At 44.5% G+C, this 576,716-nt stretch overlaps 25 protein-coding genes and 1 long non-coding RNA gene across 33 annotated transcripts in view; 17 read left to right on the forward strand and 9 right to left on the reverse strand.

Annotated features, from left to right (window-relative positions):
* Positions 1–8,580: 8,580 nt before the first annotated feature.
* Positions 8,581–9,600, reverse strand: LOC306794870 (somatostatin receptor type 2; the record flags this gene model as incomplete). Its single annotated transcript, XM_079293103.1, has 1 exon — positions 8,581–9,600. The coding sequence occupies one exon, from the start codon at positions 9,598–9,600 to the stop codon at positions 8,581–8,583; it is 1,020 nt and encodes a 339-aa protein (XP_079149229.1).
* Positions 9,601–14,003: 4,403 nt separating this feature from the next.
* On the forward strand, positions 14,004–76,516 carry slc39a11 (solute carrier family 39, member 11). Of its 2 annotated transcripts, none has more exons than XM_079292785.1 (10): positions 14,004–14,028; positions 15,472–15,678; positions 15,946–15,984; positions 29,838–29,996; positions 53,840–53,981; positions 68,554–68,724; positions 74,347–74,416; positions 75,116–75,214; positions 75,330–75,488; positions 75,624–76,516. In XM_079292785.1, the coding sequence occupies exons 2-10, from the start codon at positions 15,571–15,573 to the stop codon at positions 75,700–75,702; spliced, it is 1,026 nt and encodes a 341-aa protein (XP_079148911.1). In that variant the 5' UTR covers positions 14,004–14,028; positions 15,472–15,570; the 3' UTR covers positions 75,703–76,516. The 2 variants fall into 2 exon arrangements, with proteins under 2 accessions (XP_079148911.1, XP_079148912.1); XM_079292786.1 differs by having other exon boundaries at positions 53,840–53,960.
* A 448-nt stretch (positions 76,517–76,964) lies between these two features.
* LOC306795391 (ankyrin repeat and SOCS box protein 12-like) lies at positions 76,965–78,978 on the reverse strand. Of its 2 annotated transcripts, none has more exons than XM_079293894.1 (3): positions 78,922–78,978; positions 77,344–78,114; positions 76,965–77,246 (listed from the first exon to the last, which is right to left on the reverse strand). In XM_079293894.1, the coding sequence occupies exons 2-3, from the start codon at positions 78,104–78,106 to the stop codon at positions 77,095–77,097; spliced, it is 915 nt and encodes a 304-aa protein (XP_079150020.1). In that variant the 5' UTR covers positions 78,107–78,114; positions 78,922–78,978; the 3' UTR covers positions 76,965–77,094. The 2 variants fall into 2 exon arrangements, with proteins under 2 accessions (XP_079150020.1, XP_079150021.1); XM_079293895.1 differs by having other exon boundaries at positions 77,344–78,111; positions 78,922–78,975.
* Positions 78,979–80,356: 1,378 nt separating this feature from the next.
* Positions 80,357–104,383, forward strand: pkd1b (polycystic kidney disease 1b; the record flags this gene model as incomplete). Its single annotated transcript, XM_079293952.1, has 43 exons — positions 80,357–80,368; positions 80,523–80,619; positions 81,330–81,510; positions 81,594–81,796; positions 81,904–82,022; positions 82,148–82,295; positions 82,380–82,645; positions 82,746–83,498; positions 84,461–84,592; positions 84,749–84,924; positions 85,019–85,155; positions 85,279–88,934; positions 89,066–89,218; positions 89,432–89,572; positions 90,042–90,324; positions 90,460–90,562; positions 90,707–90,835; positions 90,984–91,134; positions 91,296–91,433; positions 91,954–92,098; positions 92,181–92,888; positions 93,851–94,004; positions 94,105–94,354; positions 94,493–94,688; positions 94,780–94,947; positions 95,502–95,642; positions 95,740–95,950; positions 96,252–96,375; positions 96,901–97,029; positions 97,121–97,520; positions 97,847–97,961; positions 98,058–98,266; positions 98,395–98,597; positions 98,675–98,872; positions 98,962–99,116; positions 99,914–100,114; positions 100,505–100,679; positions 100,795–100,977; positions 101,498–101,602; positions 101,704–101,838; positions 101,907–102,109; positions 102,615–102,726; positions 102,810–104,383. The coding sequence occupies 43 exons, from the start codon at positions 80,357–80,359 to the stop codon at positions 103,689–103,691; spliced, it is 12,480 nt and encodes a 4,159-aa protein (XP_079150078.1). The 3' UTR covers positions 103,692–104,383.
* Positions 104,384–105,284: 901 nt separating this feature from the next.
* Positions 105,285–107,539, forward strand: LOC306794894 (pepsin A-like; the record flags this gene model as incomplete). The annotated part of the gene is made up of 9 exons (XM_079293137.1): positions 105,285–105,411; positions 105,652–105,802; positions 105,902–106,019; positions 106,160–106,278; positions 106,426–106,622; positions 106,716–106,832; positions 106,931–107,072; positions 107,213–107,311; positions 107,402–107,539. The coding sequence occupies exons 1-9, from the start codon at positions 105,356–105,358 to the stop codon at positions 107,537–107,539; spliced, it is 1,137 nt and encodes a 378-aa protein (XP_079149263.1). The 5' UTR covers positions 105,285–105,355.
* Positions 107,540–108,392: 853 nt separating this feature from the next.
* On the forward strand, positions 108,393–110,962 carry LOC306794731 (PI-PLC X domain-containing protein 1-like). Its single transcript, XM_079292917.1, has 7 exons — positions 108,393–108,526; positions 108,652–108,771; positions 109,181–109,305; positions 109,434–109,565; positions 110,023–110,190; positions 110,289–110,472; positions 110,634–110,962. The coding sequence occupies exons 2-7, from the start codon at positions 108,666–108,668 to the stop codon at positions 110,873–110,875; spliced, it is 957 nt and encodes a 318-aa protein (XP_079149043.1). The 5' UTR covers positions 108,393–108,526; positions 108,652–108,665; the 3' UTR covers positions 110,876–110,962.
* Positions 110,963–111,130: 168 nt separating this feature from the next.
* spata20 (spermatogenesis associated 20) lies at positions 111,131–135,805 on the forward strand (the record flags this gene model as incomplete). 3 transcript variants are annotated; one of them, XR_013772980.1, is made up of 17 exons in its annotated part: positions 111,131–111,330; positions 112,555–112,680; positions 112,757–112,821; positions 112,984–113,138; positions 113,239–113,382; positions 113,896–114,097; positions 114,183–114,313; positions 114,588–114,692; positions 115,049–115,123; positions 115,262–115,474; positions 115,686–115,878; positions 117,618–117,786; positions 122,142–122,350; positions 125,730–125,929; positions 127,261–127,341; positions 134,648–135,071; positions 135,116–135,805. XR_013772980.1 is itself a non-coding variant. In XM_079293767.1 (16 exons), the coding sequence occupies 16 exons, from the start codon at positions 111,131–111,133 to the stop codon at positions 134,840–134,842; spliced, it is 2,463 nt and encodes an 820-aa protein (XP_079149893.1). In that variant the 3' UTR covers positions 134,843–135,805. The 3 variants fall into 3 exon arrangements, 2 of the variants coding, with proteins under 2 accessions (XP_079149893.1, XP_079149894.1); XM_079293767.1 differs by having other exon boundaries at positions 134,648–135,805; XM_079293768.1 differs by lacking the exons at positions 134,648–135,071; positions 135,116–135,805 and adding an exon at positions 127,521–127,646 and having other exon boundaries at positions 127,261–127,347.
* Positions 135,806–148,830: 13,025 nt separating this feature from the next.
* On the forward strand, positions 148,831–327,305 carry cacna1g (calcium channel, voltage-dependent, T type, alpha 1G subunit). The gene is made up of 39 exons (XM_079293010.1): positions 148,831–148,909; positions 149,539–149,865; positions 205,453–205,564; positions 214,549–214,682; positions 232,996–233,093; positions 242,141–242,297; positions 244,002–244,296; positions 244,765–244,857; positions 244,992–245,883; positions 246,696–247,084; positions 255,718–255,869; positions 256,046–256,231; positions 258,398–258,515; positions 259,821–259,976; positions 263,419–263,484; positions 275,144–275,237; positions 276,495–276,676; positions 277,190–277,522; positions 277,724–277,903; positions 278,221–278,321; positions 281,862–281,979; positions 284,752–284,820; positions 286,097–286,281; positions 290,992–291,118; positions 292,131–292,256; positions 292,380–292,469; positions 292,677–292,869; positions 294,582–294,632; positions 308,476–308,627; positions 310,775–310,884; positions 312,784–312,914; positions 314,499–314,569; positions 315,739–315,817; positions 316,121–316,242; positions 317,068–317,487; positions 318,963–319,115; positions 321,717–321,909; positions 322,241–322,410; positions 325,744–327,305. Exons 2-39 carry the CDS (start codon positions 149,546–149,548, stop codon positions 326,707–326,709), a joined length of 7,584 nt encoding a protein of 2,527 aa, XP_079149136.1. The 5' UTR covers positions 148,831–148,909; positions 149,539–149,545; the 3' UTR covers positions 326,710–327,305.
* Positions 327,306–348,781: 21,476 nt separating this feature from the next.
* Positions 348,782–371,826, forward strand: uts2r (urotensin 2 receptor). Its single transcript, XM_079292884.1, has 4 exons — positions 348,782–348,896; positions 349,734–350,449; positions 351,714–352,074; positions 371,462–371,826. Exons 2-3 carry the CDS (start codon positions 349,736–349,738, stop codon positions 352,071–352,073), a joined length of 1,074 nt encoding a protein of 357 aa, XP_079149010.1. The 5' UTR covers positions 348,782–348,896; positions 349,734–349,735; the 3' UTR covers position 352,074; positions 371,462–371,826.
* A 65,767-nt stretch (positions 371,827–437,593) lies between these two features.
* Positions 437,594–438,679, forward strand: LOC306794701 (urotensin-2 receptor; the record flags this gene model as incomplete). Its single annotated transcript, XM_079292883.1, has 1 exon — positions 437,594–438,679. The coding sequence occupies one exon, from the start codon at positions 437,594–437,596 to the stop codon at positions 438,677–438,679; it is 1,086 nt and encodes a 361-aa protein (XP_079149009.1).
* Positions 438,680–444,432: 5,753 nt separating this feature from the next.
* On the reverse strand, positions 444,433–462,766 carry ogfod3 (2-oxoglutarate and iron dependent oxygenase domain containing 3). Its single transcript, XM_079293196.1, has 9 exons — positions 462,582–462,766; positions 461,136–461,362; positions 459,944–460,019; positions 459,808–459,850; positions 458,684–458,748; positions 457,376–457,432; positions 456,990–457,143; positions 453,586–453,709; positions 444,433–444,708 (listed from the first exon to the last, which is right to left on the reverse strand). Exons 1-9 carry the CDS (start codon positions 462,650–462,652, stop codon positions 444,572–444,574), a joined length of 954 nt encoding a protein of 317 aa, XP_079149322.1. The 5' UTR covers positions 462,653–462,766; the 3' UTR covers positions 444,433–444,571.
* Positions 462,767–462,921: 155 nt separating this feature from the next.
* Positions 462,922–466,744, forward strand: hexd (hexosaminidase d). The gene is made up of 12 exons (XM_079293095.1): positions 462,922–463,185; positions 463,273–463,374; positions 463,539–463,654; positions 463,899–463,986; positions 464,102–464,266; positions 464,344–464,527; positions 464,891–464,962; positions 465,085–465,283; positions 465,437–465,598; positions 465,691–465,798; positions 466,161–466,250; positions 466,361–466,744. The coding sequence occupies exons 2-12, from the start codon at positions 463,288–463,290 to the stop codon at positions 466,530–466,532; spliced, it is 1,443 nt and encodes a 480-aa protein (XP_079149221.1). The 5' UTR covers positions 462,922–463,185; positions 463,273–463,287; the 3' UTR covers positions 466,533–466,744.
* A 107-nt stretch (positions 466,745–466,851) lies between these two features.
* cybc1 (cytochrome b-245 chaperone 1) lies at positions 466,852–469,969 on the reverse strand. The gene is made up of 6 exons (XM_079293101.1): positions 469,833–469,969; positions 468,835–468,922; positions 468,697–468,738; positions 468,389–468,559; positions 468,145–468,289; positions 466,852–467,683 (listed from the first exon to the last, which is right to left on the reverse strand). Exons 2-6 carry the CDS (start codon positions 468,920–468,922, stop codon positions 467,512–467,514), a joined length of 618 nt encoding a protein of 205 aa, XP_079149227.1. The 5' UTR covers positions 469,833–469,969; the 3' UTR covers positions 466,852–467,511.
* Positions 469,970–470,386: 417 nt separating this feature from the next.
* Positions 470,387–476,465, forward strand: narf (nuclear prelamin A recognition factor). 2 transcript variants are annotated; one of them, XM_079292903.1, is made up of 12 exons: positions 470,387–470,665; positions 471,076–471,315; positions 471,450–471,515; positions 471,845–471,973; positions 472,083–472,215; positions 472,530–472,664; positions 473,447–473,565; positions 473,942–474,071; positions 474,306–474,378; positions 474,544–474,681; positions 474,814–474,971; positions 475,110–476,465. In XM_079292903.1, exons 2-12 carry the CDS (start codon positions 471,259–471,261, stop codon positions 475,349–475,351), a joined length of 1,380 nt encoding a protein of 459 aa, XP_079149029.1. In that variant the 5' UTR covers positions 470,387–470,665; positions 471,076–471,258; the 3' UTR covers positions 475,352–476,465. The 2 variants fall into 2 exon arrangements, with proteins under 2 accessions (XP_079149029.1, XP_079149030.1); XM_079292904.1 differs by having other exon boundaries at positions 471,244–471,315.
* Positions 476,466–478,179: 1,714 nt separating this feature from the next.
* Positions 478,180–479,394, forward strand: LOC306794908. The gene is made up of 3 exons (XR_013772953.1): positions 478,180–478,274; positions 478,382–478,681; positions 478,788–479,394. It is a non-coding gene; the product is annotated as an uncharacterized lncRNA (long non-coding RNA).
* A 298-nt stretch (positions 479,395–479,692) lies between these two features.
* LOC306794567 (uncharacterized protein) lies at positions 479,693–482,365 on the forward strand. The gene is made up of 4 exons (XM_079292681.1): positions 479,693–479,829; positions 480,969–481,334; positions 481,531–481,652; positions 481,735–482,365. The coding sequence occupies exons 1-4, from the start codon at positions 479,754–479,756 to the stop codon at positions 481,876–481,878; spliced, it is 708 nt and encodes a 235-aa protein (XP_079148807.1). The 5' UTR covers positions 479,693–479,753; the 3' UTR covers positions 481,879–482,365.
* A 348-nt stretch (positions 482,366–482,713) lies between these two features.
* fdxr (ferredoxin reductase) lies at positions 482,714–489,598 on the forward strand. Its single transcript, XM_079292969.1, has 12 exons — positions 482,714–483,118; positions 483,327–483,397; positions 484,348–484,443; positions 485,499–485,621; positions 485,698–485,811; positions 485,931–486,032; positions 486,231–486,338; positions 487,114–487,198; positions 488,237–488,436; positions 488,534–488,705; positions 488,780–488,953; positions 489,146–489,598. The coding sequence occupies exons 1-12, from the start codon at positions 483,037–483,039 to the stop codon at positions 489,274–489,276; spliced, it is 1,458 nt and encodes a 485-aa protein (XP_079149095.1). The 5' UTR covers positions 482,714–483,036; the 3' UTR covers positions 489,277–489,598.
* A 6,062-nt stretch (positions 489,599–495,660) lies between these two features.
* Positions 495,661–497,305, forward strand: phf5a (PHD finger protein 5A). The gene is made up of 4 exons (XM_079292861.1): positions 495,661–495,760; positions 496,116–496,139; positions 496,737–496,903; positions 497,116–497,305. Exons 1-4 carry the CDS (start codon positions 495,709–495,711, stop codon positions 497,203–497,205), a joined length of 333 nt encoding a protein of 110 aa, XP_079148987.1. The 5' UTR covers positions 495,661–495,708; the 3' UTR covers positions 497,206–497,305.
* An 853-nt stretch (positions 497,306–498,158) lies between these two features.
* tefa (TEF transcription factor, PAR bZIP family member a) lies at positions 498,159–505,074 on the reverse strand. 2 transcript variants are annotated; one of them, XM_079293478.1, is made up of 5 exons: positions 504,837–505,074; positions 501,777–502,157; positions 501,260–501,465; positions 500,479–500,690; positions 498,159–500,048 (listed from the first exon to the last, which is right to left on the reverse strand). In XM_079293478.1, the coding sequence occupies exons 1-5, from the start codon at positions 504,919–504,921 to the stop codon at positions 500,024–500,026; spliced, it is 909 nt and encodes a 302-aa protein (XP_079149604.1). In that variant the 5' UTR covers positions 504,922–505,074; the 3' UTR covers positions 498,159–500,023. The 2 variants fall into 2 exon arrangements, with proteins under 2 accessions (XP_079149604.1, XP_079149603.1); XM_079293477.1 differs by lacking the exon at positions 504,837–505,074 and adding an exon at positions 502,965–503,227.
* Positions 505,075–506,927: 1,853 nt separating this feature from the next.
* Positions 506,928–517,503, reverse strand: zc3h7bb (zinc finger CCCH-type containing 7Bb). The gene is made up of 21 exons (XM_079293320.1): positions 517,352–517,503; positions 516,480–516,541; positions 516,327–516,363; positions 515,794–515,991; positions 515,502–515,660; positions 515,127–515,267; positions 514,997–515,039; positions 514,656–514,891; positions 514,230–514,524; positions 513,925–513,983; positions 513,659–513,758; positions 513,247–513,408; positions 512,888–513,093; positions 512,671–512,771; positions 512,319–512,500; positions 512,042–512,121; positions 511,500–511,780; positions 511,092–511,197; positions 510,632–510,740; positions 510,352–510,485; positions 506,928–510,078 (listed from the first exon to the last, which is right to left on the reverse strand). The coding sequence occupies exons 2-21, from the start codon at positions 516,536–516,538 to the stop codon at positions 510,043–510,045; spliced, it is 2,724 nt and encodes a 907-aa protein (XP_079149446.1). The 5' UTR covers positions 516,539–516,541; positions 517,352–517,503; the 3' UTR covers positions 506,928–510,042.
* LOC306795004 (ran GTPase-activating protein 1-like) lies at positions 516,493–522,930 on the forward strand. 2 transcript variants are annotated; one of them, XM_079293322.1, is made up of 16 exons: positions 516,493–516,558; positions 518,412–518,533; positions 518,657–518,784; positions 518,870–518,929; positions 519,034–519,213; positions 519,351–519,485; positions 519,701–519,859; positions 519,940–520,053; positions 520,135–520,234; positions 520,355–520,439; positions 520,591–520,726; positions 520,814–520,897; positions 521,028–521,130; positions 521,232–521,320; positions 521,558–521,679; positions 521,791–522,930. In XM_079293322.1, the coding sequence occupies exons 2-16, from the start codon at positions 518,422–518,424 to the stop codon at positions 521,873–521,875; spliced, it is 1,692 nt and encodes a 563-aa protein (XP_079149448.1). In that variant the 5' UTR covers positions 516,493–516,558; positions 518,412–518,421; the 3' UTR covers positions 521,876–522,930. The 2 variants fall into 2 exon arrangements, with proteins under 2 accessions (XP_079149448.1, XP_079149447.1); XM_079293321.1 differs by lacking the exon at positions 516,493–516,558 and adding an exon at positions 517,983–518,065.
* A 2,202-nt stretch (positions 522,931–525,132) lies between these two features.
* On the forward strand, positions 525,133–529,389 carry chadlb (chondroadherin-like b; the record flags this gene model as incomplete). The annotated part of the gene is made up of 10 exons (XM_079293338.1): positions 525,133–525,297; positions 525,391–525,585; positions 525,766–525,921; positions 526,035–526,180; positions 526,424–526,705; positions 526,821–527,040; positions 527,303–527,576; positions 527,662–528,074; positions 528,232–528,398; positions 528,619–529,389. 10 exons carry the CDS (start codon positions 525,133–525,135, stop codon positions 528,917–528,919), a joined length of 2,319 nt encoding a protein of 772 aa, XP_079149464.1. The 3' UTR covers positions 528,920–529,389.
* On the reverse strand, positions 529,317–538,852 carry l3mbtl2 (L3MBTL histone methyl-lysine binding protein 2). Its single transcript, XM_079293337.1, has 18 exons — positions 538,719–538,852; positions 537,733–538,191; positions 537,472–537,586; positions 537,150–537,283; positions 534,634–534,709; positions 534,271–534,350; positions 533,910–534,027; positions 533,354–533,488; positions 533,161–533,249; positions 532,806–533,052; positions 532,472–532,542; positions 531,985–532,089; positions 531,746–531,893; positions 531,510–531,592; positions 531,129–531,363; positions 530,875–530,937; positions 530,583–530,747; positions 529,317–530,510 (listed from the first exon to the last, which is right to left on the reverse strand). Exons 2-18 carry the CDS (start codon positions 538,081–538,083, stop codon positions 530,116–530,118), a joined length of 2,610 nt encoding a protein of 869 aa, XP_079149463.1. The 5' UTR covers positions 538,084–538,191; positions 538,719–538,852; the 3' UTR covers positions 529,317–530,115.
* A 4,682-nt stretch (positions 538,853–543,534) lies between these two features.
* Positions 543,535–565,026, forward strand: ep300a (EP300 lysine acetyltransferase a). The gene is made up of 31 exons (XM_079293012.1): positions 543,535–543,721; positions 545,567–546,231; positions 547,314–547,493; positions 547,846–548,176; positions 548,811–548,924; positions 549,259–549,450; positions 549,708–549,813; positions 549,928–550,053; positions 550,906–551,023; positions 551,387–551,528; positions 552,166–552,240; positions 552,394–552,479; positions 552,784–552,936; positions 553,082–553,555; positions 553,804–554,212; positions 554,389–554,507; positions 554,794–554,857; positions 555,088–555,263; positions 556,166–556,254; positions 557,304–557,384; positions 558,106–558,162; positions 558,280–558,357; positions 558,479–558,546; positions 558,847–558,997; positions 559,252–559,398; positions 559,529–559,642; positions 559,790–559,955; positions 560,102–560,269; positions 560,423–560,584; positions 560,799–561,080; positions 561,209–565,026. The coding sequence occupies exons 1-31, from the start codon at positions 543,628–543,630 to the stop codon at positions 564,416–564,418; spliced, it is 8,397 nt and encodes a 2,798-aa protein (XP_079149138.1). The 5' UTR covers positions 543,535–543,627; the 3' UTR covers positions 564,419–565,026.
* A 2,633-nt stretch (positions 565,027–567,659) lies between these two features.
* Positions 567,660–573,327, reverse strand: cbx7b (chromobox homolog 7b; the record flags this gene model as incomplete). The annotated part of the gene is made up of 8 exons (XM_079293962.1): positions 573,153–573,327; positions 571,449–571,492; positions 571,223–571,288; positions 570,829–570,895; positions 570,285–570,651; positions 569,516–569,708; positions 569,286–569,389; positions 567,660–567,775 (listed from the first exon to the last, which is right to left on the reverse strand). Exons 1-8 carry the CDS (start codon positions 573,219–573,221, stop codon positions 567,660–567,662), a joined length of 1,026 nt encoding a protein of 341 aa, XP_079150088.1. The 5' UTR covers positions 573,222–573,327.
* Positions 573,328–574,239: 912 nt separating this feature from the next.
* Positions 574,240–576,716, reverse strand: part of josd1 (Josephin domain containing 1) — a gene marked incomplete at its 5' end in the record, with an annotated part of 5,117 nt that continues 2,640 nt past the window's right edge. Inside the window, one exon of the mRNA XM_079293432.1 lies at positions 574,240–576,614. Coding sequence (XP_079149558.1) covers positions 576,515–576,614 — 100 coding nt within the window. The 3' untranslated portion in view covers positions 574,240–576,514. The remainder of the gene's footprint in view (positions 576,615–576,716) is intronic.

Consider the following 576,716-nt stretch of genomic DNA (forward strand, 5'->3'; position numbering starts at 1 on the left):
AGAGAGAGAGAGAGAGAGAGAGAGAGAGAGAGAGAGAGAGAGAGAGAGAGAGAGAGAGAGAGAGAGAGAGAGAGAGAGAGAGAGAGAGAGAGAGAGAGAGAGAGAGAGAGAGAGAGAGAGAGAGAGAGAGAGAGAGAGAGAGAGAGAGAGAGAGATGGTTCTTTTTCTGGTGCCATGTGTCATAAACAGAGCTTTTTAATTTCGCTACAAACTGTGCTCAGTCATGCCACGCAGCAGACTGTTTTTAGATGTGCGAGAGGTGGAATAGCTACCTGGACTTTCACAGCTCTGCATCAAAATATGTTGTTTTCATGGAAGTTTGAGATGCAAAACTAAATAATTGCTGTATTCCACACAGAATGATATCCAGGCCTTCCACTTCCACTGCCAATTCAGCAGCCCCCTTTTTTCCCGTCTTTATAGAGGAGGAGTAATGCAGCAAGTACAGATGGCGGGCATCTTCCACGACCTCTCCGTGAGAAAAATGTCGTGCCACTTCTCTCAACATACAAAAGTGCTGCCATTATTACGACCAGCTGTTGTCCTATCAAAGATTAATCGTTCTGTTTCTGTCCTAAATGAGGACTGGAGCTGCTCAGAGGGCTAAACAAGGCTTTGTGATATCGTCAGTATTTCTTTGTAAACCGGTGGACAGTCAGGGGGGTTCAGGTGTATGTTTGCTGTGGTTTGAGGTCAACAAGTTCCCTGGGCGAGTTCATTGTGGTGCGTCACTGAGGACCACATCTGACCTGCAAGAGTTTCGGGTACATTTCCAAACGATCAGCGAGGCCAAAGTGGTTAAATGAGCGATGTCAGCATTGTAGCATTTTAGCATTATCAAAGGGTTGGTTTGACATTTCTGGTTTCTGGTTGGCTCCGCTGGTTGCTGCAGTCTCCCGCTCTTCTGCAGCCCACGTTCGTTTGTGGTGTAAAAGCAAACGAACCACACCAGAGTAAGCTTGAAAGGAGAGCGAGACCCGCCTTTTCAACTGGGCTTGGTTGTGATATTTGATCCGCACCGGATCGATTGACAGCTCTAACCCGCCCAAATGAGCCGCACTAACTGGACCAACAGACCTGGGTTTGTTCGAAACCAAACGATATTCAGCCTTTCATCTCAAAGTCTAAGGATAAGTGCAATTATGTCGCTCAACAATGTGCACCGCCAGAGGCAAATTTGGGTCGTATCGTGTGCCTCCATTGACTTGGTAGGCAATCACACTGCTCCTAAAATTCGCCTTGAGATAAAGAGTATGTTTTTTCAGAATATGGTTGGGAAACAATCAACATTTCGACAACAGTGGATGCTGAAAAGTCACAAGAAATGAATCACTCCCTGCATCCACGAAACGGTGTCAGACAGGGAAACAGGGTTTGGGTTTGACAGCAACACAATCATTTTCATTAATTTCACATTTATGTAGTTTATTTCATGCTATAAAACTCATTTTGCAATGCCTAAAACTGCTTTGCGTCACACAAATGAAGTGAATTAGCCCGTTTGCTGTACACGGTATCAGCAAAGCAGAGCTCAAGTCAACAACATGTCATATTACGACATAGCTTTGAACGTCATCGGTCCACAACTTGCCCCTCAACTCTGACACCAGTCTAAGTCAACATGCAACCTAGTTTGAAGGGGAAATGTCCATTAAAGCTTAAAAAGTTCAAAAAATGGTCTTCTGTTGTTATTTTTCTTCGCCCTTCCCAACGCAGAGTGAGCGATACATAACGGCAGAAATGCTTCCATGTTCCCCAGCTACAGACAACATGGACTGGACTTTTCTTTTCTCAATCAGAGTGAAAAAAAGAGTGAAGCAGATAGAGAAAAGTGTCGAGCCATATTTGTCCTCCCTTATTTTCCCCTCCGCATCCTAACGCCTATAATGCTGTCATTTTTTTCAGCTGTCATGCCTTTGCCTTCTTCCCCACCGGCTTCACATACATTTCATGGCCGCTGGCAAACTGAGCACACAAACACCATCTCCGACGCATGACTGATGCGATGCTGCTGCAAAACGCGGAACCTTGACCCCGTGCTTGTTGTGAAAGTCTTCCAGCGAGGATTTAAGCATTGTGACATGATACATGTCCTGTTTATCGCCTTGACTGCTGGTGACGGCGAGAGTGCTGCGCATGAACTGGATTGCACGGCACGGACAAATGGCTGGTCCTCAGGGTCATAGAGCTTTGATTATTTCTTTGAATACGTTTCTACCTGAGTTCCCTTCCCATCCCCCCGTGACGGCCAAAAAACCACAAAAGAAGAATTTTCTGGACAGTTTTTCTGCCTCACATTAAAGTTTACTTTACATGATTTAATATTATACCTTTGGATAGATTCTGACAAAATAAGCCCCTGGGCACAGACATGTAAAAGACACAACTGTGGCTTCTGCAGTCGTTTTGTAATCTCTACAAACAGACGTATGTGATTGCAGAATCTGTAGGCAACCGCACGAGATTTTGGTATCGGAAATATTCCGGTTTCCGTTTGTAGTCCAAGTAGTATTGACCGATCACGTTTGAGCGGGCTTTGGGTGGATGCAGGTAAACGGTCTGTGTGGCGAGCAAAAGAGGTGGAAGGAATCACCTTTTTTATTTTATTTATCAGCATTCATGTGAACGGAAACGTCAACTTAATTTTCGCGTTTAGTTGCTCTTCGGACTGTTAACAATGGCCGGTGAACGGAAGAGGAAGTGTTGGCTTGGACAGCCGTTATCAGGGTGTTTGTTACCCCAGAGGCACCGTGGTGGTCAGGACGTTAGCTACTGGGTTCAGATATTAGTTGTTTTGTGACTCTTTGTTGTCGTTTTCATCTCCTTGTATGCGTTTGGTATGGGCTTGATTCGTGATCAGAGGCAGGTGAGTGAACAGGTGAAGGGAGTTAGACTGATGAGGGAAGAATAGTTGATGTATGAGAAACAAAGTATGGGCTTAGGCATGCAAGAGTATAGTCTTCCTGACTGAGCTTAAGCTAGAGCTTCACAAAGCTTCCTTTATCCTCATACAGTTTCTCAAAAATTGGAACGTTAGGTAGCTTCGCAAGTAGGCTACATAATAAAAAGGCCGTCCTCGCGAACAAAATCCTTGTATCGGTCATCTGCGCATGAAGCTTATTACAAACTTGATCAATGTTTATTGACTTAACTAAATAGTATTTTTTGCTCACTCCTAACCAAGTAGTTATGTTGCCTAGACCTAACCAAGCTGTTCTGTTGCCTAAACCTAATTAAGTAGTTGCCTAAACCTAACCAAGTTGGTTTTGTTGCCTAAAAATAACCAAGTAGTTAAGTTGCATAAACCTAAGCAAGTAGTTGTGTTGCCCAAACATAACCAATTAGTTGTGTTGCTTTAACCTAACCAAGTAGTTTTCCTCAACCTAAAGAAGCAGTTATCCTGCTTAAACCTAAACAAGCAGTTGTGTTGCATAAACCTAAGCAAGTAGTTGTGTTGCCCAAACATAACCAATTAGTTGTGTTGCTTTAACCTAACCAAGTAGTTTTCCTCAACCTAAAGAAGCAGTTATCCTGCTTAAACCTAAACAAGCAGTTGTGTTGCATCAACCTAAGCAAGTAGTTGTGTTGCCCAAACATAACCAATTAGTTGTGTTGCTTTAACCTAACCAAGTAGTTTTCCTCAACCTAAAGAAGCAGTTATCCTGCTTAAACCTAAACAAGCAGTTGTGTTGCATAAACCTAAGCAAGTAGTTGTGTTGCCCAAACATAACCAATTAGTTGTGTTGCTTTAACCTAACCAAGCAGCTTTGTTGCCTGAACCTTACCCAGTACGTTTGTTGAATTCACAATGTTAACCATGGGTTTGAAACTGCAACTGTTTCATATCGTGCGCCTGTCCATGGTCCTCTCCAAAGGTAATATATGTGGTTTTGGAAGTCATCTGTAAACAACCTATTCTGTTGTTTAGGTATTAGGATGTGTTGCATAAAACCAAGTTGCTTTTGTAGGCTTCATGTGCCGAGCAAATCGTAGACAAGAGATTAGACCCTTACCTTTGGTCAAATGTTAAAGCCATTCAAACATTTTCAAAACAGTTTGAACTCAGTTCATATTTCACATTTTTCACAGCAAAGTGATCGTATGTTCTGTTTGCTGTCTGTCCCCTGCAATACAACCCTGGCTCAGCGCTGTCTTGTTTTTGTCATAAACATGCAAATGTTGGCTGTTGTTCAGCACTGTTGCACAATCAGCATGAAATGAGCAGGAGAGATTTAAATAGATAAATACATTGCTGAGAAATGAGACGAGGGAATGACAGGAATGGAGGAGGAGAAAGAAACAAAAAGAGACACAAAAAATAAATGAGGAAATGTCTGACAGAGAGTGGACCATGTAATTTCCTAATTGACCATTATTGATCTCTTCCTCTGATCGTGTCATGGACAAATGCACACACACACACACACACACTCATACACACAACGTCTCTCAGGGGTCCCATCAATATTCCTTGCTGAGACACCTCTCGGACAGTGTGCATCTGGTCTTAATCACGTAGAGGATGAAGTAGGATCAGTCAGAGGTAGAAAGATCATTGGACATAACTGCTGTCTCTCAGTGCATGAATTGAAGACCAACACACACATGAAGGAAACACACACAAACACACACACACACCAGACCTTTTAATCAGTGTGACCTTTTGGACTGTGGCGCGACGCTACATTGTACATCTTGTATCGTTCAGCAAAATCGAATTCCTGCTTTTGTCACTACAGCTGGTTGTTTTTATTGGAATGAAAATCTTTTTTTCCCGTCTTAACGGGTCAAATGCAGGAGTCAAATTTCGTGTATGTATATATGACAATAAAAATGGTTTCTTCTTCTTTCTTATTAATGTAACAGAGTTAATGATTCCACTTGCCATCACTGGCCATTGGTTGCTAGTATTACTATATTATTTAAGTTATTGCTAATCCTTATCATTTTCATATTATTTCCTTGTTTAAATATCATTTACAACGTATCATTAGTTCCCCATGGAGACAAGTGGGTTGTGTGTAACAGCGCCCTCTGCTGGCTGCTTGCAGACTCTAGTGGTGCGCCCAGCTTTCATGAACAAGTCTGAAGCTGTTTTCATGGTAGGTTGACCTGTGACAAGCTCCGTTGTGAAACATCTCATTCGATGTCTGATGTACATACATATATACATATATATGTAGATATATATATATATATAGAGATGTCTAGAAGTCCCTTTTTGTTCGTATAATTGTTTTAATTTATAATTTCTAGAGCAAATGGTTTTAACTGATTTAGCATTTAGCATTTAGCATGAGTAACATGCTAACCACAGTTAGCTTAAGTAGTTGTCCCTTTTGATTTAACAGTGTTCTGGAGCTTGTGACCACAACGTTGTCTATGAGAGTCACTGAAGCTGTTCTGTCTTTTACCAGCTATATTCTGTCCGATGAATAAACGTCTGGTTGGAGCCATCAAAAGATATCGTGTCCTGAATTAAACACAACGCAACGGAGAGTACGCAACTGCTACATTAACGCTTCCTCTTTTTCTGACCTGAAAGGTAGTTCTGCGTTATACTCTCTTCCAGGTCCTAAACATTGTAGTTCCCAACGCGCCACATAAAGATGCCCTGTCGGCACACTTTGGCGTCACTTTTTAATTCACAGGGTTCAGAAAAGATTGTTGTTGGGGTTAGAATAAGTATTTATTTTTATGGAAGTTGAGTCATGTAGCCTACAATGTGTCAGCGTTGACTTTTGGTTTCACATTGGACTCGACCAGTGTGCCGGTTAGCTTAGCTTAGCTTAGCATAGAGATTGGAAACAGGGGGGAACCACTAGCCTACTAGCGCCTCTGAACCTCCCTAATTCACTGTTTCTATCTCGCTTGTTTAATTTGTTCAATGGTTTTCTCATTTGACTCTCAATGTTTAGCAGCCGAAAAAAACGATTGCGATTTTTTCTATTTGACCATCGTTTATTTATTTTAAATTTATTTATTGATCTGAAAAACTTCCAAGTTATATATAAGACTATATAATTATAAATGTGTCAAGAGGCTCATAATGTTGAAAAATGAATCAGTGTTTTCTGCTATAGGGTCTGAAAAAAACCTCCCAAATGGAAAACATCAGGACCAAGACTCATAGACAAAATGTCAGCACCTGTGGCCGTCACAAGACCTGCGCCTTTTTGGTTTGGGTTAAGAATTCTGTTTGGGTGCAGCCAATGGGATTAAGACTTTGTACAGTCCACATGCCCTAAACTCTCCCCTTCCTGAACTCCACCACCTCACCCCGCCTCCACCGACCTCAATGTTCCCAGACAGATAACCCCTGAAAGATTATTAAAACGTGAGAAGGCACCACAAGGAACTAATTAGGCCCTAATGATATCATGTCAGTCCAATTTTAGTATGATACATATTTTGCGTGTGCAATAAAACACGTTTGTGAGTGTTTTGCGCTTTTGGGCTAAACCCTGAACTTTGTTTCCTCTTACTGCCCGTCAAATTCTTCCATGCCGTAGGCACATGAGCTTCTTTAAACTTTCAGGAGATGTGGCAGGGGTTTATTAGCTCTTTAAAAAAAAAAAAAAAAGCCGGAAGAAACAAGTGGGTCTCAGCGAGCGGGCTTGACATTTACAGTCTTTCCAGCTCACAGAATGCCCACCGGGAAGAGTATCCAAGCAGACGTTTGCTTGTTCATCCTACAGAAGTTAGAAAATTCAAGAAGTTCAGTCATTTCACAAACATGCTTCTTTTTGTTATTGCGCTTCCATATTGTGGGAGACGTACTTAGCTGGAGTAAAAGTACAACAATGTGAAAATACTTGTGAAAGTAAAAGTCCTGCTTTTCCCTCTCTAGTGTAATGGAATAGAAGTATCACAAAATAGAAATACTTCATAAAGAACTTCATAGTTGAAGTGTAGTACTTTACTCACTGTGACTTTCCACGACTGCTATGACTCAAATGAAATCAGCAAGACTCATCGTGTTAATCTTGTATGGCAACAGAGACGAATAAAACACAAGCAACGATGTTTATTTACAGTCAATCTGGCAGTAGCATCTGAGAAATGCTCATATATATACAGAGTGACGATATGATCAATATAAGTGTCGTCCCAGCCCCATGTCGTGATCAACAGCCTCGTTATAATGCATAGCCCAACCGGATTACATTGAGTGGTTAAAATGAGGCACTCTCTTTTGTACACTAACACATTTATGTTTTTGTCAACAAAATACAGATTGTCACACACACATACACATCATTTTCTCATTTATACATATTTACATCACTGATAATTAACAGCCTACGTCTGTTTCTACAAATGTACTTTTTACGAGGGTGTTGGCGTATGATCTGTTTACAGTTTTTTCGCAGATCTGTGCGCAAACATGGGTTTCTGTTTATGTATCTCCTGCTGTTGATCGGCTAAAAATGCTGTGATTGGATACACTTTGGGTCTGTGTATTCCTGATTTGTATGTGTTTTTGATCCCTGTCAGTAAAATCCCCCATGATGCCTGCTGATTGGAGAAATGAGTCTTAAAGCCAAAGCCATGGAACTGCTATTGCTGTGCATGAAAAGCATAACTTGATGGATGACATCCCTCTGCGTGTCTTTATGAAAGCCTTGGGTTTCCTCCCAATTCCTTTTCAACAAGCTAAACCCAAGACTGCTTTTTAAATTTCTCAACTGGTGACATTTCTACGTTTTTTTTTCTTATACCTAACAGCCAAAAAGACAGAAAAACTGATGTGCCAAAATCCACAGAGCAAATGTGTTCACCTGTCCTTTATCCCTTTAGCCAAGTCAGGCTCAAGCAGAACACCACAGTACGCCTGCGGCACACAAGGTTCCCAACATGCTTGTGCGCAGGTGCATGAACACGGCCACCCAGGCACAAACACACACACGCCTGATAGACTCCCACACCAGGACATAATCCAGCTGTGGGAGTCGAGTAGCTGTCTGTGTATGTGTCTTTGTGCTGGTGTTTGGCCACAGGCATTTGAGCCGCATTATTCTGTTTACACTCCACCTGTCCACACTTCATCCCTCTTGTGCCTCATTTCATTAGTTCTGGGGAGATGCATTGGAGCAGAGTTATTAGAGGACAAATTGTAGGTTTTGAGTCAGACGGCGCAGGAGGATTTGTGTTATGGGAAGTCAAACTGAATTATGCATGATCTGTGGTAGAAACTGTGAGAAATGAGAAAGTACGAAGGCAACGTTTTCACTTCCCCAGGGAGAAGAGGGTCAACTTAAAGATTCCCAGTCTACACTCAACCGGGTGATCAACAGTGTGTTGAAAATCTCTCGATCTCTACAGACACCGATCATACACCTACATTTGAGCGGTGAACAAAATAACCTCAAATTCAGCAAATCTGATCGCCCAGGGCAAGAAAATATGTACAACTTATACATTCCAAGTTAAGTGTGGAAATTACATAAACAAAACGAAAACAGAATGTATCACATATCTGCAAACCATCAAACGAGTAACACATTTTAAAGAAGCTGAAAAGTATCATGCAGTGCATCAAGACAGGAAATGGAGTAAAATCTGTTTTTCGTCGTCTCTCTACGCCAGAATGGTCACATCCCGCACACCTGTGTCATTTAAGTCATACCATTCAGTGTTGCACTGCATGCTGGGAGACGACTTGGTGGCAGGGCAGAGGAGCATGCGGAAGTGCCTCCTGAAGGTGTCGGAGAGGCAGGCGTAGAGGATGGGGTTAGCGCAGCTCCACGAGTACGACAGCAGCACCACGAACTCAAAAGCTCTGGCGAAGGGCAGCACCGCGCCGGTTTGGTACAGAGAGCAGAAGTTGAAGGTGTAAAACGGCAGCCAGCACATCCCGAACACCACCACCACTGCGACCACCATTCCGGTGACCTGCCGCTCCAGCCGGTGGCTCTCCTGGTTCGCCGGCGGCGCTCGGAGCCGCTGGGCCCTCAGGGTGAGCAGCAGCGCCGCGTAGGAGGCCGTCATGACAGCGAACGGCAAAGCGAACCCCATGACGAAGGTGTAAGACAAGATGCCGAGCCACCAGGCGTCCGAAACGACCTCCGGTATGCACAGGCCTCGATCGGCCGAGAAGTGAAGCGCCATGGGGAGGATGGTTAGGAGCGAGAACAGCCACAGGAATGCCGAGACGATCTTGGCCCGGCGTGGCGTTCTCCAACGGGCGAAGCGCAGCGGGTCGGCCAGCGCCATGTAGCGGTCGATGCTCATCGCCGTCAGACAGAAGACGCTGGTGAACTGGTTGATGCCGTCCAGCACCATGACCACTTTGCACACGGTGTCGCCAAACATCCAGTGGTTCTGGAAGTTCTGGCTCGCGATGAAGGGAAGACCAACCATGAAGAGTCCGTCGGCCAGAGCCAGGTTGAATATGTACACGGTCGTGGAAGATGACATTTTGTCCAATTTCAAAATGGCGACAATGACGAGGGAGTTCCCAGCTAGTCCCAGGATGCAAACCACCAAGTAGAGTATGGCCATGGAGATGCCATAGCCATCAATATTGTTCTCAAAGAAAGAATGATCATCCACATATGTCTGATTGTAGTCTATATCTGATGGAGATAAGGCGTCCATTCTGCCTCAGACCATCCAATAATTAAAAAAAAAGAGAATAAAAAGTCAAAGTAACAGTCAGAGGAGTGGCAGCTCAGAGGGACAAAATCAAATTCCTCTGCAAGCAGCTCAAGAGTCACCTCTCCAGTCCCCGTGGTGCAGTTAAGAGTACTCAGAGGGAGAGAGGAGCAAACAACTCAACCGACAAAACCTGAAAATCAAACACCGTTCTCAGATTCAGCAACTCTTCAACTGACCCCCCCCCCCATCCAGTCAATTGTTAAAAAAGAAAAAGAAAGTGCGTTCCTTTGTGGTGGGGTCGTCGGCACGCTTCCCTCTGATCCACATGTGCGCACGCACACTCGCGTAAACACACTCTGGGATGCACAACAGTGTGGAAATGAGCAGGACGGCCACTCGCTTGCCTGACCACTCTTTCTCCCCGGGAGCCCTTTTATATGTTTTCCCCCCACAGTGTGCGAGGAGTGTGTCGTCCCCCCCAGCCCCCCACACACACACTTACAACCCTCCTACCTCCCCCTCACCCCTTGTTCATCAGTCTCCGGAGATAAACTCCAGCTTGGCTCACGCCCCTCCTCAGTACTCCCCCAGTTCCTCTGCCGTAATGCTGTTTCCAAGGTAAACCCTGGCCCCCATCTGCTGCAATACTTTTGTTTTCATTACTTTTTTCTCCCTCCACTCTTTCTTCTCTCCCCTCTGCTTCTGTTTACTTCACCCCACCTCCCCACCATTCATTTTGTCTCACCACAGTTCACTGGGGGGTCATACAACTAAACATACACACACACACAGATAATAACACTATCTCGTTGCTCGGGCCACCCACCTTTACAACCCAGACCCAGACCCAGTAAATCTTCCGACAGGAAAGAGAAGTCTGCCATGTGTTTTTTCAGGGCTTTTGTTTTTTTGACATTTGACATGGGATGCTGTTTTTTTGCCTCTTCGACTCATTCCGTCCTCCTCCAACCCCACCACCTTGTTTTTGTCACTCCACCAAAGGAAGTGGTGAAACAGGAAAAGCGAAAGGTGAAAAGGAGACAGAGGCGAGAGGAGAAAGCCCTTCAGGTAAAAGAGAGGGAATGAGATGGGTAGATTGTTGGAAAGTGGAAAGAGTGAGCGGGGGGGTTGGCAAGATTAAAGACTCTGGATGAGCGATGGCCTCCATCCTGTTGCCGCTCTGACACGCATAGCTGGAATAACCCGGGCACTTCCCCCAGAAAACCTCCAGTGTGTTCCGCCACCCACCTTCATCACCGCGAGCAAAGCTCAATCAAAACTAGTCCGTTCTTCCCATCACTTCAACACCTATCCAGTGATTGTATCTCATTTCAAAGATCATATCTGAGAGCTCATTCGTCAGATGCCACAGTTTTCCTCAGAGATATCGCAAGACATATCTTCACTCTGGCTTTTGACCGGTTCCAATTAACTGGAAGAAATGCCTTTGTCGTCTAAACTGCTGATTGAGTTGAGGCTTAACTTCCCTCTGGAGACTAGCACTTCATACAGGGAGGCCCACCTTCCCAAGCAGACCCCAGACCCCCGTAAAAACATCACTGGAATCACTGTTTCATGGTGCTAAATTCGTAGACGTTTGACAGCTTCGTATTTCACGGGCACTATTTCACCGTGGTGTTCAGACAGACATGCTGTCATCAATATCCAAGTGCAGCAGAGCTGTTGACAACAAAAGCACGAGCCAAGTTTATCTTTCACATTGCCAAAATCAAGGCGAAGAGATTCCTTTACAACTTATCAGAAATGAAGCTTTTAAGGAGTACTGTTCGAGACTGTCCTTTCTCTTCTTCCCCTCACAAGGTTTTTACTTCCAGTGTCCGCTTCCAACGCAACTCCTTTAGAGTGAACACCGTAACCACATTGTATACTTAAGAAGTAGGCGCTTACTCTTGTCTTGCAGAGACCAGATAAGCATGATATGGTGACCGCCTGAAACTCAAAATGTAAATGTAAACCATACAACAAGTCTACCACCTGCTAAAGTAAAATTCAGAGGATAACTAAAGGATTCAGGATACATCCTCAAGGGACCATGAACATCTGTGGCAAATTTCACGGCAAGCCATTCCATTCTTGTCAAGACATTTCACCAAAAAAACGTCTCTCAAGATTCACCCTCGAGGAATCATGAATGTCTGTAAAAATGATGCACCAGTCTATCTCATAGGTGTCAAGCTTTTTCACTGAATAAGAATTTTGATCTGCTGGTGTTTCTAGAGTAAAAGTCACAGTATCACCAAAAACATTAGGATTAATCCTAAAGGGACCTTGCATATTTGTCAATATGTTTCAATCTGAACCGCTATATCAATCATAGGTTTCGTCAAAGGGGTCGCCAACGTCTATTGTGCTCATCCTGCGGGGACCATGAATATCTGGACCAAATTTCATGGCAATCGATTCAATAGCTTTTAACAGGCTGACATTTCCACCCATAGAGCCATGCTGCTCAAGTGAATTTAAAAGAAAGCCGTAACTAAAACACAGAGACCATCTGCAGCTTGCATGCAATAATGGAATTCCAGTAAAATAGGAATCGGACACACAAATTGCTTTCTGCATACTTGGAAGTGAGAGGAAGCCAGAGAAGGAATCTGGAAACTCCACGTGTCTTATTGTCTTGTTAATTGTTTCTGGGTATCAGCTTATTTTCATCTTTTTGTTTCCCAGCAACAGTGCCTATAAACCCGGAGTACTCATGAGTAATATAAATCGGGCTTTCTGCAATTGCAACACAGAAAATGTCAAACATTTAAGGGAATGTTTGCAGAGCAATGATCCCAACTGCACTGCAACATCTGTGTTTCATTAATAAAATACAAAACGGCTGTCATTGCATCATCTAAATGCATTGGTGGATGGATTTATTGTATCCAAGGTGGCATATTAACATATTTCCTAATGGTTGGTGATTTCAAGTATTTTAAGACATCTAATGGAAAACATGTTCTTAAAAAATGCATTAACACCGTAAAAAAGCAAAAGGGTTGATGCACTACCACTCTTTTATCTTCCATCTAAATGTTTCCTTGGTAGTATATTCCTGGTATTATGATGCAAAACGGCACAAACAATGAGCAGCGTGATGTCATGTTTGGATATTTCCAATGCAGGAGTTTTTAGCATATTAGTCGTATTAGCATAAAACAGCGGGGGTCTTACACATCAGAGGTAAACATCAGTCCGTTTCTCGGAATCACTGCTGATTCCGAGAGCAAGAAGCAGTGACTGAGAGTCACTGCTTCCTTCTTGAGCCACCATTATGCACAGCCTATCAATAATCCTGCAAGCACAGAAATCCATTAAAGAAAAGGCAGAAAGACCAGCTTATCCCCAGAGAGATCATAATGCAATAGATCCATAAGATATGTTGCATATATATTGGTCAACTTGTCTCAGGACTAAATACATAAATAGATACAGTATCTTGTAACCTGTAAACCAGAAATGGACATGTGTCCACATGTGTCCACATATTCAGGCAACCATTGGCTTTCTATGAACCACTGAGTCTTGAAGTTTGCTGGATTGGACAATGTATGTGTTTGGAAGGTTGGTTGTGATGAAAATACAATTTTGAATTCATATAGCCATCAGTGTGACTGTGACAGCATAATTGCTGCAGTACGATTTGATTATGCAAGAATTCGGAAGTATCAAATTCAGTGCTTGAATCAGTTACTGATGATCGGTCTGTGAGTCAAAGGTCAACATGCCTAGGAATTACCACTGACAGGTGAATGAGAGTAGCAATCCGGAAAACCTTCACTGGGAAGAGGAAATTCCACAGCAACATTCCCAGAATCAGTTTCTTGTCAGCCAGCAGAAAGTCCACACATGTGCCCCCCCCCCTTACTTAATTTATAAATGTAGTGGATTAAATAGAACAATGTTTCACTCTGAATTGTGGCAGCAAATAAAGACTCTAAAGTAAAGTACACGTTTCTCAAAGTTGTATTTAAACGCAGTATATTCCACCACTGTCCAAACCCTATACATGCACCACTCTCCCCACAGACCTGTTCATTAGAATATGACACTGCTTGTCGCATTATGCTGTGTTGGTTTGCAGTCTTTTCTCCTGTTTCAGATTCTTTGAATTTTATGCAACTGGGATATGTTTGATTTAATCTCTGATAAGACACTAAATTGTTCTTGCAGTGAAATGTTCTTGCATCATGTTTCTTATATGTAAAAAAAACAAAAAAAACAATAGAACTGAACTTCATCAGTTTACCAAACTCTGTGGCGTTTTTCATCATATTTAAATCCCTCCCACTGCTGCTTCTTCTGTCAAAGCGATTGACCAATAGGCTGCGAGGGGAGGCGGGGCTTTGTCCTGTCACAGACACGTGTACCGGGAAGTAGGAAGTAAATACGGAGGCGGCGAGGTGCCACTGGAAAGAAGTAAGTAAATCTGAAACAAATGCCGAAAATGACCGATAACATAAAACATAGGTCCAAATTAAACTTTGCCGAATTAATGCGTGTAGTTTAATGACACCGCAAATAGAGTTTGAGTGAAATGTAACGGCGTTATTTTATAGTATACAGCGAGCAAGCATTTAAAGTTAGCCGGTCGGCTCTCATTTACCTGCATACATTGTGTACTGTGTGTGTGACGTGTGTGTTGTAACGAAGACCAGTTATACAAAACACATTGATGACGCCACATTAAAGACGTTCATGCATTAATAAAAAACACACACACAACATATGCACAAACAAATGCATGTAACTTCTCATTCAAATGTCATTCGGCATTTCTAAGATGCATATTAATATTCAAGTAATTTTTACCATATGGAGCAGCTCTCATTGCTGCTGTGTGGTAAATATTAGTGCTCATGAAAATGTCATTTGATGATGAAAGGAGAATAGTTCCTACTGCTTACAGCTCACATTGATGAATATTTCCAGTAGTTGTAACTCGCATGTATATTTATTGCATATGAATGAAAAGCTGGCAGTTAAAGCTACTTTAAAGTGAGACCATGTCGCTTTGGAAAGAAGAAATAACACATCGTTCTTCAGACAAATGAAAAGCAAAATTCATAAGTGACTGTATGAGGCTTATCTTTTCTCATTTCAGCACTTTTTTTTTGCTGTTCAGTCTTCATGACTAGCTAGTGCTGGCTAATGTTAGCTAATGTTAGCGACCTTTATGTAGATATCGCTCAATAACTGTCGTGACTGAGACCACTTGATGACTCGTCTCTTCTTGTGCCACTGTTGCACTGTTTGAACATGTTAATATTTTACAGTAATAGTCAGTTGTGATCACAGTGGCCACTTTGTTTCTATAAATATAACCTCTGAACTGATAATTAACAGTTGAACAACACAAAGTGACGCTCCTAGTATTCACAGCACCGACCGTACATTGCATGTATTGTGTGAGAATGAATCGTCAACATAATTCAGGCTGTACCGGATAATCTTCAATTGGGAAGTGATGGAGCAAACCCAACAGGTTTGGCTACACAGTTGCAGAATGAGCTCCAGGATACTCGCGTCTTCGTCAAACAGGATTTGACTCTCTCACTTGTTGAGTTTGTCAGTATGTCCGGCTAGTAATGCCAGCACTTAAAGGCACACATTTATGATGAGTCAGCCTTAGCACATCCAGCCCTTCCGTGGGATCAGTTGTTTGTTCTCTTGTCATTCTTGCCTGCACTTTGGCGTCGAAGATATGCACATCCTAAAAGTCTGACAGTTATGTTGCTTTCTCGTGTCAATTACGTCTCCTAGACGGGGACAATGTTTACCAGATTCTCGTAGTAGTGGGCTTATTTAGAGGCAGGGCAGTTACTGGAAGATTTCAACTCCACATGTTTTGTTCCCCTCCAGTTCTCAAAGTCTTACCCGGAGAGATACGAACGAGAGATCGTCTTCCACGTCTTGGGATCGGTTTGAGTTGAAGTGTGTTGTTTGTCCAGGTCTGGCACCATGCTGGAAGGCTACAGCCCCGTGACCCAGGCCCTGCTGGGGACTCTGTTCACCTGGGCTCTGACCGCTGCCGGAGCAGCCCTGGTGTTTGTCTTCTCCAGCCGACAGGTATTGCATGAACCCAGAACACACAGACACGTGGAGCTTAAATTAACACTTTACACATTGTTTGAATGGAATAGACTCAAGACTGTGCCTGAACGCATCCTGTGTGAGGCTGGCTTTCTTAAAAATGACGTTCCCATACAACTAAATTGCACTCTCGGGACATTGTTGCATTTTTGCCAGTTAAGTCAACAGAAAGACGTTTACTGAGGTTTGAGGACATTGGTTTGACGGACTCACACAATCTCTCTTCTTGTTTGCCCTTTACAGAAGCGCATCTTGGATGGGAGTTTAGGCTTTGCAGCTGGGGTGAGTTCGATTTCTTTTGAACTGAAACTCACAGACACACACACACACACACACACACACACATACAGTGCCAGTAGGAAGATGCTGCTGCGATGTGATGTGTTTTTTTCTTTTTTGACGTTTCACTGTGGCAGGCTGAGTTTCTTCCAGAGACAGACGGAGCAAAGTCTCAGAGTGATGCCGATTACAATATTAAAATTACGTTACAAGCTTTTAAAGCCAATGAAGCTATCTTGTACTAAATCTCTGCTGGGATTTAGGAAAGCTCCGTAGCTGATTTAACTCATTAGAGGGTCTGCTATTAACCTGTTGTGAAATGATTTTGTAGCTATGCACCATTTCCTCTAAAATCTAATCTGAAATTTGACAAATTGTCTCATGAATGTGATTTGAAGTTAGCTCCATTAATGAGATTTTGAAGGGCTTTAATTTTGAAATGCTACGTTGCAGTTTCTCAAGCACGTTGGAGAGCTACGGTGGCCTTCTGGTGACGTAAAAACGCGGCTTTGGTTGGTTGGTTGGTTCTGTTAGTGCAACACAGTGGACTCTCCCTCTGTAGATACGAAGGGCTCATTCTAAGGTAACGAAAACACAACAATTCGTAGTTTCAGGTGATTACACACAAAGGTCAAAACATGGTTATGAATATTATATTCCATTCTGCTAATAAGAGTCCCTGGAATGCTACACACTGGCCCTTTAATTAACCGTTCAAGCTAAAAAGTGGACGGTACAGTGCTGGATCAAACGGGTCTAAAGATCCTTTAGAAGTGTGATGTCTACATCACATATCAAGATAAACTCATCTTTCATATATATATATATATATATATTTTGATACATGAGCTTTTTCAGAATTGTCCCCACAGTTCCGTAGACTCCATCACCAGTGTGTTACCTCCATCGATGATAGAAGGTGACCTAACGGACGTCTATTTGAATTAAAATCTTCGAGATTGCCACTTCAAACACTCGTTTCCATGTAGACAGCTTCGTGAACAGCTGTCATATATGCGTGTGAAATGGATCTTTTTTTTGTGTAATCCTGTTTAAACTTTCATTGCGATTCCTTATAGTGATTGTGAGATTGTTGATAATTCCAGGCCCAGATAAGTGAGGTGATAAGACTAATGCCAAATGAGGAGCGATGCCATGAGAAAGAAAGTGGCTGAAAGCTATCTCTCTAATCTCAATCATCCCTAATCTCAGTTATCTATCCGTCAATCTGAACAGCTTTTCAATTACGTCCCGGGCTGTGCCGGTGCTCTTATACCCTCCAATGAAATCAGATGAGACGGAGAAGAACATTCGCTTAATGTCTCTCCAACTTTGTGAGTAGCATATCTTTCTGAAATATATTTTTGATGAACTCAGCCACTCAACATGAACACTGTGAATTATTGAAACAGAGTCTCTCCAATTTTACAGCCCCTTGTTGGCACAATATGATTTTTAAAGTAATTTATTTTAGCAAGAATCTAAATCTTTCATTCTAACCCTTGCATATTGTATGTAAGTTTTTGGCTGTGATAGTGTAATTGTATTAATATCTGGTGGCATAGTAGAAGATGCAAATGCGGGAGTCCTAGAAGCACCTTTTCCTATTTCATCTTCGTTTCATTATTGCTCCAGTTTGGTTTCTGTTACTGTAAATGTTTGCTTCTTTTCCCGTTCGTAGGCATTGAAAGTACAGGAATGGTTTTGTAACGGCTACGATAAGAAGTATGAGCATTGGCTTCTACTGGAAGAAAGAAGCTGCTAACACGGGATGTATGGACGGAGAGAGAATAAGTGCCGCTGCTGAACGTAGCCAACTTTAGCGATCTTGTGCTTTTTCACTCACTGATGTTGTGCCTCCGAGATGTGGCTGCTCCATTTGACTTTTATATTTGATCAGTTCAACTATTCAGCTATAGCAGGCCTGAGGGGGAAAAATAAAAAAATCCCTTTTGGGAGTCGAGTGGAGGAGGGAAGTGGATCGGTTCTCCCTTCATGCCCTGTTCAAAGTAGAATGTCCTGAGAGGCCTTGGGATTGCTTTTTGGCTGCAGATGGAGAATGAAAGAAGGTCAGACAGACAGTAAGAGCCAGTTTAAAGAACGGAGGCAGATAATGTTGGAGGCCATGTTCCACACCATTAAGTGTTGTGTGGCGTGTTCTTTTTCAGCAGAAACAGAAATACCTTTTATTATTCTTTCAACAGTTTTTATTCCCCAATTCCTTTTATAGCTATTACATAGCTATTACTCACGTGCTATACCTCTGACAAGCTTTTCTCCTCGGCTTAGTTCAGTCCTGATGGCAGGTGGCACTTTGCCTTCAGTGGATGAATGGCTGTGAATGGGGCAAGGACACGTAGTGTTAAAGCGCTTTGAATGGTCGGAAGACTCGAAAGGATTATACGCTATACAAGTCCTTTTACCATTCACCATTTAGCAAAAATCTCTGAGTGAAGATGAGCAACAAATGGACAACTAATTAATTTAATTACATGGAACGCTGCTGAATATGATGCCGTCCTTTGGAAGCTGTCCTTGAGTTTTGTAGTTGGGAGAGCGTCTGGTTCCAAACTATATATTCACGGTTCAAAGGTTTCTTTAATTGATATAGTCAATCATGCTCATAAAAAGACAGGAGTCTCCTGGATCATTTAACAACACAATTTATGTTATGGCCATCGATTTCCATGAGTCTTAATCAAAACAGCTCTTTAACAAATGAACAAAAGCTGAGCTAATGGTATGAAACGGTATACACGCCCTGTCTCCTGAGTGGGCGTGGTCACGGCATCCATCAAATCTTTGTCATGGTTTTGACGCCTAGATGAAGGCTTGATGCCGAGAGAGTTTGCCTTGAGGTCTAACACGACTGTGCCATTACAATAAAGGTATTTTAAATTGTTAAAAAAGCTTTGTTGTTGCAAAGTTGCGAACAAAAAAAAGCATGCCATAGTTGCCGAACTCGTCCAATATGGACCCAGAATCCTAGACACCAGATATTTTCTAATATAAGCACTAGGTTTATTGAAATTGAATGATTGGATCCAAGTCTGATGACCGAACCAAGAGAATATCTAACACACCTCTTGTAGTCATTGAGAACGCACATTCAGAGGAAACCACACATATTCTCTGTGACTGCAGCCAGAAAAGATGCGTGAATGTAATGTTGGATAGAAGAGATCAGATAGAATTCGTCTGTCAAATGTCACGGTGGGGAAAAAAAATCTTGAGGCGACTCATGAAGATATATTGCCTTCCCAGAGAGACTGTGACGTTCAGAACGATTGTTAGTGAGATGAATAAAAAGTGAGAGAAAAAGCAGCAGATAATGGTCCGTTCACGCACATCCAGATTTGATGAAGCCCACGGTGAAATGGACTTTGTCACACCTCACGTCAGAAACGGGGCTGGTATAGGGCTGGGCGATATGGCCTAAAAAAAAAATCTCCGATTTTTTTACAAAAAATCCGATTCACGATTTAAATCGATTTTTTTCCCCCAAAATTTTTTGCAGATGACAGAAGCTGTTGAAAACAATTTTTTCTTTTATTTTGTGATGATTTTCCCAAGTAGGTTGATAAAAATAAAGTGCAAACAAAACCTGAACATTGTAGAAAGGTGCCTGTAGTATACAAAAAGTATTTGGTCACTCTTTTGTTTGCCTGAATCATTTAAATATAAAATTAAATTAAACATAACATTAAATGGCATTAAATAGTAGCCTTCCATTGTAAACAACTGTGCAAATGTAACTTTTTACAGTAAGCTTTTCTAACTGAATACACTGATACAAACACAGCATGAAATAAAATGTATATGACCCTTTAACATTCACATTTTCAAAAGTGCAACATCTGATCTAACATCAACATAACATATTTTGCACAGTAAATAAGTGCATGTAAACAAAATCAAGTGCATTCACAACATAACCAACAGTATTAAACAGTAGTGCATGTTTTTTCTAAATATTTTTTGCCAGGAAGACAAGCCTGTCTACTACCTCTGGCTTCAGGCATGCACGGTGGCATGTAACAATGCCCCCCCCACACACTGAAAAGCCTCTCAGAGGGGGCACTTGTAGCTGGCACAGAGAGGTATTTCTTTGCTAAAGTACTTAGCCTTGGAAAGTTAAGTTGGTGACGCTTCCACCAGTCAAGTGGATCGGTGTCTGGGTCAACCTGCTGGACCACAGGTCAGTTGTTGCGGAGTAGAATGACATCCCCTCCAGCTCCGCAGAGATCCTTTGGCGTGTACTATTGTACAGCCGAGGCAAGGCAACGTCAGAAAAATGTTTACGGCTTGGTAGCACGTACCTGGGGTCCAAAGCTTTGAGACGGTGAATAAACCCCGGCTTTTCCACGGTGTATATGGGCACCATATCTTTTGCGATATACATCGCGACTGCATCCGTGATGGCTTTCCACCGGGCACTCTTCTTCTCATGCGGAGTACAGTTGGTGAATGTCTCCAAAATGCTGGGTTGTTGTTGTGAGGTGGCGGCGGCGGCGGCCAGCAGTGAAGCTGCTGGCCGCCATTGTTTTAGTTTGTAAACAATGCGCGCGCACTCTACTACGGGAAAAAGGGGTGGGGGCGATTTTCTCGATTTTCAATAAAACACATCGCCTTAAAGCACACATTCGAATTAATCGATTAAATCGATTTATCGCCCAGCCCTAGGCTGGTATGACGCACTCGGTATTAAAATATCGTTCATAGCAAGCCGCTATGTTTCACACATTATGTGTTCACACAGTAGCACATTGGCAATTTAGATAAACCTCCAGGAAATACACATCCCCGCAGGACAGCCATGAGTAGTTTGAAACGAAAAGTTTTGTCCTTACTGTGCTGATGTCTGCTCTTTTATCTTCTATTATTTGGCCATATTGCTCTATCAATTTGGCTAACAAGCTTTCTGCCGACCATCATGAGTAACATTAGGCTAACGAACTGACTTTTTAGCGAGGTAGCATACAAACAATGCAACATTTTGCCTACTTACTAGGTCTACTAGGCTCTCCATATTGATTAAGCTCCATTTAATTTGGGTTTAAACTTGGATTCATGAGTTATTGATTGGCATCAGAGCTCTGCTAGATTTTATTTCAAATAAAAATGTTGCTGAACTCTGATCAGAGCTTATTTTATCAATCCTTGTTGAAAGAATGAATGGTGTGTAGGCACGCGCGTGTGTTTTTGGGCTCGGTGTGTCATTACGTATGTGTCACGCCATTCTGTTCCCAGAACACAGCGTCTCTCAGCTGCGGTGGTTGGCAAGGAATGACAACAATTTATGATAATTTCTTTATTTCTATACATCTCTATGTATCTCTTCTTCCGATCCTTTCAAGTCCCACCTCTCTTGCTTGCATGTTTTAGGGGCTGTTTGTTCTTGGAAAGAAGTGTTCGGGGAAAGCAATTGCAGCTAATGACGTTAATGTGCAACATTTAAGCCCAGACTTCTGATTCTGAACATTTGAAACAAATGTCGTTTTGTTTTCAGTCAAGGCTCAGTTGATGGAATACAACAGTAATTCCCCACAGTTTATGATTGCAACTCCAGCTGACTGTCACTTATTCCAATCATTTGCAAACAGTTTTCATTGGCTGATATGTTTCCACTGCTGTGCAGTGACGTCTGGCTTCCTGCTGCATTGGAACACACTGTTGCCAGTGAAGATAATGTGGGCGATATTATGTTTCCTTTAAAAACATATCAGCAAATGAGTTGTATTACTGTTGGTGTCGATTTAAGATGTATTACTACCCTAGGAGAGCAGTTCTGTCTGCTCCAGGATTAAGCACACCATAAGTTCACCCAGAAAACCTCCGGACAAAATGAGTTCTTGTGATTCATGTTTAATATACATCAAGACAACATAAAGGGGATGAGATGCCACAACAGTGCGTTTGTTACCCATCAAAGCTCTAATACCACACATTCAATCATTTCAATGCCACGCGATAAAACAAAAGAGCAGCTTCCTTGTCGGTGTCATGAACAGCAACATTAATAACATCATTGGTCCCCGCTTACAGTAGATGAAGACTCTATATTAGTCAACACCACGGTCGAGACACACGTGTGTGGTAGTCAGTCAGTGGTGGATGAAGTGCTCGGATGATTTACTAGAGTAAAAGTAGTAATACCACAGTGCTGGTATCCTCCTGCATTCAAAACTTTACTCAAAAGATTAAAAGTATGAGCATCAAAATGTACTTTAAGTTCCGAAAGTGAAAGTAGTCCTCATACGAAATAATCTTTAAATTGATCGAGCAATGCCCATAGGAGTTTAATGTTGGAGCTGGTAAAGGTTAAGCTTTATCTACAATAATCATGATCTCAAAGATACTAACTCGTAGTGGCACAAGTATAAAGTAATATAAAATGGAAATACTCAAGTAAAGTACAAGTACCTCAAAGTTGTAAGCTTGAGTAAATGTACTTAGATACTTAACACCACTGGTGGTAACACAAGCGTGATTACTGTCGTAGCTTTATGGCTTAAATAAGACTTCTGCCTAAAGTCTCTGCTTTTGTATTCACCCTACAACCATTAAAACAGCATTCACTCTCTTCATTTCAACTCAAGTGTTGATTTTACTATTTAAATCCGTGATACTTTAATCCTCATAATGCATTATGGACTTGTTGTTTCAAACACATATTACTCTAAAATCTTTAATGTCAAAATAAAAGCTTTTTCAGCCAGGAACAAAGCAATTACTTTCACAGTAGAGACTGGACACAACACAGTGAAGGGGGACTTTTAAACCCTAAACTCGCTGCAACTCCTCACCGTCAGTGTACGACCACTAAAAGTGCTTGCTTTTGCCACTGACAGGCTCAGATTGTTATTATTACAAGTGTCTAACCACATTATGCCTACACAGTAATCTGATGTTTTATATTATCTCTTGCTTGATCCGGTCAGTTCTTTTGTTGTGCCATGTGACTTTCTGCCAGAAAACAATATATGCCCACCGATATACTGTCGATGATGTTGAGATTTTGATGAATGCAAATCATGTGTTTCACAGGATTCAGCCCACACCTTCTTTTGTGATTTTCAGCATTCCGTGCGTGGAGATTGAAAACAAGCGTGAAGAAGCTGTAACAGAGATCCAGGCATACGTGTGTGTGTGTGTGTGGTGAATGAGCATCCTGAGGGGTAGACAGTACCTGTCAGGAATACTTTGTGAGAGCGGCATGTGTTTCCTTTCCGTCTGTTCGAAAGACATGAATGCACTCAGAATATAAATATTTGAGTGCATTGGGAATGTAATAAGGAATCGGGACTTTCTTTTAATTGTTTGCCGTTGAGTTATTTCTGGTGTGAAAAGCAGCCTGCAGCCTCGATGTGATCAGCCCCCAAGGTTCCTCAAGAAGAATTGGAACGAATTGAGTGTAACATGAGCTCATTTATTCATCAAGGTGCTGCTCGTCCTCTCTAGGTACGGGGGCTAGGCTTTTTTTTTTTTTCCAAGGTGCCCGTCCACCTCTCCATCGCGAGTGTCTCTCACTGCATTGAAATGATCGAGTAGTCAAGAGAAAGAACTGACTGTGCGTGCAGTGATATGAAGATGGATGATTCATTTTTCTGTGTGACATTAGTGTATTTCTCTGCTGAATTTTGGTTGATGAAAATAGAAGTAATCTTGCAATTTTCACAGACAAACAGTGCAGTGTTCGTGCAATAACAATGAAATCAAACTGGGATTTCAACATGTCTGCATAAAATATTCGTATTCCTCCTGCGTGCATGAGCAAGATATGTGTAATTCTTCACTTGGCTCTGTGCAAATCAAACTAACTGAATCATGGTCATTTCTCGCAGGATCCACTGTTCGCATAAGGAAAAGAACCAAGGAATGAGATCTGTTAAGCGTGGGAGAGAGAGATGAAGTGGGAGAGAGTGGACAGCTTTGAACCTTATTAGCTCCGAGACAGACGGCGGCATGATGGATGGAATGGAAGAGATTCAGGAAGGAAGGAAGATTAATTGATCGGAGAGGGAAAATAAATGGACGCATCTTCTTGTAACTGAGGGACTTTGCATCGACCGCGGGGGATACAGGCCATTAAATAAAAAAGAAGCTCAGAAATTGGCCCACATTGAGAGGAAAATCTAGGCAGAACCCACCCGAGGCTGAATTTAGTCTAATCTCTATCTTGAAAGCTGGAGAGGTATGGACAGAGAACCGGCATCGATATTGAGAGGAATACATGCACAATATAGCCTGTCTTGCTCCTGTGATGCCTCGCCAGCCAAGTACTTCATGGGGGCCAGTTAATGCTCACTTTTCATGCAGGACACTCATCAAGTTGTTTTATGCCCGTCTTTATCTTCGCAATCAATCAAAAACGATCTTTATCCATCTCATTTCTCAATTTTCCGCGAAGCTTTGATCAGACGATAGAGCCACTAAACCACAGCTGGCGAAGAAATACTGCAGTTATTCTAGAAAATAGAAGAATTCAGGCATTCAAAAGTCAATAAATCTCCTAGACTAAAGACTATTTATTTTGGCTTCACACAGCAAAGGGACAGAACTCATCAGCACCATTCTCAAGCTCATTTTTCAGTTTGTGCGCTTCCTGTAAGTAAGGGATTTAATTGACTTTATATGAGGCTGTTGGTCCAAGATAAAAATTCAGTACATGATAAACGCATATAGACCAGAGCTTCCATATCTCCAAAGAATAACTTGCAGCGTTTGGTGGCATTGATTACGCTTTTTCCTGCTCTATATAATCTACACATACAGGGCCACCTTTACGTTTGAAAATAATGAATTCACTGATACATTTCAAAGGATGCTAGCAAGCTTGTCGGCTATACAGTGCGATCAATTCACGTGTCAATATATTTTTTTGGACTGTTGTTTTTTTCCACCAGTACTTTCACACAGAAGGTGGCCCTCTCAGATCATTTTTAATTATTAAACATTATTATACGCAGGTTTTCAACAGTTGTATAGTCTGCAGTAGCCTTCTTAGAACAGTGAGCATGTGCATCACATGGACAGAACACTTATGAAACTATTAAATTATTCACCGCTGGCTTCTTATATTGACATTAATTGATCTCATGCAACCTCCGAACTCAGACAGGCAATCACTGATTGCAGGATTGATTACACTGTGACATGCCTCTATATGATTACCCTCGAGTGTTGTAAGATCAGAGCACCCATGACGAGTCCCTAATGAAGAGAGCATTTTGAGATTCTTTCGAGAGCAGTTTGATTAGGCTACAACTTTGTCTGTCTTCCTGTTTATCTTAGACGAGCATAATTAAAAAGGAACAATTATTAATTCTGCTTGTTGCAAGGAGGAATATATTGGTAAAAAAAAAAACTAACGACAACAAAAAAAGTAGTTCAAACTTACTTTTGCAGAATTAGTCATTGGAAATGTATGGGCTACCACGCTATCAAGCCAATGAAACACAAAGCCTGCTAAGGACTGGCTGTGTTAAGGTCAGGATGTATGGAGTGTGCGTTTTATTATAGTAGTTCTACTATTTCTCTGATTACACCTATGTTTATTAACAATGTGTATTGCACTTTCAGCTGTGTGCAACCTTTGGTAGTTGGTGGTTTTTGAAACCTTTTTTTGGTTTATTTTCTTTTTCTTTAGTTTGTTAAATCTATTTGAGTTATTTATTCATGAACAATCGAGAGTATATATGGCCACGCTTTAAATATTTCAGTCTGGACCAATCGCACCACCAACTGCTGGTGTGCCTACAAAAAATAGAAAGAGTTAGAGGTCTTTCCTCCATGACTTTTTCCTCATTCCCATTGTGTGTTTTGTAGACGTATAGTTCGACACGAATTCCGGCCTGAGGAGGATCCCGTGTTTTGCTGTGTGTGCTGTCTCAGATATTATTTATGGCTTGAGTTACCCATGCAAGTGCCCGCCCACTTATTTTCCAAAGCTAACTAGCTTAACAGACGCAGTTCACTCACAATTCTTGTCTTAAACAATGTCCGATGTTGAAATGAAGTGAAAATAGGAAGAAAACAACGCTCATTTCCGATTGTAGTTTATGCACGAGCCTTTCCTAAATATTCGTTCTAATGCATGCAATGTGCATTAGAACTGCAGCTCTGTTCATATGTACACAGAGATATTTCTCACATCTCCATCTAAACGTTGCTGGAAAAGGCTTTGTATTTAGCTCTCAGTGAGGTAACAAAGTAGTAATTGGATGCCAGCATCAGTGTGAGACCCGTGTTTTAAAAGCCTCGAGAATCTTGAGCTGAGACTTGAGTGAGACGGGAGATTGTGAAACGGACCGAGGGGTTTTCGGCTGTTTGAAATATAAATTAGAGCGAAACCACACAAAAAAGAACAGAATTCATTTACTCATGGTGGAAGGTAAAAAAGAGGAAGAAAGAATATTGGTAATACATTTACAGAAGAAGTAGAGAAACTGCAACCAATAGAATGTTGCACGGGTATTAAATACGATTCATTCATTCACCTTGGACTCCTCAGGTATCAGCATCTGTACCCGTCCATACCCAATCAGCCGGAGGGCTGTGTTCACACAACGCTGGCCTCAGACAAATGAGATTTCTTCTCTCTCTTTGCCCTTTTGTAACACCGATCAGCATAATTGATAAGAGTGTTCTGTGCAGGGTTAAGTGAAGTCATGTTGTTATAACATTTTTGGGTGTTGAAGTTAAATATTTCGAGCTGTTTTCCCTCGCCGCCATTTGGAGCTGACAGTATATTAAATTGGTTACTGCCGCTTTGAACCCTACAGTGTTTATTACAGAGTCGCCCGTATTTGTGTGATGAAACACCGGACTGTTTTTCTATTTCAACCATGTTGTTATTCCATTCCTTTTGTCCTTGGGGCAAAAAAAAACCCCCAATGCCTGACAAGAAAAACTATTTATTTCTATTATTTATGAAAAACTGTATTTTGTGAGCATACACCAGCCGCAAAACCAATTATCTTTCCTTATTTGTCATCATCATTTTCTCTAAAAATTATGAATTGTATTTATTTTTCCACCTTCAACAGTCAGGACAATAACTGCAGCGAAGTGAAGTTAGGAAACGACAATTAAACTCTGCAACAGGGTTTTGAGTTGTTCAACTATTGTACCAAAAATTTTAAATGTGTTTTGAGGAAAATTGTAGTTACATTTTTGACACCCTAAAAATCAACCCACATCTTTTTTTGTGTGTTTTAATTCCTAAAGCAAGCTGACGTAGCATGATGCATGGAACAGTGTATGTGTCTCAGTGTGACAATTTTTCTAATTGCGAGTCAAGTTTGCGTGAGAAGAGATGCGTGAACACAGACGCGTGGATTCACCCGGAAAGGAATTCAACTAAGACCGCACTACTGCTAGTTGTAAGGGTCACAAAATGGTGAAATTATCATAGAGAGGGCAACATTATCATACAAATACGACAATTATCGCACATCTTGCAACTCCGGTTTGATTTGCCTCGCTTTAGGCTGTAGAAGAAATAGTTTGTCATTTTTTATTTTTTTTTACTCTCTTTCTGGCTGAGAGTTAGATTTGAAGATTGATACCTCTCTCCTGTCTGTCCAGTAAATATGAAGCTAAGCAGAGGTCATGTTCATTTTTACAGCCTAAACAAACTAAAGACACCGTTTTGAATTAATGAGCTTTAAAGGTGCTGGGAGGCAGATTTTTTCCAATCTTCAGAAAGAGTCAGGTTGTTTACCCGTTTCCAGTCATCAAGCTAAGCAGACAGCGTGGCATTGAACGCTCGGCAAGAAGGCAAATAAGTGTAATTACTTAAAAGTGAACACCAATATTTTTATCTTATTTTTATATAAATTACAATAGCTGTTGTCCATGAAACCATCTCAAAAGATTGGGTGTAAATGTCATGGAAATTACAATCATGTTTTTCTCTGAAAGTACTACAATCCGGAGACGTCTAAATGTCAGAATTGATGTCAAATGAATCAATCCGTTAAGAGACCGAGCACATATATTCTCATACAGAGCACACATATAAAGTTATGTCCCTGCATTTACATTTGGTGCACCCATAAGGCTTGGCAGCCGTAACAGCAGCGTGCCAAGCGGCTCACTTTATGTGCGCTCTGGATTGTTGCTGATTAACATGTAGACAGCTCCCCACCGTGAGTCAATTTGCACTGAAGTACATCGTGTTCTCCGGATCGCAGTGCTGTACCCTTGATCGGCAGAAAGGGAACACGAAGCCGGTGTTGAAGATAAAAATAATCCCCTCAAGAGTGTTCTGTTCCCGTGGTTATGGCTTTATGTGGCTCGGTGTGTATACATGAGCCAAGTCTGCAAGTCAATGCATAGGTTTAGATTACCTAGATTTAAAAAAAGAAAAATGGATTTGTTTGTTGAATAATTGTATTTATTTTGATTGTGAGCTAACTTTAGTCTTCTGTTTAGTCTTCTGTTCGATATCTTTGCCCCACTTCTGTTGCCAGTGGAGAGATGAAGATGCCAAATACATACAAAGAAATTCAGTTTTTATTCCACTATTCCACCCACTGTGTCATTTAAATCCAGCTGTCTGCTTCTACCTGCATAACTATGTTCCCTCTTCTTTGCTCGTTACCCGTGCAGATTGTTTTTATGCCTCCGAGCCGGCAACAGCTGCGGCATTATGTTTTCGGGTTGCCCTCCGGTCCTTTCTCTTGAATCCAATATCCTGGAAGGAGTTTCTTCAGATTTGCCACAAACGTCCACCTGTACACAAGGATGAACTGATTTAGATTTTGGGGTTTAAAGGTCTTGGTCACTGTGACCTCTCGTCCGGCCCATTCTTGTGAACGCCACATCTCGGGAATGCCTCAATTAAATTTGATCAAATTTGGCCCAAACCGTCCGCTTGAACTCAAGGATGACCTGATTAGAATTTGGTGGTCAACGGTCACTGTGACATGTTTTTGGCAGTAACTGAGTCATACGTATGCTAATTAGGACTTTCAAATCCGTTTTTTTATGGAATGAAATGGTGTGAAAGTGACGTCATTTTGAACAGACATCGACGTAAACTGCAACTTGACTGGTTGTCAGAGGCATACAGCCGCAGATCATTAACATGAATGTGGAATTGACGCTAGCTGTACATTTCTTCTGAGTGCTGGAGCCGACTGCAGACGAACAATATGCCTCCATTACTGTTGATTACTCGTGTTTTGCATTTCCGCTGCTGATACCGGGTCATATGAGAGGAGCTGTATGATTGGCATGTGATAAACAGTGTTTCTTAATTGTTTTAAAATCTCCTTTTCTTTTGCCTTATGTTTTGATGCTTTTAATGGTTTTATGTGAAGCACTTTGAATTACCTTGTTGTTGAAATGTGCTATACAAATAAACTTGCCTTGCCTTACAGCTTGAGAAGACAAAACTAGTGTGTTCAGACGTACAGGACCCTGCCTTCTCTATTCTGACTCTGACCGCTCACACACAAAAAAAGCTGTCAGTGTTCAGTAGTATATTATTGTTCTTCATTTCCTGAAGAAAATGTGTGTTATTACTGCATCTGCTACTGCCGTTCGCCGGCCCAGCTTCTGGAAAGGGTTCCAGCAAGAAGTGTTGATGCACGTCTGAAGATGCCACTCACAATCGGGTTTCAGCATCATAATACTTAAGACTGTCTGTACGAGACTCGTCCAACCGACCGGTTTATACCTGAGAGAAAAGTATGCAAATCTCTTACATTACTTATACATGTAACTTAAGAAGGAAGCATACCAGTGTTTCTTAATTAAGGCCCAATGGATGAGGAACAAAGAAAAGTGACTCGGTTACCATGAAATTTTTTTATTTACACTCTTCTCCTTCTCCTCGCGTCTCTCAGGTAATGCTGGCTGCTTCCTATTGGTCATTGCTGGCCCCGGCGATCGACATGGCGGAGGATTCTGGGAAGTACGGCTCATTCGCTTTCTTGCCTGTGGCCGTGGGATTCACACTCGGGGCGGCCTTTGTTTACTTCGCCGACCTGGCCATGCCCCTGCTGGTAGGAACTCCCTCACACAAAGTATATTATGTACCGAAGACAGTGTTTGCAGTGGTATGAATGCAACAGATGGAGACATAGTACTACTCCTGTAGTACTACTCCAGAAGGACATCAAGACAGACGGCTACTTTATCTTCAGGGACATTCTATTGAACGGCAAAAACAAGCAACAGACTTATAGATAACCCTAATCCTAACCCACAAATATTACAAATCTAAATGAACTAAATTCCTAATTGGCCAAGACTTTGACTAGATTTTTGTCAGTACATTTTTTATAGTTTTGGAGACACCTTAAAACTTTTACTTTATTTTCATGACGCGATATAGCGGATTTGTGTTTTCCCACCGTTCTCTTTTCGTTTCTGCCCTTTCACATTTACACAGCTTTTATTTGGACTCAAGTGATACTTTCATTTAATTTTTTTGGAAGGTGAGGTTCAAATAAAAATTCATTTCTGATGTAAATACTAAAACAGATGTTTGTTTATGACGAACAGATTCACATACAGACAGTAGCTTAGAGTCTACATAAAGTGTGCATGTGTTATGTTAAATGTTCTGTGATGTTTGGGACTTGAAGTGGGTTGTAGCTGTGTGAGCTTTTCATTCCGCCTCACCAGGAATTTGCTTGTAATGGTCAGTTATAATGCCACTCCCTTTGTTGCACTTTTGCCTCAACTGGTGAGCAATGATACAATGAAGATTGAATCTAAAAAAGATCGTGATGAAAACTGTCGACCAACAGAAAAGAGGCACAGCTCCACTGCAAGTCTGATTGGTCTGACAGGTAGTCATCAAGATATAATCCAGGCGTCTCCCGCCTCGCCACTCTACTCAAAAGTGGGCTACTTGGCCGGCTGACCTCTGTGGCGTGAAACCACCCGAGCAGTTGTTCAGTAGCAGCGGCCCTGACAATAGATCTGTTCCAGTACTGATGGCCTTTCTTGCAGCACTCAGGCTTTCCAGCCAATTGTGTCAAATGGGTTTCATTTGTGAAGGCTCAAAGCCTTCACTCAGGACACATGCTGGTCAGAAGGATTTACAGCAGGCCAGCAGTTGGTGTGCAGTACCGGGTTCAATTAAGTCTGATGAATGAAACTGAATTAACACTTACAAGTCATTGTATCTGCCGAGACAAAAAAGGCATAATTGACCAAAAAGAGAATATTAATCACACTGCAGACTCAAAACCCAACGGTCCTGAAATAATGATGTTGAAGCCAGTGTGTGATGTACTGCAGCAATGTGTTATACACTTTGGTGTTCTTGTTCACTGTCAGACTGTGGTTTTGTTGTAACAAGTTAGATTTACCAAACTTATCATCAATGGCTGTTTTCAGCCTGATGAACATCGCCTGTTCTTGAGCAGGTATCATTTTAAGACACCTAAACTAAATAAACTAAATATAAATAATAATAATAATAATAATAAATAATAAATAAACTAAATAAACTAAATAACATGTCAAGAATAGCACCCTCGACTCCCAGCAGTGTTGTACTTGTACACACAAGCTGTTCATGGTCCCTGCAGTTCTGCAGCAGGTGTGAACGTGCTGGTCTTCAGCTTACTGAATATTACTCCTTTACGCCTGTAGCACTACTTGCTGCATCATATCATTCTTGTCGTTCCTCCTTCGTGCCCCTCATCATTTCAGAGTCATTTCGTTCTTTTGACTTTCCAACTACTCATGCACTTTCACCTCTGCTTTATTCCCTTATCTTGTAGTTGTTCACACATACTCCACCTCTAGTCTTCCCCTCTGCCCTTTCATTCCTTGGCGCCATGGTGACAGTAGTGGACAACGTGGGGCTGTGAGCCTGTGACAAAAGCCAGCCGCAGAATCAACTGGGAACATAGGGGGGGGTTCTTCCACACATCGGTGTTTGGACAGCTGCTAGTGCCACTTTTACTGGCTCCTCAACAAACAGTGGGACTGAATGAGAAGAACCACTGAGGAAGGGCAAGGTGGACAGAGAGGGAGAGCTGGACTTGACAGGGAGAGAAGGATGGGAGCGATAAGGTAACGGACACAGGAGAGGACAAGAGAGGGAGAGCGTTTGGCAGAGAGCACAGGGGGGAGCTGAGAAAGTGAGAAAGCTTCCCGGCTTGGTGATGAAAACCAGGTAACCATGGCACTGTGTAATGGGTCCAATAAGACAGTTTATCACCACTCCCATTTTGCTGTTTCTTCCCACACGTCTCAGGACTTTCTACCCCTCACACTGAGGAACATCTACAGGACGTTAAATTAACATCCTAAAATGTCTTAAATACAGTAAATTAAGTTTTTAGTTTTAGGACCATGGAATCCAGATTACGTTCTTATTTCTAAACGCCAGCGGTGGGGGGGGGGGAGAGAGTTTTTCTCCCCGCAATAACAAAATATGAGCTGGAGTGTTGGAAGCCATGCATCGTCATACCTGGCACAGTAATTGTTGAGCAATTGGTTTTTAGTGTTGGCTAGATGAGATGGAGTTGGTACAATGCACCAAACAATTTGTCCTCAACATATCTGCTCTCATGGATGAACAGAAAACATCAAATTTCCCCCAGCTATAAATGTTCTATTCATCGTGTAGAATGACAGTAATTTAGCATGCCAATCATAGCGACCAGCACAGTTCTTGTCTGAGTGGTGTAGGGAAGTTAGAACCAACCAGAAGATGGTGGTGGTCTGAGCAAAGCACCCCGGAAGTACAGTAGGGGGGTAGAAAGAGGGACAGTGACAATTGCACTGTAAAGAAGAAAAGTTGTCAGAGTTTTGTATCGCTACTAGTAAAAGTAAAAAGCACAGCAGCAAATATCAGGACGAGGATACCCGTTTGGAAGATGAGGAGCCAAGCTGTCGCAGGTTTAAGTGGTTTCAGGAAGCAAGAACTCTATCCAGATCGAGGTAGAGATCGGGATGTCAGAGAAAGTAATGAAAGACAGGCAGAGAAGTGAAGTCATAGGGAATGTTCCAATTTCTCTTTTATCTTTTCAAACTCTCACTTCTCGCTCCTCAGAGTGTTTGCTTGGTTTCGCACGGTCTCTGATTCGTCGGCTCTCACTTCAATGAAATACAGTGCTATTTTCTCAACTTCTTGTCTTCCGAGTACCCCCCTACTAGCCATCACCATAACAACAAATAGTGATCTTTATACAGCATATCACCGGGTCTGGGTTTCCCGTCCGCAGTGTACAGGAGGCACTTTGCCAAATGGACAGCAGTAACAATGACCAGAGCACAGCAAACACATGACATCTTCACTGTTTACCGGGTTTGGAGGAATGGCTGTCTCACTGGACCGGCTGGGGAGGGTTAGTGACGGTTACCCAGGGGGAACGTCTCTGTAACTGGGACAGGACAGCTCGACGGGCATCATGTTCTACGGGCATCATGTTCTACAGGCATGCTCGACGGGCATCATGTTCTACGGGCATCATGTTCTACGGGCATCATGTTCTACGGGCATCATGTTCTACGGACATCATGTTCTACGGGCATCATGCTCTACGGGCATCATGTTCTACGGGCATCATGCTCTACGGGCATCATGCTCGACGGGCATCATGCTCGACGGGCATCATGTTCGACGGGCATCATGTTCTACGGGCATCATGTTCTACGGGCATCATGTTCTACGGACATCATGTTCTACGGGCATCATGCTCTACGGGCATCATGCTCTACGGGCATCATGCTCGACGGGCATCATGTTCTACGGGCATCATGTTCTACGGGCATCATGTTCTACGGACATCATGTTCTACGGACATCATGTTCTACGGGCATCATGCTCTACGGGCATCATGCTCTACGGGCATCATGTTCTACGGGCATCATGCTCTACAGGCATGCTCGACCGGCATCATGTTCTATGGGCATCATGTTCTACGGGCATCATTTTCTACGGGCATGCTCGACGGGCATCATGTTCTATGGGCATCATGTTCTACGGGCATCATGTTCTACGGGCATCATGTTCTACGGGCATCATGTTCTACGGGCATCATGTTCTACGGCCATCATGTTCTACGGGCATCATGCTCGACGGGCATCATGCTCGACGGGCATCATGCTCTACGGGCATCATGTTCTACGGGCATCATGCTCTACGGGCATCATGCTCTACGGCAGGGGTGTCAAACTCATTTTCACTCTGGGGCCACATCAGCATCACGGTCGCCCTCAAAGGGCCGGTTGTAAATGTAAGACGGTGTAAATGTAACTACGGTACTCCTAACATAGTTAGTTTAGTTTCCCGGGATATCTGTGACTTCCACAACACGTACTTCCAGTTGTGTGATTTCTCCTCCGCCATTGTTTCCTGTTGCTGGTGCAAAATGCATTCTGGGATATTTGGCTGTCCCAAGTACAGACAAGTCACCTCCGATGCATCCCGGGTAAAATGGGCAGAGCGAGCCACATCCGGGCATTAGGGCCGTGCTTGGCTCGATGTGAACTTTGAATTGGAACAGTACTTGGGCTGAGACTGATGACGTTTCAGTACAGAGAAGTACGCATGTTGAGAAACTTGTTGGAAATCCTCTTTATGGGCTGTTGCATCTCCTGTCCACCTGTTGTGATAGTTTTAATGTCGGCACACAGACAACATGCCATCTCATCACTTCGACTTTCTATCTCATAATTTCGACCATGGGGATATTTTTATTTTCACATCTAACTTTAAATTTTTGTAAAAAAAAAAAAAAAAAAAAATTTTTTTTTTTTTTTTTGCTGGCGGATTCGTGGGCCACATAAAATGACGTGGTGGGCCGGGTCCGGCCCGCGGGCCGTATGTTTGACACCCCTGCTCTACGGGCATCATGCTCTACGGGCATCATGTTCTACGGGCATCATGTTCTACGGGCATGCTCGACGGGCATCATGTTCTACGGGCATCATGCTCTACGGGCATCATGTTCTACGGGCATCATGCTCTACGGGCATCATGTTCTACGGGCATCATGTTCTACGGGCATCATGTTCTACGGGCATCATGTTCTACGGGCATCATGTTCTACGGGCATCATGCTCTACGGGCATCATGTTCTACGGGCATCATGTTCTACGGGCATCATGTTCTACGGGCATCATGTTCTACGGGCATCATGTTCTACGGGCATCATGTTCTACGGGCATCATGCTCGACGGGCATCATGCTCGACGGGCATCATGCTCGACGGGCATCATGTTCTACGGGCATCATGCTCTACGGGCATCATGCTCAAGCACATGTGTCAAACTCAAGGCCCGCGGGCCACATCCGGCCCGTGAATGAATTATCTTTGGCCCGCATGATAAAATCTATTTACTATTAGAGCTGGCCCGCCGGTATATCGCACGCACCACCATAATACTACAAATCCCACAATGCACTGCCCGTGTGGCGGCACGTCAATCGCGGGCCCGCGAACGCGCGCCTCACAGTCTGTATTACATACCACTTGTGTCAACTTTCAACTATCCCTCGCCCCAAAAAATGGCTAAACGAAAGGTGGAATTTGAAAACAGGAGTTTTCAAGACAGGTGGGAGGCACAGTATATGTTCGCGGATGTAAAGGGCAAAGCAGTGTGGCTGTCATGAAAGAATACAACATAAGAAGACACTATGAAACGAAGCACCAAGACAGATACAAGCATCTGGACACGACACAAAGGCTACAGAAGGTAGAGGAGTTAAAAAGAAGTCTGGTGTCACAGCAGGCTGTGTCCACTAAAGCCAAATCACAAAGCGAGGCTGCTGTTAAGGCCAGTTCTATTGTGGCAGCAGAGGTTGCAAAATCAGCCCGGCCCTTCACCGAGGGGCAATTTGTCAAAAACTGCATGATTAAAGTTTGCGATGCCGTGTGCCCAGAAAAAAGGCAAGCATTTTTAAATGTGAGCCTAAGCCGAAACACCGTTGCTGACCGTGTGCATACTCCCTTGCTGCGGATGAGAGCACAGACACTTCTGATACTGCCCAGCTGTCAATTTTCATCCGTGGAGTGGACTCAAGCCTGTGCGTAACAGAAGAGTTTTTGGGATTACACCCAATGCATGGCAGAACTACAGGGAAAGATCTCTTTGAAGAGGTGTCCAGATGTGTGGATGAAATGGGGCTGCCGTGGGATAAACTTGTGGGACTGACAACAGATGGAGCGCCTGCGATGTGCGGTCAGAAGAGTGGATTGGTGGGGAGGATCTGAGAAAAGATGATGGAAAACGTCACGAGTGAGTTGACAGCTTATCGCTGCATCATCCGCCAGGAGTCGTTGTGTGGCAAAGCCTTGAAAATGGAACATGGGATGAGCATCATAACATTAGCGGTAAACTTTATCAGAGCCAAAGGTTTAAATCACCGCCAGTTCAAGTCTTTTCTGGAGGAGTTAAGTACAGAATATGGTGACTTGCCCTATCACACAGAGGTGCTGGAAAGCATCACGTTCTACGGGCATCATGTTCTTGGGTTGTCCGTGGTCATCCGTCTGAACGTCTGGAGGGGGTTTCTTTGAAGGAAACAAGGATGAATTGCTTAGATATTGGTGGTCACAGGTCAAGGTCACTGAGTCTTCACAAAACACATTTCCGGCCATAACTTAAGAATTTACACGGACAAAATGATGAAGTGATGACAGTTTGGATTCTTCGCGCTCTGTTGCGCTCTGTTGCGCTCTGTTGCGCTCTGTTGCGGCGCTGCATAATGAAGGAACAATGGTTTAAAATTCATGTCCCGTTGTGTTTTTTTTAAAAACCCTCCTAGCTGTGATTGACACACTCCTTCAACCTCGTAATGATTCACTGACCTTTGATGGAAAGTGAAATTTAATTCAGCAGTCTTGATTTTCTGTTCGCCTGTGTTTATTGCTCTTTTTGTCTTTTCCCTTGCTTGTCTTCTTTCTTTGAGGAGATGCTTTTATGATTAGAATACCGCACAGAACATGATCAAATACCGAACCGTGTAAGCGTACATGTACATATTCATGCTAATTATTTCCTAACCACGGTAACGTGTGTGTGTGTGCATCAGGGATGTGAGTCGATCGATCTAACCGTCAAAAAGCAGTTAAAATTGCAGTGTGCTAAATAATCGTTGATTTCTTCAGGATCTCTCTGTGACGCCAGAGAACATGCATATATTTATATTGCTATATTATACTCGGCAATATATTAATGTTATAAATGTCATTTCAACCTCACCTTGACAGCATAGGATCATTTCTGCAGAGCACATCGAGGCCACAGAGAAGTAGCACGATGACGGTTAGACGGACCTTTGTAGAGTGCCACTTTAAGAACAACTCTTTGGAAAGCAGTTGAGCGATCGATGTCTGAACCAATTAAAGAAACTCTGAGTAGATTCTGAAGTTCTTTAAAGCTTTTTTGTCGTGGTATTTCTTCCTTTGTTCAATGCCCTGCATACCAGAGGCAGACATGTACTGATGACCATGATGCCCACCGACAAAATAACACCGCGTCTCTTTTCTTCTTTTACACTTTGGAATATGGAAGATTGGTGCACCCACTTCAAACGGGAAGAAAAAACTAGTCCAAGGAGCGTCAAGGAGAACTTATAAAGGCCATATTTTAACTTGAGAAGTTAATGCAATGAAGTCTGACAACCCTGTGACCTGCAGGGAGTAATCTGCGATCACCGCCTGGATTTTTAGCGTACTTGTTCTCTCCCTTTAAAAACTGCACTGAGCTCCTCCGTCCCGCATGAAAGCGGCCAATCGCTCGCTCGACAGATTTTAATCTGACCTATTTCAACCAAACTGCTTTGATAATGTGGCACTTGCAATTTGATGAGCTCTATTCGATCACGAGCGCATGCATATTTAACACGAGTGGCCCCACTGGCAATGAAACTTATAAACCCTGCAGCGCACCGAGTCGCACAGAACCGTTCTCCTCACCTGCAGCCCTGCGTGCCTGCGTGTGTGTGTGTGTGATTGAGACGGTCAAAGTTATACAGCAGGAGAGATTGTAATGCGAATAGGGAAATGTTTACATGTCTGCATGAAAAAGAAAGAAGTGGACACAGCTGCGTTGTCCTACATTTTGCAGATTTTGACGGCCCGGTTTGGCTGCGCACTTTTCAACAACATATAAAGTTGATTCAGTTTGAAACGGTATCAAAGGGACGAGACTCAAGAATTCATTGTGCTAGTTTCTGGTTTGTTAGCGGGTGTTTAGTTTTTTTGGCACTTGAAGACACATGATGCTAGGTAGCACTCTGGGACTGTTGAGGCTGTCCATTCAGCAAATGGCCAAAAAACAACATATGTTTACAATCAAGTGACAAACCCCTTTAGTCGCCGTTGTTATAGAGCCGCAATCAGTAGAGGGAGGACGTCTGGGTGATTGTTTTCAATATAATATCAGTGTAGCTTGAACTGGTATTTCAGTCCGTCTTCAATGTTTGGTTGTTTTCTAAAAATGGATTGATTCCAATGTTTAAACCAAAATATTTGGAGGTAAGAAATTATTCATAAGAGCCTGAAAAAAGGTGCCGTAAGTTGCTACATCTGCCACGTGTTTTGGAATGTGCCTCGTGTGGAAGATTTAGTTTCTTTGGTTTGCATGTAGGGCAACATGCACTGGAGTCACATTCACAGGATTATTTTTTTTTTTTTTGCACTTGCATGTTCACGTTTGTTTTCATTGCCGTTTCAGACCCCATCTACTGACAGAAGGTGAATTAACTAATCAACTTGCACAATACGTTCTTGAGATCTGGAATGTGTGCTTGTCGGTTCCTCTAAGAACCGCCGCGGCTAACTGTTACCGATGACCACCTTCTTTGCGCAGTGAGCAAAGATATTTACGTTTCTCTTTGGAAAAGCATTTTATTTTAAGTGTAAATGGTGTCCAAATACTTAATTAAACCCATATCACTCTAGTCGTCTTGAACATTTGTAAAAATAAATAGTAATATAACGTTAAGAAACACAAATGCTCTGGATGGCAATCACAAACGACGTATTTTTGTCGTAAAATTTGGAAGACTTCTCTTTTCTCCTTTTTGTGGAAATGAACATGGCCATGCTATTTATCCTGATCTGTGTTTCTCAATCATGCTTAGACACACTAGTGCACAGGTGCGCGCGCACACACACATAATTAGTCACATAAATCCATGCGGACACTTTCTAACCAAGAAGAATGGCGCCGGCAGAAGACCTCTTGGCGCACCTGTCACAAACCTGTTGGCACTAATATTCAGATTAATCACTCTGTGTTCAAGGCTCTTATACATGCAGCATGCATGCGCCCCAGTATGGAGCCCTCTGAAGGCCTCTCTGTGCCCCGTGCTAATGTGTCGCCCATTATTTAATGAATAAATACAATATCTATTTACTGACTTTTGTAGGTCCACATATATTTATTCACCGCTCTGATTGGCCACGGAGGCTTTCATCTTTCTTCTGTCCCTCCGTGTTGTTCCACTCAGTGCCCTTGACTCACTCTTTCACCTGCATTTGTGAAGTGAGGCCACTGTAATTGCATCTCTGAACCATCATTACTTTCCTCTGCCCCCGCACCCCCCTCCCCCTGAGTGCGTCACCGGTGTCCCGGCTTCCGGCGTCGCGCATAGTGGAGCACAGCGACCGTCAAATGAGTACACGTCGCCTCTCAAGTGGGGTTCGTTATCTCCCCGGTGTTATGGAGATTTATGTCGGCCCGTGAACAAGTGGTGTCTTCCTTATCTGAGGCGTCTGGCCGTTCTGTCGAGCGCCTCTTTGTGCGCGTGTGTTTAATGAATGATGCTGGCGAAACACTGATACGCTGTCGCCACACTAAACGCCACACTGAACGCTCAATGTTGCTCAGAGGCATTTGGTAACATCGGGGAACCCTGGAGGAGGTCTGGAGGAGCATCGTTTTGGCTCCATGTCCGTCGGGGGGAATTGCTTGCCGCTGATTCTTTGCTTTCATTCCTCAATAGAAGGGATGGGCTGCTGTGTGTCATCACAGTGCTGTGGGCAGAACGTGTGATTGCTCCTAAGGGCAAATTGTAGAACAATCGCTTCTTCTTTTTTTTTTTTCGATGAAAATCAAGGAGCAATTACATGACAGGACTGATATGCAGTTTACAGGCAGTGGCTTCAAAAGGGCAACTAAGCGAGGCAAGAAAGCTGTCTTGTGTGGATTTGATATGTTATTCTTACCTTGTCAGACCATTTTTATCAGGTGTAAAACATGACCTTACATTTCAGAATGCAGGAGTCATTTGGTGCTACTCTTTAAAGGGGAGACACGAGTGAATAGGGGAAAACGTGTAACTCAGTGGTTCTCAACTGGTCTGGCTGCGGGACCCACCATCACCCCTTAATCGTAGTATAGGGAGCTCTCTTGTGCAGAGAAATTGTTCCTGTAAGTCTCCGTACCACACATGTTTCACGTAAACGAGTAAAACGGCTTTGTTTATTATGTCTGTAGATTCGTCCATTCGAAATGCAAAATGACCGCTTGCCTAAATCCGAGCTGTGTTCTGTTGTTTGACGTCATCCGACATGTCTTCAATTCGTCTACTTGTAGTGTCATTTGACAGAGCTTCAAATGACAGCTTCATGCTTTTCTTTTGTCCTCGGTGTAAGAAAATCCATCTCATGAAGTCGGTGTCGTACTTGCGTTTCGCTCGATTAGAACATGAAAACAAACTTTGTGGGTGTTCTTCTACACTGTGAAATGGCGGGTGTCCAGCATTACAAGGCATTAATGCCAAATACTGTTAAGGAGTGTGAATAGACGGCACCAGGCAAAGGCTGTATGTAAGTGCTAATGAGGTGGAGATTTCTGAGAACATTTTTCTAAGAATACTTTTGAGAAAACAGCCGTTAAAATGATGTGTTGTAAAATATGATACATTTTGTAGACACTACAGGTTAATAGAGTAAATAATGGTAACGAATAGATATCACCATGAAACTTCCCCGTTCATGAATTTCATTTGTATAACGAGTTTAATTCAATTTTACATGAAAATATCCAAATGAGGCATTATCTAATCCTGACTTGGTGAATTTAGTAGAAATCTTGAAATGCAAATCGACAAAGTAGTAAAATAAATGCATACATGTGTGTTTTGGATGCTTTCTTTCCACAAGTCTGAAAGAACACATGTTGGAAGCTAAATCTCATAATTGACCAGTGCATGAAAAATCATGTTTTGCCTGGGGGTGCCTGGCGTTTAATGCACCACCACAGACGGTGCCAGACAGAGAATCTTGCGCTGCTGGCAGCTACAGCCCGGCTGGCAGAGAACATGTTTGACGATTCGCAAAGTTCAATTCCTGCTTCCTCCTGTTCACATGTCGAAGGGTTCCTTGGTGGAGACGCTGAACCCCGGTGTGTGCCAATGGTAAGACCGGTGCCTTGCACGTAAGCTCGGTGGGGGACTGTGTGTGAGTGGCGGAAGTGAGAGGCAAATTATGAAGCGCTTTGAATAAAAGCATTATTGTTAAGAAGGCTCAGACACAGACGTGTGACATTTAAAGTGCAAGTATCAAATGCCTGCTATAAAACATTTCTGAATATCAACCACAGTTTTTGTTAGTTTTTTTATCATAAAAACATATAGCATATAAAGTATATCCACTACAAAACCTGCAGACCTTTTCATTGCTATTCTGTTTTAGGGCAACAGCCTTTATCCAAGATCACTTCCTTTCAGCTACTGCATTAACAAACGTTGCAACAGCAAATACAAAGGGGCCAATTGAGAATGTTAATGTGGTCAAGGCCTTGGAAAGGTCTATAATTATTTTCTAAAAGCTGTATTTAATCTAAGCTTTAAAGGTTAAACCTCGATTGAAAACGATCAAATTGTCTGTTTAGTTTTAATGTCCTGCTGCCAGTCAGAGTATTGCAGAACCGGGAAAGTGACAAGAGACTGATTAAGAAAGCCCCTCGAGCGTTGTACAGTCACGCATTGACTACCTGCCGAGTCAAGTTGAGCCGGCTCATTTATGATGCGCGTGTCTCTGACCGAGTGTCTGCAGGCCCCGCCGTTATTCACGGAGGCAACACTTCCTCCTCTCTTTCTCTCTTTTCCCAACGCAGTCCGCACAACAAGGTGTAGTAAGTAGCATTATATATATACTTTTAAAATACGAGTGCAATCAGTGGGAAAAACCTAACATGTTACATAATGGCCATCATGTAAACCACCAGTTGGCCAAAGAGATTAAAACAAAATATATTAAAGATGATCTCAACACCAAGATCTGTGATACAGGCGACTGTAATTTGTTCCAGAGATTGTGAGTAATGCATCAGATGTGTACAAATTAATCCTTTGGTCAATAATTGTACCTTAATATGATCAATTGTGTTCTAAAACTTTAAATTGGCAGTGCTTTGAATGTGCTTGTGTAACGAGGAAAATGATGTGGCATTAAGTGACATCACTTGATAACATTGATCAGACTTCGGTTCACGCAGCTCCCTCTGGAGCCACAAAAACACCTTGTCGCATATGCAGTAGTCCTCCCCAGGACCTGTAAATACACTTTGATGTGTCAAATTGGTGGTTTCCCTTGAGGGCCTTACTGATTTAAGACTTTTCTGTACCGAAAATCAAACTAAAAGCCACAAAATCCCACTCTTACGGTCTGTCGAAATTGGAAATTGAACATTGTGTTAGTAGCAACTTTTATTTTTGCATCATTTCCCTGAGAGTTCTCCCCACGTGTGTGTGTGTGTGTGTGTGTGTGTGTGTGTGTGTGTGTGTGTGTGTGTGTGTGTGTGTGTGTGTGTGTGTGTGTGTGTGTGTGTCCCCGAGTACATTGGCCATCTGTGACTGTGCGGTCCACATTTAGGCACAAGAAGTCCAAGGCGCTTTCATTCGGTCTGCATTCGCTCACAATGTAATCAGCATCTGATTACCTGTAGCGGCAGCTAATCATGCTATCAGCAGGTGGGACTGTCTCTACCGCGCGCTGATTACTGAGCCTTAAAGACGGAAGTCCAGTCACTCGGATAAACGGCGACGGTTCATTGGTAGGCTGTGACACCGTGGATGCAATGAAGTATGAAGATGATCGATTCATTCTTTCATTCATTTTTCAAGCCACAGTGCCAAACAAATTTGAAGATGTCATAAATTGTTTTGTCAAATTTACAGGAGAAGATAAATCAATACAATTATCTGCAAACCTAATGTATGTATTGACTCTTACCGCACATTTTAGATGTTGATCTGTATTTGTCATGTCATGCTGTTCAGTGCAGCTCAGTTTAGCTTTCACTCTGTCTGCGAACTTCCCTTAAAACCACAGGGAAATAAAAGTTTCCTTTTCGATTCTTTACCATACACCTGCGTCAGCTGCACCTGCCTTTTGGAGGAATGTTCATGAAAAACCTGAGCCTCGGCTATATTCTCTTGCGATTTGTGCAATCCTACGTCGAACGCATCATGAGACGGGTGAATTGCACGTCCAGGTGCCTCGGCGTCGTTGGGCGGAATGCGTCTGAAAAAAGCCTCGTGAGGTTTGTCCTGCCGCTGTCCGGGTGAGAGGGTTCGTCTGCGGAGGAAGATAGTTGTCAATGCATGAGTAATAGCCCTTTGCCTCACATCAGGACCACCTCTCAGTGTGCTCACGTCATTAGACAGCGGCTCATTTCTGTGTGTCTGAGAGGGAAATAGCCACAAAAAAATGGAGATAAAATAGGGACAGAGGAGGTGGTGATTGCTGCAATTAATTTGCCACTTTTCACTCCTCAGTTTCATCGGCCAGCTTCAAGGAAGCCGGTACGGACCACAAGTCGTCATAGCAATCAGGACAGTTTTCAATTTCTGTTGCAACTGGATCGTCTTATGATTGGCTTTTATTGTAATAATTGGTTGAAATGTAATTAAAATACCTCCTAAGTCTAATATATTATACATATAATATATCAGCGTCATATTTCCTTGACCTCATAATTACATTGAAACACTTAAGAAACGTTCCTCCCTTTAATTACAATCCTTGCTTCTCAATGTGTTAGTGTATAAATCACAGCTTAAATGTTGAGGTGTGATTTTCTTTGTTCTCAAACAGAAGCTTTGGAACGCACCAGAATGATTACTCGTTCGTTCATGTGTGGCAGCGAGACTTGTAGTTATGCTGGACTCATTGGCCAGCTGAATTGTTTGTTGATTTTGGGCCATGCACAGAAAAATATACGGAGTGCATAGTTTTCAACCAGTTACACAACAAGAAAATCTGTGTTTCTAGACCACAAAACCCAAATATGCAAAGTGTGCAACTGGTGTTCTAGCATGATACTTTTTCAAAGGTTAAATAGTTGTTGACAATGCAGCAACATCTTGTGTTTAAACTAAAGAAATGCAATGTACATACAGTGCAATTTGCTACGGTTCGCCCCGCGAGTCGTAGTTTGCCTTCAGGGCTTATTGCCAGAATGCCTTTTTCTGCCAGAAATTCCCTTATATTAAGGCAATTACTTGGTTGGGTTGAGGAAAATATCATGGTTTGGTTTGAAATCAATCCTTTCTGACGGAACGTCTCCCATGCTATGCATGAAAAATCTAACTGGAAATAAGGTGCTTCACCTCAATGGGTATTGTCTGGAAGAAAACATCTAAATCCATTTGAAAGAATGAAAAATGTGACTTTAGGTACAAGCCCGGGGCTCCGGTATGGCATCAGGTTGACAGATGACCTGAGTTTGTCATTTTAAAAGCTGTACATATTTGATGCCTCCTTTTGCAAGGAACCATCATTCCATGACTGAATCCTTCTGGGTGACATGATAAAATGTAATCCTTTCAAATGCAGACTCAGGCTCTCATATCAAAACACACAGCAACTTGGATTATTGGTGATGACGTGCACTTGTGGTCACTGCTAGAATCAACTGCACATGTGTCTTTATTTTAAGCATTTTTTTTATATAAGATTGTATTTTATGCAATGATCTTTAACATGAAAACAACCAGCTATTTGACTTTATCGACGTTAATGCCACCCTACCAAGCAATTTAACAAGGGAATACCGTGAAATACAGCATGTTTGTGGATCAGACCTGTGTTGTGTTTTCCTCCGTAAACTGAACCACAAAAATCAAGCAGTAATAAAGATACTTTGTGTTAGTTCACTGAACAAGCTCAGATTCATTACTTATTAAGCGTCACAACGTGCAACTGAGCAGATGTGTCGGCTATCAATAGCGTTTTTCAACCTTGCAACATAGGCAACCATCACTGGTTTTACAGGATGTGGATCATTTGCTCCCAGTGGGGGGGGGGGGTGGTGTGTGTGTGTGTGTGTGTGTGTGTGTGTGTGTGTGTGTGTGTGTGTGTGTGTGTGTGTGTGTGTGTGTGTGTGTGTGTGTGTGTGTGTGTGTGTGTGTGTGTGTGTGTGTGTGTGTGTGTGTGTGTGTGTGTGTGTGTGTGTGTGCTGAAGCAGTAGTGTTTTCTCAGCGGTTAGAGGCTAACAGCCTTTGTAGGTGACAAAGGTCCAGCGGAGCCCTATGATTCATGCAGCCAACAGCGGTTCGCCACCTCATTTATTCACCACATGGACACAGAGCTCATTCTCTATGCTGAATATCTCATGACAAGCGCCACGTTAGCCACTGTGCGCGCGTGTGTGTGTGTGTGTTTTTCCTACTGGGCTGGCTGCCGCCCGGCTTACCTTTTGAGTAATCATTCCCCTTTCAAATGTCACCTTCCAAACTCAGTGGCCCCCAAGCAGATCACTGTGGAGGGGCTGTGGTGACTGTCCGTGTGTGTGTGTGTGTGTGTGTGTGTGTGTGTGAGCAAATTAAATAGTGAGAGCAAGACCTTAACGATAATACGGAGAGAGAAACTATCGGCTCGGAGCTGAAAACACTTGAGACTGAGATACAAAAATAAAACGAGCGTCTTAAGTGTGTGTGTGTGTGTGTGTGTGTGTGTGTGTGTGTGTGCTTTGTTTGTGTGTAAACGAGGTGTAAAAACACAAAACCAAAGTGCTGAAAGCCCATTGTAATATTGTACATTTCCTTGCAGGTCAATTATATTATTCCAAGATACCCATTTATTTAGGTCTAATGTTCCGATATGAACATTGAGAAGAAAAATAGGGGGATGAAAATGTATTGTATGGTGGAAAATGAAATACATTTTTGCAGAAATGTCCTCTCAAGACCGTTTATTTATGGGACAAGACATAAAACAGGCAGTGCATGACTCATTGTAGCGACCTGGGAATCAAATTTGCTGAATATTTAAATTGTAATATGGAGACAATGAATAATCTCAAACAGTGTTTCAGGAGCCAAGTTGTAGATAATAAAAACATCACTCGTCCATCTTCTGTCTCTCTTCCAAAGTTATGTTGTCAATACTTTATTGTACCAATTAAAACAATGTCAGCGCTATTTAAAGTATAAAAATACACACACAACTAAAATAAACCTTTTCTCCCACAAAATTGGATAGCGCATGCGCAAAGCTGCCACTGTTCCCGCCTCTCTCCTACAGCGGCCAATACAATTATGCAAATTAGGCTATGACGTCATTTAGCGACTTCTAGCGACTTTTAGGACAGCCTATACTTTCCTTACTGAGGAGTTGGCAACACTGGTCTCCAGGGAGTCGCCACTGTGTTGTTTGACCCATCCCCCGACCTCCTCCCAACGTTGACTTCCAAATGAAATGGATACAGCGTTGTAGTGTCAGTATCGTTAGACCTCAGGACCGACTCTGTCATCAAACAACCATGTCGCCAACTCAGGAGTCTTTCCTACCGCTACCGTCCATCCCATATAATCCAGCATAATCCCCTCCTGTGTTGTTTCAACAGGAAATGCATGACATTGAGGAAGCAACGGTACCATTTCACGTGACCTTAAGACATTTGCAGTTCGTTTACAAAAATAAAAAGCAGGCCCGTTGAACATTTGATGCACTGCTTCGATCATAACTCAGTGGACTACATCCGATGTGAGACATTAAATCACGAAAAACACAATTCAAGCAAAAGGAAGAAATTGTGTTAAAAGAAATATATACGGCTGTGATATGTATTTGTGTTGCAATGGTGGTGGTGCTTCAGTGAAGGGACTGTATTATATGTTTTAATCTGCTGCAGTTCTCTTTGCTGCTGCTGTCAATTACTGCAGACAAACCTGTTTAATCACTTGATAACTTTCGCTCCCGTTTAATCTCAAATTTTCCCCCAGACACGAAAATATCTAAATCATGTGTCATTAGTAACCCTTTTTAAAATACAGAATCATCCTTGGTCAGTTTGACCAATAAATCCCCTATCTTGTCCGTACTGAATGCGTAAAAACACAAATCGTCTGTTGGGCGCCGACAGAAGGGCCGGAGATGCTGAATACCTCTTCTTTTGGCCTCTCGCTCTTGTCTTTCTTCCCCAACACGTCATACACGACAACAACCCCTTTGAAGACTCGACAAGTGCCATATCTTTTCATCGATCCATGTATTGATCTTCGTAATGACCCGACTATCATAGAAATAGATAAAAGGAGCTTCGAGGGCAGAGAGAAAATTCAAAAAAGAAAGGACTGTAGGGCTTCAATTCGGTCTGAAAAGCTTACGATCGTGACCTGACGTGAAGTTGCTGCTCCGGTCTTGTTTTCCGGTGAAATACAATCTAGTTTCCTCGTTCTCATTTTGTCCTGCGGTGCAGTTGTTTGCATGCTTGTATAATTTATCATCCGTTTCCTACTTCACCAGGCACTCCAGACAGACAGAATGAGATCTAACAAAATAAATCAGCACGCAGACAAAATGATGCAACGAGGTAAAATACAAGGAAAGAAGATATATTTTTCATAATAAGTGGTAGATAGTGCACGACGTGATATCTGCCCGTTCTAAAGGCTTCTAAAAAGTCTCCATGTATCTGAGCAGTAACAGCTGTTACTCTGGGCTCCTCTCATCATTGTCACGATTTTCAAGGCCGCATAGAGCTAAATTTAGTTCGCCCGAACATTTCTCAGGTAATTGATAGGGGGAAAAACAGATGAGATACTAATGAAGAGAGGGCTCTGACAGAATGGGATCAACTTAGAAACAAATAATCTGGCAGAGTCGAGATCCGCCACGTCTTCGCCTCTTCCCAGGGCAAAATAAACATCCGTTTTACCCGGCGTGTGCTTGATAAGGAGTGCCAGTAACACTAAAATATCAAGGGAAGGTAATTCAATGTGTTTACATAAAGACAAAATCAACAAGTTACTTCCAGCGTCTTCTTAATTGTATTTTCCAGGCACTAATAAGGCATATTAAATCAGAAAAAAGTGTATTTTTGCACTTTTTTAATCTGAAAAATAGGATGTGTTCATTTCGTGTCTTAGAAGAATTCAAATCACCTGACACTGCTTTGTATGCAAATTATTCCCTCTATTATTGTGCTGGCTGTATCATTGTGAAAGCAATGACAGCCATTTGTTCGCATTATTCTTTTTTTTTTTTACTACCTTGTATCTAACGCAGTAAGCGTGACTTGTCTGTGTGGATAAGAGAGCGCAGGAGACTGTGGGCGAGCCCAACTGTTTGCCATTAGAGATGAGATGTCTCTTTCGTGTGAAGTATCGTGAGCGTGCTCAAGGACGTTTTTGTCCACGTGTAATGCTCAAGTCAAAGCTGCAGACGTGCATCCGGGGTTGTCGGAGAGGCTGCTGCAGGAATACAAAACAAGTGGAAAGTAGGAAACATGAGAAGGCGTGTGAGGGATCTGAAAACCTGTCTCTGTGGCTGGAGGTAGTTCTTGTTTTACAATATCTTCATCAACCCCTGAAATATCCTTTCGAATTTTCCACTCCATCCTCTCATTAGTCTTCGCAGTCATGATGTGAAATGACCATCTGTAAAAATAAATTTAAAAAGTGAGTAAAAATATTACCACAGCCGTGCTACATGCAGCTTTAACTTCAATATTGGTTTTGGCCCGCATAGCCGGCTGCTAACGCTCCAGCGACGCGCAATGACTGATGGGTAATCTCGCTTGTAATTCTATCTTCACGGAACGATGACACAGGGATTTGGTCAACAGTCTATTTGTTCCACAGAGTGATGTTTCTTAATGTGCGATAGAGTCGTGTCCTGCGCGTATATCCGAGTCGTGCCGTAAACCTGTCAAGTCGCTCTTTGTGTTTCACTATCGCGCCGTCGTTTGGCTGTCACAGAGCGCTTGTTTTGTCATTCGTCTCCACCACTCGTGTTTTTTCTGTCCATTCAAATATCGGTTGCGGGCCGCGTGCTTTACCACCACAAGACGAGAAACACAATCGTGGTGACGGATTGAGTCTGAGCTGCAGGTTCATATGCAGGGCAGAGGAAGATCTCGGAGGACCACCGCGGGAGTTCACAGCGGAACTGGAACAAGGATCACATTTTACCCTCGCTGATGAGCATCGCTCGTTGGTTTCAGGATGATGCGTGCAAAAACACACTTGTAATTTGCATGAAGCTACACTGGCTGCACGTGTTTGGTCCATTTCATTTATGTGCGTTTGCTAAAAGGCCGTACTTCCTTTTTATTCATTGAAGCGGTTCATGCTTTCTCAAGCGTTTCCTTGCTCTCTCTCATTGTCGGGCCCGAGAAGTAGAAAGGCTTTTTTAAGTGGCAGATCAAAGAGATGGGAGCGCTTGGCAGCGTCGCATTTTACAGGGAACCGGTGTTTTACCACTCCGTCTTTCTGAATTTAAAACCTGGCGAGGATTTTTCATGCAAAGTGCTCGATGAATCACCGCACAGCGCCAGAACCAGCCGCCCCCTTACACATTTCCAACTTGGTTATTTTCCGTGTTGGATCATTGCCGGGTCCGACTGGTACGTACGTACGTACGTACCACCTCCAGGAAATAAGAAATGTACTCGCACTCTAAAGTCCAACACTGACCCGCCTATTTATCTTTGATGTCAAGCTAACTGCCACACCCCCCACTCATGAATCTGTACCTGAGGTGGAATAAGTCAATCAATAAACTATCAGGAGTGATTTATTTATATATGTGCTTTGCTATCCAATTGAATAAAAATATAATAAATACAGCTTTTTCAATAAAATTTAAATATAGATCTATAGATATAGATGGTAAGATGATGCAGTTCTTTATTTTTCGCTTTCTGTAATTATTTAATCTCCCTTTATTTGTTTATCTGCCAAGTTCTACCAAAGTTACTACAATTTTGGACATGCAAAGGCGATTTTTACTTTATTTTTAGTGTTGTTACAAGTTGAACCTTTGTGATGCCTTTTATGTTGCAGCGCCCGTTCAAAGCATGCCTGTATCAGAAGGGGCCGCATGCTTGGCCTCCGACATCGCCTCTTCTTGCATCTTTCTCAAGAACTGCTCATCGAAACGACTTCCCACTCGGCGTTGCGCTTCCTTGCTCCGTCAGCGAAGCACTCGCCAAGTGTGAGGTCGATCGGATGAGCGGCTGCCGAGAATATCGAAGGACAGACACGCATACAGACCGAGACTCCTTCCGTTTGTTTGGAATCTTGTAAACTTCAACGAGATAGAGCTTGGGACGACTGATTGAACACCGCTTAATAGATGGATGTTGATCAGCAGAAGATCTAACTTGGTGTTTGCCGGTACTGGCCACTTTCTCAGAATCCCTCTGATCTATCAAGAGAGACACGCTGAGTCATTCGGGCATCGAGTAATTTATCCTCCTTGCCTGGCCCCTAACTGCTCCGTCTATGTCCTTATGATTGTTTAAGAGTTGAGTTTTAAGATAAAAATCAGCCCTATGTATTCAGAGAAACAGTTTTTTAAGAGAGCCGCCAATTTAAAAAGTAGATTTTTTTTTTTAAGCCAGTGAGCCTCCACTACCAACACCTCCAGCTGGGACTGTGTCCAAAACTGTAATCTGGTAAAAGAAAGAGTTTGTGATTGCTTTCACTTAGAGGCCAGAGACAGGTTTTTTTGATCGTTCATATTGATAAATTAGGCTGAAAGACAGACCTGGTAAACCCAAACGTGTAGTGAAGTTGAACTGGGACTGCTGGCTGAGGCTCCTGTCCACGAGGTCTTCAGCTCCCGCCTCCAGAAGAATATTTTGGCCCAGGACTCTACGGAAACAGCAGACAGGTACCGGTTGGCCAGAACAGGGAGAGGGGTTTGGAGACGTTGGTGAGACTTTGGTGAAGAACTTTCGGTTGGCCTCAAAGAAGTTCAGGCAAACCGTTTTCCCTCGTTTCCCCTCCATGGAATTGTTTGTACACTTATTGTTTTCTTCTTCGTGACCGAAATGGACTCTGAGTGAATAATGAGCACCTTTTCTTTTGATAATATTAACAAATAGACGTGTCTCTTTCCGTGGTGTGATCAAGCGTGTTCGGATGGTAGCCTGCCGATTTGAAGTAAGATGATCAAACGGCTCAGATGTGAAAGTGTGATTAACTAGACTTGAGTTCAATAGAGAGTATAGGAGAGAGGGAGGTGACTGTCAGTGATCAACAGAGCCAGACCGCTGCTGGAGGTGTTTCAGTGGTGAGCTTGGACCTGCTGATGAGACTGCACCGTGAGCCGTCACCAAAGGTCACCGCGGGTTAATAATGTCCCCTCGAGATGGTACATGAACTGTCCCGTAATGACACGCACACATTCAACTGAATACACACTTACTCAGTCATACCCACACACAGTACATAGAGATGGTATATTCTTCTCTCAGGAACAGATGCATGCAATGGTCATGAAAATAGTGAAGATGGAAAATGATCAAATCATTCAAATGATGGATGTATTGACAGCTTGTAGCACATGAATTCTTGGGAAATGTTGAACATGTCTAATTGTGCCCGTTGGTCAGGCTGAATGCAGAATTCAGTGTTTTCAGCACAACAATGTCACCACATCATCCCCACATGTCATGCACCACCTCACTCATTATGCCTCAGCAAACCTCCTCCTCCTCCCTTTTCTTTCTCTCCCTGTGCCGCGTCATGGGCTGCATCCTTTTCATACGCCTCATTGCTGCTGGTGTGAGTCATAACCATAGAGCAGGAATGACGAATACTAATTGAAACAAATGCAAATGGTATTTCATTTCATTCAAATAGATATGCTTATGAAAAACATAAATATGGCTTTGAAACAAATAAACAAGGCAATGCATATATAAATAAATGCAGGATACTTTTATTTCCTAATTTATATTCCTGATATGATTGTGGAATTATGAAAATAAACCCCTGAAATAAGTCCAGGTAGTCCTTTGGAAAACATCCTTTTTTTTAAATACAAAAAGGAGGATCACCTGTGTTTCGTCGAGAGTGTTTCATTTGGTTTGTAGTGAACTGAAAAGTCAAATCTTCCCTTCTGAGGGAGCAGGTGAATCCTGGAGGAAAGAAACATGTGACTGTGGAAGAGATTTGCTTTCCAGCAAGACGCTGAGCCCCGGCACAAAGCCAGAGCCTCAAAAAACACGTTAATGTCCTGGAGGGACCCAGATGTCACTCACATCGAGAGTTTGCAGCTGCATCGTCTTCAGAAGGGCTTAATCAGTTTTGCGGAGAACAATGGGAAAAATGACAGCGTCCAGATGTGCGAAGCTCATAGAGACCCATCCACACGGACCCATGGCTCTAATTGCTGCAAAAAGGTGCATCTAGTGAATAACTGTCTTGGGGGCGTTTGATATACTTTGTAAAGAAGCACTTTGTGTGTTATATTTTTTATTAATTTAGATGACTTTGTGGTAAGCTGTTCACTTTGCCATTAAAAGGTTCATATTTACATCACGTTTTCTACAAAGTTTCCAATCATTGTTTATCTCAATGTAACCAAATCCTGATATTAGGGGATGGTCACAGGCATGAATCAGATTTTTAAAATATAACCCCAAATGTTAGTTTTTTTGCAACAACCCCAAATATTTTGCAACTGTTCCAATCGGGAAATTCATAGTAAAAATGGAAAACAGCCATTGTCCATATCCTCCTTGAATCGTTTTGGCATGTTGTGCTAATGCAATCAATGAAAAGTGAATAACGTGTACATACTATTCACATAACTTGAAGTGGATTCCAAGAACACATGGGAGTACATTCTGTGCACTGTGACGCACGGCAGCTCTCCCAGTGCTTCACCTGTGACCGGACAGGAATGTAGATGTTGCAGCCATGAAGGGAGAGGAAGTATGGATGCTCATGTTTTTAATCCCTTACTTTTAGACGTTACTCAGCTAATGGGTTGCTCTTGAACACATGGGCTCTCTGTTTTCATCAGATTTTCTGTGCCGCTGATTCATTGCTCGGTCTTGTGTGTATTTGTTGACCTCAGATACTGTCGGACATGAAATCATGATTTTTCTTTGAATTTGTTGTGGGAGTTAAAATGTGATCTTTGTTCTGGATTAAGTGTCAGGTAATGGTGTTGTGCAGTGCACTGATTATAAACCACTTTTTTTTCCCCCACCAGCAAATTAAACAAACTGTTAAAGTATCTCATTGTACAAAAGTTTAAAAAAAGCTGCTGCTGATTTACTTTCCACAAAGTGACCTCAGTGACCTGCGTCTGCCTCTCCCTCGTGTCCAAATCCAGTTTTACGGTTGTACTGCTGCTGTGCTTACATGGTGCATACATCCATATCAATAACAATGTTAAAACAGGGATGTCTTTCACAAGTTGCTGTCTTTTAATGTGAGTATTTTTACACTGAGGTGTTGCTACTTTTACCTCTTTAAAAGATCTCAATACTTCTTCCTAGAATGCAAATGGTGCATTTTGAGGTATTTTCTAGGAATACACTGTTACATACCAGCCCGTTTTTTAGATTAGGAAAATTCTCATAAGCGGGAAACTAAGGGACCCATAAAACGAAGGTTTGCCTGCGATCTTCTGTTCATAAAATGGACTGTAACCCCTGTTGTCTCTATCCACAGGGTGTAGGCGCTGACCCCCACATAGCCCTGGCTCTTCCCCCCGAATCCAAGCTGGCCAGGGAGAAGGCAGACGAGCTGTCGTTCCAACACTTGGACTCTGACGAGATGACCATCAGGATAGGTAGAGCTGGACCTCTCTCAGGCAAGCCTCCCTTCATAGACCCACATCGACTCTTGCAAAAATGTGCTGGATTACAGGAAAGAAAACTGTACATTCCACATCATCAAAACAGCTGTAGCCACTGTAGTCCCTCGCAACGCAAGGTTTTCGGCACCAGATCACACTGATGCAGATTCAAAATGCATGCAGAGGGACTGCATTGGCTACCGCTAAAATCTCACCTGGAGCTTCTCTGATGGCTTCTTTCCACTGTCCTTTTTTTTTCCTTTTTCTTCCTCGTCTGTCCATCCGTGATACTAATTGGGTGTTTCAATCTGGATAGCTCGCCAGTGTGTTTTCTTTAATTACACTACGCCCACTCAGTCACATACGTACTGCAGTACACAGTTTGCGACGTCGAGCAACACGCTGTTTTAAAACCGGTACGCTTCCGTTGACCCGGATTGAGTTTTCAGTCCGTAAGATTAGACGCACGACTCACGTTGTGCTCTTGACACTGTGCAGCCGAGGAGCTGATGCACACATCTCACCTTCCAGCGAGTCAGAGGAAGATTATATCACGATGAGCGATGACAGGCAGGCTGCACGGGCACATATATGTGACAGATGGGTGCAACGTGGTGGAAAATCATGGTGCAAATAAATGCAGAAAAAACTGTTTAACTGAAGAGGAACGATAGAAAACGCTGGCGTTTGGCCGTGTTTTGTGTTGTTTGTTTGTGGCAGATTAATTGTTTCCTCGCCTCCCGGGCAGTTATAGTTATAAGCACTCGTAAATATTCAGAATGCTTTGTAACAATAATTATAAAACAATTTGTAATGACATTTTGCTGGTCTTTTTCTTAAAGGATCATTGTGTATTATACTTTATACTCTCTTATAATGCATTATAATGGGATTATAAATGACTGGAAGTGGTCATTGTTTGCTTTAAGAAAAGAAAAATATACATCACTTTTTACTTTAAGCAAACAATGATATATTAGTTTATAATCCCATCATGATTCATTATAAAAATTATTATAATACTCTATAAAGCATATTTTAATGTATTACAACTATGGGAATTAAAATACAACATTATCCTCGTGAAAATAAAGTCAGTAAGTGACCAGCATCTATGAAGTATTATGATTCTACATCATGAAATGCTTCATAAAGAGTATTGCCATACAGAATTCTGTCTTTATAACTATAAATATACAGTGCTATAAGCAGTTTATAACGCATTATAAGTATGCATTGGCCTTGAATCCCAGCTGCCCTCTGTGTTTACAGTGATGAGAGACATTTCCTGCAGCGCTGACATTCCACAGATTGAATATATATTTCACACTAGCTTCTACGGATCAGTTACAAATTCACTGAATCCCCGTGGCTTGCCTGAAGGCGTACCAAGCGAGCCGGCACACAGCAAACAGAAAAGAACTCGCACAAATAATATATATACTGTATATAATGGGGATCACGTTACCTTTCTGAGTCACGGCATGTTTGTGCAATTCAAACAGCACTTTGCAAGCAGGAAGTCATATGTCCCAGTGATTGTGTAGCTCAGTCTGTCATGCAGTTTTACACGTCAGAAAATGTATATAGAAAAAGGTTGAAGTGCCATGTTGTGAAGGACTTCTGCAATTCATATCTCCAGTAGAACAAATTGGGGCTTAGCCAGGTTCTCGCTTGGCACATATACAGTTGAAAGCGGGACATTGTCAGTCATTTTCAAAACAATGGGTCCTTGATTTTCAACAGAGGTAGAGACCAAACCTCTATTCTAGAAGTGGACCTATACTACATTTGCATGCATATATACAGTATACTGTATGTAAGTTGAAAGCTAGTTTGCCGGATACGCTCATATTTGCAGCTAACATTAAAGCACTGTTCAATCTAGTGGCATTTCTGGTTTTGGAAAGGGGAAAGAGAAACCGCCATCCGGACTCTTTACATACAGAGAACACATGTGACACGGTGATGTTGCATTAGGTGCTGCTTGCTGCAGGGTGCTGGAGCTGTTCAGAATTGGCCTTTATACAGTTAGTATTAGACTCGGTGTAGATTTTCACGGTCTGTGTTCGGGGGTTGAGTTTGTTTCTTAGCAGAGGAAATGGGTAAGAGATGACGAAATGCAATATACACCGCCCAGTGTTGCCAGATGGGGAATGTTATCCCTCCCCACAGGCTACAAATTATTATCGTATTTTAAGTAAAATTCTTGTACGCAAGTCAAAACCATGAGAACATATCGTCGTAAATGTGTAATGTTACAAAACATGTATTTAAATTACTTTATGACATGTATTTTTTTTAAGCAAGCTCAGGTAGCTATGATGCGTGGAGGGGGGGGGGTTTGTCCACAGGCCTGACAATGTTTTAAGCCTACCAACCTGCCATTTAAAGATTTGAATTACAAGACAGGCGAGAAAGAGCCGTGCTAACGAGTCGGAATCATCGACATCAAAGAGTTACAGCCAGAAAGAGGTCACGTGACACTAGATCCATATGAAGCATATTATCCAGAAATTAATAAAAATGAGACTTCAAATGAGACGTCCAAACTTCAGATTGACTTTGCCAGATGTCGTCCATCTTCGTCAGGCTTCTCTCACACACTTCAATTCCCTACACCTCAGTTGCATAAGAACCCATCTTGAAAGCAATCAAACTAATATTCGTATTGACCACTTACATGAACTCACACTGATTGCTCTCAATCTTTCAATGTCTTCATGTTTCTGCCTTTTAAGATGATTGGTGGTTGCTTGCGCTTTTCAACACTTGATGAATTTTGGGGTCATTTCCTCCTGTCCTTTTCAAGTGCCCTGTTGGTTTCAAAGGCTTCTCTGTAAAGCAGCAGTCACTGCTTTTTCAGCCATCACAGAAGATTAACGAGCCATCCTTTCAGACCTCCCGATGTGTGGTATATGAATGTGGATGGTATGTATTGCCTTCTTTTCCCTTAATGTGATCTACTCAGCAGGATGTTCGTTGTTAAAACTAGACTAAAATTGTCACTGCTAAGACAGACATCTGATTTTCTGTTCTGAGAAAAGAGCTCTTAGAAGTCCTCTTCAGCACAATCAATGAAACAAGGAGACTACAAAGGCAGGATTCAAACTTCAATTCAAAAAGCCAATATGTTGTTCACTTGCAGCAGAAATGTAAAAAGAAAGGCCATCTTTTATTGACAGGTGAGTGTTGGAGCAACCAGAAGTGTTAAAATGTACATACATACATATGTATATACATATATACATTTAAATATATAACAAATGCATTAATAAATAATAAACATTTAAATATGTATATATGTACTGTATACATATGTATGTATGTATGTATATATATGTATACATGAAAAAAAAATACATAATTTCAAACACGATCATCATCCGATTGAAATAGAAAATCAATGTATCGTGTTTTATTGCAGCAAAATACAGTGACATTCAGAATCTGAATCTGGATCAGGATCTGTTTGTGATTCCCAATATCGATATTTTATGACAATGAACAACAACGATGTGTCAATAGATCGGGGCTTTGCCTCTTGCTGCTCTCCAGCTATTTGTAGTGGCAAGAAGCGGCTTGCGAGCATGTACCCACTCAAAGAATCGTGCACTCACATGTGCACGCTCAAAACCATTCCAGTTCCTTCTCATACTTAATGCACGGCGTCTTAAATGATTCAGTCGGCATTGGGAGGAATCAATGTGTGCCTTTAGGCGTTCTGTTGATTTAGGTCTTCAGACTGAATTTTGCAAAGGACTATAAAATGACAAATGGGATTGGATTTGAATTTCTCACTGCATGCTAAGCAGCAAATACTGTGAAGAATATGAATCTCCATGTTACTCCGTGTGCCACCTAGCATAATTCATCTTTTCTTTTTTTATCATTTTCTTTTTTTTAAATGCCTTGGGCCAAAAATTGCAGCCAACTGCATGACCTATCTTTTACAATGAGGAGGAGGCGATGGCATAGTTGTGATCAGAAAAAACTGTTGTGTCATACTGTTGTGATCAGAGGGAAGTCTTAATGATTTTTACCAACCACATCATATATCTGCACGTAGGCTTTTCTGGAATTATTCTGACCAGATGAAGCGGAAAGTGCTCCCGTACACTGAAAAGACTTAAAAGGAACGATTTCCCGCTAAATTTGTAAATCCGTGTGCAAGCTATACAACGAATGAACTATTCCAGCTCCCTGTCCGCCCTCGTCCGCTTATCAAGGATGCGCTCACTCCGGCTGCCACACAGATTTAAAGAGAGACGGAGAAGCTCGCTCTTGTTTTTGTACTTTTACTTCTATTCCTTTTTGGAGTGTGTCAATCTTGGGAAGTTTGGAGGGGATGGAATCCGCGGCAGTTTAATTAGTTGCGGAACTCCTTGTGAAATCTCTCCATGTCTACAGTTCCCCGACTCAGCAGGTTTCTTGGCAGCCACTGAATCAGCAGGTCGTCCAACATTGAATTTCGTTCTCGCCGAGAAGCTAATTGATCCAATCTCCACTCTTTCTTTTTTCATTTCTCTCGCCTCACTCGTTTGCTCATACAGCTGCACAAACCAAATGTCCTTCCCCCGACGGTGAGAGTTTCGTCAATCTCAGATTATATAATTAGTATCTTTGAGAAAACCCGAGGCATTTTCAGAAATGACCATTGTTTGGACATATGATGGAAAGCAATCAACGAAAACAGAAAGATGATATTACAAATCAATTTTCCATCAGCCAGGCTTCAATCGATTAGATCGTGTATTTAATCAAACGGTGAATGGAATACAGAGTAGTAGCTATCCATAACATGTGCACAGTGATATCTATCTGTCATCAACAGATGTTTTCATAATCGTATTATCTCTGTATTCTGATCAGGTGTTTGATAAACATCACCTTGATATTGCTTGCAGGATCTTTTTCTCATATGTGGCATTCAGTTAATGCTAATTACAGGAAACAAGCGGTTGGTTGACATTTACGGAGCCTCATATTGCTTTTTCGTTCCAGCTAATTAATGTTATTACAAGCTGCATGAAGTATTGATTAAGACAACGATTTTTTTTTTGAAAGTGAGGTGAATTAATTACAGAGGCACTGTACGTATTTTACACGTTAACTACTGTGAAGGACTGAGTTTGGAGATGGGTGTGGCCCGAGCAGGGCCGCCGGAAGTCGGAGGGTATGGGCCATTTCCCATCTCCACTTTACATCCATGGCTGGATTTGGCTTTGTGATTGGTCTCATCTCATTGCAAGATGGTCTCTAGTTTGAATTTGTCTCTTGCAAACCCCCCAACTCCCAGTATAATACCATAAAGCAGTAAATGTTGGGGGAAAATCCTCGCACAGACATTTAAAAACAAAAAACAATTGTAATTTCGTTGGACAAATGTACAAGTTACCTCAGTGTCTTTCCTGAGGATCAAGGGCATCGTTTTAGACTTCCCACCGTACACTGAGGACATAACCCTGAAACTTGTTTATTCAGTGGTAGGCTGTTTAAAAGACTCAGGGCTCAACTCAACTCAGGGCTATGGATCAACGGCATGATTGTGACTGCTGCTTAGATTCCCCTGGGAGGAATGGTGTGCCCCATAGTCTGTATTTAAATAATCCAGATCAGGATTCTTATGAAGCAGCATACTCCGAGGTATTGGCAAAGTGCAAGAGGGATCTTTATTCCTAAGGACAGCGATTATGTTTATATAGGACAGTTTAAGCCTCAATCTGTCTCCTCAATGTAGAGGGTAAAATTCTTCAATTCCCTCGTGAGAGGGAAACGATTAGAGTTGGTGGCAGAGGAGCGTAGCTGGAAACCAAAGGAGCCCCGAATGGAAGTTGTCTTCAGGGGTTTTGTTGGCAAATCAGTTTTGTCCGTGTTAACTGGGTATAAGAGAGTGAAAAACAAGCAGACGCTGCAGACAGTTCCAGGTGAATAGCTGTGGGTTAGAAGGCATGTGAGTGACTGGGGCAAAGATAGGAAAGAGCAGAACTTGCTTTCCTAATGGCCGTGTGTCTAAGTGTCCTTGAGCGAGACACTGAACCCCAAGTTAACACCTGTGCTTTATCTACTATAACAAGTCAAAATGTCTCTTTGCCCCTGATGAGAGTGCAATGCTTCATGTACAACCTTTTTTTTAAGTGGCAATGAAATAAAAATCATTTTGGTCTTCAAAGAACATGAAAGTCAACCTTTACAGACACGTTGCCAAATAGTAATTCTGACTGCCAGTCTTTTCCTTTCTTGTCTGTGTGTTTCTGTGCTCACTCATTTACTGTTTTGTGTTTTTTTTATCTGGATGAAGACACAGTTAGAGTAAGAATTAAGGAGGAATACAGAGTTAGCGACAGATGGCCGGCAGCAATATGCAGCACGCAATGGACATTTCAGAAGCACCAAAGGAAAATAATTCTCCTGTAAAGATGTAATAAAATCCAGGACCAAATCTGGTGGCTGTTTGTACGATCACGTCCAGGATCCGTGGGCCGCAAACCCCGGATGACGTCAGGCATTCTGTTGTGCTCGATCCGTTCCTCTCTGATGTTCTTCTTTTATGTATGTTCATGTCTTCCAATGCAGATTACTTCATGACGTGCAATGAGGTTAGATTTAGGGTACAGGCGAAGACTTTTTACGAACAACAAAGACACGACAAACAGGAAGTGCATTCAAATAGATTCAAATATTCAAAATGGAAGCAGCACATGGTCATGAACACATGGTCACATGGTCATGGGTTAGAGGATACTCTCGTGCGCTTGCTCTATGGGCCCATGGATGTGAAGGATTCTGGTAATTGTATGCGGGGAAGTGGAACTTCTCTTGCTTCATGTGCCACCGGGCACCATGGGAATGAACACGGCTCCGCCTCCAACACTGTATCCAGTTCTCTTTATACATCAAGCGTTGGAGCACATTGTCTCCGTCTATCTCTCGCTGCTCACATTATTCGTTTTTAAGAAGACTTTTTTTTTTTTTTTCCTCGTTGGAGGTGCGTATGGCCTCATCAATGTGGCACAGTTCATTTTGTGTGTGTATGTGAAGGCATGTTCTCTCTCTTATCTCGTGGGGCATAAACCTGTTTACACATTACATTGTGGGGACAAAATGCACATCCTCATAGCGTACATCGTTACATTTTAAGGTGAAGACCTGGTTAAAGGTCGGGGGTGAGGGTTTGGGTAAGTCTCCAGGAAGTGAACGCAAGTCAATGTAATGTCCCCAAAGTCATGAAAACACGTGTGTGTGTGTGTGTGTGTGTGTGTGTGTGTGTGTGTGTGTGTGTGTGTGTGTGTGTGTGTGTGTGTGTGTGTGGCGTGTGCGCGCCATGATCAGGGTCAGACAGTTGCCTGGCAACAATGGCCAACGGAAAATGAAAGATAAACGTTTTGCTGTTGACTGGATCTCTCTCTCTCTCTCTCCCTCTCTCCTCCCTCTCTCCTCCCATCATGCTCTCTGGCTCTCGCTAGCTGTCCGTTATCGTTCCCTTTCACATACCGTCACTGTCTGTCTCTCACACGCTGCTGGTCTGCCACTCCACTCCTCTCTGTTCCACTTCAGTTGGAAATCAGTGGGTGTTACTGGCATTAAATTACAAGAAGAAGCGCAGCAACTGATATGTTTTGGATATTAAGTCATTTTTAGCCTCTATAAGCGTACTGTTTTTGGTTTTAAGGTTATCTCTCCACTCATTAGCATGCAACAGTGTTCAGTAAAGACAGACTCATAAACCCACTTTGTGCTAGCTGCCCTGTTAGTAAGCAGCCGGTGAAGAAAATGTAACGTGTTGCCGCTAAAGACAGTAAAACGGAGACCAAAACAGAGCTAAAAGGAAAGTTTCTCATCCAGAAACCCAGCTCCACAGGGATCATAATGCTGCTTTCTGTCTGCTGGATGCGTAAACAGACCACGTCACAACTTTATGTCAGGGCTGTGTATCTGTCAGCTTCTTTCGGAGTTCTTTTTTGCCCCTTCAAGTGTTGCGTCTCGTTCTCCCACTGCAGCTGCTGTGTGCATCTCAAGACAAGATAGAAAGTGTAAAATGACATGTCATAGTTTCACAGTACATTTTTTGTGTCCTGTCTTATGTACAATTCTTTACCTCTGCTGTTGCTACAACAGAAGCAGGAGGACAAAACTGACACATGACTTTTTTTTCATGGTGATGCAGCATTGTTATTATGGCGGCATTCTACCGTCGTTTACCTTCTTGAAGGTTGCCCTTTCTCAGCTTTCGTGTGACTGAAAGAGGCCACCGGTTAATGAATACGATGAGCTGGTGTTTATACTCTCATTCAAGGCTGTAGCTCTTGGTGGGTCATTTCAATTGACTTTGCTGTGGAAAGGATATTGTTGAAGCAACTGAAACTTCAGAGTGCGTACGTAACCAAAAATAACTGTAAAGAATCAAAACCACAACGAGGGTTACTCAGATGTGCCCATAGACTGTTGGTCTGTAAACCAAGCTCCACAATGAGAAGGATGGATTTTAAATATCTGTTAACTCATATTCATGGCTTCAGCTCTGTGTTCATCACGTCGTCAAACAGCCCTCACATTCTTCAATGTTTAATCTCACGAAAGTTAACAGCAAAGTCATGAAAGTCAACACTGCTCCCAAAAGGAAATGTTTCAAAGTTTGCATTTCCAGGTTCATCCGAATTAAGTACACCTTGTATCTCAGAGTAGTCGCGTTCATCTGCTCCCTTGCTTCTGATGCTTTTTTATGCATTCATATTGATGACAATCTGTATCCATCATTCATCATCACAGCGGGAGCACAGGGTGTCCTGTCAGCTCTGTCCATGTCTCATGAGAGATCAGGCATTTAAGACGGTAGTTAGGAACAGTGGAAAAAACCCGCAAGCCACCGTTACATCTGCGTGTTTACTTTGGACACCAAGATGGAGTAAACGGAACACAAAAGGCGAGAAAAAAAGACTTGTGAGTTGGGGACAATACAGGACCCCAAAGTGAACAAATGGGCCTTCAGAAACAGCATGGCCCGAGCTTTGTCCAGCTGCTGTCCCCTTCAAGGGGTAGATATAGGAGTGCTTTGTGTTTACCATAATTACTAGATATTCATGCCAGGCTGAAATAATTAGTTGGCACTGGTTTATTGGCTCTGTCATTGGACAGTTTATCGGTGCAGTCACTGAGTTTCCTTCCCTGGTATTTTTCTGTACACGACTTTAGAGGTCAGTCTTGGGTCACTCTCGTAGTTACAGCGCTGATCCCTTCCTCCTCCTTTCAGTATCCCTCCTCTGTCTTTTCCCCCGATCTCTTCCCTCTCATGGTGACCCCCACTGCTCACCGTCTCCCTTTAATAGCCTCAGCTTCTCCTGATTTCGCCCCCGCCGCGTAAATCCCATCTTTCTACCTCACCTTTCCTCCCCCGCAGTCTCTTTGCTATCCCTTTTCTCTAAACGTCATCAACGTGTGTGTTCAAATCCATCCGACCCTGTCTGGATGTGACTGGCAGAATGTGCAGCAGCCTCGTCCAGGCCGTGTAACGGACCATTAGCTTCTCTACGGCTGATAATGTCAGCAATCAGTGGCTTCAACTGCCAGACTAACCACAATAAATGGGGGGTTGTCAAAAAACGATCTCAGAGTCATTAATTGTCCCTACATTGTCCCTTATTTTTTAAGCTGGTCTGGTGTTCAGGCACTGATTTTGTGTCGCTGCACCACCAACTTTAAGTTTACGGAATGAGAACTGTGGGAAAGCAGCGTGAACATTCCACTGGTCTGAACAATGAAGAGTAGAGGACCCTATGAGCAATGACCTTAAACATGACTCTTGAGCCCTAGAGCTGCTCAGCGGCCAACAGTCTGATTACACCTGGCAGCTCCCAGGTAATTGGGGGGCAATTGGGGGTTGGGGTCACTGGCTGAAAGCGAAAGTGCATCTGAAAAGACAGCACAAGTGTGCTTCGTCATGTAGCACGCAACAGGAGATCGTCTGCGTGAGACGCGTTCTCAGCTACTGGAAATACTCTGTTTGTTTGAGGCAAAGATTGCCGTCTGGGTAGAGCGTACTGGAGGCAGTACACGAGGCAAAAACACTGCGGTCGCGTAGCCGGTTTGTAATTTGGTCATTGACAATCGAGACTCTTGCCATTCCTTGAATTTGTCCGACAGTTCCCTTATCAACAGAAGTCCCTAAATCTCGTGGTCTCTCACTTTCTGCGTTTTTGTTGGCGTCTTCGTCAAAATGACCCTTCTTCTTCACCCTCGGATGTTTGTTTTCTTACGGTTTTGCCGCATGACAGAAATGTCATCGACACTCACCGCTTCTGGGTGTCCGGTCTAACTGATTCGGACATTTGAGTTCTCACATTCAGCACATTCAGGGCTGCAGTGCACGTGTGAAACGGGCTCGAGTGATGCAGCCGTGCTGTCATTTGGAGTGGTGTTTCCGGCTGCTTGCTGAACGTAAGTTGAATATTGGCTGTTCTTTTAACTCTGGTCCGATCTCCACCAGAGTTTGGTGATAATTCCGTCCCTCTTTTGAACCCCGTTCACAATACATAAAGTCCTTTGGTCCATAATCAATATGAAAGTATTGATTAGCGCCGCTTAAATGGATCTACTGTATGTAGAGCTAAAAAAGAAAGATAAGCCCAAAAAAAAGCAGCTAGAATGAAAATAGAAAGACGGAGAGACAAATCTGATTCATATCGGAGGATTTTATCATCAGTGTCAATAGGACTGGCATTGCTGAGGCAAATTAGAATTGCACATAAAAGTAAAAAAGCTTGCAAAGTGCGATCGCTATGTGAACGTTATGAGTCGATCCACCACCTTTGCCTCACCGCTGTCTGTTGTCAGGCAAGCTCACCTGAGCCAGTCTCATCTCACTGATTCAATGTTCCAGTGTTGTCAAGGTAACTGCAGCCGGCATGAGTCGCTGGCGCTTTAGTCCAGGACTCATGTAACTGCGAACTGGCGGTAATAAATCTGTAACTGTTGACACTGTTTGTTGTTTATTAGCAGCACGATGTCGCAACGGCTGCCGAGGCGGCTGCCGAGGCGGCTGTTGCTGATGAGTTCCCACGGTGATGACGGATAACAGGGGGTAGTTGAGGCTGTGTTAGAGACGAGTGTTAAGTCGGTGTGAGTGTGGGAGAGCACATACATGGAGACGTTCTCGCTGACTTTTAGAGATTTTGCTGCTTGGCACTTTCACTGGAAAAGAGTTGAGATGGGTTTTTCGGTTGGAATATTTGCCAAAATAAGGGTATCTGAATGAATTCAACCGTTAATAAATGCTTTATAACACAATATATTAAGCCAATTTAAAATCAGGTTATTCATGTATTCATTAAAAAATATAAGAAATCTTTAAAATAACAGTTCAACATTTTAGAAATGGTAAACATGGCAAGTGATGGTTTGACATGGGAGTTATGTGCTTTATGTTATCTCCATGCTAAGCTAACCTCCTGCCTTAGCTCCATATTGAATAGACAGACATGAGAGTAGTAACTGTATATCCTGACATTTCAAACTATTCCTTTAAACTCTTATCAAGACAATCCTACCGATGCAGACCTTGCCCCTGTATGTTATCACACAGTAAAGCTATATATTGGGGGTAAATTGAAGCGTGACACGGAAGAACATGATGAGGAAGGGGGGGGGGGGGGTTATTGAGGGTCAGCAGGCCAGTGCCAAGGAGACGCATGACAGAGTTTTACATGGTGGTTCTGGAGGTAGAAATCACAATCAGCACGGCGGCGAGAGAAGGATGCAGGTCTAACTGATTGCCGGGCTCTCGGTAGAGATGAGAGAGAGAGATAGAGAGAGAGAGAGAGAGAGAGAGAGAGAGAGAGGTAGAGAGAGAGAGAGATAGAGAGAGGTAGAGACTCTGAGTCAGAGTGAGAGAGTGAGCACGTGGGTGGACGTGAAAGAGAAGTGGATGAACATGGAGCTTGATATTGGTCATGAAATGCTTTCTTTAAAATGTAAAATAACGAGCAAGTTATAGAATATTCTACGTCAATATTCAGTTGCAAGGAGAATGTACGTGTGTCTGTGTGCGTTTTCCAAGGTCAGAGAGAGCAGTAGGACGCTTCCGCTCCCGAATGTTAATCATCTCAATGAAGTGTTTCCACCCACCTGTCAATCAAAGTAACAGGCTACTCTGTTTGGAGGAGACTAACAAATATGCTCTAATGAGGTGTGTGTGTGTGTGCGTGTGCGCGTGTGTGTGCGTGTGTGTGTGTGCGCGTGCGTAACAGGGTGTACCTCCCATCCCATCTTCATTAAAGTGTGTCAAGGCATGCCAAGCCAGATTGCCTCTTCAGAATCAGCTTTATTGGCCATGTATGCATACGCATTTTAAGAATTTAAAATGAAAATATTGATGCAGCAGATTTTCCAACCACGCTAATTGCCACCCCTGATTTTTAAATAACACAGACGGTGGAAGGTCTAAATCCGTCCACTACAGCCGCCCCGTGGTAATGAGTACCTGTGAGAGAGGAACGGTACTGTAATACTCTTTGATGAGACTGTGTCAGAGAGGTGACGTTTGGATGAAAGTGTCTGCAGTGTCTGTAATGTAAATCTATATTCATTTCCTCGACTTTCTTTTACATAAATCAGCATTACTGGTCCTGGGAATAGTACGGGCATTATTGGATTTAATGTCATCCAATTTAAGGACACCACAAAATGTAAATGACCAGAAAGTTGAATCAATACTTCTGTGCCGGCCACACTCCTCTTGTATTGGATTGCATTCGATTGTAAAAGTGTTTGACATTTAGTTCATCATGAAAATGTAGAACATGTTTTTATCAGTGTTGTACAATCAGACATAGCTCTTTGTAGTGTACTGACACGCAGCCCTTTGTTATGGTGGAATACTTTGGGGAGTTTAATCGGATAGAAATGGATTCAGGGCTTTTGGCCTTTGAAAACGTCCAATGGCCGAGGAAGCACCGCGAGCAACAGTCCAGATCATTTGACCTTTGCACGCCAGATAATTCCAATTTACAGCCGCCTACATGGCAAAACAAGATACTTGGAATGCATTAGTGCAGGTCAATTGCTTGTGAGAGAGATAGAAGAAGAAGAAGGAAGGATCGTGAGGGAGGAGAGAAAGAGTTGGAGGCAGATGGTGATTGGAATGGATTCAGGGAGATGAGGTGAAGACTTTGGAGTCTGCAGTGGTACCCCCGAGATGATTCAATGTTTAATTCCAGTCAATTAAGAAATGGGTACCTTTAAAAAGCAATTATAACTTTAATTTAATTTTAAGCATAAAAATGAATAAAATACTGAAACGGTCATACAATATGCCAACGAATATGATTTGTGTGGGGTTTATTACCCAGCTGTAGTCTGTTGAACACAGCTGCAGTGCACAGGAATGGCAGCTGCTGGCCAATCGCCAATCAATGTTTTTATCAACATTACTGCATTGCTCCGTGAAAAGTGTCACTCGTAGTGACAAACACCACAGAATTAGCACACACAAGCAAATTATGCTTGAAAGCGGTCGTGCTTCCTGGGGTATTTGGTTGGTATTTGGTTTGCCTGAATGACAAGAGGATACAAGATCACTGGGTCATCTAAACCCTCCCTTGATCCATTCATTTAACGATCACTTTTTTATGTCAAGCAAATGTAATATTGCTTGTGCAACCCCCAGCGGGGTCGTGTGCTAATTAGATTATCATGGTCCATCAACTCTGTGTTCATGACGTAAACAGAGATTACAATGCTGATAATCGGATTAGTATAGAAACAAACATTGGGACTTTTTTTCATTTATTTCAGATGACAATTGTTTTCCCTCAGGCTGCAATTATAGACTTGATGACAGACGTCCTAATCAGACTTGAGGCAGCCTACAGAGGCATCTGATTTTATCTTTGTCTTATGAGTTCCTCTTTGATTCAAATGTCTTGCGGGCAACTGTTTGCCGAGTGCAAAGCTTCACGGGAAGTTGTCATTGTGTTCCAGAAAGTCAGATGGCTGGAAGGCGAGTGCCGCTCGACCGACAAATTTGAGGGTTTTGTTTGCGATGACTCGGGATGTTCAGACAAACATAATTAGCGTTTCAAAGAACCGCCCCGATGAGCCACATCGTTGTAGTTTTGAGTGTCTTCGTTAGGCTTCACTGGAGGGTGCACCTCTTGACACACGTCGTTCTCATGTGATCTCTCATCCACTTTAAAGCACCTCTTTCTTCTGTCGATGCATCCGCCCGGTGAAGTATTCTCACTCAATGCTGACGAGATGTTATGCGAAGTGTTCAGTGCAATCAACCGCTGTGTGACAGCTGTTCGTCTTCCCCTTGAGCTACAGTGGTCTACCAAATGGCTTCACTCAAAGGCAGAGCCAAAAACCTGCTGCCCCTCTCTGCTTGAGCATGTTCATGGTGTTGCACCCAGTTTTGCACAGAAAAAAACCCCAAAAAGGAGAATCTCAAGCCTGTATTTCCTAGCCGTGATTGGTGCGTTGTCGGAAAAGTTACAGTGAATTGTTGGGAGTTTAATTGCGTGTCAAAATGACATGGGATACATACAATGTTTGCATCGTTTCCTTTTCAACATCACTCTCCTCTGTCGTGCAGATAAAATGGATAATGGCGAGGTGTACCAGCGGAGGAGAGGTACAGCTCATTCGGCCAGCTCAGATGGACAGGAAACGGGAAGTAAACAACACGAAGTGGTTGGACAGACGGCAGGCAGCTGGCGACGAATCGTTCTCCTCATCCTCGCCATCACCATCCACAACATCCCAGGTGAGAGCGAGCCACAGGGCTGTCTAAAGTAGCTGCGAAGGGAAGTTGTCAATCTCACCGATTAAGTTGTTCGTGAGCGCAGTTGAAGGGAATTCTTAGAATCAGCGAGGTAGCAGATTACATATTGTAACCAACTGAAACCCGCGTGCCAAGCGTGGAGGAGAACTACGGTGGCCGATGCAAAACATGTGAAAGGCCATATTTAGAGCCAGTGTGTGGTTTGTCCGTTCTGGGCTACTGTAGAAAAGTGGCGGTGCAACATCACGATGTAGATATAAACCGCTCATTGTAAGGCAAGGAAAACACAACTATTCTTATTTTCAGGGGATTATACACTAAAGAAAACATAGTTATCAATATTGTATTCTATTTCTCCCACTAGATCCCCCTAAATGCCACACACTGGCCCTTTAACTTGCATTTTTAACCAAGCCAGCAGGATGGCTCTCAGGATGGTAATGTCATCTGACGATTGGTCTGTCAGTCAGTCACTGAAATATTTATACATGGACTGTGGTGATGCGTCGTACACACTAAATCAATTCAAACAACTCAATAAAGGCCAAACAATTTCCAATTTCTATAGAAAGACTCGGCCGGCGCTGGGCTCCATCGAATCCTACGCCAAATCTTGTTTGTTTCTTTCTCCGAGTCCAAGGCCAATACCCCTTTTTCTCCCTCGCTCGGAATAAGTTGTTTGAATAACTTCCCCGGGCGAGTGGGCAGGTTTCTCTTAGAATACGCGTTGCATTATTGAACGCCGCACAGGCGTTCTGTACGGCCGAATGAGCCGGTTGGACTGATGACGCGTCAATCAGACATCAAAGGCCACGCCCAGGGAAGAGCGCTGTTCAATGTTTAGAGTCAGTGATGAAGCAACAGCTCCGAGCTCAACATTTGAGTGGTTGTAAAGATGATTCATGTAAAAAAGAAAGGAAAAAAACAGCAACAACGGGGAGGCAATTAACAGTGTCGACATTTCTAGGAGCTGACACAACCAACGCAACACCTTCTTCACACAGTCGGATCGCTGCACCGCTCGCACTGAACAACTTGCTGCCTTGTAATTGGGAGTTTTGAAGTCGTAGCCGTTTTTACAGATGTTGAAAGCTGATGAAAAATGGATTGAATAAGGGATTCATAAGATTCCGGTTTTATGAAACACCATAAAATCCCAAAAGTATAACATAACAAGACACACATGATGCCTTGAAATAATTGAAACATTTTAAAATAAATGTATGTTTTAAAAGATAGGTATTTCTTACTCTAAATGCTGACCTTTGCACATTTTTTCCAACTTCCTATTTGTACGATCTTATCAGTTACTCTTTGGCAGCATCATTTTATGCTGACAATTTTACTCTGAACTGCAACAATGATTAAAAGTCGGTGATAAATACATACATTTGCATTTTTTGGTTGATTGCATTACATGTCACATTTAGTACCGCGCTGTAAATGTGCAACAGATGCCAGACTCTATTGTTAGTCTTCGAGGACATGACTGATGGTGACAAAGTGTAGCCCCTCATGATTAAAGACCAAATGCAGTTCACTAGTTTGAATGATTTGTATGTATGATGTACACTAGACTGGTTTTTCATTTGTTCTGTCAGTGGCAGCGACATGCTCATAGTGCGGGCTGATCATTTGCGACAGGAAGTGTGGGTAGAAAAGCAAATTCTGGACACATGTTGGGGTGTGGGAGGAGATTAAATGGTGGCGCTATATATAGTTTAATATGATATTGAAAGAGAAAGGCCAATTCATTAGAACTGTTTACTGGTCACTGCGTACACTTAGGCTCTCATAAATGTAACATATGCATGCAAAACATGCTCCTATACAAACACACTCAGACGCACATCCATTCTTATGATCAGACACACATTCACATGCATGCACAGGCGCACTTTGAGCACATACAGTGACGCGTGAAGTTGCGATTGACCCAAGTGTTGTGGGTACGAAAACATTGTGTGATTCAGGCTGATGAAAGAGGTCTATTTTACATGAAAATCCTCGTGCGGCTTTAATACTGATTGGAAAGTAGTTTGTTGTCGGTGCTGGAAAAAACACATCAGCCATTAAGTGAGTGCTTTTTCCCCCGGGGTGTGTTTTTTTTTTTTTTTACGGTTGAGCCCTGTTAGTGTGACGGATGGAGCGAGGCCGCTGACGGCTACTGACAGCAGAAGTTGCTCTGAGCAGAATCGGAGAGGAACGTTTGTCTCATCATATTGCTGGAAATAGAGTTGGAGATTATTCCGAGAAGCCAAGCGTGTTGAAGGGAGACTGTAATATGCCTTTTTTTCTTTTATTTTCTGTTCTTGTTTTTCAGCAAGGTCATTTTCATGGACCTACGGCTGTTATTAAAGGGGACAAAAAGCCACTCGCATCATTTCATGAAATTAAACTTGTTATAAATAATGCTAATCACGCCAGTTATGAAGCAAAACTGTACATTCTCTGTTCCCAGCCTCTGTCCTGTGAGGATCAGCTGCTTCTCTCTGTCATATATAAAAGTAAACTCAACTCTTTTTTGGATTTTGAACTGTTGGTCGAGTAAAACGAGCAATTTCAAGACATCCCATTGGGCAGTTGACAGTCTTATCTCCTTTGTTATTTTCTATTTATAAAAACAAAAAGGATTAATTGAGGAATTAATCATCATATGAATTGATACTTTGAAGGATCGACCTGCAGAAGTGTAGGATATTTTGGGTCGTTTAAATATCTTATCACTAAGTGAGGAGTTACCACCAATTGGATTTCATTTAGATTCTCCATGTATTTTTTAGAATCCGTGTTGTTGTGCATTTGGAAAAGGACACGTTGCTCCCCCTCACGGCGGGAGTCTGAAGACGCGACGGCTCAGAGAGCGATGGAAGGATACTTTGATGTGCTTGAAAGAAACATCTCGCCACAAAACTGAGTCAAATTAACTCAACCTCGCAGTTATTCGGGAGAAGAAGAAAAAAAAAAAGGAGTGGGAGCTGAGAGAGAGGAGGCGCAGTAGTGGCAGGCTCAGTGGCAAAAAGTGAGCGGAGACGAGTGAGGAGACGAGATTAAATGAAAGCGTGATGGAAAAGAGTGGCTGCGGTGACAAAGGGCTGTCAGTAGCAGTATCGTCAGGCTTGCTTAAAAGAGCATACAACATTAAGCAGGAATTTGATAGCATCAGGCACACACACACACACACACACCCTGAGTTTTCTCTATCAAGTGTAAAAACAAAATAGAACCCCGCAAAAGACGTTCAGGTGATCATATAAACAAATCTCTCATTTCTGCTGACAGAACTGGTGACTCACATTTTCAGGAATCATCTCAACCCAGTCGCCACTGCTCGCCACTTTATTTAGACTCCGACACATTTCACGACTCAGTGGTGATCGTTTGGAATAGCCCCAGCTCATACCGACCGTAATACAGTTCAGAACGAGAAGCGAGTGGAAGAACCGACATGAAGCGTCTCTGGAAGGTGCCGGCATAGATTCTCCAAATCTGTGGAACTCTACTGGAGGGGTGAACACCACCCTTCTGAAATATATTCCCTCATTGACTGTTGATGGGGGTTGAGAGCGCTGCCGAACATGATCTGTTGACTGTGAAGGTCAGAACATGGGATTCACGTCATTGTCCATGCTCATCAAACCATTCAGGGACACATTGTCTGCAGTGTACGGGGAAGGGCTTCATCAAAGAACAAAGGCGGTCACTCAGTATTTATATTTGATTTGCAGCGGCCCTTTCTCCCTCATCGCTACCGCCATGCTAGCAGCTCTGTGAATGACTCTCTAACATGCTCACAGTGGCAAAGCTGACGCGTTGATGTTCAGCAGGTAACGTGTAGCATGTTAGCATTTGCTAATTAGCACTAAACAGGGTTGACGTCGCTAGACGAGAAGCCGGGATCACCGACGTAAATGCAACTCTTCCTGAGGGGAACGTGAGCGTCTGTGCCAAATTTCGAGGCAATCCATCCAGTGCTGTGATTGCTGAGAGGGGTTCACGCAACACCGCAAATGCCAACCTCATGTTAGCGTGAGTACATTTCACTGGACATAGCGTTGAGCTGGTGGCACGGCATGAAAGATCAGGAGATCACCGGAGCAATTCAATCTCGAGGGGCCATGCAGTTCCATCCAGGGACTGTTGAGATGTTTCATTAAAAAGCAAAAACGTCAACCTCGTGTCGAGCGCCAGAGGAGAAGTCGTGGGATCACCAAAGTAATTTGGATTCACCCTCTGGGGACCACGAATGTACAGAAGCTAATAGCAATACATCCAATAGATCCTTTATTCTTGATCCAAAAGAGCAGATGACACAACAGTTCTTCATACCGATGCATGACTTCGACGACCTTTTCCACAAGTCTGTTGGACAAAAAAAGACAATTCCTCATTGTGTTCTTGTGTCTTTTGATCTTTAAGATCTTTTAAAAAACTTAAAAGCCTTGTACCAGCTGTGCCAAATGGCAAACACTGACAGTCTCTCAGCTCATGTTTTATTCAAACCCGGCTGAAGGTTTTTTCAGTGCAGATCGAGTTTCTACCGGCCCCGTGCCGGCGTTACAGACAGTTCCAGAGGATCGAGATGAATATTGTAAAGGGGACACACAGTGTGAAGGGTGTTTTTGCCCAGAATGGCTCGACAGTATGTCAGCCTATAATGGGCCGTTGGAAAGTTGATTGGAACCGAAGTGCATTGTTATCAGAGGTAACGACGGCCGTTAGATTATGATGGAGTGGCCTCTGGGCCTCGTGAAGTCTGCAGCTGCGGTGCCATCTGGATAGACTATCTTTTTAAGCCAAATTTTTAAGCCAAATCTTTTTTAATGGAGTCTGGCGTGATTCTCCCGTCACAAATGAGGAACATCACATCGCTTCAAGGCAAACTTCTCGGACGACAATGAGAGCAACGCAGAGTCGCTGATCGGTTTGAACCCAATATTTTCTGGTCTGCCATGTCTGCATGCTACCAGGCTGAACTACAACACTGGAAAATAAGCTCTTAGTTTGTGAAAACGTTCACTGGGCGCTCTCTGTGTGGGTCCAGAGGCTGTCTGCGGCCACAACGCCTTCATGCTCGCTCCTGTGTGAGGAAAATTAGCATGTTTTAGCATTTTAATAACCCGCTGAAGCTGGCAATGGCACGGCCGGACTCTGCGGCTTGTCAGAACGTGTGGTAGACGTCTCGCAGCGGTTTCTTTTGGTGTGAAATGCAAAATAGCCCGCAGATCTGGCGGCATGTGCACACACACACACACACATACTTCTCAAACACAAATTCACACTCATAGATTCATCACACACTGTGCCCTTTTCACTTTCCATTTGAACGGTGTGCACTTTAAGTATCCATGACAGGCGAGACGGGATGCTGGTCACGATGTGCAGAGGGCACAGAGACGGCTGCATACTGTACGAAGCCCCTCTTACTGCAGCTCTTCTGTACTCTATGTGGTGGAACCTCAAAGTAGGAACCCGGTTATAGAATAAAAGACGACAGTGCATTGCTCGGAGAGATCCACACAGACTGTTGCTGGAAGAAGCTCAGAGAGTGCTTCCAAGAAGTCAAAGGATCAATTGTCTGTGTTTCTTGTGTTTTGTCTGCAGAGGGTTTGGCTGTGGGGGTTGCATTCGGAGCCATTGGAAAGACTTCATCGGCTACTTTTGAAAGCGCCAGGTAAGCTTGGTGCCAGGAGAAAGAAGCATACGTACAGTCCACATTTTCACTGTCGAATACGGAAAAACAGAAGACATTCTGTGTCGCGTAGCAGCTTGACCCCACCAGCATGATGCATTTCAGATTAAAAATTGTGTTTTTTGTTTTGCCTTGAGATAGTTAAGTTTAGGTATGAAGTGAATGTGGTTGAGTTTAGATCATGCGTTGGTGTGTTTGAGGTTAGGGTAAGAATTTGGTCAGGTTTGACACCTGTACCCATCTCTGTGCCGTTGTTGTGTGCTGCTGACATCTAGTGGCTACATTGTGGTACTGCACAAAGCACTGCACGTGGGATTCTGGTGATTGACCTATTGTTCCTCACATCAAGTCAAAATGTTTTATTTTTCATAAACATACAAAAGTTTGGCTCGTGACCAAATAGCCGCAGAACTAATTGCGTTGCCATCAGCCTCAGCTGTATGCGTACATGCTTAAACTATGACGGTAATTATGGTAAACATCATAGCCTCTAAACATCAGCATGGTAGCATTGTCATTGTGAGCGTGTTAAGATGCTGACACAGCTCAAAGCATGGCTGAGCTTAGCCTCTCAGAGCTGCTAGCATCACGATTATTAGCTTTTGTCCTTCCCTTCATCAGGTGAGATGTGTTTCTCGTGGTTCATGGCTTCAGTGACAGCCTGTATTGATTTACCCTCAGAAATCTGGCCATCGGTATTGGCATCCAGAATTTCCCAGAAGGCCTGGCAGTGAGCCTGCCGCTCCGGGGTTCAGGGATGTCAACATGGAGAGCCTTCTGGTGAGAAGACGTGTGTCTGTGAGAGTACAAGAATGAAACAGCTCTTTGCAGAGGCTAGAGCTGAGCACAGATGCCATTTGGATACAGCAACCCGGCTGCTCTTGTTTTCCATCAGGTACGGCCAGCTGAGCGGCATGGTGGAGCCCATTGCCGGGTTGCTCGGCGCCGTCGCTGTCGTCTTGGCAGAACCTCTCTTGCCGTACGCGTTGGCCTTTGCTGCCGGGGCGATGGTGTACGTGGTGGTCGATGACATCATACCCGAGGCTCAGCTCAGGTGAGGCGGGGAAAAGTAGATTGATGGAGGGGTGGACGACACTTTTCAGCACAGCCGGATTAAAGAGTGAATCGAAGATGGAAACTCTTTCGGCATCGGCCTCGAACTAATCTCCCGTTTTTCTGGTGTCACCAGTGGCAACGGGAAGCTGGCGTCCTGGACCTCCATCCTGGGCTTCGTGGTGATGATGTCACTGGACGTCGGGCTGGGCTGAGCTCACCGTGACAGCGGGAACACTCAATGGCCGCGATGTCGTCGCTGTGCTGCTGACGTCACTTTTTTAAAAAGGGGACCAAATGAAGTGATTTATTCTGAAACGCTGTTTATCCATTTCACTACTTGAAAATCATCAGCGATGACAGAAACACCGAGCTATTTTGTAAAACAAGTGGTGAGGATGACTGTACTTGAAAAGTTCTCTTTAATGTGTTTGATTTTCATGCAGCAGCTGTCACTTTCTCTTTTTTTGTTCCAAATGGCATCTAATTTAGGAATGAAGTTATGACTATTTAATGATTATTCTCCCGATTGCAGAGCTCGTAAATGTTTTGTTGAGAGGATGTGGCTTTTTGAGTTTTTCTTTTTTTAATTTTAAAACAAACGTTCCCAGTCATGAACGTGAAAGGATTATTATTTCTGAGGGTACTTCGTCTGGTTTTTGGATTTCGTCATGATGGCAATACTTGAAGTCTGGTTGGTTTGGTGATTTATGGGACCGTCAATGATTTATCAGATTTTCCTTTATTACTTTTCCAAATGTGATTTTTTTTTTGTGTGTGTGTCTACACAATTTTGAGGTTTACAGTTTTTGATTACAGTAATTTGTTTACTTGTTCATACATCATAATTCACATCACAACTGAAGCGATACGGTCTCCATTTCGACCAAATACAGTGCCTTCTTCTCTTCCAACAGTCTATTGCCATCCACAGGCCAGTCTGAAGAGCCACATGTTGTGGTCCGTGTCTAATTATTGAAATGCTGAAGTTTACGCTGAATAACATGTGAAGTATCTACATAATTAAACAACCAGGTGACACTCTGCGTTCTCCAGCGTGTGGTATTCAGAGCTGAATCATTTTGATCTTTTTAACCGTCGTCTCTGATTGATGCATGCAGCTCTATGCCAGTAATTATTCAACTTCTAAGGAACAGTTTATATCATAGTCTATATGCTGATGTTGACATTTGGCACAAAGCACCACAGAGCCTGTTATAGCTCTGGGTTTTAAACAAAAAAGCACATGGTTAACCTAAAAAAGTGAAATATTTCCTGAAAAGTTTGCTGATAATTTCATGTATTTAGAATCAGATGAGCCCTAGAGCGGGTTGAGCATGCTGACCCTGATTCGTTTTCACAAGACAAACGGCTCTTCTAAGAGAACTAACGTGTGATGATCATGTGACGAAGAACTGCAGCTCCAGGAAACTGCTTCCTTCAGTCCTCGGGGTGAGTACCAATAACAACACACGGGTACACACCACGTATCCCCACTCATTTAATGTTTTGTCTGAACAAAACAGCACATGAATAGACCGAATCTAAAACAAAAGGTTGACAGAGTTGAATAATGAATTTACAGTACGGGCCTCCAGCTCACTGGGCTACAGAAGCGTGACTGGGACCGGCCTGTGTTGCAAGAAGTTAATGAGACTTGTTGGCATGTCCAGCTGGTCGATACACTGGATCTTGCCGATCTTTTTGAGGTATCTTCGGACGGAGAGTCGGCACTGTGAAGTCAAGGCCTTTGGATTTCCTGGAGACGACAGGATAAGTGTTAGGAGAGAGCGTGGCGAACACAAAAAAAGAAACAGGATTTCAGTGCACAGTTAAATGCTCTTAAAGTGCCACACCTCTTTCCTGCAGGAGCAGCTCCACGGCCTCGTTCTGCTTCGTGGACTTCTCGATGATCAGCGTAGGGAGGTAGACGTTTGCGCCGAAGTCGATCAGCAGCTGGATGTACTCCACGCCGCAGCCGTGCCTGAGGCACATCTCCAGCACCGTCTTGGGCTGCTTGATAGAACTCAGCAGCTTTGCGTCCGTGCAGTTGTAATCCGGGTCCGCCCCGTAGAGGAGCAGCAGCTCGAAGCACTCCATGTGTCCGTAAACGGCGGCCAGGTACAGCGGCCCGCTGGACACCCTGGCGCTGGATGTCCAGAGCAAGACCTTGGAGCGGGAGTTCACCTCCGCGCCGCGCTTCAGAAGCTGCTTCAGTATCTCCATGTCGCCCTCCCGGGCGGCGGTGAGCACCGGGGAGCAGTTGTTGGACGCGTTCCCGTTGGGGTTGGCGCCGGCGCCGAGGAGCGCTAAGACACAGTCCAGGTATTTCCCGCGGACGGCCGCGAAGAGAGGGGTCTGAGCCTTGACGTCCACGCAGTCTACCAGGGCGCCATGGCCCAGCAGGACCTGTAGACAGCTGAAGTGGCCCTTGGACACGGCGGCGTGCAGAGGCGTGCCCGCCACGCCCCAGCCGCCTCTGCAGTTGATGACCTTCTTGTAGACTTCTTGGCAGAGCATCTCATCGAGGAGTCTGTCATCGTTTTGTAACACCGCTTGTCTGAGCTGGGAAATCTCACAGCAGCTTTCTTCTTCTGCAGAGGTCCTTAGTCGGAGCATAGAACCTGCTGGGAACGAGAGAAAGTTAACGACACAGCAACAATATATATTTGACTAAAGGCTTGATGTAAAGATACGAGCAGCGACTTCTTGGAGCTGCACAGGAATCCATTCAGACCTAGAATGAGGTTCAAGGTGTTTGAACCGTTTTGTGAACTTTAACACGTAACGTTAAGTGCCCATTTATAAACTTATTTTTTGACATTGAACAACTTGTAGGCATAAGCATCAGTGAGCGCGTGAAGCCACACTGCACGCGCTGCATCAGCTCAACAGAAGCCCACTACTACAAACTCCCTTCAACGTTTCACGGCTTGTCGACTGAAAAATACAACCTGTTGGTCACAACTTATTCTCCTATGTGAATAATTAGGGTTTACTGGAAAATTCGGCATGAACATAATCAATAAAAAAATGGCATAATCAACGTTAAGTATTTCTAAAATGCATGTCTCCCAACACGGTGTCGTGATGGGGGAATAAAACGTATAGAACCGGGACTTGTTGTGACGTTATTGAATGAATGCCGAACTACCGACGGGCGGATAATGCTCCGTGTGTAACTACAGGAGCTACAGTGTTCACTTAACATTACTCTCCGTTCACAGTGACGTCAACCTCTCTGTATGCTAATACGCGCTCCTCGCCAGGAAGGACGCTATTATTATTCAGCTACAACAACCACCGAGATGTCCAGTTACATATTAAACTGCACGTTTCGCGTTAAATATCTCGCGTCCCCTCTGTGTTCTTTTATAATGAGTTGTGGTGACACACAGAAGCTGTTCTGCTGTTTCGGTTTAATATTAGCCTACCTCAGACGTGTCGCCATCAGCTGCCCTCTTCATCTTCCTGTTTGTTCTTCTTCTTCTTCGTCGTTTCTGTGTTGTGCATCACGTTCAGTTTAACGTCGCATTGCTGCCCTCTAGTGGTTCACCGCTGTAATAACATGGAGGAGCGCGTGGAGCCTCCGGAAACATTGTAGAATTTAAATCTGTCATAATATCTGTCATATTGAATGCATTAAAAAAATCTAAATAATAAACTCAATTAAAACATGATTTGGCTAAATTCATAAAGCCCTCAAGTGTTCAGTCATCATACTTTATTTCATATAAAATTATTATAGTCATACTAATTTCAATGTTTTATAATGTTTTTATTTCTTTATACCAAATTTACAATATCAATTACACTTTTAATTCTTACTTTTAATTCATGCAAGATTTTACTTTAAATGGCCAGTTATGAAAAGTGACACGGAATAAAAATGTATTATAAACTTTTGACTGACTTTAAAAAAAAAGGCATTTTGAGATTGAATGTTATGCAATTAAATAAGAATGAACTCAAATGAAACTGAAGATGCAAATGATGAAGCAACATATTCTAATTATAATTTGAATATACCCTCAGATTGTTGGCTGATTTAAATATTTTACTCAATTAATTCATATGTTCTTTTGTTGGTGTGACTTTACTTTTAATATTTATGGAACATTGAACACTGTAAATGTTAAAGCAGGGTAAATAAGTAAGAGGACATATTAGATGCAGACACATTATTAAATGTAATGAAGGGAATTTAATGTATTGTTAAAGTCAGACGAGAGGGAAAAGTCTCCTCACAAAGAGAAATACAATCGTATCCATGGCAATGGACTGACAATACTCAGCTATGGTTGCCTTATCACTCACTTTCCACTTTATCTGCTCCCTCTCCAGGCAACCTAGATGGCATCCTTTCTTTTAAAGCGAGGTCTATTTCTTTTGCACGTGCGTCACAGAGCCTTTGTTTGGTTAGTGATGAGCTCTCCGAGTTGGCTCTCGGACAACAACAAGGCCGTGGGCGTAATGCAGGAGAGAGAAGTTCCAACATTTTAAACTACTTCCTTTGGCCACCCAGGAAAAGATCCCAAACATTCCTAAAACAAAATAAAAAAGCAACAATTTGTACCCAAACAACACTAGAATGCTGGTTTCTGTAAGGATCCTGAGCTGCATCCCGCCTGAGTGAGTCTGTTTCCATTGAGCTCCAGGGGTTTTACAACATGGTAATGAGCAGCGTCGGCCTCCTCTGTCCACTCTGCTTCTATGGCCGTTGCTGAGAGACAAAGCAGAAGTCAGCCAGGCGCTCACAGAGAGTGGAGAAGAGGCCTTTAAACATAACTCATGGTCGGTTTGCCTTGGGGGGGGGGGACTAGTCAGTGGAGGGAGATGAGAGCCTAGTCAGTGGAGGGAGATGAGAGCATGGAAGAAGGGGTGAGAGGAGAACTTTCGACTTGTACGGATGATGAGAGTCTTGTGGGAAAGAAGATCTGAAGAAGCTGCATGTTTTAACGTAATAATTGCAGTGCATTGATTCCTGCAAAGCTCCTGTGGTGATCAGGCCGAGGCTCTCTTTTCTTTTCTTCAGGAGGTTGTGATGTGCTCTACAATATTGACAGGTACACTTGTGCCACAGAGGCAGGCACTGTGGATTCTTTGTGTGGGTTTGATCGCTGCAGCTGCAGGTGAGAAGCTTCTTTTTTGTCTTTGATTCAGACAAAAAAATACAAATGTGACGATTGGTTTTGGGTAAAAAATATAAAAGTATTCAGTATTCCCAAAAACAACAGCTAAAAACACATTCATTGAGCCGTTTCAGTCGCACAAAATTCAGCATTTCAGTGAAAGTCTGCTTCCACGTTGATGCATCGCCAATGTATAAGTCATTGCACAATAACTACTTTCACTTTTGATACGTTCAGTTAATTTTTCTGATAAAACGCCTGCACTTCAATGCCGCAGGCTCTATTAAATGAACTAAAACTTTACTTCTTAAGTATTGTGTTACATGAGGTGTCTTAAACATTTGTGTTTCACCAGAAAAGCATGGTGTCTGTCATAGTATCGTATTTACTGGTATGTTAAGCTCAAACTTCCTAATGAGAGCAACGCGCGTCACAAATCACATCTCAAAATGAAGCATTGCAAGGGAAACGTGACAGTCTGTGTGATGAAGGAAAATATGCAAAATGTGAAACACCTGTCTCGCAACATCTGTGACTCTAATGAGCTCTTGCTCTTCTCATCATGCGGTTTATGATCTCAACGGTTTAATATGACTCGTATTACAAATTGACATCCTGAACGCGGAACGCTGTGGAAATGAACAAGTGGCGATCTTGACATTTTATGAATCCATATTTTAAGCTGATTCATTAACAATTGACTCCTCCAGGGGACGTTCCTTGTCCGAAAGGTGGTCGGATCCACCTGGCCGGCCTGCGATGCTATTGGCTCTCTGAGAGGACATCTTCATGGCCTGAGGCGCAGGATTCCTGCAGAGAGACTCTGGGAGGAGATCTGGCGTCTGCCGGCAGTCTGGAGCTGCAACACTTCATCCATTCCTCATTTCCAGTGTGAGTGCCGCACACAAGCGTCTCCTTCCGTGTCTATATTTGCTAATATCTGCTGATATATCCCTGTTTTTGTTTTGGCTTAGGAAAACCACCGCGTGGATATGGTTGAAGAGATCGGGGGGAGAAGGGTCTGACCCAGGGTCAGAGCCAGTTAGTCCTGCATGGTGGACCGGAGGCGGCGAGAGTCAGGGGAGGTGTGCTCAGATGGCCCTGGGGACACGGGGACGGTGGAGGGAGACTCAGTGTGTTGGACGCCACCGCTTCCTCTGTGAAAAACAAGTAACTGGTGAGACTTTCACTTCACTGGAGAACACCAGAGACACACATCTTTTATTTAATCCTCATGTATGGCTCATATTATTATGTGATTTTGGTTGATCCCTCTTCGTGCAGAGTCTTTACCTTCTGTGGACAGTTACCTGACTGGATTGGCTCTCATGAGCGGCACCTATGCTCAGACCCAGATACTCCCCTCTCCCAATGTCCCAGACATCGGACAGCTCACAGCAGAGGTCAGTGAACCCTGGTGAAACCCTGGTTCCAGACCTAAGGGGTCACAAGATGAACCTAAAGGGTTGATTCACAGAAAAGGAAAGAATAAAAACATAGAATTATGTGTGTCCTTTGACACCCGCAGATGCAGCTGTTCCCAGGGATGTGGTTCAGTCACGCAGGTCAGTTGGTGTCAGTGGAGCTGGTGGTCCAGCCCAGCCCTGTGTCCTCTCTTGCCCGTGTCCAGATCCTCCGACCCTACTGCAACCCCAACCACCACCTGGTGCCTCCCGGTACAGTACAGCGGCCACTGTGGTGGCTTTTCTGGGAGCTCCTGATACCGCCGGTAATAATCTCCTTTTGTTTTTCCTCCTCAGGCTGCAGCTCTCTCCTCAATCCATTCAGCTGCTGCTCCGCCGTACCGCTGTGTAACACCACGGGGGGCTGCAGCACGGGCCAGTACTGGTGCCACCTGCTGGAGGGCTGTGTGCCCACCGCCAGTCCCTGCAGCCCCTACGACTCCGCAGCACGGGCCCGCGGCTTTGCTTTGCCGCCCAGATACCTTGCAATACCTCCCTTTTACCACATGGTGGCAGACCTGCCTGTGAGAATAAAGCCTAGCTCTGAACTCAACATTCTAAGCGTGAGTTGACTCAGATGGATGATGTTTGAATCCAAAATATGTTCAAAAAAAAAGATTCCTTACTCGTTTTCCTGTTTTTTTTTGTTTTTTTCGGTATCAGCTGGTTCTTCCAGATCAAGCGATCACGGTGTACCCTGATGACATTGTGGCTGTACAGCACACTCGTGACTCTGGTACGCTCCTGCATTGCCTGAACAGTGAAGCCTCTTTGGACTCCCCCTGGCGCCAGAGTTACGTGTCCCTTGGGAGGACAGAGTGGGGAGGCTGGTGGGAGGGGGGCCTCACTTCCCTGCCCCAAGGAGGCCGGTGGGTGGACGCGGTGGTGTGTGATCTGAGGATGCTGTACGTGGACAATCTTCACAGAGCTACCGAGCACGATGACAACTCCGGCTTCACAACCGCGGCCCCAGATATTCGGGCCCTGACAACCGGTCCTACTCCGAGTGAGAGATCTCAATTTGGGCTTAACGTCATCCACCCCGTGCCGGATGAAAAGAACCAGATTCATGTCCAAATCAAGGTCCCAACACTCATTGTTGTCACGGTCCTGTCTGGAGGGAAGGCCAGCAGCTCATGGTCAGCTCCAGTTCTCCAGACTGGGGTCCCCTTCCTTCCATCTTGCCCCGAAGAAGTGGCTCAGTCTTGGGCAGGCTGTCAGAGACAGTCCAGTGATGCCTGGTTCTCCTCTGCCACCCTGGTGTTGCCCTCAGTCGGGCTTCAGACCCTCAACATCAGTGTGAAGGATGCAGTACGCTCTCAGAGTGTGAGCGTGAGGGTTTGTGGCTACGAGGCCGTGACGGGGCTTAGTGTTGAGCCAAGCGGATGCTGGAGGATGCTCGTAGACACTCCACAGGTGAGAATGCAAAACATGAATGAACAACAAACACTTTCTGCTTATTTGAGCAAATAGTTCAAGTCAGCATGTCGTCAACATGTCAGCAGCGTGGCTCTAGAGATGGCAACGCCGGCTGGTTGGTCCACCACATTGGTCCAGACTGAAATATCTCAACAACTATTGGACGGATTACCATTCAAATTGTGTAAAGACTTTCATGGTCCTCAGGGGACGAATCCTCACGATTTTTGAAATCCCTGGACTGTTCACCTGTTGAGTCAAATGTATCACTTATCATGTGAAATATAGCCACGTCTTCCAGATGCATTATTGGCAAAACGTTTGGTACAAGCAGTCATGGTTCCTAGAAGACGTATCCTTGTGATTTTGGTGATTCTTTAGACTTTTTCTCAAGTGGCACCATGAGGTTGAAATGTGTGTTTTTCAGTGAAACGTCTTGATAACTATCAGATGAATGTCTGTGGAATTTGTTATATATTTATGTTCCCCACAGGATCATTTGTAATAACTTTGGTGATCCTCTTGCTTTTCTTGTTCGCCATCATCAGCTCAAAAACTTAGTATATTCTATAAGTTGGTTTATGACCAAATACCTACAAAGCTGTACTTTGGGCTTAGTTGTGGTTAGCAAATGGCTAGCATGCTAAGATGCTACACAAAGATAGCTAACAAACCTCGAGGAGGTCAACACTCCTGCAACTCATTTTAGTATAACGAGCACATTCTTTGTAAGACCAACACGTTTTGGCTTGTGGCTGATTTCAGCACAATTGCAACTGTCAGCATGTTTGTAATGCAAAGCACTGAGCTGCTGGCGTGGCTGAAGACTCGTCATCCATTCACTCACTTTTCACAAAGGAATGTTGACGTGTCCAACTAAAAGTTTTGCAAAAAGGCACTTAAGTTTGAATTATTTCTACTCTGACATTTGTATTTGATGTTTTTTTTTTACATTGTAGACATTTATAGCCTCAGTGGAGAGCGGTTCCTCAGTTACATTTACATGGGCGATTGACAACCTGGAGAAGTTTGCCCATGAAGGAGAATCTTACAGCGTGGTTTTCAAGAAACCTGCTGAGTATAAGCTCAGGGTAAGATCATGTATTTGTCTCCATCTTAACTTTGCTAAGTTTTTGATGTTTTTTTATTTCAGTAGAAAATGAAATGGATGTTTTTTTTGATGAATTACATTTGATTACATTCTGAGCCTTTATACAGAAAACAAGAGCCTGTTCTCTTTCTGCTAGGTGACAGCTTCCAACCATGTGGGCTCCCAGAGCCAACAAATCCTCCTGACTGCTGATGAATGGACCCCATTGGCTGAGCCAGAGTTCCTGTCAGTCAGGGAGGTCGTAGCTGTGGATGCTGCACACCTCTACACCCTCAGGGTCAAAGTGGACATCTCCCTGCCAGTCACCTTCAGGTACGGCATCGCACAGGGAATCCTCGGCATGCTTCACACCCTTGACCCTTGACTACAACTAGAAATGTACTTCCATGTGGTGTATGTCATGCAGGTGGGATTTTGGGGATGGCAGTAGCGAGGTGATCCACACCCACTGTGCTCCATGTCAGACCATGGAAGTGCTTATAGCAAGAGGAGACAAGCAAGTATATGTCCAGGACTCTGTGAACTACACCTATCCCATCCCAGGTAAACACACACAAACTATTGTTACTATTATAACAAACTCATCTTTTTATTTTTTGGGTATCCATCTCCAAATGTGTTGTGTGTACAGCAACTTTTTCTTCATCTGTCTTTGTTGTAATGCAGACGACTACGCACTTCACGTCCAAGCCTCCAACCAATACGACAACACTGATGCCTCCTTGAAGATAAGCGTCCGCCCGCAATTACATCACCTCCTCGTGTCCGCTTCCCTTCCCGCGCCCCTCGTCAAACAGACTCTCCTTCTGGAAGCGTCCGCAGAGCCCTCCACCTACGCCGTTGTCTACACATGGGACTTTGCCGACGGCTCCGAAGCCGTCCGAGGCACCCACCGTCGGGTCAGCCACACGTTTGCATCTGCAGGAGTTTATAACGTCACAGTGTGCGCCAACAACGCTCTTGCAGCCCTGACCTCCTGGCTCGTGGTGGAAGTTATGGAGGAAATCTCTGGATTGACGGTCAGCTGCAACGCACCCAGTGAACTCAGCTCTGCGGTAGATTTCCGAGCGACAGTAGCCACTGGTACGGGTCTCATGTGGAATTTTGACTTTGGTGATGGGTCCCTGCAGGGAAACCATACAGATGGTTCCATCTCCCACGTCTATAGATTGCCAGGGAACTATACAGTAGATGTAACTGTCTCCAATTACCTCAGCCAAGCTCACCAGTCTATCGGCGTAGAAGTCTATAGATTGGCTGTTGGTGGAGTTCTCCCTACAGACTGCGTCATGAGTGGAAGAGACATCCAGCTTACCGCTGGGGTGAATGGGAACACATCCATTCTGACTTTCCATTGGCTGTTTGGAGATGGATCACCGCTGACCGTGGTGAGGGGACAGTCGACGGCCACGCACACATTTCAAAGCCAAGGGATTGCTGATATCAGCCTGACTGTGTTTAGTTCTGTCACATCTGTATCATTTAATACAAGTATCTGTGTTGAAGCGCCAATAGCCAACATGACAGTGCTGTCATCACAGGAAGTAGTCGCGGTAGGAGAAGAGGCATGCCTCAGGGTGTTAGTTTCCCCTGCACAGATGAGTGGTTACCAATTTAAATGGTTTAGCAGCCCGTCGAGTCTCATGGCCGTGACAGAAACCGCTCAAACGTGTTTTATCTTTAAAGATGAAGGCGTCGAAGAGGTGTCAGTAACGGCAAGTAACAAAGTCAGCAACCAAACAGCCAGAGCTTGTTTCACCATTCAAAACCCCGTAAGCAAGCTGTCTGTGGCGCATGATGGTGAAAGTGGCACGCTGACAGTGAATACGTTGGTGTCATTTTGGGTTGCTCGTTGCACCGGCAGCAATGTGTCAGTGCTGTGGGACTTTGGAGATGGATCTCCGGTGGAACGGAGGCTAAACGTGTCGCACGTCTTCACTTCGGCGGGTCAGTTCACAGTCACCGCCGCAGCATTTAATGCTGTTAGCCGTGATTCTGTGACCCTCAAAGTCAATGTTTTGCTTCCTATTTCAGACATTTCCCTTCACACCAACCAGCCTTATGCTGTAGTGGGGGAAGAAATGATTATCTCAGCAATTAGCAGTGCTATCAGTAGCACAAACTACTACTGGACCGTTGGCGGTATGGTCTCATCCGAACAGGGGACTTATCAGTTCAGATTTGTTTTCCTGAAAGCAGGGGTTTATCAAGTGAGGGTTATAGCACAGAACTTGGTGAGTAGAAAGGAAGCAGCTATTTTGATTGAGGTCTTTGAAAGAATTGAGGGTCCTCAGATCCAATGTCAGAGCTTGACAAACACGAAATACGTACCGACCCAAGAGGAACTGCTGTTCACTGCTTCAATCGCCAAGGGCTCCAATGTCACTTATCACTGGCTCGCTACACAGAGCGGAATAAACCGAGAGATCTCTGGTGATGGAGAGCTGTTCCATATGTTAGCTGAAACTCCGGGTGGGATTTCAGTGCAGCTAAGAGCGTGTAACAAGTTGGGTGAGGCCACCAGCATTGTTTCTTTAGGAGCAGTACAGCTCGTAACAGGTGCACACATTACAACGCAATCAAACATTGTGGCGTTGGGGAAACTGGTGAACATCTCTGTGTCTGTGGTTACCGGGTCAGACCTACAGTACCTTTGGTACGTGAGATCTGATCTTTCACCCCTGCAGACCCGAGCGCCCTTTCTTCTCCACACTTTTGCAAGTGTTGGTCATTGTCTTGTTAAAGTCTCAGTTCAGAATGTCCTCAGTCACAGCAATGTCACCGAAGAGTTCAGTGTGCAAGAGGAGGTTGAAGAGGTGGGCTTTGAGATTGAAGGAAAGACTCGTCCCTTTTATATCACCACAAGTGCTGCCGTTCAACTCCACGGGCGTGTTCGGAAGGGTAGTGATCTGCGCTGGAACTGGGAAGTTGGAGGTGCTGTGCTTTTTAATGCTTCGAATCAGACCTTTAGCTACACTTTTCCATGCGTAGGCCTCTCTCAAGTGTCTTTGAATGTCTCCAATGGGATAAATTGGCAGACGGTTTCACACGGCGTCGCAGTCGAGGATGCAATCAAAGGACTGATGCTGAAGATTTCCGGGTCTTTCTGCACCGAGGAAGAAGTCGCTTTTATTCCAACAATCTCCAAAGGAAGCAATGCGAGCTTTGCTATAACATTTAGAAGCAAAGACTGGATTCATAGTCAGGCCGTTCTTGAAGGGCGGTTCACCACATCAAGCCTTCCGGCAGGAACACATCTAGTTACAGTGAAAGGTTGGAACCACATCAGCAGTGCGGAGGTGTCTTCCAGCATTCTGGTCTCTCAGCATATTCAAGGATTGAGACTTGTGAACTGTTGTTCTGATCCTCTCGAGGCTCTGACAGGAGAACAGTTCAAGGCAGAAGTTCAAAGTGGTTTTCCAGTCAACTACACCTGGATATTTCACTCGGTGGGGTCTGAGCCCACCCGGCTCACGGGACAAGAAGTGATCTTTACTCCACCAGAGAGTGGTTCACTGTCTTTCAGCGTGCTCGCCACCAATGGAATCTGCTCCAAGACGGTAAATGATACCGCCACAGTGCAGTGGCCTGTTAAGAAGGTCAAGCTTGTCTGTCATTCAGAAAGAATATTTGTTGGTCATGCTGTCCGGTTTTCTGCAAAAGTGAACGGAGGGAGCAACCCCAGATACCTCTGGTACTTTGGAGACTCCGCTGAAGCATTTGTGACAGACTTGAGCAAAGTCAATCATACTTATTACATTCCTGGGAAATACAGCGTGACGGTCGAAGTTCTCAACGGGGTCAGCAATGTGTCCACACAACTACACATGGAGGTGGAGGAGCCCCGGTGTCCCAGCCCTCAAGCTTCTCTTGTCCAGAGCCGGTCCACTATCTTCAGGTCGAGACGGAGCTTCTTCGAAGCAAGCGTGGACATCAACTGCTCTGCATACAAAGCCACATACTTATGGGAGATATTCAAAGAGTCCGATTGCAATAGTTTAGAATTCTCTGGGAACAAAGTTGCTCTCAGAAGTCAGGTAGATGCAACTTCCCCTCTTCTCTTACTCCCGAAGCATACTCTCGGGGTGGGACAGCATTGCCTCGTGTTCACCGTTTCGCTCCAGGGAACTCCTCTACTTGTCAGACGACAGACCAGCGTTACAGTGGTCCGCTCGGCGCTGGCAGCTGTCATCAAGGGAGGAACTCACAGACTGTGGCCCAGCCTCAGCGACCTCGTCCTAGACGGATCTGAGTCCCAAGACCCTGATGTAGAGCCGGGAGTGGAGGATACGCTGCAGTGCCACTGGACCTGCATGACGGTGGTAAAGGCCTCTTGACGTGAAAGTAACCTTAAAGGAATGAAGTGGTATCAATTGCTGTTGTCTGTCACTGTCATCGTCCTGATTGAAATCTACTGTTTGTAGGTGATGCTAACAGGTGTTTGTATTTTCAGAACTGGACTGATTCTCATATTGTAAAGCGGCTCATTGGGAGTAACAGCAGTAGAATGACTGTACCGAGCACACAGCTGCAGCCCGGCACCCACTATGTTTTCACCCTCACTGTACACAAGGCAGGGAGGAGGCCTGCCTCTGTCAACCAGACTGTGAGTATTACCCATAATCCCACTCTTTCACAAAAGCATACTTTATCACTTTAACAATGACTTTCAATGCCGTTCAGTTGAGAGGAAAGAGAGAAGTTATTTTAAATGTCTCTTGCAAATGAATAGTTTATAAGATTTGGGCAAATATGGAGGAACTTTTCGGCAAACAAGTCACTTATCACACATACTTCTGTTCATGTTTTTAATCCTAAGGTGACTGTGTGTGAAGCTCCTGTGCTTCCTGTGATTGTGGAGTGTGTGTCCTGTTCTGTCCTGTCCTCTCATCACCACGTTAATTACAACAGCCCCATCATCCTCTCTGGACAATGTGGACAGTGTGATGACCAGGCTCAGGTAATGATTCTGATAAATACTTCCTGGTTACATGTGAAGTCATGTTTTCAAAGTAAAGGTCCCATATTGCGGAAAGAGAGATTTCCACTTCTTTTTTTTGATTCGAAAGGAGTTTTCAGACACTGTGCCTTTAAACGAGCCGTCAGAACTTCCATAATGTTGTGACGTCAAAACGATGCAGACGTGGACACACAACGTGAATATGACAAATAAAAAAGCCATAGTGTTGCAACACATTGTGTTGCAGTCTCTGTTGTTGTTCATTACCTTTTTCATTTGAGCGTTTATCGGCTGAAATAATTAATTTGTGATTGGACAGTTTAATCTATATTCCATCTCAGCAATGCTGAGTTCGGTAAATATGTGAACAGTACAACGGTTTATTGTTTGCAGCCAAGAAATATTACAAATATTCACAGACAATAAGACATCCGGTATTATTGTGATTCATTTGTGTGTCTTCTCTCAGTACAAATGGAGTGCTGAGGACCAGACTGGCGTGACCCTTGACCTTAACGAGGCGTCCACCTCTACAGGGAGACGTTCTCCTAACCTGGTGGTGCGTTCAGGTGTCCTGCAGGCAGGGCAGAGTTATACCTTCGCTCTCAATGTATCCCAGCCTGGCAGAGAGCTGTGGGGCAGCGCCAGCCTGACGATCCTACCGAACAATCCGCCGCACGGAGGCCTGTGTGATCTCAGTCCGGAGTCAGATATACGTCTGCTGGAGACAGTGGTCACCTACAGCTGCTCAGGTAACACTGTGGTCGTCCTAGAAGCGGGAACTAAATCCAACATGGATCAATATTTGTCGCTTTCAATGGAGAACAAGCAGCTTGTTGATTTGACGAGTCGGACGGTGTTCCACTAAAATCTGCTCTTATTGGCAGGGTGGCGAGATGAAGAAAGCAGGGCCTCTCAGCTGATCTATACCTTCCAGGCAGCAGCATGCCAGTCCACTGGCACGGTGTGCCCCCTGCTCACTCTGTACAGGTGAACAGAGGCCTCAACCTACAGCTGTTATTCAACGAGGAAGCGTGATCCTTACCTGGATATTAGAAACTGCATGAAGAAGCAAGGTTTACGTCCTGTCAAACTGAAGCTGTTTATCTTTTATGTCTTCATTTCTCTCCCCAGGGGTACCCGTTCAACATTTGGCAGCCTGGTTCCGATGGGAAGTCCTGGGCGAGAAAGAAACGCGTCAGTAATCACCGTGACACTGCTGGTAGAGGACCACCTGGGGGCAAAGGTCATTGCTCTGAACAGGTAAGCTACCAGGGTTCGATGCAGCTGAAGCAAAATAGCACAATTCTGTGATGTGCATCTCTTGCCACCGTACTATAGTTTTTATTGAGGTTATTACACATTGTGCCAAATGTCTTTGTCATGTTTTTCATATTGCTCCTCTCTCCAGAAAGTTGACAGTTGAAACTCCCCCAAGGGACGAAGTTGCCACTCAGTGGCTGAGGAAGAAGAGCCAGACAGAGCTGTGGGCTTTGGTCCAACATGGCAACCCTCAGGAGATCATCCCTTACTCCATTGCCCTCACCAGCCGGCTCAATCAGGTCGTGTGTCAGCATTATATCTCATTTACCAGCACATGAAATGACACTTGAGACTTATTATGATTGGCTGTAACTAAACAGTACTGAAGATTACGATCTCTGAAGGTTTGCATTTGTTCGGAATCCGGACTAATGAGTTTCACTCACCCACTCGTCCACAGATGGAGTCTGGACGCACTGCCACGGAGCTCATGGACAGAAGGGAGATCCGTGAAAATGTGACCCAAGCCCTGGCCTCCCTCCCCGTGTCCTCCCTGCTGAGCGTCGATCAGATCAGCTCAGCGTTGTCACAGTCTACTGTAAGTAACCGCCTACTTTGTTTCCTCACCGTTCTCAGCCCCACATTTTAAACAATTGATGATCAGTAATGTCGGAAATGCTTCAGAGACACCTCGAAAGGATCTCAAACGTTTTGATTTTGAATCCATCGAGAACAGTTTCATATCGGTGCCCACTGTAAGTCTTGCAAACACAGACACACAGTGAGAGCAAACAGACCTTAACCCTTATGCATCACGACGGACATTGTTGGCTCTTTTTATTTCAATTTCTTTCTTTTTATTTTTTAGCATTTTGGCTGTGTTAATGCATACAGCCTGAATAATGGCAGGAGTGTTATTTTTATACTTCAGGTTCCACCTCCTTTAATCCTTTAATAAGTCTATAATAAACTGTGTATTAGGATTAGGACTGATGTTGGTTAAAATATTCAACTCACTGAAAGTGGAAAATAATGTTTTTGACATTTTTTTCATATCTTATACCTTTCAAGCTATAATAAAAAAAAAAAAACTTTTCATTGGCTCTGTTTCCCCCGAGGCTGTTCCCAGTGAATTGGTGTGTGAAAAGTGCCAGCAGAAGGTTCTGGAAGCTGTGGGGAAGATGATCCATGTCATGGAGGAACAGATGAGTCCTGGTGTTTTGTCAGCTCTGGAAACAGGAAGCAACATCCTCAACATCATAGGTGCTTGTCCACCACCGTCTCCTGCATGACGCAGTCATCTGCCGATGGTGAACTTTGCTGAAGGTGTTCTCCTTGTCTCCAGGTAGCAGCCTGGCGGCTGTGTCTGAGTCCGCCGGTGCTTCCAGTGCTCACCCAGCCTACTCCAGCACTCTGCGGTCGGCTCCCACCATCACCCTGTCAGCGCTGGGTCACGCTGGGGCCCTGATGCGCTCTCTGATGCAGTCACGTGTTCACGGCGAGGCGCCCCTTTCGCTCTCCACTCCTTATATCAACACAGTGGGTTTCCACGGAGACCCCTCCGACCTCCTCTGCGCGCACCAGTCCGACCGAAACCAGATTGTCTCCCCTCAGTCATCAGCGGCCGACGGATCGAAGACTCGTCGGCCGTGCCAGTTCCACATCCCCGCCTCCCTCACCGCTCACCTGAAGAGTCAGAAGTCTGAGGTGGTGCAGGTGCTGTTTGATGTGGAGGCGGAGTTGGGATCCAACTCATTGCTGACCGCGGCCGACCCTCCGATTTCCACCGCTCTGGTCGCCATGGAGCTCACCACGCCTCAGGGCCAGCCCATATCCATCCAGGATCTGGACCCGGAACAGGCCATACGGATCACCCTGCCCAACAAATACCCTGTGGGACAGGAGGGCGGGGGTGGGGATGAAGCTGGGAACGGGACGTGTCTTACTGTGGCCCTCCCAAAGGAAGGGAGGGTGAACCTCACAGTCCAAGCTGTGGATGGACTGGATGAAAACGCAGGTTTATATATCTCCTTCAACTTCAGCCTGGACCCAGGTACAGTAGACTCTTTTTTCTTTCTCTGTTTTTTTCCAAACTTTTGCACTTTGTTGTAATGCTGATGACCAATTGGCCTTAATGGCTTTCTCACTTTTTCTTTGATTCTCTGTGTGTTCATCACTACGAGTGACTCTCACATCCTCACTTGACAAGTTGTTGTTGTAAAACTAGCAATTAGAGCTGCTTTTAGTTTTAGTTTACAGAAAATAAATGAACCGATCACAGTGGAAATTTAACAGCAAAAGTCAGACATTGTCACATTTTCACAGTCAGACACATAGTGGCTGTTAATGTCTGTTCATTAAGACGATAAACAGACGAGCTTGCTGTCGTTTTAATAAACATAATAAGGTAATGACTGCCAGACTTCACATTAAAAATATGAATACATTTTTGGCTGTGACAGTTTTGGGAAGGTTTGTTGAACATATGACATTTAGACATTTCACGATGTCGGAAGACATCCGTTAAATCACGAGAGTGAACTGTCTTTAAAGCTGCAGTTGGTGACTTTAATTCAAATAACTTTTCGTCATAACTCTCCTTTTACAGCGACACTCGGTACACTAAAATGTGTTTTCTGAAAACATTTCATCAGCGCTCTCTAGTTTGACAGTTGATTGGTGTTCATAAGCATTGATTGGCAGCGTGCTTTATAGACTCCTCTGCTCTGATTGGTTGTTTTCCTTTGGGAGCGGGTGGGATCTTTCAAATGCCGTTAAGAGCTCTAAAAGGAGGCAGAGGAACCTGATTTATCTGTCTCATATTGTGTCAGGATACAGTGACATTTGGACCAAATATGACAAAAAGTTACTTCAATTAAAGTCACCGACTGTGGCTTTAAGGTCGATCATGCAGCGCCTACAGAATAATGAATTAACCTTACTCTACATACTGTTTTTTTTGCATTAAATTATAAATTAGAAAGGCTGTGTTTAAACTGCATTGTGCATATCTAGGAGCTACTGCAGTGAGTCTGGGACATGTCAAGATAGAAGTGAGCTCTACAGTGCCGGGGACGAATGCACACCAGGATCCCCTAGTGAGAGTTTGGGCCCTCACTCTCTCTGCTGCAACCACCTCCGCAGAGGAAACCATATTCCTGTCCCCGCTGTAAGTCACAGCTCTTTCCTGTAACTCAGTGCTCTGTCTGACTGCTGATATTTACCGATGAAGAAGTGCTTTACATGACTGAGTTTTCCTCCCACTACAGTTTGGACAGGACAGACAAGAGCCTCTCTGTCAACCTGACCTCGTCCGTGGTCGACGGCGTCCACGTGTCGGTGTGCGTGTTCAGCTCGCTGTGCCGGTACTACAGTGTGGAGGAGAGGCGCTGGAGCAGTGAGGGTCTACAGCCACTGGAGGGCAGCACGCTCCGCGCGGCACACTGCCTCACCCAGCACCTCACCATGTTTGGGGCCAGCTTGTTTGTTCATCCTGGGGCTGTTGTTCTGCTGCCGCCGGTATGTGAGGACACAAAGCATCTGTTATTTAGTGCATATGTTTGGGAAAAATAAATATATCTGATCCATTCCCCAAATGCAAAGTCAGGAATAGAAAGAGAGCAGTCATCAACAGGCTCTACCCTCTTATCTGTGCAGCCAGGCGGCCCCATGCGTAACATGGTGGTGGGGATTGTGTGTGCCGTCCTGGTTCTGATTCACCTGCTGGTGGGGCTCGTCGCCCATAAACTGGACCACTTGGACAGCTTGAGACTCAGCCAGGTCCCTCTGTGTGGCCGACCGGGGCTGTACCACTACAGGGTGCTGGTCAAGACCGGCTGGAGGCGAGGAGCAGGTCAGCCGAGGACAGAGTCAAAACATTTTCCATGTTTGAATTCATGAAACCTCCAACTACATATGATGGAAATGATTAATGCGCCCATCAGGCACCACAGCGCATGTTGGCATCAGTCTGTACGGCGTGAACAAGAGCGGCTCTCGCCACCTGCAGAGGGACGGAGCGTTTCAGCGCGGCAGCCTGGACCAGTTTCACCTGGAGACAGACGACAACCTGGGAGAAGTTTGGAAAATTCGTATCTGGCATGATAACACAGGTACATGGAAACCGCTAAAACATCCTTCTTTTAAAGCTGTTGCTTTGATTATGACCGTATGCTGAGACAATGTCCTCTGGGATTAAGACATTACATTGTAAACAATTACAACAATTTTACCCTCGACATAGACATTCAAATAGACATTTAAGTCTAATGATTTCTTGAAATTCTGATTTTTTAAAATATATCTCTGCAGCCAGATTCCAGTAAAATAAAAATTGCGTATGTGTGTGTGTATTGACATGCATACATTGTGCGTGGCCACGTGCAGGTGTGCGACTTGAGTAATCACATTTTTTCAGCGTGTCATGGAGCAAGAGATCAAATAAAACAAGCTTCTCACTTGACACTGTAAGCATGGCTGGATTACTGAACGGGGCCCAAAGTTTCAGGGGGCCCCCTCTGGCCTTCACTTACAAAAATGTCCCTCAAAGAGACATGCACTGACCAGGACACGTCTCACAAATGACGACTACAAACAGACACAAAAAGTCTGTGCCCAGGGGGGGCCATTGTTTCATAATCCGTGACTACCATCCATGTAAATGTAGGTCTGGACCCGTCCTGGTACGTTCAGCATGTGGTGGTTTGGGACCCTCAGACAGACCACATGTTCTTCTTCCTGCTGGAGGACTGGCTCTCCGTGGAGAATCAGAAGAACGGCTCTGTGGAGAAGGAAGCTCTGGCCTCATGTAAGCGTATATACTTACTTTCCACTGAGTAATATCACGTACAATGTTTTTTCTTGCTCCCTAAGTCTAGTGGGCGCGGTGTCTTTTTCTCGGACAGGTCCCGAGGAGCTCTCTCAGTTTCGACGGGTCTTCACCTCCCAGCTGACGTTTGGGATGGTCGAGCAGCACCTGTGGCTGTCGCTGTGGGAGCGCCCGGCCCACAGCCGGTTCACCAGGGGCCAGAGGGCCACGTGCAGTGCTCTCGTGCTGCACCTCTACCTGGCACTGGGGGCTCTGTGGTACGGGGCTGTGGGCACAGAGGGGCACAGGTAGGATGGTTCTAAGCCTGGACATAAACGCCACATTTCATGGCAGGCCATTCATGGAATAACACATGTCAGATCATGTAGTAATTGTTAGTTGCAAAAAAGTACATTTGTATGCCTGTTAATGGATATTTTTTCCAGATGATTCAATAACATTTCAATGAAGATATGGTCCATCTATTTATAATAATATTTACAATGTAATGTTTAATACAATTTGTGGCTTATTCAAAGGGACATGATGTCATCACATGAATTTAAATTCGATTATTTTAGGGTCTGATTTGTGTCCCTTTGCCACAAGTGGACCAGTGTCCGCCCAGCTGCTGGTTAACGTGGAGGCGGTTGCCGTGGGGATGACTGTTGCTGTACTGGTGTTTCCTCTCCAGTGTTTCCTCTGTTTCCTGTTTAGAAAAGCTCACAGTCAGGTAACTTACAACAGCTACTTTGTTTTCACGATGCATGTTACGGCTGAAGGAAGCCTCGTACTCGTACACCCGGTTCTGACCTGTGTCATGTACTTAACTTACATACTTAAGTCACATACGCAACATACTAAACTTACATATTTTTACGTCACATTCGTGACACACTTAACTTAGGTCAGGTACGTAACATACTTAATTTACATTCGTATGTTCAGTAAACTTAGGTCAGGTAGATAACGTAGTTGACTAAGTCGTGTTCTTAACTCATATAACTTACGTCATGGAAGTAAGAGTACTAAACTTATCCCACATAATTAACTTACGTGCCTTGTGTGCTGATTAGAGGTCATTACAGGGATGTGTTGGACGTGCGTCCGAGCTTTGTTTGTCAAACAGTCTGATCTCAGTGTGGAAACAATACAAGTGAGTTTTTTCCATTTATCTGAATGTACACTCAGAAATGTTTAGGCAGCAGTTTGTGTGTGTGTGTATGTATGTGTGTGTGTGTGTGTGTGTGTAACCCAGGTAACCGTGGACATATCAGTTCCTCCTTCTCCTGTTTGTCACTCTGTGGAGGTGGACGTTTACCTCGGCCAATCTTCCTTCCTGTCTCTGTCACACTCCTCCGGCCCAGCGCGGGACAGTCCTTCATCTGTGAGCGCACACACACACACACACACATACACACACACACATAATTGCGGTTCCTGCCGTGTCTCATGAAGTGTTCTTCTTGTTCCTCTAGTTGCTGGAGAGCAAGGCGTTTGACTCCAGTATTCTGGACTTTTGGGCTGCATCTGGCTTGGCGCCCCAGACAGATGGAGCATGTCAAGAGGAGGACATAGGAAGATGGCCGTCCTGCGACAGCCTCCTCAATCTACCAGCGGGCCCCTGCCTCACAAGGACGAGCCCCGCACCCAACCTCTGCAAGGCATCGCCTGCTCTGGGCCGTGCACGCCAGCTGAGGAGAAAAAAGGCCCTGATGCAGCTCCGGCTGGCCCCGCCCTCGTGCACATATCCCCTTTCAAAAGACATTTCCAGTTCTCACCAATCCCCCGCTTCACTGGACAAAAAGATGTACGCCATGAAAACCGACTTAGTGCAAGCCCACAGCAACAACCTGACAACCTTTCTGACTCTGTCTGGTGAGAAACTGTTGCAACATACAGAAATTCTTCATCTGTTAGCTGCATGTGAAAAGTCTTGTGTGTCGCCAGCCATCGGTTTCTATGCTGTCATGTCAAAGTGAGTATTGTATGGTTTCATACAAGCAACATCATCACCTCAAGCAGAAGTAGTGCAGGCAGGTTTTGGGAAGGTATCAGGAATTAACTGCACTTTACTGCAAAAAACAAAACCCCACATTGCAACGAATAACAGTCTAAGAGTAGTGTGGATCCATAGAAACATTTGCATAGATACAGTGTGTAAACGAGTCTGATTCTATGTGTATTTCTGTGCTTGATGCCAGAGGAGGATCTACTGATGTCTATAGCAGCAGCAACAGAGGACAGAGCAGATGTAACGAACAGCAACTCAGACAGCGGCTGGGATTCCCCTCGAACCTCCACCTCGCTCTCAACCGCGTAAGGATCGCTTCTGTGCATCAGGCGATTGCCATTTCATTGCAGTTCTGCGTTGCTCAGAATCTCCCATATCGCTGCGATTTTCCTCCCTTTCAGCCGGAGCACCTCCTGCAGCAGCTGGTCAGAGCAGAGCGAGGAGAAGTGCGGTGCAGAGGTCTACAAGCCAGATCCGCAGTCCTGTCCCGCCCTGCATGGTGCAGGACTCCACAGGTGTCCCTCTGGGCTGTCTGTGGACTCCGTGGGCAGCACCTTCCTGCCCAGCCCGTCTCCTGACTCCACGCGCTCCTCCTTCACCACGCGCATAGGTACTCGACCCCCAGCCCTGTTGGGTGACCTCTCCTCAATCTGTCCCCAGGGGTACAGTTACAGTTGGGAATCAATGTGCTCGACTGTGAGATATCTGCTGCTCAATCCCCCCCCCCCATTATCCCAGGAGTTGCTCGCGGTCAGCCCAGCTGGCTGCTCCCTCCCTGGGCCCTGCGTGTGATTTACCCCCTGGTGGCGGTGCTGCTGGGAGCGTGCCTGGCCGTGGCCGGACTCTACGGGAGCTTCTTGTCCAGAACAGTCGTCCTCATGTGGCTTGTGTCCGCTATCTCTGCCTTTCTGGCCTCTGCTCTGCTGCTGGAACCTCTCAAGGTGAGTTCATCCAATCAACTCTTTGGATCGTTTGGTGGATTGACTCCTGTGATTTAGGTGGCGTCTTCCTCGCTCAGGTGTGCGTGCAGGCGTTGATCCACACGGCGCTGTGGAGGCCTGTGGATCCGGAGGTGGAGGAGCAGCTGGCTCAGGACAGCACTGTGGTGAGGGCGTTCGGGCAGCCAGGGGGGGAGGTCAGACCGCCGTGTGGCTACGGGCTGCTGCAGGCCAAAGAGGAGGCCCGCAAAGTCCGAGCTCTGCGATCGCTCATGAGGGTGAGAATGAAACCGAACTTTACAATTGGCCGGTGATTTGTCTCCAGAAGCGTCTTTTTCGTTGATGATCTTCTGCATCTTTTCTGTAGCACTGCGTGTGCCAGCTGTTCTTCCTGTTGCTGGTGCTGATGGTGAACTACCAGGACGGCGTGGAGCAGAGGCAGGGCAGGCTGCTGCACTCTGCTGTCAGACGCCGTCTACACACGGCACCCTCGGGGGTCCCGAACCTCACCTCACTCAGAGAGTAAGGGCAACGCTCAGCCTGCTGCTGCCAAAAAACAGAGGCGGTTGTGTTCATCCATTTTCTACGTCTGATCTATATTGTTTTCTCTGTGTTTATGACTAACAGGTGAAAAAACATTTTCATGTGTGAAACAGGTGGAAAAAAGTTTTGGGAGGTAGAAAAAATTGTTTTTTGTTGGTATTTTTGCCACAAGAAGCTGAAGTGCACACGACCTCATGTTCTAAATAGGACTTCATCTCAATGACTTGCTAACACACAATAAATGTACGTTGTGTTGCGAGCACATTGAGAAATTTAAAAAACGCCTCGATGAAAACAAGAATGCTTTAAACATCTTATTCTAAGATAAAGTATCTTAGAATAGTGATCCTGGCAAAACTCTTTTTTCACTTCGGCTTTATTTTGAAGGAACCTTTTTCTTCACATGTTCTTAAGTCCTAAACACAGTAGAGATAACTACTTAGATTTAGAAAATCGATCACAAAATTTGTTTTTTGTTACTTGCCTGTATGAACATGGAAAAAGAAGAAATGAAAAAGTTGTCCTTACGTGACATGCAAAGTCTGTGCATGTCTGGGTACGGCCTTAATTCATGTTCAACCCAATTGACGAATGAACGACATGACTTTAAAGTTTAATTTCCAAAAAATTTAAATACACAGTCTCATTGTTGAGATGAAAGAGAATTGTCTGTCGAGAAGAAAAAAAAAACTTTAAAATTGGGACTGTCCTGGTTTTTGCGTGCCGTGCACCATCAGCACCAACCCAAAGCTTCGGTCGATTCTCTCTTCATGCAGCTGGACAGACGCAGAGCGGTGGATCAACCACACCTTGGTGACGCACCTGCACCACAACCCGACGCTGCGCCTCGTCGGATCGCCACGGCTGCAGCACGCGCATCCCCTGAATCCCATGGAAAGTGTCTTTCTGGGAAACAGCAGTGGAGCAACACGCCAGCTGCTAGCTGACTTGCACATGGCAGACCGGGGCAAGAAACAGTAAGCGGATTGGTGACTTGCATCTCCGACACATGCTGAGTGCTTAAGATGTTGAATCCTCTGAGAGCGAGACAGGATTCAATTACTCTTTTGAAGATAATGAGGCGTGCCTCCCCATTAAAACTTGCCAAAAAGCAAAACAATACCATTTTTTTTCTTCTGCAAACAAATGGGGCGTTAACAAAATGCATAATCTACATGACTCTTTGCTCATGTAGATTGCCAAACTATTTTGCATATTTTGCATGAGACACTGAATCATCTGATGAGACGGTTTTTGGGTCCTCTCAAGCCTCAGTTGTAATGATGAAATCTATATTTTCAGAGACACATGGGTCACATCTTGAGTTCTATACCTTACCATATTCAGTGGATTATTTTCCCTCCAAGGTTTGAATCCCTTTCTCTGGACTTCACGCACTACCACAGAGCGTCTGGTTTATTTGTGTGCGTGTCCATGCGGTTAGAGTGGGCTCCGACACGGGGAGTCACCCCCTTTCTCTCCATCCATCCACTCCTCATCCCGTCATCCCTCTCTGGGCTGGACCTGCAGGTGGCACTTACGGTAACAAACACTGCAATCCCTTCAAAATACATAAAGAATAAACATAACGCGTGATGCATATTCTGAAGATTCAGCAATAATTCCACTTTTAAAATGCACTTGCTTTTTACCGCAGGTTCTCCTCCTCGTCTCTGCGCTCCTCATCTTGTTCGGGGAGCTGTGGTCCGTGGCCGCTGAGCGTGCCCAGTATGTGCCTCAGTGCAGACGCTGGTTCCAGCTTCTCTTGGCCTTGTTGTCCCTGGCAACGGCTATCCTGCAGCTCTGCTCCGTGTCCCGGGCCACCTGCTGTGTTTCCGAGGTAAGAAACGAAAGCAGAAAACTTTTAAGATCTGTCGCGCTTACCTCCAACATTAGTGTCAGATGAGCAGGCGCTTGTTGCACGTTAACCCCAGTTAGAGGTGACCTACATCTGACAAGCCAGTGTCGGTGCTTCACTTGTCAAATTATCATGATGCATTCTGTATTTGTCATACCCTGTGCGTTGCAGTTTTTTTTTTATTAGGTGCAAAGGGCAGTCAATTTTAAATGACCAAAACAACCAAAAAAAAAAAAAAGATATCACAATATTATTTTAAGAGAAGCCTGAGCAAATAATAAGAGTAACAAAGATAAATTGAAGGGAAAGAATTTAGCAGATATGGGGGGAAATGCTGCTTAAGCCCCTACATGTACATACAACCCGAACCCTTCATTCACTCTTTGTAATTACATAGGAAAAGATAGCAATAGTTCCAGAAAATGACTACTTTGGTAAAAACAAATGGCCTATTCTACGTGTTGCTTTGATGACATTACAATGACGTGTGCGTGTCATTTAGCTTCGATCCCAACCGGACAGCTTCATCAACTTCCACAGTGCTGCCCTCCTGGCACAGCGCTGTTCCCAGTGTGCCGCCGTCCTGCTCACTCTGCTTGTTCTAAAGGTAACCGAGCGCTCTCCTTCATCATTACACATCTCCATCCTGGTCCACTGGTTTCCCCACTCTGTTAAATGGCTGCTCGTTTCCACTGCTGTGTGCTCCAGCTGCTGGGAACCTTGAGGTTCGTGCGGAGGTGGGTGATGTTTGGCAGAGTGCTGCAGAGAGCCTGGAGGGAGCTGTGGGCCCTGGCTGCCCTGCTGCTGCTGCTGCTGCTGCTGTGCATTCACCTCGGAAACACGGTACGAATGATTCCGCTGAATCGAGTGTTCCTCGAGATAAAAATGTATTTGACATGTCTTTTTTTCAGCTCTTCTCGCGTTCCGTGGAGGGTTTCCTGTCAGTACGTCAGACCGGGGTCTCGGTGCTGTCCATCCTGCGTGGCCGAATGGCTCTCCAAAGACTTTGCAGGGTCCACCCAGTCCTGGGCCCCATCTATGGGCTGCTACTAGTGGGGGGAAGTGTTTGGCTCTTAGCCAGACTCTGTGGAGCTGTTCTCATCCGTACATACAGGTACACAATGTATGCGCATAATATTACCAGCAGATGGTTGTGTGCATATGCAGCTCAAAATCCCTGCACTGCATTGTCAATAGTTCGATGGAACCCAAACTCCAAGTGTCCATCTGTTCCTAACATGACAAGTTCCTAATTGTACATTTTGACATTTGATGAGCAATATTTGCAATATTGCTCATCAAATTTGCAATATTTGCAATATATTTGCAATATTTGGCCACAGACAAATTGGACAACCTAAAAATCTGACCTGATGATGTCGCTTTGTGAAACATTAAGGGATCACCAAAGGGATTACAATTCATCCAGTGGGGGACATGAAAGATTAAACCAAATTTCATGGAAATCCAGTTGTAGAGACTTTTCAATCAAAACCTCAAACTCACAGCAAATGTGTTTTCATTTTAAGAATGAACGAGTGGCAACAATGAGCTGACATCTGGTCGGGTAAATGCCGCATTAAGTAGGTTTCATTGCTAACTATTGCTGTGTCCTTCAGGGCAGAGCAGGCTGAGCTGTACTGTCCAACTATTGAACCTCAGGACTATGAGATGGTGGAGTTCTTCATCAAGAGACTCAAGCTGTGGATGGGACTCACCAAAGCCAAAGAGGTAGGCATTGCATTGGTTGTGGCGCAAACCTTCCAAAGGCGGGTCATGTTGCTGATTCCACGCACGTCTTTTTCCTTTTAAAGTTCAGGCACAGGGTGAAGTTCGAAGGTATGGACGTCCCTCCTTCCAGGTCCTCACAGGAATCCCGTCTCTCCACCCTGTCCTCTTCCCGCTCCCCTTCCCTGTCCTCCTCCTTTTCATCCCCCCGTCCCCTGTCCTCGTCTCTCTCCACGAGGTCTGAGGACTCGTCAGTGTCCGAGGCTGGGTTCGACGTCCGGCCCTACCTGGACCGCCTGCTGCCCTGCGTCAGTGCGCTGCTGTCTCGTTTTGACCAGGTCAATCAGATAACGGAGGACGTTCACAACCTGGAAATGAAACTAGAAGAGGCTCAGACAAGGAGGAGGAACAAGAGGTGGATCAGTAACAAGGACAAAGGTGGAGAAATGTTCGGAGAACCGCAAAGGCCAAAGGAACTGGAAGGAGAAGGAAGGGAAACGGCAGAAGTGAGACGCAGGAAGACAGGTGTTTTTTACCCCAAGCCGCGAGTCTCCCTTCCATCCTCGTTCTCTTTCGCCCCCTCCACACCCCACCCCTCGGCCTGCAGGTATCCCCGCGCACGGAGCACCTACTCTGAGTCTGAATCAGTGCCGTTCCAGCCTCGCGCCTCCAGCAACAACCACGCTTCTGAAGCCACCAAGCTTGCATCTGGGATCTGTGGTTTGTATCCCTCAGATTCTCCTGGATACGGCGGGTTCCCCCGCAGGAGAGCGTGGCATTCTGGGACCTCTCATTCAGCTGATGCAGCTCAGCGGATCGTCCATGCTCACGGTGGAGTTGCTCCGCGGGGCAACGGAGGAGACTATTTAGCATTCACGAGCACCAGACCCAGGAGCGAGGAAGGGGGAAGACGGCATATCAGTGATGGAGTCCCCGTGAAGAGGAAGGCTTGGACTGAGCAAGACTGACTCTGGAGGTGGACCGATCGGACGACATATCTGCAGTGGTTTGCAGCTACAAAGCGCTGGACTGTATTTGCTGCTTCTTTGGCACTGCATAGATGAGTTCATATTGTTTGCCAGCAGGTGCCATTGGTGTCACATGAGTATGAATTTACCTCTCGGCCCATTGAAAATAGTTGAATAATGTTCTCCGTGGTTCTGAAGGAGTTTTTTCAGGTCTAAGTAACCCAGAGGATGTCATCGGGGGAATCTCTGCTTGGGTTTGAAGACTACACATTTTTAAAACACATGTTTAGGGTGTGGAGGTTAAAAGGAGATGCAAGCACGCTATACTTACACAAAGGACAGATACCGAATCAATCTATCAAACTCATTTTGCCTTCTGGCCTTTCTTAGAGTATGAGTGCTTTCAAAATAAGGATTTTTTGTCACAAAATAATGAACTCCTATCCGAGGGTCTGCATAAGACATAATACATGTGTAAGTCCTTTTTCAAACCCCAGAAATTATTTAGACCAAAAAGCCTGTAATGAATGTTGTGTTTGTAAAGATTGAACAGTGTTCCTTACACTATTGCATACCTGTAAATGCAGTTCTATGCTGTTGTACGTTTGTATCAGACTCTGGAGATATTTTACTCTCCAGACCAGTAAAGACAAGTGACCGTTTGGTCTGAAAGTGGTTTCATATCTTCAAGCATCGGAAAACAGTGTTCTACGCCAACAGTGCTGTGTGCGCGTGTGTTTGGTTGAAACGATAACGCAGCTCTGAATATTTTATCAGCAGTAATTCGTATTATTACCTATCTAAAGGAAAAGACCTTGATATACGAGTCAACACACGAAAGAGCAGCAGCAAACACTGTGAGTGCTGCGGAGGATCACAAGCGACTGTGCTGTTTGTCACTTTCAAATGAAATGACGTGGAACATGTGAGCTGCTTGACCTTGCCATACATGGACAATGCATTCCAGATGTGCGCTGTTGGTTTGGTTGTATCGCTCTGTGCCACAACAAAATAAACACAAAGCAAACTAAGCAGAAAATGTGGCCAATACACAAAAGAGAAAGCAGATATTTACAACAAAGAATACAGATGGAATAGATAAATAGAATTAGAGTTGTGTTCATGCTAAGGCAAAAGTTTAAAATAAAATAAAACAAAAGTGAAATGAAATCAAAATATTCACAATAAAACCCTAAAACCGAACAGTTTCATATGTACTCGAGCTGTATTGTGAACAGAATTTTGCATCACTGTTTTATCAATATTTTTATGGCGGTTTCTTTCAGCGTTTAGCGCCTTCAACGGGACCACGCTTTATCCAAAAAGTGTTCCTTCCTTTAATCATGTAATTGACATTGTCCTGAGGTCAACGACTACTTCGTCCACTACTTATCTTCACTTATCACTCGTGTGTGTGTGCACGGCCTTATCATTGTGTGGTGAAGTGCCAGTCCACCTGTATAAAAGAGGACTCCTGCCTGTGTGTCGGCACCCAGGTTTTGGAGTGAACAGGTGCGTATGCTACAGGATCATAGACCTACTATATCACCATGAAGCCATTGCAGTGTTTCAGTTTGTATCGTTCTGGAATGTGATCGACATGAGCTTCATTCTGCTCAACTGACTGTTCGTTTTCTCACACAGCTGAGAGCAGAGCCGAGACCATGAAGTGGGCCTTTGTTATGTGTGCCATGGTGGCGCTGTCTGAGTGCCTCGTCCAGTAAGTCAGCCTGACCGCGAAAACACCTTCTCGTACCTGTTGTAGTTTAGATTTCTCTTTTTACCTCCTACCGAGGCTTCATTAGCTCCTCGGGAATAACATGTGTTTAGGAGTAAATCAGAATTTAAGTACATCCAGCTGGGTCAGGAGAATGTCTCAAAGAGGGAAAGATAGATGAGCTAAAAGGCTCTTTACGGGTCAATGTAGAGGATTTAAGCGGCTCCTTTTTGTGACACCTAGGATCCCTCTGGAGAAGAGTAAGACAGCCAGGGAGACCCTGGAGGAGCAGGGTCTTTGGGAGGAGTACAGATTCAAGTACCCGTTCAACCCCATGGCCAAGTTCGACGAGCGCTTTGCCGCCGGCAGCGAATCCATGACCAACGACGCCGACGTGAGTAACCGCTGCCGAAGCTCAAAACGAGGCTCAGGCTTGTTGACGAGTGGCTCATTTTGTCCGCGAGTAATGTTGGTGTCTCCTCTTCGTCTCCAGCTGGCCTACCACGGAACCATCTCCATCGGAACTCCCCCTCAGTCCTTCCAGGTCATCTTTGACACCGGCTCGTCCAACCTGTGGGTGCCCTCCGTCTACTGCAGCAGTCCAGCCTGCAGTATGTGGAACCAACTGCAAACCTGCGGAACTTTACTTCATGTTGTGAAGTTGTTGTTGCACCCAGGGTGTTGGCGCGAAAAAAAAAAAGATTATAAATCTACACTTTATCTTTTTTTTCCCACATCTGTGCCTTCATAGATAACCATGACAAGTACAACCCTAGCATCAGCAGCACCTACATCCACTACGGCGGCGCTCTCCAAATCCAGTACGGCACCGGCAGCATGACGGGTATCCTTGGATTCGACACTGTGACGGTGAGTGTAAAAGCATATAGTACCAGTTCAAACTGGAAGATGAGTATTTATTCTATATCTGTTGACTTGCAGGGTCATATTCACGTGTGTAATTGTAATCTGAGAGGGTTTTTCAATGCCTGAGCTGTCTTTGTGTTCGTCACTCAGGTGGGCGGACTGGCTGTGAAGAACCAGGTCTTCGGCCTGAGCCGGTCTGAGGCTCCCTTCATGAAGTACATGCGCGCCGATGGTATCCTGGGCCTGGCATACCCACGCCTGTCTGCGTCCGGCGCCACGCCCGTCTTCGACAACATGATGAGGCAGCGCCTGGTCGGCCAGGACCTGTTCTCCGTGTACCTGAGCCCGTAAGGACAGCCGGAGCGTCGCAGTCTCCCGATGCTGATCCAGCGACTGGTTTTCTAGAAAGCTTCTCAGTCTGTTCTTGCTTTCCTCCGTAGTAACTCTGAGCAAGGCAGCGTGGTGACCTTCGGTGGTGTTGACCCTAACCACTACTCTGGCTCCATCTCCTGGATCCCCCTCTCCAACGAGCTGTACTGGCAGATCACAGTGGACAGGTAAAGCCACTGATGCGCCATCACAGTCCCCCCCCCCCCCCCCCGAAATGTAACCGAGCCAAAGTTTTTGATATCCGTGCTGTGTGTCCCTTCTGCAGTGTCACTGTCAACGGTCAGGTTGTGGCTTGCAATGGCGGTTGCCAGGCGATCGTGGACACCGGCACTTCTCTGATTGTTGGACCTCAGGGCAGCATCAGCAGCATCAACAGCTTTGTGGGAGCGAGCAGCCAGAACGGAGATGTGAGTGCCGTGAGAAAGACATGCTGGTCGACCGAAGGGGATCGCTGTAGCGTCACAACTTAGACGAGATGGAAATTGAAAAGTAAAACCAAATTTTTACACTTTCATCCCTTTTTCCCTTCTCTCTCTCTCTCCATCAGTATATGGTCAACTGTAACAGCATTTCCCAAATGCCAGATGTGACCTTCCACATCCACGGACAGGAATTCACCATCCCAGCCTCTGCCTACGTTAGTCAGGTAAGTGTTTGTTTCCCTGCCAGATTTAGTGTTTTTTTTCTTCTTCTTCTTACAATACTTTTAAATTCTTCTCTCAAATCCCTCCCACAGTCTGAGTACTATGGCTGCCGTACTGGCTTTGGCACCGGAGGAGACAGCCTGTGGATCCTGGGTGACGTCTTCATCAGACAGTACTACTCCATCTTCAACAGAGCCCAGAACATGGTGGGTCTGGCCCAGGCTAGATAAGTCTGAGGTCACCCATCCCAGTTAGCCTTGAAACAATCGCATGTACACCTCGGCACTGTAGTGGAATTTACAACATGCCTGAGACTCAAACCTTTTCCTTTGTGCTGTAAATTATTACATTTCCTCACATCCAATAAAAAGAGTTCAATCTAAATTCATCAGATTGGTGTTCTGTTGAAATATACAACACATAGACTCTAAATCTACGTCAGCGAAAGATGGCAACCCAACGGGAACACACCCTTTGATGCTACCACGCAACATACAAAACATACATGCAACTGATTAACTCCATGCAATTGAGTTTTAGTAGATTATGTCATTCTCCAACCTGTGCAGGCACAATAAATCACAGTAATAACTTAAAGCAGGCCACAAGTCGTAATTATGGAATACTGCTAACTAAGTGCAGAAGGTATACTGAAAAAGATGATGCTGAAATATCGATGCCCCTGAATTAAAAAGAGCCTGTTACTGCAAGAAACTGGTGCATTGTGGGTGCTTTGTAGCTATAAATTAAGGGAAATAAAATGACTGCTGGATCAATTTACAATGCTTGTATATTGCTCATGCTGAAACACAACGACGCTGACACACAGCGTGTATCCGACTATATTGTAGGCTACATACTGAACATGTCAGAGAAGCTGCACTGAACGTCACACACATGCAATTACCGCGTATCACCACAGGGGCCGCCAGAGAGAACGATGGTATGGTATGAGGAAGCATCTGAAGAACTATTTCTCTGTTTATCAAGTCTATTTTTAGATGTCTGCGTACAATTTGCTTCCTGGTGACACAAACTTGTCGGGCTACACTTTATACACCCTGTTCTCTCTTACCTCAGTGCTATAAAGGCAGTAACTTCAATACTGCAGCCTCCTAATGAGCAGCAATTTATGACATCAGTTCTTCGTATATTCCTGCACTTCAGAATCTGAGGTAATAAAGGGGTCGAGGAAGGCTGGGAATCACCTCTGCAAAGTAAGCTGTATTTTTCTGAACTCTCGACCTCTATGTATGTGTTTTTCTTTATGGCAACTTATTCAATATCAGCCAGAAACTGCTGTATCAGTCAGAGATTGACTGTTGAGTTGTCTTCTTTGTAGAATTTGAGAGGACAATGTTTGCGAAAAAAGCCAAACAAGAAGTGACAAGCTACTGTGACTGGATGTCGCAACTACCACCCGAACTCCACAACATTCCTCTCTTTGATCTAACCATACCAGGTATGAAGCGGACATGATGTAGCTGCTCACATTGCCAAAGCATTCAGTCAACACACAGCAGTTCAGCTTTTGACAGTGTATGTACATTAAAAAGGACATATGCCGCTGTCATTTGAAAAACATCTCTATAATGTATTTTTATGAGCTATAAAAAAAGGCTTTTTCAGCTTTCTGACAACAGTATTCAGATTTGTCAATGGGTTTTTAAATGCTAAAAAAAAGGTTTGGAAAAAAAATGGACAGCGATGATTGGTGATTTATTAAAACTGTGACGTGTGTGTGTGTGTGTGTGTGTGTGTGTGTGTGTGTGTGTGTGTGTGTGTGTGTGTGTGTGTGTGTGTGTGTGTGTGTGTGTGTGTGTGTGTGTGTGTGTGTGTGTGTGTGTGTGTGTGTGTGTGGTATTCCCTAGGTAGCCATGACTCTATGAGTTATGACTTGGACGTCAACTCCTCAATAATAGAACCCGACATACTAAAAATATTGAGCAAGACTTGTTGTGCACGTAAAATGGTGCGCAGATGGGCCGTCACTCAGGTAAATGGTGTTTAAACCTGTACCGACTGCATGTTGTGCAGATATAAATATGCATATATATACTGTATATATATATATATTCATTTAGGGGAGTGTTTGTTTGACTGTTGTCATGGATCGTGACGCAGGAGGAGACCATCACAAAGCAGCTGGATGCAGGAGTTCGCTACCTCGACCTGAGGATCGCTCGCAAGGCCCGTGACCGCGACCCCACCCGGCTTTACTTTTATCATGGGCTGTACACGAGGACGGATGTGGAGGTGAAGATGAGCTCATTTACGTTACGCAGACGTCAATAGATAGTTCGGAGTAAATCAACCTTTGTGGATCGTTAATCTCCAGGGCTATCCGGATTTTTTATACTCGAGACAGTAAATATGTCAATAAATAAACAAATATCTTACAGAAAATATCACTGAACACTAAGCCGAATAATTACAACGTGACATGTACCTGAAGAAATACTTATACTTATATGTTAGAGGTATTATATTTGATGTGTGAAAGGGAGACGTGTACTCGTGACCTCAGCATTTCTAAAATCCTGGTTAAAGTGGACTTCTGGCCAGTGATTCGACCATCCATTATGTTTTACTGTGAGCAACAGTGAAACCAAAATGAAAATGTGATATATCGATATGTCAAAGAAAACAAGTAGAGTGGAGAATATGTCTTTGTTTGACACCAGCTGTGTTAATAATTCTGCCACTGTGACAGACTGTTCTCAGGGCCATACATGACTGGGCAGAGAGGCACCCCAAGGAGATCCTCATCCTGGCTTTATCCAACTTCCAAGGGTTTGACAAAGCCATTGGCGCCCAGCTCCACAAACATCTCATCAGCTTTATCTTGACCTTGTTTGGAGCCAAACTCATCCATATCAGGGTAAAGTATACAGAATCTTTCCGTTAATATCTAGTCCAACATAGCTCATCATGAAAGGGACAAGCTCCAAAGTGAAAGATCTCAATGTATCACAACAGGACACCCCTACCCTGAGGAGCTGCTGGGCCAAAGGCAGAAACATCATTGTCTCATATGACTATCCGACGCTACAGCACGGCGAGCTGTGGAGTAAAATACTTTACTACTATGCCGATAGTATGGACACCACAATGGTTGAATCCAAACTCAGTCACATGTTGGAGACGGCAAAGCCTGTTAAGTGTGAGTTTTCTCCGTTGTTGCGGCGGATAGAATCGCATCCATTCAGTGACAAAAACACAGTGCGTGATGATTCAAGCCATGATGAAAAATGGACAATTTGTTCCATAAAATGATTGCCAAGCTGTCATCTGTGCCCCCCCCCCCCTTCCATGACCCTGCAGGTTTCTTTGTGTGTGGCCTGAACCTGACACTGCCAGCGGATGCCAGGATACTCAAGTACATCCTCCGCCTTTGTGGCAACTTTGCCAAGGTCGCACAGAGGAGTCTGCCGAGGCTGCTGCGGTGGGTGAAACAGCAGGCCGCCAAAACGCCCATGAACATTGTGGCCTCGGACTTGGTGACTCGTGATGACTTTGTCCCGACGGTGGTCAAGCTCAATGCTTGGAGACCTGTGAAAGCGTAGACGCATCTCATTTTAATCAAATAAGTTCCCTTCACATGACACTTGCTGGCCTGCTCACTCACAAAACATTGATGAACTGTAATAAAAAACCAACACACACTGTGATTGTTTTGTGTGTCCCTAATATGTTGGCGCGCCACCGTGTGTCAACACGTGGTATTGCAATAAAAAATGTCTCATGCCTGCAAGTTGTGGCTGCTGTATGTCAACAAAGCAGCTAGCAGCTGGTAACTAACCACGCTTTGGTGGATTAGGATGATAAGACTAGCATGGCGTCGGTCGACGTCCAGAAATAGCCGCGTGGATCCCGCACGCCTTTTAACTGCAGCTTTTTTGGGAGCGGACGGTCCTCAGCAGAACTCCGGGGGTCACGTGAGGTGTTTCAGACAGATCCTCCACCCACCAAGCGAGAGGTCACCGCGCCACCACCCTCCACAGCCGGCCTGCTACCTCAGGTAAAGCCACCGAGGCTAATAGATTGCTAACGCTAGATGTACGTTGAAGTTCCAGCAAACATGCCTAATTTAGCGAAAGCATGAATGGCACGTCAAACGTCGATAGACGTAATGTTGCTTGCTGCATGCTTTGGACGAATGGGAAAGAGTTACGCCAAACTCCGTTAGAAAATCATACGATTTAAAATGTCCCTAACATGAACTGTTACCAGGAGACATGCCACTGTGAGAAAAGACATGTAACAAAGGTCCAAATAGCTCGTATTTTAATTCCGTGTAACAAGACAAGCCTCCAAGTGGCACTCATTTCAAACAATATATCAGCTTTTTCCATCAGGGTTGCCTGTTAATTGCAGGATCACACGCTGCTAACGGTAAACATTTAAGATAGCTTTGTGTTACATGTCATTTCTAATCCATGTGTGTCCCACGTGTCACAGCTATTTCGGCCGAATTGTAGCACATGGTCTGATATATTGGATACTGTTTTCAGTCATGCTTTTTGGGGCATGAGCCTGTGGCTGTAAGCAAAATGACACGGAATTGTGGAATATTCAAGCGGACGTCCTTTGGCTAGCAGCTAGCTACAGTGCTTGACAGCTACTGCGGCTGTAGTGGGCAGCGAGCTTCTTTGGTGTCGGCTCACTGACAGCGTGGTGACGCTTCGTGTTAGTCGTTTGAATAGTATGCATGCTGGTTCAAACAACAAATGGTAGACTCGTGTAGTAAAGTTAGCCTAGCTGTTAGCCTAGCTGTTAGCGTTAGCTCCACGCTGTCATAACAATGACGTTTTTGACAGCAGACAGTTTGACTTGTCACAGCAGGAAAAGCACAAGTGTACTAATACCATTAGTTGGTGATGGCCAAAAAAAAATCCTTTTCACTGTCTAATTCTGGAATGGTGCTGGAAAACCTAAATATAAATGCAAGCCATATCATCATGTCTCCTAATTAACAGCACAGGGACTGCTGATGGGAAAAGCATAAACACAAGAGAAGAGAAGCACAATCATTTTCATCTACAAAGCTGTCAATGTCATTCACACTTTTTTCTTCATTCTTGCAGAGGTAATAAAGCACCGAGATTAAACAGCAAAAATAAGAAATCTGCGATCTGGAGTAACTAAATGCACAGAATATACCTTTTGTAATATGTCTGGCTTTTGCAGATTAGTCGCCATCAATCGGTAACTAAAATTGTAAATCAGTTTTTTTTGCGTCTAGCTCGTCTGTCTTCATGAGCATGGCGTCAGGAGGGACGTCGTCCACCTCCCCCCACAAACACACCAACAGGTTGGCCGAGGAGAGGTCGCCCTACCTGCTGCAACACGCACACAACCCCGTCGACTGGTGAGTGCGCTTCCAGACGCAGTTCTGTGAAGCTGAGCGTGATGCCACGTGTAAACCAATGTCGCGCTCGTTTCAGGTATCCGTGGGGACAGGATGCTTTCGACAAAGCGAAGAATGAAGACAAGCCGATCTTTTTATCAGGTAGATATTAATGTTTCGGTGGGGGGGGGGGTGGGGGGGGAGAATTGAGATAAAACACACTTAATTGAGATAAAACACACTTGTTGTCATATGACTCACGATAGTTGTGCTCGTACTGGAAATGACACGTCTGCTTGCTGTGAATCTCTCTCTGACCGTCAGTGGGCTACTCCACGTGCCACTGGTGCCATGTTATGGAGAGGGAGTCTTTCGAAGACGAGGAAATTGGCAAAATCCTGAGTGACAACTTTGTCTGCATCAAAGTGGACCGAGAAGAGCGACCCGACGTGGACAAGGTCTACATGACCTTTGTACAGGTGTGTGTAGACCGTGCATTTGGGTTTTCTCGCACAAGCTTCTTTCCCCCCCCCCCCCCGCTGATGCTGTCTCATGACTTTCGGTTGCTGATGTCTGCAGGCGACCAGCGGTGGCGGAGGTTGGCCCATGAGTGTGTGGCTGACCCCTGACCTACGGCCTTTCATTGGAGGCACCTACTTCCCTCCCACGGACCACGCAAGGAGACCCGGGCTCAAAACGGTTCTCAAGCGAATCATTGAACAGGTAAAAGGCTTCAGCCTCTCGTGTTTGGCCCATTTAAAACCGATAACGAGCCTCTCGAGTTACAGCAGCGGTGCGTTTGAGAAAGTCCGGGGGAAAAGAGTTGTGCCGGAGTTGTCTCTTCCATCCAGCATTTCTGATTTAGATAATTACTTTAAAAAATACTTGGATTGAAACGAGGTGTTGTACGAGCAGTGTGGGTCCTTTCAGGAATATTTGCAATCACACCACTGTTTTTTTGTTACATCGGGTAGTCAGTCCACTGCTTCAGTGAACTATTTGAAGATTAATTGGCTCTCCTCCGTCAACGGCCGCATCATTTTGATGCGCAGCATGGAAACTGAATAATGTGGGACATGAAATGAAAAGACAAAGAGGATGAAAAGCGTTAATTTGTCTGTTATCTGTGCGTGTTTAGAACGCGGGAACAAGGAAGTCCTCTTGTCTTTGTTTTGCTCTCGGCATCTTCTCCGTCCCTCCCTAACATGTGACATAAGTTCTCCTCGTGATCCCCAGTGGCAGAATAACCGCCCTGCTCTGGAGTCCAGCGGAGAGAGGATCCTTGAAGCCCTGAAGAAGGGCACGGCCGTCGCCGCGAACCCGGGACAGAGTCCTCCGCCGGCCACAGAGGTCGCTGACCGCTGCTTCCAGCAGTTGGCGCACTCCTACGAGGAGGAGTACGGGGGCTTCAGGGACGCTCCAAAGTTCCCCACACCAGGTAGACTCTGCGAGAACCCCCAGGGGACACGTTTTCAGGCCTCGGAACACCCTTCACATGACGCTCTTTGTTTGATCTCGCACAGTGAATCTGATGTTCCTCATGTCGTACTGGTCCGTCAATCGCTCCACCTCAGAGGGGGTCGAGGCTCTCCAGATGGCCTTGCACACACTCCGCATGATGGCGCTGGGCGGCATCCACGACCACGTGGCTCAGGTTCGTACGCATTCGAGTGAATCATTTCGTCATTTGGGCCTTTGCTCTGTGTTCATCACTGCTCTGTTAAACACGTACGAAAGACAACATAATGAAAAAGAGCTGTTGCAGCCCATGGTTGTATATGAGCAGACACGCTCACAGAAACATGGATGGACTGTATGTTCAGTTCAGGAGAGAAGCTGATGTTGCGAGAGGTGATACAGTAAATGTGAACAGAATATTAGTGTGAGAAAGTATTTGCTGTATCTCTCTTTATGTCCCTCTTCCGCAGGGTTTTCATCGCTACTCTACAGATTCCTCCTGGCACGTTCCCCACTTTGAGAAGATGTTGTACGACCAGGCCCAGCTGGCTGTAGCCTACGTAACTGCCTCCCAGGTGTGTGTGTGTGTGTGTTCTTGTTAGTGTATCCAACAGTGGTAATTTTACCCCCATCTTTCTGTCTCTTATCAAAGTCATTTATCGGTATGTTCAGCGAAAGTCATCACTGTGAAACTTTGCAGACTTTTATTATTTTCTTCAGAGTAAATAACGACAGTGAAGGCGCAAATACACACATTTGTAAGGTTGTCAGTTTTTTTCTTTTTTTTACCAATTATTTCCTGAAAATATCCAAATACAGTATTTGTGTTGGGTTCCGCGGTTGGTACCCTGCACACGCATCACATGATGGTATGTTTTAGGTCCCGTTGAGGTGGAATCGTGAGCAGGTGTGTGTTCCTGCTTTCTTTCAGGTATCAGGTGAGCAGCTCTTTGCGGATGTGGCTAAGGACATACTGCTGTACGTCTCCAGAGACCTGAGTGACCAGGTGAATCAGCTACAGCCTTTGTGTGTGCTTGTGTGTTTATTTGACCGGCTACATGGGGACCAGATGTCCTCACTGGGGCACCAAGGTGATGGCAATTATTCTAAAGCATTCCACCTCCTCCTCATGCCTCTGACGCAGTCCGGAGGCTTCTACAGCGCAGAGGATGCGGACTCTGTCCCGGCATCGGGGGGGCCAGAGAAGCGAGAGGGGGCCTTCTGCGTCTGGACAGCCTCGGCCGTTCGAGAGCTGCTGCCGGATGTGGTCGAGGGCGCCACCGGAGCGGCCACGCAGGCCGACGTCTTCATGCACCACTACGGGGTCAAGGAGCTTGGCAATGTTGCTCCGGAACAGGTCAGTTTAAATTGTGCTGTGAAATGTGGCCATTGCAACTCTTGCGAGGGTCCCAGTTTGAGATGAAAGGAATAAAAGAACTCTGATGTGGTGAATCAGATGAATCGTTTACATGGAAAGAGTAACCATTAAGGTGTTGAAGCTGCTCCATTAAGGCATTAACATGACAGCTGTTCTTATCCCCTGTGCCGGTTTTTTTTTTTTTTGCCAGGACCCCCACGGCGAGCTGCAAGGCCAGAATGTGCTGATCGTGCGCTATTCGGTGGAGTTGACGGCTGCTCGCTTTGGCATCGGCGTGGAGAAGGCCAACGAGCTCCTGGCCTCGGCCAGGACCAAAATGGCAAAAGTGAGGGAGGGTCGGCCACGCCCACATCTGGACACCAAGATGTTGGCCTCCTGGAATGGTGAGGTCGAGATAACTTCACGTACGAGTTCATACTACAAGTAAAGGCCGGATTATAAGACGAGGGGCCCCTGTGCACACGCTGAAGGCCCCACCAGCTCTCTTACAGGGGAGGAAGACACACAGACTTTACAGTTGTTTACCTTCATTTTGTTGCTTTATTTTGTTCCTTTGTAGTTATTACGCATCTCTCTGTAGTTTGGTTTCTCTTTGTGATAATTTTGCCTCTTTGTAGTTGTTTTGTGTGTTACTTTGTTTGTTTGTGTCTTTGTTTTCATTTTTTGTCTGTTTTGCCCCTTTTTTTGTGTCTCTTTGTGGTTGTTTTGGTTTCTTTGTAGACATTTTGTGTCTCTTTGTGGTTGTTTTGGTTTCTTTGTAGACATTTTGTGTCTCTTTGTGGTTGTTTTGCCCCCTTTCACAGCCATCTGGCTGTTTAGCCATGGCGATAGATGCTGCTCATGCTAAACGGGGCCTGACAGTGAAAAACAAAAGCGGTTGCTTTTGTTTTGAAACAACGGCATCATTTTTTACAACTACAGGGTTAGTTGTAAAATGAATGCCGTTGTTTTAATTTGTAATCGTTTATATTTTGAGAGTTAATTGTGTTTGTGTGTAATAATTTTGCATATGTAAACAACAAAAGACCGACATGAAGAATTTACATTTGACACAGTTAGAATAGTCCAGCCTCAGTGTAATGCAATACAATTAACAGACCAACCAGCCAGCGTTGCTTCACTCACACTGTGCGTGGGCATGCTGATCTATCTGCTCATAGGATAAATAGGCTCAACATATACAACACCTGCCGCCTAATCGGGTGTGCAGAGCTGTTTTTGTTTTCGGTTGCACCTCTTACACTTTGAAGTAAATTGTACGATATATATTGACAGCAAGGTGAGGTTGGCTGTATGAGACGTGAATACAGTGCAGTTTTAGGCACTTCTGCGTTGGCTTCATTTCTAAGCCCCGGCGGTTGCCACTTGGTCTTCACTCCCTTGTTGCCTGTTGCCGTCGTGATGCATGCTCCTCCTCTCTGTGCTCAGGGCCGGCTGTACGCTCGTAATCTCATCCTTCCACTGAAATGCAAGGAGTTAAAATGGATTCATCCGAAGTGACGTGTCACTTTTTATTTTTTTTTTAGCGTCATGAAGATTTGCATAGATTATTCTAGAGGCACTTGTTGTCACTTTCCATTAGTGTGACGCCAATTTGGACACTCGACATTGTTTGTCCTGCACATTGTCTCAGAGGTGATTAATTACAAGAACACAAAGCGCGCACACACACACACACACAGGCGAGTTTTGTTCCCTGGCCTGGCGTCTCAAGCCGGAATGTGTTGGTGAGGTAATGAGGCTCTGCGATCCCGAGAACTTTCCAATTAGACGCAAGGCTCTCCTTCTCCTCTCTAATGAAGAAACCCCTCCATTGATCCATCCTGGCCTCTGCCGCAGCGCTTTGAAGACCAGGCTGTGCACTCAAACCCGACTTTGATACGCTACATGAAAGAGGAGTGCAGGGGGAAAGAGGGAGGAATGGATGTAGAGAGGGAAGAGAGGAGGAGGGAACGGGGGAAACTTCAAAGAGCCGGGAGGAGTAACTCAGCTTAGGGACTGTGGTGAGGCCACACACTTGTACCTCAGCCGAAAGAGGACACAATGTTTTAAGCTGAGTAAAAGTCCTTTTTATAACTAATCATTCCACCACCATCATCATCACCATCTTCTTCCTCCTCAGGTCTCATGCTGTCGGCCTACGCCGGTGTCGGAGCCGTGCTGGGGGACAAGGCCCTGCTGGAGAGGGCGGTGCGGGCGGGCAACTTCCTCAAGGAGCACCTGTGGGATGCTGAGCGGCAGACCGTCCTCAGGTCCTGTTACCGGGGAGACGAGATGGAGGTGCAGCAGATGTAAGAGAAACGATGAGTGTTTTGTATTCAGTGCGGGCACACTGTAGTCACACCGAGAGGGCAACACTTGCACCACCTGTGGCATTGTGTTGCGTGATAAAACTGAAAAAAAGTGACCTTTTTATTGTGACCAGCCTGAGGCACATCTGTGTAATAATCAGCATGTTGATAGGCCGCGTCTGTCAGATGGATGGATTTGGGATTATCTTGGTAAAGTGCTCACCAACACAAATTGAACAAATCTGTGACCAGAATTTGAGAGAAATGAGCCTTTTATGTGCATCGACATAACATGTGAGATCTTGTGATCTTTCAAAATGTGAGCGATCACAGATCACAGGGTAAGGAGCATTTTATATCCTGCACACTGTCGATCACATGCACTCGCTTCATTTATAATGTCCCGGTCCTCCGATGAGGACCAGATTCACCTTCTTCTTCAGGGGGAGGAGCACTTTTAGCCGAGGAGCAGTTGCGTTGTGCCGGGGATGACGAACAGGAAACGAGGCTATTGGTTGAAATCAGGTTATGGCAGGAAATCATGTTCACAGGCACCGCGGTAACCTGGTTACTGTGAATCTGCATTTAAGTGGGTAATCAGATTTCTCCTCTAGCCTCTATCATACTGCATTTGAAACAAGATTATTGTTATGTTTATTTTAAATGGATTATCGATGCCTGTTGGATTTCTTTCTTGGACTGAAGGCACTTTGAGAGGAGAGGCTCTGTGGTGGGAGAACACGCAGGATTGTATGCACTTGAATTTGAACGCGTAATAATCAACTATGATGAGAATCAAATAGATTTTTGACTGACATGGCCAAGAAAAATATTTTCCTCCAGCAGAAATGTAGCTGTATGAAGATTTCAATTTTTTTATTTTTAACTCGACCAAAAAGGGAAAGATAATTTGTCCTTAACATGAGATTTAAGAAGTCAGGTTAGTCTACACAGCCTGATCTGTTCTGTTCATTCTGTACACATGTTGAGGTTTCTTCTCCCCGTTAAAGGTGTTTCCTGACGTGAGGGTCTCGGGACAGAGGGTGTCACATGTGTGCAGATTGTAAAGCCCTCTGAGGCAAATTTGTGATTTTTGGGGCGATACTACTCCAGGTGTCCTCGTTCTGTTGGCCAGCCCCGTGCCCCAGTTCCCGCGAATGAGTGAGTGTGTAATGCAACGGAATCAGCAGAAGGAAAAAAATGCACCCGCAGCGAGTGTGATGAAAAGCCTACAATGTTAAACACGCCTAAAGACTCTCGCCTAAACGACGTGGCCCTGTTTCCGCGGCTCTCGTCCCATTAATAAGTCTCCAGTTCAGGACGGTGTCGGCATTTAGAAAGCTTACCGAGGCGGTTTTCCTCAAGTCTGGGTCAGCGTCCCGCCGCGGGTAAACCACTCCGTCATGGGCCGCGGACTAGATATTCCAGGAGGAATGGTGCTCAGACTAACTGGGTTAATAGGCTGTGGAGGCGTCGAGGAGCTGATGCCGTGGATGTTCCGTGGCACCGGGAGATTGAGAGTTTGATTGGACACTGCGTTGGAAGCCCACTGTCTACAAATATCATTCGAGGACGTCGGTGTAACATAATTAGAATTAAGGGACCTTGCCCAAATCAATCGCACATGCTTTTGGCAATATAGTGCATCAATTAGGACTGCACATTTATTGTAACATGAATTGTGATCAGTGGTTTGCCTTCCCACAGTGACATAGACGTGATGCCATATGCTGCATATCAAATCAAGCATGTCTTGTACTAACAGCCGGCCAGCAGGGGGCGATCAGGACGTTACAGCGGTCGTCTGTGTGGCTGCAGAGCAGAGGAGGGACGTACTGTGTATTACAGAACAATGCACTGTACTCGGGTGAAAAATAATCTTATTTTAAGTCTAAAGCTTTGCACAGGAGTAAAGCAGGAATCTAGTTCTCTGTTTGTATTGTGTTGAATTTGTTCTCGTCAATAGAGCCCTTAAAATGACCAACACAAATATAAAATAAGGAAAATTACCATTTGATGACTAAAGGTGCTTTCACAACATGTTGGGTTCATTTGGAGAAAAATACATTTTAGTTCAGGACCGGTTTCTGTTCACTGAGTTTTTTACAATGAAACCAAGAGGAGGACACATGAAGTACACATGAAGTTCTACAGGCTGACGGAGCTTATTAGCATGATCAGGGCTACATAGTACATAAAGTACACAGGCTCTGATACTAGCAGAGCAGTTTTTTCACCCATTAATCAGAGAAATGTGTTGATTTGTAAATAGGTTATACACATGGCCTTATACACTTCATGAAAGCTGCTCAGGAAGCAATCTCATTGATACGCTGATGGATTTATTGGCAGTTTAGCGTTTTAAATCCTGCCAAAATCCGCACCAAAGTCGGACCAAGACCCACCTTTGAAAGCAGCCTCGGTTCGGTCCGCATCAGGGTTCGATTGGCGGCTTTGAAACCAGTGCAAATAAACTTCACTAAGCTGAATCCAGGCTGTATTCCGATGGCGTGGTGCCTCCTGCAGCATTAGAATACACCGCTACACCTCCCCGTCTTACATTCACACATAACACGGCTCCTGGAGTGTATCCTGTGCTCTGAAGACGTGATGGTGAGCGACAGCAGATAACATATGAGGTGTCACTGCACGGGTGGCTGCACAGAGAGCAATTAAATGAGGAAGGCTGGAGTGTGAGTCGAATTCCAAAGGTCCCCACGTTGCCACGGGAAAACAAACAAAAGCTGCATTTCAAACAGGGAAATCTCTCTCACTGTGTCTGAGTTTCATCTTTTCATGTGTCATCTGTTATTTCATATGTAATAATGGCGTTATAGCTCAACAGTACATTACGTAGCTCGAACAAGCGCATTCGATTGTTCTCGAACATAAAGTTCGCCGCTGATGGTAGTCGATGTGCTTGTGTCCCACATCGCCCCAATAGGCCTCTCCCTTACGTAGTGGAGTTCGCTAGCGTATGAGAGAATCATCATCTCAGCCAGATGACATGTCGCAGTGTGAGAGAAGGGAAAGAGTCAGGGAGTGTGTTAGTGTGGTAGTAGGAGGCTGCACAGATCCATATCACTAACGGTACCAATAAACATCTACAAAGTTTCATTTTATATACATTTTATAGAAATTACGCAACAAAAAACTACCTAAGAGACTGACTCGCACTAATATGAGGCAAGAAGAGGCTCATTCATGTGTCATGTGAAGTGATTTCAAGCAGCGTGTTTGCGTTTCACTGGAGAATAGGATGAAATCTAACGGGTTGGTTTGGCAAATGCAGTTCAGGTTAAATTCCCAACCTCTGATAAAAAGCTCCTCCCAGCTGCTTCTCTATTATCAGTCACAGAGCCATTAGCATTGCTAAAGACACTTCTGTTTGTCATCATGTGAAATTCCAAGGGCTCCCTTTTTGTATTGACATTCAACTGGCCATATCCTGTCCGGTGCAAGAGTGCCGGCTGTCTCGTTTCAGCTTATGAGTCAACATCTGTCTTTCTTTCTGGCAAAAGATATGACTCTCCACCTCTCAAAGCCTCCTCTCTTGACCACCAGCCCCGCCTGACACGGCACTATCTGACTTCCTGTCACCATCCGTCCCCCTGCACTCACCCAGATGCTATTGTGGGAATTGGAGGGATTGGGGGGGGGGGGGGGCTGGATGGGCCTTGTTTTTGGGGTGTAGGTGTGATTGAATAGTACATCACATTCAAAACCAGTGCCACGGAGAGCAGGTTGTACATTTTGTTAAAGTGCAGATTCGTAGGTGAAACGGAGGCGGTTTATATGAAAGTGTGTTGCGGGATAAAAAAAATGCAAGAGTTACCTGAGAGAATGTAGAATGAGATGGGGGGGGGGGGGGGGCGGAATGGTCTAACTAACCGCATTCGTTCAACTCCTGTGCTGCTTCACTTGAAACTCCGAAGACTTTATGAACACAGCTGTGTGTGTGAATATCTCCTCTACAGCATCAAGTGCAAAAAGAAGGCAGATTAGTGATTTCACTTTGAGAAAAGTGCTTCAGGGAGAGATTATACTCAGCCCGCTGTGCACATCATAATGTATCCCCAGTTCTGTCACAGATGACTCCTTCAGGCCTTTTTATTATCCAAGCCCAATTATTCTGGGTTTTCTCTACTCTCTTGATTGGAACCATAGCCTGATCACCTTCAGGCATCGTAAACAAGCGTTCGGTACATAAAAAGATAAAAGTGCGGAAAACAAAAAGCTGAACTAGTTCACCGACGGCAACCCATCCTCCCGCCCTGATCCATCGATGCATTTTTAATAAAAAGACGTCCTCATTCTCCCTCTCCTCCCGCTGACTTCCCTCTCCCATTCTCCAGCTCTCCGCCCATCTCTGGCTTCCTGGACGACTACGCCTTCGTAATTTGCGGCCTGCTGGACCTGTACGAGGCCACGCTGCAGACGGAGTGGTTGCAGTGGGCCGAGGAGCTGCAGCTGCGGCAGGACGCGCTGTTCTGGGACGACCAGGGCGGAGGCTACTTCTGCAGCGATCCCGGTGACGCCACGGTGCTGCTGCAGCTCAAAGAGGGTGAGGGATGGATGCATCGACATGTCGTTAGATGTCACCGGTCTAGATCTTGAACACAGCCCCTTTTTTGTGTGACGGACATCACCCTTCACGTAGTCAACAGTTGTCAGAACAAAAACAATGTTTACGTTGTTGGGCCTCCGTGAAGAGATGTCGGGATATTTCAGTCCGGATTGAAGCGGCGGACTGACAACAGTAACGGACTGTATCATCCAAGTGTGGAAAATAAATAAGGCAGCGTGGCTGCAGCTCTAATAGGTTGAGAGATTCAGTGAAGGATTGATGGACAGGTGAAGGATTAACGGTCCCACTGGAGCATACCTCTGTGGCTTAGACGAGGATGGATAGCTCAGGCAGATCAATAAATAACAGAGTTGTAGGCCTGCAGACACTGCAGACAGTTTGTTAATATCAACACATCGGCACTATCTGGTTGCAGTGATTTAATGGCATAAAAAAAGAAGCAAGGTCATTTATTTGGAAAAAAGAAAAATAGTGTCAGTTATCGATTGGTTCGGAGCGAGAAGCTTCTGCTGTAATATCTCGACCCGTTTACCTCTCTCGCTTCACCACAGGACAGGACGTAAGCAAGGATGAACGGATGGATGGATAGATGAGCGGGTAGAGGATAAGAGACGAGGGCTGGGGAATATTGACCCCCCCCCCCCCCCCCGTCTACCTCCAGTAAAGTGCAACTGTCTCTGACTCAAGTTGAACTTCTCCACCATGAAGGCACTCGAAGCCTGATGCTCTGATTCTTCAGCTACTTTTATCAGCAGACCTGTCAAACTTGTCTGCATTGCATGGCTGCTGGCAGTTCAGAGCAGCTGACACCTTGTGGACATGCAGACATGCAGACATTTACCTTTAGTTTCCAGTCTGGGTCCAGGTGTTTGCGGTTTCTTTTTGTTTCTCTGACAGCAAACATCTATTTAGCTTCTACCACTTGCATTTTTTAAAAAGTTTTTTTATTCTCTTTTCAACTCCACTCAGCAAGTCTAGGCATCCATCCCTGACCCGCCAAGTTGAATCCCCCGACTCCTCTGGTTGCAAAAATAAGTCTGGTTGTATAGAAGTCTATAGAAAATGACTCTACTTCTCTCTTGATTTATTCCCTCAGTAAACATTGTAAACATGAGTTTATGGTCTCAATCTCTAGTTTCAAGTCTTCTTCAATACAGCATGATGTTCGTTGAGTAAATTATGGTCCATTTAGAGTGAAATAGATTTACAGGTATCGCTACCAGAGCCATATACTGCGTCTCTACGCACTCCAAATATGGTAACTCCTGGTTGCAAAAAACCAAGATGGCGATGGACACTCAAGGCCTCAAAACCACAGTCCAGAAACCAATGGGTGACGTCACGATGACCTCTTCCACTTTTTATATACTGTCTCTGGTCACACCCACTTCTTCTACGGTGCGTCAATTCATATCATCTGAGTAATATAATAATAATGTACCTTTGTGACTCAACACCCATGTCTTAGACTGCTAATACTAAGATTTAACTTCTTCGGAAGAAAACAAACAAACTCTGAACTGACTATTCTGTCTGGGATATTGTCAGTTTTAGTGTTCCAGATGCCGCAGGGCTATATTTCTTCATCTAAAGGAAAGACACGCACACTAACTCATGCACCTAGCTTGGTGCAAATAGTTGAGACGGGAGCAACGTGCCACAGATGGGCGGGGGAACAGGGAAAAAGCGAATAGTTATTCTTGTTGAGAACCGTTGACAGATCGGAGATGATTGCTGTGTGTGTGCACCGTCACACCTGCATCTGTGTGTGTGTGTGTGTGTTTATCGGAGCTGACTGTTTCTCATCTGAGAGGATTGACTGTGCCAGTACGGTGGCGGCGCTGTGTAGGGTTGAAGCCCATCAGTGACGCTACGGCCGCTGCAGTGTGGACGCCTGTCCCAGCAGCACAGCCTGTCACCGCAAGACGGATTACCCCACCACACTACCTTCTACAGCCCTGCCACACTCTCCTGTGTGTGCTTTTGGTTTTCTTTTAGGAGTGAGGTTAAAATGATATACGGTATCTGTTTGGCAGTGTTTTTAGCTTTTATTTGGGAAAAAATCTGCTGCGTTTGTTCAAATCTCTGGTGACGCTTGTCGCCAAAAATGCGCATTCGTGTGTGTGTGTGTGTGTGTGTGTGTGTGTGTGTGTGTGTGTGTGTGTGTGTGTGTGTGTGTGTGTGTGTGTGTGTGTGTGTGTGTGTGTGTGTGTGTGTGTGTGTGTGTGTGTGTGTGTGTGTGTGTGTGTGTGTGTGTGTGTGTGTGTGTGTGTCAAAATGACCAGAAACAACGGTCCACACATGGTTGGCGTAGAGTAGTAGTCCACTGTTGGTAATATAGAAATGTAAGTGTGTGTGCGAGCGTTTGGGTGTTTGAAGGCAGTTTTGTCACAGCTGTGTGTGTGTGTATATGACTCTTTTTCCATGGGGCTCTTTAAGAGAAGAGATATGTGGAAAGCGGACAGACTCAGTATAGTGTGTATGTTGAGGCTTCCTTGCCATGGGGCTCAGGGAGAGATGAAAACCATACTGCAGGATCTAATCTAATTGTTTCTGCAGTTCAGTCATGGGGGGGGGGGGGGGGGTTCAGGTGCATCTACACGGGATTGTAAATGCATGCTTGTCATAAAAGACACAGTATATCCAGTGTACAGTAGAGGTTTCAGTGCGTGGAGGGTCGTCTTTGTTGTTTTTATTTTCTTTTACCTAAAATTGCAGTTTAACTTAAAAAGCGGCTTGTGTGAGCTACCGACTCCAAAGTGTCTCTCTCTTACACACACACACACACACATGCGCTCACACACTCATAGATTCTGGCTTCAGAGCATTGGTGGGAAGCAGACGTGCAGCGAGGTCATGGGTTATGAGAAGATCACCTCCGGGCTCTCATTGGACACTGATAAGAGATGAGGAGCGACCACTTAACAGGGCTAAGTCATGAGGTCATCTGTTCGTCACACCACACCACGCCACACATGGAGACTCTGGGATGTGTTCTGGGGGAAGTCACGGGAAGGCGTAGAGTTTGACTGAGTAGCTGGCCATCCTTCCTGTTAGTGCGACAAATTGTCTGATGTTTTGTATCCGATACTTCACATTTGTTACAAGAGCCATGTCTCATGAAAGACTACAGTGCACGCGTTATGCATCTTGTGAATCCCTCCATGCATCGTCCTTTTGACTCTGTGTGCCATCACTTTGCCTGAATATTGTTGATCATTCAAACTCTTTCTATTCGCATACATCTACACTGTGAAACCTGCGAGATGCAGTGTTGTTTGAAGCCAGGCAACAACTGATGAAAATGTTGTGTTCTCTCTCTGTGTGTGTGTGTGTGTGTGTGTGTGTCTCTCAGATCAGGACGGAGCTGAGCCCAGCGCTAACTCGGTGTCGGCGTCCAATCTCCTGCGTCTGTCCCACTACTCCGGCAGGCGGGAGTGGCTCCAGAGGTCCCAACAGCTGCTGGCAGCGTTCTCCGACCGCCTGACCCGGGTCCCCATAGCGCTGCCTGAAATGGTCCAGGCCCTCATGGCCCAGCACTACACGCTTCAACAGGTCAGTTGGGTTGATGCGGCGCGTGCCAGTTTTGGGCTCACGCCTCAAGTCTTTGCTCGGCTGTTTAGCCCAAACTCGTTTATCGCGGCCTGAAAGCGAGAATTTTCTGCCTGTCTGGCGAATTGTGCGAGCGCGATGGACATTAAAGTTACCGACAAGAAGTGAACCAAAACAAGACACGGCAGAACCGCTCGCAAAGCTGAGCAAGAGGCTGGTGAAAGTAGGCCGTCACAGCCGGCCACAGTGCGACAGAGGGCCCTGTTAACAGTAAGATCATTGGATATTTTATAAGTTTATATGATGATAATCTTGTCTGACTCATATTTCATTGCTAGCAACTTCAGCATTTTTCATTATTGATGAACATGTATAATTGCTTTGATCTATATCGGGTGTCAGAATGGTGAGAAATGACTTCTTCAAATAGATTTTATATATTATATAACAAATGTGTTCCATTTATCGTACAAATATGACAGAAAACTGATCCAGCATACTTTTTGTTTGGAAGTTATTTTATTGCTGAGAAGAGAAAATCAGCCAGATCAGATGACATTCAGCTCAGAAGAAGAAGTCATATTTTATGTGTCCCTCTAAAGATTTAGTGGTTTCTCACACATTTTATTTTAGAGGTTTTGGTTGTTTAATTTCCAAATTTCATATTAATATCTCTTGCAAAAATGTTCCAACCATAATCATTATATATTTAAAGCGACGATTGTTGGTCTAACAATTCTTATTAGACCAAGCATCATATGAAGCCGGAGTATTACGACTTCAAAGAGGGCCACCTCCTAAAGTTCCCTCCTCATTAACACCAGACCCCCTATGTCTATGAAATTAAATCAACGACGTACATTTACAAATCATTTCAACTGTATTTATCATTTTTTAAGTAGGATACTTTGAAACACCCTCAGTTAGCCTGAAACCACTGAAACGGCACACTAGCAGAGCACAGCAAGATCCCCCCCCCCCCCCGACGTTTCCCGGTCTACAGCTAAACTTTTCGTTAGAAGTCGTGTGCTGCACAATCAAAGGAACAGAGAGTGAAATAACGGTAAAGGAGGATAGCGAGCTGTCTGTCTGTCACATATGACCTGCGGAGGACGAGTCGGGGCAACGGGGCGAGGCTAACGAGCTCCGAGGGCGACGCGAACACCTGCCTCTCCTTGTTACTGCTGCAACTACGCCCGCCTCCAGTGTGTCACCTTTCCCCTCTCATTTCACTCCATTGATACCCTCTCATCTCGTTATCTCTCTGGCCCTGTCATCCGTATTTCTCCTCCTCTCACCGTCTTTTCGCTTTCATTTTTTATTTCTTTTGTTAGATCGTGATCTGTGGCCAGAGGGATGCCCCGGACACCGCCAGTCTTCTAGCAGCAGTCAACTCCCTCTTTCTCCCACATAAGGTAGATGTGTGTGTGTGTGTGTGTGTCAAAGATGTGATGCATCATCTTGACAAACTAACGTGTCGTCAGACCACAAAAGCAGCCCTGAAAGATCCAAGTTGCAGCACGAAGACACGCATTGACGAACTCCCGACATCAGTACCTCTTTGTCTTTATCTATTTATTTGATATCGTGGCAGCAGATTCACAGGAACCTTTTGAAACATGCACACGCAAAATCACAGACACGCACACAGATGCAGAGTGGGGCCGAGCTGTGACAGAGCCTGGGGTGTTGGCCGGTTAGGGTGTGGTTGTGTAAAGGTGTGTATTAACTCCCCATCTAGATCTCTTTTCACCGTAAAGCCCTCTCCTAACATCGAGATGCCTTGTGGTTCCAAACCTTAACTGTGTGTGTGTGTGTGTGTGCGTGTGTGTGGCTTCCTGACACAGGCTGCTGGTTATGAGTTGGACAGCTGTCATTCTGAATCAGACTGAAATCCAGTACAGTTCGCCAACGCTTTCATGTTTGCGTTTCCCACGGCCACATTTCTCAGAAGTTTCAGTTTTAAACTTCTCAGGAATAATTTCGACATATTGGGAATGTTGCTTTTGCGGCTTCCTTTCCGAGAAGCGGCTAAAACGGTAGATGCTACTCATGTTTCTCCGGTAACTACATCAAACTTAATTTTCCTTCTTAAGCTTTGTTTATACTTGTGCTTGGCGGCGAGGCATTTATGCTCCCGACCAACGGGACCAAGAAACCACTTGCAGACCCCTACACACACACACACACACACACACACACACACACACACACACACACACACACCACTCGCCGGCCATGATTTTACGTCGTCGTCTGGCGAGTACAAACGTACCAAGCTGCTGCTGCTCTCCATGTCAGCTTATCAGGGCGACTCACAGTCGCACTGCCGGTGCTGTTTGGCACCGCACCTCATAAGCCGCATGAACATAAAAACAATTTGTGCGTCCATAACCTTTTTGTTTGTCTGTTATGAATGAACAAACATCATAAATGAAGGAAGTTTAGAAGTTCTCTGAATGGTGGCTTTTGAGTTACAGTGTGACTTCACAGGAAAACATTTCCAGCAGAGTTAAATGTTTGTATGAAGGCTGTTAGATGTGTAAATATTAAGATATTTATTTAACTCTAGCAAGTTTAGCATCCAAGCTTTTTGGGTGTTGTCCAAAGTAATCATAATAATGACCCGAAATGATGTGAAATTGCAGAGTCAAAAGCTATTACCCTCCAAATCCAATACTTTTACTTCCTCCTGATCGTTCCAAATTAAAAAAGTAGAACCTCGCCAGCGACACGTGCTCGGGGTTAATTGAGATTAAGTGAGACAGCTGTGGTGCATTCGCAGCCTCACTGTTATCAACACGCCGGACTGCAACACTGAGCTCTGTTTATCCGATCGGCCCTAAAAGCAAAATTACATCAGTGAATTAAAGCAGCGAATGTCCACTGACACGGCCTCTCTCTCCCCCCCCCCCCCCCCAGGGCCCTACTGAAATATAGATGAGTTGTGCAGTATCAGCCGGTGGTAACATTGCAGTAACATTGCGGAGCCCTGCAGAGAGACGGAGACCAAGAAAGGGAGCCAGATAGAGGCGCTATCAGGATGGATCCATGATTACAGGGGATGTGTGTTTTGTGCTATCACACCCGGCGAGGAACCAGTTACATGCTGGGCCTCGTCACTGTCGGGTTGATCACGTGGGAGTCTCTGACGTCGGAGCAGTCTGTTAGTCTTCAAGGGTCTCAAGTTTTCAAGGCGGGTTTATGTTTCAGATGTTGCGTTCAAATCGATGTTGAATGCAAACAGGTTGTTGTTTTAATGATTTGAGGGTCAACCGCTTTGTCTTCTTCAGTCCGACTGACTTATTCCAATTAGCTGCTCTATGAATCCAATTCGAACTAATGAGACCTCAGCCTGATGGAGGGCGTCGGCTCGCGTCTGCTAATGGCCGCAGTGAGGGGTCGAGCTGAGGACACCAGAGGGAATGGAAGTCCCGCAGTGAAGGATGAGAGGAGGAGATGACGCTGACCAGAGGAAGACGCTGGTCTCTACCACTGGGACCAATAAGATGCTGAATGAGAAAGAGATGCACACTCAAAGTGTGTGTGTGTGTGTGTGGGGGGGGGATCACATTTTATACCGATTGTTGATTGTCGATAAGCCTTATCGGCCGATACAGATAGCTTTGTTTTTGTTATAACAGATGGTATACAAGGATGCAGACATCTTTTGTTTTTTTCACCACCGTCCTCAAAAATAGTGCCAACTGCCCCGATGACGGTATACACAGAGTGGTTGTTTGGATAAAAAAAAACACGATTCAAATGATAAGGAAATCAAGTTTCTCTTTGGCATTTGAAGTCTCACTGGGTTGCTAACGGCGGCGCCTCGTGTTAGAGCAGACAGAATCCATTCATCACACTTATGCCACACTTATTCCTTTAAACGGCAAGTACTGCTGTTTCTAAGACGCCGTGCACGTCACTTCAGCGTGCAGAGAGACATGAAGCTCGACGGATCTGTGGCTCATGGTGAAGGTAGCTGAGCTGTGATTTATAAAACAGAAATGCCAAACGTTTGCCGGTTCAAGCTTCTCAAATGTGAAGTTTTTCGGAGACAAAACGAGCTGTAAAAGATAAATTTAGTTATCAAATATACTTTGCTGAAAGGCTGAATTGTGTGAGCACGAAGAGATGGAGGGATGTTAAACGAGATAAGCGGGAGAGGCAGAAGAGTGAGTGAGTGAGGGGATTGTGCTCCACGTTACATTAGCTATGAGCAGGGAAACATGCCTGATTTAAATCCAATTACTCCTCGCCTGTTTTCCTGGTTCAAGGCCGGCGCGCTCTAATTGTGCTGAATGAGGTGCTCCGAGCCCAACCCATGCCAAACCCCACACACACACACACACACACACACACACACACACTGAGATCTTCACCTCGTTGCATTTATTTAGTATTTTAATTCAAGACTGCGCGCTTCTCTCTACTCACCCCAAGCTCTTTTTGCTTGTTGTAATCAATCAATTACAGTCACTGCGAAACATCGCTCTTGATTGTAATTGCTGCAAATAAATTGCGGTAAATTTTTCTATTACACAGAAATATAGCTTGATTAGAGTTCAGTCGAGCTCTGTTGACTGTAGAGGCTCTGAAGTCGTGAGCGGCGGAACACAGCGCAGTCTTTCCAGCAGCTGTCGTTCGGGGGACTTTCTCGGCTGTTATAAATGTCGCTTGGCAACAAAAGGAAAGTCAATTTGTTTAGAAACCTGCTTTTACCACTTCCAGATAACTACTCTTCAGTTATATGACACGTGGAATAGCAGTTAGTAACGGTAAAGACACTAACCTGGTCTATAATAAGTAATTTCTCGCAATATTTACGACTGTGGCTCGTAAACGGGTCGTCCCATCAATTGAGAAGAGCGGCGGCTCCTCTAGGCGACGCTGTCAGGTGTGTGTGATTGGGTGTGAATGATTAGACGGTCTGATGGGCCGGTGGCACCTTGCATGGTAGCCCCGGTCATCGGTGTATGAATGGGTGTGAATGACGCGAGTGTAAAAGCGCTATGAGTGGTCATATCCATCTGGTTCCCTCCTTCTCTTCTTCTCTGTTGGCGCTTATTGATCAGCCTCTACTGTGCTGTACGGAATGGATCCCCGGAGGGAGATGACTGTAAATAGACGGGGTTTTCTACGCCTTTCCTGATCTCGATGCCTGTAAAGAGGAAGGAGGAGAGGGGCACGGAGGAGAAGGAAAGGAGGAGCGTGGCCTTTTGAAAGGAGAAAGCATCTGTGGAGGACAGGAGAAATCCCGAACAAGACCTCAGAGACGTGGGGAAGAGTTGGCAGGGTGACGGGGAGGGCAAGCAGAAGGAGGGAGGGAGGGAGGGAAGGAGAGCCTAGCTAGAGACTTAACAACACAGTGCAGAGGAGGATTAGAGCTACCCGGTCTCACAGTCCTCATTCAGCGACCTTTGACCCTCCCGCTCTTCAAGCTGTCGCCTTGTTACACCTCTGCTCCCCATCCTCCCTGTTCTCTCATCAAAGGCGGCGAATGCAGTGTTGTGTTCTGGGAATTGATTCCGCTGTTCTCTGCAAATGACCTGCAAAGCCCAACAAGCAGTCAGAGAGCAGAGCCCGGGGTGATCGACAGCTGTGGGCAGAAGGTCCCAGATGGTCCCGGTGGCAGGGAGAGTGCGACACCCGGCCGACCGCGATGCACTCAGATAGCCACTCGTCCCGCTTTTTCTCTCTCATTGTGCTCAAACACGTATCTCACCCCATTTTTCATCTGAAATGTGAGATGTAATCCTCTCCCCCGTGCTTGTATCTCGTCTGTAGGTCCAGCGCTCCGTGCTGATCCACATCGCGGCTCGGTGAATAAAAATCCTGCGCCGACCCGATAAGACACGTGCGTTCACGCGCGCAGGTCGAAGATGCCCGCGGGATTCCCTCACTCCGTCGCTCTCTCTGTATCTTCATAAGCTGCCAATGTTCTCTTCTGATATAACGAAGGATGTGGTGGGGGGGTGTCGGCGCTGTTTTAATGGGCTTACTTTACTATATCAGAGGTAGGAACGTTTCGGTCATTACACATTAGCCTGCTGTTAATGGGCGGGAGCAGAAGTCATTCAGAACGTCATTGCCATCAACTCATTAGTCCTCACATAACCCCATTGCATATGTTTCAAAATATGACTCTTATTTCCCATTTTCCAATTTGCATCTCCTTGGATACGTTGCCCGTTGAGGGTGTAGGTTGAAAAGTAGAATTAAAGTACTATTAACATTGTAAAAAACAACATAATGCTGGGGGGGGGGGGGGACTAAGACCAGTCATGTGTAATGTGATGGGCTGTCATGGTGGCAGGAGACTCGGTGGCTCGCTGGGACTTTTACTTCTGACTTAACCTCGCTGTAGATTTTAGGGCACGACTGTCTCTGAGATAACCATGTTTCAAAAAGCAGTATTTTCCACAATGGTGTACAGACAAAGGTCTTTGCAGATAAAACGGGTCGTCACGCTCTTCCTCAGGTATGACAGCGGCTTTGGTCGGCCTGTGAGCTGTGTGCGCTGACGCTGGCTGGGGGGGGAATGGTTCCTGAAGAGGTGTGTGTGTGTCTTCGTGTGACTTCTAGCACAGGTACGCTGTGTTCTTTGAAAGCTCTGGCAGAATGAGAGAGGAAGAGTGGGAGGGAGCTGTCAGCGTAGGAACATTTAACGGGAGGGAGTTGTGTGTGTGTGTGTGTTCCAGGGTTGCCCAGTGTATGAAGGGATTAACCCTGTGGGAGTTTGACTGTGCGCTCATGTGTAGCCAACTGTGCTGTCTGCTACAGCTTCATACACACACACATACACAAGACCACACACACTTCACATTCAGTTCATCACATTCACACATAATCGGTCTCTCTGTTGCTCTCTTTCTCAATCACTCTTTCGCAGACGCGCACACACACACACACACACACACACACTCGTCCGGTCCCCGGGGGGTTGTTTGGACACGGGTCGGATGACAGCGGGACCTTTCGGTTGAGGGCGCGCAGCTCGATGTGGTCTGGGGCCGGAGAGGGACCGCATGAAGCTGACTGGCAAATAGGAGAGTCAGGACTGAGAGGATGTGGTTCAACGTGGCGGGGCAATCCTCCTCCCGTCTCCATGGCAACGGTCACACCGTTATGACCGCATTCCATCACACGCGTGAGGCAGTCTGCCCCCGCGTTTTCAAACCCTCTCCAGCGATCTAGTTTCCTGTGTTTCAGGTTATTTCTGCTCTGAGCTGTGCCCAGAGGAGCCCCAGCATCACTGTAGAGAATAAGATAAGATATGGCAGCGTCCCATTGTCATCATCCCCGAAGGAGGGATTTTGTTTACCAGGCGTCACAAAACGCACCGCCCCGGAGACGGTCCTCAATGGCAGGAGACGGGATGCGTAACCCATTGATAGTTTCTTGGCATTAGAAGTGCAGATGGCCACCAGCACACAATGAGCGTCTCAATGGCTGAGTGGAGCACTTGGGACGCACCGAGGGGGCCGTCGAATGAGAGCATGAGGTCTCGTTGATACAGGATGGAGAGGATGCAAACAGTTCTGCATGATGTCCTGGGTGAATGCTGGCTGGCAGTGCTCCAGGGGACGGGGGGGGGGGAGAGTGTGTCTGCTCTAATGGACAATGTTGTCTGAGGGCCAAGGCAAGATTCAAGCCAAAGGTCGTTTACTCGTCGTGGGGCTTTTGACCATATCACACAGTCATCAGCGGTAAGGCAGTTTGCTCGGCATCCATGATCTCATTTTCCATGATTCCGAGCAACCAGTACGTCTTTTCATCTACGTATATTGGCACAAAAGTTGAGCTTTATAGTTGAAAGCAAGATTCTAAATCTGATTAGATTGTCATTGCAGCTTTCGGGTAGTTTTCCTTTGTTGGAATGTCATCTAACCAACAGATAATCACGCCAGTTTCTGTTCCATTCTCTCCTTTGTGGAAGGAAACACTGATGCGATCAGCGACACGCGCAAGCATGGCCATCGCAGTGCCAATGCAGTAGCTGGCGTACGGCTGTAGAAGGTGTGTTGAAATGATGGATTGGCTGCATTGTGTCGAGCTCTAAAGATCAATCAAACCCACTGCCATCAGTACGTGTGCAGCCTTTGACGCATTCTGATTGACCTCCGGTCTGCCGTCTTCTCCCGCCGAACTTCAACCTGGGACGAGATGTGTCTCGGGACCTCTTTTCTCATTCTGTCTTCCCTGTCTCCCCCGCCCTCTCCCTCCTTTTATCACTCCTGTCTCTGCTTGTTGTTTACATTTCTCGCTCCGCTGTGAACCGGGGGTGTTGGGGGGGGGGGGGCAGGAGGAAGTGACACGTGTTTGACGGGAAGCTGCCTTGGGGACGAACAGGGCTTTAACTTCGCTCTGATGCCTGTCCAAGAGCACCAACACACACACACACACACACACAAAAGCAGTTACGAAGACGGCCAACACCGGAGTAGCAGTGGAGTTGAGGTCTATTTGGGAACCACTTGGGCTGCAGGCGGGACACGTGAACCACATATCCATCCACACACACTCCATTGTCTTTCGCCAATTGTGGGCATTAGACAGTTGCATGAATGAAAAACAAGGAAAGCGATCCTTGTCACGCTCCACTGAAACATGGACGCCACACAGAATGTTCCTCGTAGTAATATCACAATGAGATAGATGTGGACCCAGGATGGGAGTGTCTTTGTGCGCTGTTCTTACCCCTCCTCCTCTCTCTGGCAGGTTTTGATGCACATCGACGGCGATGCAGACGGATTCCTGCGCCAGCGGCTGCCCGTCCTCTCCTCCATGTCCCAGCACGGTGGTGTGGCCACAGCCTACGTCTGCCAGGACTTCACCTGCTCTCTCCCCGTCACTGACCCCCAGGAGCTGCGCAGGCATCTGCTGGACGGGACCACGGAGAGACGGGCAGAATGACCACTGCGCTATTGACTGACCTGAGATTTACGGGAGGGCTGTAATCTTGTCTATAGACTAAGTAGCCTATAGATTATTTCGGCTGTGAGTCTGACTCTGCCACATAAGAATGCCAATGCTTTAAAAAGTCAATACGCTACATTGGTAGAAATACATACAGTACCATGAGGTGACTCGGGCCTCCAGTCCTTCATTCTAAACTCCAAACTATTCTTTATTAGCAAGACCAGTTGGGCATTACCTGGAATATGGCTTTCAGAGACGGTTGATCAGTGGAGCCATATTCTAATCCAGGTCTCTAAATGTCCTTGTAAAGAAACGCGTGCAGTGGCAGTCCACTGAGAATATTTAACACTTGTACAAAATGTCCTGGCTTAGCTGTTGCCCCGGAAGTAAGCTACAGACTCGGAATAGACTATAACATGAGACCGCTTGGATGAATTGGACTGGCAATATTTAGCAGATGAACCGGTCTGCCCTGTTGTCCTCTCCTGGCCCTGTGTTCCAGCTCTCCACATTCATGTCACATGGATCTGACTGTGTGTGTGTGTGTGTGTGTGTGTGTGTATGTAAGTAAAAGAAAAAAAGGTTGGTTGGCAGGTTTGTAGGTATCCATGTGCATCAATTTCAAAAGTTTATTGTGTGCGCATTTGATTTTATTTTGAAGTAACGGTGCGGTGAAGGAGCCGCTCTCTCAGGACGCTCCGTTTACCATCTGCTCTCACCCCCGTTGTCTTCCATTCAACGTGAGAGGATTCTTCTCCACTGCTGCAGAGGCTCGTGTCTTTTATCTTGAGGTTTTGTGCAATACACAGCATGTATATGCACAACGCTGAATAATAAATAGATTTCCCTTTATAAGTAGTGTCCTTTACATTTTTTGGGGGATGGATGTTTTTTTTTTTTGTTGTTTGCCGTTTCTATTCTCTGGGTGTCTTGAAACGAGGCGTCATAAGTGCTCAAACACACTCTTTTCAGTTTTCTCTTTGCCTTAAGACTTCCTAGAATAAATACTAGAATAAACGGCATGACATGTTGGATATTTCTGTCACACTTTTTTATGAAAGGTTTCTTTCTCTCGGCCCAAGATGGGACAACTCCTGCAGGAACGCTGCGAATGTGTCCCAGCACTCTGCCTCAGTACGATAAATATTCATCAGACAGAGAGAAACCCACTGTTTGGTTTGTTTTTGTTGTCTTCCCCCGGCAGGCTGCATGAAAGTAATATAAGGAAGGAGAGGCGTCACTCTGTTCCATTTTAGCACTGTCGCGTCCCGACCTCACTTTTCTTAACCTGTCAGATTAGGAACAGTTGCCCCTTTTGGCACTTTTGGAGCACCTTTTCGTGCATTTCCAAATTTCCACAGTCGTATACCTCCCCCTCCCTTCACCGCGGTGTCTCACCTGATCATCCTCTACCAGGTTGGGACCCCTCTATCTTTGGTTAGGCCGCAACAGTACCTCTGCTGTACTGAAGCCCTGTAAGTGTGTTAGAACCGCTGTCGGACGGCCGTCGGACGGACGGACGCGAGGCTTTCTGCAATGAATATGACCGTAGGAGGAAATATTTTCATTTTATCCCGTGCAGTATGTCACATAAAGCGAGACGACCAATTCTACACCTGAGGTGCCTCCCAAGGCCGCATCAGATAGGCTACCATTTCAAAATCGATGTCAAATTTGTTTGCTGTCACTGTGTGTTGAGTTGGTGAAGCACAGTTTATTTCAATGCCCAATGTATCGTGATCAGTGGTGATGAAGGTGAAGAAAGACGGCCATCGTTGTCGGTGGTTGTTACCACCATTCTAATGCTTCAGAGAATGGCCAGGAGTGGAGGCAGAGAGGTAATAGAGTTATCCTCGCAGTCTACATGAAAAGAAAACACTGAGTTGGTCCTTGACATTTCAACACAAACCTTACTTTTGGCTATGGTGGTATCGTACGTATTGCCCTAAAGCCAGGGTATTCAATTAACTCCAAGGTCCATTCAGAGAGAGTGTTTCTCATGCAAAGGTCTGGAACATCACAATGAAGTCAGATTTAGTCCCGTTGAATTAGCCAACGGTTGTATTGACGTCTGTGTGTAGTCAGCGGCTTGGAGTTGACTGTCTTCTAACCTTTTGGTTCAGACTGAAATACCTCGACGACCATTGGATGGATTGACATGAAGTTTCGTACAGACATTCATGGTCCCCAGAGGATGACTCCTACTGACTTTGGTGATTTTTGTTTTTTGTTAATCTAGCACCAACGTCTCGACATCAAATGGATTGGCTCAAACCTTTGCACAGGCCTTCGTGCAGGACGAATCCTAATGAGTTTGGTGATCTTCTAAGTTTTCCTTGCACATGAGATTGCCCTGTTAGCCTCTTTCTAATATATTAAACAGTCTTACCTTACCATTGATTTCCTTTCATGGACAGCACATTATCTTTTTTTGCATGAATTATGGAATGTATTAATAAGCGTTCTTATCAACCCGTGAGTTTAAACGTTGGTGGGGAAGTGTGTGTCAAGAGAGTGTGCATTGGCCTCGCCTCCCTCGTGAACTAATATTGAATGGGACAGCTCATGACAGCTGGTTAATAGCAGCTCAGCTCTCCCCCCCTCTCGTGGCGCTGTGTGCAGGTGACGGTAATAACCGAGAGGAGGATGACATGGAGTGAGGAGAATGGAGCAAATGAAAGAAAAAACAGGCAGAGAAAAATATGAGCTGGGTTGCCGGGGAGAAAGACACTGTATGGATTTTTATTACTGCGCCTTATGTTATTGTGGCTTTAGTGCCAGGTATACTGGCTGTCTGTCTTTTGAGCCGAGAGCTCCTGTAACTTGTTTTATTGCTCCCGTTCAGTCACTTTGTGTGACCATTATCACCGCCCTTCCGTTATGGTGCGTTTTCTTTTTTTTCCAGCTGCTACGCTGCAGCATAAAAGCTGCCCGGTGGATATAAACCACAGCTCCAGTCGAGGTATTATTAAACAATGTGAGATTCCTTCAGAGCCACTTCGCCGGTCTGTAAAATATAACCTATGGCCGAATGCTTCTCAGGCAGGTGTACTTTTTAAACGCATTTGGCTTGGGCAAGGGAGGCGCATTGCGACAAGGAAAAGAAACCAGAAACGGACTCGCCGCCAGTCTTTTGTGAAGTGTGTGAGAAAGACTTCGACTGCATTTGAGGCCATATATCATCAAACCTCTCTTTGCATTCATCTCATATTTTCCCATTCCTCATGAAAACAGAGGAGCATCAATATTTGTGTTTCGTTGTTACTGTGTGAAAAACAAATCGCGAGTAGTGGCTCGAGTGTAAGTGCAATAAGAGTACTTCAGCTGCACCCGTGAGTCCAGGTTTTTTTCGTGCCACTTGCACTCCAGCTCGTCGCTTCCCGTAGATTTACCACGTGTTGCCAGACCTGGTCTGTGCGGTGGATTGGAAGGTAACGAGAGCGACGGAGGCTGAAGGGGAACAGGGCGACGAGTTCATCATGTTAGCGTAGTTCAATGAAAGAGATGCTCATCAGATCCTCCCGTCCCCTTTGCCCGACTCCACGTTTCCCTTCCCGGGTTTCTTCCTCTTCCCGCTCACTCAGAGTCACAGATGTACATCATGCTTTGGGAGAGAAACATATTGCAGTTGTGCAAGGCAACCTGGTAATTGTCTGCTTCCCGCTGCTCCTTTTGCCTCCTTCTAAATTGGAATCATTGTCATCACTGATGTCTCTGGTGTCATTACTGGTTCGCCATTTATTGAACCCGACTGCGACGGTCCGGCGCCGGGGTCATTTCACGCAGAGTTACACTTAAATGGGAAGGTTAACAGAGTGTATGATCAATGTGGGCAAATACAGACTTTAAGCTACTCTTTTGTGTAGTGTGTGACAGTTGTATTGGCCTCTCTGTGTTGTCTCCTGTTGTATGCTGGATCCTTGAACAGATCTCCCTTTAAAGAGGGATTTTTTTTGTCAATGACACTGTGTACTTTTGACGCTCACAGATTGCCTGAGCACGCACAATCTCCAAGTGCCCATCTTCCCCGTCTTCGTGTCCGAGCCCTTGACATTTCCTCGACATTTGGTGACATTCACGCGTAAACTGCAGTTTTTGAGAGTTTATCAAAAAATGGAGGGAGATTTGCAGTGATGAACAAATGTCAACAGGCACCGGCCATCTGTTGTTATGGCTCCAGCGCTGAGGTAAAGTGCACTGTGGGACAGTGTCACGGTGGTCACTTCTGCTGTCTCTCGGCTCAGAGTGCCCATTATAGGGCCGCGGCCTTATACTTTTTTATTTTATGTGGACAAAAATCTTAAATTTTTACTGACTCCAAAGGCCCACTGCTCTGTTTCTGTATGACCTACAGGTTGTCTGACACTTTTGATGCATATAGTCAGAGTGGGCCCCGGGACACTTTGTACTTGAAAAGTTGGGCCCCGAGGTCAAAAAGGTTAAGAACCCCTGGTCTAATGGTCTTTGCAGCGATGCTCTTAGAAGCTGAATACCTCAGGCACACACAGCGTTTGAGTAAAGAGAACAGACGGGGTCGTAACGGGGCATGGAAGCAATTCATATTGAAAGGAACAATCAAAAGAATATTTCGGAACAGCCATCGGAATATAACAACTGTTACACACATGTGGCCCGGCATCATTTAGAACTTTTGATTGCTAAAGCAATTTTAATAGCAGAGAAGTTAATGTACCATAGCCTTGCATGCAAGCCCCCATACAAGACTCCTTATCAGCAGCAAATTACCTCAAAAAGGACATTCCTTTTGAAAGCTCCTCCCACTCTGTCAGTGAAATTGCAACCAGCTCGGCCTCTCTGATGGAAACAATATTAAGAGATTTTGTGTGACAGATGCCGAGACAGACAAATATCGTTAGCATATGGTGCTCCGTGATTCAGCCCCGCTGTGACTGAGCGAAAGACCAATATAGACACGCGGATTTGCCAAATTCCTTAAACGGCCTAACGCTCGATCAGCAGAGGAAGGATTAAAGCTGAGATATGGAGAGAAGGAGCGACGATGATGCAACGTGGGGCGCCAAGGACAAGTCAACAGTGTGACCACGAAGAACAACAGACAGAGGCAGGACAAACTACGATCGAGGGAGTTTTGACATTCATAGTTCTCAGTCTGTGTATCCTCATGACTTTGTTGGTCCCTTGATTTTTCATCCAGCGCCAGTGCTAATATCGGCACGCTAACACACTAAAGTAAGACGCTGCATGGCAAACAGTCCGACAACATACCGTCCGGCATTTTAACAATGTCATTGGGAGCATGTTAGCATGCTGACGTTAGCATTTAGCTCAAAGCAAAATAAATCATTGATGTGCTTTGTGTGTGCTGACATGAAAAGTTACCAAACGGTCAGCTTTTCTGTTTGTCTTTTCTCTCCATTCCCTTTATAGATACACAATCTTTAAGCTTGTTCTGTATATGAATGATAAAAAAAACACAAACGCGTACAAGACAGCTGTAATCATTTCCAAAATTCGAAACTAAAACTGTGCATGAACACCGGATGTTTACTGAATTTGACAAAAAATGTGTTTGATTAGAATTATAGACTGTCCTTAAATACGTCCTCAGCCTCTGTCTTATTATAATAATAAATAATAACAAATGGTGGTCAACGAGAACGTTTAACGTAACCACTGACATGGAGGGACGGGCGGACTGATGGATGGACCAAAATGATGGTTGAATGGATGGATGGATGGATGAATGGACAGACAGATGTTAAATATGAGGATGATGGATGGATGGATGGACTGAAGAGGAGATGGAAGAAATAGTCACATTTAAACTGTGACTGAATTGAGATGAAGGCTAATGAATTATGGTTGTTGACAATGAAAATATTGCCTCATTGGATGATCTTCAGAGTCGAGGTTGCTTCTTGAACATCCTGTAAAGTCGATGTTAACCGTAACCCCACCAGTATGATCACTATTGGTGCAAATGATTTCCGCAGCTTTGATCGCGTCTCTGCGAGAATACGTGGCCTTGCACTGCAACGGAACGCAAACTGTTTCTCATTGAATCTCAGCCCCTCTGTGATTTACTGCGTTCATTTCTGCTCGTATATACGCAGATAGCTTTGATATTCAGCGAGCGGCGCGTGGCGTATTGATGATTGGATTACCGCTGCGTTGCCGTTGACTGGCTGTCTTGCTGTACGGCTGCTGTAATGAGAAGACACTTTCTGCAGCTTACACATTCACTTCATTGCCCAGGGTTCACTGGAGGTTTGTTTCCCCGCATCAACGGGATGCAATACTTCAGGCTTTATTGAAAACATCAATTTGACTGTATATTTTGGATAGTGTGCTGCTGTACGGCTGCCAGGTAGTGTGAAAATATTTATATATATATAATATATTTGTCCGTGTTCTGTTTGGTTGAGGGAAGAGTAGCTCACAGTGAGTACTGACCTGTTGGAACGATTGTGTCGGGCAGTTCGCTCCCCGCCATGCCCTCCAGTGACGCCGCTTATCTTGGCGGCTTCGGCCCATTTCTACAGTAAAAACATCAGAAGACGCTTCCAACGCGTTTCCACTCGTCGTGATGAATTTCCTCCGTAGCAGTGAAAAGTGGTACTTCTGCCAGAAACCATATGAAAATAAGACTCGTATGTTATCCGGAATGATCCTTCAAATGAATGTGTATAAGTGGGTTAGCCATACTGTTCCAGGAAGTGACACAAACCCTTAATTTCACCGATAACCCGTGACATAATCCGTGCTGTAGTCGATGACGTAACCAAGGCTCAAACCTCAGCAGCAGGCACGTCACATCTGCGACCGCAAGCTACTTCGCCGGCTCCCGGCCCCTTGGAATAAGATTGATAAAGGGGAAGTGGAATTCCTTTTTGATGAGACATCTAAACTCTAAACAGTGCTGTGACCACAAAGAACATGGATAAAAGCTGCAGATCATTTTTCTTCTGGACATTTTGCAGCCCAGAGCGAACCCTTGCGTGGCTTCTCGCTATTGTGGCCGTAACTCTCTCCAGACCGTTGAAAAGAGCCCAAGGCCAGCCAAATTATGGACACACACACACACACACTCTCAGGCATCCAGGAATACCTCGACTCCGTCTTTCTATCTGATGGCGTTAGTCCCGTGAGTGTGTGTGCGTGTTGTTTTCAGTGGCTTATGGAAATGTTCTCCCACCTACGACACTACATCTGGTCCCCTGGTGCCACTCCCCTTCTTCCCTCTGATCTGTATCCAGATGACATTCCTGTCTGGCCAGCTTCATCACAGTCCCGTGATGAACGAGGCGGCCTCATTTACATGGTAAACCATTGGGAGCCGGAGACGCGAGAGAACGAAAGGAAACCCACTTGAACTCCGGATGCCCTTCTAAACTCTGTAAGACACTTTTTTTCAGTATCTTTTTGGGGTTGGAAAAAAAAGGCCCATTCAAGGTACATGTTCATTGAAGTATGTGAAAATATTTATTGGGGAAATTGAGTTTAGCATCCTTGGATACTGTGAGATCAGTACCATTTGCCATGATATTTCATATGCATATTTGTGGTCCACGGAGGATTAATCTTAACAGGAGCAACAAGCCAGGACAATGATTGTCTCTGCAAAATTGCACGATAACCCATTAAATAGCGATTGAGGCCTCCCAACAGAGAAACACTCGATCAAAATCTCTTCAGTGGGCAAGAATGTTGGGGACCCTCTGAGCGTTTGTCCAGTGCCAACACCAAGTCACATTCCCCCACTGACCGTGAAAAACGGCAAGAATCCTGAACAGTGAACATGAAAGATCATTTAAAAGGTAAGTGATTGAGTTCAAAGGACGTCAGACTTTAACTGAGGTTGAAAGCTGGTCCAACATGTCGAGGTCACATGCAAGCATCCACGTTTGTTTTTCAACATGTTTGCTCCGGTTTTTGTCATCCTAACTTGTCAATATTCAAAGTGAACCGTGTCGCTACAGATTGTTTAAAGTTCGCTGAGGTTATTCGTAGTTTCCATTGTTTCACTAACCACAAAATCAAAGTGAGGAGACGGATTACAGCATTGCAATGAGAGGAAGCCGGTGGACTATAATGGCCAAGACATATGGAAATTCAATCACTTGGAGATGTATGGATGCCCGCAGACAGCAGGGATGCTGTGCGAAGCAAGCGGCCTTTCCCCCGTTTCTCGCCACATTTCTTCCTCTCTCCTCTCGAACACACCCTCCTCCCTAATACTCCCACACTTTCCCATCGTTCAAATCATTCAAAACACCCACCCGAGCCATCATCACTCGATCGGAAACATTGATCTCCTTCTCAGTCAATTGTTTCGGTGAGGGGGAAATGGCCTGAGACGAATGTGAAGTTTGTACGCACTTGTTCCTCTCTCTCTCTCTCTCTCTGTATATTGTGTGTGTGTGTGTGTGTGTGTGTGTGTGAGAGAATGTATTTGTGTCCGATGTGTGTCTGTGTGCATCAATGCATCTGTTTACTGTGTGGGAGTGTGTGGACGTGACAGGCTGCTCGTCAGCTGCAATTGGCAGGTAGCAGCTGTAGATCATTTTTGAGGTCAGAAGTTGAGAACAAACACACACACACACACACACACACACACACACACACAATGTCAGGACCGTCCCGGTAATGAAGGAAACCAAAAGAGACTCCGTGTGATGTGTTAGCTTTTATTGATGTGTTGGTTGCTATTGGAATAGATTGCCATTCAATTTTGGAAGCACCACCCGCAAGTGGAAGTTCACACACATCCGGTTAGAGATCTCGCCATCTAGTGATCCTCTGTAGTTTGAGTCCAATGACCATACAAAATATGAAATGGATTTCTATGAAATTTGGTACAGACAAACCCCCCCCCCTCACAATGAACTGGAGTAACTTTGTTTAACCCCTGAAGACCCATCCAGACAAATGTAAATGTTTCCAGTACTTTGGTTTATGACCAGATTGATATTCCCATCAGTGTCCGGTGCTAATTAGCAAATGCTAGCGCGCTAAACTAAGATTGTGAACATCCTCTACACATCAGCATGTTGATGCTGTCAACATGCTGTCTCCTGCCTCCATGTCATTACAGGCATATCATTTATGAAGTGTTCGAAATGTTCCTCTCCGAGTCTGCTCTGCTCTGTAACCAAGGTTACGACATGTGAATCAGTATCACTGAAATCACGTGTGAATTATTTTTTTTCATTTTTTTTTGTTGGAATGGAAAAGCTTCAGAGGCGCAGCTTTGTATAGTCTGGAGTCTTCTGTTTGACATATTTCAATTAGAAGTGATTTTTTGTTTATAAATGACTGATATTGTTGTTGACCCTCTTCGGGCTCCCATAACACACACACACACACACACACACACACACACACACACACACGAATACACCACACGAGTCACACGGAGTGCATTGTATTACCGTCTTGTTTTGGATGTGAGCTAAAATAAACTGACATGTTCGTTTTTCTTCTATTCATCATTCGGCAGATAAATAGAAAAGTGAGACTAGAGGCTACCACCTCTCGCGCCCGGTTGCCAGCCCGGTCCGGTCCCGTCCGGCAGCTTCGGTTCCAGTCACGTGAGTGTCTCAAACATCTGTTATTGAGACCAGGGTCCGGCCGTATCCCTAAGACACCATTAGGATGTAATTAAACATTTGTGACCCTGTAGCATTTGCTGCAGCATGTGCACTCAGCCACATGGATGCATCTCCGTCGGTCAGAGACGTTTGTTTTTGTTTTCCAGATGCAAATTCGGGTCGGCCTTCCACCCGTCCAGAACCGGGCCTTTACTCCCTACATTGCATTTTCCCTACAAGTATTTAGATAGGCAGAGCTTGAGACCGTACATACCTTTTAAAAGGCCCAAAAAAACAACTATTTGGTCAATATGTCATTATGAGCAATGGGGTAAGTTAAGGCTCAGGTCACGTCAGCAAATGTTTTTGTCCTTGGTTTTTTTCCACTGGTGTAGAGTGAGAGGGGCTCAGTTGGGAAAACACAATGTCACTCATTTCATAGCAAAGCTGATCAAAGCACACCCACGCAGTTCTGGTCGCTGAGTGTTAAACAAAATGATAAATAAGGTTTATAAGGTTTCTTTCTCCTGAATCTCAGCTTTGATTGTTGCTCATATAATGTTGGCGGAATCTCGCAGAGTTTCAGGGGGATTCTAATGTCCGGAATCGAAATAATATCAATTGCTCGCTGTAAATGAGTGCAGGTTTGCTGGCGCTGCCCAAAGGAACGGGCTGCGAGTCCAGAGGAAGGAACACCACAAAGTTAAACAGCGTATGTGACTAACAACTTGCTGGAGTTCACAGCGACCACGGGGATCATATTCAGCTTCAGCCGATTTTATTGATTAAAAGGAAACCAGCATGCAGCATGCGGGCGGTTGAAATGAAATGATGTTTTTGTCCTTATTTCCATTTTGGTTTTGTTGGAATCATCCCCTGTGTAGGAAAGTGTACTTCACAGATATCTCATGACAAAAGAACGGCATGTCAAAAGCCTTGTTTTCCCAAACTACTCATTTATTATAGATCACAATTCGACAATTGTTATTGTCGGTGGTAAGGAAGCTCTGCGACATGAAATGCAACACACTTATGATTTGCCTTCTAGTTTTGGCTCGAACAGAGTAGATCGTAGTTACAGAGAGACTGCAAAAGACAAACATTCTGAACTACAGTAAACGTCTTGTGGCACCTTTGGGAGTTTAAACAAAACAACTCTGATGCTCATTGTCATTGATTCTCCAAAAAACGATACTGGGAGGGGACTAACGAGGGTTCAGTTCCATCGCACACAACTCAACACACACACACATCGACTGCATGATAATCAGGGATCAGGCATCATAAAATTCAAACAACAATCAATGTATGGTTACATAAAACCGGTAAGCTTTTCAGCTCTTCAGTCCTGTAGATGAAGCCTGATCTCAGGGGAGGTCAGAGATTCCAGCGCAGATCTCAGGGAACTACCGCGTCATTACAGTTCATCCTGTGAGGACCATGAATGTCCACATTTAATTGATACCCACCTGAAATAGATTTTGGTGGATTTTTGTGCTAAAGGAAAGGTCAGAAGTCAACCATAAAGATTAAGATGCATCCTGTGAGGACCGTGAATGTCCAAATCGAATGGATATCCATGAAATAGTTCATTAGATATTGTTAGAATTTAATCATTTCTGGTGTACAAGTGGACATGTTTGACAGTGTTACGGGAAAGGTCAGAGATTCAGCATGACGATTAAGTTGCATCCTGTGGGGACCATGAGCATTCGGCATTTCATGGAGGCCCAACCAAGCTACCTTTTTCAGGAACCAAAGTATTGTTCAAGGAGACATTTTTTTCCTGTTGTTGGGAAGACGAAAGGTCAAAAATCATGAGAGATCGTCTTCAGGGAACTGTAAATGATCAGATGTAATGGCAGTCTGGCTCTCTAAGTCCCCCCCCCCGGAGAGCCGAGATCACTCACTCTGATAAATTGGGGTCTGAGCTCGAACCGGACGGCACCAGCAAACGCCGTTCATGGGCACTCGGTGTTGAATCGCCAACTCTTTATTCCAATCCCATGAATAATATATGCATAATTATATTGCTTGTTATTAATGAATGTATTTGTTTTGTCTTTGGTGGGCTTCACCCAGGACCTCGTGTATTGTGAACGGTGCCTCATTCCTGCCTGGTACAAGCCCTGCTGGATCGAAGTGTTTTCATTGGTGCGCCGTTAAGAGAGTTCACAATTAAGTAATCAGCCCAAACAAGGTGTATTGACAGGAGCTGTCAGGAGTTTTTTCTTTTCTTTTCTTTCCAGGTCATGTGCTCGTGTGACTCTCTCAGTCTTCATGCTTTCACAGCGAGCGATACAGCCCAGGTGATTAATATCTGCTCCTGCACATGAACTCTGCAGCAGCGACAGACGCTCTGAAAAAGAAATTGGTTCCCCTCATTGATTTGCTCCAGCTCTCCGATCAATGATCATCCGCTGCGATGAAAATAAAGTGCGGGCGCTGCTGTGTAGCGAGTGATGCGCAGAGACTGCAGTGTGTGTGTGTGCGTGTGTGTGTGTGCGTGTGTGTGTGTGTGTGTGCGCGCACGCCGGGCTTGTCGGATCCTTAACATATGAAAGATAGCGGTGCCAACAGGGGACGACATTGCAATTCAGAGACGCTGTCAATTTAAAAAACTACAGAGCACAACTATTTGCTCTGCCTCAGGCTGTATTCCAAAAGCAGCTGCAGGTACCCGGCAGGAGAGTGCACAGTGTGTGTGTGTGTGTGTGTGTATGTGTGTGTGTGTGTGTGTGTGTGTGTAAGGCATGAAAGCCTGGGGAAACGTCTTCCCCTAGTGGCCACCAGCATACATGCAAGAGGATTCCTGCCGGGCCTGGGGTCCCCAAATCTGCCAACCGAAACGAGAAAAAAAGAAAACTTTCATGAATATTACATGTCATGAAGAATGACAATTTAAAAACAAAATGTGGTGAATATCTCCAATGACTGAACGTGACTAACTGTTTCTTCTTGGTTCATTTGGAGAGTCTGGGGAAAAAGTGCTCCCGGATGGGGCTTGAGGAGCCTCCTGGTCTCTGAGGCGAGTCTGGGGGGGCCCCCCTCTGCACACACTGTGACACTGATTTTGCCGACCAGACATCTTCGCACCATCGAACAATTCATGGCTGCCGAATTCTTATTTTGCTTTACCTTTTAGTTTGTCTGTGGTTTATCTGGGATCTCTGTGTGTTCTTGATCTTCGGCTGGGGCAACAAGTCTATTAATTACATCTCTATATTCACAGTCAGTCACATTGCACCATGTGGCAACTCCCCCCCCCCCCCCAAATAATCCCCATAATATAGCTCTGCACCAATCATACAGAAATGCTGCTATAGGTGCCGTCGCTCTCTCGCTTCTCATTGGCCGACAGTTGACAATGAGATTCCAGCTGTTTCTCCCCCCCCCCGCCCGCACAGGTCGGATCGGCGTAAGGATCAGCCAGTGAGGAGGGGGCTCGGAGTCAGGCCGCGCTGTGATTGGATGGAGAGCGGGCGCTCGTCGGGGGGGGCGGGCTGGTGAGAAGTTACGGATCCCACCATCCAGCTGTGCGACTTTTTTTTTCTTGCCGATGGACGGCGCCGCTCCAATACAGTCCGGAGGAGACGAGAGCGAGAGGCAGGAGCGCCCGCTGCTCCCTTCACGTGCGCCACCGTAGAGAGGGGCCGGTGCTCGTGATATCTTTCGGGAAATATTCAAAGCTTGCCTCTTTTTGACGACCGTTTGTGCTCGGTGGGAGGGGATGTGCGGCAGCATCTCCCTGTGAAAGAAAACCTGAAAACCGCCTGTAGATGCAACGGAAAGTACTGGAATCTGGGATTTTTTGAAGTTGGGGGGTTAAACGGAAGGAAGTTTTCGTTATTTCTCCTTTTTTTGGAGGGGCTGGTCTATCAGCTCTGTGGAGGAGGAGGGAATCATAACGAAGTTTGTGCGCGGCGTTATATATTTAACCTGAGGCTGCAGGCTGCAGAAGTGGACTCACGCGGGTCCTTATAACAATACAAAAAATATATCTAACGGGGGATGGTTATGAAGTGTTGGTGAGGACCCCGGAGAGGCTCGGACACCGGGGACCGGGGCCTTCGGGCGCACTGTGTCTGTTGACCCGCGCAGCAGAGCGCACCACCTGGAAACTATACGCGCAGCCAGACGCACCAAAAAACCCACAAGACCCTCTCCTCTCTCTTCTCCCCCTCACCCCTCACCCCCTCTCCCCCTCCTGCTCCTCTCTTCTTCATCTCTTCCCTCCTCGTCTCCTGATTCGAACCAACCGGGTTCTTTCCCCTTCTTCTTCTTCTTCTTCCTCTTCCTCTTCTTCTTCTTCCTCTTCTTCTTCTTCTTCTTCTTCTTCTTCTTCTTCTTCTTCTTCTTCTTCTTCTTCTTCTTCTCCTTCTCCTTCTTCTTCCTCCTCCCCAGGCTGGTGTGGACTTTATAGCCGCGGCATAAACTGATCATGCGATGACTGAGCGCGCTGTGGGCACATCTACCGAGTCCATTACAGGTAAATGAATCGAACGGAGAGATGCTCTCTGCGCCCATTTATAAAAAAGAAAAATCAATAATAACTGCTGCAAATCACTTCATGATGAATGTATTGTTGCTCGGTTATAGATGCCGCTGAAGTTTGGAGACGGATTGGAAATATGTTTCCATTGTTGCTGAAAAGAGAGAGATTTAGTTCTGGATGAAAATGAATGCGAGCCTCTTTTGGGGGTGGGTTCATTAGGAGCTCTTTTTTTTAAATTACCAGCTTATGTCAGCAAATATATACTTTTGGCGTTTTCTATCCATGAAAAGAAAAAAAGCTTTGTGTCACATTCATTCTTTTTTAAACTATTTTACGCGGTCGTTTTGTCGATGAAGGATGCGCAAAAATGTCCTGAAATGATTCCTCCACCACCACTTCTCCCCACTGTTGCTTCTTCATATTATATTTAATTGTCCGTGTATGTGCAGAAGTGTATCGATATAGTTTTTCACTTTATACGAAAGTTGGCAGATTTAGAATCAGATTTAAATGCACATATATTTTCCTGAATCTCATGCGCTTCTGCTGCTGCATTCACTGAAAGCACGCTTTCATGGCTGTCTGCTACCCCTGATATGTGTGATCGCATGTATTGCCCGCAGGAGGCGAATGATGGCCGAGGATGGGGGAAATCTCTCCGGGATCCCCGACGCCAGGGGCTCGGAGGGTCGCTCCTCTCTGCCGAGGACTTTCATCCGGCTCAACGACCTGTCCGGCGTCGGGACGGGAGGCGGCGAAGCGGCGGCTGCTGCGGTGGAGCCCGCGTCCCCGGTGCCCCCGGCGCCTGACGCGATCTCTACAACCGGGGATGAAGCGTCGGCGAGCGGCGGCGACAGCCTGCCCTACCCGGCCATGGCCCCCGTGGTCTTCTTCTACCTGAAACAAACCACCCGGCCCCGCAGCTGGTGTCTCAAGATGGTCTGCAACCCATATCCTTTTTTTTCCAGACAGGAGTCTGCTCATGCGCACGCGCCTCCCACCTGTGGCAGGTAAGAAACACCTGCTGGGCTGCGCTGCTCTTCCAGCTGACCTCAAGGGCTGATTGACTAGTTACCAGAGGCCTTGGAGCCCTCAACGTCCATCTTGCTCTCTTGGTGTGTGTGTGTGTGTGTGTGTGTGTTTTTTTTGGTGTCTGGATGTGAGAGAGAGTGTTTCCTTAGGGTGACACCGCTCTGCTTTGCTCTGCTCTGCTGTGTGTGTGTGTGTGTGTTCATGTCATTCGGATTACCCTCCCTTCACCCCTTCCGCCTCGTCTCTCGCTCCCCTTCCTCTCTCCTCATTTGTCACCATTTGTTTGATTGAGATGCCGAGCAGGCCTGTCGTCGTCCTCCTCTTCCCCGAGGAACATTGTCCTCTCTTTCGCTTCTTGTTCTTCCCTCGTTCTCCTCTCATCCTCTCGTTCCCTTTTTCTTTACTCTGCCTCAGTCTCCACAGCTCATTTCCATGTCTGTAAATGTCAAATCTTTAAAAGGTCCACAAATATACTTTTTCTTTTGAAGCATTCAAATGAGTCCCTCGTGGCTCCTCGGGGAGCAAAGGCGATCGTGGCACTATTATCCAAGTCAGGGCCTCTCAAACATTTTAATTTCATGGTCCCCACTCCATGTGATATTCTGCTCTTTCAGGTGTTTAATTCCCAGGTTGTACGGTGTAGCCAAGTGTACGATAATTGTCGGATTTATGAGATTGTTTTGCACCTTTGTACGATCCACGCAGCTCTAACATCAACTTATATTCTCCATGTTTTTCTTCAAAATGTCCGAAAACGGTGACCAAAAGGGCACAAAGAGTTTGAATTTACAATCGCAAAAGAAACTCAACTGAGGAGCTGGAACTCGTTAGAGTAGCTGATTCATTTGTCTGCCCATCCAGTAGTTGCTGCGTTGCAAAAGAGCCTGACCCAGGATCTGCTGTAAACGATCCAATCAAATATCACAACCCCTTAGTGACGTTTTTCACAACTCCCACAGTAAAACGTGTCGACCCGTTGAGCTATGTCTGAGTGCTTGCACGCTGGGATACACAGTGGGTCAAAGGCAGCATTATAAATGCTGACCTGAGGTCCATTGCATCACTCATCACAGCCCTTTGGCACAGATTCATGAATACGTTGCAAACCCGAGTTGTGGCGGCGGCGGCGTAGTCTGGATTCAATGTGCAACAGTTTGGATAATTCCGGAGGAACATTGGAGTCTTACCTGAGATCAAGTTCTGTTTTCTGATGGCCGTCTGATTCTACTGAAGTCAGACTGGTTTCTGTGTTTTTTGCACAGATCCGTTCTGCAACGATTCACGGACCCCGCTTTGAAAGTTTTGAATGAGGATTTGCACGTATTGAAGTGACTGCTGGGTAATTAGTGACGAAGCGTTTGTGTGTGTTTACGTGTGTCCCCACGGCTTTGTCTGCCTGTGCTGATTTCGGAAAAGGTCACCGCTTCCGTAATGCACGAACGTCACTGCGATCGATCCGTCTCTGTGTGCCGCTGTGCTGCGTGTGTGTGTGTGTGTGTGTGTGTGTGTGTGTGTGTGTGTGCACTTCTGTGTTTTGAATCTGTTTGCGCGCTATCAGGCAGAGGGAGCCGAGGCAGACCAACAACATGGGAGTGCCCGACCGATCCATTCTAAACAGGCATATCCTCGGTAAGCCGTCGGTCCCGGGCGGCCCGCGGCCATTTTCAGCAGTCTGAAGTAATTAGGACCCCTGGATGCTCGCGGAGGTATTTAGGGTTTAATTGAAGACCCCTGGGGTGAACACTCTGAGTGATGTTTTGCCCAGCACATTGCCTGTGCGAAATCCCCTCTGCTGGTTTTGCTAATGATTCCTGCACAATCCGCCGCACGATAGAGAGTGAGAGCTTTTCTATGCGTTGTGTGTGTGTGTGTGTGTGTGTGTGTGTGTGAGGTTGTGTAAGCAGCACACACACTTTCACAGGACTCCCGTAGGTGTCTCCTCTCTGGTGGGGGAGCTGGATGTTGATGCCAACACGGAGGAGGAGGGGAGTTTTGGGAACGCGTCCAGCGCTCTCTATATCCTTCGCTCGGGCCGATTTAAGCAGAAGATTACACGCGCAGAACAGCGAGGGAGGACACCTGGCCGGGCGAGGTGTTTTGTCATGGCGTTGAAATAGCCTCACCGGAGGGCCCGGCAACCGCTCGTGCTCAAATGGGAGCGGAGGGATTTTAGGGAAAACGTGCTCCCGATTCCTTTTTCTTTTTTCGCTTCTGCTTCGCTCTCCTGCATGCTTTCACATTTGTTGCTCGTTGCTCCGACGCGTCCGTCAAAATAGCGGAAGCCGAAGCGAACGCTTACTGAATCAGCAGAAAATGTCTCCTGCCCTCCCCGTCGCCTGTTCTCCCCTCACCCCCGCTCCTCCTCCTCTTCCTCCTGGTCTGCTGCTTTTCTCCCCACCGTACCCCTCGCTTTTTGTTTTCCTCCTCTGGAGTTAAAAGCCTCACGTTGGCTGTAGAGTGAGGACGTGTGTGTTTCTGTGTGTGTGTGTGTGTGTGTGTGTTTGCCATCTCTGACGGCCTCCAAAGCCAGTAGAAGAAGAAGGGGGGAGAAAAATGAGGAAAAAAAACGAGGCTCAGCATTTTTTAAGAGGTGAAAAAGTAGGCCCATACCAGCCATCAACTTTACTGTCATATCCCCCCCCCCCCTCGTTCCTTAGAGAATTTCAGACATTTCCAACTTCTTGCCGTTCGAGAGCTTCAGCCGATGAACTGAATGCTCTCTGAAATTCACCAGGAGGCTGACATGACGGATTATGTATGATGAAGTATTCATTTACTGAACTACAGGCCTTTTTGTGTGTGTGTGTGTGTGTGTGTGTGTGTCGGCGTGTGATTTTTTTACTCCATGATTCATGTGACTCGATGAGCATGCGATGTGACTCGAGCATGCATTTTGCATGTAAAGTGCTCGCCGCAAGAGACGCGTTTGCGTGTGTATATTTAGAGCTGCGCACGCAATCATTCAGCGAATGACAACAAGCGCAGATGCACGTCTCTCACGTCAACACTCGCCAGACGGATGAGGTCAGCCGGCGGTGGAGCGTGCACGCTGAGCGTGATCGTTGACCAATGAGAAGCAGCTTTGTGGACGAGCTGATGACCAATTTATCGGCTGTGTTCCCGATCTTCATTTCCCTTGACCGTCTCCTGGAAAGAGTTAAATCACACAGTCATGTGATCAATATAAACACTTTAAGTGATGCAGATATCTAAAACGTTGATTGTCATCATCAATATTCTGTCACTAGAGTCAAATAACAGGCCTTTTCTTAGAACTGACATCTTCCACGAATCATGCAACATGCATCGAGGTATGGCTTGTACTCAATAGACCAGAATGCAATGCATTGATGATTTTACGAATTCTTCCGTTCACATGATCGGTATCGAGTGGAGTAGAACAGAAAGTATCACATGAAGTACTCTGTTGGTATCACTTTAAGGGTACTTTATCATCTGTCTCCAAACAATACGCAGCCCTACTTCCTGCCGTCGTGAATTCCTTCGAGGTGAACGAAAGGCATTCTGGGAAACGAAGGAAAACGTTGCGTCCAGTAAAGAGGGGAAATGGGGGACAGCTATCCAATGGCAGCTTTCTGTGAGCTGACTGTTAAAGAGTTGAGCTCTTCTGCCAGAGAGGCACTTGTGTCTCGCTCTGCTCTCTAAATCCTTTTTAAGATGGAAACAAAATGGGAGAATAAAAAAGACGTTCATCACTGCCAGCCACAGAACTCTTAATGAAAGCACAGCTGTACGTTCTAAAACATCGAGAGCACCCACTCTTGCTGGCGTGGGCTTTGCTATTGTGCTAGAAAAATCTTTTTTTACATTCAGAACCCAATGCTAGTTAGTGGAGATTCATCGCCGAGCTTCTTGCTTCTTGGCTTTCGGGCAGGGAGGGAAATGAGTCAGTGTTCATCACATCCCAACGCAAATATCAGATGCAGCATTTATTAACAGCGGCGATGTTATTTCTTCGTCCATATCGTGCGCCCGCCTGCCGCGTGTGCATAAAAACCCGACTTACATCTGTTGTGTACGCGCTCCCTGGCAACCATGGGTGTTTGAAGAAAGCAAAGGCTCCTTTTTTTAGAAAAATGTGTTGGACTCAATCCAAACGCCGATCCGCAGACCGACGGATCAGTCTGCTGGCGGTGAAACGCTCTTGACGCGCTGTACAGTATGTGTGATTCAGACGCCTTGAAAGCGCCAATTATTGATGAATAACAGGAGTGACTGCAAACAGGCCGAGCACAAAGAAGCCCCTTCTTTGTGCTCGGCCTGCTGCTTGTTTTTCTGATTGCCACGCTGTAGTTCCAACCTATAGTCAGCTCATTAAAGCACTTACGTTTTCTACTCCGCACACGTGGTGTTTGTGGTCGTTTTTTTTTTTTTTTCCTGGGAAAATCCCTTCCGTCGTTGCACACAAAGTGACACGGCTAAAAAGCATTTAGAACAAAAGAACACACCGGTGCGTTTTAGGATCCTGGTGCAAATTGATGCAACCGCAGTCGTTGCTGCAAAATGATGTCGTTCTCTCTCTCTCTCTCTCTCTCTCTCTCTCTCTCTCTCTCTCTCTCTCTCTCTCTCTCTCATTGCACCTGTAAAGACTATGCAACAGATACAAGTACTGAAAACACGTGTACACGCCGTATTAGTATGTTTACGTGTCACAACTGAAGCTCTGTTTCAAAACGTTGCGCTAGTTTGGTCGAGAATCTATCGTTCGGCAAGGAAAATGGTGCAAAAATGGCAGATTCACACCAAACACCGCAACGAATACTGGGATATGGAATTTGGTCTTTTATTTATTTTTTCATCATCGGTGAACCGGGCCCAATCATACCTGTTATGTCGCGTCTCACCTGTTCGGTGAATGAACAGTTGGAAGACACTTTAATTGTTGGTGCAGTGGAATTAATTAAAAGGAGTATTTGTAAAAGATCTCCCATCTGAGACATCGTACTTGTAATTCCAACCCATCCCGTGTTTATTCTGGTTGGCAGGTGGCAGGTGGTTGGACATATTTCGGTATTTACTGTCGATGAACATGGAAAGACGGATGAAGGAAGAAACACATCAGGGTGCTCCAGACACTGCTTTAACCAGTGACTAAAAAACAACAACAAAGAAAATCACATAATCAATTGCAAGTACTCAAGGGTGACTCAGAGGTGTCTGCCTGTCTGGCTTTTACCTCCAGTGGAAAGCCTTAGCAGGCGAATGTATGCACTGGGAACAGATTGGTTTTTATTCACAATGGTTCTCCATTGAACTCCGTTCTCCAGCGAAGCCGTCGCGGGTTCTCTGATTAGCTGCGTAACCGGGTTTCTCAGAGTAACCCGGTTACTTAAGTGCCAAAAGTGGCTTGAGTTTGTGGGCCGGGCCTGGCAGCTGTCTTTGTGTGTGTGTGTGTGTGTGTGTGTGTGTGTGTGTGTGTGTTGGCAGGGGAGGACCGGCTAACCTGATACACACCCGGTGAGACTCCGACCACAGTGATTCAGGGGCAAACCGCTAAACTCCAGTGTAGACTGCCAGACAGCAGCAGGAAGCACTCTCACTGTCTCTCTCTCTCTCTCTCTGTGTGTGTGTGTGTGTGTGTGTGTGTGTGTGTGTCAGTTCATGGTGTTTCTAAATCTGCTTTGTGCTCAAAGTTTAAACATTTGTTTTTGCCCCCGTTTCCAAGTATGAAAAGCATTTTTTTCTGCGGTTCTTTTGTGTGTGTGTGTGTGTGTGTGTGTGTGTGTGTGTGTGTGTGTGTGTGTGTGTGTGTGTGTGTGTGTGTGTGTGTGTGTGTGTGTGTGTGTGTGTGTGTGTGTGTGTGTGTGTGTGTGTGTGTGTGTGTGTGTGTGCCTCTCTCTTGATCGTGGCTGAGGCAGCAGCAACATTTACGCACTTGTATTCTGGGGTGTTGCTTCCTTTCTCTTGTCAGATCCTGTTGTGCTCGTCCACCCCCCGTGACTCCGGTGGCCGAGTTAACAAATGAATGTGAATCCTGTTAAAAAAGAAAAAAAAACACAGGTTAGCTTCCCAAACAGGAAAAAGAAGGAGAGTTGGAAGAAAAGAGGAGCGGCGGAGGAGTCCGATGTCGGGAGGTAGTGATGCAGAGAGGGAGGGACTTCACAAAGTCTCATGTAAAAATCAGTTGGCGGTGTGTGTCTCACCCGCCCATATTCTTGCGCTCTTGTATTCTTGTGTTTGTCTCCGGAAGGCAAATTTGATCCCTGATTTTGAATCAAGTTCTTTGTACGGGGAGAACAATTAATACGGCTTGTCATGAAAAAACCCTTCCACTGTCATCTGCAGTTAGTTATCCGGAACGGCGGTCTGGTTCGATGATTGGTTCGGTTAATGGGTTGGACTCTTTGATGGCCGGCTGTTTGGTTAGGCGGTAGGTTGACTGGTTAGGAGATAGGTAGGTCACCTGGGTGGGAAGGTGATTGTAGATTTGTGGGTTGACTGTTTGGATATTTGATTGGTCCATTGGTCGATGGTGTCGTTTGCCGATTGTGGGGTGAATGTGTGTGTTCACCGGCTGGGTATTGAATTGGTTGTGATGGTTGACTGGTTGGATAATTGGCTCCTGACTGGTTGTTTAGGTTCACTTTAGAAAAATACTTTTTTACTCTTCCTTCGTGAAATGAAGTCTGTAGGCTGCAAGTTACAGCTAAAATTGTTGAAATGGTATCATTCATTTATACACCCACTCTAAAATAAAGCATTTGAAGAAATCAAATTTCTTAAAAAAATCCAACTTTTGTAAATCTCTCCCGCGGTCACGCGATGCTAACGGGTTACAAAATAGTACCAAATCTCAAGTTTAGTCCTGGAAACAACAGAGGTGTTTTAATTTGATATGCAACCTACTATACAGTCTATACACATATAAAGTGTATCGAAAGCAATGAGGATATGACCTTTCTAAATGTGCTTTATTTTCCTTCTCATTTTACAATGAGTTTTTCGTCTTTTTCTTCCTCAGCCCCTCTCTTCTCGGGCTGTTCCGTGAGATGGCTGTAAGTTTATGTAGGACTCAGTCCAGGATTTTCCTACCAGCTTTTTCTCATTAGGGTATTATAGAAGACTCGAGCTTGGCTGCACACTGGCAACAGAAAGGGGGGGGGGGAAGCCATGCACTTACTCTTACTCAGCAAAATCTTACTGGGCGGCTAAATCGAGTTATCTTTTAACTGTCTCACGTCATAGCCAATACCTCAGTCTCTCTGCTTTCTCCTCTACCGCTCTGCTTACTCACCTCGCTTCACCTTTTCTCTCCATCCCTCCACATACTTCAGCATTCTCCAGACATATTCACTCCGAGGCTTCCTGAAACGCTGCTTCATCTTTCTCTCCTACATAGCTACTAGAGACATATTATATTAGAGACATTTATTCTCAAGGGGCAGAGCGTCTGGTCGGTCGACTGTCAAAATCCGCCCGCTGAGGAATTGCTGGCATTTTCAATAATTCACACGCACAGGAGCACATCTCTCTCGCCACTTTTGTCTCTCCCCCGCCGCCTCCCTCCTCCTCCCCTCCTCGCTCTCTGTATCTCGATCTCGATCGCTCTCTGTCGAGTCATCAGGACAGTAATCAGGATTTTCCCGCAGCAGGAACGGGGAGTCTGGTGAAGGAGCGAGAAAAAAAAGCGGGAGCTGTCTTATTAGAGATAACAAACGAGGGATATAAATACCTCTTGGGGTGGGAAGCTTATATAAGAGTCATGATAGGTCCATTGGCCTCTCAGCCCGCCTGTGCACAGGATTATGTGTGTGTGTGTGTGTGTGTGTGTGTGAGTATGTCTCTACATCTCTGTGCATATGTAGAGAATAGGGGGCCCGCAGGCCTCGCATGCAAAGCTCTACTGTAGCTGTGGGTTAAGTGTGTGTGTAGTGTACAGTCCCAAAAAAGCCAACAATTCACTTTTCTCTTTTTAATAACTATAAATGCTCTCACCTAGATGTTTGTGTGGTTAGTTTGATGTTCAGTTACAGATTAATTTAGTTCGGTGTTGTTACTTTTACTCAGATGTTCCGCTCAACAGTTGTTTGGCTTTTTCCTGCTCCAAACTGTCGGTATTACATCGACCTCGACCGTAATCACTCCGCTCCACTTCAGTGCCCCTTTCCCTGCTCAGGCAGTGGCACTGACATGACAATAGACACACACACACACACACACACACACACACACACCTACACACACACACATTGGGCTCTCTCCCCTTGGCGCTCGGCCCAAATCACTGTGACATTTACAGTTTCGCAGCCATTGGAGCTTAATGTCCCGGGGGGACTGCGTGATCGTGGCTTCTCCGGAATCAGATCACATCATTTTTGCGAGAGTGCCGAGCCCCAGCGGCCTTGTTACGCCGCTACACCTGCTGAGGAGGGAGCGGGATCAGCTCCCAACGAGCCCCGAGGCTTACCGGCCTCAAAGGCGGTTGCAGGGTCAGGTGGAAACAGGTGTCGTCTGCTAAATAGAGCAATGTCACAGTTCAGCGCATTGGCACCTGACGATAGAGTCATCCTTGCTGGTAAGTGAATTTGATATATGGATTTGTATGTGGCCGTTGTTGCCATCAGTTGCCTCTTTGAATGTCGGGGAAAAAAGCAAATTTGAGTATTATTTGTAGTTTTGTGTTGTCTAGAAATACGAACAGGAGATTTCCTGGTATTGAGGCCGGAGTTTGATGACGGCGCAGTAAAATAACACTCAATTAGGTGGCAGATTTAAGGGAACTGGTGTTGGGCATGCTGAGTCACTGGCATGGTTTACTGGGACCCTTAAGTCCTGCGCTTTATCTGCTGTGACAGGTCAAAGTGGCAGCTTACAAAAAGGTCTTATTCACATTTATTTCATTGAGCTTTGGAGATGCTGGTACATAGATTGTGTTCTGCCTTTGGACAGAGCCAGGTTAGTTTCTTTATGCTAAGCTGAACCAACAGTCTCCTGGCCATAACATTAGTTTCATGTTTACCATACGGACGTGGGTTAGCAGACAGCGGCCCGTTTTCACCTGAGTCCAACACTCACTCTCCTTTTATCTCTGTAATATATTGAATATCTGGCTGGATAGCTGCTAAATGCTCTGCTATGTTCACTAGCTCGCCATTAACTTTGTTCTGTCTGCTGTTTGTTGAGCAGGCAGGTGGTGCACAGTGGCTTCAGTGCCGTTTTGACGTAAACAGCCGCCCGCAGTGGCTGGAAATGTGGCTGACGAGTTCTGTGACACTGAACCAGTGGTACATCTGTGGGCAGTGAAACCACACACTGAGCAGAAAGATGCTAATACTACCGCCAGCAGTTACTACCAGCGACCTCTTTCACATTAAAAACACAGCAATTGTTGCTCATATTATCCACGCCAGCAGGATTTGCGATCGGACGCTTGCGTGCGTGCACCTGTGAGTGAGCGAGTGCACCTCTGTGTCTGTCCACGGCTAATCTTGCTAATCTTGCTGCAGCAAACCGCATAATATTTTGGGTTACTCAGTGATGGCGCATGCTGAAAGACCTCATGTGGTTGCGGTGACTCACATTTCCTCAACACACCTGCTATTGCTTGTTTTCTCGTGCCATTGACTGCCTGCCGACTTCATATATGTTCATGTTTTAACCAAATAATCCTCTCAACACAATCTGTGTGTTATATACAGCAAGTATGTTATATTGTGAAAAACAATTCACATTACATTTCATACACTACGGTGTGCGACTGCTGCTTAGCATCATTGCTTCAGCAGAAATTAATGGCGGATGAATTGTGAAGTGGAAAGTAATGAAAAAAGGGTTGGACAAAGTAATAAAAAAAATATCCATATATCTGGAAAGCCCACCAGCCACCCCAAACACTCGCAGCAGCTCATCAGAATGAGCCGGAAATCTGCAATACCTGCGTCCCACACAGATACAAATGATACCTAAATGCAAACAGTTCCTCCATCACACACATTGCATTCAGACGCTCCCACACCTTCATGAATGTGATCATTTCTGGGAGGAAGAAAAAATGCTTTCGCTCCACCCGAGGGTGCAGGCCATCCCACATGCAGGATGAGAAAGAGGTGAGAGGTGAGATCTGCTTTTTGTCTTGATTAGTATTTGTTCTTCGTCATATCATCCTCCCTCTTCCCACTCTTTCCCCTGTGTGTGTGTGTGTGTGTGTGTGTTTTAACAAGTGTGCATATTGTTGCGTACCATTCTGTAAGATCTGTTCTTTATTAGTCTTCATATTACCATAGGCTAACTCAGCATTGCTGGGCCACAGGCTCATGGGGAGGTCTCGCTGCTCTGTTTTGCGTGTGTGTGTGTGTGTGTGTGTGTGTGCGCGTGTGTGTGCGTGTGAGTTTTGCAATCAACCCTGGGTAACTGCATACAGATGCATGCAGATGTAGACAGAGAGGGAAACCCTGTCTGGTCCCCGGAGAGGTTTTGTGCGCGTGTGACGTGAAACAAGCTTGCACTGTATGTTTGTTTGTGCGATATGTAATCCAGCGCGAGTGTGTTTACCTGTATTTATGCACTGATTGCCAGTCCTCGCCATGTGTGTGTACAGTATGCCGGGTTTTTTCTTCTTCTTTTTTTCGTGGTAGTCAGTAGTGGCTCAGATGGCACATGTAGTCTATCTGAGCGTGTGTGTATTGCACTTTGTAACACACACACACACACGCACACACACACACACACACATAAAGTGCAGGGAGGGGAGCCTTGCGCTCGTGGTTTCGGTGTCCCTCGTTAACATGCTCTGTTCAGGATTTCCTACAAGATGTGGCTTCATAACCAGTTCCAGACTCTCTCTCTCTCTCTCTCTCTCTCTCTCTCTCTCTCTCTCTCTCTCTCTCTCTCTCTCTCTCTCTCTCGCTTTACCTTTACTGCCTCCTCTTCGCTTTGTCTTTTGAGAGAGAGAGAGAAGGCGTCTGTTTCTAATTTAAAGTACTCCCTGGCTGTCCTCCTCTGGGTCCTAACTCCCCTCTGTGTTGAGCCAGGCCGCCAAGTGCCTCTTCAAGAAAAACACAAATTAAATTCATAATTAAAACCGTGTGCCTGTGGCTTGCAAGGGACCTCTGGTTGTTTGCCTTTATCCTTCTTATTCTTATGTGCGCATCGAACGAAAGCTGGTCTCGTGCTCCTCTCCCTTGATAGAAAGCCGCATGTCTTATATTAGTGTGGTCAGTCTTCATAATGGGTAGTTACGTATGCAGAAGAGTAACATCTGATAGCACGCTTTCAAGGAAGTCACGGATAATTATTAGAGATTGCATCGTAAATTAGGGGTAGGCATCATCTCATTTTATGTTTTTTTTTGTTGATAAATGGTGTGATGGTAAATGTACTAGAATTTTTAATGCAACCAGAGCTTTTACGAAGCGTCGTTGCAGTCGTCTTTTTGAAATGCCATGTAAACGAGAGACCCGGTCAAAGTAAATGTTAAAATAAGTAAGCCTAGGGCGATTGCCGGAAATGCCTTTTTTGTTGGAAGTCAATTGGGCTCTCCAAAAATTTGTGAATCACCGCAATCACGAGAGGTCCTTGATTATACAGTCATAAATGGGCACAGAAAATATAAGCACAATAAGTCCAAGTATGTGAGATTAGCAGTGGACAGACGGACAGATACACACGCACGCGACCACGAGCGCATGATCTCCCTACTGATGTCTGACAGGATGGAAATGTGGGGCCGAGGAGACATTCTGGTCTCAGGAGTCGAACTCCTGCTCTTTGTACGACCGCCTCCCTACAACCTCCGTACCATACTTTGCGAAAAATTGGTATTTTATTTCCTGCAAAAATGTAATACTTTGTTTAATAATAGCAAATATAATTTCCCGGGGACATGTTTAAATGGTGAGGCAAAATCTCAGCAGACACATTTCTACCAGCTCATTGTTTATGTCTTTATTTTGTACAACCCTCTCTGTCAGATCAATTAAAACCCCTTATATTACCCATGTCTTACACCTGTGGTAGAGGCTCAGTGCTGTAGATTGTGAAAACAATTATTAAGAGCATATTTCCTGTACATCCCATTTTATTGCTGCCAAACATTATTAATTTATAAGCTCACTCAGTCACGGATTTTCTGTTTGGGTTTTGTTCAACAAATCTGCCTTCCGCTACATAATCCGGTACGTTTGTCCACACGTTTTTTGTTGTTGTCACAATGTTCCATCTTTTGCTTGATTTGACAGAGGGGCTTTGCTTCTGTCAGGCTCCGGAGTAAAACTGCTTTAAACATGTCACTCACAAGTTAGCTGGCAAGATGTGGTGTTGAGCAAACGGTGTATGAGGCCAAAACTGCTATGTAGATGAGTTGACTGACATTGTTTGGTTTCGTGAAAGATTTGACTTAAAATCTCCTTCTCTCACGCTGAACTACCCCCCAAAAGATTCACTTCCTCCATCTATCTTAGCGCGACACCTTTCCAGGCAAACTGCTGCTGTTTCCTTCTGCAGTGCACCTGTCCCTCAGATGTATGGCGTTTGTTTCTAGTAGCCTCGCAGGGTACAAGTGGAGTCAAATTGCTTTGATTGAAACTTCTGACGGAGATTCGAGGAAGATCGATGGAGTCCGCCGTGCAGAGAAAATCATGTGCTCAGCCTATTTGTATTTTTGTTTTTGTCAGTTTCGCTGCCAAATTTTGACACTTGAGTAAAACAATTTAGGTGAGAGAGAGAGAGAGCGAGAGAAAAAGCTGGGTGGACGAATAGGAGGCAGAGAACCGTTCATATCAATGCAATACCATTGTTGGCCTGGAGCTCATTTCTGATAGGCTGGTTCGGTTCAGCGGTGCAGCTCATTGGTCATTTTTCTATAAGGGAAGAGGCCCCCAGCTTTCAGTGAGGCCCCTACTGTACCCTCAGTCTCTGGACTGATGACGAAAGAAAAATTAGATTTATATGTTATTGTGGTTGTATAAATGTAATTAATGGTCCTGCGTGCCTCCCTTTGTGAGCGGCAAGAGGAAGAGCAGACAGCTCTTTGACTGCGGTGAAAATGTTGCTTTTGAAAGGCGGATTGTGGATTGAAGCAGAATATTCCGTAAAAACATGAAGTGAATTTTGAAAATGATAACGCCTATCTTTTTCCAATCAATTTAGACTTTTTTGACACACAATTCTGAAACAACCCTCTGCAGACATCACTGGAATCTGATTCTGTAAATTGCGTAATTCTAAAATGATCACTGGAGCTTATTCTTTATCTGCAACTGTGCAGAAATAACAGCTTCGAACAGAATGAATAGACGTGCAAAAATGAATTTAGAATTCAAATATCAACGTTATGAATCAAGATTTTAACTATTTGGTATAGCCCTAGCACACACACTGACTAAATGCAGGGCTTAATCAATGGGGAACGATATAACTGATCGGGTGGTTGGTCAGTTGAACGTCTCATCCAGTGAATTTCAATTTAGTAGTTCTGACTTTGGGAGCAAGACCCCTCCTCAGCCAACAGCACATGCTTTCAGGTCTCAAAGGCATCTTTGGGTTTTAGTGATTTATAACTTTACTTTCGAGCAAATGTTGAAAGCTAAATCTCAGTTAATTCTGCGAGGGATTTGAACAAATTTAGTTTGTAAAGGTGGATTCAATTATGGATTCTGATGTAACACAATCTTATCGAACCCCAGATCTAATTAGCATGTTTCGTCACACTGTCTGACGGCTGAATACAATAAATCATCATGCAGCCGTGCTTTTACATTCACATACATATTTAATTCTACCTGCTCGATGTTATCAGGGTTGGCAGTGCTTTGGCTCTCAGGGGTCCTCGAGGGAAAGCCCCAGCATAATGAGTAATTGTGCAATTCCTCTAGACTTCAATTAACTCCAAATGATCCCATTTAATGAGTGTATAAGAACGGCTATTGTAATCATAAGTTTCCCTCCCACCACTTTAGTCCCCCCACCTACAGAGCAGACGGTCACGATTCTGCAACGCAACTTTCCCCATATGACGAAATACAAATCGTCCGATTGCTGTTTGGTTTTCTTCGGAGTGATGAAAGGATTCAAAATTTGAAATCATAATCGTCCATTTATGCTTCAGATTTAGCTTTTTTTATTTAGCCATGTTGGCACTAGGCTCTAGGGAAACTTTTAAGACCGATCCTGCTGATTTTAGGGGGCCAAAAATAAGTCTCCTATAGAAGTCTATGAGAAAATGACCCAACCCTCCTGGGTACGCTTTAGGGCACATGGCCTCCGCAGCGTCGTGCGGTCTGCGAGTTGTCTGTTTTCATCTTAGTTTATCGAACAGTGTGGCCGCTGCGTCACAGAGCAGCTATAGCAAGACTCCTGATATAAGCTGCGTACTTTCATTCAGCTTCAGCCCCCGACCTCCTTCATCCTTTTTGACCTTTTACCGACGAGCTTTATTTTTTCTCTCCAATCACCACTCTTTAAATGTTTGATCCCATATCAATCCCTTCTTTCCGGACACTTTTATTTTCCTCTCTGCTCTCTTCTCTTTCTAAGTAGTTATTTTTTAAATTAGTTTTTTCCATCTTTCCGGTATGCTGCCGTCCCCCCTCAGCCAGAGTTGCTATGGTGATGTGAGTTTCATACAATGGGAGCTTCTCTTTCTTCTTCTTTCCCCTTCTTACTGGTTTTTGTCTTTTTGTTTGTGACTGGCAGCTTTATGCAGAGGATGCAGCCATTGTTTTTGCCTCTGAGTTGCTGAGGCGTTCAGCTGCCCACTGTCTTTATTAGCCGTCTCTGAAAGAGCCCGAGGGTGGCTGTAGGGAAAACAGGTATCCCTTTCTTCCTGTTCTCTGGTACGGCCTTAACACTCACCTCGCACTCTCCTCCCCCTCCCCCTTCATCTACCTTACCTCAGTTAGCTTCACTCTCTCCCCCTGTCCTCCTCTCTCCCCTTCTCCACCTGTCGCCTCGGCTCCTCTCATCCGTCCGCCTACCTAACACCGGCTTTCTCTTTCGCAGTCAGCTCATTGAAGTACACCGCGTGTGTGTGTGCGTGTGCGTGTGCGTGTGTGTGTGTGTGTGCGCAGGTGTGTGAGTGGGAAATTCACGGGGAGGCTCATGCGCCAAAACGCAGATCGGCAGAGATCTTTTCCAGACGTGGTTTGTGTGCGAGTAATTTCAGAATTGCGGCAGTGTATGGTTGATTGCGTGCAGCGTAATGTCTCAGGGAGACATCGATTATTGTTTCAATGTATGTTTTAAATCTCCTTTACTTTTGCCTTTATGCTTTTAATGGTTTCATGTGAAGCACTTTGAATTACCTTGTTGTTGAAATGTGCTGTAGAAATAAACTTGCCTTGCCTACCAGGGGGTGTTTTGCGGGCGCAGCAAGCCACCGCCCCGGAGCAGGGATTGGAGTGAGGGGTGGAGCAGCGAGGGGGAAGAAAGGGGAGAATGTAATTCGAGGGAGGAAAAATGGTTTCGGAAAACGGGGAAACCCCGTCTATAGGGAGGGATGTGGGAAACATGGTTTGGCTCAGAAAATGATATGAAGTGAGCTGAGTCATAAAAGATGAGATTGAGATGCAACTCAGGTGTTCCCTTCGAGGAGATTTGTTTGCTGGCTGCGGCGCAATTAATTTTACGGAAAGGGAAAAACAAAGCACAGATCACACATCAAAGTATGGGGATAAAGCAATAATGTAGCAAGTGGACTTCAGGAGATAAAAATATGAAAAAGAAGATGATTATTATTGAATTTTCTGGGGTTATTATAAAGACTTCTGACACACAAACACCATGCATGATCAAGGATTTTGAGCTTTTATTAAAAAATGATACTTGAATTGACCGTTCTCTAAGCCCCGCCTCTCCCGTGGTTACAGCTGCTGCGCCTGTCCGGCTTTCTGTTCTCGCGGTAAATGCAGTTTATCATCAACGATGACAAGAGTTACCGTACAAAAAAACAAAGGATGATGATAGACACTGATGTGTGAAAAGGCCACTCGAGATATTAACACTGACTGTGAAATAAATCCCGATTAGATCATAAAGAGATACCGACACCACGACAAAGAGTCTCAGTAATGTAATACCCAAACAGGTATTCGATGAGTATCTGTTTACATAAGCAAGGACGTATTTACAACTTGTACTTATCCTAGCAACAGTTTGATGAATTTGTCGGAGTCAGAAACAAATGAATGAAAAGTGTGTGTGTGTGTGTGTGTGTGTGTGTGTGTGTGTGTGTGTGTGTGTGTGTGTGTGTGTGTGTGTGTGTGTGTGTGTGTGTGTGTGTGTGTGTGTGTGTGTGTGTGTGTGTGGGAGCAGTGAGGCAACCCGACGTACCAGAATACTAGATTCTAGAGTCACTTTATATTGCCAAAACAGTTGATTTGCTGAAATGTCATTGAATTCTAAATTTGAATCTTGTGCGTGAACGACACCAGTTTGAACACTGACATCGTGCGCCGATGTGCTGAGAAGGTGAAGAAGATGATCCATCGCTCCCGTTTCCGAGACCGTGTCTCCCCGCATGCATGCTTTGTCTCACTATATTCATCTCGTGCCTGTGATCAAAGCCTAATCAGGTTTGGAAAAGTGCGCTTCCATCTGTGTGTGTGTGTGTGTGTGTGTCCTACAGGAGCCCATTCAGCAACACTGAAGGCCTTTAAGGCCTGAGTCAGCAAACCGCTGTCAATGAGGTTGAATATTAGAGCATGTGTGTGGGCGGATGATGTCCGGGGGGTTGGGAACGAGTTTCATGAAATAAGCAACATTGTCATGCGAGTGCAGGAATGATTGAGTAGCCTACATGTTTCGTGGGATTGCTCTCTGTGTGTGTGTGTGTGTGTGTGTGTGTGTGTGTGTGTGTGTGTGTGTCAGGGATTTTCTCCTTTTGTTCCTGTGATTATGCGTATTATTTGCTCCTCTTCCTTCCACTTCCCACAGGCGCACACGCACGCACGCACGCACGCACCCACACACACACACACACACACATACACACACGCATATAGCATCAAAGCGGCAACAGACCTAGCAGCATCTGTTTCTGCATAAATTATGGTTGATGAGCGACAGATAAAGATGTGCGGAGATGGATGGGAAGAGCCTTTGTGTTAAACGACGAGGAGGATTCGTGTTAAACGGAAATTTAGAAAAGCGGAACTCGCCAACTCAGTCACACATTTCTGATGATGACGTAAGATGCGAAGAGGAAGGAGCTGTGTTGTTATGTATGGGCGCTTAGGCAGAGCTCAACCTGCTCCCCCCCCCCACCCCCCCTCCTGCTGATGTACTGTAATTATTATGCCCTTACGCAACATTTCTTTTGGTAGGTTTGAGAGTAACAGGGATATTGTTCCTGTAAAGACGGCTTGGTAGAGCGCCATCACTTCTTCTCCGTGTCCACAGCAATTGAAGGCGTTGACATGTAAGAAACTATTGTTGTTGGTTGAGTTCGAGCTAATTCTGCTGAATATGCTGTTTGGTAGTTTAGTTTATGAAAACACGTCCTACTTTTTACGCTGATCATAGGTTTTGAATGTAAAATCTGAAGAAGTAGCTGTAGCTGTAAATATGTGTATTGAAGGCAAACATTTTCCCCATGAAGTGCAGTAGAGGTATAAAGTGGCCTGACGTTAAAACACCGAAGTAAAGTACAAACACCTCCACATATTACAGTCGGACAGCTCTGGAGTTACTCTACTTTCCACGTTGTTTTTGGGCGGAGCCACAAGTGTCAGACGTGAATATCTCAAAACGTATAGAGGTATGCTTATCTCTAGAAAAAGTTGGTAAATTGAGACATTGGTCCAGTTTAACACCATGTAATATCTAGCTGTACTGTGTGTGTGGGTGTGTGATGGATAGGGGGATGCCGTAATTCACCGCCACTGAAAATCTGACACACCACTGTTCCACTGACAAACTGGCTGCAACTGTTCTATATGGATGAGTAACTATGTAGTCAATTCACTTCCTTTGCCTCTGTGTGTGTGTGTGTGTGTGTGTGTGACAATGGAGCATAATGTACGGTGTGCCTCGTCTTTACACCCTTCCTCCTCTGCGTGACGACGGAGCGTGTCCGTGAGGCGGGTGTGCCTCGTATACCCGAGGGATCTCCGAAACCGCGTCTCCCCGCTTCATCACAGCTGACACTGCTACTGTACGTGTTCGGAGAGGGAGAGGCTGTGTATCACCAGCAGACGGCCCTGGTCGACCCCCTAACGCACACTCTCACGGCTCATCGTTTCAACGCCACTGCTGAGAACACAGTCATCCATCACACTTAACTACACACCAACACACTCACACACATGCATATACTCAGGGAAACATATATATATATATATATATATATATATATATATATATATATATATATATATATATATATATATATATATATATATATATATATAAAACATACTAGACTATCCAAACATATGGGGATACTCACAAGCACTTTAGAATGTAACGTTAGCGTAAACATTAAACAGAGTAATATTCCCTTTGTTTAAACAGATAAATTAGGTAAGTCCTATCAAGCTGACGTACGTTTATTTATTTGAAAAGCAAATGATTTATAATTTCAGCCCGCTTGATTTGTAAAGCCCCGAGAAACGGTGGTGGGCTTTGAGGCGATGTTGGGCGTAATGACCACTTTATATCCCGTGCACCGTCAGTACAGAAGGAACAGCTGTGAAACGAGTCCCAAACAGCCCAAAAATGACTCTTTCGTATCATCCGGATTTAATCCTTTTGGTCCTTGAAAATTTGAAAGGCCTAGAAATGAGGCGTTAAAAAGTGAAGTCAGCCCGCCGTAGCCAGAGGAAGCACAGGCTCTCAACTTAACACTTAAGTTCACTCAACAGGGGATTGACACCGTTGTCCTTTTGTTGAAGATCTTTTCAACTATGACAGCAGAAATAAATACAGACCTTGCTAACTAAGCTAGCTAGCTAGTGCTGGCTGACTGTTACATGGTGAATAGCGTTTGTTATGCTAGCACTGCTGTCCCTGTGGGGCCTCGCTGTTACCCGGCTCAAACAAGATGGCGACGGCCAAAAAGTCAAACTCGAGGCTTCAAAGTGATCGTCCTACAAACCCCTTCTTATACTCTGTATGACTTCTTTCCCTGACCTTAACCAAGTGTTTTAGCAGACACCTGTGACACCGGATGTGAACCCAGGCCTTGAGTGTCAATGTCCTGAGCATAACCCAAGCAGCAAAGCTGCAAAACGTATTTGGCAACACAAATAAGCAGTACATAAATGTATTTTGTACTGTCTGTGTGGGAGATCGTGTGCACAGAGAGGCGGATGAGAGGACGGTGGTGACGGAGCTAGCTTTGGAGGGCAGTAGAGATGAAGGTAAAAGAGATCCCAATGCTTTGTATGTGGTGAGATAGTTGCTGCTGGTAGCCCACCGCTGCTCTGTGTAAAACAATAAAAGCCGATTCATGTCTACATTCCTCAGCTGGTTGTAAAACCTGCTTTGCTTGCTTTAAACGAGGGCTCTGCCTGTCGTTTTCCCCTACATAGGCTTCGTCTTCTTCTTCTTTCTCTTCTTCTTTGTTGTCCTTATTTCTATTCCTGTGTAAGTGCGTCGAGAGGGAGTCAAATTCTTTGCATGTGTACGCATACTTGGCCAATAAAGGTGATTCTGATTTGTCTACCTCTCCCCTCTTCAGAGAAAGTCTTTCCGTCTCCTCGCTTCCTCTCCTGCGCGTCCAACGGCGGCACCCGAGCCAATCGAACATCTGTGGGGGGGAGATCCTCGTCCAAAATCAGAGACGTCGAGCGGTTTCTGGCGGTGGCGCAAGAATAACAAGCCATGTCGGTGTTTCCTTGCACGGAGGGTAGGGAGAAAAAAGCAAAGGGGATCCAATCAGCCTCATTTCAGCTTCATTCATGGCCCGGGCCGACTCGTTTAACATTCCTCGCCTCTCCACTTGCGTGAGACTCCCGTCGTGGTGCTGGCTGCAGCTTTATAATCTGATAGGAGCAGTTGTTAAAGTCCTATCCCTGCACAAGGATTTTGACTTGCTGAGGTTGGGAATCGAAGGTTTTTCCCGCATGGTTGTTGCATAATTCTAACGCTGCACTGAAATCCATGTGGTCACCGCAGCTCTTTTTCTTCTTGCATATAATCATTTTGACACGCAAACTCTTACCCTGCGGTGTAATTTAGTACGTGTATTTAAGTGAAATTGGTATTCTGTGTTTTAGGTACCGCATTAAAGGGATACTCTTGGATGTCAAAGGCAGTGTACCAGTCACGGCGACGAACAATCAGCCCATGAAATGTGTTCTATAGCGTCTGCTGTGGCCATCGGGCTTGAGTAATCTTAGCTTGGTGTTGGGGAATCTGTTACGCTTTTTTAAGTCTTTTTTTTCGCGCAGTAATTGTGTATAGCGCTTCGAGCACTGCCATAACGTGGCACTGTGTCTGAACGCATCCCCCCCCCCCCCCCCCGCATAGACACCGAGAGTCTACAGCCACGCTAGCATCTCTGCGAGGATGCACTCGGGCACATGTTGAATAACTGGAGGACTCCTTTTAACGCCATCTTTCGTAGTGTAGGCAATAGTCCATCTTATACAGAACGGACAGAGAGCAGGGATTACGAAGGAAGCTGATTGTGTTATTTAAAAGTGCAAATGTGCATGTTTTGATAAACCGCCTGCAGATGAAATCTGTGTGTGTATGTGTGTGTATGCTTATTTTTGCAGCATCCCCCCCACACACCCCTCTCTCTTGCTCTTACTCCCCTGTGACCAGCCTTAAATTACTCTCTGCCAATATTCTCATTCTTCCCCTCCCTCCAACCCTTCCTCACTTTACTCTTTCATCTCACTTTCTGCGTCTCCTTTACCTCCCCCCCTCTCTCTCTCCCTCTTTTCCCTTCCCTTTCTTTCCTCTGTGGTTCCATGGCTTTGCAGGAATTTCTCCCCAGCTCCAGTCCACTAATCAATTCCCCTCCTGAGTCACTTCTCTTTCTCTTTTTTACTCTCCCCCTCCATCTCCTCCACATCTATTCGACGTGCTTCATTCTCCCATTTTCCACACAGCTCTGCAGCCCATCCCCATGCCTCGTGCCTCACCTGTTCTTTTTTACCCATCACAGCTTCCCCCCCCTTGTCCCTGCCCCACCGCCTATATTTGCTCTCCCTCTATCTCGCTCAATTTCTCTCATTGTGTCAACATTATCCACCGATTTGCTCCCTCCCAAACCTCCCACTCCCTCCTCCCCCGTTGCACATCCCTCTCCTCTTCTCTCTTCTCTGCCGGCTGTGTCTTTTATGGGAACTGGTGGGAGGCTGCGGCGGTCCATCTTGAGTTATAGTTTGTTTTGATGTGCTGGTATAGATAGAGATAGAGGCTGAAGGACCGGAATAGTGGGAGAGGAGAGGAAAGGAGTGCAAGAAGACAGGAACAGATACATTCGGCCAGGGGAGAAACAAGAAGAGAATGACGGAGCAGACCGAAAGGAGATGAGGAAGTGTACAGTATGCGTGATGGCTCACTTCACAATGGCCTCCCAGTCGGCCCTCAGGACCACGGGTCTGAATGAATGAAAGTGGGCCGCCAGAGATGCTCTGACTGCGTGAAGGGATACAGTGATGGAGGGGGGAGGAGAGGAGAGGAGAGGGAGGCAGTGCCCTGCTTGTCGGGGAGACGGAGGGAAAACCCCTGAAAGGTCCCCGGGTGACGTGAGAACCATGCTAAAGCTACAGATGGCAGCCCGCGAGCATTATGCAAAGAAAAAAACAGATGACTGAGCACACTGAACATGCTTTGTTCCAAGGCTTTCGAGGGAATGTCTGTCGATTTGTTTTGCCACTGATTCACGTACAGTGTTGTGATTCCGAGATCAGAAGATGACTTGACCCGAAAGATCAAATCAATTCAAAAGAAAAGGTTTTTTTTTTCAAAACGACCCGTACTGTCAGATTGTTATTTTTTTATCTGCCGCCGCTTTCAGCAAAAAAAACAATTGTCTTTTAACTGTCACAAAAACATCACATATAACTGCTTTTGATCCGTCAACGCTACAACTCAGGATACATTCGGCACAACACTGTTAACAAGATGTGAACATAAGACATGTTAGCCAACAGTTTCCATCCAACGGACACGAAGAGAAGAAAGCTTCAGATACTCAATGCACCACTATGTTTACCAGCTAGCTGCTAACTTTGTCGCGTGCTGTTTGGTGCTTAGCAGGTACAGTGCTCAGTGGGTTTATCGGAGCCTTTTTGGTGAGAACAGCTGCCTGCTGCGACTGAAATAGAATGAGACTGGTGACACCAGAAACAATAAAGTCGCAGGCTGGAAAACTAAAAACAAGACACCTAAAAGCTCTGTCGAGCTGAGGGCAACTGAACTGATCTGTGCCATTTGAAATTTTGTCTTAGAACTTTTTACCCTTTAAATTGTAAAGTTCATGTCACTATAGTTTTGAACTCTAAATACAAATGCGTTTGGCTTCGTTTTTCAAAAGTCAGATCAGATTTCTGTTTCAACGAAAACCCAAGCCCTTTGGTCTATGTGGACACCGCTAATGCCTTTAGGGTGAGTGCAGTACCACGGTTCATCCACCAGATGGAGACGCAGATTATGTTTTCACATGGAAGGCTGAGGATTGGCTGTTGGAGGGAGCTAGATTGCAATAAGTTTGCGAAATACCTGTTATTTTTGTCCAAAGGTCCACAAACAGACGAGAAGACAGACGCGCTTCGCGCAACCTGTTGCGACTCTGGCTGGCTTTGTCTCTTGCACTCACTATTCATATTTGTGAATAAATGTTTTGCAGTTTGAATAATAGAAACTGTTGGGCTTTGGTAAGATTTTAAAATACATTTTAGTGACAGTTGTAAGTGACAAATAATTGTCTTATGATTTTAGAGAACCCCCAAAATGGCTTTCAGGGGGTCTGAAGTGGCAATCAGTGTGCAAAGTATTTTGCAGAGTGATGAGTCTTATACCGATGGAATCTGTGGAGCCTCAGCTTTCATAATGCCATTTCTCCAGGTAGCATGAAGTAGCAAATGGCTAGCACTACCGTAAGCGCATGTTCACGGAGCATGTTTTTGCCGTTTGCTCGTTCGGTGGTGTTTCTTTCAGGTAAAAATGGTTATCACAAGCTTTTAAGCTGAGCTCCTTCCCGTATGTGGGTGTTTAGGATGAATATACTGCTGCATGTTCAACATGTCCTCATCTAGTGTTTGTTACGACATGCACGGCTAGCGACCGGTGCTGTTGGTAGCTAACGGGATGCAACGGCGGTCTCCCAAACCATCCTCCCTAACAACTTCCTGCCACCTCCGCCCTTCGCTTCTGAGACACAGACGTCTCAATTCCCATGCAAAGGTCCTCGTCAGGTACATGTAACCATTGGTCCTGAACAGTCCCAATGCAGGTCACTGCACAAAACCGTGCCTTTGAAGCAATGTTCTTTCCCCTCAGCAAGCACACTGGATGTTCAGCTTCTCTATAAAAGCCACCCTGTGGTTCACCATTTAAATGGATCTAATGTGAAGCAGCAGCAGAAGCAAATGTTCGTCGTAATTTGCCTTAGCAGTAACTTAATATGCAGAGAGCGGATCGTCAACAATGGAGCTTCTATCAATGTGATACCATTACAAATGGTAACGGTAAACTACATGCATGCGTTGTTTCCTGTATAGGCAAGTTGATTCCGTTTTTCTCGATTGAACTCACTGCTCAAACCCGGAGCGTTTCGAAGAATGCCATTCCCCATTCTCTCACTTTTTGTTCTGTAGCTTGAGTCACATTCGTGTGCACTGAGTCACTAACTTCATTCCGCTTTTATTAACACATTAAACTGCATCATGTCGGGAAATGAATACAAGTGTCGATGGCCATCCACAAGCATCCAAATGTTGGCATCAAAGTTGTTGGAGCCTTTACCGGCGAGCGGTTAGTCAGCCAAGAACAAAAATCTGGCTTTACTTTGTGCATTTTGTAATTTCCAATTTTTTTTCCACAATATGGTTTGAACTCTGTCCTTTCAGCTTTTCAAAGTCGTGAAAAGCCTTTCCAACAATGTTCTTTCTGTATTAATGAACTCAGGATGTTTCTTCTCTCAGAACGTTGTGGAAGCTGTACGAGTCCTTTTACTGTAGTAAAATAAAGGTGAAACAACAGCATTGCTGCTTGGGTCAGATATTACTGTACTATTTCCACCACTGTCTCTTTTTCCTCCGCCCGCCCTTTTTGTTCTCCCTCCTCTCGTTGATTTCTACGGTACTCCCTCAACCCCTTCTCCTCTCCCATACTTCCCTCCCTCTTGGGCCTTGGGCTGGTATGCGACCTCTCTCCGCCACCTTCTCTCCCCTGCTCTTTCCCTCCATCCCCACGCCAACGTTTCTCTTGCATTTTAGCAGCCCATACTGCAGCGATTTGAGCCATCTCTCACGATCAAAGTGGAACCACTAAGTTCAGTCGCGTTCACGTCCCTAAGAGGGTCAATTGAATCGCAGCCGCTTTCTCTTTCATCTTCGGATCCCCTCGCCTCTTTTCTGCTCTCTGTCTGGCTATGTGGCTCTGCTATTTGTCAGTGAATTTACATTTCTGCTGCCCTGTCCGAGCCAATCCATTTCCGTCCTCTTCTTTTTCTTTTTCTTCTTCTCTAGCTTCACTTACATTTGCCATCACTGTCTTCAGACAGTCAGCTAAGTAAACAGGGCCAGTTTATCTAGATTATTTTTTTCATTTTACGTCAGAGACATCCCACAAGCTGCTTCTGGGGTCACGGGTCATTATTTCTGGGCCTCTGAGAAGGGACCGTTGACTCGTAGCCCGACGGGTAACAGCCCCTGCCCACGCAAAAGCAAAACAGACATCTTTTAAATAAAGTCACTGTGCCGAGCGCCACAACGGTGTCCACATCTGCTCCAGTTTGAAAGTGAAGCCAGCTGAATATGGAAAGAGAGGCGGCGGCAGCTGTGACGGTGCTCAGTCGCTGACGCGGAAATCTGTGATCCGATATGACTTGATGTATGAAAGATGAAGGCTTCCTTTGATCGGCCCTGTCAGGACCACCGAGATCCCATGTTGCATAAAAAAAACAATGTCTGCGTTTATCTTCTTTTCCAAACAAATGATTGTTGCCACAGGAGTGGGCTGTATATCATTTTAAGGCATGTATGAGTTTATTTTCTGTTGATGTGAAATCTAAACTCCACTTACAGCCTTTGACCGTGAAGGCAAACACAAATTAGTTACTGCTGTCAGCGAGTGCGTGTGCTGCGATCCGGTGGAAACCTCCGGTTCTGAAAACGTGGAAGTGCCTTAAACGTGCATTCTGTCTAATGGCCAGCAGGGCTCGACTCCTCTGGGTGCAAAAAGAAGTCAGCTTGTATAGAAGTCTATGAGACAATGACTCTACTTCTCACTTGATTTATTCCCTCAGTAAACGCTGTAAGATAGAGATACGATAAGATAATCCTTTATTAGTCCCGCAGTGGGGAAATTTACAGGACGACTTAATGACTTAACAATGACTAAACATGACTTAAAGGTCTCAATTGCTAGTTTCAAGTCTTCTTCAATACAGCGCAATGTTCATTTCGTAAATTATGGTCCAATTGAATGTAAAATAGACCATAAAGCAGGGGATGCTTTAGGGCGGGGCTACCTTGGTTGCTACCACGCCGTTGTCCAGTCTGGGAGTCGTCCGTGTTGTCGTCTTAGAACTTTTACCCTTTCGCAGTAGGTTTGCGGTTCATTAAAGGTTCATTTTGGCTGCCTAAAAATATGTTAAGCTTTTAGTTGTACTTGTACTCCACCCTCTTAAGTCACTTCTGGTTGCAGAAAACCAAGATGGCGATGGCCAAAATCCAAGATGGCAACGAGCAAACTGACGAACTCGAGGCTTCAAAAGGGACGTCCAATGCTAATATACAGTGTGTGGTTGAGATCTACGTTAGATGTTTTGTGACCAACTGGGAGTATATTTAAAGGGATAGTGAGGCTTAAGGTCACTCACCGGTTGTTGAAATGATGCATGGCTTTGTTCGACTGGTTTATCAAGGCCCAAAAAAACGAGGTGTCCCGTTAACCTTCCCTGGCTGAAAAGGTTAAAGCAGTCAGATATGATGAAGGTGCTGTTGATCTGTTGTTGTCTCGATCACAGCCCTGCCCCGTGTCTCCCGGCTGCTGCTGTTTATCTCGTCCTAATCTCTGCAGCCTCAACTTAAGTCCTTCAGCCACAGGCGCACCGCACTCTCCAGACCTGAGTCGGCCCATGGCTGCCCCGATAACACAAACAGACGCGCACTCAGCTGCACGCGTGCCCAGACGCACGCACTCACAAGTGGAACAGGAAGCCCGAGAGAGGCTAATAGAGCAAGACCCGTCCTATCTGAGCGGGAGTGTGTCCGTCCGTCTCTGTTGTGAGTGCGCGAGCGATAAGTGAAGTAGTGGTAGAAGTTCCGTCCTAATCAGCGGCCGTCTTTCTCTGATGGCTCTCTTCACCGTCCACTCAAAGCACCGCCGCATGTCCGAAACACACACACACACACACACACACACACACACACACACACACACACACACACACACACACACACACACACACACACACACACACACACACACACCTACACACACACACACACACACACACACACACACGTCCGCACAGATACCAACAGAGAAAGTGGAATGCAGTTGAGTTTAAACACACTTAGAGTCAGTTTACAGACCGATTCAGACTGAGTAGCATTTTCATGAGATGCACTCACCTGCAGCATGCAGTTGAACTGATGGCTACGTCATAGCAGGCAATTCAAGCTGCTTTAAGTTGGACGAGGGCGGCCTTTCGACCATACATCGTCGACTGTGTTCGTTAAGTTGTCAGCGATTTTAATTCACGGGCTTATGGAACAGTCGCTTCCTGTCGACTGGGCTACTCAGAAATACAATCATTTAGCGCACAGCTGCGTAAACATACTTTTCTATGAAGACAAAGAAAAGTTTGACATCAATTACATTCGTCAACGACCAAGACATGGCGATGAAGACACGGCACCGACGTCATTCAAATCTACCTGACACTGTAGATGACATGTCAGACGAAACAAGTCATTCAACAAAGTTATTACTCAGCCTTTAACTACATTGTCTTTTCAACATTACTTCCCTGAATGCATCAAATACGAAGAACAATTCCCTGAAAACCACTATGGTACACCCAGTGTACCCAGTGTTCCTTCCCAGTGTTTAGAGGGATGGAGAGGAGATTCTTCTGGGTGAAAACAGCATGAGATAATCCTGTAACTGTAACAATAACAGAACTGTCAACACCAAAACTCTTTGCTGCACACAAACACACACACACACTCAGATGCACATGCGCTCGCATCCCCATCCGCAGATCAGTGTGGGAATGTTTGTGTCAGCACCGAGCGTCTTCTGCTGTGTTGATGTTGTGATTATAGGGGGTGTTTAAGGTTGAGGATGACTCATCTCACGTACACACACACACACACACACACACAAACACATCATGCACCCACAGTAATCCAGATAAAGATCATCACTCACTCGCCCTCTCCTCCTCCCTCTCGTCCTCTGACAATGCTTACAGCTCACCAGGATTTATCCTCACCATGTCACCGGTTAGAACATCTTCGTGTAAACGCTTTTAATTCCGACACGCCGCTTCGGGGGTGGTAAAACAACAGCAATAGCAAGGAGTCAAATTAATTTAAGTCGTTATCAGAGACGGTTTTAAAGTAGTGTTTTATCTCCGCGCCGTGTGTGCGTTTCATTAGAACGAGCCGTATTCACGACTCGGCTCAGGGAGATTCTCAGCATAAAGCGAAGTCCTCCTGCTCGGTTTCTGTTCCCCTACTTGTTTCATTTTTTTTGTTTTCATCCTGGGAGGCACATTATTCACAGACGGGGCCTAACGTCTGTCAGAGGGCCTGCGCTCAAGAAGATTTATCGCTCCTCGTGCTCGACGTTTCCATTTCTGTAAGGCTCACTTTTTCACTCATTGAGGATCACGTATTTATCTCGGCATGTAAACACGCTCCGCATCGCGCCTCGGGCCCTCGTGCTCGACTAAAGCCTCTGGCACCGGAAATCAAGTGATGAAGCAACATTTGGTTCAGTACTTTACCAACTTCCCGTTCGAGGTTCGTTTGTTTTGTTGCGTCCGAACACTGAGGACTTGTGTTTTCGGAATATGGTTGGCTCATAGAACTGTGTCTAAGAAGTGGATGTAGTTGGTCACCCGTTGGTTTGTGGACTGCGGTTTTGAAGCCTCGAGTTCGGCATTTTTGCCGTCGCCATCTTGGATTGTGGCTGTCGCCGTCTTGCTTTTTAGCAACCATCGAACTTAAGTGACCATATTTAGCCTGCGGAGGAGTGACGGCGTGGTAGAGACGCCCCATATGGCTCTGGCAGAAACCTGTCAATCGCAAGATAGCCACGCCCTAAAACGTACCCTGCCTTATTGTCTATTTTACTTCAAATGGGACCATCATTTACTAAATGAACATGATTGAAGACGACTTTAAACTAGAGATTGAGACCATAAACTCATGTTTGCAATGTTTACTGAGGGAATAAATCAAGTAGGGTCATTTTCTCATAGACTTGGATACAATCAGATTTCTTTTTGCAACCAGAGGAGTCGCCCCGTGATGGCTATTAGAGAGGATTAAAGTGTAACGTACTTCCTCATTGGCTTCCCTTTTCAGAACCAGAGGTTGCCGCAAAGGGCGGGTCCTAGTTAACAGCTATGAAGTCAGGTGACCCAGCGAGTGAGCTGCATTGTGATGCTGGGGGAAATAATTGTAAACACTGTCAAACCTGTCCAGCCTTTTCTGTCCTCTGTTTGACTTCCCATGGCTGTGCTGTGATTTGTTTGAATGCTAGCTGCTGCTGTTCTCAGAGGCTCTGAGGATGGACGGTGTGTATACGCGAGCCTCAAGTGCGGCGTCACATCAACACGGCCATGGCTAAGTGTGTGTAAGTGTGTGTGTGGTGGCTGGGCGGGGGGGGGGGGGGGGGGGCGGGTCTTTGAGAAAGAGAAAAGCGGCAGAGGGACTTGAGCCGGCATGTAGACAGGCATGGCTTCACTCCACAATTTAAAAGACAATTGTATTATCTATTTGTTGACAGAAACTCCAAAGGCACCCCGGGAGCAAGAAGCTGGACTCTCGGATCGCAGTGTCTGGCTCGCAAAGAGAACGCCACTTTTTACGGCGTTAAAGAGAGCGCGTCTCAGGAGCAGCACTCTCCGCTTGTGGTGGCAGCCATTTTAGAGCCTTCTCTCTTCACGGTGGCATTGCGGTGCAGTCCCAGTTGATTGCGTTGTCGTCGGTAGCTGTGGCCGCGTCTCTCCGCTCTCAGTAAGCCACTGTGCAAAGACGAGACACAAAATTGGGTAATATACGACTTCGGAGACCCGCGATTGCTCAGAGCGCGGGACTTTATTGCATGTTGTGAATCCGGTGCATGTGGTTCTGATTTGGGTTACTTTTCTTCTTTTTTTCAAGCTGGAGCGCAGACACAGACATTCAGCCACACACATGCAGATGCAAGCTGACAAACATGGAGAAATATGCACACGCACACACACACACGCAGATATTGTACACACTTAAGCAAATCAGCCCCTGCGGAGCGGCATGTTTTCCTTTTAAGATCACTATAATCCCTGATGCCTGCTCTTTGGCTGTCTGACCCCCCTATGGCTCTTGCAATTAATTGCCGGTCATGGTGAGTGTGCCCCTTATCGAGTCGGCTTGATTATATATCCTGTGCTGGTCATGGACTCATTACTTTAAAAAAGCCCGGCACTGACAACCGTACATTCCAGCTGAGGAAACCAGGATCTGACACACCTTTGTTGCTGTAATTAAAGCTCAGGGAAGATTTCACCGGGCCGAGGCGATTTGACCTCGCAAAATAGTTTCCATCAGTCGAAATCAGCTCGTTGCGGAGTTTCCGAAGGTGGTCTTTTGCTCATAGAAGTCGAGCATAAACGATGGGCGGCAATGGAGGGTGAGTTTTGGAGAAAACGAGATTGAGTTGAAGTGTGGAGGGAAGATGTACAGCGTAGCTGCCAGGAAAGAGCCGAGCATGACGGTTCATGAACATCCAGTAGCTGCACTCACATATGCACCAGGCATCCTTTGGAAAGTGGTTTGGAGGCGACTATGCTGTGTGGTTGCTCATTTTCTCATTTCGAGAGGCAACAAACGCGACTATTCATGAACAAGCTGAAGTATTCTTTTGTGTAAAGGGAGTGTTGTCTTTACTATCGCCATACGACAACGTCAATGTTCTCTGCAAGAAAACCTTCGGCCAAGGTATTGCTAGGGTTAGGGTTGGGTCAGTAACACACCGGGCAATCCTTGCCTCATGAAGTGCGAGTGAATGTTGGAGTGTGACAACATGGACGGGATTCTAAGGGACACTGGAATGAGTAGTGATAACCACCATAAAATGGATTCAGCTTCACCGTTGTTGGTGTAGAAGATGGATTTGTGTTGCCACATTTCACTGTGAGCGTCAGTACAATTCACTGTATGATTTTAAGAAAAGGCGACCATACATTTAACTTTTCAGCTCAAACAAATGGGGGAAGAAATGTGTTGAAATGGAGAGAAAGGTACCCATTGTCCACCAGCGTGAGCGGTCGTTGGAGAGCGTCCTCTGGCTCTGACTGTGAGGGATCTGGTGGAGGCGCGCCACATGCCAGCGCTGTGCATGTATGTAAAGACACGGTGCCCACCCAAACTGTTGACAGAGATGGCTTTAAGGCAACGGTGAAAAACACTGCAGTCACAGGATGCAATGCCAAGCTGCAAAAACTTCACACAAAACAGAATCCTGAAACTTGTACAGCAGCTGTCGTGAGAAAGAGGAGCAAATGGTGCGTGCGCACACACACACACACACACACACACACACACACACACACACACACACACACACACTCACTCACACATAGCTTTAGCTGTGCAGTGTGATAACTTCCACCAACTTGTATGAAACTGCCTTCACAACCACTGTAAAGTATATTAATAATGAATTGATTATAACTAACTTTAAATAATCACTTTCCTTTAGTCTTCTAGATATGCATTCAATCTCCTTCTATTGGAATAAATAAGGATAGAATTATATCCCCATATATATATATATACACATTAACTGTTAAATATACTATGTAAAATAATACCGTGACTATGACTGTGGGACATTGTTGATGTATAACAAATAATCTCATGCAATTGGTAAACACAATACTTAATATACAGGCTGGCTGCATTATTTTCTGACAACTCCTTTGACATAAAGACCTTATTGTTGATATAATACTCCTTGTGGTATCAAGCGAGCACAGAAGTCTAAATTAAAGTAATGGATAAACGGTTGCAAGCTAAAAGCAACGCACACACTTCGATTAGTTCGCTGGAAGTAATGAATACATTTAAAACATTTAGCTGAAAGTAATGTTTCAGTTGTTAAAATAGTTGGCTTGAATAATAGAAAAGGGGTTGAAATAGTGAGTGAACCGTAATGGATGAACATATGAAATAGTAAAAGTAGCATTATGAATATAGGCCGACAAAGTATAATCGTTGGCTCAAAGGAAAATGTTTCGCTCAAAATAATTGATGTGGTTGAAATAGTTATCGAAATGTAATGGAAGAACTGATAATAATAGTGAAAGTAGCCCGATGAACAGAGCGACATAGTTCAAATAGAATGCTGAAAGTAATGAATGTACAGTTGAAATAGTTCGTTGAAGAGAATATTTACCTTAAAGTAACAGATAAATGGTCAAAATAGTTTGTTAAAATAAATGAATTAATCGTTTCAAAAGTTAGTTCAAACGTATGTATAAACTGTTGAAATAGTTAAAAACAATGGAAAAATTATAAAGTTAGCCAAAGCCGTTAAAATAGTTAATACCTTAAGGCTAATTGATATGGCCAACTAATAAATAATATTAAAAATGAATAAATATTGTGACAGATTGGCTACAACTGTATGGGGACACAATGTAACAATATGTACATTTCATAGTTACTCGTGTCAAATGACATCTACTTTAAATTCAACTTGAATGCAAACATATGGAACATGACGGGAGGTGCTGATGAAGGAGGACTATGAGTAAATCTGGGAAAAAAGAGAAAAAGGCTCTCAACCGTGTCAGCGAGTCAGCCTACTGCGTAAAAAACAAGCTCTCTCCATCCTCGGGTCCGTAGCCTCTTCACGGCACTCCGCATATTTTAGCATGTGTATGAATCTCATGCTTTCTAATGGCTCTAATTGGCTGCGGCTCATCGCTCTGGAGTGGGCTTTAAGCTTTTGTGTGTCAAGGTCTCGCCTCACCCGCCTCACCAAAACAAATGAATCAGTGCTTGTCTTTATTTAACTCATCTGTGTTCCACATGCCCTCTTAGCTCTCTCTCTCGCTCTCGCTCTCTCTCTCTCTCCCTCTCTCTCTCTCTCTCTCTCTCTCTCTCTGATATATACAAGTGGCTCTACACGCAGAGGGCTGTTTTCTAAATTGAATGCAGTGTGAAATATGGCATGCTCATAGTAGCAAGAGTGGAAATAGCGAATTACCTGCTCATATCAATGTGGCCGGGTAGCTTTTTGTATTGTTTTTGAAGAGCTGAAATTGAGCTTTTACTAAAGTCTCACTAAACTATGTTATGTGCAATATTTGGAGATTGACTATAAGTGTTTTGTATGAAATTGGCCTGGTCCTTTTTAGGTTTTCATTTTTATCTCATGGTGCATTTATTACTATATCATATCACATTGTGCCCGATGCGTCTCCAACTGAATTGTATCCCAGTAATTGATTGTACTTAAAGGCACAGTGTGATGGATTTAGTGTTTCGGGCTACTGTCGAAACATGGCGGACTCCGTGAAGAGGAACCGCTCCCTCTGTAGATATGAAGGGCTCATAAGCTAACGAAAAACACAAAGATTCTTAGTTTCAGGTGATTGCACACTCACGAAAACATAGTTGTGAATATTATATTCCACTTCTGCTGATAGATCCCCTGAAATGCTACACACTGGCCCTTTAAATATACAGCAACGAACTTATTCTTATTCCGTATTAAAGTGGTTTGCGCTTAAAAGAGACTCGTAATTCATTGAAAGCTTGGTGTTGTTGTGATGCCGAATTGCCGCGCTCAGTCCTACTTTTGTTGTTGTGAGTGTGAGTGTGGAGCCCAGGTGTGGCTGAGGAAGTGAGACCATTAGCCTGCTCACACCATGTCAGAGCGGTTCTCCTCTGGGGCAGATTGAAGCAAACTCGAAGGAAAGTGTTGAAGGAAAACATCATTCCCTTCTGGTGGAAACATCTCTTTGTCTAAATAAATTAGTTTCTTTTCACGCTGACACGTCACACAGAAATCCCTTGAAAGGTTTTTGATGATTCATCCGACAATACTTTTATCTTTTTTACGTCATGAGCTCAGCAGCTCGTCTCCCAATTTAACTCTCCTTTGAAATAAGTGAACAAAAAAGCGTCTGCCAGGGACTTGGCCTCTCGAAAAATGTCCACGCGCAGCCGGCGCTGACCCCTCAGCTGTTAACCGGTTGACAAATCACTGACCCGGTGGATTTTGGGGTCACGGGGTGCAATGTGTGTCAATTGCACGGCCCATCTGCTGCATGATTCATGGCCTCGGCAGAATATAGGGCAGAGCGGTGGGTCGTGTTACATCATCACCAGTGTGTATGTATCAGTATGATGGAGTGGGAGGAAAGCTGTATATCTGTGTGGGAGGAAGAAGTATACTCGCATATATGCTCGGCTGCAGATGCATGGACTTGTCTTCAGGGGAAATTTGCATGTGGGAAAACTGTATATGCTGAAACACATGACAGCAGCATCCCTGAACCCCCCCCCCCCCCCCCCCCAAAAAAAAGACCCCCAACCAAGCACCACTCGGCATACATCTGAGTTTTATGCAAATCCAACTGGAAAACAGAGCTCCAGCGAGTTATTTCTGTTTCTAAGAATGCATTATCCAAAGTGATGAGGACAGAATCAGAAGTCTCTGTTCTCCTCTAATTGCCGCTTCCCAAAAAGCTGCTCGCTGACAGTTCTGCACAGAGTTTGACAAAGGCGGTGGGGAGAAGGGGAGGAAGTGAGATGTAGACATGGTACATGGGGATGAAGGGGTGAGAAGAAAGAAAGAATGGGTGGGCGTAGAAAAGAAGAGGGTGAGGTTGGTGCCTTCCAGGGAAGTGCTGCCAGCTGCGGTTGTAGAGAACACTGCAGTGTCCTCCCTAGCCTATATGCACCCACCTTAATGCATTTAGGGGGATATACTGGCGGATATGGGATATAATATTCATTATTATGTTTTCATCAGTGTATAATCACCCGAAACTAAAAAGCGTTGTGTTTTCGTGACCTTAGAATCAGTTCTTGATGTCAATATAGTGAGAGGCTCTGGAGAAGGCCTTTTTTCCATTGAAGTGGCGGCTTGAACTTGGCATTAGGACTGGAATCAGGTTGAAACTGTCAGTTTAGCTACGCCCCAAATGAATCAAAATTCACCTCTAAAGCCAACAAGTTACCACGTCACTTGCTGCCGTGACTTCCTCGAAGCTGGCATCCAGCGGCGGCTTCGGGGAACCGAGAACTAGTCCCACGCAAAAGCCCCATAAAACCACGATTTGTTGTTATTATTACGCTTCAGTTTAAAATTAATTAAAAACAAGCAGATATAATCATTGAGCTTTAGAGGTGCTGTAATTGGATTTTTCAAACCTTTAGACAGAGCCAGGCTAGCTGTTTCCATAATTTATGCTAAGCTAAGCTGACAGACATGACAGTAGTATCGATCTGATGACCGACTTCGAGAAAAAAAGCATCTCTCCCGAAATGTTTGTACATTTACTTTCCTGGCACTTCATCCGAGCAGTGTTTTCTTTCTTTTTTTGCGTACTTACACATGTTGGTGGTCATTGTTTTTAGTTTGAGGGATTTTTGTAGCCCTCAGGGTACAAGACAAAATGAAGCCTCGTATTGCAGAAACGAGACCCAAATGTTGTCTTTTCTCTTTTGTCTTCGACTTCATACTTGGTGGTAGTTTGATAAGCTCCACTTACTTTCTTTTTTGCGGAGCTTTTAAGCACATCTGACTGTCTTCATCGCACCTGCTTCATCATACTAGCATCTTTGCAATCACTCGATTGGCAGGTGAAGACCATGGGATGTGGTTAAATGCCCCAGAAAAAAACTAGAAAGTGGAACTTGAGTTAAGACCATTTTATGTCTTATCTTTGGTTTCAGACAACTTTCTCTTCGGTTGTGTACACCACACATCTCTTGGACAGGTTAATAACAAGTCAGTTGTCACTGTGTTGGGCTGCCGTTGAGTCATAAAGCACAGCCTGCAGGGTTTCATCCCCGCCATCAGTCTCAGTGTGTGGACAGCTTTTATCAACACAGTCCCTATAGCTCTCAGGCCTGGTGCTCCCGCCTGCACACACCCACTCTAAAAAACAACGTGTAAATCCCTGTCGAACAGTATGTAGGGGGGCAAAGCAGAACAGGGAGGAAGTCATTGTTTTGGGGCGGTTTGGATGTTCCATTACTGTGGTTTATGAATCATACACACATCTTAATTTCAAGCCTCAAAAACTAAACTCATTCCTTTTTTTTATTGGCAATTTTGAATTAATTTTCAGCACATTACATGCACTAACATGCCAGTTCCTTACAACATGGAGCCACATGTTTATTTTTTACGATTGTTGTTTTTCCTCCTCGTCAAGCACTGCAGGAACAAAGCGTTCCATCACTAAGACGGATGGAGTTGGTGGCGAAAGGGGCGAAAAAGAAATATATGAAATATATGAAATATATGAAATAACTACATGTGTTGCGCACTCCTGTGTGAATTGAATCAAATGAAAATAGTATTTTCTCATTTAATTAGCTTCACACTGAATACGTTTACATGCATGCACACAAATACAGAGCAATCAAATTAAGATGAATTGTTAATTTATTATCAATTGAGATTTTCGGGGGACTTGAAGTTAGTGTGTGCTTGTTTTTAGTTTTTTTCAGTTCAGATGACGTAATTGTGTATCACGATATCTGATCAAGATAGGATTCCATTGAAAGAAGATCATCATGTTGAGTGATCGACCGGCCCCGTCGTGTTTGTGTTGTGGCGTCATCTTTGAGCTACCGACACCATAACACAGGACAGATGCAGCAGGACAGAGGGAAAGCAATGTGGTGGTCACACACACACACACACACACACACACACACACACACCGCAGATGCAACGGGGTGAAGACAGAAGCAGCAGTACACTGGAGCGTCCAGTGAATGATGGTCTAGTTAGCAGCGGTCTGAGTCATTCCCACTTCCTGTTCGAAGGCAAACACAGTGTCGCTGTTCGTCTGTCTGGCGTCTGGTTCGGTCTGCGTTCGCTCCGACTGCTCCTCCATTAATATTCACTGCATCTTTACGCACTCTGCGTGTCGTCCCGCTCGTCGTCGGGATGTATGATTGTCATACTTTCCATCTTTTTCGGATCAGTATTATGGTTCCGACCGTATGACGAGACTGCCGCCGTTTGCCAAGTTTGTGGCTGTGCTCCATGAACGTGTGTGTGTGTGTGTGTGTGTGTGTGTGTGTGTGCACATGCATGCGTGTCGGCGTCACTGTGTTTTATTCATAAAGTTTGATTGCCCATATTTGTGGCTTTATAGATGATCTCAGCATTGCGTGCTTTGTGGGCTTGTGTTGATGTTGTGTGTTTGTGAGAGTGTGTGTGTGTGTGTGTGTGTGTGTGTGTGTGTGTGTGTGTGTGTTTTTGTGAGAGTGTGTGGGTGGGTGTTTGGAGCAGGCAGGTTCGGGGGGGGGGGGGGGCGAGCGTGTTGTGGTGTAGTATGGCCTTCCTCCAAAGCCCTGTGGCTGTTGAACTTTTATGGAGAGTCAAGCGCTGCGCAGACCTTCCAGTCTACCCGAGCACATCGCAAACACGCGCACACACACACACACACACACACACACACACGCACACGCACACCAGCAGCAGCAGCCCGGCCTCCATTAGAAGTGCCGCCAGTAGCCAAGCGAGGCTGCACTTTGTGATCGAAATAACATTCACTTGACAGGCAGCTCTAAAAACACTCGAGGTGGCTGCTTGGATTCTCGGCAGTTCGTGTCGGGGTCGTGATTAGTGTGTGTCGTCGTCGTCATAGAATAGGTGGAGCTGGAAGCTTTGTGATCTTGTCACTATTCACGTCATCCACTTCTGTCTCATGACTGAATACAGTGTATGCAGTTACATCGTGGAGGAACCATGGGCCTTTTGAACGTGCTGATTGAAATCAGAGGGTGAGATTGGTTTAATTGGGGGCTATTTAACGCATAAAATATAGATTTTTTGAAGTGAAATTGTTTCTTCAATCCTCCTGCTGGTAGCAAGGTATCAGCCACGTGTCATATCCGAGGACAAAGGACGTGGCTGTATCCAGTACTGTGTCAGTACTGGCCAAGTAGCTATCTTAACATCTCTTCTTCCTCTTGTGTTCTCTGTTGTGTCTTTCTCTGGTTTATACGGTTACAAGCGCACACACACACACACACACACACACACACACACACACACGTGAGACAGACAGATTCACAGGCTGAACTCCATACATCTCTCTCTGAGCAGCCGAGTAGCCGAGCCCTACTTGGCAGCAGACCAGATCCCCGATACCGATTGATCCTCGCGTGGATTGCTTCCAGAGTAATGGAGCGCCGTCGACGAGCGCCGCGACCCGCACGCGATGATGCTCTCTCCGACTATTCCACCGAGGGGAGGGTCCGACTAGGAGTGGACAAGTTCGCGCATGTCGTGATTCGGCGTGCAGCGGGGACATTTCCTGATGGGTTTGGACCTCTTGAAACCTGTCTGGCTCAGACTCAGGGAGACCCCAAATGAGTGTGTGTAGTTGTGTCTAAGAGGGGGTCACCCTGTGACATGCTTCAACTTTGTCCTTTCATTGCAGGAAGCGTTCTCTTTCACTGTTCTTACAGAGTGCTCTTTTCTCTCATTACGAAACTCTCTCTCTCTGTCAAACACACACCTCAGGGTATTAATAGTTCTGCTAATTGTGCAGAATGTTGAGTCGAAGGCCCGTGTCTATGCGAGGGTGGGGAAAAATGTCTGCCAATCAGCTCAACTTTGAAACTTTGGCCACTATTCCCCCATTTTTTTTTGAGAACGTTCCCCCCTCTGAGCCCCCAGCTTGGTGTGTGTGTGTGTGTGTGTGTGTGTGTGTGCGCGCGCGCCTGTGCATGCATGAGCTTGAGGGTCTGGCACTAAGACGACCAATTAAAACCAGTGCTGGCAGCAAAGGACCAATGGGAGCAGGGCGCCAATGCACTTCTCCGCCGTCGACGTGGTAACGCAAACCAGATGCAGTTGGGCAGTGTGTGTGTGTGTGTGTGTGTGTGTGTGTGTGTGTGTGTGCATGCTAAAGTCTACTGTATGTGTTTTTTTCTTTTGCAAATGCCTCTTTGCTGATACACACTTTCTGCTGCTGCGTGTAATGGACATTTTTACCTCTTTGGAAAGAGAGATGCAGAGCTTGCAGATTTGTTTGTGTGAGAACCAACTGGTGTAAGAAAAGGGTCGGATAACAAAGACATGGCGAAATAAAGAGAAGTGTTTCTTCCCCTCAAAGCGCCACAGTAGGCATTTGTCCGCTTGCCTCTGAAATATCACTCTCTCACACACACACACACACACACACACACACACACACACACACACACACACACACACACACACACACACACACACTTAAGTTGACTGACTGGGCATTGTTCTGGAGCTACGCAGGGAATCATTTCTGACAAACCCATCATCCCGGAGTCAGATTGCACTTAATGTCAGCATTATGCATGCTAAATTATTTGTCCACCCAAGTCCTCTCATGCAGTTGAGTTCTCGTCAAGCTGAAGTTCACAGCGCGAGAGTGAATACAGGCCTGAATTCTAAAATATCAGAAGATTTATGGAAGCGAATGCAAAATGCTGCATTCTGTTTCCAGCTGTTAGCCACAGAGGACCAATCTGTGAAGGATGCATTAGCATACATCCACTTAGACATCATTCCACAACGAATGCTCGCTTATAGGTTAGCCCCTGATTCAAAATCATCCAATTTAAAGGAGCAGTGTGATGTATTTAATGGCACCTATAGCGGTGAGATTGCAGATTACAACCATCTGAATACACCTCCACTCACCACTCCCTTTTCCAAGAGTGTCGGAGAACTACGGTGGCCTTCAAGCAATGTAAAAATACCAAGGCTTTCTCTAGAGCCAGTGTTTGGTTTGTCCATTCTGGGCTACTGTAGAAACATCGCGGACTGTGTGATGTGAAGAGAACCCACTATACCTGAGGAGATTTGAAGGGCTCATTCTCAGCTAAAGAATTCCGGACTCGTGGACTTTTCAGTTTGATCCGAAGCTAATTTACTGGTGCGGAACGTCTCACGGGGCAGCCGGAGTTGAAATAAAGTGGATCAATCTGTGCACGTGCTAGTGTGTCTGTGGATGTGTTTGGCTCCTTCTCACGTTGTTTGATTTGTCTTTTCAATCAACTATGTGCAAAAAAAGCCGAGTTGTGGTGCGCGGGCAGGGTTGACTGATTTTCACGAGATGATCGACGGATTATTGGGGTCAGAGACTGGAGGAGGCGGTCCAAGTCGGAGCGAGGGGAAGAGAGAGAGAGGAGGGAGAGGAGGGAGAGGGATGAATGGAGACAGAGATGGAAAGCAACAGGAGGCGGCCTTTAGACTTCATCGACCCATGAACCTGTGAGAGTACGATCAATGTGTTTGTTTGCAGCACGATGGCTTTTTTGTCTGCCTCTTTGGCGCAAGCAGTTTTTTTTCTTCTTTTTTTGTGTGTGTGTGCACATTTGAACATTTTTCAAAACGCGGAGAAGACCGTTTGTATGCCGACCCTTTTTCTACATTCCCAAAGGGATGGTGCCCATCTGTCCATTACGATCCAGCAGATTAGATATTGACCACCGCGTGCCATAATTCCATCAAGGTGTGTCGTGTGATATTGACTTGGTATCAGGGTTCCATCAAGCTTATAAGCGTGTGTGTGTGTGTGTGTGTGTGTGTGTAAGCAGTTGGTGCGTGGCAGTAGCCTGGATTCAGGTGCACGTGTACTCCTAAATCTAGGCTCTGTGCTCTCCCTTTGTCAATAAGTGTGCGTACACACAGGTTATATGTAATGGAACGACCACTTAAGATACTATTTATCTCACCTGCAAGTCACCAAAATCAGCGCACTGTGCTGCACTTTCAATCGGCCTCCGTGACAACAAACTTTGACGCCTATTTTTCTCTCATTCTTGTCCATGAAATCCTCATACAAGGTCAAAAATCCGTTGATTTTTTTACTTGGCCACTTCGGCACCGTGGAAACAACCACAACAATGCCCACGCACCCTTGGGAGGGGTTCATAGAGCCCTCAGATGGAAAGACAAAACTTATTCCTCCGATTACAATGCACAAAAAAAGCAAAGAAAACAATCACTGCAAAGTATATTCACACCACGAAAGACTTCACGTGATCAACCCGGACTGCAGTCGGTTTGGTGTCACTGTGCCACTGCTCGAGAGCCGGCGGCTCTTCTCACTAGTTTCAAACGGAACATGTCGAGTAAAATGGAGCCACATCTTTCTCTGAGCCACATCAGCCGGAGACCGTAATGTAGAGAGGCTTCCGCTTATGATTCTGGGCTTAATTTTCCAAGCAACTGAGCAAAGGTCCTCCTGTCGTTGTGAGCCGATTTTAAAACAAATCAACACAACAGCGCTCCAGATTCTTCCAGTCGCATGCAGCACTCTCCGTTCGGCTCACTGGCCAGCGCGGTTTCAGAGTTTCCGTAGAACCGCGACGGTAAATCCCAAAGCTTTACCGGGAATCCTCCGGTAATCAGGAGTCACCTCGCGCGAGGCAGATGGTTTTTGCTAATTTTGAGGGTCGCTGTGTGGAAACAAAACGCTTGTCGAGCGAATGGAACAGAGTTTCATCCCGGCAGTGGAAGCGCCGCCGTACCGCCCTCGGGAGAGGCCTTCATACCTGCTGCCGCCACCTCACTGTTCCCAGATAGCTGCCCACACACATTCACTGCTTGTTGTTGAAAGAGAGACAGAAGACTGATTGTTTTGGTTGCAGTGGCACGGATAAATGTTGGCAAACGTGCAGCTTCCAACAAACTGTTGGTAATCCTGCCAGCCTTTTCTGTGGTTTGGCCGCGGCTCTGTTGAAACCCGCCCTTGATGTTGGATGGAAGAGTTATTGATCAAACATGGAACGCATGCTGATAATAGTTTAATAGAGTCACGGTGAGGCCACAAATACGTGTAGCGCCTGTAGCTATGGCAGAGCGTGTGTGTGTGTGTGTGTGTGTGTGTGAGATCAATGGCCTCTGAATGAAGGGACGCAGGGATTAAAGCTCGTTCCTCCCCTACATTACCAGAGAAAGGGAGTGAAAGGAGGAGATATGGAGTGTGTGATGAAAGGATAAAAAAGTCTCAGAGGAGGACCTATGGTTTATTGAGCTCTAATGGAAATGGGAATTGATTTGCGCCACTGCAAGTCTATGGAGATACTGACAGGAGGAGAGTGTGTGTGTGTGTGTGTGTGTGTGTGGACACGGACGCATGTCAATCTTTCATCTATCCTGTGGTCAATACGCTGTCTCTTCCATCGTCTTTGCGTGTCACTTTATGAACAATCTTTAATTATGCTTTTGTCAGTGCTGATGGATTTTGGAAGTTTTTTTTTTGCTGTTGTGCATGTGTTTTGATTTATTTCTGTCTTAAGTTCCTCCCACACAGAGAACCACCAGAGAGGATGCGTGTGCGTGTTTGCACGAGGCCCCAATGTGTCGGCTTTGTCGTCTCACGTTAGCGGGTGTGGGGCAGCTGTGGCTCCCGAGGGGGGCCCCGTGTGACATTTAGACTATGTGTGATGGAGAGGAGGTCCCGGTCCATCGATCGGCTCCTTTGTGCAAATAAACAGAGATCCCCGCCCTCAGACCAAAGACAGTCGGACAAGATTGCTCCACTAGAGTGTGTGTGTGTGTGTGTGCCTGCGAGAAAAGCACTGATGAATGTAATTATGTGCCTAATTAGATGAACACACCCATTACTGGTATTATGACAGACAAGATATCTGTTGTTTTTCAGTTTTTTTAACAAAAATAAACAGTAATGAGGCCGAAATGCAAAAAAAAAGAAAAGATAAGCCACGGGGAAGGTCACGGCCCGGAGCTTCAGTTAACACCAGCGTGATCTTTAAATGATTCGTAACATTGATCTTCATGAAGCACCCTCAGTGGATGAGCCGCCCTTTTAAAAAAAAGAAGGAAAAGTTTATCCCTCAACGCCAGCAGCCCTTTTAAAAGTTTACAAAGTGGCCTTCAGCTCTCATTTGCGGATGGATCACTCATTAGGAGCTCCGTTAGTGTCTCTCGCCGTGTGATCCCAGTGAATTAGCTGCAATCAAGCCGTCTTACTGATGCTAATCTGAATCACCTTAACGGGGTTTAGCCTAGCTGGCTCTCCAATTAAAGTGTGAGTCACTTTAAAAACAAAACAAAGCTGCGATTCAAAGGACAGTCGCTCGCTTACAGGAGGAAATTGGATGTTTTCGTGTTGCTACGCTACCGTGCGTCCAGTTGGGCTTCTCCCATTGATTTCCACCGGACTGTTGCGCTTTCACGATTTAGCTCTCTGCTAACAGAGTCCACCAGATATTTAAATGTCTGCTCAGAATCATTCTGCAAATTACATTCCTCCGAATTCCGTTTGTCGTCGTGCAAGCTAAAAGCGTTTGGACGCTCACAAGTCGAGGTGGGGGTAATTTGCACCTGTTGCATTGCGAGGGGGGAATATACATATTTTAGGAACGATTACGGGGGGGGGGGGATTACGGGGGGAAGTGCAGAAAGCAAATAGCTTCGACACCCACCTTTTGTTTATTCCAAATTCTGTGTATTGATTAATGTAGACAACCACGCTCCCTGCTTGAGTCGACCGCAAAAATGATCCCGCCCACTTACAGGAAACCCTTCTCTCGCTGGAGAACATTGATATGATTTTCTCTTCCGCTACAGTCAGCCGGCTCAGCGATGTTTGTTAGTCTAAGCATGTGGTCGGCGCTCATTTTTACCCACTTTCACTGAGCCACACACAGCATTCATACAAAGTGTGTATTATGCAGTAGATCGTGCAGAGAGAAAGCAGTGCCTTCTGGGGTTCTTTGCTAATGAATGCAATGTCAGCTGTGTTAATGAACTATGAGTGCAGTAGTTTGACCTTTTAAAAAAAATAAAATGCTTATTTGCTTTTTTTTTGCCATGTGGAGATTGATGGCCTCATGATATTTCCTCTCATCAGAGGGTGTTTGATTCTGATGAGGACGAAACGGCATCAATACACACACACACACACACACACACACACAAATATAGCTCGATGCCACAGTTATCTGGCTCTCTTGTTGGACATTAATGGCTATTTGCCAACCGCTGGTATTTTCTCACTACCCATTAGATTTGATTGTTAGCCTATGTGGCTAATTAGCATTCCCCAGCTAGCTCTTTCCCGCTGTTATTAGCTCTCTCGCGCTCCAGGCGCAGCGTCAACATATAAATATAGAGTTCAAGTTTTCAGACACTTTCGCATTGACTTCACTCGTCAGAACTGGAGGTTACCACCTGACTTACACATGCTTTAATGTCTCAAAAATGTTTGTGTGCATTGTATCTTTCCTTCCAGTTAGCCAGTGGTGTCATGGTAGTCCAGTATAAGGCTTAAAGGTATATATATATATATATATACAACATAGCATTAATGAAGCAGTAAACAACATTTTGCTGTGTAAACAATGTCATTCACACTCCAACTGTGTTTGCTGTAGTCCATTTTAGCTCTTTTTATTTATTATTTAGTTGACAATTCCACTGTTGGCTGCTAGTCGCCTGCTCACCCATCGCCACGTTGACAGCCACGCTCGGGCAATCCCGACCCTGACCTCTCAGGTCCTCAGGCCTGACCCCTGGCCTCTCTCTGTCCATCTCTCAACAGAGCTGTTGTGTTTTGAGGCTCCCTTCTTGTTTGTTTCCTATTGTTTGGATTTTCCTCCTTTGCTGACTCTTTCCCCAGCTCTCTCCATCCATCTTTATTTCCATCCGCCCTTCTTTTTCTTTTTTTCCCCTGGCGCTCACTGGTGTTTCCTTATTGCCGGCGGCTGCTACCCGCTGCACTACCCTGTGAGGGCTGAGCATGGATTCAATGTGTGCGTGTGTGCGTGTGTGTGTTTGATTTTTTGAATTTTTCCTCTTTCTTTTCTAGTGGCTCAGCTGGCAGAGGAAACATGACAAATCCCACATTATTTCCAGCACTTTTTTTTGATTTTCTCATGTAAGTCGATGCATTTTAAGGAGATTTGTCTTAACTTAAAAAGAAGGCTTTCTTTTCGCAGGCTCAGACAGATGTAACTACTTAAACAAGAACATACAACGCATCTAGGCATGACTTAACTGTTGTTAAAAAACATCCCCGTCTTTGTAGAGGGCTTTCTGCTCAGTTAAACGAATAATGAAAACAGCCAATCAGAGCACTCGCCGCTGCTTTGAAGACAAGCCATTGGTCGGACTCCCAATTTCGAGACACACGATATTCCTGCCGCATATCTGCGTGTTTGCGTAATCACAGCCATATGTGTACACATTCCTGTACTGTACATAACATCAACACGCTTACAGCTCACGATGCCCAATCACGGAGATGCTTGACTTCCGTCGCCATGGAAACCGGAGCCAGAACGAAGGGGCTGCCTTCCTCGGGAGTGTAAACACTTTCTTTGTTGTCATGGAGAAATGGACACTGTTTGCATGCCACGTATTTGTTCCGATTGTTCTACCGCCTTTCACTGTGTGTGTGCGGCCTGAGCGTGTGTGTGTGTGTGAGAGAGCGAAAGCGAGAGAAGGTCGGTGGGCCTGGTAACGTCGTAATACCAGCACCAAGTTATGGTGCTTGTAGGGTGGAGGAACGCTCCAGAAGGACCCCACGTGTTCTGGACTGTAAGGTCTGCAGTGCGTCAGGTAACGGCTCTGTGGCGGCGCGTCGGTCTGGGAAAGGTATGCTGGGGTTTGTTCTTCAATCGCTGTTTGCTCTTGTTTGGGTTTTTAACCCTGAGACAAAGACATCACCGCCGGGCAAAGAGACGACCGCCAAAAGCTTACAGTCCTGTAAGGACTGTAAGCCTTCTTAGAGTCCTTCTTAGAGTCTTCCTCCTTTTCTTTCTCTCTGTTTCTGATGTTTGAGGGAGCCAAACAACACAGACCTGGGTTTCTCTTTTTTTGTAAAGCTGCAGAGAAGGTTTTGAGTCATCCAACACTTCATATCCACGAGGCATTCTGAGAGATTGGCAAAGCTTTTAGAGTCACTGGGGTTTATGGGCTCTTTCGCTCCCTCGCGCACACACACTCGCTGCTTACCTCGCTCTCCCTTTCTGAGAAGCTATCAGGCCCTATAGCCACGGCTTATTTGCTTTGTATAATGGGCCGATCAGTACCAGAGGATTGGCTTGGCTGGGAGGAGAGGAGAACGTGGAGTTGAGGGAGGGAGACAGGCAGAGTTCTGCTTCGGGAGGACTGCTGTTCTGTCTGGGCCTGAGGTTCCCCAGGACTCTATTGTAATGACTGTATGTGTGGAGACTGAGGGGCACTTTGAGTCCACTGAGAACCAAAGAAAGACGTTGCACCAGGTTACCTGTCCCACTTATTATAAACCATGAGACTAAGAGAGAGTGTGTGAATGTTTGTTTTACTGACATTGTGGAGACTTCGTTACATAATGGGGACTTATGCCAGTAGAGGAGAAAGAGTCGGTCCCCACAAGGTAAAGTACTGCATTTCATGGTTACGACTTGGTTCTTGCTCAAGGTTCAGATGGGTTCATGTTCACACACACTGCCCGTTCAAAAATCACTTCTATATCTTCTGTGTTCAGAGCAGGACAAGAGGAGACAGCTGGAACAGGCTGTGCTGTGTTCTGATAAAAATGTTGACATGAGAAACAAAAGCCACAGAGAGAAAGATTCGAGCTTCAGCGCGCACTGTTTCTACAGGTTTTACACAGAGATGCTGGCTTTTTTACAATCATGGTCGAGTTTAATACGTGACAGCTACGGTACTATCAGAGTATAATCATGACATGGTACAGCAGCAGAAAACGGTACATGTTTGAACAATTACACACTTTTTTCTTACGTGCAGTATGTTTCACGGTCTCATGAAACAATTTCAACTGAAGGTCCACCACTTTTCCAGAGCTTTTAACCGCAACTCACGGCCTTCTTCCATGCTCAGTTAGCAATGATGGAGAAAAGTAAGAAAACCACACCCATGTTGTATGAAGCAGACTGATCTTTTAAATAACTATTAAATATTATAATAATATTCGATGTTTTTTCATCCAAATCATTTCATTTCCGACACTTGAGGGTCCAGATAAGCTTTTAAAAGGCGTTTTCCTGTCTGCATGTCGTTCCGACCCGTTTTCCCGTGAACGCTGATTGCTAATTGGCTTTTCCGAGCATCTGGACTCCATATCTGACGCGTGAGCGTGCATGAAGGGCATCAAGTATTGCGTTTGTGTGTGCGTGCAGACGACAGTAGCGTGCCATTACTTCCCTAATATTAGCCGCTGTTGTGTTCCATGGGCCAGATTAGCGGTGTTGATAAAGCTGACTTCATGTTAATCATGCTGATTCTGGCCGCGGCACCGCATTTTTCCCTCGTATCCTGACTTCCCCTCTATTTGCATATCTTCAGTCGAGGCAATTCTTTTCAATTCCGTACTTTTCCGCCTTTTTCAAAGCGTCTCTTCACTCTCTCATTGTGTTCGCTGGTTGACCTCTCGCTAACCTGTCAATGCAGCAGTTTGTTTTTTCTCTCTCTTCTTCTCCCCGAAGAATGAAGAGCTTATTTGTCTGCTGTGGCATTTAACTGGATCTCCTCAGGCACCCGTGTGGTTGTTAGTGTGTGCGAGGCGTTTGTGGTTGTGCATTCAATGCTAATTCCGCTGAATGGAAGGAGGTCTCTAAATAGCTTATGAATGAAATGGCAGCGGTGGAAGGCTCGAGACCGGGCGAGAGAGAGCGAGAGAGAGATTCAGTCGATGCTTAATTAATGAGAAGCTACGGGGAATTGAAACGGTGCCTGACCTCTGCCATTGCATCTCTCCAGTCTATCACACACACTTTCTGACAGACCACTTGTGTCTTGAAAATGTCTTACAATATGAGTGTGTGTGTGTGTGTGTGTGTGTGTGTGTGTCAGTTTGGTAAAAGAAAAAGCAGTGTGCCAGGGATTAAAGACTCACCGGCCTGCAGTTCAATTATTCATTCCTCATCTCTCTTTCGCTCCCTTGCTTTTGCCTGTTTAATTTGCTCTTCTCTTACCTCTCAATCTTTGCTTTCTTTTCTTTTTAACTCTTTTTAAGTCTTCCATTTCCCCCCTCTCTCCCTGTGTAGTCCTGTGCAGTCCTTTACACACATCTAATATGCTTTTTTTTCTTTTCCTCTGGGCTGTTAGAGTTCTCGATCACACTCAGAAACGCACACACATTCTGCACAAACAGAGCACCTGCACACACGGTAAATCGCTGTCAATTAGGATGACGGATGCGGTGCCGTGTCCCGTCTGACCAACACACATCTGTCAACTCGGAGCCTTGCGAGCAGCACTTCCTGGCTGCAGTTGTTACAGTTTCTGTCTCTGCGTGTGTTTCTCTGTGTGATTACCGTACTTTATATTCCCTCGAGTGTTAATAATGTGTAATAATAATGATAATGTCCTTATTGCTCGTCTCTGCATGCCCATGAAGTAGTTATATAACGTTCCAAGATAAGCGTGAATTTCTCCGGCCAATTTGTGTCTAATCCCACTCTTGTCTTTGTCGTGACTTGGCGTGTGTCGCCTCTAAAAACATGTTTTTAAGGTTTAATCTGACATATCTCACCACGAGGTCCATTTAGTAGCTTTTCTGGTGCTTTCAACCATATCGCATTGGCAGATGTAAATTGCCCGCGATGCCGTTGGTTCAAAGGTCAAGAATGGGTTTTGAACCGGTGGTCCTGAGAGAAAATGGAAATTTAGACATCTACAGTTCCGTGGCAACTTCATTGGTTAACATCTGCTGATGTGAAATGATTGAAAGCTCAAGACCAGCCATTCAACTGTAAGATCTGTGATTTGTTGGACATTTTGGTCGTCCAACCAAGCATAAAACCAAGGTTCACCCTCAGTGCAGGAAGCAGTGTGCAATAATGAATTTAAAAAAAACGTTTGCGATGGACAAACATTATCTGTATTTCAGGGTTTTGCGGCATTGTCATCTGTCAATTGTCCTTTCTGTTGATTTCTGGTTCTCTGACAATATATTAGGAGAGGTTGCTTTGCCTTTACAAAGCTGCTGAGTCGACAGTTATATCAGCGCAGCGGAACCGTTTCACTGAGCAAATAATGTAAATCATAAAACTATACTGCAGAAATTAGCATATTTGAAGCTCCCAAATGCAGCGAGAGTCACTGTGCCGGTATGTGATATATTGTAGTGTCGTCTTCCTCTTCTACCCTCCTGCTGCTTGGAGTGGAGAAAGTGATATTTCCTAATATTACGTCACCAAGGCAGCTCCAACAAAAGTGTGAAATCTCTCTCCCACTCCCTTCCTTTTCTCTTTCTCCTCTCACATGTTGGCCTGCTGCCAGTTAACAGGAGAGTCGAGCGTGGTCGAGTCTTTTGACACGACATGTATTTACAGCAGCTCTTTTGCCATCACCCTGCACCCTGAGCCGACACCTCTTCTGTTTTGAGGCGCGGGACATCGATGGATCGTCCGCAAGCGAGTTAATCTTCTGGACGGATTCTCTGTTTTGATGATGTTACTGCAAAAAGAAAATAAAGAAATTAATAAAAGTCAGACACTCGAAGTTCTGCTCCCCGTAGCTGCGGCAACTCTGCTGCCCCATCGCCCCAGCTTGCAGACACCACAGCCAAAGAGATGCGACTTCACCACACTTCCCTTTGAAAGCCGGCGTTGCTTAGCAACTCTCAGTCCGCAGTGAGCAAGAGATACAGGGGTGTTTCCTGGCTGATGAGAGGGATGTGTGTGTGTGTGCGTGTGAGTGTGTGTGTGTGTGTGTGTGTGTGGAGAGAATCTGTTCATTTGGAACTCTCCAACACATACATTTCATATGCAAAAGTCACTTCTGAAAGCACATAACGCAGCCGTTCAGGTCCTGAGGCTGCAAACTCCTGACTCAGGCTACTGATAAGCCATGTCAGCGAGCAGTCGGGTTATGCGGTGTTATACCAGTGGGATTTTCCAAAATGGTTGCAGCAAAACAGATTTCTTTTAAAATGCGTTCATTAAAGGAAAATAACTGTTCCAGCAAATCCAGGCTGATGCCGTTATTCCCTTAACTCTGACTTACTGTCGCATCTGTGACGTCGCAAGCACACTTGTTTAAACCGCCACACCGCAACCGTCCTCTCCGTTAAAAAGAACAGCTTTGCATTTCATGCAATGTTAAAAATGACCCGTGTTAAAGTCACCTCTTGAGGCTGTTCATCTCGTTTTGTCCCATACGTCCCGTTAACTCCGATCGGTTTAACGATTTAACGGTTTAACGATCACGACCTGGGATGCTGACACTGAACATTGACATGGAACCCCTGACAATTCCAAAAAGGTTTTATTTAAGCTACTCTGTACTTTTTTTTAAAAGAGGAGAAAGGCAGTGTTGCTTCATGCAATTCTACTTTGCACTTAAGCAGAAGAATGGCAACCAGCAGGTGGCCGGGGAAGATTCAGACAATATGGTGCGTTTTGCAGTGAAGATCAATATCACATTTATGTCAGTTAGCTACAATGTACAGATACTAATCCCGTAACATTTAAACAAGCTCAGTACAGTTCATAATGGATCGTTGAATGGTAAATTCTAGAACTGCCTCGAGCTGCAAGGCAGATGACCAAAATTTGAGACATGCCGAGAGTCAGTTCTCTCCACTTTTATTTCTTCTTCTTTCATTCTGGCTTGTTCGGCATACTTCCTCCGGGAAAAACAAAAGTTTTATTTCTGACGATAACCTCCCTGAAAATAGCTGGTTTGAGACGATACATGAAAAGTGAAAGGAGAGGGAAAAGAAAGTGATACAGAGAAAAGGAAAAGCTCTGAGGGGTTTTGGAGAAAGGAGGGATTGATGGGAGATGAGCAGCAAAGGAGAGAAAAAGCTCCTTTTTCACCCTGAGCTACTTTCCTTCCTGTTTTTGCGCACCTTCACATGTAGTTGCTGTGCTTTCTTGGCTTTTTGAAAGTGTGCCGACTGAAGAGAAGGCCGGTGCACTCCTGAGGAAACGAAGACGAGAAAGAGAGGCGGTGGGTTGAAAGACAGAGGGGGATCAACCCTTTATTGTGTGCAGCTGCTGTTTTCTTCGGATGACTTGATGCTAAATCCAAAAAAAACAGTTTTCCGTGGACTTTCTGCTGACTTTTACAGTCCAGACTTTTTTAGACTTCTCCAAATTTTGAGATTACCAACAGATCATAGAGATTGGGATGTGACAAACTGACGACTTTACTTCTATAAAAGCTTTGATATTTGGCATGAATTTCCGGTAAGTTAGCTCGTCGCTAGACATGCGACGGAAGTTAGCTAGAGCCCGGTTCGCATGCGCCGACAGTGGACTCTTCACATCTTTTCTTGGCCCTCCATCATCCTCTTATCCTTTCTCTTGTCAAACTGCCAGTAAACAATCAGTGTCCCCCGCTGCTTCCAATGCGAAGAGACACGTTGCGTCCAGTGACTCGTGTTTGAACTTCAGGCCAGAGTGAGTTTCAATCAAGAAGAGGTGCCTTCGCGCAGCGCTTTGATCTGAATTCCTTTCATGACCACAATGGGGAGCTGTGAATCCAGCATTTCAGCAGGTTGCATCAAGCAGTCTCGGTTACTGTATGGAGTAAGCAATACTCCTGCTGCTTTAACTAGGGCTCGTACAGGTTTTTGAATTCCAATGAGTGGTTTTGAAGCCACCCATGGTAAAGATGTAAACCATGGAAACATGGAAACCCAGAGAGGAGCTCAGAAGAAGAAAGCTACCGATTCGATGGATATATTATTTCAGCTATAAAGGAGATATTTCTCTCTGGACCCATTTAAGGTATCTACATATATATACTGTGCTGCTGCATAATCATACTGCAACACCTGGTTTTAGTGTTTTAAGGGACTCGCGTTGGCTAAACAACCGACGGTTCCCGACGGTGGTATCACGCCCCCGGTCCGTGAGATTTGGAGAAGAGAAAGAGCGCCTGAACAGCAAAGGATGTGCGGTGTGTGTGTGTGTGGAGAGGCAGAACCACGTCCCGTGTGAGCTGAAGTAAACACAATGAATAATATCCATTCAGAGAGGCCGGTCTGTATTGATCGGCCTCGGACTGTGCGTGCACCTCATCTCTTGCCGCTGACCGTTCGTTCCCCTACTCTCATGAAAGATATAAGAGCTGGAGAGAGTTTCAACTTTTGATTTGTTTTTACACCAAACTTTGCTCTTTTGAGCCACACACACAGGAACACACACACACACGCACACACACACCTATATATATAGGCTACACACACTAGTTCCCTACTTCGTTGTTGTGTCCTGCTGTCTGGTGTCAGATCATTAGTGGACAGAATCCGTGTGAATCCGCAACGTGAGGCAGGGGAGGACATACGGCTTGCATGTTGTTTCCCCTTCATTAGACAAGAAGAAAAGGGACTTTGAATATAAGTGTGTGTGTGTGTGTGAGAGTGGGAAAAGCTGATGGAACCCATGAGAGTTGAATACTTTTGGAGGTGTTGATGAGTGTGATAATGTTGCCTCTGATGAAAGCATCGTTGTGTGAGTCTGTGTCTATTGTGCAGAGCATGCGTCTCGCGATCAGACTTTTGACAGAGCATATCCTCGTGTATCTTTCCTCTAATTGAATCCATCCCTCAGGGCGTCACCGCTTGTTGACACCATGAAGGTGTGTGTGTGTGTGTGGCAGAACACTCCTTATTGTTTAATTATAGCCCACCAGCTGGGGAGACAGAGGAAGAGAACGAGGGCAAAGAGAGGAAGAGTTATTGATTGGCTCAGTCACATTATTCATATTTCATATTTTTGCTTTGTCTCCATGCCCAAGCCTTCTCCTCTGCCGTCTCCTTGATGTCTTTCTGTTAATAAATACATTTTATTTTACGACCCTCCAATAAACAACACTCATACACTTTATTGGTTGACAGGGTCTGAAGAGCACCAGTAAAGCATGTCTGCTTTGTTCACATGTGCCCAAGGAGGGAGGGAGGGAGGGAGGGAGAGAGAGAAATAGAGAGATTTGGTATTTGCTAGTGTCCACTACCGAGCGCAACCAAGTCACAAGATTCTGCCAAATATTGAAAACTCGTGGTGTGAATTTAGTGACATATTTCACGATTTATCAGACTGTTTAAGTATTGTGCCTTTCAGCAGTTATGCTAACATTGCACAATTAGCAGTGAGCGTTAGCGCCCTCAGAGCGAGCCGATGCAACGAGTGGCAGTTACTGAATGGAATTGTTCGTCAGTCACTCAGCCTGCCAGTCAATTGTCCGTCTTCCTAGTTCGTCCAACTCCCCAAAACCCAGACCTGTCTGTGCCTGTTGATTGTTGCTGCCGCGAGATAGCCGCCTTGCTAAATAACAGACCTTGTAATGTCTTCAGTCAACCACTCTTGTCGAAAGCAGCAGACGCTAATGATACTCGGCATGAGTATTTATGTTGACAGGTCACCGTGATGATGACTGTACCAAATGCTGAGTGCAAAAAACCTCCATCCAGTGATGTGTTGTCGCTGTGGAGAGTTTTGGGGGGAATCGTCGCCATCTGATCGGCATTTGTCATTTGTGCAACATATGGTACGGGTGCTTTCTGTTCGCTTCACCGGTGATGCAGTTCTGCTTGTACATTGTTGCCGTCTCGTTTTCTTCGTATGTTTTTGGGAGTGTTTGAATGCTGACCTGTGCATTCTGAGAAAGTTTCCTTAATGAGGACGACTTTAGATGCTGTTGTGCTACAGACAGCGGTGGAATATACAGGTTTTGAATACATTTCAAGTCTTGCTTTGGTACCGTAAATTAGGAAGAGACCAATTACTACATGAATTCTGAAAATTCTATTTGTAACACTGGAGGTATCAGCAAATTAGATGACCCTGTTTATCTTTGTTTTTTAGGGGGTGATGGTGAATTATCTGCTCATTATTCTCGTCTTGTGCAGAGCTTGGAGAAAACCAAAGGTTCCCCAGCGACGTGTTAAGTCTTAGTCCTCCAGTGACCTTAGAAGGTAACAGAATTTTAAATATGTCAATGATCAATGTACAATTTGAATTTACCAGGTATGTTTTTTTGGATTCTTGATTCCTAAACTGAGCAGACATAGTGATCCGTAAAAAGGCCACGATCCAACTTTTTCAGTCCCAATACCCGTTTCCGATACCATCACCGATACAGGGGCCGTGGGTCTCGGCTGATACCGAGTACGGTTATGAAACCAGTGTGCAAGCCCGAGCCTTTTGTTTCCCGCTTAACGATCCCGCTCTCCGTACTGATTGATCTTTTTTAATTGCACCCCTTTGGACTCTGTGCATCCTCCCGTAAGGACGACGTAACCCTGCCCTGATGCAACATTCATGACTCGACTGATGCTGCCGAGGGGCCTCGTGGTCCGCCTCCCTCCAGCCTGCATCTATTATTCAATATTCCTGTTCAACACTGTATTGGAAGAACCACAGAGTTATCACATCGTAGCCCGGTATCTCTTGGAACTGCTTTGAAATCGGATGATTGTGCAGCAAAAGATTTACGCCCCGTGCCGATGTTCAGAGCCAGTAAGCAGTGTGCCCTCTAGTGAGGTGTAAAGCAAAAGTTGGTGGAGGAGCACTGACTTCCATGCAAGAGACAGTAGTTTTGTCACGGTCACAGTTCACCACTTAAAGGGCAACTCCTGTGATTTACTCGTGTAACGTTAGGAGGCCTCATGACCGACAGGTTGAAAATACAAGAGTCCAAATTGAAGCAGCAGAGGCCAAGATATGCTAACTAGTGTTCGGTTAAGCTCCAGAATCCCTGGATTCTACGCTTCCCATAATGCAGCTGCCTGGTGTCTTTTGTTAGACCCTTCTTGCTTGCTAAACTGCCACATCTTTGAAACCTTATACCCCCCAGTTTGTAACACAGGATTTCTGTTTTCATCATGAATCAGTGCTGTCGTGACGGTTTGGATTTTGGCACCATGTGAACGATCAGTTCGATATGCAGCTTGTTTTAGAGAGACGAGGCATGTCTTAGTACCCCTAAAATATTCATGTTCCAGTCGGGGAATGATGTCTCCATAATTTCCATAATTTGTTGCTCAAGTTAAAAATCCTTCTTTCACTGTTGCTGTTATTGTTCGTCCCGCAGTGAATTCTTTTGTGTGTGCGTCGGCTGTTGGAGCCATGCTGACCCAGCTGCATTATGGGTCAGTGGGATGAATGAGCAAGTGCCGGCAAATGCGATAAAAGACGGACGGGTCGTTTGTCCTCACCGCCTGCTTTGCACCCCACATTCACTGATTAAAAAAAAAAAAGAGCACTGTTTTCCTTTTAACTCAAACACACACTTGGATGACAAACAATCTCTTCTGTCTAACATTGTTAACCAGGCGGGGGTGCTGGATACTAAACGTGGATGTAAGTAGCAACCTATGATATATGTGTGTGTGTGTGTGTGTGTGCGTGACGCAGTATCAGCCTAATCTGCGTTTGGTCCCATCATTGATCGGTGTCTCACAGCTCAGGCTGGCATTTAACCTCACCGCATTAGGAATGCCCACTTCGTCGCTGTGGTCAATAAATTGCATGCGCCATGCATCAGGATGTCTTCACGCTCACTGTGCTCCTCCGCCTCTCAGTCAGCCTCCCAGTCTCTCAGCATCTCTTCCCTTTCTTCTCTTTTTTAGTTTTGCCTCACACAATCTCTTTAAAAGTGTCTATCCAAGCACCCTGGCTAACAATCGGAACATTTTTTCCCCAACACGCCTCGCAAACAGATCCTCGGGGGGGTGAAATGGGAGCAATGACTGCCACTCAGAAACCCCACAGGTGGACTTTCCCAGATTCCCTCTGTGGCTCATTTTTCCTCTCAAACCTATTTTTTTTTGGCGGGGGGGGGGGGGGGGGGGAGAGATAACTGTGTCAGAGTTTATACTTTTGAATGGAATAATGAGGTCACTGGAGAGCGCCCTGGAGAAATGCTGTTTGTTTGTTAGTGCGAGCTTCCGACTCTTATCGTCGGCTTGCGAGCTGTTACCGTCTGTCTTTTGGTTGTGTTCCTTAACTGTTGCTCTCTACGTGGTTCGAGCGAGCGTCCATGTTGGTGATCCTGCTGAACTGCGTGACCCTGGGAATGTTTCATCCCTGCGAGGACATCGTCTGCGACTCTGAGAGGTGCAAGATCCTGCAGGTAAGATCGGTTTATGGCTCTCTATGTTACGGATTGAATGTTTTCTGTTTCTTGCCTTGTTTGATATGAAAATAATCTAAAGAGCAGAATGTATTTGAAACCAAAACTCAACACCATTTCACTCTCACAAGGTGCTAGATGCGGTTTGGCCTGTCTGTAGCATTAGAATGCTACCGGTAACCACTGATAACGTCCATTCAATCGGCTGATAACATTCTACGTGGGTGGATTTTACCAGGAGCTGGTTCGGTGGGGAGACCGGCCTGGGATTTGTTAGCTCGGGGGAGTGGCGAAGGGAATTAGCCGCTACTAAAGGAGATAAAAAACTAACTTCCAGGTACCCCAAAGTTGTCAAAAGCCACCTGGTTGTTCAGAGGGTGTGTGAACCCTGTCTTCACTGTGACATCAGGACATCATGAGTGCTGCGGACAGTCACCTGGGCTAAGATGTTCTCGGGGGCTCTCTGACATTGGATATAAGCCACATCCTGAGTCTGAACTGCTGTCTCGGGTTGAGCTCCAAAAAATAGTGGATCCTTTCACAAAGTAACTCAATGATGTCTTTTTATGAGACCCTCTATGACAGCCTTGGAAATGTCGACATCTTTCAAACTTGACATCCGCAGAATATATTACACTCCTGCTTTCCCTCACTGACTAGTACTCCTTCTGGCTGTTTAATTGACTTTGACATGTAAAAATAGGTGGAGTGCCCTTCAACTCCTTCTATTATATGAACTGTGATTTAAGTGTTGATTGAAACGATGTTTGAGGTGTCCTTTTGAAAGAAACGGCACGTGACGGGGAGGAACCCACATTAATGTATCTTCCTCGGTCTGCATTCAGTAAGGCGCGTACAAATTAGCATGAAGACAAATACCCACGCATTACAGAAACAACATTCGCACACATAGATGTGACACTGGTAGATATAAGGACAACAAATGCAGTGCAACGGCTGGAAAACAGCCGACATTACGGCCGGGTAACCGCCGTCTGTACAGCGGATTGTTCAAACACTAACAGAAAGAGATGACGGAGAGCAGGAACTCTGAGAGTTATGGGTACAATTTTCTAAACCAATGCTTTTGATGGAGTCACAGAGAGAGAGAGAGAGAGAGAGCTACTGAAACAATATTTTCCATCATATCTGGCCTTTGCAGCTCCCTCCATTTGCATTATCTCAGACGGAAAATAAACAACAACATTGTGTGTAGGCGTTTCCATTAATTTATGGACCTCCTTTAACCCGACAAACTCTAATGGGGGATGCATTGTTTGTTGTTGTAAAACACCCTCTCTTTTTTGTTGTTTTCTAAGTTGGATGAGGGAATGAGGCGGACCGAGGTGAGGCAGAGCAGAGCTGTGTTATCTGGCGCCGTACATCTTCTGCAGTGAATGGATAATGTGTTCGCAAAGTGGTTCCAAATAGATTGAATCAAAACAAAGTCCTCTTATTTTCCCGTCCACTGACTTAGTGCAATTGAGCAATTTCGTTCCAAAATGAGATATATCTATCGTCTGAAAGAAGAGGGCTCTATTTCGAGGGTAATGCTCTTTAATATGAGAGTGAATTTGTTGGGTAAGACATCGACCGATCGGAAGCATCTTTTTGAGCAAGTCATCATACTTCCTGCAAATTACAAGGGATGCAAACACGGCGGCTTCTTTCGAACACATTACATTTGAGAGGAGAGGCAACGAGCAGGGACAGAAAGGAAAGCAAGAGGAGTTGAAAGGAGAAGAAGGAAGAGGAGCAGAGAGTAAAATCAAAGCTGTGCGTCGATAAGAGGATGGTTTGAGGTGAAAAGAGAAACACGAGGAGCAGAGAGTTTGAGGCTGCTGTTGCTGGGCAGCGCGAGCCCATTGGCTCCTTCCATCGCTCTGCTCAGGGATACGAGATGTGATTTAATTCAGCGGGTTCTCCTCTCTGGAGCGCACGTGAATGTACAGCCTCGAGGTTAAATGCATTCTCATTAATTGGCATCAGAATTAGTCATTGTCTTGTCTACTCAAGCACCAATATCCCAACAAACCGTCCTCACCGGAAAAAACATCTTATAGGTCGTCCATGCAAGCAGCTAAATACTACATCAATATGTAACCACGTCAAGTATTATCTCACGTACGAAACATCGTAACTTTATAACGTAACAAATGTAAGCTACTAATTTTAAGCCAAATAGTTATCTTGTCCTTTTGTTGCCGAAACCTAAATTTGTAGTTTTGTTGCCTCGACATAACCAAATAGTTTGGTTGCCTCAAACCTAACCAGGTAGTTTCGTTGCCTAAACATAATCAAGTATTTTGTGGCCGAAACATACGTAGTTTTGTTACACAACGTAAACCCAGTGTTTAAAACTGTGACCATTTTACAAAACTAGAATGCTCATATTTGTCGTTTTGGCAGTCATTGGCAAACGACCGATGTTGTTGGTTAGTTATGACGACGTGTTGTCCAGAAAAAAGGGATTTTATCATCTTTCAGTCGGTAGCTGAGCGCTCAGATCAGGCCTGTGCTTAACATAGCCATGCTAGCGTTGGTGCTAATGAGGGAGCTCAGCCAGGCCTCTCCACAGCTCTCCTCTCTGATGCAGGCTAAATGAGCTCTCATCCCCTGACACGGGGTGGAGGGAGATGAGCCACGCTTCGTGTGTCAGCATTGTTGAAAGGTTACCCTGAGGCACTATTTACAATACTATTTGTTTTGATGACACTCAGTCGTCACTCTGAACTCACTTGTGTTCAGCTTCATTACATGGTTGGATGATATTGAATGTAATCGTTCAACCAATGAACACAATGTCAGTGAATCATTTTGTTTTAGTTGTTTCAGCGGCTTTAGCTGTGTCTTTTAAAGCACAAACACCGTCAGCGTCGTGGGACTGAGGATGTCAGGGAGTCAGTCAGTCCATCGCTTGTTGTCCACACAATCGCATCAGTCAATACACACAAGCATGGTCCCCAGATGATAAATCCATGGAATCTGGCAGCAGATTTACATTTGGAGTTTTGAGTGTGTTGTCTTGACAGCTATTGAATGGATTGCAATTGAATTGTAAGTACAGACATTAATGCCCCCCCCCCACCCCCCTGTACTGCCGTTTCTTGTTACTTCTCAGCCAACATAAATGCAGACACACTTATATCTGTAATCTGCTAAACTGCATCCTTCAGGCTCCAGCAACACCTTAATGTACAAGTTCTAACAGCAAGCAGAAAATAGTGCACTGTTTTGCTTATCTGTGGTATAGCCTTCCAGATTTATCCCAGATGATAAACAAACCTGGACAGACTGCAGATGAGGTACGAAGGAGAACATCAGTGAGCACTCCATACGAGAGTGGAAAAGTCAGGGATAAGTGGTGGTGTGGCCGACGGAGTGGTTTCAAAGAAATGTCAAACTCTGGCTGTAATGTCGCATCTTTAATGTCAAAGATTGTCTCTTTTTTTGCAGCACATTCTGCTCTGAATGCAACAGCACACACTTAAACCTTCCAAAGCAACTCGCTGCCAATACAATGAGAGCGCCTGGTTAAAGAAAGACACACCGAAGGAAGGACGAGAGGAGTTGGCAGGCAGATGCCATCGAACTATAAATCAAGGAGTTTCTGTATGCGTGTCCTCCCCATATCTCGAAAACCCTTCATCCAATTTACGTCACACTTGAAGGGTGCATCGCTGGCAGTGCTGTGTCGAAGGTGATCACGGCTCATTGACTGCAGTTAACTTTTGCTGCTGGGTGCTGGATACGCTAACATTACTGTAAGAGCTTTCAGGCCTGATTGGAAAGCACATGCATTGGCTCACCCCCACTTTAGCCTGGCACGTGCCCAGAGGATGAAGAAACGTCAGGCCGTGTGTCTGCGCGTGTGTTGAGCCCGTGTGCTATGAATGGTCGCGACTGAGCCAAAAAGTCTCTCTCACAATAGTATCTCCCTCCACCTGTGAGGAGAGGATCTCAACTGAATGGCAGATTGAAGTTAGCCTGGCCTATTGTCCTCATCACATGACGCATACACCGCCTCCATCGACACATTCAGCTGTCCGCCTGCCTGCACAGCGCACCTGTGTGTGTGTGTGTGTGTGTGCGCGAGCTTGTGATGAAAGCATTTGACCCCTGTGATAATAGTATTCAGACAGGCAGAATTAGCATACATAGTGGATGAGATTTATTTTCGGTAGAGGCTGCAGGGAAATGTCTTCACAGAATTGATGGCACTTGTTTCGGCGGAGAAGAATATATACATGTATATAAAACTTTCTATCTGTTAAGATGCCCTGTAGTAAAGTGCAGCAGTCATCGAGCAGAGATTCTGATTCAGGCTTCATATGACAGACATCGTCTACCACGGACCACCTAACGTCTGCAAAAGGGCTGGGCATAGGATTTTGGTCCAAACTCCATTTATTTGTAACAATGTAGTGCATTAATAACCTAATTAACCAACGATAGACGTGATGGCTTGCCAATTATTGAATGCTTTTTCGATGTTTTTTTTTGTCAGAAAGACAAAGAAAGAGATGAAAAAAGTGAAGAAGAAAAACTTCACAATGTCCTTACCCACGTTGATATTATGAAGTTCTATTTTTTGTCTCGAAACATCAATAAATATCGACTTCACTATGGAAAAGGAAAAGAAAAAACACAAATCCTTAAAATTCAGGTGCTGAAACTATGTAATGTTGGGCAGTTTTGACTTTAAACGACTAATTGTTCCAGTTCTTTCATAAAAGAAGAAATAACAAACAGGACCCTCCCTGCTGGAATCTCTTTGCAGAAACATTATGATGTTATACTTTGTTGGCTGGGGAGTTAACCTCTGCTTACACCCTGTTCATGCAGGTCAGAGGCAACCTAGTGTCCAGAATAAAATGTGGCAATGTACGTTTAGTTAAACTTTCTCAACCAGAAATATGTTTCATAACGATGTTTCTCATCAGCCTCGTATCACGCTTGCAGAAACGTACAATGCCACGAGGATACAGTTGGGAAACGATTGGTTAGGTTTAGGAAACAAAACTACTTGGTTATGGTTCGAAAAAAGTTTGTGTTAAAACAATAATGTCACAACTTATAAAAAAAATGTAAAAGGCAGCACAACAACGTCACCCAGCAACGTCACCCAGCAACGTCACCCAGCAACGTGAAACAACAACTTCACTCAACAACTTCACTCAACAATGTACCGTGAACGTTAAAAAACAGCCAGTCCTAATAAATACCAACCGTCCTCAGTGGACTTTCTTGCGTAGTGTTATGTAACAGGCATAACAACATTACATCACAACTGTTCGGGTCAACGTGGACACGAACACCGGTCTCCTGGGTGAAAGTCCTGTTCTCTGTGGTTTTGCAGAAACGTACAATGCCAAGATTTTGTTCCTGGCTGCTGGCCTGTCAGAGGTCATGGCGGGCTGCAGCACAGGCACCAAGGAGCTGGAAGGCTTTCAGGATCACTTAAGCAGGGTGAATACCTCCAACCAACCAACCCCCCCCCCCCCCCCCATTGGCTGGCTGCTGATTATGTAACCAAAGCAGCCCTTTGCTCATGTGCAGGGATGTTTTTGATCATCATATCTTGATTGTTCTTTTCAGGGCTTTGCATTTCAGCACAATGTTTCATCCGACACAAGCTTTGACACTTTGAGGATTTGGAGTGAGCCGCGTCAAGTCAGTAGGGAGCGTTTTAAGTGCACTCAGCATTAGCGATTAAGAGCACTCAGAACATAAAGGCTCCGTTCAGGAGGTGATGAGAGGGCGTGTACTGTTGGCACTCGCTTGACGCATTAATAACACAATAAAGCTTGCTGGTGTCTGCGTGTGCCTGGTGAACACGTGTGTTTACGCTTGTTCTCAGGCAATGTGCAAAGCAACATGGCCGTTCACACACACACACACACACACACCCAGGGCTGTTAAGCTGGCGTGCGGTGTCACTGTTTAGGCCGAGAGGTTCACGCAAGACTGACGACACATTCAGAAAGAAGCTGTCTGAATGCTTCATGTGTGTCCATACAGTGTCATTGTGTGAGAGAGACAGACACACAGAAGCGCATTGGTAATACACACACACACACACACACAAACAGTTGATTTTTTTATAAACAAGCACATGAAAAATGACACATGGCACATACACACAAATGTCTTGTTTGGCGTGCACACAGTGAGATACCGAGAGAGACGTAATCACAGTAACGGGGTGATACGCCTTCTCTGGGAGAGAGGAGGAGGCGGTGGGAGAAAAAAAGATAAGAGGAAAGATGAGAGCGATGGAAGTCGGTGGTAGACGGGAGGAGGACGACTGCCAGTAGCTCGCATACTGTACAGCGAGAATCTTATCCAGCTGTTACTGCAGGGAGACAAGACTGAGTGGGAGAGGAGATAAGAGTGACAGAAGGCTAAAAACATAAAATGTATCCTTCTTCTTTTTCCGCATATGAATGTGCTTGTGTTATAAAACAGATGAACGCAGCAGCCAGTGGCAGTCTGTTGTCAGACCGAGTATTCATAGACTGTAGGATAACGCAGGTGTGTAGCCTGTAATGGGTGGACAAAGGCTTTTGTCATATGGAAGTGGCCAGTGATTAAACCCGCACCCACAGTTGACGATATGACAATTTACAATTGCTCTTTAAACAGTCAGCGTCTGGCAAGTCTCTGGTGCACAGGAAGTGAAGGTTTTTTTTTCTCCATTTCTGGCAGCAACAACAGTGGTTTGTTTGGAATAAATATAGAAAGGCTGAGCAGTGCTGTCTACCACCTACACACAATCAAAACACAAAGACTTTACAGTTCTGCCAACAGTTTCATTGACAAATGATCCCTGAGAGATGCCATGCAAAACCACGGCAGCAATATATTATATTCCCTGATTCACCACTTCACTTTGTTTCAACAGCTTCAAAGCGCTTTGGATTGGATGAACTCGCCACAAGTTCTCTGCTGTCACTATTTCACACCCGTGTGACTGTCACGCTGAATGAAAGCTCATTTCGTGGGGCTTGTCTAAACTGGGATTAGGCTGAATGATATCTTAATTCACTTTTTCTAGTTTTTGTTTTCGCATAATGTGAAAGTCTAATTGTTCTTTGTGGATATTCCAGAAGTCACCGGGGAAAAAATCGTCTGTCCCTCTTGTGAGTCTCCTCACAGTAAGAGAATGCAGCGGAGGGTAGAAATGCGAGAGCAGTGAACCGCTCAGCACAGGTCACTTGTGTCTATTCTATGTGTGTGTGTGTGTGTGGATTTTAGCAGGTTTTAGCTGATGCAACATAGAGGAGCGATTACTCCCCAGCAGAGACGAGAGGAACGGCTCCGTCAATAAACAGTTGAATGTAGAAGTGCTTCAACACTTTCAAAGTGATCCGTCACTGTGATTGTACGACTTAACCATGGTACAGTACATTGCCCTTGTAATGTTGTAGTATTCACACGAGCAATTCCGATATGATCAATAACCTCCATATCACTGTATCGTTTGCCGTGTACTACGGCAAGTACAGACAAGGAAGCAGTGAGACGGTTCAGATGACATTCAGGTCAAACACTGAAGGCGGCTATGTGACAGACTATGTCCTGGAAATAGCAGTGCGACCTCAAATGTTGCGTAACATCTGTTGGGATTTTTAGACAAACTACATGATGGGATGGATGAGAACTTTGAGTTTTACACACACACACACACGCATACATTCCCGTGTGAACCTCTACATTTCACTTCCAGTGAACTTTAAAGCAGCGAGCAAGCTAGCCTCTGCCTAAGCTAACAGGATTTGATATATTTATACATTTCCCTGTTCTTGTTTGGATGACTCATCCATCAGTGGGTGTCCTGTGCCTTGATCTCCTTCCAGAATTTTTCTTTAATCTTTCTTCTTTTTTTTTTACTTTGAGCTGCATTCTTTTCCCTCCTCATCTCCAATTCTCTCTCTTCTGTGTTCTTTTAATTCATTTATTGATTTTCATATTTCAAGAATTGAGGTTATCTTTTTGTCTTTTTCTTTAATTCCCGTCCAACACCCTCACGTCCTCACCCTCGCCCTTGTCTTCAGTTCAGTCTGATGATGATTGGGAGAGATGAAGCTTAGCCAGGCAGACGGTAACGAGGGCAGGAATACTGATTCGTACAAACAGAGGCTTGTTCCAGGTTATTACATTGTCTTCTCTGGATCTGGGTCCATTTGTCACTTGAGTCCCTGTTAAGGTAGCAAGGTGGCCTCATCGTGCACGCAGCCATCCTTAGCCCAGAGGAGCCATGATGTCGGCAAGCATCTTGCTTGATTAAGTGTCCTTGAGCAAGATACCGAATTATTTCCTGCCCTCCCGACAGCAGGGCAAAGAGAAAAGAGGATTCCTCTGCAGGAATTAATAACGTATCACGTTACTGTCAAAGGTTCTAAATGGGCTGTTTTTACACATCAAATGTGAAGATATTAGAGCCTGACGAACACATGGATATGACTGATAATATTAGTCTCATATCAGGACGGCATGTCAGTTTTCCCTGGGTGCAGTCTCTTTTCAAAATATACTTCAATGGAGGTTTACTTAGTTGTTAGGTTTACTTAGTTGTTAAAGGTACTTTGTTAGGTTAAGGCAACAAAAGTACGATAGATTTAAATGTTAAAATAAGTAAGTTTCTTACCGAAGATAACTACATTTGTTAAATAACTGGTGTTTGCAAATTACATAAATTACGTAACATGACGATGATAAATTGACTTTCACACGAGACATACAGCGGCCTCCTGTAGCCCTCCTGTAGCCCCCCTCCCAACCAAAGCGGGCTTTCTCGCTCTTTATGCGACATCAATTGGTTTGCCAGTCTAATAATGATGCCGACCATCATGAGATTAAAAAATCTAATTTTGTCCAAACCTATGATTTTACACCTGCAAACCGAAAGACATTCTCATCAGGCTCAGCCGTACTTTGTGTCGTTGCTCACTCTTATTTTCTGTGTCCGTCTCCTTCTGCAGAAATTCGATGACTTCATCTTCGCGTTCTTTGCCATCGAGATGGTCATCAAGATGGTGGCTCTGGGGATTTTTGGCAAGAAGTGTTACCTCGGAGACACGTGGAACCGCTTGGACTTCTTCATCGTGGTGGCTGGGTGAGTTACTGTTATGGAAGAATTTTACCTCACAACAAGAGAGAAGGCCAGAGCACATGTGACTGCCATGTGGCCGGCTTTGTGCCGTCGACACACACGCTGCGATAATAACGCTACCCAAACTGGTTTACAATTATAAGGAATTTAATTCCACTGATGTAAGTACATTTACAGTTATACATTGGAGTGTACACTCCTATGACATATTAAAACAATAAAACCCCATTTGCAAAAAACCTCGCTCGGCTCCTCCGGTTAACCACATCTGTCGTCCGGGAGCATCCAGGTGAGAGAGAGCCAGGAAAAAAAGACTTTGAATTACCCCTCCCACATATTAATTCACGACTCCTCCCTTCCGTCTATCTCAATTTCTATTGGCTACCCACCCTCAGCTCAGCAGACGCCTGTCTTCACATCTGTCTCTCCTGAGCAGCTAATCCATTCAATGATTGTCAGTTATTGCTTAATCCCATCTATAATAATCCTTCAAAATAAAAGTTTATACTTCTGCAACTTGGCAGATGTTTCATGCTTCTGCATGTTTGTTTATGCTTATGTTTATCTTAATTATGCATTCTCAAAACCCTTATGATTATGACTAACTATGAATTATTAATTATGAATTATTAGACACTTTTATTATATCTACTAACTACAGTTTTTTACTCAAATTTCTTACAATTCCCCCCTAACTCACAGTTCACTGTGAGTTAGCTACTCAAATGTAGTTAGTTATGCAAATGTCCCTGGAGACCTCCCCCCTACTCAATCCAGGGAGAGGCTCCCTATCTATCTAAACAGAGGCAAACAATTCATGCACACAGATATCATTTCAAGTATTTCTGTTCAGTTCGTTTCAAAATTGAGTCCGTAGAAGGAAGACGAAAAAGGAAAATTTAATCCGTAAAAAAGGGAAAAATTGAGTCCGTAAAAGGAAGACAAAAAGGAAAATTTAAAAAGGGAAAGATAGAATCCGTAACAAAGGAAAAGATCGACTGCGTTGAAAATCACTGCCTTCCATGTCTTGGGGCTGGCAGGATCAGGATACAGCCTGTAGGCTAGAGAACACATACTGAGAAGCCTTGACTGTTCTTTTACACCTGTCAAAATTACATTTCTTAATCTTTACACCCTAAAATCCCATTATAACCCATTAATTAAAAATAAAATCTCAAATTACTCATCCAGAACAATCAGTCTATTTCCCAAATTTCCAATATCTCACCGGATGTGTTAGAAGTCCATCTGGGCCTTTATCAGGTCCTTCAGGATCTCCGAGAGGATGGTCAGGAACCGCTTGTGAAGTTCCGCTATGGCACCGCTGGTGGCCTCATCTAGACTGTGGCCATCAGAAGCTCCAATTCTCCCTCATCCCCGACACATGATTGGTTGCCCTGGACTGGTGTCTGGCTCATCGGTGAAACAATAAACCCCTGTAGAGGTCCACGGATGCACGGGAACCCCCATCCACAGACAACTCGGAGGCTTATGATGACAGCACACAGAATAATTACGATTGCCAAAAATGTATGTTTTCACTGGCTAAGCATACTTCCCAACCAGTCGGTGAACGGATCAGTGACACCAGAGTTGTCTGCTAGCTCTTGGCTGAGTGCTGTCAGTCCCTCCAGCTCCCTGGTCACCGATCCATCAGGAGCTGTGTTATTCGGAATGAAAATGCAGCACGCAGACCCAAACATCTGGCACACGCCACTTTTCTCTGCTAAATCATCTCTAATGCCATTCTGTTCTGCAAGGTCATTAAACTAGTCTTCGCCAGCTGTGCATGCAGTCCTGATATGGCGTCACTGGTGAAGTTTACTAAACGCTGTTGGTTATAGTAAATGTAGTTGATCCAATCGACATTTTTATTAATCATCACCCTCTGAGAGAAAACAGATTCTAAATCTGCTGCTATTTGATTTCTGGCTTGAAAGTCATTAGACACCCCCCTTGGCAGTCTTATGACATCTTATGTACACTTGGTCATCAAAGGCCCCTTTCGGGCCACCGGCATCTCTTTTGGATCTTCTGTTAGCATGTGGGCGTGGAGAGATGAGTTCTCCATAAGTTGCATCAGTGACAGGCAGGATATAGAATGACAATACAAGTTGCATCAACGCACCTGTCCAATCTTTAGGCAGGATTGGATGTATGGTTCTTCCTCCACACCACCACCATAAATCAGCTCTAGGTGCTGTCTGTCTTAACACACTGTTATATAGATAGTCGCTAGCGTTGTGACTGTGGCTACAATTTGCAATAATACTACCTACATTGGGCCCCATAGCTGTATCTGAGACTATACAATCAAATGGACCCTCTGTAACCTTGAACAGAGGTGGGGTATTATATTATACAGGTGGGTAATCTCAGTGTAGCCTCTGACAAGTGTGTTGGAGGGGCAAAGTGTCATCAGTAAACAGAGTTAAAATACAACTAATTCAGGACTTAGGAGTCTGAATCTTGAAGGAACTGGTGTTGCTAGGGGTCTAGATCCTAAACCCACAATACAATCTGTACTACTGGCTTGAAGCCGTATATTGTACCCACCATAAATTCCCATCTGCCATTCCAGTTTCCACCCCTTACCTCATTCTCTGCGTCAGTCGTATGTCGAACCTGGTCTTTTTACAGGCTTAACAATAATCCTAATGAGCCCTTGTGGGGCAGGACTATCAGTAGCCTTTCCCTGTATTACGTAAAGTCCTCAGTCAGTCAATTTAGGTAAGTCTTAAAGGATTACATCTACCCACCCCCTTTGTACACATCACAGGCATAATATGATAACCGCTTCCCATACTTATGTGTGGCAGGCCCACACTCGTCAGTTATGATGCACACGGTTTTGGTCATCCACCCGTAGATGTGTTCATACCTGGGACCGGAAACGACTTCACAGAAGTCGAACTGGACCGTTGATGTTGTACCTTCTTTGAACATAAGAGTGAGAGTTACATTTTCATAGGTGAGTGTCGTCAGAGAAGCCTCTCTACGTGGTCTAAGATCGGTTTGATTAGCTACTGAGGCTAAATGTCGAATCCTGATGTAGTCATGCATGTGATCTGGTTCCTGTCTGTGGTTATTTCCACATACTAAGAGGGAAGCTACTGAACTCAGGAATAAAATAATTACAGACTTCCATAACCTACTGAAGCTAGGGTCTCCCAATGGAAGGCCTCGCTTAAACTGTGGGGGAAACGTCATTGTCAGTACTGTCTAAACCCTCTTTTGAGGTGTCTTTAACTTCAAATTTTCCTGTCTGATGTTCACTCCTGTCTCTGCGAGTGTCACACTTGTTACCTTCGCTGCTGCACAGTGAGTGAGGTGGTGTCATGTGAGGTTGCCAATACTACCTCCCATGGACCGGTCCACCTTGGTTCACTCCACTTGCGTTTGTGGACTTTTATCCACACCAGACTGCCTGGTGACACATCAGCCTGCTTCCTTTCGTCAGCTGCTGCTTCTGCGTTTGTCACCTGAGGAAACAACACTCGGCTCATGTTAGTTAGAGCTCCCGTATATTTCTCAATTTCTAGAGTTAGCAAGTCTAGTTGTGGTTTATCATGACGTTATTAAATCTCAAAATTTGTGAGTAGCACCTTTACTGAAAACGATTCTAAATGTGGATCTACAAAATATGTTTGACACCTTACCATAAATGTTTGACACCTTACCATATCCCCCCTTCACCTCGATATCTCTGCTGTAAGGGATCACATGGCAACCATCTATGTATCTTGCCTATACAGTGAACCCCCCCCATGGTCCTGGTGACAGCATGGGCATCTGTTGATGTCTCACGGGAGGAGGTCCAGCTGGACCTGGTCGTAGGTACTGCTGATGTTGTGGTGGGAACGGAGCATGTTGTGGTGCTGCACTGATCTGTCTTCCTCTTCCCATTTGCCTTGGGCAGTCTCGGGCCCAATGGCCCCATCTCCCACATACGTAGCACTCACCAAACCTGTCAGGGTTTTCTCTGTTTCCTGGTTGGCCATATCCGCCTGCTTGGTAAGCTCTGCCTCTTCCATATTCTCTGCCTCTGTTGGATGCCCGTGCACGTCCTCTGCCTCTATAATGTGGTGGAGGTTGGTAGTACACCACTGTGTGGGCTGGTACTGCTGGATTTGGTTGGTATGAGGTCGGGGGTGCAGCTGGATATTGGGGCTGTTGTGAGGCCTGAGCCTTGGCTACGGCCATCTGTTTCTTGGCCAGATGTTTTCTACTTATTTCTCTGTCAGCCGCCGCTATTTGAAGTTTCAGCAGCCGCCGCTGCATGCTCTTTATATCCTCGTCTTCTTTACTTTCTGCTCGTCTTTCCTCTATCTGCTGTTGCAAATCTTTTCTGATGCATTCTACTTCTCTTACTTCACATTTTAGTCTTCTTACCAGTGCTCCTACTTCCTTACTCTGCTTCTTTAATGTAAACATTATGCAGCCTAGGAGTATTCAAATGTGTGTATTAAATGTGCATGCTTGTCATCACATGAATCAAAGTCAACTCACCCTCTGTGCTGTATGGCGTGTGGCCGCTGACTCCAAAACTGGGATCCGCTGCTCCACTTCCCAGGTCTGGACCCTCAGCCACGCACCTTGACTGAAACAAACACAGAACTGCCAAAAGTTCAGCAGTAAATGTTAGCATACGTCTGTAGTGTAAGAGAGGTCAACGATCTCTCAAATATGTTGCGCCGTCCGTGTCAATATTGATTCTTAGGAACTATGTAAAATAGTAAATGTACCAAAATTAGTCAATACTGGATATGTGAAGGAATCTCGAATCCAAAATTGAAGCTGGAATTCCGAAATCAAACTCAACATCTAAATCCGAATCACAATCACAATCCAGTTCCAAATCAGAATTCGAAAGGTTTAAAATTGGAAGTAAAATGAAATTAAAAAACAATGAATAATTAATCAATTAAATATTAAATTCAACTTTAAAAATCAATAACTGTGTTCAAAGATATTCAACCAGAAATACCAATGTAAGTCAAACTGTTGAACTGCACTTACACTCTGGTCTGCACAATACTGAGTCACAATTAAGTTCAAGAATTGAAGAAACACAACTGAAACCATTAATCTTTGTTAAAATGCTGAACTAAAACCAAAGTCAACGACTAAAGTTATAATGCTTAATTAAAACTAAGGTCAGGATATAAGCTCACAGCTTTTAGACAATGAATCTCTGAAAAATTCAGATTCTAAACACTTCTTTACGGTCACCTGCAGTTATTCCTTCTGTTTAATTGTTTTTAAATCTCCTTTTCTTTTGCCTTATGTTTTGATGCTTTTAATGGTTTTATGTGAAGCACTTTGAGCTGTGCTATACAAATAAACTTGCCTTGCCGTCTGCGCCGAACCGGAAGTTGTTCTGCGCCAAACCGGAAGTTGTCATGAAACCGGCTTTTTTACAGATATGCTATCCGCAATGCTAACGAAAAAACGGAGCTTCTGATAAAGCGTACGCACACACAAGTATCACCAAAATCCCACACTTTAATTCCACTCATACGCCTTCTGTCTCCTCTCTCAATCCAGCCGTTATTTTATTTTATAAGCACTTATTTTACATACATCGTACCGCAACGCCGGAGCTACACGTAGCTAGCGTTAGCTCCCCACAGCGCGGTCATGCAATATCAATCATTTTAAACGTATTTCCACGCTGCTAAAACACAGACTAGTCACACGTATTATTGGACTTATTTAGTCATCATTTTAAACGTATTTCCACGCTGCTAAAACACAGACTAGTCACACGTATTATTGTTATTATTAACCCTTAAACCTCCGGTTAACGGGCTTTAGCTCCGCCGGACCTGAGCTCACTGTTACGTATATGAAACGCGAGTTATTCACTTCCAACGCCACAAACCACTCACCCAGTCTGTCTAGTTTCACCAAAGCCCTTATTCTACGCCCTCTGAATCACCACATGATCCACTAATTATATTCACAGCCAAAGCTAGCAAGAGTGTCTTTCCTGAAGCCTGCGGCCTCAGAAGCTAACTCCCGCTAGCCTAGCTCCCTAAGCAACTTATGCGACGTGACCCGACATTCGTGGACTAAGCCCACAAAGGTTTGCAAACCTAAGCCCCTCAAAGCCACAACATCTCAGTTCGCCTCGCTACATAACTGCTTTAAACTAGCTATCTGCAGGCCTAACAATACTTATGTTGGGCCGAAGGAGGCTCCCAGCATGAGCAAAGCAGTATCGCCCGTACCACAGCTTGTTTGATTCCAATGTGGTGATTTACTTACATACACAGCGCTGTCCGTCTTTAATTAATTCTTAGGATCCTTATACTCTTGACTAATCCCTTAAGTTCATCATACTTCAGACAGCAAATCGTACTTACCTCAGTGGAACATGGCCTCCCTCGTCGGAACGTACCCACCGGCAACGCAGCGCTAGCCGTTAGCAGCGCTTAGCCAAGCAGAGATTCCCCTAAGATCTAGTAGCTAACTCACAGATTTCATGAAACGGCTCTGCCGACCGATATTGTGGGCCCAGGATTGTCTGCTTGACTAACGTCGCCGTCAGCACACACAGCGAGGCCGGCAAGACTGTCCCATCTGGGGTTCGCCAAATTTGTTATGGAAGAATTTTACCTCACAACAAGAGAGAAGGCCAGAGCACATGTGACTGCCATGTGGCCGGCTTTGTGCCGTCGACACACACGCTGCGATAATAACGCTACCCAAACTGGTTTACAATTATAAGGAATTTAATTCCACTGATGTAAGTACATTTACAGTTATACATTGGAGTGTACACTCCTATGACATATTAAAACAATAAAACCCCATTTGCAAAAAACCTCGCTCGGCTCCTCCGGTTAACCACATCTGTCGTCCGGGAGCATCCAGGTGAGAGAGAGCCAGGAAAAAAAGACTTTGAATTACCCCTCCCACATATTAATTCACGACTCCTCCCTTCCGTCTATCTCAATTTCTATTGGCTACCCACCCTCAGCTCAGCAGACGCCTGTCTTCACATCTGTCTCTCCTGAGCAGCTAATCCATTCAATGATTGTCAGTTATTGCTTAATCCCATCTATAATAATCCTTCAAAATAAAAGTTTATACTTCTGCAACTTGGCAGATGTTTCATGCTTCTGCATGTTTGTTTATGCTTATGTTTATCTTAATTATGCATTCTCAAAACCCTTATGATTATGACTAACTATGAATTATTAATTATGAATTATTAGACACTTTTATTATATCTACTAACTACAGTTTTTTACTCAAATTTCTTACATTACGCAGTCACAGGCGCAAACGCATGCACACAAACACGCAGGTGGCCGAGCGTAACCGTGCGTAACCACCGGAGGCTTGCACAAGAAGCAGCACACACACACACACACACACACACACGCGCGCGCAACACTTTTGAGTAGTTATCAAACTGCAAGTCGGCATTTGAAAACGCAGGGACAGATTCATGAAGGACAGAAACGAGTCGATGTTTTGCGGAATCGTCATCAGATTTCAACAAGCTGTGTGGTTTTCTGTGCTTGCCGCCCCCCCGAGCAGATCAAACAACACTGGATTTGAAGCGTGAACCTGTTAGAACCAGTCCCCGAAGTGACACCAGGCTTCTTCCCTGTGCGCTCCACTGGGTGTGTCTTCAAATGAATTCACCCCCCGAATGTCCTGTAAAAGCCCTTTTGAATAAAAATGTGTTGCAAGTCCCCTCTTAAATTGTTAAGTGCTCAGAATCTGTCAAATAGCTGAAGAGAGTGAGATGTAAAGAGTGAGGGTGTGCATGTTTGAACTTGTTCACATCGCTTCCTTTTACACGTCAGTCATAACTCTACGACACTTGCAGATGGCGTGCACAAATCCAGGCACACAATGCGCACACAGGCGCATCCGTACAGATGCATGTCAACAGACATACAATATGCATGCGATCTATGAACGCAGCGGGCATAGAAACTCACACACGTACACACACACACGCACACACACACGCACACACACTGTAATTTGATTAAACATGTTGCGGAACGTAGCCTGCTGGTTTTGGTCTGACATTTTCAACACACTGCATCCCCTGCTGGTTTTTAATGCCATCCTTCTGCCACAGCTTCTGTTGTCCATCAGTGGGAACATGGCACATCTTCTTCTGTGTGTGTGTGTGTGTGTGTGCATGACAAAGCATGTCCTTGAGCAGCAGAGAGGAGATACATTCCACCCACTTACCATCGACCGCTGCCTTCGTCTTTTCTGCGACGGCAACCCTGAGCTTCCTCCTCAGCCCTCATTCCTTTGAATTCCTCCAGGCTCTTGAAATACGTCTGAGTGGAAATCTTTTCGGGTCGTAGATAGTGAAAGCTGCTTCCCTGTTGGCCGTCGCCACTCGGGCAACAACTGATCCAGAAGGAACAAGATGGGAAATACCATAATGTCTGATAATCAGGCACTAATCCAGTGAGTCATAAGAAGGCCAATAAAGGGAGCTTCTAATTAAAACCACAGCGCCGGGCAATGAGAGCAGGTGTAATGTCATTACAGCTTTGCTGAATAGTGTTAAACATTCTACTTTGTTGCCTACGGATGAAACTATAATGTGCTGGTGGGGAAAAAACTGGGTCATTGTTGCAGTGCAGGATAGAATATGCATGAAGAATCGGCAATAGACGAAATATATCTGAGTGGGATTTCATCATAAAACATGATGGCAACAGAACAAACACCCGTTTTATGCATCGCAACATTAGCTCAGAGGTAACAGTTGCACTTAGAATGTCTTTCCCAAAAACGAAGCATGGTTAATGAGCACATTAACAACTCTAAAGATGTGGGTTTCTTTTCATTGCAATATATTATTTCATAATTGAATTCAAATGTTGACTGTAGTCGTCTACATTCTGTGTGAATATCACATCGAGGGCTGCAGCGAGCAACATTTCCCATCTCGCAGCCAATACCAACAATAGTTACAATCTCCCAGAGCTCAACTCAGATTGATATAGATCGTTAGCTTCACTGTTATTGGATCGTTGACAAAGCTGCTCTCTGTAGCCTCATTTTTTTGATGATGCTACTCATTTTTTGACACTCCCCTGTTAATTAACTCATCTTTTTAAACTTTAAAATGATGCTTTACGCTTGACGTTTGACACAGCACATATTCTCAGCAAAATGCAAATACAACACGGGCTCCTCCTGCAATGAATCGCAACTCCGTCGTCTGCCCCGGGCTGTGAAGGCCGGCTGGGAGCTGGGTGGCTGTTTCTGCTTTCGTTTGCAAGCTCGACGGTAAACTTTACACAGTTAATTCCAGAAAAACATTTTTATGCTGAAAAAAATGCTCCCTCAGCATATATTTTTCTGTCACTCGTTACTCTGTAACTTGGACAGCAGTAATTTATGGAAAAGGTCGGCGGAGCTTCATGTGTGCATCGGAGCATGAACAACATGGAGCGTGACAGAAAACGTGGCACAATAAATGAAGTCTTATTTCTAAGCCTGTATCTACTGGTGTCATGCATGCTGGCTTCCATCAACAGTGTGCATGGCGAAGGTGTAAGCACTCGTGTGTGTGTGTGTGTGCGTGTGTGTGTGTGTTGATGTTAATATGGTGTGTATGGGTTGCAGAAAAAAAAAAGGATGTCATCTGTACGGAGAGTCCCCAGCCGCAAGGAGACAATGGTAACCTAGGTAACGGTTGGTTGTCGAGCGTTTGGTACATCCCGGCAACAGTTGTTCAGTCTGCGGAGGAAGGCTCTGATGAACTGTTTGTTTCTTTCCGAGAGGATAATTCTAAGCTGCTTTTTCAGCAGGTCTTGGCTCTCTCGCCTCCTAATCGCCTCACTGTCAGAGGGGGGGGGGGGGATTGATGGAGGGATGAGTTTACCAAACAGGTGGAGTGTGGAGAAGGAGAGGGAGATACGCAGCGAGCTTTTTGGCCGGTGAATGGTGCAGGGAGTGCAACATGGATGCGCTGCAGCATATACGCGATCAGGAAAACAGCGGGAGATCGACGTTTCCTTCACATAAGTCGTTGAGCAGTTGCTCGGTGGTTCATTTTCTTGAGTTGACTTCGTGATGCTTGGTTCGCTCTCAGTCGTGAACTCGCTCCTCAGCTGCTGGTGTGAGAAGTGTGAAAAAGCTGACGACAGCACCTGCAGCGTGAACAGAGGAATGCATTGCTCGATGACTCGTGTGAACAACTTGTTGTTAAATTGTTTGCTTTACCTGTCAAGTTGGTCGGCGTCTCGAGCGCAATCTGTTTTTTTGACTGATCTTTAGAGTTCTGAGCCAAGACAACGGTCGCTTGTGAAATCTTACAAAAAGATATTTGTTGCTTTTTGTGCGTTCACCTTTCTCATTCTCAACTTGGTCATGCTTTCAGAATTGTGTTGACATTACAACAAAATACATTCGTTTATATTCCGAAAACCCAGGCAATCCTTCAACATTACACAGGGGAAAAGGAAAATACAAGAGTAGTACAATAGTACGAACAGTACAGACACAAGAGGAAACACAGCTGACATTAAAGGATGTTTTATTGCTGTTTATTTTCAGCCACTCGCGTGGTCGGCTCAAGGGATGGCAATGTCGATCGGTCGGTCGGTCGGCCCACCACTTTCACCCTGACGGAAATATCTCATCAACTATGGGATGGATTGCCATGGAGTTTTGTGCAGGCGTTCTTGGTCCCCAGAGGATGGAGCTTGTTGACTTCGGTGATCCTCTGACCTTTCATCTTCAACCGTCAACCGCTTTGAAGCCGCTTTGATTTACGACTGGTTTAAAACTGATTATCCTTTCAGCCTCAGCTGTACTTTGTATTTAGTGCTCATTAGGAGATATTCGTTTGCTAACTCGCTTAAATATGATGGTGAAAACTTTCTATTTTACACTCGGCTCTAGATTGACTGACTTGTTAAAAAGAATGTTTTCATTTATTTATGTATTTATTCATTGATTGGTGCAGTGGAGCCCCAGTCAATAGCCGAGGGGGTCTAAATAGGAGAGTGTAGCAGCACTTACTGGGGCAGACAGGCCTCTCTATATAGTGCATCGATCTCTCTCGCTCTCCTCCTCCTCCTCTAGCCAGAGGAGGACGGGGGGGGGGGAGTGAGAAGGGAACAGGAGGAAGGGCGATGGATTGACAGAGAAAAAGGCAGTTGGAGAGAGGAAGAAGAGCTGAAGGTAGTCGGCTCCATAGCAACTGCTTCAACATGCAATCCGGCCTGATGTTCGAGGACGATCAACACGAATGAAAAACACTCATTTTGGAAACATGACATTTTCCTGTGCCTTGTACATTTCAAAAGCAAAAGGTAATTCATAGTCAGTAAAAGAGTACAAACAACGACATGTTCTCAAGATGACATATCCCGTGGAAGCCGTTAATAATCCCCTGCAGTACGCTGCTATAATTCATGGTAATCCATCAAATAGTCGTTGAGATTTTTCCATCTGGACCAAAGTGGCGGACCCGACCGACAGTCGTTGCCCAGTAAAGTTGTGGCAACAAGTCAGGAAAAAGTGACAACATTGTGTAACAGTCTTGATTTATCTGGTGACCCCTCAGATTCTTCTCGGGACCTGTTTTAGGGGGTTCCAAAAGCCACAGTGATAGACAAGCCTATTTGACATTCTAATGGCATCGTTCATGCTTTTTACTGAGACAGTGCCAGAAGAGAGATATAGAGTGAGTGGAGAGGGGGGCTTTGAAAAAGTTACTCTGGTCCGAAAACCCCCAAAAAATAATTGTTTTTCTCAAAGGGAGCAGAGCTGAAGGTCTTACTCAAAGTAGTTGAGGTAGAGAGGGGCAAAACAATCTATAAAGTTGTGAAAGGAAGCCAAAAAGTGTACGAGGAGTGTGTTGTAAATTTGAGGCGAATACAATTTGGCAGAGGCTCTATATGTACCCATCACCTTGACCACGGCACCAATCATTTAAGGTAATTACATAAGAGCATCACTATTCATTTCGCCATGATATATCGACATTGAAAACACGAGCTTAGCGCCTTTAACTGGCTTTAACATATTCAACATCCTCTCGTACTTTAGACCCGTGATTGAGTCACACTGAGGGAGGAGAGAGAAGCACTCAGCGTCTCCCCCTTTCTTCCCTTCATGATTTATAGATGAACACTCCAGCGGTGGCAAGGAAAAGGGTGAGTGGATGGGGGAGGAAATGGGCGAGGGTGGTGGGGACGTGAAGAGGATCGGAGAGAGAAGAATAGACGAGCTGAAAGGGGGAAATAGGGGAAAATATATATTTATTTTACTTTAATTAAGTTTTTTTGTTATTTTTACATTTGAGAAATTCAAGCTAGTGTATCAACAGCATTGCTATGTTACTTGTATACTATTGCGTCATACTTGGACACATACAGTTTCACCTCGTATACAGTCTCGTTTGAAAATATACATCCAACATAGGTTTACTTTGTGTTTTAGGTGGATTTACGCAAAAAAAATGTACTTTGATAGGTTTCGGAAAAGATGGCGGTTTGGGTTAAAATAAGTGTGTTTGTTACGTAAAATAGTTCCGCTCGTTCCGCAACAAACAAAACCAGTAGAACAAGTCAACGCTGACTTAGTTTCACACAGGACATGAACAGCGGGCTCCTGGGTGACAGTCCTGTGTTCGTTTGACCCGTCCATCCTTAACTCCCGCCCACCATCCTCAGACGCTTTTTAAACGACATCAGTTCCTCTAAGAGTCTAATAATGACATAGATGGCTCTCCATTGGAGATATTCTACTGATGATGATGGCCGTTAAATAAAGCGTCCACTGTCAGGAGGCGAGCAGTATGTCTTCCTCCCTCTCCGTCTCGGTGAGCTTGCCCTCTGCAGCATCCGGACTGGACTGCTGTATGTTTTCTTCTCCTGATGGGTGTCCTCATCCACCCGGGTTCCTCCTCCATTAGTTAGATTATCCTCCCACTCCAAGTGTCAGCAGATCGGCCATAGATTACCAGTCAGGGCAGCAGGGGGAGGGAGGGGATGCTGGGAAGATCAAGATGAAGACGAAGAAGCTCCAGCAGAAGTGTGAGCGGAATATTTAAAAGCTGGATATAAAAATGGGCCTTTTATTATCAACCATAATTACAATGTAGTAATAGAGAAGAGCGTCCGGCAGCCTCTGTTGATCCTGCTTCCATGAATCATTTGTGGGAAACCCTCTCCGTGCGCAGAAAGTGAATGCTCGCAGAGTGCAAGCATTTCATCCAGAGGATGGACTCAGCTCTGGTCTTTGTGCATCTTCTTTACAAGAATGCAGGACTGCATATGAATGAAGTTATCATGAAATTGCTTCCAACAACCTTCAACCAAGAGAGGACAGGGTGTAACAAAAACACACAAATAAAAAGATCACTCAGCACAGTAACCGCTTGTAAAGCTCCGTCGCAATTCAACATACAAACAAAGACGCAGTAACATTTTGCAAGCAATTTTTTCTTGATTACAAAATAATGGAGTGTAGGACAACAGGTCAATATGTAGGAGAGCAGCTCTGTAGCTAAGACCTCTGACTTCTCAAGAAGAAGGAAAATCCCCCATCGCCTTGTGCGACTGTTGCAAGAGATATTCAGCGATCACCCGTGACGTGTGAAGAATAAGTTGGTTCACATTTGGGTTAGATAAGCAGCAGAGTGGGTTGATGGCAGAACGTGTTGCTGATGAAAGGCTCTCAATCTGATTCAGCATGAAAACACTCCATCTGTCTGTTCTCTGTGGTGTTTTTCCTCCCTCCACTTCTCCATAATCGTACGACATGCACTCGCTTTAATAACATCAGACTCTCATCATGAGACGGCCGCCTGAATTGAGCGTGTTGTTTAAATGTGTGTCGTTACATAAGATTTGATGCGCGTTGCTCCTACGGTGCGCATACTGCAGCAATATACTGTGTGTACATATAGACATACACCACAGACACAACAACAACAACAACACCTTTTAAACACACACATCCATCACTCACAATTCATTTGAGGAACATCTCGTGTGGCAGCTTTGCCTGTCACTGATGTAGAGGCGAATAGAAAAGCAAACAACATGCGACTGAAGGAATATCAGTGGAGAGGACATGATGACTGGCTAGATTCATGACAAGACAGATTATGATGGTGCAACGTGCAGCCATTGTGGTAAAGCAGTATAATCCAATAAAGCCATTATCTAATGTAACAACAGTGGGGTTAAAGCAGCCATTGGGTTGTGAATGCATTTCTCAATATTTATGATTATTACTCAATATTTCATGGATAAATAATGGGCCGTGCTGTGATGTTTATTAATATTAATACTACAACTTTTTTTTTTATTTGCTTAAAGGGTACTCAAAGGCCTTTTACTTGGTAATAAAAACAGTAAAGGCGATAACAGTATAAAAACAAAACAACTACAATGAAAGAGGGAGAAAGGGGGGGATGGGATGGGGGGGGGGGTAAATGGATCACATATTAAACAGGAAGTTCGTGAGGGACTGGGCTTGTGAGATCTCTGGTACTGGTGTGGGTGAGCAGATGGGCAGCTGAGTTGTGGATGTTTTCTGAGAGTGTTGGTGTCGTGGAGAAAGCTGTTGCCGTATCAGGAGGTAATGAAGGAGCGGGTGCTAACACTGTTAGCGAGGCGTTGGGAGCAGAGGTTTTTAATCAACGCTTATGGTTATGGATGTGTGTGGAAGCGTCAGAATTAATTTGGTGTCAATATTGACTCTCCTTTTAGCTCTGTTTTGGTCTCCGCCAACTCCTAAAGGAAGTTCTTCAGCTCTTTAGCTCCGCTATGTTCACCAGCTAGTTGCTAACTTTGCTGTTAAGCAATGGGCAGGTAGCACAGAAGAAACAAAACAATCCCCTAAAAGAAACTACAGCGGCAAAATCTGTTGTTTAATCATCATGACCCCATTCATATTAAATCCATTTATCAATGTTGGGTGGAAAAATGCAGCTTTAGGGACAGAACAAAAGGATATTTTTTGAGCTCTCAAATTGTGTCTTTTTCCACCGTTCATGAAGCTACGCTAGCAATGAACACAATGCTCACAGCTACACACATCTTGGAACTACCTCTGTATTTCAAACGTGCATCAATCCGCCGACTCTGTGCAACCAGACAAACAATACAAACAGCCATGAAATGATCGGCCCTCTACGTGCAATGATCAACGGGCCGCGACTTCACTGAAAGCCTTGCAGAACACCCGCAGCCATTTGTCTTGCATGCGCACCGAAAGATGTCCCAGCTCGCCTCATAACTTATTCAAACGTGTTTCCAACATTATGCACCACGTAAATCCCTCCCCGATAAAAACAAGCTCCCTGCAGCCTCCAATCCAGCATGAACACGGAGGAGGCTCCGTCAAAATGTGTCAATTCCAGTTGTCTTTTCTCAGTCTCTCCGTCGTGATTTACATGGGACAAACAAACAATGACAGTATAACAGCGCAGCAGCTGCAAGAAGACAGATGGACGGACTGACTGAGACGGACAGATAGAGACAGAGAAGGGGACCGATAGGTGGACAGGACGGGTTCAACATTGAACAGTGGATTACATTCCTGAGCTGCCTTGCGTACTCTTCCTATTGTAGCTCTCTCTGGGTGGCATTATGTCCAGTCAGTGTGTATGTGTGTTCCAAGCTGCCACTTTCTTTGGCCTTTAGCTGGAAAAGTGTATCCGTGGACCATCCTTCACGGCTGCTTTGGCACAAACACACACATTCACCCTCTGCGATAAGAGTGGACGAGCTGAGAAGCTCCACGGCCAAAGGACTGTGTGTGTTTGTTTGGATGCTTGAGTATGAGTCTCATTACATTCTTCCGCGAGTTTGTCCACCCGTATCAAGATGTATCATATCAGAGTGTGCATGACAAGATGTGAAACTGTTGTTTGTCCTGGACTCCGTCCCCCTGGTGCGGATCTGCTTCGTGTGCTTTTAGTTTGGGAATTCTCCTCACGCAAACTCCCTCCGAGGTCGGGCGTCCCCTCCTGCTTCTCGTTTCTCGGTTCCCCCCCTCCGGTTGCCCTTCTCCTGTATCGGCATCATCGGCACTGGCACGGACTCTGACGAAAACAGTGCACGACTTCCTGTCGTTTGTTTGATTCACTCCATTTCTCCTCGGCTGTTTCTCCATTTCCAGATGAGGGGAGATGGGTCGGTTTTCACTGAGCACACCGAACTTCATCTGGCTCTCATCAGGGGCAGCAAGTGTTTTTGTATGGACTATTTTTTCAACAGACATCATTCGTCATCCGCTTTTAAGTTTGCTTATGCAACTCTGTCTGACGAAAAATGACCCCAATATTTGTTTAATATCGCTCTGGGGATTTATTGCATGTCTGTGGCACCCAAACCGGTTTCACCGGTTTCCTGATAATGTTACAATAATTACAATACTATTCAGCACTCGAATCATGGAGGATGTATTGCATATTCTCCAGCTCATATAGCCTGATAATCAAGACTGAATTGCTGTCACTTTATTATTCAGACTGACAGGATCAGGGTCATATAAGCCATTTTCTAATAATTATGTAATAAACACAAGGCTACAGCAAGGTTACCCTTTCTTATCATGAAGCCGAAAGCCGTCCACGAGTCTGTAGGAATAGACACTTATGATCTATATCAGAGTAAAGTCAAGAAATGCTCTCAACTCAGAAGATGGAACCAGAGACTTGTTTGACTCTTTCACTTAAAATATACCCTTAACGATGGAGTGATTAGCAAAACAGTTGCTTGTTAATTTCCTGTTTAATCACTTATTAATTAACCAGCTTTCAAATCAATGGACATCATCGTGGATTATGTTTTTGCACCAACACGAGACAGAATTAATGGTCAAACTCGATCCAGTTAGGTTCTGTTCTGTACTCCTGTTCTATTTCCCTGTCTCCGAGGCCAAACCGAGAGCTGCTTTCTGCACATTACTCTTTCATAAAAGTGCCAGTTCATTCCTTTTCACCCGAATGTCTGAGTCGGCCCTTTGCAGAACATTACACAGCCGCTAATGCGGTGTGCCTGTTTTCCCGAGGAACTACAAGATGCTGTTCGCCCTGCGTCCCTCCGCTCTGTTAACGGCAGCTCTGTTAACCGTCGACCCATTTACCTTCTCTCTGTAAACCGCAGGCCATCTGTCAGCTCTGGGTATGTGTGTGTGAGTGTGTGTGTGTGTATATATATATATATACAGTATGTGTGCATGTGTGTGAGATGTCTACTGTATAAAGGCTCATACTGGGACGCCTCGAACGCGTCACTTGCACTTAAGGTGACCTGCATGCTCGCACGCAGACACACGCATGCACATAACTCACCTGCATGCGCTGCCCGACATGTGTTGCGCATTTGTCAGACAGACAGACAGACAGACAGACGGACGGACTTGGAGTTGGTGCAAGGAGGGAATTCCTTCATCCGCACGCCCCTGCAAGCTGCACATGTGCTCGGCATCTGCTCCACACACACACACACACACACACACACACACACACACACACACACACACACACACACACACACACACACACACACACACACATACATAAGGAGAGAGTGTGAGTGGGAGACTAGATGACGACAAACACCGATCAAGAAACAAGGTTTTCTCAAGCATTCCGCAGTCGTTCTCCCCTCTAAGCGCTGTCCTCCTGACCTCCCATGGCAGCCTGGAGGAGCCTCTAAAGAGCTGCTGGAGAGGCTGGTAAGAGTGTGTTTGTGCGCGTCGTCTCGAGGTTATGCCTCGCACTGACCTGATGCTGCTCTTTTATGTGCCGGTGGATGCCACACTCTCCTCTCAATATCTCAATAACGAGCGATTCACCCGCTTCCCCGGCGCCTGTGAGCGGAATGCACGTATGCCGCCGCTCGCTCCTTTGAAAGGTCGACTGTGCGAGGTCGCACGAAAACCTCCACACGCAAGCACAAACACACACACACACACACATGCTGCAGTGTGCGTGACGTGTTTTTCTGCCCCGTTTGCCGCAGTTGGAATGAAAGCGCGTTGTTTGCCAGAACACATGTTCTGCAGTCATCTCTGAAGGCAATACTGTAAAAACAGGATTCAGAACATTAGAGGATTAATTACCAGTTGCACAGTGAAAGGGGGGGGGGATGTAATACATGGAATACATAATTGCCTTCATGATATTGCACTTATTTTTCTCTGTCTTTTTATTCCCAGATGATGAAGCAGGGCTGTGCAGTGTGAGCCGTGATAGCAATTAAAGCATGTGGTTTGTTGTTGCCGTACTTACACATCCCTCCCTCCCTCTCCCCCTCTCTCTCTCTCTCTCTCCCTCCACATGTTGCAGGATACTGGAGTACTCGCTCAACCTGCAGAACGTCAGTTTTTCAGCGGTGAGGACGGTTCGCGTGCTGAGACCCCTGAGAGCCATCAACCGAGTGCCAAGTGAGTGCAGAAGCTAAACTCAAGCCGGGATGCCAAAGATACGCCAGCTCTGAGGCTGACCGCTGCTTTAAGCCACTGCGAGTCCGTGCAAGTTTGGGGCGATAACACAGATGAAGTGTGTGAGGCTCAGACGATCAATCTCTCGCTCGTCACAACAAAGTCAAATGTTTGACGTATGGACTCGGATCAAGTCTTGCTGTGCTCTCATGGGAGCGACTTAATAAGGCCTTGATGTTTCAAGACTGCTTTGTCTTCATCATCAAAACAGACAAGGGCGAGTATAGTCAGCCAACATTTGTGTTATTTTGGATAGTGGATCAAAGACTAGGAATTACCAGCGGCAATATATGTGTGCCACACACTTCTTTACACAGCAGGACACTTATTACATTGTATATAATCTCTCTTTTCTGGTATTTAAGCATTGGTGGTGTGATGGAGCTTAACCGCCTCGTTGTTAGTTGATAGTTCTGTGCGCTAAATACGAAGCCGGAGCCAGGCTCCACTCAGTTTATCCATCCGCCAAAACTTTAAGGGAAGCTGAGGAGTCCATGCTCAGCCGTGTTTGACATTTCAGTTTCTGCGTGTGCATTCCTCAAATCCAATTTTTCCCCGTGCACCTTTAAGACACTGCTTGTAAAAAGTCTCCTCAGATGATCAGTGTCTGTACACTTTGTTCCCAGATTCAGAAGAAACTTTCCTCAGTTCATGAATCAAGCGGATCTTTTGATCTGGCCAAACCAACACGATGACAGGTGGCGATAAAAAGTGACACGTCTCTTTTTCTTTCGTGTGCACAAACTGACTTCTGCCAGATCTGAACTCAAGCGGCGTTAACGTCTAAACCAGACGTGGAACTTGCGTCATCTGACATTTAACAACATGACACGAATCATACATCTCTTCTCATAATTGACGTAGGCGCGGCAGCACGAGCCAGTAGCTGTATAAACTGACCTTATCTTAACATATTGGACTGCGGCTCCTCTGACGTGGCCAAAAGTGGCTGCGATCGTGCAGGTGGATTGGATTCCTGCACGGCGGTGGGATGTAGGTCAGACACGAGCCCGTCTGTGTTTTGGCTTTCACCGGCCAGTCGGCGTTCGGACAGGTTTATATGCAATCTTCCAACTCACCGAAAAGACTGCAGTTCATAGCAACACTCACACACACACACACACACACACACACACACACACACACACACACACACTGACGCACAAATCACTGAGTTGCTTACTCAGTCTGTCGTCCTCCCCCCTCCCGTTCTCTCACACACACTTAATATCCTAACCCCCCCCCCCCCCCGCCCCCCAAAAAGGTTCCATATTCCACTCTGCTTTCCTTCCATCAGTCTCCATTAGAGTTTAATCAGCGCAGATTGAATTTCCAGTGCACACATTAAACATTTATTGTTTAAATAAATCATACGCATTTTCATACCCACCCAGCCGTCCACTCTGTGGAATCAGCCTCACCTTCATTCCAACCCAATGCTTTTTTTTTTTTTTAAACACACACCCTAATTGTGTCATTAGCTCCCTCAATTGCTCAGAGGAGATTGCAGGCGAACTGAGCAATGATCCGAGGATGTGTGTGTGTGTGTGTGTGTGTACGGTACATGCAGCTGTTCACCCCCGTGTAGGTCGCTTGAATGGGACATCAACCTCCCATCCCTCTACCGATGACACTCACAAACCTCTTCTGCAATCTCGCCCTCATGTCAATCAAAGTCGTCGTGGGGTGCATTAGGCCACACACACACACACACACACACACACACACAAACACACAGAGAGTCATGCACACAGACTCGCTCATTAGGCATCCAACCATTCGTCATCCTAATCAGAGGACTAATCGCAGCATTAATGTGTGGATGATTTGGTCCGGTTCTGGCCCTGCGGGGGAAATGTCATTGGGTAGAGTGGTGATGGTGGTGGTCTTCATCCCTTCAGCAGCCTAATCAAGTCCGGCCGAGGAGCTTGCAGCATTCGTCATGCCTCCGGGTGAGGGCTGTTTGTTGTGGAGCTCAGTCTATTACGAGGCACACTTTGCCGAATTTGAATACATGGTGGGTGCTGAAGTTCTTGGATGCGGTTACTTTATTTCCCCACATGTTAGACTGGATTCGTGACACTGGCTGAGGTGTTTTTTCCCTGTTCCATTATTAAGCAGTTGTCTGGTTGGCACTGTGGGAAACAAGGCGGAAAAAAATGGAACAGTTTTCCCTTTTAAATCATGCCAAGCGCGAGTGATTTGACCTGCCTAATTGGCGCGGCGACGTTACAAACGAGGCACGAAATAGGGGTGACATAGATATTGCAACGTAAAATGTGACAAAGCACCCGCGGATTCACAGCTCTACCGGTGCGGCAGCACGGATTCATACTTGTAACGTACACGCGCAGAGGAGTACATCCCGCCTGTGCTTGTAAATTCTCACAGAGTTCATCTCTGCTCTTAGGAGAGGTTCAGATCTTTCCAAATCTTTCTTAAAATTGTCATCTGCACATTGACGCACTTCTTGTGTGAGTGTCGCATCATTCCACTGGACAAGGAGTGGCGCTGAACAGGGATCACGTCACAGTCGGTGTGGACAGGAGGAATTAATAACTATACATTTACTGTACATTTACTGGGAGAATTGTGTAATCCTGTTGCAAATATAACAAGACTAAAAGCAAAACGGCAGGCTAACTTTTAGCATGGTAGCATGCTATTTAAGCATTAACCTCAAAGTATGGCATTGAAGTATGATCAGGTGATCAGCGAAATCATATCATAGGTTTTAGCGGCCACCATATGCTTTAGCATAAGAGCTAATGTGTTTCAAGTGATGAGCAAGTGTGCGAGGCTCAGGTGCAGAGCAGCTGGACGCTCCACTGGTTCACAGAGAGCCACTTGGCACACGAGCGGTAATTACCGCGAGGCAATGAGCGTCCAAATCCATGTAAATCTCTCTGTAAATGCAGCCTCTCTCTGTCTGTGTTGGAACTGAAGGCTGGAGCTCATCTTAAAACACGCACACACACACTTGTATTGACGAAGACATCGTTCCTGGACTGGGCTCTGGCATTGATTGATTTGGCGAACGCGGAACTCCTGCTGGTGGAAGTGACGGATACATTTCACAGGCTTCATCCACCGACTTGCCAACCGAGCCAAAAATCTCCGGCTGTGTCTCCACCGCATCACCTCCCACCGTCTGCCACCTGATTGTCTATTACCCTCACGTCCAGAACCGGCCCACAGGGACCTTGTACCGGGCCTGTCATTGCCTGCATCAAGGGAGATATGATAACTTGTGGCTTACCTCTGAATGGGTGTTAATATTCAAAGGGAGCGGCTGACCACTCGAGTGTCCAGAATACAGTGTTTTCTCCTGAGTAACAGAGGAGGATCCCCCTCTCTGTAAGAAAGGAATAATGTGCTCATGGCATGGAAACAGATGTGGTGCAATAGCGAGGTTGTAGTGGAATAAGTATATGTATTCCATGAAATCAGCAAAGACTGAAGACAAATTCTAATTCTAGAGTTGCTGGAATATTGATGAACCCAAATTGCTTCTTTTTTTCTTCTCTTTCAAAGCAAAGTGCTTCTAGTGAGTATTAAATTCAACATTTAGAATCTATTGTCAGCAAATGCCACTTTGCTAACCTTGATTCCGCTGCTGCAATATGCAAATAGAAGAGGGGAGCTGCTTTATGGTGATGGGTTTTAGTTTCAGGCCTCAAGGCAGTTAATCGGAGAATACTGATTTAAGAATGCTGAAATGCAATTTTTCTGTTTTCTGTTCATAGGAGTAAAGGTGTCATTGTTATCCGCAGACAAAGAAAATAACTATTTTTAATCCTCAGGCTAAAGTGACACATTTATTTCACTGTCCAGCAGACACCTTTCTTTCTTTTTTCCAAGTCAAACATGATTTGGGAATAGGATGACTGTGGTTCACATTTCAAAGCGTCTGGTTTGGTGGCCATGCCAGCCAGCTTATTATTTTCCTGCTGGCTTTGGTTCATGTATTTGCCCCTCCATTGTTATCAACAATTCCTCAATGCCAAGACCAGCTGGAGTTAAACAGGAACCAACATTTTTACACATACTGTTACGTTTAGGTGAGAGTTCCAGGAGAACAATCCCCGATGATGTCATCAAACATCAGATAGCTCGTCTTTGTTTCGGAGACTTCACAACAGAAAGCTTGCCCCATCAACACAGCAGTTACAAAAACGCACAGGCAGCGCTCACACTCACATCGTCCGAACACTTTCCTCACACGGACCTCCGACGCACGCACACGTGTGCCGTTGTTTTCACGCATCAGCAGCACAAAGTGTTTCATTCTGTTCTGCACGCTTCGTCAGACCAGCACCTGGTTCTTGCACTTCCACCCAGATGAGCCCTAAAGTCAACAATAATACAACATCATCGACCTCGCAGCTCCTTGCATGCTCTTGCCCTCCTCCTCCTCCTCCTCCTCCTCCTCCTCCTCCTTCATATTGTTTGCCGAGCCTCATTGCTGCAATTAAAGAGCTGGCAAGAGCGTCCTAGCTTCTGTCCTTTGCGAAGGTCTCGAAGGTACTCCTTGACTTCTGCTCTTGTATTGCGATGTGAGGCCGAGAGGGAGAGACTCCACTGGAGTCAGGGGGACGGGTTGATTGTGAGTGGAGCTGAGGAAATAAGAGACTGATAAGGTTAGAAGGAGTTCAGAGGAAGAAGCGGTCCGCCAGGAGCGAAGAATGTCGCAGTGTAATCCTTGCTCTTCTCTGTTAACCCGTTCGGTGCCGGAGACAAAATATCTTGTTAGCCGGATAGTCCTCGGCATGAAAGTGATTTTCTGTTGCTTAAAAAGAGAAAATATTTCTGTTTTACTTTTATTTTCAGTCCAAATTCATTTTCAGCTCAGGGTTTTGCTTCAGAAATCCAAGCTATTTGATCACTTGGAGTGGCTGTGCTACGGTATTCCCAGATAGCCTGTCAGGTGCGCAACCATCTCCCAAACACAGCTGTGATTCGTCAAAGAGCTGTTGTGTAAGTGCCGCTTTTGAGTGTCTTGATCATTCTTTTGAGTGAATGATTTAGTCCAAGCGGGATGTTGCGGAAACAAAAATGAGGGATCCTTTTAGGAATGCATACACAGACCAAATTCTTCATATGTCCGCACAAACAAGAAGGTCGGTATTTATCCAACATGCACGTTTTTACACAATGAACAAAGGGCTTTCACCCGGGAGGCTGCTGCCCTGGTCCTGTGTGAAAACAAGTTCTTGCCTAAACTCCACAAAGGGCTTGTGCAGACGCACTGGTCCTTGACATTGAGCGACATTCTTCGGAAAATGCATGACAAATACCGAAATGACTTTCCCTAAAGATATAATATGAACAGTTGAATGAGGATATGTTGAAAGGCTAAAGCCACTTGGAGTTGGACAAAGATGAAAACCATCACAGACGATAGGGTTCAGGTACTGTAGCGTTTCTGTAATGTATGAAACGGGTTTGCCCTGAAGGATACCATTCTATCTCTAAGGGTTTGTTGGTGTTGCACACATGGTCAGGTGTGGTGAGACAGGTGAGAGACATTGTTAGGTCCAATTCCATTTGTAGAAATGAGCTAAAACAGAGGACCCATGATCACTGAGATCAGAAACTGTGATTTTGTACTAGTTGGTGTGCACAAAAACAAGTTAACTCACGAGGCAACTGACTCAGAAAGCCCATCAGTTCACGGGGCACAGATTACAAAGCTGGCTGGGCCGGAGCTGGACCTGGACAGGTGAGCAGAGGAAGCAGACCTAATCTGCCTGCAGAACAGATGGCTCCCCCGATCACACGCTTGGAATGAGCACGCCATTCAGGTCGGGAGGGGATTGATTCGCTTATCTGGGAGAGAAACAGAGGTGCTCGCTCTGATATTCATGTTCGCCTGCGTCGCTGGATGACTAGTCGTCCTCGTATGTGGCTCCCGTCCAGTTGGTGTGTTGTTTGAGGCCTTGGTTTATGTCACCAGTCTTGGAAAAACTAACTTTTGCCACAAATACTTTACGCCCTTATACCTTTTGGTTCCCTAACTGCCATCGCTCTCATTACTGAGAGCTTGTTCTGTGCATGTAAAAGCCATCATGTAAAATCTAAATGAAAGAGGAGGTTGCTTTTCTTGTGGTCACTAGAACATTTGCTGTTGAAGGATCTAAAATCAGGCCTTGAAGATACATGCGGTGTGTTTTGCTAAGAAATACTGACCATAAACATAACTTAATTTGCAAGTAAAATCCACATTTTGTTTTCAATCTCTGAGTTTTCTGCAGCGTGACTTCATTCTCACTAAACTGTTCTATTAAGACCCCCTCTTTTTGCACAACATGCAGTGTGTTTTTTGCAGAAGTGCTTATTGGCAGTTTGTTACGTAACTTCTGTAGCATAACATAACATACTAACTCGGGACACAACAGTCATCCACCCCATCCTCCTCCGGACGGAATGTCACTACGCCGCGCGACTCCCGGCTTCTTCTTGAAACAAAGAACCGTTTTTCCGTTTGCTGAACACATTAGCCGAGTTACACCGCCAATGTTTCTACAGTAGCCCAGAACAGACAAACCAAACGGGGAAGCCTTTCGCATTTTTACATCACCTCACTGCTCCTTTAAGTTTTATACATTGTCCCATTTTTTAAGACAAACCCCGTAAAGCATATTAGTTTTTTATATGTTGGGAAATTGATATTTTTGGCATCAGAGATTCAGAGGATTGTCGAAACCCCTTTGTGCGACAAACGAGAGAATATGCAGGGAAAGAGCAGTGCAGCTGTCAGATGTGGGTTGCGGTTCAATTATTAAACCCTCGTTTTTACGCGGGATGTGTCTCCGCTCTGGCTCGTGGCGCATGGAGCCAGTTAGCAGCCTCGGCCCGCTGTGGACACGAATCCCAGCTGCTGCCGCTTGCTAAGCAGCATCCGAACTACTCAGCACATTACACTATGAGGGCAAGCACTCGAAGGAGCTGCTGCTTAATGCCTGCTCTGTGTGTGTGTGTGTGTGTGTGCGTGTGTGCTTGCGCTGCTCGTTAACGCTCTAGAGAGAGAGATAGAGGGGAAGCTGCTCTTGTGGGAAGCGAGTCCGCTAACCTTCCGCGAGTCCGCTAACCTTCTTTCACAGTGGCGTGACGAGATGTATTTTCTTCATGACTCTCATCTCACACTGATTGTATACGCCGTTTGCTATGCTGGTAATTGAGTATCCGGTGCATAATGTGGCCATTATAGAATTGAAATAACTGGAAAACAGTGCTGGGTGTCTTTCAAGAGTTTCTGCGTCCCCACTGCTGCCACCTTCTCGTATCCAGATCTTTCCCTTCCGACAGAGCGGTGCTGTGAAAGACGACGATCCAAACACGTGGCCGTGTCCCGCAGCCGCTCCTCGCTGTCGCTCATTCTACGGTCCTTCAGGAGTAGCACCGTTTGCTCCTCTCCTCCCTGCGTCTCCCGGCTGTTTCCTTCTCATTTGTTCTCTGCATCTCTGCGAAAAATCCTCCATACATCTGTCAACACCAAAGGTCTCTGTGTGTACCCATGTGGAATCACAATCGACAAATGGGAAAGGTTCCTCATGCAGTTTGGTGTGTCACTCCCAGATGGCACAGTTTAGAGAAAGAGAGGCGAAGGACAAAGACAGAGAGAGAACACAGTGGCAACAACACAAGTGGATAGATGGACCGAAGGATGGAAGAAAATCAGTACATGAAAATAAGAGCAAAATCTGAGCTGCAACCGCAGAGGGACACAGCCAGATTTAGCAGAGGGAGTGCGTGGGCGGCAGGAAGTGTGTGTGTATGTGTGTGTGTGTTGTCAGAAACGTGAGGGAACACTGTCCAGAGCTGACAGAATCAGGGATGTACTCTCTGAAAGGCAGAAAAAAAGCAGGTCTTTCAGTGTGCCGTTAATTCAGAGCAAACTGTAGGTGTACTGCTGACACATTCACAGACTGCTAACAAATCTCTGCACTTCCGTCTGACTCTGGACTCTTGTCGTGTCATCCGAATGTAGTTCAAAGCTTTATTCATCCAAACAAGGATGTCGGTGAGCAATGGCCTGCTTCATATCTACGCAGTTACACCTACAGCTGACACGATGTAATGAATGCTTCGAGTTACTAATGGAGCGTCTTTGTGTCTCAGTGCCTTGCTCATAAGCACTCCCATGCAGCATGCACCTCTAGCTGTCACCATAACATTACACTGGAAGGTGAATTGTCATGTGATGTAAAGAATGCCGAGAACTACAACTTTGTGGCATGGCATAGCACTATGAATCGGCATATGACACCTAAACAGTGGCTACTATCAGTGAGGATTGGTATACACCAGTGACATGTGGTATGTATGTATATATGACAGTGGAACATGACTGAAAAGCCTTTTTAAGTCTGTAGAATAGCAGTGACTCCGCACGCAGCATCAAGTTCAGTCCCACTCTTTTATCTTTGATCGTCATATCGAAACCTCCCGATGGCATGAAACCTCCTCCTGACAAATTGATTTGGTGAATCACGTGTGCTTGTGAGGAGCCGGGCCTCATATTGTTCACGAGTAACCCGCAGCACTGCTCTTCATCTGCCACAATGAACGAGACTGTTTTGGCAGTCCTTCATTAAGCTGTTTAACGAACATAAAACACAGGGAGGCGGAAATGAAATTCACTTGACTGTGATGTGTAATAGGGGACTATTTCTCCCATGTATCATTATTATTTGACTGGAAAAAAAGTGTTCTAGCATCCACTGGCTCGTGTATAATTTGATCAAATGAATAAAGGCTTGAACGGCTGTGAATTGAGAGGTACTTGGATCGGTGCTCACATCGACCGCTCTATTAAGTAAACTACCCAGTACTCATATCAGCTGCCACTTGATGTGAAAGCGTTCCTTTAAACTAAACAGCAACAAAACACCCGATCCGCACAAGTGCACGTCCACTGCGTGCGTCCTGGTGAACAACTTGTGTGCTGCTTGACCTGTCTGACCTCGCCCCCTGTCTCTCCTCCTCAGGTATGCGTATCCTGGTGACCCTGCTGCTGGACACCCTGCCCATGCTGGGCAACGTGCTGCTGCTCTGCTTCTTCGTCTTCTTCATCTTCGGCATTGTGGGCGTCCAGCTGTGGGCCGGCCTGCTCAGGAACCGCTGCTTCCTCGGCAACTTCTCCTTGTGAGTTACGCGCCGCGGCGCGCAGGGTTTTTTGCCCGTTTTTACGATTTCGGTGCTCGCAACTGCTACGCTCAGTTTAATCTCAATGGGACTCACCTGGTAAAATAAAGGTTAAATATAATGAACATTTAAAAAACAAAAACCTTCTTTGTAGAATTTTGAATGTACTTCCATTTTACATTTATTTATTCAGGGAGGCTTGAGCAACGCTGTGTTTTGCGTGGCTATTACATCAATAGGTTTAGCCATAACTTGGGTGTTTAGATTACATGATAACCATTAGAAATGATGACCACCTGCGAAAAGAAGACCACAGTTGTAATATACCCAAATTATCCTTTTAAATGGTCAAAGGAAGATATTGAAAATGTGCCGATATATTCAGTTATACATTTACACTTTAAAAACCCATATTTATCAAATTCTTATCGATTACAAAGATGCACAAGATTATTGGATATATTTATTTATTCATGATTGTCCTATTAGAGCTGAGCAACACAGATGAGATCGCAAACAGGTCTTCTGAAGGCCAAGGTAACACTGTCGACTAAACCTTGACCCGGCACACTAAACTGGGTCACGCGCAAAAGCCGACGAGGTTAGCGACCATACAGTCTCATCATAATGATGAATGGGAGAGCCACGAGCCCCGGAGTAATGAGAAAGATCCTGGTATGTGGAACATGGGCACCCATGACTTATTCATGTTCCCAGCGTCATCCTTCATTACTCTTTGTAGGATTTATGACTCCTCACAGCTGTAATTTAAGACCATGCATAATGGCTTTGGTGAGCTGGCAGAATGTTTTATTTTTTTTTGTCATCATCATCAATTTTTCTCGTCTGCATCAGACAGGTCTGTATTTCAGCATCGGATGGATGGCGTAATCGTCTGGCTCTATGTCCTAAGTCAAAAACACATCTTCGTTCACGCCTGCTTTCAATTTATCTTGTAATCATATCGCCGTGGTCCTGAAGTGGGGTCTGGTCTGGTCCCTCCAAGTGTTCGAGGGCTACTATGCAATGAATAAATGCCGCCGAGCAGCGGAATGTGTGTTCACAGACAGGCCAGATATCACACAATCAGCAGACACACACACACACACACACACACACACACACACACACACACACACACACACACAGTTATTCCAGACAGAGGAGGGCTCTGTAACAGATATGCCACCAGGATGTGGGGAAGCAGGCAGGCGAACAAACAGACGTTTTTGCTCGTCTCACACAATGCAAGTGGGGGGGGGGGGGGGGGGGGAGAGGTTCTCCCCAGCCATTCCCCCAGGTTTGTCAACATAATTACAGCTAGCTTCGTTGATTAGTTCCTCCTATCTGTTGGAAGGAACTGGAAATCAGTAAAAAAAAATCAGCTGCTGGAGGATTTACATGGGATTAAAACCTGTAGACTTTAGGGCTTCAGAGTTGATCCACTTTAAATTCCACCCAGTGAATGCCAAGAATCCAAAGACAGAATCGCCGCTTCATTCTTCAACTGCCTTCGACTTGGCAGCAAAAGCGGGTTACGGTTGAACAAAGATGGTTCCCCGAGGACAGACGTGTCATTTTCCTTTTGTAAATGTTCTGGGGAGAAACCCAGGTGAAGAACAAATGCACCTCTCTCCACATTCTACTCATGAGAGCCGGCGTAGGCTAACTCCTGCAATGTACTCTCTGTTTCTTTCCCCGAAGCCCTCTCTCTGTGGGGCTGGAGAAGTACTACCACACCAAAAACGACGACGAGAACCCCTTCATCTGCTCCGAGCCCGGAGACAACGGCATGAGGGACTGCAGCTCGGTGCCCAAGGTGTACGAGGAGGGAGGCCTGCAGTGCACCCTGGGCTCTGAGTTTTACAACAGCACCGACAACACCACCTGCATCAACTGGAACCAGTACTACAACAACTGCACTGCCGGGCTGGTCAACCCCTTCAAGGGAGCCATCAACTTCGACAACATCTGCTACGCGTGGATTGCCATCTTTCAGGTAAAACACACACAAACGGAGAAGGATTCAGTTTGCCATGAGGCACATACAGTAAGTAGCATCTGGTTGACTTCCAAGCCTGTTAAACAAGATGGAGACAAAGAGGTATGAGGGTAATTGTGGCTGGTGTATCAGAGAAGTAGGGCTGGCAGGATTAGCAGGTCACCGCAGACACACCACTTTTCTCCCACACCATTTGCTTGCTACCGTCACATCATCTGTAAAGCCTTCTGTTGGAGAGTCCATTCATTCCTGTCTAGCTGAGGGGGGTAATTTTGGATGACGAGAGCCAGATTGGAGATCAGTTCCCCCACAAGTCTGGCTGGAACACTCCGGACTGTAAAATATGATCTCTTTTTGTTCCTATTTTTATTCCCTTCTCCTTATTTGGGTTGTCTGATCCCTGTTTTCTTTTTTTCTTCTTCTTGTCCCTCTATATTCCTGTCCTCTGCCCGTGTTCCTCTTCAGGTGATCACTCTGGAGGGCTGGGTGGACATCATGTACTTTGTGATGGATGCTCACTCCTTCTACAACTTCATCTACTTCATCCTACTCATCATCGTAAGTGCCACTTCACGGGGCCAGCAGCTGTGTGTGCTGTGTGTGAGTGTGTGTCTGCTGATGATTGAACAAGTGGGTCAGTCGCGTGCGAGCGTGTGAATAACAATGTCGCTCCCACCCCTCCTTGTCCTCAGATTGGCTCATTCTTCATGATCAACCTGTGCCTGGTGGTCATCGCCACGCAGTTCTCGGAGACCAAGCAGAGGGAGAGTCAGCTGATGAAGGAGCAACGGGTGCGCTTCCTGTCCAACGCCAGCACCCTGGCCTCCCTCTCCGAGCCGGGCTCCTGCTACGACGAGCTGCTCAAGTACCTGGTTCACGTCGTCAACAAGGGGGCCAGACAAGCGGCCCGTATCTGCAGGATGTTGGCTCGCCGCGCCGGGCTCAATATCGCCGCCTCGCCCCTGGTCACGGAGCCCCAGCGGAGCCAGAGAAGGAGGAGGAAGTCCTCCAGACAGGGATCTGTGTTGGTTCATCATATGGCGCACCACCACCACCACCACCACCTGGGTAATGGCAGCGTAAGGGGTGGAGGGGGCGTACGGTGTCTGGAGGGTCGGGATTTTGAGGCTGGTGCACATAACAACAACGGAGGGGCCCTCGTGGCAACCACCAGCGCTGGGCAACTTGCAATAGCCGTGCCGCCTTCGATGACGGCAGCCACCTCTGACTCAAACCTGGCCAATATGTCCAAACTTTCTGAGGGAGCTGCCAATTCATCTTCAGTTCGCAGTGTATTCCACACAGAAGCGCCCCGCTGCAGCCCCTCGCCCGCGAACCTGGGGCCGACACCAGGCCCCTCCTCCCTCGCCCCAGCTCCCATGTCTCGGTCAATGAAGAGGAACTCTGTACCTTTTGCGGCTCCAGGGCCCAAGAACTACCCCACTCTGCAGGCTCGAGCCCTGGCGGAGTCCAGACGAGGGAGTGCTGCCGCCAGCACTCTGACCAACAGCTTCAACCTAAACATCCCACCCATGTCCCTGGAGAGACGGCCATCGAGCCTGGTGGACACGCGCTCTCCAGAAGGTAAACTCACAGATACATTGCATTGAAAATCATCATCGTGAATACAATCTTGGAAAGTGTATGATTAGCTGCATTCCTTTGTGTTTTGCTTAGCTGAGTGTTTGCTCAGTATTCCCATTAAGAAAAAACAACTTAGAAGGCAAAATCACCTTGAAAATTCAGTCAGAATCTGTGCTTAATTTCCACATCACTGTTGAACCAAATCAAGGGACACACCACTGGAAGTGTTCTTTTTTCTTTCATCAACCATTTGGAGTCTTGGTATTGGTTTGTTGTGATTGAGCCTCAAACTTTAACGCTGTCCAGAGTTGAGTTTTGCTTTTTGGTGAGCGACAGAAAGAGTACTAATTAGAGTCAATAAATGTTAATCCCTCATGTCAAAGCTCGCAGCCAGCTCCTGTCTGGCCCCGGCCAAGTTCTAAAAAAGGCAGTGGGCTCAGCGAAAGAAAGTCAGGCCAGGTCTGTTCAGGTTGTACAGACAGTTGAAAAGATGGCAACCAGCCAAACTGGCCGCAGCACAGCCCGTAGAGACAAGGCATTACTCATAGTACACCATCGCCACATGACTATCACGATCATCACCATCAAACACATCACTATCAAACACATCACTATCAAACACATCACTATCAAACACACTCCCTCTGACACGCACGCAACTCCAAAAAGGTTGACAGATTTATTTCATCGGACTTGACAATTTGTTGAAAGGAATTTTATTGTATGTTATTTGTCAGTCACTCTGATTTCACTGCAGCCCTCCCCTCTTTGTCTCAGTTTCTCCATCTGACCTTTTTCTCACTCGGCTGCAGCCCAGCTCTCCTGCCAGCTGTCGGCTCGTGACCTCAGCACCACCAGCAGTGCCATGGACACGGCCGCCATGACATTGGACCCCGAGAGTTGCCCCTACTGCGCCAAGGCCCTGGCCAACGAGTCAGAGGGCAACGACACCCCCGGGGACTCCGACAGCGATGGCATATACGAGTTCACCCAGGACCTCCACCACAAGGACAGGAGGGACAGCCGGCAGCCCAAGAAGCAGCGCTGCAGTCTGGGCAAAGCGGTGGGGAAGGTGGTGCACTTCTGGAGGCTCGTGTGCGACACGTTCCGGAAGATCGTGGACAGCAAGTACTTCGGACGAGGGATTATGATCGCCATTCTGATCAATACTCTGAGCATGGGGATCGAGTTCCATGAGCAGGTCGGTGCACGCGTGTTTCTGATTGTCACGTTAAAACATAAAAAAAACTATAATAAAATAAAAACCAGTGAATGAACAGAAACACAAAAGAAATAACTGACAGTGACTTAGGTCAGAAAGGCTTTCCTGAATAAAAAGTTTTTTTATGAATTTTTATGATGAATAAGGGCATAAGGCATATATCTGGTTTAATAAATATAGAGAGGAGGAGCAGAGATGCATTTACATTAACTGTGTAGTCTGCAAAATTGTAACCAGTGCCTGTATCCATGCCAGCAGCAGTACGGCAACATCAGCAATGCCTTTTTATTTTACTGTCAGTCGCATTTTCTGAGTTGCTCCTCACTTTTCAATATTTCATCGTGAAAATAGACGCACGTAACCTCGTGCTACAGTCAAAGCTGTAAGTGCTCTGCAAATAATCCGTTACTGAGCACGCCAGGTCAAAACACTGTTCACCGTTCCTGTGCCCGGGGCACGTTTGATGTGTCAGAGATGCCATAATCGTTGCCATCATCCTGAATCCGTACACTGCTCTGATGGATGAAGATAAACACTTCTCCATATCACCTGCTCCGTCTGAAAGTTTGTGTTTGGGGAAAACTGCCCCTTTAAGAAATCGTGTTTCAGCTCTGTTGAGTGTGGCAGCGTTTCGATCAAGTTGACCCGTTTTCCCTGTGGATGACACACACACACACACACACACACACGCTGTATTTCTGGTATTATGGATCATTCAGCCGCAAATTAGGTTGTGGAGATCCGACTGGGCCTCAAAGAGGATTTGACAAGATGAAAGATCCACCCCGATGAGTAATTGATGGAGAGAGAAAAATGGAGAACACACACTGACAAACTTCCACCCATTTCTAAAGGCCAATCAATGTCTCGGCTGACATGGATTACACATAATGTGCTTATTAATCATGAATTGTGCCGAATATCGATGTGTGTATCTGACCGAGGAGGATATGGCGTCGATTTGTCAAGAAGGTCGGCTGCGTCTGTTGGAATGTGCTTGTGAACAGCATTCGTTCATTTGAGTCTATTTTCATTTAAGAGCATTAATTAAGCAGCTGAAGAGACTGGATTTATTTTAGATTTATGAAGACTTACACTTATACCAGGTGGACAGAAAACATGATCCCAAACGAATGCTAATGCTGTCTGCTGATGCGTTAAATGAACGTACCGATATCCTGTTCCAGTATTTCTCACTAAAATGCTGTGTGTGTCCCTGAGGCCTTTTAAACGTGTTGAATGTGTGCTATAATAATGGAAAAAAAAATATATATATATATTTTAGCCAATGGGAAAAGATAAAAGATGAATCAATAACGATAATAATAATACAAATGTAAAGGGCGGGTCCATTAATTGTTTAAATTTAGGTTATTGTATAATTCTGTAGCTCCCCAGTGGTGTTCCTTATACATTCATCCGCATATTTATATCAAGAATATCTGCTCATTATTGTGATTGAAGTGCAGCTCTCCATGGCTCACTGAGCTTTAAATGCTGCTCCCAAAGTACTGAATATTGACTCCTTATCTCAAAACGTGTAACTGGCACACTGGGTGAGTCTGTAAAACACACACACTCACACACACCACTCACATGCATGGACAGTATGCCGCTGTGACGCGTCTCCTGAGATATAAGCCGGCCTCTTGAGTATCTCAGGCATCAACACACGTGTCCCTCGAACACAGACATGTTGTTACCCCGCAGCTCACCCGGTGTGTGTGGAGCTACGGAGGCCCAAACAAGTGCAGCGAATGTAAATGTGTGCGGCACGCGGGGATGGAAGGATAAAGAGATGATTAAAGGGAGTGTTGGATAGGGCTGACAGAGTGTAAGGACTTGGAGGTGAAGGGAAAGAGGACTGATGGGGTGGGAGAGTGGAGGCGGATGGGTCGGACGAGCAGGGAGAGGGTGTCTGCTTTATCTCCCCGCGCAGTTTAAGAGCGTTACCATTTATGGTGGAGCTGATGGAATAGTTGCGCCTCGGCCAACTATGTGACACAGCCCGTAGTCTGTTTACTCGGGAAGGTCGACCTCTCTCTCTCTCTCTCTCTCTCTCGCTTTACATAAAGAACTTCCCCCTGTCTGCGTGGCCAGTCGTCCCCGTCTTCCCATCGTCTCCAGCCGGGTCCTTTCCGCTCCCTCAGTGATCCGCCGCGCGATGCCAAAATAGCTGGAGGAGAAGTTTAAGAGGCTCAGAGAGAAGACAGGGGCGTCAGGGGAGACGTGGGGAAATGCACGGTTCCTGTTTTTTGGAAATGGTTGCTGCGGTCAAAGTGGAAACCTTTTAGCACCGACATGAGGAGCTGTGGTCTTCTGCCACTCTAGTACACGGACTGTAAAACCCACGTTTAGTGGCACAAACACGCAGATGGCTCGTGTAAAAGACAGACAGCTGTAATAAAGATAGCGCTGTTATGTTGACCGGCTCTCAGTTTCAGGACTTTGGTTGAATTTTGAGTATTCTTGCTCTGCTGTTGGATAGCACTTGACTTTTTTTCTTCTAATAACTGATGACTGTAAATGTAGATTGTATGGACCCAGTAGCAAAGGTGAAATGCTGACCCTTTTGTCCTTGTTATCATGAAACACACAAAATGCATGCAGCTTTGGTTTGCGGTGCTTTTGCAATTAGCTAATCATTGCCGAACTCAAAAACCCAAACCGCATGGTCTTTTTTGGAAACCGCCAAAATTCAGTGATGCTCGACCGGACTTCCACTTCGTAGTGCGTTTCTCACGACTCGAGCGCCGAGACGGAACAATTAGCCGTGACGCATCAAGGCGTCAAGTATCCTTTAAAATCGATGGAAGCTGCTTCACCACCTGCCTCGCAGCGCTGAACTGTCACACACAGTAAAAGTGGAACCGTCGTGTGGATCTCACCGTCCCAAATTCCAGTGGCAGATGTGGGTCTGCTTCCACGGTGTTGCAGTGGAGGAAAAAAAAAGTGATTTCCTGTTGTGGTCATGTCTCTTTCATTACATTTATTACATATTACAAAACTGACTCTTGTGAAATGTAGCCACACTCACGGCTAAATGCTATGTCGGACATGTTATTGTGCGCAGAAATTTTTTTAATTTGTGAGGCAGGATTAGGTTCAGTTATTGTAAGGACTGAGATTATCGTCAGTTAAAGGTGATGGCGCGTTTAATTTCCATCGGTTATCGAATTAATGCACAGTAGTCTGTGTTTAAAGATCTCTCGATGCATTCTGATGCTTTATTATGCACACACACACACACACGTTAGCTTCTCCCCTTGCCAAACCCAGAGAGGCAATGAGAAGACCCTTTCTGTAATGCTTCTTGCTCCAACCAGAGGCAACGTTAACGCACATTTTGTCCGACCCTGCCTGAAGAATGCAGAGTTGGCATCTGAAGACAGTGGCCTCCCTCCAAGACAGGCCTAAGAAAAGTGTTTTGGTTTTTTTCCCAATTTGTACAATGGTGAGACGTGGACGGCAACAGCTGCTAATCCCGGTTTATTGAGGGATGGCTTTTCCAGCAATGGAAACAAAAAAAAAAGGGAGAATCAATGAGGTGATCAAATGTTGCATTCAGTCATTTCCTGGTTCAGTGAGATGTCAAATAACATTCTGCCTGTATTTAGCAAGTTCTCCTATCTTGCTCTGAATCTACAATGTCTCCCCTTTGCATCCAGCTTGTTGTATGGCTGTACATGTCCACAGATAATCCTTGAAGAGAGAGGGACAATTTATTATTGGACAACCTGCAGTTGATTTGGGAACATTTTGAAAATGGCAGAACTTATAAACCGGAAAACTGTGGACAAATCACATCAATAAATACTCTCCAGTTCATCACTAAAAGCATACAAACTGTGGAAACATGCAATGCTATTTTTACGAGTTAGGTCCAAATAGAATAAGTTCCCTTAACATTGAGAAAAGTCCATTGATGTAATACATTTAGATGTATGATTTAATTCATAACTTAAAATTAACTACCAATCAACATGAACAGGCTGTCGGATATTGTCTGCAAATAAAAATAGGCACGACAAGTTCTTGCAGTCCAAAGAAGCGGATGACTGCTCCTAGTCTGGGAGTTGTCGTGCTCAATATGCTAAAAATAATCATTAGCGCGGCAGATTTTGGAGCATTTCACATGCACTAAAAGCACGTCGGCCCAGCTAAGTCAACAAAAGCAAGCAGAGATTCGGTTAACAACACACACACACACACACACACACACACACACACACACACACACACACACACACACACAGGAAGAGTGACTTCATTCTCTGCTCATTTAGACATTACCCCACTACATCTTTACAGAGACAGAAATTGTTTGCTGCTATATTAATATTCAGAATGTGAAATGCAGCTCCTTTAAAGATAGAATGCATGTAACTAAAACAGCAAGGGCCCTAAGATTGACCCTTGTAGATAAAATCAGATGAATTCCGTGTTGTTAGTATCATCTCTGGAGTAGATCTCCCATCAAATATGTTAAGGAGTTGGTGCAGACCTTCAGAGACGAATCAACGCAATTCTTCAATCACAACCAAAGCACCCATAATTGTGAGTGTTTCATTCTCCATTTCATGCTTGAAATGTCCTCTTCTATAGCACGCCGAAGCAAACACACACACACACACACACACACACACACACCAGACCTATTGGTGCATCATCTACAGTCCAGGGCGCAGCATCCCCGTTTAGATTAGATCGCATCAGATTCGGTGACATTACATTTGCATTAACCAGATTACACTCTTCCTCATCGAACACACTTTCCCTCCTAATGCTGCTGCGGCCTCATTACCCCGGACACAGCCAGCGATGAGCAAAGCAAAGGGCGTCTCTTGGACACGTTTCATCTCCCTCTAGGTGGTTCACGCACCTCAGTCGCGCGTCTTTTTTTAGGTTCTCTTGTGCATTTGATGGGTGAGAACAATTTTTTTTTTTTTTTACAGCCCTGTCCCCTCGCCGTAATCTCGCATGATGTCTGAGGAATGTCCAATATACAAGCTGGAACAAGAGCAGAGCAGAAACAGTGGGGGGGAAAGAATGACCCAGACCTCGAGGCCAGATGTCTGCAGTCCAAGTCTCACCTCGTAAAAACTGTACTTCTCGTTCTGGCTTATCAATCGCATCTATTCTAAAGCTGTGTGTGGATATGTGTGTGTGTGTCCACAGGCACGGCTATAAGGTGTGAGTCTGAGCAGGGCTTTTGTTCATACACGGTAAGGCGTGTGGGAGCAGAGCTCACGGTGTGGCTTTATGCGTGTGGCCTGGATGTGTGGTGCTCATTTGTGTTCTTACACGAGTCTGTACATGAGTATTGTATACGTATCTGCGTGTGAGGGCATTCATCGTGAAAAGAACACACAAACATCCCGGCAGAGCATTTGTTTACCCCTTTGAACTTTTCTCAATCTCACAACGCGCGCGTGTGAGACGTGTGTGTGTGTGTGAGTGCGCGGCCGTTCATGAAGGATTTTGCCGCCGCTGCCGCGCTCATAAGAGCACAAACGAATGGACACAATGAAGCAGCGCGGGATCAAACGAACTGATTCGTCCGTGTCTGTGAACCCAGACAGACAGACAGACAGAAGAGACACAGACGGTGACAAAGAGGAGCTTCTTTTTCAGGAAGCCGGCTTTTGGGCAAATTCTTCTTCTTCTTTTTTTTAACAAGGAGGCAAGAGGGGAAAGACGTCGCCTCGCCCTCTTCTCTGCACTTTGTTCTACTCCATCCATTCAACATTGCACATGTGTTGCATGGTAGTACTTCAACTAACTTAACAAGTAACGTGATGAAACACACTTATGTTAAATCAGCTCCACTCTGATTCCCCAATTATTTCTCCTAATTTTAATTTCCGTCATCTCATTTAACAGCTCAGCTCAGAGGAGCCATAGTAACGACTTAGAACTTGTTGGAGATGAATGTATTCTTTGATTTTATAGAACATACGGACGTTATGAAGAATATTATTAATGCTAACATGACGATCCCATAATGGTCCAATGGATGTTTTCGTGACATCCCCCTACCAACAGTCAATTCTGGTTACATTTAACCATAATCTGACAAAAGTACTTCTAGTTGTCTAAATTGAAACCCCGCACATGCAGGCGGCAGATCAGAATGCGCTCGTATCAATAATTTTTGGGTCATTTTGGAAGGCAGTTACGACCTCTTTTGTCATTTAGGTATGATGTCTTGTTCAAAGTGGCAGTGACAACAAGTGCGGTAATTTATCAAAAGCCAGTGTTTCAAGCTCCAGGCTCTGAATCATGGTGCAATGTTTCATCTTGGTGTTGCTGGACCTTGTCTTGTGCCTCAGGGCCGACTGCTTCCTTCCTCCTGGTCTTAAGGGAGCAATGACTTAATACTAAGCAAGGACTTGGAAGGGTTGACTTGATTCAACTCCGATACGCTGTCAGGGTGCTCTAATTGAAGTTTTCCGCAGACAGTTTTGACTGCTTACGCTGAGCACACATGCCCATAGCGAATGACCTACAACAAGTCATTGACTTAGTTAGTTTCAGCTCCAATTTAAAGAGTGACTTAACACCAAGCTGAAAAGCTTTGTTTCACAGCCCTGTTTGGTTTAGAGTTTGAAGTCTGTTGCACCAACTCTTCATATAACGGTGTGATCCAAAAAGTGTTCTTACTGACCTAGAGTGCACTTCACTGCAGCACGGTTTTTAGAAATAGGCTTGGCTTTCGGGCAGGAGTTAAATGAGAAGAGCGATTCCACTTCTCAAATCTGTACATTAAATATGAAGGTTCGAGGAGCCGTAAGTTAGCCTAGCTTAGCATAAGGGGGGGGGGGGGGATCTCTAAAGCTCTTAAGCTCAATAATAAATCTGTTATTTATTTAGTTTGAAAAAATTATACAAAAAAAAGTAAATACAACAATTCCCCATTTTCAGGGGCGGGATTATGTGCCTGATTACTGTGCGCTAAACGAAGCTAGCTGTCGGCAGGCTGTAGCTTTATATTTAATGGACAGATGTGAGTGGTATCAACCCTCGGTGCAAATAAGTGCATTTTCCAAAAAATGTTCCCACAACAAAACAATATTTCAGCTGGAGTTAAAGGGATAGTTGTGAATGTTATTTTTGAAGTGCGGGTGGGTCAGGTATCCATAGTGAGGGTGTACAGTGGATGGCGGACGTCCCCAGTTTGGAGTAGCGAGCAGGAATAGCAGCACGGAAGCTAAGCAATGTGCTGCTGTTTTTAGCCACCGAAAAAAAGATGGGGGACATGGTTGTTCCAACACGCCTGCTTTAAAATGTTAAACATTTAAAATGGAAGCACTCTTCAAAGCCACTCCATTGACAAACACAGTAACTTTAGCTGGCAGAACAGGGGAGCTGTTGTCACACAATAACACAAACTAACTGATGAAGGCAGCGGTGGACCACTCCCCTGTTCTGCCAGCTAAAATAACTGTTTTCATCAAAGGATAATTGTGGCTTTGAAGAGTGCTTCCATTTCATTTTAAATGTTTCTTCCTTCAAAGCAGGTGTGTTGGAACAGCCATTTTTTTCCCCCATATGACCGGAGAGCAACGTAACAACACCAGCGGCAATATTACATAATAAAACGACTCACTGTGTTTTTGGAGCTCCAGACAAACTGGTGCCGTGATGCAGCACGAGGAGCTGTTATTCCACCGGTGATGTTGCTCTCTGTGTTCCTTTCTCCTCGTGTATCCATGCTGGTGTTGACTCATCGCTGCTTAAACTGTCGCGGCGTGCAGTGATTAGTGGCAGCCCACCAGGACAGGCTGAACGACACACATTGTGTTTACATTACATTACCTCTTGGTTCATCCTGGGGACAATGGCTCTGCTGGGACGACGCCTCTATTTACACACACACAGAGGGATATTGAGACTGTTATAAAAGCCAGTATCATACACACCTGTGCGCACATTTGCTTACGCTTTTACGACGGAGAACATGCAGACACGGATCGGGCCCTCGACACCTTCCATCTTCTGTGTCGCGTCAGTGCAAACCGTGTGCATGACAGCGCGTTTGAGTTGTGTAAACTGTTCATTGCGTGGAGATGAAAGGCCTCATGAGGCTTGTCCGGAGTGTCGCACAGCCCACAGACACATAACCGAGGCGGCTCCTTTCTCCTCGCCGTGGATGCCTGATTTGCATACTGCGTCGTATTCGGATGTGCCGCGCCTTTGATCTTTTGGTGCTCATGTTCTGTCTCTTGTCTGTCTGCATTGCCTGTCTTTCTGTGTTTTTTTTTTTTTTTTTTCCGGCACATGCACACCGGTTGTTTGATCTAGATGTGAGTGGCAGCCCAATTCTCGGATGAGCTTTGTGCAGGCACATTCAGCAGCAGCATTGTGATCGGTGTGTGTGTGTGTGTGTGTGTGTCCTGGTGTGAGATAAAAAAAGAGTGTGAAAGGACAGATTTGTCACATTTTAATTGAATTTAGCCATTGGCATATTTGCTCTCCACAGTATGTGTTGTCACTGTAGTCATATAAACATTTTCATCCCCTGAAAAGTGTAGCTACAAGCATCAACCATGCATTAACGTCTCCTCTCTTTTGGTCTCTGTGTGTCTGTCTGTCCGTGTCTCCGTCTCCAGCCCGAGGAGTTGACCAATGCGTTGGAGATCAGTAACATTGTGTTCACCAGCCTGTTCGCTCTGGAGATGCTGCTGAAGATTTTGGTCTACGGGCCCTTCGGCTACATCAAGAACCCCTACAATATCTTCGATGGCTGCATCGTGGTCATCAGGTGAGCGGCAGAGAAAGATTTCCTGACGACGGGGGCTTTTCACAGAGCCCCGAAATGAAACACAATCTTTTTCTCGCAGCTCTGCATATGAATGCAGAATCTGATTATAGAGATGAACATGAAGATATACAGTGTGTGTGTGTGTGTGTGTGTGTGCCACTCTTCTCTTTGGACAGCGTGTGGGAGATCGTAGGTCAGCAGGATGGCGGTCTGTCGGTGCTGAGGACCTTCCGGCTAATGCGGGTGCTGAAGCTGGTCCGTTTCATGCCGGCCCTGCAGAGGCAGCTGGTGGTGCTTATGAAGACCATGGACAATGTGGCCACCTTCTGCATGCTGCTCATGCTCTTCATCTTCATCTTCAGGTAGGCGGAGGAGGAGTGAGCGACCTTGCGTCCCGTCTGACACGGCAAAATGTTTCGATTTCACAATCGGATCCAAAAAAAAATGGGTGAACTGTCAAAATCCAAGAAAGTTGAAAATAGAAAACAGAAGAGGTGAGTTGAAGGGGCCGTGAAACAAATTTGGAGTTCAAAGCACAGTGGTGTGGAGTGAAAATAAATTGGTAGATGAGTACATTGTGATGTCAACATGGGAAGCAAGGAGCAGAGAGAAGCCGTGATCAGTACAGACGTGAAGGGGAGATCAGTCGATGGGGTGATGCGACTTAAGTGATTCCCTGTTTTCGTCAGCAACCCTTCCATTTGCCTGGTTAGGCCTGTGGCTGAGCTCAACAGAATCCAATGTGTGGAGGCTCTCTGCGCGCACACACACACACACACACAAAACTTAACTACGCTTCAAATCTAAAGTATTTCTCGATAAGATTTATTATGCATGACTAAACAGCGTCATCAAAGAAAAAGAACAACATCTTTATGTATTTCTTATCAAATGTTTAACACTCGAAACCAGATATGATTTAATTCCTAAGGACGGTGTGGGTGTGGTTTGATCAGATGTGATTGGCAGTGACCAAACAGTCCACCGACTGTCATCAGATTCTGTTTTAAATCATGCAAAATCTTAAAGTCTTAAGAGAGATGTTTGGTGTTTCCTTCCCAGGGACTACAGATGTAAATTAACTCATAGCTAACTCTGGTACAGCTAAGAGGGTGTGCAATAAACAAATAAAATAACAAATACACATGAATATTTAATTTTTTTTAACTTGCCTGCACGCAGTAATGTCGAACAACTACCAGTGACTGTGTTAGTAGAAACAACACTGTCACGATCTGGCCTAAAGTCAGTGACAAAAAAAAAGAAGGGAATCACACATGAAGTACTTAAACAACAAACAATTACATGTATTGTAAACTTAAAGGAATTCAGAGTAAATCTATGATTGAGGGATTGCCTCCTCGCGGCTCTCAACATGGCAATGGCTGAGCCGGCGTCTAGCAGCCAATGTTGCTAACAGCGGGAACAGGGCCAACAATTTAATTGGTAAACTTGGGCAAAGTGTCTCCACCCACAAGCAAGAAGCTTTAGATTTCAGCTCCATCTTAGTCGTGTGTGTTTTGGTGTATCTGAGCATGAGCGGCTTCATTTCAGCAGCTTGTTGGGATGTTTGTATACCCGACTGCACATATATGAGGCCACACATGCACTTCAGTAGACACACACGCAGAGCTCCAAGAGCCTTGTATATGCGTCTATAAACAGCCTTTGATTTGAGTGAAGAGTTGCCAAGTTGACACCGCAGAGGCCTGCTCATTGATCCCTCAGCTCCAGTTTAGCGTCAGCGTCTGTTTCTGAATAAAAGACTGCTGGTTCCACAATAGAAACACACCACGGATTAGCCGTCTTGCTGCATGCGGCGCTGAACTCTCTTTGTTGCGGTGTTGTCACCGCTCGGCGCTGCACAGATGAAACAGATGAGATGCGACGAGTTACGTTGGACGGAGCCAGGCTAGCTGTTCCCACCGCTGCTTCCAGCCGTCGTGCTAGGACGTGCTCATCAACTCCCAGCTCGATCTCCGTAAAGAAAGGAGATATTGTTGAACTGCTCCTTTCATTTCCAAACTATTGTAAACACCTTTTAGTTGGGTGAAATATTGCCTTTGTTTCTAAGTATGACTATGAGGTGTCACTGACATGGTCTGTGACGCTCTCCATGGTGCTGAACCTGAAAAAACAAAACACTTCGTCTCCCTTTCTTGGCAACATTACTGTCACAATGCATTATGGGCCAACTGTTCATGAACCAACATTATATTACCTGACTGACAGTAAATGGCGTTTTTGTTGCCTGTGATACTTTTTGGGGTAATAAAACGAACTAATGAATACTTCTATTCACGCTTATTTGTGACAATCCCCTGAGCAGTCATTGCCATTCATGTTCAGTGTATTCTGCGTGAGCTGCCATGCAAGCAGCAGGTATTATCAGCATGATGGAGTCAAAACAAGTCCTTTCAGCATGTTTATTTCTGTTGATTTGTCCTGCATCTAACGGGTTGGCCTGACGTAAACATGTACCCCTCTGTTTCCTGTTTGTTTTCTCCTGGCTCTCCCTCCTGTGTCAGTATCCTGGGGATGCATCTGTTTGGTTGCAAGTTTGGATCCGAGGGGCAGAGTGGAGACACCCTGCCGGACAGGAAGAACTTTGACTCCCTCCTCTGGGCCATAGTGACCGTCTTCCAGGTGAGCAACATACTTTTCTACCCATCCTCTACTCCGTGAAACGCTCGACTTCGCAGTCTGTTGACATGAGGTGACAATTTTGCAGCAGCATGACCTGAAGCCAATGTGACTGCATCCACCATCTGGAATCTCTGACTTCCTGTGTGATCAAACCGTACCGGCTGAAGTGCCCTGAAGCAAACCAACATCTTCCCTGCGTCATTGGCGCTGACTGAACCTGTCCCCATTCAGAGGCTGACAAGACAATTTCCTCCTGAATAAATAAAACATAACGAATCAAATATTCCTCTTCACTCTCGCAACATGTCTGGCCTTTATCTAGCTCCCTCATTTTCTTCCACTCGATCTAATTCCCATTTCCAAGTATCTTATAGGCTAAGTAGGCCTGCCGCTTGCCTCATGTCACCTTGGATTAGTGATTAGGCCTTCTGTCAGGTCCGACCATTCATCCATTATCTATCTATACTACTGTATGGTATTTATCACCCTAAATATAGTACCCATATATAATTCAGTGAAACATCTGATCAGAGATGATGTAGCGTAAACGTTAGCATTTCCGGCTAACTAGCTTCCTTTCTACCTCTTACCCAATGTTGCTGTCAAAGCCAACTAGCACTTTGATAACAAACTACATTAGTTTGTGTGACGATATGTTTTGATGAAGCCTGTTCCTAACTAGCACATCCGCTGTGTGTTATAGCACCCATTATGTCGTTAGCTTAGCTGGCTAGCTTCAGCTGATGAAATCTGCTAATGACAGCATGGATGGATTAGTCAACGGGCAGAAAACTACCACAAAGAGACACAGAACGACTACAAAGAGACACAAGTGACCAAAAGAGACAAAGTGACCACAAAATGAATCAGAGTGACTACAAAGACAAAGAGAGACACAAAATCATGGAGAGACAACAACAAAAAAAGAGGCAAGAGCGTCACAAAGTCTGCCTTTCTTGCACTTATTTAGGAAATATGGTCGGGCCTTTTGCATGTCTGTGTCCAGGGGCCCGTTTGTTCATAAAAAATGCCCTGAATGACGTTTGTCACTTCAGCCGTTAAAGTCATGGTTGCCAGCTAGCAAGGAGAAGCCTGCTTTTGTACCCAGACCTTGGCGTGGTAAAACTACCACCGTTAGAAAGTTAAACAGCATGAGTGCCTAGTTCGATAAGCATAGAAACAGTATCTAAGGGAGGATGAGGCTTAGCGAGCGGCCAATTTATCAAACAGGTGTTATTAAACTCCCACAACAATTGCTGAACCAATGTGCTTTTTCCCACAAATGCTTTTTCCTCTCCTCTCCAGATCCTGACCCAGGAGGATTGGAACAAGGTGTTGTACAACGGCATGGCCTCCACCACTCCTGTAGCCGCCCTCTACTTCATCGCTCTCATGACCTTCGGCAACTACGTCCTCTTCAACTTGCTGGTGGCCATCTTGGTCGAGGGTTTCCAGACCGAGGTACAATGTTGCTGGTTGAGCTATTTCGTCTTAAATCTGAAAGCATCTGCCAAGAAATCGGCCAACGGGTTGAGCTTATTTATCTCCATTTAAAAAGCAGGTCAACTGGTTAAATCTCGCACTGTGGTCTGGCTTGCTTCCAGGTGTTAACACAAATCATTTCTGAAGACGGTGAAAGTGTCTTGGAAAGTATTCTCATCATCATTCCGCCCTGTTTAAACGCATATACATATATATATTATTTAATTATTTTTTAGAAAATTAGCATTTGAGGCTGAGACATGAGGCTAAACTACTCAATGGACTGCATATTGTTTCCGTGCAGGCACGCATAACACCAATGGATGGACACATACATAACCAACTCATGCACTGTGGGCATTAATTAACCTGTACCCTTTCTTGCGCTCTCTGCGGCGGGTTATGCGAGGACATGAGAACACACACGTTGCAGCGTCCCCCCCCTCCTCTCCTCTTCATCTTCACCTCGCTGTCAGCCTCTTCTCCTCCCACTCCCTCCCTGCTATCTCAGCAGTCATCTTCATGTTGCTGCTTATTTGCCATGTCATGCCATAAAGCGCATCATAAGAAAACTATGTCTGCTAGACTAGACTGTGCATCAGCCCGCATCACCTCGTTTCATTCTCATGCTCGGGTGACTTCTTCTCATGCCCCCCCCCCCCCCCCCCATAGTTCCCCCTCCTTAGGACAACTCTTCTTATGTCATACAGCAAAAATGATATGTTCTCCACCACCTCAATGTGTTATTGATTCTTCTCTGACACAGAACAAGGGTAAGAAGCTGTTGTAGTTTTTACACACAGCAGCTTGGGAAAATACATTTCCCTGAAGATTTTTCGCGGCAAGCAAAGAAGCTGAAACTCATTGAGCGACCACTCTTTACTTTTCAGCTTTGCTGAGACGAGATGGAGAGAGTAAATCACACGAGTATTCAGCCTATCTCCAGCCGTCTACTTGTCTCCCCCTCTCTTTCTCTTTTTAAGAGGTGACAGCACCTATGCTTTGATCTCCGACACTCTTTGGCTCTTGGGGCGAGAGGATAGAGAGAATAGACGGCGGGTCGCAGGGAGAGAGCTTGACAGCCTCATAAAATATGGATTCATTTAAATGGGCTTCTCCTCCTATTGTGCTCATCTGCTGTACAACTATCAAGTGCATTGCTATGGTGAATGGAGCCACATGGGTGGTGGGAGACAATGACCAAAGCTGCTTAAGATGAAGGCTTTACATGGAGGCCAAGACTGGAGTTAATGCGTTTCTGGTGACTTTTTAAAGTCCAACTGACACCAAAATTAGGTCTTGCTCGGTTTGGGTTGTATTCCTATTAGGTGAAAATTGTAATAAGCAAAAAGAAAAATTTAGATTTTCAACTAGCACTGTAATTTGATTGGTGCGATACCTGTGTGGGCAGGAACAAAAGATAATTCATAAGAGAGAGGTGAGGTACTTCTTGCAGTAGATAACGGCGAGAAAGAAATACGTTTTTGTTCCCGTTTGAATTGTGCCAAACACATGATGTTTGTCAACTTAAAAGATTACTTTGCAAGTCGAAAAATCCAAGTTTGCTGTAGGTTTGTGAAAATATCATTTCGTTTTGTGTGAAACTCTCGTCTTGCCCAGTATACCACCAACACCAACATTCATTAATTCAAGTCATTAACTTGGCACATTTCACGTTGTTCTTGCAGAACGAGGAAAAAGGTATTAAATGACGTTAAATTCACAAAGTCTGGCCATGTTGAAAGCTGCAGCTATGCGAGAGGAGAGTTAATCAGTTTGCTCGTGTGAGTACATCCCAGTACGAAACACACAGGCCTCGTGGCTTCAACGGGAGAGAAAGTTAACGGAACTTTTGGGTGATTCTAATGACAGAATCAACGCAATGGCACAATTCAAACGGGATCCAAAAAACATTTTGTCTCTCGCCGTTGACTGCCGTACATTTCTTTTCCAAAATAAGGTCCCAAGGTGGTCAACTGGAAGGGGCGGGACTTTTCCTCTGTCATATATCACTCAAATTCCAACGGCCTACTTGAGGACGGACGTTGTTAGCCGTTGCTTAGCGCATTCTCTCTCTACATTATTCCCTACATTACACACAGTTCTGATTCAAATCATGTTCACTGGGGGTACATTTGACTTGTGGCAAACAATGCTAACGCTAAGAAGCTAGGCTCACCAACTAGCTTTTTTTGCGTCTTTCAGCTCGTTGTTTTGGCTTTCCGGCCTGCAGCTCTGCTCTTTTGGTCCGCCCTCATATATCGATCTCATTGTCTCATTTCCAGCTGCAGCAGGCAGCTGCTTTTTTGTTTTGTTTAGTTTTTGAGCAAAAAAAGCTCTAAAGATCCTCTCCCTGCTACCTGCCTGTGAAATCTTCAGACACATACAGATTCTCATACAAATTAGACCAAATGTAGAAACCCCCTCATTGTCCTTCCCCTCTGCTCTTCTGTATCATCCCAGAGCTGTCGGTTTAATTCTCCCTCTCCTTTTTCAACTTGGCGTCCTTTTTTTCTTCTTTTTTTTTTACAAACACTACATTTATTTTTAGTCAAACTTTCCCTGCGTCAGGGTTGCTAGGTAACGGGCAGTTTGATTGATGTGAACCAAGCCAGGAGAGATGTACGGCTGTCTAGCCAAGACACGCAGAAATGTGTCACTTCCAATATGCCCATATTGCTTTGGACGTAAAGGATTGCTTTGGACGCTTTGGACGTAAAGACAGAAGGGAAATCATGTGATGGAAGGTGTTTTCTTTTTTTCCTCAATCATCTTTTACCTGCATTTATTTTCTTGATTTAACTCCTTCCTCCATCCTCTTCATCTCCTCCATACTTCCTGTTATCTATGTCTTCCTCTCACTGTGTCTCTCTGTTCAGGTGTGTCAATGTGACAGAATCCAATATCCGCCGCAGAGAGTGCAGTGTTTATCTATGAACAACAAAGAGACAAGAGCTGCTATTCTTTTCTTTTCTTTTCTTATTGCACCTCTCACCCTGACAATAAACATACATTTCACACGCACACATGTGAACATGCACGATTCACATGCACTTGTCGGGTGAGCTGCACAGGAATGCATCCGGGGGCCGAGCACACCGTGCCCTGAGCGGAGGTGAAAACGTGGCCGTGCTCTTCACCTCTGGACTCCGCTGGCTTGACTTTTCTCCTGCTTTCAACCTGTATATTCAACTCGCTGAAATACGCTGAAATGACTGCACTCTGTGATTCAGGGCGGTTGCTCTGAAACGCCGACATGTTGCACGGTGAAGTCGAAACTGTTACCAACAGGCTGAATGTCCTTTAACTCTCTCCTTCTGCTCTTGTCTACTGCTGTGGTTTCCGCCTCTCACCTCTGTGCCTCTTTTCCTCCGTGTCGCCTCCCTCTCCTGTCCGGCTGCAATGATCACTCCCACTATAGGAAGTGTGCAAGCGGGACGACTTGCATGTCCAGCCGAGCCTTATTCAGCTGCCTGTAGACTCAGGGGTATGTAAAGCACTGCAGCTCTGCCTTCCCGTCCTCCCCTCTGCCCTCCCTCTCCACCCGTTTCTCCTCACCCTTCCCTATGGAGGCTTTGCAGTCATGTGTCGGGTCTCTCAGCAGCCACAGCTGGAGGTTGCATTCTTGTCATAAATTGTTGAGTGTACAATAGGAGCAGAATAACTCAAAGTTGGCTGATTAACAAACCCGCTAAACCATTTATCACACTCCATGCTCGCTGCTAGTGTCTCAAAAAGGGGCCGCTCCACCCAAATTACAAAAGAAAAGCTGCTGTATTTTCTAATTTGCCATTAGTGGTATTGCGCCATGCAAATAGTTTTATTCACAGAGGTTTTTTTCCACTGAATGTTTTGCTGCCAAACCAATTCAATAGAGTACCGAATGTTGGAAGTGAAAGGCAAGTTCATTTCAGCTCAGACATCAGCTGGCTTGCAATTGGAGATCTTCCAAAAGATGAGCAACCGTGTTAGAAAATCAGGTTCTTTGATTGAAAAACAAAAAAACAAAACAAAGGTACAAGCCTTTGTACGTTGAAGTGAGCATTATGGTGAATATCCAATCACAAAGCTTAAAACAAAGCAATCGGAAGCTCAATATTACTCCTTGTAGTTCAAATCAATCAGTTTTCTTTCGTCTGGCTCAGTGTTGGGCCGTAAGGAGTCCCCAGCAACGAGCAGTGTAACAGATCACAACTTCCAAAACAGTTGTTGGCTAGCGAAGGTAATGTGATAATACTGTATACAGGTAACTTAACTAACTACCTTTCATGCCATGTAATAATTCAAGAAATGTTCTTACATGGCATCATGTATTTTGAATGACTTTCACTTCCTGAGTAACTTGCCCAACACATGGTCTGGGTTAACTCTGAACAGATTGCGGCGCTCTGTTCCCAGTTACGACAACCACTGGCTTCGTATCCCGCTGGGGCTTATGGGTAGAGAACCATTTCGTCTCTCCGAACTGGTGGCAAAAAAAAACATGATTTTGCAGAAACCAAGTTGAAATTGTTAAAACTGATGTCCTTAACCAGACACAACCAAACCATCAACATAATGGCAAAAAGTATTTCTTTCTGTGGTGTGGTGATGGTACAAGCCTCGACAATTGAAATCTTAAAACCTCTAGTGAACCGGCATCGCTCAACACCAATTGGGCTAAATGGAAATGCATGTACGGTATTTTTGAAAGTTGAGTGACCATAATAGAGCTGTAGAATCACCTATGTTGACAAAAAGCAGAGGACCTCCAACATGGCTGCCAGAGAACGTGTCACATCGTCAAAAAGTCCTCGAACCCGCCTCCTGCATGATGCCCTTGCTGCTGAAACCAACCGAGGCAGCGAGTGACTGTTCAGAAGAGAAAGTGCTTCAAGACTTGCGTCACTTTTATCGTGTGTCTTCCTCTTCATGTTCTTTTTTTTAAAAAGCAGACTCCGCGTCAAAGCTCAGATTGAACGCTCGCCTCCCACCAGCCCTCCACCCCTCTCTTTTTTTCCGAATTCTAGCCGCGGGGGTAAGATCGCTATACCGATGCTGTTAAAAAAAATCTCTCTCTCGCTCCGTCTTTGTTTTATCTGACTGGAGGATAGAGATGAAGCGAATGAGAGAGAAAGAGGGGGATTGAGTGCCGGGTTTTTGTGTGTTTGAGAGGCACCGGCACAGCCAGATAAATCCAGCCGGACTAGAGGATGAGAGCTAATAAAGAGAGGGGGGGGGGGAGATCAACTCTGTTTGCATTACCCAGGCTCTTAAGGCAAGGTCAGAACACTCTGGAAACGTGCTTTTAATGATTTGAGTGGAGTCTGCTGGCTGGTTATACCTGTTGTTATAGTTTGATTTACCTACATTGACTTTTAAAACTTTGCATTCATTGTATGTACGAGCCGCCTGCAGATGTCCAGGACTGCCAATATTATAATAAAGTCATTCAATCAAATAAAAAAGGAACTTAAATTTAATTTCCGTTTTATTTTGAAGTTTATGGTGCGCATTAACTTCCAATTTGGAAATTAATTTCATCATCATTTTGATTTTCATTTTGGCAATAACTGCTGCGGCGTGGAGCATGAATCATACTTTTTGGTGAATCACTTCGTTTTCATCCGGTTTCTCTTGGAGGTGTCCTCAAATTGACTTGTTGTCAAATTTCCGTCCAACTATTGGATGGAAATTAGGCACACATTGTAATAACTTCAACTGATGAGGCCATCTGCCTCTGCTATTCTTCTAGTTTTATTGCTAATAAACAAAAGAAAAAGCCACAATGTCACGAATGGTGAGTACGGTAAACTGTAAACATCTGACGGTTGATCATGTTAGCATGCTGACGTTAGCATTAGCTCAACGCTTGGCTAAGTACAGCCTCGTAGACCTGCTAGTGTGGCTGCAGACTCTTGATCCATTTAACTTTCACTAAAAAAGAAGACAAAATGAAGACATTCTTAAAAGTCTAGTTTGTGTTTTTTTTATATTTTTGAAAAATAATGATTGTGACAGCTAAGTTAATTTCCATTGAAAAGATGGAAATAAGAGATGTTGTTATTTACAGTGAGAAAAATCTACTTTGATTAAATGATTTCATTTAAATATCAGCACCCTTGGACTTCCATACCTGTGTTGTTGTGGCGGACAATGATGTAGTTAGTTTAGACGTTTGCTACAACAGCACAGGTATCCGATCCAAATCTGGACCGATGCGTCTCAAATGCAGCTGTGGTACGATGCAATTTTGGTGGACACACACACACACACACACACACACGATTACACCTCTTCCTCCTATCAACATCCACCCGCCGTCTCCCATTCACAGCCTTTTTAAAGCGGTGTAATTGAGATGCCCCGGTGTCTGTTATTGTCTGGCTATCAGCAGCAGGCCTGGTCTGGCCTATCTCCTGCTGCCACCACCGTGCCCAAATTGGGGTGGCGAAGTGTAAACAAGCCATCCAAACTACCGGGCTATTTCAGGACAAGGATTTCCCTCGAGTCCAGTCGCCCTCGCCACCCCTGCTCCAAAGCAATCATCTCCACCTTTGCTTTCACACCCGTGAAACCTCCAACACTCCCTTCCGCTCACTGATCCTGGCCCGCAATCTTTCACATTAACACCAACGTACTAAAGCATTATCTGACTAACACCTCATCCGTCCCCAAGATCAGTATTAAAACCAAAAAAATGCAAAGGCTTCTCTGAAGATTGCTTCTTATTTAATTCCTGAGATGCCTTAATCTGGAAAATAAGAGAAAACTTGATGTATGTTTCCTTTCCACTCTGGCTGGATCTTTTTTCTATCAAGGATTTGTTTTCTGACAGCGTGGATGAGGATTCATGTCTGCCTTTGAAGAAGTTGGTACATAATGTACTAGAGAGGGAAAGGGAAAAAAAGAGACAAAAGAAAAACACTGAGAAGATGATGCAGACAGACAAGATGGAGAAGACGGAGAATGTTAAGGAGAAAACAGCAAACGGGGGGAAAGAGAAGGACATTCTGTCTGAGTCTGAGCTGGATTAATCTCCCCCTGCAGTCTGATGTAGTTTCACTTCAGCCAGTTGACTGAGGGTTCCGAAATAACACAGTGCACTCTTGATAAGCAACGGATTAGTGCAGAGCAGATCTTAGGTCAGCTCCATCTTTTGACACGATTGGTCAGAAATGTGCCGTTTGAGCTGCTCTTTCTGGGTCTTCCTGCTAGTGGATACATAATGTGTACTACTGCTGCACATGGATCAATAGTTCATAAACTGTTGCTTTTTTTTATCATGTAGCCTTAAGAGTCACACTTTATATTTCCCGAAAGCAATGATTATTAACCAAGTGTAGCCAAGCTATCGAGCCAAGAGAAGTAATCGCCTCCGTTTATCTTCTGCAGTGTTTGTCCTGCAGGAATCATCTGCTTGCATTAACTTCTATTGAATAAGTAAAGCTAGCGTCACCTAACCCGACAGATTAAAACAGAATCATTGTCAATGAGTGCTGCAAACATGGGCTTTGAAAAGAGAAAAGGATGAGATATTGTCTCAATAAGAGGTTTTTACTTTTTTACCAATATATTTGTTCATCATTTTGTTGCAACTCTCCTATGAAGCAGCAAACCTTTACATTGCCTTTTGTTTTGACCTATATATAGACCCTATATATATATATATATATATATATATTGTGACAGCCCCCGGGGTGGCAAGGGGGTTTCACGACAACACGGACCAATAAACACAACCAGTCGGTAGATAAATGGTGCAAGTGAGGTTTTTACTGAATATAGAGAGTGGATAGAGGTAGGATAGACACTCAACAATACACTGTCCGCTTTCCAGAGGGATGGTCGGTGTTCACTTCCACGGTTCGGTGCACAACGGGTATTCCTCATACGGTCCAGGGCGCGGGCAGGAGCAGGGTAGTCGTACAGGCAGGGGTCGGGAGCCGGGCGGGTAGTCAGACGTTCCAGGGTGATCAAGGGGTAAGGCAGTTGTCTCCAATGGGTTTGCTTTTTCTCCGTCTCCTTCCACTCCTACTCTCTCCTAGTTTCCTGTGTCCGGGGCCCTTTTATAGTCCCCTCCTCCTCCTCTGATAGGGTGTGGTCGCTCCCTCGTCTCTCCTCCTCAGGTGTTGCTTGTTGGGCTGATGGTGGTTTGGCGCTCTTTTCCACTCCCTGACATGGGGGCTCCGCCTCCATGTCAGGCAATATCGTCCCTCTACCACTTCTCCTCTGAGGTTGCCCCTCCGGCTGCCACATACCCCCCCCCTTAAATCCGACCTGGGGGGAGGACTGCTCCAGGAACCTAGGGCGTCCCGTCTTGACAGGGCGTCCGCGTTTCCATGAGCGGCCCCGGATCTGTGGACAACAGAGAAAGCATACGGTTGAAGGGATAAAAACCAGCGGGTGACCCGGGCGTTATTGTCTTTTGAACGGGACATCCATACCAGGGGGGCGTGGTCCGTGACCAGGGTAAAGTGTCGTCCCAGCAGATAATATCTCAACTCCCCCAGAGCCCATTTGATGGCCAAACATTCCTTCTCGACCGTGGCGTATCTCGTTTCTCTCGGTAATAATTTTCTGCTTACGTATGTGATCGGGTGCTCCTCTCCATCCCTCAGCTGGGACAGGACGGCACCCACCCCGGTCTCGGAGGCATCCGTCTGTACCACCAACGGTTGCGTAAAGTCCGGGGTCACCAGCACTGGTTCAGAACAGAGTACTTCCTTCAGCTTCTCGAAGGCGTCCTCGGTCTCTGCCGTCCATACGATCCGATCTGGCAGCCGGTTTTTTGTTAGGTCCGTCAGGGGTGCTGCAAGAGCAGAGAACTGGGGAACAAACCGTCGATAGTAGCTAGCTAGCCCAATGAATGCTCGTACCTGTTTCTTTGTGCGGGGGCGGGGCCATTCCCGGATCGCCTCGACTTTCCCTACCTGGGGCTTGACGCAGCCGCGGCCGATGGTGTACCCCAGGTAGTCAGCTTCCCGGAGGCCGAGGCGACATTTCTTGGGGTTGGCTGTCAGCCCCGCCCCTCGCAGAGCTTTCAGGACGGCTTCCAGTCTTTGGAGGTGAGCCCCCCATTCCTCCCCGTGCACGACGATGTCGTCCAGATAGGCTGCCGCGTATTCTCGATGGGGACGTAGTACCTGGTCCATCAGTCTCTGGTACGTGGGGGGGGCTCCGTGGAGACCGAACGGCAGCCTCTTATAGTGGTACAGTCCCATGGGAGTAGTGAAGGCCGTTTTTTCCCTGTCTTCGGGGGCTACTGCCACTTGCCAGTAGCCTTTAGTCAAGTCGAGGGTGGTTATGTATCTGGCCCTCCCGATGCGCTCTATCATCTCGTCCACCCGGGGCATCGGGTAGGCATCGAATTTTGAGATGGCGTTGAGCTGCCTAAAGTCATTGCAGAACCTGACTGAGCCATCGGGTTTCGGAACCAACACTATAGGGCTGCACCACTCGCTCGTCGAGGGTTCGATGATGTCGGCCTCCAGCATACTCTGTACCTCCCTCTCTATCGCCCCCCGGCGGGCTTCGGGGATGCGGTACGGCCTTAGCTTCACCTTCTTCCCGGGCTCGGTGATTATCCGGTGTTGCACCAGTGTGGTGTATCCGGGGTCCGGGGAGAACACGTCCCGGAACCGGTCCACCATTTCCCGGACGTCCTGCTTCTGCCGGGGGGTCAACTCTTCTCCCACGGGTACCTCGACTGGCTCCGTTTTTCCTGGGAGGGTAGAGAGAGAGAAACAGAGCATGGCATCCCTACGCACCCATTTCTTGAGCAGGTTCACATGATAAACCTTCGTCGGGTGCCTCCGACCTGGTTGCCGGACTCGGTAGTTTACCGGCCCCAATTTCTCCATCACTTCATACGGCCCCCTCCATCGGGCTAGAAACTTACATTCCGCCGTGGGTACCAGGACCAACACCCGATCCCCTGGGTTAAACACTCGGGGTTGGGTTCCCCGGTTGTACACGCGGGCTTGGGCCGCCTGTGCCTCGGCCATGTGTTCTCGGACGATGGGCCAGAGGGATGCCATCCTCACCCTCATCTCCTCGACGTGGTCCACCATGGTGCGGTAGGGGGAGGGTTGGTGTTCCCAGGCTTCTTTGGCCAGGTCGAGTAGCCCCCGGGGTCGTCGACCGTACAGGAGCTCGAAGGGCGAGAATCCGGTAGATGCCTGGGGTACCTCTCTGATGGAGAACATCAGGAAGGGTAGCAGTTGGTCCCAATTCTTCCCGTCCTGGTCCATGGTTTTTTTCAACATTTTTTTCAGTGTCTGGTTGAATCGTTCTACTAGTCCGTCCGTTTGGGGGTGATACACCGACGTCCTCAGTTGGGTCACCTTCAGCATGCCACACAGATCCTTCATGATCCTAGACATGAACGGGGTTCCTTGGTCGGTGAGAATCTCCTCCGGTATTCCGACCCTGGAAAACAACATCACCAGCTCCCTTGCAATGCCCTTGGTGGCCATAGAGCGTAGGGGAATGGCTTCGGGATACCGGGTGGCGTAATCCACTATCACCAGGATGTACCTGTGTCCCCGGTTGGTCTTGGGTAGTGGCCCCACTAGGTCCATCCCGATCCTGCTGAAGGGGACGGTGATGATCGGCAGGGGCACCAGCGGGTTTCTGTGATGGGGTTGTGGGGCCACTTGTTGACATTCGGGGCAGCTCCGGCAGTAATCCTCCACGGCCTTTTTTATTCCGGGCCAGTGGAACCTGGCCCTCACCCTTTCCAGGGTTTTCTCCACTCCTAGATGGGCACCTAGGATATGGGAGTGGGCTAACTGGAGGACAGAGGGTATGAAAGGACGTGGTACCAGTAACAACCTGAGGGGGGCCCCGTCCCTTATTACTACCTGGTAGAGGAGCCCGTTATAAATGGAGAAATGTGTGGGAGGGAGGTCTCTTACCCCGTCCAGTGGTCGTCCGTCTACGGCGGCCACCTGCCGAAGGGCGTGGGCTAGGTTGGGGTCCTCCAACTGGGCCGTCCCAAACCTCCCTGTGAGGGGCCCGGGTAAGATGGGCTCCTCCGGGTCCTGGGGAAACAGCCCGGCCAGCTCCTCTTCTTCGAGGGAGGGGGTATCTGCCTCCTCGGGGATGGGCGGCGCCTCTCCTTCGGGCTCACTGGGGCTGGAGGGTCCGTCGTTCTCGACGGCTGTGGCATATACGTCCTCGGGGTTGGGTTGGGTGGCCTCCACCAACGCCCGGGCCACGGCACTGGCGACTCCTTCCGATAGGGGATCGGTGGAGATCTCCTCCCCCAGCCCACAGATGGCTTTCTTCTTGTACTTTCGGTGAGGGGTCGTACCTGGTTTCACCACCAGGCTGCGCCACAGCTCCTGGAACACGGGCAGGTCTCGGCCGACCAGCACCTCTACGGGGAGTCCTTCCACTACTCCTGCAGTGCCGACGTATCTACCCCTCGTCGTGTATATCTCGAGGGCGGTGGTGGGGTATTCGCGGGTCTCCCCATGGATGCACGTGACCGCTCGGGTGCCGGTTAGGAGCGGGTACTGAGCAAACGTAGGTCTCACCAAGGTAATAGCGCTCCCGGAGTCCACCATCGCGGAGGCGTCGCGGCCGTTTACTTTGACCGGGGTGAGGGGCATGTGGTCCTCGTGAGTGGCCCAGCATCCGGTAATCAGTCCGCATGGGCGACTCCCCTCACTGGCCGTGGGCATGGGTGCGTCCTGGCGGTGAGGACATTCCCAGGCGATGTGCCCGATCTCGCCGCAGTGGTAGCACCTCCTCTCTTCCGGTCCAAACGCCGGCCGACGTCGGGGAAAGCCTGGGGGAAAGGAGGGAGACACATAGGTAGTTTCCTCCGTTCTCATCTTTTCTTTGCGGGTGGACCCCTCCACTTTCGGGTTTCTTCCCCCACGCACTAACGCTTGTGCTGCGTGGTAACCCTCCATGATCTCTACCAGTTCCTCGAGGTTGCGGGGGTTTCTCTGGCCGGCCAATTTTTTTGCCTCATACGGGAGGGATCTAAGGAATTTGTCCATGACGACACGATCGGTGGGCGACACCTCGGTTGGCTCTGCGTGCAGCCAGGCCGTCGTAATCCTCTTGATCTCATGCATCTGGGCTCGCGGAGAAAGGGAGGTGTCATATGTCCATTCATGAAATCGTTGTGCCTTTATTAACAGCGTGACCCCGCATCGCTGTAACGCTTCCGCTTTCAACACCCGGAAGTCAACTTTTCCAGCGCGCTCTAAGTCCTGATACGTTACTTGCGTTTCGTTGATCAAAAAGGGGGCTATCAACTCAGCCCAGTGCTCTTCTGGCCATTTTTCCCGGAGTGCCGTTGTCTGGAATATCTGAAAAAACACTTCAACATCGTCAGCTGCCGTCTGCTTGAGAAGGAAGCGCGCTGGGTTGGCTTTCTCCACGGTACGTTGCTCCTGTTGTGTCTGTAACATGCCCTTGATTTCGCTTTGCATCGCCTCCGCGCGTTCGGTTTGTACCTCCATATACTTCTCCATGTGTACTTGCTGTTGGTATTGTTGTTGCTGCTGTGCTTGGAGGATTTGCATTTGTACTTGCATGGCTTGTTCGTGGCGTTTTTGGGTTTCCTGGTTGCTAGCGATTAGCCCCGCTAGCAGCTCTTGAAATGGCACCGGGGTGGCCATGCTTACTGGGTCGGTCGGTCTATCGGTCAGTGTTGCCAGAACCGGACTATGCCCACATTCTCCACCAAATTGTGACAGCCCCCGGGGTGGCAAGGGGGTTTCACGACAACACGGACCAATAAACACAACCAGTCGGTAGATAAATGGTGCAAGTGAGGTTTTTACTGAATATAGAGAGTGGATAGAGGTAGGATAGACACTCAACAATACACTGTCCGCTTTCCAGAGGGATGGTCGGTGTTCACTTCCACGGTTCGGTGCACAACGGGTATTCCTCATACGGTCCAGGGCGCGGGCAGGAGCAGGGTAGTCGTACAGGCAGGGGTCGGGAGCCGGGCGGGTAGTCAGACGTTCCAGGGTGATCAAGGGGTAAGGCAGTTGTCTCCAATGGGTTTGCTTTTTCTCCGTCTCCTTCCACTCCTACTCTCTCCTAGTTTCCTGTGTCCGGGGCCCTTTTATAGTCCCCTCCTCCTCCTCTGATAGGGTGTGGTCGCTCCCTCGTCTCTCCTCCTCAGGTGTTGCTTGTTGGGCTGATGGTGGTTTGGCGCTCTTTTCCACTCCCTGACATGGGGGCTCCGCCTCCATGTCAGGCAATATCGTCCCTCTACCACTTCTCCTCTGAGGTTGCCCCTCCGGCTGCCACAATATATATATATAACAGGCCTTAGCATGGAGAACGACAGCACCCAGTCCACGGAGGACACATGGATGATGATGATGATGATGATGATGGTTGTTGTCCTCAGTGGGTAAACTGGCGATCCTGGAAATAATTTCAAAACCTGGGTCACCTCCTGAAAGCCAGCTGTTTTGTGTGTGTGTGCCTGAGAAAGGGGAGATGAGGGTGAGGTTGTCCCATCGCTCGTCACCTGAGCCCGTCAGGTCTGGTCCTTGTGCTTACACGACAAGATGCTCTCAAGTCCCCGGGCCGAGCGTTGCTTTTCCTGTGAGTACACAAACACACTTTGTCACTGCAGATGCAAGCTCCCAACTGACCGCTGCTCAGCAGGAACCAAAACCAACAACGACTGCTCTCCTCTCTTTCCCCTTTTACCTGAAGAAGAGAGAGAGAGGGGGAGGAGATAAGGTTAAGCACCCACAATGCTTAGCAACGACGCTCCACTGGGTTTGTCCGAGCACAGCTGTCCTTTCTGATTGTTTGAGTTTAGGTTGATGAGTCCTGTGAGGGTCTTTCGCTGTGGTTAAAACATTTTTTTTTTGGTTGTAAATTGTTGTGATTTTGGGCCGTATGTCCCTGTGAGAGTTTGCCTTCTGTATAATCTTATTGGCCAAACATTTCTAAAATATAGCTTAAGTCAAGTCAGCAGTGATTGTGTCAATACTGCTCCCAATCAGAATCAACTTGAAGTATTTTTAAGATTACAAATTTGAATCTGGTTTCCAATTGCTCTCAATGTACGTATCCATTGCAAAACAAATCTGCAGTAAGATATACATAGCAAACACATCGGAACAAGGAGAAGAAAATAAACAAAACTAACCGTATTGCTATTATGTCCAGCCAAGTATATGACTAACTCGAAGGAAAAAGTTCAAAGATAGCTATAGATGGCCGCAAATTGTAAACAAACACAACATGCAGTGTATCCACACCCACTGTGTCTTTCTCTTACACTTTAAATTGGGAGTATAAAGAAAGCCATTTGTCAGTTCAAAAGGAGGTGCACAGTGATTAGGTCCCGAGGCCTTTTCTGCACACAGTTTATTCACTTTGCTACCACAGAGGTCTGACTCACGGGGTCGGCATTCTATTCATCCAGAATCCACCTGGCACCCTCGCAACACATGAATGCAGTCTGCAGGCTCTGGCGTAGCGCAGCAAATACAAGCGAGAACTAGGTTTTGCGAGTGGAAGTCAGCGTGAAGCAAAGGGTAGAGGAGAACAATTAAGAGCCTGAAAGAGATGAACCCAAATGTCAATGCGAGATAGTGAGAACGACTCATTTGACGTCGTTGTCTGGAACGATGACGGAGAACGAAACAAGGAATAAACGGTTCAGATTTACAGACTGCCTCGCGGCACAATGAAGAAACACCGGTGTTGTGTGTTTGTGTGTAAGTGTGAGGATGGCAGACCAAGCAACCACACTGAAGCTCTTTTGTAGCCGTTGACGGGTCACGGCGAGTAAAAAGAATGGCCAAAAAGTGCCATGTTGCATTTTACCAGTTGAACTTCAGTGTGGTTTCTCCATGAACCTTCTCACTGTCCTTTGCATGGCAACACTTGACGTCGTTGAACTTTTTTCACCGTCTCTCTGTACCTGTGATCGAGGAGACCACACCCTCACCCGCCCTGCCTACAAGAGGGAGGTTGCCTCTAGGGACTGATCCAGGGCCAGATTCGAGCAGGGACCGATGCAACACCGAGACTTAAGATAAAGCCAAGCAGGGATCTGTGTTTAGAGGCAACTTCAACCCGCGTGCTTTCTGTCAACTCCCCTAAGAAACTGATATTTTTGCAGGTGCTCTCTTCTGACTTTTTGCGTGTGTTTTTTGTGTGTCAAGGGCGATGCCTCTAAATCGGGCTCGGAGATCGATTCCTGTGCACGAAGCATGGAGGACATCAACGGCAGCAAGAAGGATTTATCGGCCTCTGCAGGTGAAATATACGTGTGTGTGTGTGTGTGTATATACAGGCGGCGCAGTTCGTGGCTGCTCGAGTCAATGATGCTCCAAGAGGAATTCAAAAGAACAGAACTCAACCCTCAGGGAGTTTTTCAAAAGCCTCTATTGACATAACGTGTACCATCTGTGTTCGCACGGTAAACTGCTGGCACATTCCCTCCCTGTGCTTGTGATACAGCAGCAAGTTAGGCCAGAGGAATCTGACGTAAACCCTGTGCAAACATCCCCCACCTGTTCTACGTCTCTGGTCTCTGGTTGCTTTTCCAACCACACTCAGTCGGCACGTGCCTGCGGCGCATCAAACCAGCACAGCAGCCTCATCCATAATTCCTCATACGCCAGTTACCCGCTCCCTCTAATTACTGTTCGCGCAGCCTGAAAAGCCCAATGGAAACACTGCTGTGTGGAGTATCATCTCCCCTTCGGCCCCTTCAGATGCTCTGCGTGAAACCGCTTACATAGCTGGACGAGCCGAATATACTGTACTTCTCCGAGGCCTCGGATGAAGGTTGGAACACCGAGGAATTAGCGTCATTAAAGTCGCATTGCCCCGCCGCATGTCACGTATTTGTGTTGCTGCCAACTATCATATTCTCTCGCATGCATCCCACAAGATTAATGCCCCGCTGAAATATTCATGTTGCTCAATAACAGTACGAGACATCCATTTTTAAGTACGGTGTGCTGCTTTACTGAGGGCGGGCCCCCATGGCGCTCCTCCCTGTGCGCCACCTCTTCCTGCTGTTTTTCCTCAAGTTACCACTTTCATTCTCCTCCATAATGCTTTTTTATGACCTTTTTCTTTGTTCCTTCCCAAATATCTCCCACCTCCGTTGCTTTATTCTCACCATCGCCATCTTAAATGCACTAGACTCATTCCTTTTCTTCTCCATTCTTTACGTGGTCCTCAACACATTCTCACATCCAACTCCAACACCGGTCAGCGGCCCCAAGCTTCAAACTATGATGCTCTCGGTAAGCTCTATGCTTGGGCATGTCAGTTTCCGCTTGTTACATGCGCAGTGTCTTCCGTACGTGTGTTTTGCTTAGTTTTTAGGTTTACGTAGTAACTCATACAGACGCTACAGGGTGTCTCTGTGCGCCGGTATCGTATTTGACGAGTTGGGAGTGAGAATGGGTTTCTTTAATCCTCTCTAACCCTCATCCTCATTGCTCTAACCCCCTCCTAAACCACTAAATCCAACTTTCTTCATCCCTATTCCTTTACTAGTAGTGCCTGTAAATGGTCATGTGGACCTGAAGACCAGTTTGACTCCACCTCTGATTACCCACACGGCTGCCACCCCCATGCCCGTACCCAAGTTGCCCGTTGGGGTGGACCCCATCCTGGACTACGAGTCCCGTCGAGGCAGCAACGTCTCCGTGGACCCAGCCTGCTATGACAAATCACCGGTTTGTATCTTCGTTGTTATTCTCACATACAATGAAAGCGTTCTTTGGATTTCAAGTGTAATCATCCTTTTCCAGGATGAACATTAACATGTAAGCCCCCACCGCGACCTGGCTTTCCTCCGAGAGTCTCTCTTCCATTGTATGTGTCCTGCTGAAGTCATAATGATTGATGATGATTAATGTGACGTGCCGTCTACTAACTGCGGCCACTGCCACTCTGCCACTCTTTATTTGACATACTGATGATCGGGATGAAGACCTAAGAAAAATAAGCCCAGATCTCTACGTCTGCTTCCGTCTGCCTGTCAGCATGGATCTCGATTCAATTCAGCTCGCGTCAAGCCGAGTCAACCCAATTCAGCTTGGTTTATTTGCCTGAAAGAGCAGCATCACCAGAGTTCTAAGACATGATGGACACATTTACACACTGCCCCTCTTGTAATTCGTTTTCTCTGTCCTGCTAATTATCACTCTGTCTCTCTCTTGCCCTCCTGGTCATCTTTCCCGCTCCAGACCAGCGCCCAGAGCTCCTCCCCCAACGCCCCGTGGAGCTCTGGGAGCGGCTGGGCCAGCCGCCGGTCCAGTTGGAACAGCCTGGGTCGCGCCCCGTCGCTCAAACGGCAGAAGCGGCAGTCTGGGGAGCGACGGTCTCTCCTCTCCGGTGAGGGCGGCTCCAGCTCGGACGAAGGTGGGGGAGAAGGAGGCGGTGGGTTGATGGAGGAAGACGACGCCTCGCTGGTCAGGACGGACTCCGTGTCCCAGTCTCAGAGAGGACCCCGACACCGGAGGATGGAGTCGGTGGAGACCCGGAGCTCCATGGATTTGCCCCCTGATGCTCTGCTGCAGGTAGATGCTGCTTCTACCTCTGATTCATCTCTAGAGTTCTGTGTAAGACATTTTACCTGGAGCACAACTCCTTAAACTGTAAGTCCTTCTCATTGGCATTCTTCTATGATGATGTGTTATTCAGACCAACACCACACGGTATAAGATAATGAGACTACAGCATCCCTGCGACATGCGTAACTGCATTCTGTCCCTGTGTAGGTGCCCTACCTGTACCGCTCAGCCAGTATGCACAGCTCCAGACCCCCGTCACTGGGCCACTTACTGCCTCCAGAGCACAGTGGCTGCAATGGGAAGGGCTCTCCCTCAGCCCTGGGCCCCACTCACGTCTCTCTGGAGGACAACACGGAAGAGGAAAATGCAGAGGATGAGGCCAACCTGGTCAGTCCGCGCATGTGTGCATGTTTGCTTGTTCTTGTACGGTACAGGTTGTGGTTAGAGACGTAGAGGAACGCCACTGGTAAGCTACAGAAAAAAACAACAATAATGGACCCACGCTTCAAATATATTTAAAGATCATCTGCAAATACATCAAGTTTACTGTACATTGACGTTGTTTGACAAACCTTGTTTCATTCATTGACAAACAAATTCAAAAGCTTCTATCCGTGGAGAGAAATAGTTGCTCCCAAAACGCAAACAGGAAACTGTGAGCACATGAATAATGAATGTGTCGTGCACTTCCTGCCTCCCTCCAGAGTCCTTTTGCCAGAGTGTTCCACTGGCTGGAGAAGAAACAGCCAGAGTGGTGTCGACAGAGGGACACCTGGTCACTGTACCTCTTCCCTCCAGAGTCGAGGTAGTATTCATCTCCATAACACTGCCTCTCTGCACTTTTCACAGTTTCTTTTTCTTTGATATGGGCAATTTTTACATGTGATAGATTTGGTTGTGTTTTTTAAAATTAAATGAAGTGTAAAACAATAAACGAGTCCACAGCACTTTTTAAATGATTGACTTTTGTTACCAGAGTACAGGAAAAGACTGAGCCAACGTCTTGGCAAGAAGAGGATTTTTCACGTTGCATTTGACTGACTTCTCATAATGCTGACTGTAATGACAGTGTTTTTTTTTTTGCTGCAATGTGTGCACAGCATTTTTTTTCTTCCCTTCCTCTACGAGCTGCTTTCCCCTCCCACAATCTTACTTCAGAAGTCTCTTTTTCTGCACATTTCTGCCATGTCAGGGGTGAGTAAGGAGCAGAGGGAGGAAGGGAGCGTCTCCCACCGAGTGCTGCATGTTATCTCTGCCACGTGCTGAATCCATCGCTTCCCACCCTCCTTCGCCTCTCCTCCTCCCCTTCTGGGGCTTTGATCCGTGTGTCTCTGCTGTCTATTTGGAGGATGTGGCTGTGAAGGCAACACGATGCAACACGCTGGCCCCAGCCTGCCGCCACAGCGCCGCAACATGCCAATTAAACATCAAACAACAAGTCCCCCCCCCCCGCCCAAACGCACACACAAACTAAATATCATGAATAGGAACTTAATGTGATCCACCAGTATCATATAATGTCCATTCCAAATTATTCCGATTCATGTATTAAAGATACAGTTAATTGAATAATTGAACTGATTAAATAAGAGAACGGTGTATGTACCCTCAGTGTTTGTTTGGACTTTGCCAAAATTGTAATTACCAAAAAAGAATAAATGTAAGCTTTATTTATTTCTCCACAGTGTATGTGGCTCCCTACATAGTGTAGTTTGTTTTGACTATTACTGCCAATGTAGTTACTGTAAATTGATTATTGCAAGCCAGTATTTAGCCTCATTTCCACTGCATTGTACCGGCATGACTCGACTCCACTCAACTCACTTGGAAGTTGTGGTAGTACGTGGTACCATGCAGTGGGAATAAGGCATTTGTGGAGGTGGGAACCAAAAATTGTCTGAAATACCACTTCTTTACTGTTCCAACAGCAGCATGCTAACAGATAATGCTAGCTTGACATAACAATGCGGGAAGCTACCAATGACTCAGCAGATGTTAGAATTGCATGACTGAAACCTAACATCGAGTGAGAATCAGTGCCAAAGTCCGCAAACCAGGCTAACTGGCTCGTATACTTTCCGAGTGGAAGCTAGTTAGCCTAGCTTACGAGGTTGTAAACTTTCTAAGCAGAAACTTTAGGATGGCTCTTTCCAAATATTTAATGAATGTACTAAAGTGGCAGATGGATTAAAATGCTAACTGTCGATAGCTAAGGATATGTGCACTCAGTATGCGCAGGTAAACAGGGTATACCCCCTTCTGGCGATTTATAGTATACCCACCTATCAGCCAAATAGCCATTGGAATATAGAGGAGTTCATACCCACTTCCTCCTCTGTAAACTACCTGCTTTGTGCATTTGAATGCTGGTCATCGGTGCCACTGTGTTGGATAGGAGAGGTTTTCTAAAGACCCCCAAATTCAACACAATATGAAAGTTCCTCGTAACCTAAAGTCAATAATGTCAACTGTCCTTTCGAAGCAGTTGAGGCATTGATGCCAGAAAACTAAAAAAGGTCAGTAAATACCATCAAAGCAAAAGCATATAAACACCCATGCATGTAAGTGATTTTATTTCCTTTTTTAAATTCTAAGTCGAACACAAATGGGTATTTCTGCTCTTTGCTCGAGCGTGTAGTGACAGTTTTTTATTTACTCTTTTTTTTCTGGTGGTTTTTGGTGTGTGTGTGTGTGTGTGTGTGTGTGTGTGTGTGTGTGTGTGTGTGTGTGTGTGTGTGTGTGTGTGTGTGTGTGTGTGTGTGTGTGTGTGTGTGTGTGTGTGTGTGTGTGTGTGTGTGTGTGTGTGTGTGTGTGTGTGTTTGTAAGTCTTGGGGGGCCTTTTTGAGCTTCAAAGTTCCCAGCCAGCCTTCAAACCGTGCAGGCGGAGCTGGCATCAGAGGCATGTGTTTTCAGTGTGTCCCCCCCCCCCTCTCTCTCTCTCCTGCTTATGAATTCTTTAGCACCAAGGCTCTGACATGACAGATATCAAAGATGAATTAGCTCATCCAGTCTGTGTAATAATAATAATAATAATGTATTTTATTTGTAACGCACTTTTCATTTTTTTTTTTTTTAAATCTCAGAGTGCCACAGAGCCAGTACATAGTAAAAACCTGGTAAAAAGCATAGTTAAAACATAAAGAAAACTATAATAAAATAAAAAACTTTAAATAAACTTTTAAAATACTGTATATGCATTCTGATCACCACAGCCAGACGCACGCAGACTCAGCAAGTGTTGACACAATGGTGTGTGCATGGCCAAATAAAGCCCAGATCTAGAGCCCCACAATATCGCCCCCCCCCCCCCCCCCCGCTGTACGCCGATGTGAGCCATCAAAGCGGATTTGATGCACAGTGTAATCCCTTCCATGTGCAACGAGCGCTCCCCTCTTTCTTTCTTCTCGTTGTCGTGAGCTAAAAGCCAGGGAACCTTCTCATGTCTGGTAATGACGGTCAGTCATGTTCATTACAAAGTTTCTGTACGTGAGACAAGCTCTCTTAAATGGAATGAGAGTCTTTCATTGATAAAGTGTGAACAGCATGTAATATTATTCCAGGTTTTATAGAACTTACCTGGGTCGAGCTGCAGTCTGGACAGGCATTTCGTTGTTTGCTTGATTATTTCCACGTCATGGACAGGGAAGATATATATCGGCGACTTTGCAGATTAAGATTTTACAGCCATCGTAGGGGAGTGGGAAGACATTCCCCAGGACGCACGCAGCGACCTGATCAACGACCTGATCAACGACCTGATCAACGACCTGATCAACGACCTGATCAACGACCTGATCAACGACCTGATCAACGACCTGATCAACGACCTGATCAACGACCTGATCAACGACCTGATCAACGACCTGATCAACTCTATGTGAAGGAGATGTGTCGCACTGCATGAAGCAAAAAAAAAAAAACCCAAACATAACAACACAAACATTGCAGCCCGTTTCCAGCCTTCCGACTGCAGCGCTCTCGCTCTATACAGGACCAATTATAGAAATTGCCGTCCCCATTAGCCACAGCAGCATTGGAAAAAAAAGACACATTTTCTATGCGGGACTTTTACTTGTGAAATAGTATTTTATTTCATTTTATGATGCAGTATTACTACTTGTACTCAAAGTTTTAAGACAAACACGAATCCGTTTTGAGTTATCTGTGCCTGATATGGTTTTCCAAATAAATGACTTCGTTAAATATTCTTACCAGTAAAATATTTTTTCTTTTTATCCAAAAACACACTTGTTGGTGCACTCGCTTGTTTTAGTTACATACCTAAATGCAAAGTCAATTTCCACTGTCACTGCAGATTTACGTTTCTGTGTTTTTCTTTTGTCAGGTTACGGATCGTGTGCAATAGGATCATCAACCACAAGATGTTTGACCACATTGTGTTGATCATCATCTTCCTCAACTGCATCACTATCGCCATGGAGAGGCCTCGCATCACCATTGTTGTGAGTCTCAAAACTTGTTCAACCCTCACCACACCGACTTTAAATAGTTCCATCTACTAAAACTGCAGAGGAGGAATGAGGTGCTTTTGACTGGGGTCCCCCAGGACCCCAAGACATTTTGTGTTTTTAAAAAGCACAAATTATAACAGAACGACAAAACAATTATACAACATCATCAGGAACAAATTGTGATATATGAGCAAACACGCAACTACACACTATATGACTATTCGCCCTGAAAAGTCTTCAAAAAAAGTCTTCACGGTCTTCAATGACAAACACACAAAGAACAGGAGAAAAAGGAAAGACACGCTGAAAGAAAGGCAAACGGGCTAAGAGGCGTACCCTCATATATATATATATATCAATCAAAAAAGTCCAAACTGAAACGGGAGAAAGTAGCCGTCAGCAAGTCCAACCTTGATGGCAGTTGAAACCATAGATTCAAACACACACACACACACACACACACACACACACACACACACACACACACCTACACACACACACATCTAACTCTGACTGTGTCCTTTCCCACTTCCAGCTAGCAGCAGAACACAGCCCAGCCGCTCCGTGCATAAACACAATAATTGTCACTGTTTGATTTTTCTCTTTCTTTTTTTTTCTGTTTTCTGCCCCTCACTGAGCGATGTGTTCCATGGACGGGCCTAATTGCGGGTCGTCGGGTCTCGCTGGAATGCTCCGTTCTGCTTGTTTTGCGACTGAAACACGCAGGAGACAGCGCCGTCGTAATTGATTCAATTATCCGAGGGCTGTTGTACGTGGCTAATGTCCAGGGAAGGAGATGTTTAACAAACGGAGGCCGATCCCACGGGGCAGAAAGATCACACACGCATCATATATAGATAGGATGATTTTTTGCATACACTCGTATGTAAATACAATACACGCAAATGCAACACAACGCAGCAGGCACGCTGACATTCAGAACAGCATATATTCGTCAATTTGGTTATTGAGATAACGTGTTTGAGTCACAACATTTGAGTGTGGAATGCAGTCTGAAGAATTAGTTTATCGCCCTGGAAGTCATGTCACACACTTTGTGTTTGGCTTGCGGTCCACTGCTGTTTTGGTTTGGTGCCGGAGGTTGCCTGGATGCTGTCTTCCTGTTGCTCAGTGGAAATGATTGAGGATGATTATACCACCTATTATGATGTATTGTTCCTAATTGAGCTCGGGGACAATACATCACCGTCTAGAATCTAAAATTGAATGATATCAGCATCGGCAGTGTAAAACACAACCGATCTTAAGTGTTCTGCGTCCGCTCCAGGCAACATTAAGATGGAGGGATAGCGCTCCACGCTGGACCGTGATGAAAGCTCTCCAGGACGTGTGGGTTGATTTCTGCTGCTCAGGAATACAGGAAACGTTTGTCGTAATTGAAGATGAAACAAGATTGTTGTGGAACAAAGCACTGCTGTACAGTGATCTACTGCATTGTTGCTGTCATTGTACAGCACAATGAGCTCCTTAAATGTTTGAGAGATACTGTACTTTCCAGTGTGCAATGCCTTGAGCGTGCATTGTGGATTAGGCCTATGACTGCTGGAAGTGTAAAGTATTGGGTATTGTTTCCACTGGCTTGCAACTATAAGCAAAGTCTGCTGTTGAGCATTACTTCAAACCAGGCCGAGCATGAACCTGTGTCTCGTTAACGGCATGCCGCATGAATTTTCACCTCTGCCTCTCGCTACCCCTCCCCCTCCCCTCTACCTTCTCCAGCCCATGCCCTGTTAGCTCCTAATGAATGAAAGCGTGACAACTCGTTCACAGAGGACAGGAATGGCTGCTGTCAAGCCTGGAATTTATAAACCCTCTCAAAGCCAGCCTTCCCAGTGATGTCATCCCTGACATTCCCAGAGACAAACACAGCGGGACTGCCATCTCTGTGTTTGTGTGTGTGTGTGTGTGTGTGTGTGTGTGTGTGTGATTTCTGTGTTCCTCGGAGCACGGGTGACGTCGTCGGAGGCCGTGGGAAAGTCAGCCACCTACGCCCGCTCACACGCACACATCCGCACGCATGCAGTTGATAGACAGCCAGTGGCAGGACGGGGTTGCGTCTCCTCAGACAGAGAGGGGAAGGAGGGGAAACAAGCAGTCGGAGAAAGGATCTTATTCTTTCTTGCTTGCTTGTTTTTCCTCCGTCCTTGTTTAGCTCAATAATTAGGATCCCATCCTTCTTCTGCGTGCGCACACACACACACACACACACACACACACACACACACACACCACTGAGGCATGCTGCCTCCGGCAAAAGGGAAGCAGTGCAGTGATGTGCGTACAGATGGAGATCTAATAGCTTAATGGCATGATGCCACTTGTTCCCAATGCAATTCATTTGATTCGTGGAATTTGTGTAACAAGTTTATTTGCACTACGCAATTTAGAATTAATGTGCACATTGTATAAAAAGTCTTTTCTTTTCGTTTTTTTCAAGGGTAAAAGGAAACTTTTAAGAACTTCGGCCCAGTGATGAGATGGCTTGTTTAAATTTCCCTGCAGCGCTAATGAATAGTAAACTTTATAATTGCCTGCCAGCCATCATTAGCGAGTGAAACAGGGATGCTTGTACAAAGATGTTTTCAGATAATGTGTGTGAAGAAAACAGCTCCCTCATACATTATTCAGATCAATTTAGAAGCAGACAAAGAACAAACTCGGTCGAAAAACATGCTCGGAACAAAAATGTGCATTTTGCAAGTACCTCGACTCAACCTGGTCTCCCGTCCTTCTTCACTGCAGGAGCGGATCTTCCTAAAGTTGTCCAACTACATCTTCACGGCGATCTTTGTGGCTGAGATGGCTGTAAAGGTGAGACACTTTGCATTTCCACTGGCACATTAGTTTGTAAAAATCATCTGGGCTTACTTTCCAAATCCCAGTCCAAATGATCTGGAAGATGTTGGTACCTCTTGTGTATGCTCTGGCCTGTGACTACTCCAGTTATCATTCTAAAGGTACATGTTTGCTTCGCACTCTTCCATGAAGTGAGATCCAAAAACACGCCTGTACTGTAATTATTGCTTACGGGCGTCTCCAAAGAGAACACTAGATGCCTTTCCACCCGTGGGTGCTGCTCTGTGCTCTCTTATCACGTGTGCGCCTGCTTTTCAGACTGGTTTTGAGTTCTTCATTATCAAATGTGCAACAATTACACCGAAGCAGTCTTAAGCTCCCTTCAGCAATGCTCATTTAGTATGTAGGCCTTTATTAAAAAAAGGAAACTCGCACAACTAAAGGCAAAATGACAATCCAAGTTCGAAATGTAGAGCTAATATATTCATATAAAACATAAAATATATATATATATATCTTGCCAAGTGTTAACTTACAACCTGAAATTCATGAATTGCAATGAAATGCACCGTGTTGCAATGGTGAATTCAGCGAAGCGAAGAGTCCGTCGGTAGAAGCCGTCTGGACCGTCACAGCGATCTGTCTTTTATTCATGAGGTGTGATCAGCCTCTTTGATGGTTCCCACTCATGTACAGTAAATGATTTTGTGCATTGATTAGCGTCAGCGAATGTAAATCATCTTCTATCCATCGCCGTCTTTCTCTCTCGCGCTCTCATCTCTTCAGTTACATTAGATGTCAAGAAATGCATGAAGCAAAAATAGCTGTCGTGGCCTGATTTAATACGTTTCAGCGAGAAAAAAAAGAAGAAGAAAAAGAGTCATCCAGTCTCGATTATTTTCTGGAATGCAAATTGCTTCATGGGCAGAATAAATAACGAGTGGAACCTATAGAAATAAAAAATGAGGTTTGGAAAAGCTTGCAGCTTTTTCAGCATTTTTTCGCTTCCAAGTAAAGAATCGCTTCGCGAAGTCAATAAGCCGTGCTCAAAGGACATCAAGCATTGACTCGAAAGATGGCTCCATATCATGCAAATCTGCAAAACGCACATACAAAAATAGATGTTGAATCACTGATTGGTGTATCTTTGTATGCAGTTCATTTGAAGGTGGTATTTTATTTCAAATACATCCCGACCTTATTGGTGTACTGCAGCAGTTTACCCTGTCATGCTGTGACTGCTTCTTCATTCATCACGTTTCCATGCCTCTACGTCCGATGTTGTGTCCAGATCGTGGCTTTGGGCTGGTGTTTCGGGAACAAGTCCTACCTGAGGAGCAGCTGGAACATTCTGGATGGGATGCTGGTGATGATCTCCGTTATCGACATCCTGGTGTCTCTCATCTCCAATTCTGGCACCAAGATCCTGGGCATGCTCAAATTGCTGCGGCTGCTCAGGACCCTGAGGCCGCTCCGGTAAGTGGCATCCAGGGACGCCTCACAATACTTGTTCATATCGATAGCTGGACGTACTTTGTGGACTCGGTATTAAAAGGCCAATACCAACCGACCACACATTTTTTAATCCCTCCATTTTCCAGACTCACGGGATGATAAAAGCGCCTGATGTGGAAGTTAAGTTTTAAGATGGAAGTGGAGCAGAAATGAGCTTTCTCTCAGCTCTGACATGTACAACCTTTTGGAGCTTTTGGGAGATGTGTGTGTGTGTGTGTGTGTGTGTGTGTGTGTAGGCATTTAGCCAAGCGTACATTTATTTGTGTGTACACAACTGCACAGTTACGTTTATTTGAGCGGAAATCACCAATTTGGGGACTGGGTTAGTACTCTCATCTCCAAGTGTGTGTGTGTGTGTGTGTGTGTGTGTGTGTGTGTGTGCGTGTGTGTGTGTGTGTGTGTGGGCCCAGAGGGAAAACGAGAATGTGTGTCTGTGTACACATATCATGTGTGCGCTCCGACTCGGCTCACACAGCCGCATGCTCGGTGTCTCATCTGGTGAAGGGGAGCTCTCCGGGCTTTGCCCCCCCCCCCCTCTCTTTGAATATTCACCGCAGTCCTCCGGAAGAGCACACAACTTAAGTATTAATTTTCTCCCTGCCAAATTGACCCACGAAACACGGCTGATCTTTCCTGTCTCTTTGCTTCTATAACTTTCACCTTTGACATGAGAGTGAAATCTTCTGCCGAGTCTCTTCTTTCGCTCTCGCTGCCTTCAAGCTTATTCCTTCATCTTCATACTGTGACATTTAATGTCACACATCAGACCTCAAGTCCCCATAATATAAACCGTGAATATCATTATCAGAAATAGGGCTGTACACCGGCATCATATTATTTTCCGCCCACGTACTTCAGAGTGCGGTTTGGTTTAACACTGTTGTGCCTGATTAGTGCAGTTAAAGGGAATGTTAATGCTGTCAAACAAGTGGCTTTCTAATTAGATCTGGTGCAACTCCGACTGACTGAGCCCTTGAGAAGAGAACTGCTGCTGAATCCTCTCATTTAATCCCCAGAGGTCAGCGATGCTGAAGCTGCATTGATGTCGATGAAGGGAGGATTTAAAGTCAGATGGAAAATATGAAGCAATTACAAGCGGGAGTTGGAGACATTTAAAGTTTGGGTCGGGGGTTTTAAAAGCAAAGAGCAACCATTTCTCTAGGGACTGATGTCTTCAGTTTGAGGAAAATGCAAACTGGCAGGAAGACTGTATGAAGACAGCCAGAGAGTGAGCGAGGATGAAACAGCAGAGGACGGGAAGAGAAAGAGCAGTAAGCTGAGCTTGGTCTCTGTCCTCCGCTGAGGCTGCAGATGAGTTCTGCGAAAGCGATGCTGTTAAAATCATCTTTTAAGTAGTCATTAACTTTCAATCCAAAAGGAGGAGCGCGACATTACAAGCTGTATATTAAGCTGTTAATGTGCTGCTGTGGGTGTACCATGTGTCTTGGTAACTGTGTACGGCAGGGGCTTAAAACGCTGTTCGAGATAATTCAGTCTGGTCAACACAGTGTAGAGTTATGACTCGGCTTCCATTAAAGCCATCTTTCTTTTTAAGCAGCGATTAAACGTTCCTTCGGGGAGCGACTGTACTTCAGCCAAACTCAAAGCACAAGCCGAATCTGTTTATTGAAACGGTTGGATCGCTTTGTATACGCTGGTGACTTGTGGAAAGTAGGTTATACATTGGGTGTACAAAAGACGTAATGTTATATTGTCATTCTTTCGCTGCTCAGAGTAATCGCAGCCCTCGGCTCTTCTGCCACCATGCGGAGGGGTCAATCGCTCCCTTGATGCAACCGACGCAACCGCGAAGCTGAATTCGTCAATGGTGTCTGACGTCATCTGGCAGATTGCAGCGATTTTCGGAGCTAGTCGCTACTTTCATTGAAAAAGGGACCCACCGCAGTTTGTTTTCCACGCTTACTTTGGTTGTTGGTCATTTCCGCTGCTGGGGAGGGTAAATTGTTGGAAGTGGGGTTATATGAGGTTCTTATTCGTAGGCAGTATATTATCTGCAGTTGCTGGTGTACCACTGCCACCATTGATTAGATTGTTTGAATTTAATGACTCAGAACTAAGCCTTTATAACACAATGCACACCTTTCTTTTAGATGTCTAAAATGCACTGTAGATAAGGACCTCATACAACCTCCACTTCAAAACATCTGAACTATCCTTTTAAGTTAAAACCAATATTCTCCAAATTGTGCCCGTCAAACATACCACAAGGGAGCTTCGTCCGCCTGCTTCCCTGTTGGTTTTGTTTTCAGCACTCCAGTTCCATTGTGGCAGACTCGCCCTCGCTTGAATTAATTATAAACTCGTCGGTGTTTTCCCCTCTGGCAGTGCAGCGTCGCCATCATATTCATGAGTCGCTCGCTACATGTGTGTGTGTGTGTGTGTGTGTGTGTGTGTGTGTGTGTGTGTATAATCGCAGCAAGCAGGTGACTTCCGTGAGTGTGTTTGTGTGCAGGTGTCTGTTGCTGTTTGTTTCTCGTTAAGAGATATAAATGACAGCGTAGCAGTGCACTAGGGCATGTTGTCTGTGTGTGTGTGTGTGTGGTTGCGTGCATCCGTGCATGTGACAGAATGATGCATCAGTTTTGTTTTACAGGACACACACACACACACACACAAACACGCCGGCAGTCATTTATCAAGCCCACAGCCGGGGCTGAGGGCCGGCCCCGGGGAAGGCCCAGAGGTTTGTACCCTGTGGCACCAAGTGGCACCTTCATGTCCCCCAATACCACCCACACCTCGTCGACAGCTCGGCCTCAGCCTAGAATCCGTGAATTGGACCTGCCACACTCACAGGCTTGGTTGCAGGCGGACTGATCTAAAGGGCTTCGTGGCGTTTGCGAGGTCAGGGCTGGTTTGTTCATTGATAATTCCGCCCCCACCGTGGCCGACCCCTGCTGCCTCGACCTTTTGAGCTCATCTGTCACTCTATGCGGTCATCTCAAGGTTTACGTGCTCCAAGCCGCTTGACCCTCGACGCTTACGCAACACGTGACGGTGCCAACGGTGGCCAATCGCGTTTGTGTGACAGCCGAAGAAGAAGAAGGACGGGTGTAGGCTGAAAAACAGGAGAGACATTTACACAGCAAGGTCGCGCTAGAAACAAAGTTTCGACCAAAGAAAAACTGCCTCATTGTTTATTCCCTCTATGTCCCCGCTACCTACCAGCCCTCCCCTCCTCCCTCTATTCAACCTATTTCTATCTCCCTGCGTCTCCTAATTACACCCTGTGTTTGCACTGTGGGAACACGCTTGCCACTTGTTGTTCTCTTTCTTCAGTGCGAGCGACATGCCGCTCCTTTTGTACAGCACGCAAAACAAGGACACGCTGGGAAATGATGCAGAGAGGTAGATCAGAAGTAGCGAGGCGCCGGCTTTTTCTCCCCCTGGCTCCCCTCCGTCCAGCTCCTGCTCATCCTCCATCCTTTTTTTCGTGGCATAAGCGAATGGAGTTGATGGGGAGGAAACCCATCGCAGTGTGTGTGTGTGTGTCCTTCACGCGAGGCATCATCAGAGTGGATTGACTCCGAATGAGAGGCCCGACTCTCCGTCGTTCCCCCTTCCTCAATAAGCCTTTTCACTTCAGCGCGTTTGTCAGAGCGGAGCTCAAAAGCAGAACATGATGTAGAGAGGTAGAGAGGTTGGCTTCGGGGTTTTGCAAATGCAAAGCAGCAATGCGTGGAGACTTTTCTTTTTTATTAGCAGGTGATGTGGGATCTGAGGGGCTGAGCCGTAAACGATGACTTCATGTCTTTGATGGACTCTGCAAACTCACCGACTTCCCCAACTTGTCTCTTTCTTTCTTTCTTTCTCTCAGCTTCCATTTTCTCCTCGGTAGTTGGAGTACATGCGCACTAATTAAAGGTTGACAAGTTGAAGAGATCAGGAGCAAGAAAGGATTCAAATGAACTCATGAAAACCCCTTTAAAACATCAAAATTAGATATTTATTTGACCGAGAAAAACAGGACTCCACAAGCATCTGCAACCGATTCGTGCAGTGCTTTGCTTTCTAGTTCACTGCGCAGAGATATGTCACAACTCCTTAAACAGAGTCTTCTCCAGACACCAATCCTTGCCTCTGCTGAGGAAGCCAATGCATATCATGTTCTCATAGCAGCTCGGCTGCATCTCTTCCCAAAAAGGAGCCGCATGCAGCTGCAGCTCTTGGACACTAGTACCCTCTATAGCTCAGCGGTGGTACTGCGTCCCAGCATGGTCTCCAATACAATATCAAAGTGCAAAGCGATGAGGCGTAGCCGTCGTCTCGTTATTCTCTGATCAGGGCTATTGATCGGTGGTCGGTCCTGGCCCTTTTATTATGTCATGTTTTCTCTTCATGTGCTATTGACTTTTCCTTCACTCAGCTGAGTGTTCAGGGTAAAACATACAAGTGAGACAGAGACTGATGGACGGATAGAGGCAGAGACGAATATCGCCGTATAGCCTCTTTCTCTTTGCCTGTGTCGCATTGTTTTTCTCCTTTAGGCCTTCTCATGTATAATCCTGTGTGTGTGTGTGTGGGGGGGGGGGGGGGGGGGGGTTGGAACGCTGCAAGGCATACCTGCTCCATTTGGTACGTTTGGCTGCACTGTAAGTGACCGAAGAGTGCGCTGCACAAGCACTAATATCATTACTTGCTGTGTTTCAGTGTGATCAGCAGAGCCCCGGGGCTGAAGCTGGTGGTGGAGACTCTGATGTCGTCACTGAAGCCCATCGGCAACATCGTGGTCATCTGCTGCGCCTTCTTCATTATCTTTGGCATCCTGGGAGTACAGGTGAGAGGGGAGGATACAGACAGAGACAATGAGGAAAACGAACGGGCAGTTAAACTGCGCTCTGGAAGGCAGTGACACGGAAACATTATCCTTCTCCTACCACGCCCACCCTGCCTCCTCTTGGTAGTACTTACATCACGGAATCTTAGCACAAGAATATTTTAGTTTTTCCATGCACTCTGCACATTTTCATTCACACACTGGCACATTTATGGATGCTTATCTGGTCGTAATGGAGAGTTGATGTGTAACAGCCCAAGGACCAATCTTTACCAACGAGCTATGTTGTGTCAACATGTTTATATCCATAAACTAGATTCAGCAGTAAAGTAGGTTCATGGCTGTGACGATACCATGAAGTGGGGATTGGAAGTTGTCACTCACTAAAGAGTTCCCATAGAATTCACTGCACCTCCGGTGTTGAAAAAGTGCTAAATGTTGGCAGGACGAGTGCGGTCATTCAGTGACCTCTCATTTATTTGTGACATATTTTATACCAAGCAGCAATTGTTCTCTCTTGTACTAAGCCGGGTAGCTTAGCTGAGCTCTGTCTGAAGGTAACAAACTCCTTAAACGAGGTTTAACTGCAAAACAGGGAGTTCAACGTTCTGGGAAAGCGTTTCTGCTGTTCTCTCCACCCTGAGCAGTGATACCTCTCACTCACACTTCAGTACCGGAGTTGAACTTCAGCTGCAGACTTCTAGCTGGTCTCACTGCAGCTAACAGGATGGAAATGAACAGACTTCTTTGTCAATAAAAGGTTGCCCAGCTGGAGCTCTCTTGTGCATCGTTTTTTTTTTTAACGAAATAATAACATGACTTGTTTCATAGAGGTACTAAAAACAAAATCTGATACATTTTTTTTAAACTATGAATTTTCTGGAAATATATACTATGGGATGATATGAGTGAAACCAAAGTTTCCACAAATGGCATCATTTGTTTTTATGAACCACTTTTCTGTTGCGGTTCACTGTGAAATGAAGGGAAAGTCTGTGTTTTTCCTCCCCAGCTCTTCAAAGGGAAGTTCTTCGTTTGTGTGGGAGATGACATCATGAACATCACCAACAAGTCAGACTGTTTGCTGAACAAAAACAAATGGGAAAGACACAAGTACAACTTTGACAACCTGGGACAGGTGAGGCCTCGGATGTTCCCGGTCAAATAGGTTTTGTTGAGCTGCTTCAGTGTTAGCTTTTTGCAAACAGTTCAGTGTAGTATGTATCTCTATCACACTGTGTCTTCCCTTTCTCTCTCTCAGGCCTTGATGTCTCTGTTTGTTCTGGCGTCAAAAGATGGCTGGGTGGACATTATGTATAACGGACTCGACGCTGTAGGAGTTGACCAACAGGTAAACATATTCAACGTCGAACACAAAAACACACCTGCAAAGTAGCTCCATAGCCCATACCATGTATCTATATGTGTGAAGAAAATCATTTGGGGCCATCCACTCCAAATCATTTAATGTTAAAGTTATTTATAAGTTAGAATGCAGAAAACAGGCTTCCACTGTAAATGCCTCCAAAATCCTCTTGTGTCCCTTTGTATGTTTCAGCCTGTAATGAACCACAACCCGTGGATGCTGCTCTACTTCATCTCCTTCCTGCTGATCGTGGCCTTCTTTGTGCTCAACATGTTCGTGGGCGTCGTGGTGGAGAACTTCCACAAGTGCCGGCGCCACCAGGAGGCCGCCGAGGCCAAGCGCAGGGAGGAAAAGAGACTGAAACGCATGGAGAAAAAGAGACGGAGTAAGGAGAAGGAGCTGGCTGGTCGGTAGTCTTTCCACATCTTTCTGAGTCCTGCTTGATTTGAGCCTGAGCCTGAGCCTTCTTTTTTTCCTTTTTTTTTGCTTTTTTAATTTGGTTTGGCCGAATTCGGAAGAACGCAATTAGTGAGCTAGTACCAACTACAGTTGCTATTCTGCGGTAGAACCTTCCCTTTTCCCGCGACCATCCTCTTGTCCTTTCCTCGTAGGTCCGTCGGCTACTTTTTGTCCGATGGTCACCTATTATGGCTCTGCTGACTCTGCTGCAGACTGTAGAGGCTCTTCTTCAATTCCACCATCAAATTGATCAAGTTGGATTTTAAGAAAAGCTTCCATAATCGGCCGGTTTGCAGAGCTAGGACAGCTGACCCCTGGCGTTAGCCTCCCCCCCCCCTTCCCTCCTCCCTTACCTTGCCTGGTCTTCCATAGAACGTCGTGCTTGGGATGGCCCCTTGGAGCATGCCCAGTGAGTGCTGACAGACGGGGCTTGCATGGTAGTGGGTATACAGAGCTAGAGGGAGGGGGAGTTGATGAACATTTAATCGCTACAAACGAAAACGAGACGACCCCCCTCCCTTCCCCTCTTCTGCATGTGGTTTAGTACAGCCGAGGGGGCAGGGATAGACTCAAATCTGGAAGACAATGAAGAGTTTGCCCTGTAGTTTTCCTGTCGCTAAGATCTGAGATCCATTTGGGTGAGATTTGTAGGAGTCAGCGCTAATTCCCTGCCCGTTCCCCCTCCCCTTTGGCTGTATAGGAGTTGGTGACAAACTGCTTGGTTTGGTTTTTATACTTTCCACTGTCTCCTATATACAGAAACACAAGTGCTAATAAATGCTAGCATTAGACTCTTTGTGGATTTAGTGCCTGTACTTGCATTTTACCCGCTTAATCCAAAGGCACTTTATTAAATTTCTACAAGGAGCAGTGGACATTATTGTTTTCTTAAAGGTCCGTCGATATGACATGAATATTGTATTTGACAATAGGAATGTTTCCATCCAACTCTTGAGAAATACATATGGAAATTGATCTTCCTTTTTCAGGAGGCGTCTGCCAAGGGTATCCAACCAATCGAGAAACTCTCCCAGACCCTTGCTCCCTTAGTCGAACACATGTACACTTTATACCTCGAGGCCCCTTGTTCTCTTGAAAGCACACAAATGCTTTCATATTTTGAAGTCGTTTCCCTGTTTTTGCTTCTTCCTTTTCTGATTTTTTGGTTGAAAAGGTTTTTGTTTTTTTTACTGGCTTGGTATTTTTGCCAGGAAACCTTTTCCGGTACGGTATAGGGAGAAAAACAAGACGAGATGTTGGTTTATTAAAATAGCAAGACATAAAGGCTGGTTGCTTATAGAAAGAGACAGCTTACTGGTGCAAGTCAGTAGGATACGGTTTGTAAGGCGGTTATAAATGTCTGCTTTGGTTCAAGAACTTTGGTTTGAGAGTAAACGGATTCCTGGTTGTTCCAAAACAAAAAAGTGTTCATCCAAAGAACTGGACTCAGAATCACTGGAAAGACAAAACGTAGGAACATAAACCAGCTTAATCTGCCATCACTTCCTTCTGGCCTTACTCCATCCCTCTTTCCCTCTTTCTCTCTCTTTGACTCTCTCCTGTTTCAACACTCTCAGTCAACCTTCCTTCCTTGCTTTCTTCTGCTTCTGTCTGACTAACACGGTCTCATTCCTCTAGATTTATTGGTTCCGGGGGTGAGTTGGGCACTCTCTGAAGGCACATTGAAAGGTACAGAGTTTTCAGCATGTTCTGTGTGTCCCTTCAAAACCCTCACCACCACCAACCACGACCACCCACCATGGTGGCTAGGGTTCTAAGTTCAATGATCACGGGAGGTAGGGCCCCATCCCGCGTTCCCGCCCCCCTGCCTCTCTCCCATCAGCTCTCAGTCCGCTGGACGTGCTGTTACCTGTTTTCTCTGTCGTGGCTTTGTCTTTCACAGCACTTCCACACCCTCCGCGATCCATCCACAGTCCATGGCACTGCACCGCTGCTGCACCACCACCACCACAAGAGAAGGAGACTCTTGTCTTGTTAGGTTGGCAGGGAAACTGAGATGGGGACTTGGTGAGACAGGGAAAGGGTACTGATGTGCAACAAATGTCGGACTTGGGTAAAAGATTCCAGAGCGTATTTTTCCTTATAAATCAAGGGCACTGCGGTCCAATAATTCTTTCAGTACACATTGAAGAACAATTCCAGTTTACTACATCTTGGGCCCATTTCTGTAGTAATATCCATCTTTTCTGTTAGTTGTGATACTATGGTGCTCAGCAAACGAATTGCTGAAATCTGGGAAGTGAAGGGCAAGAGACACAGGTTGTAACAAGACTCGAGCTTTGATCCATCCAGTAGATGTTGAGCTATTTCCTTGAGTAAGAGAATCATTTTGTCCTGCTGATGGCTCTAGATGAAAAGTCAGGGTATCACCAAAGTCATTGGCGTTCCTCTTGGGACCATGAATGTCTGTACAAAATGGAGCCGTCTTGGACGAACAGATTCTCCCTGTTGCTAACATTTCCTCTTTTGAAAGTCACTGGCCTCCATTAAAGGGCATTGGACCACAGCAATTCAATCAAGAGCATTCTGTTATTTTCCCCTTGAGTCAGTGCTCGACTTAAAAGCTTAATTTAAGATGCCCGGCGCCAAAATATGCAAATGTATTCACAGTAAATTAAAATGCAACATACTGCATTCGAGTATCCAACTCGTTTTTCTGGCTGCAGTCTCCACAGCGTTGGCTCCAAATAGCTTGTTGTCGCTTACAAAGAGAACAATCTACTTATAGTTTATCAGGCGTGCATCAGTAGCCATGATTGAATCACGAGCTGAAATAGAGTTAACGCTCTGGCCAAACTGCATGAATTCATCTCCACCTAAAGGCTGATTTACTACAACACACTGTAAAAAGGTCACAGCAGTACAAGTTGTGATTAAGCGAGACCGCAGCGGCTTTGTGAACAGCGGTTGGCTCTTGTTGGGCGTAAAGGTCGTCTCAGGTCTGTCTGAGCACACCGACTGGTTTTCTTGGACACATGGTTGAACTGTCGCAACTTGTTTCCATGGCGATCAGCTTCAGGTATTGTTGTGATAGGTGAGAGCTGAGAGCCCCCTTTACCTAACGAATGAACGTTTGTGCGTTGTGCTAGAGGCATATGTCTTTGTTCGCCCATATATTACCAGGTGCAATCTCTGTAAAAATGTACGCATTCCTGGAGGGTAGACTTGCATGTGCTGGATGGTGTGTGTGTGTGTGTGTGTGTGTGTGTGTGTGTGTGTGTGTGTGTGTGTGTGTGTGTGTGTGTGTGTGTGTGTGTGTGTGTGTGTGTGTGTGTGTGTGTGTGTGTGTGTGTGTGTGTGTGTGTGTGTGTGTGTGTGTGAGAGTGTGTCAGGGGGAAGATAGTTGCAGAACAGGTTGTTAAATATGCAGGAGCAGCTCTCATCCCCAAATCCCCTCTCCTCTCAGTCTGGATGACTGTGTGAGAGGCGAGCGGGACCCCCCCGCCCCCTCCCCATTGTTGATCCTGTGCTGCATTTCGCTTGGGCTTGCAGCATTTTGTTATTTTCACCCAAAGGCAATTATAGGAGTGCCAAGAACACAAAACACACACAGAGAAAACACACAGTGTGTTACTGGTGTATTTGTGTTCGGCCGGTCAACACTCGGAGAATAAGGTGATTGTGTAAAGGGATGGAATGTTTTTAGAAATGTAGTACTTGCTACCAATATTACCAAAATTACAGGATTCTCAAGACCAATTTTGATAGCACGGTAAAAACAAAACATGGTGCAAGTGTTAGGGAGTCTGTCTAATATCTCATTTGTATTGTTGTGAAAACATCTCCTTCAAACAACTGTATTTACTCAAGTAGCATTTTCAGAATTTTGGCATCGGCTGGGTACTGTTGTATTCCTTCTTGTGATAGCCCTAGTGCGTGTGTGTGTGAGCGTGCACGTGAGTCATGCGCAGTGCGTTTGAGTCTAAATGTGCAGACTCTAATCTTTAGCCGAGGACAGGAACAAAGAGAGGGGAGGAGGCACATTAGGATTTTGGCTGAGATGAGGATGGAGGAAGGAGGAGGGATACATGAGGGTGGATGGGAGAGGTGGTGGCGTGGCACGAATCGACACAAAGATTCAAATTGTGACTGTGTACCTATCGACATGCATGGGTTAGAAACACATGTAATCACACCAGAGCTGTGGGGACTTGGACTCGAGTCAGACGCAAGAATCACATCGTTTTCTCCTACAAGTAAATGGGCTGAATGCTAAAATGCTCACGATGGCAATACTAAGATGCCGGGGATGAACGTCTGAACCAAATTGAATGGCAATCCATTCAGAAGTTTCACATTTCACCGAAAGCTCCAAACCTGAGCCTCATGATGCTGATGTGTCACCACATTTCGTGATAATCCATCAGATCAGTAAAAAGTCAAAATGTGCACCAAAGTCATACGGTTTTATCCTCTGGAGACCATGAATGTCTGCACCAAATGTTCATGGCAATCCATCCAATCGTTGAGTGACCGGCTAACACACAGACACACACACACACACACACACACACACACAGGTCCAGGACGGCGTAGTTTCCCTCAGCGTTGATGGGAAGTGTCTCCCTTTTTGAGTAGACTTGTTGTGGCGAGTCATGCATTTTGCAGTGAGAATGCTTGTGACAGACACATCAGGAGAAGCTACAGCACTCTGCACACGATGTCTGCTGCAAAGTGTAAAATATAGTTTGGTGTTATATCCTCCCGTCAGTGAGCAATCAGAGAGACGGCATGCTGGATGTTTTGACCGGCGGCAGCTTGCATCAGGGTAATGATGCTCTGTGTTTCTGTACTGGTCTATCGGCGTTCTGTGTGCAGCAGTAGCAGGCTAGGTAGTGGCAGTTTCTCAGAAGTGTAAAAACACGATATGACCCCACGCAACCAAGATTATTACATTATTATTATTTGCTGTTTGAAATGTATACAGTAGATATGTGAGACACGATACCAGCAGAAGATAAGTAACCTATTAAACATGCATTTGGACAGCCATGATGTGACATGCCTTTACTGCTGCAACAAATGTACATTTTTTTATCTGTGGGTATTTCTTTTTGATTATTTGATAAACCGTTTAGTCCCAAAAAGTCCGAAAATAAGTGTCATCTTCCATTTGCCTATTTTGTCTGAAAAATTGTCAAAAACTGAAAAGGTTACTGATATGTAAAAGAGAGAAGAAGAAGAAACAGCTTTACTTTAGACAAGCTAGAACTTATCTCGCGCCCTTTCTCATCGTCTTTGGGAGCTGTGTGCTACTAAGCTAATAACCCTTTTTGCCAGAAATTGTGTTTCCATACTACTGATTGCCAGTTACATTTTGTGGGAAGCCTGGTTGCTGCCAGGATTATATTCGGTTGGAACGATTTGACGCACCACACTCTCGTAGTGCCCGGACGTTGCATGTGGGTGTTCAAAACACAAGACGTTGTCACCAGAGACTGATGTTCACATCCTGAGTTCTGTGTGTGGCTCGGATTCAGGCAACAAACATCACTTTGAAATAGGTCAGGGGAACATCGTGTTTTTGGCTGAACTAAATCTTGTATCTTGTCTTTTTCATATCAAGCCAGACCACAATCTTTCTCTAAGATCGAAGATTGTTTTACAATCTTTCTCTAAGCCAAGTGCCTTGAGTTAACGATGAAAGTATGAAAGTTGAATCATTGTTTATTGGCTGGGATAAAGAGGTAGAAAAACAAGTGAAGTATTTTATAACTGAGCATTTGTTTTACGAGATACATTCAGTCTCAACATTTTGCATAGAAGTTATAGAGCGGTATTTATCGGTTGTCTGTCGGAGCGCACTTTTAAAGATAAAGTTAATGACAGCCGATAAGAAATGACAGTAAATCAACCTCCAATGTCTCGTCAGTTCAGCGTTTTTCAAGTGCGTGTGCAAGGCTCCGTGTGACTTTATGACTTTATCATCATATGGTTTATCTCCTCGTGTGGCAGGACGTGTCTTTATGTTTTATGGCTGCGTGCTGCTTTCATATTGTACATCATTATGGGTGGGTTTGGTCGGATTGGATCGGCGATAATTAAAATGCTTCGATGTGGGACTGAACTGTAGGACAAACCAAACTATTTTTATTTTATTTTTGTTCATCATTTCTTTCTTTCATCGTTGTTCCATCCGGACAACAATGTGATTTCCCGAAGAAGCGTCTCCTCGTTTGTTCAGCTGCTGAGCGTATTTACTAATCAGCAGGCGCGCTTGGAGACGACCCACACAGTCGAGGCACCCAAGAACGAGCACTTCATTATATTGCCTGTATGTCAGTTGTTATGTTTGTTAGCCATAGATAGCATCCAGTCCCAAGGGACGTGTCTTAACCCCTGAACATGATGACCGACAAAGGTTATTTCTAGGAGACAGGGTTGAAAACAACAACTAACCTCGTACAAGATGCCACCTTGTACTGATTTTACTCAAAAAGTTGCAGTGCAGGAAGACCTGTAATAGTAAAAAAGTGAAGTTGGACAATAATGTTGAGTTTATAGTACCAGCAATTATTCGGAGGGTGTCCACATCATATAAACCACACAAGATCTGTATAAATTAAATGAGTCCATTTGGATATAAGTGTGTGTGTGTGTGTGTGTGTGTGTCTGCGCACCATGCTGGTACTCCTCCAATAAGCCAGTCAGAGAACTGCGGCTCTGCCATGTTACCAGATGGCCCTCGACTTCCCAAACAGGCTGAACAGATCGACTCTGCAGCCAGAGCGGCTCCGGCTGGGTGAGCCCCCACATGAATAAGATAGAGAACGCACTCCATCACAACACTCTCTCATCACATCTCGCCCCAGACAGTCATCTTATCGAGGAGTACATGTGCGCGGACAGAACAACAGAGACCCCTCAAGCACTGCCAACGGCGTATTCATCTTCATATTTACTGTTTATGGCCGTCACACCGTATACCTTAGATCCTGTTCTGCCAGGATGATCTGCGAGGCAAAATAGTGAGGCCACATCTCTTGTGCTAATCCATTTTCAAGTACAGTACATAGTGAACCTGCAGTTATTCCTACAGCCTGCTGTAAATCAGCCTCCCACTCGACAGTCCAACAACAGCTCTTCCGACAGACCGAATGCTTTTCTTTCCTCATAAAACATTTGCAGAGCCAACTTTTGGAAGAATTTGAAAACATGCATTGTTTTGCATCCGTGTTTGTCTTTTTCTTTCATTGCTTACCTTTCATGAATCTGTAGGACTCTGCATCGCATTGCCCGCGTGCGAGCACGCCCAATCAAACCGCTTCAAACCCGGTTGGTTTTGTTCACCTGTGACTAACAAAACCTCCCCATGAACGACTATTTTGGTTGGTATATATAGTTTAGATGATAGTGTAGATCCAAGACGAAACTGAAAGGAAAATGGCGAGACTCCGAGGGAAAAAAGTCGCGTTTACAAATCCGTCTGCTACTTCAGCACCACGGACAGCGCCATGGATTCAGACACAGCACAGTTAGGCTACTCATATTTCAGAGACATGGTCGGAGAGACACGGTTTTTAATTTGCTCAAAGCTCGGTGAGTCTGTGTGTATCGTGCACTCGCTCAAGCGCTCGGGTGACTCCATGCGCAATCCTGCCACTTGTTTCATGCTCCTCTGCTGATCAACAATTGATCGATGGCAGTAACATGCCAAGAAACGTAGCGCTGCACCAGCTAAGCCAAGGACGAAGACCGCAAGCTAGCGATCACTGACGGGAACAAATATAAAAAATATGCTGATCTAAGCTGTTTTTAAATTGAACAAGCCGATTGTGGAGCATACTATTCTCCGAAACAGCAGCACATTATCTTTACGGGTGCAATTTATGTCTTAATGCGAATCAAAAATATGAATATCGACGAAGTAATAAAAGAAGTGATGAATTGACTGAACATACCTGCACAACATCCGCTCGTATTGAACCTAATTAGAATACTCCAGTCTTACATTTAGGATTACAGACTTCACCGTGGAAAGAAGTATTTTTCAAACTTTAATAATCCCAAATACAGGTCAGATTTACTTTGAGGTTTGCAAAGTTTTCCAACCTTTTGAACCTTTTTTTTAAGGCCACCCAAAATATACGTAAATGTTACGCTAAGCCGCCGCATAATGTAAGCCTCTACATCTCAGGTCAGTCACTTTTACAGTCAGTAAGAAAGTAGAATCGGGCTTTAAACTTCCAGGATGGTGTTGTCATTTGCAGAAAGTGAGCTCACAACGTGCCGGTAGTGGAGTCAGCGGCTGATGCGGACAATGTGACTGTTGTGTTCTCCATTCGTAGATTCATAAATCCTCATCACCTTGAGGTCGGTAAACAAAGTCCTTTCATATGTTGTGCTGCTAATCTCTGTTGTCGCTACACGGACAGCAGTCAACAACAACATGGGGATAATAGGATCATCTCCTCACACATCAGCAACACACACACACACACACAGACACAGAGACATCCAAAAACACAAGTGTGGGTAAATGCAAAGCAGCTTTACATTCCGTGAATAGCTGTTCTTCATCTACTGCCTCACACACACACACACACACACACACACACACACACACACACACACACACACACACACACACACACACACACACACACACACACACACACACACACACACACACACACACACATAAGCCAGCTGGCGGCAATCCTTAGCTGTATCTGGGTCAGAGCTAACAGAGATGAATCTGACTGAAGTTTCACATTGCTCCCCTTTCTTTCTTCTATTCCTCTGTTGTAGAGATGTGATTAATAACAGCAGTCCCTGAGGGAGCAGGGCGAATAACAGAGAGGGGCAGAGGAGGAGGGAAACATCTCAGTGTGGGGGGGGGGGGGGGGCACAGAAAGAGTGACGTACCTTGGCAAAAAGTCTCAAAGAGGCAGATCTAGCGGTGTAAAAGTTGAATGCCACACATGGTGTAGGTGGCAGTGTTAAGTGCAGAGTCAAATGTGATGAATCTTTCATAACTTTTGGGAGTCAGCGGCGACTGGAAGCCATGTTACTGGAACTGCTTGGGGGTGTGCCACTGGGTGTCTGTCGGTTTCATATCGGCGAGCAAGCTAGACATTGAAATATATTAATTTCGTCATAAACATGGCGCACGAAGGACTGATGATGGATATGTGCTGTGACAGAAACGGAAACTAATGGATGATGTTGATATGCCTGCAAAGGAAAATCGAAAGTAACACAATGACGTATAAAGCTCATTAATTTCCACCAAAAAAAGGAACGTTATAACATGAATAATTGCTGTGAATGAACGTACAGTGTATAGTTTGATTGAAAAGCTGTTCGTATTTTGCGGGAGGAAGAACTGCCCCAAACAACGCTCGCTATGAATGTTTCATTAGGGGAACTTTCTCAATGAATATTTCATCTGCAGAAATATCAAATAGAAAACGGCACAGAGCAGAAGGCAGTGTCCTACTGTAGTGCTGCAGATTAGAAGTTAAAGTATTGCGTCTCTCCACGAGGGGAACGGTGATGTCTGGACCGAAATTGCCGATCAGGCCAACAGCTGTTGAGATGTTTCGCTCAAATCCAGTAATATCTACCGAATGGTGGCGCTGTAGAGGAAAAGTCACAGGATCAGCCAAGTCGCTAAGCGTTATTCTTTGGGAAGCATAAATGTCATCAATGTCGAAAAATTGTAATGCCAATCAGTAGGGACCTACCACATAGCGAGAAGGGACCTACCACATAAAAACGACTAATATTATATCAACATGCAATATTGTTGACGAAAAACCGTTAAAATGTAGTTTAACAAATAAATTGTCTCTTTATTGTCATTATTTTCTAAAAAACAGAGGAGTCAACATTATTTTTCAGTAGAGCCGTTCAGTTTCCGGTGCTACTAAAATTGTTACACTTTTCTTTGACAAAGTTGAATGCTCAGACTCTTCGTCGATTCAAACTTGTCAGGATGAGGTTGACTGAATATGATGAAGATGAAAGAGGACTTTGACACAGGACCAGCACTAAGGCTGTGGTTACACTCGTCTGTCCACACGCACGTCTCGGGGCGTACAGACCTTACACTGCATGCGTCCCGGCATGATCGGATGTCAAAAGTCGGATAGAAAAGACATTTTTATGGTGTCCCGTGAGTGAGAATTATGAATCCGGGTCAGCAGATTTCAGCTCACAGAGTCTCTCTCTAGAGTTTACCTTTCCTCTTTCCCACTGTCTTATTTCTGTTTCTTTACCTTTTTCCAAGCAAATTTCAACACATGAGACATAACAAGATTAATCTGTTTTTGATGGATATCCGGTTCTGCGTTGATGTTCTTAAACTCATCGTCTAAATGATGTCCGGTGTCTGGTCTTCTGTATTTACCGTGCTTGAAGGGGGAGAACAGGTCCAAATCGGGACACTTGAAAGTTAAAAAGCCTTTAACCAAGGAAGGCTGAGATATGAATATCATTTATATTACGAGGACTTCTTCTTTCCAGTTGCGCGTCACAGTTGACAGGGCCTGTGTTGATGTCGTTGCTCTGGATATAAACTTGGATTCCGCAAAAGGAGGAAAGGGGAACAGACTTTGCCATTATACTGTTATAAAGCTTCCCATCGGTCTGTACCTTGTCATCACTGTTATCCCTGTTGCTCCGCCCTCCACTCACGCCGTCCAATCGCTTGCCTTCACCATTCAGTCCCCCATTTCAATTGGTCCATCCTGCTCAAGTATGACTCAGAAAGAGGTGTGTCGGTCTACTATGTGAACCAGCACTATGTGTGTTTGTGTGTGCGCGTGTGTGTGTGAAAGAGTGCAGATGAGTGTGTGTTTGTATGTGTGTGATTGTGTGTTTTCATGCCCTGTCATTTTGAATGATGTCATGTTTCCTTATTTATTTGCCTGTTTTCTTCTGGACTCAATTTGCTCTCCGGCTCCTCTCTGTTGTCCTCCAGTTTAATTCATTTCTCTCTTCTATTGTTTGTCTGTGTTCTCTCTGTTTCCGTGTCTCTTCCTCTCTGCTGGATGTTTAAGCAAGGCAGCAGAGCACTCGGGGAATTCCACTTAAATCTTTTTGTTTTGGATTGTTTGACAGCAACTGTTTGTGTTGACAAATGTTTCTCTCGTTTCTTCTTTTTCTTTCGACTCAGTGTTTGCTGGATTTCTAAATTGGATGTCCGGTCCTTGACATTGGCACATTTCTCCTGGCAGACACTGAGTCTCGAGGTTTACTGCTGAGCCATTCACCATGGACAGGGAGCGTAAAAGCCGCCGCAGCATCCAACCAAACTGCTGCCTCAGAAATGTGAAAATAGAAACGTTTCTCACGGACGCTTTACTCATTTCCATTCAGATCATTTACCTTGAAGTGCACTGCTGCTGCTTTTACGGTCCGTGCCCTGCCCTCTCTTTTTATCATGTGGGTTCCAAACTTGAATAAGTCCCTACATCTCATCCATTTCCCGTCAGCCATACCTATCCGCACTTCTTACGAAAATATTCCAATATCCGTAAATCTCTGATGGAACTACCAAGCCCATAAAGCCTTCAGAGACACTCCGAGGAGATCCAGCTAAGCAGAAACCATTGCACCAATGAATCGAAGCTATAGCGGTATCTCGTGTTTTCCTGAGATTCATGGTGAGGCCTCCTTTCCATCGGAGTAGCTGGCACAGCATCCTTTCCACTTCACAACCCACTGCAGACACCGCCACGTGATCACCACATTCTGGACAGCTGTAGGTCCACTCCGTTCCAGACCCATTCTCCACATATCCAACCCAACCCAACCCAACATGGTCTCACCCACACAGGCACAGTACAGCCGCAGTGCTGTACTGTGCCTTTCCCTACTCATCTGCAACCACAACCGAGGACCCTTACTGTGTCTGTATTTCCCAACAAAGACCGCCTCGGAAATGTATGGATTATGTTTTTGAGCGTGGCCGCGTCCAAAAGCAACTCCCAGGCCGAATCTCCGGCCCTTAATCGTCACCCCCCAAAGGTGAGCTGAGAGTAGGCGTCCACGAAGGGGAAGGTGAGTACACTGGAAAGGCAAAAGGAGGAATCAGGCTCTTGGGGTTGTTTTTGGACAGGGAATTATTTACGTCTTTTGTTTTCTCTGACACAGTTTTTCCTTCTTGTTGTCCGTCGGACCTCAGGCAGACTTTCAATGGGGGGGTTCTTCGATCTCCTTACTGTCTGTAAAGTCATTCAGGAAACCTAAAATGTCCACATGATCCCGCTGCTTTTCATTCCAGTTGCGCTCCGGCTCAGTCGTGGCTCCGTCGCTGTTTCAGTGTCCACAGCAAACATTTCACAAACAGAGCGTCCACATTTCGATGAAGCTCAGATCAAGCAATCCGATTGGTTCATAGCCATGATTTAGTAACCGCATGTCGACAAAGGCACTTCCGGTGTCACTCCGCGTCTGAGAAGAAAATGTTACACAAATGTGTTGCCATGGTTGCTAAGTGACAGGGTTACAGATACAGAGTCACAAGGTCAGCTGCTAAAAGAGCGACTGGCAACCGAAACTCAGGGGGCCGCAGAAAGTGGACGCTCATGTCAACAACGGTTAGAATGGCAGCGGATCATACCCGGCAGCCACGACACGTCACAGCAGGATCAAGTGGACATTGGCCATAAAACTACAAAAATGGACAGCCGAGCTTGTTTTTGTGGGTCATCTAAGAATGTCACAAACAAAAAAAATACATCCATTGTAGATTCGAGAGATTGTGCGGGTATTTAACGTAAGGAGATGGAAGTCCCCATGAGATGATTGTCCTGGACGGTCTGTTAAATGTGCACAGAATTGGTGTGAAGTATGAGGATGGAGATGCAGAGAGCAGGCTTCCTGTAATCCTGTACAGAGAGGTTTGCAGTTTGTGACCCTCCTCTGTGCTTTGTGACCCATCCTCCTTCCCTGTCAACATGATATCAGAGCGGAGAGAGGAGGCTTGCCGCATCAGCGAAGGAGAGGAGAGGATCGAAGACGGGGGAGGCAGCAAAAAGGAAGCTAAATCATTGCTTCATTCCGCTCAATATCTTTCCCATCTGTTGCTACCTTGCTCGGGAAAAAAAGCAATGACTGCGATGCCAGGCGAGCGCGATTCAAAATAGGAGCGGCGTCAACTCCATACCTCATTAAGAGCAGCTCAGGCGCTTTCCTCTGAGGAGGTAAAAGAGCAGTGGAAGTGAGAACAGGAGAATTGGGGCAGCGGTGTAATTTGGCTTCCTCAAACTTTCACCTTTCGCTTCATTCCCTTCCCTCTCCTCTAGAGACTTGAGTTGAACTTTAGCCAAAAGGTTTCTGTCTCTCTCGTTCCTTCCATTTCCTCTCCCTTAACCCCCGATGTCTTGTTCGGTCCTGCCCTCTTTGCCCCATCCATAATATTAAGGGCGAACCAATCTACCATACTTATTCCAGACATCCCATACTATATTCAACTCTGCTTCTTTCTTGGCCCTGTTTTCACAGGTGTGGGAAAGTAGATGGGCGTGCAGATGTACCGTGCTCGAGAAAAAAGTTTAAAAAAAAACATATTTAGATGAATGGGGGGGGGGGGAAACAACGGGAGTGCTATTGTGTCTGAGCGTGGCTCGCCGTGCACCTGCAGACGGTAAGTAGAACAGAGTAAAACTAATGTTTGCTCATCCGAAGATGATGGAGCATCTCGTAGAATAGGAACTCCCAGTGAATGAACCAAGTTGTTGCATTCCACAAGGGCCGTACCCAACCGCCCCGATTCATGCCAGACTTGACCCAAATTGCTTTAAGTCGGCTTTATCATTGTCTAGCCTCATCAATAAAAACAGCGGACAAGCCGAGGAAGTGTTGCTGCACAGACAATTCCAGGACCAGAGGCGGCGAAAAGCAACAAGCAGGTGACTGAGCATGTCACCCTGTTTCAGTGCCGTTTATTGAAGTGCCAGACCAAGAGGCACACCAGAGGCCACGTTATTTTCCACTTTCTGGCGCGCACATCTCTGCAGGAGCTCAAGAGCAGCCAAACTCCAGCAGCGGCAGCCCTGTGGTTCAGCCAACCGCCGGTGTTCAGGTTCGTCTCCCTTCGTCGTCAACGTCAATAATTACCAGCAGGCGCAAAGACGATCCTGAATGTAGAATCATTAACTTGAAGCTCAGCAGCAGTACATAAGCCCCCTGCTTGAGAGAAACTCGAATTTAACACTGTGGAAAAGTACACCACACTAAATCTACCTTGTGCCCCCCCCCCCCCTTAAGGTGTTTTACCCATAGCCTTTATGACTTTCCCCAGCGGTATTTGAACACATCATAATTCTTTTATGGGTAAATTATGAAAGAAAAAGACAGGACAGAAATTTCAAGTCAAGTCTAGGGGGCGTACTGGTGACTGATTAGCATTGAGCTCAATATCGACCAGGCGTCTGCAGGGCAGCTCATGTTGGCGATTGACTGGTGGAACACTACACTGACTGAAATTCAACACACTCCTGCACACTGTAGAGTTCTGTGCTCTCCACTGGTAGTGACTGTGCCCCTGATTGGGTTTATCTCAAGAGAGGAATTCCAATCCCAAAAGACGCAGATCTATACATTCACCATCAGCAATGGATCGGTATTCTGTTAACGGAGTCTGCTTACACAGCTCCCCTGCCTTCCCCGATCTCTGGGGAGAGTTTCACAGATACGATAGGGAAACACACCATGTATTGCACACACACACACACACACACGCAGCAGCACACCTGGGATAATTGGGCAGAGAGGGAGAGCTCACAGCACCCAGGGTGTGTGTCGTATGTGCGCGTCGCTACCCCTCCTGTGTGACCGAGAGCCTCTCCTTCACTGATAAAATGAGAGATAGTGCAAGCTTCCTCTCTCTTCCTCATCCTCATCTACCAGCCCGTCCATCCGTCCTCTCTGGATGGAGGAAGGCGGTGGGGAACAAAGTGATGGATGGAGTGTGGAAAACTTTTCTCCCGTGTTTTGTTCTTTTCCTTGAGAGGACAGGAGTGAAAGAAGTAAGCGGGGGAGGGGGCACATGATGTTCAGAGGGAGAAATGGCCAAATCTCTAGACGGAAAGTCTAGACAGCAGCCTCCTCCGCAGAGTCTTTCACGCACACACACACATGTTGAGCAGCGCTGTTTATCTCCCATCACACTCACTCAGGGGAGAGTACATTAAACAATTGTTGATCAGAGGAGAGGAAATATGATTTGATTAGCCATGACAGCAGACCACAGGGGGGCCTGTCTCTTTCTCTCTGTCCGTTATCTGATTTGCCTTCCCCTTCTTAATATTTTCACCTCTCTTTACATATCTCTTGTTCTTAATGTGAGTCAACCAGCTTGAGTGTTTTTGTGTTTCACTAACCGCATTTTTGTTTTTTCAAAGCAGCTTTGGATGCTCCAGTCCTCAACACACACAAGGTCTACTGTACAGTGTCCCAGTATGTTACCTCCTATCTCACTTTATGAACGGTACCTCCCCCTCCTCCCTCCTCCCCCTCCTCCTCCCCCCCCCCCCCACTTACTTCCCACTTCCAACAGAAGCTCAGAGTAAGCCCTACTACTCAGATTACTCCCCCCCTCGCCTGCTCATCCACAAGATGTGCACCAGCCAATACCTGGACCTGTTCATCACCATCATCATAGGGCTCAACGTCATCACCATGTCAATGGAGCACTACCAGCAGCCAAAGGTCAGGTCTGGGGGGAGGACGGTGGGGTAGAGAGGGGCCCTTGCTTGAAATATTCATACCTGCACTTCAACAACAAATTCAAATGTGTCCAAGAGTTTGGCTTGTCGGTCACTCATTGCAATCACGTATCGGCCGTAGTGACATCTGGTGTGATGGATTCAATGCAGTTTGTTTGCGTACTGCACCAGTACACCGACTGACAGGTGCATTTATCTCATCCTGTGTTACACACAGTTTTGTGTCTGGTTTTAACAGTTTCAAAGCCATTTTGACCACGACACAAATACAATTCAGGTGTAAATACCAAATTCTGATCAATGTTTTAGCTTTTTTTTGTTGGCAAAACAAATCATGAATGTTGGCTGTCTGAAAAATATCAGTATCTGCTTTGGTTTTTAAAACTTTATATGGAATATTAGTTGTAATCTTCCTAGAACAGCAGGTTTGTGGCTTCACAGTACTTCAGATAGTGTCAGAAATACAAACTGTGCCAATGATAATAAAATCTCAATAATAAAAAAAAGAGCATGTCAAAACACCGTCACTAGTTCGTTAAGGGAAAGGAAGGGATCAGGTCAACAGGAAAATAAGTTAAGAATTGGAAAAGCCTTCAAGGAAAGGCAATGGTGAAGAGAGGTCAAAACAATAAATATGAGATTAATTCCGGTCCACCCAAAAGGTAATACAAATCATGTGTATTCTAAGAAGGTCTGCTGTGGATACTTAGGATTTATAGCACATGTTAATCGCCACCAGGCAGCTGTTCCAGCTGGGATTTGTCTTTTGTTCCTCAAATTAGAAATATTTCTATTGCTTCAACATCTTGTTGGCCACCTGCTGCAGAACTGATCTAAACCCTGAGGTGGAGGTAGAACAAACGATGGCTGAGGGAGGTGGAGGGAGAGATGGTATTTCACAAAATAGCACAAGAGTAAAAGAGACAAAGTGCGGCGAAAGAGTGAGAAGTATAAGCAGAAGAAGATTTGAGAAGAATACAGTGACGGTTATACGGCAGATAGGGCGGCAGTGTGGCCCGGTAGATGGAAATGGGGTCGGGTGGGAGGTAGTAAGGTTGTTAAAGACATAGGAAGTATAGAATGTTGGAATTAACCTGGGGATGAATATAGGACTTTTGGTAGAGTAAAAGTTTTTTATGGTACAGACGTTTATTGGGTAGAATAGAAAGTCTTAAGGTAGAATAGATATTGTTCAGGTACAATATATCATTCTTGGGTAGAATACAAAGTCTTTGGTTACCATAGACGGCTTTTGGGTAGAATAGATAGTCTGAAGGTACAACAGAAGCTTTTTCTTCTGTCTGTATTCAAGAGTGTGTGATTCTAATCTGAGAGCTGGCCTCACTGGTTTTTTAATTGTTTCACTCAAAATTCTTACCAAATTGAAAAGAAACCTGCTCTTGATTGGCGATATAGGAAAAAAGCTCCATGGTTGTTGGGCATAGTGGGTATTTAAGTCAGGGGTGTTGAGGAATTCACTCTTTTTGTAGCGAATGGTTATACAGTTGATCAAATCTTGTTTGGTTGAATGGATTGTCTCTCTGTAAAATCCAGTCTCTTTACTCTTATTAAGAGTAAAGAGATGGATCACAAACTGGAACTATAGCTGCGAGTGGGTGAATTGCCACCAGTAAGGATTCAGTGAAATCCCTGTTGACCACCAGTTCTCTCCCTGTCTCGCTGCTAAAGGTCAGTTTTTACATGCAGATGGGCACTTTGAATCCTCCCGCAGGCTAAAATGGACACACTTGATTCTAATGGCCTTTTTTCAATGACGAGGGAGGGGCCGGGCAATGTGGGTGATCTGTTACGAGAATAGCTAACTCTAGAAAAGAGGACAGAGTTTACAATATGGGCCTTGCAGACTTGTGAATGTAGGAATCAGCTATCCAGATATCCACCACAGCAAGTTAATTCATTTAACTGACTGACATTGAAAAATTGGCGAGATCCTTTCATTGACTCTCAGCAAAGTTTCAGCACATTTCTTAAAATGAGAGGCAATGAAATCCACAGCTCACTCTGCTTACATACCAGATACATAAGCATGAATGTAATGCTAGCTCTACTGACTTCTCAACATGGATAGTTGTGCACTTTATTCATCTGTAATATTTATCCATCCTTCAGGAGTTGAAAAAGGCATTGACGATCTGCAACTACGTCTTCACCGTCATCTTTGTCCTGGAGTCTGTCTTAAAGTTGGTGGCCTTCGGCTTCCGACGCTTCTTCAAGGACAAGTCAGTATTGAATTGCCCATGATGCCCTTAAAGGAACAGTGTGTAGGATTACGGGGGATTTATTGGCAGAAATGGAATACAACATTCAACATGCGTTTTAGTTCCGTTCAAATGAGTCCCTCATATCTCCTTCGGGAGCGGGTCCTCTTCATAGAGTCCGCCATGTTGCGCCGCCATGTTTCTACAGTAGCCCAGAATGGACAAACCAAACACTAGCTGGAGCCTTGCGGGTTTTTTACGTTACCTCAAGGCCAACATAGTTCTCCAACACGCTTGGAAAGGGAGGGAACCACACCAGTAGATGCCACTTAACCAGACACACTGGTCCTATAAGCGACGTAATCACAGCAACTTTGTCAAACAACTCCGACAACGAACCGACAGAAATCCTGAAAAAAGACGTCACACGTTAGTGGACGTGGTATTGTAACAGAGCGGTGGTCAAAGGTACCGCTCTCTAACCTCTGAGTCATGTGGAAAATCTGAGGCAACGTTCAGAGAGCCTAAATGAGCTTTTTCTCACACGCTCCAGTGGATGGTTCTCAGTGTATGAATACAAACGGCCTCGTTAAACACCCATAAAACACGCTGCCTCAGATCACTGCATAGCTTCGAAATCCCTGGCTTCCCGCTGAAAACCACACAATCACAATCGCACCAGCACAAATGTCTACGACCACACATCACATGCATGTAGATACACACACACACACACACCTCAGTGGAGGCGTCATGTTTTTGGAACAGCGCTGACCACCAGGGGCTCCATGATGTCCACTCTCTTTGCCAGAATCGACTAGTAATCCTTTTTGCATTTGGCAGTGGTCCAGTCTGATATTACCACAATTCACATGAACTCACACGCAGGTACACACAAACACAACATTCACCCAAGACCCCAAGGACTAATTTAACAATCTCATTGGATATTACGTCGATGTTCTTGTGTTGATTCACACACTTTTGAGTATCTAATGAAGGACGTTAAGGATGCGCTACGGAGTGGACTCTGAAACCTGCTCATGGAGAAGAAACAATGGGCATTGATAAACCCTGATTAGTACGACCACCCACCACTATCTTCACTGACTTTAATTCTTGAATTTTGTTGCAGACATTTGTTCAGGGCACATTAATTGCCCAGGGGCTGGGAATTTAGATTTTGAACACTTTGAAGTCAGTGAAGTACCTGGGAAAGAAAACAGCCCGCCGACTCCTGATCTGAGTCTCCATATCTATTCTTACGATACACTAAAGTGAAATGACACCATTGCTGCTTTTTTAAAATCTGCCTAATAACACTAAAATGTTCTGCACACTCCCATGCATACAGAAAATTGTCTCTATGTTTAAAGTTTATGTGATGAGTTAACTGTGCGTGTAAAACACTCACCCCTCTAGGCTTGAAAGGTTGTAAAAAGCGTGTTTTTCGCTTCTACCCGAAGCCTTGCAGCCGTCGGCAGCTCGGATTCCTTTTCTGTTACATTGAATTCCAGTAACACAAGGTTTCAAGATGTCTGTCGGGTCGAATCAAACCACCTCTGCTGCACATATCCGTTGTCCATCTATACGATTAGTATCGTGTTTCAAGCAGTCGTGGATTCACCAATAGTGTGCGTAGCTCAACACACAGCTTCTGTTGGTTGCTCTGAATGAGTGAAAGCACAGATTAGAGGACTGATTAGTAAAACTCCAACCTCAAAACCAAGAGCTGAAATGTGTGCATAACACATGCACGCTGTACAAAAAGATATGACTCATCAGAAATCGCAGATTTATTTATTTTTGATCAGTTTTTGAATCCAGTCACATTTATCATAGGTTTCAGTGAAAAGAAGTGCTCTAAGTGAGTGCTAGAGACCGACGAGTGTGTGTGTGTGTGTGTGTGTGTGTGTGTAGGTGGAACCAGCTGGATCTGGCCATCGTGCTGCTGTCCATCATGGGCATCACTCTGGAGGAGATCGATGGCAACGCGCTGCCCATCAACCCCACCATCATCCGCATCATGAGAGTGCTGAGGATCGCACGAGGTATGAACCCGCTGCCTCCTCCCCAACTGCCCTTCACTTTTCATCCATCCGTCCATCCCAACGTCCACCTGACGCACTCTCTCACAGACACGTGCACACTCTCTTTCTCAGTGCTGTCATTTTAAGATGCCTCGTTATACAGCCACGTCCCCGGGACTCCCATCTTTATCATTTTTGCATGGCAGGCCTCAGCAGGGGTCGGGCAGGGTGTGAGTCGACCAGATGGCACAGAGAAACACAGTAAGCTGACAAACACAGCACTGAGAAGGAGCTGAGAGTTGAAAGTATTGAGACAAAGACTGAGAAATGGGAGAGATGAGGACAGAAAGCTACGGGTGGAGCAGAGTAATTGAATTGAACTCCGAGAAACTGAGACTATAGGTGTGGAGGGAGTAAATGAGAGGAGAGAGGGAAGAGATGAGAAACAAAAAGGAGGAGGCACGGATGATGCATGACTTCTGACCTGAAAATAGATTATATGAAGATGGAAAGAGGAGGAATTGATGTTGGAGTGAAAAAAAGTATGAACGAGGAGACGATACATGAAAGGAGGAAAGGTATGTCGATGGGTGAGAGAGGTGAGGATTTGGCAGGAGGCAAGAAGAGGAAGGGGAGAGCAGAACTGCCCGTGTGCTTCGAGCTGATGACTCTCCGGCTAATTAAAGATAAGAGGAAGGTCGGAGGGGAGGAAACAGGGGCAAGAGGAGGAGAGTCCCGGCAGAAAGAGGAGATGAGACGGGCAGGAGGGAAGCTCAGCTGTTTGGTCTGATTACTGGATGCGTAATAGAAGAAGTAGCATGGAAGTCGTTCTCGATTACTGCCACACAGAAGACCGGCCACAAACACATGCTCTAGTGTGCAATGTGTGATTTGGGTACAGTCGTCGGCTCGTTTTACATCTGGCATCACTGTGCATCTCATGTTCAGACTGTGTATCATTTACACACTGGCTCCACTGTCATCACATTTGAAGTTACATCTTCTGTTTGAAGCTAAACTCTTTGTCTTTCACAATTCTCACATTCAGATTTTAGCAACTTAGATTTTTTTATATTGCACATACTTAAAGGAATAGTTTGACATTTTGGGTAATATGCTCGTCCGCTTTTAGAGACGATCATTACCACTCTCGTGTCTGTATGGAAATTATAAAGGTAGTGCCAAGAGCCAGTTAGCTTAGCTTAGCACAAAGACAGGAAGCAGGGGGGAAACAGCTAGCCCGTCTCTATCCAAACGTTTCTGCCTACCAGCTAAACGGCCGAGGCCAAGAAAAACCCAAGTTTTTTTCGAGCATCTCTACTTCTGCATTCGTTGTTATGCATTGTCTGTCACTCTTGGCGTGCCTCCATTAGTACCCCAAAGGAATAAAGGGACATGTGTGGCTCCACTAACGGAGCAGATTTAGTCTGTAAGGAAGGAAGATATTGAGTCCTTTCAATTTCAAAGAAGGCGTGATGGCACAAGTCCCTGTTCTGTTATGTAAGACTGAACATTCTTAATATTGGTTCGACAATTTCATTTTCTGTGTGTGTATATACATATATACATATACATATATATGTGTGTGTGTGTGTGTGTCCGCAGTTTTGAAGCTCTTGAAGATGGCGGTGGGGATGAGAGCTTTGCTGGACACCGTTATGCAAGCCCTGCCTCAGGTACACAGCCAACTCTGTTCAATAACATCCGCCGAAGCCACGACTTCTCTTTTCCTTCCTCATCCTTGTTTTTCTACATGGAGCTTTCACAACACGTCCCACCGAAGCTGTCCCTGAAGTTACGTCCCAGGAGCCTTTCGTGTTTGGGTACATAGTCTTCTGTTTCGGGGCTTCGTCGTTTCCCTTGAGCTTTTTCTTTTTCACCGACTCTAGAGACCCTTATTTGCATAACCCCCCCCCCCCCCCCCCTGAGACTGGGAAGTGAATGTCTCTGCAGGTATTTGTTTAGAACGGCAGTGGGTGGTGGAGTTGGTAAAGTAGAACAATTTCTGCAGCGTTTAGATTGAGTGAGAATAACAACTTTTCAAAGGGTTTCATGGTCTTAGCAATGTTTCTATCCCTGGGATATGTTGAGATCACCCACCTGCAGTTTATAGCCTGCTGATCATATACTCCTTGAAAGTGCCGCAACTCAAATTAGCCGGCAACAGATTTGTTCTTGACTTTTAGACATTCATATGTCCACAGTGACTGAATGGATTTTTACCATTCAAGCTGCATTTGAAGCGTCCGTTTCCCTTTGTTCTTTTTGCAATTGAACTGAGAAGATGGCCCTTTTACAACAAGGACCCTGGGAACATAGGAACGACCCCGGACAGGGCTGCTAACTTCAGCCCGCGTTATAACACCAACTCCCACACACAATGATGAAATACTACACAGTGGATGTGCCACATGTTTTTTTTTATCCACTCAATGTAGCACGAACGCTCAATTAAAGCTTAGTTACTACTACTCGGAGAGTTAGCCACACATGCTGATATATAAAACACACGTCAAATCCGTTCCTCACATTCGTCTCCTGGTTTTGGAAAGGAGGAAAAGAAAGAGCTCATCGTCCAAACTCTTTCAATGCTTCAATGTGCAGAGAAATCAAAGGCTTGGCAGGCACTGCCACGCCTAGTTGCGGCTCTCAGCGATAATTGGACAGTCGCTGTTAGCGAATGGTTCAATTGCAAATTGCCTGCTTCATCGTGACCCGCTCCATTCATTTTCTCACTGGAATGGTTTGTTTGTTGTCCCTCGTTATTGGTTTATTTTGCCAGGGATTTCTCTCCTCTGACTGACCCCTCTCTCTTCCTGTTGTCTCTCTCTCTCTCTCTCTGCAGGTGGGGAATCTGGGTCTGCTCTTCATGCTTCTCTTCTTTATTTTTGCAGCGCTGGGGGTAGAGCTGTTCGGTGACTTGAGTAAGGGACACGTGCACCGTGTACAAAGACGAGTCACACACAGACACACCACCCAGTATTTAACACCCCTCTGGGTTTAATCTATCTGATGTTAATTGCGTTCTTCAACCCTTTGTTGAAATGCCGTATCGATTTCTCTTTTTCACATAGCTTGTAGCTTTCAGACTAATAAAACACGATATAAAGGTTGTTAACATTTAATTGCAAAGCCCTGATGTTGTTACATCTCTCCATCTCTTTCCTTTACTATCTGGCTATTCCTCTCCTTCTTCATCCCCTCCCTCCTCCTCCTCCTCTCCCAAGTCTGTGATGAACTGCATCCATGTGAAGGTCTGGGGCGCTATGCGACGTTCAAAAACTTTGGGATGGCATTTCTGCTGCTCTTCAGAGTTTCCACTGGAGACAACTGGAACGGCATAATGAAGGTGAAACTACCACTGCTTATGTAGTGAGGCAGACGAGCAAGAGCGTGGCGCTCGTTGTGATGAATGGAAAAACATCTGACTTTGACACCATCAACAGCATCTTTCCCTAACTTTCACCACACTGTAGCTGAAGATATCCATGTAGGGATATTTGCATGTATGAAGCTGCCCTAGCTAAATGTCAGCATGCACATCAATAACAATGTTAACAATCTGATGTTTAACGAGCTAAATTAGATGTGACGGTATAATGTATGTTTATAAACCATGTTTATCATCTTAGTTTGCAGTACACATGAAGTACAGTTTTGCAGGTATTTGCTGAAATGAAAGATTTGACCTGACGGGGGCACGAGATTAAAGATTCAGGGGATCAACAAAATGATGACAGTTGCTCCTGATGGGGAACATTAATGTGTTCTAACAACAGTTGTTGAGACATTTCACGAAAAATCAAAAAAGTGGCTCGAATCATGGGATTGCCAAAGTCCAATGTCTGCGCTAAAGGCTGGTGACAATCCATATGATAGATGTTGTCATATTTTACTGGATAATTGAAAACGTCGAGTGACGCTAAAGTAAGCAGGCGTTTTCCTTTGGGCAGCATGAATATCACGGGAATCCTTCCAACAGCATTTTCTGGACTGACCGGCATTGCCATCCCTAGAGAGACACCATTGCCATTGGGCAGTCACACTGTCCTTATTAAATGTGATCCAGGTTTTTTTTTTGCACAATCATCCAACAGCAGTGTTCTGTTTGTGTACTGCTTGCTGGTAAAGCTGTAGCTGATCAGCTCATGTCATGTGCTCATGCTTCTTCCAGGACACATTAAGGAACTGCGGCCAGAGCAGCACCTGCTACAACACCGTGGTCTCTCCCCTCTACTTCGTCTCCTTCGTTTTGACCGCTCAGTTTGTCCTGGTCAACGTCGTCATTGCCGTCCTGATGAAGCACCTGGAGGAGAGCAACAAGGAAGCCAAGGAGGAGGCGGAGCTGGAGGCGGAGCTGGAGCTGGAGCGCCAGATGCAAGGGGGAGACATGGCAACGAGGTCGCCCCAGCTCACCCCTCTGGCGCCGGGCATGGACAGGTCGAGCTCCGGGGGTTCCCCCTGGAGGTCCACTGGAGGAGGGGATGGGGACCAGGAAAGAGAGTGTCCTATGGACTCGCCCACCGCTGATATAACCAGAGACTCTGTAAACATCACAGCAGACCCCCCTTCATGCCTGGAGCCCCCGCTGGAGGTGAGGAATCTGTTTTGGTGTTGCTTATAAGCGTATGCGTTAGACTACAGCAGACAACACCCCTACTGATTACCCTTGTGTGCGTGCCTTTATCGCTACATGCTACACGCTACATCACCATTGATAAGATCCACATAATTGCACACGAGTAAAAGTCAGACGAAACGTCATGAGATCATGTCTCGGTCAGATTGCACAGAGTCTCAGCGGTCCACTCATCGCATCCTGCACAACATGACAGATGCTCTGAGGTCACTTCCTGCTGGGGGCCGTGAGGCCAGTCTGATGACCCCCACGTCTCCGGTCATTAGTTCTGAAACCATTAGTTAACTCTCCGGCCCATGCTGAGGGACACTGAGCATGCTGGATGGGAGCTGAAAGAATAGATTTCTTGGGAGGAATGTCTCTTCGCTGTCTGAACCGTAAGCAAACTGGAGCGGAGTATTGGCCATAATAGGACATATTCACTCCATATTCTGCCATCATTTTAAAATATAAGTGGATGCATTTATGAGTGATGTATCCAAAATCAGAGTGATAATTGTAAGTATAAAATGCACTGGATATGCAAATGTATTATTCTGTGTAACCCATACTGACCCGTGTGTGTGTGTGTGTGTGTGTGTGTGTGTGTGTGTGTGTGTGTGTGTGTGTGTGTGTGTGTGTGTGTGTGTGTGTGTGTGTGTGTGTGTGTGTGTGTGTGTGTGTGTGTGTGTGTGTGTGTGTGTGTGTGTGTGTGTGTGTGTGTGTGTGTGTGTGTGTGTGTGTGTGTGTTGCTGGTCCCTGGAGAGGACATGCCAGTCAGTGATAGGTCACAGTGCCATGGGAAAGCTGGACCACAGGGCCTTGTTGTTCACTTAAACAGCTATTTCCAGACAGCGGGGAACTTTCTTTTGGGGGGGGGGGGGGGTGAATAGGAAGTAGAGGTCTCGCTGTCGTTATGTTTCCCCTGTAAGATGTTATCCTCCTTCCTCAGCCGCTCCTCCAAAAAACATGTGTGGTTAATCCGCAATCTCCTCTCCAGCCCTGTGGGAGACCAGCGCTACTGCGGTGTTGTGGTGCCCCCTTGTGGAGTTAAATGGTAACGCATAAGAGCCTGTGGTGGATAGATGGTTGGTTGGGAGTAGGTTGTATATTTACTGTATATTTCGTTGCTGCATGAAAGCCTTAGGTTATTTCGGACGACACTCCCAGGTCTGGATGCTAACTAAGGCACAGTGTGATAGACACTCGAGTTCTCGTACTTCATGTGTTGCTTATGTCTTGTTTCTACTTGTATATCTGTTTGTTTTCGACCTGATCGATTCTTTTCCTTCCCTTTCTTTCTTTCTGATCCACTCTTTCTTTCCACATTTTATTCCTGTGTCTCTGTCTTGACTTTTTTCTTTTCTTCAACTTCTCTCCGTCCCCTCCTTCTCTCTCTTTTTGTTTTCTTTCTCTGTTCCGCTTTGTCTTTTCCCTCTGCATCATCTAAGTTTGTCCAGCGGAGAGCGCAGTTTGACTCGGCCTCCCTGGTCATCCAGGGTTCAATGGAGGGAGAGTTGAGCTTGATGGACAACCTGTCTGCCTCCATCTGCCACTACTACTCGCTGCCCCCCAAGCCCCGCAGGCACAGCAGCGACGAGAAGGTCAATAATCACCAGAGTTATGACTCACTTCCTCCATTTCATACGTCCAGTGGGTCTTTTTTTTTTTGGGGGGGGGGGGGCTGCACAAGCAATCACGAAAAAATGCAAATTGCTGATTGTCAAGAACAAACCCCAACATAGTACAGACAGCATTATCTTCCTTTCACACACGGGTAAATACCATAACATGCCTTTTCAATACAGTCTCACTTCTTAAAATGAGAGATACATGCCTTTCAAGGGTCAAGGGTCAGTTCATCGATATAACAATAAATCCCATTCTCTCACTGAATGGTTTTCAGCCCAGGTTTTGAGATCATTTTCTTTGACTCCAAACGCATTAAAGGTGAATGGAATTTTTGCTTTTTCGCTGTTTTTGTGTTCTTTCAGAAGCAATGCCCTGGCCACTCAGGATAATCCACAGACCCACAGAGATGCCACGGTTTTAAGCGTAATATTCCAGTGCTGTGAGCAGCACAAACTGTTTTTCTGACCTCAGTGGGTTAAAACCAGTCCTTCTTGTTTGGATCTTTGAATCTGTAAGAGTCGTATCTTTGTGCTCGTTGAGCTATTTAAGATTACGATTTGCATTGTATTTTATGCATTAGGTGTATGGTTTTGTGTCTTTTAGCATCTCAGGACCCTGTTATACACTTTTATATCAAATCAAATATTAATTCTGCTTTTCAAAATCAAAAGAAATTCTCATTTTCTCATAAAAACGGCAAATCAAACTTTGGGGGGGGGGGAACCAAGTGGATGCTCAATTAGCTAAACAGCTGATGAGCACCGGTAGTCCCAGCACAATTAAGAACATTTAAGAGGGCTATGATGATCTTTTCTTTCATTAATAATGGATCAAATAACTGGTATGTGAAAGGTGTTGCGCTATACTAATGAACCCGCAGAGAGTTCCACCCTTATCCTGCACTTCCACTCAGCTTTATTATGTTTTTTAGCTCATTGTTTTTGTATTTCTGAGCCGCGACATTACAGCTTTGATTAACTCTTCGTGCTCTCATTGTTGCTGGTCCAATAGTTTCCTATAATTCATTTTATGAAACTGTAAATCCATCGGGAAATGTTCCTGGAAACCACCGTGTCGTTTGTTATTACCTATTGGGACAATGGAGAGTTCAATCATTCATTTGTATTGCTCGCAAAAACATTGGGAGTCTTGTAGTCAGTGTAGCAGCATACAGTATACGATTCAACATATATTGAGAATAAAGTGTCCAATGATGAATATCTAATTGAGATTAACTCAGAACTTTATCTCTATCTTCTCAATCATTCGTCACAAATGGCGTCTTTTTTTTTCCAGGAAAGTTTTGAGGAAATGACCAGGATATTACAGACCCGTGTGTACGCCTTGAATACGTGTCTTATTGGCTGGCACGTGTGAGTTAAAATCCTACTACAGACCAGTTCTTAAGGGCACACACTGTTGCAACACTATTTAGTTTATGCCCCGAAGAAAACAAATGGAGCCGGCTGCGTCATGTTAGCGCAGTCAGTCCATCACTCCATAATGTCTGGATCTGAAGAATAATGAAACGCCACTGCTCCTAGAGTTCTTTGTCACCACCTCGTCCATTATTTACTCCGACCAGGACATGTTATAAATGCATCCTCACCAGGATGAGTGTATACATTCCTCTATGATACCCCGCCCCAGTTGGCTCTGGGGTAGAATATACTTTCTTTGAAATGACATCTTCCCACTAAATGAAAAATAAAATGAATTGAATGTCAACTGGGTGTCAGGGTATCATTAAGTTTGGCACATTAATGATCACATCACTCCCCTGTATTCACATGTCTTCCCCAGAGAGGGACCACTGTAGCCTTGGCAGATTGCGCTGGGACGAAAGTACAAAAAAAAGAAAGAAGTAAGAGAGTAAAGGAGTACAAGAGGCGTTGAAAGACGCTGGTGAATCTAACCATGTGCCCTCTTTCTCGTTCCACCTTTCCAGCCTAATGTGTGTTACTCTCCAGTCCAGTAGAGTAGTGCGCCTCCTCACCTGCCAGTTTGCGGTTTTATCTCCTTTGTCTCGACTCTTATCTCTTAATTTCCCCTCTCCTCTCTCTCACTGTAAACTAATTTCCTTCCTTCTTCTTTTCCTCATTTTTTTTCTCATGTGCTTTACATGTGAGTCTCGTGGTCCTTTCTACTTGCTACTGGGGTTGTAAAGTGCGCTGGAGCTCCAGCAGCTCTGTGATGAATGTGAACTGGTTCTGTAGTGGTGTCAGACTGCCCCAGCTGACACACAATCACGGAGCAGGCTTGCTTAAAGTGACGGGGCTGTGGGGGGTTAATGCAGACACATGACATAGAGTGTCTTACGCTTCAAAAATTGCGTTTTGGAAATTTCTACCGCGCATGGTCTCGTTTCTGTGATCTGTGGTCAACTCCAACATGCAAAGATCCTGTCTGTTTTCTGTGTATGCTGATGACCACTGCCTCTTTGCTCACATGGTGTCTTGAAAAGATATCAACTGTAAATGTGTTAGAAAGAGTGTGAAAGTTCTTTGAGTTGAAGAGAAGCCCTGATTCATCCAGCTCCAGAGGGACCCTGACTCCCTTGTCTCTTTCCCCAGCCGGAGCAGCTGGATCCTGGGGAGTCACTGGAGGACAACCTGCTGAGTGTCAGGAAGCCTGTGGTGGGACGCACACACTCCCTGCCCAACGACAGCTACATGTTCCTCCCCCTGCAGCCCGGTGGCAACACGGCCCCGCCTCCGCCACACCTTCTAGCACAGACACAGGGGCCCCAGCACAGGGGCCAATCAGGTAATGTGAGACAGTATTTATTTCATTTTAAATAAGCCTCACAACGAATTGAAATTAGCACTTGCGACAAAACACAACACCTACTTACTGTTTTGTAATGCAGAACAGTTGCATCTGGGTAGCTCATTGACTTGTTTTGATCTGGAATTTGTGACAACTCATGAGGACAGGACAGACATGGGAGGCCTTGTAACATTTGGTATCTGCAACATAATGCAAGTTGACATAAACCCATGAAGATGCAGGTAATTTCCTCTGAGAACTAAACCCACCAGCTGCACCTGTTCTGATGTGTTTTTTCATATTCTGTGCTGCGCTGGTTGACGTGCAGGTTCCAGCAGCTCAGTGCGTTCCCAACCGGAGGAGCGTTCCCAGCAGCTGAACATCCCCGCGGACCTCTTCAGACCCATCAGCCCCCACAGCCACTCCGACTCGGAGAGCATACCACGACTTCCCCCTCCCAGACGCGCACACACACTCAGCCGAACGCTCCGCAGACAGGTGACTAAATCCCACTGTTTCAGATGTTCCCTTTACTCCAAAATCACTTTTATAATCTTCTCCTGTCCGTGTCTGTACTGTGTGGGATGAAAGCTCAGTCAAAGTTATTCATTAGACAAAATAATATTTGAACTTTTTTTTATTTTTTTAAATCTCTTTAAATCTCAGATTTTCCCAACAATTGTGGCCTTGGGCTGCGGTAGCCCTGAGAGGCAAGTGTTTGCCAATAATACTTTTCTAGGTTACTTTTTTTCATCTGTGAAAACCGGTCAAAAGAATCAGCAGGTGATTTTGTCTGTGTAAGGATCAGTGTTATTGTAATACTCACTGTGGCCACAAGAGGCTGAACTGCCCCGTGTTTTTAATAAATAGGACTGAAAGCATGTTTTCTTCCAGGTGAGTTTTAGTTTTTACTGTCATTACTGTCATGTCTTTCTTTTGGCTATAAATGTATTTTAACAATCATTCATCTAACATTCGGGAAAACAGTAATGCTTTGTGTTATTATGAACATGGGGTGGTTGTGCACTTCAGCCTCCTGTGGACAGAATTTGTATTACAACAACAAACACTTAGAAAGGTGATCCTGACAAAAAAATAAAAACCTCTTTTAAAGATGAAAATAAAATAAGGAACTTAGAAACCTGGCAAAACCTTTGTTTCAGTTGTTCCTAAAATCATAAACACAAGAGAGAAAACACTTCAGATCAGTCTTAGAAAATGGATCAACACATTTTCTTTCTCACTTGCTTCTCAGGGCTTCTGTATATTGACACCTTGCTGCAGAGAGAAATTGGTTGAGCTTTCCTAAATCTCTTTCCTCGTTGCATGTTCTAAACACTTTCACTTTTCTTCCTCCTTCTCTCTCTCCCTTTTCCCCGGTATTCCTATTTGTTATTAACTTATCCGCTGCCTCATTCTCCTTATGGTATCTGTTGCTCTCTGATCTCAGCTCAGTTGGGCCCAAAAGCCGCCCGACCCCGAGCTACTGCTCAAACACAGATACTCCTGTTTCTGAAACCGCAGACTTTAGCTACCACTGGGCCTTTCAGAAACAATGGACTCCATGTTCATCTTCCAAGAGACAACCAGATTAACACAGACACACAGGCTTCCCTCCCTTTTGTTCCCCCTTTGTCACTCATTTGATTTTTGTCTCCTGCTAACCATCAGCCACAAAGCATCTCAAACTCTCTAACAGGTAGCTCTGCCGGTAGGACATCTTACTGGGACTTTGAGTTTATTCATTCTTCTCTACTCTCATACGAGCAGCCAGGAGCTAGGTGTAGCATCGCAGCCAGGAGCTAGCTAGGTGTAGCATCGCAGCCAGGAGCTAGCTAGGTGTAGCATCGCAGCCAGGAGCTAGGTGTAGCATCGCAGCCAGGAGCTAGGTGTAGCATCGCAGCAGGAGCTAGGTGTAGCATCGCAGCCAGGAGCTAGGTGTAGCATCGCAGCAGGAGCTAGGTGTAGCATCGCAGCAGGAGCTAGGTGTAGCATCGCAGACAGGAGCTAGGTGTAGCATCGCAGCAGGAGCTAGGTGTAGCATCGCAGCAGGAGCTAGGTGTAGCATAGCGTCAGTGGACTCAGTAGCTAAGTGATAGAATGTATTCAAGCCAGACAAAGATGCCGTTTGGCTTAGACATTTACCCACAATGCAGTGCACTTACTACATCACAAACTACACAACTCAGGGGATTGCTACAGAACAGACAGCGAGTGCTGTCCATATGCATTTGCCCATTTTGTACATGCAGTACCACAGTGATAGAGCATTTGTGAATTTTCTATTGACTAGGTTAGTGCTTTAACGGCATATAGCTGTTAACTCTATTGCAGTAGTTATTGCACTTAACCCCATATTGCTTAACAAAGTGACAGGGTGAGCTTTCCTTCGTAATGTTCCAGTAATTATTTGTTACTTGGTGTTATATTGATTGGCCTGGCCTGGTTGTGATACCTCTGACCACAAGGTGTCTCTGTGGTCCCATCACTCGAGGCTGAGGCAGGGACACCCATGAGTCCAAACATTTCTCAAAGTGCTGTGCCCCTTAACCTCATGCATGCCTCGCTTCCTCATTCCTACATATTCTGGTCGGTGAGGAACATTTTATGAGTTTTAGCAACCATTGCGCTTACTATTTCTTTCCTCTTCCTACAGTAGTTGCATGTTACGGTTGCCCTCTGGCTATTGGCCTCACACCCTGTAGATGGTTTTGTTCAGAGGCGAGGACCTCGGCGGGGAACCGCTCGTCAGAATTTGGTTGTAAATTTCACGACAAAACTGCACCGCCGACGGTTTACAGGGTGTCGAGTGAATGGTCAAACGTTCGCGGGTTAGGTGGTCCGGTTCAGAGTTCACTGTGTTAGCCAGCGCTCAATCTGACGAGTCCTTCTGTCCAACTAACAACACAGCAGTCTACACTTTACTGATGGTAAAAAACAGACAAGAGCTTAAATATAAGTAGTTCATTTTTACAGTCATCACGACCCTTTAAAGAGCCCCTCATGCCTGTTTTAAGGTCAAATAAATAAAATAATACTCTGCTTTGAATAATCCTTGTGTATGATGTAGGTTTTCAACAGAAAAGTTTGATTATTTTCCGTTAAAAATTATTAAAATTACATCTACTCCTTCTGCCGTATCAAAAACATCCAGGATCTATGAATATGCTCAAAAAAATGTATCTCAAAAGTTTAACTGCTGGACATAAGATGTCTCCTACTTAACTGATGAGCCCCTTGAATGAATGAATATTAGGTCAGATGATATCAGATGGCCTCCAAACTAGTTGTGATGTCACAAAGTCCTCACGGGACACGCGTGTTACATGTTAAACTAAGACGGAAGGTGAGCACAGAGAAACGAGTGCAGGAGGCATTCACAATGACTCCATCAGACTTGAGAAAACAAAATACTGGCTCTGCCTCAACAGAAGCATTTGCACGGCCTATTAATGAAACAAGACCAAAGTTACTCAGTTAAAAACAAGTTACCCAACGTACTCTTGACAAATCGCAATGTGGAATTGCGTAACCTCTGTGTTTCCATGTTGTTGCTCATGGCAAGACGTTGCAATTGCAATTCAACCCCACGCTGCCAAGTACATAGAGGACTCTGGGAATATGATGGCCAGATGGTGAACTTTGACCCAAACTACTGCTTCTCATCCTCATCACCTCAGAATAACTAGTCTCCCCCCTCTCATCTCCCCTGATCCCCCGTACCCTCGCTATCCCCCATCTCCTCCTCCCTTTCTTCACTGCACATTTACCTCCATCTCCTCACCCTTCTCTCCTAAATACCCCCCCCCCCCCCCATGCCCCGTCTTCCAGGTTGCAGTGTCTGCTGATTCTCAGGAGGCCCTGTGCTCAGACGGAGGGGAGAGCAATGAAGGACTTGTGACTGTGGGCTCTCTGGGCCTCCTTCCATCACCCTCCACCTGTCCCTCCCCCTGCTCCCATCATCAGCAGCAGCCGGCTCTCTGCCTGGTCCCCGCCACACCCGGCGCCTCCCCTAAACCCTCACGCCCCAGCAGCGTGCACACCCAGCTTCATGACCAGCACTGCCTCGCCTCCCACTCCCCTACTTCCCCCTCGCCTCCTCCGCTCTTACCAGCCAGGCCGCACCAAGAGGAGGAGGCCTCGGCGGATCAGGAAGTGTCCCTCATTACCAACGCGGTGTTGGCTGGCAGCGGTGGCGTCACAGCGGAGACCACCGGCGACGGCGGTGCCGAGGCTTACAGCAGCTACGCCGGCTGCCAGGAGAGCCGGAGTCCAAGCCTGAGGCAACTGAAGAGGTTCCACAGCGCTGAGACACAGGGCCCCAGCGCCCCCCCGCCCCGCCCCCGCCCTCACTCCTGGTTGGACGACCCGCGATGTCGGCCCGTGGAGGCGTACGCCTCGGTGGAGTCCAGCCCCCAGCGCAGCACCACGTCCACCTCCTCCGGCTTCGTTTCGCGGGCCAACAGCCTGAAGATCCACAGTCGGACCCCCACTCAGACCTCACCCCGACACAAGAAGAAGATGAGTCCGCCCTGCATCTCTGTGGACCCCCCTGACGGACAGGAGGGCCTCTACCCAGGCCTGGGCGGACTCGTAGGCATGGGGCTGGGGGGACTAGGAATGCCCCCTCCTCTGCCCAGCAGGGACACCTGCCTGAGGAGAAGAGCGCCCTCCAGTGACTCCAAGGACTCCTTTGACCTGGGAGTTGGAGGAGAGGGTTCGGGACAGGACGGAAGCTCCCCAAACCCCAACACCAACCCCAAGCTACTGACTCTTCCCAGAGAAGACAAGCCCTGAGCACTGAACACTGATACGGCGACACACACACACACACATATACACACACACACAGCTGGACGAATCCTTCACACACACAAACACACAATGCACACTGTGTATCTGTGATGGTGATAGTTCTAGTAATAATGCTGTAGAGAGTAACAAACAGCTACAACAAACAGTAAAAACATCCTTGGTTTCATGAGGAGTGCAGTACTGTAGTAGTGTGACCATCCCTTGTCTTTGTATTGTTACTGCCAAAAGAACCAGAGAAGAAGAGAACACAGGAAACAACAACACAAACATGATTGTTTCTGTTCTGCTGCGTCTGCATGCCACTGGCTGCAGCTTGGCCCCATAACCTCTGGAGTGACATCAGCCCCTGGGATTTGGCGCCCTCTGTGGTTGCCATCTGAACTGCCTGGTGTTGCACAGGGTGGGCTTTGCCCGATCAGTGAAGGTACAAAGCAATATGAACGTTTTAGAGACACTATTTTCTTAAATTATTGGGCCACAGTGTTTGTACAGGATGTTGTTGGTTTTTTTTCATTCGATTGTCTTTTTTTGTGATTTTCTTTGTTTGTTGGTTTTCATAATGGTTTGTCTTTGTCCTTTTTTTTCAATGTAGGATATTTCAAGCTTTCTTGGTTTACTGAGGAAAGTGAATGTTTTTCAAAGTGCTGAAAACCATGTATTTGTAGGAATAATATATAAATATATAGATATATATATATCTATATGTATGAAAAAAACAAGTCATTAAACTGAGTTTGGATTTTTAAGCACACGCATTAGACTGTGGTGGTTTGATTGTTAGAGGAACGAAGAGGTTGCGCTTGAAGTTTTTCCCATTGATTGCTTGATTCCACTGAGACCGCAACGAGGTCTGCGGGTTGTGAAGACGAAGAACAATTTCAGAAAAAAAAGCCATTTAAAATTCCTCATTTTCAGTATGAGACCAGACGAAATAGAAGTTCGCTGGAATTAACTCCAAATATTAGCGTGTTCGTAGCTCATAAATTGCTCTGCATCACAGTAAAACTGTCAACGTGGGCAATATGGTTAAGGGGGAACACAACAGATTTCACCCATTGCACACAATACACACGTTGGGGAGTACTGCTGCATATGGGGGGAAAGTGGTATGAAGCCTTTTGTGGCTCCAGGGGAAGCTTTAGGAAGTCTGATGAATTGCCTCAAGTGATGTCACTTGAGTCAGTGTTGGTTGAGTCTGAAGACAATGAGGAAAATGCACAGTTGCGTAATTGCAGAGTTGTACGGCAGTGAGAATGATGTAACACTGGTTGTACTCTGAGCTCTCGCTATGCATGGTATTGTGGTACATGCATGAGCAGGAAACAAATGTGCTTAAAATATCCCGTCTGCTTTTAGAACGGACGAGCGGCAGAAAGTTGGGGACGGAGGAAACATGGCAACACACACCTGCACAGAGGTGAATGCATCTAATGAGGCACCAAATCCTTCTTACCTGTTGATTTCTGATTTGAATGATCAGTAGGAGTTGTCATGACAGGTAGGCAACAGGATTGACTCGGCCAATTCCATTCAAACGAATGAGCATAGATTCTAACCAAAACATAAATATGGAGGGAACAATATGACTTGTCAAACATGCTTATTCGCAGTGATCTGGCCTCATTTCTTTATCTTTAAACTGTAAAAAAAAAAATGTGTTCTGACTTTTATGCTAAAGACTGAATGAAATCATTCAATATACAAAATGATGAAAGTGCTAACATCTCAGCAGGAGCTAAAGGGAACTCCTAAGGCAGTTGTGTTCAACAAACAACCGCCTTTGGAAATTGATAAAATGTGAGCATGAAACAACAAAGCAGCTATAAACAGCAGTAATAAAACATATCATTTAAAGGGCTCATGCTGCAAAATTGTAGAGCGACAATGAACCAATTAATTAAAACGTGATTAACAAATTAAGACGCTGTTTAGTATTTACTGATATTTCAAAGGCAGGTGAAAGAAAGTCCAGACGTGTTTTACCCCTCTCCTGGGGACATGCATCTGATTACACATGTTCTATTGTGGAGACTCTCCTTCCCAAATGGGGAACATTCATATGTCCCCAAAGTACAGTTCAGTAGGATTAGGCTGGTAGCGGGTACGGTTAGGGTTACGGTAAGTCTCCAGGAAATGAATGTAAGTCAAGATAATGTCCCCAAAACTCATGAAAACACAACTGTATGTTATGTTTGAGTGTGTGTGTGTGAGTGTGTGTGTGTATTGAAATAAAGACCTGTTCTGGTGATAACAGTATCTCCCTGTCAGGGATAAGTGTTACACGGCTACCGGTACTCTTGAAAATCAGCTTGGGGATTCAAATTAGCATCATTAGCATCATAAACAACGAGCAAAACGGAGCTTCATTATGTAAATATGCTGAATTACAATATTATCTGCCGCTCACTTTACAACAGTATATACCATCATAACACAACACAAGGTGATAGAATGACAGAGTTGAATTGTGGACCGAATTTATCTGCAAGATTTCAGTATTCTACACACATTCTCAGTCTGCACAGGCAGCCGTGCACATAGTAACACAATTTCATACTTGCTCACACACGAGCATGATAAAAGCTTAAAAATTAAAATGTACTCACCATCTGTCGGCTTGAAATGTGGCGAAGAAGAGTTTGTATTTTGATCCCTCACAGCGGACGCCAGCTAGTGATTTGGGGTGATTCGCAGCACCGACGGTGGATTCCGATGGAGACACTTTGTCCATTGAAACGTCTTGGCCCACTCCAGGCTGCGCTTTGAGCTGCAGGCTAACGTCGCGCATGCTAACTTGCTCACAATGACAATGCTAACATGCAGATGTTGAGCAAGTTTTGTGTTTCAATGTCAACTGTCTCAGATTAGCATTTCGGCATGCCAACATTTGCTGATTGGCAATTTGAGTATTATTTTGACCGAATGTAGCCCTTATGATGGCGCCAGACTCTTTGTGAAGGGGTCACCACAGCTGATAGAACTGATCCTGCAGATCCGTAAGAAATAATAACTTGTGGATATAAATACTGATGACTGAATCACAGATAACTTATGGAGACTCACCTTCCATCTCAACTGCTGGTTCAAATGCATACAAACTTTACAGGAATCTCTCGTTCTCTTTGCGTCTGAATGAGCAGCAGTGAGGGCTCATGCGTCTCAGGCCGTGGACAGCCGTGTCTGCGAAAATATCATCTGAAGATTTAGAATGTAAATGCGGATTTCTATCCAGTAGTAACAGTGTGTGAACATCTCACGGTTTGCCTGAGGATGGATGATGATGCTTTGATGTGAGGAGTTCTAATGTTGCCTTTAAAGAAGTCGTAATCGCAAACTTTTTTTGAAGTATCGTCTAAAACCTTGTGTACACGTGTAACCAATCCCAAGTGTCTGCGAATATATGAAATAACAGTCCAGACTGGCATTTCCACCCGCACTACTTTCCTTGAATACACCCAATAAATTGTCTGAGATGACTGAACAGAAAAACCCATTTCAAACACAATTCCATGTTCCGTCAGTGATTCTCCCCACGTGCCTTCACTTTTTCCACTCTTTCTTTCATCTCCTATTACACTCCCCACTGCTTTTTCTCTCACCTGTCTTGGTTTTCATCTTTTCATTTTTACACTTCATGGCTGAGAGCAGGTTGTCTGAGATGGGCTGGATTATTGTGTCCAAGTGTCACTGCACTGAAAAACCCAAGATGACTTTAGCTTGTAAAATATTCCTTAAAACATAATGTATATATTATTTATTTTTTAAATTTTTCACACCATAGAAATTTGGTTTATTAATTGGTCTCGGATCCAAAACTGCCACAGTGTTTCGGACAGAAACTATGCTGGCGTATGGAGTACAGGGCCATGGTTTTTAGTGCGTGCTCCTCTGTGTCTGTCCTTCACCTGTTCACTCACCTGCCTCTGATCACTAATCAAGCCCCTATATAGACTCCCGCCTCCCAGACAAACTTTTGCCAGATTGTTCTTCTGTTTTCAATGCCAGACTCTCCAGCACGCTCTCACGGACTGACCTCCTGTTACCGACCCTGCCTGCCCCTGTTCTTCTACCCGTCTTGCCTGACTCCCAGTAAACCCACCAGCCGTCTGATCCTGACCCTGTTTCATTTTTTAAATAGATGACGAATTCAGAGCCATTTTCATTACTTTGCCATTTGAACAAAGCCGAAGATGGAGAGGAGAGTGTACAGGCCTTGGCCTTGCTCAATTATTAATCTGAGTCAGAGGAAAATAGGATATTTAAAGATGTATTTAATTACCTGTAGGCTCACACTGCAGTAGATTCATGAACACAATTTAATCCGAGGTGCTGGCACTCAGAATTTTCTTTTCCATTTAACACAGAAATATACATACATATACACACAGACCAATATTTTGTCTTTTTTGTGAGATAAAATACACCCAAACTGTGTGTTGTCAGCATCGACTACAGTTTTACAGACTGACTTCACTGGTACAATTTTGACCTACGGTTTATGTATTTACATGAAATGACTTTCAACACAAGTTTCGGCCTTTGTATTGATGTTGCTGGGTCTTCAATAGTTTTCGTCATTCTTTGGATAGTAGGAGGAATTCATTGTGGGTTTTGGCCTTCCTCTTAAAATGTATGTCACCAACTGTATCCTTTAAAGGAGCAATGAACGGCATTCAGAGCATAAATATAGCAGCAAAAAAAACCTCTTTGCTCTGTAAAGATATCGAGAAGTAATATCTGCCTTTGTAGAAAATGATGTCGCTCTCCCTCGGTGTGCCGACTTGTTGAGAGCCGTTGAGATGCAACTGAAAGTTCCCTAATCTCATATTGGGCACCTTTTAAATTACTGTTCACTTATATGGCTGTGGCTGCAGAGTATTGACCTGTAGGGAGCGAGGTTCTCCATCGCAGCTCTGAGAGGATTAACCTGACCGACACAAAGCTGCACCTGCATAGTTTATTTCTCACTTTTTATGCCGTTCACGGCCTCAGGACAGGAAGCCAAGGGGAAAAATGAGTCAACTTTTCAACATTCATTGTTTCATTTCGACCAGTTTAATGAGAGACAGCCTGCTAATGTTCATCAATGACACTCTCACCTACGCAGAGGCACAGAGAGTGTTTCTTTTCTTTTTTGAACTCATGTGAAAAGCATCGCTTGCAGTCACAAACTCACAGGGAATCGTCATCAACTGCTGCAACTCTTCTCAGCTCCAATTCACCGAACTGTAACAGAACCACTGATTTGACCGTGAAAGGAACACTACACTTTGTTTCGACAGTCTCGGAAGGTTCCCCTGAAGGCTTTGCAGGTTTTTTTTCTTGTGGAGGATCGCAGCTGCAGTGGGCTTGGAAAAAAAAAAAGTACCAAAACATCCAACGAAATAGCTTTTTGTTTTAAATTAGTGTAGCACAGTGAATGTTACATTTTTCTCCTACAAGGGCATCATTATTCATTGTCAGATTTCAAATTGAACTGAATGAATTATGAATAACACTCTAATAATAATGAAATGTTCTTCTCTCATTTCACGTAAAATCAGGGCTGGATTTAAGAATATATTACGCAACAGAAAGCTTTTGTAAAATGTGACTCTTCAAATGAAGTGCTTCATTTTAGAAAAATGAGTTAACTGAATTGCCCTTTGCCCTGCAGCTTTAAATCCAGTTCATTCCCGTGTGAAGAGAAAAAAAGCCAAGATATCCGTGTTATTCTGACCTTCTAAAAAGAGAGAACTGTCCGCAGGGACTATATCTGTGGTTATTGGTCTCGCTGTCCACGTTTCTTGTTTTGGAGAAAGTAATGACTAATAATGTGAAATGACTTCTCTGACTCACATACTTCCCCGACTGTTGGGTCTCTCTCTCTCCGTCTCTCCCGTGTGTGTGAGTATTGCACTTGAGTCGAGGGCGACGCTTATCAGGATGCACATGATTGATTGGCCGAGTGGTATTGCGTGAGATGCTTTACTGTGCATGTAATTGGTCGGTGCATTTCCTGCACCGCTGACCGTGAAGTGCCGTAAAGGAAAAGCTGCGCCGGTTAAAATAGAAGCGCTCTGTAAAAATCGGTTTTAAGTCCTGGGTCCAGATACAACGGCGTCTGGGTCCGGACTCGGACCCGGGTCTGCCTATAAGTGACCCCTGTACTACACTATGAATACTATAAACATGCACATTTTTTCAATACTTTGACTTTTTCAACTTTTGTTGGCACACTATACTATGATTTTTTTGCTTTATGACTTTTTTTACATACTAATCTATGACTTTTCAACTGGCTATACTATTCATTTTTTGGAGTTTTTTTTGACATACTATGACTTCATTTTTTTATTTTCCGACAGCAGAGTATGACTTTTTTATAACATGCCATGACATACAATTCCTCCCCAGCATTGAGTAGTTTATGGCATTTTGCCAGTAAAGACACTGTGACTTCCTGTTTCTTCACAGAATATTTAGTTTGCATGCCCTCTGGTGTTTCGGACGACAATGCAAAGAACAACAAAAGACGCCTTTTTTGCATGCTCTACTTTGGAGGCCTGGACAAATGTGCCTCAAGCGAGTACAAACATATAAACAAACAAACTCACCTCCTTTCTGTTATAGCCTGCCTTCATGGCTGTTCTTCATGTTGCCTCTTTCCTTCTCCGGCCCTTCAATTCACTTTAATTCAATTCAGTTTTATTTGTAGAGCCCAATATCTGAAATCACAAAATTTTCCTCCGAGTTTTACGATCTGGGAGAAATAATGGAAGAAAGAATAAAGCAGTAGTAGCAGAAATAATCATAAGTATTACTGCTAACAGCAGCAGTGGATATAATAGAATGATATCAAAGCAGTAATAGTAATACAAATGTAACTTATAATAAGAATAGTAGTAGCAGTGCAGGCAGACAGCAGCAGGCACAACCACAGTCAAGGAGTAACCCCGATCCATGGAAAGACTCCAGGGAAAAGCCAAGGTAGTAACGTGCACTTATGGGACATGACTCATTAAGATGGAGAGGAAGATGAGGCGAGAGGAGCTCAGTGTATCAGAGACAGTCTCCCGGCGGTGTAGGCCGATAGCAGCTTATCGGGCTGGTCCAAGGCAACACTGAGTCTCAGTGTTATCGAGGAGGAAAGTCTTAAGGCTGCTCTTAAATGTGGTGAGGGTGTCTGCCCCCTGGACTGAAACAGGAATGTGGTTCCACAGAAGAGGAGCGCGACAGGTGAAGGCTCTGGCTCCCAAATAAGGTCAACACGGAGGAGCGAGTACGGCTGCTGGAAAAAGAACATTGTGCTTCAGTAGTTCATTTACGGTGCACAGAGGTGATGAGGCAGCTTGCTGACGTGGATACGTCATTGTTGTTATTGTTATATTATTATTATAGTTATTGTTGTTATGGAGGTGCTTTCTCCAAATGTTTCAGCGACTTTTCAGACTGTTTTAGCGACTCGTCGCTCGGAGTACATGTCGTCGGCGGCTCCTCCGGCAGCAGCGTCTCTCTTCTTCTCTCTCCACACGCACGCAGGCAGGAGTGAGTTGCTATGGTTACGGGGCATCGCGTCATGTCAGGATTATAATTATAAATGTAAGCCAAATGTGGAGCTCGACAAAAAACGTAATATGTTTGAATGTGAGATTAGTCGTCGTAACACAACAGCCCCATCAATGTGTGTGTGTGTGTGTGTGTGTGTGTGTGTGTGTGTGTGTGTGTGTGTGTGTGTGTGTGTGTGTGTGTGTGTGTGTGTGTGTGTGTGTGTGTGTGTGTGTGTGTGTGTGTGTGTGTGTGTGTGTGTGTGTGTGTGTGTGTGTGTGTGTGTGTGGGTCCGGTGGTCAGCGCTGCGCGTCACAGCAGAGGAGAAATGGCAAAGTGTACATATTATTTACATCACAATTCAAGATGAATCTGTTACACATAAAAAAAACCATCAACACAAAGCTTGTTTATCAGAAAGAAGCAGGCGTTGAAAGTCGACGAACAGCCGGTGAGATTACTGCAGTTTTCTGTCACGCAATCATCTCTCTGCCTCCGGTGAAGGAACTAGCCCGAAGCGGTTGGGCATCGAAGTGCCCCTGTGGTGTAGGTTATTGCTACAAAAGGCAATTTAGAGTCCCTCGACTCTTTCAGAGACTCTCTCAGAATTAAGGGATTCAAAATGCGTATTTCATATGTATTATTGTATGACCATTTCAGACATTTAAAAAAGGCAATTAACACGATTCCTTCAGTGTGATTGATAGTAATGAGTCTGTCTACAATCTGACAGTTCATTTGCAAACCAAGTTGTTCAAGTTGTCACACAGCGACAACACCAGTTCCAAGTGTGGATGTCACCACGTTCAATTAAGGAATCTGAAGGTTACCACTTCATTTGTGGAAATGTTAAAGACAAAAAAAAGCAGTAACAAGCCCTCTATTGCCTGTTCATCAGCACTCAAATTTGCATCAAGTAGCTCTCACTGGTAAAACTGTAGCTGTAGTGTCTCTTCACCACGGCGGCCTGGACCACACTGATTGATTCAATGTTTGACAGGGAATTCATCTCGAATGTAACTCTGCAGAGAATACGAATACCTGTTGCACCACAAGTGCTGTCGGCCAGCCGGAGGGATCCGCCTGAGGCTTTTCAGGACATGAGTAGGAACACAAGGGAGCGAGAAGGAGACCGTTGAACGATGAGTGCGTCAATGACGAGTGAGCTGAGCTGACCCTGCTGGCACTTCAGAGGATCCACGAGTCCCTGCAAACTACTCCCTTTCTTACCACGACACAAGCATGTGTTCAAAGAGTCTTTGTTTGTGACGTCTTTCTGCAGCCGATACGCTCGGACGCCTCTCATCCAATTGGTCTCATTCCAGTGTGTGGCTATAAAGCAGGTTTAAGGGTGCTTGTGGGCTGCCTGAGTCCACGCCGTTCCGGTACACCGGCCACGGCCCCGTCTCCCGTTCACCGCAGAGTGACAACCTCTTTGATGGAGCTCACTCACCGAAAACAAGTTCCAAGAAAGTTATGTAGGTTCATGTGATGTCCCTAAAAGCCATGAAAACACGACTGTGTTTGTGTTTGCTGGACCAGCCTGCGTTACCTTGTATTCTGATGGAAAACTTTGTTTTTTTGCCTCCATGGTGAACAAAGAATAAAAAAACTGAGATGTTTCGACATATTTTTGCCGTTGTTGAATCAATGGGCCCAGCATTAAGTCGCACTAATAGAATATTCAATTCATCAGCAGGGTCATACCTCAAGTCCATGTCAGGGACTTTATGAATCTGAAGGCCTTACGGTTCCTTTTACATTCGACACAAGCGTGTCCTGATGTTCTGCAGACTTGAGAAATCTGCACAGACGCTACAGCGTGCTGAAAGTTTTAAATTTGCAAATAAAGAGGCACTTTTCCACATGGGGCGGATCTAAATAGCAGTCTTGCCTGCAGTGTGCCGGTCCCTGCAGCTGATGCTGGATCCTCAGCAACCCCCTCTGCTAGCCTCTTGCTGAAGCAGCAAAGTCAGGTTACATAACTGCAATGCTGGTGGCAGTATATAGTGTGGTTTCCTGGGATTGAAACACTTGTACATGTAGGCAAGTCTTCAAGGCGAGAGGGGTTTATTGTGCTACTGCTCCTCTCCCTCCCACTACAGCCGCTACCCGCTTCATTCCACTTCCTCCACTCACATTTACATAAAATGACAACTTTTACCCCAACCATGTAAGTCTGTTGTATCAACTCATGAAAACATGAATTATCAAGGAATGAAAAACACTTATTCTGTGAGATAGAGTCCGTCGATCTCAGCTCAGCTACTTTCCAAGCAGCAGTATCCCCCCATGTTCTGTCTGCTTTTAAAATTTGTGTTTAATCTCCCGCCCGGTTTTTGCTCCTGAGGCGTCTTTTACAATGTTTTTAATTCATTCTTACCAAAGAAACTTCACTGAGCTTTTCGGTGCTGATGTCAGGCTTCACTTTATGCTAATTTCCGCCTTCCCTTAATGTCTCCTCATGGACTCCTGTCGTCTTGCGTCCATCTGTTGGACTGGATAGTGGTGTTGAGATGAACATTGAAGATAAAATACTCATATCAGGTCTGAGTGTACTTTTTGGTGTTTTAATGTTCCAAGTCTACTTCAGAATTCAAGTCATTCAAAGTAAAGGTTGTCTGCGAAAGTACTAACTTTGAGGGGTTCATCCTTGATTCACAATTTTGAAAAGAAACTGCAGTATTTAATCAAAGCAACGTGTCAACATGTCAAGGGGGATGCAAGAAGTGGTGACTTTGTACAATTGTTAACACTTCCATCCCAACGCACTTGACAGCCTCCTGACTGGCTCAGCAAAATCAGGGTCACACTGGTTCCGCCCCCCAAAAAACGTTGGCTTTTGATTTATTGCAGAAAATAAGCTCTGCGGCAAACATTTGAGACTCTTACAGGCTTTGCTCAGCGAGATCATCTTCACAGATGAACATACTTTTGTGATTATGAAGTAAAACGCTGAACCACAACATTGTCACATGACGTCACCACTAAGCCAAAGACGGACGAGTCGGCGTCATGACGTTTAGTTGTGTTGTTTATACACTTCTTATCAACTGCCTGGAATTCTCGAGAGGGGTATTTACAGACGGATTTTACGTTGTGGAACAAAAATGATTTTGCTTGTGTTAACCACCTTATTTCAGGCATTTTTATTGTGCTCGCATTGCATACAAGTATTTTGATATAAATCTGGTTAGCTTGCTTACTCGGAGGTTGCAGGAAACATGCACAATGCACAAAGAAGGCTTTGATTACAGCAGCAGTGTTGGTAATTCTGAGGCAAATAATACCATCTGTGTAACTGTTTGTTTCCTCCCTCAATTATGCCTTCAAGTCTGCAGCTGACTCAAATCTCCATGTACGATCCCAAGCAACACACACACAAGCACCATACACACAAATGCAAGGTTTATACGCATTGTTAGATCCTGGGTACTTCTGGCCCGATACGGGGCTAATTACTGACTCAGCTCTCTATTAAAAGATTCTCGAGCTGGTGTTCTTGCGAGGGAACTCGCCTGGCTCTTCTAACTGCCGTTACTCCCGACGTCTACCCTGCTTCCTCCGGTCTGAGTGCACTCGGTCGAGGGGCCACCCTGACCCCGGGCGCTCCTACCAGTCGCGTCGGTTATGGCAGCTTCCCTCTTATGGATCCGTGCTCTTGGTAAATGCCAGGTTAGGTTTTAACGGCTAGGATTAATTCTTGCTAAAACCGTAAGGGGTTGTTGAGTGGATTCTGTCACTAGGATAACCTTTCAGAACTCAGTTGTTAGACATACAATAGCTTTAACTTTTTACTGTCACGAGGAACTCTTTACTACATCAGCAAATTAATGCACTTGAGAATTTCACTTTAAATGCAGATTAGATATTTATTGCAGGTTATATTTAGTTAGTTTGCAGGGGTTACAGCTACAGCTCACATAAAATGTCACTACACATGATTAGTCAATTTAATTATCTTCTTCGATTATACTCATTAGTTTTAGTCGCCGAGACGGTTCGGTTGGAGCTGGATGTCCAATGGTGCGATGAAAAGAGTTCTTTTGGAGTTGTTAGGAGCGAAGGTCTGGCCAGACCCTCGGTCCTCCTGCTCTGCAACGGAGTTCGGCCAACAGTCCACAAAACTCAGTACAAAGTCTTTCTCGGGCTGCTGCATCTTCTCTGTTGTCCAGATGTTAAGAGTCGAGCAGTGGGGAGAGGAAAACCTCCGTCTTTAAATCTTCTTGTCCACGAACAGCGGTGTTCTTTCCGTGAACAGAGACGAAGTCCTCAATACATCAGTTGCAATCGTCCGTATCTTCTCATCTGGTGCATTTGGACAGCACGCGTGTTGAAATCCCAGCTTGCAGCAAGCAAACCACTTCTTTTATTCATCATTTGGGCTGTTAGCCCCCCTCCTGCTCAATACATGCTCTCATCCCCCCCACCCTCTGGAAAGGATGTTGGGTTCGAACATGTCCATATAAGTCCAGGCTTCCTGCCTCTGACTCATCTCTTGCAACAGTCTTCTCCTAATTTCTGCAAGTCATCCTGACAAGCACTTTTCTTACATCGCAGCTCCGGTCACACAGAACATTTGTTAATCAGTTTTTACATTGGTTAAATCGGTTTGGTTAGTACACATTTGCTTATAAAATGATTATTGATCTCATCCTTCATCATTATTGTGCTTTGTGTCTTTTCTTCTCAACCATCATTATTTCCCCATCCCTTGAAGCCAACACCCTGCTTACTTCCTCTTTCTCCGTACTTTCTACACTCAGACTGCACTATACTCAGATACACATATTATTATCAGGTTTACATTTGTTAAATCACTCTATGTATTAAACATTCGTTACATATTGATTAAACATTTTGTTATATAATGATCATACACTTTATCTTTCGATTACACTTTAACTATTGATTTCTGAGTATATGCTTTATGCTTTTTATATCCTGACCTTCCCCTGATCGTGTATGCATGTTTTCGAGGCAGCTCTGTGGGCTCAACTCTTCTTGACATCCCCTTCTTGAGGTCACAGGCTGCCTCGCCTTAGCTAGTAGGAATCTCACAGGAAGCTTTCGTCGGCCAGGGCAGTGATGACGAGCACGTCGTCCTCTGGTGAAGACGGTCCTGATGCCTGCTCCCAGCTGTCGATCACCACTAGGTGATGAAGGTTAACCTTGTTAACTTCTCCACACGGCATGTACCGCATATGCATGCATCCATAACCTTCACCGGTTTATGGCGCATGCGGTTAAACTCTTTTCTTTCTCCTGTGACCCGGAGTGGTTTCTGGTCTCCGGGTCCCTGCCATGCAACGGCTAGGGTGGTCGGCAGCAGGCAGACCACACAGTCATTCTTAATTTCTCTCCATTGCAACACTTCTTTTTTCTCCGGAGAGAAATCACTTCTTGCACAACCCAACTTCCTCAGGGCTCTTCCTGCCCAGAGCCCCGTAGTACTCCTTCTCATGTTAACCACCCCTTTGACATTGGCCACTCTGACGTAGGGTGGTAAATCTTGTATGTTGGTGGCCATTCTTGAGTTCCTGGTTTTCTCCTAATGCGGAACCGGCTTCAGCTGCCCCACTCCTTGGATTCCTCTTTTTTTAATGGTGAGTCCTCCCCTCCCTTTGTCCTCTCCTTCCTGCGTTGTATCGACCACACAACTCACAGTTTTTTTAGGATTCTGCGGACTTCTTTTTCAGGAATCCAGAGTCGCTGCTTTTCCAGTTCCCTTTGCGTTGGAACGGTGCCTGCATATCCTAGTGCGCCATGCACTGCCTGCACCACCTCCTCCACGCTCTCTTCTGGGACTACCCTTCCTTTGGGCAATTCTTCCCACTTCTCGATCCCAACAAAGACAATTTGTGTCATCTGGACGAAACGATCCACTTCTTCGTTTCCTTGCCAGTGAATTTCTTCTCGCGTGTGGGCCTTCTGGTGCACCACTTCGAGCTCCATGCTTAGCCGTAATTCGGCTATATTTCTCCATAGGTCTTGATGAGCCACTTTTTTTACTTTTAGCGCTCTCAAACCCATTTTCCTCCCATATGGACAGGTCTTCGTTAAGGGCCTGAGCACAGTAATAACTATCAGTTATGACTAGCTCTTTTCACCCTTCTCTTTGCACTGCTGTTCTACTTCTCCTTTAACCGACGCCCTACTTTCTTCTTGATGTAGGTTGGTTAGGTGTTGTTGGATGGCAGCGTCCCAGGTGGTCCATCCTCTTCCGTACAGGATGACCTGATGTTGGACGTTGCCTCTGTCGTCTTTATCCAGCGTCGGTCCTCCCGATGCCGCTCTGCGTGCTCCAGCGCCGTCCTCCTCCTGGTCCTCGCTGCCGTCTGCTGCCGGGTCCTGGGTCGATGTCGCTGGCACGTCCTGCTGAGTCGTCGCCGTCTGCGGGCTGCCTTCGTCGCCATCGGGTCCTCTCTGCCGTCCGGTGGCGATTCCTTCATCTGGGCCGCTGGCTCGTCCCGCTGGGTCGCCTCCGTCTGCCGGCCGGTCCCTGGAACATCTGGTCCGTTCTGCTGCACTTGCATCTTGGACTTTGTCTTTGTCTTTGTTGTCTCGAGTCGCCTTCCTCCCAAAGCCTCTCGTCGCGCGTTGAGGAAGGGATGGGATCAGGCTCTGGCCCCTCTACAGGTCGGGCGAGTCTGGTCGATGCTCCCCGTCGCCTGCGGCTTCTCCTGTGCTGGCTTGTAAATACCACACACAGCTTCGATGCGTGGATGTCTCGCCATCGGACTTCTTCGTGGCTTGGGCAGCTTTACTTTCTACCCAACGCCTCACCTCAGGTCTTTTCGTACACGAACGACAGCCTCTCTTGGCTGCCGGGGTTCTTCTTTTGGACTCAACGTACTCCTTTTCCGTCGAGCCCCACGTTGGGCGCCACATGTTAGATCCTGGGTACTTCTGGCCCGATACGGGGCTAATTACTGACTCAGCTCTCTATTAAAAGATTCTCGAGCTGGTGTTCTTGCAAGGGAACTCGCCTGGCTCTTCTAACTGCCGTTACTCCCGACGTCTACCCTGCTTCCTCCGGTCTGAGTGCACTCGGTCGAGGGGCCACCCTGACCCCGGGCGCTCCTACCAGTCGCGTCGGTTATGGCAGCTTCCCTCTTATGGATCCGTGCTCTTGGTAAATGCCAGGTTAGGTTTTAACGGCTAGGATTAATTCTTGCTAAAACCGTAAGGGGTTGTTGAGTGGATTCTGTCACTAGGATAACCTTTCAGAACTCAGTTGTTAGACATACAATAGCTTTAACTTTTTACTGTCACGAGGAACTCTTTACTACATCAGCAAATTAATGCACTTGAGAATTTCACTTTAAATGCAGATTAGATATTTATTGCAGGTTATATTTAGTTAGTTTGCAGGGGTTACAGCTACAGCTCACATAAAATGTCACTACACATGATTAGTCAATTTAATTATCTTCTTCGATTATACTCATTAGTTTTAGTCGCCGAGACGGTTCGGTTGGAGCTGGATGTCCAATGGTGCGATGAAAAGAGTTCTTTTGGAGTTGTTAGGAGCGAAGGTCTGGCCAGACCCTCGGTCCTCCTGCTCTGCAACGGAGTTCGGCCAACAGTCCACAAAACTCAGTACAAAGTCTTTCTCGGGCTGCTGCATCTTCTCTGTTGTCCAGATGTTAAGAGTCGAGCAGTGGGGAGAGGAAAACCTCCGTCTTTAAATCTTCTTGTCCACGAACAGCGGTGTTCTTTCCGTGAACAGAGACGAAGTCCTCAATACATCAGTTGCAATCGTCCGTATCTTCTCATCTGGTGCATTTGGACAGCACGCGTGTTGAAATCCCAGCTTGCAGCAAGCAAACCACTTCTTTTATTCATCATTTGGGCTGTTAGCCCCCCTCCTGCTCAATACATGCTCTCATCCCCCCCACCCTCTGGAAAGGATGTTGGGTTCGAACATGTCCATATAAGTCCAGGCTTCCTGCCTCTGACTCATCTCTTGCAACAGTCTTCTCCTAATTTCTGCAAGTCATCCTGACAAGCACTTTTCTTACATCGCAGCTCCGGTCACACAGAACATTTGTTAATCAGTTTTTACATTGGTTAAATCGGTTTGGTTAGTACACATTTGCTTATAAAATGATTATTGATCTCATCCTTCATCATTATTGTGCTTTGTGTCTTTTCTTCTCAACCATCATTATTTCCCCATCCCTTGAAGCCAACACCCTGCTTACTTCCTCTTTCTCCGTACTTTCTACACTCAGACTGCACTATACTCAGATACACATATTATTATCAGGTTTACATTTGTTAAATCACTCTATGTATTAAACATTCGTTACATATTGATTAAACATTTTGTTATATAATGATCATACACTTTATCTTTCGATTACACTTTAACTATTGATTTCTGAGTATATGCTTTATGCTTTTTATATCCTGACCTTCCCCTGATCGTGTATGCATGTTTTCGAGGCAGCTCTGTGGGCTCAACTCTTCTTGACAGCATGTAGAAGACGGTAGATATCAAACCGAAACAGCACAAGCGAGCTGTCATGGATTCTATTTTTTCTTCAAGCCCCTTGAGCTTCTTTACATAACTTATCGGGATCCTTTCCTAACACGGTTACTGTATGGCAGCCTGTTGTGATGGGGAAAATGTCAGAGAAAGGTAAAGGAGGGATGAGACTAGACAGACTGAATTTACAACAGAGCAATAAAACAAGACAAACGGGTTGATTTTACGGTTAAAATGTTAACGGATGCACCTTAAAATACCCGGTGTTGCTGTGATAAGAAGGTATTACTTTCACTTCATACTGAAAGATTTACTCAAATTGATGTTTCTTTCTCACTGCCAGAACAATGTATCCAGGTGTTTTGACGTGTCCTGATGTGACTTTCTCAAGTCAGAAAATAAATGACTCCCAGCTCAAATTTCCAAACACGAAATTCTGGCATCAAGGTTTTTGCATAATCAAAGGCCTGCAGGGCAGTATCATAGGAAATGCAAAATAATAATTAAAAAAACCGGAATGTTAACACTTTGCCCCCGCAAAGACAAATTTCTTCACATCTCCCCAGGCTACATTTCCTGTAAAGTAATCATACTAAATTAACATCCTTGCACACAAAACACCTGTTGCTAATTTCGAACAAAAAATAAGTCAGGTAGTTAGAGGAGGATGCAGTCTGTGCCAGCAGTTTTGTTCAGTAATAATTAACTGGCATTATTGTGATTTCTCTTTTTTTCAGCATAGTGTACTGGGTTTCAAGTTGTTTGCTGGCTTGCCAAGACGGGATGGGTGGAAGGGGCTGCATTGTGTTTGTGACGCTGTCCTTTTTGCGTCACATGCAGTAAGTCATGTGAATTCACAGGACAAACTCGTGTTCTATTGATTTCACAATGCTTATTTCATTCTTGAGTGCAAATGATTGTCCCAGGTAGACAGACTGGGCAGGGGACGAGAGCAACTATTTCTTTCACAGCACATAATGCGGCTGAAAAGACGTGTCAAAGTGACCTCGATTAACAACACCCAATTATGTTCCTCATCTATTTCTTGAAGTAAACACTGCGTCAATGCGAGCCGAAAAAGGTTTGCAGCTTGGGTCACTGAGACTCATTTTATAATTGGAGATGTTTGAGGCAAAGCTCAGGCAGATAATTCAAAACAGCAATTTGCTGTAATCTGCTCCCGGGGACTTGCAGATACACTGCCTGAGGAGCTGCTGGGCTAATTCACCACCACTGCCTCTATGACATGGTAACGCCTGCAGTTTGATGGATTTCTTCATGTAATTCCTCTCTGACCTTGCAGGACCATACTGTGCAGGTTTGACTTGTGCATCACTGACAACTGAAGAAACACTTCGCATCCCTTTTATTCAGAGAACCTTAGGACGGCGATGGTTAAAGTAGAAATGTCTTCACAATTTTCTTAAGCTTTTGTTATGTTTGTGACTGAATCTGTTTTTGCTTTCTGATCATCATAATAATAATGAACTGATTTCAATAACAATCATGAGAAAAGTCAAAAATCAAAGTCTTCAGGATTCTTCCTATGCGTACAATGTACCAAACCCATCTCATACGTTGTTTATCTCTTAGTCTGGAGTGGTGGTCTGACAGACAATGACATTCCAAAGCCACACAGATAGCGAGGCTAAAATATAAATATACTTGACTCGTAAGCTGCGATCTAACAGTCAAAATAAAGTACATCCTCTGTCTTTTCTGTTTGGCCCCCCAGAGAAAGAGTCCACACTCCTGGGAACCAGAGAGCTGTGCTGTAAGGTCCCACGAGGGAATCCTTCCACACCGGTGTGCAGCTGTCCCGGACCCGCCTAGTTGAATCCCCGACACAGACAGCGCGACCCCAACCGTAAAGATATTTTTGTTCATTGTGAAGTTTTGGGGGGCCTACCTAGAGTGTCCTAAACTGTTTACAAAAGCTGATATGATAGGACATAGAATAGGGAAAACAATGAAACTACCTGCACCTGCATTGTGACTTTGCACTTCAATGGAGCCTCGTGCTGTTCTACTCTACGGAGGAGTAATGCATTGCATCGTGGTGGGCTGCAGATGTGCGTTCAAACCCACGAGAGAATGAAACGTTCTGTTATGTTTGACTCAAATCCCTTCCCAACATGGTGGAATTATGTATACACACTTAATGAGCTCACAGGCGTGCTTTTAGGTGTGTGTGTGTGTGTGTGTGTGTGTGTGTGTGTGGAGACAGTACAGAGGCACATCTTTAATGAGACTGATCTGATGGAAGGATTGACTGTGATATTGCCTGTCAGCGTAATGAATGAACTGTGACGGACGGCCTTACTGGCAAACCGACACTTGCATAACTCAAGCTTTCGGTTTCTTCCTCTGTTTTTGTAAAGCAGCTTTGATGTGGCCCATGGGTCAGTAATGAAGCGGTTGACTTTAATCACACTGGAAGAAAGCCTCATTTGGCTATAATAACCCACCCACATAGGGTTGTGGACCAGCCTGAGGTGGAGTAAGGCTTTCCAGCCACCAATTTGTCCTGAAGTTCACACAAAGAAAGTCAAGTATCGCTGTAAAAATGTGTAGTTTTTATGCTGCTACTGATAACAGCGTTAACTTAGGGTTGAACCTGTGGTTTGACATTCGGCCCATCAAGAAATGTATCTGTCTTGTTGGCATATAAATCTGATCACACAGTCACGTTGTGGAGATTTGTCTTTTTTTGACACAAAATGGAGCCAATTGCATGTGCCAATTTTTGGGTGGAGACTTGGTTTAAGGTTAGGGTAAAGTTCGGTTAAGGTTGTGGTAAGTCTCCATAAAATGAATGTAAGTCAATGTAATGTCCCCAAAAGTCATGAAGACACATGCGTCTTGTGTGTGATTTATATGGTGGAGGAGGGGGGGGGGGGCATTGAATGAGGCGAGGTGGTAATAAATGGACTGTACTTGTATCGCGCTTTTCTAGTCTCGTTGGGAATGATTAAAGGAATGTTGACTCACAAAGACTTATATCCTCATGTCAACTTTCGAGGCCCGTGTCCTCGTATGTCTGGGTGTCTGAAACTTCCTCTGACACCAGAGTCTCATATCTTTCCTCTTGGGGGCTAGCAGATGTATAGGGCGACTGAGCCACAGTCGCCCTATACATCTCTCCTAGAGAGAGAGAGAGAGAGAGAGAGAGAGAGAGAAAGAGGAGCAGAATCGCTTGTTGACCGGCGCGGAGTAAAGCGCTTCTGGTGTGATCATTATGGCTTTTTTTTTTTTTTTGATGTACATTCATTTCGAACATTGTCTTCGGTTGTTGCTTCTCCTGCATTGACGAACTTCATCCTTACAGAACCACGGAGAGCAGACAGCGGTCACCGCTGTTCATCGTTTCGGAACGAGGACGCATTATGCATGTTGGGCGCCTTTGAAGAGGCATTGATGCATTCAGCCAAAATGCTATTTACCACAGGCTTAAGGCTAGCGTGTGGTTTTCTGAGCGGCTGATTGAAGCAGCTGCCCCGCCGCAACTGGCCTGTCATTCAGTATGCTAAAAGAGGATAAACACACTTAACACGTGCAGACATACACACGCATGTGCTGTCAGGGGGTAGGGATAATAATCTCCATTTGTGAGCTGTTTTTTGCTCTCTTTCCTTTTTTTCCTCCGGTTTCTTTTCCCCATTCCCCTGTGTGTCTGTGTGTGTGTCGGTGTGTGGGTGGTGGCTAATGAGGTGGAGGCGGGCAGCCGATACTCAGTCCTGATGTGGTTTAAATAGCTGCTCGTCAGTGCTCCCTTAATCCCTTTACAAATAGTACTTTTACAAGTGACCTTTAGACAGGCACACAACATGCAGAAGCAATGTGACCCCTGCTGTGATAAGATCCCAAACACACCACGTAAACCCTCAGACACACAGACATTCTCCTGCAAAACAATGTAACGCAACAGCCAATCATTTATTTCCAACAGTTTGGGTAATTTGTAAAGACCTGCAGAGAAGCGTGCTTGCTTTTTTGCGACTGGCATGTTTAATACGGCCGTAAAAGCAAATGCGAGCTGTCGGAGAGATTTGTCTCCAGTCAACCATTTATCATTTCAAGCCTATTACCAATATGCTGTAGTTCCATGAATACCACATGGGGGCTGCTCACCACATGGTTGAGTGGCTAAAGCATATTGACTTGCAACAAAGAGAGGCTCTATGGTAAAATATGGAATTCTGATTTCAAGTGGTGACAAAAACCGAAAGAAAAAAAATCAGTTATTTTTAAAGCAAATAAGTCTTATTTCTCAAATACTGTGATTTGGCTGTCACGTAAAATGGCAACGTCAGCAAAACAAAAACAAAGATTGAACTGACTGTAAATGCAAGCTGTCCATGGCAATTGGCCATATTAGCTACACATGCTAACAAAAAATTGGGATGTTTGGATTGGGTTTTTTGGTGTTGACTGTTGGCTGTTTTTTAAAGAATTGCAGACATCAAACTTACAAGCAGTTCAGGATGGTTTGTTATTCATTTGTTGTATTCACAGAGTACAGAATAATACCTTTCAAAAGGCTGTCATTGAAGCCCATGCAACAAAAGGTGCCCAGCTTTAATGCCCTTATAAGATATGAAAATGTCAGACTTTGGTGCCCAGTGGAAGTATCAAATCAAACAGCTGAGTGTGTGTCTGTGCTGTGCTTGATTACATCTTTGCCTTTCATTTAAAGGTCAGCAGGAAATCTAGCTTGTTCTGTTGGTGGCCTCCAGACTACCCCCTGTATTCTTTTGTCTTCACGTTTATGGAAGTGGAGTCGCTAAGCCTTGTAATACGCATCGTCATATAATCCTAAAGATTTCAGTGATAGAACAAAATGTTAAAATCTCTAAAGTGTGTGTTAGCCACAGACCAAATTTCAGCCACCTAACGTAAAACCTATTCCAAAAAAAAACCTTAAACCAGTTCCAAGTGTAAGGACTCATTTCTGCAGCAGTCTATGATGGAGAACTTTTTTTTCACATGGATGTATGATTATTTTTCACATGAAATTCCAGTGTGAGTGAGGAAGAGCACAAGCCAGCTATACGCCTTTGGAAATGCATTGTCCCCCCGTAGCCTCTATCAGTAGCAATAGAAGGCCGAGCCAACGTAATTCTGTAATGTATTTCTGCAGCAGATGATGTTAAATGACCATGCTTAGGTGAATTGCTGCAGTGGTAGGTGACATTGACCGTGGCTCTATCCATTAAAAAAAAAAAAGGATACCAGACACACCACGCTGGAACATATGGGTCGTGTTGGGCTATCTTTTTACCTTTTGATTTATATTGCGTGCGTGTTTGTGTCAGCAGGGTTGTTCTGTCGGTGCGTAATGTGTCTCAAGTCAAAGTGTTGCAACAGTTTGTGGCACACGCCCTCGTTGCATGGAAATACATGGCACAGAGGAGAGAGAGAGAGAGAGATTTCCTGCATACCTCTCACTTGTCCGTTCTCTCCGTCTTCTCCCTCCCACTTTGGGCTCTCTCTCTCTCTCTCTCTCTCTCTCTCTCTCTCTCTCTCTCTGTCTTTCTCTCTCTGTCTCTCTCTCTCTGTCTCTCTCTCTCTCTCTCTCTCTCTCTCTCTCTCTCTCTCTCTCTCTCTCTCTCTCGCTCTCGCTCTCGCTCAGTCCAAGGGGTGGATTCTCCGTAACCAGCTGTAGCTTAATGTGATCCTCACTTCTCATCATTTCATTGATGTTCTCTTGTTTCGTTTTTAAATTTTGTCTGTATTATCTTTATCCGCTGCCGATGTAACAGCTGACAGAGTTTGGATGCTCCCAAGGTGCACAAAGAGTAGAGGGAATGGAAAAGAACTTTTAAGCTGTCAATGTACCATTCTTTTGAATCAAGACACTTTGGATTGGTTCATTTGCTGTTGAGAGACTAATCAACAATGGAGGGATTTTTGTTATTGTAGTGGATGACTCATTGAGGTTGTTTTACCCCTTCTAGACCGCTGGATATAGATTTCTCCTTTTCCTTTTGTTCCACCGGCTTGTTTCACCCCTCAACGACTCTGAAGAATCAGTTGGGACTTTCACAGAGTGCAGCAAGTGAGAACTTCGGAGGAGCCAAGTGAGACAAAGCATGGCTGATGGAAGCAGCTGAGTGTTGAACCCTTCTGTCCTGGGAAGGCAGTCCAGGTAAGACTCCAGATTCCAAGATTGTAATTCACTTGCATGGCCAGATGTGATTGTCCTTGAAGGTGCATTTACCTGCATCAGGGCTGTCGTGCTAAGCGGAGCAGACGGGTCTATTCGTGAGGACTGAAATGCAATATCAACCCTGTCATCTCTGTCCCTGGTGCTTTTGGAACAGCATATGTCATAAAGGAAGAATACTTCTTCAAGAATCTCTGTCTAAATCATGATATTTGGGGATTCAATGGACAACGGGAGATATCTGTGACGGAGTAAAAACTTCCCCGTGTTCCTTTCACAGTTGCATCAACTATGATACATTTGGCTTATTATTTCTCTTTTTTATTAAACATACTCTTGGGTGCGTGCATCTCCAAAGCTTGCTTCATTTTGCTCTCAGAGACTGAGGATGCATATCGTCATCAGTTTATATTGCTGTAAAAATTTGATGAGCTCAAAGCTTTTTTCAGAGCGTCTCTCTCTATGCTCCGAGCAAAGTGAGGGATTTTCTTTTCCTCAATGAGTGAGTTGGTCATAGTAGATCCCCACCTCTGCCAACATGCAAGCAGTCAGATTTTGCAAATGGCTAGTAGAAATAGAGCCTGAAAAGAAGCTTTGCATTGAAAGCAAGCTCATTAAAGCCTTCCCTAATGACTTCATCTGTTACTAAAGGAGATTATGAATGAAATTAAACAGGCCAGCATAGTTTTCTGACTATATTAGGCTTTATTTACTCAGTTCCAATCCAGTTGAATTCAATAATAGTCCAAGGAACAGGAGTGAAGATCTTCTGTACAGTTGCCACCCTCACCCCTTACATTTCTGTCCCCACGCATCCAGATATGACCACAGTATCCATGGAACCTGTGGGAGTCCTCGTGGAAAGGGCCGCCAACGCCACTGACTCACCTCTGAGCACGCATGAGGACGCAGCCGCCACCTTTACCATCGGCACCATCCTCTCCATCATGTGCCTCGTCGGAGTCTCGGGGAACATCTACACCCTGGTGGTCATGTGCCACTCCATGAGGACTGCAGCCTCCATGTACATCTACATCATAAACTTAGCTTTGGCAGATCTGCTGTATCTTCTCACCATACCCTTTGTAGTCTGCACACACTTCCTGAAGGGGTGGTACTTTGGGGACGCAGGGTGTCGGATTCTGATCAGCATGGACTTCCTGACCATGCACGCCAGTATCTTCACGCTGACAGTCATGAGCACAGAGCGTTACTTTGCAGTGCTCAAGCCACTCGACACAGTCAAGCGGTCCAAAAGTTACAGAAAGGCCATCGCCCTGCTGGTCTGGGCGGCATCGCTCGTCCTCACCCTGCCAATGATCGTGAGCATTCAGCTAATGACAGTGGACAACAAGGCTATGTGTCAGCCCACGTTGTCGCCACTCTCCTACAAGGTCTACATCTCCTTCCTGTTTTGCACGAGCATCGTCGCCCCTGGACTGATCATCGGCTATCTCTACATCCAGCTTGCACGCACGTATTGGGTTTCACAGACGGAGACGTTCAAACAGACAAAGAAACTTCCCAATCAAAAGGTCAGTGTTTCTACTTCACTCAAGCTTTCTTTCTAACAGTACCTTTTGGGCTTTACCACTCATCTTCAAAGATATACGCAGTGCGTATTTGCATGCATGTGTTTAGCCATATATGACAACCCAACTCCAATCCCAGCAATTCGACCACAAACAACATTCTTCCTGAACCGTTACAGATAACTGTTGCAAAAATCAACTGTTTTCTGATCTGGCATTTCTAAGATTTGCTTCGGTTTAGGCTCTAAAACGACTTCGTTAGCGTAACAAATAGATTTGGGTAAAAATAACTACTTGGTAAACATTGGGGAGTGATCATGGTCGTGTTTTTTTCTTAAATACCTTGACTGTCGGCAGAAAACAAAAAGTAACCTACGTGCTAACGTTGGACCTTTTGTTGACCCATCCCACTACTCCAACCTCCTCCCTCTGTGGACAGTCCCTCCAATCCAATCCATGGCCCAGTTCTTGGTTCTACAATAACGGTTTGGTTATTTTGTCCATCAGGTAGAGCCTGATGAATAGGCAGGAAGTTGGGCAAGATGCTGCTGTAGAAACTATCGCCTAATAAATTCCACTCACCAAGGCTGTTGATTCAGTTATACTCCTGATGGAGAGTGCACTGTCTCACAGCTCTGACTTTCTGTTTGGGAAAGGGTTTACTAACAACACTGTCATTATCAAAGGATGTATATGACTGTAGCATCTGTTCGGCTCACTGATTAGAGCATGCCATTATCAGTCCTCTCCCTGCTGCTGCAGCTTTTCTGTTGTCCATTTCACACTTGCTCACGCTGAGACGAAACCTGTTCTAATTTGCTTCAAAGCAAGATTTAAGATGGGTTCATTTAGTCGTATCAATGTGGCGAATGCTGCCATTTACTTGCATTAAAGCTGTTCATAAGATTAACTTAACCTTGCAGCAAGATAGAACGCAGACTGCCTAACTTTCAAAAGTGCTGCTTCTTGCTACAAGAACAGTTAGTATAGGCTACTTTCTATCCCTGCCGGTGCTGTAACTGTGGATATCTTGCTGTGATCATGCTGGGGCAAAAAGGGTTTGATAATCCATTCTTGGCTTTCATAGTTCTGATCACCGTAAGTTAATATTATAATAGTAGGGTGTGCTATTTGCTATGTTTCAGCCTATAAACATGCTAATTTGTTGAGTTTTTGTATTGAATGTCTAGTTTGGTGGTATACAGTTAATTGAATCATTCATCCATCACCGATTCCCATTAATGGTTCAACTCCTATGTCGCTAAAGGTGCTGTATCTGATCTTCACCATTGTGCTGCTCTTCTGGGCATGCTTCCTGCCCTTCTGGATCTGGCAGCTTCTGGGTCAGTTCCACCCCTCACTGCCCCTGTCAACCAAAGCCAAGCGCAACATCAACTACCTGACCACGTGTCTGACGTATTCTAACAGCTGCATCAACCCCTTTCTGTACACGCTGCTCACCAAGAACTACAAGGAGTACCTGAGGAAGCACAAGCGGTGCTGGACATCTGGCAGCTACTTCAACCGGAGGAGTCGCAGGTCGCCATCTTCCAGCAGTCAGCAGTGTACTGAGAGCTTCATGCTCACACACACAGCCTCCCTGCGAGCACATAACAGCAGTTTGTAAGGTAGGAGCAGATTTTTCTGACTGACGGTGATTAGGAAAACAAAAGTAGCACAATCTTTTAATTACATCGTCTCCCAAAACACAGTTTAGCACTGCAGTCATTTCCATCTTTCTACTAACAATTATGCATGAACAGCCTGAGAGCCAGTGGAAGATTGAGACTTGGCGGCTTTGTTGGAGAGTTTTTTTCTCAGATGAAAGGCTTCTGATGGGTTATGGGATTACAGATGGCATTGATTTCTGGCCCCTCTGAAAACTTGTCTGTGGAGGATTCCCACTTCCTGGTATGCAGTGTAAACGTATGCATATTGGACAAGCGGTGCCTCTTGATGTTTGTGTATGGACCTGGGGGAGCTGGCGAAAACATGTACAGGAACAACAGTAAAGTGATTCCATCAATGAACTGTTTTTGCCAGTGGTTTTCGGAGAACTGTCTCTTCCTCGAGGGGCACAAAGCATGAGGCAATCAAACTCATATTTCATTTGAAATGAATGAGATTTGAACCGTGAGTTATTTCCACCTACGTATGTGTATACGGAAAGGAAAAACTATTCCTCCGTAGGAAAAAAAGCAATCAGCTTTATTTCACTAAAAATATCATATAATATAATACAGATCTTCTCTCTTGGTTACTCCTGATTTCTATATTTGTATAGCAGTATGTTGCCACTTGGCACTATACTTAAAAGGTTCACTGACTCGCTTTTTAGTCTAAATTAAACAGTAAGTGGATAATAGGGCTGAACAGTTGTCAAAATCCCAATTTGACACATAGCTGTAGCTAATTAGGATTAATTGTAAGGGGTGAATCACCAAAAATGCGATCTTTACTTTTCTCTGGCTGTGCTTTGTCTGCATGCTATTTACATTCGGCAAAAGATGGTTTTGTGGAAGAGAAAAACATTATGCATATCTAATGTTGGAAAAATCTTTTTTTGTTCCAAAAAGACCAAGTAAATGGCAGGTCTTGCTCTGCATGAATTAAGCTCGTTAATCGCCCCATGTCAATTTGTATAGAGGAAGCTAGCAGGTGGCACGGTACTTGTCAAGTGTAAATGAGTGAATGCTGGCAGAAAGTATTGTTGGAACATCCCAGTTAAACACTGAAGCACATCAGAGCATCAATAAAGGTCTGTCAAGGTAAAAGCTCTGGGGCTTCTGGGATTCTCAGTTGTACTCAGCCTGCAAAGCTAAAGTCACTGCTTGCTGAAACATCCACGGGGTATGTCATCAGTCCTGTATTGAACATTTTCAGATATGCCATAGCATCCTAAATGTTACTCGCAAACTATATACATGTACATCCACAACCACAGTATCAACGTTTCCAATAATGTGACAATCTAATTATCGAGCTCGACTTTACCTCTCAATTATGCCGAGTATTATCTATGGACCATCGATTGCCTCAAGAAAGCTAAAAAGTAACTCTGTGACTGAAATATTATCCTTAATAGTTATTCTGCCTCAAGGTATCTTCTTCTCAAGAGACCAGATTCATTTTTATATTTTTGTCAGATTCTGCCTCTGTGTTATTCTTATTAAATTATTATTATTATTGTGTGGAATCTGTATCAAATTAGTTTATGCATATTTTTTTTTTACCAAATGCCCACCTTCTTGCAACACAAACATATTGTTTGTTTATTGCTGGATGAGACCTCCAACCTCATTGAATGGCTTTCAGATGTTGGTCGCTAATGTTCCGTGCAGAGGACTGAATCATATCGTGCAGCAGAGGGGAACAGAGTGATGAGCAGGGTGAGGCGGGTGTCAGACGCATAAACACACACACACTGAGGCATACATTTGCCACTAAGTTGCCACCAGGCGCCAACGGTTTAGCTCGACGAGATACCTTCAACTTTAAACTGTTTGTAGAAAGAAGCCTGATAGAAGTCGATGAGAAAATGGCCGTACTTCTCATTTGATTTATTCCCTCAGTAAACATTGTGAACATGAGTTCATGGTCTCAATTACTAGTTTCAAGTCTTCTTCAATGCAGCATGATGTTCATTTCGTAATGTAGTGTAAAACAGATGGATGATAAAGCAGGGAATGCCATAGGGCGGGGCTATCTTGTGATTGATAGGTTGCTGCCGCTACCAGAGCCGTATACCGTGTCTCTATGCCACTCCTCCCCATTCCAAATATGCCAAGATGGCAATGGACGTAATCCAATACGGCGACGGCCAAACCGCTGACCTCGAGGCTTCAAAACGGCAGTCCACAAACCAATGGGTGTCGTCACGATGACTGTGTCCATTTCTAATAGACAGTCTATCAATGAGAGCTGTGTGGAGGCGCTGATAACTCATTCCAGATTGGCACAGCAGGATATTATGTCTGGGTGTTTAACATTTCTCCAAATAAACTCTCCATTGAATCCATTGTATGTTCTACAACAATATCGCTTTTCATTCCAATTCATCCCATGGGAGGGATAAGGAAAGAGAAATCCAATAATTACAATCCGGTTTCCCACTTTGCATAATAGCACTGAGTATTGCTCTGCCCTGCCAATGTGTTGACTGTCTCCTAAAAATTACGTTCCCCCAAAACTAAAATGCATTCTCAATTACGTTTCTCCCTGATTACGTTTGTGTTTGACGAATTACAAATACGTTTGTAATCAACATTTTAACCTATTTTTCCTTCTCCACCACCGCCTCTCCTTCGCACTATTACGCGGTCAGAATACTACCGCAACACGCCGCCTGTCTCCGGCAGAAATGCGCTCATCCACGCAAAGATAAGACTGGATTCTGTGGAGATGAAACGCATATCATTTGCTCTTTCTCTGCAAAGAAAGAATACATATTATATATGTCTGATAGATAAATGTTTGGCTGACGAATACAAATGTTTAAAACTGGGCAAAAATCGTATCTCTTTCCTCACTGGCATTGTATTCATTATTCATTTCTTCATCACTGGATAACAGCAGCGTACCCCTCTCTTCCTCAAATGCTCTGCTGACTTTTGGTGACAATTTGAAAATGGTGCACACAAAGGCCGGCTCAGGGAGGCTTTACCGCAGCACCTGGAAAGTCAGTTTTGGAATAAATGAGCGATTGGAAAACTCAATGGCAATTCAATTGTATATTTAACGTTGAATGCACTCTCTTACAATGATTTAAAAGCATATTCCTTCTTTCCTTTTTATTACTTTCCACACACGTCTTTCATTGCCCATTTTCGTTAAAGAGGCCCTTGACGATGCATCACGGCCGGCTAACACGTCTCAGTGCTAAATTCTGACCCATAAATGTTTCCCTTCATGAAAAGCTGCCGGCGAAACTCAAGAGTACTCATGGTGACCGCTGCCTGGCAGTATACGTGGAAGTGCCCTAACTCTCAATGCATGCCGATAGCGTTACGTGTTCACTGCAACACAGGACACCACAGGAAGCAGCCAGTGGACGCAGGAAATGGTATTCACCAGAACGTTTTTGCAGTAACTGTGGAAAACACAAACTGTATAGCCCAGTTTTATGGAGATGTGGTTTAATATTCACCACATCAGCAAGGGCATATGGAATCCCTTCAACCAGCTTAATTATTCCATACATTTAAAGGACGAATATGCCCCCCCCCCACACACACACACACACACAGGTCTGATATTTCCCCGTGCCTGTCCCAGGAAATTAACAACTGGTTCAGTTGCTTTTTTATTGCATTTTCCCATCTAAGGCAACTTTGTACACTGGTATCAATCATCTACAAAACAAAAGTCTCATAAGAACAGTGTCTGTATAAAACCCCTAACCTGGTCTATTATACAACAGAGAGAGATATACAGTCACATCATCTGTCTGTAAGATTATAAATAACCCCTTCGGTATGTAGTGGTTTCCCAAAACACAGTAATATATCGCACAATATAATTGTCATAGTGACATGTCTAAATATTGACCCTATTCCTCCCAGACAGGGAGAGGAAATTAGTGAGCAAAGTAAGTAGGACTTTTAATAACAGAACATATTTGTGAGTAATATTTCTCTCTGTGTCAACTGGGTCTGAAAAGAAAAGCTGAAGAATTCAAAAGAAACTAAACAAACTGCTACGAGTATACCACTTGTTTATGTACTTCATTGTCTTTAAAGTATTGTCATTTCGTGTTTGTATGGGAATACATGTGTATGATGCTCCCAGGACAAAAAACAAAAACGTCAATCAAAAGAGAGGCAATAAAAAGACTGCCAACGCAAACCTGAAACGAGAAACTGTGCAGCTATGCACAAACCTTGCCCCATTAACTCCGCAGAGATCAAGCAGGAGAAATTGACCGCTATTAGAGCCGGCTATGCAGCAATCATTTCCTCACAGGCCATCTTTAATTATAATTTCTTTAATCCCATGTCTTTGGCTTTAAAGTCTCTTCTGTCACATGTTATAGAAATATTGATAAGAGGACTCATTCACTTGGTTCATCATCCTACCGCCTTTTCCCCCATTGAACTGCCATCTCAGCTGCAAAATGAAATAAGCAGTTGGACTCAGGCGCCTCTTGGCAGGATCGAGCAGCGGTCACCTCTGGAAAGGCCACCCAGAAGCACACACTAACTCATTCTCACTCACGATGTTGAGAGGACTGTTGATCTCCCAGCCGTATATATATCTGAAAGCGGATTGCATTATAGGCTCATTTTGGGAATTGCTGTTGTCCTCTCATAGCAGGTGATAGAAAGCTTTGCCTAATCTGTATTGCCTGGGAAAGTCCTCAGTGTGATCAATAAGCACCGTGACTCACCCACTACTGCTGTTCTACAAGATTACACAGAGACGGGGATTGATCGAGTGGCCCCTTATTTCAGCAGGGACCACGTTAATGCTCCAACCCTCATTTAGAAAGGTTTTAAGCTGATGAAACATGGAAATTTGATGATTTGATGCACATACATGTATTTACACGTACTTTCCCATCAGATGAGAGCATATACATTTCCGCACTTGACTCTTAGGAGCACATGCGTCATGTTTTTTTCTTCTTTCCCAGATTTTAGTCAGAAAACTCACAAAAAGAAAATGGGAATGATTGACAGTTTGTGCAGAGGTCAGCAAGGCCAACAGACAGGAAGTGGTAATGAGAAACTCCAGCGGGTGACAGAAAGTGAACGCTTTTTTTTTTCTTCTGTGCTCTGAGCGCTTTAAGTTGCAAATAGTTCAATGTTTCTTTAAAAAGAGAGCTGCGTTTTTCACATTTAACAGATATGGGCAAGATGTCAGAGTTATGAAACTCTGAAACAGCAACAACCACTGATGTGATTTATGCAGTGGATTGGCCGACACCTGCCAGCATGATTTGAATTGTACACAATCAGTTTACAATTGGAATCTGTAGCCCAGTTCAGACCCAGCAGAACCAGTTTCCCAGTAACTTGTGAAGATGCTGCATGGCCTGATTAACCTTTGAAGGGGGGGGGCTAGTGGCAAAATCTTTATTTGGGCCCCTATTGATACCATTTACTTCCCACCCGCTGTACTTTGTGTAAGCAGTTCCCATCAACTATACTATAGTGTGCACATTACAGCTACATGGGAGCTTAGCTACTTGCCTAAACCAGGAACCAAGTGCTCATATGCTGGAGTACCGCAATGTTAGTTGGTCAGTGTAATTCAAATACACAAGTATTTAGGAATATGCACCATGTAAGAACAATATGTTCATTTTCAACATGGGTGTTCTCATAACAGCAGCAATGTGTCATGCTAACTTTGCTGCTTAATTCTAGAGATGCAGATGCAGCGGGAGCCTTCTTAAGCTTTCTAAATACACTTTGAATTTCAGATAAATTCCACTGGATACAGCCCAGTGGAAGGTGTTAGAGAGTGTTCCACTGCAGAGAACCGTGACAGAAATTTAACCTTTCTAATACTTTTTTTGCTTTCCTTGGCTCTCTCTCTCACCTATAAACAGAATTTATGTGTTGTACTGTGAAGGTTCCTTGCTGCTGTGGCGTCAATCAAAGTGAAATACTGTTTGACCTCGTAACTGAAGTAAATGGAACCGCAGAGCTGTCAATTTTTCATGTTCAGGCCGGCATTCTGGGTTGGATGCTGATCTTGTAACATGAGTAATATACCTTTTAAAACAACTGAATAGGATTGATTGGGGGGTAAGCTACGAAGCTACTGTCATCCTGACAGAAAGCATTTAGCATCCACTCTCATCTCCCAGCACAGCCGTCAAACAGGAAGTTTGACGGCCGAATAGATGATTCCGCAAAACCCCTCGAGACGTTTATTTTTTATAGTTAACATCAGGTGATTACAGCTACTTGGTTGTGGTAAGAGATTGTGGTTGACGAACAGACGATATGGTTACGTTTGCAAAATATATTCCACTTTTTGAAAATTTGCCACCATTAAGAGCACACGCTGGATAAGTTATTAGCGATTCCAGTCGCGATACCAGATAACCGGAGATCTCCGCCTACCGAATGATTTCGAAATGAAAAGTTGTTGCAAGAACGGCCACTAACAAACCTAGACCCCCTGACATGTCCTGGGTTCCGACGAACCAATCGCAACCGTTTATCTAATTGCATGGGGAAGCGAAGGCGTGCCCCGAGGGGATACCGCGCTGTTATTGGTCGATTCAGCAGCTGGCTCATTTATTTATTTATTTTAACAGCAGCAAAAGCAACAACAGTCATGTGCAATGCGTGTCTGCTACAACAGGGTTTTTTTCAGTGTGTGACTTTTGCATGTCGCCGCCCTTCCAAGACTTTGGATTTGTTCTGCTATGCAGGTATTTTTTAGTTTTTAATTCATAACATGGTTCCACCCATTTTAAACGTAACCAGGGAGATTGTCTTCAGTCTCTGGTTGAGTAAAGCGTTTACTGACTGACTTGTGAGTCTAGCAATGTCCCCTTGGACATTCTCTTACTGGATTACTATGACACTGACGGGATTAATGGATGTTTATGCACAATAGACATCGGAGATATGATATCTTCGGAAAGTGAAAGTCATGAGAAAATCGAAACCTACGTGTATCGTGTCCTGACTACAGTTATGAGAAAGAGTGTGATTGTGGCAATTGGGAGCTAAGGCTTTTAAAGAACCTTAAAAGTTCTGTTACAGTGTAAACCATGAAGTGTTTGCGAGAGATTGTTCTGGATACAGATAAGGTCTTTTTCGTGGCTACTTTCATGAATATAACCAGCAGTAATGTTATTACTTACATCTGTGCTTTTCCTGACGACACAAGTCAATACGTCAGCTATGCAAAAAGGCCTGTGTTGTCCTTGAAAGTGCTATCTTATACTACAGAAGTAGGAACCAGGCTTGGCTGCTCGTCCACGAGATACCACACGGTTGGCACGGGACCAAGACGTTGAAATGTCTTTGAGATCATGTCAGAATGGATGCATTATTTATGATGGAAAAAGGATTCATCTGAATCAAGTGCATTCTACTGTAATGGCCTCCCCAAGGGCCAGGCAGGGTTTGGACATAACACCTTCATCTCTCAGCAGACTTTTTCTGGCTGAAGGAGGACATTTGATCATGACACCAGGAAGACTCCAAATGAGCCGGATGCATTATTTAAACTTTCCTGAAACAAAGTGCCCCCCGTTTCCGATCTCCAGTCGTTGGATCTACCGTTTCTGTCGGTTTTCTATCAGTCCACGTCTCTATCTCTCCCTCTCTCCCTCTGTATCCGTCCCTCCATCCAAACCAGGAAAATCAATCTCTCTGAAGGGACAGATTGAATAGGGATATCACGCAGCCGCGCTTACGTGTTTGAGCTCCTGCCCTTAATCACTAGTAGGGGGTTGAACTGGTATCCATGGGAACAAAGATACCTGCTATTACAGTAAACTAAAATGTGTGTGTTTTATTAAATATTTGTCTGCATGGGGCTTGTTTGCTGAGGTGTAAACAGGTGCAGGCTAATTTGATGCAGTAAATCAAGCAGTCAAACGCAGCTGTTGCCATCAATAGGATGTCTGGATGAATGAGAAGCCTGTAATCGTGAAATAAGTTCTCTCTCTCGCTCTAAAGCACTTACACAACTTGGCCAAAAGTGTGTGGACACACAAATGAATTCATATTCTTGGAGGTGAATTGGGAGCATGCCCCCGCACACCCCTAGAGGGTCTGCGGTCCACCCACCACAGTCTCACCAAATCCTATAGGAAACACTGTATGACGTCATCTAAACCTGGATGCCACCACCACTTCAAAACTTCACCTGACAACCCAATAACTCAGATATTGAGTTATGCTCACAAGTGTTTACTGGTGCCTTTGCCAAAGCAAGTGGCATCTGGCTTTTATTTTGAAGAACAATGAACCACATGTTTTCAACTTTTCAAAAGCTCAACCAAATAGAAAAAAAAACACAGCTTAATTGAACAGAACTGTAGTAAAAGAAAAAAAATAGGAATGGAATAAAAAACGTGAAAATTACACGCATAATCATGTATGATCTAGTTTACTGGGCATAAATGAAAAAAACAGCAGATCTGCCTGCCCACAAACCAAAGGTATCTGTCATTAACATGCTCTTGTTGGCCCTGTTTGACTTGGCTGAAGCCAATGGTCAAAATCAAAATGTAATCACACAAGCGCCTGCTGGTGACTGCATTCACTGATGCAATGCACTTAAATATCCAAATAGGGGCTGTACAAAACTGATTGTGTGGGGAGGTTGGCTGAGCCTTGTATTCAACTTTTTAAATGCTTTAACTCCAACATCCATAGCTAACGGAGGCAAAGATAAATGATAAATTATTTTAGAAGGTGTACCAAAACCTTAGCAGTCAGCCTAAATGATTTCATGATTCTATTTGATCCATTTTTTGTACTTGTTATGCCCCTATGCTCTATCTCTGTCCGTTTTACTCCTTCCCATCATGCTGTTATCTACAATAGTTGAATAATGCTGTGGTCCTCCAGTTTCGTGGTGTGTTAGAGCCTTGGAGACAGAATACAGATATAGCACTGCCCTTGCTGTATCACCTTTAGTCGGCAGGCAAAAGGCTCAAGGGATCTATCACTTGGAAACATTTAAACTTTGCACTGTTTAATCTGGATTTAAGAGATGTCCTTTGAGGCTTAACGTGATGCTGCTGCTTTTACTAAAAGCACTCTAAAGGTGTGGATGGATAACATGCTTTCGCAATGACGCCGTCCTGGTCCGCGATGGCGGGGTTGTTGTTATCAGCGGTAACCACTCACAGTGCAGATCGGCAGCTATTAGCTAGCCAGTGGGACACACACACAGCTTCCATTCACATGATCGATCGAATGAAGTAAAAAAACAAAACAAAAAGGTATGAAATTAAGTTCCGTTATGTGCTGGTACTGGAATCGTCATTTTTAGAACGATACCCAGCCCTAGTCAGTAGTAGGCTATGCAGATGCTGGAACTTTAACACAGGGCCATTCTGACCAAATAGCTACGTTTAGCATTCGCTGACAATTCAGCCAACATTCTGGTGTTCCCCATTCGAAAGGCGTATGTTGGTTTCAGATCTATGGGCAAACCTGAGGTCATGTTCCTGAGCCATCATGAGCACAGTATCCTGATGGAAGTCTCCATTGGAAAAGCATAGGAATGATTTCTCAGAGAGCCACTTCTGGAGGTAATCAGATGGTAATAACGTGAAAGAAAAGAAGAAGAGAAAAATGTAGTTTCATAGCACAAATTTGAGCAGGTGATGAAAATGCAATTTTAATGGGGTGTGAAATTAAAAGCCAGAAATAGAAAACTGGTTATATTCACAATTGTAATAAGTATGTTGGAAAGCGGAAATGGAAAATTAACTGTGTATATATATAGCAGTATAAGTCATCCTCGTTTTAGATGGTGGGGAGCCTCCCAATGTGAAATCCAGGCTTCCATCACCATCACCAGCCCTCCATACAATAAAGCAATTCTGAGTCTTCCCTTGATATATACATTATATTCAGTCAGAGTGATTCCCCCGCACCCGACAACAGATGATAGAGTATGATTTCCATCAGCCCTACTTCAATAACTGTAGAGATTAAAAAAATAGACCAAAGAACTTGATTTGGACCAACGCTATTTGAGCAATGCATCTCACCTCGTACATGGTCGAATAGTCTAGCAATTCATTTTGCACGGTGTTAAAAGGTTAAAACACGAGATGCTACTTCTGCTAAAAAAATCGGATAAATCAAGCGGAGCTGATGTTTCTGCCTGTTGGGACGATAGTTGAGTCCTGATGGTGCTTGGGGAATGGGGGCCTTGATAAAGTGGTGGCCCTGGGGCCCATGGTACCTTTCACACAGCCTTGTACATGGACTGTACTAGACTGTATTTGAAGTGGATGTAGTCATTGTGACATAACCCATGAATTGAATTAGTTGTAAATTCATCACTGACTCAATGGCTGCGATCACAAATAACTCAATGCTTCTACTGGAAGCTTTTTTAGCAACTTACTGCATTCTGGTTGTCCCTTCCCTTTCAAAGGCTGCCCTTGTCTCTTCTCTGAATGATCCTCTCCACTCCATCAAAGTTAGATGAAACATTCTAGATGAAAGTTGTAGCTCTCGAGTCTTTTCAGACGAAAGGGGAACAAATAGAACGGAGGGAGCTTTTTGCCGCCTTTGTACCGACTTAGCTGCTGAATAAATTGTGGCGTCCACATTTGCCTGAATCTCATCATCCTTTTCACACCGTCATCGGCGAGCCGTTTTGGCAACGGGGCTGCGGCCCAGGGATGTTTGTTTCTCTGTGAGGCACCCTCCAGTTTAATGAGTATTTCTGCATTTTCCGCCTCATTAGTGTTAACGATCAATGCTTTTACGTAACACATAGCGCCAAACCAATGATGATTTCTTCAGTCTTGTATTTTATTTTCCCAGCTTCACTGCACTGCGTGCATCTTTCCCACTCATTGCCATGTTTATACACGAGTCACTGTTTGGGCGTTTGAGCTGTTTGAATAAATGTGTAGATGTGCATTATTCGGGAAGGCTGAGTGTGTAGTACAGTGTTATCCTAACTCTTTGGCCCAACACAACAGAATCAAGTGTCCCTGAGGTTATAGCGGTGCAGGCAGAGAACGTCAGGACACAATCTTTATTTCTATTGCTCATTATTAGTTCAAGGGCAAATTAGTTTTCATGCAGACAAAAACAAAAATCCACTGTCAGCCAGCATCAGACATTTTCAGTATTTCAACTGGAATAATACAACAATGGCCTCTGGGTGTTGGAATGACAAGACTGAAGTGAAATAAATGTAAAAGATGATAGTGGTTGACATGCAACATGCTTTGGCTGGTAATACGTTTGTTATGTCCATCATTTTAGTTTTCCATGTTAAGATACGGTGGTGTCATGTTTTTCAGGTATTTGGTATTTTAAAGCTGGATATATTTTAACTTTTTTTAAAGAAATGTGTTTGCTACTTGTTGGAAGCAGAACAAACACACCATTGACATATTACCACCTTTGGTTGATCAGTCAAACAAGCTGGTAAAAAATTGAAAAACAACCTGGAGTTGTGTTTTTTGGCAATTCTTTCCGTTTGTTGAGGAGAACTGCAGAGTTGAGAAAGACTTCTCCGTGGGTTCATCTCTACATGTGACCCCTTTCACTTTACACATCGCCATTTCACCCGATTTCAATCGGATTTCTTTGCCCCATGCATCCACCTCTGACGTTGTGCTTTTCTCCTGTGCCGACTGAACCAATCCCGAGGGTTGTTTGAGACGTTGGATGGATGGGGAAGGCTCAAGCAGACTCTTCCTCTTTCACACAAGCAGGTGCTTTTGACATAAGAGGCTGCTGAAAGGCAACAATGACGGGTGGAGCTTGAGCCAATCTGGACGAACGATGTCCAAGCACACTGCAGCCCCTCGCATGGACCTTTTACCCTCATAAAATGCACACAGAAAACTCCCCAGCTAAGTGGGACAGAGTAATCGAGATATTTAAAATGGTGCGGGATGAAATAAGGATATCTGGCAGAGAGTCTAGGACCTGTAAATTGAGAAATAAATGTCCAAAACAACTAACGAAAGCTAAGAGGGAGTGTCCGCAGGGTTCAATTCAGATCATTAGCAATGCTAAATATCTTAATGTTTAGCATCAATCAGAGTCCGAGATTAAATGTCTCTTAATGAAGGTTCTCACAGACTAATTGTGCTGTGACACTAATTTACTCTGTGAAAGCCATAATTGCAATCAGTATGCCATGTCCACAAATACAAATAGAGGCCTTTCCAGGCCAAGAGTAAGTGGCTCATTTGGTCACACACGCTTTGTCCTACCAAAGGCACACACACGCATACAAATAAAAAAAATCCCAAACGCACTCAGGCAAGCCTTGAATCCCACTATCACGAGTCCATTTGAACGATGAATAACAATTTAGACTCATGCCCTCGAGGGTGGAAACTATTCACCTCAACAAGTATTTTTTTAGCTGTTTAATCTCTCATTTTTTTTATTAAAAGTACCGACAGGTTCAGATATTTTCATTTATTTCCAGCATAAATCAAACACGTTGGTAGATTATCTTTTGCCAGAAAAAAACCCCATTTAAAACCTTGGAAATTTTGTAACTGGGTGTTTTCGATAAAGCATCCCAACTTGTGAGAATGTGGCCCCGGTTGACTTAAGTCAGTGTGGATTCTGGCGCGAAGCACGCAAGGATATTCACATGAGTAAAGCTGCATGTTGAGATTTTATTTTTACTTTTTAAATGCAATCTACCTGTTCCCTTTGAATATGAAGCATTTATACTACAACTTAGAGTTATATTTCATTCCAGAGAGCAATAGAGGCTGACTTTTACTGTTGTTTGAAGGCTAGATCAATCCTCCAAAATTCCATTGTTGTCCAAACAACATACTGCAGATGGAGTAGGGATGTCCGAAGCTTCAACAAGACAGCCAAGCCCCATTGAAGGTGCTTTGAACAACCATCACTCGCGCATTTCAAGGACCGGAAACAGTTCCATGTATTAATCCACACTGACTCTGTGAGACACGAGTCTATTTTTATTGTGTCTAGTGAAGTGAAATCTGGATAGACAGTTTGAAATGTTGTTAAATCACACAAACATTCTGCTGTATATGCGTTCGGAACTACATTGATTGATCAAGGCTCCCAGTCTGCAGGGAAATTAAATCAATGAATCAATACGAAGGCCGACCAACGCTGTTGATTTCCTCCCATGGAGTCCATTTGGTCCAAACCAAGGTTGTTTGTCTGAAGTCCAAAGGCATTTTTAACCCTCATATCGGCTCTAAAGCTGTGTGTCGGTAAAGAAACTATTCATTTCTGAGCAGCAGCTTATTCCTCTTCTAATAACCTTCATTCAACTGGGGTCATAACATTTATATTTCTTTTTGATGAAAAGCTGTGAATTAGAGAAAGGCATCAAGGAGCCAGAACACTGACGGGCGATGGCTGTTAACATGCACTTGAGTTATAGGAGCTCTGAAATCCGAGGATTTATATTGGTCAAAATTGAGGTAGTTCATTTTCCACTTTCAGGCATTTCTGCTGCTTTATTAGATCAAGTTTAACACAGAATGTGTGCCATAGTTGAAAGGACATTTCAAGAACATCCTTAACAGCTTCGCCTGCTGAGGCAGCAGGTTCCTTCGGAGTTCAAGTCCTTTGGAGATTAAAAGTCGTTATGGCGGCTGATTACAGCAATAACTCGCTGACACTGTGGATTACTCAGAATCAGACTTGATGCATGCGCGCCACACATTTTGCATCTAGATAAACCTGTTGTGGTGCAGCGCTTTGCATCTCAATTATGGCCGCACAGATGCTATATGCTCACCTATATACCTATAATTCTTGTTGTCAACCCAGGCGTGATGAAATGCCACAAACCTCCTGGCAGTCTTAAACACGCCCAGGTAAATAGATTATCCACAGGAATTACGTTGTGATTGGAAGCAGTTTGGCATGACGGCACCATATGCGTGAAGTGGACCGAGCCTATTGAAAGATGAGTACACAGCAGGGGCGGGGAGGTAGGGGGGAGTTGGATATGGTAGCCAGATGCAGGGCTTATTAAAATCAGATCGCACAGGGTGAAGGTGGGGTGGACATCGCAGTTTGCTAAATGGGAACTTTTCCCAGCTCCCCCCGCTGAGATTGCTTTAACACGGAGCCAAAACACAACTCTTTGGCCGTCTAATGCTGATGAGTCAGCGCTACAAAGGAGACAGACTTCTTCTAATATAATCGAATGTGGTTCTATTTATAGCTAAGGTGACACGTCATATGTGGAAGAAATGTGTGAGAAAGATATAGAATGCAGATGCCTCTGTACAAAGCGCCAAGGCTCCCTTAATAATTTTATTATGACATAGATCATATATCGTGGCCTTCATACAATGATGAATACAATGAATACAATGATGATCCAGATCTGTTTCGTATCCCTGTCAAAGAAAGGTTACTGTCAAAAAAAAAAACAGCGACCACAATTTTTGTATTCACGAGACCCAGATTTCTATAAATTGGCAGTCGTAAAAGTAAGTCGTACACAATTAGCGATATGGATACGTCAAGGACAATGGAGACGTTTTTTTAACCAGTCTCACGTAGAAGACGATGTCGCGTCAGTTTCGATTCGGCGATCAAATGTGAATTCAATCTTCAATGGGTAGTTGAGGCGGTGGAAACCGAAATAGAGAAAGGCATCTATCCACTCACCACAAACTCCATCTGCTGGGTAAGACTATGAGATACAATCAAAAGCTCCGGTGCAAGCGAGTAAGTGGGCCTTGAGTTTGAGATCGTTTTTTCAACTGCAGTTTCCAAGGCCAAGAGTTATGAGTCTTATGCTCATATTAAAATCAATGTATTGATTTTCTACATCAATTTCACCAGCAAAGAGAGGAGGCAATTACTGTACAGTCATTTTCAATGATTTGTAACAAGATTTTAACACTTTTTCTTCTGACTTTCTCAATAGAAGCAGAGTAACCTGGCTTCTTCTTCTTCTTCTGTTATTTTATTTGTGGAAAAGCTGGATATACATAAGTATCATGACGGTTGAAGTTTCAACAATATCTGTGGCACAGTCAACAACAGGAGTGAGGAAAGGCAGTTTCAAAAAGTTTCGGAGTTCCAAACTACCGACAGCTTTTGACAGCTATTTGATGGTATTACAATAGGCTGGTTTAATCCTGTTGACTCTTGAAGTCTACTGTCAACTCTTTCCATACAACTTTAATTGTAGATAGAATAAGGCATGTAAAGGGTACACTTTGTACTGCGCTACAGGAAGTGTCACAGTCAATCTCTATCCAGTGATATTCACGAGGTCACTCCAGTGCCTTTGCATTGATCTGCTGCCATACCCAAGCTGCTTTGTGTCAGGACAGGTTTTCTTTCCTCTGCAGTCACTGCATCAGACACTGGAGAGACTTTGAAAAGCCAGAGGCATCTTGTTTGCCGAATTGGATCGCAGGGTCTCTCAGGTATAGAGTCTTCATCTGCACAGTCTACTTCAAAGATGGTCAGTTCAATGACAGCAGGCTTTATCTTTTATTAACTCGGTGTGTTGATATGTCACTGCATCTCTTCTCCAGGGATTCGGATGTGCACAGATGTGACTAAGACATAAGGCTACAGTACATGTGTGCAGTTGTGCATTGATCATGGTCCTTCCTTAATTACAAATCTACAGTGTGACGAAACCATGTACACTCTGCCCCCGAAATATGAAGCAGTATTACCATCCAAACACCCCACCCCTGACAGATAGGGATAGAAATGAACTCTCAGCGGTGTGAACAGTATGGAAGGTTATAAGCATGGCCTGAGAGTAGTAGTAGTAGTAGAAATACAACAGTATTAGAAATACTACCTCTACTCCTTGTAAGCTAGGTTGATCAGTTTTATATTGTTTACACCTTCATGTAAAGGAGAAATGGCAGGATCAGCAGGGGCAGTCCGGGGCGGGGCATCAAGAACACTGTAGCCGCATGGCGTACGATTATTAGGACATCCGGACCAGGCACAGGGGCCATGACTGCCTGAATGTTGTGGCCAGTGGCCACCACTGAAATTCCCTGCCCACTGTTGTAGTCCATCGTTCAGAAGCTTCTCTTACCTTCCGTGATAGGCTGGAAAGTTTTTGACGACTAGCATTAAATCCATCCCAACGGCACGATGGGAATTTTATCAGTGAGGAGCATACTGCGGTGTGCCATTTCAGACAAGAGCAAGGTCCCCGGTAGAAAGACCTCATATTAATTGGGGATACACTTCTGCAAACACACCGGGACAAGTAGGCTACACACCACATATACCTTGACGTACAGACACGTCGAGGTACCAACATAATTAATTGGAAATGCCATCTGTTCATGGTGGGAAAATGTAATTATTTCATATGCACGTGGCCCGCCGCTTTCATTATAGGTTACCTACCAGATACCGCTGAAATGGAAGGCATGTATTTTCTTGTATGGCAGCGAATTCATGTGAAAGGTACAGACATAATTACTATTACCATGCCAGCAAAGATAGTATTTTCTTCTCCCTACAATCAAGGTGGAGACACAAAGCGCTAATGAAAGGATCCAGTTGATAGGAAGACAAATGTCCAAAGCAAATGCCAGAGGGCTACAATGAGAGGTGTCCTAATACATTAATTACATGTCCTAGACTGATGGAAGAAGAGGTAAACAAGTGGAATGCAATCGCTCGTGAGGCTTTACAGCTCTGCACGTAACGGCAATTGATCGCATGCTTTGTTGTTTAGTTAATGCCGGTGGCGGTGGGATGCACAGGATGAGCTCTGTGATTAATGGGTTGACGGTGAGGTTAAAGCCTCAGGAATGGGGAACGGGAAGTTATTTTCCTTTGGTTACCAATTCAGACGTTGTGCAGTGTGAAGGGATTTCTACTCATCCTTTTCAGTCTCATCCATAAGACGTGATCTCAGTCAGGAATCCGACAAAACTAGACTGAACTAAATAGTATAGAGGAAACGTCTGGACTTCATGGCCACTAGTCACCTCACACTTCATTTTTCTTGATTTCAATATGCATATTTTAGTTGCAGAATGCTGCAAAATCTAACTTCACGCTATCCTATTTCCTCTACTGCAGGAGGAGAAATGTTTTCTTCCAAGTGCTGATTTTCTAAACTTTGGATCTCAACAAACCAGCAGAAAAATTAGCCAAGGCCAACATGCACAAATCATTTTCAGAAAAGAAAATAAAGTCATAAAAGGGACCCGGGAAAAGTCAGAACAGGACGAAAAAAGACGAGTTACACCAAATCGAAACTGTGGTTAACTCGGACAGACCCAAATAGGGAGAAAACCCCAACACTGGCCGCATGATATGCCAACAATTAACAAGCGGCCATGGTGTCATGTCACATAGCAAGCACTTGTTGAGCAGCGGCTTCGTCACAAATACAACAGAAGAGCAAATGGCGTTACAATGCAGCCAAACAAACTCATTGTTTTAATACAGAAGTCAGTCCGTAATTAATTAATAATCATGATGTTTCCTGTGACTGCTTCACAACAAAAAGCCAGCCCGTGTCCGGATTGAAGTGAATTGCTAGTTCAATGCTTTGATGTGAACTGGAATTGTTTGGTTTGCTTGAGCAGTAACTTCACACAGCTCTGATTTGGTGTTCGGAGAGCGAACAGTGAAGTGAGGCTTATAATTAGATGAAGTCATGAACCAACGAACGTAACAAAGAAAACGACGAAATAAAAAAGATAATTACAGGACGTAAATACATTGAAGGGGTATTGCTGACAATAAGGAGTTTCAAAACAGGGTCTGATTTCATGAAAATCTTGAGAATTACAACTTGAATCTTCTGCAGCACTTACGTCGACGCGGCCCAACTGAGCCATGTGAACATTTGAATTTCATACCTTTCCTATTTCATATTGCTTACATTCTATTTTATAGAGTTCAAATTTAAATTACACACATTTTCTGTGAGTATCTGGTTACACTTAGATGGTATAAAAAAGTATTTAATCAGCTACCTGGTATAAAATATTCATGCAAGAGATGATTTGAATATAAATCAATGAAGGTAATGAAAAAAGAACCCCATTGTGAGTTAAAGCACATATATGTAAACAGAGGCACATGTGTGCACACATTCAACATAGACACAGTGTCGGTATTAGTGGCCTGTGTGCATTGGTGTAATTGCATGTGTGGATGAGGCCTGCAAGCGTAAGATAAGAACCAGCCAGTGTGTTCAGCCAGGTGGGATAAACCAGGTCTGTGTGTTCTGCCAGAGAGAGAGCAGCAGCCGTTAGCACTCAGCGACACTGACACACAAGACCTCACGGTGCAAGAACTGGAACACAAACCTTCAACCCAGACACCTTACAACACCCAGGACCAAACACATACAAACACACAGATTTAACTCTCTGCCCCTCTCAAGACATTTTTCATCCAAATGTCATTCATTTCAAATTGGTGCATACCATAGTTTGCTAACCATTTGCTGTCTCCTGCCACATGTATGCAGCACAGACACCAGAATGGTGTATGGTGTGGTAAAGCGCACTTCCCAAAATATAGAAATATGGCTTTATATGTTTCAGTGTGGCTGCATAGGGATATTTTGTGCTGCTGTTGGAATGGGTTTGTCAAAGAATGCACATGTGTCTGCTCAAAACTGCATTATAGGCATCTTTATTCAACTGTAAAAAGTTCTGACTTGAACCATGCTGGAGGAAGCAGAGCCAGAACTGAAATGGGTGTTAAATATAACAAGCAGCAGCAACTCACATGGCCGCTTCATTTTTTCACTTTGTGCCATTTTTTCCCCATTGATCTTTGCAAACTCTTGTTTTATTCATGAAATTAAATCCTTTCTTTCACTTTGCCATCTCAGTGAGCTTGACGTGAATGGAGTAGTGAAATCAAATGAGCAAATCAGCAAACCTCTATTTCTTTCTGTTAAAAAAACAACAAACTCATGTAGGCTGTGCAAAAACTCCATCCTGGAGCGACCTGGTTCCACTGACGCTTATAAGGTTATACATAACATATGATTATAAACTGTGTTTTGGTGCAAAAGTAAAATCAAAGACAGCGCAGGCAGTATCACATTTAATGTGATACTGCCTGGCAATCTTGTCAACTACTCTCTCTAAATCGTGCTATAATAACTGAAGATAGAAGTATGTGTGTGTATGTGGTGTGTTTGTGTACGAGTGTGTGTGTTTGGGCAAATAAAAAACAGCTGTGCCTACCTTTCTGAATGCACAAAGGAAGTGACAACTGCCTTCTTCGCTATTTTTACATGCGGTTTCCAAAGGGAACATGCTTTGCAAACAGTGGGGAGTGTGTGTGTGTGTGTGTGGAGGATTTATAACGACAGTATTAATAGCCTGTTCTGTGTCTTCCCTGATAGATATGGCCGAGATGTGCTGGAAGAGGAAGAAAGAAGAGGAAGATGCTGTTGGAGACGACGACAAACACAAGCAGACGACGAACTCCTTGTCATCGCACACAACTGGAAGAGAGGATGCAGATCGAACACACTTTTTGTAATTTGCAAACAGCACCGAACCAGAAACTGGTTCGGTGCTGTTTGAGACCGCTCGCTAACTTTACATCTTCACGTCTGCAATTATTTGTCACTCAACTTGATGACTTTCATGCGTTCTCGTATGTTTACCCTCTGTCCTTCTCACAGCGCTTTGTGTGACAACAGGGGAGTAATGCTGACGCACAAGTGTGTTAAATGCAACATTGTTAAGGATTCAGTGGTTTGATTTACAAAAACAAAGGAAATTATATTGTGTAAATGAAGAAAAAAAAGTGTCTGGCATGTGATATTTGAACGGTTGCACTGGCTGACATGTTCTTTACATGAGCTTGGGTACTGTAGTTTATATATATATATCTTTGAGTCACTACCCACATATGCCATGGTGTTGGTTTTGTTCTTTTTTGAGATGGACAAGAACAATGAAGAGAAATGGTTGCTTTATCTTGTGTACAAAACAAGGTCAATTAATGAAAACTTGCTTTCAACTTTTAAAAATAAATGTAAAAAAGACAAATCAAAATGTAATTCATGGTTGAGAGAAAAAAAAATCTATTCCCCATATCGATATTGTTGCTGATGTATTTAATCTGTTTACATATATTTTAATTCCTTTGCATGCCGATACTGCTATTTAATGCTAATGTGAATTCTATCAATTTCTACAACATCTCAACAAAACACAGTTTTCTCAGAACTGTCAGGCTCCACTGGGGCCTCCATTTGTCATCCCAGGGTAGTTTGATCGTGTTGTAGCTTCAATTCTGACCGGAGAAAAGATACAGTGTGAGCAGAGTTGCAGGTAGAGACCAAGCTGTTACATCTCCATTGATTTAACTCCCAGAGCAGCAGGAGACGAGCCGCAAGCATTGCCTGGCTGATATGGCTGCATATTGAACTCGTCTATCCTCTGAAGAAATCTTGTTCTTAGATTTGGAAGCTTTTGCATGCTGGAGCTGGAAAATGGAGGAATTTACACAGATCTCACTGTGGGATCTGAAGGTGTTTAATGGCCTTTTTGTTTTTTTAGATGTAGCCCACTGGCTTTGTACTCATGTACACTGTATGACACATGAGAAATCCACACTGGCTATGCTAATTTGCAGTGGAGTAAAGCCAGATTTCATACCCTATGATTGGTCTCCAATGCCATGAATAATTTACTGGCCACAGAGAGAAGTGCCTGTCAGCCGAAAAGCATGACATGGTTTGGTTGCTTTCTATCCTCTTTGACTAAGCAAGAGGTTACTTGGAATACGAATAAATCAAACGACAATGCAAACGGACAGCAGCCAACTAGCTGTTGTCCCATATGTTTAACAATATGATGCTTTCCGCAATGTGCAAGGTCCACGTTATGACTCATGACGAGGCCTGGTGACCCTGTGTGATAACAACCAGTTTTGAAGAGTTATCATGAACCAAACATTGCTTCTGTATTCCACGCCCCTACTGCAGATGACTCCAGAGTTCGAATGGTGGAAAGGACAGCAAGTCATAGGCACAAAGAAATACTTTTTATTCAACTTCTGTTAAATCTAACTCAATGTCTGTGTATTCATAAATGATACATTATGGGTGGAAAACGGATGATGCTATTTCACGCTATTTCACGCTGTTCCGTTCTCAACTGAAGACAATGAGTGATGTAAATGATGTTATTAAAAAGAACAGTTTGACCTATCTGACTCTGCGTCTCTGCGTCCTTGGTGGAATAGAGGTTAGTTAATCAGTGTAATTAATTGGGTTGATTGTACTTCTTATTTTGCATTGTAACACTGAGGAGTTATCTGAAGGCACCCGCTCAACATTCCTAATGATGCGACAGAAAACGTCCTGTTAAGCGTTGGTTATTATTAGACATCCGGCTGAGATGCGCTGATGTCCTCTGGCTGGAGGGAAGAGAGAGAGAGAGAGTCTATGATGTTTTTTTCTTCTCTTGCTGGCCCTGCTGCTCGAATATGGTTGCCTCGGAAACAAATGCAGACCGATGAAAACAAAGGGAAGACTTGTGAATGCAAGTACTCCAAGAACAACTTACCGTGCTGTGTTATATAAATGGCCATCAGACGAAAATAGAAAGGAAACATCAATCCTTCAGAATAAAGTCTTGCACAAGAAAATATGAGATAGTATATTTGTTTTGAAAAGCACAACAGGACGGGTTGTTTGAGGGACCAGCCAATAGGGGCGCTGCCAGCCTGCCGTAGACTCGGCCGAGTAGGGTCTACTGTTTTCTTTGGAAGCGAGTGGGAGCAACATGATTCCGACTTTATCTTATTTATCTGTTCAGGTGTGCTACGCAGATTGACAGTCGATTCAATGTTTGTGTAGTGGGGAACGCTCCTCAGAGAAGGAAGTGTAGGGTTGTGAACGCAGCCCTCAGGCTAGGCTCCTCCCCCTCAATTAGTACCAGCATTTATAAGGCACCTGTGGTCCTGGCCTCACTCCTTTTTGGCCCCTGTCTTGGTGCTGTGGTGAGTTTCAGACATATTCCTCCTCTTGTTGCCGTCGGACTGTACTTACCCCTTGTTGAGGTGGTAAGTAGTCACAATCTTAACTTGTATTATTTTGCAGCATGGTGTGCCCTTTTAATCTGTTTATCATTTGTAGCTTCACCTGCTGCTGTTTTGCTGCCTCTGTTTTGCCTGTTTTGTCTGCTTGTTTTGCCTCAGTTTTACTTGTTTTGCTTTGCATGTTTTTCCGTTTGTTCTGCATGTTTTGATGATTTTTATTGAATCCTTGAATAAATATTATGTTAATTTTACAAAACACGTCTGTCCAAATATTGGCAATGAATCTGTGTGCCCTCATTCAGAACCATATGTTAGGGTCGTTAAGTTTATATTTCCCGGGTGTAAGTATTTACATCACGTCTTGGGGGAACAAAGGGAGAGCATTCTAGCAGATGCACACTTCACGATTGTAACTAGTAGCCAGCCTGTAATTACTGAGCCTCAGCAGCAATATTTGCCTGCTTTATGTAAATCCACTCATCTGTAATGGCATGATTTGCAGAAGACTGAGTGGAACATAAGGAGGAACAGTTGCTCAAGTTTCATAACATCTGATTTCATAGCCTTTAGACAATTAACACCCTTTGTGTCAGTAATGACTTAGAAAAAATATATCTTGCTCTGGGAATTAATTGCACAAAAATGGCCCCGGTGTGTAAAGGCCTTAAGGCTGTCTCTTCTGAGATTGTATTTGTCATGAATACCAACAATAAGGCTCCGTAGTTTGAACCAAGGCGGCAAACTGTATTTGTCCTTTCAACCTCGACAAAGGCATCACAGACCAGATCCGCTCCTTGCGTTCTTTTCCTTTCATAATAAGCCTTAGAAATATCATATTTGCACACAAGTAATTTGCATTTGCGTGACAATTATTCGTCACAGCCCCGGTGTGTAAAGCCCTTTACACACCGGGTTTAGGTTAAGATTCTTCAGGTTAAGATTCTGCTATAATATTAGTTTTACTAAAACAGCTTAGCAATTGGAAACAAATTAATTGCCTCAAAAGAAAACAAATATAGTGGAAAAACAAACTGCGGAAGGTAAGTGTGGGATTTAAAACATCAAATCTACTCTGCTAATTCAGCCATCGGATTACTTTGTTCCACTTGTTCTTTTTTTCCTCTCCTAGAAAAAATGAATTCAGAGGTTTTACGGGTAAGCGCAAATTTGCTGGTACTGTTTAGCTGTTTGTGTTGCAGTGACAATCACAACTCCAGATGTGAACTTGCCACAATGCTTGCACTGTGTGCTCATTCGAATGCATAGCTGGAAAACCACAAGGTTGAAGTAATAATATTAACCATGGCTCCGGTCCATCGAAGTGTCCCAGTGAGCCAGCACGAACAGGACCAGGGACCTGGAACGCACAAGCAAAAAACAAATGGCATGCATAACACCGTGCTTTTATTGTTGTGTCAAGTCCAATTATCTGCTGTGGAAAAAGGTCTCTTCAAAATTAAAGGCTGGGTTCACATTTTAATCAAGTAATTTTCAATAAAATAGTTTGAAGAGTTTTCAACGTGTACTGTACATTGAAAGAAATAATTCCCCTTGTCCTATTGCAATGGAAGAGTTGGGGGACAAAACACACAGTCCTCCATTCTGGTGAACAATACATATTAAATTATATAGTATGAGGCTTCAGCAGTTTGAGATCGGTAAATTAACCGGCTAACCCCCAAAGCTACAATAGCGTTGATACAAACGCCACTGTTCAATACTTTAGTGCATGACGAATATCTGCAAAGCTAATGATCCTCCGCTGTATTCCATGTTTAGTGCTTATTAGCAAATGTAAGCGCGCTAGAATCAGATGGTAAACACATTACATCATAGCTGTATTATAGTACCTACACACACACACTTTCAAAGTCATCAGATTGTCAGTACTGATGCCAATACACGACTGTGACTCATAATCCGGGTATCTTGAAATTGTCGTGTGATCGGCATTAGGGAGTGACAATTTACATGAGACATGTCACTGGAGGAAATCGCCAACAAATTCATCTGATTTCCAAACTCAGTCAAAACACAGGCGAGAATGATACGGGGGAAGATGAAAGACCACAGGGGATACAGGAGCTCGTTCCAAAAAAGGATGTTGACAAAAAGCCAGCGACCAAAAGTTGTTTGTGTGCTGACACAACAGTAATGGGGTTCTTAGAACTATTTTCTCCCTTCTCAGCCCACATCTAAAGAGAGATTTAAAAAAGAATGGGTCTCTCACTCTCCTGTTTGATTATTATTCCTGAAATGATGTTCCACCCAATGTGCTGCAGCAGCAGAGACGGGCAAAGACGGAGGTCACAATATCCAGCAATTTAACAGAGGGAGAGGCGAAAGGAGGACATCCCAAGGAGGACATCCCAGCAACAATGTAAGTGTGTCTGTGTAAACACACACACACACACACACATACGTATTGTACCATGTCTTGGAAGGTCAGGAGGGCTTCATCCCTTTTCTTTTTTTCTTTCTGAGAAAAACGACCTCACCGAATGCCAGTGGTGCCCAACCAACTTATTGTACTGGTAATCAATCAAAACCATCAAGTTCTAGTGGGAGTTAAAGGGCTACAAATGAGTGCCATACGCCATAAGAAAATACCCGCAGTAGGTAATTAAGATGCTTTGCAACATTTTATTTCAACAGTTTCTTCTGAAATATTGATAGGCAATAAGCATGTTGAACTCTGTTTTAGCATAATGACCTCTTCTGTGTTGGAAATTGTCAGAGGAAGGCTTTATCAAAGGGACAAAACGCTTTGGCATGAAATATTATACCTGTCGCATATATGTTTTTATGTAATACGTGAATTCAAAAGGTCAATATTGTAAAAAGAAAAGCATTTTGTATTTTACATAATAAATGGGAATCAAAGTTATACTTTCTATGTTGCCTTCAGCTGAATGCGTCAAACTGCACTCTACCACTTTAGAACAAACCTTTGAAAAAATGGCATTTCGGAACAATGAATGAACTCTGAATAAAAGGTAATATGAAAAAACTGCGAGAGTGATGGAATAACATTTAATAATGTGTTGAATTTCAAACGTCTGTTACATTATTTCACAATTGATTGGTTCAGTTGTAAAGCATGCAGTTTTTTAACGTGGGAAGTCATTTCACAATGTCTTGTTTGTTTATTGAAAACATCACAGAGATTAAGGAATTATGCTCACGTCTGAACAAACTGATTATCACATCAACGTCACATCTTTCTGAGCAAAAGGGAAATGAAATATGAATTCCTCTGGCAAAGTTAGTTTTCATGTGAAACCGCCGCCATTTCATTCTTGACCATTATGAAGTAAGTGCTGTTTATCCTTTGCCGCGTTCCCTTTTCCACTCTTTTGAAACCTGAAATGAATTGACAGTCATGACATTCCTTCTTCCTCTTACTTCTCACATATTTCTCACACTCTTGCACAACTACCCATTCAATCTTTCCACGAACTTAAACCAAACGCATTCTGTTCTGACTCTCGGCAGATCATTGTGCCATGACAACAAGCTGTACGGACTTGGGACTTCCTGTTAGATATTAGGCGTTTCAATTAAATATGATACCGAATTTCAGATTAATTTCCTGACAAGAATCCCCCGAGTCCTTTTTCTGAAATTATTTTAAATTGTTTTTTTGAAATATCTCATCAAATATCTCATTTAATAAATGAGTTTCAATTACAAAAAACAGTTAAGCGTTCTGTAAACTATCACATTTTTTTCCCGCTACCAAGAGTCTGCAGAAAAACAAGTAGAAATAAGCCAGAATTTAATTTTCCAGATTTCATGACTGGGTAACGACCAGCAGGTCTTAGGAGATTGCTATTCATGGAACGACTGTGAATGTTTTAGTGCTTGTGTGGTTCAGGATTCCTCGGGGAGCGTCTCAGTCTGAATGTTTTCCTTTTAGCAACAGCAGGAAACCTAATCGCTACCCACCACAGGAGCGAAACGGAAAGCTTGTATCACACATTCATGCACACAAAGGTCTTTAAGAGCATCTCATACTTTTCAGATACACTCCAGATGAATATTTTTTTTGTGTCTCTTCCAAAATCCACCAGGAACAAATTCCACAAAAGTATCCAAAGTTACCAGTTACAAAAGAACCTTGCATGATACACCCAAAGTCTAAGGCACAAATGCTAAATATTGAGCACTTGACTCTATACTCTATACTAAAGTGCTTAACCTCAATTTAGCACCAACAAACCATAAGAGTCACAAACTAGATTGGTCAAACACAACAATAGTCAAGCTTCCTTTCACACACCAAGGCTAGCTTTAACTTGACCAAAGGGGTTGGCGTCCCGGACGAGCCCACATTAATTTGGTAATCAACCAAAATACTGGTTTCAGATTTTGCCCTCATGATAGTGTTGGAAAAGAAATGAAGGGGATCGCCGAAGTCAATAGGCTCCATCCCCTGGGGACCATAAATATCTAAACAAAATGTCATGACAATCCATCCTAGAGCTGTTGGGATATTTCAGTTTGGAGCAAAGTGGTGGACGCTGCTATCCCTCGAGCTAAACCATTAGCACGGTTAAAAACATTGAAGTTCTCCTTTAGAGGCAGCTCACCACGTTAGCTTGCAGTGTACCGATCAATAGTTTGAAGGACATCAACATGTTTGAGATAACAATAGCGCAGAGATCAAATCACAGACAGAGGGAAAACAAGTCAATGGTTGATGTGGAAGTAGGCACTGTGCCATAATGTTTGAGGTTTTATTCCATTCAGGAGGTCGAATAAACTTTAGAAAACATGGGCCAGGAGGTTGCACGGCATCATCTAAACTTCATTTACAAAACACTCTGAGCCTTCTGCAAGCAAATCTTTTCAAAGTGTATGTGAACATATCTGGAAAATACTGGGTAAACAGTTTGAGGTCCCTATTTTCATCGATATGTGTTTGTATTTTGATTTGTTTTTCAATGTGTAGAGGGAGAGGAAAAACAATCTCATCCAATCTTGTAATGTGTGAGACCACTGGTACACATTGTCTCACCATTTTTTTTCTGTTTGGTTTTTCATAACATGTTTATCAAAGTTGATTTCCTCTTTCAAAAAGCTGGTGAAAGGGATGTGAAATCCTGGAGAAAATCAGAAGATGTATTTTATCTAACTATCCCATCTCAGCCTCGTCTATTAATCTCTATTAATTTTGTTACACCAACTAGGCTAGCTGACAGGGAGCTGGGGAGTTCTTCATCCAGAACAGTAGTAATCAGCAGAAATCACCCAACAAACAAGAACTATACACAATAAACAATATTGGACTAAGAGACACCAGTTAAAGTTAACGAGGTAACTTTTTAAAGCGAAACACCGTAACGAGAGATTTTTACTTTTAGGATGAGGACGAGCCCATGTGTCAGAATTTCAAGCATATTGACGAGATTATGATCCGTCCAAACTCTACTCAACAATGAGAATTAAGTGAAGGTAGATTATGATGCTATCAAGATGTGCTCAAACGTAATCGTGTTAAATGTATTTTTTTTGGCAAGAAACGTGAGTAAAGAGTTGTTTGAAGGAGATTTATTCAGAGCACTACGACATTGATATTAGAGAGGGAATTAGGACCGGTTTCACTTCTTAAAACTAACTCTAGGCAGCTCATGTTTCCTGGGATGTTTTACTGAACTTCACCTCACACATTCAAACCAAATGCATTCAAACTCTACAGCTCTGTGCAGCTCCGGCCTCCACCTCTCCATCCCTTCTGTCTCGTCCTTGGAGCTGAAAGAAAGGCAGTTGTCGGGTGTGAACTCACAGGGATGGCTACAGCTTTGCCGTTTCATGTCCATCTCTGAGTCCCTTATGTACTCTGGTCTTTTGAATTGCAAGCAGCAGGGCCCGTCCGGTGAGGTTACAGCTCATCAATAACACAGCAGGACTCACCACTTTAAGTAACACTCGCAGCTGCTCGGAGGCTTGGTGGTGGTGGTGCTTGATGGCAGATTCTTACGGAGGATGGCGTCAGATGAGAGTACTCGTATTCATGGTCAGCTGTTGGTGGAGACAGGCAGACTGCCTTTCAAAGCCTTTCAATGGTCCGTACTCGTGCTTGAATCTGCAATCACTGGACGGATACGTCCACACACTCACCCAATAGAAGGTCTTCTAATGAAATAACCAAAGCTGTTACCACCACACCAACTGGTGTCAGGAAATTCTTTTTCATAGTCTCCCGCAATTAATGCCCGGCTGCTCTATTATGATCTAATCTACTCTGACATTCGCTTAAAAACCATCAGACCTCGGTCTGATGTATTTGGCTCAGAACAAGAAAGAAAGCGCAACCTCGTCGTTATTCCAAGAGGCTTTGTTCTGCCTTCACTGGAAATGTCAGGGGCAGTTTTGTGAAGCAAAACATTGATTTTTCATCAGTGTTCATAAACTCAACACTGATCTCTGCTCCAGCAGCAATTAGAGGTTTGTCTACGTAGCATATATTAACATCATCGCTGTGTTTTAGGAGTTGTAATAAAACATATGAAGCATGGGGACAAACAATTAAACATGGGGCCCCCGCATAGTGGTGTTACGAATAATAATAACCGATAGAGTAATGGTGCATCATTGAATGCAGCTGATTATGCCTTACTAGATATTGAGAATACGGAAGCTATACTTTTAGCTTTACAAGTATATCGACCTTAGAGTTTGCAGATTAAGCTGGGGAAACGTTGATGACCCATCAAAATAGTTCGATATGATGTGAATTGCATCAATTTCTATCCAAGGAGTCAATGATTTAAATTTTAATTTATCAACCAAATGATGTTTGTTTTTGAGCCAGTCATAATACATGGCTCTCAGGATGGCGATGTTGAACAGTTGTTCAGGTTGCTAAGAAAATGTCACTACCATGCTAATATAAGACGGAGACAATGTTACGTGACACAAAATTAAATAGCATATTTACATCCTATCCAGACTGTCCAATGGAGGACTGCGAGGCTGACAGATTAAATAATTGACCGTTGAATAAAATATAAAAAATGACAGCGAGATGAAATAATACCAGAACATATTATATTCAGTGGAAGAGATGATGTTGTTTTAAATGTAAGGTATACAATATATGAAGATTAAGAGAAGATGTATTGAGTGTGAACAGTCTGCTGGTAATGTCAATAGTTAATCACTGATGTCGTATGCAGTACATACAGATTGAGTATCTATATGCAGTACGCCAGTGCTGCCTGAGTTCAACCCTATTTCCACGCAAGATCTCTCAGGTGTGGTTTCTCATATGCCTCTGTCTTCCGTCTTGCTGATATAATTGCAACTACATTTTTTAGAGAGGTCATGTCAGTCATTGCCTCCTGCCTTCTTTATATTGCAACTCAATCTCTGTACTCTGGCTGCATTCATGACTATTTCAAGACAGCCAGTGTCTTTCCTCTCCTCAAAAACAACTCCCTGTGCCACATATTTAGTTAACCACGGGCCCATTTCCAAACTTCCCTTCATTTTGAATATTCTTGAAAAATGTGTCTCTCACCAGCGTCTCCAACTGGTTGAGAATATCTTTGATGAATTTCAATCTGCCTTCCGTCAAAAACACGGCATTGAAACGGCATTGCCACACCATTCTTACTGGTGACGGTGCTTCTCGGGTTGGAGATCTGTGGTTTGTTTTACGGGGCTGATGAAAACATTTCTAAAGGTAAAAATAATGTGTTCTCTGTTTGCATTTAGTTTTGATTATTTTGGTTGTGTTTAATTCTTGTGTATGTATCATGCATGTGTATGTTTACGTGTATGTTTACATGTATGTCTGTATGCAGTTATATACGGTATGTATACTTGTATTTGTACGCGTTTCTTTTATGCTATATGTGAAGCACTTTCTGACTGTTTTGAAAAGAAAGGGGTAACAGCTTCTTTGGAGGAAGAAAATAATGTGGGAAAAAAAGAAACAAAAAAAAAAACTAAAGATATGAATAATTTAATATTGTGTGCTGCTTTAGTTCTTGCACAGTATATACCTTTTATATTGCAGTCCATAAACCTTGTTGAGTAAAAAGAGGAGAATGGCAAAAACCTTGTTTTTAATGTCTATGGAAAGCCTAATTTGTTTCCTTGATTTGTCTGGGCACATTATGAAATCATCTTGAGTGGGAGGGATTTAAGCTCAAGAAAAAGATGGAGGTAAGGATTGTAAGAAGATTCTAGAAAAGTATGAAAGCATAAAAGTATACATATAACCTGTTTTACTTCATGATAGAAGTGATTCAACATAGAAACGTTTTATGTAAAATAGTTACTCAAACTTTGTACAATCCTTACATCTTGTGTTTGACCTCCTTAATAAGATGACTCATGTGTGAGTGACGCATGAACCTGAGGGAGGTACAAGCCTCAGACCAGCATAAAGAGCAGCTGCAAAACTGAGAGAACACGGTCTTCAGGTGCGAGCCTGCCCCGCTTTCCCCGAGGCAGGACCCGTTCACGCAGTGTTTGGGTTTCTGTCCATCAGTGTGTGGAGCCGATGACTGGATGAAGTCCTAGCTCATGTCTGGCGACTACAATTTAAATCGTATGAGGGGACTTAAACTCAACGTCGTCTTGACCCCCATTTTTCTCTTGGTCTTCACTCAAACTTGACTTGTGGTTGGTGTTGGACTCGTTTTCAAGCCATCACGTCTACAGCTTCTTTCTAACATTCTGTGAATTAAATTGAAGCACACACTGAGCACCCGCACTGACACAAAGCTGAGCTGGGATCTTCAAGCCATCACGCTGAAAATATCGAACGCTACTGAAGGCAAGACATTGTCTGGTCTTTTCACGTACACCTCTGACTCATTATTTCACATTTTCTCTCTAAGGACTTGACTTGGAGACAAACAATAGGAGCCGGGGAACTGTCGATGTCCCAAGAGAATCCCAAGGCCTTCATGATTGGAAAAGTTAAGACTTCTAAAGGGAGACAATCATGGAATAAATTGAAATGGCTGACTCACACGTTGTGTAGATTGAGAATAATAGATAAACGTGTGGATGGCACGTGAGAAGTCTTTGATCTACTGGAGCTATTTCAACAGTTTTCTTATTCACCATGAAATCTTAAAGTGTTCCTCATCTTGGGAACACAAGAAAAGTCTTCATGACTCCTCATTATGTTTGACTTCTCCTAATATTGACCTAATGTTATACTTCCAAACAATGGGGGGTAAGGTGTAGTAAAGTAATGTGAAGTAAAAAGGCTTGCGTGACAAATGTAAACATCTGAAAGAAGACGAAGGTCTGTTCTAACTTTGGTGGCAAGAGCGCCGCCATGTTGCAGTACTCTAAACTGTTACGTCACGGAGTTGGGGTGGGATTAATGCTCTTTTTAATGTCGCTGCAATTCTTTTCCCTGTCAACTGCTGAAAAGTACATGACGTTGCACTTTACTGCTTTTTGCATTTTTTGCTGGTAAGATGCTAAACCACATTTCATTGTCTCAGCAGTACCTGTACTCTGTGTTATGACAATAAAGTTGAATCCAATCTGAGCCAAACTACCAGTCTCCTGGCTGTAGATTTGTTTTGACTTATTCTTAATTGCATCATGTCACAAAACAATATATCAGTGTTTAACAGCAAGCATGTCATGAAATCACTGTACACGGTAATCACGGTTAACTAACCTCAACCAAATGTTGCATAATGCTTTTACAGCAGCATTCACTTCACCATAACACACGTCATTCAACATGACAGCTTTAAAGGGCGGTAAGACAACACGGGCTTAATGCGGAAAGTCAAACTCCATGATGTCCAAACATGGGAATGCTTGTGTTTTAAAGTGTAACAGGCACAGCAGCAATAAAGGCAAGGTCTGAGGAGGATCAGAGATGATCTGGGAGCTGAAGTAGTGCGGATTACAGGACGGGAGAAAGTGATAGGGAGAGGGCAGAGGTGGAGTGTAATGGTGTCAATCCGAAGAAGAGGACTGTGAGGGATTAGTTGTAAAGTGTGTCAGAAAAGGAGATAACTAAAGAAGGCTGAGGGCGGACACAGCCGAAGAGAGGGGAGAAATGGATGGCGGGAGAGAGGGATAACGGCTGAGAATTCAAGGCCGACTAACAAGGTTAAACCGTGTGTCAACTACACATCGTATACTATTTCCTGCCCTCCATCCTTCAAGATAATCAAAACTAATGTGGGGAATTATGCCTCGTGGCACGTTACATCCACTTTAAGTGGTACATTGGCAGGCGCCCATACATCTGGATTCTGATTGCTTATACAATCGCCCATGCAGGTGTACGCTGTACATGCTAATTGTCCACTTATTTGTCAAATGTAGCGTGACATGAGAGAGCAAAGCAGAGTTGCCAAATGAAACGCTTTTGGCACGAGACACCTGCCCTCAGGCTCTGTCTGACGCTGTCCCCACTGAATAAAAGGAAGGTACAAAACCACAGCTCCATGAAAAATACAGCTCGAAGTTAATTAGTCTTCCGCCGCACGGGACAATGACTGGACATCAGGCTTTTCTCCACATTTATAGCACAGACAACAATACAGAGCGCAGCTGCTCACACAGAGGTCTTCCAAAATCACAAAACCAGTGAGCTGTCACACACAGATTCAGGTGACGATGGGTCCAATCGTTTTGAATAAAGCAGCTGCACCTGAATGAGTCCAGCTCCATGCAATCTGACAGGACATTTCTTTATTTTAAAATTCCACAACTACGCCTTCCGTGGACAGTCAAAATACCTTTTTTTTGTTTCCTGTGAAATGTTTCACCACAGGGTAGTTCTGCTTCTCAAATGCATTTCTTACAAACTGAAGGGAGAGGAGACGAGATAATCTGCGTATGTACTCTGTTTTGTCTATTCATTGGTGTTAGACCTCCGAACCATGGGGAAAGAGCTCTATCCATTCAGCTGAATTGTTATTCGTGTCTGTTCAATAAATATGTTTTTATATTTTTAAGAGTTTTCTCATCTCGATTATTTCTCACCGGGAGGTTAAAAAGATCATTTTCCACCACAATCAGTTTGACAGTTGAGTCACAGCCAGAGTGGGCAAGGTTGTCATGCATCCACATTACCTGCTCAGCAGGGGAGTGGCCCCATTTATAGACCTGACTGAAATACAGAAGTATGGGAAGACGAAAAATCTCCATCACTGAGTCCAAACACCCTCTTGTGCCATTTATTACCAACTCAAACTTTGGTAGTTGTGTGATATCGGAAGAAGACACATATGTCCTTGATGGAATATACTAAAACAAAAGCAAGTGATCTTGCTACAAACTAAGTGCTACCAGAGTGCCTCATCAGCCATATTTGTTTCCATCCACCCCGATACCTTACCGAACGTTGGTGATAAAAGAAGGAACAAGAGATTTGTTTTTGTACTTTAAACCCAACATCTTTCAGCACAAAGTCATCCACATTCATTCAGATATGACCATATGTCATCTTGTCATGACTCATCTTCTCCATACGATAATTGTGTTCATGAAAGAACAGTGTCTAAGAAATCTGAAACTCCAAAAGATTCTAATGATAAAGTAAAGGGGTAAGTTCACCTAAATGTCTAATGCAATCATATTTTCTCAATTGTCCTCGTGGTATCAGTCCGTGCAAATAGATCTCTGCCCTCTGTCCCAGCACAATGGACACGACTGGAATTCCTCGACCACAATATGAAAACTTTTAACAGAGAGTTTTCTGCTGACTCTTATAGTCCCGATGAAAACTGTCCACAGTGAGATCTGTGGAAATTCCATTTAACACGCAACATAAGCTTGCATCCAGCCGAATCACTTTACCTCCCTGACAATGAGGGACGTGACAGTTAAGTCGACCAATGGTGAAGCTACGCAAGATAACGACACAGTTTTTCTTTTCCTTCTTCAAAATCACACACTATTTCCCTTTCATTGGTGTAACCCCCTCGCAATGATCCTTTAAAAAGGACAAAAGTCAACCTGGTGTTTTACACATTCATTATCTGAAGTGCTGTTATTAATGTGTTTTCAGATGAATGGCTTCTCTGTTAACACATTCTTAACTTAGTCCCTGCGGCTGACGGTGAGAAACACCTTTTAATTAAGGTTTTTCCATCTTGGCCGCACAGACGGAGCATTGCGGCAGCAGATTATTGAGCCAGTCCACACTAATGACAGACGTCTGCCAGGTCATTTTGCCACAACATTGTCCTGAACAATTGTGGTCTAAAGAAAATGACCAGCAGACTTGAATTACTCACACCTTCCCTACTGAGTTGAGTTGTTTCACACCTCACACAGCCATAATGAGCACTGCTTGCATTTTAAAATGGGTCGGAGGAGGCCGGCTGAAGTCAGAGGATGATTTACAGCAGAAAAACACGAAGGTGCATGCTGGGATTGGCTGTCAGTTGTAATTAAACACACGTTTAATGTGCTGCTGGCGGTGTCAGAGTGCACATCCAGTGACAGAGAAGATAAATGATTGAGTGAAGGGATCAGACGATCAACCTCTTCACCCCTGCCTTCACCAAATAAAAAAATAAAACACACAAGGTTTTATATTGTATACCTCACATATTACAGTTAAGCCACAGAGACAATGAGTCTCATGACCGTTTTTTCAGATGCACAGCTGCTACAATGATGGAAAGGTTTGTGCCTCTGCACTGGTCAAGATGATGTTTTTACCGTGTTATTTCTTTTGTTTGTTTGGTACCATATATTCTTAGAACAGATACACAGTGATGGAAAATACATTCATTAAGGTACTGTACTTAAGTACATTTTTCAGGTATCTGTACTTTTCTCGAGTATTTGCTTTTTAAGATACTTAAACTTTTACACATTTATTTGAAAGCTGTTGTTACTTATCAGATTTTAATTTGACCATAAAACCAATGGATCATCTTAAAATGAAATACATTGTTTTGAAATTATTGGTTCTTCCTAGAAAGCAATGTCAGGCGTTTACACACATCGAAATATTTTTCATTTTACATAGAACGAGAATATTACGCGGCTCATAAGCATCATCATTTCTTCCCCGAACAAGGTCTATTTTTCTGAGGTTTCGCACTGCGTTGTGTGGAATTGGCACATTCAAAATGCACACGATAGTATACGTCAACACGGACGGCAGGACGGCAAACTTTATTACTCGTTTCAACCTTAAAAAAGGGCAGCTGGGACCAAATCCACTCCTTTTGTTCTTACCTTTCACAATAAAAGCCCTACACAACTGTGAACCAGAGAGGACCAGAGAGTGTCGATTATTTGTGAAGTCACGCCCCCCCTTAACAGTTATGTGTTTCTTCTGTGTGTTACATAATCCTTGTGGGGGTCAGATTGGGGTTTTGGCGCGATCGAATGAAGTATCATACGACAACTACGAGTCCATAGCTTGTGTAATGTTACAAACGGTAATGATCCTTTTGTAGGTTCACCCATGGAAACCTTGTTACGACTTCCGCTTGTGAGTTCGTATTCATTCAACCACACAATACAGCAGTGGTCACCCGGCGGATATCTGCTCTCTGCTGAGTGCACTTGAAAAAGAATTGATACTTGATACTGCATCAAACAAAACCTGAACTGACTCATTGAAAGAAAAACGAAATTTCAAACAGACTGAAACATGAAGAAGGGCTTGTACAATGTACTACAATTTGTTTTATTCTAAAGCCAAACGTTTCATCACAAATGTCATTGATTTCAGGAGGTTTGTGGATGTAGTATCGTAGAACAATGTGTCATTTATACTGTGTGCTGTGCTTCCTCCTCCACGCTCTCCCTCCTTGTCTCTACAGGCTGCAGGTGTGAGAGCAGAGCTGTAATTGAAGAGAGCACGTCGGCTGGCTCAAACGCTGCCCGGATAGCTGCCCGGATAGCTGCCCGGAGAGCTGCGAATCCCCCACGTCACTGTCGCTCTCTGACGCATCATTCCAACCTTTTGGCTTGCCTGAAAACCTGATTTTGGCACTTCGACAGGAATTGCCAGAGCACAATAAGAAGTGCGAAGGTGATTTTGTTTCTCTACAGGTACTAGGTAGGTACTATTGTGAGTTCGAGGCTCAATGTTTCCCCAGCATCATTTCTTTTTAAATGACAGGTATATTGTTCGGTTAAAGTTTTATGTAAGTTTTCTCTCCCGAGAGCAGCACATTTAGGTGTAGCAAAAAGTTGTTCTGCGACAAAAAGGCTCATGGCCTAAAACAAATAGTTTGACATTTTAAATATCAACAATCGCGAAAAAAGTGAAAAAAACAGTCAGCGTATATTATGTCGAAAAAAGTGAAAAAAACAGTCATAGTATAGCGTGTCAAAAAAAGTGAAAAAAACAGTCACAGTATATTATGTCGAAAAAAGTGAAAAAACAGTCATAGTATAGTGTGTCGGAAAAAGTGAAAAAACAGTCATAGTATAGCATGTTGAAAAAAGTGAAAAAATGGTCATAGTATAGCATGTCGAAAAAAGTGAAAAACAGTCATAGTATATGATGTCGAAAAAAGTGAAAAAACAGTCACAGTATATTATGTCGAAAAAAGTGAAAAAACAGTCATAGTATAGCATGTCGAAAAAAGTGAAAAAAACAGTCATTGTATATTATGTCGAAAAAAGTGAAAAAAACAGTCATATTATAGCGTGCCGAAAGAAATGTGAAAAACAGTCATAGTATAGCATGTCGAAAAAAGTGAAAAAACAGTCACAGTATATTATGCCGAAAAAACAGTCATAGTATAGCATGTTGAAAAAAGTGAAAAAAACAGTCATTGTATATTATGTCGAAAAAAGTGAAAAAACAGTCATATTATAGCGTGCCGAAAGAAATGTGAAAACAGTCATAGTATAGCATGTCGAAAAAAGTGAAAAAACAGTCACAGTATATTATGCCAAAAAAAGTGAAAAAACAGTCATAGTATAGCATGTCGAAAAAAGTGAAAAAAACAGTCATAGTATAGCATGTTGAGAAAAGTGAAAAAAACAGTCATTGTATATTATGTCGAAAAAAAGTATATATACTATAGCGTGCCGAAAGAAATGTGAAAAACAGTCATAGTATAGCATGTCAAAAAAAGTGAAAAAACAGTCACAGTATATTATGCCGAAAAAAGTGAAAAAACAGTCATATTATAGCGTGCCGAAAGAAATGTGAAAAATAGTCACAGTATAGCATGTCTAAAAAAGTGAAAAAACAGTCATAGTATATTATGTCGAAAAAAGTGAAAAAACAGTCATAGTATAGCTTGTTGAAAAAAGTGAAAAAAACAGTCATTGTATATTATGTCGAAAAAAGTGAAAAAAACAGTCATATTATAGCGTGCCGAAAGAAATGTGAAAAACAGTCATAGTATAGCATGTCGAAAAAAGTGAAAAAACAGTCACAGTATATTATGCCGAAAAAACAGTCATAGTATAGCATGTTGAAAAAAGTGAAAAAAACAGTCATTGTATATTATGTCGAAAAAAGTGAAAAAACAGTCATATTATAGCGTGCCGAAAGAAATGTGAAAACAGTCATAGTATAGCATGTCGAAAAAAGTGAAAAAACAGTCACAGTATATTATGCCAAAAAAAGTGAAAAAACAGTCATAGTATAGCATGTCGAAAAAAGTGAAAAAAACAGTCATAGTATAGCATGTTGAGAAAAGTGAAAAAAACAGTCATTGTATATTATGTCGAAAAAAAGTGAGAAAACAGTCATATTATAGCGTGCCGAAAGAAATGTGAAAAACAGTCATAGTATAGCATGTCAAAAAAAGTGAAAAAACAGTCACAGTATATTATGCCGAAAAAAGTGAAAAAACAGTCATATTATAGCGTGCCGAAAGAAATGTGAAAAATAGTCACAGTATAGCATGTCTAAAAAAGTGAAAAAACAGTCATAGTATATTATGTCGAAAAAAGTGAAAAAACAGTCATAGTATAGCTTGTTGAAAAAAGTGAAAAAAACAGTCATTGTATATTATGTCGAAAAAAGTGAAAAAAACAGTCATATTATAGCGTGCCGAAAGAAATGTGAAAACAGTCATAGTATATTATGCCGAAAAAAGTGAAAAAACAGTCATAGTATAGCATGTCGAAAAAAGTGAAAAAACAGTCATAGTATATTATCTCGAAAAAAGTGAAAAAACAGTCATAGTATAGCATGTTGAAAAAAGTGAAAAAAACAGTCATTGTATATTATGTCGAAAAAAGTGAAAAAAAACAGTCATATTATAGCGTGCCGAAAAAAGTGAAAAAATAGTCATAGTATAGTGTGTCGGAAAAAGTGAAAAAACAGTCATAGTATAGCATGTCGAAAAAAGTGAAAAAATGGTCATAGTATAGCATGTCGAAAAAAGTGAAAAACAGTCATAGTATATGATGTCGAAAAAAGTGAAAAAACAGTCACAGTATATTATGTCGAAAAAAGTGAAAAAACAGTCATAGTATAGCATGTTGAAAAAAGTGAAAAAAACAGTCATTGTATATTATGTCGAAAAAAGTGAAAAAACAGTCATAGTATAGCATGTTGAAAAAAGTGAAAAAAACAGTCATTGTATATTATGTCGAAAAAAAGTGAGAAAACAGTCATATTATAGCGTGCCGAAAGAAATGTGAAAACAGTCATTGTATATTATGTCGAAAAAAGTGAAAAAAACAGTCATATTATAGCGTGCCGAAAGAAATGTGAAAAACAGTCATAGTATAGCATGTCAAAAAAAGTGAAAAAACAGTCACAGTATATTATGCCGAAAAAAGTGAAAAAACAGTCATATTATAGCGTGCCGAAAGAAATGTGAAAACAGTCATAGTATATTATGCCGAAAAAAGTGAAAAAACAGTCATAGTATAGCATGTCGAAAAAAGTGAAAAAACAGTCATAGTATAGCATCTCGAAAAAAGTGAAAAAACAGTCATAGTATAGCATGTTGAAAAAAGTGAAAAAAACAGTCATTGTATATTATGTCGAAAAAAGTGAAAAAAACAGTCATATTATAGCGTGCCGAAAGAAATGTGAAAAACAGTCATAGTATAGCATGTCAAAAAAAGTGAAAAACAGTCACAGTATATTATGCCGAAAAAAGTGAAAAAACAGTGATAGTATAGCATGTTGAAAAAAGTGAAAAAAACAGTCATTGTATATTATGTCGAAAAAAAGTGAGAAAACAGTCATATTATAGCGTGCCGAAAGAAATGTGAAAACAGTCATAGTATAGCATGTCGAAAAAAGTGAAAAAACAGTCACAGTATTTTATGCCGAAAAAAGTGAAAAAACAGTCATAGTATAGCATGTTGAAAAAAGTTGAAAAAAACAGTCATTGTATATTATGTCGAAAAAAGTGAAAAAAACAGTCATATTATAGCGTGCCGAAAGAAATGTGAAAAACAGTGATAGTATAGCATGTCAAAAAAAGTGAAAAAACAGTCACAGTATATTATGCCGAAAAAAGTGAAAAAACAGTCATAGTATAGCATGTCGAAAAAAGTGAAAAAACAGTCATTGTATATTATGTCGGAAAAAGTGAAAAAAACAGTCATATTATAGCGTGCCGAAAGAAATGTGAAAACAGTCATAGTATAGCATGTCGAAAAAAGTGAAAAAACAGTCACAGTATATTATGCCAAAAAAAGTGAAAAAACAGTCATAGTATAGCATGTCGAAAAAAGTGAAAAAACAGTCATAGTATAGCATCTCGAAAAAAGTGAAAAAACAGTCATAGTATAGCATGTTGAAAAAAGTGAAAAAACAGTCATTGTATATTATGTCGAAAAAAGTGAAAAAACAGTCATATTATAGCGTGCCGAAAGAAATGTGAAAAACAGTCATAGTATAGCATGTCAAAAAAAGTGAAAAACAGTCATAGTATATTATGTCGAAAAAAGTGAAAAAACAGTCATAGTATAGCTTGTTGAAAAAAGTGAAAAAAACAGTCATTGTATATTATGTCGAAAAAAAGTGAGAAAACAGTCATATTATAGCGTGCCGAAAGAAATGTGAAAACAGTCATAGTATAGCATGTCGAAAAAAGTGAAAAAACAGTCATAGTATAGCATGTTGAAAAAAGTTGAAAAAAACAGTCATTGTATATTATGTCGAAAAAAGTGAAAAAAACAGTCATATTATAGCGTGCCGAAAGAAATGTGAAAAACAGTCATAGTATAGCATGTCAAAAAAAGTGAAAAACAGTAACAGTATATTATGCCGAAAAAAGTGAAAAAACAGTCATAGTATAGCATGTTGAAAAAAGTGAAAAAAACAGTCATTGTATATTATGTCGAAAAAAAGTGAGAAAACAGTCATATTATAGCGTGCCGAAAGAAATGTGAAAACAGTCATTGTATATTATGTCGAAAAAAGTGAAAAAAACAGTCATATTATAGCGTGCCGAAAGAAATGTGAAAAACAGTCATAGTATAGCATGTCAAAAAAAGTGAAAAAACAGTCACAGTATATTATGCCGAAAAAAGTGAAAAAACAGTCATATTATAGCGTGCCGAAAGAAATGTGAAAACAGTCATAGTATATTATGCCGAAAAAAGTGAAAAAACAGTCATAGTATAGCATGTCGAAAAAAGTGAAAAAACAGTCATAGTATAGCATCTCGAAAAAAGTGAAAAAACAGTCATAGTATAGCATGTTGAAAAAAGTGAAAAAAAACAGTCATTGTATATTATGTCGAAAAAAGTGAAAAAAACAGTCATATTATAGCGTGCCGAAAGAAATGTGAAAAACAGTCATAGTATAGCATGTCAAAAAAAGTGAAAAACAGTCACAGTATATTATGCCGAAAAAAGTGAAAAAACAGTGATAGTATAGCATGTTGAAAAAAGTGAAAAAAACAGTCATTGTATATTATGTCGAAAAAAAGTGAGAAAACAGTCATATTATAGCGTGCCGAAAGAAATGTGAAAACAGTCATTGTATATTATGTCGAAAAAAGTGAAAAAAACAGTCATATTATAGCGTGCCGAAAGAAATGTGAAAAACAGTCATAGTATAGCATGTCGAAAAAAGTGAAAAAACAGTCATAGTATAGCATCTCGAAAAAAGTGAAAAAACAGTCATAGTATAGCATGTTGAAAAAAGTGAAAAAAACAGTCATTGTATATTATGTCGAAAAAAGTGAAAAAAACAGTCATATTATAGCGTGCCGAAAGAAATGTGAAAAACAGTCATAGTATAGCATGTCAAAAAAAGTGAAAAACAGTCACAGTATATTATGCCGAAAAAAGTGAAAAAACAGTGATAGTATAGCATGTCGAAAAAAGTGAAAAAACAGTCACAGTATTTTATGCCGAAAAAAGTGAAAAAACAGTCATAGTATAGCATGTTGAAAAAAGTTGAAAAAAACAGTCATTGTATATTATGTCGAAAAAAGTGAAAAAAACAGTCATATTATAGCGTGCCGAAAGAAATGTGAAAAACAGTCATAGTATAGCATGTCAAAAAAAGTGAATAAACAGTCACAGTATATTATGCCGAAAAAAGTGAAAAAACAGTCATAGTATAGCATGTCGAAAAAAGTGAAAAAACAGTCATTGTATATTATGTCGGAAAAAGTGAAAAAAACAGTCATATTATAGCGTGCCGAAAGAAATGTGAAAACAGTCATAGTATAGCATGTCGAAAAAAGTGAAAAAACAGTCACAGTATATTATGCCAAAAAAAGTGAAAAAACAGTCATAGTATAGCATGTCGAAAAAAGTGAAAAAACAGTCATAGTATAGCATCTCGAAAAAAGTGAAAAAACAGTCATAGTATAGCATGTTGAAAAAAGTGAAAAAAACAGTCATTGTATATTATGTCGAAAAAAGTGAAAAAACAGTCATATTATAGCGTGCCGAAAGAAATGTGAAAAACAGTCATAGTATAGCATGTCAAAAAAAGTGAAAAACAGTCATAGTATATTATGTCGAAAAAAGTGAAAAAACAGTCATAGTATATTATGTCGAAAAAAAGTGAGAAAACAGTCATATTATAGCGTGCCGAAAGAAATGTGAAAACAGTCATAGTATAGCATGTCGAAAAAAGTGAAAAAACAGTCACAGTATATTATGCCAAAAAAAGTGAAAAAACAGTCATAGTATAGCATGTCGAAAAAAGTGAAAAAACAGTCATAGTATAGCATCTCGAAAAAAGTGAAAAAACAGTCATAGTATAGCATGTTGAAAAAAGTGAAAAAAACAGTCATTGTATATTATGTCGAAAAAAGTGAAAAAAACAGTCATATTATAGCGTGCCGAAAGAAATGTGAAAACAGTCATAGTATAGCATGTCGAAAAAAGTGAAAAACAGTCACAGTATATTATGCCGAAAAAAGTGAAAAAACAGTCATAGTATAGCATGTCGAAAAAAGTGAAAAAACAGTCATAGTATAGCATGTCGAAAAAAGTGAAAAAACAGTCATTGTATATTATGTCGGAAAAAGTGAAAAAACAGTCATATTATAGCGTGCCGAAAGAAATGTGAAAAACAGTCATAGTATAGCATGTCAAAAAAGTGAAAAAACAGTCACAGTATATTTTGCCGAAAAAAGTGAAAAAACAGTCATAGTATAGCATGTTGAAAAAAGTGAAAAAAACAGTCATTGTATATTATGTCGAAAAAAAGTGAGAAAACAGTCATATTATAGCATGCCGAAATAAATGTGAAAACAGTCATACTATAGCATGTCGAAAAAAGTGAAAAACAGTCATAGTATAGCGTGTCGAAAAAAGTGAAAAAACAGTGTCGTACAGCGTGTCGAAAAAACAGTCATAGTATAGCGTGTCGAAAAAAGTGAAAAAACAGTGTCGTACAGCGTGTCGAAAAAAGTGAAAGAACAGTCATAGTATAGCGTGTCGAAAAAAGTGAAAAAACAGTCATAGTATATTATGCCGAAAAAAGTGAAAAAACAGTCATAGTATAGCATGTCGAAAAAAGTGAAAAAACAGTCATTGTATATTATGTCGGAAAAAGTGAAAAAAACAGTCATATTATAGCGTGCCGAAAGAAATGTGAAAAACAGTCATAGTATAGCATGTCAAAAAAAGTGAAAAAACAGTCACAGTATATTATGCCGAAAAAAGTGAAAAAAACAGTCATATTATAGCATGTCGAAAAAAGTGAAAAAACAGTCACAGTATATTATGCCGAAAAAAGTGAAAAAACAGTCATAGTATAGCATGTTGAAAAAAGTGAAAAAAACAGTCATTGTATATTATGTCGAAAAAAAGTGAGAAAACAGTCATATTATAGCATGCCGAAAAAAGTGAAAAAACAGTCATAGTATAGCATGTTGAAAAAAGTGAAAAAACAGTCATTGTATATTATGTCGAAAAAAAGTGAAAAAACAGTCATAGTATAGCATGTCAAAAAAAGTGAAAAAACAGTCACAGTATATTATGCCGAAAAAAGTGAAAAAAACTGTCATATTATAGCGTGCCGAAATAAATGTGAAAAACAGTCATCGTATATACGATGGCTTTTGTATGACTTAGTATACTATGACTGTCACTATTTTCTAGTGTGGTGTTGAATAGCTCAGTTGAATGGCAGACGGGCTAGAACCTGAGAGATTGTGGCTTTGAAACCTATAAGGTGCGATTAGTTTTGAGGCATTATGTGCGATTGCAGAGTCAAATACGACAAAAAACTGTTCTAGTTTGGTATCGAATAGCTCAGTTGCATGGCAGATGGGCTAGAACCCGAGAGATTGTGAGTTCGAAACTTATAAGGTGCGACCAGTTTTGAGGCATGATGTGCGATTGCAGAGTCAAATACGACAAAAAACTGTTCTAGTTTGGTATCGAATAGCTCAGTTGCATGGCAGATGGGCTAGAACCCGAGAGATTGTGAGTTCGAACCTTATAAGGTGCGACCAGTTTTGAGGCATGATGTGCGATTGCAGAGTCAAATACGACAAAAAACTGTTCTAGTTTGGTATCGAATAGCTCAGTTGCATGGCAGATGGGCTAGAACCCGAGAGATTGTGAGTTCGAAACTTATAAGGTGCGACCAGTTTTGAGGCATGATGTGCGATTGCAGAGTCAAATACGACAAAAAACTGTTCTAGTTTGGTATCGAATAGCTCAGTTGCATGGCAGATGGGCTAGAACCCGAGAGATTGTGAGTTCGAACCTTATAAGGTGCGACCAGTTTTGAGGCATGATGTGCGATTGCAGAGTCAAATACGACAAAAAACTGTTGTAGTGTGCTGTTGAATAGCTCAGTTGGCTGGCAGAGGTGCTAGAACCCGAGAGATTGTGAGTTCGAACCTCATGAGGTGCGGCATGATGTGCGATTGCAGAGTCAAATACGACAAAAAAAGTAGTTTTCACTTTTTTCGACACGCTATACTACACTGTGTTTTCACTTTTTTCGTCACGCGATACGATGACTGTTTTTTCACTTTTTTCGACACGCTATACTACACTGTTTTTTCACTTTTTTCGACATAATATATGACTGTTTTCACATTTCTTTCGACACGCTATACTATGACTGTTTTTTCACTTTTTTCGACACGCTATACGATGACTGTTTTTTCACTTTTTTCGACATGCTATACTATGACTGTTTTTTCACTTTTTTCGACATGCTATACTATGACTGTTTTTTCACTTTTTTCGACATAATATATGACTGTTTTCACATTTCTTTCGACACGCTATACTATGACTGTTTTTTCACTTTTTTGACACGCTATACTATGACTGTGTTTTCACTTTTTTCGGCACGCTATACGATGACTGTTTTTTCACTTTTTTCGACATGCTATACTATGACTGTGTTTTCACTTTTTTCGACATGCTATACTATGACTGTTTTTTCACTTTTTTGACACGCTATACTATGACTGTGTTTTCACTTTTTTCGACACGCTATACTATGACAGTTTTTCACTTTTTTGCGACATAATATATGACAAAAGTGAAAAAACAGTGATAGTATAGCGTGCCGAAAGAAATGTGAAAAACAGTCATCGTATATACGATGGCTTTTGTATGACTTAGTATACTATGACTGTTTGTCACTATTTTCTAGTGTGGTGTTGAATAGCTCAGTTGCATGGCAGATTGGCTAGAACCCAAGAGATTGTGAGTTCGAACCGATTGCAGAGTCAAATACGACAAAAAACTGTTCTAGTGTGCTGTTGAATAGCTCAGTTGGCTGGCAGAGGCGCTAGAACCCGAGAGATTGTGAGTTTGAACCTCATGAGGTGCGACCAGTTTTGCGGCATGATGTGCGATTGCAGAGTCAAATACGACAAAAAAACTGTTCTAGCTTGGTATCGAATAGCTCAGTTGCATGGCAGAGGTGCTAGAACCCGAGAGATTGTGAGTTCGAATCTTGAGGTGCGATCAGTTTTGCGGCATGATGTTGCAGAGTCAAATACGACAAAAAACTGTTCTAGTGTGGTGTTGAATAGCTCAGTGCGTCTCAGGTTCGAGCGCCTCTGCCATCCAACTGAGCTATTCGATACGACACTAGAAATGTTTTTGTCGTATTTGACTCTGCAATCGCACATCATGCTATAAACTGGTTGCACCTTATAAGGAGCGAACTCACAATCTCTCAGGTTCTAGCCCGTCTGCCATCCAACTGAGCTATTAAACAGCACACCAGAATTGTTTTTTTGTCGTATTTGACTCTGCAATCGCACATCATGCCTCAAAACTGATCCCACCTTATAAGTTTCAAAGCCACAATCTCTCGGGTTCTAGCACCTTTACCATCCAACTGAGCTATTCGATACCACACTAGAAATGTTTTTTGTTGCATTTGACTATGCAATCGCACCTTATAAGTTTCAAAGCTACAATCTCTCGGGTTCTAGCCCGTCTGCCATCCAACTGAGCTATTCGATCCCACACTAGAAATGTTTTTTGTTGCATTTGACTCTGCAATCGCACCTTATAAGTTTCAAAGCCACAATCTCCTGGGTTCTAGCACGTCTGCCATCCAACTGAGCTATTCAACACCACACTAGAAAAGAGTGACAAGCAGTTATAGTATACTAAGTCATACAAAAGCCATCGTATATACTATGACTGTTTTTTCACTTTTTTCGACATAATATCCTATGACTGTTTTTTCACTTTTTTCGACACGCTATACTATGACTGTTTTTTCACTTTTTCCGACACGCTATACGACACTGTTTTTTCACTTTTTTCGACATGCTATACTATGACTGTGTTTTCACTTTTTTCAACATGCTGTATGCTATGACTGTTTTTTCACATTTCTTTCGACACGCTATACTACACTGTTCTTTCACTTTTTTCGACACGCTATACTATGACTGTTTTTTCACTTTTTTCGACACGCTATACTATGACTGTTTTTTCCACTTTTTTCGACATGCTATACTATGAGTGTTTTCACTTTTCTTTCGACACGCAATGCGATGACTGTTTTTTCACTTTTTTCGACACGCTATACTATGACTGTTTTTTCGCTTTTTTCGACACGCTATACGACACTGTTTTTTCACTTTTTCGACACGCTATACTATGACTGTTTTTTCACTTTTTTCGACACGCTATACGACACTGTTTTTTCACTTTTTTCGACACGCTATACTATGACTGTTTTTTCACTTTTTTCGACACGCTATACGACACTGTTTTTTCACTTTTTTCGACACGCTATACTATGACTGTTTTTTCACTTTTTTCGACACGCTATACGAAACTGTTTTTTCACTTTTTTCGACACGCTATACTATGACTGTTTTTTCACTTTTTTCGACACGCTATACGACACTGTTTTTTCACTTTTTTCGACATGCTATACTATGACTGTGTTTTCACTTTTTTCAACATGCTGTATGCTATGACTGTTTTTTCACATTTCTTTCGACACGCTATACTACACTGTTTTTTCACTTTTTTCGACACGCTATACTATGACTGTTTTTTCACTTTTTTCGACACGCTATACTATGACTGTTTTTTCACTTTTTTCGACACGCTATACTATGACTGTTTTTTCCACTTTTTTCGACATGCTATACTATGAGTGTTTTCACTTTTCTTTCGACACGCAATGCGATGACTGTTTTTTCACTTTTTTCGACACGCTATACTATGACTGTTTTTTCGCTTTTTTCGACACGCTATACGACACTGTTTTTTCACTTTTTTCGACACGCTATACGACACTGTTTTTTCACTTTTTTCGACACGCTATACTATGACTGTTTTTTCACTTTTTTCGACACGCTATACGACACTGTTTTTTCACTTTTTTCGACACGCTATACTGTGACTGTTTTTTCCACTTTTTTCGACATGCTATACTATGACTGTGTTTTCACTTTTTTCAACATGCTGTATGCTATGACTGTTTTTTCACATTTCTTTCGACACGCTATATGATGACAGTTTTTTCACTTTTTTCGACATGCTATACTATGAGTGTTTTCACTTTTCTTTCGACACGCTATACTATGACTGTTTTTTCGCTTTTTTCGACACGCTATACGACACTGTTTTTTCACTTTTTTCGACACGCTATACTATGACTGTTTTTTCACTTTTTTCGACACGCTATACGACACTGTTTTTTCACTTTTTTCGACACGCTATACTATGACTGTTTTTTCACTTTTTTCGACACGCTATACGACACTGTTTTTTCACTTTTTTCGACACGCTATACTATGACTGTTTTTTCACTTTTTTCGACACGCTATACGACACTGTTTTTTCACTTTTTTCGACATGCTATACTATGACTGTGTTTTCACTTTTTTCGACACGCTATACTATGACTGTTTTTTCACTTTTTTCGACACGCTATACTATGACTGTTTTTTCCACTTTTTTCGACATGCTATACTATGAGTGTTTTCACTTTTCTTTCGACACGCAATGCGATGACTGTTTTTTCGCTTTTTTCGACACGCTATACGACACTGTTTTTTCACTTTTTTCGACACGCTATACGACACTGTTTTTTCACTTTTTTCGACACGCTATACTATGACTGTTTTTTCACTTTTTTCGACACGCTATACGACACTGTTTTTTCACTTTTTTCGACACGCTATACTGTGACTGTTTTTTCCACTTTTTTCAACATGCTGTATGCTATGACTGTTTTTTCACATTTCTTTCGACACGCTATATGATGACAGTTTTTTCACTTTTTTCGACATGCTATACTATGAGTGTTTTCACTTTTCTTTCGACACGCAATGCGATGACTGTTTTTTCACTTTTCTTTCAACACGCTATACTACACTGTTTTTTCACTTTTTTCGACACGCTGTACGACACTGTTTTTTCACTTTTTTCGACACGCTATACTATGACAGTTTTTTCACTTTTTTCGACATGCTATACTATGAGTGTTTTCACTTTTCTTTCGACACACTATACTACACTGTTTTTTCACTTTTTTCGACACGCTATACTATGACTGTTTTTTCACTTTTTTCGACACGCTATACTATCGGTGAGGGCCAAATTTGATAATGTGAAAATGCCCAAGGGCCAACAGTCCCTGCTGACATTATTTTAAACAATACAAGTAGCCTATACATACATTGTTATTTTATCATTTTATTTTCAATGACAGCAAATAGCAATGTAACCAAATGTAAGCATTCATGTCTGAACACATCTCAACAACTATTCTGCCTTTCTTTCACATCTTGAAAGTCAGATAACAAAGAACAAGCCATCTAAAAGCTAATTACATAGGAACCGATCAATATTCTCACCTCACGACAATCTTAAATATGACTTAGTGAGGGTGATGAAAAGTTGTCTAACATTTAAATTCAACACACATGAAACAGGCTCACGAAAAAAATCAAGTTGTCTCTTCGTATCTGATGATAGCTCTTCAGTGTTACGAGCCAGGCAAACATTAGCAAACTCTGTCTTCTTCTCGGGGCAAATGTTTTCTGCTATTTTCATAACACAGTCTTTGATAACCTCACATTCCGTAAAAGGTTTGTCATGTTTAGCAATTACCACGGCCACTCCGCAGCTTACTTTGATGATGTTTTCATGTGAAAGGGACCGCTGCTGTGTGGCCAAGTTATCTTGGAGTTGCTTCACTTTTCTAGCACGGACGCTCTCTGATAGCTTGTTGTAGCATTAGCACGTTTGGTCTCGTAGTGTCTCTTTACATTATATTCCTTAAACAAGGCAACAGTCTCATGACAAATTAGGGAGACACAGTTGTTTCGGTTTTCGGTGAAAAAAATATTGCGATCTCCACCTCTCCTGGAAGCGGCGGCCCTCATTATCGACTTTCCTTTTTTTACTTGCCGTAGCCATGACAGTTCAAGGGTCAGAGCCAATTTCAAACAGCCAGACAGTTACAGAGTGGTGCTGCCACCATGAGGTAAAAATAGGAATTGCATGTTGAATTTGTATGATTTATTCATTCCGTTTTGACTGTGCTGGCGGGCCATAAATAATGCATTTTAAGACAGAAGGCGCGGGCCGTATAAAATCTGACCTCGGGCCGTGATTGGCCCGAGGGCCGGACTTTGGACATGCCTGCTCTACTGTTTGGCAGAGCTTTGGACGTTAAAATGTATTCAGAGTGGTCAGAGTGTGTTGAGGCTTAACGTGCAATCGCAGAGTCAAATATGACCAAAAAACAATTCACGTGTGTGGCGTCGAATAGCTCAGGTGGGTAGCAGGAGGGCTGCAACCTGAGAGATTGTGTGGTCGATCCTTACAAGGTGCGACCAGGTTTGATGGGTGATTGCAGCTCCCTGAGCAACTCCTTGAAACCCACCCATCACACACGCACACCTAGCAGTTAGTGAGGCATTTAAGTCATGTCCATCATGAGTTGGTGAAAAACAAAACACATTTTGCACACAAGCATGTGCTTTATAACTGCTTTAATATGATATCAGTGCAGATTTAGGTCCTTTACGTGGTGGAAGATCAGAAAATGCTTCTTTGTCTTTTATGGAACAGCTACATAGGTTGTTCAGAGAGCACTGGGGAACAACTAATCTTGATGACATGTTGAGGAAATCCCTCACTGAAGCAGGACTCGCCTGATTGTCATTAAATTGGTGGAAGGATGTAGCATGGGCTAAGGAAGAACCCCTTACATTTTGGAGCAGATCTAAATCACATTGCTGGATTCAAAAATATTCTTCTCACTCTCATTAACATTGTGAGATATAGGGTATGGCCGTGGCGGAGGTCTGCGCTCTCCGAATGCCCCTGTAGTTTTTAAGTGTAATAAGTGTTGTCAGGAACTAATAGGTAGACACAGTGTCCCTGACCTTATATGGCAGTATTATGCCTTTTCATCAGTCACTCTTCACAATGACTTGTAATGTAAATTAACCTCAAATCCAGTTAATCTTCATTTAGTTCCCGTCGAACTTGGGCTGTGTTCTCTGCCCATCTCGGGTCACTGTTTAATAGATTTCTACGCGAGTTGCATAATGTGTTCCTGAAATTTTTGCATCTTCGGTTCCTGCACCGATTAACTTAATGGGCTTTTCCAACCGATCTGTCTCCACGCTGGCTGTATTGTCGGAGGCCTTGTTGTGAACTGAAGACGGGGCCTGTAAATTGTAGTTACAGAACTGCAATCTGTACTTGTCATTGTACCAACTGCAGTGCAGAGGAAATGTAGCTTTCTTGTACTGCGGGTTGAAAACACATCTTTTGTGCAGATTTTTTATTTAGGCACACAACGCTGCTGGGAAATAGCACAGCCTTAAGCCCACACCTCCCCCTGAATACTCGCTCTGTATTTTACCAATCTCACAGCCAGCAAACAAGATGAAAGCCTGACAGACTAAAATAATGTTAAGCAATTAGTAAGTGACAAAAGCTGACTGTACTCTAAGTACTTCAGTTCAAACCTGGCATTAGAATACCTCTCGAGTGACCAATTGTGATCGCTCCTTCCATGCCTAGTCTGCCAGAAATTTAGAGAAGAAGAAGAAATCCAAGTCCACCCAAGGCGTTTGACGCACTCGTAATATATCTCTATGCACTATCTGAAAGTTACAGATGTCATGGACAAAGCCAGTGCGATTTATTTGGTTGAGTTATTTGCTCTGAGTGACTTGGTAAGAGGTGATGTAGTTTATATGTCCAGGGCTTTTATTGTGAAAGGTAAGAACGGAAAGAGTGAAGTTATAATGAGCCGCAGCTGCTGTTGACAAGATGGGAACTATAGAGAGTTTGCCAACTTTGTTCAGGCATGAAAAATAAATAAAAGCTATACTCGCTCTGGGGACGGCAACATCGGTTGGTTCGACATTCGATTGGTTTGCCATTATCGGTACGACCACTATGAAATTTAGTATTGACCTTCGCGGTCCCCAGTGGATGTATCCTGATGACTTTGGTGATCCTTTTGACTTTTAAGTATCACCTTCGGGTTAAGACTTCATGTGGCTTGCTGTACACAAGCTGTACACATGTTCTGCCGTCGAAGCCTGCCCTCCTTGCTGCTCTTAACACTTCCTGCACATATACTGCTACCTGTATGCCTAAGAATACCCAAACTATGGCAGTATACTCATTGCTTGTTAACCTTGAATACTATTCGTCAACAGGGTACAACACTTACTCAGGGACAAAACTGCAAAACTTAAAAAAATGGAATTTATACTTCCACTCCTTGACCCTATTCAATTATGTACAAATAAATAAAACACAACCATGCCAGAGAAGCATATTCATAAGCAGCCGCTGCTTCCTCTGTCTTTGCAGTAGAAAGTGGAATATTCAAATAAAAGAGCCTTTTAAGTAATGTTCCAATCAATTTAACAATTGCCATGCTTGTTATCAAGGCCCTCAATAAAAACCAAAATCCTACTTTGTGATTTTAGTGCTACATATTACATTTTGAAGAACCTTGCCTCCCTGTGCATACTGGCTTCCCAGATGGGAATTATACCTCTATTTTCCAGTCGCCTCTGTGAGCGACGTGCCGCTGCCATCTTAAGATCATCTCTGAAACACACATGTTCGTAAAATGATCTGGGACAGATTCATGGCCACGGCCATATTTCCATGTTACACACTTTATTCTCCTGTGGGGGGAATAAACTCTGACACATTATTTTTCACTTGCAGCTTACACGAGTACACAAGACAGTCCCAGTGCCCAGGGTAAAGAATAAATAGTTTACGGATGTGGATCATAGACATCTGTGGCCCGAAAGTCACACACGAGATGAGTGACGGACCTCAACACGTGCACGCGCAAAGAAAGGCAATCAACTAGGCTACACACATGGGGAAAAAAGCTGTATAACTTTTGCACCTTATGCACAGCGGCTTCTCTTTGACACGCTTCTCAGTCTTCAAGCAAATGGACTCAAGGGAATGGGAATTCAACCACGTTCCGCCAAGGACAGACATGAGGGCTCTTTCAACACCGGCTGATAATAGAGGAGGAGGGGAAAGCAAAGCTACGGTAGCAGTGCAACATCATTTACAATGTCACACAACGCTGCGGAAAAGATTTAGATTTACTGCAGACATGGAGAAGTGACTGCCAGCAGAGCGTTTGGCTTCAGAGTGCAGTGTGAGACCAGAACATCTGGAGAACACGACACGAGATTACAGCTTTTATTGATAATCGGTTACTTTCAATCACAGTGCAGAATGTAAGGAAAGCTACCATTTGAAGTATTTTATTTAAGTTTCAGGATAAACCCGCTGTGGTGGGAAATTCAAGACAAAAGTAGAAATATTAATATTTACAGTGCATATGGCTCCTAAAGGTTTCCACTCTGAAACAATTGCTGCTGTTCATTTCCATTATCGACAGTCTGGGATGTCATGATTACAGTTCTGTTTAATTTTAGTTAGTTTCATTGCATTGCAAGTTATCTAAATTAATGAGCTTACCTGGCAAGGAAGCGGTTCAGCTAAAAAAACATCAATTCCAATATAAAATGGTGCCCTGGGCGATTCTTGTTTTGGTCCACTTCAGATGCTTTTTTTGGGCACTTTCACACGCCAACATCTGGCAGTTATCGTACTCTGGTGTGGACCAAAACAACCGGTCTGAGACAAATTGCCAGAGGCGATCACTGACCGTTTCCAAGCCAATCCCAGTGCAGTTTGATTGCAGTGAGAACGTAATCGGGTGTGCAGGGCTCGTAAAATATTAATAAGGACATTTTTGGTTCCAGAGCTAATATGTTTGACACTTGACAAGCTGTGTGGAGTCATTTTTTACAACGTCTTTCTTTTTAATGGCTGTGTTGTTGTTTTTCGTCCGTCTAAGTGACTGCTTTTGCTACTAAGGACACTTTAACCGATTTCCAATCACAGTAAAGGCTTCTGAATAAATGAAAAGTAAAATAAAGATCCATTTATATTACAAAAAAGTGTTTTGACTGGAGTGAGGGAGATCAAATTACTAAATTCCACTCTTGTCGTAAACCATTTATCCTTTAAACGGGGAGCTTTTGGTACGGCACCCAACGTTGAATCTGCTCTGTTGCTGAATAAGTACATTACCCTTCAAATGTAAATATCAGTCACTGCTGGCTGGTAACTGTGGTAGCTTTGTTTATTATCCTATTATTCTGATGATTTGTCCTAATTTCTAAGCATGTAAAAGAGGATTTCCTAGATAAGTTATAGCCTGCACGTGTTTTAAATCAGACTTCCACAGAGAGGAAAATATTAGCGTATGGTGCGATCCCCTCTCTGTCATAAAAAATGTCCTGGAAAATGGGCTCAATAAAAACGTGGGAACGCTGACAGTGATCTACATTAACTTAGAAGACGTCATCAGTTCGTAATGTCGATATCTGTTGGTGTTGGCATTTAAAAGCAGTGACTAGAAGAGCAGCTGAGCAGCAGAATGCCCCAACCGTGCTGCTGAATTTGAAGTGGTTGAGAGCAGGTGGCGATGTGCTTCGGGCTGCGTGCTCTCGGGCCTCCTATCGATCCTCGTGAAGGAATGGATGGAGCGGCCTCCCGTCCTAATTGGCTCATCATTATCAAATCATGGGGGCGCACACACACTCTTCTATCGCCTCTAGTACGTGGGGAAGCCACGGCTCCACGCGCCACTACCAAGATTATTAATCATGTGGAAGGAATACAGTAATTATTTTTCGATTCAAAGCTGAGCTGAATCGCCAAGCTCCAGTAACAATCCCTCAACCCTTCCTTCCTTTATTCCACCCTCCCCGCAGGGCCACCAAATGTCAGATCTGTGATTCCAAGCTACTATCTGGCTACTATCCAACTTACTAACAAGGATGACATTATGAATATGGACATTGTAATATTCCTCCCTGCAGGGAATCGCTGCTGTAAAAATAGCACCAAGTGACGTCTGTCGTAAATGTCAGCTACAAACAACGGGCGCGATAAATTAAGGGATTTTCTGCGACTTTATCCAGGGTTCACACCTACAGTTGCCTCACTTTCCCCATTTTTCATGTTCATTACCATTTCTTCCGCTTCCACCTCCAACAGTCGTCCAGCAGCAGGTGGTTTTACCATTGTAGCTCTTTGGATTCTCTTCCTGACGGGTAGCAGGACTGTGGAAAAGTCGGACACTGCAGCCACACTTGGCCATCAGCTGCATAGTGCTGTTGATCTTAATTCCTCTGGGCGTATCCTCTGCCGCCTTTTCAAAAACCTTTGTCTCTTGGAAGACAGGCAAGGGTTCCACATGCAGAGCACACCTGCAACCACTGGCAAAAAACACCCTCAGGAATTTGAATCTTGATCCGATTACGGATAAGTCTGCGATTTATGGCGGTGACAACTATACTCTTTCAGGAACGGCAGTAAACATCCCTTCATCTTTTCGAGAAAATGTATCGCCAAGAGTAATGACTTATCTTCAAGGAAAACTCCAAGATGGATGCTCTGCTCCGCCACCAAAACATGGCTTCGGGCTATAAAACTCAGGTTTGTATTTAACATATATTGTTTGCATCTTGCAATAAATATTAATATGTTTTTGATCACTTTGTGTTGTGTCTATTTGCCTGTTCTGTTAAAAAACGATGTGTTTTGAGGCACTGCTGGCCTTTCAATGTCATTTATAAATGCTTTATAAGGCATAAATAGCCCTCACTTTAGATGAGGTCACACAATATACTTAATAAATGCTTTATAAGGCATAAATAGCCCTCACTTTAGATGAGGTCACATAAAACACTTTACTAACAAGTAGTAACTACCTTAATAAATCATGAATTAATCAAGAATTGCAGTATTAATATGCGTTTATAAAGCATATATTAACATAGTCCCTAACCATTATATATATAAATGCATGAATAATGTACATCTAAATACGTTATTAATCATTTACTAACACTTTATAAATTATCTTATTAATCATCTACAACTCCTTAATAATTGGTTTGTAAAATATATAATACTTCATTTACAAATGGGGAATCCATCATTTATAAAGTATGAAAATACAATAATGAAACACGTAATAGACGAGCTTATTAATCAAGAATAAACCATTTACAACTGTTGTTATGAACTGCATACTAATGAATTATGAATGTAGGAACAATGCTTTATAAATGATGATGTAGTGTTTACTCATACTTAACTAATGCTTCATAGTGTGTAGTTATTATAAAGTGCTACCCATTTTTCCCTTTGTAGATATGCGTTGGTACACTGAGTGCAAAGTAATGACTCGCTTCCATTAAACAAAAACAAAAGGCGCAGAGGAGAGAGAGAATCTGGCAGCTTCTTCCTGTGCAATGCTGCAAGGAGTCATGGAAGGACAATCGGGGTCGGGCATTTGACAGCAGCGGCCCTCTGGGTTTCCTCTGAAGACCCACGGAGTGCACACACTCCCAGTCCGGCCTTAATCTGTGTGCTGCCTTTTACGCTGTTAAACAAGCCCGAAGAACATCTTGGAAATATAAAAAGGGCTGCAAATTTATAACAAGGAGTAGACGCGGTAATGGTGTTCCGGAGTGATCGTGAGACTTATCCGACCTTGTGTGTGTGTGTGTGTGTGTGTGTGTGTGTATGATGAGCGTCTGTGTACGTCTGCGTGTAAATAAGAGACTGAAAAGAGAGAAAACGGCATCCTGATACAAGCGCTCAGAATTAGATCTGTAACTATATCCTCTTTTTTTCCATCGTTCTCACACTGCTAAATGTCACGCCTCCGTTTGAACAATCGCTTATCTCCAATTCGTGACAATTTACACCTGAAGTGACATTAATTTGCTGGAGCATTGAAGCTGTTCCTGGGCTCCTTTCACATCTGGACATCTGGTAGCCAGCAGCTCTAAAGGCTTGGAAAGCCAAAGCTACGAAAACGACCTGAAGGCAGAACCACAGTCTGGACTGATGTTTATTTTCATCTCTCTCTCTCTCTTCATGTGTCCATAACTGGACTGAACACCAGTGGGTAAATTATGGCAGAAATCACAGGCAACTCAATCTTACTCAGCTGAAGTGACAGTTATCGGAATAAGCTTTGTTTTGACTCCAATCCGCTGCTGAATAGATTTTACCCAGACAGAACATGTTCCAATTCTTTCTCTCTGAGGTTTCAGACGGAGTTGATACAACAATGATACCAGCAACTCCCCGTGTTCCGCAAGGTCAAAATTACTGTTTTTGTCAAAGGAGTCCTGTGGCTTTGAAGAAAGCATAGACAACTGCTTCAATTCCACATCAAAAAGAGCCATCTGACATCAAGGTAAAGCGGTGAAAATATTCTAAACATACACTTACACAATACATTTTGCTGCTGTCCACGTCCACAACAGCACATTTCTTCACTTCTGTGCTGGTGCTGCTGTCTGTTTCTCTCTCTCCTGAAGGTAATACACTGACTCACTTCAAAAGATCCAAACTATCCCTTTTATGAAGCATGTTTGCCCATAGGACTGTCACTCACTGGATGTTTTTTGTTTTCCTCTGTGAAGTAGAGACCGCTGTGTCGTTAAGACTCCAGGAGAGCATCTCTGAAATAGTCGCCATGACTGGCAGCTCCAATTATTCCACGGTCAAAGTCAATCATACTTCTTCCCAGTTGAAAAGTCTGAATCTTGGACACGTCTGCAAGCTCCTGTATGCATTTAGTTGCTGCCACATGATTGGCCGATTAAATGGAACTAATTAAGTGGCCAGCGATGCACAAAAGAAGGTGTTGGAGTTAGAAGAGCTGAGGACAGCAGTTCAAAGCACATTTTTTAATCCTTTGTCCAGAAATGTGCTTTGGAGATGTCCAGACCATATCCGATTGTGATTTATTACAAAAGCACTGGTTTGTTCATTCCACAGTTCTTGATAATGATCTCAGATATTTTTTATTTCTTGTGAACCTCTTCAAGTGCAATAATTCCTCAAGCAGCAAGGTTTGGGCGAGTTTTAGCCAAGAACCTTTGATTTATTTTCTGGCTTAAATGCTTATGGAGCCCCATAAAAGACAAAAATAAGAAGTTATTTTCCTTTTACACATGAATCAAATCCATTGAGAGCTAAACTGCTTCTGGTCAATACCAAAAGGTGCACTGCTGGATTACGCTTTGCGGAGCTGTGCCTCAATAGATCGAACAAGTTCACCTCCACGCCTTTCCTTTTTCTGTCCGTCTCCCTCTCAAATCACTTGCTTTAGAGATCTGCACAAACGCCTCAAAATAACCGGGTGCCCACTACAACTCCACACCTGAGGACATTTTGACTGGCTGCCATTCAAGAGAAAGCTGGGAACATCCATTGTAAAGAATTTGCTGAATATACGGCCAATAATGTTCCCATCAATCATACCCAGTCCTACTTTCACCTGCCACAGAAACGCATCAGGCCAAGAATGAACAAAACATAATTGTTACAAGGCATACCCGTTAATCATCCATCTCAGATCTATGAAATATTAATGAATCAGTTAATATACCTTTTGTATTTTTCTCTGCTGTTAAACTTTGTGCATCCCTTTTTATAAGTTGCTCTGATGTCCTGAGAGGATAATGTCCCCATCCTAAAATTGCTACAAAAATACTCCATCCATCCATCCATTTTCCTCCGCTCATCCGGGGTGGGGGCGCGGTGGCAGCAGGCCAAGCAGGCTGACCCAACATCTTTCCATTATACACTCGGCAACTCACACCAAAATCTAGATTGATACACGAAATCAAAGGATGAATATGTTTTTCTTTTTTTGGTGAACTGTCCCTTTAAGTACAGCACTTAAGTATAAGTACCACCACTGTATACACCTTTCATTTTCTCCATGACTCAGTCCTTTGAACTACCTAATACACTGAACCACATGCTATTTCTGAGCCTGTCCACTATGCATGTCAATATAAGTGGACCTCATTTGAAGTAGATGAGGCCAGACTGTGTTTCCGTATGAAAACCCTGCAGCACGGAGCGCCAAGGCTTATTTGGCCTGCGCTTTTACTCAGTGTGACTCGGGGATGTGACACTTATTAGATTTTGGTCCAAAGAGCCAATATTGTCAACACTCCAAACAAATCCAGCATCCGTGCAGCAGAAGAGAACGAGAGGCAATGCCCTGAAGCCCTGCCCCTGCACAGAGCTACATTGTTTATTCAAAGTTTATTCGTATTGAAACGTCTCCAAATGGCACCAGCTTCAACACTGCACGTCCTTGGGTCACCAGCGATACACTCGCCAAGTGTGAAATGGATCGGATGAACGTTTTTGAGACATGCAAAGGACTCGCACACACGATCAGGGATTCCTTGCTTTATAGTTCGATATGTTACCGTTTCGGGTCTCCATACTCTGGTATATTAAATTGTCATGACTCATCTCCTGAAATGAGGAAAGCATGGTGGTGGAAAACCTGTTTATTGTAACGTGACATCCTCCCAATACATTGCTGATACATTTCTCTAACTTGAGCAAACACGTAGCGTTCAGGATTAACAGCCTATAAATGTCCGCATTATTTAGAAACCCCAATAGTCCAAGTGAATGAAAAGCCCATTTGTCCAACAGCTCGTTGACATCACAATGTTAAATAATTTACTGTGGGCTTCAGTTTGTTGGAGTGAACGCTTGTATTTTTGGAGCAGTGGGCCTTTGGAACAACGAGCTGTTTGTTTTAAGGATAACGGGCTGTCGGACAAATGGGCTTTTAATTCAATTGGACATTTTTCAGACGATTGGGGTTTCTAAATAATGCACCATCGGAACAATGGGCAGTCCCCCAAAAAAGATTGTGTCAGGGTTTTATGCAAAAATGGTAGCAGGGGGATGGACCCAAACGCAGAGCGACATGGGGAGACAGAGGGATGATAAACAGTGATTTTAATACGAGAGAAAATGTTCAAAACAAAACGTGCAGAGCAGGGGATTAAAAAGAATCTTGAAAAAAACGTGAAAAAAACGAACCAAAACCCAAGACTGTGACAGATGCGTGGTGATCGAGCATGCATAAAAATAAAAAATAAGTGCCTTACCTTCGCAGTGGGGTGTGGGACTAGCACAGCAAAACAGACTATAGTCTAACACTGAGGGAGAAAGTGTGTTTTGTAGCATTACGAAGCAGATTGTTGCACATGTCCAACTTGTGTTTTTTGGAAGATTCCTGTGATTTTTACAGAACATCATGCTGCCTTTTACGTCTGCCTGGGCTCAGGACCTCATCGAAACATCAATTTTCAAACAGCAGGCAAAGTGTCGCGGGTTATGACTAATCCTGCCCCAATGTTCCCCAGCAGCTACATAACCACCCGCATCCTCCTTTCCTTGCAGAATAAACATACACCAATGTCAAAAGAAACTGCTCGACAGATGGAATCAATCAAGAATGCACACATCATGAAAGAATTCACGTGGAAAACAACCAAATTATGTTTCCAAACGTTGATATGGAACAGCTCTTACTGGAGTTGAGGACTTAATTCCAATGGTCTCAGAACAGCACTGATCGTCCCTGTCGTTTTCCAGCAAGTATATGCCAGATGTCCGATGCAAAACAGTCACAATATACCGGATTTAATATTTACATAATTTATAATAATAATTTATCAGCTGCAGGGCAATGTGAAGACAGACTGTGCAGTCTTGCGAATAACTGACAACATCTGTCACATCATAACAAAGTCAACGTAATGCGTTTTCCATCCAAAGCAGTCTGTGCCACCTCATTCAATCCACAGCGGCTGTCACCAAGTCTCACACTGCAACACCAAACGGCCCGAAAACACATCGCATCGATGGCAGAGCGCAACAAACTTTACACCTTTTTCTTTTTACGTTTAATGATTTCCATCCTAGGACTGCCACTTTATTAAGTTGTGATATCTTGTGAGTTGAGAATGTAAATACTCAGATTTTAAGTATATGGTCAATTTATCCCAATAATGCCTTTTTAATTATTATATCAACGTCTAATATCTATGACTGACAAACGCCACAGCATTATCAGACAGCATATATACAAGGCACAATGAACTGTCGTGTTTTTCCTCACAGTGAGTCAGTCGTACACACAATTTCTACACCTCGACCACAATGTGTGCAGTGGTTGCAACATTTGTGTGCATCTTTCAAAAGTGATTCCCAGATAATACAGCGCTTGGACAGGAAGGACTATGTTCTGATGTCCATATCCCTCTCATTGTCTGCCATTATCCACTCGCCTCTTGTCTCAATAGTCAAGCCACAGAAATGACTGACAGGTTCAACTACCGCTTGTGTTAACCCTGAGTGACAGTTGGCAGTCATGGACGTGACAAAGACTGACGTGAAAAAATTAAGCTGCCCAGGACAATGGAGATGGCACTCATTCGTCAGTGTTATACTGGAGCTTTTTGTGTAATTGCACAGGTGCAAGGTTTCGGTTCTTGAGTCTGGCACCTGCATTTGTCCAACACGGTGAGAGAGCTCGGAAGTGATTCATCCAGAGCTGCGGGGCTTGCTGTATAAATAGATAGAAGAGTATTTTGATAAAATGAGAAAGGAGCTAATGAAATATGGTTTGGTTGAGAGGAAATGAGAGCAGTGTGGGTCTGAAAGGCACCAACGGGGACCACGGAAGGATCGAGGGGTAACAGAAAACCAAATTATGGCCACAGCATCCTGTTGTGGGGCTGTAAAACAATGCCATCGCTTTGATGACTGCATAGAGTGCAGAATAAAGCACATGAACAGGGTACTGCTGTTCTTCCCTCTCATCCATTGACTGAATTCGGACGTTTTCTTTGGTCAAACTGGGCTGTTAAGTTTGGAGGGGCATGCTTAGCTAAGCTAAGTGGCAGTGTTTTATATTGCTCAACGTATACAGAGAAAGGTATCGATCTTCTCATTTTCATCGAAACAAGAAAGCTAGGAAGCCAAAAAGCATCAAATCAGATCATAGAAAGACAAACGGTTGAGGTCTAACATTATAGCTATTATCTAGATGAATTGCCGTGCTTAAACCCAATATGTAACCCAAATGGAAATTGCCCCGCAAACAATTCAAAACGCAAGACATCAACCTGCTCAACCAGAGCAGTAAAAGAGTCAGTTGTACGACTCCAGACCCAGACGGCGTTGTATCCAGACCCAGACCTAAAACCGATAGATAATCGATAATTATTCAATTCGGCGCAGCTTTTCCAGCCTTTGCGGCGCTTGTTCGGCGGTGCGGGAAACACACCGACCAATTACATGCGTTGTAAATCATCTCACATGATGCGACTCAGCCAATCAAATACGTGTATTCCGATGAGCTTCCCCCGACTCGCGTGACATTTACACACACAGGATAGACGGAGAATAATGAGTCAGAGAAGTTATTTCACACGGCATCCTCTCCAAAAACAAAAGCGGACAACGAGACCAGAGTTTAACCAAGAATGGACAGACTCGTATATGTTTATTCATCCAATGGGCAGTTTAAAACCAGTGTGTCTCATAATGTTCAGAGACCGTGACAATTATTAAAAGCGGTAATGTGAAGCGCCACGACGAGACAAAGCACAACTCTTTTGAGTAAACGTACCCACTCACATCCGAAATGAATGCACAGAAAAATAAACCTAAGAGTCCAATATGATCGGAATCCTAACGCATGAATTTACTGACCAACAATGACGTGAACAGAGAGGAATAGAGCTCAAACAAGTGGTTTAATAACCACAGACGTAGTCCCTGCACACTCGTTTCTCTTTTTAGAAGATGAAAAGAATATAATGTCGTGTCTTTTTTGGGTGACATCACTTCACGACTTAATTAACTGAATTTAAAGCCGCAGGGCAAAGACAATTCAGTTAAATCATTTTTCTTAAGTACTTCATTTTAAGATAAACATTTTTTTAAAAGCTTTACTGTAATGTCATGTATTCTTTAATGCAGCAATTATTTTACTTGAAACGAGAAGAACATTTATTTATTGTTAGAGTGTGTATTATTTATGATTCATCCATTTCAATTTGAAAGATGACAATAAATATTGTTCAAATATTATTCAACTGAACTTTCAGTCAGTTGTTGACGACATACAGACGTTAATACAACTGTTGTCTACTTAGTTGAGTGAATTATCTCTAAATGGACCTTGTTGGATTTTAATTGCTGTATAGGAAAATAATAATTGGCTCTGCCATGCACAGTCAGAGACAGCAACCTCAACTGTTTATTGAATTGTTTTTTCAGTGGGTCGGCGATGTGATTATCCCCGCGCTTATGCAGCCTAGCAAGGAAATCCATCGGTTATGCTCGCGATGTGCATTGTAATTTCTACCTCTACGTTTCTCTTTCCTTCAGCGGCATTGTAAAAGGAGTTGAACCGTCTCAACTTACAGTTGCTGCACTGCCGAGCTCGGTTCCACCCATCTTGTTTGCTGTCGGTATCCAACAGTGTTTTATTTATTATTTTGACTGCTTCTTGTCTTTCTGCTCCTCGCCGCTACCCGTTTGCCCTCCTTCAGAGCCAGATGGCTCCCCGTTGAAAGGGCAAAATGCCAGATATGACACACAAGAGCAAGCAGCTGCCGTTGTTCCCCAGTATATAATGACAGCGTGACGCAATTACATTGTATTGTGTTTTTATTTGGTTCGCTTTCGAAGAAAGCACTGCAGAAACTTTGTTTATTTCCGCTTCTCAAAAAGAGCAAACACCGGAAAAAAGGCCTGTTTTCTGCCTGATCGTTTTTCTTGATGATTTAATGCCGACTTGGCGGACTCACTTTGAGGTAGACAAGTTCCTCTCAGACAGACAGCATATATTGGGGGACGTAGATTGCCGCTTCAGGATTTCCCTTTTACGGTTCATCTCTTCAAGTACACAAAAGTATGACAACAGGAGAGTCCACATACAAGAACAGCACAGTTCGAATTACCTTTCGCTGTAGTTATGTTACCAAGTTTGTGATACTTACACGTTTTGTTCAGCAAGATCATCATCACAAATGAACACTTATTATTTCAGAAGTGTGAATGCAATCGCCAGAAGTAAAAAGCTAACGTTAGGCTATAAACAAACGACACCACGGTCACATGACTTCACGTCATCTTCAGGACGACTTTTAGTCGTTTAATTTAGCCACTTTTTAGTGGTAACGGCTTCAAAATTCACCAGAGGGGTATTTACTGAAGAATTGATGTTGCAGAACTACATTTTTAAATCTCTTCAGCTTGCGTTTAACCACAGACCTTATGTTGGTACCTTACACAGCAGCTGGACATGAGAATTACACAATCAAATATCACACGAACACACACGAAAAATGTATCTTGATGACCAATCGTTAAAAAAAACATTTGAAAAACCCACTGACATTGAGACTGGGGGGGGGATCTGGTCGTGGAAAAATGCTGATTCCTTTCCATGTTTTCAGGCTCTTTCGTGCACTCTATTACACCTCATATGTCCTTCAGAAGAGGGTCCACGCTGCAGTTGAATAGGAATCAAACCAACATTGCATTTCCCTCATCATCCATCAAAGCGAATGGGCCTATCTGAAGTTTCATCAATAACAAGTTTCATCCGTGTTGAAGCCAGAACAAAGAGTCCGGCTGAGCAGTTACACAAAGCTCTCCCAGAGGGAGGGGTTGTGCATCTGTCCTTCTGCACCCACGTAACACTTTGTTTGTTTGTTTGTTTCCCCCTATAGGCAGATGCAGTCCCCTTACTACCGTATGGAGGCAGACAAACAGGAACAAAATAAACAGATGGAGGAAAGGGTTGAAACGAGGCAATATGTCTTCCTTCAGGAAGAAAGTGTGCACCGGGGATAAGTTGACCTTAAATGAACACAATACTTGTGCAGCACACCCCACGATCCTCTCTCAAGGAAAGCTGTCGCTCAGTTAACGAGAGAGGTACAACTTTACTTTAGAGCTGCTCTGATGAGCAAATACCCTCCTTTCCCTTTTAAGCTCGCACGGTTGCGTTTCACAGACATCTGACGTGATTGCAGAGTGGGAAGAGTATCAAAAGAGGAACGTGTGAAACTTTGAAATGCTCTGAACCGCCTTTTTCTGAATTAAATGAAATGTTGAAATAATGTTGGAGGCTGACCTCAACTGAACGACATTAAAGTGTCTCATTTTGTCGCTGTGAGAGTGATGTGCTGTAATTAGCATCTTGTGAGCACACTGACCTGGGAACATTCTGTGTCCCAGATATCAAATGAGGCAAAAATGTCTGCCTGACAGCAGACACCTGTTGCAATAAATCCTTGGTGCTGCATGTTTTTGTTTTGTCTTTTATTACCTCAGTAAACATTGTACTGGTCCCATTGACAGTAAAATAGACAATGAAGCAGGCTATGCTTTAGGGCTAGCTTGTGATTGACAGGTCGCTTACCAGAGCCGTATACGTTGTCTGTACTTTGGCGTCACTCTTCCGCCGTCGAAATATGGTCACTTAAGTTCACTCGTTGCAAAAAACCAAGATGGCGACGACCAAAATGCCGAACTCGAGGCAGCAAAACGGCAGTCCACAAACCAACGGATAGATACTGTAACGATCATTACGGCCACTTCTGATATAGTCTGTGCATGTTACACATTGGACCTGTTCAGTTGAAGTGAAATAAAAATACATTTTTGCCAAGAGATCACTTAGTCAAGTTGTTATTGCTATAAAGAAGAAATGTAAGATATCGTCAAATCAACTGACAAAATTTACATGAATCAGCTCCCGTTTGTGTCTTCTTTGTCTACTCGTTGACAATGAAGGAGCCATTTAAAACAAAGAAATGATCATGAATTTGAAGTGGGAAACCTGACGTAGTGATCACTGTGAAGTGCATACATGCTGTGCTAACCTTGAAAGCTTGACAGGAGCAGGAAGTGCTCAGAAAAAAGACGGTCCAAACCGATCAAATTGTCTACGTTCTGTTGTCAAATGTATAGCAGAGGGCAGTCCAGGTACACAGACAAATGCGTTCTATTTTTTCATTTTATATTAAAAAGGACACGCCGTATATCTGCGTTTATCTGTGACAATACCTTCATGAGTAGAGCCCGTTCTATGTGCTCGATAGTTCTGGGAATGCTGGTGGGAGTGTATGGGAGTCCATACCAGAGAGTAGCCTTGGATTTCCTGTGTAGTGATGGATGGGGTGGGTAAACAAGGTCTCAGAGAGGACAGCAGGCAGTAACACACAGATCTCCCACCAGCAGAAACCAGTCAGTACATTTGAAAGAGACACAGAGGGAGCAGAACAGAAAATCCAAGGGCTGAGTGAAATACATTTTTAATGAAGGAATGTGTTGACAGACACACACTGAGCAAATCTTAAAACAGCACTTGTCTTCATTCGCTCGGCGTGTGTTTGGAAGTCAGTTGGCAAAAAAAAGAAAGAAAAAAAGGTTCAATTCAAGTTCAATTTAAAATGTATTTGAATTCTAACTCATTGATTTCTCCCTCTGACTGCATCCTATGTTTCATCAGAGACAAAGAAGGAGTGGGTGCTATCGTGGGGATTATCTCATTCCAGATTCTGATGGTTCTCCAGCTTCTTTAGTCACACCAAATTGAAATTGCTCTTTAAATTGCAGCAATATATTCCATTTAACTTGGCGCTGTGTCTCATTACAGAAGCCGAGGAGGCTTATGTTACTCTGAATAAGTGACAGCTATTCTGCTTTAATTTACTGTGTATAATCACAGACAGCCGTGAGTGAGTGAGCACGGGGACTGGAGCCAACGACCCATTGAAGCGCAGCGACGCGTGTCAGAGTGTGATCAGTGGTTTCGTCGTTGATCTGGAAGCCTGTCAAAGAGCGCAGCGAGTCAATCTTTTCATACGCCAGTTCGAGTGGAACTAATTGACTAATGGCTGGTAATATGTACAGTAGAAGTCCGACTCCGTCAAAACATGCCGGCCGTTGTTTTAGTCAGAGTGAAGTAACGGTGATGTAATCTTACCTTTAAGTGTGCAGCGCCAGTGTCTGCAGACTATTTCCTTTCCTTACTCTTAACACACACACACACACACACACACACACACACACACTGGTAATAAATGTTCAAACTACATTAGCAATTAGTGACTTAATCCGTTGCTTTGCTCTGGTATTATGAGTGTGCTGGAGAGGTCGCCAAGTTCTTCTTTGATATATAATTGTGAGATTCATGTCAGCGCTCATTGGTGCCACGTCCCCGGCTGGGATTATTCGACTTGCTCTTTGAAGTGTTGGTGCGTTTTATCGACCTCCCGACAGCTTCAGTCCGGTCATGGCTGGATGATAGTGCGTGCTGGTCTCTTCAGTGTTTTCCGAGAGGAGAAAATGAAGAAGTCAGTGACAGTAGAGACCCCGCTTCAAGACCCCAATTTCCACCATCGAGAGGCCAAGCTGAAGGCTCTGATTGCCCATCTTCTGGCTGCACTCTGGGCGACTATAAAAGCAGCGACATTTGTGCTGAAATGATTAAAAGGAGAAGAATGTATGCCTTCTTATTTGAATGAACATTTGAAATGTTTGTCTAGTAGAGAGATGGGTAATTTTGGGTAAAAATACAAAAATGTTCTTACTAGAGGCCTATGTTTCTTCAAAAACACATTTTTAATGCTTTGAAATTTACAGGTGAAACTCCAGTCAAGTCCACCGTGTTAGAGTAATGGCTGACATTAGTCTGTGAGCGAGTCTACAGGAGGGATACATATCATTCCTCCAATAGATATTCCATTATTTGGTGTCCTGATAATTAATTAATGGAGAGCACTGTCTGACACATTTTTTTTCAAAATCTATCCTGGGCCGAGATCTGTGAAGGCCATTGCATATCATCAACATCACTTTCATTAAGGGACCTTTTGTGCCTTGTATAGAATCATCTGTATTCGTTATGTGTCTCCACTTATTCATTCAGGTTTCTCTGCCTAATTTGTCACCCGTCTATGGCTAAAAACCCTACGAGGGGTTAATTAATGGAAAACTGTTTATTTGTCGTTTGGGTGAACTGACCATCTAATTGTTAGACGCTGTTCTAAATTGCATTTCTGCTCGTGATTGGATTCAGGGTTGCGCTGAGCTGCCTGATGAGATTTAAATTAGTATGCTCGTCATTGACATTTCAACTGCTTTAATGCATGAGGGCTGAGCTATTATTAGTAGCTGTTACCTAATAATAATTCATATTAACTGGGGACCTTTAGTATTTTGTCATACTTGCGGAGGTCGTGTGTGATCTGCCATGTCCGGAACTATTCAAGTAAACGCTCCACTGCAAATAACCAAGTGATGATATCAGTCCCTCGGTGATTTGGAGGTGTTTTTAGATTTATTTTCCTCGCTTTTTTCCCCCACAGTGATTGAAGTCGGATAAACGGAGAGAAGAAGTAACCTCAGTTGATCAAACAGATATCGACAAACTGCATCATTTGCAGTCGAAAAAGGTCATAAATCTCAACGTATGAGTCGCAAAATGTTTAAAAAATCGCAATGAGATCTTATGACATAATTATGGTGAAAACTAAATATTGTGGGACCTCTGGTGATTCCCACCACTAATATATATTATACAGTAAACATTGTTTTGTATTTAATTAATTATTAATTAGCATTAAGTACAGACTTCCCTATAAACAGAGACGTGTGGGATTGATTTCTCAATGTAGTCCTCTGCAAATAAGACTTCAATTTTTTTAATTGTACGTCAGCAACAATTAATTAAATCACATCTTATTAAATACCCAACACTTGTACACAAGATCTCCATCCTCAAAGTGTCCTTTACAGTCGAAGTGTCTTTATGCTGCGCTCAGCATAATGTCATAAATGAGCAACATCTCTTCATCAGAAGTACGGAGTTGTCAGTTGACTTGTTTATTAGCAATTAGCAACACCAAATACTGACCTGCACATTCCCAGAGAGACAAAAGTCTTGGCAGCCATCACTGCTGTAACATATGAGACGATAGCTTCCTTAACCTTTATGTCAAATACTGGGTTGTCAGATTTAACTGGTTCGCTAATGTTTCAAACACAACAGCACACAAGAGGATCAATAAGCCGTAAATACACTAGAGAATCCTCTAATCTCACTCATACGATGTATCAGTAGGTATATCAGCAGTTTAGCTGACCGGGACGGAGGCTTGCTCGTGTTAACGTGTGTTGACCGCATTTAACTGTGAAGGAGAAAACCGTACAAGAAAATAGATCCAGTCTGGTCAGAAAAGATTACACAGAGATATGACAATAGAAGGCCTTCTTTGACACTGCATCACTTCCTACCGTCACAACCAATTCCACCACAAGGACCTCTTTCACCGTAACACTGACCTGCAATTACCTGCTTCAGCACTCAATCAGCCGATGCACTCTGGAACAGGAAATTGACAAGTGGATTGTGGCCAAAAATAGCCCGGCCATTTTCCTCCAGTCACACAAAAACACGACTTTCCCGTTTCTAATGCCTGAGCACGATGTCAATCATCCCTGCGGGGAAATTCAGAAAGGTCTGGTTGGACTGAAAATGCAAATACGCCTCGGTATGTCGCGTTTGAGGTTATGTGCGTATTTTTTATGAATGAATGAATGAATGAATTTTATTTATATAGCGCTTTTCACAGACAGTACTATCACAAAGTGCTTAACAGAGCAGACATTTAAAAGCATAAAAACACAATGTGACCCTACGGTCAATAAATTACATACACAGAGTGAATAAAAAATGTTAAAGAATAAAATTAAAATAAAATAAAAATGTAAAACAAATGTTAAGAGCAGGTCTAGGACATGGGTTTACTTTTACACAAACGCCAGCCTAAACAGGTGGGTTTTTAGCTGGCTTTTAAAAGTATCCACAGTATCTGCGAGGCGTAGAGTTGCAGGCAGAGCATTCCAGAGCCTCGGAGCCACTGCCTCAAAAGCTCGGTCACCACGGGTCTTAAATCGTGTGCGTGGGACTGACAGAAGACCTAGAGCGTTTGACCTGAGAGTGCGGGCGGGTGAATAGGGGCGAAGTAGATCAGCTACATAAGTCGGAGCCTGACCATGAAGTGCTCTGTAAGTGATGGTGAGAATTTTGAAGTGTATCCGAGATGCTACAGGAAGCCAGTGGAGAGATCGGAGTACGGGGGTGATGTGAGACCGTCGGTTTGTCCTGGTGAGTAATCTGGCGGCAGCATTTTGGATGACCTGCAGACGGTTAAGAGCAGATACACTGAGTGATGTAAAAAGTGAGTTGCAGTAGTCAATGCGAGAGGAGATAAATGTGTGTATGATCATTTCTAATTCAGGCGTTGATAATACAGATCTCAGTTTACTGATATTTCTTAGATGGAAGAAACATGACCTGGACAGCTGCTTAACATGAGGGTCAAATGACATGGAGCGATCAAAGAAAATCCCAAGATTGCGCAGGTTGCAATGGGAAGCAGAAGAGAGAGGACTAATAATCTGCCTGATCATGGGGACAAACTCCTCTGGAGCAATAACTAGGACCTCCGTCTTAGAGTCGTTGAGTTGCAGGCAGTTTTCTGCCGTCCAGTCTCTGATGGCATTGACACAGTCCAGGAGCCTTGTTAATGTGAATGCCTCGCTGGGTTTGAATGACAGATGGAGTTGGATGTCATCTGCATATAAGTGATAGGACACATTATAGCTTTTTATGATCGGCCCCAAAGGTAACAGATAAAGTGAAAATAACAGAGGCCCCAGAACCGAGCCCTGCGGTACACCACAAGACAGTGGAGAGGTAACAGACACAAAAGCACCCACAGAGACATTGAAACTTCTGTCACTGAGGTAAGATGTAAACCAGTCTAACGCTATGCCAGATATGCCCACCCAATCACGTAGCCTCTTAATCAGGATGTCATGGTCTACAGTGTCAAATGCAGAACTGAGATCCAGAAGAACTAACACAGAGCAGTCACCTGCATCAGCACACATGAGAATGTCATTTGAAACCCTCAGGAGAGCGGTTTCAGTAGAGTGTTGCTTACGAAACCCAGACTGGAACTTGTCGTACATATTGTGCCTCTCCAGTGCAGCAGTAAGTTGTTTGGCCACCACTTTCTCTAAAAGTTTGGACAGGAAAGGCAGTTTTGATATGGGCCTGTAGTTCATGGGCAAAGCTGGATCTAAGTTAGGTTTTTTTAATATGGGCTGGATAGTGGCATGTTTGAAATAGGACGGGACAATTCCTGTATACAATGAGGAATTGACAATAGATGTTACTGCAGGGCCAATAGTTAACAGAACGTTCTTAAATAGAGAGGATGGAATTATATCCAGAGGGCAAGTTGATGGCTTTGTATTGTTAATTAAGTCCATCAGGTCTTGAAGGCTGATAGGCTGGAAAGAGCCCATAACAGCAGGAGATTGCGAGGAGCTACAAGTAGCCGAACAGATCCCAGGCCGAATGCCAGACCTAATACCTGTTACCTTATCATTAAAATAGATCAGGAATTTGTTGCAATCGTCAACAGAATAGCATGGTACAGTGGAGACAGGTGGTGAAACAATTCCTCTAATTGTGTCAAACAGAATCTTGGGATTTTTCTTTGAAGAAGAGATTAGGTTGGCAAAATAAGCAGTTCTAGCTTCCTTTACTGTGGTATTAAAAGAAACTCTGAGGTCTTTGAGATATAAACGATGCACTTCTAGCCCAGTAGCTTTCCAGAGTCGCTCTGCCCTGCGACACTTCTGTCTCACGCTGCACACAGCTTCTGTCATCCACGGAGTAGTGTTATAGGCAGCCCGTGTCCTTTCCTTAAGAGGTGCCACTTTATCCAGCAAAGTGGTGCAATGTTCATTAAAGGACTGTATCAAGTGTTCAACATCATTGAGATTTGTGTAAAAGTCACAGCAGAAGTGCATCGAGAACTGATCAGCTGTACTCTGAGTAATAATGCGTGAGTGGAATGTTTGTTTCAGACACAAGGGGTCAGCATTGACAGAAAGATCAAAGAAAATACATTTATGGTCACTGATCAATAGGTCCTCACAACGGGTATTATCAATATCAAGACCCAGAGAAAACACAAGGTCCAAGGTGTGACCACCCCTGTGAGTGGCGCCAGAAACATGTTGCGTGAAATTAAAAGATTCAGTAATATTGAGAAACTCAGTAGCTATACAGTCTGTGGTATCATTGACATGCAGATTAAAATCACCAACCAGAAGCACTTTGTCTAGCTTGATAATAGAGGTCAGAAAGTCTGTGAATTCTGATAAAAACTGACCTGCAGGACCTGGAGGTCGGTAAATTAAAAAACAGTAAAACGGCTTTTGCCGGCCCACTTTAGTCAGCTGTAGTTCAAAAGTAGCATAGGATTCTGTGCTCCCCAAGTGGCAGGAAAACTGATTCTTCCAGACCACGGCGAGGCCTCCACCGCGGCCTGTCAGACGCGGTGTCCCAACATAAGAACAGTCCACAGGGCAGAGTTCATTGAAATGGATGCATTCCATATTCTGTTGCCAGGTCTCGGTCAGAAATAAAAAAGCCAAATTATGACTTGTGAACAAGTCATTTAAAATGTGAGCCTTGTTTGTTATAGAGCGTGCATTAATCAGACACATTTTGATGGGGGAAGACACTGTGTCGTCATCAGCACAGGAAGCTTTGGGGGTATGTGCAATAGGACGGATCACTCGTGCAGCACCTCGAAACCGACCATAACTAGGGCGCGAGCGCGAGTCTGTGATTCTCACGGGAATGTTCATGGGTCGTGGAGTGGAAGTTACGTTAGAGGCTGGAGATCCTCCATGCCGCCAGGGGGAGCTGGTGTTGCTTGTAGGGGATGAATGCGGCTGATGAATTATCGTAGAGGAAGAGTGACAGCGGACAGGGGATCCAGGTGTAAACAGTCAATCATGTGAATGGGAGTGAACAGCATACTGTAAATTATGGGTTCATTCCTACCCTTGTGCAAATATGGCTGTATGCATCAATATCATTAAATATGGCAGAAACGTGTGCTCCTTCTGCTTTGCAATCACGTATTCATAGAGTATGTAGAATGTTAATGTTTCTTTCAAAAGCCACAGCTCAGACAGTGGTAGGGAAGGAGACCGCTACACCCACAGTGTACATTAGTCAGACAAGTGTATATCTTTTCAAAGGGTTCTCCTTCCCTGCCTTCATTTGTGTCATGTGATTAATATAATATAATATATGATGCCTAATCAACTCAGAGTGGTGACGTTTTAAGCCTGTCTTAAAAATCACTCAACAAATCCCAAATCTGCTACGGACTTGAAAAGTAGGAGCTCTTCTGTGACTTGGATGAGCATGAAACTGTCACGGTTAACGAGTTCAAATAACAGTTCAAAAGCTTGAGACCAGGTTCTTTCGGTGAAAAGGCGACTGTACTAGCTCGTGGACATTAAAAACTTTGAAATAAACGTCAACCAAGACCCCCAAAGTGTCAGCAAGAAGCATTCAATCACGGGCAATAAGCTACGAACTGTTATTGCAAACAAAGGCTTTAACACTGTGGAATGAACACAACTCAGGACTATATTCAGAAGGGTTTCACAGTTACCAATTTATGTTGGGTATTCTATTTTAGAACTTGTGGGTTCAGCGGCTCACTTTTTGTTTTTATTTTAATTGTCCAACTGCCACATTATGCATTTGCAACTTAGCTGCAACTCAGCAGACTACGTGAGCGCTCAATTACTCTTTCCAGTGCTTTGCAAGAGAGTCGCCGACGATGTGCGGGACTCTTTCCAGAGTATCCTGAGCGAGCAATTTTTGAAAGCAACGGTCAGAAGACAATGTACAGCTTGATGCAGCAGAAAGTTTGAGGAAAGAAACGTAATTAAAGGAAAATTCCATCTCCATACAAATCTACAAAAACAAGGTTGTGAGGCAGATTGGCCGGGGAATCAGATTTAAGGGCTGCTGCTAGTTTCCAAAAGAGAGAAAAATGTGGTGTAGTGTCACTTAGACAGAAAAAAAGATCATTACATTAAATTGTCACGATATGGATCACGTAAGATCATTTTCTCATTATGTCTGGATTTCTTGCAAAGATAATGGATTTGTAATTTCAGGATTACAAGATTTAGACGACACTCTGAACTTAGTAGTAAAAGTGACAGCTGATGTTCTACACCGCTGAACACACACAGGTGTGTCAGGTATCACTGTACGCTTCCATTTACATGCACCTCACAGGGTTGTGGTCGCCAGCGAGTCTGCAGTTCATCCCTCTTTGTAGAGGCATCTCATTAGAAGCAGTCCTCCCAGCATCGGACAGCCAAACCTCCATGAACACTCCGTCGTTGGCACACAGGGATCATACGCAACCTTGGTAGGAGGATGACAGCACGCGCCGTTGGAAGGTCACGTTCCTCAATGGAAGATCAGGCAGCTAATTGGTGCTTGATCAATTAAACTGCCTAGTCAGCGGATCGCCCTGATGTACCAGACTGCAGGCGGTCAGCCTCGGCCAGAGAGGGATACCACTGTGCCAGGACAGGACTATGAACGTAACATCCGCTGCATGTAAGAATGGAGGGGTCTGGGAGTTAAGAGTCAAGGACTTTATTTTTTTATGCACCAATTTATGGTCTACATGTCTTTGTTCGCGTTGAAAGGAGTCAGCTGAGGTGGTTTGGGCATCTAATCAGGATGGCTCCTGGGGGCCTCCCACTGGAGGTTTTCCGGGCACGTCCAACTGGGAAGACACCCCGGAGAAGACCCAGAACACGCTGGAGGGATTACATCTCCCGGCTGGCCTGAGTTGGAAAATGTTGCGGGAGAGAAGGAAGTCTGGGTCAGCCTGCTTGGCCTGCTGCCACTGCAACCCGATACCGGATAAGCGAAAGACGATGGATGGATGGATGTTTTTATTCGTGTAACGGAAAACACAAAATTTAGGCACCAGGTGACAATGCAAAATATAAAAATGTGCTGGAACTCTGACATTCTCTATTGCCCAACTCGAGTGCTGCTGTTTTGTATGCAGTTGCAGTTATCCATGAAGTTTTTATCGAGTACTGCAATACAAGCTGAAATGTCATACTTTCTGCTGATCTCTAGCGCTCAGGGTGTAACACCCAACCACTGTCTCCTAGAAATTGAGCTCACGTAGTAAGCTGGTGGAAAGGTTACAGCGAAGAGTTCATCTATCATGCTACAACATGGCTGGACATCGACCTAATCCGCGCTGAAATCCTTAAAACCCCATGCACAAGCCATGTATTGAGCTCTCACTTCACTTCCATAGTTCTTACTCATTCATCATTCCTCGGACAGGCACACGTCATGAACACGTACACGGGCACTAACAAGATGGAGCTTGTCAAGAGTGGAACATTTACAAATTTGCTGTTTCCAAGGGTGTGATTGATCCCGCTCGGACAGAGATGGTGCGTGTCAATCAAACGTGCGTCAGTCACTTCCGCCGGCACACGCAACATGCGGTACAAAGTGGCTTTTAGTCACGCTCTTCATATCGGGGAAAATAAAGTTAATTGTGGCACCTAAGGGCTGAATTTGTAGCGCTCTGGGAGCTCATGAATGCTGTGAAAATGTAACATTAATTGGAACAGATGAGCGGAGAGAGGGGATGGTGCAGCGGCGTGACAATGTTGATGATATGCATTAGATCTCAGGCAGTCTGCCAGTATTAGCATACATCATCATCACGGCATGTAAAACAGCAGCGGCGTTCTACAAGCCCTCTCAAGGGCGTGATTTTCAGTTCACCTTCGGGGGAGACAGCCTCTGTACCGTGAAGAATGGTGTGTTCATAACTGTCTCTGCGCCTATGCAGTGAGAAAAATAGGGCTTCTCGGCTGTAATTGACAATTGCACAGCAGCAGTGGTCATATGATGAAAAAAAAACAAGTCAATTTGGACCCTTTATATCAATAAGAATAAACTACATAAACGCCTCCGTTTATAACAATACAATTCAGCACCACAGCCTCCACAATGAATAAATAAAGTACCTCTCTAAAAGACATTCAAGAAGGTGGGCTGTACTGCAGGACTATTAGTTATGGGGACGTGTACCTCATCAACGAAACCAAATGATCTATGAAGCTCCTTTCTGCAGGTCATGTTCCACTTTTACGAGATAATGCTTCAGAGATGAGATCTTATTGCTGAACGAGCAGTAATGGCAAAACATGATTAAGTGTTTTTCGTCTCACGGAAAAAAGGTTGCGGCCTTTAATTTTGGCGAAAAGAAGCAAATAAGTTTATTTCCAACTATTCCTTCAATACCCAAGTTAAAATCCCTGTTTTACTGAACTCTCGTGGTGGAAAGGTTCGGTTGGTATCAGGTTGCTCAAGAGTAGATCATTGAGGACTTAAAGAAGGAACATTTTGGTGACATCTGAAGTGAACTCACAATAAAAAGCAAATGGTTGAGAGGACAAATACTTTCTCTTACCATAAACAGAGCTGTTTTAAACTATTTCTAAAAGTGGGCCCGATACCCTCCACTGGTTTGGTATAATAACTTAAGGGGCTCATTTCTCAGAGGGAGCTTTATTGTTGTAGTTGGATGGTGAGCCAATGGCAGTTAACAGGACAGTGGGTGTTCTTAACAATAAACTCAACAAAAAGAAAAAGCTAATTTTGCATTCTGATCCAATCCTTGATGTTAACGCATAAGGATTCTAACTATGTTCAAATATCGAGTGTCTAATATCCCAGACACAGTGATTATTTACAGCAGAATAGAGTCTGATAGCAGATGACAGACATGTAAACATGTAAATAGAGAGCTTGAAAAGAGGGGTGGCCTGAGAGTCTGTATATGGGGGGGGATGTCTTACTTTATACAACTATTTACATGTCATTCTGCCCTTCGATCAGAATACATTTTCGTCTTACCAACAATCCTTATGAAACACTTAGTACAGGATTCATTTCACCAGTGGATAGCCCTGTCCCTGGATTTCTATTTCCGGTAATTACTCGGTTCCCTGCCTCCGTCATTGACTGGGCATTCCAACAATGGGCACCCATGGCACATTGTGTGCCCCACCATTACCCACACATTCACCTGCTAAAATACATTTTCATGTAAAAAAAAAACATATATACATAACCAAACTATATGGAATGCAATCTCGTTCACTTTACTGGGGAAGAAAGCTCAGGGCAACCAGTTAAAATGTTCATTCTATTGACTTATTGTGCTCAATATTCTTGTGCTACAAGTTCAGAAACTGCACATACTTATTAATTGTGTGACTCGCTATATTTCAAAATAAAAGCATGTATCATGTTTACAAAGCTGCTTATTTTTGGGGCTGTGTATTTGCATCTTGCCCCGGTGTATCTCCTGGACAAAAAGAAACATGTTAGAGAGGATGGTCTGGTATTGGTGTCATTTCCATGCTGCTTTATAATCCTCCACAGCCTCATAAACAGCCTTGACATGGTACACACCACAAAGCTGAAGAAGTTGTTCTGCGTACTGTTGCAAGGCTGAAAACTGAGAGACGCACCAATTAATACTGGCTGCTTTAAAGGAGGAAAGGGCAAAAAATATCTTTGAAGTGACGAAATCCAAAACAAAAGTACCATGCAGGAAATAAAACCAGAAAGTTCACCAAGTTCTTTTTGATAACGTATGAGATTTAAAAAGATCTTAATATTCCAAACATGCTCAATAATTATACTCCACAAATATTCTGCTGATGTGTGGTTACTTTAGATTGCCTCCTAATAGCAACAGCCAACCCCCACTTTACATTTGCACCAGCTAACCTCAAACAACCCGACTAGAATTGTATCGTAGGCTTGACATTAACTGGGCTCCTGATACAAGCACAAACACAAGACACCTTGAGTTGTGATGACTTGTAAAGCGTTTGCTTACTTTGACAATGACAAACTCTTATTATTGGTGCTTTCCCCATTATAAACTATAGTTTCACAAATTGTTTCAACATGATTTTTAAACATTTCGAAATAAAGGCATATGAATATTATGTATATGGTAAAAAAAAAAACAGATGTACTATATGTACAAACAAAGGATGGATGGATGGATGGATGGATAGATGGATAGATAGATAGATAGATGACCATTCAGATCAAGTGATCCCAAAGGACAACACCCTTGAAGGTGTCAATTTTAGAACTGTCAGTACTTTGGGCTTTAACTGGGTCTTTAAATAAAAGCCAAGAATCTAAAAGACAAGATGCTTCAATTTCCAGCCGGAGAGAAGTGATTTGACATTTCGGTCCAAAAATGAAGCGCTTCATGGAGCGATAACACGGCGTGTTGCTGATTGACCTGAGGGGGCGGCTGCATCATTCAGAGAGGAGGACAGCTCCACTGACACCCTCAATGAAACCAAGCTTCAAGCTACCATTCAAAAGAAATCAGCTGTGCTCTGTAATGTATTCCATTTCATCGCTTATCCACCTCTAGGGATTTCTCACTGTGTATAACAGAAAGCCTGAAGAGGGAGGATACCGCTTTTTGCTTCAATTTGAAGTTGTCAGTCCAAATTTTGTTGGGGCATTTGGGACGCTGAGCTCAGTTCCTCCGTGTGTCAAACTAGCTGAAGGCCCTATTGCTGCTCTCGCATTGATTGTATGGCCATACCGACATGATTACCTCTTGTTCCCACTGACAAAGTTCAAAGAAAAAGAGATGCTTAGCATTAGCACTTCTTCCAACTCAATATCGGTGTAGAATTATGAAGATAAAGCTTCTCACAACAAAATACGGGAATAATAACACATAAATGAATAACCTGAATGAACGTAGGTTATATTAAGCTAAGCTTAATCTAAGCTAAACAAGCAAGGACGTTGGAGTATGCTGCCTTAAGGAAGGAGGAGGCCAGACCAGAAGAATGAGTCACAGGCCAAGGAGGAGCTTATCGCATCTCAGCCAATCACTGAGCTGTTATGAGACTTTGCAGAGACTTTGAGACGCTAAAGGACAGTGGAACTTTGAAGAGCTTTAGACCTCTTGTTTCCTGTTTCCTGCCGGACAGCTAACTGGAACGCGCCGGTCTGTCGGGTAGAACACTTTTGGTCTCTGTTTCATGGAACATGAGATTATTAAGAGTGCGATTCGGTTTGTAACTGTTGTTGCGTTTGTTGGATGATAAATCCTTTTGATTTTAACTTGAACCAGCTGTTTTGTTTACGGGCGGCTTCTCTCTCTGTTCAAAAGTTGTGGCCCTAACAAGAGCCGGACCAGTTTCGCACACAAATCGAGCCCAGCACCGCAGAGCTCACCGCGATGCTCCCTGTCTTAACCGCTCAATCGGTCAACATGTTTAATTCACATATAGACCGTAAGTTAACCTATAGATCGGCATGCGTAACCGGAGGCCAGGCGTGCATTCAGGTTATTTCCCGTGTGCATCAAGCGCATCAATCACTTCTTCCATTACAGGAAACACGAGTGATTCCTTTGGGAAATAAGCCCAGCTAACAAAATAGAGAACGGTAGAGCCAGATCACATATGTATCTAGCTGCCAGTCTGATCCATAGGCTGAAAGTGACTGGGACATGGTTTCTCATCGAGACCTCCGCAGTGTATTCACAGTGCACATCACAGATGGTCTCACAATACCAGACTCCATCTGTTAAACTGAGTTCCCACTATGAAATCAAAGTCTGGAAAACATCCCCTGAGGATCAGTTGAGTCTGGTCAGATATGAAGTGTTCAACCTTAGGGGTTAGTGTTGATGTCTGAGTGAAGGACCGAATGGCCTGGTCCTCTGCTGTGCAGCCTACTAATATTATGATATATGTGAATACAAAAATGTCAAAGTGAAAACAAATCTCTCCATCGTGATCTGAGTTAAGCACATTGACTGCATAAATATTCACTCACTTCAAGTCAATATTCAGGAGAGGCACCGCTGAATTGATCTGAATCAGCTTTGCACATCTGGACACAGTCATTTTTCCACTATTCTTGAATTCTTTGGCGAGTTAAATCTCTGCTTTCGGCACAGTTCAACAAAATTCAAACAAAAAGGTCTTACCTTGATTGATGCGATGAATGTAAACATAAAGGATGTATTGCAGCGCTTGACTGCACTGTATGTAGGGAGAGACATTATTTCAGGCTTTTTTCTATACTTTGCCATGAAATGATCCTGGATTATGTTTTAATGACAGGTCGTCCTTTTTCAAGAAACCCAAAATACAAGAGTCTAACATACAGATTTTTCATGATATCATACGTTATATTCAGGCTTCTTTTCGTAGCACTAGCAGTCAGTGAAAATCCCTCAAGTCCAGCCACAAAGTCTGAAATTGGCTGAGGTCTGGACTCTAACTTGGTCACTCCAGCGTATTACTATTGATTCTTCAAAGCCATTCATGTGCAGCGTAAGCTTTATGTGCAGTGATGTTGAAAGACAGATCTTCTCCCAAGTGACAGTTATTGCAGCAGGTTTTCCCCCTTCCTTTGTTACCCTCCACCTTCACAAGTCTCCCAGGAGCCCGCTGCAGACAAACATCTCCAAAGCGTCATGCTGCCACCACCATTCTTCATGCTAGTGCTGGTGGGCTATGATGACTTTGTTCTCATCAATAAACCTTTCCTCCACTTGGTCTCAAAGTCGCATGCCCCCGGGAAAACTCGAGCCCAGATGTCTTTTGGATGTTTTTTTTGCACCAGCGGCAGCATATCACACATGGTGTAAGTCATAAAATGTGTTTTTCTGATTTGATTGAAAAGAAACTTGTCGTACTACAGGTTTATTAATTGATGGAATAATCGGTAGAATACTAAAATAATTGATAGCTGCTGCCCTGAAGGATAATGAGACAATTCTGGGGATAATTGGTGCAGCTATTCAGGGAATGTAAGCCCGAGACTACAGGAGGGTGGACGGCCGCTCCAGAGTGGGAGGCGCTGTGGTTTACCGGCTGAATTTGAGTTTCTACTGCCTGTCGTTGAAGCATGGCTTTGCTGACGGCGCAAGGCTAGAATTAGACCAATTTGTGCTCAAGTGGATACCAAGAAACAAACATGGTGTACTAGTGGATGTGTCTGGACAGATATAGGTCACCTAATATGGGTATAGCGAAACTTGTGTTTCTGATATTTGACACAAATTAACGTCGACATTAATGATTTTTTTATAAACCCAATATAGAAAGAGCATTGCAGTTAGAGTGAAAGTGGCAAGTTAAAATGCGACAATGCTGAGTTTGTTTTAGGCAAAGAAAGAAAGATTGGACTCTGATGTAAAAAATACAAAGAAACAGATTTTTTGCATTTCCTTTGGGAGATATAATCAAATATTTGCACGATATGACGGGAGATGTGATCTAAAGGGTTAAAAGCGCATTCATTTCATTTAATCTCCACTTAAACACAGCCTGAGATTTAAGTATTTGAAACTTGTTCGCTTAACGTTTGGGTAAATAAAAAAACCTCGTTTGGAAAATCGACTTCTGATCCACATGCCTGCCAGCTGGTCCCTTACAAGATGTAAGAATATATTATGAAGAATTTCAGGGAATAAATAGACATGCATTACCACTCGCATGCCTGTACGCTAAATACAAAGGTTTAGCTTAGCATGAAGACCGTAAAAGAGCTAGTCTGGCTTTGTCCAAAGGTAAAATAAAGTCAGCAGCTGCAAAGCTCACTAATTAACACATTAGTTATCTTGTGATTCATGCCCCGACATACAGAAATTTAAAAACAACAATTTGGGACACTAAATGTTGGAGCTAACTGATTTCCAGGCCGAGACAAAGACTTCCTCCAAGCCAGAGTTGTTTTTACATTTCTGTTTGTCATCCAAAAATGGGATATAACATTTAAATGAGTGAGCTTTAGATTTGTTTGTTTTTTTACTTTGGACAGAGCCAGGCTAGCCGTTGTCCCCTGCTTTTAGTACGGTGTTTATGCTAAGCTAACTGCCTGTTGACTGTGGCTTCATATTTACCACACAAACAGCAAAAAAAATGCAAATCAGCGCATTGCCAAAAATGTCAAACAATTTCTTTAGGATACAGGCTCAAACACAAACTATCAGTCATTTGTTATCTCTACCAGCTTTCCAAATTGCCATAATGTGTAGTGTGATTGTTAACGTGTTCGTCTTTATTATGTTTCTAAGTAGTACCCTGCCTCGAATGCTGTGCGTGCTCGGATAGACTCCAAGCCACTTGTGAATGGACCAATGTACATAAATATAGAGCAATTATACACCAATCACTCCCGTTGTGAAATCACTCAAGCCCTTTGTGTTGCAAATAAAAGCCACATTTCCTGTTAGCCCCTTTCATCGGTGCGCTAGATGAAAGGAAACAACAATGTGGTTTAAAGAAAGCTGATTTTAAGGTTAAAGGGTCTGAAAAAGGGCAAGTTGACTTAAAAATCAGGTCAAGAAACACAATTTGTGGTTCCAGAAAATAATTGATTTCATTTGTAACTTCAATCAGTGAAAACGAGTGTCGACACCACCACGACGCAGACCCGGTCCATGTGAGCCTCAGATGTCACACACAAACACTCACCTTTCTACCGAGCTAACAAAGAGACCAATTAGCAAGGCTGTCACACACAGGTAATCAGTGCAAGAAGAGCAAACAACACCAGGCAAAGAGAAGGCGAGGAGCCGTTTGCATTAAGTGGCGCTTGCTGCCGGCCTTCCTCCGCCGTCATTAGCCTATCGCCATGCTTCCGTGTGAAAACAGAGTCATGGGTTACATCCCAAGTCTCTTAATTGTCATTTCCTCGCTCCTCGCTTGAACCGGAAGTTGTTCTGCGCCGCCATATTGACGGCCGTCCCAAAGCCCTCTTATTAAGCTCAGAGGAGCGAGGACGGAGGAGGGATCTCCGAGGAGCCATGAGCGAGGACGCACGAGAACAGCCTTCCAGGAAGTGTTTTAATGGACGACCCGCCCCCTCATTGTTCATCAGTCATGTGATTGGACGCTGCAGCCGATCGGACTGAATCTTTTTCAACATGTAAACAGTGAAGACGGATCGCATATTAAACTCAAGCTTTATATTTGATTCGTTTTCTGATTCACTATCTGGTTTAAATAAATGTTCATTGTAGACCGAACCACAAAAGGACCACAAACAACTTTCTTCATTTATTAGAAAGATTTTTCTTTTCATGATCTGATATTTCCCTCAATAACTTTTATTATGGATACAATTAAAGTCAGAGAGAGCTGAGAGACGAAACACTATAGGAGGAGTATATGGACGTGTATATGGCATCGTACTGTACATCTGAAGATATGTACACAGTCTGATCCGGCAATGCACAGTGAATCAGTAAAATTAGATACTGACAAACTAGAATTTGCACACTCCTACTACACAGAAGTCCTCTTCACAACTCTTCGTCGCATAATGCTCCAAAGTGAGTTCGGTGGAAACATTTTTTTTTTTTTAAACTAACAAGTCTGACCTTTCCACATCTGCACTCCTGCGTTATTCCACAATCTGGATATCAAGCGCCTTGTAAATAATGTATCAAACAACTCATCTTATTTCCATCTGCGGCCGCTGCCGCCACACACGCACACACAAAGTGTGTGTTGCGATGATCAAACAGCAGATGTCGTTTTCTACTCGCCAACACAGAAGACGCGGCAGACGTGATGTCATTTGCTGCTGTCGGAACCGTTACCACGGCGCCTGGCATTGGGACCCAGCGGACGGTGCCACTGCGCCGAGAATTTCTAAAGGAGAAACATATCATATTGTCACGGCCAAGCTATGATTCATGGCCTCCCTCCCGAGTACGAATTTGCTGAATGGATCCCCTCTTGGATAAGTCAGGCTGAAAAGTGTCTGACAACAGAGCCTGGCCTTCACTGCTTCTCTGCTGAGAGACAAGATACATTCTGCACACATATTCTTGCTCCCTTACTCTTCTCAATTATGCAGATAGAGATGGCATTTCTTCTTCTTCTTCACTAGTACAATTCCATATCTTACTACTTGACGGATGCTTTCCCCTCGTCCCTATTCACCCATCACTCTTCCTGTTCCCTCCCTTTCTTCTTTTCGACCCATCGCCCCAACTAATATGCCTCCTTCCATACAAACAATGCTTAATGTGCAATCAGACCCCTTTTGCACAAAGTCCACACATGTTGGAAACACTATTTTCGTAAATATAAGCAGTACTAAATACATTGAAGGTACTTTGTTACGTTTTTGTCTGAATTACAATTTATTTTTTGCTTTATTATTCTGTCTGACATCGGGTTATGTAAAATGTGGAACATGCAAACGGTTACTCCTGAAATTGATTTCAAATATTCCCAATCCCAATAAGACACCCACAGAAAGCACATATATATATATATGTGTGTGTGTGTGTGTCCTTTTCTACGTGTTACCATCCACCTAACACAATACAATTGAAGAAAATTGAAGAAAAGCATACCAAATGCTGGATTGAGTCAGCAAAGCCCCGAAGGTTTATTAATATTTGACATATCACACGTCCACATCGCACCAAATTCAACACCGCGCACCATCGGGTCGCCTGCAATCCACCCGCCAAGTGTGAAGTCCGATGAACTGTTCTCAAGATACGCGAAGGACACACAGACAAAGATGTCTTGCGTTATAGTTCGATAATATTGATTAGCGCAGCTTTTTACAACAACGCAAATGTATTATGAGAAAATAAATACATTAGACACATTTGCTAGGCCTCAAAGACACACACAATATCTTCTGCTTACTCCATTAGTTGCACATATCTATAAAAAAAAAAAGAACTGTGCGAAACATACGTTTAACAGTAGCCTTTTAGGACTCCTGCACTTTAAAACTCACATTGCACAATGTTCATGCCATCAGCAGCAGGAGACAACAGGCTGGACCAGTCTGACATTTTCTTCTTTTTTTCTCTCTCTCTCTCTCTCTCTCTCTCCACAATCTGTGTTGCATTAAGATTCATATTGATCTGATTCTAACTGTCCGTAAGAATCTGCCTGACAAGTGCAGAGCTGTGCAACATCAAAGGAACACGTGTTCCTGTGGTACCTGAACTCTTGTCCTGTAGCAACTGATTCAGTCATTTATCTGGGAAGAGGAGTGTGTGTGTGTGTGTGTGTGTGTGTGTGTGTGTGTGTGTGTGTGTGTGTGTGTGTGTGTGTGTGTGTGTGTGTGTGTGTGTTTTGAGTAGGACGGCGGATGTGACATGCAACTGAAAACAGACATTACAGCAACAAAGAACAGTGGGTGTCACTTTGTTAACTGCCACCTCGCCTTTTTGTCCACCGCACTTGCAGTACAACATGAACCAACTGAGTGATAAATGTGTGGCTCCGGCGCTGCTCTGCCCATGAGCTGAAACTCTAACTGTGATTGATGCACACACACACACACACACACTCACACACACACACACACACACACACACACACACACACACACACACACACACACACACACACACACACACACACACACACGCACAGAGTGCTTCAGTCTATTTCTTTTTTGGCTTTGAGGATGGATGGTACAGTATCCTAGTCCATCCAGGAGTCACCCGAGGATAGAATCTGAGGACACCGCTGTCTGGGAGAGATTATTGGCTCATGATTACTGGCTCAGACCATCCTCATCTATTAAAGAAGACAAGAGGGGCTGCATGAGAGCGCACTCAAATGAAGAAAAAAAACGAATGACATTGGGTAGGGGGGGGGGGGGGTGTTGTCTGTGTGGAAATATTAAAACAACATGCATGCCTCTCAGGGTGGGCGCGTCTGCGCACGTGGTCAGTGCAAGAAGGACAGATTCATTATCAACTCGTCGTTATCAGTCTGGGGAAAGGGCACGTTGGAGATACATTTGGGAGATGTCTAGAGCGGTTTGTTTGTTTATTTTTTATGTTTTTGGAATCATGAACGCTGCAAATCTGCGCGTAAAAGTGACTCCGGTCGCTGCCGCTGTGGCATCAGGTGCGCGTACCAAACATCTTTTCTGATATCAGATCTTCAGAGTGAGTGTCCTTCCGTGGTGACGTCAGGAGCAAAGAGTAGCAGGCAGAGAGCAGGAGAGGCGGAAAGAAAATCAAAGAGGACGCAACCTGCGCCATCGGTGCGCATCTTTTCCCCAAACTTCTCCGGCACCGTCCGAGAGCACGGAGCACAGCAGCAGCAGCAGCAGCAACAACAACAACAACAACAACAACAACAACAACAAATAAACACACACACGAACATCATCGAGCGAGCGATGAATAACAAATCAGTCAGTTTGAACGCGAGTCCGCCGCCGCGGGACGGCGGCTCCGGGACCGTGGACCACGAGCTCGTCATCACCTCCACTTTCGGGACGCTCCTCTCCGTCGTCTACATCCTCGGGGTGTCGGGGAACGTGTACACGCTGGTGGTGATGTGCCACTCGATCCGCTTCGCCAACTCCATGTACATCTCCATCATCAACCTGGCTCTGGCGGACCTGCTCTACCTCTCCACCATCCCGTTCGTGGTGTCCACCTACTTCCTGAAGGACTGGTACTTCGGGGACGTGGGCTGCCGCATCCTGCTCAGCCTGGACCTCCTCACCATGCACGCCAGCATCTTCACGCTCACCGTCATGTGCACGGAGCGCTACCTGGCCGTGACCAAGCCGCTGGACACGGTCAGGCGCTCCAAGAGTTACCGCAAAGCCCTGGCGTGGGGCGTCTGGCTGCTCTCGCTGGTGCTCACCGTGCCCATGATGGTGATGGTCGCCCAGACCACTAAGGACACGCCGGACGGGGGTGTGAAGAGGATGTGCGCGCCGACCTGGGCGCCCCTGGTTTACAAAGTGTACCTGACTGTCCTGTTCGGCACCAGCATCATGGCGCCGGGGCTCGTTATCGGATACCTGTACGTGAAGTTGGCCCGCACTTACTTGGAGTCCCAGCGCAAGTCGGCAATCAGCAGAAGTGGCAAGCGGTCCCCCAAGCAGAAGGTGCTGATCATGATCTTCACCATCGTGCTGGTGTTCTGGGCGTGCTTCCTGCCGTTCTGGATCTGGCAGCTGCTGTCGCTGTACCGCACCGAGCCCCTGAACCTGGCCTCACAGACGCACACGTGCATCAACTACCTGGTGGCGAGCCTCACGTACAGCAACAGCTGCATCAACCCGTTCCTCTACACGCTGCTCACCAAGAACTACCGCGAGTACCTGAAGAACCGGCACCGGAGCTTCTACCGGTACACGTCGTCGTTCAAGCAGCGGCCGCCCAGCCTCTACTCGTGGGGGAGGTCGGCGTCCTCGAGCAATCAGTTCGAGTTCAACTCCGAGACGCTGGCGATGGGGACCCTGAAGTGACTTGCGAACCACGTGGGAGAGAGGAGAGAGCTTTTGGAGGCGCAATAGGTAAGTGTTGCCCGAGCAGGCCGGCGCGCTTTCTCAGCAGGGGCGTGAGTAGATGCTGCTTGGCACCACTGTCCACTGTACCCCCGTTTTTTAGGGGGTGGGAGGGGTTTGGTTACAGTGATGCTATTTTAAATGCTGTGTTTGTAATATACCTATGTTGAACTGGCAATAATATATTTGCATGATATATATTGCTCGGGGCAAAACCTCTCTCCGTAATGGTTTTCATTTTTTTTTAAATAAAACAGTCTGTTGCAATCTTTAACAAAATGATATGCTTCTTAATACGTTTTAAAAACTAATAATAAAGTATTTAAAGAAAAAAACAATCCAATGAAATGAATCATTTCTTATTATCTTTGGTATTTTTGTCATATACAGATCCAATGATTGTAGTCGTCCAATGTCAAGTCTCTGTTTGATCATCTGACAATTGGCGTGATATCGTGAAAAGTTACTCCTCATTTAATGCACGTTTCCCTCCCGAAGGTTCAGCAGCACCTGACAATTTCAGCTCGTTACACGCGTGCAGTATTTTCAAACTCAGTTAGGTTTAAGCGACAAAACCGAGGAAAAGATCGTCATTTGACCCCCGTCAGTGTGCTCCGGGGCCCATCGGAAACCACCTCACGCCACTGTTTCTCACAGTTGATTATATTTCTCTGTGGATTATTTTCAAGCGAAGAGGTGTTTCTAGTCACCACACGGTTCATTCTAGTTAGAGGAAAACTGACAGTTGTTACCTCCATGCCTGGCCTGAGGGCCCGAGGCCCCGAGGCCCATTGAGCCCCATGAGCACAGTGACACTTCTCTCTGCCGCGCTCCATCACCTCTTCAACCCTCAGAGGAGGAAGTGATCGTACAGGGCCGTGTTCAAGGCCTCAGAGGTGATTATAGAAGCCGAAACGAAATCTGAATGTTGTTTGGCATCTTTAAAAAAACATACAATAAAAACCATCATAAAAACATGATGTAAAATAAATGTCTCATAACTAGGTTTTGAGACAGGACCCCTTTACAAGACAAAGACAATACTGTTGGTGTCTGTGTGGAAATATTAAAACAACATGCATGCCTCTCCGTCCCTGTTCATACCCAATAGATCTGACGTCAGAGTGCCTGGTTTAATGCTCACGCACGAGGAAATATTCGGGACATTAATGGGATCTGGTCTGTGGCACGAGAGTCAGGAGCTCTCGGTTTGTGCGAGCTCTCACGGTGGGCGCGTGTGCGCACGTGGTCCGTGCAAGAAGGACGGATTCATTATCAACTCGTCGTTATCAGTCTGGGGAAAATGCCACGTTGGGGATTCATTTGGGAGATGTCTAGAGCGGTTTGTTTATTTCTTTTTTTATGCAAATATGCGCGTAAAAGTGACTCCCGCCGCTGTGACATCAGGTGCGCACTCAGTGCTGATACCAAACTTTTGTTTTTTTTCATATTCATATTCTACAATGTTGAAACTTTATCATAGCATTGAGCTTATGTGATCAATTCATCCCTGAGCTGGAGAGAAGCGCTTTTTTTTTGTTGCAGTGCAACACCTTCATCCTCATAGATTGAGGATTCAATTGTTCTTAATATACAGTCGCCTAAAAAGTTATTATAAACAGTTATTATCTCTGTAATCCCTCTATAATTACCTGGAGGATCACACAGGCACGTATCCGTGAGTGAAGCGTCTGTCCGCGGCTAATCTCGCATTCTGCAGCAGCAAACTGCATAACAGTTTGGACGGCCAGTTATGGCATGCATGCTCTTCTCGAGACACCAGGCGGTCAAACTGACAAAGATCTAAAGGGCTGGATGGAGGTACTCCTTTGTTCAATCAGAAATAAGATGCATTCCCTGCAAGTTTCATTAAAACAAGACTTATGTGTGCATTCATTATGGACATCGATTTTCTTTTTCTTGGTTGCCTGGGGCGACACAACAGGCTGTCACCTTATAATGTGTTTGCAAATAATCACAGACTTCAACCTCACTGCCAACGTCCGTGGCAATCTGCGTCGGTATGAGACAGCCGGAGCAACTGATGAAGAATAGAGAATGAGAACGTAAGCGTAGGGTCAAACAAACACAGGACTTTCACCCAGGAGACCGCTGACCATGTCCCGTGTGAAACCAAGTTAAATCGGACTTATTTTATCATACTTTACTAACGCCAGTTGCGTAACAAGCGTAGTTATTTTACATGACAGATATACCTACAGCGTCACAGTTTTAAGCGTAGGGCCGCTGACCAAATGTTGGCATTCGAAGAGTTGGGAGTGAGAACGTGTTTCTTATTCACACATCTACTGGATGCAGATGTGTTTCTGGCCACTTGATGAATGTAAGTCCAATATTCACTGTCCCATTAGCTCTGTTTTGGTCTCCGCCAACTCTGAAATGTGGAATATCTTGTGCTTGAGCAGATAAATGCTCCACTATGTTCACCAGCTATGTCCGTCTACCGTTTGGGAAGGTTAGAGTACAGTGTGTTTTTAGAGATTTTCCGCTGATAGCGGCTGCTTGCCTCGTCTAAAAACAACCTTGACGAGAGCAGTGAGCCTCAGCTGAGAACATTTGAGTGATGTCCCTTAAGTATTTCCTTACTCGCCAAATGTCCCCAGAGCCACAAAAGAGGTTATACAACAAATGAAATAAATGTAGTCATAAAGGACAAAGAGAGGTGTCAAAAATAGATAGAACCTTTCGAATAACCTTTTGACCAAACATCAGAAATTCACTTTGGAGACATTGTGAAGTGAAAATGGTATTCACAGCTGCAGGGTGACTTTAAATGACAGGACACAATGCATGTGGCATTTCTTCAGGCGTTAAAATGCCATCAGAGGAGTCTGTCATATCGTCTTTTGTTCGACAGAAACTGAAGACTTTCCATCTTACAGATAGTTGCTCTTTTGTGCTTTGAGATGCTCGTTTTAACGTGAATGAAGCCATCACTCTGCCCCTTTGACAGCTATCGAAAACTGTGTGGGCGTTTGAGTTTGTGACGAATTAAGATAAGCTTTGATATTTGCTGTTAAATACATGAAACATTTAGGTCTTAGTGGAGGCAGTTATTCCCACATTGTTTGGGGAAAAAATAACTGAAGTACCAAGAATCTTAACAGTAGAATTGTCAACTTGTTACTATCTTCAGTCTGACTTTGCCTCCACCCTAGCCCATTTCCCATCAATTTTCCCGAACCGATCACTGGAAACCAACGTATCTGCCTGAATCGAACATCACTTTAAAAGGACGTCAATGCGTAGCCAAGCCAACATACTGGTTTTGACAGGTTTTTAAGAGCGAAGTAAAAACAAACCGTGCATGTGGCACTGATTGTTGGTCCATTTGCGGCGCTCGTTGGATCAATCGGATTGGATTTTCAACCCACTGTTTCGTGACACGAAGCGGTCGACTCGTCGGATTCGAGGTTGTGGACCCAGGCGAGAGATTGGTTTATGCTGTGAAGACTTTAGCTGAGGTTATGGGGTCGACACAATTTTTGTCGACTGCGTGAAAGGTTCCGTCGTCTTGACAGCATTAAAGGAGTGGTAAACAAATAGGGTAAAAGACGTCCAATGAGGTTTGGACCGAAAAAGAATCCTCTGACCGGGCTGACCAATATGTGACACGAGCCGGACGACATGATTGTGTGCTTAACAGTGACCAGAGCATTTGCTTTGAAGACTGAAAGAGATCGATGACTCCTGTGATGGGAAAAAGCAGCCACGGGCATCAGGTGGACTGCTCATTATCCGAGTAGATTAAAAACCGCTGGCCAAGGTGCTGAAACACATGCGACCGGCGTGAATGACCCTGTCACACTGACGCCTATACTTTCGCATTAGCAACTGCCATTCGTCCCACACAGCCCACCTCTACACGGAGGACCACCGCTCTGCTTCTCTCGGCACTATTGAATGAATGTAGGTCCCTCGGGAGCTGAGGGGAGCGATATTGTGCTATAGGCGCAGAGGCTTACTACTCTCTAGTTGGCGGAGATCAATCGAGCACTAAAGGGAGGTTGAATATTGGAAATCTATTCGTCAAATTGCCACGAACACAAATTAATGCTTATGTTCTGTGTCTGCTGGATGTGTAATTAAGCCCCTATTTGCTGACACATTTATGTTGTTAAAGTTACAATCTCCGAGATCTCCGTTTCATTTTGTTTGGCGGCACCTGTGGCGTAAATGCAGGTTAGTCTTTGAATCTCACTTTTTGGGGAAAGACACCCAGTGCTGCAAATGCAGGGGCTCAGTCAGCATTGTGTAAGACAGAGAGATAGTTACTTTATTAATCCCGCAAGGGGACATTTTTTCACTTCAGCAGCATTTATAGATATTCCATTCCGTGATGGTGACTTAAGACATTTATGAAAATGAAAAGCTTTGAGATGCTTTAAAGAGTGCGAATGGAGAGAGACCGTTGACACAGGGCATTATTTTCTGATTGTTTAGGGACGGTTACATTCTAAAAGCACAAATAAATACATCCACACCTCACTAACCTGCTGGATTCTGAATGAATGCAGCCCAAGGCACGCTTCATCCTGCTGCGGCCTGTCTGCTTTAACTAAGTACGGTGATAACACGTTTTCAGCCATTTCCTGGCTCAAGTGGGCCACAATGAAATAATATTAAACATTACCTCCGAACCACAATGAAACAAGTGAATCGATGAAAGATTGCCCAACTCTTACAAGTTGCAAACGTTTTTTAGTCGTGTTCAGAAATCAAAAGAAAGCAGTTGGCTGCCAAGAGAAGGTAGAATAAAAAATAAATACAAAAGAACTTTCAAAATTCTTAAACGTCATAGCAGGGTTTGCAACTTAACCAATATGTGAATCAACGAAACGTGCTAAACCCTGGTATGGCTCTAGAATGGAAACAGCTGCGGGTACTTTAAACTGACTTACGCGATGGAGCTGACTGCATAAACAAAGGCTTGTTCAGAATGCCAGCCCAAATCGGTTTTTTTGGCAAATGCTAATTTGTATAAGAAAGTCCGGACAGCAAAAAAAACATCAAACATCAAAACATTAACTGTAATACTACGTTTGTTGTGTAACGTTTATCTTGTAACTGGTATATACATGTATACATATAAATACTGTGGTATTAGGTATGGCTCAGTATGGTTTGTTCTAAGTCATAATGCTCAGGTAGTGAAGAAATGAGGCAAAGAGACGAGAACTTTTTACGTCAGTATTTTATTTCAAACCGTCCTCACCGACCACACTGAAGTAATTGGTAACATACTAGAAAGAGCAATCCCTCCTGGACAAGGAGAGGGTTCTTCTTAGAAGAAAACGCCTCCTGGGTCATGAGGTGGGGGCGAGTGTGAGTGGGGACTTAAGTGATGAAAGGTTGATTCAGAAGGAGATTCACTAAGGAATTGACAGCTCTCCTCAAAATGAAAAACACACAGAAAACACACAATCCCACTTAAGCTCCTCAGAAACGGGATTAGTCGAGAGAAAATCTCTGCTTGAGCCGTCCTTATGATCAAAATAAACAGATCGTGTGTATAAATGATATACACATATGACTAAATCTAGCAATTAAAAAAGAAACCGCTGTAGAAAATTGGATAAAAGTTACAATGTAAGAAAAGTAAGAAAGAAGTGAATGTGTGTGCTTTATTTCTGTAGCAAAATCCGTGCGGGGCAGCAAGTGAAAATGAAGGAAAATAACATTTGATATTGGCGGTGCAGCTGCGGGACACCAATGTGACGAGTAAAAATCTCACTTCTTCCTCCCCCCTCCTTTCTTGTCTCTCCCCTCTGGTCGCCCTCTCTGCAGAGCTTTTCCCGCGCCAGTGAGCAGTGGGCGTGGCCCATGGGGGTCTCAGGGCATGGCGGGGTCCGAGATGCCGTGCGCTGGGTCGCAGGTGAAGGACACGGTGATGGCGTAGCGTGTCCCCCACGCCACCTTCTCCACGCGGTGGAGGTTCTCCGTGCCGGAAGAGAAGAAAGAGACTCGTCCTGGGGAAGGAGGGAACGAGAGGAGAGAACAAATAGTTTAAAAAGGAACATTTTGGGAAATACGCTAATTTGCTGTCTCTCCAAGACTGAGATAATATATCAACAATAGGTCTGCATTACAGATCTGTCAGCACGTGGCTCACCTAGCATTAAAACTGGAAGCAGGAGAAAGTCGCTTGTTTGAAAATGCAGGAAATTCACGACGTTGTTAACCTAGCTTAGCATAAAGACAGGTGGGAAACAGCTAGCCTGGCTCTGGTGAAAATTGAAGTAAAAAACACCAACCAATGTTTAGCCCATTCAGAGAACAGAAATGATTTCAGGAGGAGCTAAAATAGCCCCAGCGATGCCAGCTGTTTCCCCCTTTTCCTCCAGTCTTTATGCTAAGCTAGGCTAAACACGTCCTGACTTGAGCTAAATTGCAGTTAGCTCCAACATGCGATTCTTACTAAAATCACAAATTGTCACATTCATATTTCTCTTCATGTTGAACGAACAACACACATCGTATCGTAGAGCGCTTTAGAAGTTTGAGTTATTTCTGAACAAGGCCAAGTTTTCCCTTTTCCACTTTATATGCGAAACTATTCTGACTCCAGCTCTGTATTTAATGCACAGACGTGAGAGCAGTATCCTCATCTCAATCTTGGAGACAATTTAAAAAAAAAAAAGCAAATTCCCCAATTGCTCATTCAAAGTACATCATAAAGAGTTGTCCATGAAACAGAGGGACAGACGATGAGGACCCAAAAAGACAACACAAGCTGGGACCCTGAGGAGATGAAGGGGCCTGCAAGGACACACTCGGCTTATTCCAGGATTGTAAGCATACTTTTGACTGTCTGATTTAAACCCTTTTTAAAGCTTTTGTTTGTTTTTTGGGACAGACAGTGTGAACTTGGGGAGGTTGCCTCTGGGTAAACTCTCTTTATTTATCAGAGGCGTTGCTTCGCAGTGCCAGCTAATGAACTTTTTGCCGTTTTCTGACCTCAACCTACTCTTGCATTGATGTTTACATAGCTCGTCGGGCGGTTGTGTGCCATAACTGAGAGGTTTATATTTTATAAGTTTTCAGGCTCTTGATTTGTTACAAAACATCCAGGTTCTTCGCCTTTTGAAAGGGGTTCTCTCATTATGTGAATATGATTTTAAAAAGCTGGAATCGTCGTACGCCAATTAGTTTGCTCTGTTTTCCCTCCAAGAAATACTGACGACGTATGTCTTGTGTGTTCATCTGTGTTTGTGTTTGTGTGTGGGAGGGTAAATCCCCCTGGCAGGGCAACTGGCTGAGGACGTCGGGGGAAATCAGTGCTCGCAGTAAAACAATGGAACACTGCAAACCCAAAGACTGGGAAATAAGAAGAAAGAGAATTGATGGCACACAAAAACACACCCAACAAAAAAAAAAAGAGAATGTGAGCGGCAAGACAATAAGTGGTGGTCGGCTGGTTTTCGGTCATTGAAAAAGAGGGCATTTTCCCCCAAGTGCTCAAATTAGCCACACAGCTTTGTATGCTGTTCACTCCCATTCACATGATTGACTGTTTACACCTGGATCCCCTGTCCGCTGTCACTCTTCCTCTACGATAAATCATCAGCCGCATTCATCCCCTACAAGCAACACCAGCTCCCCCTGGCGGCATGGAGGATCTCCAGCCTCTAACGTAACTTCCACTCCACGACCCATGAACATTCCCGTGAGAATCACAGACTCGCGCTCACGCCCTAGTTATGGTCGGTTTCGAGGTGCTGCACGAGTGATCCGTCCTATTGCACATACCCCCAAAGCTTCCTGTGCTGATGACGACACAGTGTCTTCCCCCATCAAAATGTGTCTGATTAATGCACGCTCTATAACAAACAAGGCTCACATTTTAAATGACTTGTTCACAAGTCATAATTTGGCTTTTTTATTTCTGACCGAGACCTGGCAACAGAATATGGAATGCATCCATTTCAATGAACTCTGCCCTGTGGACTGTTCTTATGTTGGGACACCGCGTCTGACAGGCCGCGGTGGAGGCCTCGCCGTGGTCTGGAAGAATCAGTTTTCCTGCCACTTGGGGAGCACAGAATCCTATGCTACTTTTGAACTACAGCTGACTAAAGTGGGCCGGCAAAAGCCGTTTTACTGTTTTTTAATTTACCGACCTCCAGGTCCTGCAGGTCAGTTTTTATCAGAATTCACAGACTTTCTGACCTCTATTATCAAGCTAGACAAAGTGCTTCTGGTTGGTGATTTTAATCTGCATGTCAATGATACCACAGACTGTATAGCTACTGAGTTTCTCAATATTACTGAATCTTTTAATTTCACGCAACATGTTTCTGGCGCCACTCACAGGGGTGGTCACACCTTGGACCTTGTGTTCTCTCTGGGTCTTGATATTGATAATACCCGTTGTGAGGACCTATTGATCAGTGACCATAAATGTATTTTCTTTGATCTTTCTGTCAATGCTGACCCCTTGTGTCTGAAACAAACATTCCACTCACGCATTATTACTCAGAGTACAGCTGATCAGTTCTCGATGCACTTCTGCTGTGACTTTTACACAAATCTCAATGATGTTGAACACTTGATACAGTCCTTTAATGAACATTGCACCACTTTGCTGGATAAAGTGGCACCTCTTAAGGAAAGGACCAGGGCTGCCTATAACACTACTCCGTGGATGACAGAAGCTGTGTGCAGCGTGAGACAGAAGTGTCGCAGGGCAGAGCGACTCTGGAAAGCTACTGGGCTAGAAGTGCATCGTTTATATCTGAAAGACCTCAGAGTTTCTTTTAATACCACAGTAAAGGAAGCTAGAACTGCTTATTTTGCCAACCTAATCTCTTCTTCAAAGAAAAATCCCAAGATTCTGTTTGACACAATTAGAGGAATTGTTTCACCACCTGTCTCCACTGTACCATGCTATTCTGTTGACGATTGCAACAAATTCCTGATCTATTTTAATGATAAGGTAACAGGTATTAGGTCTGGCATTCGGCCTGGGATCTGTTCGGCTACTTGTAGCTCCTCGCAATCTCCTGCTGTTATGGGCTCTTTCCAGCCTATCAGCCTTCAAGACCTGATGGACTTAATTAACAAAACAAAGCCATCAACTTGCCCTCTGGATATAATTCCATCCTCTCTATTTAAGAACGTTCTGTTAACTATTGGCCCTGCAGTAACATCTATTGTCAATTCCTCATTGTCTACAGGAATTGTCCCTTCCTATTTCAAACATGCCACTATCCAGCCCATATTAAAGAAACCTAACTTAGATCCAGCTTTGCCCATGAACTACAGGCCCATATCAAAACTGCCTTTCCTGTCCAAACTTTTAGAGAAAGTGGTGGCCAAACAACTTACTGCTGCACTGGAGAGGCACAACATGTATGACAAGTTCCAGTCTGGGTTTCGTAAGCAACACTCTACTGAAACCGCTCTCCTGAGGGTTTCAAATGACATTCTCATGTGTGCTGATGCAGGTGACTGCTCTGTGTTAGTTCTTCTGGATCTCAGTTCTGCATTTGACACTGTAGACCATGACATCCTGATTAAGAGGCTACGTGATTGGGTGGGCATAACTGGCATAGCGTTAGACTGGTTTACATCTTACCTCAGTGACAGAAGTTTCAATGTCTCTGTGGGTGCTTTTGTGTCTGTTACCTCTCCACTGTCTTGTGGTGTACCGCAGGGCTCGGTTCTGGGGCCTCTGTTATTTTCACTTTATCTGTTACCTTTGGGACCGATCATAAAAAGCTATAATGTGTCCTATCACTTATATGCAGACGACATCCAACTTCATCTGTCATTCAAACCCAGCGAGGCATTCACATTAACTAGGCTCCTGGACTGTGTCAATGCCATCAGAGACTGGACGGCAGAAAACTGCCTGCAACTCAACGACTCTAAGACGGAGGTCCTAGTTATTGCTCCAGAGGAGTTTGTCCCCATGATCAGGCAGATTATTAGTCCTCTCTCCTCTGCTGCCCATTGCAACCTGCGCAATCTTGGGATTTTCTTTGATCGCTCCATGTCATTTGACCCTCATGTTAAGCAGCTGTCCAGGTCATGTTTCTTCCATCTAAGAAATATCAGTAAACTGAGATCTGTATTATCAACGCCTGAATTAGAAATGATCATACACACATTTATCTCCTCTCGCATTGACTACTGCAACTCACTTTTTACATCACTCAGTGTATCTGCTCTTAACCGTCTGCAGGTCATCCAAAATGCTGCCGCCAGATTACTCACCAGGACAAACCGACGGTCTCACATCACCCCCGTACTCCGATCTCTCCACTGGCTTCCTGTAGCATCTCGGATACACTTCAAAATTCTCACCATCACTTACAGAGCACTTCACGGTCAGGCTCCGACTTATGTAGCTGATCTACTTCGCCCCTATTCACCCGCCCGCACTCTCAGGTCAAATGCTCTAGGTCTTCTGTCAGTCCCACGCACACGATTTAAGACCCGTGGTGACCGAGCCTTTGAGGCAGTGGCCCCGAGGCTCTGGAATGCTCTGCCTGCAACTCTACGCCTCGCCGATACTGTGGATACTTTTAAAAGCCAGCTAAAAACCCACCTGTTTAGGCTGGCGTTTGTGTAAAAGTAAACCCATGTCCTAGACCTGCTCTTAACATTTGTTTTACATTTTTATTTTATTTTTATTTTATTCTTTAACATTTTTTATTCACTCTGTGTATGTAATTTATTGACCGTAGGGTCACATTGTGTTTTTTATGCTTTTAAATGTCTGCTCTGTTAAGCACTTTGTGATAGTACTGTCTGTGAAAAGCGCTATATAAATAAAATTCATTCATTCATTCATTCATAACTGCACAATGAAATAATCGTTGAAAAATAATCCCTTGCATTTGTCAATATAAACGTTCTAAGTGTTTGCTGTGAAGGGCCCAGCAGATTCAGTGCAGTCAGCAGAGCAGATCAGTGGCAACACAATGGGAGGATGTTTACGAAGGAAACTCAACAGGGTTCACACTCTACCAGCAATCACGCTCCAGGACATTCTACAGAAATCAATGGAGATACTTTTGTCGTGCGATTTTAATCGTTAAGGGGAGACCAACATCAGCCTTAAAACATTCAGACATTTTGGTTTGTTACCAGTGGAATAACCCTCACCTTCTTTCAGGACTAGGAGTAAAAAAAAGAAAAAAATAAGCTTTTTTTAAAAAAAGACGTTTTTTATTAATCAGTTTTAGGGTTAACGCAGTAATTCTTGTCCATGAGTAGATACGTGCTTCTTTCTGCGCGGCGATACGTTTAGTGGGGTGTAGTTTGGTGAAAAGAAAATACTCTTATGAAACTGATCACATGTCTGTGGATTATATCGACTAACTAGGTAATGATTCCTGTTTTTTTCAAATGTATTGTTTTCGCGCCAATATTTCACCCAATGTTGATTTTGGGGTGTACTGTCCTATTGAGGTTCTGAACCTGAACTGCAACTTCTCCGGTCTATTAAAGTACACCGTCTTGATGAAAACCGTTGTTTTTGTTGCTGACTTTATGTGACTGCAGAGAAGAATACGTGCTGACCCTGCAGAATCTGATGTGCTCACAACCTTACAGTTTGTTTTGCAACGGGGCAAAATGCAGATGTGCAACAGTGACGATTCAGTCAGATCAACTCATGGCATTGTGTTTCAATTAGAGAACCTTCAAGTGTTCGTACTGGGAAGCTGATTTATCGCCAAAGAAATTATCCGCCGATTTACGACGTCTCTTTCCCAATTCTGCGGGAAAACGTTTTTTGCAGCATCACCAGACAGACCTAGAAGTTGTATTCCAAGGTTGTGCAACTACAAAAGTTGTCTTCAAAGCCCGATGCTCTTCCTGGGGACTCGGCTAAACAACAGAGGCAAACCAGTGAGCAAATTGAGGTCACGTCAGCGACACGTCAGCGCACTGTCCAGCCAATGGATTGATAACTCCCACAGCCCCACGATGGATTAGTGGAGGACGAATCACTCAGGCTGCACGGTGTGTCTCGGGAGGCTGGGATGGAAGTTAGAGGTTGATGACGTGGAGTGATGTCGGATTAAAACGGAGGTCGAAGATTCCGGATAGATCACTGGTGAAAAATAATTAATGGAGCACCATATTGGAGCCTGAGAATACAGGGCTTAGATAAAAACTTTATAAATTGATTTCACAATCACTACAACTAAAATAACTACAATTACCACCTCACTGTTGTACGCCTCCGCCAAGCAAGCCAAGTTGCAGTTTCTATCTCCGTCTGTCCAAAATGTTTGTGAGAAGTGTGAAAATGTGTGTGAAGTTGTCAAAATTAGCATGTAAATTGCCAAAAACAATGAACTGATAAGAATTTGGTGGTCAAAAACACAAGTAGACATATGTGCTAAATTTGAAGAGATTCGATCAAAGCGTTCCTGAGAAATCGCGCTCACCAGAGTGGGACGGACGTGAGGCCACAGGGATCTTGACCTTTGAACTTTGACCAGTCAAAATCAGTTTATCGTAACGCCACTGCAACTAGTGTTCCGTTTAACTGCACAAGTAACGTATCTATCTGAACATCTACACCGTCGCGTGTTCCAAAACAAATGGAACAGCAAACTGAAAAAGAAAAAAGTTAAAAATAAAAAGATAACTCAGCATATCTGCTGGACGCGCAGCAACCTGTGAAAGCATCCCTGTTATGTGCCAAGAATCTTTTTTGACATTTTCATTGTGTTCTGTGCCAAGCCATTTCCTGTCTGTGCCCACCCTCCTTACCGCCTCTCTCCTTGCCCTGTAGGGAACGCTTTCACATTCAGCAAATCCATCCGTCGTCTCTCTCGCTCTCTTCTAATCCTCCACTCTTTTTTTTCCACCCCTCCTCTTAACTTCCGCCGCAACTTGCACAATACTTCCACTCCAGACACCCCCCGGTGCTAACTGTCATTATATTCTTGACTTCTGCTCTCTGGCAGCTATTTCCTGATTGTCGTCACGGGGGGGGGGGGGGGGGGGTTATAATTACACCTTATTCGTTGCTGTTGCTTCAAAGAGCCGTGATTACCTCAGCGAACTAATCATCCGTCCAGGCATGAGGATCAGACTCTCACCAGGCCGAGGCCCGTCTGTCAACTGCCCAGCATGACGCACAAACAGCTCCTCAACGAGGCCGGGTGTGTTTTAGAGGAGACAAATAAATGCTCTGGGATGTGACATGCATAATGCATGGGGCTTTGCGGCGTCTCCCGCTCGATGCACCCGTCTAATTAAAATCACAGCGCCGGGCGGAATCACAGAGGTCGGGTCTCACCAGCTGCTTTGACAGGCCTGTGATAGTTGAAATCTCGAGCAGGCTCCAACTCCGCTGAGAATTAGAAATCAATCAAGAAGGACCGTGGCGACACCTTACTTCTCTCTTGTCCCCGTCTCCTTCTAGCAGGTTGCGTTGGGTTCAAGATTACACTGTCACCATAATCTCTGCAGTTTGGAGGTTATCCTCACTTCACCGAAGCAAGATGGCCGTCACGGCAGAGCGGAGGCGGCGGACGCTCTTTATTACCATACGTCCTCCGGTCAGCGTCCGTCTCCGTTCCATCATAGGACGGAGGGACGTGAAGGCGGAAGGAAAAGTGAAAGATTGTAGGCGATGAAAGAGAAGGATGGCTTTTTCTGTGTGTGGTGTCATTTAAAAGTGGCAGAGGAGTCGGATTAGAGGTTAGGAGATGATGGACAATGGGTGAGATAACGGGAGGAGGGCAGAGCGGTAAGGGGGGGGAAGTGGAAGATGGGACAAGGTGAACGGAGACGGCAGGGTATGCTCGCTGTCAGATATGATAAAAGTGGAAGTAAGGCTCTCAGGAAGAGGTAACGGCCTCAGGAGACGGTTTCCATACTGAACAGACTCACTAAGCCTCTGCTCATTGAGGAGCGCCAGCGCCCACAGAGGCCATGCATTGAGTGCTAAGCCTCCACTTTTACAGAAACCTCCTTTGGAGTATAAAGTGCTGCATAAAAGAGGCATAGGCTGCAGTCATGAGATACGAGTTAATGGTACAAATATGGCTCTTGAATAAACCAACAGGTTGGCTGATTGCCAAATCCCAGTTAGAAAACCAGCTAGCTTTGAGGCTGGCTAATGCTAGCATGCTTTTAACGTGCGAGCGTGTTACTAGTTAGCTCAACAGCTAAAGTAGTTCACCATCTGCCCCCTGCAAGAGGTCACCAAGTCACCAAGATTCTAGCATCAAAAGGGGGTACAAGTCAAAACAGCGGAGCAAAAGGGCTGAAGATTCAACACCCAAATCAACATCTGTCTGACACAAGCTGGCAAACTCATTGTAACATTCCTTTAAAGCGAGCAGCTTGCAAACTTCCCTTATTTTCCTTCCCTTTACCCCAATGTCCTTGTTTTTAAAGTCCACACAATTTGCCTCCCAAGTCCCATGTTACCTTAGAGAATTGTCTCTGAAACCCATGTGGTTTTTGCACAGGCGACTTTAAAATATCCATTTACTCACAGACTTACCCATATTTTATTTACGTTCTATACATACACAGACCACTGGATTCCCCCCCCCCCCCAGAGATCCAGATGCTGTTACGTCTAACCACTTGGGTACTATGTGCGAGGTAAAGCCTAATCCCCTGAACCTTCAGTCGGAGCTGCTGATTACCCACTTACAAAAGGATTACGCCCACTAAAACCACCTCCAGATTCATAATAAAATCCTTTATCTATTTTTAGTGAGGGCTAATAGGCTTATAGACAAAGCCAGGGGTTACCAGGTGTTATTGCCGATATTCTGGATTTACAATATCCTGCCCATCGCTGTCTTTGCAGCTGAAGCGGCAAAAAAGCACTACGTGGGTCTACATTAACAGCTGACGGTTACCTGTCCGAGGTTCCACTGTCCGGTTGCCATTTGGGTCCATGAAGATAAATCTCCCTCCGGTGAAGTCAGAGCCGTAGTCAGACAGGTACAGCAGTGAGGTGTAGTCAAAGGAGCCGTAAGTCACCTGACGGAGCAAGACAGAGGAAGGCAGTGTCTGCATTAATCTGAGATATATATTTGCCATTAATAAGGAGATGTTCGCATGCAAAAGTGCTGACCTAAGATGGTCTTAGGTCAGCGCTTGTGCATGCCAAAGACTGGATGTTTTACTGATGAGAGGGGGAAAAAAAAGGAGAGACTATTATCTTTGACTAAATGCATATTGTTTAACAAGGCAATTAAAATGCTGACTGGGGGAGGTGGGGATCGACTGCCGATCTTCCAATTAGAGGACGACCCGCTCTATCCCTGAGCCTCAATCATGCTACCACTAACTCGTGGAGTAAATAAGAAGGCACGACTCTGTGGAATTCCATAACCAGCCAGCTCAAAGCAGATCCAAGATATTAAAACAGTCAGATTGACCCATACAAGGGACTTATGCTGCGTTCCTTTTTGAACTGGGAAGTCGGAAATCTCAACTGGAACGGAGCCTGAAGTCGGATTTCCGACTCGGAAACTTCGGCACCGACCCGACCAACCCCCGACCTCAAAATCCAAGTCAAGAAACAGTAAAAAAGCTTTCGTAATATTCAGTTTATTAGCATTTCTGTCTTACTTGCGTCTCATTTAAATCAGTCACACATACAGTGGTGTCCAACTTCTATGTGTTGGCATGTTGCTACGGTGTTTGTATGACCACACAGACCCTCCAAAGCTTGGCTTTCCCGCCACTGCAGCGTCTCAGCCACGCTTGAGGCCACTCTGTCAGACATCCTGGTTGGAGAGAGTAATGTCTGCTCTTCTCTCGTTGGCTCACTTGCTGCTGACTCCTCACCTGAACTGCTCTCCTCAAAAGACCTTTGGGACTGATTAAATACAGCAGAGTCTTAAAAAAACCCTGTAAGCTTTTTGCACTAACATGAACCTCATACTATCCAAAAGGGATACATAAAATGTGGGCATATACTTTGCAAGTCACACTGGTGCAACCGTTTATGCTCAGATCTTAATGACACATCAAAGAGTGAGTTGACGAGGAACCGGGAGTGGCTCTCTTTTCAAAGAGTCAGAGTCATTTCAGACACAGCGCTTTCACTCGATCTCACCTCAAAGTGAACTGCTGGGAGTTCCAAGAGTCGCCGAAAGAACTTCACACCACCCCGGTTCAGAGAACACTCTCAATGTGCAACTTTCCAACAATTCATTTACATGAATTATCAGCTTGTATTTGCCAGGACATCTCGTAAGGGTCCCCCGTTTGGTCGCGCTGTCCAATAATTGTAGTTCATCATTAGAGAAGAAGAGATTTTTATCCACTCTATTCGACTTTTAAGCCAAATAGACTTGCCGCCACTTTTATAAGCGGAAGCTCTCGGTGCCTGTAGCCCCACACAGGTATATAACCGCCACCACTGGCATTGATTACTTTTTTGGGCCACACGTATCACCAACATATTCATTTGTTACGGTGAATGTGCGAGCTAACATTGTCCAATCAGCACATCCAGCAAAACGGAGCGACGTCAGCCCAATATTCACTCTTTTGGTTTCCACCAACCCCTGTAAAAACGATCTGGCTCTTTAGCTGCTAAATGCTCCACTATGTTTACTAGCTAGTCGTCAACTTTGCCTGCCAGCTGTTTGGTTCTGGGCAGGTAGCTTTATGGTCGAAAGCAGTTGCCTTTTGCAGTTGACAAACGAGGTCAATGCAAGCAGAGTTTGTGGGCCAGACAACCAAAACAATGTGCTAAAAGATGCTGAAAGACGCTCAAATGTGACATAGAAGTGAGATGAAAATGCAGCTCTTAAGGGTTGGTTTACCAAAAATACACAAAAACAATTTCTCAAATTGTCAATCACTTGAAAAGTATGTCTGAAGGCAATTTTACAGGGACGACGAATACTCTATTTACTTCAGCAGCAAGACAACACAAAGTCAGGAATGAAAGAATAAATACCGCATTTGACATTAGCGTCTGTAACTATATTTCAGTTTCATTCAGATGGCAAGATCATCCCTGCCATTACGACTGGTGCTATAACACCGTATCAGCGACATGATCGATGGGGAGAAAATCCACCACCAAAGACGTCCGAGGCCATTTACATTCAAATGAGGGTTAGGTTTGCCAATTAACACCAAAATAGCGGCAGAGACAGATGGGGAAGAGACGTGGGTCCTTACGGATTACATTATTCTAGCTGTCGAGGGCCAGCGGGAGAGGATGAGGTGACAAATATTAATAAGGACGAGGCAACTGCAAACACTCCACGTTTCTAGAAATAGCGCGAGCAAAGTAAATATGGACTGTTGGCCTCTTTCTCATTTCAGAGAGGAACACAGGAAAATATTGAGGCAGATGCTTCAAAAGCTTTATGAATGGTGCCAAACATAACATCCCCAGGCCTATAGATAAAAAATGAATCTTTACAAAAACATTCAGGGATGTCAGCTGTATTTCACACAATGATCCGTTTTATAGCCTTGGTACGACAACAAGAATAAACATTAAATAAGAACAAATATATACTCCCAATCAGAGGAAACCCTAATAAATCAGGAGTGACCCACTATAATAAATTCCATAAATTGGTTATGCATTCGTTGCTGAGCTAACGCAGGTCGGGTGATTTCTTTCGTGACGACAACTATTACCGTCTGCCGATTGTACGCCTCCACCAAGTTATGTCGCAGTTTACATCCATGTCTCTCCAAAATGTCATCCCTTCATCATTTTATGTGAAATGTGTAAATTCTTAACTGCCAAATTCACTTCAGTCTTGGAGTCCAAGTGGACGTTTGTGCCGAGTGTGAAGAAATTTGCTCCTTCTTGAGATGGTGCGTTCACGAGAATGGGACGGACGGCCAGAAGGACACAACCCCCTCCTCCCACTGTACCCAACGGTGAGCCCAGCTGCCCTTTGGAAACTCACTTTGGGAGCTTGCATCTGAAATGGGATTGTTTCCATTACTACACAAACCTAATGAGCAAAGGGGAGGATTGGACGGTCGATTGACTGGAAACTGGAGCGCTTTGCTTTCACGTTAAATCAACCAATTCAAGATATCAAGACGTTTCCCATCAGCCCTTTTAATGGGAGCAGATGTAATCCAAGGCATGTCATAATGGATGCACTGATCCAGATGTTTTTGCTCCCAGTAAGAACTCTAGAAATCCTCCCCAGGTTCCCATGTAGCGGATTGTTATCTGTTTGATGACGTCAATATCGCCCCCTGTGCAACCCAAATCTACCAGACTCCTGCTTCTCAGCGAGGTCACGGCTCTGCTTTTATGCGTTACCTTATCTATGTGTGGGTGCCAGTACTCGTCGTGCTGGGTCTTCGCTATCGTGCTGTTGATTCTGGAGAAGAAGGTGGGCTTGGTGAGGTACATCAGTTTTGGGTCCAAACCAAAGGTCTCGGCAATAACTGCCTGGATTCGCTCACGTACACTTCTGAAACGGTGAAAAACAAACAGACAGATGAGTCAGAGTGAAAGAGCAGACTTAATGACTTAAGGAAGTATGATTTATAACCGTCATAGAGGGAGCCACACTCAGTAAGGAATAATGTCTACTACTATCGTCTACAAAGTACCATCATTTCAGTTGATGTCACTTTTTTTATAATAAAATGTCATGGAATGTTGGTGCAAAAAAACTATTTGGATTAAGATTCCTTATTCACCTGTACAGCTGGAAGTCCTCTTGTGTGAACACATCACTGAGCTGGTCCCCAAAATACCTGCAGCCACAATCACAGACAGAAAGTTCCGCATGCAGACAGACACAAACACGAGCACAGACACAAACACGAGCACAGACACAAACACAGACACAAACACGAGCAGACAGACACAAACACGAGCAGACAGACACAAACACAGGCACAGACACAAACACGAGCAGACAGACACAAACACGAGCAGACAGACACAAACACGAGCAGACAGACACAAACACGAGCAGACAGACACAAATACGAGCACAGACACAAACACGAGCACAGACACAAACACGAGCACAGACACAAACACAGGCACAGACACAAACACGAGCAGACAGACACAAACACGAGCAGACAGACACAAACACAGGCACAGACACAAACAGACAGACACAAACACGAGCAGACAGACACAAACACAGGCACAGACACAAACACGAGCACAGACAAACACGAGCAGACAGACACAAACACAGGCACAGACAAACACGAGCACAGACACAAACACGAGCAGACAGACACAAACACAAGCACAGACACGAGCACAGACACAAACACAGACACAAACACAAGCACAGACACAAACACAGACACGAGCACAGACACAAACACAGACACAAACACGAGCACAGACACAAACACGAGCAGACAGACACAAACACGAGCACAGACACAAACACGAGCAGACACGAGCACAGACACAAGCACAGACACAAACACGAGCACAGACACGAGAAAGAAAGAAGAAAAAAAGAGAGCAGAGGAGATGGGACCTGTTAGCATAAATCAGCGTTTCGCCGCACGGCACAGTGCACCATTACCCAGACGGGTGTGCCACCCAGCCATCCAAACACAGCAGATAGTAATCGACTGACTGCTTCACATGAGGGAGTCCCCAATGAGGGGTGAAGGGTGGGAAGCTGGCTGGGCGTGCCATTGTCATCGCTTCCTGATTAAAAATCGGCCAAATGGTCCCCGAGGAGCCCGTGCTGAAGAGAGATATTGGGGGAGTGGGTGGGGGGGACTGAGGGAGAAATCAATGAAGGGAGGAGGAGTGAGGGAGAAAACTGGGGTTCTGGTGGCAGTGATGAATGAGGGTCGCATGGGTCACTGGAGAGGACAGCTCACAAGGACCGCATCAGTACGATTGATGGCTAACGCCATATATTTTGGTGACTGTGTTTGTGCTAATTATGCAGGGTGTCATTCCCGCTGGCATAAAATGAGTGTACACACCGAACAGAACAAAGACAATATGTCCTTTCCCACCTGTAGATGTTGACAAACTGTTTACCCATCGACAACGCTCCAGAGTGAAGGTCCAGTATGGAAGCCTGGAGGCGTTAAAAGGAAGAAAAAACAAATAAGAATGAGTTAATTAAATGTCAGTGGGACTAATAAACGCTGGCAGTTGATGTCATTGTTTCAAAGTGTATCGCTGCTCCCTCTGTGGCCTTTTAGTGGCGTTCTCGTTCTGCCCTTTACTTGTTATTGTATTGGGGCGACCGTGGCTCACTGGGTTAAGAGGGTCGTCTGGGAACCGGAAGGTCAACGGTTCGATCCCCGACTGGGACGTGTCACGTGTCGAAGTGTACCTGAGCAATACACTGAACCCCCGGCTCCCCGGGCGCTGATCACTGGCAGCCCACTGCTCCCTATATACAGGGATGGGTCAAATGCAGAGATACATTTCGTGTATGTGTAAAAATATATATGACAATAAAAATGGTTTCTTTCTTTCTTCTTTCTTATTGCTTTTCAACTCTGCTGTGATTTTCACAAGCTAAAAAAAGAAGCTATTTTATCTGAAGCCCCCCCCCCCATATTGCTCCACTTCGCTTAAGTGTCTTAACACTCCATAAACAGTCCCTTTATTAGGCTGAGGGCCTAAACTGCTGGGGACGGAGAGCAGGGGGTAGGGCATGCCAGGGACATCTGGATCTGCTCATCAAGCCGGAGCTCCGCATATTGCGGCAGCCTGCCCCCTAGTGTCGAGCGAGGTTCCTTACAGCAGGGAGTCGGTGTATTAGGGAGCATGCTGTACGTGGGTGAAGTCGGGACAAATATGGGATTTCTAAGCTGATGCTGGTGGCAATGGCTCTTAACTGAAGATACTATTTTGTTCATGTAAAGAATATTGGAACCACTGCCATGGCAAATTCAGATAATAAAGGACAGATCATAATTACATTCAGTGTTAACTCACTGTGGTGATAATAATAGTCGGATTCTTTCCTGCAGACTTTGCAAAACACTTTGGTTTGGATCTCATGAGGCAGCAATGATCCACGAGTATCTCCCTCCCCACTCCTGTGTTCAACTAAAGGGAAGTCGGGACTGTCCCGAATTTTCCGGGACGTTTATTCCAAAATTTTATTTGCCGTTATACTCACTCCTCCCTCTGACCCGGCCAGCGCCAGCCCTCTCTCAGCCAGCCTGTGAGTCGGAGACAGAAAGCATGATGAATGATTCCGCTGAGTAAGAACAGAGAGAGAGACGCGCTGCGCATCGTAGGACTAACGTGTTTACCTCCGGAGGACCTGAGCTTCCTCCCTCGTCACCACGCCGTCTGTGACCGCGCGGCCACACTTCTGAGGGGTGCATCCTGGGAGAGAGACATGCGAGATAGGATTTAGAAATCAGTGGTGGGAGAAGCCTCGGGTGCTTTGAAGGCTTTGGGCCTCACAGCAGGGAGAGAAAGTGGCCATGTGGAGAAACAAAGTGCCATGCAGGGAGTTCATTGGAGTTCTGCTCATTAATGCCAGAAAATGAAAAGGCTTTGCCGCCAACCTCCTGATGATTCTAAGTTGAAAAGGGGGGGGGGGGTAAAAATAAACATTGCAGTAGACATTTAAGTAGACATTAAAAGGGGAGGCCCAACTGAACTGCTTTTCATTCTGCAGAAGCACAATTATTCATCCAATAAATGATGAAACTGATGAGGAACAGTTATGTAAAAGATGGGTCAGAATGATAAAAAGCAAATCGCTTTAACAGAATAATGAAGCCAGCAATATTACGTATCCCATGTCTGAGAAGGACTTCTGAGTTGGGATTGTTTATTCAAACTATTTCCAAGACAATGGAAAAAAAACAGTATGCTTATTTTTTTGAAATTTTTTAACCTTATTTCAGTTTAGTCTTAAAGTTTGGCTCAATTTGGGGGGAAACTGCACTTTTCACTTCACTGTGAAGTTTCACTTCAACAAATAACGTCATCAGAGATGCTCCGCTCCCTGCTGTGCTCTGACCACAGTGACGGTTCATGAGTATGAATGAACACACGTCTGTGTAGGTGTGCTCGAGGGCTCTTGGCTTTTTAGCCTCGTATCGAAGTGCGCAAACAAACTGGTTAGTATTTGCATTATTTCAGCTGGTCCGCCGATCAAATAGTACAGATACAGTGACATGATGCTCAGCTAGGCTTGTGCTACGTCGCCATCTGGTGGATTGCTACCATGCTGTTTCACACCGTTTCAGGAATCAGGAGAAAATGGTTTGAATTCAAGTTTTGAAGACTTTTTCAACCCTTTAAGTTCCAGTTTAAATACTTTGTTTAATGATAACAGAATTCACAGAAATTCAGTTTGATGGTGTGTCAGAGAACATCGCTGCATGTGAGGGCAAGTGAGCAGCATAAATATTTTACCAGCATTTGGTATTTATGAATATCTCGGCCCAGTCAATGTTTACACAGCAGCGGCGCGGACCAGAGCCTCACCTGGATAGCGTTGGTAGTTGTCGTAGTCCTCTGAGCACTGGACGGAGTAGACTCTGGGCCGGGGGGAGACCAGCTCGCCCTGGCGGACTAGCGTTTCTGTGATGTCACTGTCCAGAGAGGTGACGTACAGCCACACCGCCGCCACGCACAAGGACACGACGACCAGCAGCAAGGCCACAAGCCCTCGGGAACCCCTCCATGCCGATCCCTGCCGCAGCGCATTACCTCTGAGCAAGACAGACACACCAAACACAGGCTCAACTAACTATAATAATATGAAATTCTGATTGAAAAAAACAATAGACATATTTATCAGTTACCAATCTTTAGTAAATTGATTATCAAAGAACATTCAGAGGCAATGCTCGGTGTGGGACGGTGCGTCTGTGCGCTATACAGTATGTGCCATCCGTGTGTATGGCTGTGTACTCTCTGCTGAATGTTAAGGAATACATATTCATGTTGTGCAACAGCATGTGTATCTGTGTACAAATCCAGCGAATGTGTGTGTTTATGTGAACCCAGTCGATTGTCTGAGGGAGCATGCATTCACACACACACGAGTACGTACATTGTTATATGTGCATCTAAAGCTTCCTCGCCTCATTTCCTGCACATTTTGCATGCGTGTGAAAGTGGGCACTTTTGTGTGTATGCAAACGTGTGAAAGGCCTCACTTGCATACACTTGCATACATCCAAAGCTGCCTCATTTTACTCCATTCGTAATTCATTATAGGAGAACACTCATGGAAAGTGCTCTGTAGTCTGAACGCACAGTGGCAGGGAGAATCACTGTGATGTTTAACGTGATTCAACTAACAGTTATTTTCATTACTGATTGATCTCAATAATCTGTTGCTGATTGAGTTAAGCAAATAGAGTGATGTCGGTCCTGCCGCCAACCTCGTCTTAACATACAGAAATAGAGAAAAGCACAAGTGAAGAAATGTAAAATTACAGATTAAATAAAAGTAGAAATGCAAAAACACCAAAATGAGTAAAAGTAGAAACCTAGAAAGAACTTGAAGACATGATTTATCTATTCATGTCCCAATTAATTAATTACAAGTATTTCTATAGTATTCATGCAATTAACTATCAATTAAATCTATATTTCAGCATGCATGTATACATGTATTTCTATTTGGTAACAGTATTTATTTATTAGTTTATTTTTGTGATTATCCTCCATAACACACACAGGAATGTGATATGTGGAAGTCGATATGCTAAAGTAAACTCAAAATAATGCTATACATTAGCTCGTACATATTTATTTTCTCTTTGAAGACTATATTTATGATAATAGTATCAATTTGACACCGTTATCACCATTTTAGTTAGGTCCTAGTTAAGGTGTCCCCCTCCTTCCTGGTGACAGTACCTGACTGGCACACGCCACCCTGCTGTTGGGCTTCACACGAGCGTCGTTTCACTCACTCACCTTTTAATTTTCTTCTCTATCTCTGTGGCATTCGCGCCCTGTGGATTCGCCCTCATTCGCAGCAGCGCCATTTTGACTCAATATGCCTGCTAGGTAGCATTAACAAAAATTACCGTCATACACGGTTATTCTGGCCTTGACTAACCATACCGTGTAGCTCGCTAACAGCTCGTACCACCACCTGAATGCCTCTCCACTTCCTCGTGGAAGCTCGCCCGCCAACCCATTGGCTCCCCGGAAGAGAAAGCTATGTTTTCATTGGTCCCCGTCCTGGTCCAATTGAGTTCGACCACAATGGGTTGTTGCAAAAACATACGATTTGGGCTATGTGTTTAACCTGCATGCTACTCTGTCCTATGCTTTACATATGTTTACAGGCGTTTTACAGCATGTAGCGTGCGTTCTTTCATCCATTGCTCTGCCTGCGGAGACTAAACTAATCGATTACCTACATCGCGTGTTTACGTTGAAAACGACAGGAAGAGGTGGACGTTTCTTGTGCAGGAACAAAAGTTGAGCTGCCTCACAACAATAACATCCTCCTCGGAGTGCCAGTCCTCTCTAATACCCCGTCTCTGGTTCTGGCTTGGTCTCTGCGGTCCCGGTGAGTCAAACAAATGATCTGATGATGTCACAAACATACAAAACACACTCACCTGTTCTTAATATGAAAGTCTGTATGTGCCTGCAGTCTGTAACAGGCAGAATGAAGAGTCCACCATGGCCTAAAGGAAAGAAACTGGTCCACCTGGATTTGAAAGGTGCCCCACCGAGGGTAGAATACCTTCACAAGGTAAGCACACAGCAGCTTCCTCTGTAATCTGATGCACCACTGTAACTACATATATATATATATATATATATATATATATATATATATATATATATATATATATATATATATATATATATATATATATATTAAATCAGGTATTCTGTCCACTCTGTGTGTTTCAGCTGATCGAGCTGTTCTCTCAGCTGGGAGTCGACGGCCTGCTGGTGGAGTACGAGGACATGTTTCCTTATGGTGGGGAGCTGAAGCTGCTGCAGGCCACAGCTCAGCCTGCTTACAGGTGCAGTTTGGGATGGAAACACACAGACACCGCCTGATTCATTCCTGATTTATGGGCTGGGTGGAATTGTATGTGCTTGTTTATCTGCCTTATCATGCTGTCAGATCCTGTAACAAAAATCATAATCCTTCCTGTGTGGGATAAACAGATCAAACTTCATGTACAAGTCTGCCGTGCTCTAAAAAAAAAAAAATGCTTTGGTTCAGTAAGTTCAATGTCTGTTTACCGCTTGCTCTGTTCTCAGCCGAGAGGAGGTTCTGTCGATGCAGGAGTTTGCCAAATCTAAGGGCTTGGAGGTCATCCCACTTGTGCAGACGTTTGGTCACATGGAGGTGAGGCGAACGGTTTGTTTGAAACTCTTTGTATTGGATACGAATGCTTAATTTTCAGACGGTGTTCAGCATCCGTGTTTGTTGTTCACCGGCGGCCGTCCCTCCTCTGTTACAGTTCGTGTTGAAGCATCGGCCCCTGTGGAGCCTGAGAGAGGTGGCACCCTGTGTGGGCACCCTGAATCCCCACCGAGAGGACGGGGTGAGGCTGGTGATGGAGATGCTGAGGCAGGTGGTGGAGCTGCATCCGGGCTTGAATGCACTGCACATCGGAGCAGACGAGGTACGGATTGGTCCCTCGTCAGCCAGTTGTGGCGGCAGGCGTCATCATTTCATAATTTTTATTTTTTATTCTTCAAGGTATACATGCTCGGCGAGGGGGAGGAGTCCAAGCTGTGGTTGGCTTCGCCCGGACGTACGGTGGAGCACCTTTTCCTGAGTCATGTGACCAAGGTGGCCCAGGCCATCAAGGAGGCGTGGCCACACATGACCATCATAATGTGGGATGATATGATGAGAGGCATGGGCCAGGACACACTAAAAGGTACTGGTTCCCTACTAAACCAGATGAGCACTGGTATCTGAAATGATTAGTTACTCTAAAAAATATAGAAATAATAAAAAAAAAATGTCAAGGATAATGGCTAAGAAATAGAATAAGTGTTGGATGATTGCTCAGCTGCATCAAATTACATCAGTCATGTGAATAAAGTAGAAGCTTTTTGATGCTAAGATCTCACGTAATGAGGCAACCTACCAAGAAGCCCCATGAAAGAGGCAATTTGATGTAATTTTTGTTTTTTTACATCTGTTTACTGGTATTTTAGTTAGAAATGCAAAGTAAACACTGCATACAAATCAATGTCTTGATTTGACTGGTTTCATTAAGGTCTTTTTATCCATGTAGCTAGTGGCCTGGTGGGATTGGTCCAGCCCATGTTGTGGGACTACACCCCTAATCTGGATGTGGACACAACTGGTAGGGAACCTACCTTATACTGTGGAAATTAGTACTCAAACATCAGACTCTTACACAGTGACAGATACTCTGCAACATGCCCAGAGCCTTGTTGGTAGTGATGTTTACTCCGTGTTGTCCAGTGTCTCTGCTGGAGAAGTACTGCAGTGCCGGTATGTCCGACCTGTGGGCAGCCAGCTCCTTTAAGGGCTCCACCAGTGTTTACACCTGTGTGCCCGGCACGCAGAGACATGTGGATAATCATGAGCAGTGGCTGAAGGTGGCTGCTGCTTTATCTGCCGCTGTAAACCTGCAGGGCATTGCCATCACAGGCTGGCAAAGGCAAGTATTCAAGGGATTCTTTTCAGTTTCTAGTCTGTAATTAAATTGTCCATTTGTGGCTCAGACTTTAGAATTTGTAAGGGTCCAAAGGACTTCATTAGCTTTTTACCACGGGGCGTTTTACGTGATCCATTATTTTCCCCTCGCTGTCAGGTACGACCACCTGTCGGTGCTGTGCGAGCTGATGCACGTGGCCCTTCCGTCGCTAGCGGCCTGTCTCCAGACGCTCAGCCACGGTCAGTTCAGTGCCGAGGCTCAGAGCAAAGTAGCCGAGAGTCTGGATATCTCCTCAGTGGAGGTAGAGGCCATGGGGAGGTGAGGTCAGACATTGTTTCATCATGAACTACACCGTCACTGTACAGTGTGCATCTTTAGGCTAACAGAATCTTGCTCCGTGTGGCCTTCAGGACGACTGCGGACGAGTCGCTGTTCCCAGGGAGGAGGCTGGCTGAGTTAACTGTGGAGCTCAATTCACTGCTGAACTCAGAGGACATACGATTTTTTGACAACAACATGTGAGTTATGGGCGGTTATCGCAAGATGTTAATTCCAATGATTGTTTGACTTTCATTCATCAGAAGATCGACACCACTCTCATGTCCGTACACCAAAAATGAAGATGCAGCCAGTTAGCTTAAAAACTGAAAACAGGGGTAACGTCACCCACTGGTTTGTAAACTGCACTTTTGAAGCCTCAAGTTCGGCATCTTGACTGCTGGCCGTAGCTTCACATTTAGCACACACACGAGTGGTATCAATCTTCTCGTCTAACTCGCAAGACAGCGAACAAGAATACGTTTCAAAATGTCCAACTATTCCTTTAACCGTTGCAAAATATGTATATATAAACTGCTGCTGAATAACTGTGCTACTGTAGGTTTGTTAGAGGTTGGTTCAGCCCCTACCACCAACAGAGGAAGATGTTAAGCCCTCTCATCGGCATGCAGATTCACAGCCAAGCATCAACGTGAGAATAATAATAATAATAATAATAAAGCTCCACTCTCTGCGTCCTGAAATTGCTCAAGAAGTCGGTTTAGCATTTAACAGAAAGCCCATCTGACCACGTCTTCTCAGGTATTTGACTACGTTACAAGAGAAGGTTTCGGCAGTGAGAGAGGAGATGGTGCGTCTTTACCCAGAGTCAACAGCCCAGGAGTGGATCGAGCAACACGTCAGTCCTGTAATGGCTCCTTTACAGAGGATAACGGAGGACATCGCAGCCTGCGTCAATGAGATGGTGCCGTAGAATATTTTGCCAGCTCAGAATCAAACTGCAACATTTTCTTTTTTGCAACCAGCACTTAATTTAACAGGAGTGACTTTTACGTGTAAATTTGCACTAATTGCACAAACAACTACAAAAAAAAAAAGACTTTGGGTTTACAAAGACATGTTTTTTTTATATAATTCCTCCAAATGTATCAACGTAAACAATAAAATCAACCAACAAAAAAAAAATTCTCATTTTCTTTCCAGCAGATCACAGCACACAGACATTCACCATCTGCCATGATTCCATACACTTTAAAGAAGTTTGTCCAAAGCACCGAAGTGTTTGCCTGAGATTCAGTCTTTGGTTCACAAAAAGTAAACAAACGTTAAAAGACGGAACAACAGCAGGCTAAAGCATTTCACATATAATTAACTCTCAATTGAGCCACGAGAATCAGTAATGCCCGATTACAGTTTGCACATGCGTTCATCCGGATTACGGACTGGGTATGAATACACATGAAACCATAGGTGATTATCAACTGGGTGGTCCGGGAAACTGTGGGAAAAGCACTTTCCATTGACTTACACATAAACACATATTAGAGTTAATCAGGAAGGCATGGTTAAACTGTAATTTGGAGTGTATTCCCAAATAGTAATTAGATCAGAAGAGCTAAGGCATGATATTCACTTCCAGAGAACTGCATCGAAAGTACAATTTTGTTCTGTTTTAGGAAACATTTGCATGACAAAACATTTAAGTTGTTGATATTTTCGTCCCAGTTCGCATGAAAATAAAGTAAGAAATATTCGACCAGTCTCCCGAGGAAGGAAGTATGCTAGGAGAAACTGAAAGAGGCTATATCCTTGATGATTCATGCACATGCTAACAGTATAACACGTAGTGAGGGTACCACTTAACCTGCTCCCTCTGTAATGCCGTAGCAAGGCCATAATGCCCCTAAATCAATCCACCCAAAGTTGCAGCTGTGTTGCAAGTCACAGAGGGATCAGAGTTTGTCTGCTTCACCATCTGAATCACTGCTGTTATCCAAAGAATCTTCTTCCTCCTCCTCCTCCTCCTCCTCTTCATACTCTGCCTCTTCCTCCTGCTGCCTGCTTTGCTGCAGCTCCTCCAGGTCCAGGAAGCGCTTCAGCAACGCAGCCATCGCCTCCACATCACTGACAGACGGAACAGAAGGAGAACAGGATATTCTGCATTATTTTGTGTCATTTGTTATGCTTTTTTTGTTCCTCCATATTATTGCTCGGCTTAAGAAATAACATAATTATCAGACAATAAGAAGACATTGATTCGAGGATTTGCAACAGAGTCAGAATGAGATCTGCGGACCAAAAAAAAAACTAAATACATTCACGACTGTTAACAATACAATCCTTTTTTCAGTGCAAGCCTTGCAAAGTAGCTGTTGCGTTGAAAATGTATTTTTTAAATATAATTTTAAGACTTTTTCCACAGACGCTGGGGACATAAACAAAAAAAGAGCAGCTTCTGCATCAGTTTACCAGGCGGGCAAACACACCATGATCTGAAAGCATTCATCACGTCGTGTTGTTTTAATTCATTGAGCCGTCACTGTGTCATCCCACAGCGTCGGGCGCTGTCGGCAGCAGATACCTACTTGCGTTCCCCCAGTGTGGCGCTCTGAGTCAGGGGGTAGGAGAAGCCGGCAGCCAGCCGCAGCATCAGCAGGTAGCCCTTCCCCAAATAGCGAACCTTCTCCTCCTGGACGCAGATGTCACACAGCTGTGTCAGATCTAACACAACTGAGAGAGAGAGGGGGAGGGGGGGGAGGCTCAAGATCTATGATTCTGCACTCTCACTCTCTGCAGAGACTACCGTACTCGCTCTGGGGTGTTACTGACCTTTCTCTTGCCCCTTCTTCCATAACGTCAGGATTAAAGTGTACAAGCTAAACGTCTTGAGCTCAATCAGGTTATTGGTCTTGTCGAACACGGCCTCCTCCCATTCGTCCATGTTCTGCATGGCTATGAACAGACAGCCTGCCACGTAGAAAAGCTTCCACGGGATGCTGTCTGTGTGATCCACGGGACACATAGAATTATTTAAAAAAAGAAAGCTGCGTAAGTTGCAACAAGCAGGTGCGGAAAGTTATGCAAATCGGACGTTGGGTAAATTGAATAACAGAATAAGGTAAATTCAGTTTGTGTACCTGAGCTGTAGTATGCAGCTGCCAACCCAACAGATGCTATGCCTGCAATTCAAATGAGAGGCTTATTATTAGAGAGAATGCGGAGGAGATGTTTCATATTTCATTGTGTACACTGTATGCACATTTGCACACACTTACCGACAAGAAGAGACCAGGAACGAATGCCCGGAGATCTCTTCAGGTGGAGCAGGGTGGAGCTGTGCTCCGCTACGATCATGTATCCCATCTGAACAGAAGCAGGAATATTAAGCCTATTTCACATGGAAATAATACCCCTACCTTAAAGGGCCAGTTCACCCAAATCACAAAAATATCCTCCACGCTTGACATTTATTCACACATTTGTCCTATTTCAATTGGCCTTTTTCACAGCACACATTTTGACTTTCTATAACAACAGAGTGACAAAAACATTCATTTTGTACTGAGCTAGGCCTCGCTTATCCACTGTTAGTAGGAAAGCACATGTGTTCCTCATAACACCACAAATAACTCTGTTCTATATGTGTACCAGTAAGCCACCATTCAGCAGAATTCATTGTATTGTCTACTGTGACATGTCAAAATGTCTTTTTTAAAAAAGGTATATTGATTCGCAATAAATGAAATAGTAAATAAATACTTACTGCCTTAACGTGGGTTCTGTTTCATCACCAGTGAGTTGTAGAGCCTCACTGTGTATACATCTACTTTTAAGATATTCATGATTTCAGTTTAAATTACTTTCATTTAATTGAACTGGGCCCAGGTAGTGTTCTGCACTATGAACAACTATAAACAACAGAGAATGGAACCCCGAGCAGGTTAATCCAGCCATTGTCTGACCAGTTCCTTTGGATAACCCAGATATGTTGCTGACAACCCCTTCTTTTTCAATGGAACTCTTTTCTACCTGAATATATAATCACAAAACTGATAGCCATCCATTTCTGCATGGCTTCATATCACAAGGGACAAGAGGGAAAAGATATATACATTTTTTTGCAATTTGGGTGAACTGACACTTTAATTCGATCTGAAAACCAAGTAAGACATGAAAGATGATAGCTTGGATGTGATGGGAGACCCCACACAACTGTCTGTCTGTCCAGAACTGTACAAAGATACCAACTATGCGACATGTTTATATCACTTACCTTAAACTCTTCTTCCTTTCTGTAAATGTGCGTCTTGCAGGTTTAGCAAACGAGCATTTGTACGAGGAAGCACGTGTACTAATTTATAAGGAAGTTCTTTTCACATAATTGCAGCATCTGTCCTGCATGGGTAATACTTCCTTCCTGGATCCGTCTGCGCTGATGGACGGGATCATGTTCTCCCCGCCTTCAAAATAAAAGCTTTAACTGCATTGTTAAAAAAGGATTTGGTTGTGCAGTCCGTTCACTACGCAATACTTTCACTTTCCTACAACCCAATTACATGTTCAAAATATGAGTTTTTTCTTCTTTTTACTAAACTGGCTTAACTGTGGACAACTTTCCTCACATACTTTGAAATCTGGCCACGGCTTCGCTTCATGCACGCGGAGACACTTCCCGATCAATTATGAGGTGTTTAACGCAAGACATACGATATTTATTTTATTTTATTTGCAATGAGAAAATGCCCTTACTTTGGCAAAAAGTCAAAGCTTCCGGAGCAGACCGCTAAGTCGTTTGCGCATGTGTGGATTCACAGGGGCGCACAATGGAGTGCATCGACATGAGTGGCGTGAATACTAGGAGACCCCGATGCCTTCGAAAAGCGCTAGTTTGAATACCGGTATTATGCAATAACCGGACAGGTTCAAGCGACCAGTGGCGGTGACACCGACCACAGACGACTTGACTTGATACTAAAACAAAGTGCTGAGTAACTGCCGAGTTCACCTGCTGTAGCGGTCTTCTTTTACCATTAGCTGCTATTCTGCCTGTCCTCTGCATTTTTCCCATGTCTTTGTCCGACAGAGCAGCGAAATAAAACTCTTCCGGTGAGTTACCCGTAAAATTCGACCTTTTAATAACAGCACGAGGCCTGCTGTCACACTGTTAAACCAACACATTGATTAAATGATTTGTCAAGACAGGTGGGGGAGGCCTGTAACGCAATAGTTAATGTTTAAAGTTGGCTCAAATCTGTTTTGACGTAAGTTACGTTAGAGGTACACATTGCGTAAGAAATTATCGATGTTTTTCTTCTTTAATTATCGCGAGCTGTATTAAAAATATTCACCACAGGGTGGACATTCGTCGTAATGCTACATTGTGAGTGTGTTTGTGTTCATAATATGCATTGAGGGTTTTCACAGGATGACGTAATAATTGACACTGTTTTTGTTTGGCGCTGTGTATGTAATTAACATTTTAATGACGGGATATGCTCGTTCCTGTTTGTTGCCAGTTCCCCCACCGTAGAGCTGCTGTCTGGGTGATAAGTGGGCTGCCTGTGATAGGATATAGCGGGACGTTCAGAGGAGGGTGGAGCTGATCAAACCATCATCACAGACGCATGTGAGGAAATGATCAACACTGCTGTCTGTCTAACAGAGACATCACCCTCAATTCACAGATCACGCCAAGGAAAATGTCCGATGTCAACATAGCAAAGCGCAAGGAGAAGTGTGAGAACTGCACCAAACAGGTGAGTTACTAGATCAGCATCACTGTGTTGTTTTTTTATATATCATTCGACTTTCTTATATAAGATGGATTTTTTTTTAAACGGTGTCGTTTTGTCAATCGCAAGTTAGATATTTCTTGGTCTTCCACACACAGTGCAACAAGAAACAGAGTGACGATGGCGCCGACTCGCACCAGGAGAGAGTGGAAGTCAACGGACAGGTAATGTCTGTTTTTACTCACGGAATTTAAAGTTATTAGAGACGGCTCCTCCCGTTTCGTACGTCAAAATCACGTGGAGTACTTCCAGGACTGCAAAGAGCTTTCTAAAGTCTGACAAATAACCCTGGGTTATTGTCACACTCCTGTTTGGGGGGGGGGGGGGATTTCAAAGTTTGTGCAGTTAATAGCATGCAAGGAAAGATGGTATCAAGTTGCATCATGGGAAGTTCAGGATCCAGATGTCTCGACCTCTTTTGCTTAAACCGCTCTTTGTTTTAAAATCTACCTTCACACTCTCTCTTAAAACACGTCCCTTTTGTTCTCCTCAGGTGCACGAGGGATCCCAGCTGCTGCTGAGTGCCTGCCTGTCCTGCGACGGCTGTCTGTCAGAGGAGGAGAGCCTGAAGATCTCTCAGCAGAGCCTGGAGCAAGTGGAGCGGGTTCTGGCGCTCAACAAGGTACAATGCGGCCTTCTGGAACCTGAGAGAGTCGAGGTTGCACTTTTTGAGCGATACCTTTTTTTTTTTACATTGGACCTCGTTTGTTTGTTGTCTCTGTCCCCGTCAGAAGTGTGACGCGTCGAAGCACAAGGTGCTGGTGGCGTCGGTGTGTTCGCAGTCTCTGCCTTTCTTTGCCGTCAAGTTCGGTCTGGACGTCACCGAGGCCGCCCACAAGCTCTGTGGCTTCCTCAAGAGTTTAGGTGAGCCAGTGGGATTCACATGTCACAATAGGAAACATATTTTCAAATCCCAACACAGCGTTGAAGGGCTCTTGTATGCAGTTATTTGAGGTATTGTTATACTCCTCATGAAGTGTATGATCTATTTGTTGACTCATCTCTTTTCTTTTTCTATATGATTTCTGTTTTATTTAGTTATTTAAAAAGCCTCCTGTGGACAGGCGTTTTACCACAAACACTGAACACAGTGCGTCTGGTCTCTGTGCATGAATGAATGTTACAGCTTTACATATCAAAGTAAACTAAACGAGTGTCTCTGGGGGTTTTCCCTGCAGGAGTGCAGTATGTGTTCGACACCACTCTGGCGGCAGGCTTCAGCATCTTGGAGAGCCAGAAGGAGTTTATTCAGAGGTTTCGCAGGAGGCACCACGACTCCCACGCCTTGCCCATGTTCACCTCCTCCTGCCCAGGTAAACCTCCCTTCCTCCAGTGCTCACCCCTTTTCTCATTCTCCACCCCCTCTGCGCTGTTTTGTTTTGTTCCCCACCTGTCAGATCGATTTTCTCGCCAGCTGAACTAACCCTCTATCCTTATATTTGCCTTAAAACAAAAGAAGAGTTCAGCCTCTTTCTCCTGCTGCTCTTGGCTGTTACTTTGCGTGCCGTGTGCTGAATGGGGGGAGGGGGAGCTTGTTATTAGAAGTAGAGATAGCGGTGGTGTGCTGGTGGGGAAAGATAGGAAGCTCTTCTTTCACCACTCCCTTCATCAGAGATAAACGGCAAGGGTTCAAGGCCTTCTGACAAATCCATAGACTAGACTTTTACAGGAGTACATTGTAGGGATGCACCTGATGAGTAATTTCATTATCGATTAAAACTACACATCACATTTTTCCCCTGAGCGTCTTAAAATGTCTCATTTTGCCAAAAGCCATGAATATATTACATGTGTAATGATATATATAACAAAGTGAGGCAGTACATTCTCACAATCGAGGAACTGGAAGCTGAGAATTTTTGGTATTTCTTATCGGTTTTGCTTAATAAATGACGAATAATCAACTTAACAAAATTGCCGGCTATTCATTGTCTGTAGATTGACTAATTGCAACTCTAGTGGAAAGCAGACTTTTCATCCAGTAACCATATTAACAAACCAGGAAGGAATCTAATATTTGGGTATTTGAATTGAATACAGAGATTGTTACACGGTCTGCTTGTACATCGTTTTTGAATTCGGGTGTGCTTTTCAGGGTGGATCCGCTATTCAGAGCGCGTGCTGGGCAGCCTGGTCACCCCTCACATCTGCACAGCCAGGTCTCCTCAGCAGATCATGGGCTGCCTGGTCAAAGACTACTTCTCTAAACAGCAGGTGAGCATTCACCGCCACAACAGCAACATGCCTTTAGTTTGTTGTGGGACAATTATCGGCAACACCGACAGTTTTGTCGATAAGAGCTGGAGGTAACGGATTTTAAAAAAAGGTGGCGAAACGGTGAGCTGTGTGAATTCCTGACTGAGACCAAGCTGCCTGACGTCAACCGAGTGTGCGGAACAGAAATACGGAGGCATCTTTGAGTTGCGTCGTAGCCGAACTCTGTCCTGTCCAGATGTTGTGTCCAGTTGACTGTCACCAGTGAAAAGCAAATGAAACCACTCTGAGCCGATTCAAAATGTTGTGGAAAAATGCTTCTTGAACAAAACAAGTCTTCCTTCTCATGTTGTTTTTCCTCCTCGTCTGCGAACAGAAGCTGAGTCCGGGGAAAGTGTACCACGTGCTGGTGGCTCCCTGCTTTGATAAGAAGCTGGAGGCTGTCAGAGAGGAGTTCTACAACGGCCTGCTGGAGGCCAGAGACGTGGACTGTGTCCTCACCTCAGGTTCAGTCCTCTTTTATCTCGCACGCCGCTGCCTCCAGCCAAACAATGACCCTTCGATTATGTTAATTACAGCTTTTATTGTCTGGAGGTTAGGTGTGTCCGAGACCCCCAGGAGTGTAAAATCAGTAGCAAGATTCTATTCCATTTCAGTCGAGGCTTATCATCAAATGCCTTCTGTCATCATACTATTTTAGATCAGGTGGTAACGGGGATTTTTATTTTTTCCTTTTTAAGGTGAGATCTACTACCTGATGGAGCAGAGGAAGGTTTCGGTGGAGGAGCTGGACTCGGTTCCACTGGACCATGTGTGAGTAGTTCTATCCTATCGGTTGTGTTTTTATTGACCCCATCAAAATATTTGGTTCTGCATATATTCTTTGATCATTTTATCCATCCACCCGACATGTTGTTTACGATAACACGGGACTCACAGTTGCATATGTTCACTGGGTGGTCTGTGTTGTCACTGCAGGCTGGGAGAGGCCGGAGACGCGGCGCTGGTGAGGCACGAGGGCCGAGGCTCCGAGGGCTTCCTGGAACACGTCTTCAAGCACGCCGCCAAGGAGCTCTTCGGTCTGGACGTCCACGAGGTCACGTACAAGACCCTCAGGTGAGAGAACATCGTGTAGCTTCCGTACCATACTTTTTTTATTTTTAGAGAACTTGTCTCGTCGGTTTATTTGGACGTCAAATATGATTTTTTTTTTTTCGTCTGAACACTCCTTCACGTTGGTTTTTGCAGGAACCGGGACTTCCAGGAAGTGACCCTGGAGCGTGATGGGGAAACTCTGCTGCAGTTTGCCGCCGTCTACGGTTTCAGGAACATCCAGACCCTGGTTCACCGCATGAGAAAGGGACGTGTGCCCTACCAGCTGGTGGAGGTGCTGTCCTGCCCAGGAGGTAACGCCACCCACAACTACCAACGTGATTTTTTTTTTAAATAATAATGCTTTAAAGTTATACAAACGTTGCTTGAAATCCTACCTTTCGCCTCGTTCCTGCTGTTTTTAAGCCCTTCTTGCGTCTCCCACGTGGCAGGGTGCTTGAGCGGCCGCGGTCAGGCAGAGAGCGACGCTGACGGCCGGGTGGATAAAGACCTGGTCCATCAGATGGAGGAGGCCTACAGCAGCCTGCCGGTCCGTCTGCCGGAGGTCAACCCCACCCTGCACACCCTCTATCAAGACTGGCTGCAGGGCCAGGACTCCCCGCAGGCCGGCGCGCTCCTGCACACCCAGTACAGAACTCAGGTCCACACGCAGCCCCCGCACATGCAGTGGTGAGGGGGAAGGGGAGTGTTTTTGCTGTAAAGACATCATGGCAGTTGAATGAGCGCTGCCTCTGGTTGATTCCGATTCCGCTTGGACCATCCCATCAGTCATGCTGGCACCGATGAAGGACGAGCCGAGGGCCAATGGGTGCATTTCTACCATTAGGCCACAGGGGGGCGGTGCCTGTATATCAAATTTGGTGGATCTCCTGTGCCAAACCTGAGCCCGAGGAGAAACGGGGGTCCGGAGTCCAGAACGCACATTTCTCAGCAGACTGGAGCAGTGATGCGGATAACGGCTTCCAAAAATATTAAGTACAGGGTCAGCTGATCTGAGAAATGAGGAAAATCCGTAGCAAGTGCAACTTCTGGTGTCAATCTACAGAGCAATAAGCCACTGAGGAGACGTATGAGACGCTTTTTCAGCACGACTGGAACTCATGAACCGAACCTGCTGATGCTGAATGTTCATCAACCGCCCGATACCAAACATGTCGTTTTACGTTGCGTTCAAGTTGTCTCCACTGTTCCTCAACAACACGTTGATAACTGTGCAACACGGTGTGGTCGTCTTTTCTCAACAGTCAATGGAAGGCAGGGCCTAGAGGTTAAAAAGGCCTTTTGATGACTCTTAACCTGACAGTGAGTGTCTCCACCAGCCCACTGTTGAATCAGAGTAATTCTTTTTTTTAATGGTACATGATGATGTCATTTGTTTTGTCACTTTGTTCCCATTCCGCAATCTAGTAAGGTTTAAGTTATATGTTTTTTTCTTTGTTTTACAAGATCACGTGTGACATGTTGCGCACTAAAATATTCTGACAATGAGGTGTGGATGATGTCATTGTTCACTGAACAGCCTCTGCCTCCCGCAGAGTTTTTCATGCTAAATTCATTCATTGTCATCTCAAAACATGAGCAAATTTAACCAAAACTACCTTCATGGCTCAATACGACGAGAGGTTAATGAGAAAGTGTTTTTCTTTTCATGTGACTGAATTGAACCTTCAACAGGACTTCGTGTGTGTGTGTGTGTGTGTGTGTGTGGTGCTGAAACAATCGATTCACTGAGCAAAAATCTAATTTTAACACTTTTTATAATGAAATTCTTTATGATTAAAAAATTGCCAAACAAGCCGGCTCCAGCTTCTCCAACAAAACTTCAACGCTCACTCGTAACATGTTTGCTTCATTCGAACACGTAAAAAAGGAATGTATTGTTTGTCGTGTTGCCGAGAGTTAGTCTTGTTATCGCAGTGAGGTCGACGGGCAGCCAACAGAAACTCCAACTAAGATAAGGTGAACCGGTTATTGTTTTTCACTTTTAGCAAGAAAATTTACTTTTCATCAGTCTTATATTAACAGGTAGCATTCACCAACCTTTATAGAGACCAGTTTGTAGACTTGACACAAACGGATGACCAGACATGTCTTATATCCATGAACTTTTTATTTAGAGTGTCTCTGGAACTCAACAGTTCCTAAAAAAAAAAAAAAACCCCATCAGAGACACAATGTGACCAACGCACTCTGACCCAACCAATAAATGATCCGACCCGTTCAATTAAACATAATTGAGCCTTTTCGGCTTCTAATCTGCTCATTCGCCCACTTAGTGGCCGCATTGAGCTGCATCAGCTCCACTTAACGTCGGTCACTCCTTCGTGGGATTACCCGGAGAGCTTGTTGTCGCTGATGGAAACCACCGACCGCACAACCAACTGTCACTTGGCAAACGACAGCAAGGGCCGTGCCTGCGAGACGTCTTTGTGTTCCGCTTCAAAGAAAAAGGGAAATTATGAACACCAAATTGTTCCTCCCATACGATTTTGCCATGATTCATGAGGCTTTCGTACGGGTTATTTATAGACTAAACATATCATGCTTGAACATGTCTTGCATCCATCACTCAACGGCTCACTTTCACTTTCCCCCTTCAGTCATGTTTTTACTCCAGTGACATGAGATTTGTGGGTTGGGAGCCAGTGTCAACCGTCAGGTTTGTTGTTTCTCACAATCGTTTGCTGACGCTCACATCAGAAAGAAGTCCTCTTTGAGGTAAGTTCCTCTCTTTTCCTGTGTACATGGCAGTAACTCACTCAGAAGCTCACCTGTGGTTTTAATGGAGGAACAGAGTTATTGATCCAAAGAGGATGATGAAATAAGGTAATTCTTTATTAGTCCCGCAGTGGGGAAGTTTACAGGATTGCAGCAGCAAACAAGAGACCTAGTAAGAACAAAACAGGGATTATAAATATGTAAAGAATATTAAATGAGTAAAAATCCACAACAGTTAAAATATAACTACAAATATTACATATACAGAATCATTTTTGTATTGCACAGTGTATTTATATTGCACTTATTCTTAGTGTTGTGTGGTCGACTGGGAGCAGATACGCAGTTTGCAGAAGGTCTGCAACAGTGGCAGAAGAGATATTTATGTTTTTAAATGAGGAAAAGTAACAATACAACTGCCGTTATATGATCTCATTGTTTTTGTAATGTATTTATGTATTTTATTGTTTCGTATTGCGTTGTGTTGTGCTGTGCTGTAGCATTGTAAAGGTGTTAGGCCACTAAGAAATTGTAATAACCTGCTCAGGGACTGCACACGAAAAAGCTCTCCAGCTATAACTGTGGCACATTTACATTGAGGTGGAAATTGCAAAATGTTCCCCGGGTCACCTGTAGTGTCTCCCATTCAAGCAGCGTCTGTTAGTGGATATATTCTTAATGCAGTACAAATTTGGACCTCATTGAAAAAGTTAGCAAACAATGAAAAATACATTTGAAAGAAAAAGAAATGTATAACTAAAAATTCTCTCTCTCTCGCTCTCAAGACACTGACACTTGCAGAATGTCCGGCCTGTGGTTGACCTTGAGTCTGCTCTATGCTGCTACTTTTCTACAAAGCAGTGCCTCAGCAGATGAAGGTATTGATATTGCTTGTACCAAAAATAAGTACGGTATAATGCGACTACATTATGAAGTAAAACAAAAAAGGAAATCATATCATAAATGCCCTTTTTTTCTCATCCAGCGGTGTCCCTGAAGTGCAAGACAACGGTGACAGTTGAAGCTGGACAAACGGTGACACTAAACTGCTCGATACATCGTTTAAGTGAGGACTTTATTGGTCTTGAATATGCGTGGCAACTCGACAACTCTGACATACCTTGTAACAGTAGCTCGATGGAATACAACTGCGATTGGAATAATCGGACATATGTCTCGTTGATCATCTCAAATGTTGTGAAAGACAACAATTACACCGTTCACATAAGAGGAATCGGTGGTCGTGATGAATCTGCAATCAAAGTACAAGTTATCAAGACTGATGGTGAGTAGCTTCCAGAGTCCTAAAGTCTTTCAGCAAAAGTATATGTGAATTAATGTTTGTGTGCATTATTATCAACAGTATTATTATTGTTATCTATTTCATACAGAAGCAACTGGATTGGAAGCAACAACCAAGCCTTCCAATCATAAAGCCTTCGCATGGTTTATTTTCATCCCCCTCGTTGCTTTGGGCATTTTGTATTTCCTGTTTGGAACCAACGGAGGCAGAAAAATAACGAAGGCCATCAGGAAGGAAAAGACTCGAGGAGACCACAGTGACATGAACGCTGCACCGGGGAGTGAAGACTCGCTGACTGCCTGACGTTTGCTTGTCTGTGTTTGTGTGTTTTCTTTTATTAAATATGTGCTGCTCACCGCAGCCGGCTGTGGAGCTTCCTGCCTCTGAAAAAAAATCATACTGACATATTTTTCATAATTCTTTGAGGTCTTTGTACAGATTGATCCATGTAAATATGTAACGATATGATTAAAGGGGCACATGTGTGGTTGTCCTCCTCGAGACCTGTAAACAGACTCTGATGTGCAAAATCGGTTGCCCTTTAATTTAGAGTAATTAACGCTCAATGATGTGCGCCATCATGGTCACTGGCTCCAGCATTTTTACAGAGCTCGACCCAAACAAGGGATTCAAAATCAGCCTGTTTTTGTCTGTGTCATTTGCAAGTGTACAACTTTATAAAAGTGCAAAAACAAAGCCATGTACATTTAAAAACAAGCAATGTAAATGTGTTATTGTATACATAGTGACTGATATGCTGGGCATACGGTGTGTGTGTGTGTGTGTGTGTAGAATCTACATTGGGGCTAGTAGGTTAACTCATCCTCATAACATGTAAAAGCTATACCAGTGATGGAACACCACTTCAAATAAAGAGCAATGAAAGGATGTCTAACAAGCGCCACGTCTTTGATCTGATGCAGCTCACACACACACACACACACACACACACACACACGACAAGGCTCAGTGTCACATTTCCTCTTGTCAGTCAGTCAGGCTGCTGCGTCTTGGGTCGAGTCAGTGGTAGCTCGCCTGCAGCCCAGCTGGAGGGATGAAGGCCCACTGGTGGAGCTGCGTGTTGGGGTTACTCTGCATGCCTTCTGGGGTAACGCTCAGCGCCTCGAAGGGTGAGTGTGTGTGTGTGTGTGAGAATGAGAGAAAGGATCGATGTGCGTTATTGGGGTTTAAAACGATGAAGTCTTGAAGGGTGACTGAGTCATCTTTTCCTGTTTGTTTGCAGCCTCATCCTGTTGTGTATCTGAAAGCAGCGGCTTGAACATTAAAGAACCAAATAAACTACAAGTAAAAGTCCTTCATTCATAATCATACTCGATTAAAAGTAATTTTCAGCGAAATGTACTGAATGCATTAAAAGTACTATTTCTGCAGAAAAAAATATCCCCTGTAACAGATACATAAGCATTTTACTCATGTAGCAGGTCATTGTGAAGTTGGTTTTAGCGAACTCCAGACTAAGCTACTTGCAGTAAGTGTAGATAAACTTTATATACACTTACTGCAAGTAGCTTAGTCTAGAGTTCGCACACAGGGGTTGGGCCCCCTCCAGTGGGTCACAAAATAAATCTGAGGGGTTGTGAGAGGATTCATGTGGCAGGAAATGTTACTTTTTTTGTGAAATAGCCGAGTATGTCTATCTAGTAGGGGTGGGGGGAAATCGATACAGCATAGTATCGCGATATTTTGCGTGGCGATATTGTATCGATACATGGACGCCAAGTATCGATCTTTTATTACATAAACTATAAAAATAAAAATAAAAATAAATAGAATCAATTGCTTTTTCAGTCCACTAGATGGTGCAGAGTTGTTTTCTGGTGAGGTCAGGAAAGGTCCCGGGTCAGCGTGATAAAAAAAAAGAAACTAGACACTGTGTTTTGGAAGCCAAAATGGTTGGGGACGACTGGTTTAATCTTTAACATTGTATGTTATCAGCTCATCATGTTGTTGTTGTTGTTGTGAAATATTAATCTGAAGAGTAACCAGTATAGCTGTCAGCCGAACACTAAATAGTACAGCCTTTTCCAATGATGTGAAGCAGAAGGGCAGCATCAAAAGGAAAGGACAAGTCATATACCTCAAGTAAAGTACAAGTACCTCAAAGTTGTACATGTACTTAGTCACTGTCCGTCTGAAACCGTCTATTAGCTTTGATACAAATTGATCATTCAAAGTGACTGCTTTTAAGTTTCCTCTGATACCATGATCTGCTTGTTTCTTAAATGGGGGCTCCATCTCTCCCTGACAGTTTCCCAAGACCCCAAGTCCATCTCTCTAACGAGAGTCAACTCCTCTGCTGAGATCACCTGCTCCACGTTGCAGTCGGACCCGATGAGCTTGTCCCTGTACAGGCGTTTTCCCGACACAATGCAGATTGCGTTCCTGGACTTGAAGAACGGACTGGTGAGCAAGACCACGCCAGGCGCAGGATTTCACGGCCGGATTCGCGCAGCTCCGAGCCAGTGGATCGGGGACGGCCACGGGTTCACCGTGCAGCTGTCTCTGCTGGGACTGGAGGACACGAACCTGTATTACTGTAGCTGGGAGTTCTTCAAAAAAGAGACGACGACCCATGAGACCCTGTCCGGCCCCGGCACCGTTATAATTGTCAGAGGTGAGAAGCACCAGTCGCTGGAGTTCAGACATGCACACACACACATACACACACACACACACACACACACACACACACACACACACACACACACACACACACACACACACACACACACACACACACACATTGCGCAGTCATATAAAAAGGCCTTTTTTGTCCTTCACTTACTTCTCCTGCCCCCCCCCCCTCACAGAGAGAGACCCCCAGGAGCAATGCAGGGGCCACATCCTGGATCGCATCCTGATTGGCTTGAGCGTGGCAGCGGTCTGCGTCGTACTGTTCCTCTGCGCTGCGCTGATCGTGAGACGCAAACGAGTGAGTACGAAGCGGACGGGCCTGCGCAGAGACGAACGCCGCGGCGCGCCAGTGACCGTGTTTTCTTTGTGTTTTTCCACAGTTCCGACGGCGCTTCAGACCAGCCAGAGCCGCAGAACGGACCAGACCCAACAGGCCTCAGCACAGCTGTCCTCAGCATGGAGTTCAACATGACCCTTACTTAATGACATCTGTAAATTCTTCGTATTACAGAGGCATTCTGTGATGCTGAGAGTCGATGATGACGATAAGAGATGACGATTCTTTGAAACTGGTCGCCCATGCAGTAGATTTACTGAGCGACGGGGTTGGTAACAACAGATGATTGAGATATAATTTGAGTCAGCGCGTGCTACATCCAGTAAAAGGTGTCTCATGTATTGCTCTGCTGCTTTCCATTTCCTTTTGTACAAAAATGTGTAGAATCTGCAGAAAAGGTGATTGAGCTACCACATCCTGGCTGGTGTGGGGCGTACAGGTGTACAGAGCGAGCGCGTGTGTTGCTCCCTTGTGCTTAATTACACGCGGGCTTGATCTGTTGACTCGTGTGCTTGTTCTATGTGGTTCCTTTCAATTTCCTTTGAACTTTCAAACCAATGTGGCCCACACGCTTTCTGTCTGAATCGATCTGTACATTGAATCTGAACTTTTTCCAAATTTGATGTTCCTTTGAAGAGTCTTAAAAATACAAATAAAAGTGTTTTTTAAACCGCCACTGCTTCCGTATTCAGGAAAAAAATGAAAATCCATCTCAAAATGTCATTTACATCATATTTCTTAGTATTACACCATGCAGACTTCTCGGGTGGTAACTTTCTTTCAACACGTAGGCTAAAATACCAGTTGTTGTCAAATAGGCTGGATTATCACCTGACGAATGAATTCACACACAAACCTAGATAATATACTATTTCGGTAATGCAAGCTGCCAGTCAATGATAGTTCCCGTAAAGGAAAAGAGCTAATTCATTTTGAAAAACTATCTGGTGTACATTGTCCACGTGGAACCGTACGTGCTGAATAGTCGTTGTTCCACGGACCGCTATGAGTGTGACACAAGGTGCAGCCTTGAAAACAGTCTGTTCTGTTTACAACAGTGCAACTATGTGATAAACTTCATATTTGTGAAATAAATCAGCGCGACTCGAAACGCGTGCATGTAGGCACCTGTTAGCAACATTTAGCTACATGTAGTTAGCTCTTTTAGTACCGGTTGGCTAGTTGAGAACACGCAGCCCAGGAAAGATGGACGTTCTTCACCTTGGCTTTTGCTCTCAGTCCTGCTGACTGTCCGAAGCTCATAGCATCGGCAGGAACACAACGCAGTGGGTTTCACTGTCGCTTGATTTAAAGCCAGGCGGCTTGTCCGTAGACACGGGAGGAAATGAGCGGCCATAAGATGCTGTTTTCCGGGTTGAAGCTGTGGACAGCAGGAAGAAGTAGATGGATAAGTCGACTTCATGATGGTGAGGCGCTTTGAAACACACGTGTATTAACGCCCTTTGTATTTGACCGAATACTACTTAATATATTCTGAATAGTGGTGTAATTTCCCCTTGCTGTCTGTGAACTGCTCGTGAACTTGCCTGGGTAATTATATGACAGTGCCCTCATCAGTGCTTCCTGTTTATTTCTGCTCTAAAGAGGATTTCTTTGTCTTCACTGATTCCGCAGATTGCAGCACGAAGGTGTGTATTGTCGGAAGCGGTCCAGCAGGTTTCTACACGGCGCAGCATTTGATCAAGGTATTTCCTGTTTTGGTAATGTTGCAGTTTATATACAGTAAGCATTAGAAGTGGGCGACTACTACCACATTATATATATCATTAAATGTTACCATATTGATGTGTATGTAGTAACACTTATGGGAAATTAGAAACTGGCATCCGACAAAATCAAAGTACTTCAACATTTTATTGCAAACATTTTATAAAAATGTACATAAAGCAGTCCTGCTCGCTGATTTTAAACATTTCCTACAATTACCTAATATATCCCAGTCTTTAACGGTGGCAACGCTGAGCACTTTTTCTTCTTCCTCCTACGTTTCAAATGATATTTATTCAGGTTTAATTCAGGCTTATTTTAAAAGCCAGTGAAGACCTTTCAGCTTGACCATAAAATGAAAAACTTGTTTCCCGTAAGTTCTGGTGTTTTGATATTCCAGTAGTGTTCATTTGTGAAGGTGTATAATGTTTTTTGACACAAAACATCTAGTTTCAACATTTCAGCTGACAGACCCACCTTAAACAAATAATCAAGTCAAAAGAGAAATGTGTGTGCACCTCACACACATTTGTGCTTTGTAAATTTGCCTGCTTCATCTTAAACTGGGCACCTGGATTCAACCGCCACCATTTCCCTGACGTCCTCCTAAATTTGAAATACAATTCCTCTCCCAGATCTTTCTTACATTTTAATTTGATGCGTCTCTAATTAGGGGTTTTGCCTCTTCAACGGAGTTCATTGGACCTGTGAGGCCGTAGTTTTGTTTTGAGATAAACGATGAGTTGCGTTTGGGTCTGAAACAAGGTGGTGAACCAACAGATGACTTCAAATCAAATGAAGTCCCGTAACTCATCCCAAAGGGTCACGGCCTTACGAGGAGACTTCTTCAAAAGCATTGACAGCTGTGATCAAAAGGAATCCGCTTTGCTTCATGTCGCGTGTCTCTCTTTCCTTTCTGTCCTCCCAGGCACGTCAAGATGTTGAGGTGGACATTTATGAGCGGCTGCCCGTCCCCTTCGGTCTGGTCAGGTTCGGGGTGGCCCCTGATCATCCTGAAGTCAAGGTCCGTGATCCTAAAGGGACGTGTTGGAGAACAGATAGTTGTCCTTCACTACTTTTGGTATTTACAGTATAAGAACAGGGGCTCTGGGCAGGTACTGACGCTGTGATGAAAGGGTGACTTACAGAAGAAAGCAACTGCCTACGTGATTAGCTTGTCCTCTCTGATCACGACTCTACTCTCAGTTTCACCAGTTTCAACCTGTCTACTCAAGTCACCCCCCCAACAACTATTTAGCCTGGCACGTCCTGTGGAAAATACTAAACACTTTCCAAAAATAATAATGAAAACAAAGGGAGGGTAGCGTGATTGCGTGGGATGCAAGTACACTTAGTTCAGCTTGTAAATCACCTGCATTAATTGTATCCCGCAGGCGATAGGAGTGAAATTGAGCAACAAAAGCAGTCTTTGTGAGAACTCCCTGAGAATAGTCTTCCAGTCTGGAGTCCTCTGGAGTTAAAAGCTGTTTACTGTGTCCCAGAAACATGCCGTGTAATAAAACCAAAGTACTTAAAGGTGTACTATGCAGGATATTATGAAAAAAAAACAATAATTTCAGACTGATTTAAAAAAAGAATCCCTCACAATTATGACCAACTAGAAGTGTGTGGCGGTGTCGGACACCCTGTCTTCTTCCTGTATTTTCTTGCTTTCCTCAGTTTCTGGGTGTCGGCCTTTGGGCACTGTGGCACACACAAATCATCAACAACTCCAGAACCTGCCGAAGAATCGCCACATTTCCTTCAGTGGGTACATTGTAAACAAGAACTGCTCAAAGCCCATTTGGTCAATTCTTATCTGTGCAGTTGTGTCCATTCTGCACGCGGATGTCCCACAGTGTCCCTGTTGAGAAGTCTTATCGTGGTATCCTCACTACAAAGTATCTTAATCCAATCTCCCCTCCATATTATCATAAGATACACGATCCTGTACTCTTCATTCTTGATTATACCTGCAGCCTAAATCAGACTTATTGGGGTTTCATCACCACTGTAGGAGCAATCAAACCCTTTTTATTCTTTCTGTTTTGATAATGCAGATCTTTTCCTCTCCTCCAGAACGTCATCAACACGTTCACGCAGACAGCCCGACAGTCGCGCTGTCATTTCTACGGTAACGTGAGTGTGGGGACGGATGTGAGCGTCGAGGAGCTGCGGCACGCCTACCACGCAGTCGTACTGGTAAGGACCCGAACACGGTAAAATAAATCACCTTTTAAATAAAAGTTGTTCCTGTCATTATTTATTTTATTTGCAGAGTTACGGGGCCGAGGGAAACAGGAGTACGGGGGTGCTGGGGGAAGACTTGGCCGGGGTGCACGCTGCCAAAGACTTTGTGGGCTGGTACAACGGGCTGCCCAGCTGTCGAGAGGTACGCCTCAACGACCGCCCACCGCACGTGAAATGTGATTATGAGAGAAGTCATGTTTTCCTCCCCTCTGCTGTCGGTTCTGCTCATTTTTTTTTAAATCTTTCTCTTTGTCCGTTCAGCTGAGACCAGACCTGAGCTGTGAAACGGCGGTCATTCTGGGACAGGGCAACGTGGCCTTGGATGTAGCCAGAGTCCTGTTGGCTCCCCTTGACATTTTGAAGGTGAGAAGAACACGCAGCCTTCAGTTTGGCTGAACATAGAAGAGAGAATATAGTAAAAAAAAAAATCTGTTTAAATATACATGCAAATCAAAAAGTATGTTTTATCGCTTTAATCGACTCTACAGCTCCTGAGGAAACCAGTTTTTTGTTTTTGTTTTTCTTAAACTGAAGTGGAAAATGTGTCATGTTTTTCTGCAGAAGACTGACATCACCCAACCGGCGCTGGAAGCCCTTGCAGAGAGCCAGGTCCGCAGGGTGCTGATGGTTGGCAGGAGAGGACCCATGCAGGTGGCTTGCACAATCAAGGTGTGTGTCAGAAAAGACAGTTTGTTAGAGAGCAGACAGGCAAATCCTTCATCGTCTTTCTTTAATACCATGACTCTAACCCAAGTGTTCTCGAAATGTGACTTCCATTCAACCACAACAACACACCACAACATACCGCTTTCAACTTTGACCTGCCGTACTTGCTGTGCACAGTTGTCCTGGGGAATAGAGTTCTTCAGGAATAGAGGTCTTCAGGAATAGAGGTCTTCAGGAATAGAGTTCTTCAGGAATAGAGTTCCGCTTTCCTCGTCTCAAAGTCAAGTTTTTTTTTTTTTAATTGCTTAGATTCCCGAAAGCTTAATTTTGTAGAATAAGTCAGTAAATATCCCAGTCGTGAACTATGAAGCTTTTACGTGTCTCGCAGTTGCTAAGAAGTGACTGAATATGGCTGCTAAACGTCATCGGGCTAATCTGCCGTCTCGTTGACAACACGGCGCTCCGCTCTCCAACTCTCACTCACGAGTCACATGACACAATAACAATCAGACCGGATCAACAGAAACGAAAAGAAAAATGTTTTTATTTCTCGGTGGGGTCTGTCCGTGATGCTGTCAGACACACTGCTAACATTGATGATGCCAAATTGCACGGCGGCCCGAAGCGGCTGCAGAGTTGTCACTCAGTGCTGCACCGATTTCAAAGCTTGTTGTGCCCGTTAGTCATTTAGACACAAAAACATTAAGAATGAAATACAGCTTTAAATGAGTTTCTAGTGCCGCCCAGCCAGCCCCTGCTATGCTCTCCTTGTCTGCAGGAGCTGAGAGAAATGGTGAACCTGCCGAACACCAGACCTGAGTTGATGGCGGCCGATTTTGAGGGCGTCGCAGAGGCTCTCAAAGGTAGGAAATGAGATTTCATCTTGATATTTCACTTCCTTTTGACTGCCTCGCCATCATTCCGCTTTCTTCTCGAACCAGTGTGGAGACCAGGGCCTAAGAATGAGCATAGTTCACATCTCGATAGCTTACACGCAGTAACGTATTTATTTCATGCAATACGACAGAATAAGAGATGTGTTCTTTTCCTTTTTTCTTTCACCAGACGTAGAGGTACGGCACACGTAAGGTAGTGCATGTGTTCGAGAGAGAAATGCGACTTTGACTAATGCAGAGGCGGCTGATAAAATGTCACAAGGAAGGAAGTAATGTGTGCTGTGGTTAGCAGCCACAACACACCCCGCTGAGACCTACAGCCCATATAGGTGAATAGAAACTGTTAACCAGTGAATACAGCTGGTGGTTGCTATGGTTTTCTGCTGATGTAAGAAGCTGCAGAGTTGTGCAACACCACACACACACACACACACACACACCGCCTTCAGCCCTTTGGGCCGGTCTTCGTCCTTGCCAGAGGAGTGGCATTGGACCGGGCTTGAGAGCGATAACGGCCTCCTGTTGTTGTGACAACCTTGATCTCATCTCTTGTCAAACGCGATAAGCAGGAAGTGAAGGATGCTATTAGAAACGTGGTGGTTTGTGTCCGTCTCGCTGCTGAACATGCCCGTGATGATGATATTAGCAGCGCTGCAGTGGCGGCTGGTTCGTGGTTACCGCGCTGACAGGAAATGTGCGAGGACCAGTTTGTCTCTGCAGGTGTCTTAAATGTGGATGTGTTTGGTTCTTCTGTGTTTTCTCAGACACGCCTACACACTTTCCATATTTTCAATACAGACGCAGATGAAAGCGCATATACGCACACCCACATACATGTAGATATGTATGCTATTCCTGTGATACTGGCCATGAAGAGATCAGACAGAAATACACACACAGTCATTCAGCGTCCTGACTGTAACTTCTTTAAACGTAAGAGGGAAAAAAGAAAAGGAAAACCTGACGGATGTCCATTTTAAGCGTAGGTCTCTTGTGCCGTGCCAGATTTGCCGAGGCCCAGGAGGCGGCTGACGGAGCTGATGTCGAAGACGGCCCTGGAGATCCCAGGAGAGAAGGAGCAGCAGAGGCGAAGCGGGGCCTCCCGCACCTGGGGCTTCCGGTTCCTCCGGAGCCCCGTTGAAATCCTGGCCGACCCCGAACGCAGCAGGACAGCTGGCATCCGACTGGCGGTCAACAGGCTGGAGGTAAAACAGGATTGTAATATATATTTAAATCTAAAAGTCCCCCGTGGAGCCGTTTTGCAGCTGTGTCATTCATTGTCTGTTTCCTCTGCACGACCAGGGCTCAGGCGAGGGAGCCCGGGCGGTGCTCACTGGAGAAGTGGAGGACGTGACCTGTGGCCTGGTCATCAGCAGTATAGGCTACAAGAGCCTCCCCATCCATCCGTCGGTGCCGTTCGACTCCCGCAAAGCCGTCGTCCCGAACAGCATGGGCCGCGTTCAACAAGCTGCAGGTACTCGGCAAATACCACGAAGAACGAGAGCTAAAGCCTCAAGAGAAATGTAGTGAATTCATCTTTCTGTCTAGGTCTATACTGTAGTGGCTGGCTGAAAACAGGCCCCACCGGGGTCATAGCCACCACTATGAACAGTAGTTTTGACACCGCTCGATCCTTGGTGGAGGACATGGAGTCGGGAACGTTGGACGTGTCTGCTGCCAAGGCTGGTTCACAAAGCGTCAGTGCTCTGCTGGAGAAGAGAGGTGCTCTACTGTCCCCGTTGGTTCTTTCACTGCTTCCTGTCATCTGACCTGCAGCTTTACACAATCGTTTAGTCTAAAATAGTTAAAAATGAATTCACAGTGTGCCTTCAACTTTATTTAGTTAAATGCATGTTATTGATTTGGCCACAAGGAGTCTGCTGATGTCTGTGATTTGTATTCTATCGCCTGTAGGAGTGAAACCTGTGACTTTCTCAGACTGGGAGAAGATTGACGGTGTGGAGAAGAGGAGGGGGGAAGCCGTTGGGAAACCCAGAGAAAAACTTCTGACTGTGGAGGAAATGCTGCAGGTGGCTCGAAGTTAACTGAACACTAGAAACACTGCACTCTGAGTGACGCAGTGACAATAAATGGCATTATGAAGCCCTCAACATGGACTTAATTCACACTGTGCTGTAGTTTTCCACAACTATCGATCTACGGCGCTGAAAGACTGAGCGGTGGTTTCTTGTGGCACTAACCTAAAAAAGACCTCTAATGGATGCTAATAATAACGAGCTATTGTGTCTTGTATTATACATTTTGTATGTATGCTAAGGAGTAAAAAAATGATGTGGTGGCTGAATTATCTTTTGCATTCACATTTCATGTAAGGATATTTGATCTTTTATACAAAATAAAATCTTACTTATGTGCTTTTGTCCCTGTCTTGCAGTAGCATTTCAGCAGATATATTTACTTCGTTTCTATTCTGATGAATAATTTCATAAGAATTGTTCATTGGGAAAAAAAGTTTCTCACTTTATAATAATTCATCATGTCAGCAGTTAGAACTGATATAATAGCATGGTTATTTTGGCAGCAGTTTCAAGTTTCCTTTTATTAGACTGAAGTCAAGGATGCCCACCTTCACGTCTGACCAGCAGATCACCACAGAGCAAACAGTGAAGAGTGAAATACACAACACACTTGAAGTTTTTGTTTTTATTAGTTCGTCCATCAACTTCTTCCTGGGAGGAAGTTGATGAGTTGATGAGTCAGACTCCTCTCGCCCTCTGGAGTCGACCCTCGCAGAGCATGCAGTCCCACGGCCGACCTCTGCTCCACAACTGCACACAAGACAAGGTTGACTGCGCATACTGATGCATTTTAAGAGCAGGACATGGGTTTTTACTGAAACGGCAGCCTAAAATGTTTTGGTTTTGAACAGTTTTTTTAAAAGTATTCACGGAATCTGCGAGGTGTAGAGTCTCAGGCAGAGCATTCCACAGCCTCGGCGCCACTGCCTCAAAGGCTCAGTCACCACGGGTCTCAAATAGTGTGCGTGGAACTGACAAGACCTAGAGCGTTTGGCCTGAGAGTGCGGGCGGGTGAAGTAGATCAGCGACATAAGTAGGAGCCTGACCGTGAAGCGCCCTGTAAGTGATGGTGAGAATTTTGAATTGTATCCTAAATGCTACAGGGAAACAGTGGAGAGATGAGTACGGCAGTGATCTGCTAAGAGTTACTTTTGTCACAACAAAAACAATATTCAAAAAAGACTGTCTATCGCCATCAGCCACTATCATTAGAATCAAATGTATCCTCTCTGGACATGCATGTAATACACCATTTATACTTGTTTTTACTATGTCTCTAGTTTGCATCATTTACTATGCTGCAGTAATCCTGTACATTTTTCCACTGCGGGACTACAGTACAGAATCAAATCCCAGGATGCACTTTGTCAGACCCCATTCATCTTCCCCTCCCCAGAGAAATAAGGAAACCAAAATATCATCCAAAAAAGTTTTATTCAAAACAGATATAGAAGTACGGACAAGCAGAAAGACGCTACCGTTTAGCTGCCGCCGTCGGCCAGGAGCAAGCCGTTGGACATCATGAGGCCGCCGTCGGCCAGGAGCGAGCCGTTGGACATCATGAGGCCGCCGTCGGCCAGGAGCAAGCCGTTGGACATCATGAGGCCGCCGTCGGCCAGGAGCGAGCCGTTGCCCTTGGACAGCATGGGGCCGCCGTCGGCCAGGAGCGAGCCGTTGGACAGCATGGGGCCGCCGTCGGCCAGGAGCGAGCCGTTGCCATTGGACATGGGGCCGCCGTCGGCCAGGAGCGAGCCGTTGCCATTGGACATGGGGCCGCCGTCGGCTAGGAGCGAGCCGTTGCCATTGGACATCGGGCCGCCGTCGGCTAGGAGCGAGCCGTTGGACATCATGGGGCCGCCGTCGGCCAGGAGCGAGCCGTTGCCATTGGACATCGGGCCGCCGTCGGCTAGGAGCGAGCCGTTGGACATCATGGGGCCGCCGTCGGCCAGGAGCGAGCCGTTGCCATTGGACATCGGGCCGCCGTCGGCTAGGAGCGAGCCATTGGACATCATGGGGCCGCCGTCGGCCAGGAGCGAGCCGTTGGACATCATGGGGCCGCCGTCGGCCAGGAGCGAGCCGTTGGACATCATGGGGCCGCCGTCGGCCAGGAGCGAGCCGTTGCCATTGGACATGGGGCCGCCGTCGGCCAGGAGCGAGCCGTTGCCATTGGACATCGGGCCGCCGTCGGCTAGGAGCGAGCCATTGGACATCATGGGGCCGCCGTCGGCCAGGAGCGAGCCGTTGGACATCATGGGGCCGCCGTCGGCCAGGAGCGAGCCGTTGGACATCATGGGGCCGCCGTCGGCCAGGAGCGAGCCGTTGCCATTGGACATGGGGCCGCCGTCGGCCAGGAGCGAGCCGTTGCCATTGGACATCGGGCCGCCGTCGGCCAGGAGCGAGCCGTTGCCATTGGACATCGGGCCGCCGTCGGCCAGGAGCGAGCCGTTGCCATTGGACATCGGGCCGCCGTCGGCTAGGAGCGAGCCGTTGCCATTGGACATGGGGCCGCCGTCGGCCAGGAGCGAGCCGGTGCCATTGGACATGAGGCCGCCGTCGGCCAGGAGCGAGCCGGTGCCATTGGACATGGGGCCGCCGGCGGCCAGGAGCGAGCCGGTGCCATTGGACATGAGGCCGCCGTCGGCCAGGAGCGAGCCGGTGCCATTGGACATGAGGCCGCCGTCGGCCAGGAGCGAGCCGGTGCCATTGGACATGAGGCCGCCGTCGGCCAGGAGCGAGCCATTGGACATGAGGCCGCCGTCGGCCAGGAGCGAGCCGTTGCTTGCAACCAGAACTTTTAGGTGGACAGCTGATGCCTCAACATTCACTTCATTGGCTTCCACTGTCACTGAAATAAAGACATTCGATTAATAAATTTAAATCTAAGAAGTGATTTTCAACTTCTCTAGACTTTTACAGTGCTTTGAGAATTCTCTGTTCATGAACTTAAAGCAAACACTTGCTCTTAATATTTGGCTTTAAAGATTTTAAATATATATGTTTTACTACAACATGACAGTACATACACCTCTCACGGTGTCCAATGATAAATACGCAGCAACTGTATCCCTGAAATATTATGGTCAATGTAGCTTAGATGTTTTTTCAGAATCCAAACACCAAAAGTCAGACAAAGCATTTATAAAAACTGAACTAACCACATTATGACACCAGGAACCTGAGCCGTACACAAACTTGCATTTTTCAATCGGGTTAGTGAAGCAGAACCTGCTCACCTTTTTTATACTTTCTCACAGACATGGCCTCACGTGAATAGTGAAGTGTAAGGGCCTTCTTTATGGAGGCGAGGTCATCGGGAAGCAGATCTAAAGCACAAAAGAAATTTGGTGTCAGGAAGGAGCTCAGAAAATCTCAAATGTTAAAATAGTCACCAATGTTCTTACCTCTCATTCTCCTCTGTAGCCCGTTAGCGCTGCTTTCAGTTGAGCCACCAACAGGCAAACTAGAGCCTATGGACACAGTAGTTTCTGTTCATCAAATGTTTTTGCTGTTTTTGAATGAAGAAATGAACCTACCTAACATTTGCTATACTCAACTACCAATTTATTGAATACAAGCTTCAAACAGAACAAATATAAATACCTTTGGTAAGCCAGACAGTCAGCACACAAATAAACAAGGTCCAAAAAGCTCCCATTGCTTCAGTCACCAACAGGAAATGCTACCTGTTGCCATGTGGCAGGTTAAATAACCCCATCGTGCAGTTATCACAGCTGTTGCTGATCAGCTCTAATTGGCTCTCTCTTCAGAGAGTCAGTGCTAGTTGAGATGAAGCCCTTCTTGTGAAAAATACTATACAATCTATCAGATCATAAAACTCTGAGAATGTTGTATTCGTGAATTTGATGACTGTTTTTTGATGTTGTGTTAAGGAGCAATCTTCATTTTAAATACAATCTCGCTCGATGTCCAAACACTGACAATGGAAGAAGATTTCAAAGATACCCCTCCTTTTCAGACTACTAGTTGCAATGAAGGTTGTATTTGGGAGATGACTATAAAAGATGAACAGCTTCCAACCCAACACACTCAAGATGTCTTTACAAAAGGAAAAGTCTGGCCAAAACAACTCATTCTGATTTACAGTTCTTCAAATTTTGCATTTTTACTCTACATGTATTCATCTGCTATCGTTACTTTTACATCACAATAAAAAAAGACTATCGCTGTCAGCCACTGTCATTAGAATCAAATGTATCCTCTCTGGACATTGGATACATGGAGCTAATTCCACAGCAATCCACCTGATGGATGTTGAGAGCCACAATGCCGCTAGCGTTAAGCTATATGTGTAATAAACTTACAAAATATGATTATAGATATTATAACCCTGCACACCCACGGAGGTGTTTGCAGTTATCGTGTCTGATCAGCGCTACTAATGTTGGAGCACAAAGCTATTCTGGGATTGATGTGAGGTCACCAACCTCCATGTACAAGCTTTGGGGCTCTTTCTGCATGTGCTGAAGATGTGAAGCTGCAGGCCTTTAAGGTCAGTAAGCACAGAGACACCTGTGCTCCCAGTTGACCACACAAGAACAATCTGCACTGTATAAATATTCTGTGTAATAAAAAAAGTCTGTCTATAAAATATTTTTACTTGTTTAATATTAGTTACCATTTATACTTGTTTTTACTATGTCTCTAGTTTGCATCATTTACTATGCTGCAGTAATCCTGTACATTTTTCCACTGCGGGACTACAGTACAGAATCAAATCCCAGGATGCACTTTGTCAGACCCCATTCATCTTCCCCTCCCCAGAGAAATAAGGAAACCAAAATATCATGAAAAAAAAAAGTTTTATTCAAGACAGATATAGAAGTACGGACAAGCAGAAAGACGCTACTGTTTAGCTGCCGCCGTCGGCCAGGAGCGAGCCGTTGCCATTGGACATCATGAGGCCGCCGTCGGCCAGGAGCGAGCCGTTGCCCTTGGACATCATGAGGCCGCCGTCGGCCAGGAGGGAGCCGTTGCTTGCAACCAGAACTTTTAGGTGGACAGCTGATGCCTCAACATTCACTTCATTGGCTTCCACTGTCACTGAAATAAAGACATTCGCTCAATAAATTTAAATCTAAGAAGTCATTTTCAACTTCTCTAGACTTTTACAGTGCTTTGAGAATTCTGTTCATAAAGTTAAAGCAAACACTTGCTCTTCGTATTTGGCTTTAAATATTTTAAATATATATGTTTTACTACAACACGACAGTACATACACCTCTCACGGTGTCCAATGATAAATACGCAGCAACTGCATCGCTGAAATATTATAGTCAATGTAGCTTAGACATTTGTTTGGAATCCAAACACCAAAAGACAGACAAAGCATTAATGAAAACTGAACTAACCACATTATGACACCAGGAACCTGAGCCGTACACAAACTTGCATTTTTCAATCGGGTTAGTGAAGCAGAACCTGCTCACCTTTTTTATACTTTCGCACAGACATGGCCTCATGTGAATAGTGAAGTGTAAGGGCCTTCTTTATGGAGAAGTCATCAGGAGGCAGATCTAAAGTACAAAAGAAATTTAGTGTCAGGAAGGAGCTCAGAAAATCTCAAATGTTAAAATAGTCACCAATATTCTTACCTCTCATTCTCCTCTGTTGCCCATTAGCGCTGCTTTCAGTTGAGCCACCAACAGGCAAACAGCCTATGGACACAGTAGTTTCTATTCATCAAATGTTTTGGCTGTTTTTGAATTAAGAAATTAACATACCTAACTTTTGCTCCACTCAACTACCAATTTATCATACGTGGCTGTGATGTAGTGCTCACTTATACAATCGTAATCCCTGCAATTGATATGAGATGTGTCTTTTAGATCTCCAGCAATATGTTTGTGAATGTGTAACGAATCAGGCGACAGAGGCTTATTTATCCTCAGTAACCGCTCTTAGAACTATAAAATGTCATTTTAACATTGCAATAGATTTATTAAATGCAACATAGTTAGTGACATCTTTCACTGGTTTTTAATTATGGTACAATTAGCCCATTTTCGTCTCTTACCTGGAGCCGGACGATGGTGAGACAGTAGGTTGCCATTTCGTTCACTGACAAAGATGTGTCGCGCAGTGGTGACGTCACAGCTTTTTAAACCGCGGTCTCGCAAGTCCTTGAAGGACAAATGTTTACGATAGTTTTACTTTTGTTAAATGAATGTAATCTAAACTTAGATTTATCCATCTCCATTTTATGTATTTTTTACAACAAATTGTTTTTTAATTCAATTTCACCATTGCAAGACAGAATTATAGCGTTAATATATGATTTGCCTTTATAAAACTGAAAGGACGAGGACCCTTTTTAATTATTTTTGGAGACGCTAGGTGGCGGTAATGCAACTCCTCATCCAAAGTTTACAGGTCAAAGGTCACTGTTGAACCAAGTCAGCAGCCTTACGTTAGCCGACAATGGCTAAACATCATCCAGATTTGATCTTTTGCAGAAAACAAGCCGGTGTTGGTATGTGTGAACTTATTTAATATCACAAGTTTGCTAACACTGTTCGATGTTTATTTAAACGCAGCTGGCTGTCTGTGTTTTATGTTTAGCGCGAGATAACGTTAGCTGCAATGCTAACGGTAAGAGCATGGATTTCATTGAACGAATGTTAGCCATGGTGTTAGCTTAGAAACGTCTACACGTTTGTCTTCGGGATGACTAATGTTACAATTTCACTTAAAATGACTTCAGTGTATTTAATAATGGGTTTTATTCTCAGGAATTTAAAAGCTATTCACACTAATCTAGCAAAGCGATATGAATCAACTGTTAGCATCACTCACTGGCTCTGACTGCTTTTGTTTTTATTCCTCAGCCATCGGGAGACTGTGTGAGAAATGTAAGTGTTTCCTTCTGTGGTATCACAAATTAAACGTCACGTGTTTTCATTTGAGCTCGTAATTGTTTGTTTGCTGTCTTAAGTCTTACTCATTTTGTTCACTTTTGCATCTGTAAAAGTAACGTCAGTCCTATAGGTCTTGTACCGTAGGCCCTTTTCAGAGCAGCTCTTTTGACGTGTAATTGTGTTTACCCTGCAATTACATGTGAAAAAGGGCCTATGAGTGACATAGTCATACTAATCTTCTGTATTAATTTACTTACTACCACTGTGTTAATAAACCTTTGCATTTATACAATAAATATACTTTTAAACTATTATTGATTAATGAATTAATCAGTAATGGGAAAGTATGTGGCTGCTCTATATTGACACACACACAATGTGACTTATGGTCAAGTGAAGATTTATTTCAAAACACCTTTTATAACTTTTTCAGCGAACTCATTTATTCCCAACATTGTTTCAAAGTTCATTTAGTTGCTATGATGTTTCAACTATGGCTGTGTTAAACGACACAAATACAAAATTGTGTTATTTTTAAATGTACTATTTTCTCAATCAATCCTCTCATCGGTCTCGTTCCCGTCCTTTCAGGCGATGGCAAATGTGTCATCTGTGATTCCTATGTGAGGCCGTGCACGCTGGTGCGCATCTGTGACGAGTGCAACTACGGCTCCTATCAGGGACGCTGTGTCATCTGCGGAGGGCCGGGAGTTTCTGACGCTTACTACTGTAAAGAGTGCACCATCCAGGAGAAAGATGTGAGTCCCTTTTTATTACCAGTCACTGAAAATAGACCGTATAAGGATTTAACCGGGCCGTGTTCATGAGATTTTTGTTATCTGGCATAGCCGATTAACGAGCCTAAAGGAGATAAACAGCACTTTGAAAATGAACCCCAAATACTATTTTGTCAAGCTTCTTTTGAGATGAGACTGTTTCTCAACCGGGCTCTTTCTGTTTCCCTTTACAGCGCGATGGCTGCCCTAAGATTGTGAATTTGGGCAGCTCTAAAACGGATCTGTTTTATGAAAGGAAGAAGTATGGCTTCAAGAAGAGGTGAAGACACCACGGCCAGTGCTTGATTTTAGTTTTTCAGCTTTTGCAGATTTTCTTTAAAAACGCAAAAAAATTTTGACTTGTCAATAAAACTCTGTTTTGTATTTTCTCTGTTCCTGTTTTGATTGAGGAGTCTGCCTACGCTCGCACAGTGTTTGATATTAAGTCACTAAACATCTGGCTATTCTGCGTCACTGAAACATGTATTGACCAGCAACAAACGTCAATGAACATTTAAATATATTTTGATATTCAACCAGGCTTAACCAGTGTGATTGTTTAAGGTTTTTGTCATCTTACTGCACACATAACAGAATTGATTTGTATTGCTTTTCTCATTGCTAAGAATCCACGAACAAGATTAAGCTGCCAAAATTCTTATTTTTTTATGTTGACAAACGTACAATAACACATTTTGGCACAGCTACGGAAAAGCTGAAATGTTTTCCATCGTGACAGTGGAGACTTCGTGTATTAATAGGTTGCTTTAATACAAAATCTATTTCTTCAGGGATGCTGAGTGAGCTGGTTTCAGTTTAACGCACCGAGTATCACACTTTTCACCATCTTCTTCCACAGCTTCTCCATAAACTCACCAGATGGCAGTGTTTGTCTTCTAAACCATCAGTGATTCTCCTCACAGTATCAGTCATTGAGTGAAGACCGGGTTTAGTTGACAGTGCCTTTAAAAAAAACCATAAGATGAAAAAGCGTCAAGCTTAACTGTTTCACACAGCTCGTTTTTTTGAAGACATTATGGTGAACATACGGTTACCAGAATACAATTGCTATCTGCATTTAATTAAATTGTAGATGCAACGTAGATATTCATATTTTTAGTACCCCTTCTTTCAGTTTGGACCTGAGCTGTGATTTATTTAGATCAGACTTCTAAATGAATTGTTCGCTGCTAGAATCCAAAGAAACATCCCCGTAAGAAAATAACTTAACGCTGTCAGACTTCCTCAACAAAGCTTTATTTATAGACAAGACACAAAAGGTAGCCTTACTCAAAATGCCATGAAGTGCCGTCACAAGACACAGAACCAGGAAGTTAATAAATCAGCCTGTTTCAGATGGAAGGCAGATACAAGCTTTATTAAAGCAGAAAGACTTTAAAAAATGTACAGATATAGAAATTGCACTGGTGGAGAATGTGACTTATTTTAACAGACATTGATGCAGGAAGTAAAATTATGTCCACCAAAAAAATCACTGGACAAAGACTGTCCTGAGTTCAAGTTTTACTCCACAAGAAAGACTGCCCTTTGTCAACTTCAACAAAACAAAAAAACGTACGAATAGATGCTTTTACTGCAGTTTAAAAAACGAATAGTTTACATTTGCATTACTCCTTCAATCATGTGTCACACCTGGGAACCCTTTCCCAAAACAGACCATAATATTGAATCTATTCATGGTTACAAGCACACTAACAGGAGACCAAAATAGCTTTCCGTTTCGGTCAAGAATATGAGTGTAAAATATGTTGTCACAATTTTAACTACAGATGTCATTACTGTTACACAATACGCCCCCCTGTAAACTGGCAAACTGTGCACAGCATTCAAATGGCTTGAAGAGTGTTTGATGGCCCCAATACAGCACTACTGAGGCCTCCTGGTTTGTAAAAAAGAAATAGATTATTATTAACAGACGCTGCCAGCTTTACGCACCTCAGACAGAAAATAGAAAGCAGTTCACGAACAAAGAAGTTGGCTGATAAAATGCGTCTACTAACATACTAAAACCTGTTGATACAATCTAAACGCACAGTCTCCCCAAATCAAAAGGTTTTGAGTTCATAGTTGTGAGTATTTCAAGCAACCCATTGTGAATAACGGGAAAGAAGGAGCTCGATCACGCCAACCAGCAGACAACATGCTTCAACCGATGCTGTGGGAGTTTTCAGGCTTAACGAGGGAAACATTTTGCCTCCAGCTGCCATTAATAAGGCACTGATGAGTCCCGTTAGCGTCAGACAGCTTGCCTTTAACACTCGACCCATACCAACACATGTCCGCTCATTGGGGAGAGACGGTAAGCTCTTACATTTCAAGAATTCACTTGAAATCTATCCAAAACTTAAGTTTTTCAAAGAACTTGACCTGTAACTGAGTTTTTAATGTCCAACGCAATGAATTTAACATGGAGGGGAAATATATATATATATATATATATATATATATATATATATATGGAAAAAGGACGAGTCAGTATTGACAACCTGCAGGCGTCCTCTGAGAGCAGTGTGTGTGTGAGCTTCTGGTAATGAGCACTTGTAGGTGAAGATAAGTAAAAATGGCTGCGCTCTACTGTAATCCCCCGAAGAAGCTTATATTAATGGAAATGTTGCAGTTAAAAAGTGTTTTTGTGGGCAAAGACAAGCCCAGCTCTTCACACATGTAATATAAATTGGAAAATAAAACAGTGAGGCAGGTTTCAGAATTCATTCGAACGTGGAAAGAATTGGAAGCTACCTGCAAATCATTGTTTTTACAATAATAACTATTCTAAACTATTGCTTCCCAAGTATCATCTAACACATGGAAATCCCATCGTTTCTCCAAAAATAATCACAAATGATGTCTTTCAGCCAAAGGCGTACAAAACATGATAAAAGTACACTTCAAAGTTGTGCACTCTAATATCCTCATACTCTTCATTCACATAGCGTGTAAATCAAATTCTCAAAAAAAACTCCAGAAATTAAAAATAGATGTCAACTCTTTACACACTATTGCAACACCAGTCGACGCCCTCCTCGTCATCGGATCGATTCTAAGTGTTTGATTTATTAAAAAAATAAAATCAACCGCTTTCTATTTGTCTTCTTCCAACACCGCTCTTAAAAGAGAGAGAGGACAAGGACGAGAGAGCATTAAACATCATTAACAAGGTCTAATAACTTCTGATGTATAACACCAGCTCAGGTCGTTGTCCGTCTGACATTCCTCATTTCTAACAATAATGCCCATTCAAAACCAGGGCACGTCTGACCCAGCTCTGGTCAGGAGGAGAGTCTACTTTTTGGGTTTGACTGCTGGTCTCAAAAGGGCATCACTCTCCCCGCCCCTCTTCCTCTTAACTCCACCCCAAAGACAGTCAAACACCGTCATCTGGTTCGCCATCGTCGGCCAACAATCAGGACTGCTTTATGAGAAACAGTGCCCAAATAATGTTTCTAACCTGACGAGTGAAAACAAAAAGGGTACTGTGCTGTCTGATATAAAGATGTCCATGAAGAATTGTGCATTTGCTTGTCGCGTTCCCTTACAGTGGTCCAAATTTGGCTTCGTAGCAAGCCGCTGTGCTCTTGTAGCGGCTGCAGTCCTTCCGCAGCTCGACAACTTCCGTCCGCAGCGCCGCGTTCTCGCGCTCCAGGAAAGCCGCTCTGACGGTGATCTGGTTGTCCTTTAACCTGCGGGCGTCGCGGGAGCGCTTGGCCGCCACGTTGTTCTTCTTCCTTCTGTTCCAGTACCTGTCATCCTGTAGAGTTTGGGGGGGGGGGGGGGGGGGGGAGAAAGCTGAGGTAAAGAACCACAACACCAGACCCGACCGCGCCTTATGTATCCGATTGTCTACACATTAGCCCGAATCTGACCACAACTATGTGCGGAGCATGGCCTGCAGCCAGGCGCCTGCAGAGCAAGCTGCTGAGATGTAATCTGTTGGAACGTGTGTGAACAAAACCCGTGTTCTCAGACAGAATGGGAAGGAAGGAAAACTGTCAAGAGTGCTGAGTCACTGAGTTGCCAGAGCTGTTTCATGACATGGCCTTTTCTACCGTGTATATTGCCCTTGGACCACTTGTGTATTTAGAAATTAGCGGATGACATTTAAAGCCAATTAAAGTGTTGCATTCCATTAAGTTAACATTATTTAATGTCAAAGATTTGTTCCGTGCAGTCAAAGTAGAGACAGTGGGTACATACATACATACATACAGTGTTTAAGTTTGCCAAAGTCTATTGAGGTGTTTTCCATAAACCAAGCTATGCACAAACGCAGTGAAACAAACAGCTGCCCCGTGTTTAACGGGCTGCGGCCCAACATACCTTCTGCTCGTCAGGCACGTACACTTTCTTGGCCTTCTTGATCATCGGTTGTGGCTTGAGCTCCTCTTCAGAGAACTTGTGCTTGCGAGGATTAAACAGCTCGCCTCCGGGCACACTCGACAGGACCAGGTCGGTGGGATCCGGCTCATAGTTCATATCGACCTCGAGCTCATCGGGAGTCTCTTCGTCGCTTTCAGTGGTCGCCTCTGAGCAGACAGAAGAGGAGCACAAGAACTGAAATATTGGGACACTGTCGGCACCATGAAGGCACACATTTATTAAAAAAACATTTTCAATGTATGATTTCTTTCCACCGTAACAAACAGACATTCCAACATGGACCGACTAAGAGTCTAGGAATAAACTAATATATGCAAATCCCTCCAGTGCCACCGCATATCACGTTTGCCTGACATCTGTGACAGAACCTGAATATCTGGTTTTCTGCCTTTGAAAAAGAACACAATTTGCAGATTTTTAATGAAACCATGCGTCTAGTCTCTGCTCCACCGCTCACCTGCAGTGACATCGCAGAGGATATCAGAGTCACTCTTGGCGATGATCACTTCCCCCTCACACTTGTCCAGTTCCTGAATGGGCAGCAGGCCCAGTGAGGACACGCTGGCTGGCTTGGCAAGCTTCACCTGTGCCTTTAGTTTCTCCGTCCTCGTGGAGTCTCCCTCTGCGCTGCTCTTTAGAGAGCCCACGTCCAGAATGGTGGGGATGCCGTTCTCCGTGAGGAACTCTTCCAGGTCCATGTACTCTAGGTGGAAGTTCTCCCCATCGTAAGGAATGGTTTTATCCCAGATCGCCGGGGTCAGGGCAGCCAAAGGACCCATATCGCTACCTCCTCCCCCGAGGTCAACATCTCCCAGACACAGCTTGTCCTTGTCCGTTTCTGAAACGCGGGAAAAAGATGCACATTTAGATAAAAAGGCAGTATTCACAGAAACTGGTCGACTTTGTTTGTCATGACCCAGAAGGCCTTCAGCGTGTCTAATCTATTGTTCACTGCTCAAGTAAAGCACAATTGAGAGTGCATCCGCTTGTTCCTCTCCAAAGAAAGTCAATACAGAACGGTCCCTCACGAACCAAACCACCAAGTTTATATATATTATAAGAGTAGAAATTAAACGGCTCACGTTAGATTAGAGCATTAACGTTGCTGTGAATTATTAACGACAGAAACTGACACCTTTCACCACAAGCTTTGACATGTCAGGTCCCAGAGACGCTACTTCCCTTGACACGCGTTTAAACTTTCATATTTCTGTCAACGAATAAAACTCATTTGCAACTTGGAAAGGACTACTTTGTATCAAAACACATGGAAATTCAGGGAAGCGTCTAGAAAAGCCCAGATGGTGAGGGGAGCCACACAGAAGCCACCCATCGAAGCAGAAGCATGAAAGCCAGATGAACAATGAAAGCAGCACAAAAACAACCTTGAAATTCTAATAAAGTTAACTATTTGATAGTGGAGTCAGATTTAATCCACCTAAACAAAGTGCAATACCCAGTTTATGTATCAAATGCCACATAATAGACTGGAGAGGAGAGCCCTGTGGTCACGAAGTGTCACGTTACGACTTAGTATCGCTGCGTGTTGCACGCACTTGGACACCCGCTGTCTGCTATTGTTGTAGTCCCTTTAGTGTTATTTCTGCATGTTTGCGCTCCTTCCTCTCCAGTTAAAGGCACTTACCGTCGTCACCGTCCAGAATGTTCGGTAGTGGCATTTCCATAATCTTCTTCATAACCACGGGGAATGAACTCGGGGACCCCGTGGCCGTTTTGAGTGTGACGATAATTGGCTCCCCTGACATTTTCTTCCCGTGTTGTTATAAGTTACTAAACAAACAGCTCGTCTGCTCGATAACACCAACGTTAGCTATTCAGCCCCGTCTCAGGGTGACTCAGCGGTTTTCACGTATGACAACGACGGGCACTGCATCCCTAACAGCTCTCTTCTCTTCCTCCGGTAAACGAGTTTGGAGGTGTTGGGAACAAATTGTCCCTCTACAAAGATGTCCACCCAGCCTTGTGTTGATAGGCGGGCCGGGCCCCTCGTTTTATGAATATTAATTAAGCTAATCAAAAGGGGGCGTGGATTATAGCGAGGAGCCAATAGCAGTTGATACGTCGCCGGTGGCTGAGATCTCATTGGTTGATAGAGTTGTATATCTATATGTTCTACAGAACAGAACACGTGAACAGGAAAACGTGCCACGAGCAAAACACAACGACATCGTAGGTGTAGCTATTTATGTTAGCGCGGCCTGGTTCCTGAATGAATGAGGCCATTCTCCACCAAATTCTGTTTTCTTATCAAGGTTTTAAACAATGTTACGTTTACCCTGACTTTACCCCTCACAGAATACTGGCCTTTTCTGTTGTTGCCAGAAATACTTTGTTGAAGGTTTAGGAAAAGATCATGATTTGGGTTCCAAATATCACTTTCTGGGAGAAAGCCCTAAAAAAAGGCAAATTTAAAACTTTGGAGGCTAGTCAAAAGGTGTGATCGTATGACACTCGAGGTATAGTCCGTGTGGCTGTCTGTGTTTGGCTCACATGGATGCATGGCAGCACATTCCATCAGTCCACAATGACATTTCCAGGTCTGGCAAAGTTAATAAAAAGTGAATGAATTTTTCTGAAACCGCAATTATAAGCATGACTGTGGCGCTTTGTACATATGCCGTAAAAAGCCACTAATTCAGTGACACGTCAGAGACTCTCATGTTCTCACTGTATATTCAGAAATCTATACAAACATTGGAGGCTTTGCAGCATATTTTGCCTTTTTAACACCTTTATAGATTTTGTGAGGCGTTGAGATAAGTCATTGTTTATTATAGCACAGTAAATACACAGATTATATGTACATATAAATATAAAGCAATGTGATGCTCACAGGTCATATGTTGAGTGCTGCTCCCACAGGTGCTCCGGACAACAAAAACAAGAAGCCACGATTTTGAAGCCTGCTGTAGTCTGATGTCCCAAAACATAATCCAGAGAAGGCAACCAGGGCCATCTAGTGATTTAATTATGAATCTACAAAGCCCACCAGCTCACTCAGTCACACAAATTGCCAGCAACATCAGACAGAATAATAATAGGATCAACCATAATCTTATTTCATCAACACACCCCAGAACTGACATTTGTTTCCCACTAAGTATTTCAGGGTAATGTGGAGATAATTATGGGCCGACTGTCATACAGTTATTTGGCAGAGTTTGTGGTGACAGTCTAAAAATAAACATAGTAAGACACTGTTGTTGTCACTTAGCTACAGCAGCCGTAAATAGTGTTAAACTATCGGTTAATGTCGAGAAAGACACATTTTAACAACCAACTGTTGATCTGAATCCCGGTCAGCCTCTGGACGCTAAGGTAAAAGACAAGACCCTTGCAGTCGCCATCAGCTGACACACGCTAACGAGCCAGGTCAGCTGCGGGGATTACGCAACAAGCACGCACGTCGTTTGCAGATCAGTCAGTTTCGCTGCATGAAACTTGACAGAAAACTTCAACAAAACACACTCGAGTGTTTGATTTGACAGCAACTTACCATCAACGTCAAAGTTCGGGAGAGTAAACGGATGCTCAAGAAGAGTCCTGAACATCTCCGGCATCTCCGTCGTCTCAGAAGTCATGTTTATATTTTTTAAAGTTGAATCAACCGATTTTTCAGAGTCCACAGGAAGCTATATTACAATAAAGTCAAATGAGGCCGACTGAGGCTTACACAGGCCTCACGGCTCCCATGAAATGGAATGGTTGAACTCCTAAAATCGTACAAGACCTGTCACACATCTATGAACTCTGACCAAATAAAAAGTGACTTGACAGTTACAGCCAGCCCACTCGGCTCCCCCGCAGCCAATCAGCAGCGTGCTTCCCGCAGAAATCGACGGCGAGAACGCCGATTGGTCAGCGAGCGTGTCAATCACAGCGGGGACAAACCAATCTTGAGCCTTGCCGAAGGCAAGAAAAAGAGAACAGAACATCCAGACCCTGAACATCGCAGACTGTTATGTAATAAAAGACAGAATACTAAATGAATAGCATACAAACATCACCTACAGCTCCTCACGATTAGTTTGTCTGTACGAGAATGCTACAAGAGTTTATCTTCTTATCGAAGAGTTGCATCTCATAATGCACCATGGGAATTTGAGTGTAGGCTAGATAACGCACGTGTGTATGAGGATAACACGTGCACTTCGCACAGCAGTCCTTTTGACTTGGGGCAGGGAGAGCACAGGTGAATCTAGTTACAATTAAGAATGGCTCATTTCCACTTGCGCGTGCCTGACAGACCAACGAGTCAGCACAACGAACTGACACACCTGCGAGGATTATACTATTTAAAGAAAATAGGTTTTTTAACTTGATAAGTCATGTCCTCTGAGGAAAAAAAGTCTTTGAAATGAAATGCACAAAACCTACAAATAACCTATTTAGTGGATGGTCACGTGCAACACTCTATATGTAAGACTATTGTAGACATAAAAAAAGATTAACTGACCTCAAAGTCAGACCAAAAAATAGAAAAAACATCTTCAATCCATAGTTTGTGTAGATAACTGTAAAAGAGGAAGAAGCTGTCATTGTTATATTGCATGATATTTAGAGGTGATAGTTTAACAATAGAAACTCAGAGAATGCATTGGAGTGATTTATCGATTCTATGCAGCACTGCCGAATATTAATGTTTATGTTTTGATCCCCACAAATAATTCATTCCATTCACTTCCATATTACTGGAATATGCCATTAGAACAGTAGAATATTACTTTATATTTTATAATAATTTATATTTTTGCTCTAGTCCAGTGACGGCTGTTATAGCAGCGGTTTTATGTCCATGTCAGATGTGAAATGTGTTTTCTGTGACTTGACCCTGAAACCAACCCTTTATAAATATGCTCATTAGTTCATTTTTTATTACAATTTGACCAGATTGTGATCTTCAATAAATGAAAGAAAAACAAAACCACACTTATTTTCTAAAAGAGTCTGTTTATTAAATGCTTTCAAGAGATTTGGTCCACTTATGGGATCATGAACTTCCAACCAGGGAGGAGAAAAGAGAAAACAAAGTCAAGAAGACAAAACATAAAACAAAATGTAAAACTAGAGTACAAAAAGAGGCCTTGTTTTTTCCACTTCTTTACAACCCTGGTTTCATCATCAGAGTTGTTGAAAAACAATTCAAAGAACCGATATTTTCTAAATGATTGAAAACCGATAAATTAAGTTGTTTTTTTTGTGTGGCTGTGCAGGTGTGTGTTGGCGCTGGGAATCAAGTGACGCAATCGTTATCAGAGGGCAGGACCACTATGTCTGCATGCTCAGCCCCCCCACACACACACACACTGGGAATAATCCCTTAATTGTTACAGTAGAATGAACGGCAATGAAAGGGCCTGCATGTGTCGGAGGTTTCTTGTACTGTAGCCTCTGTAAATATTGTAGTTCTGAGCACTACAACCCTATTTAATGCAGCCAATTATAAGTTTTAAATAAAATTCCACCTTGTGGTTATTTACCAAAGACAAACGTTTTGGCATATGGGTGATGTTATCTTTCCATCCCAGCTGCTTTGGGAATATCCTGAACGGACAACTAATGAACGACAGAGAGCATTTGAGTGTGCGGCTCTCAACTAACAACTTGTCCTTTTTAAAACACCCCGAAAACAACAGATGGGAACACATTAACGAGCACAGAAAAACCCTCACACAGCCACAGGAAGAAAACTAACTGAAGAAAAGCTCCACCATCTCTTATCTAAATGACCTCATAAGGGTGTCTAAGTATTATAATAGGTATCAGGTATCATATACTGTCGATAGTAAGCATGGGAATACAATAGCGGTATGTATCATCTTATAGGTGTAGTATATTGAATAAGGCGCTACACAGGAGTATATAGACTACTATGTATGCTTTTGTTTCCGTATCCGTCTGTGCTCGGCGAATCAGTTCAAATTTAAACGCCTTACATTAGATATCAGAAGCTGGACGTCTTCTGCTCACTGCCTCCCAGACACACAGCTGTGCCCTGCTGCATACAGACGCATATTTACTGTTAATTATTATATTCATACATGGATACATATATAAAGAGAGTTATACATTGCAATAAACATACATATATCAATAGCATATAGAGAAGAAATAGAAATAGTCAATAGATAGCAATCATTATCATCATCATCATATTCATCATAATACTAGGAGTAATAGTTATACGATCCCTCAAAGAAGCTAATACCTGGGCTGTTCCAGACAAGGGCTCATTATCAACAATCCCCCCCCCCCCCAAAAAAAAAAAACTGACGAGTGTCCAGCTAATCTGACCTTAGATCTGCTGTTTAGGATTAAGCCCAGGCTGGGCCGGCAGTCTAGATTCTGACTGCACGGGCATTAAGTTAGTTTTAAGACACTGTAGGCTGTGGCGTCAAAACCGTTTCTATATTTTCTATTTATACACCGACTGCAGACAAATGAAATACCACAAAAGAACCACTCTCACATCGTGGTTCAACGGTTAAATAAAATATCTCGTCTTCACGCGTTCTGCTCCGATCGACGCCGACGTTCTGGTCGAGTGTCGCGTCAGTGTTTGGGGGAATTGAAGCCGCTTGTTGTTGTCTTTTGCATTGCGCCGAGGTCACTCCGGACAGGAACATTAGATGAAGGCTTGAAATATAAAGTGCAGCTTTTGACCCACACATTGCAGGACAGCAACACCGCCACATGCTGTGGATCCAGTTTAGCTGCTGAACTTGTGAACAAAGGAAAAAATAAAAACCCTCTCAAGTTGGGCTCACTCGATTGCTCTCAGTGTCAAGATTTACCGAACAAACAAACCCCGTCTGGAACAACCCACACAGAAGGAAAAAATGACAAAATGAAAAGAATCGTATCAAACAAAAAACACTATAGTCATCTAGTTCAGTGATACATATAGCAATACCTCAATAACAAGAAGTCCTTCTATGTAATCAATACAGGTTTTCAGGTTATATATTTATTAAGCTTAACCGCTAAGTTATCAATTATTATTAGTAGTATACCATTATTTGTAAATATGTATAATATGCGTGTATATGTATCTGAATATAGACGTATCGCCATCGTGTCTCCGTCCACGTTAACGGCTAGAATAAGATGGTGTGTGTGTGTGTGTGTGTGTACGTGTTGTTTATAGGCACAACATGTGGTGAGAATGGTTTCCCCGTCTCAGGCCAACAGCTTTCTCACAATGAAAAGGTTAATATTAGGAGCGACTGATAGCCATCAGGAACATAACAAATGGCTGCACATGAGGAACACTGATTCCATCTGAAGGCTGTTGGGGCACAACTGTTTGTTTTTATCCGTGAAACAATGACCCCAGTTCAACTGAAGGAGTGGCAACATGCCCTTACTTTCAAATGATCTGAAATATTCTCACAATCAACCGCAGAAACATACATTCTTAATATTCCTTCATTTTTTACGCAGCTTTTCAACCTTTAAATGATCTTTTTTAGTCTTCTGCGCGGGCAGTATTTTGACTGTGCTTCAGTCCGAGTGAGGTCATCATTTCTGAAATGGGCATCTGCGGTGTGAACTGATCTAATGCTGAGAGCAGCTCCAGCCAGGACGCCGTGCTGCAGTCGCTTCTCTCCGTCACCCTCCTACACCCGCTTCACATCTCTGTCGTACATGATGGGGTACATTAGCCACAGGTGGTTAGTTGATGAACACCCACCTCCCCTGGAGACCGGCTGACTCCCACTGCAAGGTTATCATGTGACGAGCGTGTCGGTTTGATTCCACGTCTTATATCTATAGAGGGGAGGGCCGTCATGTTGCACAAGTTTGTTTTGGGGCATGCAAGTATACTTGCATACATTCCACAACAACGTTTTAAATGACTAATTTCCTAGTTTTAAAGGCCCATGCAGGCATTACATTCATAGCGTTCTACCAATATGGCAGACAATATAACAAGGAAGAGCAACTCGCCTTGGAAAAAAAAATAAAATGACTCAAAATCAGGAATCTCCAGAAAGCTATTTTGACCCTTCTCGTGATACTCCCGTGAAGGAAGCAGAGAGGGATTTGGTTGTTGGGCAGCTTATCGAGGAGTGTCCACTTAGAATCTCTTTTTTTTTTTTACAACTCTCCTCAGTTTCTCTGTTGCCATTGACAGCATTGTGGGCTTCGCACTCCAAAGTCAAAATTTCGTTTTAAATCATCACCGAGTGAAATTTAAAGGGCTGCGACCAGCGCGCCCACCCAAGACTTGTCTCAGTGCTGCGAGGATTTTAACAAAAAAAAGAAAAGAAAAAGAAAGTGGCGCCTGGTGGACACAGATAGTCCAAAGAGCACTAGGGAATACTAGTTTATTCTTTTTAGTCAGAGCAAAACTAGGTGTCTGTGGAATTTCTGCAGTATCTGCTGCGGGTGTAACTGAAGCTTCCTACTAAAACAAAAAGTCCGATATTATCCCTCACAAAGCGTTCCCTTTGCATTGAGCGGTGCCTGTGATTTGTGTGTCATGTGCTGTGTGGAAGTGTTTGTATTTGTGTGTGTGTGTGTGTGGGGGGGGCTCAACCATTTAGCTGCGTGTCCATCTTCTCTGACATTGCTGGCGAGATGTTACAGGAGGTCAGACTGGCGACATGACAGACGGTTGAGTTGCAGCTGGTGTGGCAGACCCGTCTCTCTCCATCTCTGTGTGCAGCTCAGCGGCGATCAGTCAACACTTGCAACTCTCAGAGATCGTCACCGTCTGAGAGCCGCCGGCCTCCCTGAAACGATAAGCATCGTCGCGGTCAACTGAGCAAACGGGAATGCAGTCAGTTACTATAAACACGCAAAAGCCTCCAAGCCTTTTTATATACGTGTCCACAAATGCTATTGTGCTTTTTCACTATATCACTACATTCAAAACGCATAAAAATCATCGTTATTACATTTTCCTGACACATCAATGGAGGAAATCAATGCCATATTCACCTGATAAGCCACTGAAAAGAGGGGCGGCAGGTTTAATTGCCTATAACAATGTTATAACCGCTCACCATGCTTTCCGCGTAATCTGCCGTGATGGTGACCTGCTTCTCCTCTGCGGGCGGGTTCACAACCGAGCTGTCCGTGCGTCTGCTCTGGTTGGTGAGCTGCAGCCACAGTTCGTACATCTGCTGCATGTCTCTCACTGCAGAGGAGGGAGGTGAGAGAAAGAGAAGCGTGACGATTAAATCTACATCTAAACGCACCACCGCTCTTTTGTGTGCTGTCGTCAACAGCTCCGGATGCACGGTTCTCAAAACGCTGTGCTTGAAGATGGACGCAGGAGCTCACAGCTGTTGTTCTTCATGTACGTCCAGACATCCCTCTCCTCCAGACTGTGAGCAAATGAGCAGTTCCCAATATAGTGGCACTTCTTCTGCTTCATCACGTGCACACACATCTGGATGAGACACAGACAAAGATTTTACAGACTGAACCTGACAGCATTGCAACAGAGGTTCCTACTCTGTTCATTTAGCCAGTTCATCCCTCTAAATTGTGAAAATGTCACCTTGTTGTTGTTGTAAGAGTTGCATAAGTCGCTCTTGTAATTTGAATATGGTAATCGTACAATTAATGTGTTGTTTAACTCAGTTGACGGTGTCAAAGACACACCGGCAGCAAGAGAAAATGAGACACAGAGGTAAGGAGATTCACGACAACATCCTCAGGGCAAAAACCAGAGTCAGCTGAACTCGCCATGTGAGAGGGGTGAAGGGCGTTGAAGAGAAAAGAGTGCAGAAGTACTCACGTCGTATTGCTGTGGATAGGTGCGGGAGAAGGGCAGAGGCCGAACAACAACCCACTTCTTCTTCTCAAAGGATTTCACCAGCAGAACCCGACGCTCCTTCGTCCAGCTAAAGACACAAAGAGACAAAAACACAACAACGGTTAACGGACCCGAAGCCTTAAAAAGAGCAGCAGCAACGAAACAAAAGCCAAGATTGTCAGTTTGTCTTTTGGCATACAACTCTGCCGCTACTCTAACAACCACTGCTGTGATGTCAGCAGCTGATTGTACGCACAAATCAAAGTCTGGGACAACGCAAACTGCACAGTCAGCCTTAAGGATCGGACTGGAAAACACTGTGTCGCATTGCTGAGCTTCACGGGACACACGTGGTGGCGCTGGCATGTACGCGTTCGAGACAGGCCTCACCTGTGCCGTGCTTTGGCGGTGCAGTACTTGAGGTTCTTGTCGGGCTCGTTGACCTGTCCTTCTCTCCAGCACTGGCCGCACACAAACTTCATTTTCAGGTTGAGGGGGCGCCCTCTGCCCATCCCGGCGCCCAATCCTCCCATCCCTCCCATCCCCAATCCTCCCATCCCCAACCCGCCCACTGGGCCCACCCCACCCCCACCAATGCCGTCTCCTCCGCCTCCCATTCCCCCCACCCCTCCTGCAGACATGCTGCTGCTTGGATGCGGGATGTGGATAGGCTGAAAGAGAAATGAGAAGTTAACGTTGATAAAGCAGACTAATCTAATTTGGCTTCACCCGTGTTTTGCCAGAATACGATAAAAATATCGGCTTCTTTTACACATAAATATAGGATGGGTAAAGCAGGATCTTTGGGGGGAGATAGCATGAACTTCCGTGCTCATTGTGCTCGACACGTGATGTTCCTGGCTGGTTGCCATGTGTAAGAAGAAAACCAAGTGCAGGGTGTCCAACTGTCTCAGTTCCCTTTCCTGTCTCACCTTCTGCTGCTTCTGTGCGTTCTGCTCCAGCCTTTGCCAATGTCTCTTGGACTCCTGCACCATCTCTTCGTGGGTGATACCTAAAGGACAAATTAGGGAGCAGCTCTGGGAAAAAAACCTTCACTTACTTACCTAAACACCGTGTTCATAGTGAAATACAGCATACATTATGTAGCGGAACACATTTTGTTACAGTTCGGGGCTAAATGTGTTTCCTTTCCATTCACAATAGCTTTTAAATAATTGAAAAGACAACTGGTGCGCGTGTTCTCCCGACCTGTATCCTGCTGCAGGACCCAGCATTTGAGCTCTATGACGGAGTGAGCGAAGGAGCAGCTGTCCTCGCGCTGGCAGCCATAGCGAACCTCGTGGCGACACACGTCAAACTGGCAGAGAGGGTGCAGGGGACGCACCTTACTGTAGCGCACATTGGCCGACCTCACCACGTGCACCAGGCACCTGTGGCAGATACACCAGAGCAGTCAGAGAATTGTTATGGGGCTAAATGAAATTACATTTTGAGTGTATTTATCCCCTCGGTGCACACACACTATTATTCCTCACACTGTTATCAAACCTAACTGAGACTTTTTGGAGCAAAATAAAGACAGAAACTCCGTTTCACTCACTTGTTGTCGTCGAACGGGTGTCGAGCTGTGAGGTTTGAGCAGACCGCCAAGTTGTCTTTGCTGCGCTTGCTGATGATGCGAGGCTTACTGTCAAAACATTCCTGTCGTAAAGCGGAAAGAGATGCATGTAAGTCCACGTCTTGTTCAAATGCTCCCACCGGTGCAGGTCTTTAGTGACCAAAAAGAAGAAGAGGAACACAAACCACCGGGGTCTCACCTCACAGAGGAACATGAACATGCCCATGTGGAGCTGCAGCAGTCTGGTGACGCTGAGCGCCCGTCTCTCTGTGCTGCCCAGCGGGTCGAACAGCAGCTCTCGGCTCAGCGCGCCCTTCCTCTCCTGGGTCCACACGTCGATCTCCTCCTGGCAGTAAGCAAACGTACAGTTCTCCCCATACTGGCACTCCTGACGCTCCTGCACCTCTGTGGGACCCGAGCAGAGAAAATGTTCCAACAGAATACAAACACATTTTTTGCCGTAGTTCCAACTCATTTTGGTTGTCGGGGCTTTGTTTATTTCATCTTTATTCCATCTCCAACATCCATTCAAGTATCGTATTCATAGTGAATACGTACCTTTACAGAGTACAAATGCCCCCAGGAAGTTGTTCCGTGCGGGCCTTGGCCGGATCCTCTTCCACGTTGGGTCATCTGTGTTTTTGAGGCGGCACAGAAGCACGTCCCTTTTGCAGCGGTGTGCTGCCTCCGGCTGATACTTGTAGTCCATCACTCGGGGACCTACGAGGAAGAGGAGGAACGAGAAGGTTAATTACCCTGTGAAACAAGAAATAACTACCGGTAGTTCAGGTGTAAATGATGTTGCAATTAATACTGGTCAGCGATAGAGGCTGAGCCTTAAAAACAGTGTCTAGATATTTCGCTAACAGAGACGGCAAAGCTGTAACTTCCCACTGTACATTTCTGTTTTTTTTAAAAGGGGAGGGGGCTAGCTGGTCAAAGGTGAGTAAGAGAGTCAGCGTGAACCAACCTATTCGGCTGTAACAGGCATGACAGGCCTGCCGAAACTCATGTGTGACTGCCAGGGGATTCCTGGAGAGCAGAGACAGGTTGGTTCCTGCAGGACCGTTCTGAAAAAAGAAAAAGGGAAACACAGATGTGACGTTAAACACGAAGGCCACTTTGCGGCATAGTTAGGAATGGCTGCTAATTCATAAAACACGACACCATTAACACTCCCATGTTTGTCCTGCAAGAGATGATGCTAATGTGTGTGTGTGTGTGAGCGTTACTCACTGCATGTGCAGCACTGTGGTTACGCATTCCAGGGATGAAGCTGTGACACATTCGCCCCCCTGAAGACCACAGACACAAGGACACTGATGTCAGACACCATGTTGTAATGGTGCTGACTCACACTGCCTGCTGCTGGTGCACATGTCAGGCCTCGGAGCTGTGCTCTGGTAACTACGCAAGAGCAAGCTAACACATTGCACTGGGTCAAAATGTGTGTACTACTTCAGTTCTATGTAGACTTATTTACATTATAGCTGGCATGCTTCCTTTTTTAAAATGAACAGTACGATAGACTCTTTGCTCACCAGGGAGAGTATACTCAGACAACGAGTCCAGCCCGCCAGCAGCGATTCCTGCCTTCCCTTCTCCATCCGTGGTCCCTGTGGGGAAGCCTCCCAGTGCGTCCTGCGCCTGGGTGGAGACCTGGTCCCGCTGGCCCAGCGGCGAGTAGGGCTCCAGTGGGGGCATGTCACTGACAGAGGAGCTGAAGAAGGTTGGGGTGAGCTGGGGTGACGAGGCTGGAAGGTTTGGGGAGTACGGCGGCCGGAGGCCCACTGCCGTATTGGGAAGGTTGGTGGGGATCGCACCCTGGACTGGACTCTGTCCCAGGAGACAAACAGAGACCAGCATTAGCTAATGTAGAGGACCTACCAGGTGAAGTCAGCCCGAAAAAAACAAAACATGCTGAGGATCCTATTCAGGATTTCTTCGCCCATCTGTCCTTCACTCACCTCACTGACTTTTTTGGGGATGCAATCCAGCAGACTGTCCAGCTCGTCCTTGACGCTGCTGCTGCATTCTTCCATGTGCTCCGACACAGGGACGGAGTACGGCATGGGGGGCAGGCCTTGGCTGCTGGGGCTCTCCGACAGGTCAGTGCACGGGGACACTGGGGTCGACGGGTCATCACTGACTGGGATGGGCGTGGCCAAAGGAGCAGGGATGCACTGCGCGTTGGACTGGTCCGCTGAGGGGGACGAAAAAAAGCGGCGGTGTTAAGAAAATGAATATGGTAAATAGATGGGAGTCTGGGTAGGAAGAGACATGTTCAAGGTGTGCAGGTTGCTCATACCTGGTCCCATGTCACCCAGAGATTCCAGCCCATTGGAGGACATCTGAGAAAAAGAGAGCAATAACAGAGATGATTCGTCTCTCATTCAGTCGCCAAGTAAGTAACTCTAGACTGCGACAACAGCACCCACCTCTCCCGTGGGTGGGGAAGTCTCCCCGTGACTCTCCCCTTCTGTGGCTGTGGACTCCGTTTGAGGGCTGACGTAAGCCTTGCGGCCCTTCAGGCCTAGTTTACTGGCCAGATCCTGAGCCAGGTCATTCACCTGCCGGTCCTGGAAGATGAATCACAAGAAGAGGTCCCACTTACCAAGAATAACTTTCATTCACTTTAAGGTATGAAGTCATAATTCAATACGTATACTGACACTGAATTTCAAGATTCTATTCAAAATCTGCATTAACTTAAGCACTTATCAACTCCACTAACTCATTTTCTGAACTAGATCCTTAAAATGATTTTTGGGGAAAAGATAATTCCTATTCATATTTCAGTGTTGATGACATACGTGCGGCGCTGTGAGTAGACATTTAGTTCCACACTCGTAGGCCTCCCGGATTCGTCCCAGCTCCCTCAGACAGATGGCTTTGCGGTACAAAGCCCTGCGACTGCCTTCTGACACACACAGTGCGCTGTCACAGTCCTGAACACCGCGCTCATACTCCCTCTGAGGCCCACAGAACAAAAACACACAGTAAGAGCTGGAGAGGCATTGGAATTTAAGAAGATATGTTCATTTCATACAGAACATAAAGAGACCACACGAGTTAAATCATTCCATATTCCCTCTTCCCTCTCACCGTCTGGTAGCTGGCGGCGGCCCTGTTGACATACAGGCTCTCCAGCAGCTCGTGCGGGATGACGAGGGCCTCGGCCTGAGCGTAGCGTGCCACACTGACTCCCTCTCCGTACTGCTGGGTCGCTTGACGACAGTCCCCATCACGGAAGCAAGAATTGCCCTCGTCCAGCAAGTTGCATACCAACTGGATCACAAACGCCTGAAGGGAAGTTGTAGAAAGAGATCAAAGAGAGGGTGAGAGACGGAGCGACATAAAAAATAATAAAATGTGAAATGTGATGGTCAGAAAGACACACAGAAAAAAACACACACACAAAAAAAAAAAGACAGAAAAAAACTAAAACAAAAAAGACACAAAAATGGGAAACAAGAAAAGAAATAAACTAACAAATCACAATGTCTGAGATCAAATCTACATCTAGATACAGACAAACACTCAACAAAACGTGAGTATGATCGTGATGAAAGGAGTGTATGAACAAATTGATGATAAAAAATTGAATGATAACTGGGATTAAAAGGATGAATGCAAACCTCATAGCTCTCTGGCTCTGGGAAAGGCAGTGATGACCTGTGGACAGAGAGCACGAGAGGGCTGTCAATGCTCTCCAAGGGGTGTGAACGTTGCTCATGATACTGATTCGTCGTAAAGGAGGCATTAAATGGACATTTTACTCGTGTACTTACTGAATGAAGCTCATGGCTTTCTGAATTTCCTCTCTGCGTTTCTGACGATCAGGATCCATCGCCTGAGGGTTAACACAAGGTTGACTTGTTTAAAACTCGACTTTTTGCACAACAGCGTCAACAGCTAACGACGCGGTCAATACATCCACACATTTGATGGCGAAGTATCTATTCTGCAAACGTTTAAAAACCTTTGCAAAACCTGCTCAATAACTAACGTGATATTCGCCCTGGACGAGCAGGCCTGAGCAATCATCGGACTTGCGTAAACAAACAGCGGGCAAAGCTCACGGTGAAGACGGCTGGTGGTTATCGATAGTATTTCATTAATTTGTGGATGACACGGTTCGCCAGTATTCCACCTATTGATGGTGGACATTTTTTGGGAGGGGGGCATGTGAACGTTAGCTACACAGTTTAACCGTTAGCCATAACGATGTTAGGGAAATGATCACGTTAGCCATCGCGTGACATGCAGGCTTATCGGTCATCAACCCCCAAAACTATTCACCGACAGCGATGAAGGTAAAATACACAACGTGTAGTTACCGTCAACGCTGCCGTGGTTTAGTCACCGGTAGTTAGGATTAGCGAGCTAACGCTAACTTGACGTGAACGCTTCTCACTCAGCCAAGCTGCTAATCACTGCAACTTAGCTTAGCTAGCGTTAAAAAAAAACAGCATTAAAAAAATGTTTATTCTGTTTTATGTCACGTGCATTGTTTTGATTTTAATTAGTGTTGCGTTGACATATGTGGATACACTGTTTGTAACCCAGTGTTAACTAGCTACCTGTTAGTTAGTTAGCTAACTTAATTTACTAATGGAGCCCCAGCTAACAGCCAAAGCCCTCACTTATCACGACAACTCACCGCGAGTCAAGTTACAGCTTCAGATCAGAGAGAGCTTCACAGAGCAGTGGCGACAAAGTCCGGAATACAAAGCCAGATATCAGTCAATGTCCAGGCGCATATCTGTACATTTAGTGTGCCTGTCATTGGTGTGTGGACGGAGCACGAGTTTCTCTGCGCTACGACTGCTGCTGGATACTGAATCAATATTAGCTAACGCTAGCTAGCTCACTGCTAGCTGTTTCTGTTTAGAGTGCAGCATTGCAACAAGTTTCCAGGAGAAGTGTGGCCACTAGAGGGCAGCAGAAACAGTCACTGCTCTGGTTAGCCTTAGTTTTGGAATGTGGTGGAATTAAAGCAGTAATAACAATAAAATACTTGACTAAAAATGTTACCACCAAATGACCAGAATTACCCTTATCAGTGGTACAGATGTAATCATGTTCAAACAGCATTTTAATGTGGTAGTTGGCCAAGATGGAGAAACCTTTGCCCACTTGATATAGGGACAAAAAAAAGTAGGTTGAACAATATTAGAGTGAAATGAGTGAAATAGTTCGGGGTTTTTCCAGCAGATGGCGGTAGAACAGTGTAGATCAATTTAAACCGACTTAAACAGAATCGACGAAAAAGAAACCGGGTGCAGCGTGACGTCACGCTGGTTGAGCAACCGGCGCGCGGCACGGAAGAGCGCCGTGTGTTCGCCATCGTTTCCTTGGAAATTACGTCTTTGTGGTAAGGTTTAACAGTTAGTGCTTCAGTGAGCGCGTCATGCCTAATACGACACGATACACTGACCGAGAGGCACGAGGATACCGTTCATGAAGTCCGCACTCTCAGTCACTTCGTTTTAGTTTAACTTTCATGATGTTGCGCACTTCTACTTGTTAGCGCCGACGAGGCTAAAGAGCTAACGTCACCATGAGTGCTGTTGTCGTCAGACAATTATCTGTACATAATGTCGCGTTATCCACCGTCATCGAATACGTCATTGCCACTGTACTTCTGCTCAGTTATGTGTCGGTAGAGTTACGAAAATGTGATCCTTCTCTCTTAACGCCTGACTTCTGGATGTTTCTAGAGAGTCAACCATGGCCTCAGATGACATCGCTCAGCTGGCTGATGCGCTTTCCAGGACCCACGTCGGGGATGGAGAGCTGAGCTATAAAGACTTGGGTCTGAAGCTGGACAACGCAGAATCAGGTCAGATTTCAAACGGGTCCACTTAGTTTCCTTCTTTCATTCGCCGCTGTGTACCCTCTACATGAGAGGGCTGGTGGATGCTTCCTCCTCAGACCTGACCACCTGTTCTCTCTGTGCTTTCAGTGGAGGATCTGGTCCGTGAGATGGAGCAGTACCCGGGTCTGAGAGCTCTGCGTCTGGAGGGGAACACGGTGGGAGTGGATGCGGCCCGGGCCATAGCCAAGGCTCTGGAGAGCAAAGACCTGCTCCAGGTACTCGCGCTGGAGTTCCTCCTGTACCCCGTTTGTAGTCACTTCGCTGTTTTCTTTCTGTTAAAAAGATCTTTGTGTCTTTCAGAGATGCTATTGGAGTGACATGTTCACCGGAAGGTTGCGCTCTGAAATCCCAACAGCCCTGGTGAGAAATACAGACACAGATTTATCTGTATTTGAGTCGTGATGACGTTTAGTAACACGCTAAGAACATGCATGCGTCACACGTCGTCTCTGTGTGTTCATCAGAGGTCTCTGGGCGGTGCGTTGATGAGTGCGGGGGCCAGGCTGACCGAGTTGGACCTGAGCGACAACGCCTTTGGGCCGGATGGTGTGAAGGGAATCGAACAGCTGCTGAAGAGCCCTTCCTGCCACACTCTGCAGGAGCTGAGGCTAAACAACTGCGGCATGGGGATCGGAGGAGGAAAGGTGAGTTTGTTCGACCCAGCACCGTAAATCACTCACCCACCTCCCAAATGAGACTTTTATCATCTCCCCACACAAACTGGAAATCTGGAAAGTTCTCCAGATTTACAATGAACCACTTTGCTGTGCGCTTTGTGTAGATCCTGGCTGAAGCTCTGATTGACGGCCACAGACAGTCGTCAGCGCACGGAGCTCCACTCAAACTGAGAGTGTTCGTCGCAGGGAGGAACCGCCTGGAGAACGAAGGAGCCAGCGCCCTGGCCAAGGCCTTTCAGGTAGAAAGTAATCTCCCCCCCCCCAAATGTGATAATTGGGGGAAAACACTGCAAGAGATAACTGAGTTTTGGTTAATTGTTAATAGTGATTAATCAAGCAAAATTGCCAAACATTTCCTAGTTCCAGCATCTAAAGGATTTGCAGTTTTTTTTCTGTTCTGTGTCACTGTGTATTTAAAATCTTAGACTCCTCCTCTTTTTTTTCTCCATGTAAGCTGATGGGCAGCCTGGAAGAAGTCCACATGCCCCAGAATGGTATCAACCACGCAGGCGTGATGGCGTTGGCTTCAGCCATGCGGCACAACCCGGAGCTCCGCGTCCTCAACTTCAACGACAACACCTTCACCAAGAGGGGAACGCTGGCCATGGCACAGGTGAGGCCTGTTCTCACATTCATTATAAGTAGAGAAAAGATACGTTTGAGCCAAACGGTTTTCTCCTGTCGGCCATGCAGGCTCTGAGGCACCTGAGGAATGTACAGGTGATCAACTTCGGAGACTGTCTGGTCCGCTCTGAAGGAGCCATCGCCCTCGCCGCCGTCCTCACAGAGGGACTGCCGATCCTCAAGGTCTGTTCACCATCAAAGTTCAGTCCTCTGTCTGCGTCTGCCTCGTCGCCAGGCTGATTTAAAGTGCTCCCTGGTTTTCAGGAGCTCAATCTGTCCTTCGGGGAGATCACAGAGGCAGCAGCTCTGGTGGTTGCTCAGGCCGTCGTGGACAAACCTGACATGGAGAAAGTGGATCTGAACGGTACGCCGACTGTGGGACGGCTCCCGTGTAGAAGGAGCAGTTACATGATGGTTCTCATGGCAGTCACAATAAGAATAAGTTGATGATACACCGGGTTACTCTTGTATGCGACTCTTACAGGTAACAGTTTGGGGGAGGAGGGCTGTGAGGCTTTGAGGGAAGCGATGGAAAACATGGACAAAGGAGGCATGCTGGCATCACTCAGGTAACACACACACACACACACACACACGTTAGTGTGAGGTTAAGTGATCCAGGGAATCTCTTTCCGATGCTTTTCAGTACAAAAAACAAAACACAACTTATCTCTGATCAGCTTGTTAATCGAAACAAATGTTATTTTGACTTCACTGTAGTGATGATGAGGGAGAGCCTGATGATGATGATGATGATGCCAGTGACTGCAGTGAAGAGGACGAAGAGGACAGTGACAATGTGAAGGAAAATGGAATAACAAGAAAAGACGACAGTCCTACAAAACCTCAGAGCCCAGTAAGACGACACGGAATGCACGCTGCATATTGTTCATTGCTGAACTGATGATGTTGTTGTTTATCGTGACTTTGTGTCCACCCTCAGGCAGAGATCATGTCTTTCCTCTGCTGCCCCTCAGCAGAGAGGCTCCTTCAGCTGGGAGAGATGAGGACGAGCCTCCAACAACAGGTAGGAATCTAAAAATAAATATTACTTAATATTAAATATTATCCTTTTTGGATGTTTAGTCTGCTAGGCTAGGTGTGCAAACACAGACCGGATATAATCTGCTCTATCAACTCTTCCCTTTCCTCACCAGGTGGATGCATCCGACCCACACAAGGCCGCTGAAGTCCTCCTGAAAATCGCTTCTTTGTACAGCGAGGAACCAGAGACCAAGTCGGCTGTCCTCGAAACGATCGGTGAATAAGACGCCGCTTCTTATGAAGTGTTCCACTTGTGGTTGAAATATAACGTTGCTGATGCCGTCTCATTTAATCACCTGCATCGCTGTGTCTCACAGATGGCGTGTTGAGGAAGCTCCTCTCTGGCTCAGCTTTCCAGGCGTACTGCTTCCTCTCCTCGCTGCTGGTCATGATGGGACTCCTCAAGGTATGATGCAGCTGCAGCAGCCCCCCCCCCCAACCCCGTCTCTCCAAAGAATCTGAAAACAGAACTTGTGCGACTCAAATCTCATAAAAGTTCTGCACATTAAAGCTACAACAAGGAACTTTGTGTTTCCAAGCACCAGATTCCCTTCAGAAAACCCATCACAATTTGATATGAAATGCTATTATTGATAGAGAAAGCAGTTCATTTGGGTTTTTACTTGTCTGTTGTGTGTTTCAGGGAGAGGGGAAGATGAAAAAGGTGTCGCTGGTCCCAGGTCAGCTGCTGTGTTTGGAGCACGCCATCCAGCAGGACTACTTCTCTCAGCACCACGCCTCGCTGCTTCACACCTTCATGTCCAAGTAGGATCCTTTACATCTTCACATTTACCCGTCAGTCAAATGTGAACAAACGCAGTGAAGAACCGTTTGTAACCTGTTTAAAAACCTGTTTTGTCTTTTGTGAATCTTCAGGAACAGCAGAGCGCTGGAGTCCTGCAGCAGTGCCAGTGAGAGGCTGAGCTCCACGCTGGAGAAGAAGTGCCACGGCCAACACTGATAACCAACACTGGGACACACACACACTGTACTGACTTTACCGTCTTCACTAACACAAACAACAGGGACGCTTTACACTTGAAGAAGGGACTCAGACAGACACTTAATGCATCGCCATTGCTGATTTGTATATTTTATGAAGGCAAAAACCGTGCAGAATGTCTTAGTTTTAATTTTTTCTACTAATGCTTGTGACTTATATTTTTATAGAAAATAAAGAGAGAAATAATACCCAAAAGGTAACGTTTGGGTTAATGTGTAAAGAACTGATTGTAAGCTGGAGTGGAGCTAACACAAGGCAACGTCAAGCTGGCACCTTTAGTATTGTCACTGTTTACAGAACATCTTCTTCAGACAGGGTCCCTACCGCTGAGGGAAATGTCCGGGTTTACAGGTTATTACATGTTATTTCCAGGTCTTGATGAAGTTAGAAGTTGTACTGTAAGTTTGGTGAAAGAATGGCAGATAATCAGAGTGATTAAAATCACAGCTAGAGATTTTCTGTATTTTTAGATACTTTATTTGTTGCTGTGAACACGCCTTTATGGAGAGCTGAGACAGAAATAGGAAGGCCAGTTATTCATGTAAATCACACTGAACAGAAGAACTACAATCTATTCATCCAAATAAATTAGTGAAAAATGAAGGGCTGACTTTATTGTTCCGTTCCCCTGATAGGTGGTTTTCTTTGACAACCTTTTTAGTACAGCCTGTTCGATGGCAATCATCACACCGCTGCTCCTCAGGGCCAGTCGAGTCAGGGCGCTGTGTGCATCGGACTGAGCAGGAATGGGCTGCATGCAGGAGAGCACTGCACGCTCACCCATCAGCCTGAACACACAGCGTGTGTGTGTGTGTGTGTGTGTGTGTGTGCATCACCGTGCACTGAGCTGACACTGCAGAGCTCAGGGGACCAGAATCACTTAAAGCTGATGTTTCTTTTCTTGTTTTTTTGTGATCCATAATCAGTCTTATTGAAAAGAAGTGCTCTTATATTTGACTTGAAGTTCAGCTGCTGGTTTTACCTCTTATAGTGTTTACGTGTTGGCGTAATGATGGAGCATTTAAGAGAGACACTTTCATGGCCTTTAACATGCACCGTATGGACTGCATGTGTATTGTTTATTTACCTGATATGTTGGTAATGTGTACTGAAAGCCCTGTCACAAATATAACTAATCAAACAAACCTTGACTCTGTGTATTTCTTTTATTTTTTCATGTAGAATAAAAGAGCTTCCACCTTCAGAGAAGATGAAACAGGCATTGCGAGTTAAAATGTCTAGATACCTTTTATCATTTTGACGTGAACTATCCCTTTAACAGGCTCAGCGGAGCGTTGCGCGGACCCGAGAGGTGGGAGGTAAAAGGTGTGCGTTTGTGTTGGAGAGGGGGGGGGGGGAGTGAATGAAGGGATAAACTGAGTTTGTTTTGGATGGGGGACAGCCGGGGGAAGAGCAGGAGAAAGGAGCAGAGACCGTGAGAGAGTCAGCGGCCAGTAGACGACCAACAGCTGGACGGAACACTGACCAGAGCACGGTGAGTCCGCGTAAAAATGATTCCTTACTGTAAATAATCAGATGTTTGTCATGGACAAGCTGGTTTTATTTTGCGCATTTTAGCCATTTTGTAATTTGATCAGACTGAACACTTCATGTTTTGTAATTAATGAATTGCAAAACAAATACAAGGCTGGCATTTTTTTCCAGCTTAGATACTATTGCAGGTTTTTGTCATAATGACTGAATTAAACCAGCATTACGCACAGAATAACATCAATATAATGTGGGAAAATATGAAAAAAATGTTGGGTCATTTCTGGTAAAAGCATTCAGAGGCGACGGAGAGCACTTTTTACTCACCGTCACAGGTTTCTTTCAAGGGGAAACGCATTTTGGCACAACACCGGCGGCGAAAGACACTGTGCGTCTTTGTGCGCAACCAGCGCGGCAGCTCCTCTGCGGTCTGGGCTGTTGATCCCCGGGGGGACGCGGACAAACAGTTCGGCCAGAAAACATTCCTCCGTCTCTAGTTTCTTGGCCCCTCTCTGCTACGGGGGTCTTAGGAACAAAGCGTGGTATGCTGCTAAAATATCACAAAAGTCTACAGTACAGTCTGCTGATTTCCATGCAAACTTGAAGTTGACTTCAAATGTACATTAAAAATGAAATGTAGCCGTATATCTCTGTGCTGTCATTTACACAGTCCTCCCCGTCAGGTCCATCTCTGACGGGATTTGGCACAGCAGTTTTTTGACGGAATGGTTTCAGCATGGCACCATTTCACCATGCCAATATTTTGAGACCTCAGTGTGGAGCTTTTCATGTCCATTCCTGCGGATCAAGACTGTTGATCCGAAATGGGAATGTGGTTTTAAGGCATTCCAGTGAGGACTGGGGCAGCCGAATCTGAGCAAAATAAATCTAATCCCCAAAAGTACAGAATGGTGGAGATATTGTTCATTGAACTGAGCATCAGTACACACCTTTCTCTGATATGGAGTTTTTCCGGCTGTGGTAAATGTATAGAATACCCGTGATTATATCTAAGCTTGACATCCTCTTGACATATATTTTACATGCATGAGTAAAAAGTCTTCCTGCTGTTAAAAAGTACTCAGATCCTGCAGTAAAAGTACCAATAAATACTCAATAGCACATGTGTTTAAGATTCTACTTAACTTGAGCAAATGTATTCGGTTTGTTTCCAATTAACTATATGCAAAACAGTGGCTCTGAGCCAGAGAAGGTCTGTGGTCCTGGTCCACCCGCCTAATTTACTAATTTATATCGAACAACATTAAATAATTAGGTTCAATTGATATTAACAGGCCAGCAGGTTGTGAGGGTCTAGCAGCAGGTTTTTACATTGATCATTAGGGAAGTCATAAAAGGACATTTGATGCTGAAACAGTTCATTTCAAACAAACTATGCAGGGTCACAGGTGTGAAGCACTGTACACAGGTCAGCAGTGTGCAGAGAGAAGAAGAGTGAATGCTGTTGATTCAGTGTTCCCTCCGTAGACACTGCCATGGCCAAAAAAGTGAACTGTGAGGTAAGTGGTGGATGTGTTAGGGTGGATCTGTTCGGGTACCTGCACCTAAAAAGTCAAAATGGCAGCCAGTTGCTGGTGACTTGTCCCTGTGGGTGAAAATGGAAAAATCAACTATTTACCACTGTGTCACTGGCCAAGAGGAGCCTTCGTAAAGACCCCATGCAATAGTGTGAATGAAGTAAAAGCTGTTATTTTCCCCCTCAGATGTTCTCCCAGCTCTGTCCCGACAGCCTCTGGGTCCTGCTGCTCCTCGGCATCCCCGCGGCACTCACGGCAAAATGTCCACATCGGTGCGTCTGTGACCAGATCCAGCTCACTGTGACCTGTGTCAACAGGAACCTGACCCAAGTTCCTCCTGATGTTGACGAGGTCTCTTACTCGCACGCGCATTCCGACATTTCTACAGCGAGTTTAGTTCCGATCTGGTTCTGTCTATAACGTGGGACCCACCTTTCTTTACAGATCACGGTGAAATTAGATCTTCGAGGCAACGACATCCAGGAGCTTCCCACCGGGGCTTTCAAACACACTCCCTACCTGACTCACCTGTCGCTGCAGCGCTGCAACATCCGCAGGGTGAAGGAGGGCGCTTTCCGTGGCCTCGGCCGCCTGGTCTTCCTCAACCTGGCCAACAACAACGTTGACATCCTCTACCAGGTATCACAGTTGTCACAACCCTCATTTATTTCATCATTTATTTTAGTTTGTTGGGTTCTTTTTTTTAAATTCTGGATTGCCCCTCTTTATTGTAACAAATTCTAACTCCACCACATCCACAAGCTTTTACAGTTCAGCCATGTTGAACTTTTTGTCTTCCTTTGTGCTTTGCGAGCCCAGGAGTCGTTCGACGGCCTGTCCTCGCTGAAGCAGCTCATGATCGACCGCAACCGCGTGGAAGAGATCCAGCCCGGAGCTTTCTCTCAGCTCGGCTTCCTCAACCTGCTCTCTCTTACGCACAACCAGCTGGTCTACATCCCCAACATGGCCTTCCAGGTAGCAAAAGTACCTCAAAACGGCAAACTGAAAAGGTGGTTTGAGGACATGTGGGAAATGTCGCCTGTTGTTGGAGTGTCAATTTAAAAAAAGCCAACATTTTCTCCTTCCAGGGATTGCAGAACATCAAATGGCTTCGTCTTAGCCACAACTCTCTGAACTACCTGGCCACCGAGGCCTTCGCCAGTCTGTTCACGCTCACGCGTCTCAGTCTGGACCACAACGAGCTGCAGTTCTTCCCCACTGAGACCATGACCAGGTAGGCTGCCTGGCATGGTGACACTAGCCAGTAGCCTCTGTGATCTGCCACAGAGCTACACATTCTCTCATGAGGAATGCTGAATATCTACTGAAGGGAAAAAAGACATCGGTTAACATCACAGTTGCTTTGTTCCTTGGAGGGAAAATAGATCCGATCGCTCGAATATAGTAACATTTGATTGGACTAATAAAGCTACAATTTCCATCCTAATTTTCCACACTTCTCCGCCTCGCTATCCAGACTGCCAGAGTTGACTCGCCTCGAAATGAGCTACAACCCAATGACTTACCTCGGAGAGGAGGTTGTGTCCATGGCCAAACTGACCCACCTCTTCCTGGACCACATGTCCCTGCAGGACATGGCCAATACAGCTGTATCGAAATCCCCCAGCCTCATCCACCTGGACATCAGCTACAACCAGCTGCGTGTCATCCAGCCCTTCTCTGAAGGTTCGCCCAAGCTGGCACGCCTCAACCTGGCTGGGAACCCCATCTACTGCAACTGCTACCTGCGTCCACTCAGGTACAGCGGACCATTGTGGATATTAAAATGATGGCCGACTCACTCGGCCTCAGACGCTTTGAGTTCGTCAACCAAAAGGTCCTGATCCTCTGTCTTTTTCTTCACCTCACTACAGGGAGTGGTCGATCTGGAGCAAGGTAAAGCTGATGGGGACATGTGGAGGACCGGCCCATATGTCAGGAGAGAACCTGGAGGCCGTTCGCCCTCCCGAGCTGCGCTGCCAGAGCCAGGAGGCCATGTTGAAGGCCGAGTATGAGGATGCAAACAGGATCACGCCGCCACCCACGCCAGAGCCAGAGAACAAAGTCAAGTGTCCTGCCAACTGCCTCTGCGAGGTGAGCGGGCTGTATTGTGATTTAAGTCTTTAGCTTATAGCTTCCTGGCTTTAGCTTCATATGTAGCCTATAAACATGAGAGTGGTATTGATTTTCTCATCCAACTCTTGGTAGAAGAGTGAGTTCTGTAAGCGCATTTCTTAAAATGACGAACTATTCCTTTAAATCACTGAAACATTTTCTGCCAAAACACACGTCTGTAGCTGTTGAAAACGTGTGTCTGTGCCCCCTCCCCCCCTCCCCATCACCTCCCTGTCTTCAGGCCGAGACGCACCACTCCTCGTGTGAGAACCGCGCTCACACCAAAGTTCCTCGGGGTTTCTCTCCCAACACGCGTCTCCTCGACCTGCGCGGCAACCACTTCCACGACATCCCCAGCAACAGCTTCCCCGGCGTTGCCCAGGTCGTGTCCCTCCATTTGCAGCACTGCAAGATCAGGGAGGTGGAGGGCGGGGCTTTCAGTGGAATGAAGGGACTGATCTACCTGTACCTGTCGGAGAACGACCTCACTAACCTCAGCCCTGACGCCTTTAAAGGTACCGGTATTTACAATTCAAAATTAAATTAGATTAGAGTCGTCTCGCAATGCTCAAGTTCAATTTCTATAATCTAAATCTGCAGGCCTCCCTCAGCTGACTTACCTCCACCTGGAGAAGAACCGCTTCACCGGTTTCCCCAAAGGAGCCTTCAAACTGGTTCCCAGCCTGCTGGCGCTTCACCTGGAGAACAACTCCATCCCCAAGCTGGAGCCGGACGTCTTGACCGGAGCCGAGGGCCTCAGGGCCCTCTACCTCTCCGGGAACGTCATCGATCACGTGTCACCCAGGGCCCTGGACCAGGCCGGTGACCTCGATACACTCCACCTGGGAGGGAACAGGCTGAAGGAGGTGCCCACAGAGGCGCTGAGCAAGGCGGGAAACCTCAGAGACCTGAGGCTGTCTGGGAACTCAATTCGCTGGGTGGGGCCGAATGCTTTTCGACCGCTGGGGAGTTCACTCAAGGAGCTGTATCTGGACAACATGGGACTGGAGAAGGCGAGTGGGCTCTTGATGTGCTGCTACACGTTACAACAGCAGCCTTCCTCTTCTTTTTTTTCTCCAACCTGCACATTTACTCCAGCCGTAGAATCAGCAAAAAATGTATTCACAGAAGTTACTGAACGATTGACTGACCTGATCTCTCGTACTCCAGATGTCACAGACCTCCCTGGCAGGTCTGGGTCCAGGGTTGAGGAGCCTCTTCCTGGAAGGCAACCAGCTGGAGGAGGTGCCCAACCTTCACCCTCTCACTTCTTTGGAGGTCATCAACCTGGCCGACAACCCTTTGATGTGTGACTGCCCTCTGCTGCCACTACGCATGTAAGATGATTGAATGGGGTTTGAACAGGAGTCTTTAAAGCCTGCATCTTTTTATAAGGGATGATTCTTTATGTATAGTCTCCCCAATGAATAAATAAAAAACGGCATAGTTGCAGCTATGCTTGTGTCATATTTTAGCTTCTAGTACCAGTAGTTGAGATGGATTTTTTAGTGTTCGGGCATTTTTAATAAAATAATTTGATTTTACCTCTTCATCTAGGTGGATTGAAAAAGTCAACCTGAAGGTACGAGCCACCTGTGCCAATCCTCCCGAGCTGCGTGGTCGCAGGGTCAAGGACGTCCACGTCTTCAAGGCCTGTCCCGGGGGAGAGAGCCTGCCCGCCTCCCCCGCCGTCACCCCGAAGCCCGCCAAGGCGCCCAAGGCAACCAAACCCAAACCGATGCACCTCAACAGTCTTCGGAAGGTCAAAATGCTCAAAGCCAAATCCAAACTTCGCAAAAGTCTCAACACAAAACCGCCGGTAGCCAAGAAAACCACCAAGAGACGCAGCACGGCCTGAACCTGCTGTCTGTTATGCTGATGTTTTAATGAAACCCATGGACTCAACTCTCTGAAACTGTGACCTGCTGAGGCCGTTTCACATCTCCTGGCAGACCGTTTTCCATCAGCGAGTTTATATTTTTTCAGTACAGCATTTCTGATTAATGGCGTTTTTTTTAATCAAAGGAACCTATTCTGAGCACTCTGTCTTCCTACTCACAGCAGTCAAGCAACATCAGCAGCTCATCCAGCTGTTTCATTAGCTTTAGTTACTTGCTCTAAAATGATGCAGCCTTTGGCTTTATGCTAGTTATCCTTAACCACTACACCACAACTGCAGAATGTACTGATTTAGAAACCTTGAGACAACATTCAAATCAGAAAGTTGAGATTTTTTATTTTTTTAATCAGTGATTTCATATTTACAAAAAAAAAAAGAAGAAGACATCTGGATATAAAACAGGAAAAAATAAAACATTACAACAAACATTTGTCTGCTATGCCAACCCATAATTCATATTGACAGGTTTGATGTGAGAATAGACATGTTCAACTCAGTTAAAGCAGAATCAGTTGTGTAGTGGAACTAAGCTGGTCCTTGTGAACTACATGCAGTCATGATTTCAAGGTATTTAAAGTTATGACTCATAAACTCAAACCGTTTCTCATATTTGTGGCCAGTGAATCTTCATCAATAGCTATTCAATGGAGCTACGGTGTAGAATTACTTCCTCTATACAGTACTTTCATTGGATTCAAACAGCCTATTTAAACATTTAAACATGTAATACATGCACCTGTAATTTCATCCCACTGATGACAACCTTACTGTCTACTGTTGCTGCATTAGGTTCATTTCTTACTGCTGCTAGTTCATATTTAAAGCGTTCAACTGGCGAAACACACGGTGGCCGTTATTGCAATACAATCACAGGAACGTGCATGTCTCGCAGTGTGCTGCATGGAATCGGATTGTGGTTACAATTATCATTGACTGACTTCTTCATTAGAACATCAGCTTGATTGACTTGCTGTTAACACATCAACCGGGACTGAAATCGTAAGGAACATAACTTGTATCCCTTTTTTATTTGTTCTAAATATTCCAGCCTGCTTTTGTCTCTCATTTCGTTATTTTCGTTGTTTCTTTCCACAATGATCTCATCTTACTCCATCACAGCCAGCCCGATCTCTTCACTCGTCCACTTCATTCTTTCAGCAGACATACTCTTCCCATGTCTCCATACCTGCAGCCTCTCCTGTTGTGTCCTGCTCCGTGTTGCTCTCTGAAACTTCCTCCATGGCACTGTCTTCTCCTTGGCTCGGCTTGTTTTCGCTCTGCTCCATGTTGCTGTCACCACTAAAGCTCTCTTCGAACGATTCACACTCTTCTCTCCTTTCTACTGCCGGTTCACTTGGCTTCATCTTTGCATGCGCCAGGTTTTCTCTGCTGCTCTGCTCTGGGGACTGATGTAGTCTCGACTTACTCTGCTCCCCTCTCACCTCCTCTATGATTATACCAAGAGGGGCTTGTTGAGGGTTGTCTGGAGATTCAATGGGGGTCTCCGTCTCCATCTCCACCTCCTCCACTTTCACCTGCACTGCAAAGACTACGGAGACAGAATTATGTCACCAAATTACCAAAAAAGTGAGCATCGTGTCGTACAAGTTAGTCCACTTACTTTCCTGCTCCTCTGGCTCAGTCTTGGGCTGGATGAGAAGCTCTTTTGGAGGAAGAATGTGGTCTTCTAGCACAGGAGGACCGTCAGTGCCACTGACCTCAGGCTGCTGACCAACATCATCTTTGCCTTGCTCCTGAGAGAGCCTCTTCTTTGCATATTTCTTTTCTATTGAAAACAAAAGCAGATGAATGTTATGTCGTTATATAACTATCAGATGTAAGAAAATACTAAATGTGAATCTATTTTCTGTGGCAAGACACAGGACTCCATGTATTTCCAAGTCAAAACGTACTCCTTTTCCCATACGATAGGGCCTTGTACTTCTTGGTCTGTGCCGTCTGGCTTTCCAAATAAACTGGAAAACAGAATAAAAACGTCACTTTTATACAGCGTCAAAATCATCCACACAGCGCTAACCACCAGTCACTCAAACTGGAGGGGGTTTCTGCCTCATTTGGTCTTTGATTCCACCGCCTCATGTAAACATCACCTCTACAACACAGAATGGGGGGGGGGGGGGGTATTGTTATTGAATGGGGCTTTTACCGAGTCCCGGAGGAGGCTGGAGCTGGTAGCGCATGAGGTCGCACCAGCCGACGGGGTAGATGTCCGGGGACTGGTGGTCGACCCACTGGTCAAACTCATCCTCCCAGCCGTCGAAGTGGATAAGCAGCAGGCGGCCCACGTAGCGCTTCACGGTGGCCACGCACACCAGGCGCGGCTCCATCAAGTCCACCGCCTCCAGCTTCATGTTGGGGGAGAAGCTGTGACCCGGGTAGTCCTGAAGAAATAGACAAAACTGTAGTTTTCTTCGTGGATCAAATACAACCTTCTGACTCAGGCAAACAAACTGTGGATGTGATCACATTAATATGTTGCTAAACAGAGAGCGCGAATGCTGCACAAGGTTTGGACTTCCGGTCTTACGGCGTTAAACAGTCGAGCCGGTGCAGCTTTAGTGTTGGTCTCCTTCAGGTATTTGTCCCAGGTGAAGGTCTGAGAGTCATAGCCTGCCAAGACACAGAGAAACCAGGACGTAGCTTCATTAACAGTGTACTGCTTAAATAGACACCTTTCTAGAAACACGATGATGAAGCAAACTAGTACCAGCAAAAAGTGCGAGCCGAAGCAAAGACCGAATGGAGAGGCATGCTCATATTTACCTTGAGGTACCGTGAGAGGGATGTTGTTCTTTTTACAGAAGTCTACAGGAAGGATGGCATGAGACGAGGCGTGGTAACAAAACCAATCAGAGCCCTTGTTTGACACGGTGCCATCGATACCCACCATCAGGTAGCCATCGAACAGCACCTGGGAGGAGTGGAGGGCGGCGGAGACGCATAAGAAAGACAGACAAACGCAACACACATCACCAAACCGAGCAAAAAAACAGCAGTCTTACCTTGTGCACAGTGGACACACAGATGCTTCCCAGGTTGAGAGGGTCGATCGCCTCCAGCTTCACTCCTTCCTCGAAGAAACCTCCTGCCATGTAAACGAACCTGGGCTGCAAATCACACAGGGGTCGTCAAGAGTTGTGCTGAAGCAGCGCCATGTAGAGTGTGACTTGTGAGTGCAGATCATTGTCACATCAACGACGGCCAAAAATGCAATATCACTCATTGAAATAATGATTTGCAATTATGAAATGAGATCGAAATACAGAGTCAAGTGGTTTTTATTACTTATTGTATTAGAAATAAGTAATAAAAACCACTTACTCTTCTTACTTATATTAACATATTCTATTAACGCTGCACTGTTATCCAGTGTGGAATTACCTTCAAGGTTTCCATGGACGGACATTTTGGTAATAAATAATCCAAAGCAGCTTTTGCTTTTTGAATGAATTTGATGAATTACTTCTCGAGCGATGACAGTCTCCTTACCTTCTTAAAGAGCAGGAACGAGCTGTCGCAGTTCCCCTTCCAAACGCTGGACGCAGCTTCCACACTGGTTGCTATCATAAAAAAAAGAAGCATTTATTATTTATTTGTATTGCCGTGTAAACACACATCTTAAAGTTGAAACGGTGAGTTCAAGACAAGCGTGAGATGTGGGTGTCTGGTTTGTACCACTCTCTTTCCCCATATTTCCATTTATTTTGTTTCTCTTGCGACATATTCAAGCATCTTGCTGTTGTTGTTCTTTTACTTATCTCATGTCTTCTGTGTTTCTGTCTATATCGCGTGCTATCTAAAAAAAAACAAATCTGTGACCTACCAGGTCCTTTAATGGCATGACCCACTTTTCTGGACCAGCCTATTGGGTGCAAGAGGGGACTCCACATGTGGCACCAGAAATCGGAGAGCGTATTTTTGGTGGTGTCACTTTGGTCTTCGCACACCAGCCGCAGGCGGCCGCCGGTAATGGATTCTACGGTGGCCAGGCGGGTCCGACTCAAATGCTTGGGGTCCACCACCTCCACACGCATACCCGCTTTGAAAGAGTTCCTCATGTTCTCTGCCAACTACGGAGAGGACAGCAGAGAAGAATTCATTCAGTGGAATCAAAACACATTGGTGTTGTTTTAATTCATGACGGGTTACCATTCACGAGTCAAATGATTCAGCTTTACCTTCAGGTAGAAGTCAACAGGTAGAGTGTGAGCCCCCACAAGCTTCAACATCAGGTAGTCTTTCCAATCTGTGATGTTCTGCTTCACATCTATGGACACACAGTTTGTCAAAGTGGAACATATGCTGTTGCTAAATCCTGATCAAATTTGAATAAATCACTGTTTTTTCCCCCCCCTTCACCTCAACCCTCACCTTGTGGTGGCACCAGCAGTTTGCTCGTCATGGCGCACCATCCAATCGGGTTCACCTCGCCCGATACGAGGCTGCACCAAAAGTCCCGGCTGCTGTCGTGTTCAAAGCCTTCGTATCTCAACAGGGCTTTGTATCCTGGCGATACGGGACGGAAGGACATTAAACAGGCCAAACGATTAATTGCGACCAACATGCAGTTTTGAGTTTGGTGAGCTACGTGAATGTTTCGCTCCCGGTCAGCATGACCTAAGGGGCACACTGGTGGTTTGTCATTGTCGTGGCCTGTTAGATGCTGTAGATTAGCGGGATAGTGTGAAACCATTTGCAGGAATGTGAATCGCTTCACGCGTATGCGCGCACGTGCACAGACGAGATCAAGAAAGTGGGGACCCACTCATGGAAAAACAGATCCATAGCGCTAACTAGGGGGTAAAAACTCCGTGGAGAAGCTTTAAGATCGGTAACAAATAAGAAACTAATCGCAACAACTGCACAAATTCATAATCATAAAACAGATCATTCCATGGTAGAAAGGCCGGCAGACAGATGTACACACCTGCAATCTGGATGACAGTAGCAATCCAGTAGACTTTACTCGGCAGCACTGCGTTTGTGTTCAGGACCTCCACCTTTATCTCCTGAGTGACGTCATCCCACTGGGCACACAGCGGAGCCTGCAGGTGGGAGGTCAAGTGTTCCCCAGATCATCAGTGTGAGGACTTTTACACTTTCATACATTCCCTGGGAATCTCAAGTTATTCTCAAGACTGCTCAGAGTTTACTTCTTTTTTTTTTTTTGCAATGCGGTTTGAAATACTGTTTGTATGCAAGTCTAAGTTTTTATATAAAGTACAGTAATAACAGAGGCAAATCCCAGAAACATTTTTTTCTAATTACACTTCCCAGATGGGACTCACATGTCTGAAGCAGGACACTGATGCGGCCAGAGAGGTTTCCTTCTCCAGGTAGGCGCCCCATTCAAAGACTGCAGGCGGCGCTACAGAATGGAGAGACGACAGAGGAATCATACAGCCGAAGTCAGATTTTGTGTACACGTACTGTATGCAGCTTCTAATATTCCCGAACAAGCACCAAATACGAAGTCTTTGCAGGATAAATCAATGTTCATTCACAAACTCGTTTGGCCCGGTTCAGACCGTGTATCTTGTCGAGTACACTTGACTTCAGAATGTGTCTCAAATGTAGATACTCCTTGAAATCTGACTTTGTACTGCAATGAAGTCATTTAGATTCCTTGTGTGTGTGTTCAGTGGCCTCACCATTCTGTAGTGTTGAGGCTGGAGGGGGTTTGTTCACCTTGTTCAGCACGCTGGCTTTTTTTGAGGGAGGCCTTCCCTGAAGAGAGAAGCACAAAGAAGGATTGAGCAAAGTGGTCTCATCGTCCTCATCCAGTCATATGATTGATTTCAAGCTGTTGACATGTACTGCAAGGAAGTAGAGTGTTGAGTCAGATCCAATGACTGCTGTCAAGGGTGAAAACTTTAAAGAGAGTTTAACAAATGACAGTTCTATGTCCCGATAAGCAAAGAGAACACCGGCAATGAAACACCTGTGTCTGTCGTAAGATGGTTCTGTATTCACAGGTGAACAGCAAGATTCTGAAAGTGAAAATGACTACCAGAAGCTTTAAAATGCCAAAATCAATCAAAAATAAAACTTCACACAGAAAGAAAGACCTGACAACATGTTCTCCCTTTATTACAGAATAAACTAAATAACATCCAAGAATATTAGAAATGTGTACAATCATGTATTTCCAGCCTTAAAATGCAAGAGACATATAAAACACACACACACACACACACACACACACACAACACAACACAACATAGGGCTGCAACGAAGAATGAGTTTCATTATCAATTCATCTGCCAATGATCTTCTCAATACATCAATTTACTGTTTGGTCAGAAAATAGCAAAGTTGACCAAAGTTGATGTTTCAAATTGCTCCACAACAACTACCGGAGTTTAATCATCAAAACTGCATCAAAATTGACTTTATCGGACCAATTACTTGTTTCAGCTCTTGTTTGAATACGCCTTAGTTTTTGTACAAAATTATCTTCGAAACAAAATGTTAATTTAATAACAAATTCAAAGTTCAGAAAAACAATTAAATGAAAAAAAGAAAAGAAATGTAAAACACTATCTTATGCTGCAGTCAAATCATAGTCAGCTTTTTGCAACAGGTTTTTTTTTTATATTATTATTATTTTTAACTTTTTTGTTCTACAGTAATTACATTCTAAAATTGGAATAACTCTGCTTTTAAGTTCCTCATCGGTTGCTTTGCAGGTCTGGTCCTGTCTTTGCGTTTCAGGAGAATAGAATGCATGGCCACGCGGTTTTACATGCACACTAATCACCACACTTGCCTGTTGATGCAGGTAAGTGACTCCTACGGATGGGTCCCCTGTCTCGGAGGTGTGCGCGTGTCCGGTGGCCTGGAGGAGCCCGGCCCGGCGGGTCGGCTGATCCAGGATGTCGTAGCGGGCGTCCGACCCAAAGTGCTTCTTACTAACTTGGTGGAGAGCGTGGAGCGGAGTGTTTACAGCCATGTTGAGAGCAAACAGCCCTCGGCTCAGTGTCTCTGGGTCGCCGAGTGGAAACCGATGGCAGACGAGGTTCCGACGTTTGTAGTTCCACCGCTCATCGACGCAAAAACGTGTGCACCATTGAAGCCGCTGTATTGCACAGACATCGCCGATGAATTACAGCGTGCACAGAGTCAGACAGCCTCTCAGGCCGGGGCAGTGACTTCAAACCCAGCGCGCGCACTTTCTTTTTCTTCGCCTTTTTTCTCTCCAATGGGGACCGTTTTTTTCTTTGCGAAATACTGCCACCATGTGTTCGTAACTATGAGTTAATATAAGTACATATAAATATACAAAAAACAAATGAATACATTTGGTATACCGAATGTCTCTATGTGTACTTCCGAAGATATTTGTTATCTCAGGTTGAATTTTGTGTTTGAAAAGAATGTCCATTCGATGGATTGCTGCAGCCACAAAAGAGTCTTGGATTTGAATGTGTCTCTCAGTGAAACATCACATGGCTTCAACTACAGCTTTTCTTTGTCAACCTATCTTTGGCTGTTGTACAGACACAACATTAAACTTTGGAGAAATCACCTTTGGCTTTTGGAAATTGTGACATTTTTTGGTGTTTTTGTGACATTTAAGATGAGTTGAGTAATTGAGATTACATGTAAAAAAGAATTGTTAGTTGCAGCCTATAGTAAATATATGACCCTGTCAGAAAGAATGGAAAAAGATGACTTTTCACCACATTTTCTCAAAGTGTTGACAATCTGCATTTCACAATGTTTTGCACTCCATCACTAAAGTACTCATTTAATCTCTGCACTCAAGCAAGATACGCTGTGCTGATGTTGCCTGAATGTAAAACTCTAGTCTCCAATTTTCATTTCACCAAGCTGTGTGCATAGCAGCGGCTTAGTGGGGACGATGCACTCAGCTGCGTTATCACTCGTGGCCCCTACCGGCCAAGGGCCGGCTAAGAGTAGTGAGTGAGGAGTCAGCAGGCGGCCAATGGCGGTATGAAACAGGCAATAACATGTGTCCTCGAGCATGCAGCCATAACTGGCTTAGCCACGGACAGAGACAGAGGCGCACGGTCACACATGTGAGCGTTCGCATGGTTCTACTGGCAGCGATCATAATAAAGCTGTGGGTAGCTGCAAACAAGTACAAACTTTTGCAATTTGGTGAAAAATAAAGCTCTGCTTCAAAACTGAAAGATTTTGTCACCTGCAGTCGTGCCAGTACGGAGGACTTCTTGGAGTTCGATGAATAGGAGCGTGAACAGGATCTACTGCAGAAACGCTTGGTCTTTGAAAAGAAGGTGCGCGTAGTGCCGGTGGTGCCACACATCTCACAAACCACTGTAAAGATAAATAAATACAAGCATTTTGTATAGAACATCATCAATTGAGCATATACAGGTAAGATTGTTGTTCATTTTCGTGTTTTATCGCTCCTTTTGACTCTCTTTAAGATCATTCAAATGAACAGAAAATTGACATTCTCTCTCTCAACTCTTGTTCTCTCTTGTTCCTCATTTGCACCTCACCTGGTTGTTCTTTGTTTTTTTCCCCCCGCTTCATCCCTTCTCCTCCCGTCAGATGTTCTTTGTCACCTCGTCCATCAGTATCATCAAACTGTGTGGACGCCACTTCATTTTCTGCCTGTGAAGAGAAAAAAACAAGAGTGGTAAATAGAATATGTGAATGTTACTTTAAATAATAAATGCAAACAAAAGAGGCGTGTTTAAAGCTCTCAGAACGACAGACACTCACTCTCTCTGCAGTGAACCAAGGTAATAACTACTCACACTTGTGGTACGCTCTCTTGGTTCAGCAGTGATGCCTCGACGCTGGATAGCAGGGAGGCAGTTACTGCAGCCCACTCCGTTGCAGGAGAGACAGTGCGGACGGACGAACACAGTAGGAACAGCTCCCATCTTCAGAGTCAGAGCTGATGTGGCTGGACGGGGCTCAAAGTACTCCTTGCCAAAATGCTCGCTGCAGAGGTGAGAGTTAGGTGTGGCGACCCAATGGGTGCGAGTGCGCTGGACCTGCTTCTCCCATTTGCGAAACTCCTCAGGGTCCTTGGGGAATCGAAACAGCCTCACCCCATCTTCAGCAGTTTTGCCGCACCCGTAAGCAACACAGTGGTACGGCATCCTGTGTTCTGCTCACCAGTGAACCACCAACACCTCAGAGTACAAAGCAGGATCTACAACCAATGCATCCTTTCTTCTTTTCAGCTGTAGGGTGTTGTTCTCTGAGCTCTGCAGAGGACAGTGATGATTGTGTGTTACAATTAGCAGACACTTTTCTAATTCTACCACGAATAACACACTAAATGCTAGTCACAAGGAGCAGACACAGGCGGAGCTGGGTGCCAGTTTAGATCTCTATGCTTGTTCTTGCTCTAATATTGCTTGTTCTTACACGCTGCATTAGGTGATACAGTAACTCCTGCTGAAATGATTGGTGAATAAAGCCTCTGTCTGGCTGTTATATCTACATTAGAAAGCCTTTAAATGCTCTACATTTCCTCATCTGTTAACATTGTCTGTCATAAACGATATGAAAATTGTGTTTGATTGTTTGTATCGAACTAATTGGTTAAGAATCACAGCCTGACAATCAAAATATGTACATTAGACATTGAAACGTTACTTGCTTTCAAGGCAAACCTCCACAAATGAGAACTTGGAAACATTTGACGAATAAGTGCACACAAATTAACGTCATTATTGCACGCGTAGCATGCAAAATGATACTTTAAAATGAATGATGCTGTCAAACTCACTGTTTTAAGCAAATCGTTGCAGCCAACAGGTTTATAAACAAGCTGATCGAAACACAAACAAGACTAGCTCACATGCTACATGCAAGCTAACTGCTAATTGTGCTAATAGCACGTTTGTACTAATATGAAGCACTTGTTATTACTTTAAGTGGCTACTTAAATATATACTAATAATCTAGGCCCTAATAAAAACGTTTAATATGACTGAAAAACTATTGGGTATAAGTTGTTAAGTTGTATCTTTCCTTGGTAACGGTAGGTTGGCTCTTTGGTTAGCTCCACCTGTATCGTGGTCGCCTAACTTAGACGTCATCGTCATCTTACTTCTGGCGCAAGGAGAAAGCATTATGGGAGATGAGGTTTTAGCAGATTGGAAGGGAACACGAAATTCTTCTACTCTCAAATAAACCGTCGTGGAAATTAACTATGAACATTTACGAAAGCGCTGTACTGAAGAACAATGTTGTACTTTCAGTATTTTCTTCGCATGCCACCCTCTACTTCCATCGACTACTTCTCAGGGAAATGTTGTAGGATATTTACTGCACTACACTTTTCTGACAGCTAGTTATTTTCAGAGCAAAAAAATTGTGGGTCCTCTCCCAATAAAAATTAAAAGGTTTTTGACTGAACGTTTAAATCTTCTGAAAATGTTTGCCTTGTAAAATAATATTATATAAATCAAAAGAGCAGACACAGAAAACTTTTAAATAATGTTGAATCACTTGTATTTGCTGAGGAATAAATTACAGCACATTATAGCGCATATTCTCATTGTATTTGCAGCCACCAAGACAGTGAGGTGTATGATGTTTGCTTTTTTAATACATAAATAATGAGAAATAAATCAGATAATCAGTCATGGTGAGTAAAAACACCTTTGTGATTGAGACCAGTATAACTCCAAGTAAACCTCAGTCTGAATGTCATAAAAACTAAAAATGTATCTATAGTTAATTTTGGGACTATATTTGTGAGCATATTCAGAGTTTGGGTAGAGTTTGGGCATACAATTTAGATATTATTGATATCCAGAAATAACTTCCAATACTGACATCATAATCAATAATAAATTATAATGAAACATTATTACAAAGCATCCTTGTCTCCTTATGTATTCAGTTAGCGACTTCTCCATGGTTTCCTTCACCTGCTGCCCAGCATCCTCGTGTCTGTGCCAACATCACAGCAGCTTACTCTCGGAGAGGATTTCTTTCATGCTGTTGGATGATTATGGACTCCGTGCTGAACTGACCGTGCTGGTGGCAAACCCGGAGGGAAGCAATGTTTGTCAGTGGCTCTGTCCGCAATGAGATATTTTGACAGCTACATGTAAAATTGCATGGTTATGATTACTCCCTGTGATTTTGGGACCTTTCCATTCGCATGGTCACATGCATGGTCAAAATATACCCTTGAACATGTTTATCCATGCAAAACTATCCCTATAATATAACGACTGGATTTGTATTCAATTCAATCCACTGTGGCTAGTAATGATCCTCAGAAGATCCACACTAATATTTTTTGGGGACCCCCTGACCTTTCCTCTTGTTGCACCTTTGTCTAATATTTCCCCATCTTGCAAAATCTAACATGCAGTAATCAAATCTCAAAACTCGTGCTCACCAGTTGAACCCTTTACACTGACAGTAAATGACCCCAAGACTTTTACTGAGGCCACCCTCTGGACAAACTTTACATGTTGAGCATCACTATTGGGTTATAAGAAAAGCAAGAGCAAAATCTAAAACCTGTTCTTCGTTCCGTCCAATACTTTCAAACTACAGTGCTTAATAAACATTGCAACTTTTAGCAGCAGCTTCTGGGATTTAGAATTTTAGTCTTGTTGTCCTCGGTGCCAGTTTCTGATTACAAGCACAATCTGTGGTCTAAATCGAAATCCAAAACACAGAATTGGAAACTGTCTTCCAAAATTGCTTGACAGGCCTTTAAATACAGAGATCAATACAAGGGAATAGCTGAATTTAATCCAACGATGCACGCTAATGTTGTTCAATGCATGTTAACATCAGTAAGGATTGTCAAAATAGGAGCTAAACTGTGTTCTCGATTAAGATCAGCTGAGCGATTGAGATGTTTTAAATGTGTGCTAAAAACTGACTGGGCCTTTATCACAGCGAGCATAGGGCTTTTTTTCACACAATATGTTTGACTTGTTGTTGTAAGAAAAGCACAGGTGTTACTAATGATGGCTCTGTTGTATTCAAGTGTCCTAACATCCCATAGTGAGCCAGCATGCACAATACAAGGACCCTGAAACTGAAGGAGCTAAATGGAACTCGGACATCATTCATTTGAGTTATTTACGCCTGGGCTTTTCCTGTGACCTGACAATACGTCTTCAGTCTTCATTTTTGTTATTTGACAGTGACACATTGTTGGTTTACCGTGGTAGGCATGGGCCACTTGATTAAAAGAAGTCTTTATGTTTGAATTTTAACCAAAAATGTGTATGTGTGGTTCCTGTTATGGCTCGTTTACTGACCTGAGGTGGCAACTACTACAGGACATTGAAGGCCTCAGGTTCACAGTGTGTCCATTGATCTGTTTGAATTAGCTTGAATGCATATTTGTTCATCTTTGGTGATTTATAAGCATCTGGAACTTATATAATTGTTTCAATCCTTTACATCGATGTCTATTGTCTTTATCTTGTTTCTTTCTGTACCACATTGGAAGCCTTTCCCCCCAATCTTTTTAATGTAAGCACAATATCAACTGCAATGGTACAAGGGCCAGGCATGACTAAATGTTAAATATCATATTTTTAGATCCTGTACAAACAGGCTCTGATTACTTTTCGTCAACATTGAATGAAAAATGTATAAAGTAAGTAAGGATGATTAGTGGCAGAGTTGGGGGCAGAGTCGTTTTTTGCCCTGGGGCCCCCTGGTGGGTTAATCTAGCCATGGTCCTGTGACTGGGCATGATACCCACACTGCCTGGGTTTGAGTCCCAGCAGCAGGTATGTAATTTGTTAGCAAGCAACGTTTTCATCTTCACCAAGATGGTTTAGGACCTGTGGGGGCCTTGTGGAGAAAATGTATGGATTTTAAGTTTTATTTTTTTCATGAAACCTGCAACCTGTTCAATTAGAAGAGCATTTTTTTGTTGGAAAGATTTGCCGTCCTACTTTAAACCATGTCCATTGAGTGCACTAATTAAAGATGATGGATTTGTCTTGGTAAGAACTGGGGAGAAAAGCCCATGTTTTCGGACCACATGCAGGGTATACTGCATCCCCCAAAGGCCTGAATCCAGCAGGTTTAGAAAGACAGCTTACATATTGTGTAAGTTATTTACTCATCTTCATCAATCTGTAGCTGTAAAACCCCCCTCTTTTACTGCTGACAGCAAACACATTTGTTTTTTATTCTTTTACAAACGGTTCTTGTCCCACTGGACAGTCATTAGGAATACTAAGTGGTAAAACACATTCACAAAACTTTACTCTGAATTGTAGTACAGATGAAGTTTTGAAACATATAATCATGCAGAAAGACATACATGTTTCAGAGTATGCAATGGTGCAGTAATTAAAAAACGACAACTCAATGTACGGATCCCATTATTGTTTCGTGAATGACACAATGAATGAATGGCTGAGGAGCAGTTACATTTACAGTACATCGTATTGTATTCTCTATACCAGCTATAATGCTGATGTAAGGAAAGGTTTAGAAGAAAATGGCTATTGTTTCCATTCGGAAACCTAAAAGACTATGGGATGATTTGGATCAGTGTGATCCATTAGAAAAAATAGGAAGTTGAGACTCAAGCAGCAAATGGACTTTTACATGCAGCGCAAATACTCAACAAGTGGCCGAGCAAAGGCTGATAGCTGTTTTGGTGCTAGAACAAGACAGGGAGAGTATTGTTTGACTGAGGGAGCCAACTTACAAGCCTCTGCAGCAGAGTCAACCAAGACAGGTTGAGAAAATTGTATGACATTTTGGAGTTGTAAATGTATGCAAGGAGTCACCACTTTGCCCATAAGAAATCAAACAAATCCAAATAAGGCAGACATGATTGGTTCTGTTTGATAAGTGATTGTCAGTTATTGAGGAATCAAGTTACAAGTCTTTCCAGTTATGGATACAGTGTTAGTGTTTGTGAATCCACCTTGGTCTACTGCTCTAATTGTTTATTTTTGTAGATTTATTACTGGCTGCAAAGCTGATAAGTAATTAGATTACTTGCATTTAAAATAACTGTTGAATATAATACAACTTTAATCTTTGTTGAACCTTACCAAAAAGCAGATGCAAGTGCAGGTTGCTTGCATGGATGGATTTCATCATAAATAACTTTTTGTACATGCATAGCCCAGCGAATAAGCATTATACTTTATCCACCATTGCAGCTGCACATTTGTCAGCTTTATTTTTTTTATTTGCATCTCTTCATCCTTACCCGCTGTCACCAGCAGCACAACCAGCACTTCGCAGGCAAACAAGCCTTTACTGCCCGACATTGTCTCCATCCAGACTCCGCTGGAAAGGAGGTTGAAATGACGGATGTAACCATAGGGAGAGAGAACCGGGGACAGTTTATTTACATCCAAAGAGGCTGTGTAAGTTAAGAGGGAAGCCGCTGCGTGTGTCTCCCTCTTTACTTTCACCGACCCCCTCCTCCTCCGCTGGCAGAAATTTATAAAGAACAAAAAATCCGACGAGGGAGGGAGGGGGGTTGATATACGCCGAGGCTGAAATCGAGAGGCGAACCCAGGGAAAGAGGAGTAATTTGTACACGGGACTTTCCCCCTCTTAGTCCCCCAAAAGGAGGGGGAAAAGTCGCAATATTGGAATCGAAAAGGAATGAGCTTCTAAGGGCGTGAAAACGTCTGCAATTGTGGATACTTTATATATTTTTATTTCGAAAAAATATGGCCGAGAACGTTCTGGACTCTGGCCCGCCTTCAGCCAAGAGGCCTAAACTCTCGTCTCCGGCACTTTCCGCCTCCGCCAGCGATGGAAATGGTTAGTATTATTTTAAGATATAATTTGTTACGGTGTTATTAGTTAAGTTTGTTGTTTTTTGGTGGCTTGGGTTAACTTATGGGAGGGAGAGGACGCGGGATTACTCTTCTGTTTTTGTCGTAGCTTGCTAACGTTAGCTTGCTAGTAGTGAGTGTGTGTCGGACGTGAAGAAGAGCTCCCCCAGCTAGCTTGCATGCTAACAGCCATTTTAGCCGGAGGTAGCTGGGTTAGCAATTCAAGCTAACGCTAGGCTAACCGAATGCGGGTGCTCAACTGACGGTCCCGTGTCTAATGGCTACTTTAGCCGGGTTGATAATGTATAATAACTCAATGCCAAGCCAACTTATGATAAAGTTGTTGGTGTCTTATAGTTTTGACAAATTGACAATCAGCTACAGCTACCCATATTCTGTTATTTGAGTTTTCAAGGCTTCACGCGTCTAAAGCATTCAGTTGTGTTGCCCCATCATAACTCAGACCCTTTCCCAACTAACGTTAGCTATCGTTGGTAGTGTTAGTGAAAGCAGAGGTGGCCGATGGTGGTAAGGCTTGCCTTGTGCGAGAGACACGTTTAGGCCCACAGGTCCGACTGATTGTTAAGCTCAAATTGCCATTGTTGGTTAGTTTTTTTTGTGGATGGCGTGTGACAGCAGCTGGAATAGTGGCCTGAGAGCACAACTGTGGAGCATGGACAGCGCCATGTCTTGCCACTGCGATATTAACCAGCGAGGCAAGTTAGCAAGCAAATACTGCTTCAAACATAAAACAGTCCATTTAATCACTGAATCATTCATTTTGGAAATGAACAGCTGCATCTTGGGCTGTCCACTAAGCTAAAGTTGTCTCTCTGGGCAGGTCGGCATCTGTGGAAAGGGACATTTACGGTTTAATCCTCCAGACGTTGCAAACATTTACGTTACCTTGCATGATATACCTTGAGTGCTGACAAGAAAGGGATCTGTTTAAGGGGTGCAATTTATTGCACTCAAATTGATCGTCGTCTAAGAGTATTTGTGACACTGCCATGCAGTGTTTATAGTTGAGAAGTAAAAGCATAGGACACTTTCAGAAGAATGATATGAGCAATTGTTCCTTGCATAGTATTACTCTGTGCTTGTACCTCCAAAAAGCATCTTGTAAATAATGTTTGCTGCTAATAACTGATTTGTTAATTTGATAGATTTAGCTCATTAAACATTAAGGCTGCAACTGCAGTTTCTTGTCATTGTTTCATTGTAGATCCATCATATTTTAGCCCAGTCCCAATTCATTAAAACGAAACAAAGGCAACTGACCATCAAAAGTGACAATTAAGACTAAATCAGATTTTGTACTTTGGGCAACATCATGTATCTTGTTTGATTGCCCGAGCGGTGTGCTGTTTATCTCTGGATACAGACTAACACAGTGACTGTGCGTCTCTCGACCAACCTGGCTCCATTTTGTGGCGTTACTTCTACATCCATTCGTCACCTTGTCTGTACCAACCTGTCTTTGCAACATGTTTATTCGCTTTGCTGTCCAAGGATTCTCTGTGCGAGCAGGGCGTGTGTGTGTGTGTTTGCATATATGTTTGTCCATGCAGCTTGACACGCGCAAGTTCTTCTGGATCTCAATTGAAGTTTAGTGCTCAGTTGTGATGGTTATTCATTTCGGAAAATTGTCGATACACCTCTAAACAGCTTTTATCGTTTTTTACATGTCAAGTATGTTTGTGTCATGCTGAAAAATGAAGGATTATACAATTCTAACATGGCTGTGGTCCTTTTTTATGTTCCTTTTCATCTTTGTGTCCTATATCATTGACCCTCTCCACCTAAACTTTGCATTTCTTCTCCATTTTAGATTTCGGCTCACTGTTTGACTTGGAGCATGATCTCCCAGACGAGCTCATCAGCTCTAATGAATCAGGCCTGGTCAATGGTGGGGACCTCAGCCAGTTGCACACTACTCTGGGAGGGGGACCTGCAGGGCTGGGTCCTGGAGGAGGCAATGGAGGGCCAGGAGTAATGGGACTTGGACTTGGCGGAGGCCAGGATGCGGTGGCCAAGCACAAACAACTGTCCGAGCTTTTGCGTTCTGGGGCACCCACCTCGACCCAACAAGGGCACCAAGGAGCCATGGGCAGCCCGGGAGGCTCCAGCGCCATGGGGCAACACTTGGCGAACATGAAGGCATCTCCTGGCCAGGGGCCTCCACAGATGATGGTCCAGGGGCAGCAGCACCTCTCCCCTCAGCAGCAGGCTAACATGATGCAGCAGCAACAGAATGCTGCAGCTGGAATGATGGGTGGCATGAACAGGGCCATGATGGGAGCGCAGCAGAAAGGCAATAATGGACAGCAGCAGCCAGGCATGATTGGGAGCCAGGTGATGAATGGCTCTCCCAGGATGGGCTTTGGGAATCAGGGGATGGGTGGCAACAGCAACCTGTTGGCTGAGACCCTACAGCAGCAGGGAGCTGGGGGCCAGGCCGGGATGAGAGGCCAGCAACCGGGAGCAATGAACAAGGTAGGGGCTCCTTCAATTAGGCTTTAGATGGCTTAACACTGCATATCAACCATTTCATTTACTTCTGAAATTGTGATGGATTTACACAAAATACGAAGGTTGTAAATGCCATATTGGGTGAAAATCGAAATCCTGTGTTTCAAGTACACACTCAAGAACAGTGTTTTTCTCCTTAATAATAATTTGTAGAACACGCATTATCTTCCATTTCATTCTCAAAACCTTCTATTTCTGCCCAAAACGTTACTTTTTAAAATAGAAACATTCAGGCTTGTGCTTGGAGTTGAAGTGGCAGAAAACTGCTCTCCCTTGATTGACAGTCCTTCGGGAGTGACGGTAAAAAATTTGCAGTGGAAGGCTGCTGCTGCTGCTCAATAAATGTGGTGGAGACACGGCTGTTAGCCATAGAGATCAAAAGCAGTGTGAGGGTTTCCAGGTTAGGTGGAGAAAAGAAAAATGCTGTGGACCCTCTAAAGGGGGAACAAGGGGTACGGATGAGGAATGGATCAGGGATTAAAATAAAGTTCAAATAACTAATTCAGTGTGCAGGAAGAAAAGAGGAACTAGTCATGTCCGATTGCTATTACACACTGCTCGCTACTACCGTTGCTTATGTGGCTGTTAACATTTGGTTTGCATGGTTTATAGATAATTTTTGATCATTTAATTACACATTACTTAATGCGGTAACCTGGTCAACTGATTTAGAAGTACATTTTCACTTTTCATGAGAGGGTAGCTTAATTGCACGTGAGCAGTAGAAAGCGCAAGTCGAAAACACATGTTCTTTCGGGAGATGGAAACTTTGGCTTTGAAAGTGTCGTGGTGTGATGAAATGTCCACAGGTCCCGCTCATTTAACAGCTCAGATTTGAGATCTTTGGGAAACACTGAATGATTGTGTTGCAAACCGCCAGAACGCAAAATACTGTTGCATGTGCAGCTAAAATGCAATCACTGATAAGATATGCGCAATGTGGTTGCAACAAAGCTAATACCTGACGTGTCCTACGTCCCTCTCTTCATATCTCTTCATCATTCTCACTAAATCCCTGTCTCCACGTTTTCCATTTTTATTGCTAGATGGGGATGATGGGGAACCCAGGGGGCCCTTTTGGAGGTCCATATACGGGGCAGGGGAATCAAGGTCTGGGAGGCGCAGGGCTGGGCCCTCAGCTGCAGAACAAAGGTCCTCTGGGCAACAGCCTGGCCCAGTTCAACGTGGACAAGAAGAACCAGCCCATGCAAGGAATGGCCGCCATGGTAGGGAACAAATACAAACTCTGTGGATAAACATTTGTGTGCCAGATGCAAGCATGAGTTTTACTATAATTCTTTTACCAAGTTGGCAGATTCGGCTCAAAATGATTCCCTTGTCTTTCATCTCTTCCATCCTAACTTTCGCACCACTGTGCTGCTCTGAGTTCCTTGTTTCTTTTGACCTCACTTACTCACTTCTTATTGTAATTTAACACCGCCTCCACTGTTCTTATACTGTTCTTCCTCTCCCTACTCAATGGTGCCTTCTGCCTTACCTCTCTCTATGTCTTATCTGTTTACTGCCCTCGTCTCATCCACATCACCCTTTCTTATTCCCCCCTACCTCACTCACCAGGGCTCCCAGCAATCACAAACGGGTGTGGGCGGTCCCTCTGGTGCGCCTGTGGGAGGAGCCCCGGGGATGCTGCCCAACGCTCAGGCAGGTCTGGTTGGTCCCGGCGCCCAGGTCTCGGCAGCATCCGCTGCAGCCGGAGCACCACCCACGGCTGACCCGGAGAAGCGCAAGCTAATCCAGCAGCAACTGGTGCTCCTGCTCCATGCACACAAGTGCCAGCGGCGGGAGCAGGCCAACGGGGAAGTCCGGCAGTGCAACCTGCCCCACTGCCGCACCATGAAGAATGTCCTCAACCACATGACTCACTGCCAGGCCGGCAAGTCCTGTCAGGGTGAGTTGAAGGGACGCTGCATGCTCCTGCACTCAGCGGATAGTTATATGTCCCTGTGTTTGACAAGCACGCTTGCAACAGAGACATCGGAGTATTTCTTCTTTTACGTTATGATCAATGAGATCACAATCATCCTTGATTTATCCAGTTAAGAAATATTGACTTTGTCCAAAAAAAATAACATTCACACTTAAGGAAGCCATCGTGTATCGGGTGACATATTGTTGACACTAATTTGAAACCTGGGGTTGTCGAGCTGAGAGAAGTTAACTCCACCGGCTGTGCTCCTCATAATGAAGGAATATGTCACCTAAAGCGACGGTAAAGCTCTTAGATAAACGAGGCAGGAGGCATAATCTATATCTACGGTTCTGGCTACACAGACAATACTTGTTCGTATGTTTATAGTTTGTTTTGGGGTAGCACTAAAGAGATAAAAGCATGAGGTAACTTTGTAACAGTTTTCTGTGTGTCCACAGCTCTTTTTGGGTTACAGGCATCTCTAGTTTCATTTCATCTTTTTTTTTCCATGGCCTCACTTTGTTTTTTTGTTGTTCTCCTGCCTCTTCCCCCTCCCTCATATACCTCTCTTTTTCCCAACTCCGCCTGTCTTTCTGCCCTTTCTCATCCTCAGTTCCTCACTGTGCATCATCGAGGCAGATCATCTCCCATTGGAAGAACTGCACGCGACACGACTGTCCTGTCTGCCTGCCACTGAAGAATGCTGGAGACAAGAGGAACCCGCAGTGTGAGTGTCTGTATCTGACCAAATAACGTGATAAATTCCCTTTTCACAATACACCGTACGCTAAAATATTGTTGTCATATTATGTTAATTTTATTTATGGGATTTTGCAAATATGTTAATATAGAAAAACAATATTGTGATGACAATATACCGGTAGCCTCACTGGAGCTAAACATAATCCACAGTGAACCAAATGACAATATGATTTTTGGCTGAGTTTTTGCATAAATATTTCGTTCCAGGTTTTTTTTTATGCTTAGTTTTTTTTAATTTTTTATATTCTGTTCAGCAGGTCAGATGCATTATTAACACTCCTCTTGTTATGTCCTCACAGCTCTACTCAGTGCAGCCGCTGCAGGTCTGGGCAGCTCTCTTGGGGCGGTACCTGGTGGCCAACCAAGTACTCTCAACCCGCCGAGCCAGATCGACCCCAGCTCCATAGAACGAGCCTACGCAGCCCTGGGCCTCACCTACCAGGGCAACCAGATCCAGGCCACGACTGCCCAGCCCAATATGTCCAACCAAGGTTTGCAAGGCCCGGCTGGCATGAGGACTTTGAACCCAATGGGTCAGTTCACTTGCTTCACGCTTTAGAAAGATGTACCTTTCCCTGTTTCCGATAGCACTGATGGTTTAGTACAGACAATCATTTCTTTAAAGGACTGGATAGCAGTCAGGTATAGCCAGAAGGAACTTTCAAAGGGAAAGGTATATGACCGTGTTGTTATTAGTCGGGAAACAAAAGGAATGCAAACTTATGAATTCCCGTCCTTTCCTGTGTAGGTACGAATCCTATGGGAGTCAATGGAGGTGTGGGAACTTCCCCTCAGAGCCAGCAAGCCAGCCTGCTGCAGGATACCATGATGCACCTCAATGTGAACACCCAAGGGTAAGCGGGAACACCTTAATCAGAAGCAACTGCCATAGCTACAACTGACCAGGACACACACGTCTGTTTTTCAAGAAGTGAATCATTAAAATGATGCCCTTCTGCCTCTCCCAGTCTGTTGAATGATGCCAGTGGGGTGGGGTCCATGCCCACAGCAGGCCCTCCCTCTTCCTCAGGCATGAGGAAAAGCTGGCACGAGGACATCACGCAGGACCTACGAAACCACTTGGTACACAAACTGTAAGTGTTAAAGAGGAGCTCCACGCTAGCTCTTTGCACGGTACATTTAATCACATTCCTGCTGTCGTATCATGTTTCCACAAGTGTGTGTTGTTTTTTCTAACAATATGTAAGTGTTAGAGTGTAGACAGTAATAGGCACTTGGATTTTTAAAAGGTTCAGTTAAGCTGGCTGACTGTCGCCCCAGTTTGTGCCTCTCACACATAACTGCTAGTAAGTTAACGTTAGCAAGCCGTCATAAATGCTGGCGGAGAGGCAATGTCGTGCATGAGGATTTTTATTCCTCTTCAGCGGCAGTAACGTCATCTCATAGACCCGGGACTATATTTGGAGATTGGCAAGATATTTGTTGCGGGTCTTGGACGGGCGTGCTGCTTAACCTCTCCTTATGACTTAAAGGCCTTTTGATTTCTGAATCTCACCTTGCATTACCATCTTGTAAATTCCTCTATAAAGTAGATCCAATTTATTCCGAGTTACAGCGGGGTGTACGGGATGCTCGTTGTGGGTTGGAAATGTTGTTCATTTTACAATTCATGTAAACTGAAATGAAATAAATAGAACTGCGGAATAAAGATATTTATTGCAGACGAACCGTAACGTTAACTACAATAAACACCATGGCTAGCCCTATGCACTGGAACTTTCCCAAAGATACATGCACACTCGCCGGGTAATGCCTCATGTAGTGGAGCCGCTAGCCACACAGGTAGCCACACAGAAATGCTCTCAAAGACCCTCAAATTGTCTGATTTGTGTTTAAGCAATACTTTGACTGAGACCGGAGTTAACGGTTGCATTTGTTTTTTACTTCCCGTTCTCCTCTTTTTGCTTTCCTGCTCACGCCCACAGTGTTCAGGCCATCTTTCCGACTCCAGATCCCGCTGCCCTCAAGGACCGTCGAATGGAGAACCTGGTGGCCTACGCCAGAAAGGTTGAGGGAGACATGTACGAGTCGGCCAACAGTAGAGTAAGTTGCTCTCTCCTCTTCAGCTCAGTGTGTTACAGAACAGAAGGGAGAGACTGCTGGGAAGTTTTTCCTGTCATTTTGCAGCTGACGCCAGCCACTCAAAATGTGTTCAACACAGTTGTTAGACCTAGGTAAGAAACCCACAGTGTGCGAGCTTGACTTGTGAATCACTTCAAGTTTACCGCAGCAGATAAAGCATCTCCCGTTTGTTTATACTGTTGCTGTTGGAGGTCCTCAGAAACAATTACTGTCGTTTTATTTCAACAGTAGATTTACAAAGAGTTTATTTCTACTGCTCCTCCATGTTGGAGAAGTTTACTCCCTCGCCACATTTCCCTTATTTCTTTGCCCTCTTTTTGAAAGGCTGAGTACTATCACCTGCTAGCGGAGAAGATCTATAAGATCCAGAAGGAGTTGGAGGAGAAGAGGAGGACCCGGCTCCAGAAGCAGGGTCTGGGCATCGGTCCTGCCGGCATGGGCCAGTCCCCCACTGGACTGCCTCCAAGTGAGTGGACATGCAGCATATGTAGGCTTTGATGAGCCAATGTTTGTCACCGCAGCATTATTTGTGTCATATTGTATGTCCTGATGTCCTCTTTATACTGCATTTGGTAGAACGTTTTTTCAACAATTTTCAAGATTTAGGTTGTGTTGTGTATTGGACTAAGGGTGCCATCACTAGATTTTAAAAGAGACAGAATGGACTTGCTCATAGCTTGTTTATTGGACAGTTGTCCTACCTGATTGTAAAATGTTAAATATGAGAAGGGGAGTTAACGTGAAACCCATTATTCCTCTGTTACTTTTGCCATGCGTTACACCTTGTCCAGTGGTTTTGTCACGCTTGGTCTTCGAGTAGCTTGTGTCAGTCTGTGTCTTGAGTTGGTTCAGATTTTACACACATTATTAATTAACTGCCCCACAGATCTTTTTTGAAAGACACTACATTTCCAGGTGACTCTGTTCAGTCATTAGTTGCTACATGAGTCCAAATGACCCAGATCCTTTCCGAACAAAACTAACAAAAGGATGAAACATTCCAGAGTTTGGACAGACTTCTCCACACATTTCCACCTCTGCCTCTCTCGTGTGTCTATAGATGACGGCTTGATTCTCTAAATCTACTGTCTCTGTTCTTACAGACGGTCCCCTCCCTGACCCATCAATGGTGCGACCAGCTGGACCAAATCAGATGGTCAACAGGATGCAAGGCCCAGGTAAAAAAATCACTCAGAACCAGGAGGCACTGCTTTCACTTACACAACAACAAGAAACAGCACATGTGCTCATGCATGGACAGAATACAATATGTAGTGTGGTTTCCAAATGAAATGTTATGTGTTGTCCTATAACACTCTGTGTTCTGTCAGGTATGAATCAGTTCAATCAGATGGGGATGCAGTCTATGGGCCAGAGGTCCACGCCTCCTCTCCCCATAGGACCATCTGGTAACCAGGTCAGTACTGAACACGCCCAATTCATCACCTAGTTTTGCTTTTATTGTGCCTATAAACACAATTGAAGCTCATGTGTCAACAGAAATACTCCAGACTATGAAACCGTGAAGCACAGTTCCATTGTTTCCAATAGAAATTCTAAATCCACAAGGACAAAAATCTCAAACATTGCCACTCAAAATAGACGGAAAATAAATTGTTTAAAAGCTAGCTAACCAGAATGCCGCTTTAACCAGTCAAATGGTTTGGCAGAAAAAGTTGCATTGGCATTTTTTTTAAACTCGTGCCCTTTGATACCTCTAGATGGGAATGGTCGGACCCAGGATGGGGCAGCCTAACGTCAACCAGCTGCAGAACCAGTATCTGTCCCAGGGACAGTTTCCTGGCTCAGGACAAGGAGTTGGGACACCTCAGCCCGGGATGGCCCAACCTGGAGCACAGACAGGCATGCCACAGGTAAGGTGGCCTCAAATTATACAATTGAGGACTGGGTTACAGAACTTATTATGTTCTTGAACTATACCTTTTAATTGACCCTCTTCCTGTGCACCATTCTCATCCCTGACCCCTCTCTTCACCCTCATCCTCTTCCATCCCTCAGACGCAGATGGGCACTCCTCCCTCTCTTCCAGTTGCTAGTCCTCTATCACAGCCAAGTTCAGCTGGTGGACCCAGTGGTGTCTCCGCAATGGGGCCCATGGGTCCTCAGAGCATGGGCGGCGGAGGTCCCAACTCGGCTGCTTCCTCGATGACTCCACCTAACGCAAGCCAGCAACCCAACTCCATCCCCCATTTGGCAGCCATGCGTGGCTCACCCTCCCCTGCTCACAGTCGATCTCCCACTCCTCACCAAACGCCCCCCAGACTAGCCGGGTCCCAGACCCCACAGCCGCACACCCCTAATGCACCACAGCTGGGTCCACCTTCAGCCCCCCAGCAGAACCAGCTCAGCCAAGGCCCCGGCTCCGACAAGCCTCTCCAGCAGCAGCACATGGGTTCTGGTTCGACCACTCCGTCTCACCCTGGGTTGGCCTCCGGTTCAACGCCGCATGGCGCTCAGCTGCCACGCACTCCGGTCAGTGTGATTTAGCCCTTTAGATACTTGAATGCTTAAACATCGCTTGGTCTTCATCATGAGACCAAACATTTTACCGTTGTTGGTGTCTGGGTTTGTCCCGTGCTTTGCCTGTTTACCTTTCTTTAAAATGAACCTTTTAACTCGTCCGAGTAGAGTAATTTAATTGCTTTTCCACCGTTAAGTATCACTATGTCTTATTTACTATTTCCATGCACCTGAGTTTGTTTCTATCGCTCTCTCTCTAGTTGTCCCAAAAGGGTTCATTTCCAGCCGACAGTCAGGCGCTTACTCCAGCCTCTGTCAGCAGCCTGGACGCTTCCTCCCAGCAGCCACAGTCGAACGCTTCAACCGCCAACCTCGACTCGAAGATGGAGATCAAGCAGCAGGACGATGAGGACGAAAGCGACACCGGCAGCTGCTCCAAAGGAGGAAAGCTCAGTAACATCAAGATGGAGGAAAAGCCTGTGAAGTTAGAGGTGAAAAAGGAGGAGTGCTCTGGAGAGGGAGGTAAAGGGCTTCCCATGGAAACATCAACGACGATGCCGATGGCGAGCATCAAGATGGAAGACAGGAAACCGGAGGTAAAGAAGGAGGTGAAGGAGGAAGAGGAGACGTCGGACTCGTCTACAGCACAGGCGCCAGTGAAAAAGAAGAGTAAGGAGGACTTACGTTCTTACTTTACTTCTGATCTCATATGCTTAGAGTTAGGCTTACTTTTTAAACAGTTCATTTAGTGTTCACTTTTTTTTGTCATAGAATCCAAAGGTGTAACGGTGTAAAATGATCACTCTTTCATCCCAGTCACCTCTCTGATCTCTATTTCATCCCAGTCTTCAAACCAGAGGAGCTTCGTCAGGCCTTGATGCCCACACTCGAATCTCTCTACCGACAAGATCCAGAGTCTCTGCCCTTCAGAATGCCCGTAGACCCACAACTGCTGTGCATACCTGTATGTATCCTGCGGAGGTTGAGATGTATTTGTTCCTGTCTCTGTCAGTGTTCACCATGCCGCTGTGTTCTTCTCCTCACTGGCTTTGCTGTCTTTTAGTTCCCTAACTTTGTGAGAATTTGTCTGCAAATCCAACATCTCCTCATCTCTTGACTGCTGTTAGTTGTGTTATCTTTACCAGGATGTAGTTTCCATACGTCTCTGCTTTACTCGTCTCCGTGACACGTAAAACTGGGCCAAATGTTTTAACTGCACAATTTAAAACTTGCCCATTGTGTTCTTTCAGGACTACTTTGATATTGTGAAGACTCCCATGGACTTGTCTACTATCAAACGAAAGCTGGATACAGGTTGGTACAGACGAGACCAGGTTTGGTCCTTCCTGGGAAATATAATGGACCACGATTAAAGATGACGTTTTTTTTCTTATTACCTATATACAGTATTCTGTCTATTTTATTTGACATGATATGCAGATTTCTAGCCTGTTTATAAGAGATGCTCCAATGAGCCAACTGTGTGCAGTTTTGAAAGTGTTTTTTTCCATTCCATCATCCCGTGCTTTGTGTTTCGGTTGTAGGTCAGTACCAGGAGCCCTGGCAGTATGTGGACGACATCTGGCTGATGTTCAACAACGCCTGGCTGTACAACCGCAAGACATCCAGAGTCTACAAGTACTGCTCCAAGCTGGCCGAGGTGTTCGAGCAGGAGATCGACCCCGTCATGCAGAGCCTCGGCTACTGTTGTGGGAGGAAGGTGAGACGGGTGGCTAGATGGGTTGAATTGGAAATGCATGTTGGTGTGGGGCGATGTTATTGTGAATATCGAGGAGAAAGACTTGATGCTCAAGGGCAAGAAGGAAAGATGACTTGTTGATTTAAGTGTTATTTTATTATTTGACATTGGCCGATTTTCCTTATATTTCCCATTACACTTGTCAGTATTCTTTCTGTATTTTATGGGACCGCTTCTCCTGCATCAAGTCCAGATAAAGTTGCAGGCAGTGATGCCACCACGCGGTTTAAAGCAACAAACCCGTTGTTTTTGGTAATGCGCAGCATGTAATCATACCTTCAGGTGAACAGTACCTTCCTGTGAGATATAGAGAATACGACTTTGAGACTGTCTGGATATGGTGGTGCGTGTAAATGATGTGAATAATGTTTTAGATGTAGAAATGAACTCATCATTCACATCTGAAAGTGGCAGCAGTGAAGTGGGTTCACAGCTAAATTTGGCTTTGGGCATACCAGCTCCATATCACATTTCAGTCCTCATTAGATTCTGCTATTTTAGGGTTTTGCAGGCAAATAACAAAAGTGATTGGCCCTTTTTATGAGAGGCTGGTTGAAGGGTTGCTTCTGGCAAAGAGACAAAGCAGAGTAGCCTTTGACGTTACAGTAGCTGTGATAACTTTTTACAAAACTAAGCCAAACATAACTTTGCTCAAGTAAGTAGTTTTACAGCTTGAATGTGGGGTGTTAATATAATATATATATATGTATGATGTTAAGTTCACTTTAATTGTATCATATGCAGTACAAGTTAATGTAAACTACCGTTGATCAGCTGAGGTGGATGTGATCGAAGTTACCATTGTTGATGGTCAAGTGATTAAATGTTCTTCAACCTGTTTTGTTTTTGTTTCTGCCCGTCAGCTGGAGTTCTCTCCTCAGACACTGTGCTGCTACGGAAAGCAGCTGTGCACTATTCCCAGAGATGCTGCTTACTTCAGCTACCAGAACAGGTATGGAGGGAGTGAAATGGCCGTGTGATGAAGGGTGGAGGGACGACTAGATGGATGGACCAGTGAAAGAGGAAGGGGTTATAATGGAGATGACTCGGGAAATGAGACTACCAATAACAAAAGCGCACATTGAACTGAATTGTCGTGAGGCAGATTCGTCTTCATCTGATTCATTTTGTTTCGCCAAACGCTTCCCTTCACTTCATGTTCCCCGTATTTATACCTTCATGTGGTGCCTAAAGCACTGGCATTTTATCAGTCGGTCCTATCTGCTCGCATTCTATAAGTTGTTCTTGGTGTCATTAGACGGATCTATAAATAACACCTCAGTGCACAATGCTTGAAATTAATTTTTTCTCTAGTGCCATTTGTGCCTTTTGTATAAAGTTATTTGGGCGTTTTTCTTTGAGGAACAAGTGGCAATAATGGACAAAAATCCTAACTTTGTTTTTTTCCAACATGGTGGTCCGCTCCTTTCAGATTCCACGCATCATTTATTTTTAATTCTTCCTGTCGGATTTCACAAACCCATGAAAACCGAATGTGAATGTGAAAGGACCGACTTTAAAATGAACTGCTTGTATGAATGAACAGCTCAACAGTTGTCTGTGCCTACTTGGTCAGTGTGTTGTATTATGTCCTGTTACCACATCACGTTTAGCTCCTGTTGACTCTGCTCCTGCTCCGTCAACTGTGATGGTGGTGGTTGCTCATCCTCTCGCGTCTAAAACTGCTAATCTGCGCTTTGCCCCGGCTCTCTGCGGTGTGTTGTCTTGGACGTTCGTCTCGTCTTGTCCCTGGCTGTAATACCAACATTGGCTTGCTCTTTTTTTCCTTTAACAACCATGCGCTTCCAAAACCCATCCCCCCCCACTCCTCAAAATCATGACTGGCTGTTGCGATGACGACTTCCTGCTGTCCTGCGCTCCCACTTCCTGCTTGCCCATGTCCTGTACCGATTGGTGACTGCCCTCCCGTGCCGCTGTCTGTGATTGACTGTGCTGCGGGGAATGGTGCAGTTCACCAAAATTTGGGCTTGTTGCTGACAGGTACCACTTCTGCGAAAAGTGTTTCAACGAGATCCAGGGTGAGACGGTTTCCTTGGGTGACGACCCCACCCAGCAGCAGACGTGAGTATTAGTCTATTCAATAAGCAAGGCAAATCCAGCTAAAAATGATTGTATCTATTTGAAAAGTGATCATCTTCCAGCCATATTGCTGATAGTATTAGCTACTTGTTTTTATTTTATTTTATTAGACAGTTAAACTTTTCCAGCAGGTACAAATGACGTAGCCTGTACACAACAGTTATCTTGTTATTGCTGTATTTTAGGAAAGCTTCTATTGTAGGTTTTTCAAATGAAGATCATATTAATATTCTCTGATGTAATCACCCTACCAATGACATTGATCTCTTGCTGTTGTGCTTGTAGATGTGATTTACTGTGTAGTTAATCGCTGCTGCACTGCCCCGTTGAATACAGGTGTGTGTCTCCCTTTGTGCGAGCCGGGAGAGCAAACAGTTTTCTGACTGACACCAACAAATACGGATTGCCGATGAATATTTCGTTAGATAAATACACGTTGTGAGTTTTGGAAATTATTACATCTAACTTTTTTTGAATGAATTTAAAGACTTATCGCTCTAGAGCTATTGAAAATGTTTAAATCAGGAGTTGGAAACAATCCTACGGAGCCACAACTTGATTCCAATTCTAGAAATAGTGTAATAGTAATGCTGAGTGTCCATGTAGTGTTCTTTCATTTTGGCAGTGCGACAGTCCACAGTGACGACACCAGTGCCTCTCTGTTGTTCTGCATATTGTGATACTCCCTCTTCATTAATTTCAGATCAATAAACAAGGAACAGTTTGAGAAGAAGAAGAATGACTCACTGGACCCTGAATTGTAAGTTAACCGTCTGCTATTTGTCAAATATTAGCATTTGGGAAATAAGATGAAAGCTAATTATTTTCATGGACTTAAGTATGTAATTTGTGTCTTCATCTCTGTCTCTCCTTTCAGGCTTGTTGAATGTATGGACTGTGGGCGCAGGATGCATCAGATCTGTGTCTTGCACCATGAAACAATCTGGCCATCGGGGTGAGCAGCAATTTATAAGTCCAGGTTTTCTCAAGGTTCATGGGAAAGCCCTGATGTCGTATGCAAAAGAGAAATTTGTTGCAATTAAAGTGACTCAACCTTCTTTTTTTTTTTTTCATAGATTTGTATGTGATGGCTGCTTAAAGAAGACAAACAAGACCAGGAAAGAGAACAAGTATTCTGCCAAAAGTAAGTTGTGATTCTATTCCATTTTATCCAGTTTGTTTTTAATGCTTGGATATCATTCATACAGGAAACCGATGTACTGAACTTGTGTTAATCCCTCATTTGAATGAATGAATCAAGAACAACTGCCTGTCGCACATTTACCCCATGTCGTCACCATTACAGACTCAATGTAACGAGTAAACCTATATTCATATCTGGATTCAACAGAATACCAAATCAGGTTTCTCACAGCTTATTTCTCTCCCTGCTGTTTTTAGCAGCTAACTGTAAACAAAAAATGCTCTGCTCTCCCCGATTCAGGGTTGCCCCAGACAAAGTTGGGCAGTTACCTGGAGATACGGGTGAATGACTTCCTGAAGCGTCAGACCCACACGGGCGCTGGAGAAGTCTTCATTCGCGTCGTCCACGTCTCTGACAAAGTGGTGGAGGTCAAACCAGGCATGAAGTCCAGGTACAAGACATTCCAGTCTAGTTCACTGCTTACAACCACATTTGTGTTTCAAATACATGAACAGATTTAGCAAAAGTTCAAGCCTGTGTCACCATTTATCATGAAACATGTCATTTTTCGAAGAAATGTTTTAGTATTCAGAAAGTGAGATCGCGGTACAGAGTAGCTGGCTAATATTTGATCACTGCAGGTATATTTTCCGTTGCTCTATTTTACAGTCGGTAACTTTAGATGTTTTATGTTCTTGTCTCCAGATTTGTGGACAGCGGAGAGATGTCGGAGTCCTTTCCATACAGAACGAAAGCCCTTTTTGCATTTGAGGACATTGACGGAGCAGACGTCTGCTTCTTTGGTATGCATGTTCAAGAGTACGGATCCGACTGCCCTCAGCCCAACCAGAGGTAAGGACGTCACTATATTAGAAGTGCCGTCTGTTTTTCTTCTTGTGTATGGAATGGTTTTTGAAAAGATCGGTTATAAATTACATTTCTCCGTTGCGATATATGAATATTTCCTCTTTCACCCACTCAGGCGAGTATACATCTCCTACCTGGACAGTGTACACTTCTTCCGGCCTCGCGGTTTAAGAACGGCAGTCTACCACGAAGTTCTCATTGGCTACTTGGAATATGTCAGGAAGTTGGGGTGAGTGCTGCTGCTCACAGATCATTTGTTTTGGTCATAAGTATGTGAATGAAAATTGATATCTGCCATGTCCTATCACAAAGCTGACTTTTAAATCTGTAAATGAATTTAGCTTATTGTGTACGGCCTCTCGTATGTCCTCCTCAGCTACACCACTGGGCACATCTGGGCCTGCCCACCAAGCGAAGGGGACGACTACATCTTCCACTGTCACCCTGCAGATCAGAAGATCCCAAAGCCCAAACGCCTCCAAGAGTGGTACAAGAAGATGCTGGACAAGGCTGTGGCAGAGCGGATAGTGCACGATTTCAAGGTAGCGAGGCAGTATTCATCTTTATTCCTGTATGTGTTGGAGGAATGGTACTTTTTGAGATTGTTAATGGTAGAGCTTATAAGAATGACTAGTTTGGATACCATCGTTGTAAAACACTAACTTTATTTTCCACTTTACTCCAATAGGATGTCTTCAAGCAGGCGACTGATGATCGATTGACCAGTGCCAAGGACCTACCTTACTTTGAGGGAGACTTTTGGCCCAATGTGTTGGAGGAGAGCATCAAAGAGCTGGAGCAAGAGGAGGAGGAGAGGAAACGAGAGGAGAACAGCACGTCCAATGAGAGTATTGATGTAAGAATGCTACGATCTGTCAATGAGTTGATATATACTGTATATATTTAGCTGTGTGTGAGAGAGGGGGTGGGGAAAAAAGGTTTCAGCAGTATGTAATCACCTGAGCTTGTTATCAGGTAAATATTGATATTCCTTTTCTTTGTTGTGCAGGACACAAAAGGTGACAGTAAAAATGCAAAGAAGAAGAACAACAAGAAGACGAGTAAGAACAAGAGCAGCCTGAGCCGAGCCAATAAGAAGAAGCCAGGGATGCCCAATGTCTCCAATGACCTTTCGCAGAAACTCTATGCCACGATGGAAAAACACAAAGAGGTAAGAACCTTTCCCTCATACTTATTAAATCCGTGCATATTATCATTCTCAAGGAATTTACTGAAGGAGTGGAATGCGTGGACTGGAGAAGAGCTCAATTATTGACTGGATTTTCAAGATTTGACTGACTTCTCGCACGAAGTGGAATTGGTTTTTAAAAAACCACATTTCCCATGTCCCCTCATCTGTTCGCCGCTCTCGCTTCCTGTTCTAGGTGTTCTTCGTGATCCGGCTGATCGCAGCACCCATGGCAAATGCATTGCCCCCTATTTCGGACCCGGATCCCCTGATGGCATGTGACCTCATGGACGGCCGTGATGCTTTCCTGACATTGGCCCGGGACAAGCACCTGGAGTTCAGCTCACTGAGGCGGTCCATGTGGAGCTCCATGTGCATGTTGGTGGAGTTGCATAACCAAAGCCAGGACCGCTTCGTCTACACTTGTAATGAGTGCAAGCACCACGTGGAGACTCGTTTCCACTGTACCGTCTGTGAGGTGAGTAGGGGGAGGGTAGTTCTGGTGGTAATGACAAAAGTAAACATGTATTTTATTGGACTTATTATGTTGATATAGAATCTGCTATGTATCGTCTAATCAACTGTCATTCATGCCACCCCCCACAGGATTACGACCTCTGCATCACGTGTTACAACACTAAGGGCCACGTGCACAAGATGGAGAAGTTAGGCCTTGGTTTGGATGATGAGAGCAGCAACCAGACTGCCGCAACCACCCAGAGCCCCGGAGACTCCCGCCGCCTCAGCATCCAGCGCTGCATCCAGTCCCTCGTCCACGCCTGCCAGTGTCGAAATGCAAACTGCTCTCTGCCGTCCTGCCAGAAGATGAAGCGCGTTGTTCAGCACACCAAAAGCTGCAAGAGGAAAACCAACGGTGGCTGCCCCATCTGCAAGCAGCTCATCGCCTTGTGTTGCTACCACGCTAAGCACTGTCAGGAGAACAAGTGCCCGGTTCCATTCTGCCTGAACATCAAGCACAAGCTCCGCCAGCAGCAGCTACAGCACAGACTCCAGCAAGCCCAGATGCTACGGAGGAGGATGGCCAGCATGCAGAGGGTGGGCCAGCCTGCTCCGGGAGGAGCTCCTGGGGGCAATGGCATGCCTTCTCCGGGACCCAATACGGCTCCTGGTACCCCTACGTCTGTGGGCACGCAGCCGCCTACGCCGCAGACGCCCACCCAGCTCAACATGCCTACCCTTTCTCAGCAGCAAGGAGGCGGAATGGGATCACCAAGCCAGCAACAGCAGGTACAGCAACAAGGTGGTGCCATGCCCCCTCAGCACCATCTGCATCAGTTTCAGCAGGTGGGAGGAGCAGGTGGAGGGGGGATGATGAACTCTCCTCAGCAGCAGATGGTGCCTCAGCTCCAGCAGCAGCCTCCCAATGTCCAGCAGCAGCACCCTGGTAGTTTGCCTCCGTACAACCCCAGACTGCCTGGGGCTTCCCCTCTCCATCAGTCGCTGGGCAAACCTGGCCTGGGTCCAGCCACCCCACCGCAGCAGCAACAACTCAACCAGGGCCAGGGGCCCATGCCTGGTCAAGGCCAGCAGCAAGGGCCCCCTCTGGCTGCTGTAGAGACGGCCCTAAAGATCCAGCGCCTGGCAGAGACCCAAAGACAGATGGCTCAGGTCCAGGCTCAAGCCCAGATACGTGGCTTGGGACAGGGGGGCATGATACCCCAACATCCCCACCACCAGAACACCCAGGCCCAGATGGGCATGCCCCACATTGGGGCCCAGGGCATGTCCCCCCAGGCTCAGGGAGTTGTTGGCAGGACTATGTTAGACCCACAGCAACAGGGAATGCTAGCAGGGATGCAGCAAGGCGGCCCTCAGTCGCAGTTGCCACCTCAAGTCCAGCAGGGAGGTGGTGGACAACTTCAGCAAGCAAACCAGCAGTGGGGTGCTAGCGGTCCAGCCATGAACCCACAACAAAGACCAGGCATGATGGCTCACATGGCACCACAACAGCAGCCAGGAGTTGCTCAGCAGCAGCAGCAGCAGCAAATGAATCAGCAGCAGCTGCAACCAGGAAACCGTGGGCTGATGCAAGTAATGGGTGTACCAGGAGGGGCAGCAGGGGCACCGAATTCATTAGCAGCTGCAGCTGCATCAGGAAATCTTCCACAGGCAGCACTCCAAGACCTCCTGAGAACGCTGCGCTCTCCAAGCTCACCCCTTCAACAGCAGCAAGTCCTCAACATCCTTCGTTCCAACCCGACCCTCATGGCTGCTTTTATCAGGCAGAGAGCAGCCAGGTATCAAGGTGGTCCGGCTGGCCCTGGAGGAGCAGGAGGGCCTCTACAAGGGGGCCCTGGAGGTGTGAGGTTCCAAGGGGCTGCTGGAGTGCTGCCTGGTGTAGGAGGGCCTGGGGTTAACCAACTTGCTAACATGGATGGACAACAGCAGGTCAACGTGAGCCAGCCAGGGATGCACATTGCTCAAGGTGGAGCAGGGGGAGGGAATATGCCCACCATGGCTCAGCTTCAGCAGTTCCAACAACAACAGCAACAGCAGCAGCAGCAACAACAACAACAACAACAGCGCCCAATGTTGCCTGGCAATCTACAACAACAGCAAATGGCTGCATTACAGCAGCAGCAACAACAGCAGGGAGCAATGCAAACAGGGCAACAAGGCAGCATTACCAATATGACTCCGCAGTTCAGAGAGCTGTTGATGAGAAGACACATACGGCAGCAGCAGCAGCAGCAACAACAACAACAACAACAACAACAGATGGGAAACCACGGGCAGTTCCAGCAACCTCAAGGCCTCCAACAGCAGCAAGGCCAGCAAGGTTTCATGCAGCCTGGCCAGGGACAGCCAGGGATGCCCCCCTCGTCCCAACCCCAGCCTGGGGGTGGAGGCGTGGGGGGTCCCCAGCAGCAGCAGGGAGGACCACAGGCTGGGCCGGGACAGCTAGTCCCGCAGCAAGGCTACTCCAACTCCATGTCACAAGTAGCTGCAGCGCTCCATCAAAGGCTCCAGCAGCAGCAGCAGCAACAACAACAACAACAACAGCAGCAGCAGCAGCAACAACAACAGCAGCAGCAGCAAAATTCAATGGGTGGGCTTCAAGGACAAGACGGAGGGCCCGGTGGAGGCACGGGAGTACCAGGAGGGCCTCCGCTCCAGCCCGGACAAGGCGGACCAGGGCAGGGGCAGCAACAGCAAGGTGTTGGAGGGGGTGGCGGGCCCCCACCGCCACAGACGCCCCAAAGCATGCTTCACCAGAACATCCACCAGAGGCTCCTGCAACAGCAGCAGCAGCAGCATCAGCAGCATCTTGGTGGGGGCTCTCCAGCCCAGCACAGCAGTCCCATGAGTCCCCAGCAGCAGATGGCGCAGTCCCCCCACCCCCACCACCAAGGACAAGGAGGACTAGGTCCAGCAGGGTCGCTCAGCAGTCAGGTCAGGTCGCCGCAGCCTTCGCCGAGGCCGCAGTCGCAGCCTCCGCACTCCAGCCCGTCTCCACGCATGCAGCCCTCCTCCCAACCTCAGCCCTCACCTCACCGCATCTCCCCGCAAACCGGCTCGCCCCACCCGGGTCATCTAGGCCAACATCACCCCAGTATGGCGCCCCCACAACCCCAACAGCAAGCGTTGTCTCAGCAGCAGCCGGGTAGTTCGGTTGATCCCGGTCAGTTCAGCTCGGACCAGAACTCCATTATGTCTCAGCTGAGCGGGATGACGGGGATGCATGGCGGGCCGGGGGGGCAGTCGGACATGTTGAGTGGGAATAACAGCAGCAGCAGCAGCAACAACCAGGAGCTTGGAACGAACCCTAACCACAACAGTTTAGACCATATGTAGCCTTGACTCCATACTGTTTCTCTGTCTTGATGCTCTGATCAGTTGCCCCCAAATGACAAACTGCCATGAAAGGAGAGCGAGGCCGGACTACTGCTTTTGGGGTTTTAGAAGTTTTTATTTTTTATTTAAATATTTTTGTGATGTATAAATAATAACTGAAGCTTCCTTCCTATGGGAGATGCAACATAAATCTTAGAAGTCAATAAATGAATAAATTAAAACAATGGTAAGTTATTGCTGTTAATATATATCTATATATTTTTGCCAATTGTGTACAAAAAGGTGGAAGGGCAGTGTTTCAGGTTGAAGATATTTCTTCCTTAGTCTATGACACAATATTTTTGGGGACTGAGAATTTTGCCTTTTTATGAATATTTTTAAGATTTTAAATGTGGCTAAAAATTAAAGTTGACACGATGTACCTTTTTTATTGTTTTGTTTTCCTCCTCAAATACCCAGTCATAATTGTATCTATATTGCAGAGAGTAAGTATATTTTATTTCTGAATTTATTGTTTTTTTTTTCTTCCCTTAATGGATCGTCATACAAGCATCAACATATCTTCTGTTGCAGGAATCAGTTGTCACATCAATGTACATTTTACAGCGACTGCAACAATTCATATATATAGAATTTATTTTATATGATGGATGGGTGGGAGGGAGGGTGCGTTAAATGCAGTTTGATTTTGACAGGTTTCCGAGTTGGTTTTCTTCTCGTTTGTTTTTCACCGGGTTTCTAGGTTTGAATTAAACCACAGTGTTTTTGGGGGAGTGGGACACTGACTGTGGGTTTGGTTCTATGTTTTCTGCAACAAAAAAAAAAAAAAGGCCAGATCTGCAGAACAAATCCTTTCACCCATGGGCCACCTCTCCACCCTCCATGTCCTATGAATGTGCACCACGCCTTCCTTATCCTGACTCCCCCCCCCCCCCCCCCCCCCCACACACACCCCCGATGAACTGTTGACGTCCACTCTTCTCGCTGTTAGAGGAATATTGTGCCCCTGTTGACGATATTCAGAGGTTGCGCGTGTACATAATATTACAGCCTTGTTTGTGAACTGTGACGTGGAGAAGAGGTCGATAAAGTTGTCTGTTTTGGGCTGTAGAGGTTTCAGAAAAATCCAGCCTGTATTCCCCCCCCCCCCCCCCCCCCACACAACGGTTTCTCTTTCAGTACTTTTGTTCCTCATCCTCATGACTGTCCCGCAACCACAGGATTTAACTCAATGTTAGTACTGTACAAAGTAAGAGATGGTGGACTTAAATACTGTTTTTGTAATGAAAGTTAAAGATGTAAAAAAACAAATGACTGTACATACTTTAAGAACCTTAAGAGCAGAGCAATTATTTTCTGCTGCTTGTTTACCCCTCTTGTTTCATTGGATATTTGCTGTATCTGTAAAAAAAAAAAAAAAAAAAAAGACAAAAAAACAACTACAAAAGTACTCCTGAGCTACTGTACAGTATTGAGATTCTTTTCTAAAAGGTACAGTGTAGGGTGTGGTAGGTCACAAGCACCAATGCGCCTTTTCTGTATATTTTTGACAAGGTTTTCGGGAGGGAGGGGTTATCGCAACAAGTCACACACCTGAACAATCTGAAAAGTTAAGACGTGAACCTGCACGGTGGTGGGAGACGTGACCAGGTTGATTTAGAGGTGTGATCTGAAAGAGTTTAAATTTGGTCATTTAGCTTTTTATGGAGAGGACACAATATTCACATGTTCACTATTTTTCTCAAAAGGTTGGGCTTGCTGGGTATGGGGGAGGGACACATCAGAACCAGGTGGCAATATATCTCGAGACTTATTTTATAAGAAAAAAAAACAAGGAAAAACTGTCTTTTATATATAGATATATTATTTAATTTTATTTTTTGGAAATAAAACTTGAAGCTACAGGAATTATTAGATAAAAACATGTTTTTGTTTTGTATTAAAGATGTTATGGTGATGCAAAAAGACACTGCAGACAGTCATTCAGTTTGCCCTGGGGGAGGCCGGGGACTATATTATACCATCCTTTTTCAGAAGTGTTTCATGTACATGAATATAGTTGTAAACATACTGAATCACTGTACAAACTGATGGCAACTGAACAAATAGTTTTGTTTTTAATCATTTCTTCTCCCAAAAAGAGACTGGAAATAAGACTATTTAAATATTTGTTTAGTATTCAAATGGAATCTTTGACCACTTTTTCGTTCCTCTTGTTAACAATTTTTGGTGCTTGCTGAGAGAAGGCAAAAATAACTATTGCTCCATTTTCATTAGTTTCTTTCTTTTTTAAGTTATTTTGGTGGTCTGATTGTTTTTTTGCCAATAAATTAATTGTACAATAAAGTATGTTTGTACCATTGGAAAAATACTCAATTGTTGCTTTGTTTTTCACTTTTTCGTACGATATTTTCTGCAGACGAATAAATGAATATATAACACACATCTGAGCATCGCTTGATGGAAATTCATGGTATTTGTAATTTAAGTTTTACATTTTCTTATTATGCATTTAGTTTGAATTACACCTGTTTACCTCACCCTTCCACTAATATCTCCAAATACATTATAACTCATTTTTGACACACACAACTGCATTAGTGACTAGAAACCATGATCTTTGGAATGCCAACAAGCAACCGAACAAGTGATTACAATACTATTAAACATGAGCAACATTTATTTGAGTTATTCCCATAGAAATATTCTATACACACAGTGACACTTGTTGGACTGGAGCAGGTAATGCGCAGGTTAACGTCTCGGTAAAGTGCGAGGTCCTTCGCTCGGTGAAGCGGCACAAGCGACCACATTAGGCGCCGTCCGATATCCCGGTGCTTGTTCTGTCTCGGTTATCACAAACCGTATTAAAAAAAAGACTATTCTGCTCAGTCGTCTGCGTGACAAATACACAAGTACCGTTAAAGAATAAATATACATTCAGGTCAATGTAGAAAAATAACGACAAAATAAAATACATGTACTGTCCCCTCCATCTTCTTCCCCTGTAAAGTCTGCTCATATTTCAAGTCTTAATAGCATCAGTGCAGAGCATTCAGACATAACAGAGACCAAACAAGCTGGGGGAGTAACAGTGAATGTGTGTGTGTAAAGGAGAGAGAGAGAGAGAGAGAGAGAGAGAGAGAGAGAGAGAGAGAGAGAGAGAGAGAGAGAGAGAGGGAGAGAGAGGGAGACATTAGCCCTAAAAGCTCCACAGACAAAACGACGAAATTATGCAACTTCAGGCACTTCCGTTCCCTGCAGCTTCATTGTCACGCGGAGACAGTTTGGAGATCACGAGACGCTGACCCGTCGTCCTCAGCGCGGCGTAAACAACTTTGGGGACCAATGGGACGCCTTCAGGAGATTCAACGGACACGACACATCACATCAGCTCCTGTGTCCACTGGGCAGGAAGCCAGCAGGGTTAGACCGACGCTCCGGGTTCAGAGCTGGGCTTTTATGGATTAAAAATCTTTTGATGTTGGTCTTTTCAGAGTTTATCAAAGGCCACAGTCACATGAGATAAGTCTGTAAAGGTGAAAATGTTTCCCTTTCAATTGATGTAATTTGTATGATTTATTTAAATGATTATTTAAATGTTAATCTGGTCTTTACGCACATTAGTCAATTTCCCGTGTTTTCGACCATTAACGACAATTTGCATATACTTCATGAATTTCATACTTTCCAGGCCGCAACAGGTTTCTGTTCTCCGTTGTCATGAAAAAGTAGATTTTAAAATGTCTGATATCTCATTTTTATCTCAATATATTGGTCTGTCTGTCATCATAATCTATTAGTATATTATCCTTTTACTTGATTCTCATGCCACAATAACTTGAGATATGTAACATCGCCCAGTGAACATTCACTTGCTGCGTCTCTTTTAGCCCACCTTACATAATCAAATGATAATTCAGTGCTATGAGGGGACTGTTTGGCAGTCCTTGTCGGTGCATTCAAGTGTCTCTGGGAACATCCCATGCTTAGAGCAGTGGTTCTTGACTGTTGTCTATTTGTCAGCCCTTAATGGATACGTTCACATGTAACATAACCTCTTCTCAGATCTCAGGATCTCTTAGTTGCCAGTATGAACAGGAAGAATGATTACGTTGACACATCGTTAGCTGTGATAGGTTGCCATCGAGTTAACGGGAAGGTAGGAAATCAATGATATTGATGTATTGATATCTTTTATCAGACAGCGTGTGATTTACCGCGTCGGTCAAACTCTACAAACAGGCTCCTGATGGACACACAGACCCTCATGATGTACAGCAAATACAGTGCAATTCCATAGTACATTATCTTATCAAGTCACATCTAGTTTCTTGATTGTGGTGCGAGTCACTACTTGTATATTGTACGTTGTGAGATGCTGAGTCTACAGGTAAACGGAGAAAACTACAGGCCGTCTCTGCGTTGATATATCTGCACTGGAGGAGAAAGGCATGCAGGCGGATCAAATCATCTCCCAAAAAGGATTGTTTTTGAAACGCATACAAGACTAAGTCACGTGTCGTACGGCAGTAACAGTCTATGTCTTCACAGGTTACAGGTACAGCACTGCTCGTTAGTCTGTTTCAAAATGTCAAATGTTTTTTTGAGGAAGGAAATGCATCAGACACATGTTTGTGAGACCTCAAGAAACTGATTGTTAAGAAGCAAACTGTACGGGGTACCTTTAAGGTGGAAAGGTTAAGACCCATGACATATGAAAAGATCATATACCGGTCACATTTGCACATTTAAACCAATATTAACAAATCACTTAACTCAGCTACTTTGTCACATTTTCAACAGTTGGACAGTGGAAGATTTTAGCGGCCTTCAGCTCGCCCGAGTACTGCTAACTGGAACTGACTCTCAGCCAAAGTGGACAGCCTAACCTGCATCGGGCAGTCATATGTGAGCCACAGCTCCACGTACGTCCAGGTGACTGTGCATGTAAACGTACCACCGGCCAGGCTGGAAGTAGCAGGAACAAGGGGAAGAATAGGCTGAGAGGGAATAAAGACACCAACCCTGTCCACATCAACCGGTGCCTCCCCTCCCCCCACCCAACCCATTCACACGTTACACATCAGACCTTACTGGCCCCAGTCTCTGAAGAAGCCCTTGGGCACCCTCGACTCTCGGAAGGTCACCGTGAGGGAGTTGAGGGTGACGTCTGTGACCGTCACCTCCCCCGGGCCAAGGACGGGCCTCCAGACGTCGTCCGGCTTCTCCGACGCGGTGACCCCGCCCGGTCCGACGGCGGAGCTCCACCCGTCTGTCCTCTCCTGTCCTGGGTGAGACAGGAACACAGAGAGAGGAAGACGGAGGGCAGATAGAGCGATTGCACCGAGCCTATCTCTCGTGTGTGTGTGCTGTGATTGAGTCAACCTGCCTGGATGCTCTCTGCTCTGAAAGACGTTATGTACTGACAGAGGGCAGACGTTTGGCTGCAGGGACAGACGGCTCTGAGGAGCGTCACATTCTCCACTCCACGCCGTCATTGTGGGACGATTTAGTGACGTCTCACCTTTGAAATCATTCAAATGTATTTTACTACTGTCTTGTAACACAATTAATTTATTCAAAGGGTTACAAAGGGTGTCAAACTTTCAAGCAAATGGATGTTACATTACGGGACGGACTGCAGAGCCTATCGGCTTGACATCGAGATGCACAACAGAGACTTCAAATACACAATCTTGAGTGAGTCTACGGTTTCTCTTTAATCAGCTCAGGATGGAGGAAGTTCCGTGTTTTTGGTTGCGTGCCCGGTGGAAGAAAAGCCTGTGCACGGCCGTGCCTACACGCAGTAAAGTGGGTCGTGACGGTGATTAGAGTCCACTGGCTGACCGACTGACACACTTACCATTTAAAGGAACTCCGCTCTTCTCTGTCGTCTCCTTTAGAACCTCCTCTTTCTCCTCCTCCTCCTCTCCATCCTCTCCACTTTCTACATTGTCCTCCTCCTCCTCTTCTTCCTCCTCTCCCCGGCCTTCCCAGTCCTCCTGCGTGGGACTCGGAGGGTTCGAGTCCAGGCACGTGTACGGCGACCTCCTGGGTTCGCTCTCTCGACGGGCCAGTCGCGGGTCCTGCCCGCAGGCGCTGCACGGCTCATCCTGATCCTCGTCCTGGTCCTCGGGGAGCAGGGAGCGCGTCAGGGAGAGACGCAGGCGGGGCGGAGGCTGCTCCGGAGTCTTGTGAGCGCTGCGGAGATCCATGGTGTAGACAGTGTCCTGAGAGAGAGGAAATGTGAAAATGTAAACCGAATGATTTCAGGAACACTCTGCACCGGTTATAGAGGAGCATAACCACTGGACGAGGCCAACAAAGTAACAGGAAAGGCAAACCTACTTAAAAGTAATGTATTGAGTAACGTAGATTGGACAAAACTTTCACTCTCTAAACTTCACCTGCAGAATGAGTCTTTTGGTCTTGGATCCTTTTCTCCGGTGGCCCAGAGTTCTCTCTCTCTGCTCTCTAAAAAAACAAAAGACCAGCACACTGTTAAAAAGCGGCGGACGGCAAAGTGACACTTTTCTTTTTTGCAGTCCCACAACAGTGCCCTATGGAGTTTCTGACCACTAGTAGCACCATGGAGCAGTGTTTCACTGATCCACAGGTGAGTTTAACATGACAAAAACCACGACAATGCACCAGCACAGGCAGAGAAGAAGACTGCTAGCGGGTGAACACTGACGTCAACAACGCAGGTTTATCAGTTCAAATGTTTGCGTCAAAACAATCGAACAGCCTCAAGCTGCGTCTTGTCATCAGGCAGGTGTTACGGGTGGAGTGGAGCCTTACCTCTCTTCGTAGGCCTGCACCAGGCGCTGGTCCAGGATGTGCTCCTCGGGTTCCCATGTGCTGTACCTGCGACAGGTTACACAACATGTGCGTGGTCCATTAATGCCGTATGGTTGAATAACGATTGGTTAGCATTTTGGTACCAACCTGAACATATAATGACATTTATTGTGACACAGCTGTCCTGTTATATACTCCGCCCATCCTTCGGAGTAAGTTGACTTACTTTGGAGGCCACCCTTTCCACTTCAACAGATACTCCACATTCCCCTGTGAAGACACAACGTTTGTGAGTGGTATCAGCCAAGAAGTTCATTTTACAAATGACGTCACAGAATATATTGTAGCTGTGTTTCTTCTTAATCAGCTACTGGAGCTGCTTCAATCAACACGCCTGCGAGACCACGTGTGATGTCTCAGACGCCACAGATCAGAGGCTGATGAGGGTATTCAGGCTGTAACTGCTCCAGCATTGATTTGGATTCCATTGGTGCTTCTTGTTGATGATGAGCCCGAGGGTGCGGATGTTTGCTCGTTTCCTGTTAAACCCTCGTTAAACCCAAAGCAGGTTACGGCTCTCGCCCCTACGGACGCTTCCATCGTGCCGGACGACAATGATTACTTGCTGAAGGTCACATTTTGTCCTCCACCTTCTCATCAATCTGATGTCTGTATTCCATCATAGTCTTGCTGTTGATTGGAGGAAGTTCCCATGCCATCAGACAACATCCTTACTTAACAGATAATGTGAAACGTCCCGTGTGTTGTCCCTGTAGCCAAGCGAACTCAGAGTTAGTCATCCTCGGTGACATCATCCGATAATAACTTCCGAGCTCTCAAAGGTGTCCTCAGCGGGTGAAGTCACCACTTTTCCCGACTTCCTTTTACTCACCCCGCTCCCCCTTTTTACAGTAAAAAAGGGCTTAAAATGAAGTGGCCATATCCTCCATAAGCAATCTAGTTTGACCTGTAAAGCATGTAAATATCCTGCTGTTTTGGGCTCATTAAATAGTGGTCATATGGCGCCTTTAACAGAAATATTAGGGTATAACCCAATACTCGATCTGACACTTTTACAGTTAGCAGCAACATGAATAGACGTGTTTGAGATGTGGATGGACCGATATAGTCCACTGTGTACTACAAGTGGTTTTAACACTGGCCCTATGTATACTCTGTCTCTATAAACGTTCACTTACTCTCTATACTGAACATCAAACCATTTATATAGACAAATGAAATAGATGTTCAAATTAGCTGTATCCTTTTACTCTACTCACGAAGAATATATATATGTACTTGTTTATTGAATACTTTTGTGTTTTGGATTTTCAATTTGGGCACAGTCTCTCTAAGCTTCTCATAGTCATCGGAAAACTCGAGTATCACATGGAGCATACTTCAAAATAAGAGTTCCTTCTTTTTTTTTAAATAATAAAGTATTTTGACCGCCTCAGCAAATTCAAACAGTTAACGTGAGATTATTCATAGCAGCAAACTTCCAGTAAACGGAGGAGTTTCAGGGGCCTCTCGTGCGCTCTTGGGCAACGATCATTCCTAGCTGCGCGCCTGCATCTGTCAACACCAGATGGTAACGCACACTCGACCCCAATTTGCAGGCAAACAGGCCCATAGTGAAGGGTGTTTGGTTAATAACACCATCATCATCTCTGCGTATTTATCCAAACACGTGGCATTTTAAAGCCGTGGTGCAATGACAACACTCTCAACGTTACATTGAAGGAACATCCCCCTTTTACGCAGCCTGCAATTAGATAACCAGATTAGTCGCGCAATTCTGTTCCTTTAATCTCTCAAGGTTTCATTAGCATACAAAGTAGCATCCTTTGCTCCCTAAAAAACTAAAATATGTCTCCTACAAAATGCCAACAAAGGACTGATCCATGTTGGCAACATTTAAAAAGGTTACCTTCTTAACTCTTTTCTTGACGATGGACTCCACGGCAAACACTTGCTCTCCAATCGCAGACAGCTCCATCTCCGTGCGCGCCGCGGTCCTTCGGCTCGTACCGTTCAAAGTAAACCGTCTTTCTCCTCCGCGAGCTGAGCAAACGTTCACGGTTGTGACAGCGGCCGCTCGTGTGTTTTCCCGACAGTTTTGAGGGCCCGTTTAACCGGAGCGGCTTCCTTCAGCTGCGTCTCTCCGCGCGTCCGGTGACTTTACAAAATCTGCGACACATCTGCACACAGCTTCGCTCGCGCGCGCGCGCGCGCCCGAATCCCGAAAGCGCGCGCCCCACCTTTTCCAACGAGTCCACGGCTCGCAACCAGCTGCCTAATAGGTCATAGAGTGTATGAATGGAAAATTAAAAAAATAATAATTCTACAATGTGAGCAAACTCCGTTACAAGTAAAGGTCTAGTAGTAGAAAGTCGACCGTATCAAAGCAGAATGGCACGTGTGACTGATGCAGTCCTATTGTTACATGCCATTATTAGATTGGTAACACTATGATAAATATGATGAATGAAAATGTAGCATTTCACTAGTAGTAGTTGAGGTGGAGCTTACTATTTGAGTCTATACTGTGTTTCCCAACCTAGAGGCCGGCCCCCTCCAATGGGTCACAAGATAAATACAAGGGGGAGATGATTTAAAGGGCATGCAATATGCCTCACAATTCAGAATTCACTATTCAGAATGAAACAGTTTCAAAAGTTTAGAAGAGAAATCGATCTTTGGTGGAAATGCGAACGTGTGGCAAGGGGCCCCAAACAGACATGTTTATTACATTTTGTATAGGGGCTCACAAGCCAAATATGTTGAAAACCACTTTATTTTTTATGCTTTTCGTGTTTTATTTTCCTCTGAAATATGTTAGAAAATAAATATACTCAAGTAAAAGTGCAAGAACCTCACAATTGTATCAGGGTGCTGAATTACTTTCCACTACTGACCAAAACAGGCTGAAGAAAAGGTGACATTCGGTCTGCTCAGGTGACCCTTTCAAAGCAAGTCATGACCCACTTAATACACCCACACTGTAGCTTATACATAAAGTGCCATGAAAAGCATTTTATTTCTATGCAAAAAAAAAAACACAAAACACACACAGTGACAATCAGGATTTCCTCAAGTAGGAGGGGCTGGATGGATTGTCATGGCAGAAACGGCACACATTGAATGTGATTGTGAGACACTCGTCATGATGCGATCGGGTCCAAAGTAACGACAGATGTTTCGATGCAGGCTCACTTGGATAGAATATGACATTAAAAAGGTCTACAGATTGGGCTGGAATCGAAGTGTGTCATTCCTAAATAAGACATGCACCATTGGAAAAAAAAAAACATCTGTATAAAATCATAGTATTTCAAACCTGTAAATAACGTAAAGCCCTTGGCTGCCAAAGTGAACAAATTCTACTCGATGAGCTTCAGCCGCTTCTCTTCTATATACGATAAAGTGGTGCTTTGGATTAAATCTCTTGAAATGGCATCAAACTGCACAGCTCCCCTCTTCACCTTTCAGGGGAACAAATCTTTTTTTCTTTTATGTAAACAAGTTAAGGCCAATATCGTCTTGAAGAGACAATACCTACAGTATCAACAGTTCCTCTTAAGCTGATCGATTTGAAAGCTACTAAATCTCTCGTCAGGCTCGTTTCAAAAACAATCAACCACAACACACCTCTTGGCTGGAGATGCGCTCACCAGCCAGCTCGGTGACTTTTCTTTCTCGACGGTATTCTCTACCCGAGGCACACTGCGCTCCATCTCCTCTTTCTCAAACTGGACAACTTCCGTTCGATCGGCCGACCGTCAAAACCTTCTCCTCGGACTGAAAGCTCACACGTTATGGACCCCTCGCTGACCGTCTGTGACGCCCTCTCAGAGGAGGAGGAGGCCTGCATCCGCTCAGCCCCTGTGCTACAGAGGGCTGCTGTGGTGGTGGCCCTTTGGACCAGTGTGAAGCCATTAAATATGAAATAAAAATGAATAAATATCATCATCCCCTATGGTGCATCCTTATTTTGTCTTCTTCAAATTAAACAATCTTTCTTTACATTGATATGACACTTTGCAACATTAACTCATATTAACTATTCAGATTATAATTGACAAGATAAACTGAAAACTGTTCTGGAGTTTTGGACCTTATCATAGAGTCCTTAGTCTGCTGATGAGGACCGTGTGATGCGGTCGAAAGCTCCGGAACAATCTAGTAAGTACACTTTGAGTTGAGACGGTTTTGTCGACTGTTTTTTTCCCAAAGTCCAAAAATGAACCGTCATGCTGGAGCTGAACTTGGTTAATACCAAGAACGGCCAATTCCTGTAATGTTTGATTCTGACAGCAGGTTTTCTTATCACCCTAATCTGATTGGTACATCATATAATGATACAGTATTATTCTACTCAGAGATGGTCGACGTTTGTTTTGCATTATTTCCTCGAGGACAAGCGCTCTTCATTACCACCAAGTAATTATTTGAACAACGACAAAAAAAGCTGGATGAATGATGCCGTTACTTTTTCCTTGAAATGAAACGGAGGCAAGCGTCCACTAGATGGAGTGCTCGGCCCGGCGTTGCATTGCTTCGTTGCATATAAAACTGTTGCACAGCCCCGGTACAGCATAGACTCACACTGTGCCACAATTTGGTAAGAGGGTGAAATACAAAGTTGGCAACGTGATAAATCACTGATTTAGTTTGACCTGTGATATGAAGAGGAGGCCGAGGAGTGAGATGGAGTCACACCAGGGGCAAGAAAGGGCACGCTTTGGTGAAAGTGAAGGACGGGACGGGACGGGGGGGTTCACGGAGACATTCACGACGCAAAGGGAGGGACAGAAACACGAAGACGCGTCGGTGACCATCATGACTGTAGCAGGGAGGACCACTGAGGGAGGCGGCAGATAAACACAGCATTGAGCTCCCACGACTTTGGAAACTTGAACAGTAAAAAAAAAAAAAAAATCAAAAATCAAAACCGACATTGAAAAATAGTCAATATGTATAAAAACAGAATAGCAGAAACGGAATACTAACGTCTTATAAGTCTTAACTGTGTTGATAGTAAAGGACTGTGATTCTCTGACTCTCCCTGTAAAGTGTTTGCTTCCATCATTGCTTTGCGTCCTCTCACATAAGAGTCCAGCAATGGCCGTGTAAACAAAACCCAAAAAGGTAGGGGGGAGGGGGGGGGGGGGGTATCTGCAACTGTGCATCCATGTGATTGGCTGTGCACCACTTTACTTCCTTCTCCTGTTCATTCTGTGACTGGCCCCCTGGGGCCCGGTTTGGCGCTACGATCGGCTGGTTGAACCCTCAGCCGTCGGACCGCCATGTTTGGTGGGCCTCCACTTCCTCCGAGACCACCAATAGGAGTTCACAGTTCTTCCCTCGCAGCTGCTGGCGTAGAAACTTCCTGCGTTGTGGTGAAAACAGGACAGCCACAGTTATGATGATGGAAAGGCAAACACTACAATACACAGCGTCACGATTCTAAAGCAGGGGTCTCAAACTCCCG

This window comes from Melanostigma gelatinosum, assembly GCF_949748355.1.
Source record: "Melanostigma gelatinosum genome assembly, chromosome: 21".
Taxonomy (NCBI): Eukaryota; Metazoa; Chordata; class Actinopteri; order Perciformes; family Zoarcidae; genus Melanostigma; species Melanostigma gelatinosum.

Bases quoted from the DNA above. Each gene is read 5' to 3' on its own strand.
- LOC306795391 (XM_079293894.1), bottom strand. From the start codon at position 78,106: ATGCTCCGACTAAGGACCTCTGCAGAAGAAGAAAGCTGCTGTGAGATT. The intron at 77,247-77,343 runs GTGTGGCACTTT...TGTCGTCTCCAG, and splicing joins GCTGCTCCTGCAGGAAAGAG to GAAATCCAAAGGCCTTGACT.
- phf5a (XM_079292861.1), top strand. From the start codon at position 495,709: ATGGCTAAACATCATCCAGATTTGATCTTTTGCAGAAAACAAGCCGGT. The intron at 495,761-496,115 runs GTATGTGTGAAC...TTTATTCCTCAG, and splicing joins CAGAAAACAAGCCGGTGTTG to CCATCGGGAGACTGTGTGAG. The intron at 496,140-496,736 runs GTAAGTGTTTCC...CCGTCCTTTCAG, and splicing joins CGGGAGACTGTGTGAGAAAT to GCGATGGCAAATGTGTCATC.
- ep300a (XM_079293012.1), top strand. From the start codon at position 543,628: ATGGCCGAGAACGTTCTGGACTCTGGCCCGCCTTCAGCCAAGAGGCCT. The intron at 549,451-549,707 runs GTTTGCAAGGCC...TTTCCTGTGTAG, and splicing joins GCCCAATATGTCCAACCAAG to GTACGAATCCTATGGGAGTC. The intron at 558,163-558,279 runs GTAAGTTAACCG...CTCTCCTTTCAG, and splicing joins GACTCACTGGACCCTGAATT to GCTTGTTGAATGTATGGACT.
- tefa (XM_079293477.1), bottom strand. From the start codon at position 503,085: ATGTCAGGGGAGCCAATTATCGTCACACTCAAAACGGCCACGGGGTCC. The intron at 502,158-502,964 runs GTAAGTGCCTTT...CCCGCGTTTCAG, and splicing joins CATTCTGGACGGTGACGACG to AAACGGACAAGGACAAGCTG. The intron at 501,466-501,776 runs GTGAGCGGTGGA...CTGTCTGCTCAG, and splicing joins CCTCTGCGATGTCACTGCAG to AGGCGACCACTGAAAGCGAC.
- slc39a11 (XM_079292785.1), top strand. From the start codon at position 15,571: ATGCTGGAAGGCTACAGCCCCGTGACCCAGGCCCTGCTGGGGACTCTG. The intron at 68,725-74,346 runs GTGAGAGCGAGC...TTTTGTCTGCAG, and splicing joins CACCATCCACAACATCCCAG to AGGGTTTGGCTGTGGGGGTT. The intron at 75,489-75,623 runs GTGAGGCGGGGA...TGGTGTCACCAG, and splicing joins ATACCCGAGGCTCAGCTCAG to TGGCAACGGGAAGCTGGCGT.
- LOC306794567 (XM_079292681.1), top strand. From the start codon at position 479,754: ATGAAGGCCCACTGGTGGAGCTGCGTGTTGGGGTTACTCTGCATGCCT. The intron at 479,830-480,968 runs GTGAGTGTGTGT...TCTCCCTGACAG, and splicing joins AACGCTCAGCGCCTCGAAGG to TTTCCCAAGACCCCAAGTCC. The intron at 481,653-481,734 runs GTGAGTACGAAG...GTTTTTCCACAG, and splicing joins TGATCGTGAGACGCAAACGA to TTCCGACGGCGCTTCAGACC.
- narf (XM_079292903.1), top strand. From the start codon at position 471,259: ATGTCCGATGTCAACATAGCAAAGCGCAAGGAGAAGTGTGAGAACTGC. The intron at 473,566-473,941 runs GTGAGCATTCAC...GTCTGCGAACAG, and splicing joins ACTACTTCTCTAAACAGCAG to AAGCTGAGTCCGGGGAAAGT. The intron at 474,072-474,305 runs GTTCAGTCCTCT...TTCCTTTTTAAG, and splicing joins GGACTGTGTCCTCACCTCAG to GTGAGATCTACTACCTGATG.
- l3mbtl2 (XM_079293337.1), bottom strand. From the start codon at position 538,083: ATGCCGTACCACTGTGTTGCTTACGGGTGCGGCAAAACTGCTGAAGAT. The intron at 534,710-537,149 runs GTGACAAAATCT...TTCTCTCTTCAG, and splicing joins CCGTACTGGCACGACTGCAG to GGAAGGCCTCCCTCAAAAAA. The intron at 530,511-530,582 runs GTAAGTGGACTA...CTGTCTCCGTAG, and splicing joins TGAGCCAGAGGAGCAGGAAA to TCTTTGCAGTGCAGGTGAAA.
- LOC306795004 (XM_079293322.1), top strand. From the start codon at position 518,422: ATGGCCTCAGATGACATCGCTCAGCTGGCTGATGCGCTTTCCAGGACC. The intron at 520,898-521,027 runs GTAGGAATCTAA...TTTCCTCACCAG, and splicing joins GGACGAGCCTCCAACAACAG to GTGGATGCATCCGACCCACA. The intron at 521,680-521,790 runs GTAGGATCCTTT...GTGAATCTTCAG, and splicing joins CTTCACACCTTCATGTCCAA to GAACAGCAGAGCGCTGGAGT.
- cybc1 (XM_079293101.1), bottom strand. From the start codon at position 468,922: ATGGGATACATGATCGTAGCGGAGCACAGCTCCACCCTGCTCCACCTG. The intron at 468,290-468,388 runs GTCAGTAACACC...TCTCTCTCTCAG, and splicing joins GAAGAAGGGGCAAGAGAAAG to TTGTGTTAGATCTGACACAG. The intron at 467,684-468,144 runs GTAGGTATCTGC...TCCGTCTGTCAG, and splicing joins GCCACACTGGGGGAACGCAA to TGATGTGGAGGCGATGGCTG.
- fdxr (XM_079292969.1), top strand. From the start codon at position 483,037: ATGAGCGGCCATAAGATGCTGTTTTCCGGGTTGAAGCTGTGGACAGCA. The intron at 484,444-485,498 runs GTCCGTGATCCT...CCTCTCCTCCAG, and splicing joins CTGATCATCCTGAAGTCAAG to AACGTCATCAACACGTTCAC. The intron at 485,812-485,930 runs GTACGCCTCAAC...TTGTCCGTTCAG, and splicing joins GGCTGCCCAGCTGTCGAGAG to CTGAGACCAGACCTGAGCTG.
- cacna1g (XM_079293010.1), top strand. From the start codon at position 149,546: ATGATGGCCGAGGATGGGGGAAATCTCTCCGGGATCCCCGACGCCAGG. The intron at 149,866-205,452 runs ATATCCTTTTTT...GTTGCTCTCTAC, and splicing joins CTCAAGATGGTCTGCAACCC to GTGGTTCGAGCGAGCGTCCA. The intron at 205,565-214,548 runs GTAAGATCGGTT...CTCCTTCTGCAG, and splicing joins AGAGGTGCAAGATCCTGCAG to AAATTCGATGACTTCATCTT.
- LOC306794731 (XM_079292917.1), top strand. From the start codon at position 108,666: ATGTTTGCGAAAAAAGCCAAACAAGAAGTGACAAGCTACTGTGACTGG. The intron at 109,566-110,022 runs GTGAAGATGAGC...CCACTGTGACAG, and splicing joins ACACGAGGACGGATGTGGAG to ACTGTTCTCAGGGCCATACA. The intron at 110,191-110,288 runs GTAAAGTATACA...GTATCACAACAG, and splicing joins CCAAACTCATCCATATCAGG to GACACCCCTACCCTGAGGAG.
- ogfod3 (XM_079293196.1), bottom strand. From the start codon at position 462,652: ATGGCGCTGCTGCGAATGAGGGCGAATCCACAGGGCGCGAATGCCACA. The intron at 461,363-462,581 runs GTGAGTGAGTGA...TGTCTTGCTCAG, and splicing joins ATAGAGAAGAAAATTAAAAG to AGGTAATGCGCTGCGGCAGG. The intron at 459,851-459,943 runs GTAAACACGTTA...TCCGACTCACAG, and splicing joins GAAGCTCAGGTCCTCCGGAG to GCTGGCTGAGAGAGGGCTGG.
- zc3h7bb (XM_079293320.1), bottom strand. From the start codon at position 516,538: ATGGATCCTGATCGTCAGAAACGCAGAGAGGAAATTCAGAAAGCCATG. The intron at 515,992-516,326 runs GTTTGCATTCAT...ACTTCCCTTCAG, and splicing joins CAGAGCCAGAGAGCTATGAG to GCGTTTGTGATCCAGTTGGT. The intron at 515,040-515,126 runs GTGGGTGCTGTT...TCTTTTTCTCAG, and splicing joins CTTCCCCACCCACGGGAGAG to ATGTCCTCCAATGGGCTGGA.
- uts2r (XM_079292884.1), top strand. From the start codon at position 349,736: ATGACCACAGTATCCATGGAACCTGTGGGAGTCCTCGTGGAAAGGGCC. The intron at 350,450-351,713 runs GTCAGTGTTTCT...ATGTCGCTAAAG, and splicing joins AGAAACTTCCCAATCAAAAG to GTGCTGTATCTGATCTTCAC.
- hexd (XM_079293095.1), top strand. From the start codon at position 463,288: ATGAAGAGTCCACCATGGCCTAAAGGAAAGAAACTGGTCCACCTGGAT. The intron at 464,528-464,890 runs GTACTGGTTCCC...TTATCCATGTAG, and splicing joins GGGCCAGGACACACTAAAAG to CTAGTGGCCTGGTGGGATTG. The intron at 465,799-466,160 runs GTGAGTTATGGG...GTGCTACTGTAG, and splicing joins CGATTTTTTGACAACAACAT to GTTTGTTAGAGGTTGGTTCA.